Raw genomic sequence first — 474726 nt, 5'->3', positions numbered from 1 at the left:
GAGGTAAGGTCAGGATTTGTTCACTTATCCATAAATTACGTACATGAACTCACATGTACGTAATAACATAGCCTTACATATATATATCAGCTTACATATTTAGGCTTTTCAAATCTAAATAGTCTTTATAAAACACATTGTTAATCAAACATACAATGTTTAATGTAATCATATACAGTGACAACACTGAACAAATAGCATTGAATCGTTTGATTGGTCATAATGTTTTAAAACAATGACCAGTCCATAGAATGGACACTACATTTATATGTTGGAGAAATGAGGGAAAATGAACATCGCTCTAGCTTCATGGAATCCACTCAAATCTCTCCTAAATCCACTTCGAGTCAGCTCCATCCTTTACCTATATTGTTGCTCCCAAAATAGCACATATCTACCCTTTACCTGGGAATGGGAATTTAATTTTAAATTAAAATTTCAAGTATTTTAATTCTTGCGGTGTACTACAGTCTAGTTACTGTTTTACCATATTGTTTCAGTACTTTAATGAGCTGAGGCGAAGGTTTGTCTGGAAAACTCAACAAGTATGTCACTGTGCCTCTTTGCTTTCTGCCCCTCGGCTCCCAGAATCCTGTGCGTTTGAATTCTGCTCTACAGTAATTGTAGTGGCCTTCTATCTTTCTCCAATTGCTTGACAATCAGGAAGCCTTGTGATGCATTTCCTGTATTCACCTGTCTGCTGAGGCCTGAAATATCTTTACGCCGTTCTGAAAAGCAGTACAACCCCACCTCAGACTTAATAATGCTCTGAAAGGGATGTCTATATCACACTCCACAATACAGTATAAGGACAAACCCATTGTAGGTACCCATTACATTATATTACATTGTATTACAGGCATTTAGCAGATGCCCATATCCAGAGCGACTTAAACAACTTTACCCACACATTGCACAAAACAAAAGAAACAAAAGTATTATGATGAAACTAGATCAAGCAGAAATAAGGCTAATGGCAGAAACTATGAGAGCAGTCACATTTCCATACAGTGTCCTGATGCCCCATAATTTGCTCCAGGTGTATTAATTGTGAGGCTGTTGTGAAAGATGAGCTAATCCGATGCATTCATATTGTAGCCCTTCCTCAGAGAGGTGGACTGGCAAATATATTCTGTTACATCTTCTGTAGTTTTATTCTGTAAAAGCAATGAGAACTACAGGTGAAACATGAGCAAATGTTCCCCCGAAACACACAAACTGCACGTCACACAGTACTACAGCCCAGCTTGCACAATTTGAAAGAGAGATATGTACAGTATCTCTCAGTGATGACAGTGCGTCCTGCTCATATAATATAGTTTATAGAACATAGCCATGAACCTGCAAATCAGCTACCATTACTGATATCTATGTAGCACCTGTAACTAAATAAAATACATTACTGAAATGTTTAATTTAACTTTAAATTCAGTAACTATAATTAAGTTGTACACAGCAATGCAAGTAATTTTAGGAGGGAAATATCAAGGTACAAATACATCAAAAACTTTTCTCCGATAAAGATGTCCTATTCACAAGGCATTGTGAGACCAATTGTGTAGCACATTCTGGATTTTGTAATATACCTTTCAGTTGTAAAAAAAAAAAACTGAAATGGCCTTGCTATTATCTGTCCACCAAACATCCCCCATGAAGCTTAAAGTAAAAACTGTTTCTTGGACTGCTTAAGCCTCTTTAAAGGAATTTTATGTTAGTCATTATAACAACAGTAAAACGGAGGGTCACAATCCTGCCTTTCAAAATAGTTTTTAAAAATTAAATAAATATTGGAAAAAGTATTTCAAAAGGGACCACAAAACTGCAAAGAACATGTATATTGATTCTTAAACAGCCAGTCATGCTTGTCATAACTGAAGCAATACAACAGGCCAAGAAAACTTTATTTGGCATTTTGTGTGTCTGGTGTGTCTGAAAGAGATATTGACTGGTTTTATCATTTAAATAAAGACATAAATTTCTTTTTGAAGAGGAATTAAAAGGCCTTCTGTGCCTACAAGTTCACTTATGTTCTCACCCTTTAACTAACAAGTAACAAGTACAGCACAGTCCTGAAACAACCAGTTATTTTAACAGCAAAAGAAAGGCTTTTCCACACCAGTGAAACAACTGCAGATATGCACTTGATAACGGTGTGATCTGTGAGAGCACTGGCCCGGTGTGGGGGCATCTGGGGCCATTATCAGTCACTCCTGCATGAGCTCCATCTGGAAGAACAGGATACATACAGAAAGAGAAAACTGTCAGCACTCACACGTGGGATGGTCACTTTGTCTGCAAATACAAAATAGTAAAAAAAAAAATGTTACCCAAAATTATGTTAAACGTTTTATTTTTCAATAACTCTACACTCATTCACCATTCTAACACTGACTGACTAACACCTGGGTGTCTTTATCATTTTTAAACATGAATAGTTATTATTGAAACCACTGAAACATGGAATGAGGTGTACTGTAATACATATTAAGGAACTAACTGGGATAAAAAAATTTTTAAAAACTGTAACATCATTTCTCAGTGAAGTCCTCGCCAAATTGTCATCAGGTGTGCGTACCAGAAACGTAAGCAAATGTTGCATCTTCATATAATGGTTTACACAACAATGATATTCTGGCGGTATAAAAAATGAACAAATGATGCAAGTTTGTCATCCTCAGACTTTTTGGGCAATAACGTCATGCTGTGGTCAGGTGACGCAGGATCACGTTATTGAGCTATCGCTTACGCGGTGGGCGGTTTTGCAGGAGTCTCCATATTCAAAGTCAGTCCATACAAATTGAAAACAGAAAGCAGCAGGCTGACATTGGTGATGGTTATCATGCATAAAAGTTATTACTCACCCTGGCAAATGCGTTAGGTCCAGATTATTCTCACCCGCCACATAAAATGTAATTACAAGGCTGACACCCTTCTTGAGAGGCTGAGGTCCTGGCTAACATGATCAGATACATAAATAGTCCATGATCACCTTGAAATATCACTTTTCAGTCAATGCTGCAGCTGTAGAGGTTCGATTGTGTGTGCAAATGGTGTGTGACTACACAAGCCACACGGAAATACTCAAAATTGAAGCAATATTCATAATATTCATGTTATATGCATAGTTGAGTGAGAAAAGTCATACTGATAAATTAGAAATCCCTGGGAAGGTACAAGAAACCAGCAGTTGAATTAAGTCAATATAGAAGTAAATACAAATAAGCAGAAATACTGAAACATTCTGGACAGATGTCTATTATCCTTGCCATTTAAACAAATGGTAGAATAGACTTACTGTGAGATCAGGTTTTTGATACACTGTTGCTGTTTAAGCTGCAGTAACACAATCCAGTGTTTTTCATCCTAATTCATCACAAGATAAAAGTATAAAATGTGCTTGAGAGACATTTGACCTGTCTGAAAACAAATAAAATGTTCCAATAAGTGCACAGCCAAACGACTGAAAGCCAGACGATTTGGTCCCATCTGTCATTGTTTTTCTTCATCCACGTTTTTCTTTTACAACTCTTCACAAAATCACATACATTTCATTGAAACACTTATTTTTCTTATGTCAGAAGTATTTATACAATATATTCGTTTTTCTTTTTTTTTCTTTTTTTGCCCAGCCACACTCAAAATGGCCACTAATTGCATTTTCACAAATTTCAGTAATTTATTTTACTGCATTCACTATAAAGCTCACATGGGACATTCATGTAACAGCAATGTAAGGCTTGTAATCTAGATGTATGCAAACTCCTGGTCTTGGCTCTCAGTCTGAATGCCCACTGTGGTATAATGCTGCTATTGCTTTAAAATGTTTATTAATATTTTTTATTATATACAGCATGACTCTTTTGTACATTATGCTCAACTAGCATTTCCAAAACCTTGCCTCAGAGTCATCAGACAATCAGTTTGTTTGCCATGAAGCTGTCTCCTTGACCTAGTGTGTAACTAGGCATTGATGGACAGCTTGTGTAGCAGTAATTCAAGATTACAAAACTTCAGATTCACAATGCACATAAACAGAGAACCTGCCATTACAATCAGGAGAAATTGAAGACTACAGCAAATGTGACAACAGTCAAAGATTCAGGTCTTAAGATAGAGCATGTCTTACCCCCAGTGCCTCTCAAGTGTTATAGCAAAATAGTGTATCAGGGAGCAGTTCAAAAGTTATAAATCAGATAGACACAAATATTAAAAATGGAGAGACTGTACCACATGGTATCTGCCTACATAGCTTAAGATGCCTTGCATTTAACATTTCCAAGCAATGCATCATGATCGGAAGATGCAATATGGAAGCATGGACTCATTTACGAGGCAAAAGAAGACATTGAAACAATCCTACTACCTTGCTTTCCACCAACTTCATTAAAGAAAAAAACACTGAGATTCCCTTTCTTTTGGGGTTATCTGCTGTTTTCTTTTAGTACAGTGCAGCATTTAAATATCCCCAAAACCTATTTTTGATCATTAAAACAATTATCACAAGGTGGAGAAAGAGTTAGCTAACAACCACTTATCTTAGCAGTAGGCAAGACATGTGCAAGCTCATTAAAATGTTTTAATATCGGCACAGAGAAATTCACACATAACTGTTATTACTAATGTCATTCAATTCTCATGTTATGTTCTTATCCAGGTCGATTCACAATACATTAGACAATTTGAATACTACAAAGGTAAAATTATTTTTATACAGACAATATTGGGAGTTCAGAATAGGTTACAGTGTTTTTCACCTGTTACCCAGTTACTGTGACAACTGTGTAATGACTGAACATTTAATACTGAATGTCTGCCACACACACTTGGGCTTGACAGCCAAGCCATTTATATATTCTCACAGCTTAGAATTTTCGCTGTTTGCATGAATGCTAATATGACGAAATAAGGAGGTGTATAAATAGCGTATGCATCTGGGAGGATAAGCACACGGTCTCATAATTCAACATGCCAACAGCAAAACTGAGAACTGTTTAGCACGTTTGAATTTGCACATGGTATGTTGTGGCTTCCTGCAGTGCAGGGATGTCAGGGCGAAAAGGCAGCTACATTTTTTATGTCATGTGTTCCAATTGCAACTGTCTATTATACGTCCAGATTGTCGAGTACAATGGGGTGACAAGATGGCGGAGACATAAGAGACTGCAACTTAAACAGACTGTATTTAAGCAGTGGATCAAGACAAGCAGCTATCAGAGAGAGAGAGAAGGAACCAACTGACATGATATGAAAGTTCACAACAGACAGAAGAGTACGTTCATTGTGTTTTTGTCCCTGAGAGAAAGCAATATGGCTGGTGGTGGCTTCAGAAACAAACAAAAACTATACAGTTATATTCTTTCATTTATCGGTGTGTATTATACACACTCTCTCAGGTTGTAGAGCTTCAATGTTCAAAAATAAATTTTTTAAAGACATTCATCAGGTTTATTTTTCTCCCATTAAGTGCATAATGTGCTTACCATATAGCAATATAGGCAACAAGGAATAAAAAGGGCAAGTCAAAATAATCAAATCATACAGTAAATCACTGTCATGACATGATCATTGTCAGTACATTTAAGTAACTGACCAATGGACTACAGTTCTCTCAAGGGGGATTTATATTATTATATTGTTGATTTTATTTTGCTTGGTAAATGTAGAAGGCAATGACAATGTGCATTGTCAGTAGAATCAAGCATCTGCTCACCATTGTAAGCTCACAAACTGCAACAAAGCATGTCTTTTGTCACTGTTTCAAAATTTCAATTAATTGTGCCATGTTCTTGGAAAACAGATCTTTAAAAAAATAGTAATTTTGCCTTGCAAAGCATTCTTTTAGATCTTATGTTCATAAATTCCCATCCTCAATCTCAAGAACGGAGCCAACAACAGTTCAGCTAACGCCTGTATGCGAGCACAAATCACATTAATTTAAACAATATGCAAGTACATTTTTTTAGTGTTAAATCAACTCTTACAGAGTACATATGGTCCCTATTGGAGTTGAATTAACTCTGGCATTTAGCGGCGTTCTCATACTTTCCAAAATCTTATAATCACATCTTTAGCAATCAATCCATCATTTAAAAAAAGAAACACCCTAAAATTTATTTCGTGGCCCAACGATTGAGACATGCAAGAATCATAGATAATTAACCTGATAAGGTATAGAAATTAAGCAAAGATCAAGGCAACCACTACAGGCCACCTCCCAGGCCTTGGACTGCTAGTCATTTAGACAGATTGATGGACTGTACCATGCCATTTCTGCGATGTCTTTCCCACAGAAATAATCAGAGTTTGAGGGAAAAAAAATATACTGTCTCACAGGGTAATAAAAGAGTTGACAAATGAGGCTACAAGTGAACAGCCATGAGGACTAAAGCTTCTAAAATGAGCAGAAGCGTGTCTTATTTACGGCATTACCATCAGCAAGCATTCCAGGCTGCCAATCCACCATTTGAACAGAGAAGCACATGGACAAACAGTGATCAGTCCTTAGATGCAAGTGCAGCCAGGCACAATTAAACACAGACACACATGTCGACTGCCACGCTTCACTATTTGACGTTTGAGCACTTCTGTTAACGAAATGTGTTATTTTGTTCCCTTCACTGTGGTACTTTTACATGAAAATATGTTTCTCATAACATTGATTCATAAAATAAAAATGTTCAACTGCAGTACAGTAAATTTCCTTATCTATACTGTTGTTCATCCGGCCTTACTGCTTACACTATTCTGTATGGGTAATGCAAATGTGAAGGGGAAAAGGTCACTTAGCGGTAGCTTAGAGGTAGCTTTCAAAGAAGGGATTCTAAAAAAAACTAGGAAAGGCCAACTTTGAGGCACAAAATGCTTACAGATTTTATTCATAGACAACTTACTACCAAAGACAAATTTGGCAGATAGACAAAGCTATGGCTGGAACAGACTTTGTCCTCCACACAGGTGAATTAACTGCACTTAAGTGATACTCAAGATGAATTAGTTACACCATATTTCCAGTAAATTACCAACATAATTTCATTTTTCTACCAAGAAATATGATTAATCACTTGTATCTCTAAACCACAGCCAAAGAGAAGTGCCAAGTCTATCTAAATACTGTAATGATAGTATGGTAATAATTGCACAGCAAAGGATGACTTATACAAGTGCTGCCTTCTGGGACATTTTCAATATAAAGTTCTCTGTGAATTAATAGTGGCTGGTATCATGGCATTTTTGGGCCTTATCACCATTCAAGCAATTCTGAATTAAGTGTTGTGTTGCTCAGTGTTGGCAGGGTTATTGAAACATATATAGGTAATTCTTTTTTTACATATTTCAGGGCATTATTTACAGTAGACCTACATCAAAAACAATGATGAATTAATGAACAACAAATTATTATTCTTATTATTCTTACATGAACAACTTATTTTAGTTACATAATTTATTCATTTCCCCCACACAAGGCAAAACAGAACTTTGTTTTAATAAATCATTCTGATGCATATGAGAAAATTTTACTAAAGGTGCATGCAGTTCCTGGTTAAGTAGGTAGGAAAACGTTTTGAGGTTCTGAACAGCAAATAAGTTAGGTGACCATGAACCACCGGCAGCTCCAAGAAAGGCAGCTCCAAAAAGGTGTCTCTCTCTCCCTGGTTGGAAGTGGATACCTTTGATAGAAAAGAAGGCATCTCTGGCCTCGTCTTATTTTGTGAAAGCTTTTTAAGTAAAAAGGGGAACTGAAAAGGAAGATGTTGCCCACACACTACTAAAATAAGGCAATGAGGTCTAGCAAAAATGATTTAATTATAAACTCATATGCATATAGTGCTCAAATGAATAAGCCAAATAGAAAAAGCAATCATCACTGTCATTATTATATAAATGTTGTTGAAATATATCAGTCCAGAAAGAGTTCAGCGACAACTCGTTCAGAAGTCACAAAAGATCCTTGACGAATATCCGAAAAACTGCAGGCCCCATCTAGCCTCAGGCAAGGTCAGTGCTCATGACTCCACGATAAGAAAAAGACTGGACAAGAATGGGATCCATGGAAGAATAGCAAGGTGGAAACCACTGCTAACATCAAGGCTCATCAATCGTCATCAAACATCAATGCTCGTGTCACATTTGCAAAAAAGCACATTGATAATCTTTGAGCCTTTCGTGATAATGCTCCATGGACAGATGAGTCAAAAGTGGAACTTTTTGGATGACACATTGTCCCATTATGTCTAGTGTAAAGCAAATGCAGTATTTCACTGTAAGAACATAATACCAACAGTGAAATATGGTGGTGGTAATGTAATGTTGTGGGGATGCTTTGCTGCCTTGGGACCTGGATAACTTGCCATTATTGAAGGAGCTATGAATTCTGCTCTGTACCAGAAAATTCTTAAAGAGAATGTGCAATCAGCTCACCATCAGATGAACTTAAAGCGTATTTGGTTTATGCAGCAAGCCAATGATCCAAAACACAAAAGCAAGTCCACCTCTGAATGATTGAAAAGAAACTAAATTAAAGTTTTGGAGTAATCTAGTCAAAGTCCTGACCCAATAGAAATGCACAACCTAAAATGCTCAGATCATGTTCAAAAACCTACTAGATTGTCTGAATTAAGCAGTTCTGCAAAGAAGAGTGGGCTAAAGTTCCTCCACAGCAATTGGAAAGACTAATATCAAATTATAGGAAGCATTTGGTTGCAGTTAAAGGCAGTGCAACCACTTAAGTTTAAATGTGTAATTATTTTAACATTGGGTGATATGGATAACTTTTTTCATAAAACAATAATTTAAAAAATGTGTTTTGTGTTTACTGAGGTTCCTTTTGCCTAATATTAAATTTTGTCCAAAGAGCTGCAACCAATCAGTGTGACAAATATGCAATAATAGAGGAAATCAGGAAGGGGGAAATAGTTCTCACAGCACTGTAGCTCTTCATTGACATCCACTGTACATGATAAGCAGGGGGCATGATGGCTTGGATATATTAGGGCCTGTCAGAGGTTTTCCTAAGTGGGTCATACCCACTTTTACAGGAAGCCATATATAACTTTGCTCTATTATATCAAATATTTTCCAGTCAACACTAACACCAGTTCAACCTAGTAACTGTGGGAAAAGCAGGATTTGCTGCTAATAGAATATATACATAACATATGTATACACATACATACAATCCACAGTACAAAAATAGCCATGTGTGGGTTAACCACACAGGCTTGCAGAACCCTTTCCCATGTTAATGAACTTTGCTGGTTATGTAGTCCAACCTCTGTTGATGCAATTTCCAATCAACTTCACAGTTCTCAGACGGGCTAATTCACAAATGGCCCCAGGGGTGTCACTAATCAGATCAAGTACATGATATCAGGCCACAGACCCTCAAAGCCAAATAAACAGCATGATGGTGACATCCATGCAGTTTTCTACCAACCTTTACTGACTTGTTGCAAGTGTTGATCAATGATCTCTGTACTGATGAAGAGGCTATCACAATGATCACAACAGAAGGCAAGAAAACAGCTGGCACAGCTTACACAGCATGCAAGCATGTTAAAAAATGTTCAACAAACTTCTTTTCATTTTTTTTTTTTTTAGTTTTTTTATATGGGTTGAAAGGGTACATTTGTATTAGACAGTCTTGGGAGTGAGACTTGTCCCCTGCCTGATTGGTTCTGAAACACTGTTGTTACAAGACGTCCAGCCAGCCAGACATGGCAGCATCATCTACATAACCTCTAATACACGAGCATGCAGTATTATCTGTATGTTTTCATATATTAATCCTGTTACAAGCAACAACAATGGTAAATGTTGTAAAGTTTGCATCTACAGGAAGTCTGGAATCCACAGTAACGTATCTCAAAACAAATTTTTTTCTGATGCTGGCTATATGCCATTAAAGAGGGAGCTAAATGTTCCCCATAATGTCAACAGTCATAACAGCCAGAGTCTTCTCTAATTGCTAAATGATTTACCAATTTCATCTATGTAACAGCTGGAAAAACTGAACTTTGAAAAGGGCCATTTTAAGTTACACTAAAAAATCCACCTTTAACATCCACCATCAACCCATGGAATTTAGCTAACTGTATTCACGCCCAAGTGTATTGTGATTTATGGCCTTTATAATACTGAAATATTAAGTCTATGTCTTGGCTGAAATATTGAATGTTAACCGAAGGGTAGGGAGCTCAGTTTTTTGTGCAGTGTCATTGTAACAGGGTATGTATAACTAGAAGTATAGTTTCATAGCTAAAATATAACATTCTTAGAATTAACTGTCTGTAATATATTAAAGAAAACTTTAGGACTTGACAGCTTGACAATATATACTGAAAAGTGAATGTTACATAGCAAAAACCATTGTAACCTTGGAAAGTGATCAACTGTTAAATGTTGTCATAAAATGAAGAATTAGAAGGTAATGAAAGCTATATGCTACTTAACAAGATGCTTTTCATTGTTTCATAGTCAAGAGGACTGAAACAAAGAAATTAAAAATCCCAAGAAAATAAGATCCTAACTCTTTTAGTTAATCCCTACCAATTTTTTAAAAATGCAATTGAGCATTTTACCCATCTGTTTTGCATTAGCCTAATATTGTCCTAATATTTTAAATGTATGCACCCACTTTCTATTCAGTCTTAGCAACCCCCCTTAATTGTCTGGTTTATTGTAATAAATTGCTGTGAATATACTTAAACTATGAGGCCATAATTCTCATAAAAGTGAATTACTCATTTCAGCCAAAAACGTGAACTGCCTATCTAATGCCAACACAATGTGTCTGGAATCTTGGGTCAAAGAGATTTGCATCACTGGATCAGAACGCACTGGAGGAAACACCTTCCTTAGAAATCCAAAACATTTCTGGTCACTCCCGCAAGTGTCTTCAGGAGAGAGGAGAACTCGTTGCCATGCCAACAGCAATTAGCTGACATCTGGCATTTTTTTTTTTTTTTACATTCGGTAACATTTATCCAAAATACCAGGAAACCGGAACATGCAGCACATTATTTCTATGCACTGTAAGCCATTCATAATACACAGGCATTACTTGTTGCAGAGAGGAGTACATGATTTTGCAGACATTTGTACAATATTAAAGTGATAGTTTGTGCTTCTTTCAAAAGTGGCATTTGAAGGTAAGATTTTAGCATTGTACATGTACACTAAACCCTACTTCAGACTCACACGATGGTCCTGACCAAATACCATCAGTCTGTGTAAACTAATGACGATTCATGGAAAAATATTTTTGAAAGATTTGACCAAAAATAATGATGATTATATATATATATGACATCACACCTGCTTTTAATTAATCCACAGAATGGTTGAAGATTGAAACAAGACATTAGGAGTGTGCAGTTTCCTGAGGACAAAGGCTAGCTCATGCTTAATTCTCCCTGCAATTTATTCACTGAGTGTGGAGAGTGACAGCCCAGGGAGGAGGACTTGGGTCAGCGGTCACTCATTGGCACTAAATTAGCAACATGTGCTGGTAATTATCAAATTCCTGCAAAGTTATATAATGCAATTAAGCCCACCAGCAAATGAAAACAAAATGATTAGATTATCTGACCTTTGCAATTGTTTTTTTAAGAAACAATTTGAGAAAGAAAATACTTTTATGATTTTCTCTTACATTTTCTTTTATATTTTAATGCATCATACTAGATAGTTTCTAATATGCTTTTCAAAATTATAGCACACAATTGTCTGAAGATTTTGATATGGTGTAAATGGAAAACTAGACAAATGCAGCAACAAGACTGAAAGTAAACAGAAGCAGTCAATCCTCTGGTTATTCCAGATTCATAGATGTCAGCAAGCTAGTGGACTACAATGACACTATCCTCAGTTTAATTAGAAACATACATTGTTTTGAATATGAATAGTTCCAGTTCAATGGACAAAGCCTAACTTCACAGCAAAAGTCTGGGTACTATTTCTACATTTTATTTGCGATGTCATTGGACAACTTGAGAATAGGCTAAAGTAAGTTATACAAAATTTGAGGACTCCACTTTCATGGGTCAGACATAATATTTTTCCTTGACAAAACTTGATTCTTTTGCATGTGTTTGAAGAACACAAGGTGACTATAAATATGGTGGTTGTCACAACAGACGTTTTTTTTTTTGCTTTGCCTGTCAAGTTGCTAACATTTGTTTACAAAAGTTAATCTTGTCTATGTTGATTAACTGCAAAGTTATTCTGTATCATGCATGTCTTAAAACATTAAAATATCCTGAAACATTCTGCCTCTCCATAATTTTGGATAATTGTGTGCTGATTCTTGCTTCACACTAGCAATCACCTGTTATACCTCATTGTGCTATACAGTGTAACTGAATTTAGTTTTCTAGTGAAAGTTACCAGGTGTTCTTGTAATGTTCAATGTAGCACCATGTATGTTGAAGGCTTTAAGGTTTAGCTTAGAAAGGACCTGGTACACAAAATGCATGAGATAAACTGATGATACAAATAAATGAAGGCATGTGTGGTAAAATAATGTCAAAATGGAGAGAACCTCAACAAATAGCCTACCGGTTTTTTAACTTAACTCTTCTCACCTCCAGCTTCAGCTTCCAGATGGTTCATTCTCTTCTTCCCGCTGCTTTGTTTCTGTTATTTAAAAAAAACACCTCTTCTTTTGCTAGCCTACCAGAAATGAAGAACATTGATTATTTTCATCAAGCAAATTATCTGGCTGCATACAACAACTCATGACAGGAAAAATATTTTAATGTCCCGGTACAGAATTGAGGGACGTCAAGTGACAGAACGTGTTTTAAAAAATAAATAAATAAATAAATAAAAAAAAAACAAAGGCACTCACATCTGAAAAGCAAATTAATGGCTTGAATGAGGTGACAACCCTGCAAACAGAAATGTTCACAATAGCCCAGGATGAGACACTGTAGAACCATGAACAGGAGAGTTCAAACAACACCAAGAGAAATTATAATATGAGAGAAATGCATTGATGTCAATGTACTAAAAATAAATAGCTCAATATATAAAATAAATTACTCCACAGAACCAAAAAAAAGATTGCACAGATGGTTTTTATCCACAAAATAAATGCTTTACAGTGCAAAAATGCTAACAGGCACCAGTGTTTGTTACCAAATCTAAAAGTCTTTACAGATGACATACTACACACCTACTGTACATCACACGTTCTGAGCAGAGCTTCATCCCTGATCCCACTCCATTCCTTAACCTCTGACACTGCCACACATGGAGAATGCCATGCAACAGAGGAATCTGACTTACAGTACTTCAGATCGTCACAGACTCCTGTTCCCGTGAATTTTACTTGTCTGTATCCAAGAAGGTCATGCACTGGTGAGAGAAAAAAAAAAAAAAAGTTGAACCACAGCCAACCTCTGCATTTCTTAATGGGGGTAAAAGTCGGGGGGAGGGAAAATCGGCCTTAATTCCCCTGCATTTATTCAGTCACAGGGTGGTATCAGTTCTGAAACTCCAGTCAGCCACTGGTCTGTCTTTAGTTTTTATACTGAAGCTATAAATCTGCCAATTTGCAACCCAGCTGCATGCTCATTAGCTGCGATCCGTGGCGGTTCAGCTCCTTTCTGCTCATTCCACTAATCTCCTGTCCTTACTCCATTTATTTGCCACTTTTGCTGCTGCTCCTCCACAAAATACAGCACTGCCCCTTCTAGGATTAATTGATCATCAATTTAGCTCTAATTTGGACCAAGTCAGGTGGTAAATGGGCCACTTTTGCTTGATTGTTAGTGAAATGTGTGCAAGTACATTGATAAATTTTGATTATTTATCAATTACCACCAAATGAACTAAATCTATTGAATAAATTCCAGCCTGATTGCCATAATAGAGTTTGAAAATATCGCTATTGATAATGATTCTGGCTAATAGTCTTTTCCGGCTGTGGTTGCTGGCTTGTCGGAATGACAACAAAGAATTCATTTTTCATAAAATCAGCTGCGTGTGCATGAGCAGTCCTTCATTAATCAGTTACATTATGGGGCTGCTCCTCAGTAATGTGTGTTGCTTTGCTCAGAAAGCCTAAAACACTTTGTCATATTTTATGTCAATTACCAGTAATTTTAATGTGCTTCCATCAAGGCATATTGTAATGGTTAACATATGCTAAGGTAAGCGCCTTAAGCCTCCTTGAGATGAGTTATATTGCCGTTGCGGTTGTTTAGCGCGGGAGTCGGCAGGATTCAAATAACTAAACGACAGGCTAATGAAAAAATGTCCCTTGATCTTAATTTCTTATTTTCTCCGACTGAGGCACTTATATGAAGGGTGGAGCCGGGCTCGTTTTTAAATGGATCTGCCACTGTGTTTTCCCAGAGTTAATGGAAAACCAGCTCTCTGGAAAATAGAAAAAAGAATTAGACTCGACACACATTCAGCTACTTTAATACTGTATTTTTGAGCCATGTAGCCAGCACCGGTTGGAATGACAGAAGTAAATTACTGTTGTCATTTTATTAAGGGCATCCACTGTGCTAGGCACCAACTCAAATGTGCAAAATTGCAGGAAAGGCATGCGCAGTATTTTTAACTTCCAAAGGAAGAAGAGGGAAACTGTGACAGTGCTTTAGTTTTCTTTGCACTGTGGCCATGGGTCCTGCCCAAGGTCACACTGGTAAATGTGTTACCAGAAAGGAACAGAATTTTAAATTCTTCCATATTGTGTGCAATGGCCCTCCTGAAAAATAAATCCCCACAATAGAGAACAGAAAAAAACAAGTGTATGATTATCCAAGAAAAACAGACCCATGAAGATATGACTCTTGATGAATAAATCATATGATGCCATAGAATGATTGGACCTGGTCAAATTACATACTATAAGCAAGCTAGGAGTAACTGTTTTATTTTCTTAATAGGCAAATAGCAAATCAAGGATGTACTAAAAATAAATATGTTAATCTTGGGTTCTAAAGTTTAAATCGACAATTGACATCAATGCAAATTAATGCATTGAAGTGTCTCACTTCAAGAAAGGGATGTTGACATGGGATAGCAAACTTATAAACTAAATACCTTTACTCTGTGCAATGTGTGTGCAATCTACTTGTGACATCTGCTTACTTTTTATTTAACAGATGCAACTCTAATAGCCTGTAGGCACCTGTCAGTCATTGGGGGGGGGGGGGGGGGAATCTAATACAGTGGAAAAATGGTGAATCCTGGTAAACTTGAATCTGCCCTGACTCTGGCAAAAAGAAGGTAAGCGTGTCCCATCACAGCACACATCCATAGTCAGCAAGTGACAAAGCCAAAGCCTGAGCCTGCAACTATCAGGCCTAGCCTGCACTTTAGCCAGCCACACCATGCCAAAAGGGAGCTTATATATAAATTGTGGAGCTGATGGGTGGCTAATAAGGCACTGTTCTAGTGTGTGTCTAGGCTACATGGTCTAATATCGAATCTGAACTTTACCAGTGCCATCTGTGACCAGAAAGAGTCGGGCACAGTGGGCTACAGCATTGCCCAGGGAAGGGTGTAATTTTGTCAGTAGGCGTCACACACGTCGCCCTGCTCCAGCACCCCACTCTGCTCAGACCCACAGTCTGCTTGCACAAAGGATACAGGAAGTGCAACACTGCTGCTCAGTACCTGCAAGTGTAACCGTTGGGGTAAAACAGCAGCAGACTTCACCTGTTTCAGAGGAGAACACATGAGTGTCTGCATTCTTGAATTAACAGAGGAGGACCAGAAACTCAATTAATTGAGTTTTCCGAACTGGAACAGGGGTAATTTTTTTACAAGCCTTTTAGCGAGAACTTTGAAAGCATCTGTTAGTTCATGTGTCCAACAACTATTTAAACATGTTTGGCTTAGCCATTTGTACAGCTGTGATGCCGTGTACTTTGAGTGCAGCTCTTTCAGTCATCTCAAACATATGCAAGCATTGCTCCTTATACACATGGGCAGTGTTGCAACTCCAGTTGCATGCATGTGCGTTAATAATACACAACAGCAAAGAGCAGTTTGTTGATTTGGCTGACAATCACAAAGATATGTGTGAGCATAGCCTAAATGCCTGAGAGAGGGGGGTGCACTCTAATGGGCGGATATATCACTTTCTCAGCAAATAATCCATTGTAGGAGGGGTATGCTCCTCTATACATCACACATAAAATGCTGTCTACTGGGATCCTATCTTGTGAGACTTTTAAATAAACAGCCTACTTCAAATTTAATTCTGTACGTTAAAACTGACGCAAGAATAAATGTTTTCATCAACATGCCAAGCAAACATATGGTTCCTAAGAATGTGTAGTGCTGATGTGTTTTGTTGAGAGACTAACCTTTTGCTAGAAATATATTTAAAATGATCCTGCATCTGTCAACTGAGATGACAGTACCTAATTTAAATTGTTTTGCAGCTCACACACCTGCACTTCAAAGTGTGAAGCAAAAAATGGAAAAATTGCTGTTTCAATGTGAGTTTTATTGAACCATCTTCTTTGTGCTGTTCATTAGTTTTTATTATTATTTAAAACTCCCTTTAACTCACGCTTAATTCAATCATCACCCCCAACCACCCTGTTCAAAGCGTAATCTATCTATACTGAAAGGGGCATACGTTGACACACAACTGAGCAGTGCAAGTCTGCTAAAATTATAGCAGACAAACATACACACACACACACACACACACAAATCTAAATAAATAAATCTCTTTGAAATAAATTTGGCGCAAATTTCACAAGAGACCCGTTGCTGAAGTTCAGTATCCCCTGGACTAACGTTCAGCACTGAAAAGCAGATGAGGAGTTCTGATGGGTTGCATGTGTCAGAATATAGACATCTATTTGCTGATCAGGTTGATGAGCCATCACCTCTCTACACCAACTGAGGCTTTACTGCAGTTTTCATCAAGCCAGGTGACATTAACTCTGTGGTAAATTTGGCAGTCACCATTACCAAGGCTCATCTGGGGACCCATTTTCAATTTGACCCTAATCAAAATGAAATCAATACAGCATCTACACAAGATAGTGGACAAAAATTAGGGACGTGATGAGTAATCTTCTCTATTCATTCTGTATTCAGAACATACAATATTGAGTTGCCAGGGAAAATAGAGTACGATGTTAAATCTGCCCCTTCGGCTAAAGCATTCTATCCAAAGAAACAGTGCCTTCATAATGGTCCATATTTTGGGGCTTTCAAAATCATTGATTCTAGAAATTAATATCCCCAATGAACCCTTAATAACCACATTCACAAAATAGCTATTGAATTGATTGATTGAAATTACAAGGGCCAGCCAGAAATGGCAAAACATTGTGCTTGTTTTTAATGGTAGTGGAGCCACTGCCAGAGTAAATAATCCATAACATTTAAGGCTACAGTGAAAAAGCATCTCATAAAAAAAACAAAAACTAACAATGACTTGCTACATAAAACAACAAAGACTTTTTTGTCAACAAACAGATTGTAAAAAAAATGGATAAAAAGATACAAATATGCTTTACCTCAAATAGACTACAGTTTACTTCATTAGCAGCAAGCCACTGACTGTACTGAAACTGTGGGGTCAAACAGAGGGGACAGCTGCAGCAGACAGCAGATAACTATTGCCCAGAATTTTTTTATTTCCCCATTGACAGACAAATTCTTCTCTGCACCTGGACTATGTCACAACTCTAAGTAGAAAGCGTGGTTGGCAAGCATGGCTTTTTGAATTGGCAGGATTTGGAGATTTTTGTTTCTAGTTCACCTTGCACACAAACAAGTAAACAAACAATTCTTCTCACAGTAGCCAGCAAATATTAGCAATCTTTAGGATCCCATTACTGACAACCATTAGCTTGCCAGCTGTAAATGTCAAGATTATAATGAAATTCCAACAAATCCTTATTAACTATCTATGGTTTATTATGGAAGGTGGTCTTGTTGTCTATGAATTCTTGGAGGTATGGTCCATGAGCAAATGGTCAACATTATTTATTAAGCAGTGTGACAATACAGCTAAAAAACAGATATATTTATATCCACTACGTTGTTATTATTATTATTAAGGGTGCAAGCAGCAAACCTGCAGGAACCATATTGTTTTTGTTCTGATTTTTTTTATTATTCTGCCAGTTGAAAACGGCTATACAATGAACAAGGATTGAAAAAAAAACTCACCAAATGCTTAGAGACCAGTATTATGTGTAAATCATGTTAATAATAAATAATGGCCCTAGTTGGCCCCATGGTGGCACTGTAACAGACATCTGAAGAAGCCAACTTTGAAAGCATAGAACTCTTGACTCTTGAACTTTCAAGGATGTGGATGTCAAATGATTATTGTATTGTCATATGATCTTATTGTACGTTGCTTCGAATAAACGCCCGCCAAATAAACGTAATGTAATGATTAACTTATTTACAGTAAATTGAAAGAATCGGTTAACATTAACATTAAATCCAACACAGCCTACACAAACACAATATATCACCATCATAAACAGCGGTGAAACCGAAACTAAGATTGAAACTAACTGGGAACAGACCTGCATAGCCAACCTACTATTGAACTTTGGCAGGGTCAGACAAGGAATATTTACCTTTTGTTATGTCACTGGCTGATATTGATATTTTTAGGGGGCGTGGCTATGCATTTTTTCTTCTGTATTTCTGCTCCAGTGGCCTGTGAAAAAATATAGATTGTTTTTTTCTTCAAACCGTCTTCTCCATGAGCTCAAAATTGTAAATCCGTTAAGAAATTTAACCTGCACGTTGCTCTTTAACAGCTCAACCGTGTGGGCCAATAAATGTGTCTAACTAAAGATTATATCAGCATCAAACTGCAAGCACATTATCAAGACGTGATGGAGCAAATACTATTTAGCTCAATACCTTTAATATGGTTAAGTTACACAACTCTTTGGTAATGTTCTTGCTAGTAGGTTGACTTGCCCATGGAACTACCACTGCAGCAAGCTTGCAAGCTATTGTCAGTCAGGACACTATATTAGCTAGTTTTGTAGCTTAGCTACCACATCTAGCAATGCCTTGAATAGCATGTCATAGCCAGCTACTATGCCACGAGTTTGACAAATCCACAAATTCAGATAATAGAAATGGGGAAACATCAAAATGCAATTTGAGAGAAGACAGAAATCTGAGAGGGCACGTGCCCTCTCACTTTAAATGGGCATGACCCCATTAACAGTATAGGTGGCAATACATCCACAAAAAAGAATGCACATACACTCTTTTATCAGTAAAGTTATGTTTACCATAAAAATATACACATACAACAATCTGATCTAAAACTAAATTGTAGTTATGAATACATTCAAATCCACTGGCTAGCACATATATACATTGAATATTATTGGTGGATTTTCTTTGGTCAAAGTGTTGCAGAAAAACATAATGTGAAAGTGACATGACAGTTGTGCAAGGAACCCACAAAGGTTGAACGAGACTTGATTTTTACATTTTGAATGTAAGGATTGTGGCTTCTGTTGACCTTCTCTGTAACTCATCTGCGTTTGTTTTAGGTGCAGACTACAAGAAGACATATCATCTGAGGTTAAAGCTCTGGTCTGGTGCATTGAATGGTGTTTGGCCCCAGGTTAGGTATTTATGGCTTTGTGTAACATGAGTTTGTCTGTGATACAGGAGAACCTCTGCCAAGCCTGCACAGCACTGGTCTGAGCAAATATGCCACTGATGTTATTGATTATCTGAGATCAACATAAAAAGGCACTATATAAATGCAATCTATCATCATCATTGACATCATCATCATCCTTTACGAAGCGGATCAAGGTGAGTGCATCATCGGTCAAAGGGCGATTAAGATAATTGTCAAATACATCTTTGATGTCGCTTGGTGAATGTTTCAGGTAATCTTCGCATTCCATGTGGTTATTACATAATGTACCTCCCTTGGATGATATTGAAAAGCCTATCTAACTTACAGAAAATGATCTACTACATACCCCTGGTGAAATTCATGTCTGGTAAAATGATTATATTCAGACGAGATATTAACCATCATTGTGCCCTGCATATTTTAATTCACTGTATGCATTCCCATAGCAGTATGGGTACAAAAATGTACTGATCCTGTACACCATCCTCTGTATATACCTTTCTGTATACAGAATACCTTTCTGTAGGAATCAGCAACAGTTTCTTGATCTAAACACTGATATATTTGATATATTTGGTATCAACTGTAAATATACTATCACAGTCCTGTATTGAACATTTTTAATTCATTTAACACTGTATTTTTTTTTTTTTACTTTAAAACACTGGTGATGCATCATACTCAAAAATTACACAATAAATAACATTTGAATCTTAGAATCCACATCTAGTATTGATTTCTTTTGCTTATGAAAACTAATATAATTTCATGTAGCATTCGTCAAGGTCCCCTTGATTGAATCCAAAACGCCTAGCCAGTCAGCACATCTGTGGTCCAACATATTGTAGAAATGTATGAGGTTTCAAATGGAAGCAGAGACTTGAATGATCCATATATATATATATATATATATATATATATATACCTTATGTTACTGCCAATTGCTGTGTTAATGAAATAATTGCATCCTTAGGACACATCATACAAATCTGTTAGAAGTATCTGTAGTCTTATAAACAGAACGTTCTTAATTGTATTATTATTATCTTAGTTTATTCACTTTGCATACATATATATATATGTATGTATGCAAAGTGAATAAACAAAGATTACAAAAATGTTCAATTATCAATTATTTGCTGTGTATCACTGTGATTATGTGAGAAAAAGCCAATATCCAAAATGCTAGTATGTTGGTACAGATCAAAGAAAACCGACTGAGCGGTTTAAATCATAGGCTTGATGCAGCTTGCGCAAGTACATAAGCGATATACCACTGAAGTGTGTAATTTTGGAATAATTTTGCTATGGCTGAGTGTTATGGTTTTTGTTATGAGTTTAGCACCACTGTCTTGGAACAACACGCTTGTACACTTCTGTGGCCGTACACCTCGTTGAAAAGGGAGAAAACGTGGTTACACGTTAAATGAACTGCAAGCACCCGAGTCGTTGATGTGGTGTGATGCTCGCAATGAATCAGATTATTCAGAATCTGCAACAAGCATTGAATATCAATCGTTACACCATCATTCTTTTATATTTAGCTTCTTTTTTTTTTTGCAGTTTTATTTGAGAATTGGTGTAGAATGTGTACCATTTTCTTCATAATTATGTATTTTATGTTAAATGAAGCTGGCAGGTAGCTACCATGTTACTATTTTGCTGTGTTTTGTATATTACACTTATTTTGATAGGATAATTAGACAAATAGATTTTTAAAAAGTTGTTTACCGACAATCACAAAACGGCAGGCATGTTGCAGAGTTCATCGCACTGAAGTGATAATTCTAGATATTACCAAATCGTAATACTAAACCAGATAAACTGTTTTAGCGGTCAGCCCCCCGTGGATATTTAACTGGTCTGACGTCTTACATTTTGCTGCATAGTTAGACAAAAATGCCAGCAGAGAAACGCATTGAATAGTTTATCAAACCAGCCTTCAAATGGCTAAGATAAGCATTGACACGCAATAATGAACACTTTGCCCCTCTTGGCCAGATTAGAGCGACATAGGTGGACATGATGTTGGGCGATTGTTCGCTGACTGGGATCAACACCAGACAGATGAAAATGAATTTAAACCTTACTCGAGATTCATTTATTGCCACAACGATTCAACATGAGTCAATAATAAATTTGTTCCGATTGATTTAATTAATTATTTCACCCATTAGAATGAAAAATAAAATTGACCATTGTACAATGCACTTCAGTTTCGGATACACATAAGAGATATTATCTGATTTCATAGTGCTATGTTATCCCATTAGCTGTCCATTTGGACGACACGTGATGCTCTGCAAATAATCACTGACGATTATATGGTTCTAATAAGTGTGATTGTGTTTTCATTTTTGAGACACCACAGTAAAATATAATTTAAAAAAAAAATCTGTTAAACTTACAACAAATAGTATCCTACATAGGTTATTTATAGAGCCTAGTGCTCTTATCCCTCCAGTTTGTATATATATATAACAAACGCACAAACGCAGCATGCATGCATATAATTTGTGAAGGTAGTGTTTTGTTTACAGTGTAGTCGAACTAAAAAGAAAAAAAAGAAAACCTATGCGCCACTGAATCATTTTTTTACATATTCATACGATATTATCTTTCATATTTTTTCTATATGCCGCGATTATGTCTGCATAATACACTATTTCAATATATTCACATTTAAACACAAACAAACCTAAGTAATGCAGCCTGATTAAATTTAAGTGACTGTTTAATGGCTTTGTGCATAAAGGAATGGCCTTAATAGATTGTCTAAGGACTATAATTAAAACATATACTGGAGTTAACTGTTCATTGTTTTGTCTGAGAAGTGACTTTTTCGAAGACTTAATGAGCCCGTGAGTAACACATATAAATAATATACACCTTAAGCCCTGAAGATAAATTCATTTTATTTCATATAGTCCTGATTAACATGTCTTGCCCGTGAGGTAGCCTATGTTCAATGGGCCTATGCGAGGAATTGCTTTCACTGGTATCAACATTTTGGAAACAAAAAGCAGTAGCCTATATCAAAAGTTGATGGGCCTACGTAAACTCCATATTTGTGTTAATTACATATTATTCCCTTATATACCGAACACTTTTCATTTAGGCCTATAACCTAACGATTTATTGGAAACGGGGTGACTGTTTTGGTTATTGTAATTTTGAGTAGGCCTATAGTTTTATCAGTTCGACACATTTATAAGCGTTGAAAAAAATTAATTGTAGGCTTATTAGAGATTTTCTGTAATGATATAAATAAATAAAATCAGCCGCCATTAACTTCCATTCCACCAAGGCTAAAGGGGTCAGAGGAAGAAAAAAAAATACTTATTAATTCTCACTGCTACCGGAACGACCTAATGATGTAGGATTTTAGATTTGTCATGCGTTAATGCGATTCATTATTTCGAAAAGTGACTTCAAAAACCTAAAGATATTACCTTGTCTAATACATTTTTCTTCCCTGAAACCCTGAGCTGACATACCGAAAAGAGGTGACTCGTGCTCACAACCGTCCAAGTCTTCATGACATCGTTTAATTGCGTGACGGAAAAGATGAGCAGAAAAAAGCTTGAAATTGTACGTTTTTCCGACTGAAAATCCCTGGCTGTTTTCCCTTTTCCCTTGACCGTTGATTATTAGTATTTTCCTAGTTTTCCAAACTAATAAGTGCCACTATCAAGCAGTTGGAAGCTCTCAGAGGCTGCAGACATGCTGCTTGCCTTAATTGATATTGAACGAGCTGCTGGTAGACGAGAACAGGGCCACTGCTGGATAATTTGCAGTTTAATCAGCGTTTGTAATGAGAGCTGCTGATTGGGGCTGTTTGAAATAAAAGAGAGTTACAAGGAACGTCTGTCAGAGTCCGGTGATAATTCAGGACTAATTGTGGTGATTAGAGCAAACTGGATGACTTTGGGTTTTTCTAATGCTGTGTGCGGTGCGTGCGTGCGTTACTACGTTTATCTGTAGCTTATATTTTTAACAGTATAAGGGAGACTGGGGGGCAATTGTAACACTCTGGTTTTCGTACGATTACTTAAAAGCAACTGGAGATATCACAGTCAAGCTTTAGGCAAGGAACATTCACGTATTCTCAATTTATATTTCATTTAAATTCCCCTACAACTAACACTGTGGTCACAATATTGACTCTAACGTAAAATGTCAGAGGTCATATGCGGGGGCAATTGTAACACCATATGGAGGGAAATCATTATGAAATTGTTGTAGTAACATTAAATACATCATTCCCATACTGACAACCGTTAGTGTTAAAACAATCATTTCAACCTTATTGTACAATTAATTCAATATTTTTTGTCATATCAATTGATTACTAACTGTGAAAATGATTTCTTAGGAGTAAAACATATTATTAAAATATTTTGTCTTTAAATTTCCAATCATTAAAACATTTTAAATATGTTTATGGGTAAATCAGTTCTGCGAGAATATTCTGTCCAGTATTGCCTTTAGAATTAAATAGTAGGCTATGAACACATAGGCCTGCGATATGCTAAACAATAGGAATGACATGCACTGGAAGCAATTTACTCTAACCACCAGGCTATGCGCGAAGTTACATATCAATGTAGTCTCATGATACTGCTAGAAACTAGTAGCTATGTCCGAAAGCAATGAAGTGCGTGGAAAACCATTTGCCATACTGCATGCAAACAACATACCAAAATTATGTGAAACAATCACTGTTTTATACAACCTTGTCGTCGACATAGAACTGTTACGGTTTGCTTGGTTTGCAGGGTTCAGAACCTTCCATAGCTCGGTCATTTGTCGAATACCGACGGGCTAGTTGATGTTTCTTTCCATTTCTTCACTGGAGTGCTTTTAAGGACCACGAGCTATGAGTCATCCATGTGTATTAACTTCTAAACTTGAACGTGTTGTGTATTTGTGTGTACCCATGTCTATGTGTGTGTTCAGGCCTGCAATGAGCTCCGTCCCCATCGCACAGAATAAAACAACATGATTTGGTGAAATATTCTAGATATTGCTGTGACGCTTAATTAATGGAGCTGGATCTATCTCATACACGTGGAGCTGAAACGCTCGGGAAACTGGTCAGAATTGTGGAAACCTGATTATCAAACAAAGCTGCTAATTTATTCCTTTAAAACGAGTTGATGGACACTATGGCAACTATTTCCGAAGCGAGAATGTGTTCCTTGAGACGTGCCTTGCCTACCCACGGAATAGCAAATGTAAAATTAGTGAGAAAGTGTGTGTGGACGGTGAATGTGTGTATGAACGCTGCTGGGCAATTAGTGAAAGATTAGAGGGAAGGGGGTAAGCGAAACTGCTGTATGCCCGGGCACAGGGGGCATCTGCCGACGAAGCTGAACAGCGCTGGCACCTGCTACCAAAGCAGTCACCACCAGCCACCATCTCTCTCTCTCTCTCTCTCTCTCTCGTTCCTTCGCTCCCCTTTTGATCCATTTCAAAAGGGATAAAGTTGGAAACATGACAGTTAGATACCAGACGTTTATAATCTCGACCTGTCATCTTCCCCGCTCCACACGGAATATATATGATAAAAATCACACATTCGGAATTAAAGTGCCTTTTGGTTTTACATCTGTTTCTGTTGGCCTATCGGCTATCGGATGTGCATGAACAGTAGAGGGGGGAAATGACAGTGTCCTTTTTTTTAAAACCGACACCCGGAAATAGTAGGCGTACGAATATCTGAGTAGATGCAAAATCAACAATTTAAAAAAATGTTCAGCGTTTATTTAAAAAAAAAAAAATCTGATTAAGACCTATATTTCCCTCAAAAAAGTTCTAACATCGCTTGTAAAAAAATGCTGCCCGTCTTGAGACAAACGATTGTTCATTTTAGCATCTGAAACATTTGTTGACCATCTCCCTCTAAAACCTCCTTCTACCAAAGACCTTGAACGGTAAGCCTGATCGATACCTGAAGAGGTTAAGTTTACGCAATATTCTAATGTCACTGAGTTCTCCAAATTGATAGTGATAAATATTTGCCGGTAGATTAGGTGAGGGGAATGTGGCAGAGTGTTCTATTTTAGACCTGTAACCTCTGCAAAGCCGCCACTTTCTGCGGCAGATTAGCCCCATCCATCCAGTGTCAATGGCTGTCTTGTTGGGAAAATCAGTGAGTAAACACGGCTGACAGAAAGGGGGGCTCAGCTGATTACTCATACAAATAGACTGCAAACTCCGCCAGGACACGCCGTTTTCTGAGATGGGTTTCTCGCATTGACAGCGCCGCTTCTCCCAGGGTCCCCTGTCCTGCTGTTCCCACTTTGTCCTCCATCAATCATACCATTGTGTCCGGGATGTTATATAGAGTCACTTAATATCCCCACCTTCATCTCTATTCACTTAGAGAATGATGTGCCATAAGGGCCACGCGCTTCTGTTAGGGGACTTCAGACAACCCCGAGCACCAAAACCGATTCAGGAAAAACCCTCTGTAGTATCACAGATATTACGGAACGTGCTGCATCTTGTTAAGGAATCTTGAGAGGTTACACAAAATGTGTGTCGTGGGCTAAGGTTTCTTTGAGGCCAACATCCTTTCTCACGAGGCTCTCAAAAATGGAAAAGAAAAATACTTAACGTGTTACTTGACATCACCAAAATGTAGACTGTTCAAGGGTCTACACGACACGCCGTTCATTTAAGTTGTGTGGCATCGTGGACACACTGAGGGAATATGTCAGGTGTAGGATTGACCACAAGTCTAAGGAAAGGTTTATTTTTCCTTCAAAGAATACGAGTAGGCTACGTTGGTCACTTCAAATATGTATTATGTTATAACTGAGCTTATTGTTTGAAGGCCTAGATAATTCAGTCCAGCATCGAATTTTACAAAATAAATACGACAAAAGCCTGTCGACCTGTCTTTCATTATGAGCAGGCCTTATCAAATAATGGTTGTCGCCCATTCAATGTAAACTAATAAGGATATTAATTTGTCCTTTGTATGAACGCACATATCTAGGTGGATATTTGGCCCTTCTAGTTTCCAGCGACAAGGATATATTTTGATTTGCTGATATATGACGCAAATTTAAAACGCAAACATATACATAGTCTTGATATGGGCCTCCTTTCCGTTGTCAGCCAGAAAATAAAAATAATGTGGCAATACACAGGCAATGAAATCTATCTGCAAATAGTGAATGCTTCCTTAATATCCTAAGACTTCAAGTCAGGTTAAATTAATTTAGGTTATCATTTCATAAAATTAGTAAAACTACATTAAACCTTTCTTCAGTTGTAAGTAAATATAACGGAGAAGTTCATAGATTAAGATATTTGAATTTCCTAATGAAATGAGAGCATGTAAATGTGCAGGATAGTTCGCGGTTGGGGGAATGAGCGGTTGGGGGGGTTGATGAAAGGTTTCCTGTAACACACTATTAGCAATAAATCTACGCCATTTTATGTTGGTAAAAATCATTATGATCATCAATGCTATCATTAACGAACTCATTATTCTTGTGTTACAACCAAGTAGATTTATTATTAGGACTACACCTAACACCTCGCTACAAGTTTAGAAAGGATTTAAGACTTGACAAATTACCTACCGCTCTCGTCCCGCAATTTTAGATATATTTGAAGCATTTTAGACAAATTCGAATCTGACCTTTTAATTAATCATGTAATTTCAAGCCCAGATCAACCATTTAACTAATCTAAATGTATTTTTTAAATATTAGAACTCAGTGATTTATTAATTAAAACGTGCCTCACAAAAACGCGCTTGACCCTAATGGAGGGCTAAATGTTCCAATTAGGAAATTCTTTATAATGCAGGCAACACTCACTTTACAAGCTTGCAACATTTACCTGAATATTTGTACTGACTATCTTCGTGATTACGTTTCAGTGTGGAAGATTAGTCCAGTCATTTGCTTCTAAATATTTCCTAACACTTTATTTTAACCCACTTATGTTTTGAGTTCACAGTTTTAAAATGAATGCAGTATACTTTCTTCCTCTCGTATTTGCCTAGGCGTTTTCTTTGTCTCTTTGTACCCTCCGCCTAAAATGGAGACATCATCTTGCCCAGACTGGTCCCCTATTTATGAAGGTTTTCTGACAAATAGGCAGCCTGGCCACGCATGGGTAACTGCCTTCATTCTGCACTTGGCTTGTTTACATAGGGCTAGCACCATTTCCACGGATTAAACAAATCACACCTCGAACGAGACATTTATAATCCGCCAACGTGGTCACAAGGCAGTTAAAATGCTTGCGTCTGCGTAAGGAAAAAAATAAATGCCCATGTCCAAAGATGACCTTCCTCTGTGCTGTATAGCTTTCCAGTCTAGTCAGGTTACATGGAGTGAGGTATGGGGGGTGGGGACCTGTTATGAGAAGAATAGGATGATTTCTCTGTCTTCTTCTGCCTTAACGCCCTGATACAAATGCGTCTCTTGTACATATTTAATAAAGGCCCCTAAAAGAGGGAACACTGCATTTCAACATAAAATCCGCACAGCCAGTACCGCGGATGGGATGATTTGATGGTGATAAGTGGAAGTGTATGCCATCAGCTTTCATCAGCTTTCACGGCAGTTAGATGGGATTTTTTATGACACATAGCATAATAGTGGGAGATGATTTTCTACAAATAGAGAGGCTTTCAAAGTAGATCAGGAAAATATTGTATAAATTTCGTTCTAATTTATTTGATCATTCCACATTACAGACCTATGAATTGCTCAAATTTGATAACAAGTACTCAATTCAGTTCATTATGTAAGTTAAATTAGACTTCGATAAAAAAAATTCAGTGGCGTGCAATGGTTCCTTGAATGAAATGTAATTTGTGCTAGAATTTGTTGTATCTGTCACAAATATTCCCAATTAGCGGCCGTAATTATTTGATAGTTTCTGCAATTATGGCTTAAACGGGTGAATTTGGAACTGTGGGGGACCATAATTGGTCTAAATGTGATATTTTGCATATTTGCATAATGAGGAAATTGCTAGAAAATTGTGTTCATTCATTTGTGAAAAATCCTATGAATTTTATGAATTTGAAAGGTCTGTTCCCACAGTCTGTGACTTTGCTCGCTGATCCCAGAGGAGGTGACTAGAAAGTAGCGGATGGGCACGACGCCAAGTGCGGGCAAAAGGAGTGGGGAGAATGGAACAGAACGTGACATTCTCGCTCGCTCAAGACAAGATGCTCTGAGACATGATGTTACGCCCAAACTCACCCCGAGCCATGGGTGGCTGTACTATAGTCAAACGGACGGCAAGCGGCTGTTAAAGTAAATGGCTGAAAAGCATTGCTGTAAAAGTGTCTTTACTCATGTTGTTTATGATGAGTAGGCCACCATAGCCTACAATGGAGTCGTGAAACTTACTCGGCATGTAGGCATCTAGGAGAATAATAATAGGCGATTAATTCTAGTTCTAACATGAGCTCATTTGAAATGTCAAATGTTCTGGCTGTCTGACGAACTAATCGGGATTAGACAAAGCGCTGTAGTCTATATTTTCTTTTTTGATTAAGCAGGATCTAGTATTCTACCAACTTCGCGAATAGAAAGTGGTAGGCTATTTTTATGTTAAAGATGTCAAGAAAATATATAGGTTGGCCTCGTTCTGTAATAGTTTGCAAAAAAAAAAAAATTGTGTCCTCAACAAAATGCAATATTTTCCTAATTATGCACTTACATTGGCTGAATATTTAGCATGTGCAGCACATCCATTGTGTCCATATCAGGTTTTGTGGGCTATTAACATTTAAAGCGCCCTGAAAATATTTAGGATATAGCCTAAGTCATAAAGAATAATACAACCATGTCCATAAACTTAGAAAACTTAAAATACTGTATAAAAATCAAGACATATGTAACAATATACACTGCCTCGCTAATAAAGACTCTAATGGCTGTAATTCCTTAAATTCCCATCATTCATACATGCCATAAACATTTTATATATAGCAGCCCTGCAGAGTTTTAAAGTAGAAGTTTGACCTGTGTCTACGCATTAAATTGAAACTTTGGACTTTAAGTCTATATTTTTTGTTCTACATTTATTGAACTTAATGAAATTTGAGTACCACTCCTTTTTATGCCCTTAATTCAGGCAGCTTTCGAGCAGCTGTAGGACCCAGCATTCATATTTTAATGAAACTGTACAGTTATACTCATTTATTAATTACATTTAAATTGAATATATTGGGTAATAGCACATATATACAATAAGCAAACATGTGTACATGGTTTGGATAAAGTATGAAACCATTAATTATACATTCCTAATTATAACTGCATGGATTTAAGGCCAAAATAGTATTGAGCACATGCTTACAATACATGACTCATTTTGCTACACTTGATAATGTATGTATATTAATACGTACTTTTAGCATCTATCTCAGGTTTAAAACGAATATATGAGCCGGTCTGAAACATTTGATAGGGAGGACTCTTCAGTAGAAGAAATGGCTTATGGGATGTAAATGTAATAGATGTGTGTGTGTGTGTGTGTGTCACCCTTTGAGAAGTATTGGAGGCATGTGTCCTGTGTAATGACACTGGTCTCTCTGACGTCCCCACATTGTCACAGCAATGTAGGATTTCACCTTATTCAGTGTGGGAGATGGGCCACACACAGCTGTCCAGCCAAGATGTGAGAGCTTTGCTAGACTGATGTAATTATAAATAATTATAAAATATCCTTTATTGACATCTTTAACATCAACTGGTCTTTCAGAGTCAAATCCTGTTGGCTTTTCACGCAAAGGCCTACTAGAAATTAATGCATGTATTTGTGCAAAAATTTAGAACTTTTCAAAGTCATATACAGAATGTTTTTATGTAACAACACTTATGGCTATTCACAGTTTCTTTTCTTGTGTAAACAATTCTGGTTTAAATGATCTATTGTCAAGTGTCTAATTCACACACTGAAAATGAACTGTTTCTGTTCCTTTGTTTGGTGTATTACAATGCACTGTAATGTCCTATAGCTCCATAGTTTATTCAATTTAATATCCATTTATAAATTATTCATATTAATCAATCAGACACATTAACCACAGTTGCAGCAAAATGATGCCGTGACAAGACTGTTGCCTGGGGAAAACCACCAAAACAAACACAGTCATTTTAATTTACAGGGAGAAAGACAGTCTCACAACAGAATCACATTCCAGCCTGATTCCAATACACATAGGAACCTCATAAAATAGAGGCAGTAATGATCCCACTATTTCATGGGATATTACACCATAATGACGATAATCCTCCCATTTACATCAGATGCAGCCATAGCTGCTGAAATGAACTTCCATCTTACCTAGCAGGGGTAATTTATGGGCGAAAATGCAAAACCGTCCCAGACTAATGTAACGAGTATTTACAGTAGCCCAGAGAGATTCATTAGAGGGGATTGTGGGAAACCAAAAATGTACCATGCGCTGTGTATACAGAAAATGACAAAAGGGGGAATCAGATAAAGACGTACAAAAATATTCACAAACGACTGCGATAAAGCGGAGGGAGGGAGAGGTGGGGTCCACGGATTTGGAAGGCTGGGCTCGTCGGAATGCTGTTCAAATAATGCACTGCTATAAACGCGTTCCTGTGTTGAGAATTTTTACACCAGCAGGCTGAGCAAAATGGAAGAAAAAACACACACACACACTCACACTACACACACACAGACACACAGACCCACAGACACAGACACACACACACACACATACACACATACACACACACAGACACACACACACACACACACACACACACACACACACTCACACACACACACACACACACACCCACGCACACACACACATGCACACAGACACGCACGGCAGCTGGAAAACTCTGCGTATTTTACTTTCAGAGTTAATGGGAATAAAATACCTCAGTGGATGAGTGCAGATGTGTTTGATACAAATAGTCATTTTCCTATTTGCTGCCTCATTGAGCATGATGAATGATTGGAGTCAGAGAGGCAGCGTGATAAATGGCAGCACCTTGGCTCCATTGCATGCCCTATTGATTCTCCTTCTTTATTACTTCTACAACCCAGCTGGTTGCTTTGCCCTCCCCATACACCGATTCTTGGGGGAGGGAGCTCTTCCTGCAGGCCGCCTCCAACAGGAAGGGGAGAAAAATAAGTTTTCTCATTAGCACCAGCCAGCAGCGTCTTCAGTCCTTTGTAAGAGCCAGGTTCTCAGTTTACAGGAAGGGGTTTAAATTCCGTCCCTGAGATTCTGTTATTGCAAATATTAAGCTAATGAAAAACTTAGCTATGGTTTCCAGACACACAAGCAAACACACACACACACACACACACACACACACACTTCACAGGATTTGGCAGTCTATACAGAAATATTATGTGCCATTTAAGTAATTTCACACTCGTGGTTTGATTGTTCTGAAATATCACTGCAAAAGACAGCAAATATCTTTGTTTTGTTTTGTTTTTGCCTTGCTTAAACGGGTCCACATTATATCCGTGTGTAATTAAGTGCTGAAAGCAGAACAGCAATTGCCCGCACAACTGGCCAGAAGAAGCAGGGCCCGAATGAGCAGTGATGGATGAAGCCGCTGGAGCTCCATTCGCTGAGAGATATGTTGGAATATTGACTCCAGCCAGAACAATTTAAACCAGCTCGGGTTGCCAGGTCTCTGATTCTCCCATCCTCTCTCCATTCCCTCATAAATTGAGCCACTTAATTGGCAGTAAATGTAGTTCAGGGCAGCAGAGCTTCAGATAAGTTTTATTTTGTGAGTCCTTGTGATAAGAAACGTATGTAAACATAGTTGTTTATTGACTTTACATTTTTTATATGTCCAAGTTAACATTAAAATTCAACTATGATTAATTATTATTATTATTATTATTATTATTAACGCTAAATAATAGCAATGGAGTTTATCAATTTGGTAAAATTTATAACAATTTGCCATTTTATTCATGATTAAATGATATTTGCATATGTATCTTAATATCCATCTTGTAGGAAGCTGAATTTCTCTGGCCTGATAAAAGGATACCTTGTGAAATGTTATTTATTTATTCATTTATTTATTTATTTATTCCCCACATCTGCTGCTAACACCAAGAAGCAATCCCCTACTGGAGTCAGGAAGTTGTATTCTGCGGTGCTTATACCTGCTAAATAAAATTCAGGACATGTGAAATAAAATTCAAAATAGTGCTGTCATGGGCTAGATTCAGATAGTCATTTGCCTGAGTGGCAATATGCCGGCCAAAAGACGTGTGGCTGACAACATATTTGACTGTGATTTCACCTCCCTCCCTGATCTGACGTGATAATGGCGCAGGGAGGGACAGGTTGACGTGGTCTCACCTCCGCGCCTCCCCGCGGGTTTGGCGGGAGTGTGGCACTTCAGAGGGACCTGGTCCGGCTCACTTTGAGATGAAGGCAAACACTGGAGGCTTCGTCGCCCACGCAGGCCTGGCCCCTCCCAGACCGACGTGTGTTATGGGCAAAGACATCCGCCTGTGGTAGCAGACAGTGTTAGACGGGAAGTTCAAAACTCAGTCAGTTTAAACTTTTTGGGACATTTAATAGACAATAGGGTTTTTTGTATTCTGTGTATCTTTTTCAGAAATTGGAGTGACTTACGAGGCACAACAGGGTTTGATATATCCTGGGCCTCTTTAGTGAACACAGATTAAGCTTAGTATGGAGCAAAATTATATGGAGAATCTTCATTCAAAATTGAATTTAATCTAGGAATAGGCTTTCAATCTGTTATTCAGCAATTTAATATTTTACTGTTGGATTTCATTTTTGAAGGCAATTGAACTCAAATGCCATTTTTCTGAAACGTAAGGTTAATAGCTACATAGTAGTACAAATTGATGACATCCAAACAATTAAAAATAAACAAAAGCTTTTTTGTAACTACAAGCATAACATTTGTAACATTGTAGTCTTTGTGGGAAATATAATAAATTAGCTACTACACAGTGAAAGGCAGATTTACATTAAAAATCTGTCATATTTACATTGTCTTTCATGTAAAGTGTCCATGCAAAACCTGCTTATTTGCATATGATGTACCAGTATTGTTCTTTCTTCCATAATTTAACCTGCAGTACTGGAAAAGTATCCCTTCCTCCATTAAATGCACACCTCCTATTTTATACCTCCTCCAGAATACCTGACTAAATTACAAATGTTACACAAGATTGGGGCAGCAAGAAATAATGAAGCGCTGCACGCTGCTGAAATGTAATTACCCAGCACTCCCTGTTCTTAAACCCAGAAGGTGAAAGAAAGATGAATAGGGAAAGTAAAAACCGCTGACCCTTCAAAGTTTAATTTACGTTATGCATTTCCTTGCCCTTGTTATAAGATTTGGAAAGGTAATAATTTAGGGGCATTTGGTGATTGATGAATGATCTGTGGGCTTGTGCTCGCAAGCACCAATATATTTGTTATGGCTAAAATATGGAAGCCATTATGATTTCGAACATGCCGCGCTTATTGAGTCGCCTGCCCAAAACCGAGCAAAGAGACAGCTGAGGGAAGGGAAGGCTGCGTTTCCGCAAGGCGAAGGATGGGCAGGGTAGAAGGGACGGCTAGGCTAGGGATGGAGCGGTGGGGGTGGGGGTGGGGGTCGGGGGTGGGGGGGTGGGGGGCAGTAGGAGGTAATCAATTTTCCTACCACCTATCAGTTATTCCGCTCACTTTGTCTATTTCTGCCGATGACACACTTCAGACAGCTGCCCATTTCCGGCCTGGGCGTCCGTGGGGGATGAAAGTTCTGTCAGACTTCCTGGAGTCTCAGCAAAGACTCGGGGAGGATATTCTAGTTAAGGGCAATTTTCCCACCATTCCCAACTTGGAAGAGGTGGCAGGATCCAGACACCGCCGATGCATTATGCATTAGGGTTGCCTTCAGCTGACAGCCCCTCAGCCAACATCCACTTGAAAAGCAACAGCGCTAATCAATGTGGACACATCTGAATGTCCAGACACACACACACAGAAATTTACTAATCAAAAAGTGTATTTCCTGGGGCTGTCTCCAGAGAAATCCGCTGGAAGAAATTGGAATAATTTATTAGCTTACAAGTTTTCGTTGACAGTTAGCCCAAGGCTATTTATCTCCGTAATAGAGAACGTCTCCAATGTGGCAAAATTGACCAAATCAAACAGCTTTGATCAGAAAATGAATCTGGCAAGGCTGTCTGTCTCTGGGTCCCCCGAGGAGGCGGGAAACAAACAAAAAGATTTAACAAGTGGTCGAACAGAGTGAATGAAATCGCACTGTACACCTCCAACCCCGGCAAGCAGTTCTCCTCGCCATCGCCATGAATTATTAATACAACAAACAGACCTCTAATATTATGAATCAAGGAGACTGCAGCAGAGCAGATGCCTTATGGATATGAATAGGGGTAGACGTGCTGTGCTGAGAAAGAGAGACTTGCCTGTGGTTTTTAAATGCTCTTTATTCAAAATGTGTGGTAAAAATACGACTGAGTAATAAAAACCAAAAGAGAGATGGGAAGGGAAAAACAATGAAAAGAGGTGGGGGGCTACACCACAGAAAAAGAGAGATTTATAAAATTTCACAATATCCATGACTTTCAACAATGCCAGATTTATTCCTCATCAATATCACTTATCGTTGTGTTTTTGGCTTCCTTGTGTCATTATAAACACATTTCTAATGATTGCTGTTTAACTACCAGAAAGCTTCAATCTAGACACTGCACATGATAGAAAGACAGAGGGAACAGCAAAAACCTGCTGTTTCCAGCACCGTGGGCCTTGATTAAGTCAGATATGAAAATGAGTGGTTCTATTAGGCACTGGAATTACCTATTAGTTAGATGTTTGTTGGTAGCCATTTCCTCATTAAATGCTTCTCATTTTATTTTACTCCTCTGGGTCCAGATTGTTACACTGTACCAAGATCACTGTTGTCATTCATGCTGGAAGCACTGTAATTGGCCAAATAACATAGCACTCGGGTAATGTGCATTAGAAGTTTGCTTTTCGAAAGAGGTACACCTCACTGAGTCAAAATAGATGATCAAATGCCTTCATAATGGCTTTCAGTGAGGTTCTTCAAGACTGCTGTGACAAAAATCAAGATTCCTGCCATGGTCTTAAATGGTGTACCAGGTACCTTATTAGTGCCAGATATGGATCATGGAAGGGGCAGAGATCTCTGTATTTGAAAACCTTATAATTTATAACTTTATAAACCTTATAATTACTTTGCAGTAAAGTCTGTCCATCTAGTCTTCCAAATGGAAGATATTTTTCATTTTAAAGAGGTCAATGATCAAAAATGCAGCTACATACAAGTTAATTAGTTTTATTGAGTAATGTCGGAAGTTATTTCTGTAATGATGACATGCTGTTGTTCTGACTTGTTTGGGTTTGAGCTTTTGTTTGATATTTATATGTTTAGATATATTTCTTGCGGTTGGTAAAGGTGTTACACATGACATTTACTGCGTCAGTTCAACGAAGCACTATGTGCATGGAAAAGAAAAGCAGCTCAACAGGATGTGTTGTTCCATACAATAAACTATCCACAAAAATGGTTCATTACCATAAAAAGCAATCTTCTGACTCTTGAATCACAGACACAACCTGTTGTTGCAGCAACCAATAACCCAACCAACCAAAGATCAGCCGTGGCGTCAATCAGCACTGTTATAAGATGTGCCCTTTACGCTATGTTTGGTAGCAGCCCATTAAGACACAAAAATTAACAGTTTCATTAGACGTGTGTATCTTGGGAACACACACTAATGCCAATGTTGAGAAAGTCTAGGAAATTCTGAATCTGGAAATAATATATTGTTTGAATGTCTTGACAGGCCACTTCACCAGTCAGATTGTTGTCAGTACACAGACTCCGAAGGAACATCTGTAACTGATACAATAGCAGCAGCACTTTGAGAAATGAAGCACTGTTGGCTGGCTGTAATATAAATTACATCCCCTTTGCTTGATGAATTTTAACCTCACGCAGGCTGCTTTAAACTCCACTTGGACTTGTGCCTACAATTACCCCCTCAAAGTCTCTAAAGTAACAGTGCTCAGCCTAATTAGTATGCATTATCAATTAACAAAGTTAATAGCCGGCAGATTGATTAGATCCTCAGTTGTAGGGGTAGAGCTGAGATGAAACACAGAATGAAAAATCACACACACACACACACACACACACTCTCTCTCTCTCTCTCTCTCTCTCTCTCTCTCTAGCACACACACACACACAGGTTCAGCTGCTCTCTTATCTATTCCTCCTCCATGTGAGTAATTAATGCGTGCATACAGCTCTGAATAGATGAGAAGTAACACTGGTGTGAAATAGCTCCGTCACTGGACAAGACAGGCTGCTGGCACTAGTTTGTCATTCAGTGTGTAGTAGAGATAGTTTAGCAGAGATATTTCTGCACTAGTAATAGTACTTTTTTGTTAAAGATTTTGTGATTACAAACATTTTCAGCTCCAGTCAATCAAATGTCTTTGGAGCCGCCAACAGAATTCTAACAATACTATAAAAACAACAAACTTTAAAACTCGGAAGTCCACTTCAAAATGAAAAGACATACAGCTACATGCATTTTTGTCATTATACACGTTATAGCATGTCACATGGTCAAATGTGAAACTGCACAGCATTAAGCATGCTTTAAGCATCAAGCCTGAAATCCTACTGCACTGCCCTGTCTGAAGCTCAGGCCCATGTCCACAAAGCATCTCTGAGTAAGAGTGTGGATCTAGGATCAGTTCCACCTTTTAGCTCCTGATGAATAAGGTTGGATTATGGGCAGGGGGACACTGATTCTAGACCAGCACACCTGCGATGACATGCTTTATGAATAGAGGTTTCAGTGTCATTGACCTACAGTACTAGTCAAACAACAGTGATTGAATTCTTTCCACTTAAAATTGCTCTCACGTGAGTGCAGGTCAATGCACCTGTGCATGCACCGCTGAAGGATGTAGCATCACAGAAGGAATATTGCATCTGCATCAGTTGCACCACAGTAAGGAATCATGTTGTCTGTTGCACAACAGAAACGCTTCATCTTCGAATGCCAGAGGAACCTGAGATGGCTATCTCCATGGATCAACCATGTGGTCTATTTTGAGGCCACTTCTCCACTAATTGCAGATGACTGCAGATGGCTGGTGAAAACCTGCCATACCATTGACATTGAAGCTGATAGTTACCAGTCGATCCTTTTCAAAAGTGCTTGCGGTTTGTTTGAATTTGCAATAAAATATGAATATCTGCAGCCATATGAATACACTGTAAAATGACGGGTCACAATCAATAAACATTTAAAATATTCTACATTTTTGTTTATTAAATGTGATATAAGGTTTCCAGCTGTGGCCAATTTTTGTGGTCTAATGCAGCTTGACACTGAACTGTGAACAGAAGACCACTGCCCCAATCCATCTTTGTAATGCACGGTGTCATGTAGTGAGAAAAGGGATAGTTTTGTGTGCTTGGTGTAATATTAGGGTGCAAACATATTTTGATACATTTTTGTGCATTTGTATAAGCTGCAAGAAACCTGAAAACAAACCCTTTGCGTACAAATCTGGAACATGTAGGTCAGTCATAATTTTTGTGGGGGCCGTGACTAAAGTCTCAACACTTCAAAGTTAAGTTTACATTAAAAAGGGTACACAACTTTTATATCATTGTTTAGATTTTAACACACATCTCCCAGGTGTTGTGATGTATGCACTGAACACGGTAGCCATTCAGAACACGCCATTGCAATTACCACAAGGTAAATCAATGTTACTATAAAAGCAAATATTTATTTTCATAACATTTACTTGGCCATTAAATAGTGCAGTCTTCATTTATCGAATCCTTCTACAGACTCTTAATGAAGGTGACACAATTACCAGAGCTCAAGGTATGTTTTCACACTGCACATATTCAGAGTGCTGATTAGTCGCTGTATTTAAAGCAGTTTTCTTTGTCATATACTATAGCAATTTGATTGCACGCTCATTTCTGTCCACACATCTTCAAAAATGCCCATCTCTTTTGAATATTAGAAATAGTTTATGTATAATCAGATAGCATTTCCCTAAAGTTTGTGATCCTGCATTTCCAGTGTCCGTGTTTAACCAAAGATCATATCTCAAAATGTTCCGATTAATTCTGTACAGTACATATAAGTAAAACTTTATATACAGTACATATGTTATAAAACTGTATGGAAATTGATACTGGTTTTATAGCTTGCAGATCTATATTCCAAATGTAAAATCCCCACTTTCTGTGTTTTTATGATTGAATGACTTAGAAGATAAGAACTTATTTTGGGTGATTGTGAAATATATTTTGCAACAACAGTCGACTGATAGAAGCACGATGTGCCCCGATTCAGTGTTTGAAGGTTTGGGAGGACAATTGATTGCATTAATTGTAAGAACAATGGTGCTTACACTCGTTAACCTAATTGCTTTAAATGGTGCTTAGGTGACAGTCACAAAGACATTTTTAGTTTATCTACCGCCATGGGCATTTCTGTCAATAACAGATGTATGGTCTGCGTGGCATACAAACTGCTAAAAGATTGTGACAGTTGCCAATGTGACTATATATATATATATAGTAGTTTATATTTTCACACAATGGTCTAAGCTTAACATGATTGCAAATTTGATTGTACTGTGCTGAATATGAACATGAATTCATTTTTTCTCTTCCTATAGACTCTCTTTCTTTAACTCAAAATTGATAGTCTGTTGCCAATAGTTAAAAACCAATAACAATTAATTTATTAACTAAACGCACTTACTTTAACCAAAGGTTATTTCACTGGTACAAGTACTGTATACTTTGCATAATCTCACTATAAGCTTCGCTTGGAGGCTCTAAGTCTCTCTGAATCTGATGGCAGGATCACAAAACTAGCAAACTGGACAATGGTCATCAACATATGCATAATACTCATAACATATACAGCACATATACTGCAGTCAATACCTATTGCCAGATTGATGTGTGGAATTAAACCTGCATTTGTTGTTCTCTAGTATAACCAGCAATTGTAAACGTTTAGCATTTTTATTGTGATGAGTGATGTGATTATCACTTCTTCCAAAGACACAAATTTATTAGCCTAATGCAGAAGAAGAGTAACCACGGGCTTTGATCCCAACTCCATTAGTAACTTCGTGTTTTCTGAAGCCGTAGAACAAAATGCAAACAGAAGCAGTGACAGCATGCAACATCAGTGCCTGTAAGAAAAAAAAAAAAAAAAAACAAGCTTTCCAGTAGCACAGATTGCTCTCCAAGGTGCTGAAATTTATTTTCACTCCTGGTTTACACGTTTGCAGAGAATTCTTGCACGAGTTGCGCTATGGTTTATTTATATAAATGAATAAATAAAACGACTTGCTTATTACCATAAATATCAATACAAATACATTAGAATCGTTACATGGCCTACTGAACACACACTCACTGTACAGTCAATGGTTTATTTTCATTAGGGGTTATAAAAAGAAAGAATTATCATACTAACTAACGTTATTATAAACAATTATAGTCGTTGCCATTGCTGTTATATTTAAGTCTATTTTCTGAATCAGCCTACCCTACTACACACATCTGTGGTTTATGTTCCTTTTAGTATATAAGTTGCATATGCATGAGTCCACTTCGGCACTCTCCAAGTGGTTTAATGTCTAAACTGACGCTCTGAAATTCGTGTGTGCATTGCCAGTGAGGCCTACCCAAGTAGCATAAGCTAATTGTAGCCTACATCTTACGTATTGTTTAAAATGGCTGTTCTTTCATACGTGTCACGTTAGTAATTGGAACTGTCTTAAATAGTTCTATGAATAGGGTCCAATTTATACTTCCCTACACTAGAGCAGGATCCAGAATTCATTATCTGAGTATAGGAACTGAACAGCGTTCGTTGTCCGGATAGTTCATAGCAACTAATACATCAGCAGAAATCTGCTGAAAATTCGGGGAAACAATAGGATTGAGGAGTCACAAACAATAACCGTCAATGGGACACCGGCCAGGGACTGGCAATAGCTGAGCAAGAATGGCTTCCCTTATCATTGGCCACTGACGGGGGTTAAACATTGCTGCGGAAATGTCGTGGTACCCGCATCTTTTAAACTTAGTTAAGAAAGCTTTGCACAAAAACTAAGTTGCTTTGTAAGAAAACAAAGTTATGTCTCGAGATAACCGAAACTAGGCCTATGTAAAACAATGGCGTTATATCAATATGGGGAGCAATCAAGATAGTCAAACGCGAGATTATAATTCTATTGAAGCTTTAGATATGTGTTTGAAGCACTTCCTATTATTAGGCATATTTATGTTAAACATAACCAGTCGGCACTGATGCACATTTGTTCTCTTTTTTTAAACATGACTACAACACCTGCACATAATAAAGTAGCATAGGATAATAGTCACTGAAATAAATAAAACTACGAGGCCACCTTGCGAATTTTATATATGCTGCAAACACGGGTCATATACTGGGGCTACGTACGTGGGTGACCTATAACTTAAATTATAACTTAAGTGAAAGTCCAATCAGGAAAATGAAAATGCAAATGCGCAGATATTTCATGCGTTAAATTTTATGAAGCATTTAAGCCGCAGTGCCCAAAGCCTTAAATACTAATGGTCTTTTATCCCAACGGCCTGTCTGTCAATGATATCATTCCACGTTACTTGTTGTGCGCACTACCGTAGAAAGTTGCGTACTGTGATGGTTACACGTTGCGTTGAAGCTTACTGTCTATGCAGTCTGCGTGTGTGCGCGAGCGCGTGCCTGTATGCATGCATGCAGGTGTGTCTTCAAGGAAGCCATATACAGTTGCATTTCAATAACATGTCTACATTTGCATTACTTTTATTCGTATTCAGAGAGCAAAACTCGAAAGCCAAGGCACAACTTCTGATTCGAAACAACATTTAGACTTCGTATTGTATAGATGCGAATGTCTGTACAGCCTATAGCCTAATATTCCATAAGTCATAGGTAGCCCACATATTTAAGGGCAGGAATTTCCCAGAGGAAATATTTTCCGTAATATATTTTTTTTTCCACCGTACAAAAGACAATGCAAGCTTTCCTAACCCGGACACCGCAGGAAATTACATTGTCAATAAAATCCGCTTAGTTAGCAGAGGGCAGAGTATCCACCAACGATCATTTAAAATCCTTGTGTGAATTTAACATTCCATCGGTAATACGGAAAGCGATGGACACATCCGCATTGTTGTGTGGAAGCACGATTTACACATACCACCTAGATTCTGTTATGATTTCGGATAGCCTACCCCTCTGTTTGTCATTTATATTCGATTCACTTATATGAATTTACATTTAGACCTTTTACTTCGCTTTTTATATCACCGATATATTTCAAATATTGAATAAATACAGGCTAATTAAGTATTTTGTATTATAGTATCCCTATTTGATATAAAAAAACAGGAGTAGAACAGGAGCAATTCTAATACGATGCTCTCCCTTCTGCTACTATATTGCCCTAGTTTACAGTCAGTTCGCACTGATGTATATTTCATTGTCCACGGCTTAATTTTGATTTATTGTCCATCCATAAATTAGAAAAATATGTTTTAGAATTCCATCCCGCGGAAAAGCTGTGCCTGATGTCAGGGGATTGGGTGATATTTAAGATGTCAGAAATACATATTGGATTAGTGTGCTTTGTTTCCCCACAACAGCAGGTGTTTAATCATAGCTGATGGCTGGAGTTAAATGCGTTAGGACAGCATCAGCCCAAAATGGGAGCCTTTTTCCGGGGATCGCGATAAATCATGCAACCAAAAGGCTGCTTTTTTGCCCTCAAACACGTGTCACCATTTAAAACAGTATCTCTAAACCATATTTGCTTCATCTTTAAAAAATAAAATAAAATCGGCCTTTTTCGTCATATGAGATATTCAATACATGCCGGCCCCAAAATAAATAATAAACAAACACAGAAAAATACACACATAATAATAATAATAATAATAATAATAATAATAATAATAATAATAATAATATATGGGTTTGAGGTATGTTTGTGGAATATTCTTGCAATTTGTGTTTAAAACTATGAAAAAACTATTTTGAGCTTCATGGGGTTTTCTAACATTCATGCTTCGCATTTTCATTAGAAGCAGCATCTGTATTGCGTTACTGAGCCTCTTCTTAGCAGTGTTAGTATCATCATCATCACCTTCTAAAAGTGATCATTTTGCCAATACCAGCCCCCTGATTGTGTACTGATATTTATTCTCCGGGAAGGGGAAGAGATGAGAAATTTCATCAGTGGCCGAAGAGGAGACGTTTAGGAGAGCAAACATTTTCAAGGTCAGCCGGTGAACTGTAACAAGCCAGGGAGATTCATGGCGAAAATTGTGTATTTTGACACAACCGAGGTTTGATTAAAAGGCAAAGTAATGGGTTTAAACAGACGCTATGAGGATGTAGCCAGACTTTGTTGGCTTTTTGCAAATTACTTAAGAGAGCAGTGATGGAAATAAGAATGTTGCGTTTTGTAATGGAAAAGAGAGCCCCTATGCCTTTCTGGGCTTTCCCCCCCCCGACATGAACCAAACAAATTACACAGGCTAATAGGCGTGGTATGGGTATTTTTTTCTTTTGGGGGAATTCAAACACGCTTCATTTTACATTCGTTATCTTGCACAAGATTGTTTAAAATGATGAAACACCAAAAACATAATGTAACATTAACATTTGTGACAGCTAAAACAAATAGCCAAAGGAAAATAAGTGAGTGTTGAATTTAACGCAGGCGCCTTGTTACGCGAGGCCTTAAATTTATTTAATGGTAAAATCAGAGTACAAGCAAATAGAAACCCTAAAGTAGAACAAATAGGATTGCAAAATAGTACCGGGATGTTGTCCGTGTGGGGAAAAACAACACGGTGCGCATTAGCTAACACATGATATTAATCATGCATCCCTGCTTATAGGAATGCTGTCAAGTAGGCCCAACATATCCATGCGCAACAAATATCTTGTTGTAGGCCAGCGTAAGAATATAGCACATTATGATATGTCTGATATCATACGGAACCGTGCTGCTGTGTCCACGTTATACTATATGTCTCCAAGAATGTAAGCTACTTATAATACGCAATATTGTCCACTTACGACTCTTATCTACTTGGTAAAAATCACCCCGAGGAATTAGTTATCCTCCACCGTTTGTCCCGGAATCACCTTTTCATCAAGAGCTCTTAATTTCTCAGTAATTCTACGTGTCAGCTTCGTGTTTCTTCTGCTGTCCTTACCCACTGGAGCTCCGTCTTCCTTTTTTAACTCTAGCATTACTCAGCTCAATGACACAAAGCAAATTGCATTTAATAAATTAGCTTAATGGATTCAGCAATTGGTTTGTGAGCGCAGTGTTTCCTCTGGTTAAGCAAAACATTTATATTCCACCCATTGGGTTCCCATAGTGCAAGGCGTCTGAGGAACTTTGTGCAAACGCACGCGCCGTGGCCAAGTGGGCTCACGTCACCTTGTAAGTCGCCCTAGGCTATTTTGCCTGCTACGGGTGTTAATGGACGGTAATCGACAAGCGTCTCGCTTAATTTTAGGCGACGCCAAGCCACAGGGTGTAAAATCTGTTGTATCATGATATGTTTCATTTCACTTTTTCTTTTCACAAGATTGCCCACTGAAAGAAAACATCTCCCTAATGAAATATTTAATTCTTCTACTAAGTGGTATGAGGGAGACAGAATGAATGAGTTGATAGGATTAGAGACACTGCTCAGGGCAGCGTTAACCTGAGCCTGAGGCTGATAGGGGCCCATCACTGTTCCGGAGTTCTGCTGTAGGCTAGTATGCTGCGTGGGATTTCTTTATGGAGATTTCTTGGAGTACATTAAGAGCATAATTACAGATTATGCCAGATTGTACTTGGGGTATATAAAAAGTGAGTTTGACATCTTTAAACAGTCCACTAGTCACAGGATACTGTGAAGGCAATTGCATAGTGAGGCTTTTCAGAATCATAAAACACCAGCAGTTCAGTTGTCAAGCAATGTCTTAAAACAGTGACTTGATTTCCTCATTTTGACCTCTGAAAAACAACTCCACCATTTCTGACCATGGGCAGCAATGCAATGTGCTGGGCAGTTCAGATGTGTTCATCTGAGCATTACAATGTAAACCTTCCATAACAAAAAGTGCATTATGACCTTTACTGTAATTTATTACAGCCATTGATGACAGAGGGGCCCTTCACACACTGATAATTTGATTACTATAACATCTGTAACATCAATAATGTCCGATGAGATTGTTTTGCGCAACCAAACATGCAAAAGCCATAAAAAGAGCGTAATCTATACTGCCTTTGACATTTAACCTGCATCTTCCATTAGGCACATAACATTAAAATGAGAATTTTGAATGATTTGCTTGACATCCAATGTCCTTTAAGGTGACACTTCTCAAGCCACACGATTGCGATGACACACGTAAGCTACTTATAGCCACAATAAAGACGTGTTCAACAAGATGTACGCAGTAATATCTTTGGTGGATGAATATGTAACCTTAATGTCTGAGGGAGCTGCAGGTCATCCTGCTTTCTTAAAGCACGTGCACCTCGCCCAATCCCCGACTGCCTCTGCAGAATATTGGGTGGGTAAACTATATAAAGAGTAGCAGATGGATTTGATGGGAAAGCTATTTAGGGCAATTATTCCAAGGCCTTATGTTAGGCTCAAATACACTGATTTACATAATTAACATCAGAATGAGGGTGTGAAGGCCTTTTAGTTATCCCAGTTATCCTTGCCTTGGACAAAAGAACGGGTCATGTGATTTTCATGTGTCCAGTTGACACGCAAATACAAATGTAATTTTAAAAGAAAAGCTAAACACATTGCTTCTACAATTTCTGAACTATGAATCAATATTGAGCTTTTAAGAGCACTGTGGTCAATGTTGTTTTTGATATTGCTTAATAGAATGAAGTGCACCGCACATGGTGTTAATACTTCATATGTTTTTTATGTTCTGAAACAAAAATCTTCAGCCAAAATTTGTCTGTAAAGTGATCATGCTTGCTTCTGACAACAAAGTGTGATTACAAAGAGCTAAATGTTTGTATTCTATGGACTAAAATGAAGTACCTGTGACGTATTGTTACCTATGTTGCTGTTATTTTATTCACATGCAGCAAATTAAATAACATATTTTATGCTTTCACCAACTTGGGCATACTTATTAGATGTCTAACGAATGCTGTTATTGGAATTCACTGTGCATGTGATTTAATACAATAGAAACATGAATTAGACAGATCTGAAAAGATGTTTTATTTGCAAACTTTGAAACATTTCATACACGTTTGACTATTATATTGAGGAATTGTAGGAATATGAATGTATTTTATTTAATTATTTATTTATTTAGTTTTGTAATATGTATTTTTTTGTGGAAAGACTTGACTCAATCCCAGTTTTACATAAACTACACCTTACAATGAAAATGAACATAACAGTTATTACGCATTCATTTATGGAATATCAAAATTAGTGCAAAGAATGTAACTTAAACTTAGTTACATTACTTTAATGACTTATATTAGTGTTGTATTCATTGCATCTATGTCAGGACTGTACACCAAACCACACAAATGGGTAATGCAATACCATCACAAAGTGCGTACTATAAAGAGCATTCTTGAGAAATCGTTTATTGTGACATGTGTTCCATTGCAACAATTCCTCAACATTTTGGGTTATTTATTCTAAATGGTGGAAACCCCCAGGTAACTCTTTCCAACAATCATTGAATAAAAATTTTGATGGGACACTTTAATTAATAGTTCCTCATTCTAAAAACCCTTATTAACTTGTCTGCCGAGTTTATAACTATACTTTTATATTTTCTTCTTCCATATCTGATTTATCCAACCCTCCCTGTTAAATAAATGGCCACATACTCATCTACTCATCTGCTGTTGCTTGGTCAGCTAAAGAGTATATTTGTGGTTTAGAAAAAAAAAAAAACTGTGGTGGCTATATTTCATGTATACAATCACTTAAATGTTTACCTAACTAATCCAGAAACACTCAAACCTAAGTTCATATATTTAAAAAAAAAAAAAAAAAATTGATTGACTGAGATTATTTAGTTTAACATGCATCACCGGGTTTCAGATTTGGTTTTCAATCTGGCTGCTGAAAGTGGACAACAGGCCACCAGCCGTTTTGACACTGTGTTATTTGCCGCGGCGGTTCCCTGTCAGCGTTTGCACATTAATCCAGGCACAATTAGGTGTCAGCGAGCACTGTTTCTGTTTGATGATAGCCTTGGGCTCAGCGCTTCAAGCCCTAATCAGGAGTGTAAACTCTGCTATATTTCAATTTGGAGAAGCGCTCTTCCGCTAAGGGGCCCCTGGCACGGCGATAAATAAAATGCCTATTTACTCCATCGCCACACTTAGACACCCAATGCACTTACTACCAGCCCCCTAATCATAGCCTACATTTAAAATCGACCATAAATCACACCATCCTAAATCTGATGATTAGAGAAGCCATTTATCCCCTAAAAACCCAACAATGAATGCTGATTTTTTTTTTTCTTGTTAGTCAAAATCCAGAATATTTTTATTGAGGAAGAGCATGCAGATGGTAAATCGCATTACAGGAAATGGAGTGTGAAGAGTAATTTATAGATGGGGAAAAACTGTACAAATAAAATTGTCTATTCACAGACCATTTTTTGTTTACACATCCACCTTTGGTCATGACTAGGTTCTCAGTATGTTCTCAATAAGAAGAAAATATCATAAATCTGCCATGCAGGGGCAATAGGTTCAATTGGGGTTATTGCAATTTTTTGTTTATCTATTACTCTATACATGTATAAAGTGCCAATATGTATGTTGTTTTTTTTTTTTAAGACAAGGAACTATAATGACTATTGCTATTAACACCAGTAATCCCCAATATTACTTAGAACGTGTTACCTGCAAATTAACACTGACAAAGGCTTTTATTGTGCAAGTAGCCCAAATGCATTTCAAATAATAATCAGCTTGTTCCTTATCTCATTTAAGTGTTAATGGGGTGAATATAGTCCTTTCATATAAGCCCCTTGGTTTCTGAGCAGACCTCCAATGGCTTTAATTCTCTAAACAGAGTGGATTTGGGTGAAGTGCTGCACATAATCTCTATTCAAACATTTCCATATGACAACTGCTTACAGTCCTTCCCAATTAAAGGCGAGTCACTTTCTATTTAGTGTGTACAATCGGGAATCGCAAGGGAGCACGAGGTAAACAAAGGACTGTTTTAAACCGTTTTATTTCAAACAGCTCCAATCGACCACGATTTCCCTTTGAATCTGTAAATCTCAGGCAGGATCTGGGGGATTAGACGTTGGACCGGGGGAAGGGGGGGGTGGGTGAGGCGGCTGTGGGGGATGGGGTCTGGGGTGAGGCATGGGGTAAAATGGCTTTTTTAACAAAAGTGCTGGGCTTACTGCCTTGAAAATGAGATGCGCATTTAAATCTCAGCCTTCGCCGCCTGTGGCCACCATCGCTGTACCTGCCTGCTTAGCCCAAGGGTTAATTAATTGGGGTTCAATGCACTAGTGGGAAGAGCCATGCATTTGATACTCTACATCTGCGGTTAAAAATCTTTCAGTGGCCCATTCACAAGGGAGGATTTTAAATGGGAAATTAGCATTCAGATAAGAGCATGGTCTTCTCGTCTCAGGAAGGGTGGAAGTATTAATAATGCCAGTGCACAGTCCAGATACATAATTCTGACCCTTTGCAAAAACGACCACGCTTCGGGTGCTGTCCCAGGGGTTGAGTAAGGGCCTGCAAGGGGCTTTGACTAAATCATTATTATTATTATTATTATTATTTTTGATGAGTAATACACAGTCCATATCGCATCATTTGAAATCCATTTTTAAATGAAAGAAATGACTGACAATATATGTGCCTTGGAGCAGAAGACCGAAACATAAACATGACACAAACTTATCTGTGGTTCCGGTAATAACTGACATGTTTGTATGAAATGCTTGAATATACACGCAATAATTATCAGTGCCTTCTACTGAACTAAAAAGTGTATTTTTGACCTTATAGGTTGTCAGCGAGATGATTGACCGATGGTACTGATTTACAGGATATAGGCTTTATATAAGAACATACATAATTCAATAAACCAATAACATTTGAATTTGGGATTTCTATTCCAGAATTAGGGGAAAGTTTGTCCTGCATATGCATAATAACTGATCACAGCGGGAAGGGGTACAACAAACACAAAATACACAGTTCCATGAAACTTAGAAAGGAATAACGTAAATAGTTCACTCTTATCACCACCGTATTGAAATAGCTTAAAAATGTTTGTTCAGATAAAAAACGAATTACTGCTGCCGTCATTAATGTTATGATTAGCTTGATGATGCATACGCATATGAAAAGTGAACACCGTACAGTCAAATCAGATCTGTAATGGCATCTCCAGATCCTCACACACCATGTATACAACATAGAGTATGTAAAGGTCTAGTGTGCTAAACATACATAAATAACACTTTTTTGCCCAAAAATGTCATTAAATTTAATTGGGAAATTAAACCTAATTTCTGAGTTGCACATGATTCTGAGGCTACACATTATCAATATTATCATTATATGACCATTAAATGATATGATAAGCAATACATCTCAAGAACATAAAGAAACTAGAAATGCCATCTTCATTTTCACTTGAGACTGAGGGGATCAGTACCACCTAAGACAAGCCACATCACAATCAAACATAACATTGCACATGGCTTGATGGTTGTCAGTCCTCAATCTGTGCTGCTAATAAGGATCAGCTTCACCTTCCGGGCTGGCACACAAGGAAGAGGATTACTGTGATTAAAATAAAAAATATTGACAACAAAAATCCTGAGGTAAAGTGAACGTTCAAATGAATGATGTCACCTTGATGCAGGTGTATTTGCGTTCTATTACAAGGAAGCAACATGTTTTTCTTTCCACTGTTCACTTTTTCCACCTAGCACAATCCTCCCCTGGACATTTAAAAAGGTCCACTTTACATTTCTGCTTTGGCCTCCTAATTGCCTGTCAATAAATCACTCATTTAAAAGCAATGCGGTAGGGGAAAAAATCAAATAGATGTGTTGAGTTTCCAAGTAAGTGTGCCTGCCCTGCTTTTGCAGGCAGAGTGGATGGAGCTAAGCAAAGATCTAATTGAAAGTGGCTGTGCGAGGGAAGAGAGCAGCACTTCACCTTGCTGTTTTTATTGTTGTGCTAGACGTAAAATGTGGACCCTCATTAGGGCTGGAGATCCTAAAGCAGCTCAAAAAGCCTTGGCACTATTTATCAGCATACAGCTTTCCACAGCCCAGAGTCAGCTTTATGCTTTCTGTTGTAACTCCACTTTGTAACAGAGTTGTTTTTAGTGCAACATTAATATGGCCAAATTGCCTTTGAAGAGCACAGGAAAACATTTCACTGTTCCTTTTTCTTCTGTGTATTTGAATTCAAATATACATCCAATTAAGCAAAGGGGGGGGGGGGGGGTTCTTGTGACTTGTATTTTAAGTGCCTCCTCAACAGAATAACCTGAAATAATGAGTTGTTTGTGAGAGACATATTTGAAGTGCAGGCAGGCTGGTGAAAACAGCCAGGGTAGATATAGAAAGATACTCAAAAGAGAAGAAGCAGTCTTCAAAGCTCCTTCTCTCAGGTCCTGGGGTTGTTTCTTATTGTGCAGTCACTGTTAATTAACGGCGAATACGGAGAGTGCTCTGTGAACACAGCGGAGCTGCGGAATTGGACTGCACCTGCATCTCGGCACTTAAATATACAATTCTTCGTCACCGAGTTCAAGAATCCACAGTCAGTCGGTTCAGTGAAAAGGTCAATAGCCATAACAATGGCTCAAAATGCACAAACGCCGATGTTTGTTTAAGACAATAGCTACTGGCAATGCAAGGAGAAGGACGGTCAACAACATAGCAAACATGTCCTTGTGTCTATAGTGCTAATTACAAAGTTTTGACTTCTTACTTTTAATAAGAATGTGGAACCGTTATGTGCCCCCTGCTTCTGAGAGCCCGGCTGAAGTGCACAGTTCTGTATCACCGTGACCCAAAGGGAGCAGCGACTGCTCTGGGCACTCGCTACATTTATAGGCCTTATATATTCTCTCTAAGAACGACCGCAGCTCCCACTGTGCAATCTCTTATCAAGATGACAAGTTCTCCCACGCCGTGAACTCCGTATTTCACAGAAATCTCGAGACATTACAAGCCTACCATGAAAATCGCAGTGAAGGCATCGCTGGTGCAAATCAGCGTAGCACTGCTTGGATGTCACTGCAGTGGCTCCCACCCAATGCTTTAGTTAAGAACATGACTGCTTAACCTACATCCATAAATCTCTTTTTTTTTTTAACGATAGAGAACAAGCTGGGCATGACTCTTCAAGGAAGTAGGTTCTTATTTTAGCTGTGAGAAGGGTCCCCAACTTTATTACAGTCTGGCGTGATCCTGACTCCAGGCCCAAGTTTTCATGGACTAAATGTTTCAAATTCAATGTACAGTATTTCCCAATAAATACAAAATAAAGTAAGTAAAAAGGAAAATAAAAAATAAAGATTTTGTGTGGAAATCATTTATATTGAATTATCAATTAACCTGGCAAACAAGTAGAGGATTTAAGAGAAAGTTGACCTTTTTGCCAACTGGTGTCAATTTCCCAGCTAAAAACACGCTTGCCCATCATCTGTAAGGTGCATTGCCTGTCATATTTATGCTCATATTTGTTCTTCTAAAAGCTTTGCTCAGTAAAGTTGAATTTAGTGAACATAATCTTTTCATAGTGAACATCTTTTCATTACACACGTGTTACGTGACAAAAAAAAGATTCACTTTCAGATATTAAACCCCAAACGGACTGCTGCAGTGTCTGCTGGTTTTCTGAACGGTATAATTTGGATGGTAAACATATTTAATTGTTATGTCTTCTATGTAGCTACAAAAGTCCTGTTCTTAGTGACTGGCATGGACAATGCTGGTCTTCAGCTGTCAGGCGGTCTGCAGTGCATCACCCATCCACATACTCCTGCTACCCTCACCCAGTCAATTATGTGCTAAATAAAACGAATAGAACATTACCTCCGCAAATTAAGCTGGTGGCTAACAGACTCTCCCATGCTGTCTGCATCACCTACAGAGCCGATGACTGGAGGCTTTTATTTGTGCTGGTGGCAATGTGCGCTTTCTTTTAAAAGTCTTGGATTTAAAGCAAGGGCTTATACAGGTCTCAAACCGCTTCAGGAGAAATCGGCAAAATGGGTAACCTCTTTGACCTTTGACTTTGATCAGTCACCGTAGTCATAAATCAATTGAATCTTTATATGTAATTAGGGAGAAAAAAGGATCTACTCATGTTGAAAATTTCTATATTAACAATATCTATGTGGTGTTATCTCGCTTTTTTGGTTCAGTCTTGGCAGAGAGGTCTTTGATATATGGTACATGGTATGGTAATTGAACACAGGGTACCTTTCTCCTAATGAGACGTTGATTGAAAGTTTCAAAGGGCATACATGTGGTCATTTGCTTTCAGACACTTTAGAAACATTTGTGAAAAACGGACAAAAATCTAATTACAACAAAGCAGACATACAGTAATTACAGAATGTTTGTTCAAGCTTAACTACATCCCCTGCAGTGCACAGTACATAGGTGACTGGTATTGAGAGAATGGAGGTTATTTGATTTTAGTGAGAGATAAACATTTCTCTCAGGCGATTTGTTTACAGTGGTCAAATGCATTTCAATTAATATGTTGTTGCTAAAAGGTGTGCATTTCCCATTTTATACAGTGCAGTCTGTACATATTAGGACAGTGACACAATTTTTGTTGTTTTGGCTTTAGACTCCAGCACATTGGATTTGAAATAAAATATGGATAAAGGAATATGAGGTTAAAGTGCAGGCTGCAGCTTAAGTTTAACGGTATTTACATCCATATCCAGTGATCCATGTAGGAATTACAGCCCTTTTTATACATAGCCACCCCCCATTATTAGGGACCAAAGTAATTGCACAAACTAACATGATGTTAATAACGTCATCATATTCAGTACTTGGTTGCAAATCCATTGCATTCGATTACTGCTAGGAGTCTGCAACTACAGACATCACCAGACGCTGGATATTTTCCCTGGTGCTGCTCTGTCTGCCCTGCAATGCAGCCATCTTTAGTTCCTGTTTGTTTTGGTGGATTTCTTTTCTTTCAGTCTTTTCTTCAGCAAGTGAAACGCATGTTCAGTTGGATTCAGGTAGGGCAACTGATTTGGACAGTCAAGAGCATTCTGCTTTTTGGTCCTAAAAAACTCTTCGGTTTCTTCAGCAGTGTGTCTGGGGGCACTGTCCTGCTGCAAGGTGAAGTGCCATCCAATGCATTTTGTGGCATTTGGTTAGCTCTAAGCAGATAAGAGTTTGCTGTTCACTTTCTCTCAGCAGTCACATCATCAATAAAGACAAGTGACATACATGCCCAAGCAAGCCACAACACTACCTCCATCGTGTTTCACAGATGGGGGGGGAGGGTGCTTTGGATCACAAGTAGTTGCTTTCTTTATCCATATTTTCCTCTTTCCATCACTTTGGTTCAGGAAGAGGGGACTCTCACAGCAGCTATTGGTCAGCACTGGTGGACTCTTCAGCCTTGAAACCCCTTACTTTAATTTTTATGCCTTTATTTTGATCATGAACGAAGCAGCAAGATATTAATGTAAAATATATAGAGAGCAGGTAAAAATACTTTATTCATGATGTGGTTCCATTCATAGATCCCTGAAATTTTAATAATGTATTTCTCCATGCAGTCTGTAAATCCGAGGATTACTGCAGTAAGTCTGTACATGTCAGCACGCACTATTACCATGATTAAAACAATCACGTGTGCCCAAAAATAAAGCCTTCGCATAAATGTCAGAAATGTCAATTTACATCTTCCAGTGTTGTACTACATATCCTCCTATAATCCAGAAGCTCATTTTTGTCTCCTGTAGGGGACATGACTCTTCGTTCTCCATCCGAGGAACCATATTTTCTACTATGCTGAAACCTACACTACACTCAATAAAAATAAAAGAATATTCTTGAAAATATTTTTACTGCAACATGTTTTTATCATCCAAGACACATGTATTATGTATATTAAAAAAAATTAATAAAACTTTAATTACATTGTTTCTGCCAGGTTTCAGGAGGACATAGGCTAGTCCATAGAAAGAATTTTTCTCTCTCGGTAAACTTTTCTTTTTTCTTTTGATGTTTTCAAGCCACTTTACATAAAGTGTAATATGAATGCAGTCGGGCAATAAATAAGTGTTCCACATGAATGCGTGAAAGAAAAAAAAGTTAATTATTATATATCAGCACTGACCCTCACCCCCCACAGCGCTGTGTTTATTCTTCTCATTCTTAGCGAGAACTCCCTCTTCTCAGCTCTGAAAACTGCTATTGTGGCAGCTTCATTGCTGCGCCTGGACTTATGAAAATATAGGACTGCAGTAGGATACAAGAACAGAATAAAAACCAATTGGCGGGGTGGGGGGGGGGGGGGGGGGGGTTGGGTGGCAAGAGGAGGCTGGCGCAAATTGAAGTGAATCACACATTAGTGTTATTTGGCTCTCAGAGTATGCTTATTTATTTGCGCAAAAGCTGTTCGCTGTTTTCCTATGTTTTCCACGCTGCTTGAGTCTTATTGGGATGCCTGTGGGATGCCATTGTTAAATGTGTACATTGATTGCCCGTGCTGAAAGTGAATTTACCAGTACACACAGAACAAAAGATTCCTTTTGCGATTGTGATTGGAGATACCTAATTCCAGGCCTCAGGATGGATTTTGGGTTCGGAAAAACAAAAACATTGGCCCCCCGTGATATCCCAAACGACGAGCGAACGTACAACCTACAGCACAGGCAGTGCACAATTCTTCCGTGCGATGCTGAAACACCTCACAGATCAGGATTATTTTGACAGAACCCCGGGTTTATTATTTTTTTTATACCGATAATATCCTTATCTATTTGTTTTGTTAATGCCTTTTTTTTTTTTTTCTTTTTCGCCCACACCCGTCCGTCCGCCCGCCACCTCTTTCATTTGATGAGGTTTTAAATAGCCTGCGCGGAGAGCAGGGAGAGCTGGGAAGGCGCCAGGCGGCTGAATAGCGGCAAGACGGCAGGCTATTTGAATACTGATGCGCCCCTCTCTCCGTTTCTTCCATTTCCATTAATGACATGCTCATCAAGGGCGAACAATAGGACCGACTGCCTCCCCATTTTCTCTGTGCCTGTCACACCCTGCGTGTGCGTGCGCGCGCGCGCGCGTGTGTGTGTGTGTGTGTGTGTGTCATGCTGTCAGTCCAGGGGCTGCGGTAGGAGACCCGCACACTAATGAGAAGTGCTCCCCGCCGTCAGGGCAGACAGGTGCTTCCGTAGCTGGGACATGGTCCATTCCCTTCCCCTAAACTGCTCTCCCTTTCTCCTCTTCCCGGGCACCCCTGACAGACACCATGAAATGCCCAAATTAACAGCCCCATCATGTCGCCGCCGCTGCAGCCTACGGGGGGAGCAGAAAATCAAGTTGTCACACCGGTCCGGTGTGATAGAGCCACAGGGCCCCCGGTTCCCCTCCCGCTGGCCTATAATAGCATGTGCCAAACAACGAGATGGATCACAGGCCTGAATATTAGCCTCAGATGCATTCTGCTACCGAAGACCATTCGACTGCGCGTGTCCACAGCACAGGGTGGGGGGCGGGGCATGTTTTGGTTGTCCTTTGGAAATTGGTGATTTTCCTTTTTTTTTTTTATTCAATGTGTTTTTTTGTTTTTTTTGTTGTTGTTGAATAAATCAGACTGGTTTGTGTGTGTGTGTGTGTGTGTGTGTGTGTGTGAGAGAGAGAGAGAGAGAGAGAGAGAGAGAGAGAGAGAGAGAGACTGAGAGATAGAAAGAGGGAAAGAGAGAAAGAAAGAGAGAGAGAGATGGATCACAATGTGCAAATCTTTTGGACGCAAAACTTTTGGTCTGGTATTTAAAAATAACACAAGATAGACCCACGGCCAAAGCTAAAAATAGAAACGATATACTCACATGTCACACAGTTGTGATGGAATTACCAATTAGTTGCAGAACAGCAATAGGGACGAGCCTTAAGGCTAGATCAGAGTACTGACATAGTCCGTTATCCCTGGCCATGTTAGGGCAGGGTGATCGACAGGGGCCTCATCATCAAAATGCCCTGCCTCCAGTTTTGGCTCATTCTTGGAGAGAACCAAGTAATGTAGCTACAGAACCTAAGCTGGCAGCAGGAATATTCTGAACAATATGGCAGAGCAAGCCCATTACATACATTCAACGTTCATTTTCATAAATGTGGTGAAGCTATGACATATCTTAGCATTAAACACTGAAGTAATTGACTGACCAAAGGAATTCAGTGACAGGATTGGGTACTTGTACAGCTTGCATTAGACTGGAGCTCTTCATCCTTCAATATTTATACCAGCTTGAAACATGGCAGTTACCTTGGTGATCCAATCAAAACAAAAGGAAAATAACAAGCACGGTTATAATTACAGTTAATAAGATTCTGCTGTTTATGCTACCATAATTGAAGTCAGATCACGCAAGAATTAAGTTTAAATAATTACCCATTTAAGCATTTGCACTTTGCGGACATCTATTTTTACCGTGATATTTCACACAAGTGAAATACAGATGTTTTCTTCAAAAATGCTCTGCTCTGGGGTTATTTGGTTGTGGTAAATAATCAGCCACCATTCTCGATCATCTTTCTCTTTCATGTTTTACTTTAAATAGCAGTCTATAAATGGACAACCTTTCTGATGTTGACTACTACATGGCATGCGACAGATTAGAGGGCTTTTGTTCTTGTGATATCCATTAGCTAACCATTACCTCAATTTGATGTTCTTTTTCTTATCATGTCTTTTAATTGACATCAAGTTGAACCCAATTGCTTCAAGGATTGCTAGGTTTGTTCAAAGGCTTAGTTTGGCTGTTCTGCACAAGTACTGAAAGCACAATACCATTGCCCTGTATTCCTCTGCAATGTTGACAAGGGAAGCTATTGGAAATAAGAAATGGCAAGGGAAAAGGTTGCATTACAATTTCCACCATAAATGACAGAACCCTTGTGTTGTGTTAGTCTAAATGCACGCAGCTTACTTCTACCTCCCTGTATGATTACAGCAAAGAAATTTTTTGTTGTTGATAGCCTTTCACAAGATTTCTAATGTATAATTAACAGTATGTTTGCCAGTGGTTCTTATAGCATGAATAACAATCTTAATATCCATATATATTTTATTTTAATTCCAGCATCTATTTGCACATACAGTTGTGAATAAACTTCACTAAGACCTTGCAGAACTAAGCGTTATTCCTTAGGAAACACCTAACCTCAGAACAACTCATATCCCTGATGTGTAGATTGTTTCCATTATCAAATCACATTTCTTATGTCAATGCAACTCAGACCACCTATCTTTGACCTTCTGGCTGTGCTGACTTCCCACTGACCACAGCTTCCTCAGAAGCAATTACATTCATAATTAACAACAAACTGAAAGGAACCACATGCTTTCATGGGAGAAATCCAAGATTAGTACACAAAAAAAACATCAAGACCAGATTGGCCCACAGCACATGATGATGCTACTTTAAGGTGCATGAACAGTCATATTAGCATGACCAGTGTGTCCCTTCATCACAGAGAATCGGTTCAGCTCACACATGGGTTACCAGCACTGGCTCCAGATCAGCCTGTCTATACGCATTTACTTACCTGTTCGGGAAAGTAAAATATTTTGTAGATCAGAGCTGGGCAAGTAGCACGGGCATATTTACAGGAATAGCTGAAGGGAAATGTTTGACAACGCCTCTTGTTTTCGGTCTGACACCGGAGATCGGACGCGTGTAACGTAATGGCCTATGAGTCACTGTAGCCAGGCAGGAATATGGAACTGCTGCTTTGCCTGCGCACACTCCTCATCCATAACGCCAAAGCTGTTTGACTGTTTGAGAGGACATCGCGCGTGCTGTACGTTGGGGTTTATGTACGTACGTCGGCATTACACCCCTGAAACAACACGCGCCGCGGTGGAAGTGCTTCATGAATTACGGCTGCGTAGCCTTAACTGTCTGTGTCATAATGGCAGATGAAGACGTTTCTCCCGCGCGCCATGTAAAACTCGGGCCGTCCAAAAAGCCCATAAAGCATTTCTGCTCTCGTGCCTCCTCTCTCGGCTCCTCTCCCCTCTCTCTCTCTCTCTCTCTCTCTCTCTCCCGGAGGGCAATAAAAGCGAAACGAGCGCGCAGCTCCCCCCCCGAAGCGCTCTCATCCCGTCACGTCGTCCCATTAGGGAACGACGAAGTCGACCGTCTCTCCCCGTTCCTCGCGATGCGGCCCCGCCCGAGGCTTCTCCCCTCCAGCTCCTGATTTATCGCGAGCCGGCGTGACAAACGATGACAAAAAATAAACTTTTACTGCGCTCAACTGCTCCCTTATTTATGAAATTTTGCCAAGTAGTGAAATCTTTTATCTGCAAGTTGTAAGAGCGAGAGGAACCGGGCGATTATTGGGGGTGGGGGGGGGGGTGGGGGGGGTAATGGGCGGCGGGCCGACGGAGGCCAGGCCGGCTGCGGTGGAATGGATGGAGGTGGAATAACCGGCGTCGCGTGTGATGAATGCGAACGGCGCTCTGCTGACAGATGATCTAACAGGTGTTCATAACAACTATATAAGAGGCTTTATTTATGGCCGGCCACAAACCGGCCCGCGCGTAAATCAGCCTCGCCAGCTGCGGGCCGCCGTACCCCCCGGGCCCAGATGCGGCGGCTGGTCGGCGCCGAATTCTGTCCGGAATCTTAATTACCCAATGATTTTTCTGGGAGAGGTTACGCACGCGCGCGTGCCGCGCCGCGGCTAAAGGAGGGGGGGGGGGGGGGGACAACAAAAACGCCATCAGGCATTCTGCCGTCAGCTAACAAGCTCCGAGAACACAAGTGGCCCTAGCTCACGAGCCCACGACCACATGGCACCAGAAGAGGGCTTTGCGCGTTGTTTTAAAGGCAGGTTTTCAGCAAATAAATGAATTCAAAGATGCACCCAATTGGCTGTGTGGACCTCCTGTGTAGGCCTCAGTACAATTTCGTTTCCTGGTCTTGGGAGACTTCATTCGTTGTTGTGCTCTACCAGACTTCATTAGGCCAAAAAAACTAATTGCTGGGTTATAGACATGGAGTGGCTTGTGTATATATGACTTGAGTGTGCACCGTATGGCGTGTTAAATTCCCAGTTCGCACTTGCATGAGAACTGGATTTCGGGCTACACCATGAGCTTGTTCTAAAGCAAATCATTTGTCCGTTACGTGGTTTGCTTCGCAGCCGCCGAAGACAAGGGTGACCTGCAAAGTTCACATTATCCATTCTGTACACCTGAATGCATTTGCCCAAACAATTCAGCTTAACTACAGTGCTCAAGGGTACAGCAGAGCTTTCCCATAGGGGACTTCGCCATGCACCCCACGGGTTATGAATCCATTTCCTTAACCACTTTTCTGCTCCGCTACCTGAATCCCTGGTGAGCATTAACAAGACATACATGCTATAACCATTTATTTTCTGTTGTGGCTTCTAGCCAACATGAATAGCATCAGTTATATTGTGTGTACTAGAGCACATTTGTAACAGCACCTTACGTTAAGTAGACTAAAGACATGACTGCTTCCCTTTTCAAAAAGCAGCCATTATGAGCCTGATCTTCTTTTTTTTAAATATATAGTCAGCCCAAACTGAGGAGTGCCCATCAGGGAAGATGCAGGTTCTGATCACCCCTCTCAGTCCCTCCTCCACCCCCCATTCCAATGCGAGCGTCAGGACCCTGAGACAAATCTCCTCTTCCATCCCAACAACAGTTTGCTTCATTTCCGCCGCGGGCTTCGCTAAATATATCCCTGCCGGCCCCATCCATTCTGGGCGGACAGGCTGCAGACGGTGCACAATCGGGCCGGACGCCTGTCAGAACCCCGCGCTCCCGATGGCGGGATGCATTCTGGGGCTGGATCCGCGGGGCGAGGGAGGGGAGCGGAAGGGAGGGGAGGGAGGGCTTCTGAGGCCGCGGCGCCGGGGTGCTAACGCAAGGCGAGGGCCGGGCCGGGGCGGGACGGGGACGGGGGGACGGGGGGGCGGGGGGGGTGAGAAATGAATGGGCGCTCGCTCTGAGGTGACGTGTTATTCTTTTATAAAACATTGCCTGGAAGCGGGGGAGCGGGGGGCGGGGGGCGGGGAGCGGGGGCGGGAGGCGGCCGGTCCGGCGCTGGAGGTGTCACGGCCGTGATGAATGGCCACTCGGTTACATCTTCACTCCTGACCCCCGCGCGTTTGAATAAACAGCGTATTAAAATGGAGATCTCTCGCCGGGGCTGCTTTGTGTTTTGGGGGCGTGGATGCACCGGGGAGGGGGGCGCCCAGGTGACTGGATGAGTAATTGGCCCGCGGGAGGATCCGCACGCAGATCACCCAGGGGTTTCCATCTTGCCCCGCATCTGCGCAATGGCATCACCTGTGAGATCACCGCTGCAGGGAGTAAATACCTGGTAATTGAGGTCCAGTTGGCACAGTGCTTTAGTTAATAGTAGGCAAGTGTCGTGCTGCTTAATAACAGATGTATATGACTTTTCAACCCATAGTAGATTAGCAGGATGTTTGCTGAAATGCATGCCTCCAGTTCCTAAAGTGACTCTTTTGTTACCGAAGCCCACTCTCACAATAAGCCTCCAGACTAGAGGCCGATCTTCCAATAAGTCTCCAGATTAGAGGCTGCTCTCCCAATAAAGCTTCAGACTAGAGGATGCTCTCCCAATAAGGCTTCAGACTAGAGGCTGCTCTCCCAATAAGGCTTCAGACTAGAGGCTGCTCTCCCAGTAAGGCTTCAGACTAGAGGCTGCTCTCCCAATAAGGCTTCAGATTAGAGGCAACTACACCAATAAGGCTTCAGACTAGAGGCTGTTCTCTCAATAAGGCTTCAGACTAGAGGCTTCTTTCTTAATAAGGCTTCAGATTAGAGGCTGCTCTCCCAATAAGGCTTCAGACTAGAGGCTGCTCTCCCAGTAAGGCTTCAGACTAGAGGCTGCTCTCCCAATAAGGCTTCAGACTAGAGGCAACTACACCAATAAGGCTTCAGACTAGAGGCAACTACACCAATAAGGCTTCAGACTAGAGGCTGTTCTCTCAATAAGGCTTCAGACTAGAGGCTTCTTTCTTAATAAGGCTTCAGATTAGAGGCTGCTCTCCCAATAAGGCTTCAGACTAGAGGCTGCTCTCCCAATAAGGCTTCAGACTAGAGGCAACTACACCACTAAGGCTTCAGACTAGAGGCTGTTCTCCCAATAAGGTTTCAGACTAGAGGCTTCTTTCTTAATAAGGCTTCAGATTAGAGGCTGCTCTCCCAATAAGGCTTCAGACTAGAGGCTGCTCTCCCAATAAGGCTTCAGACTAGAGGCAACTACACCAATAAGGCTTCAGACTAGAGGCTGTTCTCCCAATAAGGCTTCAGACTAGAGGCTGCTCTCCCAATAAGGCTTCGGGCTAAAGGCTGCTCTCCCAATACCAAGGCTGAGGTTTGTTGGAGGACAGCTTCGTTCTCAGTGCTGCTGTTCGTTTAAATTACAGGCATGCTCCTGACACTAAGCCACAGCCATTTCACTCAGCATTCTGACAATGAGAAACAAACCAAGAGCGGCCACGATCAGATTCAGTTTAAAAAAGACTTTACTGTTAAAAATCAATACCTATCAATCTCAATATCATCAATCTCGAGAGGGTAAACACTAAATGGAGAACACATACTAATTTCAAATGTGTTTGACACAAGAGAGGTTAATGGGGAGGAGTTTAACACAATTTGTGGAGAGGGAAAGGTCATTCGGTGATCTTTTTTTTTTGGGTACCCCTGTGTACACAGCTTCAAGCCTATTCACTGCGGGTGCCCTCTAACTGAACTGCATGCTGCACATCTCCAGAACCTAATAAAGTGATTTCATGTTAAAGGAACCTGTGTCCAACCTATTACCAGGAGCACGGTTCAAGCCTTACTTGTGTAATATGAACATGTACAGAGTATGAAATGCTCAAAAGAGAAACACGTAACAAACACACGACGTCTTAGGGGAGCCGAGGAGATGGAAAAAAGAACGTATAGATAAAAAAGAAAGAGTGCCTCTTAACGACAACTCAATAAACAAAACGCCGTCTCCATCCTAGCACCCCATGACGGCTCCATTCCTATTGCCAGACCCATCTTTCACGATGATTAAGATCACCCAACAACAACAACAACGTTTGGAGCTTTGGCATGCCTGTGTTTAGTATGTAGGCTTAACAGAGATGTGTAACAGGAAAGGTGGGTAGAATGTGGGAGACCACGTCTGGTCTAGAGAAGGGGAAAGGTGAGCAACAGGAAACCCTTAGCAGGATATACGCAAATAGAAATGGGCGTTACACACACCTTCCTGGATCCAAGCGAGCATCTTCCCAAATAACCAGGAACAAAACACATTTATTTTTCTCATTTTAATAAATTGAGTCTTATTTTTACACAGAAGTGGCACAGAACTCACCGATCAACGCTTACCTTTCTTTTTTTTTGGCGGTTTAAAAACACTTTTTTCTTCATTAGCAAAAAAAAGGCACTTGTATTTCTTCATTTTGAACAAAGTGAAATGGGCAGTCCAGAGAAGACCCTTCTTTTAAATGACAGGAGTAGAAAACTTACTGGGACAACCTGGCCTACCTGACATGTAAATTTAAATGGAAATAGCAAGGCTTATTCTGGTCTGGGGAAAAAAACCCTTTGGCATGAAAGTTTTCTAAAAGCAAGTTTCTCTTAGTACAGTTTTTTCAGATCAGCTGTATCACAAAAACTATAATGGAGAAAGAAGTGCTACAAGGGTTCCTGTTGGCACTACAGCACAGACCACTAAGGCTGAATTCCTCCAGCACTGCTGGGTTTAGCCAAGGAGTACAGTAGGTGTCTGTGAGCGAAGGAAATGCAAGAACCATTATTTCTTTCTGGAATAAAACATTGAATTTCAATCTAGGCAACAAGACGGAGCTCAAATAAACGCACGTGTGTTCATTTGTGTGCGTGTTGGGTGTGTGTGTGCGTGCGTGTGTGGTTGTGTACGTGTGTGTGTATGTGTACGGCTGTGCACGTGTGTGTCGTTGTGTGTGTGCATTTGTTTGTGTGTTTGTATGCATATGTGTGTGTGTGTGTGAGTATATGTGTGGGATGGGGACACAGAGTACTGTTTAGCCGTGTCCTCTCTCTCTCTCTCTTCCCTCAGCGGGGGCGGCGCCAGATGGCGGGTCTGACGCGCTCAGGTGTTTGTGGCGCGGTGCGGCTGGAGGGGGGCGCTCTACCCCTGGGACAGGGCGGTCTTCAGCTCGCGCAGCAGCATGGACCCCATGACCGTCTTCTCCGTGTTGACGGTGAGCAGGGCCGCCGCCGCCCCCTCCCTCAGCTCGGCCGTGGCCAGCACCAGGGCGCCGCTGCTGGTCGTCCTGGCGGCGAACCTGTGGAGGAGGAGGAGGACCACAGAGAGCACGCTCAGACCCGCCTTCCCCCGCCGCCTCTCTCCCAGAAAAAGGGCCCCAACATAATCGCTTTCAATCCCGGCCTGGCAGAAATCGACCGTGAACTTCCCTGTCGATCACTCCCTCCCCCTCACCCCCTCACCCCCAACCCATCACAGGACTCGGTCACACAGATGACAAAGAAGCCTCAAATCTGCTTGATGCACAACATGCTAGAGTGGTGTTCTGCAGGCTAGTTAGTCTTGTCTACTTACATCACTGTAACGCTGGACAGAAATCATGTGCCATGGCTTTTTGGCTCTCACTGCGTCTGTTATTGGAGCCATAGAGACCTGGGCAGACAGACTGAAAGGGTTCCATGGTCCAGTGGTGCTTCAGTCCAGGCCAATGACTGTAAGTGGAACCCTAATTCTAACAAATCACATGTAGGCTTGCCGAGCAAAAGGGACTTTATTTAATTTTTTGGAAATGATCATTTTGTATCTTGTACTAGAAGCCTTTTGGAAAGATGAAGATATTTGGGCTCTTGAGCTATCATCAGGCAATGGGTCCGCACACAGACACAAATCTCAGACCTGGTTCTAACAAAGCTCTCTGAATCAACAAATTGAACCACGTCCTATATTTCTGGACTGACCATCGGCTTTGAGACACAACAGCAGACACTGCAGTGTTTCAGTGTTTTGTGATTATGTTCAAAACCACATGCAGTATAATGCACTTGGAAATGCCCTAGGCTTGTCCCAATTAAAGCGACAGTCGTACATTGATTTAGGAGAACAGAGCAGGTTTGATAGTCTACACACTAGAGTGTGCCTCTCCACGCCGAACGCACTGTGTCCCCTCAACAACCGAATTCCAAAACACTGCAAATCCTTTAATTGCCCAGTAATAGTGCGAGAGAGAAAAAAAACCTGTCAGTCTATTATCACAGCTGACTGAAAAGCCATTTGGGGCTGGATACAGCCCCCCTGTCAATCGGCCCATTGAGGTCCGCCCCATGGAGGCGTGAGTGGGGGGCCGGGACGGGGAGGCGGTGAATAAGACGGAGTGCTCCCACCCGCCCCCCCCTTTCCCCGGGAGCTCTGGAGAATTCTCACCGCCACGTTACTTGGCAACACCGCAGCGATGGCGAACGGGGCACACATGGGCCCCATTGTAGACACTAACAAGTGCCAAGCGGGTCCTTGACCCGGGACCGGGCCTCCTTTTTGCCGACTGACTCCGCCCACCCGCCCCTCTGAATGCCACGTGTCTGAATCGGAGCCATCTGCTTCAATTTGCGCAACATCTTTGGCCACAATGGGCCCCCGGTTAGCCCTGACAAAGACCCACAATGGGTCATCTTCAAACAAGCGGCGGGGCCCGTCAGCGGCGGCAGGGTCTATTCAACGGCCAACCAACTGGACAGTGTCTCATGTCGAACAATTAGCACACATCTTGCCGCCGGCGCCTCTCCAGCCCCCCCGCCCCCCCCCCCCCCGGCCCCCCTTGGGACCGGCTTAATTACCATCAACAGAAAAGAGGGAGTTTATCACCAGATACTCCAAAAACTTCTCTTCAGACTTAATTAAAATATTAGCCACTTAAGCAGGAAGCAGATTCTCTTGAAATGAGTAATTTATTTTTCTCCTCGCCTCCCTTTTAATTACATCAACATCCTTGATGGCCTTCCTTGAAGGCGCTCCGAGCCCCAGTTCTGCTGTCGGAATAGGGCTCACATCTCAGCCGGGGAGGGTCACTAATAAAATAATTGTATTAAAAATTAATGTACAACCTTTAAACACACTAATATCCCAGAAAATTCCTATAAAGCGCTAACGCGGTTGGCGCTTTTTTCTTCTCTGCATTTGAAACGGTTAACTGATTATTTTTAGCAGCGGATTTAAAATCAAAGGCAAATAAATGAAAATGAATTTAAAGCAAGTATCGGTTCAGACATGCACAAAAGGAAGGACTATTCACGAGTCGTAAGTAATTACTTGTCATTTGATACAAATCCCAGAATACTTCTGATCACCTGATTTACTGAAAGTATATTAATCACCGGATTGGAGCCAACGACAGAAGGATTTACGTAATGCAAAACATGTCATTAATTTGACTCGGGAATAATTAGCTACATCACTTAGCTCAGATTTTAGTCTGTACACATACACATCACATCCAGTCTGCGCTCTCTGTTAAGTGCTTTTTTTGGGCGTGAGTGTTAACAACATGCTGCTGTTCAAAAAAATATGCAATAAAAGCACATTTCATTCCTTTACACAGGTTATGAACACAAGACCTGCACAGAAAAGAAAGACAAGGGATGGCTAATCAAAAGCCAATTAATGGATCTGAACAACCACTGGCTGATGCCCTTTATAACTGGCATTCATTTTACTGTTTATATAACTAATGAATGTAAGCCTGCCTAAACAGGCTTTTACACACATTTTTGAGTGTATATGATTTAGCAGCTTGTTCGTTGTGGGTGCAATGATTTCAAAGCCAGGGAGCAATGGGGTGCCCTGACCAAGCAGGGGCACTGATGAGCTCTTGTTTATCTGTGCAGTGGAGCTTATTCAAAACCATCCAGCAGTTCTTACTGAGACTGCTCAAGTATTTGGGCTGTGGTCTTTCTGGCCTGTCCAGTGAGACGAGGCTTATATTGGGGCCCTTCCTGCAAGAAGCAGGGCCTGGAAATTAGGTTCCTGGAAGCTCTCTATGGACCAAGACAGTGCTTTCATCAACAGATTTCACTGCAGAAAGAGGGCCCATCAACATGAGACATGCAGATGCAGCTCTGACTAAATTCAACACATGAGCAAATATCCATGCTTTGAGTACACTGTTCTATGTATAGCCATGCAAATATCAGTATAAGTAAATATTTTTCAAGATGAATAGATAAGCATTGGTACATGCCCCTGTAATTTGGATTTGGTGATTCAGACAGAGAAAAATACACAAAAACACAAAAAAAATTAGATCAGTTCCTTTATATACACTATCATTGTTTTACTGACCTCTTCCCTTTTTGAAACATTAGATAGCTTCATCAATTCCATAGAGCCTTGCTAATGTATGAAGGACACAAATCTATCACTTAGTCGACAACTACAAGAGCCTGGGGCTGCTATTTTACACAAAAGCACATGACCTTGGTTTACAACAACCGTGTCTGAGCCACAACCATACTGTGATTCAGTAGTGATTCATTGCCTCGAGTGTTTGAGGCTCTCTACTGTTTAAATAAACTGGTGGCCAATACATCTGCTCAATAGGCAGGTTAACATGCCACACGAGACTGCAATGAAACATCACGTACACTTTTAATGCCTAACCTGCACTCGTTTTCCTTTAGGCAAGGACAATATACCCTCTTGCTAGGTATAAATCAGTAGGACCGGAGCACCAAATAAGAGCGCATTTATAAATGGACCCCTAGAATACAGTGGCAGATGTGACCCTCTTTCATACTTGTGAAAAATGGTATGAATCCTAATACAGTCTTAGTTTACCAGAGAAGACTAGATTATTGTGGTTCAAAATTATTACATTTTTGCCTGAATATTCACAATGCTGTGTGTGTGTGTGTATATTTTTTTATTTTATTTAACTTGACCAGGGGAGTCAAACTGAGATTTAAATCTTCTTGCAGGCAATAGTAGTCATAAGAATACATTCAGTTTCTTTAATGTGACAATATACACAAAAATAGTCAAACCAAAACATCGGGGCATTAACCAATTCCAGTTCCATCCGTTTCCATACACAATTATTTACCCCTGCATATCTGCCCCATGGGTAAATAGTAGCGTTCTTGCTAATAGCTCTGAAACAAGCATGGAGTGACTGGTGCTCACATGTGAAAGTAACGTGAGGGGAAAACTAATTATTTTTATAATCATTCCTACGTTCCTGTTTATCCCAACAAATAATAAAAACCGCAGCAATGGGCAGCACAGAAAGCAGCATGAACGTTCCCCCCTTCCCCCCTTTCATGGCAGTCCCCCCCCCCCCCCCGCCCCGTCTATGACAAGGTAAAGGTGAGATTGTGTTTGACAGTCCTTTATTGGAGCATTGGTATTCCTCTGCGATCTTCTTGGGGCGGCTAAACGGAGCATTAATTGTGCGGTACGAAAAAGCAAACCACAACCCTCCGCCGTAGGAGGCGTTCTGTTGTTGAGCGGCATCGCTGCCTGCTCTGCGTCCAGCTACGGTTGATTCTCACCGTTTCTTTACCATCTGCTTCCTTTTAACTTGTGCCGATCCTTTAATTAGTAATAACAGTAAGAGAGAGGAACCGGGAAAACGAAGCACCGGTTGCTTGAATGTGGGTAGTGTTCAGTCTTATGGAAACTGGGTTAAGTGGAAATGCGCAGAATTTGCTGTTGTGTCTAGGATGAATACTTTCAACGCCATGGCACTGCTCAGTGAACACTGGCCTGTCCTGAAAGACCGTACTGCAGCAAAAGTGAACCCAGAGAATGTGTTGACCGTGCATTTAGAGATAGCCTTTTGTAGGCAAGCCGTCTTTGTAAAAGCCTGATATGGCTAACTTTATCGTCCCTTTACGAGGGTTTTTAGATGATCCATAAGTGTGTGTTCTATAACTCAATGGGCCAAAACCTGGGAATCTTTATCAGTAAACATAAAATCTCATTGAATAACATTTATTTCACAAAACTGCACAGAGATCTGAAAAAGAATACTACATTTTTCCCTGGTGTCCACTTTCTAATATAACTAGCTCTGTGGCATTATCAAGAAAATGGATGTCAACTAACACTGGAAATACTTACTGAAGAGAAATGTCTGTTAAAGCTGTTGAAACAGGAAAAAAAAACTTTCTGAAAACTGAAACTCCATCAAGCTTATATGGAACTTTGTGACCATATGGCAGAGGAAACCTGGATAATAACGAACAAAAATGAAAATGTAAAAGGTTCAAATTGTTGCATATGTTGGTATAGGCTCATAAGGTTTTCAAATAAATGCAATATGAGACTTGTAAATTCTGAAGGAAGACTGTTGCATCAGCCAGTTACCTATTACTGTATGAGCAGTAATGAGCAGTAATAAGAACTGAGCTCCATCGTTGGAATTTGAGAGGTTACACAGTCATGTGACTCATCTGGGCAGGGCAGATGGCACCTCAGATTAACCAACATTTGTCCTATGGATTCTCCGCAAGGCTTATCACTTCGCCGATGGTAAACCTGCACATCGCTAGAGAGTGAATACTGATATCTGATTTACCCAGGAGCGCAACAATACGCTTCTCTATTACCGCTCTACGATGAGGACCGTCGGGGCGAAATGACCTTAAGGGGAAAACGCGCCGCGCCGATCCTTCGCGCCGTCCCTTAATTCGGATAATCCCGGCCTGATCCCTTTTACTTTGTGTCCTGAAGGCTACAAAGGCCCACTCAGGCCAGCGCTGCTGACACGGAGCCTTCAATTTAAGTCAGCTGAGGCAGACGCGGCCCTATTAGGGAGGAGAGACGGGCCCCCGTACCCGCCGGCTCCCCGCCGGGGGCCACACTCACATAATTAGCCTAAAGTTGACAAAATGTCTGACGGGGGGGCCACGGCACGGAGGCGGACAGATGGGGCGATCCAGCCGGCGGGTGCTGGTGAAAAAAAACCCAGCCCCCCCCCCCCCCCCCCCCCCCGTTCCGCACGAGGAGACTTCCCGGAGTCCACGCAGGAGAGCGTCGATATTAAATACAGACGAACACGTGCCGCCGGGCCAGGGACATTTTATTGCGGCTTACGAACAGGATTATGAAAGGGCCGTGAAATTAGCTCTCCAGGAAGAGACTGACCGGCCACCAGGGCTACTGACACACAGCAGCTACTGACACACGGCAGCTGTGGGCGCTGAACTTCTCCGATTATTTCAAAAGAGTGAGGCCGTACGAGTAGGAAGTTTTATTTTTAAAAAGCACACTAAAAAACACTGAAATGATGCTTCAAAGTTTACTTGAAAGCTGTATGCTAATTGTAAATGTGCATGACCATAATAAACAAATCCATCAACATTTTATTTTGTTGATGACTTCACTTGGCATTTGGCAAAAAATGGCATTTGTTTCTCTGTGAACCAGCTATACTTATATCCACACAAAATAAAACACCACAACATACCCAGTGATATTCACTGAAGAAAAAAAAGGCAAACAAATTTGAATTTCATGAACTGATTAAGGAATTAAGAATACAAAAATCTGTGAATGTATTTTTAATTTTTTTTGATTACATTACAAAATATTTTGAATATCACAAGGAAACTCAAAAAACATATTACTCCCACTAATTTAAAACTATAGTAAATCAAATGACCTGATCTTAAAATGAAGTGAGCTTAATTCAGCTTTTTTTTTTTTTAGTTCAAACAAGTCTTTAAAATAATATCAAAAACAAGTTTAACTTGCAGGTTTTCCTACATTTACAATCCGTGTGATTTATTACAAGCTTCCATTTTGCCATACAATTTATGGGTTTAAGGGTCTAATTTTCAAGGTTGACATTTTGAAAAAGCAGTGGTGCCTCCTAGTGGTGAACTATATAACACCCTGTGAGACAAGCACTGATCAGTGCTTCAGTGTGCATTCTCCTTCCTGCATACAAAATCCATTATATATTTTTGAATATTCAAAGAACTTTGATAACATTTGCTAAAATATTTCAGGAGGAAAAAATAATCTAAATCATAAGGGGAGAAATTAGCCATTTTCTATATTCTCATCTTCCTATTAAAATGATCTACTTCACATTAAAATATGGCCAGAAATTTTGTCCCTTTTAAAATACCATTAATGCTGACAAAAGATATTCCAGTATATACAAATTTAATTCAAATGTATGACAGTTTCCTCCTGGAAGTTTTTTCCTCAAAAGCTGTGTGTGTGTGTGTGTGTGTGTGTGTGTGTGTGTATGTGGTGACAATTCAGAATCCTAAGGAGACCAAGACTCAGTCACACTGGAGCACTGACAATGGTTACCAGAGGACCCTGTACAGCGAAAATGGCACCTCACACCATTACTGTTACTTTGGATTGTGGACAGTAGGAAAAAATAACAAGCATGAATTATAAGCAACTTATTCATTTGGCACGATAAAATAATCCTATTTTATGCACTCTCAAAGTTGGTTTGTGTTTTTCAAAGATTTTCAGAATATATTTTCACCTCAAATACAAATTAATTTAATTACATCCATGCGTATATATTTACTCATGACATTCCACCTGTCATCTGTTCAATAATTAGAATATTACATGAAAAAAAATTAACCAAGATGAAATCCACAGTAATACAAAGCAGACGGGTGAAGACCTGTAATACCTGAGAAAACTCAGTACAAAAACATTTAAATACAAAAACATTTAAATGTAAAATATGCAGTTTCATAACTTGAAACTTGAAAGAGGATCCCCATCAAAAAATCCTGATTTTGTGTCTTTCCCTGAGAATCTCTTGATTATGACCTGTTTTACATGCGTCAAAATCTGTGTTCTGTAGCTGCAAAAGACCATATGAAAAGATGTCACTGGGAAACAACTCTTCCTCTTCTTGTAATTTAACTGAATGGAGGTGTCTCTTGAATTGGGTAAAACCATGCAGTGATGATTAATCAATAGTTTTGGCTACAATTTTGAAGTCACAATCACAACATTTTACACTAATTACTATATTCTACACTATTACTGAAAGTATTTACTGTTATTGGCTTCAGGCTTCATTTTCAAAATTCTATTTTCTACAATAGAGGGAAAGAAAAAAGTGAATATTGAAAAACAGAACTTTTTAGATGGATATTTAAGTAAAATGGTTCTTGTAATCTGGTGCATCCATACGGAAAATACGGAGTACAAGCTTTGAGAGTAAAGAGAACAACTACCAAAAACCAAGTAAGCATCACAATGAGCCCCTGCCAGAAAGCCCCTCAGACAGGGAAGGAGTCTTAACAGGGGGGATCCCTCTACACCCCCCTCTGACGCCCCCTTCAGCGACAGCCTGAGAGGGAGTCTGTGGCACTGGGTGCAGTAGGAGCGCCTTCATTAAAACTGGTAATAGAGAGTGACCTCTGCAATGAGTTCTCGGGGCTCAGATCCGATCGGATCGATCGCTTCGCTGTGGGCTCACGGTGTATCGGCAGGCCGTGTTCGGCTGTTCGCAGCAGCTCCTGAAATGCTCTCTGGGACAGAAGTGCTATGGTGGTGGAATGGGAATGGGATGGCAATGGTATGGGAGTGGAACCGGAGCGGAATGGGAGTGGAATAGGAGCAGAATGGGAGTGGAACAGAAGAAGAATGGGAGTGGAACAGGAGCAGAATGGGAGTGGAATAGGAGCAGAATGGGAGTGGAACAGAAGAAGAATGGGAGTGGAATAGGAGCAGAATGGGAGTGGAATAGGAGCAGAATGGAAGCAGAACAGGTGTGGAATAGGAGCAGAACAGGAGTGGAACAGAAGCAGAATAGGAGTAGAATGGGAGTGGAATAGGAGCAGAATGGGAGTGGAATAGGAGCAGAATGGGAGTGGAACAGGAGCAGAATGGGAGTGGAATAGGAGCAGAATAGGAGTGGAATAGGAGCAGAATAGGAGTGGAATAGGAGCAGAATAGGAGTGGAACCACAGCAGAATGGGAGTGGAACCAGAGCAGAATGGGAGTGAAATAGAAGCAGAATGGGAGTGGAATAGGAGCAGAATGGGAGTGGAACCGGAGCAGAATGGAAGCAAAACGGGTGTGGAATAGGAGCAGAACAGGTGTGGAATAGGAGCAGAACAGTTGTGGAATGGGAGCAGAATTGGGAGTGGAACGGGATTGGAATGAGAAATTTATGAATGGAATAGGTGTAGGACATACGCATTACAGGAGACGTATGAGACAGGGATGGGGTATAATAGGAGACAGAAGAGGAACAGGAAAGGGATAAGAATGACCTGCCCCACTCAGTCATACCAGTCTATCAGCATACATCAGGCTGTAGGCCTGCTACGAATATCTTTGGGTTTGCTTTACATTTATGATTCACAGGCTTAGCAGACAATCTTCTCATGCAACTTACAATTTGCACATAGTCCATTTAGACAGCCACATAGCTATCAAAGTTCAACAGTGCAACTACACGGCGTCGCCTGGAATTAAAAACCTTCTGGTTAAAATACTAATTGCCAAACACTGCACCACGAGGTAGTCTTACTGTAAGGCCTCCTTGCACTTAGCTGTCTTTGACATGAGCATATTCAGCGTAACCAGAACAGAACTTTAGCCCTCTTCTGCCCTTCAGCTCCACTGTTCGATCTCCAGTAAAAATTTCTTTTCCTACTATAACAGAGCACAGAATGACTTCAATATTCCTCCCTCCTTCATTAAGAATGAACACACCATTCGTGTATCCTTTAATTAGCGTCCTCGCTGTGAATAATGCCATGCCATTATAGGTTCTAGATTCTAAAGAGTTCAAATGGAGCATGTTCATCCTTCCATGACTGCAAAGTGCTTTCTGCAGCAGAGTATGCTGCTCATTATATTCTCCTATGCTTCCACTCTGGTGGTTCATTCAGTACAAGCTGGTTCTATAGGTATTATCTTTCTAATGCTGGTTACCCCTGAACTTCTCTGATTTAGGAGTTTTTTTTCATGTACCAGGAAGGTAAATCTAACAGAGGAGATTAAAATGTCATTATGAACAACCGGGTCAAGTAGCACAAGGAAATCCTTCAATCCATCTGCACAACTATTCAACTACTAACAGCGACAGTAAAGACCGACTGTGCTGTGCGAAGACGTTTTAAAGATCTACGCGCATGAGTATCTTAATCTAGCAACAGGCGGCTTTGCACAGTCCAGCGGACCAGAAGTTTAAACAAACCTGGACCGAGCTATGGTGCCAAAGCACACTTTTCTCTGCCCGGCTCCTCACCTGTCCATCAAAATGGCGAATATTCAGTGACCTGCCTACAACCACTCAGCTTTTTCCTTATATCCTTTACAACCGGGGGGGGGCAGACATCGCCCCCTAGGAGGCCGCGGGTCAGCGGGCGCCGGGTTTTCGCCACGCCCCCCACCACCTCCCGAACGCGCGGCGGCGGAAACAGGCGGGCCTCCCGCGGACGCGTTGGGCACACAGGAAAGATTGATGACACGGGGCAATTTGCGCTATTGGTTATTCAAAATGAAATATGAGGTTTTGTCTTGGGGTCCCTCCCGTTCCCTGCCATTGATTTCTACATTCTCTCGGTGTGTCCTTGCGCTAGTGTTGACCAAGGTTGTTTTCATATGCAATCATATTTTATAATCAAATTACAGGATTATTGTCATCCAAATGTCAGATGAGGTGCCGTTTTACTATATGTGGCAGATTGTTTTTCATCCCTTTCACTTGTGCATGCAGACAGTCAGCATTTCCATCTCTCCTATTCCGGAGAATTACTCATTAACACATGTACAAAATGATGCTTCGCGCTTCTATTGTACATGTTGTTTATGGATTCACTTTTGTATTTTTTAGAATTATGTACAATAATTACTGAGCAATTACTTGCACTGTGGAAGGACTGAAAACAATTAATAAAAGAAGGCTAAATAGGAGGCAGAGGGAGAGAGAGAGAGAGAGAGTATGGTGTAATTATCTATCAGGTGTTCATATACGCATGGCAGAAGAGGAAGCTCATTAGCACATGCTGTGTACACTAATTACACGCACAAGCGTTTTTAAACATTTGCGTAGCAGGTCTGTCTATAACAAGCAAAGCCATTTCACACAGTGTTACTGCTGGACTGGAATTTTTACAACTGCCAACCACTTCAGCTACATTCACACGTCAGCCATGGACTCTGTGACATTTCCACAGTAGAACAGCCATCGATGCAATGTGATTTTTCAAAACCACCATTTTACAAATCTCTATTAAGGTTCTGGTGCTGGATTCTATACTACAAAAACCTAGGCTGATAAATAATCCCTTATATGGTTATATAAGCAAGATAATAATTACAACAATAATAACTATATATTTTCTTTCAGTGAAGGAATAGGGTAAAGTTATGTACAAGTCCAATGCTTGTGTGTGCTCATATCCAATGCTTGTAAGTACAAACCTAATGCTCGTATTAATTCTCTGTGCAAAATTATTTTTCACATTTTCAGCACTTACATACAGTTGTGAACATGCTTCATTGTCAAAATAAGAGTTTCTTGTCATAGCTCTACAGTAGACATCGTAGCACCACGTTTTATTGAATAAATATTTCTTGATCAAGCACGGATTGCATAAAAGAGGTTTCTACTTTTTGTTAGACTATACTGACAGGCAAATATAAGCCTGGCTCACCTGAGTATATTGTCCTGACCAGAGGGGACCACACCCATGTTGGCCACAGACACCACTTTCGTGCCAATTGGTTGGCTGGATGCATTCTCTGGTGCCATGGTGACGGTCGCAGAGCTCTCATTCATCCCCGCCAGCTTTCCTATTGGTGGAAGACAAGGTTTAAGATTAAAAGCCGACTAACCAACTTCATTTCATTGATTATACATCATACCATTCTCCCAATCTTTCCACAAAAGTACACTTCAATCCAGTGCAAATCTTACACCAGGGATGCTAATTTAACAGAGATTACAATAACAAGGAAATCTTTCCATTCAATTGTTGTATTATTCAGAAGAAAGGAACAAGCATTAACAGCGGCATTAAATAAACACCACTGTGTGAAGAAGTCTTCAAAATGTACATGCATGAGCTTCTAAATCACACTCCCATGCACAACCTCAGCGGACTCAGACCTCATTACTGCTGTAATGGTAACCATGTAATTGTGCAAAATGAATAATACAATTAAATTTAGATGATTAAAGTAAATTCAGATGCTGCCAGTGATCAACACCGTCAACACCATATCAAGTGCGGTTAGAGTCACGTCCCTCCAGAGGACGGAACAAACACATCATTAGTTCACTGTTACGCACAGCACTGAATCCCTTAGTCGCATGACTGACACAAAGTTAGCCCCACGGACCCTTTCATAAATAAAAATTTAAAAAAAGATGCTACCGTTTTGCTTGACGAGCACTTGGTAATTTATCATTCATAACACAAATAATTGAGTATTTATTCGTTGAAACGGAAGTACAATTTGGGCTGTATAATTTTGGCCTTCGTTTCAAAAGATAACAGAAACCGGGGCTCTCAGGTTGTGTAAAGAAAAAAAAAGGAAAAAAAAAAAGATTTCCTGAGCCAGTGCCAACTGTGGGGAGAAGGTCCACTGAAAATCTATGTAACTGGCAAAACGCATGGCTCGAGGAGGGAGGCTTCTAGTCAGCAGGTTATTCACTGGCAGACCATGTATCAGCATCTCCTGTGCTCAATAAGGACCCCACACCAGGAAGTGCAGTCCTCTGGTGGAACAGGTGAGCAGCGGGTGAGGGGAATGCAGGGACGGGTGGTGCTGGTGAGAGCGGGCATGATAGGGTGTGACATTCTGAGCTAATGGAGGATGTTGCAGACGCAGAACGAGCTCAGAAACTGTGATTGGAAATTCTAAATCGGGGAAAAGATTTGATGTCCTTAGTTATCCTGAAGTTAGAGGATAATGATGGCTTACAAACCCAGCAACAAAATTCCACCAATCCTGGCATGTGATCTCAGCTGCCTCCCAAATTCCAATTCAGGAACCTAAAGCTTCAACTGCGTTTCTTTTCAATCACCTTTGAATTTATTTACTATGTAATTAGGTTTATTATTTTATTTAGATTAGGGCAATTTGTATTATGTAGAATTATATTTAAAATGAATGAACTACTGGCTCTGAATCGTCATCTCCATAAACTCAGACAAAATACATTTGTTTCAGTAAAAAAAAAAAAAAAAAAACATGTAAACATTAGGCTATGTGTTGTGCAGTTTCTAGAAATGTTTTTGCACTTTTTTCCCCTCATCCACATCATGTACATTGAACTAACATGAACCCCCCACCCTCAACACACACACACACACACACACAACATGCTAAATGAATTCAGAAGTACACAGCGGTACATCATTTATGACAGGAACACTTTTTTCTTTGCGGACAATTCTTGTCATTTCTCCGCTTTCTCAGAATACCCGCATTGAACTCCAGAGGAATGCACTTGCATGATTTTTATATATAATACAAAAGAACAGGCTTGTGGGATTTCGGAAGTATAAAATTTACACAAAAAATCTAAAATTCTTATTTTCCTTATTAAAAAGCATATCCATTATTTTGTATTTTAAGGTAAAAATATACTAAATATAAGAGCAGTGGATTGCTGTTGAATTTGTTGATGTTGCTGCTGTTTTCCTGTTTTAGGTAAAAGTGCATTTTTCAACCTCTTTAATTAGTTTGGCAGGTTGTAGGAACATCTTTAATGAGAAAGGAATGCATCAAGAAGTCAGTCTAAGAATTAATACATTTTCAATATCCAGTTTTATCACTTTCAACTAATTAATCCAGAGGCTAGATTAGATATACCTAAACCAATCTGAATTTAAAAATTGAGTGTTCACTGGCAAAATAACAGAATCCATGCCCAGGAGCTTGCTAGTCATCAGATAAAATGCAAGGAGCATGTTGAAAATCGAATTATAATTAAACATGCAAAAAGTAATTCTGTTAATAAGGCTGTAGCAAATACAGAATTCTTCTATTGTGCCCAAAGCATTGAAATGGTCAATTAATGCAGTCCAAGAAAAACAATAAAGTTAGTTAAAAACAAAAGATACGGTGCGGGAAGGCACACCATATCGCAACAATGTACACCAATAACAAAGCAGCCGGAAACAAAGAAGTAAATAAAGGAGAAAGCAGGTGAAGTCCCCGGTAGAGAAAGCAGCGTTTTCATTACTGAGGACTTTAATAAGGCCGGAGGAGGAAGTGCTTAATTCTCCCCAAAAACAGAAGAAAGGGAACATTCTGTAACAGGCAGGTCGAGTAGAAAATAAGATATGTGCTTAGCAACTCGCGGGGCACTCCAGAGCAGCTTTTAAGCAGAGCGAGCGGGTCGACGCGGCGGCGGCGGAGAGAGAGATTTGTGCATGCTCACTTAGGGCTTAAACCTTATCCATTAAGCTCTATTGAAGAGCAAATGCTGAATAAATGAATGTAACTATGTTTATGTTAAAAGCCTGTTTTCCGCCCGCCGCGCAATTAAAGGAAATGTTGCACAAAACCGCCACTTTTGTCGAGCCCGCGCAAATGGAAAGATGGATGGCACTCAGGCAAGACAATGCATTGCTTCATATTTAACCTTAACACTCTTGTCATTAATGGTTTGTCTAACTTGGGACTTTAAAAGACAAGGTACTGCTCCATTGAAGTAAAATTAAAAATCAACTATACCATGCTTTTCAGAACAGAAGATTCATTAGCTGCGGCTAATGTATTGGCATAAAGCAAAGTAACATCCTATCAAGTGAGGCGCGTGTTAATCTAACTAGGTTTTTTTTTTTTTTTTGTTTGTTGCTTTTTACCCATGCAGTTTTATCGCTATGGGCAATTTGTACCACTCAGCATGACAGTGTAAACTGAATCAAGATTAATTTACATGCAGAGGAACACTTAGCTGTGCAGAATGGTAAGCAAACGCATTGTCTCGATTGCTGAGCTGGAAAAGGAGAGGCAGAGGGGAAAAAGTGTCGTAATTAACTGGCATCAAATGTGATTGCTCAGGGTAGTTAAAAGGCCAAAAAAATGGCAAATGCTCTTCTATTCAAAAAAATGGGAGCTTTGCTGAAAGACTGTAGAATTTACTACAGTCCAATGCATCTAAATGAATAGGTTCCATTTGAGGAGAATGCATTATGGACACAATAGCCCACGGTGGCGAAACTCGCAGAAATCCAATATTAATATTGCTAAATGCCACGCCGCTTTATATTGATATACAATTTGTGAGGACTGCAAATGTATTCACTGAATGACCATTTGTCTGCTCCGCCAGAGACTGGCACATCTATTTGCCGTTTTTATTTTTTATTTTTTTAGAGCGTTCGATGGGCCAAATTGGAGCTGACGAACGTACGAAATTAACTGTCGAAAACACAAAAAAGAGCAACAAAAAAAAAACAAACAAATTTACTAAATAAGCGCAAGAATCAGGACTAGCAGTTGAATGACCCGCTGGCCAGGGACTGAAACAGAGGCTCGGTACGAGGAGCCGGTACAAGTCTTCCGTTTCGCGCCCCTGGACGAGACGTGGAGGGAGAGAACACGCATGGGCACGGGCAGCGGAGCGAGCCCTCTAATGGAAGCCAGCGTCTCTCCATTACGCCTGGGGGGATTCTGATAAGACTTTGCTCCGGTCCACCCCGCAGATAAGACATCACTCCACGCGCCGCGCTTCCTCCGAGCGAGCCTGGAAATAGAGCCGGGGGGCGCTGCCGGGGGATTTGGGAGAGCATGCGGCATATTTGCCAACCGTCGGTCCCGCGTCAAAACGCGAATTCGGGAAGACAGGGGAAGGGTACGCCGGGGCACCAGGAGACCTGCCTATATTTACAAATATTTCACATAAACAAATTTTCAAATAGCTTTATTCTGAGTAGCCTTTCTGCTCTATTAAACATAACACACAGCTGCCACATTTATTCAGACAAATAATCAACAACCATATAGGGGAAGTGGCAGAAGAAAAAGGGGTTTTGGCAACGGGTCCGGGGAGGATCCCGGGCCGACCCGCTGCGTTCTCGGTTCTGTTTGGGCAGTCAGGGAAGTGGCGGAGCACACACAACCGGATCAAAACATCCAGTCCCCGGGAGAACGGGCGTGGGGGGGGCGGGCAGGGGGCGGGGGGCGGGGGGGTGAGAGAGCTAGGGAGCGAGCGTCTCCGATAGCCTTTGTACGGCCACAGGCCACGGTACCTCTGCGTACCTGGCCAAGCCCCCCCCCCACCGAACTGAGGCCTGAGGTTTGGGAAGCCGTTTGGAGGGGCCGCACTGGAGATTCAGAGCCAGTCAGGTAAGCTTACATTGACAACAGGGGGAGTGAAGTTTTTCACTAAACTCAACGCAAAAAATTGGTAATTTCTTAGTGCAGCACAGTGCCATTAAAAGGGACTAAGGCGGGTAAGGTGCAAGAACACAAGGGCTGTGGGTAAGTATGTGGGTATTGCTGTATGACTTCAAAACGCACAGAAATCAACTTGTACAAGTAATAAACAGTTGAATAGAAAACCAACAATCAAATATTATGGAAGCCAGTCAAATGAATGTAAAAGATGTGATGGAGGGCTTGGGGGAGAGGGGGCGCTGAAGAGTCAGGGTGGAGCTTTGCTGGAATCTCACCTTGCTCCTTGAGGAAGTCCTGCTCCGTCATCGTGACCGGCAGAAAGAGCTCTCCCACCGCTGGCTGGATGGACACGCTGAACTGGTCAGTCTTTGTGCTGAAATAGGACACCAGGAGATCAGAGCTTTCAGTCGATGTCAAAGACAAAATGTCTGTGCCTCCAGTATCTCTGTGATAAAACCATTTTCACACAGTATAATAGCTATCTCAGACAAGGACGTCTTGACTTCTGCCTCTTGACGCTGGTCCAAGGATTTCAAAGTCTGCAAACCTTATTTTACTGCGTAAAAAGTTAAGGCTGAGATTAATCAATTACATCAATTACAACCCGGCTCACCGACACGCCCACACACTGGACACGTCAGTTCTGTTACGTTTACATGTCTCCCAGAAAGAGGTAATTTATGACACCCACAACTGTCACCAGACTGGTTTCACAGAGCTTGCAATTTTGGGGCAGATCCATAGGCTGGGGTGCAAGGCTACAGAATCTATTCCTTCACTGGTGGGACAGAAATCACTACACAAAGAACTGAGAATGCTGTCCTTCGGTGATTGTTGCATGCTGGGCTTTGCGTTTTGATTCTACAGTACTGCCCTTCGGCCCACAGCCTCAACATGATGTTAAGCTCTGGTTCACCTGGATGCCATGATGGTACACAGACCAAAGCATGGGCATCTCACGTGCCCAGATGCAATGCAGAAACAGCCTGTTGTGTTGAGGGCAATCGGATGGGAGCAAAAGCAGATACGCGCAGCCCCAAGAGCTCTCTGCCGCAGATTAATAAACCTGTCGGACTCCTTCGTCTCCGTTCTCCCGGACGGCTCGGCCCCCCCGCGTGAAAAAAACACTAACGCCGCGCGGTCGCTGTTATTTTTCACGCACATTAAGGAACAAAAAAAATAACATTTCACGTTTCTAAACGATAAACAAACGAATGACTTTCCGTCGCCACCGCGCTGGAGCCGCAGGTCCGGCGGAGCCTGGGGACCGCGGGCGACGCCCGTTCTGCATCTGTCCGGCCCGAGGCCGGCCATTAGCCAGCTGCCGCGCTGGCAGACTGCGCCGTGACCTTGATTAGAGGCGGCCGGCATTTCCCAGCGCCTCGCGCATAATGGGTCACGCTCGGCTCCGCGGCCGCTGCCATCGCCGGCTCTCTGCAAATTGCTCCCATCGTATCGGGCAGGGACGGGTGGCTCCGGGTAGCGTAGACACGAGCTAAACCGCGTCCTGTATTTGGGGGCGCAGAGGCCTGGGCTCACGGATAGAAGTGAGCAGAAATGGAGACGGCAGGCCCAGATTCAGGCGGGAAAGGCAGGAGCAGCCCCGCGGTTCAGGCTGCAAGCCGAGCACGTCCTGCTTTCATCGGGATTGCAATACCCCGGACTCCCTGCCACGCGGAATCAAAACTCTCGCTGCTGGGTTCTGTTCGCCGTCCTTTAAAAGAACAGGGAATTCAGCTGCTCGCCTTGTGTCCTGTCGTAGCTACTTGCTTCTAACTCCGCGCTGGTGCACCATTCCATTCACTGGTTTTGCTTGTTTGCAAGTTTTTTCAAACATATTAATCTTCTCATTTCAAACCCCACACATAAAAAAACTGCAGCACACTTTCAGGAAAAATATCCTTATGTTAGTACTCCGGTTTACTCAGAGAGAGCTGGCCTTGCATCGTCTCTACCGGCTCCAACCGACAATCAGGGTAGACATTTATTGGCAATGACTCCTTTAAATCTACCTTCACACAAGTACCTTTCTATTTTGACAGATGCAGCAGACAAACAGAAAGACTTACAAGCTCTATAGATCATTGTAGAACTATTGGAACATCGAAACAACTGCCTCCCAAAAAAAGTATTTCCCCTGTTTAAGAAGCCAGAGTAACTGTAAAGTATGCAATATCTCCTAAAAAAAAAAAGAAGTGGTCACCACCCATCCCACGAAATATCAATTAGCATTGCAGCACATGCACGTGGGGCATGATGGAAACCACCTAAGGAAGGCGCTCCTCGAGCTGGAGGACGGTCCACATCGGCCTGACCGAGGAGAGGGGGGGAAATGCGCCGATTGCCATGCACAACACACTCGATGATTGGCGTTTGAGGCCGATTGATCCCCCCATTACGCCCGTCTCCCCCGCCCCAAACGGCTTTCTGATAACACTATCGATCCCCCGCGCTGCCGATCGGTTTCCATTTTCTGATTTGGGGCAGGCCAATTAAGAAGGTGAGTAATTGTGATTACACCGCTACAGGATCAATTATATTTGATGCAAGGCAAGGGATGCTTGTCTGGGGAAGAGCAACAAGAGGGGAAAATGATGGACCGCCTTTCTGCATTCCATTTCTGGGGGGGGCAGAGAATCACCCCTCCTGCATATTAAGGCCTTAGGGTGGCTCGGCTCCTCTGGCCTGCCTAAAGTTCAAACCAGAGCCACGCTTTAACTCACATCACACGTTTCCCCCACTCTCCCCCCGGGCCCAGCAGGATTCTTAATTCATCTTGGCAAGATGTACTTAGGCTCCCATAATAATCATACTTAGTGGGTTTTACTGAAAATGTCTGATGCGTCTTGCAGAGAGCACCGGCAAAACCCTTCCCTTTACAACTTTATAGAACTTGACACGAAAGAACTCCCAAGATGAATCACTGGCACTTAGCATCATTTCTAAAACTACTACAATTAAACCCAGTTCAATAACAGTTCTGTAGAAACGTGTCAGTTGGGCCAACAAATTTTTGGAGAGAAATAAAGGTGGGTAAGGCACAAGGATAGTAAGATGACCAAGACACCGGTATAGGACGATAGTGAATTATCAAAGCAGATAAGTTAATTATTAATAATAATAAATCATAATGATCCAATTGAAACCGCCTGACGTAAAAATAAGCCATGAGCAAACTAATTCCAAAAATAAAGCAATTTGAATCAAAATTTACACGTGAAAAAATTCATCAAAAGCTACAGTACGGTGAAAATTAAAAACAGGAAGCAGAAAAGCAGGACTTCCCTCAATTAAATTGTAATCAAACCCTAATTAAAAAGAAATCAGCTTAAATGCATAATACACGTCCTTTCATAAACTCATAAAAGAAGGTGAGGGAAAGCTACTGAATATCTGCGCGTGGATACTTCTCGTATATCAAGGCAGCGCAGCACCCGTATGAGAATTTGGAAACATGGGGTGACTGTGTTTTATTCGAGTCAGCAGTCTTGACCAGTGATGTGAGGGAGCAGAAAAAAAACAAACAAACACGGGAAAAAAAGATTCAGGTAATTCGCCGTATTTAACACACGAGCAACAGCTCCTCTCACAGCAACGAAAATACACGTGCGATATGAATTTATCACCGCTACTCATTCCATCGGTTTGTAATTTGGCGAGCTGTGCCATTGGACTCACATTGTCCAGATCATTAAAAATAATCTACCTTTAATGTCTGGGCCAAATCTATTTATGGTGATGGTATTCATGGCCTGGTATTCTATGCTATTGATCGACACTGCTTTTCTAATAGGAAAATAATAAACAATTACTAGGCAATGCGGGGTAAGTAATCGCTTTTCTTTAATATATTTATATTATATGTGTATGCTGTAATCTGCATAAAATCAATGCAATATGTTACAATTTGCAAAATAAATGAATAAATAAATTCACTTGCACGCAGCCCCAGTGGCATTTGTAACTCGAAATTCATTTCCTTTTTTGGTATAAGAAGAAAAAATCTTGTGTCCAGTGGCAAAGAGGGATCCATACATTTAAGAAGGAAAGAAAGCCGACTTTGGTGCATGATATTAAAACACTGCTGGCAATGAGCATGTATTCTGTTGTCTTTCAGGCTCAAGAGTAAATGAGAAACATCTAAAAAAAAAGTCTCTAACACAATGTCATTTTGACACAATTCAACAAATGAGTCTCATTTATTTTCCCCATTGGAGATGTTTCAATATTTATTTGAGTAATATTCAACTTTCTTTTATTTCAATTCCTGTGGTTCATCTGAGAGCAGCTATAGAGATATATACTTAAGAGTACAAATACAAAACGTATATAATGCATGTACTCAGCAGGCTTTGCATTCTGAGGGCAAACACACTGCCCGATGTAAATTGACTTCTTACCAAAGCTGAAAGTTTGCTGCTTGAGTGGAATCATTGAAGTCGATACCCATGGACACAGTGATGGAGGCAGCTGGCTCCAGGCAATCTGAAAGAATAAGGGACAGACTCACAATGGGGTGACAGATGTGGAAATAAATAGGCACCGCGTGAGACTCTGTTTTCTACTTCAGAAAGCAACACCGCGTTTTCTCAGAAATCCATCTTCAATCTCATTCTTCGACGTAAAAAAAAATTCGTTTTTCCGAGCCGATAAGACGTTCCGGTTTACGGGAGGGGAATGTCAGCGACTCCTCAAATCTGGTTCGCCCCGTGAGCCGACGGGAGAGAGAAACGTCTGACACGCACCTTCGCCAAGGCCCCACCGCCTTTCCACCGAGCACCAATGTCACAGATTATAAAAAGCGAGCACCAGAACAGAGGGCCTCTGATGGAAACAGCATGGTTCCGCTCGCGACAGACGCGGCTCGAAATGAATCGGCGGGCTCGGCGCGTTCCGCCGTGCGTCTTCGCGCGAGCCCGTCGGACGAGCTAAGAAGCCATCAAAGCTCATGACGACCGCGGGCGGGGAGAGAGAACGCCCCGCTGTCAAAATCGCGCCACGACCCGGAGGATAAATATCCAGAGGTTGCTATGGCGAGGCGAATGGTGAAGTCTACATTTGGCCTGCGAAGTGAAAATATAAGAATATCTGTGCTGTGTATGCTGCGGTGCAAACCGGCGTCTTACGTTTTAACCAAATCGTTTCTATCGTGAAGTTTTGTACTGTGTGGTGTTACTGTCGCACGCCTGTACTGTCAGTCTACATGCGCTGGAAATCCGGGCTGCTCTACATCGGCTCATCCTCCACCGAGAACACTTGTTAAGATACCGTAGCTCCTTCTGCAATGGAAAATGGAACAGACAGATGACAGTCTGGTTGATATGCTTGTTCTAGTGTGTTTATGAACGTGTGTGCCTTCATGCGTTCCTGCTTGGCTGTATATGAAAGAATATTTTATTTCACATCTTAAGATTAGTTTTAAAAAAATAGTACTTTTTACTTTTCCACTGAAAAGGACATGTTTACAATACATTTTTTAAAACCACAATAAATTCTGATGCTGATGACAGTTTACTTTCTGAGTTTAAAAAAATATCATTTCAGTATTTTAGTGTGTCCTTGATTGACCCAGACAGGTTTTGAGTATAATGAAGGACATTTTAAAGCATTGGGGGTTTGTGGTCTAAAGCTGTAGGCTGCTATAGGGAGGTACTGCAGGTGTCTTTTCTTGCTTTAGTCCACAAACCCCTGAATGCCCTGATACCTACAATCAATCAAGCAGGTCAAAAACTTCTGTAACTATCGAAAACAAAAATAACCTGTCTGGGTAAATCCAAAATATAAGATAAAAGTGAAATGCTGTTTAGAAAATACCCTGAAAGTAAACCTTCCCTTTAAGTTACATCTTAATCTCTTAATTCACAGTCTCAAATTATATAAACAGGTTCTAAAAGACTTGGCGAAGCATGTTTGCAGTTACATTTTCAATTTAGGCATTTAGCAGACAAAGCAACTTACAGGGCTTACTGTATTTAAATACAAGATTTCTATACAGCTGGTTATTTACTGAAGACATACAGGTTAAGTACCTGGGTCAAAAGTACAACGGCAGTGTTCCACCTGGGTATTGAACCTGCAACCTCTTAGAGGCAAGCCCGGTTCCCTCACAATTATACTGCGCACTGCTGCCACCACCATTTTTCTGGCATGCTCTTGGAGTGGACTTGCCCTTTTAACCTGGCAGTAACCATACAACAGTAGATTCTCAGCTACAGTATGTTATTGAAGCGGCACTTATTTTCTCTGTATTTTATTTTGTTAATTTAGTTTTTTGCTGCTCTATGGACAGATGCATAGCCCTTTTTTGGCCAGCGGTGCACATTTACACTCCTGCGGCAGTGGATATACGGTCCATTTGTTTTAGGGCTACAAACACTATTTATGTCACTGAATGTGTTTTGGTTTTTGCTCTTTTGTGGTCATCAATACTGTAGAACAAGCATTTTTTATATCAGCAGTTTTCCCTAGACTGCTGAAGCATACACTGTTACATGATCTCCAGTACTGCAGTATTATTTTATTTTTTGCAGTGCTCACCAATGGCGCTGAAGCAGTGGTGATTAGTCCCCTCTCGGCAGTACTAACCTCTGCCACTGAAGCAATGGGGATTAGTCCTCTCTCGGCAGTAAAGCTGCCGAAGCAGTGGGTATTAGTACCCTCAAAGCCATGCTCATCTATGCTACTGACGAAGAGGGGATTAGTCCCTTATTAGCAGTAATGTTGCTGAAGCAGTGGGGATCAGTATGCTCTCTGCAGTGCTCACCTACACTGTTGAAGCACAGGATATTTGTCCCCTCTTGACAGTAATGCTTCTGAAGCAGTGGGGATTAGTCCCCTCTGGACCATGCTCACCTATGCTGCTGAAGCAGTGGAGATTAGTCCCCTCTTGACAGTAATGCTTCTGAAGCACTGGGGATTAGTACCTTCTGGGTCATGCTCACCTATGCTGCTGAAGCAGAGCAGTGGGGATTAGTCCCCTCTGGGCCATGCTCACCTTTGCTGCTGAAGCAGTGGAGATTAGTCCCCTCTTGACAGTAATGCTTCTGACGCAGTGGGGATTAGTCCCCCCTTGACAGTAATGCTTCTGAAGCAGTGGGGATTAGTCCCCTCTGGGCCATGCTCACCTATGCTGCTGAAGCCATGGATATTGAGCCCCGGGGGGCCGGTGTCCCCTATGTGGATCTCCTCCAGCTTGTGGTCGCTGCTGTTGGTGAGGGTGATCTGCACAGACACCATGCTGGGGCTGTAGATGCAGGGCTGCCGGGGGAAGTGGTACTGCGCCGCCAGCCCCTTCCCGCTCATCCGGTGGAGCAGTTCGTGAGACTTCGCCGGCACAAACACCGGAGTGCTGACCTGGAAAACACCAGCACACACACACCACCACTCAACAAGCAGCCGTCTACAAGGCCACAGCCATGCCAGGAATCCATTCAATATAAATGCACAAGCATAGTATGTGCTTACACATACCACACGGGGGATAGTGAAATCAAATGAATACCAACTCTGGATACCAACAATAACATTTTGGTTACACAGCAGAGTACTCAATTTCCCACAAGGCTGACAGCCTCTCCCTATGTCTCGTAGTCAGCCATAAAGGGGAATTTTACACCCCTACAGTAAGATGAACTGACACCCGCACCCCCCCTCCCATTATGGATGACGGATGCCCTCAGTTCAGCTGGCCCAATTAACATCAACTCGCACTGTAAATTCATTCCCTGGCACCGGGACCATTTCACACACAAGCTTTAAAGAGGACAAAGAGGTTAGCTGGAGAGCAGCAAAGGCAAAAAAAAAAAAAAAGAAAACCAACAACAATGGCCATCACTCAAAACACAAGAGTCTTCTAAGCCTGCTCTTCTGGGGCTAAAAAGGGCTTTTAGGGTTTAGGAGCACTAAATTAATTATCACAGAGGAGAGGGGAAGAATAAAAGACTGACAGGGAAAAGAAAACACAGTTATTGTGTAAAAAATGCATGTTCTTGCCCCAAAAACATCTTCGCATTAGCCTTTCCTATAATTCAGTCTTTATTTAAAAAAATAAATAAATAAATTCTACAAGCCCTTTTACATTTCACTGCCTTGATCTTCCACAGTCATCAGCGTGCTCAGAAAAGGCGAACGCAGACTTTGACACAGAAGCATGCACTTACCGTTTCGGGCTATGCGGTTTCTACAAGCACACAATGAAGAGTTTCCATTCCACAAAAACGCGCACAAGTAACCACATCAAATACAAGCGTTGAATGAAAGGTAGAACAATAAAAAAAAAATGGGTGAGCACAAATTTTGTCAATTGCATTTTTACAAAGCAGTGCCTTTCGCATTTATTTGGAAGGCTCTTGTGTGCGCACACATATGAGCGCACATAACTATTCCATCCACGTACAGAATACACACACACACACACACACATAACAGTTCTTAGATTTTCCATCCGAGTACTTTTTACGTCAGGTTAATACCAATGAGTAATGGAAAAGGGGAGTCCATAAAACATAAGCAATTCAATGCATCATTTATTTGATTCTCCCAGATTTTTTGAAAATAAATAAAATGCAGCAGCCTGACATGTTGTGACAGGTTTGTATAAATAGTCGGACAATTACAACGGGCGCGGCCTAATTTCCGCAAGGAAAGGCGCGCGACTCCGAGCCCGTCGCCCCGAAGACACGCGTTTTATCACAGTTTATTACCGTACGCAAATAGCCGTGGGATGAGAGCGCACATAACTGTCTACATAACACTTACTGAAACATTTATAAGGGCCGTAACTGTGAACCGAACAGACAGACCGCGCGCGGTCGGGGAAAAAAAGAGGGAGAGAGGCGTGGAGCTAGCACTAGCTTGGGAGAAAAAAAAAAAAACAATTGAAGAGTAAAAAATGACAAACACTCCGCGGTTAGTGGGTAATTGAGCATATTATCGATTCCACGTAGATTTGAGGGATGCAAAGCAGCACCTGATGGCTGCTATATTGAGATGGCTAGTCGTGGGTGTTAATTCGTTACAGTTGAGTTTCGAGTGGGGGGGGGGGGGGGGGGGACTGAAGGTGATGTCTTGGAGATATTTTCAAGCGCATCACAGCACGCCAACTGGAATTATTGAAATTACAAAAGCCAGGGAAACAAAACCAACCTGGCATTCAAAGCAATCTTGATCACTCCATGTACCTAACGGTGAACGACCCCAATACCTTTCAAATAACATGGTTTAATACAGTGAACGTAAAATCCTAATGAAATAAATAAAATACAGCTGCATAAATACATGAATATTAAAAAACTATTATGTTAACTGCACCACTACAGTCTTCATGTGGCAATGACATATTATTTTCCTCTTTGATCCCAAATGGTATATTGTCTGTATCGTACCATATACACAATTACTTTGTTTAAAATATGTTTAAGGCTACATATTCAATTTTCCAATGTGAGATTTAGAAAATATTTGAAATGTGCAGATGTTTAAGGTTACAGTGAGTAAACGAGGCATTCTGGGAAAAATGGAAATCCCCCCTCCCATATGCGTTACCCGTACGGATTATAAAGTTCTGTCCGTCAACCCTACCTCATAGAGAGCACTGTGCTGCTCCGCCCCCCTTCTCCCAGCATGCCACGGTAGAGAAAAGGCCCATAAAAAAAAGTCACATTTCGCAAAGCAGCCAAGCATACCTGTTTGGCCAATGCCGCGCCTTAACCTCTGGACCGTGCCGGCAAAAGCACTGCCCTGAAGGGGTTAATGAAATGGCCCCCTCGTCCGAGGTGTCCTGGTATTGAAGATGCAACCCGCCCTCTTTCGAAGCCCCCCCCCCGCACACCTGCACCCCTCCCCCACGCCCTAAAAGCAAGTGACAGATAATCATTTGGGCTCGGCCCCCCACGCAGACCGGGACGTGCCTTATTCCATTAGGGCGGAGCCGGGACTCGCGCGACCGATTGGATGAAATACCGCTAAAGCACAAAAGAAATGAACACGCTAGATTGCCTCTCCGCCACGCTCCGCGCCGAGCGGGCCCCCCCCGCCCGCCCCCCCGTCGGCCAGACGAGAGCGCGGGACCATGGGAGATCCGCAGAGTTCCCCCGAAAGCCAAAACCGTCCTAGCCTGCTCTTCGTTAAACCTCACTGTTTTCCCCTGGATAATCCGTCAATATTTCCAAAGGCGACCCCATCGAATGGGGAAACCTGCGGGTTTTGCAAAGCATGAAGTCCCACCGTCCCACAGAAGGGGCTCAGACACCGGAGAGCCCCAGAAGCGGGGATCCCGCGGTCAACTCAAAATAATATACTCTGCACCGACCACACAGTTTTAACATTATATAATTATGACTGAATTTCCCCAGGATAGCAACTCCGATCGGGACCTTGCTGAATACTTTGCTCGTCTCACCTACTGGGGATACATCAAAAGTGTGACTCTCTCAAACAGGACACAAATTATCTCTACCTGCAAACTGATTTGTGACATTCAAGTATAAAAAGATTAAATGATTTTTCTTTGATTTTTTTAAGAAGAGTTGGCAATCTCTTACGATACTAGTACAGTCAAGGCTCGTCAGCTTGCCAGACAACCATTGGCTTTTTCCTGAATGATAACGACCCAAGGTAATTATAACAGGAAAGCAACCAGAGACATGCAGAAGGTAGCTATGGATTGGTCGTCCCCATCTGCAGGCCTGAATCCAGAGAAGACGTTTAGGAAAGACGTCAAATCAATTGCATGTCTCAAGACATAACACACCAAGACATTCCTAGTACAGCATTTCTTACACAAAAGGCTGGTCAAAACAACTCACACAACATTCAGAATAAGAGGCCCAAATGCAATCCTTAAAAACACATATGAACAGTGTTTCATGACACACAGAATAGCACATATGAACAGTGCTTCATATGATACACAGAATAGCACATATGAACAGTGCTTCATATGATACACAGAATAGTACATATGAACAGTGCATCATATGATAAACAGAATAGCACATATGAACAGTGCTTCATATGATAAAAAGAATAGCACGTGAACTGTGCTTCATATGATACACAGAATAGCACATATGGACAGTGCTTCATATGATACACAGAAGAGCACATATGAACAGTGCATCATATGATAAACAGAATAGCACATATGAACAGTGCTTCATATGGTACACAGAATAGCACATATGAACAGTGCTTCATATGATACACAGAATAGTACATATGAACAGTGCATCATATGATAAACAGAATAGCACATATGAACAGTGCTTCATATGATAAAAAGAATAGCACGTGAACTGTGCTTCATATGATACACAGAATAGCACATATGGACAGTGCTTCATATGATACACAGAATAGCACATATGGACAGTGCTTCATATGATACACAGAATAGCACATATGGACAGTGCTTCATATGATACACAGAATAGCACATATGGACAGTGCTTCATATGATACACAGAAGAGCACACATGAACAGTGCTTCATATGATACACAGAATAGCACATATGAACAGTGCTTTATATGACACATGTACAAAAAGCATATAAGAACAGTGAGCAGGGAACAGTGAGAACTGGGAATATTCATATATGACAAATGGTAAACTGTACAATCCTGTCCACATGAAAAAAATGCACGCACGCACACACGCACGCATGCACGCACGCGCGCACACGCACGCACGCACGCACACAGATACAGACAAAAAAACAGCTGACGTGCACTGAACGGGCGCAAGACAACACTGTGTCATCCGCGAGCGCCACTCCAGGCGCTTCGGCACTTTAATATGCTGTAGGTCAAGCAAATATTGCCACCAAGCTGTCATGTTGCCGAGCCGCCCCGGCGACGAAAGGGAAATTTATCTGAGCACTTTTGGACGTGTTAGAGCAGTCCGTGTCAATAAAGCCGGCCGTAATCTCTGATACCCCTCGCCGAGATTTACCACCCTGACAGGGCCCCTGTCACCGCTCAAGGTCTGCCCGGGGACTCAAACTGCTTATCATCACCAATTGACAAACTGGACATCCCATGAGGACTCTCCTCTAACGCTGACTTATCCTCCCGTCCAAGTGTAAATAACGCCTTAGCCGCCGGCTAACCTTGACTCCCGGGCCGGGCCTCCTCACCTTGCTCTCCTTCCCGAACGGTGACAACGGAGGAGGAAGTTGATTGAGGGGCTCTATTATGTATCAACTTAAAGAAAGCCACCGTGATTGATGAGACCGGCATTCACCTTCAGTGCTCTCCGGCAATACTTGTATCCTTTTCGTCAAATGACCTGAAAATCCTGCTGACATATTCAAAGTCACCACTGTAACTGTAAGGCTTTATTGCAAAGGGGGGGGGCCCTATTTATGTAGAGATTGAGATGTGGGGAGATACATTAAAAAAATCTATTTCGATTTCACATTTTGCGGTGAGCAAATGAAAGAGGCTAATGAAATATGCCTATTAGAGTGCGCGGCCGTTCTGAATCCCGCCCTTCAGCTACTGCTGCTTATGTGTCACGCAGGTCACTCCCAAAGTTAAAACTCCAATACAGAAAACTATTCAGTCCGTCTGCTTTAATTGCGACGATCAGTAAACATTTCTTTCAATTCTATCAAGCAACAATTACATTATTAATCTGCGCGGTGGTTTTAAGTGTTTTAATTAGCAGAACTCACAGGGTTGAAATTACTCTAAGGCTAAATAAAGCCAGGGTCATTTTCACACCACAGCAAAACATCAACAAAACAAACCGATATGCTCGCAGGAAAAATATGCCTTTTCAGCAAGCGAATTTCACTGTCAGAAACGATATCATGTTTTAAGCTGACCCAGTCCCTGACATTTATTTAACTGAGGCATTCACATTCATACATGAACTGCCTTCCAGGCAACAGAGGGGTAATTATCTTTATGTGACAGAATTACCTCATTAAAGGCAATTGCAGGGTGACATTTAAAGACAAAAAGGCTAAAAGCCTCTTGACCTCTTAAAGATGTAATATGCCATCTTTTGTCCCCCTTGTGATTTTACCAAATATATGAAGTACAGGATGGAAGAAGGCAATTTTCTTTAACCCATCACCATTTAGCAATTACAATTTGCACAAAATAAAAAATCTGAAGTGCTTGTCTATGCAAGTACAAGTACATAAAAATTATGTACTCAAATAAGCATGTGCAATTTGGAAGCATTCATTGTGAGAGTGATGTTTGGACGGTGAATGACTCAACTCAGGGAACCCGACTTAACTCAACTCTTGTTCAGCAATGAATTTCCACTTTTAAAAAAATGTGCTCAATTTGTTTCTTTTTTTTAATCACTAAATGATTTGTAAACGTCCAGGCTGTTTTCACAAATAGTACTAGTCATAGTAGAGATGTCCTTTTCTTTCATTTTGCCTACATACTGAGAGTAGGCAAAACAGTCAGAATGGTGAAAGTTCACTTGCTTTTCTCAGATTTCTGAAATTATCGTAAATGGCACTTCCTGTGAGACTTCCTGTTCTTTGTTTTAGAAAATGTATCCACCGTTTTCCCTAGAACATTTTTTTAGTGATGGGTGCGCGTGGGGGGTGGTGGTGTTTGGCAACAACATACGTTTTAAAAAATTCACTCTTGTAATTAATTAAAGACCACGTGGTAGATGAGTAGTCTCATCTCAAATCAATCGTGCACATACTGCTCAGGGAAAAGATGGTGAAATTAAGAAACAATGTGAATCTAGGTCCTGGCACAACTGTGCCTGCTCTCCATGTACCACGTGCTTTTATTAGCAGTTCTGCTGCTACAGCAAGCATCTCACTATCACTACTACTTTCACCCATCTTCGCTATATTGACTTGGATATTTGCCAGATGTGTATTGCAACCAACAAGGAAGTAACTGTAAACCTTGGTCCTAATGGTAGTTCAGGAAGTGAATGTACAGTGTAACGTGATACGCACAGCGATAGGGACGTCCAATCAATGGCTACTTCCTACAGTATGTTGCAGTCGGAAACTGTACGGATTTTCTTTGAAGCCAAGCAGCCTCTTTCAGAAAATCATAGCCTGGATAAAAATACTGGTCCTATCCACAGAACTGCAAATAAAAAAACATGTTTTCAACATATTCAACAACGCATACATAGGCACTTACTATTAATTAATCAAAACTTGCAAAATCTAGACCTGCTATTAAATGTATTGATATCAAATTGAGGACAAGTTACAACAAGCAATATTGGATATTTCAGCTCACTCAAATTGAACAAGCTCTATTCCAAAGCAATGCTACCCAATATTTAATGTTTTATCAATGGATAGAGAGAATGGATGGACATCCACAGGGCTGCGGAAGGATTTGTTCAGTCTTACATTGAACCTACATAGCCTAATTATGTGCAATATTTACCTATTCTAGCAGCTCTATTTTCATTTACTTTCTAATCCATTTTATCTTTAATTTTAGTTTATTATTTCTCTTATTGTTTACTATGTCTTCCTTTCACATACACAAGGACACTCGCAGGCAAATATTAAGCACTAAGCACTTGATTGCCAGCTAATAACTGCCTTTTTGTGGTATTGTTGACTCCGCGCTGGACAAATAAACTTTGATTCGATTTTAATTAATCACTTGGCTAACTAGGTAATAGGCTAAACATGGTATCTGATGTTACTAATAGGCAGAATTCTAGCTTACCTTCAAGCAAATGTATGTGTGTCTGTCTAGATTATGGTATTGGCATTAAGCTGCGAGTATGGTTGTTCACAAAGTTTTACCTAATAACAGTTAACTTTTCCAAGTTTGTCTTCTGCTCAGGGAATGGAATAAGCAGGGTTTGCCTGAATGTGGCAGTGGTTACAGAAAGCTGGAAATTCCAAATCAAAAATAAATAAATAAATCACTTTCACTTTCCACCCAAGCAACCCAGAGAAATGCAACTCTTACGTTCTATACAGTACAAAATACCCATCTGGCACCCTCTTTCCCACCCATCTAGCACACTCACACACTTACAAGCTTTCTTTCACAGAAGCATGCCTGTCTTCTTTACCTCAGTTGCCTATGATTATTGGTGGCAGAGCTGTAGCCTGCACATAATGACTACAATGGAACCTTGATAGCAAAGCTTTCTTGTGGTAGCCAATGTAGAAGCCAAACAAAGCAGAATGGAAGGAATTGATAGCCTATCGCAAAGAAGAGTGGTAACGTTCCATTGTGCTTTCCGTTTGCAAAATTTCTGCAATATTATTTTTGTGCATTTGCAACCCTTTAAAACCTGGCAAATGGTAACATTCAGAAATAAGGACAAGAAAACGCAGAAGTGCTGTCAATGTACAATAAAAAAAGACAACAAAAGAACTACTCGGGCCATGTCCCTTGGAAGGGGGGGGGGGGGGGGGGGTGGCGCACACACACACACAAGCGCACCCACACACATGCACAGGAGTGCACACTCTCACACACGCATACACGCACACACACACAAGCGCGCACACGCATGCACAAAGATGCACACAGGAGCAAGCGCGTGCACACACACACACGAACACAGACACACCACACACATATGCACATGCACATGCACACGCATACACACGCATACACATGCATAAACACACATAAGCACACACACACACACACGAACACAGACACACCACACGCATATGCACATGCACACACACACAAGCACAAATACACCACACACACACACACACAAGCGCGCGCACACACGCCGACCGAACAGACACGGGGTGCACTATTTCCTTTGGGCATTTATTACCTGTTAAAAACCAATCTTTTGTTGAGTGGCAGTTCAGGGTTTTTGAGAGCGGGCTGCAATATTTCTCTGGGTCTGCTGAGTCATAATTAAAGCTGAACCGAGTGGAATTGGAGAGGGAAGGTCAGCGAGGTGCCGAATGAGAGATGAGGCTGGGCTGATGGGCACCAAATGAACAAATTATGATGGGCCCCACTCAATGTGATGAGGTCAAACGCTTGTTTCTACCCACTGACAGTTCAATTTCCCTGAAATGTCTACCGATTCGCGATGAGCTAATTATGAATGAAAAGTTATCAACTGCCCACCCGCTGAAAGGGGGCTTAAATACTATTTCGTGGAGATCCTAATGTCAAAATGTTATTAGAGAGCGCATGTTGGCCGGGAGGGGGGTTCCAGACACAATAACCCGGGTTAATCTAAATGCTACTGATAACCATGTAGTAATTTTCTAAAAGGCTGAACTGCTCAGCGGAGACAAATTCCTTGGCGGGTCCATTTAAAATCTGAAAATCACACCTGAATAAATGAGACTGGGGGTTGTTTACCACATACAAAAATACAGTGGACCCCCTCGTGTCTTTATGCATAGAACTGACTTTCAAGATTTCTTTAGCATTCTTTTTTTTTTGTTTGTTTTTTTCCCTACATCACCAGTACACAGGCCTTCAACTCCCAGTGACAGTCCTAAACCCGGCTAAACGGCCTACAGGAGGCTTCCATTAATGCAGCGCGTGCAGATTCAGTATTGACTCGCTGCGTTTTGATTGTCACGACGGACTGAAGCAAGCGTACTGTCATTCAAACATTCAGCCTGGCAAATAAGGTTCTCTCAGTCAAGTGACATAATAAAAGCGCCATCTGATAGATATGGAATAAGATAGGGGGGGGGGAAAAAAAAAAACATACGAAAGAATCCCGGACTTAGCAAAAGAAATAAAAGTCAAGCACTTAAGGCAGTGCCATGCCATCGCTGCAATCTACTCGGTTATTGATTCATTTCACTCCAACGGGGGGCTCCGTGCTTGGACACAGTCCCCAGTGGAGTTTCACTGAGGGACTTCCACCCAGAAACCCGCTTTATTTCCAATTTGAAAAAAGCACTTCACTTCTTTATCTGTCGAGGAAGAAGAAGAAAAAAAAAAAAGGTGTGGAGGGACACTCACGGCAGCATAAAAGGCCCGTGCGCGTAAGGCGGGGTCACGCATCACTCGAGAACCTGCATACATCCAAATATTTCCTGGTTGAGAGCACCCCACCCCAAAGCCAGGCGGTGGGGGGGGGGGGGAGGCGGGGGTGGGGAGGAGGGATTCAGGGATACTGTCTAACGCTGGCCCGGTGCATGAGGGGAGACAAAGCCTGACTCCCTCCACCTCTCCCTCCCCACCCTCACAGGAGACGCCTGATTGAGAGTGAGGCTGCTTAATTGCGATGGCCCATTCCTTTATATCTCAGTGCACAGGCAGGCAGAAGGTCGCGCTAAATAGCTCTACGGTGGATTTAACTGCTCTGAATTTTTAGGAGCTATCAGACATGACATAGGACATATTCAGTGACCCTAAGAATTTCCATCAGAGGCGGGCGGAGGCAGGAGGCGGCCTCGGGGCCCAGACAGGAGCCTCATTTCCATTCTAACAGCCGTAATCGAAGGTTAATTGACTGACTCTGGATTAACAAGGAGAGAACACATGATGGGCAAGCAGCAGCCTTTTATAATACAGGATTAGAACAACACAATTATGCCCAGAATCACCATTATCAACCTCAAGATAAAAAAAGGTAACAAAGAAATATCCCAATCCTTCCTTTCTGAATGCCGTGTCTTTCTGCAAAAGATGCGAAATTCTCACTATGCTCTATGCAAATTCTAGCCACTTCGGCTATTTTAGGTCACGTGACAAAAGCAAATTAATTTAAAGTGGCCTTTCAATTATCAAGTAGACAAAACACGTAAATAGATTTTACCATCAGAATAACTCTCTGGTGGTAGGCTATCCTGTAAACAGTCACTAAAAATGGCGGAAATAGAAGAAGTTTGCGGTATGAATGCTTACGATCGCACTAAATACTATGCCATAATGACGATAAGAATAAACTATTTCTGATCCACGTTCTTCTAGGGTCTACATTTTGAGCGTAAGTTATTTGTTGAAAGCGGCCCAGGACTTTCCATTCTGCACACACGCGGTTTTTTTCTGACTGATGCAATGCTCCGCAGCATTTTTCACACTTTCCCTGGGTGTCAATGCGGTGATTCAGTGCTGCAGGAGGGAGCCCTCACCTCCTCTACTATAAACCTCCTAATAAAAACATAGATACTGATGAGAGACAAATAGTGTGAACTGCTTCCATCTGGGATATCCTTCCCCCCCCCCGAACAAGCACAACTCAAACTGTCAGGCATATACAGCGACCAAAACTACTCAGCTACTGGGCCGAGGCACATTACTGCTCCACGCACAGCCGCTAAAAAACACACATGAAAAACACATCGGTACTAAAAAATATGGAAAAAAACTATCAAATGTGTTTACCACAAATCACACACAGAACTACCGTCAAGCATTAAAGCAATAATGCTTAAAGACGAATAATCTTTTTTCACAAAAATAACACGTGGATTTAGTGGAGCAGCATATAGGCCAGCTGCGTAGATACAGTTAAATGCAAAAGTTATTGTGATGACGACACTGTTTTTTTTTGTTTTGGCTCTGTGTTTCAGAACATTATATCTGAAATGAAACAATGAATATGAGGTTAAAGCGTAGGCTGTCAGCTTTAATTTGAAATGCAGCCCTTTTTATACATGGTCCCGCATTTTAGGGGAGTAATGGGACAGTTGGCTGCTCAGCTGATTCTTCGCCAGCTATGTGTCTTTGCATCATTAGTTCATGCACAAGAAAGCTAACAAAAGGTCTAGAGTTGATTCTAGGTGTAGAAATTGCATTTGGAGTCTGTTGCTGTTGTTTCTCAACTTAAGAACCAAATAAGGGTCAATACCAGTAAAGTAGAACATCACCGGGCTGAAATATCTGATTAAATTGATCAGACAGACAGCCAAAACACTGAGTCCAAATAAACAGCTTGATACTTTATACATTGGTAGGAAGTAATTACATGCTAAGAATAAGGAAAACATAAGCCTAAAATAAAAGTACATGAAGTGGTGTAAACAGTTTTTGAGCAAGCCATCTATTTTCTGAAAATGAATACACTGGATGCTAGTGCTCATTAAGATATGGCACAGTTAATGGAAAAAAAACCTACCATAATTATACTAATGAAAAAACACATTAAGAATTTCCAGACATAAGTGAATTAAAAAAAAAAATTATAATAATTGTAAGATAATAATGTGCACTAAAAAATAAACAAGATCACCAATACCAGTTTCTTTAATATTCTGTGTCATAATCACGGCTTGTAATAGAATGAGCAATGTACCATGACAGATTCAGTCTTGCTAATAACCAAGTCATTTGGCACTGGACTGGTGAGTACAGGATTATAGTACTGCTGTACTTGAGCAGGATCTGCAAAATATCTAGGTGTAACATGGATAGTAATAGGTATAGTATTACCGAAATGCAATGTTAATATTTTTGTATACAGGCACCGTTGAGAAATTGAACAGTCACATTGCACAGAATGCTGATCAGGTGATGTTCCTGATGTTAAATGTTCTGCCATACTGTTTCCTGCAGCAATGCTGCTGTTCCAAATAATTAAAGTGGTAACGAACACTAAATTATGTTTTTTTTTTTAGTTATAAAGCTGAGTATCCTCCCTCCATTTTACACATCACCTTTGTCCTATTGTTTAAAAAAAAAAAAAAAAACGAATTACGTCCATTTTGTGCAACAAAGAGCCATGCGCTGTCATTTTGTTTCGCCTGGAGCCCAACCCACATCTGCGATGTAGCAGCAGGTAACAACCTACTTCAATACCCCACTAATACCTGAAACATGTGTTTCACTGGCTAGCGAAAGGACACAAACTAAATAGTAAAAAGATAAGTGTAAAGAGTAATGTGTGCATCACATTGCACAATTTTACCTTTAAACATATTAAGCATGCTAACATTTTGCACACTCACAGGGGGGAAAAAAAACAGTCCCAAGAAAAGCAGGGTATGCCATTATGCCACACCCAGGCCGTATCTGACCAATAAGGAGACTGAAGAGATAACGTACAGCACATCTGACAGACAAACCCACCCACTCTCCACATCAGATAGTACACTAAATGCTAAACCACAGTCTTTTACACCAGGGGCCTTAACCTGGAAAGCTGCCCAGAGGTTAACTAATGACATTTAAACTGACACTTACACTTCGTAACAAGGCACTCCACCAGAAAATGAGCAGGACGGCAATGATAGACTAATTACCGAAATCTAAGGTACGCCGAACGATCTACACCTTTGCAGGAGGGGAGCCTGTCACAAACAGCACACGCAAATCCGCTATTATTAAGTATTAGTGTTAAACGGATAGAGCTGGGGGAAAAAACCTCACTCTCTGACCCTGTAAGAAGCTGATGAGACCCACAGCTATCTGTTCATTAGACAGGCCCACACTTATAAAAGCAATATCCAATTACAGTGCCAGAAGCTTTTTATAATAGCCTGTCGGGGCATATTCCAAGAATAGAAAATGCAGCGTGTATAAGGAATATTAGGGTCACATTCTCATCTATTTGCCTTATATCTCCATTCCTCGGATACTAATTAATTTCTCACTGTTTGAGCGCGGCGCTCGGAGCTATTTAATATGATTCATTTGGCCTTTTACACGGGGGAAGGTTAAAGCATATTTCTACAGGCCTGAACTGCAGGTCTCTCCCTAGCATTGAGACATTTTATCCCTTTGTGAAGACGCTCTCGCAGGTAGGCTGAGGAGACGCACATTTAGCTTAATAAAGCCTTAAAAGACGATGCCGTACACAGGCCTATATGTTTGAGGAAAGATGTTCAGGTTGACTGTCATAAAATTGCAAGCAACGGAAGGAAAAAAAAAAAAAAGAGTAAAAAATAAATAAAAACAATTACATGGAGGTTATGCAAGGCAATATCAAGGCCATTTTGAGTGTTTTTTCTTTTGATGGATCCTTTTATTCAAATTACAAATATTATTTAAGAGCCAGTGATTCCAGTGATTATATACCCAATTTGGGCACATAGTACTTTTTGCCCTCTCTTAAAATACATTTTAAAAGCACATTCGTAAAAAGTTAACAGGTCAAATATAATAAATGTGACATATAAAGCGTTAACACGTTGGGCCATTTTACAGAGCTCGTCAGCTAACCTCGAATCTCAGCACCATGAGGTCAGACCCTCCTAATTGGAAGGAAGCGGTTCCCATGGAAATGGCATTAAAATGAAAAGCAGACGACCCATTTCTCATTTCTCCCTGGCTTACTCTGACAGAGAATTCCTTCACATGAGGGAAAGAGTCGTCAAGCAGAGAAAGGTCAGTGATCAGAAACGGGTTCCGCTGCAACACACCAGCTGACGGAGAGAGAGAAAAGAGAAGGAGAGAAGGAGAGCGAGGGAGAGGCACGGGACGCTGACAGATATGAGGATTTGGAGGTGCACGGGGGAAGAGACGCCTCCGCTACTGATGTCCTAACTGGGAGAAATCTGCCCAGGAGAGAAAGGTCAACTCGAAAAATCCCCCCAGAGCTGACATCCCTCACACAGACTTCCAAAGGAGAAAAACACTCATTTTATCATTGTGTCAAAAAAAAAAACGGCTGCCAAATTTCAAGACAACTTCCAGGAGGTCCTGATATCAAAGAAGTCCTCCTTCTTCAAGGCCTGCTGGCACTCACTCTCTTTCACCAGGGTGCTAAGGTAGCCACAAACATTAAATAAAACGTTTAAGAAAATGACACAGAAATTACCGGAATAATTTCACACTTTTGAAATAACAGGGATAAACATTCACCTCTATGGTGGAACAGACATTGGACAGAGACAGGCCCTCCAGATCGCCAAGTAAGCTCGGAGAGAGGATGGAAGACGTGGGAATGGCAGGGGTCACTGGTGCAGCAACTGGAAAAGAACAATAATAAAACATTTCATAAAAGTGGAATACAGTACATATGCCTTACTCTACAGATGCACTGGTGTCACGATAAGCTAACAAGCATGATGACAATAACATCATCCACTATATTTATCCAAGGAAAATGAAACTAAGGGTTTATGATGCTATTTCATGAAAAACATCTCAAAAACTTAAGGTGGAAAGCTCATGAATGACAAATGTGGAATTATTTGTATAGTGCTTCTCAACAAGTAACTCAACATGCTTCAAAAGGAAGCAGCGTGAACAGACATATACCAAAGACAATTAGATACCAGGCCTATTCACATGTTATATAGGAGTGAGTCACAGCTACCAGGGAAGGTACATTTGGCAGCGGCCCCGGATTGATAATGGTCTGACTGATCATGGCTACAGTCCACAGAGGAAAACTGTAGTAATGGCACACTTACAGTCATCAAGATCCAGCAAAGACACTTCTTTCTTTGGCTTTTCTTCCACCTGCAAAAAGTGACAGCACTGATCATGAAACAGAAATGGAGGGGTGCATGAGAGAGGCAAATTCTCGCCAGTATTCAGGAAGTGCGAGTGCATGTTTGGAGGGAGGGGCTTCGGAGGGAGCGCTGAGGAGAAGGAACGGGAGGTGGCAGAATTTGGCTCTCTCTTGCGCGTTTCTCCAAAATCAAACACTGCACCTTTAAATTTGCTTTAATTCTGTCAGACCTTGCTACCAACATGAAACTGAATTACATTAGAACACAACGTACTGAAACAAAATTAAGCCGTGTTTTATAACAGAACATTAATATCAATTCACAGTGGCACACCTGTCTTAATTGCTCCAAATTAGTTCATGAATAATGAACATATTTACATGAATGCAATTCCAAAAATAAAGTTTATTAAAATAAGTCTTGAGCACAGGGCAAGCACAGACTTCAGCTGAGGCTCATCATTTGTAAAAAGGTGAAACGAAACCAAGTAAATGACAGCACTAATCAAGTATGTCTGGCCTGAGGAAGGAGCAAAACAAATGAATATATGAACAAGTGACCCACCAGGAACTCAATCTGAGACCTATGTTCCAGGTGGAGTGGGCTAATTCATTCAATAATGGCTAGAGTAAGCAAATTACAAGCTTAGCAAATATGGTTAGTCTTTTTTCAACAAATTTTACTGAAATAATTTTCTATCACAAGGTACTACAGAAGTGCAGGGTTATCGAATGGTTTATCCAGAACGTGACTTACGAGGCAGAACACAAAATACTATAAATATTTTGCTTGTGCGACTCGACTGCAAAAAGTGGTAATTTTATCTTATGATCGGTAAAGTGATTCTTATGAGTACAGAGCACTGTATGAGCGCATATCCTTAACAATGTGGACACAAATAAGCACGTGCACATTCTTTAAAATGTGCTTTTATTGAAATAACTGCCAAAACTGTTTGTCGAATCTCAATAGGGCCACCTACTTAAATACAGGATAAAATAATAACTACATTTTAGAGTGAAAAAAAAAAAACAACGTACCCCATGGCAGAGTGGGAGTTTCTGAATCAGAAGATATCTGACATGATTTCGCGGGTTCAGTTCTCACCCCCTTAATTTTTGTTATGAAACGGGCGTTCTGTTGGGCTGTCGCAGGCGACGCGAACACAATCGGCCCCCATTCTGGTAGGCCCGCCTCGCGCCGGGGTGGGGGGGGGTGGGGGACTACAACACGCTCCGTCATCTGCGGCTGCTCGCCGGGGCGCTCGGGCCCCGCCGTAGCCGCCGCCGCCGCCGCCGCCGCCGGCGCGGTGCGAAAGCGTTTTTACTTACGAACGCTTTTATCGCTCGCGCGGCCGTTAGCCTCCTTCTCCCCGAGAACCATAAAATCCCACTCCGCCATCGCGGGCCGAGAGGGGGGAAAGCGTCGCGAAAGAAAGGGCTTAATACCGAAAACAAACAATGAAGTTAAAACCATATCCTATCAAATATTCCCCAATCGACTATTCATCTTGGTAATAGAGATGGAACCGGGGCGGCGCGCCGCGGGGCCTGAAGCGTGAGATTGAGGATTTCTCCGGCGCGATGCATAATTCATGGGACCCGACCGGCAAAGTGTGTAAAATGAGAATTTCACAGCGCGGCGGGAGCAATGAAGGCAGGGAGAAGAGGCGGGCCAAATCGCATTTCGCTGTGCAAATTTTATTTCTCGGGCCCGCCCGCATTTACACTACAGCTCCGCCGCCGACAAACACAACACACTGACTGATCTTCCACCGCCGCCGTCGGCGTCGCCGCCGCCGCGCTCTGACTGGGGGGGGGGGGGGGGAGGGAAGACGGGACGGAAGGATTTTTGGGGCGGGGAGAGACAAATGAGAAACTTAAAGCGGGAGATTCTACGCAAACTGCGGCGCCTGAACGTGTGTTTTGTGCAGGAATGCGTTCATAGCACAAGCGTTCAGCCTCATTCATGTGGATTCTGGACACGCACACATTAACACACACAAACACATGCATCCACATACACACAATGTATGCAGTTTCATACAGGACGATACAGGACAGAAACATCACAAAATAAGAAAGGTGCCAAACCTCACACACAGAGCAGCTAGCTGATAGTGTTTTGGAGAATTTCAGAGTAATGTTTTAAGTGCATTGTTTATGTGTGGCTCAAATTATATTAGGCAGCGAGGATTTCTCTCCTGCTTTTAAAGCATTAGACTCAATGCCTAATAAGAGAGGAGTACTTTCATTTCAAATAATGCTGTGTCTATGGAAGAAGGCAGCTCATTTTCTTTTAAGACTCAACTACTGCAGCTTCACACTTTAGATGAGATAATGAAATAAAAGTTTTCAGACGGCCTAATAAAAGCACTGACCGAATGATGAGAGAGAAGGAAATGTGTTCTACCGAAGTAGATTAAGCCAACTGTACAGCGGAGAGAAAGAAACAACCAAATATCACGAATATTATCACATCTTAAAATCCGCGGTGCCTATAAAAGGATGTTCCATGCCTGCTCTCTTCGATAAAGGCTTTCATCTTCTTCCTAATGATTATTAACAGAAGTGTGACAGAACTGCAGGAATTATCACACTCCATCGAAAGGGTATCTGTCACACATTTTTAAATATGGTGCTGGAGCAATAAAAGGCAGATTAATTGAAGCAGAGCTACTCAAGTATTCCCTGTCAGGAAGCATCGGAGCTTGCGAATGAATAATCGTAAGGCTCCTCATTTACCACAGGGACCTAACACGAGACGGCACTGATACCCTTCTGAGCCTTCCCTTAACCCCCAAACCTGTAACAAGGTCACGGAAGGTCAATCGTTCACCAACGATCGTCAGTTATTCACAGCACCTCAAACAGGAACGTTAAACTTCAAACTGTGCTTCCAGAACGTTACCAGCTGGAGGATTATGCTAATTGTCTAACGCAAATCTGTCCAATTTTCCCCAAACACAAGATTTTAAAAAGCCAAGTTCGCATTGCCCTTGCTCAGAAATGTCATGAATTCAAACTACTCACAAGGTGTAGCCAAAGACAAGCTTGACGCTACAAATAAAAAGCTGTGCAGGCAGGACCACATTGTTTCTCAGATGGAATAATTAGCAAAGTTAGCAGGCTAATGTTATGCTGTGTCAATTCAGGCTGAGGAAGGAAATAACATCCAAGGTTCACAAGCACGGTATCGTATTGCTGTTAGATTAAATTAGCTAGCTAGCAAGCTAACTATCGAACTAGGTGTTTGATATTGTAAACGTGATAAAAGGCACGATGACAAATTTACGTTGCCAGACACCAACAGCAGGGTTGCAATATTTGGAAATTCTAGGGCCGATATCAAGCTGATATTTAACTTGCTACATCGGCCGACGCCTCCGTTTTACATTTCAGCACAAATGTAAACTGCTACACAAGACACAAAAAACTGCTACCAAGTTTCCACGTTCACGAAAGATGAGCACATAAGTCAACTTGTTTGTATAGCAATGCATTTCCGTCTCAGTTTCTGTTTCCGTGTAGCTTTGTCTGTGAGTTCCTCTAGTAAAAAAAAAAAAAAGGTTAAGCAAAAATAAATCATCAATAAAAGAGGTTCAGATGACTAAGATTAGACTACCTTTAGAGCATGACACTTAATTTACAGGGTCAGTGGCCCATCAAACGCGTCATCTCTCATGTGCTTGTACTCCGCATCAGCATATTGGGCCATCATATCGGCCATCGTCTGCGCACCAGGCTGATGGGTTTGCTTCATGCTATTATTGGCCCATTCTGGTACGACCCTGATATTATGCTATGATGCGAGCATGCACATATAAGTACCAGATACGTGCCAAGAAATGCTAAATATTTGACCTATAAAAGCTTCCATTAAAAGAAGTTAATGTCAGTAATTTTTCAGTTCATTGCATTTACCAAGCATGTACTGGCCAACGTACTAGTAAAAAATACCCTACCAAGAGTCTATTATCAGGTATAGTTCAGGCGCTGTAGGAACAGCAGGACGAGTGAAAATGAGGTGAAGACCCAGACATGACCGCACTGGAACAGAAGGAGAAACAGCCTGCACGGGTTCTGTAAAAGACTAACCGTTCTCACCTTGGGCTTGGACTTCTGCTGCTTCTTCTGTTCGGTGCCCGAGTCGGACCCGGTGTCTGCCTCCGACTCCGCGCTGGACCCCGAGCCGGACGAGCCGTCGGCCGAGGAGGCGGCCTGGGACTGCGAGGACACGCTGCCCGCTTTGGGCTTGGCTCCTTTCTTCTTGTCGTCGCCGGAATCGCTGCGGGGGGACGGGGAGAACAGGTGGCGGGTGAGACCGCCGCCCCTCACTTCCTCTCAGCTCCAAAATGGCGGCTTACGACAGCCCACATACACAGTGCGGATAAATGGTAAATGGACTGCATTTTGTATAGCGCTTTTATCCAAAGCGCTTTACAATTGATGCCTCTCATTCACCCATTCACACACACACACACACACTCACATACCAACGGTGAAAGGCTGCCATGCAAGGTACCAATCAACTCACTGGGAGCAATAAGGGGTTAGATGTCTTGCACAGGGACAATTCGAAATCGCTTCGACATGCCCAGTGCGGGGGATCGAACCGGCAACCCTCCGACTTCCAGACAGCCGCGTTTACCTCCTGAGCTACGTCGCCCCGGCTGTGCTTTGAAAAGGGGCCTCTGCCTGAGCAGGCACATTCTTCAGTGATACAGGTACAAACGGACGCAGTGAACAAATGTACTCAAAGTGAAATGTACAGGGGAACAATCTGACCTTTTTGCATTATGAAATGTGTGTGTCCGTACATGTACATATGCTACATATATAATTCATGTATTTACATAATACGCGCACGTGCACAGGCATGCAGGCACACACAAACACGCATTTATGTGTAAACTCATAAAAGGTACTGTATTGTCACAAAATTCATAAACATTGTGTGCCTAGGATAATTAAAATATTGCCAATTTGCATGTTTTATTTTCTACTGAAGCAGAAAATACACTTTTTAATCCAATTAAATCACAAACATCAAGTTAAAAAACAATTCAATTACTCCGCAGTAATGAATGAAGAGTGGGAAAAGCGTATTTTCGTTGAGAACTAATCAGCTCCTTGAGTTTCACGTGTGTTGTGCCCTTTCAAATGTAGTATATTTTTCGAGGGAGTAAATGAATACACTGACACAATTTAAGATTGTCAGGCCACTCTAAAGCTCATGCATTAGTGTAACTGTAAGCTAACGTAAACAGCAGCTTTAATGTTACAAACTGGCATTCGCGGGAAGCCAAGATCAAGCTATTTTCATCTAGCAGAAATCCACATCAGCCGCTTAATGAACAAGCAGAGAATCACTCCATGGGAAAGTTAAAAATAACTGCCATCACTAACAGCTACAAAACTGCAGCCTCAAACCAACAAGTCTGACAGAACACTGAAGACGAATCTGTTTTGTTTGCAAAGTTAATTTAATATTCCATTATCAGAGTTTTTTTCCCCCATTTCAATTCTCCCACATAATGAATGTTTACCCTGCCTGCCTGGAATTTTCAGATGTTAAATTAATGAGGAGAATGCGATGGTAACTGGCTTTTTAACTTTGCGATGATGAAAAGCCAGTATTAATTTAGGCTACAGATTTCATTTGTTCCGAACAGGAAAAACAATATAAATCACTTTTTAAATCATTAAATCCTGACTTAAATTAACTAAGTCATAATTAGGGCATTATGCTGTGTTTGTTATGGAAGCGGCAGGGTGAGGTGCTTTAATTACTGTCTGTAATGGAGGGTTCAGGGTGACGTAAGGGGGTCCAGGCTATGCTGTCACAGCCATGCTTCAACGGGGGTGTGGGGCAGCTAAAATTGCACCCCCCCACCCCCACCCAAACCTCCATCCTGGCATATTCCATTGCCTACTAGCAGGGCACAGGTGGGAGAAAAGCGTGGGTGTGGGTGCGGGTGCGTGCGTGTGCGGGTCGGGGGGCACATGTGGTTTAAGCTAATGACTAAAATCCCACTTAGTGATAACACAGGCTGATAATGGCCAATCCAGAGCCATTAGCCACACTAACGTGTGGCAAATTACTTTAAGAATATTCCCTTTATTGCACCTCTAATGGAGGTAATCAGATTTCAGCAGTGTTGCCAGCCTGATAATGCAGGTAGGAGCGGGCGAGTGTGTCACCAAGTTGAAAAAATAACAGGCGTTCGTAACAGATGGAAATGAAGATTATCGACGCCACGTCGCATTGGTCACGTCGGGCGGTTCGGAGGCCGGCCCCTACGCTGAAGGGGACCCCGTGTCTTAAACACACAGTGTGACCTCATTAAGGCTCCGTGCCAATTAAGACGGCAAGTGAGGCTTGGACAGATGTTATTGCCTGGAGGAATGACATTACGTTTTGAACTTTTCTAATACGCACTTATTGCAGGAAGAATGCAGAACAATCCGATTTACACCGAGTCATTGCAAATTAAGACAGGAAAGAAAGCTCAACAGTGATTTACTGACTGGGCGGAAGGTGTCAAACCGATTCCTTCAGTAACATGAAATGAGAAGCACTTGATTTGTGCTTTAGAGCAGTGTGACAGAGTTGGGCAGAGTAGACGTCTGGAGTTGCATTAAAAGTGTGCTTTACAGTAGTGTGAGAAAGGGATAGATCAGGGGTTTAGTACCTGTCTCTGGGTGCAGGGTTTTACAGTAGTGTGAGAAGGGGATAGAGCAGGGGTTTAGTACCTGTCTCTGGATGCAGGGTTTTACAGTAGAGAAAGGGATACAGCAGGGGTTTAGTACCTGTCTCTGGATGCTGGTTTGGGCTTTTTTTTCTGGAGTCGTTTCTTCTTTTTGACAGAGGTGGAGTGACTCGAGCTTTTCTCCGAGTCTTCACTGCTCCTGCTGCCTTTACTGCTGCTCTTCTCCTCACTGTCCTCCTCACTGCCAGACTCCTCTACAGACACAGATACACACACGCATGGACACACACACACACACACACACACAACACACACGCACAAGCACGCACGCAGGCACACACATCCAGATTTAAAATGCAATATTAAAAATGGAAAGTTGATATGCACCAAATTATCGCACCTATTTATATTTTGACAACCAGGCATTGTGATAAAGAAAAAGAGTCTGAATCCATATACTACCAAAACACTTCTGTAAGCTCAAGACATTCTATCACACAGTACCCTGGCACAGTACCCAAGTCTGTGACATCTCTACAAATGGGCTCTACAAATGGGCTGTGATGACAATCTGAGTTATTTGAAATAATTACCAAAATCTACTACGGATAGCTAATAGTCCTCCATTCAATGTTTATGTAAAACGGATAGCAAGTTTCCACATTAATGATTATAAAATTGTGTCAAAAGCTTGATTGAGATTAATGTGACAGATGTTTTCACTTTGGATGGAGATAAGAAAAATTAGGAAATACTAACCCTTTATACTTATTGCCAAAATCAGACATTGACACTAAGTAAATGCCATCTGCAATAATCCATTGATTTGAATGACAACCTAATGAAACAGTAATCAATGGATCACAGCTGTCAAAGAAACAAATGTAAAACCACTTACAAATCTGTATTCCACAGACTGCAGCCGTGTAATGAACGACAAGAAGTTCGTAAAATTGTAGAAAAGGGTACATTTATGTTTTAGCTATTTTCATGCTTTTGATATGACATCAGCTGATAATACAAAAGAAAAACGAACCAAAGGATACTAAAAAGTCAATAAATTTGTAATAGAAAGTCAATAAATTACTTGAAATGACTGATCAGGTTCTCTTGCACATGAACTGCACCTTGTAGCCACAGTATGCTCACAATTACGGCTGATAATTTTTCGGTGTCGTAAATACAGCTGCTTTATATTGGTTTTCTTTCACGCCAGCTGAGTAACAGCTCAGCTGGACTTTGGCAGCAAAAATATAGTTTAATTTCCATTGGCTGCATACATCTTAGTTCTGTGAGTACATAATAAACGCTCGGCCCACATATTAAAAAAGACAGTAAAGATGCTACAATAAATCGAGCACTCCAGAAAAATATGCGAGGAAGGCTTGCGTTTGGGATTAGCATCATTTTAAAAAATGACAAAAACACTCCGGTCAAGTGAACAGGTACTGCCTACATAATTACAACAATACTGAACTCATTTAGAATAATCAGTCCCAGATCCGTGAGGTTTTGATCCTGACACTACTAAAAATATTCCAGCCACGCACAATTCAGCCAGTCAGAACGGTGCAATCTGCGATACTACGCCGGCTGGGTGCATCATCCTCAGTTACTGTAGTAGAACAGTTTTAATAAGCTGGGACAAGCAGAAGCTGTGACAGAGAGCCAAGTCTACACTGGGCTGAGTGTGTGAGCTCAGTAAGCGCATCATCATTAATCGTGCAGTTATCAGTCTACACATGCCCTGGAGGAAGACAGCCCTCCTGGTCTGTTTAGCAGGCCCCGGGCCCTACCGTGAGGCCTACTGTACCTTCACTGCTGCTGCTGCTGCTGCTGCTACTGTCGCTGCTGCTCTCCTCGTCGCCGCTGCTGCTGCTGCTCCCCGATGCCTCTTCCTCCTCGGCTTCCTCCTCCTCTCCCGAGTCTGAGTAGAACTTCTCGTCGGTCTTTTTGGGCTTTGTCTTTCCCTGCACGGGCGTCCACTCTTTCACCTGTTCAGGAGAAGTTCCCCAGCCCCAGTCAGGGCCAATGGGAGACGAGCAGAAGCCTGGCACACTGAAGTGAATGACCTGCCTCAGGGAGCGTGTGTACACTATTTAATGCGCTGAATCAAAACATGGGCCAATTTTTCTGATACATACTTCTGATTAGTTAGCCAGTTATTAGCAAAGGCTTATTTATTATGCAGTTACAGTGTTCTAATATAGTACATTAAAATGTCTTTCTCCATCTATGGGAATATTTAATTCTGCATCACAGCTGTTATAGCACAAATACTTTTTTCCATGGTGCACGGCAGCAAAACTTTTCAATGGTAAGCCCTATAAATTACAGCAAAATCCACAGATTTTTTAGAACATACGGCTTGGTGGGACATCACAGATAACGTACAGACTTCTCAAATGAAGTAAAGCAGCTACAAAACAACACGGAAATTCATAGTAATGCACACTTGCCGAGAAATAAAATGGAACAAACAACGCGTGTGCATATTTTCGGATGTGACCGCGAGCTTGCTGCACTGCTATAATTCAATCACCAGTCATCTGATTGTGATTGACGTGAACTCCACAGTGTGCTAGAGACTCACGGGCGCACGTGGCTGTGTGGGCGTGCAGTACGTGGGTGTACTGAACGGCAGGTACCGTAAGACCCGGACGGACCCAGTTTTGAGTACGCGGCTGGTTTTGTTTTCATGAACTTGGGCCGCAAATTCAAAAATGCAAAAACCGATCGCGTGGCGCTGCGCGCAAGTTGAAAATTGTATAGATGGAAATAACAAGAGCTCTTTTTTTAATTTAAATTTTTTTTTTACCTCGGCCATGAGTACACAATCACCCGACACTTATAATAACCCAGAATAAAGGTGACGGGCGGACTACGTTTCCCATCATTTTCATTCTGACCAAATCACCATCCCTCTTTCCCGAACAGAGGAAAAAAAAAAGGTAATACGTCGTGTGTGGTTAAACCCCACGCCCCAGGTGAGTCTGGGAGGGGCGAACCGTGACGCCGCGGACCCCTTACCGGCTCGATCACCTCCACGTTCCTCACGGACTGGTCGGGAGCGGCCGCGGGCCAGTCGGACAGCTCCAGGTAGCCGGTGGCCTTGGTGTTGAGGGTGTGGGACAGAGTGCCCAGCTGGTAGCGATCCCGATCTGCTCCAGGCGAGGGGGAGAGGACCAAACGCAGTAAATAACATGGACGCCGCGACGCAAGGCCCGGTCTTAATCACAGCCACCGGTAATTGGCACTAAATTAGCTCAAATGTCACAGTATAAATACAAACTAAGGAGGCTCCTAATGGGTCAGAAAACTGATTTTAGCCCATAGATTACAATAATCTTCCACATAATGGTCAATAAAAAAGGTAATCAGTCAGTGTGTTTAGGTGTTGCTCTGAAATGTAGCTTCTCTAAAAAATGACTTTACGGTGAATATTAAGAATGACAGCACAGTTAAACAATCCCCATACATGTCTCGGCACAAACCCATTCAGAATTTTAATGTTTCTCTCTCCTGGAAAACAGGAGCCTTTCTCCTGGCGCCTGGCGCTCGGCGGCACCCCCCAGCCCCCCCCCAACCCCCCGCTCCCAGCCCTTCAGCCGCAGAAAGGCAGGAATTAACGTCGCAATTTCTGTATTCACTAACAGGCGAACAGGAGCTCACAGCTCGGTCGCATTCTTTCACATTCGGGCAAGTGACGGCTTTCAAACTGCCCCCCCCCCCCCACCCCCCCCCCCACTGTGTTTAAAAGCGGGGAAAATCTGCATGGCTCGATCCGAAAGGCAACCAACCCGCCACATTCTAGCTGAAAGGAAAACATCTCGCACATAAAAATACAGCTTAGACTTTTTTTTTTTTTTTTTGGGGAATGGGTTTGTGCCGTATGTGGACAGAATGGAAAACACCAGGTAATGGGAAATGGAGGCATCAGACATTTTTCATTTAGCCAGCGCACATTTCATATTACAATATCCAACGGGAGGGCAGAAAAACGGCAGGATGGGAAGCGGTGCTGTTACAGCTTTTAGTGTCGACCATTAAAGGAAACACACACAGTAAAGGGCCCGGAAAAGCATGCAGTAAAATTCATCAGTGACAGACCACATCAATCACACGCCTCAGCCCAACTCCGCTCTTAACCTAATTTACCCGTTGGCATGCTTCTCATATTAAGGTCATTTCAGGGTTTTTTTTTTTTTTTTTTTCCCTCCATTTTCTGTTAGTCTCTGCATTATTAAGAGCACGTGGAAATGTGCGGAGGAGGGTTTGAGAGATATAATGTTGCTGTGACTCTTAAAAGCTCTACGACCTCAGCCACCCTGCATAACGGAGGGCTGAAATCAACAGGAGCCTTTTGTTCCGCATTGGAAACGGTTGGCGGTTGTTTAACAGCATTGCTTTAAGCCCAGGGCTTTCGAGACGTGAATCGTGCGATTTGAAACAGGTGTGATTTCGGGAACCCCGAAGCAGGGGGCGGGGGGCAAGGGGGCCTTTACCTTTGAAGGCGGACTGCAGCACCGGCGCGGGCTTGGGGGCCAGGAGGATCCTCTTGGCGTACTTACTGAGAGCCCCACTCTTCTCACTGGGCACAATCAGCTGCCTGATGAACCGGGTGCGGTCCCTGATGTCATAGTTCTGATCGTACTTGCCCAGGTTCAATATGTACTGCGTAAGCAATTTCGTCTGCGGGAGAGAGAGGGAGATGGCGAAGAAAGAGAGGGATGAGGAAGAGAGCAAGAGAGAGGGAAAGGCAAGGGAGGGAGCGAAAGAGAGAGAGAGAGAGAGAGAGAGTTATTTATGATTATTGATCGTTCTGAATAAACATATTTAAAGCAGTAATAAAAACAAATGGTTATGGGCGAACAGACGTCGCCCCGGCGCGGAATTAAGCGGCTTCCGAAGCAGCGAATGGGATAGGGCCGGCCGGGACGCGCGTCCCGCCTGCGAGCGGCGTGCGCGGCGAGCGTGGATCCGCGCTCCGGGTCGGCGCGGCGAGCCAGCCGCGCGCCAGATTATTAAACCGCCGGGGCGGAAAGAAAGGCGTCATTAAAAAATAATCATATATGGCAAAGCCGGCGAAGGCTCCGCGCGCGGATAATGAATATAGAAACACAACTAAAAACACTGCCCTCCAAACCTAATCAGAAAAATATGCGGGACATCAAAACATCAGCGGGCGCTGGGGGGGGGGGCGGGGGCGGGGGGCACCGCGGAGTCACGGGGGTGCTGAGGGGCGGCTTTATGAAGAGATACAGCCCCCCCACCCCGACACACACACACACACACACACTACCCCCTTACAGGCCGCATCCCGCTCCCCCTTCACGCCCCCCCCCGCTTCCCCACCCACCCCCGCTCACACACTTTCGCCCTGAATTATGACCCATTATGGCCGGCCCATGAATCACCGGAGTGTATTACTGCAAATTATTTGCAGTGCATTTAGCTGTTACTTCCCCTCTCCCTCTCTCTCTCTCTCTCTCCCCCCCCCCCCCCCCCCCCCGCACGCCCGGCGGAGACGCTGATGCCCTTTGCGGCGGCGGGATAAGTGACTCCGCGCCGTCCCTCCTCCCGTTTATGGCCCGGGCTAATGCTCGCCTTTTTTTTACTGTGGAGGAAAATAAGAGTTACTGTCCGGAAGGCGCCATTGCGGCTCCGACACATTACCGGAGGAAGATATAATGATGGGCTCGCTCAGGAGGCATCAGTCTTGTTATAAGCCGGGGCCCTGCATTTACATTTATTTAAATGAGCTCGCCCATGGAGCAACCAATGAGATGCGGAACATTAAAGCAAAATTTTATAGAGCTGCATATTTAGCAGAACATTGCCCCCATCTACAGCATTCTCCCCATGGCCCGACGGCTAGGGTCTTTCATTGCCCTTAAAATATCAAAATTTAATATGCGGCAGCTCCCTTCAAACGACAGAAGCAAGCCTTTTTTCCACCCTTGTTACACCTTATATAAAACGTATATTTGTAAATAAATCTCTACCGTGTGCGCTGCACGACTTGTTTCATGGTTCCGTCTGTTTAACGGGTTTAAAGTTACGTCATCGGCCCAGATATTCATCTGCAGTGGCAAACAAGCACTGCGACTCGTGCAGTCCATCTAGCGTGGATAACATGCCCTGTTAAAGCGCACATTTCATGGTTCAGCGTGGCCTGAAGGGGGTCCTGAGGAGACCCGGCCTGAAGGGCACAGAAGCATACATGTGCTTTACGCAGCCGGCATAGGCTACAGGAACGCATCCGGTAGGTCTAACCCAGTTTATAATCTAATCCAAACTTGATTAAATACGTCCCCCTTTTTTATAACAAGATTATTTCCCCCCCGTTTCAAAAGTGCATTTACTTCACACTTTTGTTAGTTTTTCACCTCTGTAAAATTAAAAAAAAACTAAATTGGGGTAAGTAAATTAAAGTGATTCAGAAGAAATCATACTCTACAAAACATCTTAAATATTTTCAGAATGATAAAACTTTCTTTAAAGTTGAGCTTCTTCCTACTACAGGAAAGCAACACATTTTTTCAATGGCTATTTTACATTCTTCAAGTAATTACAGTTCATTTTCAGTTTCTTAATTAGAAAACACAGAATACTACACGACTGTATCCCTAAGTAAATACACAATTGGGGGCATTGTTTTGCTGTGGGCAGACTACCTCCTTGGCCGCTAATCTTTCTAAAAAAAAAAAATTTAAAAAAATGCATTTGGTTTATACAAAAATGTTCTCCACTAACAAAATGTATGTACACACACACACACACACACACACACACACATACACACAAGCCAAAACGCGCACGCGCGCACACACACACACACGCAAACAAGTGCTTTTTACATTCAATTAAGTGGATGCCATGTACATACGGTATGAATGTATTAATGCAAAACACTGTGTGCTTATGTAGTCAGGTTCCTCTGTAGTGGGTCACATGACACAGCTAACCAGAAAAGCTCTATACATCCAGTACCATGAAAAAGTATTCCCCTACCTTCCTGTTTTTCTCTATTTCTGCATATTTGTCACCCTGAATGGTTACAGATCTTTAGACAAAATGTAATATTCGACAAAGGAAATCCAAGTAAGCAAAAAAACATTTTTTAAATGATTATTTCACTTATTCAATGAAAAAGGTCATTAAACGCCAATATAGAGGAAATCAGAGAGGGGACAAATACTTTTTCGAGGCACTATACATTAGTTCTCTTGGAACAATAAAAATATCATATAATTTATTCTGCACTGGGCTTTGCAAAGAGTACTATATCTCCGATGCAGTACTGAACATTCTGATCATAATTTGCTTCATTTGGTCTGAAATGTACAATCCCCCTTAAACACAGAGTCTTCAAAAAACTACCCCTAAAACTTCATTTCCGTCTTCAAATAAATACGCATGGCGGAGTCACATCCATCCACTTAGCCATCTTAGCCACTTAGTCATAAAAATATCAGATGGAACATTTGCGATGGTGGTGGGAATTAGGGGCAGAGTGTACTCAGGTCTAGTGTACATATTTTTATACAGTCTATGACTAAGATCCAGCTGACTCACCCAGGAGGCCTTCTAAGTGATCCAAGAGTTTGTACTTACCATTTGTATAACAAAGCAGACCAAAGAGAACAAATTCTGGAGGGTTGCCAGAACCCTCATAGAGAACACATAAAGGGTATTGTGTGATTTTGGTCCTGAAAGCACCACAATCCAACTAAAACTGCAGTAAGTAAGTCAAATTGTGAAGGTAATTAGCTGTGTGAGTCCATCGAGTGACGTGTTGCTGAACAGTAGCAAGAACTGCGCAAAGCTGACCTGCTTGGAGTTGGTGAGGTACAGTTTGGCAGCCAGGTTGACGGTCTGCAGCTTGACGAGGTCTTCCTCAGACGTGAAGCTCTTGGCCATCTTTCTCAAGACGTCGGGGGCGATTTTTGGGACCCGTTCGCAGTACTCTCCGATCAGCCACAGGATGCTGGCTCTGGCCATTGGAACCTGGGGTTGAGAGACATGATGGAAGTCAGCCTGGATATGTGTGTTTGGTGTATTTGTCATGTGTGGAATTGTGGTGTGATAAATCACTTTCAAGTGTTAGTTGGATGTGAATGAAGTAAAAAATTTTAAAAAAGTGAGTGACAGAGTGAAAGTGTGTGAGTATACTTAAGAATAAGGACATGAATGAGTGAGAGAAATAAGGAGTGAGTGAGCAAGCTGACTGTAGGGAATAAGTAACTGAATAAACGAGTGAAATGTAAAGGAGTGCATGAGAGTGAATGAGTGAAGTGAAAAGCAGTGAGTGAGTGACTGTGGACCCTGAGTCCTTACAGTGATATTGTCGAAGAGCTTGGCCATGTGTTTGATGATCTCGCTGTGCTGAGATGGCTGAGTTTGAAGAAGCTTCTTGATCACCACCACGCTCTCTGCAACCACAGTCTCTGTGGAGGAAAACAAACTCAATCTTTCAACAAACCAGTCCACTGCCGTCCTCTCCATGACAATGCACATATGTTATTCAGAATGTCTCTACACACATATCATTTCTTCACATTCTCTACTTAACTAAATTATTCATTGTCTCGTGAAGAAGCCAATGCATAACTCAATTACAGAAAGACCACGGCAAAGTGCACTCCAATGCAATAATTCTGAGAATACACCACTTTTATAACATATAATTTAAGATAAGATCATTACTTTTTTTTGTCAATTTCAGTCAACGACATTTACTGAAAATTTCTCAATAAATCTGTTGAGCATTGAGTAAGTGTACCAATATTTTAGCCTGTTTTGAGGTCTAATAAAAGGTTTATTTATTAATTAAGTTGCTCATTAAAAACAACAAAAAACCCAAATCATCATGCAGATTAACTGTGGCTTCAGTACGGGATGGGTAAGCATTGGGAGCATATTGTACCCAAGTACCGACCACAACTTCCTCGTGCCCACAGCGAACAATAAACAAGATGCCATTTAGTGCAATAACCTATATTCCACTGGTGACAAGGAACACAAATTACTTTCTTGTATTGCCAGCAGGTGGACAGCATTGCTACACAGAGGTCCTACTGTCAAGTAATGACTCGGCAGTGAAAGAATAATCAGGACATTACTGGACTGATGGCGGGGGAAAATAAAGATTGCACACATCTATATCAGTTTGGGGGGCAGCGCATTTACCGTCTCTGTTGGACAGCAGGAGCACCAGGCCATTCAGGCAGGTGTCCGTGACTTCAGAGATGTTCGTCGCACACCTGCCGATGGCCTGAATGGTCGCGGCGGCGAAGGCCTTGTCCTGGCTTTTAACGTAGGTCTGAGGGAGGGAAAACCAGCGACGGGGGTGGGAAAATGAACAGAGTTTCCCTGTGGGACAGTACGCCAGTTTACTGTGTATAGCTGAGGTTCAATATCAGACCAGGGGGCACATCGCAGCATTGAGAACCGACGGTTTAGCAGGAAATAACAAAGCATCTGGTAGCCAGGTTAAAAAGGAGCTCGTCCCAGTGTTTCTGAGGAGAAAGAGGGGAGAGGGAAGGACTTACCTGGAACTCACGCAGGATGGTGGAAATGTTCGCCTCATTGGCCAGGTTGGTCAGGATCTCCAGCTGAGAGAATAGGAAAGGTCAGGGGAGCAGCAGAGGAACAACCGATCACTCAGTGTACTTTTCTCAAAGGGACTCCTTCTGTAAACATGCAACACCCACACACTGAAAATAACTCAACATTCAACCTCAACCAGCACATAGCATCTTCATTCAGCATCTTCACCACACTGAGGAAGACAACCAAAATACATCGATAATGAAGCCTGAAATGGCCATTCTCCCAATCTTAGCTTTTCATTCTACTGCAGAGAAAGCTTCTTCCTCGAATGAAACACATTATTCAATTAATACTTTGTCACTTAAAATGACATTCTCAACATGGTCAATTGGTATTATTGTGTGGTTTGTGATGTCTGATGATTTTTACTTGGACTGATCATGTTCGGTCATGATTCGGACCAATTTCTTCTGATTCTGTAGTATCCATAGTTTGCGATTAATTAACAGCTGACTAAACGGCAAACTTCATCATGGACTGTACTGATTACATTCAAACTCGCAGCCATGCAATGCTGGCGTGAACTTCATTTCAATTGCTTAATTTGCATTAATTAAAAACTTAGATTAGTGCAGGGAGAGCACAGCCCAATTACCTTCAAGGTCTTGATATGAGTAGCATCTGTAGATCTCACATAGAAGCTCTTCAGGTATGGCTCAAACATGCCCTGGGGGGGAACTTTCATAATAATTATACTGAAAAAACCAAGATGTGTAACAATTCAATCAAATCCTTCTGACCTTCAAGCACTATTATGAGTTAACTATTAATGCTTACACTGTTGCACAAAAACCATTGTAAATCCCCCCACCCCCACCCCTTTCGCTCACCTTTCTCTGGATGGACATGGTGGCAATGTTCTGCAACACAATGTACTGCACCTCCCTGTGTGAGATCACAAAACAAACCCAGTGAAAGTGGTGGCACAGCGTGTCGAATCACACCTATTGCATGCACAATAGATTATCCACACAGTGGGAATCACCCTTAACTGTGAGTGAGCTTCAGAAACTGGAGTATCACTGCTAACACTGTTACAGAGACTTAAATTACTATCCTAACCTCTCACTGATGTAGTAACAGTAGATTCAGTGACTATACGGGCCCATTTTAATCATCTTAGAACCTCAGTCACGATCTTAACATTTCTCTAATGCTGTAAGACTCCAAGCCTGTGCAAACACCTCTTAAGTTACAGACCCAATAGCTCTAATAACCTCTCTAATCGTGTTACAAACTAAGTGACTGCATTAAAATTACTCTAGCACTGTTACATTCTCAGAGAGCATACTAAACCCTCTCCAACACTGTTATGGTCTCAGAGACAGTGCTAACGCTTCTCTAGCAATCTCAGACTCAGTCACTGGACCATCATCTCTCCGGTATTGTTACAGACTCAGTGACTAACCCCTTTGAAATGCTGCTACGCACTCAGTGACTAAACCCTTTCAATTACTGCTACAGGCTCAGTGACTAACCCCTTTGAAATGATGTTACAGACTCAGTGACTAAACCCTTTCTAATGATATGACAGACTCAGTGACTAAACCCTTGCAAATGCTGTGACACACTCAGTGACAAGCCCATTTCTAATGCTGATAGGCCATATTAACCCCTCTTCAATGCTATTAGAGCCTCAGTGACAGCACTATGCCCACTCTAACACTGTTACAGATTTAGTGACAGCACTAAACCCTTCGTAATGCTGTTATAGATTCTGTGATATCACTAACCCCTCTGTAACACAATTACAGATTTAGTGACAGCACTAAACCCCTCTGTAAAACTGCTGTAGATTCAGTGACTAACCCCTTTCTAATGCAGTTGGAACCTCAGTGACAGTACTAGCCCATTAGCATATAGCCACGGCGGTGTTTAGAGTCTGTGAGAGTACCTGTGGCTCCTCAGTAGCCTCACTAGAGACTTGGTTATGACGCTCACTTCATGCTTCGGGGCAAGGTGCCAGTACAGCTGGGCCACTGACATCACCACCTGCACGCCAGACGGGGAAGAATAGCCTATTTTTAATAGCCTATTTTTCAAAAGCAGCACTAAGTAAGCGATTGTAAACTTGCAGACAGAACAAACCATCACACTCCAATACAAATCGCTAGTGAAAATAACAACTTTCAAAGCTTGAACAAGTACATCAAGATAAAGGGCTTAACTTTTTTTTTTCCCTTCCCCGGTCAGGATGTGGCACATCACATTTTAATCAACATTTTCATGTAAAACACATCTTCGATCTCCAGCTCACAAAGGAACAGAGACCTTGAGTCCCGCGGGTGATGGAAACGCAGAGCCTGGTGCGCGCGTGTGATAGATAAAGCGCACTGCCCCCCCCCCTGCCGTAACCTTGGGGGGGGGGGGGGAGCGCTTTCCTGTGATAGGCCGCGCGGCGAGGACTGGGAAGCGCGCGCTTAGGTGAAGCCATCAAGGCTGCCTTTATTCTTCATACCAGGTTCAAGTACAGCGCAGACTGTCAGAAGCCAAATACACTGTTCGCCTCCGGGTTACAAATTTCACACTTCGAATTCCAAATATTAAATCTTGTCCAGGGCGGGCGGGAGAAAGAGTGAAAGCCGTAAACCTTAAAGCGACTGCAGTAAAACATTAGGTGAGCTGATAGATTTTGCTGCCAGGCGCGCATCTTCACGAGATCCTGAAGAGGAATGGATTGGCGGTGCACAGATGAGCCAGGAAAACATGCGTTTTCCTGATCAACGCAATTTGCTGCACGTTTTTAAATGCATATATTGTCCATGAGTCATTGGACAACAATGTTTCTGCAGACCATGCTACCTACAGTGCCCACCATTAACATTTTGGTTTCAAAATGCTAAATTGACAGGATAGAATAATTTCATATTAAACACAATGCAGCTATAATACAGACTCTCTGCACACACCAGTAGCTGTTTTTTTTTCTTTCTTTTTCTGTAAAACAGAAGACAGACTCTGAGGGTGGACTCCCATATCTGGAGCAATATGACCAGTTTATGGTGCGTGATGCAGAGCAGCACAGTGAGTCGCTAATTATTTTTTGTGTCATAACAAAGCAAACATTTGTTGCTGCTATGTAGTACAGCAAACTGTGAGAGTCACTGTGTAGCACAGAGCACAGAGTCTGCTTGCTATTCTGTAGAAGAGTGGACAGTGTGCTCTGCTGTACTGTGAGGGACGGACAGTAGCACTCACAGCAGTGTTCCTGCTCTGTAGCAGAGGTTTGGTGTTCCTGAGCAGGAGGCGGTGGTCAGGGTCCATCACGTAGGGCTTGGAATCCACTTTGTCTTTCTTCTCTTCGTCCGACTCGTAGAAGGCATTCGTGCTGTTCTCATCAAACACAGCATCCTGCAACACACGTGCAAACCATGACTACTGACCAATCACAACTCGACTGGAACTGCAAACCACAGTGCACCTTGCATTCAAGCATCAAAGACAGTCCACATGTACACTTTCAGTCTAAAAGCTCCTTTTCCAGAACACAATCACGCATAATTTCCATTTCCCATACACTTCATTAGCATGCTCCGACCTTCCGACAAAATGTCCGCTGGCAGACAACGAGGGCAAATAAACACAAACCTACAGTTCAAGGAATTAACCCTCGCCAGTACGACGCTACTTCAGTACATAAGCACAGGTAAACAAACATGCACAAAGAAAAGCCATTACTGATGGCTCCGAAGTAAATGGCAGTAATACATTCCAGTAATTCAAACTGGAAATGATTTCCTCCGTTTGCACAGTTGCATTAAAAAGCCTTTTATGCATCCTTTAGAGCAGCGCGAAGGCTTCCCTCCTTTTATCTGTATTCAGGATCTCGTGTCCGCAGCCCGCCTTAATGATTGTGCTGGAAATGCATTGGTAATGAGTGCTTTGTGGCAGGGGGAGCTCGGCGCCTCGCGGTGCATTAGCATGCCGCGGAAACGACGGGCGGCGTCGCGCTGGAGGGCCGAGAGGGAAACGGAAAGTTCCGCGGAGAACGTTTCACAGCAGCGTCATCTGGACCCTACTCTGTCAGTCCTTAAGTTCATAATGTTACGAGTGAACAGCAGTAAGGAGAGCTGGCTCTGATACCAGTAAACTGGGCTAAAACAGAAGCTTGTAAGCTCCAATGCAACAGCGGCACCTGCTAATCAAATCTGAAAGTTTAAAAAAAAAAAATTTTTTAAGGAGAGCGGGCAGTTGGCCATTATGAATTCAGACGGGGGACAGAAAGAAGGGATTGCGAATTGAGATGGGATCGCAGTACAGAAAGCACCATGGGCACATGGGGCATTTGCATATGGTTTAGAACTGGCAGCCCTACAGACCGTGCCAGACGTTCTCACCAAAGTTTTTGGCAAAGTTGGTTCTTCTGTAGCTTTTTAAGTAAAGATTTAAAACTGATTATGTGCATAATGCATAATGTGAGTAAAATAATTGATCATTTTTTCCCCACTCATTTATTCACCCATGAAAATATAATAGCATAGTTCATATACATAGTTACATATATATGATATACTATCATACACCATACCCTATACGTTCATAAAATGTGAAAAATGCGTTAATGTCGAATGATACAGGTAAAACTGGCCGCAATGACTTGACTCCACCAATGACCTCCCAGAATAAGGTCATAAAATCCTTTCACAGGGCAGAGGCACACCTACAGACATTCTGCAACCAGAAGATCTGCTACCGCACGCACGTATGCTACATCACGTCTTCATTCTCCAATGAGCGTGTCGCTTCAGAAACAAAGTGTTGTGTTACCACGCGTACCGCCGCTTTAGAACAAGTCACCTGTCTTTCGTTTTTATACGCGACCCAGTTCCGCTTTCTGCACGAGACGGGGAGCGGCGCGGCAATTTCCACTAATTTCTAAAGTTAGAACTGACGGCTCGGCTCGGAACCGGTGACCTTCAGATGGCGGAGCTCCTTCGCTCCCACACCTACACCACAGAACGGCACGCAGCCGAGCTCCTGGCTGCGCTAGGCTAAAAACGGAAAAGACCTCAGCCGCTCGACAGTTTGTGAACACTGTAACTTAATAAATTGCACCGCAGTTATATGAAAACCGCTGGCGACACTTCACCTTCAAATGAAAGCAGAAGGTAGCCTAAATGAAATCAGACTTGTAGTCTAATTGCTATGCTTGTACTTTGTCCAGAGTAACCATTATAGCCAAGAATTACACTTGCATTTTATTTCTTTGATGCCATAGTTTCAGTGACTGCAAAACTTTTGATGATGTAAGCATGAGAATAAATGTATAGCTTTAATTTAATAAATCAATGTGAATGAAGTGTGGCTGGAAAGATTAAATGCCCCCTAAGTTTTTAAAACTACGTGCTCCCCCTGCAGATGCAAGAGCGCAATGGAAAAAGGTTGTGCGTTGTTCCAACCGTCTGTGAACAAAAATGGAAAAAGGGAATCTTAGATATGCAAATGTAAACAGCTCATCATTACCCCAGAGACTGGTAATTTTGCAAAAATAAAAATGCAAATATTGCATGTTACTGGAAGCTTGAACGTAACAAACTAAAAGGTTTAATTTCCATTTCTCCTGCATCAGCTTTATTTGTAAATGTCGTGCCCTATGAATATCTGGTTATTTTCCTATACTCAAGCAGCCTCTTAACAAATCTTCTCATTAATATGTAAATTTAAAGTCAATCGGTCTTCTCTCTGACAGCACACCAAATTCCTAGTGCACTGTGTAATCAGCTTTGACTTGGCATCCCCTATTTATCATAAAAGATGTCCCTTTAGAAAAATTACAGGAAATGCAGTGCAAACGATGTAACTACTCCCTCTCCATTTAATTGTTCCTCAAATCGCACATTTACATCTCTAAATGCAGGACGCTCCAGCACAAACAATTCATATTTTACATCACTGAGTGAAAAATCCATTTTCCTGGTAGAAATACTGTGTTGGCGAATGTCATGTTTTGAGTAGGTAAGCATAAAGTGGAATGTGTTCTTTTTGTGAAGGACAGTTCACTTTTTTACAGATGTCTACAATTTCAGGTATCAGCATTTATGGAGCTGCGAAGTCTTCATGTTGCCAATCAATCAGTTCTGCTACTTAATTTCCGAGTGCCTTACCCTGATATGCCCAACCACAAACATCAATGCATTTAGGTAAAAATAGTCTCAACGTGAAGTTAATTCCTACACTGACTGAACTCCTGTACTGGATAATAATTTTCAGTTCTACAAAATGTATAAGTTTACAAGTGAGACTTTTTTCTTTGCTGTGGCTTCCTGGAATTATGGCCCTTTTACCGGTGAAATTTCCAGGACGTTTTAAGTTTAGTTGTCATTCGACCAAACTTTAATAATGTTGCACTTGCAAATATGATACTTCCTGCCAATATGACAAACATCGCATGACTCATAATGGCTTTGTAGATGACCATTGATTTCACTAAATTTAAATGCACACTGTTCCCAAGAGCCCTCTTGTTTGCACTGTGTACACCCTAAGAAGAGTGTTTCCTGGAGACCCCTGGCTCATACGTTTTTGTACACCCTAAGAACAATGTTTCCTGAAGACCCCCTGGTTTGTACTAAGTACACCCTAAGAACAGTGCTTCCTGAAGACCCCCTTTGTTTGTACTAAGTACACCCTAAGAACAGTGCTTCCTGAAGACCCCCTTTGTTTGTACTGTGCTCTATATAAGAACAGTATTTCTAGCAGACCCCGTTGTTAGTTCGGTGTTCTGTATAAGAACATCGTGTCCTGCAGAGTGCAGACCCCTCGCCTGGGCTCTGATCCCCACGCCCGCCTTTGACCGAGTAGACCCACCTCCTGCCAGGGGCTGAGGAACTGCGTGCGGGCGTAGCGGGTCAGCATGCTGATGATGACCACCTGGCCCCACTCCTCCACGTCCACCAGCAGGTTGCACAGCTTGCGGTAGTTCTTGTGGATCAGGTCGATGCGGTCGGGACACACCTCCTCGAAGGCCATCACCACGCTCCCGGCCACCAGCTGCAGGGGGCGGCAAGGAGAACGGAACGCGTCCGCTGTCACGGCCGGACCGGTTCGGCACCCAGAACAAAGCGCTGTGTTTTCACGCAAAAGCAGCTCAATAAAAAGCCACACCCAACGGCTGTGCCGCAAATCACTGCTGCATGAAACGCTAGAAGCTTTGTTTTTAAAGCAAGCAGAATCACTGAATCACTGAGGACCCTTGAGCAGCTAAAATACCAGTGACAACAAACAATAAGAACGGACTTTGTGCTCCTCTCCACAGACTGTAATCGTAGTGGGGCAGGATGTAATCAACACAAACGAATCCAGTGACCGTTATTTATACCTGTTCATTATTTATGCATGACACCCGCATAAATAATGAACAAGAACACTGCAAAAATCTAACAATTAAAAAGCAAAGATAATTCCAAACAATAAAGGAATGTTAATCAACTAAGATTCAAACTGCTTCAATTACATTACCCACGTAATTGCAGTCTGCGTGTAGCAGTGCATTCTGTCCCACGATTGCTTAACTACTACACCCGTGAGCCTATTATCCAGTTTCTTCTCTGAATGGAAATAATGCAACATTTTAAAGACATGTTTTATTCCCTACCTGTGTCTAATTTCACCACCTTATTTAGCTGCCCAGGGAGGAGAGGGTTTGCTAAACTGCACATTATAAGACAGGCAGTTTACAGAAAAAAAAAAGATCAGGTTCCCAGAAGTTAGCAATTCAGTTATTTTTCTCTTGGCTGACTGACACGGGTTTATTAATATGCAAACAGCATTAGACCCTGAGAGGAAGGAGGCCAGAATCTAGTTTCCCCATTATAATGGACTGCTTTTGGGCCCAATGGGGAATTGCTTGCGTTTACCCATCAGCATGAACGTGGACCTGCATTTATGGGCCTCAGGACTGCTAATGTTCTGATAACTGCTGTGCCCAGCAAGACCACTAATCGTTCACAAATCTGCCAACTTTGGGAGAAAACAACAGGCATGCATCAGGCCCAGGGTCTATTGGGCTGACCACCCACTGGCAGCATGACTTTACTTCAGGGTTCAGATCAGAGCCAAAAATAAATACATAATTTATACATATATATATATACATATATTTTAAAGCAGGAGTAAATCAGCTCACACCATACTGTTATTGATGCATCTTATTATGCAGAAAACAAAACCATTTTCATACTTCAAGCATTACACTTATGCTGCCATTTTGCAACTGGCAATCAAGCCAATTTGGTTGTATATGCTTTGTAATTGCATTGCACAATGTCGTTTCAAACAAACACAGACGCAAGTCTAAAAAATACACCCGCTCCGCATTTTTTGCTAATCTGCTCTCGGCACTTGGGGCACAATGAACCAACTCGAATACGAACGCGGCGGACTGGGGTGGTTTATGCACGCAAAACAGGGTATTTACAGAATGCTTCCCACTTATGTATTTTTGGCATTAAAGTCATAAGCGGGTCTCATTTGTCTCGCCTCTGTTCTGGGAGCCGGGCCTGTTGGTGCACTTGGCGGGAACTTCCGCCATTAGCTCGGCTCCAAGGTAAACCACTTGCCCCATCAACAAAACTGACACCCAATCTATGGAGTTCATATTTTCTCCAGATTATCTATGCTAGTTGACAAGCCGGTAATGGAAAAATCACACTAAGCAAATGGTTCCCCTAATAACAATAAATTTCCTATAAAATTATGAAGGGTACAAAACGTTTCCTTGCATCTATTTTGTCATGAATTCTAATTAGGGCGGTGGAAGGCGGAGAACGCTGGGTCATCACTGGGAGACTGCTGAGGCTTGATTGATAACGCGGGGCCGGGTCGGCCCGGCGCCGCCGCCGCCAGCGTCCCCTTTCTTTTTAAATTAATGGCCGTCCCACCTACCCTAATCATACAGCCCCAATGATATCCCCCTTCTTATTTCAATTTTCTGGAGGAGCGGAAAATGGGAGAGATCACTCATTTATCTTGTAATGGCTGGATAATAGATCCATCACAATGAAACATCTGCACAAACGCAGTGTTTTCTTCGCCCCCCCCCCCTCTCCTCCCACCCCCCACGCTAAACACTCCCCCCCCCCCCCCCCCCCCCCACCCCCACCTCAGCTACCACCAACAAAACTGAATCAATACTGTGGGGAGGCCCAGAGCCACATATACAGAGCTAAATCTGCAGCGTCCTGGCGGGACATGTGGGTAATAAAAATGGACATTTATCCGGTGACAAATGTAACGCGAGAAGTAAGCCAGGCACAGAGGTTTGTTTACAGTTTCCTTTCCGCACCTTTTAAATCCACCGAACATCATTACACAAGCTATTAACAAAACACAGAGTCTATCTGCATGCCCCCCCACTCGTTGCAGCGATGCAAAAAAATCACTGCCTATTCGTTATTTAATTTACAGCCTGTATAAAAATAGTTACTAATAAAGACCCCAGCGTTGGCTCTAAACACATACTCAGATTTTATTTTCCACTGAGGTGAACAAGTAAGATCAGAGAAATGTACATTTTCCTGCAACAGAGTGAACGTGAAGAGTGAAATATGGCTGGATTCCTAATCAAGACTGACGTCTTCACGGCCAACCCCATATGTACAGCTGGAGGAGAGAGCAGCTAGAGAAGGGAGGAAAATTAAATAATGCAGCATTTCCAATTAACTGTGGGGGCGGATCTGAGGAATATGTCCAGAAGACTGCGTACACGCATCGCATCAACAACAACAAAAAGACAAGAACACTTACTGCTATAAAAAAAAAAAGTCTTTACAACTGCACAGATACTTCTGTAAAGCAGTTTAAATATGGAAAGAAATCCAGTAGGGACAGAATAATACAAACCCAGGCACGCAGATTTTGTAATAAAGGAAAGGAAGTATATTCACAATGAAACTATTGTACATTTGACGTTGTTTTCCAAGGTGTTTTCACATATACAGTACATTTATATGTATGTACAGATGACCCAAACAGGGCTGAGCCTCTATTATTCCACTGAACACAAAGCAGGGAGAAGCGTGCATTCGGGCTTCTTCCCTGGTGTTCCGGACCGGCTGAGGTGAGGAGGAGGAGTGCTCTGCGGTCACTGTTAAAATCAGCCCACTACACGTGTGCTGACGACTTACATCGTGTCTTGAAGTTTAACGCTTTCTTTGATCTTGTTTCCTTGTGTGTTTTGGTAATCGGGAGACCTGCAGACTTAAGTCCACAATGCTTTTTGTTCGCAACAATCCATCTTGCTCGTGCCTGTTCCTTGAATGTTGACTTGCGCACATTAGCACACCACTGAACTAATTACCGCTGCACGTTATCAATGCATTAAAAATATAGCTTCCGCTTTGCATGAAAAATGTGCTCAGTTTTACACAAAATAATCCCTACTGACCCCATCTTGCTTATATCTGTGCTCCCTGAAAAGAATTGTGGAAAAGGAGGTGATCATCCTTCAGTAAAGACTTTGGCTACAAAGGTTTTATTTATATACTCATGATTACTTCTGCACAATGCAAGAGAGCAGAGCCCCGACCAACCAGTAGGGGTCGCTAATGCAACGATCAGGACTCATACCCTCACCGGCTTCCCACCCGCGAACACTGCCAATTGTGTTCGTAGGAACGTCTGACCAAGCCGGAGGTACCGCTGCCGGGGATTGAACCCAGGTCTCTGCAGTGGTAGGCGAGTGCTTATACCTCTACACTACCCAGACGGCCCCACTTTTATACTGCACTAAGACGATAAACAGGAAACCTCCGTTGCATGTACAGTAACGTACCACAAAAACAATGTTGAAATGTGTCAAGGTGAAATGATCACAAGGAAGCCCCATCCATGTTATAGTGTCACAGTGTTCACCAAGCGCTGGGATTTCAGCGGCCTGTTATGAAAGCGACTGTCGCCAGGCCTACACGAGCAGCGCGTGGGTGGCGCTGGTGGTGCTGGTGGTGCAAGTGGGGCTGGTGGCGCAGGGGAGGTGTCCTACAGGCTCTCAATGCCGTCAGCCTGGCTTGGCTCTCCTGTTGTCAGCTCTCGTTAGAAGAGCCGGGCTTACAAAAACAACAGCCGAGCCGAAGGCCTTCTCTTCAGGCCTGTCAGCGGTACAACAGAGACGCCGCGCAGGTTGCTACAGCCGCGCCGTCTCGTTCTGCCCAGACAGGGCAGCGCACCTTCACTCCTGCACTCGTTACGCTACTAAACGCTAACGGGCTGCGTTAGCCAGCCGCACGGCCTCCTTTTCTTACCCAATAATGCCGCTGCATTCGCAGTGGCTGCCGTCACACAGAGATTACATCACTTCATGTGAAATTGTTAAAATGCCATTGGTTATTCAGTTGCATGTACAATTATACAGGATAATTCCCACTAAAACAAACCTTACCTTAAATTCCTAACGAAATAATTAAATCTATTTTCCTCATCACAAAATCTCATTAGTAACATAAGCTGGTACTTTTAGTACCAAATTGTGTTGAATCTCCAGCCACCCCCCTTTAGAGCAGCTAATGAAGAGTGACCTCTTGTACCCAGTTGCTCTGTGACAGGGGTTAGCAAGCCTCCTTAAATGGCCGGGTGTTAAAGAAGGCTAATTTAGGAGTCATTAGTCCCTTTTCCACGACCGAAAACAGAACCGAGGTGGAACTGGGAAGATGAACCACAACACAAAAGCTGGGCTTCCACTGTGTATCCTTTCACAGAGTCAACCCTGACCACTCCCCCAGCCAGGCCCAAACCAATCAGGGGCTGCTGAGAGGCGTCGCACTGCTTTAGCAAGATGGCAGACAATCCAAACTATTTCTTATTCTGCTACAAAAATAATTATTTGTGGATAAATAGTTTGTCTGTTTTTAAGTTGGCAATGGTTTAAATCCAGCAGGTTATAATGTATTAGTCCTGCGATTAAAAAGCTAAAATAACTTCTAATACCCCATTAGAAATGTAAAACAGACATAAAATTAAATGTCTGCAATGCCCCTTTTTTAATAGACACCAGCTCTCAGGCTAGCTCCAACTGCCAATGCTGAAATAGCCATCAGCTGCTCAAGCAGTAATATTCCCGCTATTCTTCCCACACTGTCGCAGGAAGTGCTGTGCTGTGCGGACTCCTCCACAGCACCTATTAACACAGCTATTTGTCACTGCAAGTCACACTGTACTACAGAAGAGCTGAGGCGGACTGTATGAGCAGCACATCTCACTCACAGCACGAGATGCTCGGGATGTCGCACACATACGATCTGAAAAATCCTAGCTGACTTCTCCCCACGGGACCCCTCCAGAGATTTCGCCAACTGTGTCCCCCTACTGCAGACTTCCAGTCAGAGCTGCTAATGACACAGCCCGGATCTGAACTAGCAGTGCCTAAAAAGGGCTGAGCCTGCATCCAGAGCAAGCGCCTATACTGACTGAGCCACTCGGCAACCCGCCTTTGTAAAATCACACATTATACTCTGCCCTGATTGGCTGTGCCTGGCAGGTCAAACAGTCCTGGAGTCCAGCACCACCTTTATGACAGAACTGAATAGCCTGGTTCATAACGGCACGGTTCAAACAAATTGTATTTAAATAATACAAAGACAGCATCTAGTTATTCTGTGTGGAATTTGAGTTTAACTGACTTACAATTGTAGCCGTACTGTATCTATTTTTCCATAGAAAGAGGACACACAACTTCATAAGTATATAATCGGGCCTGGAAGCAGAGAGGAATGAAGCGAAAGACCAAATCAAACCAAAAGGTGTAAAAAATGGCATTAAACTCAGTGCTACATTTCTCAGGACAGCCAACTGAACCTGCCTTAAGGTTAACCTGACATCTGCTATGTTTCTAAAAACTAAAAACAAAACAATAGCAGATGACAGTGTAAATGTTCACCTATCGTACTTTTCCACAAACCCTAAATCACCAGAGAATATTCAAATTATCACAAATGGTATCTCTGAAACCTAAAAAAGTTACATTTTGTACCTTAGCTTACAGTTTCGTAGCTTGCATATTGAAAAGCAATTAACCTATTAGGCCAGTGAAAGACATGCCCCCTCTCTGATACATGAGTGATGAATGGACACTTTATGTACAAAACCCTGCAAGTCCATTCCTGGCCTTCAAGAGTCTTAAGGCAGGTTCAGTTGGCTGTCCTGAGAAATGTAGCACTGAATCTAATGCCATTTTTTACACCTATTGGTTTGATTTGGTCTTTCGCTTCATTCCTCTCTGCTCCCAGGCCCGATTATATACTTATGAAGTTGTGTGTCCTCTTTCTGCCCATTAGCACAATGAAAAAATTGATACAGTACGGCTACAATTGAAAGTCAGTTAAACTCAAATTCCACACAGAATAACTAGATGCCGTCTTTGAGTTTACATGATTTTAAATGTTTTTATTGGATTTCACTATAGGGCGATGACAAGGTGGCCAAATGCATTTTGCTCACTCTGTGAGTTTACCTAAAATAAGTTACAAAACGAGGAAACGCTTTCAAATTTGTATGCATTCATACAAATAAAACCAAATTAACTGCAATATATTTACCTACTACACAAAAGGCAAATAATGAATATTAAATGTATAATTTACAGTGGGTTGAGGTCACTTCTTAAATCTGTGTTGTGTATTGTGTGTCAAGTGTTGGGTGAGTTTGTGATTAATCGTGAAAAGTAAGAATATGTAAACTAACAACATCTAAATGCTAATTTTCAGTCTACTGAATGAAGATTTGGAATCTGACTTGAATATAAACAGGATGCCACATTTCCCCTGAAAGGCCAGGGAAGTAAGCAACTTAAAAACAAAAATGTGACGGTCAAAACTGCTTGGTTTGGGCTCCCCCATGTGTGCAACTGCAGTACCTGCACCAAAACACACACCTGCCCCCGGAACCACTGTGAGGGTACAGCTGCGATGTTCATAGTCACATTAAATTGCCTACACTTGTTTCAGAACACAGGTGTGCACATAACTTGCCAATCAATTAAGAGCTCTGATTTGAAAAGTAGAGAAATAATAAATACAACCATGCTGGAAAAGAACAATTCATTTTCTACTTACGGTGCTCTTGTCCTTCAGCAGCTTTTCAATCACTTCAATCAAATGCTCCTTTTGCTCTGGATCAAGGCTGAGGACATAAACAGAAACAAAATGGCGGACGAGAAACGCGATCACATAACAAACATGGCTTTACTGGTTAAGGACAAAATGCTAGACACCATTCTGCCATTGTCATGCACAGGATTGCAATGGACTTCCACATACACAAAATGACACATACAGAAACCAAAAGGCAGAAGTAACGCATCGCGCAAAGAAATTGCGCCTGCACCCAGTTAAAAACGAAACTCAAAATGGCGCAGCCCGAGCGGAATCTCCTCGAGCGCACGCGGGCGTGTCCGGGCCCCTTTACCTGTAGAGTTTCTGGATGGCGTGGGCGGCGGTCTTGCGCACGTAAGGGGACAGGTCGGTGGAGGCCTCCTTGATGGCCAGCATCATGATGGGTACGATAATGGGAACTCGAATGCTGGACAGGACTCTCAGGGCACTGGCTCGGATCAGCTGGTTTGGATCCTTTCGGCGGGAAGAGAGACAGGACGCTAAACATCAGCAGTCAGCAGGCTGGAGCCTTTTATTCCCAATAAATCAAGCAGGCAGTCAGCGGTGTAACATTTCTATCATTGCTTTAATACGCCAGGCAACGCGAGCAGAACGTGTCATACGGCAGATTCTGACAGAACGAGGCCGGCACTATTCAGTGGGACTGTAGCAAACGAAATCCCGACTGTTTTCTTTCCTGTTTTTAAACGTGAAATAGCCAAACCGCTGATTGCGCCATGACTAATCGCTGATATCACTGATTGAAATAAAAGGCTTATTTTTTTTAGCATATTAGCCTTTCCCCACATTCGATAAAACTGGAGTTCGTTTCGATGCCTTCAAACCGTTTTCGACTGTCCCGCGGCCCTCGTGTTTGATATCGACTTCTGCCGGCGGCAGGGGGGGGCGTCACATGACCGGCGGCGGGTCGCGCTGCACCCCGCCCCCGCGCCACGGACGACCCGCGATACCCCGGAGTCCTGGGGGGGGGGGGTATGGGGGGGGGGCGGCCTCGCCGGCGCGTCTCTCTCTCTCCCCCCCGGACCCCGGCCGGGACAGGACAGGACGGGCCCGTCCACGCTAGACCGCGCACCGCCAGAAGTGCAGCGCCAGCAATCCCGCGCAGCCGGAGAGAGGGGAAGGGGGCTCGTTCAAAGGCCCAGATGTTGGGCTAAATTGAAGCGTGATTGAGAACTAGCAGGGGTTGAAATGGGTTTTTCAGCCCCGGGCGCCGGGGAGCACGGAGGCGGCTTTCAGAACATCAGCGTCTCGGGGGCCGGCGCGGCGGTGGCGGCGGCGGCGGCGGCCGCTGTTGGAATAGCTCAATACTTCTCCTGCAGGTTGGGCGCGGAGCGCACGCGCGCACCAGAATACAAAGCCGGGAAGGGGTCCGCGTCCAGCCCGGCGTGTAAATCACGCGCGGGCGCTTCGCACGCCCGCGGAGCGGCGTCTCAGATTCACTACTGAGGATCCAGTCAACCACCCAAAACCTCACAAGCTGAACTAGCTGGGTAATCTGACTGAAATCACTGCATGTTTTATTTTTCCAAACTAGCGTTGTGCACATATTCTGGTCTCTATTCAAGTGAATCTATTTGTGAAGAAACTATATATATATATATATATATATATATATATATATATATATATATATAACTATAAATTTAGCTGAAATAGAAGGTTAGTAAGTAAATATTTATCTGTTGCATACAGAGCTCAACAGTCACATTGAGAACTTGCATCGTTCATTTGTCCAAAAAAGAATACAAATCACATTTTCAGACATCTGCTACATTTTAGTTGAATTATAGACCAATACAGACTAACTCAGTTCGAAAGATGTGATCCAAGTCCTACTGAGAAAATCGCAGAGGTCTATGATTCTATGATTTGCGACTGGCAGATTCAGTGGCAAAGCATTGTGGGATTAGGTTGGGGGGGGTGGGGGGGGACTGACCTTCAGGGCACGCTGGAAGGTGCTAATTGACAGGAGGGCCAGGTCTTGCTGCTCCTCTGCATATCTGACCAGGTACACGTAGACAAGCTTCTTCAGCTGCAGGAGGAAGCGGGGGGAAAAAAAAAATTAAACAACATGGCCGCCACATCACTCTCATCAACAGGCCAGAAAAGGCGGCAGATAATGAGGGATTCCCTCCAACAGCATTCCTTCTCCTGAACGGTATTTTCATTTCCTTTTAACTGCACTTCATTAGATGTAATGAACCCCGCAGCTGCCAATAAATTGCTTTCATCGGCGTTCGCTCCAGACATCAGCTTCCGGAGAACGGCGCGGACGCGTTTCTGGCGAACCTCAGCGCCGCCACGACGCCCGGCCGGCTTCCTTCCTTCCTTCCTCCGAGTCGAGTCTAGAACATTTTTTTATTTGTTTTATGTTATGTTTTTGAATGAAGCGAGAGCCGACTTGTTGTTATTCTTGGGAGGGTAACAAAGCCGGCCCGGGCTCAGAGGGCCTCTCCGAAAAAGGCCCCTGCTTTGTTCGCTGGCGCGCCTTCGGCGAGCGAGCGAGCGAGCCGGGGCCCGTCGTCACTTCCCCCCCCCTGCGCTGCGCCCTCTCTCCCCCCTCTCCTCGGGGCGGAGGAAAAGGCTGAGCAAATATTTGCCCGTGCGGCTGATGAGTTTCGCCTTGCCGGGTCAGAGATCGGACCTCTCATAATTCATTTCGATTCCTCAGGTTGAAGGAGCCCGATCCGGCCCCCCGGCGTGCCCCTCCAATCACCGCCCCGCGTGATTATCCGGGAGGATTAATGGCGTAACTCACTTAAAAAACGGACACAGTGCCAATCTGTCCGCCGGCTTTTAATTCAATTTATACGCCGGGACTTTGATCTGAATTCTAAGCAGCGGAGAGGGGCTGCTGCGGCGAGAGGACTCCCGTGACGGCGCAGTCACCCACGAGACGGGGAAACCTTTAGGCGCTCTTAAAACGCCACGGCTACCCTGGCCGAAAAGCAGGGTCGTATGGAGGCTGCAGAAATGCTCGCCTCATAGCAGAGGAGAGATTGTTCTTCGCTATTTATTTCCCACTTAATACTCCCCGCAAACTCATTTTGAAAAAGACAGTTTTCCGGATGTGCAGCAGGGAAACTGATAATGGACACAATCAGAAGTACTCTATTCAACTGTTAACCAGATAAGAGATGTTTCATATGTAACTTCTCATGTATCTATGACTTACTCAATATGCAATAACAAGAACAATACAGAATAACAAAAATGGGAAAAACAAGATGTAAAAAAATTTGTGTATTTCATGTTTTCCTATCTTATTCTGAGAGCTGAATGACCTTTCAATTTTCACCATTGCGTTTCTATATTAGAACAATATGACTGAGCCTGCATGTGTAATGTCAGAAAGTGTCACTCAAAAATGAGTGTAGACAATCTGTGACACACACCTACACAATAAAAAAGTAAGAAAGTAACATCTACTATTTTTCCTTCTTAAAAAGGCACCTAGGCTAAAATAGTCAGAAAGTGAAACTGGAGCGAGACTGAATTCAGTGAAAACTCATGAATTCCACTGTAGGTCCATTTAAACGGACATCTGATTAGTTTAAGCATCACACAGTATGCTCTTTGATACAGTATTATACAATCCTTGAGTAAATACAGAAATAGAAGCTTGCTTAGGTGTAACCCACAGCATGCTGTGCCCATACATGATATGGCATAGATATGGCATTCATATTTCAAGGATGGTGTGTTAGCACTCAAAGATACTCAACCCTAACAGCCATAATACTTGAATTAAGTACTCAATAACACACAAGTACTTACATGGCAGCCATATCTTACCTTTCAACTTTAAAAACTGCAATAAGGAAGGGCCAATGGGGCTTTAGTCTTAGAGTGGGGATTTCTTTTTGTTGGGGAATGAAAAAAATTGACACGGAAGGATAACACTGAGAAAAGCAGGGCTCTAGCAAAGTCTGCCGTTTGCTCAGTAAACGTATTACTGCTTAACACATCACAGCAGCCTTTAACTGATCCACAGGTGAATGACAATTAAATCAGAAAATAAAATCCTGACCTCGCAAGTCTCTGACCGGCGACTGCCATACCCAGAGGACATCGCCGCCTCCGCTACCACGGAAACCCTTCAGCACTCATAACCCGCCAATCTAAACGAATATACCACTTGATGGATTCTGTAATACTTTCTTTTTGAAAGGAGTGTAAGAGTGTGCGTGCATGTGTGTGTGTGTGTGAGAGAGAGAGAGAAAATAAAGAAAAAAAACACTTCACGGTTGCTGTTCCAGAAGCGCTTTTGCACTGGTTTAGAAACACAGCATCCTGATATTAAATCACAGAAGGCAGCAAAACACTCGATTTGTTCCTGCGCTGCTTCTGATTAGATGCGATCAATGTCAGCCAGCAGAGGCCAGAGGAGTGGGAGTGGGGGTGGGGGTGGGGAGGCGGTGGGGGTGCACAGGAACCTGGGCCAGCTTGCAAGAGCTGGAGGGGGCGAGGGGGAGGCGGGGCCGCGTGTGGGGGGAACAGCGGTGTTGGACGTGACCGCGGGCCTTCCATCGCCAATTACCACTCCCAGCAACGAGGTGCCCTGCCTGGCAGCTAATCAAAACAGAAACGCATTAGGCCCCCAGAAACACGGGCGGCTCTCCCGTTGCCAGAGGTTTCATTTATTAATCGATATTCACGGGCCGGACTTCGTGACTCATTGGACCCGGCATCCATTGTGCGGTTCGCCGTGCCGGTGAGCTTTTACTGGGTCACAGGCGAGCCGCGGCCCCGCCTCCCCGACACGCACAACATCCTGACACCTCGTTACCAGGCAGCGGGAGGCAGAATTCTAATCTGATTTGACAGAAAGACACAAAAGCCTTGGAAAACTCTGCTTTCGCTTCGTGTGACCAGAAGTAAGACAATCGGCTCCTCTGGGCTTACTTACTGTTAAAAGCTACACACAATGGTTTTCAATGCCTTTTCAAATCGGCCATTGCACAGGCATAAAAAAACTGCTTGAAAGACAGGTCGGCAATTGCTTGTTTGACTAATCTGATTTACAAACGATCTGTGCAATGGTAGGTAGCAGTGGACCAAACTCCTGATTGACTATTTTAGGAACGTGTGAGACTTCGAGAAACAAGACCAATCAAACGCGTCGTACCTCAATGTTTTTACTCGCGACGTTCTTCACCACTGCTGGGAACAGTTCCGACGCGTTCTTCCCCTTGGCGATCAGCTGCAAATGGAACACAAATCAACGTGGTGTTAGAAGGTACAGTTCACTCCACTCACAGTCCTTTTACAAGGGACAGTTGCTCACATCAACTGCTTGCATGCACATCTAATGCTGCAGCACTTGGGTAGAGTATTGTACAATTTAGCGTGGTGCTACAAGCGGAGTCTACAGAGCACAATTAATACTGTCAAAAACTAGATTCATAGAGGAATACTCGTACAGAACGATACTCATTTCAGAGCAGAGATTCATTGGTGCAGGATACATTTCTGAATGCATGTTCTCAGTGTTCATAGCTTCGGTCAGCTCTTACCCCGACGATCCTTTTCATCGCCTCCAGTTTGAGGGACTCCTTGTTGCTTTCCAGCATTTCTTTGAGGTCGTCATTCCTTCAACAACAAAAAAAATGAATAATCAAGCAACGGCGCTGCCATGACCACAATAATTTCCTCAAAGTGAAAAGGGAAATATTCGGGGTTGAGAAACGCGAAACTAAAACAACACACGCTTTAAAAACCATGCGCAGATATCCAGTGATTCCAAGCCATCCATTGGGCCAAGGTTATTTTTTATATTCATTTGCCTTTTGTCAGATAATGCTCTACATTCAATTTGATAGGCATCAGATGAAATCCAGCTGAACTGGACAAGGACCTTAACCACATCGTACACCCATTCAGCCATTATCCAAACGGCAGACCCCTTTGCATATTACCTGACATGTTTCTAGCAGAAAGACAGAACCTACTGTGCCAACACCCATTCTAACACACCAGCCAACAACCCCTTATAAATGAAATTTCACAATAATTTTAAGAATGAACAGGCTAATTAACTGCATGTAAACATGTAGGCTACTTCCAGCTGACAATTAGCCTAATACTGAACAGTATGCCGCACAAAATGATGTAAAACCACTGTGCTACTAAAAACACGTTAGTAACATATTTCTGAGAGGTCATTCTTGAAGCTGTGATGAATGAATTTCAAGCATGCCTAAATTAGTTTGTTTTTAGTTTTGACTTTGAAAATCGTGTCAGTCTTTAAGCAAAACTTCACTGAAAGGAAACTGTGGTAGTCTCACACTACAAGACTGCAGTTGAACCACTGCAGTACACGGTGGAGGTTGAGGAAGGGTGTGTGGTGCACAGATGGTGGTTTAATGATTAACTTTAGCTAAACATTCCAATGCTGCATATTGCGGCTAATGAATCATGAATTCTGGAAAATTCTTTTCACTGACTTAATCAAGAAAATCTAGCCTAGCATAATTGAATAACTTTAGAGTCATTTTAAATAGCTGCTAACAATGTTGTGGTTTACAAATGTGTAACTGTGTGTAGTCCTTGGGTCAGCATGACACAATGACAAACAGGCCTCAAAAGCAAGCTTTGTTTATCCCCTCCATACTAAATAGAAAGTAAATATACAGAAGACATTTTTACATTAAATAAAATAATACCTTAAATGTTTTGGTTATACTGAGGTGCTTGACACAAAGTATTATTTCAGGAGATGCAACAATGCAGTGAAATCTTATACCATGAAAAAAGTCTCAGTTGCATTACTTTTTAGTAATTTTTGAGAAGGATACATTATTGTGAATAATAATAAAATATTTTCAACCTATTTACACAGGTAACTTACTTACGATTACAATAAAGTAAAACAACCTACTCAGCTATACTGCTCAGCAACACCTGCATGCACAAACAAGGCTACACATACTGCCACACAGTCACAGACACAAACTAAACCCACACACATACTGCCACACAGCCACAGACACAAACTAAACCCACACACATACTGCCACACAGCCACAGACACAAACTAAACTCACACACATACTGCCACACAGCCACAGACTCAAACTAAACTCACACACATACTACACATAGCCACAGACACAAACTAAACTCACACACATATTACACAGCCACAGACACAAACTAAACTCACACACATACTACACATACTGCCACACAGCCACAGACACAAACTAAACTCACACACATACTACACATACTGCCACACAGACACAAACTAAACTCACACACATACTGCCATACAGCCACAGACACAGCCACAGACTCAAACTAAACTCACACACATACTGCCACACAGCCACAGACACAACCTAAACTCATACACATACTACACATACTGCCACACAGCCACAGACACAAACTAAACTCACACACATACTACACATACTGCCACACAGCCACAGACACAAACTAAACTCACACACACTACACAAACTGCCACACAGACACAAACTAAACTCACACACATACTGCCACACAGCCACAGACACAACCTAAACTCACACACATACTACACATAATGCCACACAGCCACAGACACAGCCACAGACTAAACTCACACATACTACACATACTGCCACACAGCCACAGACACAAACTAAACTCACACACATACTACACATACTGCCACACAGCCGCAGACACAAACTAAACTCACACACATATTACACATACTGCCACACAGCCACAGACACAAACTAAACTCACACACATACTGCCACACAGCCGCAGACTCAAACTAAACTGGCTCTCTCTCCACACTGCCCCATGCACGCTCGGGCACTGTGTGAGCGCCCTACCGCACCGCCTCATACCCAGCTCCTGGCGTCTCCTCCGGACGGCTGCTATTGGTTAGCGCCAGCTCCTCCAGGGCGGGCTCGGGTCTGATGGCCAGCTGCAGGCTCTCGGCCGACAGCAAGGCCGTCCTGACGGCGCCCGCCGCCTCCCCCCTCAGAGTGCCGAAGCCGCCCTGCATCCTGCGCACTGCCCCCCCGGGGCCCCCGGCTCGCCACCCTCCGGCCCTCAGGCGCCCGGCGGAAGACACGGCACTCCGGCTAGCCCTCGTAGCGGCTGGGCTGCGGGCTCTGAGACGTGGCCGTACGGGCTGAGAGGGGTGGCTCGGAACAGGCACTTCCGCAGGGAGGGCCCACGGCCAAGACCAGCCTTATCACCTCTCTCCGTCAACACTAGAGATCTTTCATCGGCACGCTCTGAAACATTCCGCCCACCCCCCCTACCCCCCCCCAAGAAGTGGACACAACCGGACGCGCTGTTTTGCGTGACTTTCCCAACGACTGTGAGGAGAACAATAATTAGTCCCTCGTGGTCCCCTCCAATACTGCCTGCATGATTCAAACTCTTTGAAAGAATCTGAATTTGGCAGAAAAAAAAGAAATGTCCAGGAGGAACTTGTCCAGGAGGAACTAATCCACAAAGGTTTCAATAGTTCAATAAAAAAATAATAATAATAATAAGTCGCAAGCCTTTGCTTGAGGGGTGGACCATGATACTGTGGCGACTATAATGCCTGCGTAAGATCAATTCGGTTCGGCTAAAACATCAAGACTTCAGCGTACTGAAATCACGGAAGGTACTGTGTGTACTTCACCGTACTGAAATCACGGAAGCCAGCGTGTGTTTGTTTAACAGTATCAGACCACCTCGCGTCCGAGCGCTCATGAGTCAGCGCGGTACTCTGAAAGCTCGCAGAAGCCGCGAAATAAGGAGCGAGATAGGGGGAGAAGGGAACGGCGCGAACAAGCCGACCCGGTTCTCACGACTCGATGAGGGGTCAGTAACGCTGACGGAGAGGAGCCGCCCGCGGCTCTGTGAAACGTGGGCATCGGGCGCCCGTCAGCGGAGCGTTTCTGACGGCTCACGCCCCGCGCCCGCGCGCCGGCGAGCCGGGAGCCCCTGACAAACGGATTGGCAGCAGCTCTCCACGCCTGTCACGGGCACACAGGCCTCACTCTATCTCCACCGCTTCCTGCTCTGGAGCTTCAGAGCCGACAGGCCGACAGCGCGTCGCTCCGACCTCGCGCCCCCCCCCCCCCCCCCCCCGAGCCCCCGAGCCCCCTCCGAACGCGGCCTGCGCGAAGCGATTAACCGCGCTTAAAATGTTTACTTTTCCACGCTGAGCCGTGGAAATCTGCCAGTCATAAATCTGTCCCAGGGCCGCTGACACCCGAGAGCCATCAGCGCAGTCACACACCATTCGCACAACTGCTGGGATTAGTAAGGTCGCTGAGGGATAATGGCGCCTAGACTGGGATGAACTGGTGGGGATTTTATGCCCACAGGTTCACTCAAATGAGGCTACAGGCTGAATGATTTGATGATGAAACAATGCATAAAAGCACTGTGCCACCAATTATCACTGACAAACTTTAATCTGTGATACTGCCAATGGAAAAACATTTAAAAAATCATGCAACAAAATTTATTTTTTACATTTTCAAAAATATTCAATTACTGTAAAAGGCTGCCCTCTAGTGTTACAAGGTTTTGAACACACACATAAACAATGGTATGTCATATCCATTATTAAACAGTGAAGAGAAACAGCTTCCAATGTAGTAAATAGGTAGCCTACATACATTTTCCTTTATGAAAAAAATATACATAAATACATAAATAATTAATGATCAACTGTCTCGTTTCCACCATCTGTTATGATGATTCTCACTGATACCGTTTTCTGGTATCCAAAAAACATGCTGATCTGACTTGTCTATAGTAGCCCAGTGTTTTCCATTAAATCCAATAAGCCACTGAATAATTTAAACAGGCGGTGGCCAAAATATAGGCCTTGTGTTTGGCTGCTTATGGGAAGCACAGAAGCTTCAATAAATTCCATACGGCTCATTCCAGATCTCCTGCCTCTTCAATGGGTGCCTTCTTCGCCATCACTGGCCCTGGGTGCATTCTGATCATGTGATGGGAGCGAGGTAGTTAAGCCTAAATGACATTAGCCTGTGCCTGGTGACACAAGAACCCCCCCCCCCCCCCCCCCCAGCAGCACAATGGTACCCTCTGACTGCAGACAGAGCAGAGAGTGAGTGAGTGAGGGAGCGAGCGAGGGACAAGCAAGGCTCAGCCACAAACCGGGGACAACCGCACAGGTCTCCACATGTGTCAATCCCAACAGGACAATGACTGACACCCCGCATGAAGTCTGATCGGCTGCCCATTGACAATTAGAGAGTCATTAGAAGGCGCAGTGTGTACACCGACATGGGCGAGCGGCCTTCATTAATACCCAATTAATCCCCTCTGCTCTAATTACAAAATGATTATGCTGCGAGGGGCGCTACAAGATGAGCCTTGTCTTTCCCCTGAATTCCGGGGCCAGCTGCACAGAACCATTTCGGACTCGTGTAAACAGCAGTCTCATACTTTACTGCGTTAATTACGACGTTTACAGCTCAAAGACCACCCTAACACACATCGGATTTCTAATATGCGCTCTCCCTGGCCCCCGGGTCTAACTTTAGCAATAAGGCATATTTCCTTAAAAAAGAAATAATAACAATTGAAATTGAACATAGGCTACTTCACATTAACTTTGATATTTCAATTATACCAGTGTAACAGCCTCATAAAATCAGAAATTAAGAACACGTTGAAAGTAATAATGTTAAAATGTTAAAGAGGCCGTAAGTAATCTTAGAATTCATTTACTTACTGAGTCCAAAAAATAAAAAGTAGTCAACCACTTAAAATATAAAAAAGGAACCACGCAGTATAAATTAAAACTTTGCCTGTTGTGTGTGTGTGGGGGGGGGGGGGGGGGGGCGTTGTTGGCTGTGGTCACAAGACCAGGGCGCAGATGAGCAGGACGGGGGGGGGGGGGGGGGCTGCAGGAACGCTGGCAGCCTGAGGCGCAGGCTGAGAGAGTCCAGGGGGTGGAGCTGCTCATCTCCCTGCCTGCGACACTAACAGAAGGCTCCCTCTCACCAGGCCAGGCGGGACGTACCCTCAGCGCACGCCGGACTCCCCGGCACACAGGCGGCGTGCAGGCGGCACACACCGGCGGCGCACCGCGCCAATGAAGCACCGCACACCGGCTGGCAGCAGGGCTGAGAAAGGATTATCCTGACCGGAGCCGGGAAGCCTGCCAGTCCAATACGCGAGAGAACGCACCGAGGCGGTTAGCACGGATATTGATTGGTTATTTAGCTAGAAACTGTGGCAAACACACACGTCACTGATAGGTCTCTGCAATGCGAACGTTTCGGTCCCAGCGTAGCCCACTTTCTCCTCAAGACCATCTGTTTTCTTCAAGATGCTCGGGAACACGATAACACCACTAGAGAGCAGTCACTGTTTCCTGCGGGCCACTTCACACTGAAACCGATCGAAAGTCATCAAGACATCACCCTAGTGACGATACTGAAACAAGACCTGGTCAAAACCTAGTATATGGCTGGACCGGCCAACCAATGGTGTAACTTCATAACTCGGCTGACCAATGGTCACTCAGTCACAGACATTCGCGTTTATAGGGCTGGCCCCGCTATTGCAGTCCAGCCAAAAACTTCTAAGACTATGCATGGATTTAGTGGCCTTCATGGAAATGAAATTTTCCCTAAAAAAGAAATGTATATATATATATACACACACACATATATATGTATTTTTTTACATGCAAGCAAGAATTCACGAAAAACTGCCAGAAGCCGTGGCTCAGTTTCAGAACTCTGCTCAGTAGCAAGCTAGCAGCACTAGATAGCAAAGACTAATAAGCTACAAGTGGTCCACTGGAGATAAAGTTATCAATGGCAGAACTGGCCAGTTCAGCAACATCTGTGCTGATGGGTTCAGAGTGTTTTCAGACAGATGTCCGCAGGCACCTGCTCATTTGCCACCTGTTTATCACAGATTATGGTCTGCAGGCTACCATTTGACCTGAGCTCATTTTCTCATATTTACTGCCTACAGAAAATAGAAACAGATACAAAGCATTGCTTTGTGAAAATATTTTTTTTGTACAATAGGGAACATCTATGTGAACTAGAGGAGTTCCCTGGCAGGTGCAAACACAGAGACGCAAGGCTTCATGTTTTACAATGTGTCCCTTATGGACTGCCAGTATTGATGGCCAATAACTGAGGGATGTTCAAAACACTGATGACTACTTCAGTCACAATGTTCAATGTAAATTTGGTTTATGTAAAACAGGTTGTTAATAATGTTAACAAAATATTCTTTAATATAAATTTTTTATTTAAGAAAGTAGCCTTCTAAGTGCCTAGTTGTATAGTTGTCTTGGTAGACAGTCCACGCAGACAAAGGTCTATTCTCATTCCATCTTAATAATTCACTGTATTGGCCGACATATTGGTAATCTTTGAATTTTTCCCCTGTAAAATTGATATCTGTATTGGTCTGAAATTAGGCTTTGCTGAAAATACAAAATAGTTATTGAAAAATGTGAATCATTATGCAGTCACACTTACTTATTATGCAAGTCTTTTTAAATGATAGTCCACGCTAAACAAGAAAACTAGATATTTGCAGAGCTGCTTAGAAAACTTTAATCCTTATTGAAAATCTCTAATGATTCCAGGTTTGTTAAATATTTAACTAAAAGGCACATCATTTTCCATTCCATCTATGTAAGGTTCACATAATATCCTAAAAGCATCCTGCCAGTGCACACACGCACGCACACCTCATCTGTTGTCAAGTTCTCAGTTAATATGCTTCAAATCAGAAAAAAATTGTTCATAAAACAATTTAATAACATCAATGGCATATAGACAGCATTGCGGAGAAGTAGTCAGCGCGCTGGAATTAGTTTAAAAGCATATCGAATTGGTTAGATCACTTAGAGAACTCCAAACCACTAGGAACCTTTGTTGAAAAGCAATTGAAAAAGATCATATGTTGCCATTAAAGTTACCGTTTTTTGTTTTTTTTTTACTAAAAATGAAACATATATAACAGCCCAATTACATGTTCAATTTACAAAAAGAATCCCACCATGACGTGTAAATTTACTGACATCTAGCGGCACAAATTCACAAAAAATTCTAATAGCAAGTGGGATTGTATCTTGGTGGCCAATCAATTATGACCCATTAAAAACATGTTTAAACATGCTTGTTGTTTTATCTGCTAGGTATAATCATACCATATTTGTAATTTAAACAGAGTTCCTCTTTCCCCAATACTTTACATTTTTTCTTTTGTCATAAATTTCGTCAGGCCTTTACCTAAGCACACTATCATCATATTATTTGAACATAAACGGTGTTCTTAGATGTATCTAATAAATGGTTCGCCCTTTGTTCAGTTATTTGACGAACTCTGTTAAACTGTGAATGACTTATTCTGTTCAGGCGGTCTTGATGGTTATGCTATTTAGTCATATTAAAAAGTGTACAGAGCAAAAGTAACTTCCCTATCGTTTTGCCACTGCTTCCAAGACTGTCAAACAGATGATGTCAAAATGCTATGAAGAAAATATTACTATTAACCCTATTTCTGCATATTAACATAATAGTCATCGCTTTTGAAGGGACCATTTGGGAATATCAGCTTTGATCGCGACCTTAACGCAGACGCTCGACTGTTTGGTGGGTTTTCGGTAACGATAGCTAAATGTGGTGGGGGGGAGCTTCATCCTAGATAGCTAGCCTGCTAGCTTGTCGCTTGGAAATAGTTCGTTAGCTAACTAACCTATATCGCAGAGCAGTGCAACTTCCCTGGTCAGCCAGATCATTAAAGAAAAGAGGCTTACTTTTTAAAATCAGAACTGAAGAGGCCAAATCCTGCACCGGAGCCAGTCGTAGAAGAGGTTGGAGTAGTCTCCTGCCCAACTTCAATAGCAGAATCCGCTCCTCCTTGATCATTATACGACAAGCTGTTCGCAGACATACTCATCATTTATATTGTTGCGAATGCACTGCAGATATGTTTTCTTGCTGATTTTTTCGTAATCCAAAATATTATTTGTTATGACGAAAAATTAGTGATCGACAACAAAAAACAAAACAGAACTTTTCATCAAACGTGTAACTTTTTCCTCCCTTCCACGCAATACCGGAAGTAGCACCGAGATGGAAAGGTCAAGTCACATGACAGAAGCAAACCCCATGAATGAAGCACCTGACCACCCGTTGCCGCGGTAACCGTTGCTACAGTCCAATCAAAATCTAAAAGAAACCGGAGTGAGTTGGGTGTACGTTCTTGAGTTGCAATGAAGGGGCTGAAATTATCTCAGTATAATACGAGTAGCAAGTGTTGAAGTAGCTGTCAGACCTTGTTGGTATCCAGCAAAAGGGTAGCCTGAGGGACAAAAAGAGAAAGGAGCCCATAGACCACTATGTGGTTGATTGTAGGGCTATGATAGATTTATACTTAATCGTAATTCAGCCTACAGCAAGGTGACATGAAAGAACGCTGGCTGTAGTTAATATCACAGCATAGATTCTGTTATGTATTCATTTGTCACGCACATATATAAAATAGGAATTGGAGAGTTTCAAACTCATACATGCCAGAAATGTTAAATAACCTTAAGGTATTTTACAAGGGTGTATGTCCATGTTAAAATTAAACATAACTCAATAGCTGTCCACTTGCAATCTATGCCATTCCTTTTTTTTTTTTTTTTTTTTGAGTATGCATATGTGTTACCTCATTGTCTTATACCACTGTGAATATGCAATCTACATGACAAATGTAATCACTTAACAAGGGAGACAATGTCAAAGAGTATTTTGTAAGATTGCATTACACTTTTTAACAAGAAGATCAACAAGAGGTCTATGCATACGTGGGTCACTGTTCTTAAGTATTGCTGAACATCAGTACAAAGTAGTCATCAAATTATGATAAACATGCAACTCGGTCAGATAGGTTTTTTAATAGAGGATATATATTTTCATCTCAAAGACTTTCTGAATGAGGGCATCTGCTAAACTAATTTAATAGAACAGCCACAAGCAGCATGCTGCATGGTGAGTTTTTTATATTCAATTAGATGATCAGACTTTTTTAAAATAAATGTATAAAGATGGGGAGTACAAGGAAAGCTCAGCACTGGTAATCACATTGTTTAACGACAGCATTTCAAATGTAATTAAAATCGTCAGATGTACCAGTTTTTCTTGGATTACCAAGAAAAGCTGGTACATTGTATATGTCAGTGGTGTCAAACTCGTGCCATGGAGGGCCGTGTGTATGCAGGTTTTCATTCCAGCCTCAGATCTTGATTATATAATTAGTTAAATTATTTGCTGAATTAGGGATGCAGGTTTGTGCACAATGGTGACCCGACGTCTATGGTGACCCGCATTGTCTAAATAAAAATTTTCTTATATTCTGTGCTTCAATGCAGTTAAACGCATATGGCTGAATGAGTAATTGGACTCAATTAAGGCAGCATTAATTGGTTGGAATGAAAACCTGCATACACACGGCCCTCCATGGCACGAGTTTGACACCACTGGTGTATACAATATCTGTATATATTAACATTTTTCATCTTAAAAATGTGCTTAGTGGGGCCATGTGGCTGTGAAGGACTTGAAACTACAAGAGACTGGGAATATTTGCTATTTTTAGGCTTGTAGCCAGCAGAAAAGAGATATATTACAAGCATTCAGTACATATCAGTCAATATATGTGCAGGCTACAAACAATAAATTATAAATTTTATTAACGCTTCTTGTTCACAAGCAATCTCAATGGAGTCCACATGCACTCACACACACACACACACGCACACACACACAAGGTATTCTCCAGCCTTGGAGATATGTCTATTGAGTTGTCAGAAAATAAGATTGTTTTTTATCTAAATAATATTTATTTTATTGCAAAAATACTGCAAAATCAGTTGCACTCAATTGAAATAAAGTATTATTTATCGGCAATGTTTTAATGATCAAAAAGTTTTTCATTAAAACTTAATGCCAAATAAAACTAGCCTATATTATTTCTTCACAAGTTATAAGCCTGTTTGAGAGTACCTACAATATTAACACTATGAACAGATTGGCAGTTTGCCTGCGGCTGCACTTGGGCCCTGATTTGACTGCAGCAGAGAATGTTCGCCATAATGTGTGCATTTCTTGGAGCACCAGTCCTTGTGCGCAGTGCCTGGAGTGCTGACACAGCATCTGTCAAACATGCCCAGTCCTATCCAAAGCCAAGCTCTCTGCTCTCTAATGCACCAGTTACTCTTCGGACAATTCAGGAGTAAGGGTAACTGTAAAAAAAAAAAAAAAAAAAAAAAGCTGACTGTGGAAATTTTTTTAGCATTGTACAGCACAATCAAACATTAGTTTGGTCTCTATTACAATTTGAAGTGTGGTTTTGCAGTGATATGAAAAAGAATTGCAGTAGGCAATGTTAATACTTAAAACAATATAAATGTTACATTGCTATATATTTAGCCCACTTACAAGTGTTTGTGCAGTGTCTGTGATCACAGACTTCAGTTGACAGTTCCATCTGGAGTCACAATCTGATATGGCACATGCTGGCACATCATGCCTCCATCATTTATGTATGCAAAAGGATGACAACGTGCCAATGTAACAAAAATAATAAATATTATCGTGTAGCTCTATGCAAGCATTGGTTTATTGCTTTAAGACAGCAAATACACACACACACACACACACACACACACACACACACACACACATATATATATATATATATATATATATATATGCATTTGTATTCGAAGAGTAAAATGATTTTTGTTAAATACCAGAGCAACAATTGGTAACTAAAAATGTAACGGATGCATAAAGCAGATTAAAAAGCATTGTTCAGGAACGGCTTTTGCGAGCTCGACTCCACGGGTGGCCCGCGTTTGTGTCAAGGGAGGGTAGAAGATAAGTGGTTTGTGGTAAAGTGTTTGAAGTCGGACATCACTTCCGTTCCTGCCATTTTGCTGCTGAATTCGAAGGCAAGCGCTGTAGCTGCGGCTTCTTGTCTGGGGACATCCCTTATTTTGTCATAACGGTACTCTCTGCAAGCAAATAAATAAATAATACAATTATAATCAAGGAACTTTCACCCAGGGATAACATTTCTGCAGAATGTCAGATTTCGACAGCAACCCGTTTGCAGACCCGGACTTTAGCAACCCCTTTCAGGTAAGGAAATAAAAAACTGATAGGAACTGGTAGCTAGAGCTACAAATTGAAATGGCTAACGGTAGCTTGATAAATTGCTTGTGTAGTTCGCTAGCGGCTAGCAAACAAGCGATAAAGTCTCATCCAACATTTAGCTAGCTAGCAATCACCAGGTTCTTTCTAAATTAAAATAATACATATGACGGGCTTACGTTGGCGATGTGTCAGTTCAAACAAAGGCGGTGCATTCCAGTGCAGTTCTTTTTACTTTAGCTAGCTAGGCAGGATCTAAGACAACTAATATTAATGTTAGCTTAACAGTAAGAAGCAGATAGCGACTACTCTTTTCGGGCCTTTCTGTTTGTAGTTTTAAAGAAAACTAGCTAGCTACCTGCTGTCACTCGCTCTGGATTGCCTGGGCAGTTCCATAACAAAAGCCACATAGACCTACTAGTCTAGTCGTGGTTAGCAAGCTAACGCCGCTGTGGTTTCATGGCGCACTCCGCTTGTATTGTGATAAAGCCGGTTAGCTAGCTAGTGAAGTCATACTAACGAGTACTAGCATGTTAGCTAGCCAGAAAGTCGGCAGTTGTGGTGAAATATTGCAATAATGATTTATTCTTTGGTGGAAGCGCGGGCGACGAAATCGGCTATCCGTTTGCATTATTGATTTGCTATTTATTTACGTTTGCGTGCTTGACAGCATCATCAGTACAGGCGTTGTCATAAAATTTCTCCCGACGGTGAAGAATGCCTTACTTGTTTACATTCTGGACCGATGTGGCTCCAGGGTAAATCTATCGCTTTACCGTCGCAGCACTTTCGACACAAGCAATATCGGATGCACTATGTGTTAACACGGCGACGCAATTGCATCGAGAGACACCATGTTTGGGGGGGAAACGCTATATTCTGTAACTGCATTTATATCAAACCTACCATGCATAAAAATATAAAACGCCCGTCAATCACCCACTCATCACCCATCATTGCGCGGAGTGTTTAAAATCATAAAACCACCCCCTTACCTAAAATAACTGTTGGCTACACGTTCACTTGAAATAGACCAACTAGTCTGACTTTTTCAACTTTGTGATTAAACCTCCTTACGTTTTAGTTAATAAAACTTAAACGTAACTTAAACATCCACTAAGCACTAGTGACTTGATACTAGTTAAGTATTTAGTATAATTTCTGCAGCCTACTTGGAATTATTGGTGTACTAAAGGTTGCAAAGACGTTTAAGTGTAAGCTTAAGTATTTTTTCCTGATGTGTATACTCATTCAAAAGTGAACCAAGTAGACTTTCTTATTTTTTACAAAGTATGCTATATTATTGTCCTTATAAAACTTGATAGGGTCCATCTTGTCAAAGTTTGTTTCAGTCTAAAATTACTTATTCAAGTAGTGCGATAATAGGACAGCACCTTATTCCCAAATTCCCCTCCTCCACCTTATTCCCAATTTCCCCTCCTCAGTCAGTGCACATTTTTTTAAGAGCCTCAATCCTATAGAAAAATTCATACAATGCATTATGATACATACTCAGCTTGCTTAGACCGCAGTGGATATGCCTCTGTCCACCTTGTTTTGTGCTCAATCATGAAGCATATGTACATATTGCCTCTTGGAGTTATCGTCAGTTTCCGTGCAAGATCCTCTCTGACCAGTGCAAATGTTTCACCTGAGCTGTTCCAAAAGATTTGGGAGTGGACAATGACATATTGGTAACTTTATATAACAAGAGCCATGAAGCTTACTTGAACTGGGATGTTATTTTTGTGTTGTTTGATGTTCTTCTTCTGACACTGAGGTGAGTTCAGGAATAAGGTGCTCTCCCGTTTCCATGCATTTTGAATGATTTCTCAATAATAACATGTTGGCCTGTACAGACAGTTTCATTAGCCCAAGAACATGGCTGCGGCTCAGTTCACTTTTCTTATGTACTAACTACGAACACTCCCCTGAATTACGCTTGAACTTCTTTACAACTTTTAGTAGCCTACATCAAGTATACTCATGTAGGCTCCAGAAAATGATACAAAATTACTGAACTAGTAGGCTATTAAGCCACTAGTTCTGACTGGATGTTTAAGTTACTTTTGAGATTTATTAACTAAAACATGAGCCAGTTTAGTCCCAAAGTTGTCAAAGTCAGACTAGTGAGTCTATATTTAAAGTCCACATGTAGCCTACAGTTCTTCTTTTCTTTTCCCTATTTTTTCTAAGGGGGTGCAGCGCGGTATGGTTTAAAACACTCCTCGCTATAATGGTACTATAAACAGATTGAGCGTGATTGGCATTTATTTATTTTTGTGATGCAAAGTAGGTTTGATCTAAATGCATTTACAGCATATAGCCTTTTTTTTCCAACAATGGTATTTTTCGATTTAATAGTGCACAAATCTTGTATGTTGCTGTTGGACTGCAGTGTTTTATTTGATTATGTCTCAGTTGATGTCACTGGCCATAGCTAACAGTTAAGACAGTTATGTTAACAGTTAACAGAAAAGAAAGACACCAAATCCAAGCAAACCTTTGGCTTGACTTAGACTGGAAGTGAAGTGCACTCTGACCTATGACCCACTGACCTGTGACATGGAGGGCTGAGCATGCGACCCTAAGATACCTCTGTGCCAGATTTGTCCTTACAGTGTCCAGGGAGTCACACATACATGGTATGAATGTGTCTCCAGGTTTGACTCTGGGAGTCCATTTTGTTATGTCTTTGAAATTCCATTTTAGCCACATATCCCAGATAAACCATTTCAGCCAAATTAATGTTTAGAAGCAAAGACACATTTTAGCTATATGATGAAGTAAAGAGGACCTTAAGCTGTGGTGGTGTTTACTTACTAGGTGGTTTGGATACACTAATAAAGCCTATAAGCTTTCCTGTTAGGACTGTGTGCTGGCTGGGTGTGGGGTAACATAAACTACGGTACCGCCAAAGTGAACAGGATGGGAAGCCTGCATGAAATTGGGACCATAGCTGTGTATGTGTTTTATGCGCTTACCTGTAGCTGAGAGTTATTGGCTGGTGAGGAGGAGGTATTTCCCAGTCACAAGACTCAAGGCAGGCAAACAGCAGTGTGTAAGCTGTTCAGCCTGGCCCAGGATCCAAGGAGGGGCTCAAGTGTCACTTTGTGTCCATGCCATTTCAGAGTCGGGCCATCGGAAAGACCTATTCACTCCCGCACCCATTGCAAATGCAAGACTTCAGCTTCCTAGTGTAGGCTACATTCCAATCACAAAGGATTACCTATCGTCGGAGTGTTATGCCCTGACCATTGCATTCTCATTAATAGCTGTTTGGAATGTTGGTGATTTGTGAGTCTAGGCTTTTTCTTGGTGCACTAATTGTAAGTCGCTCTGGATAGTGTCAGCTAAATGGCTAGAATGTAAATGTAAGCTAAGCCACCAAAAATAAAGGCAAGCTATTAACCAGAAAGCTTCATCCTGTTATGCAATGGCTGTAATCAGTGGCAGAGAGACCCATCTAAATGCGCTAATTGTAACAGGTCTAAATTTGTAATGAATAAATGTGTGGGTTTGTCACTGTCGCATTCAATGGGCCTTTTTCTGGAGTGTTGCTGAGAAGTACTACTGAGCACATAGCTTGAGTAGTAATACAACCCATCTGCTGTGCACCACCCAACACAAACCACTTGCCTGCATTGTGGAGGTCAATTCAGATTAACTGTATACTTTACTTTACAAGCAGCACCATTTTCTTTATTTTAGAGCAGTTGTTTTCTGTGCCCAGGTCTGTTTTTGCCTTGTCAGGTGCTTCTCTTAATGCTAGGTGGCACTGCTAAAGACTAGTAATGATCGGGGAACACGATTGGTTGATTTGCTTAAAATAAAATGCCCACCTCAGGTAATGATTAGCTTCTCCTCTGAAACTTATTTATTTATTTTTAACGGAGTAGACAGTCTGTCCTCCTCTCATATTTTCTTGCTTTATTCAGACAGGGAGAAAGTGGAGAGGATCACAGATAGAGAAGGGATCACAGCTCAGAAGCCTCCAAGGCAGGGGATCGAACCCCTGACCGTGCGGGGGACTCGACTGCTTCCTGGACCACACATCTCACTCAGACAGAGTTATTTATATCTTAGCTAATGATTAGTGTTGATTAATGAACTGTACAGGGTTGGCTTTTTGTGTTGTTGTTGTATTTGGGATTTTTCCTGATAATTAAATAGGTTGGCACTCGAGAAATCAGAGGGCTAAAATGTCAGCCATTTCGTGAAAAATAGCATGTCTTGAACTGTGTTGGGGATGCATCGTTTCCTGGTCCAGGCTAACTTATGTTTTTTTTTTTTTGTTTTCTTAAAACCATAAGACATGCACATGGTTTGATTACTGTGATTACTTCCAGCCAAAAAGTATCCAGTTAACAAATCTTTGGGGCTTCTACTCAGGCAGACTGAGCACGCGTATCAGGTTCTCCAACTTGATAATTGACTTCACTATTTGGCTTTACGTTGATCCGGGACCGGGACTAACCGATGGCTGCTGCGGCTGATATTGTGATGGCAAATTAGATTGAAATCTGGCTTTGGATTTCAGTTTCTACCAAAATTGATTGCAGTTCTTTGGAAACAAATACAAATAGGCTATTGATATACAATCTCAGTTCAGAGGAACAGCAAGCACATCTTTGAGTTCTCACATATTGAAATCCCTTCACATATTCAAATGCTTTCACAGCTAACAAACCGCCATCTTGCTGTTGTTTCCCGAACATATCCCTGGAATACATGCTGAAATCAGTTTCACCAGGTTGGGCTGTCTGCATTTTCTTCACAAAGGGCACAGATCTGTAAAACTGTGTGCTGGTATACCTGTATATCTGAGAGCCTACCTGAAGTTCGGCTGGGCTACTAGATTTGGTTGCCTGGCAGCCCAGAGGGTTACCACATGGATTTATCATTTCATCTGTATACCTTTAACTGATCTTTCTCTTTCTGCCAAAGAACGCTAATCTTTTTCAAAAACCTAATTTATACACGCGACAGTATATGAACTCATGATTTACAGTATAAGGCTTCTTTATGAATGAATTACAGATATTCTAAATCTTAATGAAAAACATATTTGTGCCTTAGAGACAAGAAAGGCTCACTTCCTTTATTCAAACAGAAGTCACAGTAGTGCACACAGACATGTATCTGCAAACCCCATCTTTAATCACCTTTATCAGCTGTTTAATCACATTTGCTTTCAAAATACATTTTCCACTATCCACACCTTCATGAAAGCCCTGTGCTTTTTTTATTTTTACTGCTGTGGTTTAAATGCGCTATGGCTGTTCACTGGGTAGGCTAGTTTTTCAGAAGTTTTTTTAAGGCAGATTTGATAAATGTGCTTGATTTTCAAAGGCACATTTCAAAAAGGTTCAAATTTTCACAAGCAGACACATCCCAAATTTAGTAGGCAGATGCTCAGCACATCCTTTGCATCCATAGATTTTGCTCATTCATTTCAGCAAATGGAACTTCTTCATTGCAGTTCCGCTCTTGGGCTGGTTAGTTCCTTACCTTGTCGCAGCACCACCTGCATTTAATTGCCTGCAGACTGCACATGTAACCTAATGCTGTTTATATGCCAAGCGCGGTACCAGATGGTTAATTATTTACGGGATGCCATTACGTTGTGCCTTTGGAGCAGGGTCTGTAAGTGGAGAGTCCTTGCCTTCATCTTGTACTGCACAATAACAGACTGCAAATGTCTGCAAGTCCGCCACATGCATTGCCTCCTTGTGCGGCTTTCCTTAACCTACATTGTCCAGGAATCAGGATATCTCATGTCTTGTTCATTTCAGTCCACGTTATTAATAAACCCTAAACTCACATTTGTGTTGAAGCAGTCTGCACTTTTTCAGCACATTTTCAGTGTCCTGTCAGTCAGATGAGGTGGATGACACGATCTACAGGTAGTGCAATCCCAGGACAGTGGATGCTATCTATGATGACTTAATTTTATTTATTTCTCCGTTCATTTGCGACTTTTGCAGTCTCATCATTTTTCTACAGATACCATCTCCGCTTTCTGAATTGTACACAAGCCTTTTGTAACCTTCAGTATTGATGAAATGCTTTAAATATATGAATACCAGTGAACTAGTGAAAGTATGGATGCATTTCCAAGCGTCACATAAATTGCTAATAACACAGCATAGTCAAATGAATCAGAAAGCATGATGGATTCATTTCTGATCACGCTGCATATTTAACAATGGGTATCCATTATGTTATTGTGTAGTTAAAAATAAACCGACTACTAGCTCTAATGATGAGAGAGCTCTTTGTATCCTCCTGCTGGCGTAGCTATAATTGCATTATGACGCAGGTGCTGCCTATTCATCTGTGCTGTACTGTACATTGTTTTACAAAATAAAATTGTGATTCTTATGCCATGGAACCAAGTATGGTGCCAGCAGAGAGAGGTGTGTCCCAAGTCACGGATTATTTCACAAATCCCTTGCCAAGGGTCATTTTGAGTGGACAGGGCATAGAGGTGGAGACTGATTAACTGCTATCCAAAAGCTACAAGGTTAGGCTTTGGCTCTTTCTGCTTAAAATTCAATTGCAATAGTGGAATTTGCAGAACTTGGCAAAATAAATGCATTACAGCTATTTTGTTTTCTTTAGTTTGTGATTATGCTACGTGTTTGCATGTCTGTGGAGAGGGAACACCACACATACAATTAATTGGCTAATTGTAGCTTTGCAAAAAACAAAGTAGCACCTCATTCATATTTGAGGCTTTAGTATAAACCGTACCCTATGGCATGGAAGACATGGGGTAGGTGTGAAAGTTCTTGTATACTGCTTTTCCAGGTTTCTTGTTGCTCTTTTTAGAATGGCTGGATTTTGGCTCGAGTTGACGGCAAACGTATCAAATCACATTTCAGAATTTGCCTGGCTTGCAAAGGATATTTTCTCTTCACCGTTATTAGCATTTATTTACTTCATTAGGCTAACTGCTGGCTATAAAACAAACTTCCTTCAACTACAATAGCATTTTTCAGTAATATTACTTAAGGCTGGGTGGTATGACCAAAACTTTTATCATGATATACTTTTTCATATTTATTGATAACAATATATAAGAGCCAATATATATTCATGATTGAAAGGTTCATTTCTGACTTGAACCTAAAACTTCTGACATAAGCCTGTATGGTTCGAGGATTTATATTTTAATTACGATTTTTTACAGAACATCCCAAACACGAGGAAGATATCTATATTTAATCATTTATTATTTTGTTATTTTCCATTATTTATTATTATTCATTTATATAGAAATTTATGCTCAAGATTTTATCATTGCTATTGTGGCAAACTTTATTGTGATAGTTATTGACAGTGATTTATCGCTTAGTCCTAATATTAGTTATCCACTACTGCTAACCTGCTTTCAACCCTGCTGATGGTTTTGTTTCTACTTTGTCACTGTCGCTGTCCAGGTTAATAGATTGTGTCCATTGTCCTTGAATAACAGAGGAAACACCCCAGTCCCTTATGTTAAAGTAAAGCATTAACCACCAACAGGATTAATTTATAGACTTTTCCTCCAAAGCAATGAGCTCATATTTGAACAAGCAAGAATGTAGCTTGAGCTCAAGGCACCATGTTAATCATTACCAGGGAGTTCCTGCAGACCCTCGGTAGCACAGAAAATGTCAGCATCGGAAAACAACCTTGGCTTTTTCAGCCCCAGAATTAGCCGTAAGACTAAAAAAGTCCCTTGATAGCTGCGTCTGCCTTTTGGCAGTGAAAACTGGTAGTTTTCTGAATAGAGTCAGTCGGTTGGGAGGTGACATTTCTGTTGTTCCCTGGAGAATGTGCTTAAAAGGGCCTGTACTTCACAGTGAACAGAGTAACAGAGAGGTGGTTGGTTTAAAAATTCAGTGCAACTTTTCATTCACTTTGGCGTTCAGTCAATAAGGTTTCCTTGTTTGAGAGAACACTCTTAAAAGTCTTACTCGGGGCACAGACCGGGTAACATGTAGAATGGCTCTACAGTAAAATATAGGGGTTCTGTGCTATGTCACCTCCAGGCCATTCCTTTTATAGATTCCAAAGTGACTTTGGCTAAATGTTAAATGTGGCCCTGTTAACTGAGCTGGCCATATAACCACAGTGTTTTATTGTGGCACAAAACCAAGCTCTGTGGTGAGTGACACGTGACACTCGATTTGATGGTATTCACATTACAGATAGCTAAATAGCACTGTGAGCATGTTGATTCAAACTCAAACTTTGCTCAGAAAAATGATGCAACCTTTGTGCTGGTTTGATGTGTAGCTCCGCAGAAAATGAATTGTGATGTTCAGCAGGTCGGCCTTTTTTTAATAATATGGAGAACAGAGGCAGTCAAAGGCTTGTTTTGATGTTGACAGCAGAGGATCGCAGTGCCACGTGAGTGTCAAGCCAGGGTCACCGATGAAGAGTGAGATGTCACCGTTCAGGTGGGAAAGGCGTGCATCCAGCAGTGCGGATTTGACAGTGGACAGATGTGTTACCATGGCAACGGTCACATCCCGCACAGCCAGGCTTAGCTGGCGTTCTCATTTGTGGAGGCGTTCGAGTGTTTCCTTCATAGACAACGGCTTCATTTCATACCCAGGAGAGACTAAATGTTTTTTTAAAAAGATGTTTTTTTTCAAGATATGGCCGTTCAGCCATGTCCATGAAGAACTGCATTTGTTGGATATTCCCGTGGAAACATTCTGAATTAAATCAGTTGTGTAGAATCTCACCATTGAGTTATTCTAAACGGCATCTGCCCAGGTGCCTTATTTTGGGGGAAGAGGAACGTGGGGCTGAGAAAGGATCAGGTTCTAAAGTTTGAATGCAAGAATTTGGAATTCCTCGACCATTGGAAATGCCCATGTGCCTCACAATATGTCCAGACCTTGCTTTAGTGGTTTCCACAAATAAGTAAATAAATTTTACTGTCATACTGAAATCCGGCTAGTTATGACAGCATTTCATTCAGAAGACTTGGAGATACCGAATTCTAACGGCTTTCCCTAAAACTTGTACTTCCCTCAGGCTAACTAAAAGACGTTTATAGCAGAGTCACTGACGCTGAACCACAGCTAAGTGCTATCCTTCAAAGGCATTTAATACTGGTGCATTTCACAGACAGGGCTATCACTTAGGTAGAAACTGAGACCTCTTTCTTTCTTCTTGATTTCTTCCAATAAAATTGCTTGCTATGTTTACCCAGTGTAAAATGCACTTACTTTGCAGTCATTTTAATGAGTGTAAATAGTTTGTAGATTTTATAATCACTGTCCAAACATATTTCAAAACAAACATTGTACATCCCTTATTTCTGCACTTCCTAGAGGTATCATCAAAGCTTAGCATATAACATGAAAAGATGAAACAAGTTTTATTTGTGCTTGTCCACATATTGTTCCGGCGTAAACAAATCCGGTATGACAGGGTCTCCAGTAATGGGCAGTAAAAACTCAATACTAGTTGCTTGGTCCACGCGGTGGCCTTTTAAGTTATTGATGTTTGCTTGCACAATATTCCAGCACTAGTGAGGAATCTTAAACATACACTACATGACCAAAATTATGTGGACACCTGACATCCAACATCTCATGCAAAATTATGGGCATCAATGTGGAGTTGGTCCACCCTTTGCTACTATGACAACCTCCACTCTTCTGGGAAGGCGTTGTAATTTGCATCAAAATAATTTCATTTTGCTACATCCATGGTGTGAAATGCTTCAAATCAAAATAGAGTTAAGATGTTGCAATAGCTGTGAAATTCCTAACAGTTTGTTCACTACTTAATTTCAAGCTCAATAAGCATTAAAAGCATCTAAAATGGGACGGGACAGGACCAGGATTTTCTTGTTCATGGTCCACCACTGAACTCTACACTTCAGCAGGGTGGCTAGTGTTGCCTTGTTAGGTCTCAAATACCAGTGCATTTCAGTGGACAAAAATGAGCCGGTAGGTTAGATGGATAAGTTATTTTATGCTTCATGCAACAGGTGTCACGTTTGAAATAGGCCTATTAGATACGATGTGGGGATGTTCAACTGGTGTTTTTAAGCAACTGATGCCCATGATGTTTTTTTAAAATTCTTTTTTCTGGATGCAATACGCCTACAAAGTATTAATTACAAGACACATTAAATATTTATGCCATGCTCCTCCGGACAACTACTCACTGTTTGGAAAACTAGGTGAACAAATGCAGATGCCACCAGACGTCCTTATTATTTTGCAGCACGGAGAATGATTATAATGGCACATGATAAACATTATATGGTGCTTTTCATTGAAGTAGAGATAATAAAGGAGGCAGTTGAACACATGGAAAGTTTGGGCAGTAAAAAACCAGGCAAGTATATAAAAAACAATAAAAGCAAGTTATCTGTTTTTAAAGGTAGGCCTAATTAGAAGTAGACTGCGCAGGCCTGGTGTTCTCTGTCAAGGCTTTTAGTCATTTGAGCATCTTTAAATGTCTTTAAATACCACCTAGTATAACTAGCAGATACAGATGTGCATCATTTACATGAAAGTGAATGGAGGTGCTTAGAAATAGTGTGACCCAGAGGTAAAATGAAAATGTCAAACAAGATCCCTGTGGGGGTCCAGTGGTGAAGGTGAAGCTGACCAGAACAATCGGAAATAAAAGCTGAACCCAAGTTCATTTTCAGCACAATCCATCAATGATTTTCTTAGGTGGTCAATTTAAATCCCACGATCAGCTTGAATAGCTGCACAAACGCCCTGTCAATATTCACGTTCCTAATGGTGTCTGTGTTCAACAGCAAATGATGTAGGTCGGTTGTGTAATATGGTGCGATTCAGTGTGCAATTCAGTGTTCCCCTGAAGGCTTTCACATGGCCCTGATGCAGCATCCTTTAATGCTGACTGATGGTAGATAAACTACCAGCAGCAGCTGTTTTACTCACCTGCTGCCAGGCTTGATGGACTCCTGTTTATGCTTCCTCCAGATGATCGTAATTTACCTCTGTGCAGAGGTTAGTGATACGATAGGAATATATCATCAAGTGGAAAATGTGAACTGGCTCTTATGAGCTTAATCCAAGCGTAAAATGTATTGTCATTGTTCAGCAGCTTCCTGGATGTGATCAGTGACCTATGCCAATGCGCAGGATTGATGCACAGTGCTTTTTCGTTTCTTACCAAGTCCTAGGCTTGATTACAAAGTAATGATATCCCTTTTTGACATGCTCTTGTTTTATATAACGTGCATGTTGTGCGCACATATTTCAGTTGAGGTATTTCAAGGCTTCAATCTTAGGAAAACACTGAATGGGTCTTTGAACTTTAACCAAAAACACGGAGTAACTGCTTTTTTGGGGAATGTTTAAGGAGCGCTCTGGTTATAGAGGCCCGAAATCAAAAGTGGTTCCGCTGATGTCGGCGCGACAGCAGGTCTTTAGCTCAGCACGCTAAATTCCCTCATGCGCCGCGTTTCTATGCCGCACGTTTCAGTTGCCATTGTTTCGTGTCATACCCTCAGATGGATATTGCCTCGCATGTATTTTTCTTCCCTCTCTGACATTGGGAAGGTTATTTATAGATTACTTGCAGTGAAAATTATTAGAATCATCCCTCCGTGCCAGTTTGAAATTATAGCCCTCAGTTCAGAATTAAGTATAGCTTTGGAGCCTGCTGAAGATCAGGCTGTAGAGAAATTTTGTTTTTTTCCCCCTAAAAATAAGCCTTCAGCTGCGGACTGCTATGAGCTCCAATGTGGAAAATTTCAAATTTAGCATAAGGCAATTCGACATAATTTTAGTGGCGTTAATGTCCTGCTGCACAGCTGCAGCTCTATGGCTATGAAATGAAAGGTTGCAGAAGAAAATGTAGTTTCCAATCCCCAGAACCCTCTGTCAAATCCATCAGCTCAGTCAAAGCTCTTCTGTACCATGCAGGGCAGAAACACAGAGTTTATCTGCATTGCCAGTGAGACACATGAGTTGCTAGGGGATCTTCAACGTATCTTACCTTCTCAGGGCATAGGCTGGGTTTGTTAAGAATGGTGTTAACCTTTCGTTAATTTTCCAGTTCCTCTGTTACATAAATGTTACAAGGATGTATTGACAGTATGTTCCTTGTGTTGTCACACAAAGATACTCTGTTTTATTTTCTTTTCACTTTTGGAAAATATGTAACTGATTAAAGAAAGTGAGTCTGTTCGGCCAGCAGTTGGTTTAATTTTATGATTTACTAGTTTTAGTGTTCTTTAAATGTGGCCTTAATTTCATGTCTGCCTAGATACACTGGTATGTACTTGTGTAGGCTGAGTTTTTTTCATTTTCTGTATGACCAGAGGGATGTATGTACAGTATGGAAGAGTATAGGGTAAAGGGTCTTTGGTCATCATTAATTCAGAGGAAGCCATGTCCAGCTTCACTAATATCACAGCGGCAGCCACGTGTAAAGTAAGGTTGAATCCAGAATGGTGTGTGGTCCTATTCCTGAGTGACTAGCTTTATTTAGATGGTTACCCCACCCCATAACTGAATATGGGGTGTGGGGTAAGCTCCAGTATGTAATGTGTTCCAAACGATTCTTTTCTGTACCCTCCCAGGATCCCTCTGTGACACAGGTAACACGAAATGCCCCCCCAGGATTGGAAGAATACAACCCTTTCACAGACACAAAACCAGTGAGTACAGTTCGGTTTGTGAAACATTGTTTAAATCCTGTCCAATATGTGTGCTGTGCTGTTATTTAACAACAGTTGTCATCAACAGGTAGTTATTTGCAGTTATATGGTGTTTGCTTTCAAGCACAGTTTGGTCCTGAGATATCAACCCCTTTTCTTGAAATGTGTCTTGTATCTTCAGGCAGATTCCATAACTCATACTCATAGAATATCACGTCTCTGACCAGCAGAGGAAGGTACGGATGGGTTTCAGTCTCCAGGAGCCGCTGGACCATGTGTCACATTCACACTTAAGAAGAGAGGTGCACAACATAAAATGAAAGGCTTCCTAGAGCAGTACCCAGAACATATGGTCATCTGTATACTCCCCCCAAGAACCTGGTGTTAATATGAGCATGGGCCTATTCCAGCTGGCATTGGTGATGAACATTGTCGCAAAATCAGTCCTGTAGGTTGAAAACACGTCCACCTTACTAAACAAGTATGTCCACCCGTTTAGAGTTAGCCTATATCTACAGTCCACATGTCATATTTTGCTCATTTCTTTTTGGGAAAGTGTAATTATAGTCTCGTGTGAACTTTGCTTCCACAGAATTTTTTTCATTTGCACCCAATGAAACCTAACAATATTTCTATCAGCAAAGATTTTTTCATTCTTTTCGGTCTGTCATCTGTGATGTTTTTCTGAGCATATTGGAGATTAGCAAGAATCTTTCTGACTCTGCTTTTCGTTTGTGTGCAAATAAACCACTTCTTCAGACGCAGACAGAACACCGGCACAGATTTATTTGATTATGACTTCAGCCCAGCTCCAGTCAGCATCTTTTTTTGTTTTAATTTGTTGTTCGTGCCGTGCCATCTGAGCAGAAAGTGATGGAGGACAAACAGGGCACAGTCTCTCCGTCCTCCAGCGCAAAGGGCCCTAATTATTTATGTGCCATGTTTCCGTACGCTGCAGGAGAGATACTGTTCTAGTGACCTGATTCACTCAGCTGACGCCGCCGTCCTACTCCATTGCGATATGCAAAGCGGTATGATTCGATGTCATATCTTGTCAGCCGAGTCGGGGGAAACGCGCGGAGGAGAAATCTCCCTGCGTTTGATTAAAAATAAAAAGCAGCGACAGCGGCGCTAAGCGCGCAGGTGCGCCGGCGTCTCTTGGATTCGACGGCGGCGCGCAGATTGGTTCTGTACAGTCGGCACGTCCCGTTTCCCAGACCGACGCCGACCTGTTCTCCGGTAATCGGGAGGTAGCGCGGCTCCTTGTCGCGTCGCTCGGCGAGTTCTGGTAATTGAATTTTTAAGTTGTTCCCCCTTCCGAAGGGAGGGGGGGGGGGGGGGGACTGGCATTGCCGACGTGCCCGCCGGGATTACGGTGCCGGTGCTGATCCTCCCCGTGCGCCATCTGCACCTGCAGCTCTGCCTCCGAACTGACTCTCTCCCTCGGACGGTCTGGGACAAGCCGGGGACACTGACAGTGAAGGGAGTCTCACCAGTGTGTGAATCTGGGCCAAGGGTAAAAAACGCACACAGGGTAGCCTACCACTGCTCTGCTGGTGGGTGTTTGGATTCATCTTGTCTTCCCTGTGTTTTTCTTGAATTTAGGATTGGTGCACAGTTAGCCCTGCAGCTGTATCAGGAGCTGCACAGCCGAGGTCCCAGAAGGCCTTGTTCCTTGCTCTCAGCTAACATCGAGAATTGGAAAGGAAAGCAAGATCGGTTCAAATAAAGATGACGGCCAATTGAATCTGGGTATAAAGTGTAAGACTGTAAATAAAGCCTGCACACTGTATGATCCTCTGGGACTTGGGTCGATTGGATCTGATCTCCATATTGTTCTAATGACCAGTACTTCCCTAGATCTTCTTTCACCCACTCTCTCCTTTAACATAAATACAGCACTTAGCATTTCTTTGTAAAAAAAAAAAAAATGGCAGCCAATTATTTCCATAACAGCCATTGTGCAGGGCGCATGAATTAAACATGGACTGGATGGCGTTTGTAAAAGCGCTCGGCAGGTAGTATTATTAAAGAGCTGGAACGTGCTCCCTGCGGTGCGCTGTTTTCTTTGTCCCGGTGCGAGAAGGTGTTTTAACTCGCCCGTACTCTTTGGCTCTCGACGCACTGAACGCCTGTGAATCAATGCAGTGGTGAAGTGAGGGGTGTAGCAGGTGCCCACCCTAAATCAAAGCCTGACGCCTCGCTCCGGAAATCCAATGCTGCCCTCAGCAACATCGCTCTCATCCCAGAAATCTGCCCCAATCCGGTTATTCACACGACTAGCTGCAGCGGCCAGGTGTACGCGGGGGAGGTGATAAATATCAAGTCGATATTAAAAACAGAACTTGGCAAGTGTGTCATTTTGGCTGTTGGGAATTAATTGAGCAGTCTTTACTGTCGTATTAATGCTGTAATATAAGTGGAAATGTAATTTAAACATTCAGCGCAAGTATAGCTGTGGTGGGTCAAGTACAGGTTTATGAAGATCTGGACATCATCTTCCTTTACAGGGGGGCCTCAGTCAAAAATGAACGTTTGTGGAGTTGAATGGTGTGCTCAATGTACTTGCACACTTCTGAATGTCCTGGAAGCCTGTAGTCTGCTTCCTTCTCCCCTCATGTCACACTGACTCCAACCAGAGCTTTTCATTGGGAGATTAGTTCTTCATCTCTTAAAGGTGAAGAATTATACAGAGCTTCCTGTAACTTAGTAATCGGCTTGAGTATAAAGCTTAGACAGCTCATACTCCATTGAAAGCTTTTGTGCGAGCATGTTTCTTATTTCTAGTTTCGTATTGGTTTACTTTTAGTTTCCTCGTTTAACTCAAAATTGGAAATCACCAAGGATAAATTGTGCGTCTGTACGCCAACAGTGGTTTTGAGCGTGATCAGAATCTTTCGTTTGAAAGTGAGAGAGATGCCAGCAAGCAGCTGTGGCAGTATTCTCCTCTCGTTGAATGCAATGTTGGCATCTCTTTATAGAACTGTCTCCCTCGCCATGTTGAAAAGGGAATTGAGACATTCCCAGTATCCTTCTCCAGGAGCCTGAGGACTGTTCTTTTTTTAGTGTTTATATTTTTTTCTTGTCACTTATGCTCTCCTAATGCCTGTTGCTGTTCTGACAAAAAAACAGGATTGTATGTGAGATTAAATGCTGAGAAATGTGTAGTGCTGTTATTGATGTTACCCTTATACCTTTTTCAGGCACCCCCCGGTGCTGCCCCCAAAGTAACCCCCACCAGCAACACACAGCCTGCCATAATGAAGCCCACAGAAGAGCCTCCAGCCTACTCGCAGCAGCAGACACAGGTACGGCCCCGCCCCCTGCCTGCCTGTCACCCTTTCACCGCCCCCTCCATTTTCATACTGGTGGAGAGACCAGTTTCATTAGCCTTGTCATTTGCCATGCTTCTGTGAAAAAAGCAATACACGGCAATCATTTTTTAAAAGTTGATTACTAACCTCCCTGATGGTGTTTGTGTCGAAATCTAGGGTTACAAGTTATCAAGCAAATTAAGTGGTGAAAATTAAGTGGTAGAAACCCAATGAGCAGAACCTACTCTTGGGAGACTGGAGTTGTGATAGTTCTGTCTGACCAGCCATGAAGAGAGGAACAAAAAAACGAAATACTGTCACCGTCAGTTTGGCTGCTTTGGCTGCCTCATTGAACATAGAGAGGCAGTTATGCCTTCCCTGTCACGCACCAGACTCTTCGGTCGTTATTTTATAAACAAAGCGTGCTGTCATATCTGCCTCATTAACACTGCATCGGAAGAGAAAACTAACAGTGCTGGTATAACATCTACAGGCACACTTGGGAAATCAGGAATAAAAGATTGCTACGATTTGTAGTGCATGGACACAACATGCCTATCTCTTTGAACATGTCAATCTCGAAAGAGTGGCACTGTCTTTTATAGCTGCACGCTTCCTCTCAACAAAATAGCGGGTCCAGTTCCAATGGGATGGCCGTAATGGCAGATTTTGTCAGGGATGCAGGTTGGAATGTGGGTGAATTGTGAGTCCTTACAGGAGCCCAGAAGGAAAGGGGGTCTGTTAATGAGAGGCACACATGCATAATTGAGAGCCGCCTCAGGCTTTTTGTTATAGGGGGGTTCACATTCGGTGGGCAGGCTTTCAGAGAGCCTGTTGGCTGGGGCACTACAGCAATCGGGCCAAAACATGTGACACTGTTCCTTCGTGCATTTAGAACACAGAATTACAAGCAGGGCTAAAGTTAGATCAGTTGGTTTGATGGAAAGTGCTATAATCTATGCAGTGTTAAAAATAATGGAGAAAAAAAAAACCATTCTATTTAAAACTGATTAGACCTTTTTCAATGTGTTGATTGAACACAATCCATCTTGATGAGTTTTCACAGATCTCTGCAATAATTCACTCGGGAGTGAATGAATATAGTTGCAAGCATGTCCGGGCATGAATCGCAAACAAATTGCTTGGAGCGTATTTAACTTCATTTAGTCTACAAAAGAGTCCCGAAGCAGCCGTTTGCGCAGCTGCGGTGCGCAGTAGCACGATGTTCAGTGTCGCTGTGTGTTTGAGTGCGTGCGTGCGTGCGTGCGTGCGCCTGAGGCGGGTCGGACTCAAACCCCTGCCCTGCTCTGTCTGCTGCGCAGGACCAGGCCCGGGCCCAGGCGGAACTCATGAAGCGTCAGGAGGAGCTGGAGAAGAAGGCCGCAGAGCTCGACCGGCGGGAGCGGGAGATGCAGTCGCTCGGGGCGTCAGGTGGTTAGAATGCCGCGCTCGCTCGTGCTGTACGGCACTTCGACCTTGAAGGGGTCGTTCATCCTGTAGACGGTTCTTGCTCATTCATTTCATTATGAAGTGTCTTTGGAGCCTGGCGATGACAGCTCTTCACAAGTGTACGCATTAGTGCCAGTATGTGGCTGTCTAGAGTACACCATGGTCCAGTATTAGGTCAAAGATCAATATGCATGATTAGGTAGAATAAATATTCTCTATTTAGAAGCACAAGAGACAACCCAGTATATATTTATGCCGTGGATTGTTTTTTCTTCTTTTCGACAGTAATAATGGCCAACAGTAGTTTGACAACTTCCTTACTCACTTGCTAAATGGCATCAATCATTCTAATGATACAGTTGCAATCTGTTGCAGCTATAATTGAAATAAATTCAAGGTCTTTGTGCAATTAATTTGCTGTGGTGTGCTCTGGTTAGTAGCCTAAGATGGCAATTAACATTGTAGTGAGAGTAATATTATTGCCTGCACATTGAAAGTCTTACGTTGCATGTTGTTTGTTGAGCAAACAAGATGTAGTAATCCTTATCCCATTTCACCTCCAAAAGCCAACACACACACATACACACACACACACGCGTACACACACACACACACATACACATTTGTGGACATTTATCTTAAGATTCCAGATATCAAGCTTATACTTAAGCTCAGATGTAATTGTTAAAGGAAATCAGTACATAATTTTTCCTTGTGTGAAATGGTACAATGCTCAGGCAATAATTTCTTCTAGTGTTGTTAGACACTTCAAGTCTTCTCTAAGACTGAAAGAGGCCACAGGGACATCATTTATTGACAGTCTCTGTTTAGGTTTGAGCTCAACCATCTGATAAATTGTGACACTAACTGGAACTGTTCTTTTCCTTTCAAATGGGAAATTGACTAGAGACTCTTTATGTTTTTGGCCATCATTAGTCCTCACATTTATTACATGATGGGGATGATAACACAGCAGTTATAGACAGCTCACAGTAAAGTGTCCATTTGAAATAGGAATGAAGGAATGCTCATTTGTATTTGCTGTTCTATTCAGGAAGGAAAAACAACTGGCCGCCTCTTCCGGAGAAGTTCCCGGTCGGGCCCTGCTTCTACCACGATATCGCCGTAGACATACCGGTGGAGTTTCAGAAGACCGTGAAAATCATGTATTATCTGTGGATGTGTGAGTGTTGCATGTTTTGGACAGTTAAACTTTGTCAAAATCTGAACATGCTTGCTTGCAGGTTGCAAAATGGCTTCTGGATGTTGGCGGTATTGTAAGACGATGGAATTGGGAAGATAGCAGAGTGTCCAATAACATCAGGTTTTTCGGCGGGTTTTGTGCATGCATCCTCATGCTGGCTGGCACTATATAGTTGCCTATATAGTTTTAGGTACTCTCCAGCTCATGCAAATGCTGTTTCTCTTCAGCTTATCCGATACAGCTGCTTCTTGAAATATTTAAACTTTGTCATTCAGTGTGATAACCATGCAATAGAGGAAATTAGGAAGGGGGAAAATACTTTTACACGGCACTGTATCTCTCATATCTCCAGCTGTAAAGCCTATAAGGCGGGTGTTTGTAGTATACCTCGAATTGCAGAGAAACTACGTAAGAAAGCAGAGGCAGTCTATCAAGGTGCATTTTCTCATGCTCTGTTAGAATATGGTCACACCCCATTGCCATGTGATTGTGTCACATGATCAGGACTGTTTACAGGGAGGCATGAGAATCTCTCGTACACACCCGTGTGAATTAGCAGTGGACCTAAGTGCCTCACAGCTGAACTTGATGATGCCTTCCTCAGAGTGAAGAGACTTGCCTTTTCAGGGCACTGCTGTTGCATTTTCATTAGCCGTTTATCTTGTCTTTGTATTTCCTTTTGGTTCTGTGAAATTTCCAGTGTCAGTTAAGGGCTAAAGTTCCCTTTAATGGCTATTTTGCAAAAGCTTTAGTTTTTTTTTTTATATTTTTTTTTTTTTTTTTTTAAATTTCAATAGGTCACGTGTTCTCAGAAAACCATGTCTCGTAAACTGTCTTTCAATTCCTGTTGCTCTGGAGTATGGAGGTGTGAAATCCAGAGCCACTGCTTCTATAACCGAAAGAGTAGATTTTAAGGAGCTGTTACCCAAAATTGTTTAACTGACAACTGAGAATGTTTTCTCTTTTCATTTCAGTATTTGTCATATTAAGAAATACTGCGTAGCTCCTTTGCCTTCACATTGTCAGAAGAAATATTTTTGCGGTTTCCTTGGTAATGAATTGCTATGTATGTGGATGGAAGCAGAGAAAAAAGGAAAACCTTTCACTTTCGACTGTTTTAATGTGGTGAAGAAACAGGAAACAGGGTGGAAGTGGAAGTAGCCTTTCTGCTCGCTGTTTGTGTTGCTGTTCGTGCTCCTCTGGTAAAGAGACGCTGTGACTTCTGACAGTAATGTCTCATAGACTGTGGCTGACATGTCAGAAAATGGCAGTTGCGTGTCCTCTGTGACCATAGGGAACAGGTGTTGAGTCACGATGGTGGAATGTAGCACCCGTAGGCACCAGTCTTTCTCACCTTGGCCCTCCAAACCGCATTCATCAAACAGAACGCTCTGCTTACTCGTTAACAGCTTGAGCATGCTACTGGATTTAATTGAGATGGTTGGAGCTTTGGATTTTTTAACAGTGTACTGTGGGTATTTCTTTAAAGTATAAAAATTCTAAGGTGTAATGTACAAACCAAAATGTCCTCAAGAAAACTAACTGAATGTGGTCATTGCCAAATTAAATTTCAGAAATGGCTTGTGAATACAAATAGGCTGTCAGTTATGATCGGAATTAAATTAAGGCTTTGACTTTGCAGAATTTGATACAGTACTGTTATTTGAAAAGTCTGCTTCAATCTGGTTTTGCATCACCATGAATAGTTCAATTTTTTTCCAAGCGTACAGTTGGTAAGTCTTACTGTGTGTGTATAATTATGACGTGTCTTTCCTCTGCAGTCCACACGGGGACGCTGTTTGCGAATATCTTTGGCTGCCTGGCCTGGTTCTGTGTGGACCCAACAAGAGGAGTGGACTTCGGCCTGGCCATGCTGTGGTTCATGCTCTTCACCCCCTGCTCCTTTGTCTGCTGGTACAGACCCCTGTATGGAGCCTTCAGGTAATAACGCAAGCCTTGCAGTCAGTCACCAGGGGGCAGTAGTGAGGGACAATGGATCAATCTTGGGAAGCACTCTGCTGCGATAATATGTGAATCAGTCCCACTTAAATTGAACCACAGGCATGAATCAAATGTTCAATTTGATTAAATGGTAGTTGCTGGCAAAGAATATGAAACTCTCAGTGGAACTGTTCCAGAAGTATACTTGAAAACAGAAACAGAAAATATGTGTGGGTATTTGGCACTGAAATCCCTACATTCCTGAGGTGTAGTTCAGATTTACCAAAATGGGCAAGAGTATTTTGACCCATCTCCCACTGGAAAACAATAAAAGAACTGTTTTTTTATTTTTTTTTTTATTTTTTATTGGACTTGTTTCCAGACAGGATGTGCAAAGATGAATTTTATTTTTGCAGGTCGGATGTCTCTCAGGGTTCAGTACATGACAGAGGTGGAGAGAGCGTAGAGGAGCGCAGGGAGCCAGCGGGACTCCTCTCTCACTCTCCCCACTCTGTTTGTGTTGCAGGAGTGACAGCTCCTTCAGATTCTTTGTCTTCTTCTTCATATACATCTGCCAGTTTGGCGTGCACGTGCTGCAGGCCATCGGCATCGCCGGCTGGGGGGCGTGGTGAGTACAGAGGACGGGCGCCGAAAGATGACGTCATCGCACATCGCTCAGTGAAACACACAGGTGTCGGGATGAACACGGGGAAGCTGCGTTTCCATCAGTGTTCAGTTAAGACCAAAGTCCTCTTGAATGCTTTGAGTCTCAGGGAGTCTTTAGAGGGAGTGTGCTTGGTAGGTATTTGATTCTCTCTGGCTTTTTTCCCCACTTTTGCGCCGTACAGAAACGTGTTCATTTGAGATGGAAGGGGAGCCCAGGCGTGTCTAAGGCACGGTTACCCAGATACGGTTGTGGTTTTGTGTGTTCCCCCCCCCCCCCCCCCCCCAGCGGCTGGATTTCGGCGCTCACGGGACTGAACACGAGCGTTCCGGTGGGAATAATGATGATCCTCATCGCAGCGCTGTTCACCGCGTCCGCCGTCATCTCGCTCATCATGTTCAAGAAGGTGGGACACGGGGTCCTTTCATTCGCTCTGGGAAGGGAACTAAGGAAACGCACGCGCGCGGCCCCCGCGCGGGCCGTCGCTGTGATGAGAAGAGAACAGAGACGATGCGCTTTCTCCTTCTGTCTTTTCTGCTGCTTTGAACAATGTGCCACTCTCTTGTCTGCCGGTGCCTTGAACAGGCTTTTATTTCCGTTAATTCTAAGTGCATTTTGTGCTGTTAGTTATAAATGTACACATTTCAAGCATACACAGTGCTTTTGAATTACTTTCAGTATTCTTAAGCCAGTGAATGCAGCCACTAACAAACTGCGGCTTATTTTAGAAATTATTTAAAACCTAAATTTAATAATGTAAACTCAATGAACAGAATGGGTTTTGGTCAGAAAAGCTTAAGCCAGAAAATGCCACTAGATGGCAGTGCAAGTTGCCGTCCTTGCTGTACATAACTAGACTTAGTTTCTTGCATCAGTGTTTTGTTTCCAACTCTTCATTGCAGTGTGCGTTGTGTTGTTTAGCGCTGCCCTGACTTCTCCACTCTCTCCGCGCTGTCCCTCAGGTGCACGGGCTGTATCGCACCACGGGCGCCAGCTTCGAGAAGGCCCAGCAGGAGTTCGCCACCGGCGTCATGTCCAACAAAACGGTGCAGACGGCCGCAGCCAACGCAGCCTCCACTGCTGCCCGGGGAGCCTTCAAGGGAGAGCAAATCTGAGCCGCCCGAGACGCACCGTCGCCACCCCCACCCCCCAACCCCACCCAACCGCACTCATCGCCCCGCCCCCTCACAGTCACCCTCCGCCCTCCTGTCCAGTGCGGAGACTAGACTCTGCCTCTTTTTTATGCACTCCAGTGACTGTGACTCCGCCCCTTTCACACGACTCCGCATGTCTTTTAACCTGTCCTTTAACGTGTGTGCATGGGCTGAAAGCTGGATGATCGGAAAGCTTGTCACTTTCAGTCGCGTCCTCCAGTACCTCCGGGCTGCTGTCGGGGCTCTCTGGCAGGAACGAGGCAGCCGGGAGAGGGACCCGCTGCTGAAACGGAGGGCTGCGTTAGCCCTCTGAGTGCGGGACGGGTAGTTAGGCCAGAGAGGACCCACAGAAGTCCCACCACTGTCCTCTGTCCTTCCTTTAATGTCTCCCCTGTCCTCCATCCGGTTATTGTCCGTTACACGTGCTGGAGACGTCCCCCCTATGTTCCTGTCAGCCGTCTCTAGTCCTGTGGAGTATCACTCTGTTCCCTCTTGTCTTGCTGAAATCACTCCCCTCTTTAGAAATAGTATGATACCGTTTATTTTGGGTAACCATTCCCTTAGAGACCAATGGCTGGCTGAAATATTTTTTTAATAGTTTCCATTGAAAAATATAACGACAAATAAATGAAATCCCATGATGCATCGTGCTGAATGAATGAATGGCACGCTGTTTATATTGTAGATGCATCTGTGTTATTTAATTTAAAAGCTCTGTTGCGGTATGTGTAATATTTATGCTTCTGGCACTAGCTTGCTGCAGTCAGCCCCGAGAATTAACACTGGAAATTACAAACGGTAAAATGCCTTCAGTGACCGCCTTAAGATGAACACAGCTGCGCTGAAGCAGTTCCAGACCTGCTGACACAGCGTACCACGTGCACGGCCTGAGGTCAACATATGCAGGCATGTTACCATGCAAGAAACTGCACTATAAAGCTTGAAGTTTGGTCCTTTATTATCTCCGTTTTTAGCTATGTCCAGGATGCTACGGGGGGGGGGGGGAAATCCACAGGAGTGCGAGGCCCGGGCGCATGGAATAGCCACAGACGTTTGAAGTAAACCACATTCCCTGCAAAACCGTCTGTTGTCTGAAATTGTTTCCATAGCTTATAAAAGTATAGACATGCAGAGTTTGTTTAATGAGGTGTCAGAAAATCGCATGAACATTCCAACCACCCTCATGGTTGAAAAAAAATGTAATTGTTCTGTGAATTGATACATATTGGCAAATTTACCTATAGCTGTAATAGTAAGACAGTAATAGCTGTGAAGCTATAATGTTTATTTGTTTATCTGACCGAGAAGGTCCTTTCCCCCTCATTATATCAAGGATGCATCTGCAGCCACACATTTCATTGAGTTCATCTACTTGAATACAGCCATTACTGATGAAAGCTACAGTGTGCACCATGAAGCACGTTTACTCCTGCAACCGAATCAGGAGTGTCAGGTTAAAGCATTTTTGAGCCATGTGTGTTTCCCTGCTCTCGGTTCACTCTGTGGGATGCAGACAGGCATCGAGGCGGAGAGCACACTGCTCTGCCATTAACCTGGAATCTGAAGGGTGCATCTAAGGCAGCAAGGTAATCAAATCTTGGAATGCTCTGCCACACTTGCAGGCTATGTTCTGGTGTCTGTTTCAGATGGTCTAAAAGAGCCTGGATTACAATAACACTTCCCTGCCTGAATGAGAGTTGTTTCCCTAAATAATTTCTGTGGTCCTTTTTGATCTCTTTTCCATCATACCACTCCTACATTACCCCTTCACTCCTACATACCACTTCTGCAATCAATTGTTAGATTTGAATGGTGTCAAAGCACTCCTTCAGATCTGACAACTCTTGCCTTCAACAGACTGGTTTTTTGCATATTATTTTTCTTACCCCAATGGGATAATTCCATGGGAGGAAATGTACACCACTGTGCAAAATGACAAACCCTAGCTCAGAGTAAATGGGCCAAATGTATGGAAATGACTCTACAGTTGTGACAGGTCTGTAGTTCTCTGGGCTTTGCTTCATCCTCTTATTGTACACAGTTCATACGTACTCTGATCTACAGACAGCCCATAAATAGGCCACACCCCCATGTTTGGGGAAAACAGTCTGTTACACTGCATAGAGTTAGCATTGGCAATCTGGATTGTTGTGTGGTGAGCTGTACAAATAATGAAGCCAAGTTAAGTTTTGTGTCCTCCTGTGCAAAAAGACAGAGCCAAAGTGGATTTGGGGCATTGGACGTGAGGGGAAAGGAGGAAAACTATGGGATCCTGAATCAAGGTACATCTATATTTGTAGTGAGTTAGCCATTTTTTCACCAGCAAGTACTTATAACTTAATTTAATTAGCTGCAAGAGGCGGTGTCAGAAATGGTCATTTATATGTGTGTTTCATTTGCTTTAGTATGTGATGTGACATGTAACTAGATAGCAAGGTTACATGTCTCATCAAGTCCTATAGAAACAATGTTAGCTAGCTAGCTATCATTTTTATGATAGCTGCTTTTAACGTAAGCATCTTCACTTCAGCTAGCTAGCTTGCTCACCATCTGCAGACTTAACTAATGTTATGGTGAGCAAGCTCGCTAGTTGAAGTGCAGATGATAACGTAAGTTGAAAGCAGCTAGCTATCATAAGTTGTTTCTTTCGGGTGTGATGTGACATGCATCACTGCTATCTAGTTACATATCACCTCACATCCTCAAGAAACAAATATACAAATGATCATTTCTGACACAGCCTCTTATAGCTAATGAAAGTTATAAATACTTACTAGTGACAAATTTCCTAACTTTCTACAAAAATAGATGTGCCTTGATTCAGGATCCCAAAGTTTTCCTCTTTTCTGCTCACTTTCAATTTCCTGAATCTGCCTTTTTCTCCCCATTGGCTTGTTCCTTTTGCACGAGAGCACAAAAACCTTCAGATATGGGTTCTTAGCCTTGTTTGTATGACAACCTTTTGGCATTTTCACAATCTTGAAAATACACCTACTGCTAATAACTCTATGGAGGGCAACAGATTTTTTCCCCCCTATTGTGGGCGTGCCTTTATTGTGTGACACTGTGGTCAGTTGTATTTCTGATTAAAGATTAGCCGTAGAAGCAGAAGTCAAAGGAAACTAAATGACCACTTTCTCAATGTGCTGACTCTGCTTTGTCAGTTCATCCTGTTAACTGATGTTTCCTGGGTGTCAGAGAGACACTGTGGTTGTTTGAGTGTGGAGTTTCTCTCCTGTCATTCCTCATTTACCTCTCATCACCTCAAACTCCACTGCCCCCCCCCCCCCATCCCCCCCATTCACCCACTACTTGTTCTGACTGGCTGTCCCATGTGTCAGTCAGTGTGTCTGTGGTCATTACACTGATATGTGAATGTGTGATTATGAGTGTCTATCACTTAAACTTTGTGAAAAAAAATGCTTAAGTGAAATAAGCAACGGTTTTCAAAAAATACAAAATAAATTCAAGAATCAAACAGCTCTTTGAATGGAAGCATAGATGTGTCCCCTAATCAAATTCTGCTTCCAGGTGTCATCCCTTGTTTGTTGTGTTGATAGGTGGTTTGATGAGATAATTGGTCCTTGGCCTCCAGAATGTGTATGTACCCTTTTGAAAAAGTGCAAATGATATGATTGATTCTGTGAATATGAAGCATATTCCAGCCTTTTTCTTAGTGAAAACAAACTCAAATAGGTATTTCAACCAGTAATACTCAGGATATATGTTGGATTCATGAAAATTTGTCTCACAAGATCACCTGAATTTTTTGGCTTATTCACTGGGATGAGAATGGAAGGCGAGTGAAATACGAATTCAGATGGAAAACAAAAGCATAGAGACAGAAACTGCCGGCACCTTAAAACCCACAAATTCATTCTCGTTAACTACTGGTTAAAACAGAAAATCAGTAAGGTTACATTTTCAAAGGGTTTTGATTTATTGCTTATTTAATATTTTGTAAACATGAATATCATGTCTCGAATCACAGTCAGAGGTGAGTTTGTTTTATTTAATGTATTTATTTTTTTGTATGTATTTTACATGTGTTATCTACTTTTGTTTTGATCTTGTTTTGGTTAGTTTCTGTTCAAGATCCGAATATGATTGAATTCAGAAGGCTGAAATGAATTACAGCCTTGTCGATTGATGTGATTTGATTTAGTTTGTGTTTTTGTTTCTCTTCCGTGTTTTAATTGCATGGTCTGTAATTTTAAATTCTCCATACATTTCACCAGGTCAGTGTTTTTGCATTCTGCTCCAATATGGTAGTATATCAAAGCCACAATGATTTAAAATTCTGGATGGCAAGTTAGTACACAGTCTTTCTGTACAGTGTCATTGGCACAACAATGTAATTTAAATATGTTAATACAGTAAATATCACTCATCAAAGGTGATTGAGGCCTAGCAGATAGTCTACTTCCTTGTGTGTCTTTCTAAAGTATGTGTTTAACCAGTGAAGCAAGATTGTAAATTATCTTGTTAATTTATGGGGGAAAAATTCAGGATGTTGTTCTGGTTATCTTTTTTATTTTACTAAATTGTGCGTGTTTTTTTAGCTAGAGCTTTTTCCTTTCTTTTTGTGGTTTGGGTGTGTGCATACGCAAGAGTGTGTGCGTGCTGAGCTTCTTTATGAGTTCCTTTTTTAATAAATTCAAGCAAATGGCACACAAATGTTCCAATTAAAATATTTTTTTTTTCGAGTTTATTTGATGTTATTTCATTTGATAATACGCAGTTCAAATTGGGAATTTGAGAAAGCAAGTCCGCTAGCGCCATTTGACTTTTCTTCGTGTTTTGCAGTGGACTGTGGCTTTAAGTATCACTTTTTAATCGATGACACGAGTATAGAGTTGAAACACTGAAAAGAAGACGTCAAGTGGTCACAAGGAAGTCTGTGATTATGGATTTGAATGAATTTAAAATGGACTAAGGGATATTTGTATATTTTGTAAAATTGACAATTGGTTTGCCATTGTCCTGAATTTCATTGTACTGTACAAATGCACTCTTGTCTCTCCCTGTTGCATGTTGAGTAGTTTGAATTTTGTATATTTATTGTATTAACACAAAATAAAATTTAAAAAACCAACTGGCACTTTTGTTGCATATAGTCCTTGTTATGCAGCATTCTTGGTTTCCCTCTAAAGGACCTGCAGAGCTAACCCAACCCCAGCTTTGTGGCTTTCATGTTATGGTGAAGCTGGTTTTTTAATGTTTTTTTTTATGTTTATGAATTCTTAATTTATTTTTTTTGACCTACTAGTTTTGGATTGTGAGTCATCTGAAGCAAAATAGTCCATGCATCTTTTGAGGGCCAATCCTCAAGAGACCCTAAGAGATCCTACGGGTCTAAAATCTGCAACTTGGGAAGAACAAAAAATACTCCACTGGTCTTTATGGTACCTTTTACACAGAGGAAAGATGCTAGCGAAGGAGAAAGGCTTCAGGGCGCCTCCATGAAATCTCCCTATCCCTGGCTACCTGCAGGGGTCAGTGTGGCACAGGGAATCTGGAGGTGTATACTGTGATATCGGCTTTCCTAAAACGAGACCAGGTCAAAACCTAGCATATGGCTGGACCTAACACACGTGATCCGGCCGACCAATGGTGTAACTGCATCACTCAGTCAGATACTTAGTCACACATATTCGCGTTTGTAGGGCTGGCCCCACTGTTGCGGTCCAGCCAAAAAGTCACTTTAATTAGTACTTTTACAAGTCAGCATTGCTCCATTGTTTCTAATTCAGTAACTGAATTTCCAGAAGGTTGAGGATCAAATCCAAATTCCCCCATCTTATTCCACTACACAGAAAAATGACCACATCAAAAGTTCTTCATAATCTCATCCTCCCTGTAGGTGGGATCCAATTTTCTGAATTAGTTTTTTACTTATTTTAAAAGTGGCCAGTGCCAAGTGCCTTTTAAAGTGCATGCAGCACATAATCCTGGAACTCCCAGAGAATAGCAGGTATCCACCATGGGAGTGAATAAGGAAGTTTATTATAAACCTAGGAATGTTTAGACAACGGAAGTTTCACCACGGCAGGTGAGCAAACACATTTTCACCTACGGTCTCTCTGTTTCTGACATTTTTGTTAGGCAAACTGCAACTTCAAGAAGTTGAGCCTAGAACAATGTAGAGACGTTGCCTTTTTTTACCTTTTCAGTTTTTACAGTTAAGCACATAGCAGTTAAATCTCCACATTTCTGTCGGCAAATTGACAGTCCTGCCACAGCCATGACCCCCAGTGATCATGATGAAAGCATTTTAGTGTTAACCGTACGCTGCTGATTTTGTGCAGGAGATATATGATATGTAAACCATTTCAAAGCATCCTTATGGCTGTGTGGTATTAAGAGTTCAAAGCTGAATAGTTTAAAGTATTTCTTTATGGTTGAGGTTGATACATCTGCTTTTATTGCCTGTTGCCTGAATATACTGCCTGTCACTTGAGCTACAGGCCTCAGTGAAGTAATGGGGAAAGCAGCAAATCTGAAGTAATCTATAAAACCACACTGAGCATTTATTCCGCCCATTAGGAGTATTAAATTGTTTGTGCCAAAAAAGACAAGCTTTTAAACTTCCCAGAAGACAGATCAACAGAGATCCCTTCCTTGCCAGGCTAAGATGTTTGAACATTGAAGGTAATAACACAAACTTGCCTGACGTCATTAGAAAAGGAGACTATTTGTAATGACCTTTTGTGTTGACTTGGCAATCGTTGAGTGACTTTTCCCCGCTGATGACACTGTAATTGGCCACATACCATATTGTGCCCCCCTCCCGAATGAGTTACAGCTGCCTGTTTGAAGTTAAGGACTCCTCCATACCAAACAGCATGGATCCTACTGTAAATCATATCCCCATTTATCTACAGAAAGCTGACAGACTACAGTACGCCCAAACAAAACCAAGCAATGTCTAACCACACAGCAATGTGTACCCCTGGAATTCCCTGAATTTGGTTTTGTTGAGAGTGAATTTGTAAAGAATGAGGCCTGACCAAATGCCTTTTAAAACAAACAAGAGATTTATTTCTTCCAAAATGATCACAAATCACTTTCAGCAATCGCAGGGGGAAAAAAAATGCCGCATGCATTCTGCACACTCAGTGAAGAACGCTGGATAGCACACATAAAGGACGGAAAGGCTCACTGAGCTTTCCCACATTATAGACACTGCTGAACACTGCCAATAAGACACAAAAGTATGAGCGTTGGTGAAAGAAGGGTTTGTCCTCTAAAGCCCACGCAAATGGCACAAACAGTTTGATCTGTTATCATTTCCAGCATTGAGGGTTTGCAGGACCACTTCAGCACATGGAAGACAGCGGCAAGCTCACTGGTCAGAGAAACTGAAATGCCTGAAATACTGGCAAAGGAAGGAGCGTTATGGAGAGTGTAGCTTGAGCTGGTCTCATAAGAACATGTCTTGTAACTTTATGAAAAGGGAGAAATTAGAGCACCCCCCCCCCCCCCTTCCCTCCCTTTTGAATACGCAACCTGAGATGTAAATATAGCTTTGAGTGACATTACCACTGTCAGAGCCACATCTGTCAGTTCACATTTTGAACACACTATACATTGACTGACAGCTGTCTGAGACACAATGTAATTGGCTATCCTAATGGAAATGAAGTTGCTAGGAGAGCAGGACTAGTAGGTAACAGTCCTGTAGGGTTAATGAGAACATGCAGTCCTTCAGCTCTCAGAGGACATCGTGGGACAATATCAAAACCTCCCACAGGCCCCCAAATGTCCTTTTTTTTTTTTTTAACAGCAACAGCATACAATACTGCCTATACTGCCAAAGCCAGCAGTGAGTTCCTTTTCCTCAGGAGCACAAAACCATCAAACTCCTTTTGTTTGACCGGAGTTTATGCATTTCATCACAAACTGCAGCTTTAATCAGCAAAATATACCACCTTTCTTTTGTTAATATAACAAAAAAACTACCAATTAAGCAGGCACAGTGAATGAATGTACGCTACAGCAAGATGACAAGCAGGAAAAGGTGGAGGCTGTTATACTGGGTAGATGCTGAAAGACAAGCTGTGATAGATAATGTGAGGGAAGGAGAACCCCAAAGCCACATGTATTGAAATGTAATTTCCTGCTTTGAGGTGGATGTGGCTTGCCAGTCTATTTCCACATCTTGCCTGCTCCTCTGCACATCTCTCACATGAATATGTTTTAGTTGCATATTTCTACATTATATATTGCAGCAAGAGGTGTGACACCCTGCAGTACATACGCATATCACAGCCAGCTGTCTCAAGAGGAACACCAATGCACGACAGTGGGGTAAATCCACCTGAGAAACGAGATCAAATGTCTCAGCCATGTTGGAACGGCCATGAGGAGAGAGCGACATCAAGGAAATATTTCTGTGGGTGTAAAACAAATCACACATTTATTTAATGGAGATTGCAGTGGCAGTGATTCAAGGGAATGCCCCAGTGATTTTTAAAAATTGTGTTATAATAGATTTTCACCCTTGCCTCTTGCAAATGGCTGCCTGTATGACACCGGTTGTTTATTTTCACTGTTTACGGGACATAGTCAGAAAACTAGGAGTTGCACACAGTGAGTTTACAGTACAAGACCAGGACACTCTTTGTCTTTTTAACAAAACCGTTCATTACAGATCTTAACACCAGTGACCAAGACTTTATAACCGGGTTGTTTATGGCTGTGTTTTTACCCTCATTCTCCAATACAACCATTTTAAAAGTCACTTCTCTACCACGCCAAAGTCTCCCAAAGGACAAGATGTTACCCCATGTGTACTTCTGTTTGTGACAGAATATGTGAGAAGGAAATGTACAGGACCTGTTGAAAGTGCAGGCAACGATCAGCACTGAGGTGTTTGTGCTTTTGAGGCACTTTTGAGGCCTTTTTTTGCTGTTCCTGCCTGTTCTGCTAGCCTTCACAGCGAATATAATCACAACACTGGAAGTGCAAAAGTCTAATTGTGTTCAAGTCATTATTTTAGTCATTAATGCTTGGGGTACCAAACCTGCACTGCCAACAAGTCACTTCCAAAGGTAAATCCCCAAATGGATTAGACCCATTGTGTGGAAACGAGGCAATAAAACTATCAAATCTCATCCAACAGCAAGAGTTCCAGTCTGAAATCACTGGTGGAACGACTTGCATTAAACTAAAGTGCTGATATCTTCCTCTATCTTAACATATTGAACAAAAGAGGAGAAATGTACAAACGACAAGAAACTGTCATATCTGGAAGCAATCGAGGGTTTTCCTGGACCCAGTACCAATGGAACATGGCAGAGCTACAGCTTTTAAATGTGCTGTGGCACGCGTCACCGTGACTCACTTCCTGGCCCAGAATCCTCAGTGAGATATGCACGAGGTGTAGGCCAGAGGGACTGGTCTTTCAGAACTGAAACATATAAAACCAGACAGACACCATGATGGGTCTATAACAGCGAGAAATCAGGTAGAGCTGCAGGCCCGTTGGGACAAATGGAGGCAGCAACAGAGTACAGCCAGAAACAGACAGAGCTTTAAATTCAGCGTTTTCCCCATTGGCGAAGGAAAAAAAACACCTGACATATTGTCCCCATATTTCAGAAGCAGGTCCGTTCAGACAACAAATGAGAAGCCGTTTCCTCAGAGCAACAGAACTGCTCACACCGCCCCACATATTGAGAGTGCTGATGTATTTCAGCAACGTGAGAAGCACCGGTGCTTGTGCGCAGATGTTGATGTGACCTCAACCCCACCCAGGGAACTGCTGTTGGGATCCTGAGATGAAGGTGGGGTCTGTATGTGAGGCCCTGCGGCTCCAGGATGTGGCTACTGGTGGAAACAGGAGACCAAAGTCAGGAGTCCTACACTCCTACTCGCTTCCTCCGTCGAGGCTGGAGGCCAGAAGGGGTCTGTAAGGAGACAAATTCAAAAACAGACACCAGTCTCTCCTCTTCTTTTTTCTTTGGCAGAGTCAGGAACTAAGAAAAGGGACATTGGATAATGTCACGCGCCGAAAGCAGAGGTTTTGGGACAGAGCCACTGGCACTGCGCTCCCACAAAGCCTGTTCCTGGCTTTTGCATCCGGTTCTTCCCAATATATTTAGCAGGGTAGCTTGGATTCCCTACACAGCTTGCGTAAGGAACAGGCAAGATACATTAGTCTTCAGTTGGCAAACGAAGATCACAAACAGGATGAACCTCTTGGAGTGAGAAGATGGCACTACTCCCACAGTCCAGCAGTCCAGGAAAGAAGAGTTATGTGTGAATCAAAGATGCTGTTTAATCAAGTGAGAACCTGTAATCAATGCAGGCATTCCAGGCACATTTTAGTACATTTCAAGAGTCATCTTAACTCATCCTCATCTACATTCAGCAAACTGACAGGAAACTGAAAAGCCAGGCTGAATTGAGGACACTGCTAGCATTACAGTTTATTTACCATTTAGTGGTTTTGTTGTACAGTTATTTCAACTTGGCAAAGAACTGGGCAAAGAAAAAGTAGCTAATCACTGTCTGGTAAATCTGCTGGTTTTCAAGCCTGGAGCAAAAATCCCACATTGTCTGGAAATATACTGTACAGTATATACAAAATTATTTACAATTCATTATGTGTCAGGAGAGCTAGTGCTGACACCATTAAGAGATTGCAGCGCTGAATGGTGTCATGGTGCAAAAAAATTTAAAATAACACGAAGAATGACTCAACGGTGAAAGAGTCAGCGATGTACTCAAAAAGAGAGAGACAGATAGGCCAGCTAGTGGTAAACAATGTCTTGATCCCTTTACTGAATGGGGATAGGCACTCGGTGAGGGGAGTGACCATGGGTGGATCCCGCTGAAGGCTCCTCCCCTCACAGGAGGCAGATGAGGCTCTTGCCCTCCTCGATCTCCTCCTGCACTTTGTCGCTGGACGTGGCGATCTCAGCCTGGGCGGAGAAGACGGCGCAGATGAAGGTGAGGACCGTCCCCCCGATGGCGGTGTAGAAGGCCCAGCCCAGAGAGCACAGGCCCAACTTGTAGGGCGAGGCGTCGGGCCCGCAGTAAGCCAGGACCTTGTCTGAGCCCCAGCCAGCGGGGTACAGCATCAGGCCCAGGATCAGGAACAGACCTGAGAGGGGGACAGAGACACAGTCTGTATTCACTGGTTCAAATGTATGTTTGTTTTCTTGTATTATACTTTCAAGCTCTTTTATTAAATCAATGGAAATGTGTGACTTGATTCAGTTCAGCTTGTCTTTCTTGTATCTCTGATAATAGAGTTTGATTACTGACAAGGCACAATTGCATACGCTACTTCCAGTTCCATTTCCACTGGGTTGACCAGTCATTGTCAGTCCATGTCTGAGAATCAAATCTGTGAGGTTCTACAGTACTAACAAAATGTATTCCATTTCACTAGAACATTGAATTTATTTGCTGTGAACTGAGAGGGAGAGAGACAGAGTTAATTTTCCACCACCAAAGACCCACAATGTTTGTCCGCAAACAAAAATCTATCAGAACAAACCTCAAAGCTGGTCTACTCCTGCCCATTACATGAGTTGTGATTTGGTTGCATCAGCGTACTCTATAAGGGGCTGATGGAAAGTCTTGGAAAGGTGGTGCACGCTTGAAGTGTGTAGAACAATGTGCCGTGCGGAGGGGTGTACTGCGGAGACCGGGCATTGTTTGAGCTAAGTTTAGCAGCGGCGGCAGCCACGGCTCCTGAACCCAGTCAGGGTGAGCGGAGAGGTAAGGTGCTCACGCTTTCCTGTTTTTCCAGTCGGGCCTTTTCAGCGCTGCTTCTCACACACACACTGTGGGAGACTTCCCCTGCCATCGCGTCCCTCAGAAGTGCACTACTGAAGGGAAGCGGGTACTAAAGCTAATTCTTGAAGCCAAGTGTGAAGGAAGCGAATACTGTGATTTAGGTCTGCACCCATCACTTTAAATACACAGACCTGCTTCAACAACAACATCACTTGGAAGCGTTCAGTACTTTCCAGCCGTTTGGATACGGTACACTTGGCATATATCATTTCCAAGCAGATTTCTCTATTCAAATTAACTATTGAGGTTCCAACACGGCATGGGCTAGTGTTGGGAAGCCTGCGCTTATTGTTGTTGTTAAAAGTAGTGGACTTTATCTTCTGCGGTTATTTTTAAAAATTAAAATAAATAAATAAATAAATAAATAAATAAATAAAGTAAAAAGCAGGAAACATCTTGTAATAATAAACTTTGACCAAACCTTGAACAAACCACGAAGCAAACATTCAGGCTTTGAGTGCCTACGATTCACATCTGCAATCACTTAACAAAACTAGGCCTTCTCTCAAGGCCACGGGGCTGTCTGGACGCAGTGGAAGATAGTGATCAACAAGGTGAACTGCTGAATAGCAATCTCTGGAGAAAGAGAGAGAGGTGATGACAATGCTTTCTTCCCCCCCCCCTCCCCCCAGTCCCAGAAAAATAATTTTCTCAAATCAAAAACATTTCCTGTTCTGGTGAAGGTGGTTCCGATCTCTCACCGGGTCATGCGTCCTCAGTCTACAGCACTCATTTTGCCATCATGGCAAGGTCACGGGGGTGCTCTAATTATTCTGAACGCTCCATTTTTACCCTCGTAGATAGATCACCGTAATTCAGAAATACAGAATATCGCATTACCTTTAAATGAAAAATGAGCCCATAATAAATTAGCTTAGCTCTGTCACTAAAATGTGTCCTAAACGGATATTTGGACCGATTACCCCCTGAACTGTAACCCACTCGATCACCAGCTCTGGGATGTGAGGCCTCTTGATCAAATCCTTGGGAGTGCGCGACAACACGTACAAGTTCGCTTTTGCCATTGTTTGTGTAGCATTACTTCTGAAAACAGCACAGGACAAGAGCTGAAGCCTGAAAGAACTTGCCAGCTGTAGATAAGGCTCTATCTTTCCACACCTGGCACAAGACATGACTCATAACTCCCAGTCTATACAGGCAAAGTTCAAAGCAGTCAGGTTTTACAAATCGGTCATTATTCTTCTTTCTAGCTGCTTAGTGTCCACCTGACACTGGTTATCGACCACTGACTAAAGTATGGGATGACAGAGAATAGGGTACCCTTTCATAAATCACAACTAAATGTAGCAATTTAAGTTTTTCAGAAACATAAGTGCTGTTTCCTGACAGAGAAACCAAAAATGGTGGAAACTCCATCAGGGTAGGTGAAAGGACAGGGAAAATGATGCCCTTATTCCTCAGTTCCTACCAGCAATAATTCATGAAACAAAACAATCCTAATGTCTATGTGGTAGGGGGTGGAAATAGCCAATTGGATAAGACTTTCCCTTCTGGATTCCCAATACCAAAGAACTGAAAAAGTGTATCAGGAGTCATCTGTTTCTTGTTAATCTGAAAAAAGAAGGGCTTGAGACAATACGAATAAAATCTGCTGACTGCTTTACTGTGAAATCTTTTCTTAAAAGAAAATGGCTCACGAAGAACACTACAGTGAACCAATTACCTGGGCTAAATTCTTCTTCATTATAATTAAAAAGTAAATATTCCTTGAATTTAACATTCCCTCCACCATGTGAGTCATTATGGGTAACACCTTGCCTGTCTGTCTGTCAGCTGACACAGTGAGTAGAGGTCCCAGTCTCGCAGGCCAGTTTCCCTGTGAGTGTGCTGAACAGAAAACAACAGGAAGTGGTAGCCACGTTTTCCAGTCACTGACCGCTGCCAACTTCCTGAATCTGCTGACGGATTGGGCCACATACACAGGTCCCCTGACCCAATTTCACACAATTCTACTGCTCCAGTAACCCTTCAGAACCACTGTGAGCATGGTAGGGTATGGCCTGGTATGGACTACTGGCTGGGAGAAGTATCCTATCTGGCGACTACCTACTTACAATGTTGAGTGAATAAGGTGCAGTGAACAAGAGAGAGCATGAATCCATATTGGTGATTGGTGAAATAAGGTTTGTATAACATTACACTAATTGTGAGATTCAACTGTCTGCCAAAGCATGAGTATTGATGGAAAATTAGCATTTAGCTAAACCTTGGTATGAAATCCCACTCCGGGCTGCTCCACAGAAATTACACGGTCATCACACTTTATCATTTTAAATCAAGATTTCTGAGAGCATACAAAAAGTTTCACGTGCTCTGCTTTGGCAGCTGCGAGTAGACAAATCCATAAAAGCCGTGACAGTCTGCCAGGTCCCAGGTCCTGATGCTGGAGTAAGTTTTTCCAGCAGTCATTTGCGCCTAATCCTCCTGTTTTGAACGGCAGTTAAATGTGTGCGCGATGGAGTGCGAGAGGGAGAAAACAAAACTGAGAAACACGTGCCGCCACGGCGGCCCGAGAATAGATAGATACTACAGAAACGTGCTGCTTCCATGACACTGATCCCTGTGACAGCCTCACACCAGTGGCATGAGGCAGGGTTCATGGCATCACGGGTATGCCCATGGTTTCTCTCATTTGAGCTCAATGGATCACAGCACCAGTCCAATGGGTCGCCACTTGTTAGCAATGCTCCTATTCCCTTCCCCACAATCTTGCTGTTATTTTAAGCTAGTTAAGAGAAGCTTGACAGCCTAAACAGCGCAATACATCATTTTAACTCAGTGCTTGTCCCTTTACAGGAGTCTTAAATATACGTAAACATTAAAGTGTCAGAACGCGTGTAGGAAACTATCCTTATCTTTCTGCTTTTATTCCCAACACAGTAGGGGGTCAAACCTGGTGTTCCTGAAGTACCATTAGAGAGGCCGTCACCTGGATTTTGGGTTGAATGTATGAACCATTTGCTAGGTGCATGATGGAAATAGTGCTGCTGCTACCTTAGGGAAACTAAAATTGAACGGATTAAAATAACAGAGACGGTGAAAAGAGTGGCCATAAATCTGTGTGCCATATTGTGCCTGCGCTGGTCTTCAGCTACCCACGCTGCTCTGGTCCTGCCGTCCTGGAAGCCTCACAGGGGACGAAAACTAAAACCGAACGGCGACATCAGCTTTTCTTTACTCGCAGCGCAAATAATGGTTTCGAACGCGGAAACGAAAAGTAGGTCATAAATTCTTTCCACATGTTATTCGGCCTAAGAGCCAGACAATTTCTGGTAACCGATGGAGGTGGTATGGTTTCAATTCCCGCTGCCCCCTCCCCCCCTGCTCCCGCCTGCACGCCCCCCTGCTCTCCTGGAAGGGGCTTAGGGGCTGTGCTTTCAGGGCCTCGCAGCTCCAGGAAGCGATGCTAATGTCCCAGGAGGCATTCTGTGGGCTGCAGGGAGGCTAGTCATTGCGTTTGTCCTCATTACCTACAGCCGGGCCTGAGTGCCAGAACGGCTGCTAAGCCAAGAGAGTGACCCTGCTATTGTTCCGCATTTCACAGCTTTATGGCACCCTGAGCACGGTGTCCGTCGTGTAACTGATGACCGCAGAATAAATCTGAGCCGACTGGTTGGTTTAGTGGTTTGGCTCTTGTACTCCCCAGAAAGGGGCTCCCGGGGTCAGGGAACATGACCTCTAGGGATTATTGGACAATTTTCAAGTCCATAAAGCAGAGTGTCTGTCTCACAGATTCTTGCTCTAACTAGACACACTGAACACTCATTACTTCCAACTGAAATCATATTCTGAGCCTGACAGAAAACAATAAGCTTCATGGACAGCTGTCCGATTGTGATTGGCTGGCAGCAAGGCCTGCCAATAATTGGCTGTTTGGGGAACTAACAACCATTGGCTGAACTCTGTGACTACCGATGCACTGTCAAGAACTCCTGCAGAATGAATGTGAACCATGAAGATTCAGTTTCATCCAGTCATAAAGAAGATACTGCTCTTGATTTCTTTTATGCTGAGAGCGCAAAATACACACAGATGTCTCCTTCAGAAAAGAGATGAAAAAGCCAGTGATGATGTAATGGTGACTGCGGTGGCATCATCCGACATGCAGCCCTCAGTTTTGTGCTGAACAGAAGCATGTCCTTACCCCATGCCTGCTCGACCGAATCCCCACGGCAAACAAGCGGACTCCTACCTCGGGAAATGTCCGCCTAACTCAAAAATCAGAGGATCCCGCCACGCCTCAGCAATAAATCCCTCAAAAGTAGAACAAGGTAGGGAGGCTCTGTCTTTGGACAAACATTCAGTCACGCCCTGGAGCAGAAGGGGTCAGCGGAACGGGTTTCCTTCCTACTTGCTGCAGCAGTCATGACCCCCCCAAGCTCACATTTTATCTCCCAAAAAATGAGGAGCCCAGGGTCACTTGCGATGGCAATTGCAAAAGGTAAAAACAGGGTTTCTCCCTGTGTCTAACAAATGCATGTTGAATAAGTGTTAACTTGTGCTTTCACAAACACTGACCCAAAAGGCTTGGGAAATGTGTGGCCTCAACACCCAGTCTGTTTCTGCATGGCCGCAGTCACCTCAGTAACAGTCTATTAGACAGGAAGACTTGCAGCACAACTGCCAACTGTAACAGTAATCAGTAATCAGTAAATCCGGAACCATGCTAACCAGGTATGTTTACTCTGAAAGAGTGATTGAGGAACATGATTTGACATCACCCTGTTTATAATCCTATCCAGAACATTCCAGTTTACGATGGTGACTTGCTAAACTTCAGTAGCTTTGGCTACTGATAAAAACATGGAACAAATTCCATGAGGGATAGTTCTTTGTAACAGTCACAAGACCATGACAAATGTGCCAGTCTAAACTACAGCTGAGCTTCCAGTCTACGAGGCGCGGTTTGCGGATTTGTTTGTATTCCTTTGACCGCCTGTAACACGATGCTGAAGAAATGCGCTAAGACAAAGAACCAGGGAATCGTTCCTGTCTCTCTACCAGCTGGTCCTTCCTTTCCATTGCTTGAGCAGCTGTCTCCCCTGGCGACAATATCCCGGGGGCCAGAAAAACAAAGCTGACTGCCCCCCAGCTGCAAACATTAACAATGGCAAACTGAGGCGTCAGGCCCTCCCTTTGAAATCATCATGAAACATGCCCATGAGCTGCAGTCCTTCTTGCACTTTCCTAATCTGTGAGAACGTGGCCATTGTATGTGTACGTGTCACATACCATTCAAACCCTGTAGAACGGAGAGGTCAAGAGTACTCCTTTTCACAAAAAAAGTAAACATTAGCAATAAGGACCAGTTTCCTGGAAACCAGTATCTCAGTGCACAATTTGTTTGTGGCATGGAAAGTTTTCGCAGTAAGATTACAGACTGGTCAGGGAATCTTTGTGGCGTGTTTGTCGATACAGCCCTTGGGTTCCCCGCCATATCTTTCCAGCTCAATCATATGTGGCTTCTGAGAGCCAGGTGCCCTGCCTTCCAATCTCTACTTTGACCCTTGAAAAGCGGCCCGTTGCCAACAGGACAGGCTTTTCCGACGAGAAGGCAGGGCGCTGCCGTGCCCGTTTTTGCCGGCAGCCACATCTGGTTCTGATTGGTGCTGACGTGGATGCAGCTGCGTGCTGTTTGTGCTCCACTCCCACACCGATCCGCTCCCCAGCAGAGACGTCAGGACGGCGCTGAAAAACCTGAGAGCCCAGAACTGCTCTCCAAAGAGCCCGGTGAGACCGTGCTTTCAGGCTGCTGGGTGGATCTGGGGGGGAAGGGGTGCGGTCCAGTCCAGAATGTTCCACAACCCGACCTTGGGCCGTAATGACGTGGATTCCTGTTAAAGACATTTTGTTACGCAACATGAGATTTGTTTACCGTCGGGGGCGTGAACAATAAGGTGCGGGTCACAACGTGTTGCATAAGGGCTCCGCGACTGAGCCTCTGTGACACAGCTTACTTATCTCAAGCAGACCCAATGCCCGCTATTATCTTGGGAAGTTTGACGGAGTTTGTGTCTCATCTCTCCCATTTCATGGGGACAGCTAATAAATCGACAGCCAATAAAACAACAAACAGTCATAACTCACCAGACACTTCTAGCACGTGTATCCCTGAAGGCAACGAGGAGATTGTTCCTTATATAAGCAGAGAGACCTGATTTACGATGCGTTAGAGCATTACAAGAGTGTTCCCCTTTCTAGCATAAAAAAATCACTGTCAAGGCTGGCGCGAAAAATGTACAGGCAGGCTCCAAGCGGTGTCTTGCGGTCAAGGCCAGGCAAAGCATCCATTTCCCAGGGACCTCGTGTATAAGTGTCCCAGGAAGACATTGACTCGCTCATCACTGACACCGCTGTCCCGCACTGCTTTCAAAGAATAATCCTTAGAAAATGAACGCGCGTGGCACAAGGAGTAGAGTTTCACTGGCAGGCTGGGCCTTGAGCTGTGTGCCCACCCCACCACAAGGGGCGTTTCCAGCAGTGGGTCCCATACGCCAGTCAGGCCAAGGCTGGGCAGGGCCAGGCATGGCACAGCAGAGCAGAGCAGAGCAGAAAGGGCAATCTCGCCAGCCCTGAGCCTTGCTCTGCCTGCGGTTCCAGAGGGAGAACACAAGCAGAGAATGCACTGCCGTAAAACCAGAAAGGCAAACACAAGTGAAATGCGAGCCATAAACATGCCATGTGACCCAAGACACAACATCCACAGAACAGCAGCTTTGAAGGTTCAGGGCAGGCCGCTAGCCCGTGGCGGACGGTGGGTCCACGTGCAGAACACCCAGATGTCTTCTTATTTTGAACGGACCACCCGGACGCCCGCTTTTGACCTTGTGGTTTTCATGAGCACACACATAATTGCCCTTTAATTTGAATGCAGACAGTGTGATGCTTAACAGTTTCCTTAAACACCACCAGTTAGAGGATAACTAGGGCAGTCTGGGAGAAGATGGCAGAATGCCTCTGGGACAAAATATGGAGCGTGCCATTTGAATGGACGACCACTTTTCTGAAGCGAACCATAGCCATTTTGGGATAGTGAGATTCAGAACCCTGAATCATTTCCACTCTCTTCAGATTCTATGTGTATGTGTGAACACATCTGTAGGCCTGGCTGGGCCACTGCTGATGTGTCCTTGGAAAAAGCAGTTTCAGCAATGAATCAGCCATGCAATCACAGGTAATTCATGGTGCATAAAGGCATCTGCTAAGCAAATAATACAATTAGGGTAGCAGAGCGCCCGGTGTTGAAAGATTACAGGCTGCCCTTATGGGTCAAGCCTCGGTCAATCAGTCCACGCTCTTTATCATCCCCCACGCTTGATTGCCTTGGTGATGAGATGGTAACAACAAACTGTCAATTTGGAAAAAACAGCCTTAGTCAGGAGTCAGGTTATTTCCAAACGCACAGCTTTTTGATTTAGGTTTTATATTTGGTCAGCACACTGTGTTAAATCACAGCGAGGGTATGAACATCAACAGGGATGGAAAAGTGCGTCACTGATTGGGCATGTAATCACCACACTGCCAGGATGAGACAGCCATTTAATCAGGGGGAATATACCGCACGCCGCACCAAGCAGAATCCTTTAACAGTGGGTAGACGGGGAGGAAAGGAGAGAGAGTACAAACATCGCTCAGAAGACGGGGCTCTGCTCAGTGTGAGCACTGATGAATTGCAAAGCGATCCTCTGTTGTGTATTTTGGCCCCATCTCTTCCTGTAGGCAGATATTTCCATTTGCCGGAGGGAAAAGTTACAATAGGAAAGACATGTCCACTATCTCCACTGCTCGCCCCCTTTCCTCCTTTCCTTCCCAAGGTCAGGTTACCGTAAATCTGTGATCGTTCAATCGAGTCTGCCCAGTGTTGAGTATTGCAATCTCTCATCAAAAGCAATCTTCGGAGCCATATCTGATCCTGGTAGGGTGTAATTCGAGTGTGTTCTAAAGCTGGATGAGAACACAATTCAAGGCCTCATTTTAAGATGTTACCCAATAGAGAGAGCGAGAAAAGCGTCTCCAATCACACTGACATCCTTTTCCATGACCTCAGCTGGCAGAAAAAATGCCATAAGGTTTCTCGAGATCTACTGTCTGTGGCTTTCATTTTGGTGTCTGTTCTCACAATTTCTGAATGTGCTGGAGTCATAAAAAACCCTGTAAGCTAAACAGATCACAGTAAACCAATATCCAGTGAGTCACACACAATAACCACCGCTGAGCAATATTCCTCTACCTTCCAGAACGTATTGATGAGCATGAACGCAATGACTGTAGCACAGTGGAGAGCCACAGGTTACGGAGGTTGAATTCTCAGCTGGATCTCGATAACTGGCTGCTTAATGACATTAACTGAAGGGCTTGGCATGTCTCCCTCCCCATCTGAGCATCCTTCTTCCTCGCTCAGCTGATTTCATTATCGCTCAGCGCCGAATGCAGGGACAAGCCAGTTCTATCTTACTAAAACACACTGTGTGTAATAAAATAAGGTTTATTTACTCATATCTTACCTTTATGTTGGCTGCAATGCAGGAAATGAAACTACGTAATTGTACTCTACAAAAATCCTGATGAAATTGTGAGCATATGATGCAGCCTTGGGAAAATAACTAAGGGCTGTGTAACTAAATGGCATACAACCAATCACAAGCGGTGGTTAAAGCCAATCATCAGTTGCAAGCAGTTGCACATGAGTACAGCTACACACCTCACATTAATTGACAATGAATCTTGTGGCATGACAAGATAACTGAATCTAATAATTAGACTGGTTTTCTCAATGTGCAAAAAGTAAAGACATGCATTCCGCAGAAGTAATGTATTCATGGAAATCAAACTGCACATTGTAATATACAGTATATATACAGTAGGATACATTTAAATTGTATTTAACTGAAAATAAAGCTACTGCATTGCAGGTAGGCTACATCAGGACGTAGCAGACTATGACATTAAACATGTTAATAGTCAAATTTGATGAAAAAGCTATGTCCAAAAGTAAATAAAACTCCAACTATGCCTACTAAAAAGCTGCAATGCAATCTTCATGTGTTTCTGCAACGCAAACTAGGTGTAGAAGTGCATACCTGAGATAATAGACTAGTCTAGTGTACCACGCTATTTGCCCAGGAAGCACTGTTCCCTGCTGCCTTGCATTCTTGAGGATTACAGTAATAAAGGACCCTTTCCTGGGATAAAGACCTGGCCCTGCAACAATGCAGAAGGACACGACACACGATCCTGTGCGAGCTCCCCAAGCGTGCCACTTAAGGGACAAGCTCCGCCTCTGACCCCACCGTCACCTCCCGCTGGCGGCGAGCGCTTCCCTGGCTCGCCGCCCCCACCGCGACCCGCGGAAGAGCTCGGCACGCCGCGGCGCCGTGCGGGGGGGGGGACACACCCGTCACACGGCCACCCGCGTTCCCCACACGGGACCGAACAGCCAAGCCGCAGCGCCGTGGATCAGCTGTAGCGGGGGGAGGGACGCGAATGGCCAGGTCGCCTGTTCTCCGTGGCGGAGGCCAAATCGAACAGCGTTTCTTTCCCTGTTTTGAAAACGCCAGAGCTGACACAAGGCGGTGTAAATATTTGGGCTGACCCCTCCCGTGGCAACAGTGGCGCGAGGTGGTCGACCTTGCGGCAGGACCCTAAACCCTGGATTAACCCCCACTCTCACCTCTGGCGGCCTGCATTCTCTTTATAAGAGCGTGGAGAAAAAAAGAAAATCAGGGAGAATGCAAAGGGCAAGCATTAACGTGCTTTCAGCTAAATGAGGAGGAGGAGGCCTTAATTGATTGGTCAATGTTTAAATGACCCTGGGGCTCAGTGGTTACGCTGTCAGTTTAAATTGCCCAATAGCCCCACACCTCCCCAGCCCCACGTAACCAGCATTTCTGGGGCTCAGCGCACTCAGCTGCATTAAACACAACAGGTAATAAAACTGGAGAAAGTACCGCACGCAACTATGGTTCAGTTCAGACTACAAAACATCAAGAAAACAATCCTGTCAGGAGCTGTGTTGAGTTAGTACCGCATTGATTCACCCTGAAAAGATGAGACTATCCGCGGCAGTATTTTGGCGATAGCGTACGGAGAGGAGCAGCACAGCGGCGGGTGCGGGTGACTCTCACCTGCGATGCCCTGCAGCAGGCCGCACACGTTGAAGATGCTCTTCTTCATGATGCTCTGGAAGCACATGGTGAAGACGGAGATGAAGGCCACGGCGCACAGCAGCAGGATCCCCGCCGCCAGGAAGATGGAGGTGGCCTGCCAGAACCCGCTGGCGATCTCCCCGAAGTGCACGGCGTAGGGCCCGCACAGGATGCCCCGTCGGTGGCCCGTCACCTTGATGCAGCGCCCGTAGATGCCCAGCGTGGGCCGGTACGGCTCCGGGGTCCCGTGGTGCCCGACCTTGGCCTCGGGTATCCGCGGAAACCCCACCAGCCAGTCGGCGCTCATGAAGGCGATCAGCTCCCCGAAGGCCGCCACGATGCTCAGCAGGGTCCACAGCATGGAGCGGCACGTCACGATCACGTGACACATGGCGCCCGTCTGACCGAGGTCCACCTACGCGAGTCTGGGGTCCGGGGAAAAATCCGCCAAAAATCCCTTATCCTGGGGGCAAGCGCTGTATTCCTCCTCGGAGCGAGAATTCAGTTTGCCGGGAAGTAAAGCAAACAGCACAGTCAGGCGGGCGCTGTCCCCGGCTCTCTGGAAAATAATTAACAGCTTATCTTATCTCCCTCTGACGTCTCCCGTCGCTCTCTCCGCCCCCTCTCCGATGGCTGCGGCGACCGCCGGAGCACGCAGCAGAGGCTTCTTCACGCTAACACGCCTCTCGGCACACTACATCTTACTGAGGGAGGGGCTTCACAGCTCCCACGATGACATCACTCTGGGAACGCCACACCTACGAGAGAGAGAGAGAGAGAGAGAGAGAGATAGAGAAAGTAAGAGTGTGAGTGTATGAAGACTTGTGGAGTCAGAGCGGCAGGCGCAGGTACCTGCCTAAGAACAGCAATTGTCAGCTTGAGGGTTCCTTGCAGAGCACTGGCTGGACGTCTCCCAGCTCACTTCCCGCCTAACATCCATTTATCTACTAGCGTTCAAGAGAACCCCCCACCCCCAATCCCTATATGGAACATCTGAGACACTGTGCTGGGTCTGCTCCTTATTAACCCAGCTAAAAATCAAAGGTCCTAAGAGCTCTTAGGAACACTACCACTCCTCAGTTAGTCAACTAACACAAGGTTATTTGTTAAGGTCGAACCTTATTCCCTTATTAGTTCGCATTTGAATTGATCGAGTTACAGTAAGCTGAATAAACAGCAGTATGTGAGTAATCATTCCCTGAGCTGGGTACCTTAATAAAATGTCAAATAATGCTATTGCACTGTAACTACACGACAGTTTTAAAAATGTAGTTTTTTTCTCCCTTTGGCACATAAAATAAGCAACGTATATGTCACTACCAGTGAAGGAGAACATAAAGTCAGTGAACGGCTCAGAGCACTTTAAAGGCGCTGGATGGCTCCTGCATGAACACGTCCGTCACACGCGATCAGCTGAGCGATAGCGGCGGAGGCTAACGGCGCGCTAAGCGCAGAGCTTCAGGAAGGAGCGCACTGATAAAGCCCTCAGACACACCGGGACGGCCCGCTGCGAGAAGGCGCTCGCCAGGCAGCCCTGAATGGGGCGGACTGTGTCAGATCTCCAGAATCCGCTGCGCCTGGGCCTTTGAAGTAGGCCTCTTTATCGCTACTTTTGAAGTGCGTATGTTTTTTTTTTGTTTTTTTTTTCTTTGCGGAGGCTGACGTTCGACAGCTCACAAATCTGCCCGGTGTCTTGTTTCCAGCGCGCGCAGCTCTGCTTTGCATCAGGGACGCGCCGGGACGGAGGGAAACCAGAGAGACGAGGGGGGGGGGGGGGGAACAAACCCGTGCGGGGGAGCCCGGATCAACCCCCCCGCGCCACGGCCGAAGAGTCAGGCAGCGGCTGATAAGGGCGGTATCTGCAAACACCAGGTCACAGGCAACACTGCCACTCCCATCTGAAACCACGCTTTTCAGTGATATATTGGGAGCTGTACGCAGTAGAATAGCAGTACAAAATCATGTGTGCCTGCCTGTGCCAATCCACCATAACTTTAGCCTACATATAGTATTACTATGCGGTTCGGGAGAATCCAATCCAATCTTCCCTGAACTTCACTGACATGAAATGGCAGATAATAGCTCTGCTGAAGTCATAAAAAGATATCTACCGCGGGATATTGAACCTTTACTTAAATTGACGACTCACTGAGAGGCTAAAGTACCGCACCAAAAAGTGCTGAGCATCCATTACAGTAGCAAGAAAGAGTGCCAAGTATTGATCCTTGCAGTGGCTTTAAATTAGTGAACCAGCACAATGTCTAGTATTAATCATGTAAAGCAAGACCATAGCCAGCCATTTTCTTTTGTATTTTTTAGTCTACCGCTGCATAGTGTCCTTACTTGTGAATACCCTCATGTAGACCAGCTCTGTTGTTTTCGCAACCATGGTGACATGTTTAGTAAATACGGAGTAGATACGGAGTAGTATCAACATTAGGCTGTTTCTTTGTAAACTGAGGTTTGAACAAAACAAAATCCTGGCAGGTTTAACTGCACCATGAATTCACACCGTCTCAGTGTTGTGATGCAGCGGGTGTGGTTATAACAAATGAAATCTAATCTCCAGAGATACTCACAGGTTCATTCCAGCAGTTTCTCTGGAGTTTATCTAGGCTTTGCATAAATCTGCAGTAAAGCTGGGTTCAGGGCAGGACAAGTTTAATCACACATACCTTAGATACTGATACACTACAGCACGCACTGTAGTAATCCACCATATCACTGTTATTTAAGCTTGACAAAAAAAAAAAGAAGATTGCCAACAAACCTCAATTTTGGAAACTTTGGTATGGTAAAATGGATTCCATTGAACTACATGAGCCGATGCTGTAATACATGAAAAGTTGCTGTACGGCACCCATGAGAAAATTATTAAACCTAATGAATATGATCCCTTAATGACCTAATGTTACTGCTTGTAATGTGTCTTTATTCAGTTACAGCAACATCCATTTTCGATTTGAATAAAAACTGGAATTTCCCCCAATTTCCCATTAAACTTTAAACCTTAAATGACAAGGGGGCTCTGAGATATTTTTCTACCGCCAACACAACATAGGCTAAATACTACATGCTTTTCACCTCAGTGGCAAACACAAGCCATCAGATACCAGCTGGATGGGGGAATTTCCAGCTTTGAGGAGAGGTACAGTGATGCACTGAAGAATGGAGCTGAAGCTATGTGGAGACTGCCAAAAGCCAGTGGAGGGTCCTGTTTGCAGAGGGAGTTCATCCAGCTGTCCGCCTTTCCGAGGAAAAGCTCACACAGCGACAGGGAAGGTTTCTGTCACCTAGGGTACCTTACTTTTACAAGGCTGTCAGGCAAGAGGCTGTCCCCCATTCCTGCTTACATCCCCAGGTGTGACCCACGCTCCGCTTTCCTGTGCAAACACGACAGTGTTTTCACACCAGCTGCATAGCACATAAATTCACAACTCTGTAGGGGGAGCAGCCACTGAGCACCAGCTAGAGAATATATTAGCTACAAGCCTGAAAAACTTTAATACAATGGGACATTTTGGCAAAAAACAGATGTAAGGTGCACATTTTGCCCTTTCATATTTTACACTCAATTGAGAAAACAGTGCAGTCTGTGCAGATGTAATAAACCACTGCACTGTACATCCCTGTAAGAGAGTTACTGTAAGACAGGCACCTATCTTTGTACTGCCTCAGTGCCGTCAACAACAACGCTGATTTTTGGTGCTGTCAACACAATGCATCAGGCAACTGTAAATTCGGATTAATCATCAGTTGTTAGACACATGCCATGGTTGGTTGGCAAAAAAACAAACCCCACTGAATCGCTTGCCAAGAGATTCTGCTAGATCTCTGCATTAATGCTCTGGCTTTTACTCAGAGGCGTGCCTCAGCCTCTCTCTTTCATTTTATAACTTCTTACACATTGAAATTTAAAACTGCAAACAAAGCTGAACAAATAAACAAATCGAAACCAAAATCATTAGCATGGTCAATACAATTTACATAAATTCCATGTGTTAAGATATTGCGGCCAAGATTTATGTCTGGGTCTACTGTATTTCCTGTGAGAAATAGAATTTAGTTGAAACCGTGAAGGCCTACAATGTATCTGACAGCCATAGGGAATTGTACAAAAATCTGAAAAGTTGGGACGGTTTTGTCTATATGTGCAGAACTGTTACATGGTTCTAACAGAACGGGAACATCTCACTTAGATTTTGATTGCTCAGGCCCTAAAATACATTTCAAGAAAGAGGAAAGACAGCACCAATCCCTGCCGTACAGCTGGGAATTCATTTGGCAGAATGAAATTGACAGCGTAAGGGTTCTGGAATGCTCCATTGGGGAATGAAGTCACAAGGTTCCATTCTTTTTCCTTCGCTGTCCCCCTTAATGAAAATCCCAAACATAAACTCTACATTGTCTGGGAGTGTGGAGCCTTTGTTGGTGTGTACTGCTGACTGTCTGGTTCAGAGGAGTCCCAGATCATTTTCACCACGACCGCCCATCTCCCATTAGGGGGGGGGTATTAGCCCCATCTTAGTGAGGTCAGACCCAAGCGGAGCAGGCTGGAAGGATGTCATGTTTGTTTCTTAAATGAATGATGCCTTCTTGGCAGACCTTCGGGGGAGGGTAAGATTGTGAACATCTTAAGGGAAAACTTTGACCCGGTCAGTCTTTCACAACAAACAGCCTCAGTGTTTCCATCCCACCCCCTACCCTCCAAAAAAGGGGAACTATCCCTGATATCAGAGATGATCTGGGATGGTCTTAGTCAAAGACGACTAAGCACATATCTTGAACAATAGAGCCAGAGACGGCACATGAGTCTGTGCAGCCTTAGACAAGATCTTGAAAATGGGCCCCGAAATAATTAATAATAAAAATAATAAATAAATAAAAACCCACGTGGGGGCCCATTAACCATGCCAGGGGCCTAGGCATTCACCTATGTGCCTTAATGGACAGGCCAGCACTGAAGAGAGCCTTTCACAGCTTTGGAAAGAAACATTAACTGAACAACTGGCCCTCCAGTGATTCCATACTTTTAGATGCACAACAGAACATGAAGCCGTTTTACCTGAATGAAAAACAATTAGATTATTGTCAGTATACAGTGATGAATACTTAAGGTTCCATTCACAATATCACAGTCTCTGTCATCCCACTTAAACAGGGGTGAACCTCCTTAAAAATCTGAGTGTTATGCCAAGTGTAGATTAGTCATGGCATAACTGTTCTTAAACCATGCCATAATTCTACAGCTTACTAAAGGAGGTGATGGTCATTTTATAGTGGTCATAGCCACACTGATTTGCTTTTATAATATTGATACGAATATTAATATGAATAAAACATGGAGTGAGCTGGCACTGTGCAACCCCTAGCATGGGGTCACATACGTTTGTGGTTAAATTTCGGAAGACAAATTTCACATCACAGAGGATCTGTAATAAAGCAACAACAAATAGAACAAAACCACAGGGAAACTCAATGGGGGATTGGGGGCCTAGGCTGGATGTGACCTACTTTGGAGTTTTGACCCCTGACCTTTGACCTGGGCTCTCCAGGGTCAGTGGAATATAATAAGTAGATAATTGCAGGAAGGGTCATTCTAACCAACGGGGGAGTGAGTCAGACATGAAGAAGTTGGGCACATATTTAAGACTGGAGTCTTCCCTTCCAGTCAGCAGCCAGCATATCCTGCCTTGATCCCTATGTTGTGGTGACTTACAATGTACCTACTGTCAGTGCAATCGTGCAAACAGCTGTCCTGTTCCTGAGACAACCAACAGCCGATTCCAGCCACTGTTTCCATCGCCCAGTGTTTAATAAATCCATCAACTACTGGCAGACCCATAAAATAAAGTTAAAAAAAATATATATAAAACCAGACTGTTCTGAAAGATATTGTGTTGTAATGAAGAGGAGGTACGTTTGGTACCAGGCACAATATCAATCCAACTCCTCCACAGCTTTCTTTCTTCATTCATAATCCTTGCTGTTCATAATGAAATTTATTACCCAGATTGCCAAAAAGGGAAATTCATCAGTCAAGGTGTTCAGAGACATGGTTTTTCAGTAAGCAGTGCAACACTGCTTCACACATTAAATATGGCCTAAACCCTAAAAAGGTGTGCTGTGGTTTAAATTTAAAGACAAACCTTCATTTCCCACAGGCATGACGTTAAAATATGGAGTCCTGGTCAAAGCAACACCTTTCAGCTCCATGATGAGAAAAGACTGCAGGGAAGCAATAACTTCATGAAATAAGATCAATAGCGTTAATATCCTTCTAATTATGGTACAGGAAGCAATATTTGTGCAGGCACAAAAAAAAATTTACGATGCGCATAATTTTATTTCTGAGCGCTGCGGATGCTGACCCGTGGGCCCGGGGAGCCGTAAAACATAGCGCAGCTCCAATTACAGAGGCCTGCGTTCGCTTAGCGGACCGACTCTGCTGCCACCTGCATCGCCTCGTCGCGCGACCCCCTGACCCCTGCGGCAGGAGCCACACAGGCACGCTACTATTTGGCTGACCCCTCTTTCACTCAACTTCTGGTTCCAGGCAATAACGGGCCTAATGTGGGCACCTCCTTGCCAGCATTAGCTGGCTGTATGGCTAATTTTCAGGCCCTAACAAGAGAGTGTTTTAGTGCCGGGAGAACTTGCAAAGGCTCAGGAGCCAAGCTGGAGGCCCCGGTTTTATGACAGTTGGGTTTAATTGATGGGGAGTGACGGGGCATCCAAAGGTTTGTTTTCTGAGTGCCACGGCGTAATGCAGATGAAATGGCTGGCGAGCCCTTGAAATGAAGAGACGTCCCTGTGGCGCAACCTGAGGATCAGTAGCTCTTACTGTTCTTTCTCAACTGAAACAAGTGCCATTCTGAACATGAAAGCCAAGTTGTGTTTCAGGAAAAGAGATAACACCTTTGCTGACTGTAAATTCCAGTTACTAACAACATGCCAAGCCCAGTCCTAACAATGGATGATTCATACCATATACAATCTATGTTCAAAAGTTCAGGTAGTTAATCTTTACACGCAACTGTAAATATAGCTACATATTGGTACATGCACTATAGGTTGTCAAAACTCTAAGGTGACATATTAATTCCCCGAGTACCTATTATGCTCGTATTATGCACAGCTGTTGCTTCCTTATCATCTATGACATAATCAGGAACTTCCTTAATGGCACCGGGAAATGGAGCAGCCCTTGCTGCTGTAACTCTATACATGGAAACACTTGGTTTTGTTGGGTAAAATGCTTCCTATTCTCCCTGTTCTCCTAATAAACGATTGAATATAAGCAACAGAAGCCAAGGCAGTATGAGCAATAAATCATATTTTAGTACATTCAAGTTTTTTTTTGATACTTTAAACCACTAAGCTGACATTACAAGTAGTTGTGGTTTTTAATGAAATGGTGTTAACAATGTTATAACCAAACAATGATAGAAAACTAGGCAATTAAAATCTTAGTCACAACTTTACAGCTAATGCTTAAGCATCCACTTCCTGTGTATGGAGTAGGCAGTTGAATCTTTACATACACTTGCACCTAAAAGAGAAAGTCAGGCTTGGGGACTCGCAAACGGCTGCAGACATCTTCAGACCCCACTGCCATGAGTGCATATGAATGACACACACTATACAAGGCCAACTTGTCTGTTATTCCACCACAAGCTTTAGTGCCATTAAGAGTCTCAGGGAGTCTGAGAAGAGTGAGGTCATGTCTACAGGGCGCAGAACAAAAGGGTCAATGTCTTGGTTCAGACGATGCGTGGAAACGGATTGCGATCCACAGAAGGTTCCATCATTTGCTGCCGTGGTCCACCTGGGTCACAGGAGTCCACATGGGCATTCCTCACACCTAGGCCTCACACCTAGGCAAACAGACTATTGGCCATCCCTGTGCTAGCAGCCTGTGGCCATCTAGGAACAGCAACAGGGGACTCAGCTGCACAACCACTCAGTCCCTTCTGATAAATATCGCAGCATGTGTGTGCCAATCGTTTGTGCCAACAACGGGTGTGCAATTCAGAGAGAGGACGTGGGAAAAGGCTAAGGCTAAAGGATAAAAGACACCTAGTCCATACTCTAAGATCCTTGAGAGATGGGCATATGCTCGGTGAATAAGTAGCGGATCTTTCCTAACAGCAGGGTATAGTCAGTGCAGCCAGCTCCACCAAAGAGCCACCAGAGAGGGAGGAACAGCGAGGGTGTGGCCAGGACCCGCAGAGTCTTTCAGCCTTCCTCCAAACAGGGTGCACCCGCTGGGTTACTGGAGGTCATCCACTCCTTCTAGGTCATGCTGGTAAAAGCCTGTTTTTTTTTTTTTTTTGTTTTTTTTTTTAACAACTTTCAGGGAGAGCCCAGAAACGCTCAGCTGTGCTTGTGCCCTGCACCCCACTCATTCACGGTCAGTTCACAGGAAAAAAAAGGAAGCCCTCGAAGAGGGAACGCTTTCCTAGCAACTCCAAAACAATTCAGGATTCACTACTCAAGCACAGAGTGCAAATAGCCCATTACATGCCAGTTTTCCCCAAAATGACTGAGGGAATTTATTTTAAAAGCATCTGTTCAGATTATTCCCGTAGATCTCTGGTTTCCTGGCTAATCAAACCTGCTTTAAACAAAAGCCTTTGAATTGGTCGAAAGCTTTGAATGTAAACACAAGTAGACAGCACACTGAAACCAGAGCTTATCTTAAAGACTGTCACTTAAACTCATTTGAGGAGGCAAGGTATCTTTCAACCATCAACATTTAGCCAATCCATATGGTTGGATTCCTCTGGGTTAATTACATTAGCAATAGAAACACCACAACCCCTTTCAAGAAAGTGCGCCATGTTTTTGTCCAGAACCTTTCAGGGTTGAAACAACAACAAGGCTATGTTACTTCAATAGTATAACTACAATTCAAACAATAACAGTTATTCTACGTACTCAGAGACTATTCCTTCAGATAAAACGCATGCCATAAAATGTGCAGCTTAGGAACAGTAATGAAAAAAGGGGAAATGTTTTCACTGCACCCAAAAGACTATAGAGACTTAAAGAAATGAAGTAATGAGGGGAAAAAGTCTTCCCTAAAAACGATCATTAATATTGCTTTTCTGCTTTCCAAAAAGAGTCCTCTGTAGACACTGCTTTTGTGTCAGACAGAGGGCTCGACAGAGGAAACGGCCCCTCTCTCCAGCCCGGGACTGAGCCTGACAGCCCGGACACGCCCACTGACGGGCTCCGCATGGCGGCCATATTTCACAGCAGGAACTGGGTTAAAACAACAAAGCTGCAGTCAGCTAAGGCTGGGCGCTGGGGACTCCCCGGAGCGCTGGGAAGAATGTTTGTTTTCATTCATACATTTCTGCTCATCATAAAATGTCTGGGTGCCGTTTCGATGACCGTTAAGGGCCCCCGCCGAGGAGCACACGCCCAGCCCCCCTGTGATGGAGGGGCTTTTGGGAACGGCTGCAGGGCAGCGGGTCTCCCCCGCTGATGCTCCAGTAAATTATATCGAGGGTTCACTTTTTTTACTCATCTGTTTCTCGTGTAAATCCAATGGTCATATAACGACCACAGAGCACCTCAATGGGGCTAGACTTTGTTTGGCTAGAATTGGCAACTGAACTACTCCTGAAATATTTTTCACAAATATTTGGGTCAGTTTTCACTGAACTGTAAGGCTCTATTTTGAACTAGTACTAAGTGCATGTTAAAATTTCCTATTGTATGAAAAGCAGTGCATACAATGATGGTGGGTTGGAATGATAGGATTAGGTTCCATTTAAAACAAATACAACAGCCATCGGTATTAGGTATCATACGATACTCCCTCTTTTTTCAGCACACTCAGCAAAGTACTCATTTAGTCTTCTAAGTTCCTCTCTGGCTTTTTTCCCTCTGAAAATAGGGGGAAAGGCCAGTTTTAAACTGGCAGTCGCTGCTACGTATTGAGTTCTGGGTGAAGGGTGGGCCGAACCTTATCTAAGTAAGACCTGGTACTCTAGCTGGAAGATCGGTTTACAAACACGGTGCGTCGAAGCAGATCCACTCATGCCGCAGTTCCAACAATCGATTCCTTCTGGCAGCTCCCATCTCAGATACCGCAAAGGCTTTCACTTCGAAGAGGGGAGATCGGTCAAACCAGAGGCAGGAGGAAAGATAAAAGACATCTGAACACCTAGATGCATTTAAGGCTTCCCTCTGGTCCTGGCACTCTGAATAACTGAATAATGCATTTCAAATGGAAGTCTGCGCATCTCCTAATGGCAAGTCGAGACCAAATCAATAGTGTCGCGCTGATGATCCGGGAGGAATACGCAGTAACGCACACGTAGGCCTGTGCCAGATTTGCCTTCAAATGAGCGGTTGCTACAAAATATACGAACAGAATCTCCAATACAAAAATTTCCCTGCGCTGGCACGACGGCTTGATGAGGCCCAAATTGAAACGGCTTTCGCGGTGGGACAAATGCCACACATGTGAATCTCATCTTCTTTTTATTTTCTCTCCCTTTCATGGCTATCCGTTTTTCATAATATTTTCCAGTTCCCCCTATGCCGGGAGGAAATGAATGTTCAACTCGGTACTGTTCAGACAGACTCCGTGCACCTTAAGTGCAGTGGAAGAATACAGCGACAATGGTTCTAAAACTTTGTGTACAGCAAACGTATTAACGACGGTAAACGCTCGAGGCGTGTGCATGTGCTGCAGGCCTACCCACCGCACAGCGTCAAAGGCCTTTTGCATCCGCCACTTTGGTATTACATTACATTACATTACATTATAGGCATTTAGCAGACGCTCTTATCCAGAGCGACTTACACAACTTTTACTTAGCACTTTACATTGTATCCATTTATACAGCTGGATATATACTGAAGCAATGCAGGTTAAGTACCTTGCTCAAGGGTACAACGGCAGTGTCCTTACCCGGGATTCGAACCTGCGACCTTTCGGTTACAAGCGCAGTTCCTTACCCACTGCGCCACACTCCGTCCTCCGTCCACTCCGATGGTATCATGTGTGTTTGTGTGTGAGCGCAAGGGCTTAGTAGCACAAACTTTATCAGTGTATCCAATACAATGCTAGTAGTATCGCAGCGACTTCCCGGATTCAATGACAGAACCATTGATCTGTTTCCAAGAAATCACTGTTTTACAGACGCACAGGCAATACGTCCCTGTCCAGTCTATACTTTTGTTACAACACACGAGACTGAAGCAAGGAACCCTGCATTCACGTCTGTTGCTTGTTCTTCAGATAAAATGAGACGTGCAGTTCAGGCTTTTTTTATTGAGTATGTGCCCATTCCTGGAGTCGTGAATGAATATTTGTATTGAAACATCCAAAGCATGTTGGAAAAGAAAAGAAAAAGGCCTACTTGGGAGACCCTCCTTCAAACCCCCACTTTACAGTAACCCCCCCAAGCTGATTAACCGACAGAAACACTGAGCACCTGAACTTAGGGGCTTCTTCCAGTGAACGCCTAATAGCCGTTTTCTCGCTGGAAAGAAAAGGCAGTAAAAGCAGCAACACGACGAGGCCGCGAACCAGACCCAGATTACCAGCCGTCATCAGCCAGCTGTTCAGACGCTCGCTCGAAGGAAAGGAGCCCGTGCTTTATTTTCCACCCTCGAGTGCGTTAACGCGCACCTCTCATTACGTTCTGGGAGGAAACGCGTAAACAGCCCCAATCTCGGGCTGCCAATCAGCAGCCCTGTAATTACCCCTGTAGGACCGCCACCCACCATGGAATCCTACAGCCCTGGAGACCCTTCCCACTGGAACCCCTGCAGTGTGATTTCAATGTGCAGGGCTGTCGCATAAGAAATTATTTTAATTCTGTTTTTCTCATCGAATCACACAAAGTCTAAGTAACAGAATCACTTTTCTATCCCCAGGCTTGTTAATGCAAATAGTTGTCTCACAATTACATAAATATTGTTATTAAGGGTAATGTTCTACAAATGTAAATGAAAATGCCACTTTTTATTTATCTTTTTGGTCAGTTTCGAAGTTGACAAGTGTTTATTGCATCCTAAAGTAGGCCTGATGCAACTGAGAGTAAGACATGGGGAGCTATGCCACATCCTACATACAGGCAACCAAGAACAAGCTTAACAAAGTGCACTTATTCACATCTACAACCTGCATCGCCCTGTATTTCCAACTTGAATCTAACACCACCTCAGCCAATCGAAGTAGATTTTTTTCCAATGTCACAGACACCCCTTCACAAAACAAATGCATATGGAGCAGGGGTACCTGTCAATTCAAGAATGCTTGTCATAATGATGACGTGGAAATATAACGCATACAATGTTACGTCTGCTTGGAGAAACCAACCTTTATGCTGAAGACAAAGGATGAGTGCTCTTTCCTTACAGGAAAAGTAAAGAAAAAATCATTGTCATCCAGTTGACCAAATGAAGAATTAATTTTCCTATGTAAACTGGAGCCATGTTAAGCAGTTAGTAGCTAATAGTAGTCTGCTTATATGAGCAACAAATTGTTAAGCTGTTAAAGTTATTAAAGCAGTTTCAATGTCCCAACTGATCACAGATAAAACCTGTACTATTCAAACAGACCTGTGATGTGTATAACATGTCCAAATGACGTAATAAACAACTGACCCCAGAGATTAAAGAGAAAAACTTTTTCCCACAAAAAAGCACTAAAAAGTAATGACATAAGTATAGAGAACATGCCAAATTTACCCACACGTCTCATCTGCACACAACTTACTCTCATTCAATCAGTTGTAAATTGCATTACTTTTCAGGTATTTTGTTTCCATGGATGCACAACTACAGAAATGATGATTACGCACAATTGCCTATTCCCCTGGTGGTTAAATGAAATCATTTAAAAAGTGACTCATCTTTCCCAAGTCTCTCATACAAAAGCATGACAGGGAAATCTTTTCTTGGGCTCCAAATAAAAGCACAAACAAGACCATTTCAAGTAGACTGAAGGACACAAAAGCCCTTCACTTAACAACATTAGCTGAGGGTATTGCATGAAACATCGGTGATAGAATACAGCACTGAAATACAGTAACTGGGTGACCGCTAGATGCTTGTGAAAAGGATGTGCTGATATCTCATTCATCTAAGGTGTATCCCCCTGACATGGCAATCCAAGGAGTCACGTCTCCTTAAATGAATGAAATTATACTACAAAAAAATCCACTAAAGCCCAACAAATCACAGCACGCACCAATTATAAACACAGCTGCTTTCCACAGTTGAAGGAATAAATGGAAACACCATTATTCTGTCCAAACTCCCCGAAAGAATATTGGATCCATTATTAACAACTCTGCGTATTAACAGAGCGTAGGCAATTAGGAACCCAGCATGGGATTCCCATGGCTTTTTATAACACCTCCATTAGCAAGTGGGAATGTGTGCACTGCACCGACACCTTCCACTCATTTCAAAATCATACCACCAAAGCGTCAATCAATAGGCAAAACAGATTATTTTGCTTTTAGTAGAAAGCCAGGCCCTATGCACACCCACCCCAGGTCCATGGCATGCAGGCTGTAGATGTGTACATGGGCTAGCCCTTACAAATAAATACAATGCTCCACAAACTGATGGCGTGTGTGATCATAACTGGCCAGTTCACCATCAGTAAAGATTAAAATAATATTATCAAATAATTCTTAATAGAAATGGCTTGTGGCATAATGAATCATTCCAATGGCAGCATTTTCCATGATGTAAAAACAGTAAGATTCGGCGTTTGCCTTTAATTCACCAGGACAAAACAGATGTGTGCTGAATGGTCTGCTCCAGTCTCTGCCTCTTTTGAGCATGGAATACCTGATCTTCAGCACATTTCTTCTGTATAACAAAACATCAACCCTTTATTTCAATTATGTCAAAATGCGGCGGGTTCCGCTTGACCGAGAAGAGCAGACATGCTGAAGCCATCAGGACCCATTTAATGAAAACAGAGTGGAAACTGAAAGACTGGAGGAATGGAAAAACTGTGCACTTCAAGCTGATGACGGACTCCTGACTTCATCCAGAGAGGGAAATCTTAAACATTTCATTCTGCTGGACAAGTAGCCTATTTGGCACTGGACTCCACCATCTTCAATATTGTGTACCTCGCAACATTATGGTCAGAGATAAACACAGATAAGTGATATACCATGGAACCATCCCTTCCAGTCAACAGACACTGCACTGGCACGGTGGCCCATCCGAGGCTGTGGGGCTCGTCCGTGCACTACAGGGTGGCGCCTTCACCTAATGAGCCACCCAACAACCCTGAGTCAACAGACTTTTTATCTCTTGATTATTTTCATCATTGTTTTTAAGACACATAGTCCATTAGCCTCACATCAGCTTACTTTCTTTATAGTTAAGAAGATGAAGTCTTGTTCACTGTACTCTTCTGGCCAATAAGCATTTCTGACTCCTCCCAGCCACACATGGTTTGAGTTTCTTTGGGCCCAATGGTCCAAAGACAGGAGCAGCAGTTGACCCTAGCTGTCCATGTGTGTCAGACCCAATTAAATGAGCACAGATTGCAGATGGACATCCCAGTGATGGCCCAGCAGGGATATGGAAACGGGTCCCAGCTGGAGTCTGCAGAACCTAGGAGCTAACACAGAATCCCTCAGCACACGCCCTAATCCCACCCCGCCTACGCCCCCCAACCCTTCAGCAAACTCTCAGGGATTTACAGCACATGCAGGGACACTTAAGATTTGGAATATGCTCCATCATCGTATTTTAGAATGATTTCTAGAATGAGGGGGAGAGGGGCAGACAATAAATCTGAAAAATTTGGAATCTGCATTTGGAATGGAAAATCAGTTAAAGGACACCGTAATGTGAGTTCTTCCGTTAGTAGTAGACCAACAGGAGGATACAGATGGGAAACGCTGTGATTGTCACGTGTCTGTATGGGGTTCACAAGCATTTGCCACATTACCCTGCCTGGGGTCTGAAGCAGTTTGAGACCGTACAGCCACCTGTAGTATGATGATGTCGAGCGCTCCCTAAAACTTGTTTCTTTCGTAAAGCCCTGATAAAGCTCAAATGATGATGCGTTGACATCACAGGGAGTAAAATGTGAGTATGAAGTGTGTGTTTGTTGTGCGAGTATGAGGCCCAAGCTTTCCTTGTTTCATTTGTGTCACGGTGGGAGGACACAGTGTGGGAAAGAGAAGAGTGATGAGCCCAATGCTACGGGTGAGTCCTCACTGATGCCACTGCCTGTTAGATGTAAAATTCACAATAGCTGATCCAGACTGTGGCCCAGGATGCCCATAACATGCATAAGAGATGAGGGCACAGGTATTGAAGCAGGGGAGAGACTAAGCTTGGCCAAGGGAGGGTCTTAAATATCACTGCTCATCAGAAGAATGTACACACACAAAACCCACGCAACATGGAGAATAGGTCAACAGCCCCCTCCTCAACTTCCCTCTCAATCTGGGCCGGCCCCAGCTGCTGAGTATGGCCCCCTGGCCCCGTCACCCCCACCCCCAGCACAAACTCAATCACCGCCTCCATTTTTATTCCATTTACAGGCCTGAATAGTCATTTCACCCCCGAACATCTGCTAATCACATCCCCACTGGTCGCCAGGCTCCCTTCACTCAATTAACCCTGCTGTAGAGCGGGGGGGAGGGGGCGTTGATTCATTCACTCAGGCTTAGCAAAGCCACAGAACTGGGGAGGGGGGGGGGGGGGGGGGGGGGGGGGGGGGCACAGCTCCCTTCAGAACTTCATTAAGCGTTGCGCATGAAGGTGTACTAAGTAATTACTGATTCCCTCAGCTGTGAGCTCCACTGTCAGCCCTGGCTCCCCAGTGTTCGGTCTACCAGCAGACTGCTCAGAGAGACCAGGCCCTCTCTTTCCCTCCATGACTACACGCAAGGAGGGCTACAGCCACATATTCACTGGAAAAAGTTCACGGTGTATTCTTCAACGCTGTATAAACAAGTCTAAACCCTGTGGTTTAGCAAATACGAAAAATAGAAGACACTGCTCGGAGAAATACTAGAAAATGACTGTTTTCAGCGGGAAATGGAAAGCTGACATTGGAATAAGGCCTGAACATCTGTTTAAGCGTTCATAAAATAAACACAGTTATTTCACACTCTTTGCTTTATGTATGTGTTATTGGCATATACTCACATGTGGGGAAGCGGTGATACTGCAACTAACACCAAAACACTTAATATTAGGCTACTTTTAAATGCTCCCAATAAAGACGTTTCCTTCACAGAAGGCAAAAGCCAGCATCATCTTTGTAAATGGAAATATGTTTACATTTGCAAGAACCACAAAGGCCTGTGGAATCCACAGCAAAAGAGCAAACAGAGATATAAAGAGGGGATGCATCTGCAGTACCAGATTGCCTGGTCAATGTGTGAGGTCTGCACGACTGCTCTACAGGGAGCGGAGAAGGTTAGACTGGACACTGATCTTGAGGAGAGATCTTTCTCAGCCGTTTTTCACAGAAAGAAATTCCCCAGAGCTGCTATTCTGTGCATGTTTTAGTGGTCAGAACATTGTGATACAATGCCATGGCTCATTAGGGACAAGAAAAGGAATCAAAGACCCTTTATTAATTCTACCTCAGTTGGTACACACAGGTTTGTAAGTTGGTGAGCTCCAGTGTAATTAACTCATATTAAGGTTATTCACTAAAATGTCACTGAAGTGGCCTAGCTTGTAAAATAAAACAAAATGTCAACCCTGAATCCAACGCTGACACACTGACCTGCGTGATCTCTGTGTCAATGGGGTCAAGACTGAAAGCTGATAGTTGATTGGAATGGGGACTGTTGAAGTTTCAAGCCAATTAGCGCTCATTGGAACATTCAATTCACAATCAGATACCTTCATTTCAGCAAAGGTCACAAGACTTTTGACAAAAAACTAAAGCTTGGGTGAAACAGTTGTGCCATGATGCCTATAATGTAATAATGTAATGATGCTAAATGTACATAATTTAACGAAGAGTAGAAATAATAAGAGTGCAAATGGATATTCGACAGTATCGACCAGTGTGATTTGAAAACAGTTGTATCGTACAGGCATGATTTGGAGGGGACTAAAACCAGTGGGGCTTCGGTATAGTCCAGTCCATAATGAAAACTGGAAAAAATGTATTTTGCACGCCTTCATGTGCTGTTAAATATCTGTATGAAAGTGAAATGCCATCCCTTCCTCTGCTATCACCGAAGGGAATTCACCTTGACCAGAGTTGGCAAATTATCGGCAATAACAACTGGTCACAAGTGTAATGACTCAAATAATCTTGACAAAATACAGTGCTGACTCCCGGGCTGTGATAATCCCTTTCTTGCTTGATGTAATAAGGCTTATGACGACTTGCAGAGAGGTTTGTTTGGCTTGTAATCGCACTTAATCCAACTGGGATGTGTCAAATATGACCCTGGTGTTTCGGCTTGAGACTCTAATGAAAGATTCCATGACTCGGAGGTGCATGGGGATGATGTCTTCAGCATTAGACTTAATGGGATGGAGCCAGTATGCAGTGACATACAATTCCCTGTTTGGTTTGGACTAGGAGGCAATGAGAAAGGTTCACACATTATACAAATTCCACTGTAGCTGAGGGATCAAGGGGCTCTTTATTTCATTAAGTTATGAACTAATATGAAGACTGAATGTCATGAACAAGTGATAAGAGTAAATGAAAAAAATTCCATTAGGTTATTATGTCTGGGTCACTGGTTTACCGAGTGCTTATGTAATCTGTCATTTTATGCATGTAAAAATATGAACTCTGTAAGTTGATCTGGATCTGTTAAGTGAAAAAAACGTTGTGTAAAATAAATGTTGTTAATTACCAGAGCTAAAAAATAATAATAATCGATTACCTCAGCTGTGAGCTTTGCAGTATTTTGGCAGATCACATCAGCACATCTGTTCCACAGCAATACAAAAAGGACAGGGTGAGACAATGCCTTCAGAATCTGCAGTCTTGCAGTTCTCACTCACTCTCACTGTTTTAGACAAAACCCCATGCTTCATTTTGGTGTAAGGACCATAAAATATCCAAAACACAAGCATGCTTGCCAGGAAAAGTGCAGCTGAGTAAGGACACTCCCTCAGCTGTTTATCTTTAAAGGAAAAAATCACTTCATATGAGAAAAATGTGTTTGCCCTCCATGACAAAGTGGTAACTTTCCATTAGACAATGACATTTTGAATCTCTTTTATGGGAGGATAGAATGGTCTAAATGGGTTTCCTGCTTTTTATGGCTCTACATGCAGGAGATCATCTTACTCAATCACAAAAAGCATGCTGGGCAAATTATTCACCCTGTCCCCCAAGTTATTTAACATGGCTTGAACCTATTTGTTGTGGGTTTGCCATAGCATTCCCAGTCTTTCTGTCTTGCCAATCTGCTGTTAAAGCTTGGTTAAAATGAGCTTAAGAAATATCTGACTGAGCCATTTTCCACTGTAAGACATGCTAACCAGAGAAAACAACAATCATTTAATCATCCCAGAGTACTTATGATAACCCTTTCAAACTCCTTTTTTTAAATATCCCAATCACTACAACAGAATGTATTATTTTCTACATTCTGAACCCAAGCATTCTAAATGACATTTTGCCAAATGAATACATGCTGATGGATCCCCCACAATCCTCTGTGTTTTTCTCAGAAAAGCAAGGCAGACCTCAGCAAACTGGGTCTGTGTCTACATAAACACACCTAGGCATGGCCTCACCCAAGGACAATACAGCTGGGAGACCAGACTCTGTGTCATACTGTCAGAATGGGTGATTGCAATGCGGTGTAAATGATTACCCACTGCACTCCCTTATTCTCTCGTCTCACAGACTGTGTGGCAGTTCCTCACAGATATCACCCATAAGAGCAATGGAGTCCAGCTGGTTCTCTAAGCGGCAATACAACAGTATGAGTACATAGAGACGGTGAAACTTCTATGACGGAAAGTTTGTCCTACAGCTTACCACAGGTTCCCAAAAGCTAGATGGCTTTTCAAAAAAATCTGTCCAGGCAAAATGGTTGCATGGCTAAGCACGCATCAGTCACTAAGGTTTGAAAGGAGAAAACAAGACCAAGTGTGCGATGGCAAATGTCTCTAAATGAGCTTTGCGAATTCTGTCGGGGGAGGGGGGATCAAATCAACTGAGCCTCGACCGAGCCTCCCATAACGCGACCTAACGTAAGTGACACGAGCACGCTTGGTGAGGCCGAGTACAATGGTCCTTCTTTAGAACCAAATACCATCTGCTCTGCGGAGTGCGAAAAGCTGTGTTGGTTCAGTCGAATCCGTTCCACCAAGTGTTGCGAGTGGTGTGACGGGCCATTTGCCTAAGCAAAGGGAATTGAGTCACGCTTACAAAGGAATTCCTCTGTGGCACCCGCTTTGTGTTTTTTTTTTTGAGAGCGCAGACACCTGCTGTGTCACACTAGAGCGGTGCACGGCTGAAAGTGGTGATTCCACTGTGCATTTGCATATGCAAAACACCAGTGAAGAGAAAGCGGCTATGAAGCGCCTTTGGGAAGGAGGCAGAACCCGTATTTGCTTTAAAAACCTATTTTTCTTTCTCTTTTACAATACATTTTTACATTCACTGCCTTTTTTTCTCAAATTCGGAATGTCAGTTCATATTTTTAGGCTGGTCTCCGTCCTCATTGCAACCTTAGTCAGCTCGGTAGAGCATGGTCAAGCTTGCGCTGTCCTCCAAGGAGTATGCCGACAGTTGCTGTGTCTTCTCACTCCACAGTCCAAACTGAGCCACACAGTCAAGGCGTGGCAGCACAATTCACGTCCTTCTGGTACAAACAGACCTGAGTGTTCACAGGACCACCAGAAGCCCAAAAATGATTTTTTAAATCAATTATTACCCATTATATTTATTAATTTTGTTCCAATGTGAAGAAAGAATTCAGGTTTTATATATGTAACTATATATAATATGTAATGGCAAAATGATCTAAATATTTACATACATCAGATGGCATGGATGATTCTGTCTGTTGATGATTTGTGACCAGAAAGCAATTAACATTCCACACACGCATCAACGCTGATGTTCCATGGGCACTTGAATATACATGAGGCAGCCATGGAGACAGGTCGACCATAACAGGAAGAGGCTCCCCACACATGAAGATCTATTTTAAGTGCCAGTGACAGTGCTGATTAGTCTGTTTATTGTTATAATGGTTTCCCCCTTTGAAATTGTACTTGCAGGTGGCCTAGCGCAGCATCAATCACTCATAATGCGTTTATAAAACCATCAACGCGATTCCTGTTGGTTCCCCCCTAAAATACCGGGCAGGCTTTGGTGTCAGCAACATCCTGGACAGAACGACAAACAAGCTATTTCTGAACTCGAGGGGGGGTTCCCCTTTTACTGCTCCGTCCTCCGTTCCTCCGAGCCGCTGTTCACGCAATTCCAGAGGTGATGGTGAGAGACATCGGAGGGCAACAGAGGAGCTCACGGTGAAGACGGCCCAAATACAGGTCTCCGGTTCTCTTAATTAAAAGCTAGTCACAATGAACCCCTGGACGTGACAATGCAACGTATCAATTATGAGGAGAATTGCACATGACAGCATGGTTATAAACTCACCTTGAGTACAAATCTAGTGTGTGGCCTCCTTTAATTTCCACAAAGCAGCAGCTGAAAGCTCACCGTAGCTTACAACAAGGGATTTTTGGGCCGGGTCACACAAAAGACTCTTAAAATCAGCTAGCCGCTTCAGGAGGTGACTGCATTAATACACTGGGAAGTGAGAGGGAAATGGCTTCATTCCCATTCCTCATTCCCACATACAATGACAGGGGCTGCACTGAGCTATTTTCAACATTTTCCTTAAGCAGTGAACAGTACTTCCAAGCACATAGTACTATTTAAAAAGCTTATATTGAATGTGTGCACTAACCTCTTCAGTAGGTCTTCAGGGCGATCCTCTGGGTAGGCTGTGCAAACAGCAGCTTCTCCACACCTGCAAAATCAGTGACAACACATAAGACCACACTTTCACATTGGTGCTGCAGTCTTAAATTTGGCTTCTGGGTGCAAATGTCCACTTTTCTTAACTCATATTTTCCATTCCCAAAGCAAAATGCCCCCACGGGCATTTCATACTTGTAGACCAACCCTAAAAGTACCTCAGACCACTTGAAGGTGACTTATTCGCAATGTCACACAACGGCTACTTTTGAGAAATTAAACCAAACTTCACCACAGTCAGCTCTTTACCTCTTCACTTTTACTCCTGCTCTCTCTATGTTGGACTGGCCCCTGAGACCCCCGCTGGGATTCTCAAAGCCCGAATGGATCATTTCATTCTCATTTTGTTTTCTCCGATTATAACAAAAATGTAATTGCATAGCACAGAGAAGATCATACGCAAAATAGTCTGTCATTAGTCACTATGGTGTGAAAAATGCTTAAGACGCACATTTCAACTTCTGTTAACTGGTACTCAGAGAAAGAGTGTATAACGTGTTTTTTTGCAGGACATTTATGAAAAATAAAGTACAGTATTTTCAGTCGGGCCCCATGGAAGTGCAACACCATCTTTTTTCTTGGGGGGTGGCGTTTGGGGTCAGACTGTGCGGCAGCAGGGAGTCTCTCTAATTTTCTCGTCACTGTTGGACTCTTGGCTGCAGGTCGGGTCAATAATCAGCTGACCAGGCCACGGGCCGGCCAAAGTAAAGCTGAGCTGAACCCAGGCCCAGGGGGACCTGGAAAAAACATCCTGAGAGCGTGGGGGCAGAGGAAGAACTCGGGACAATGGGATGTCTGATTCGGGGATTCCTGACAATTAGAATACAGGTCACCATATATGGCGGGACCTGAGGGGAGGCAAATAACAGGAAAGACGATGGATGAGATGGGGTTCCTCCGGTGACTGTCTGTGCTGAAACAGCACGGAACCTGACGGCGTTTGAAAAGAGAGAGAGAGAGAAAGAAAAAAAAGACAACTTGAGAATGTGGGGCTTGCTTTTGAAGTGAACCAGACAGTGCGGTTCTCCTTCAAGATATGTACACACTCCCGGGTGCTCAGACCCACCACTGTGACCTTAATCAAGCTTCTCACTCAGCAGGCTTACACATGTGTGTGGCACCATCTGCTATTTTTGTTTGAAGAGGACATGTCCAATTGCTGTGGAAGAAAAAATGTTTTATGGTAGAGAGAGAAGAGCATAACAGTAGATAAAGTAAAGAAAGTCCACTGAGAATGACCATTAAAAATGGTCATACTTTTCTTAGCTAGCCCACTTTCTTAAGCACACAAATATGTGATGGCATTCAGGATGCCAAGTAGAATGTCAGGGATTAATATAATCTCATTGAGAACAAAAAACCTAAATTGAGAACTTATGTTGTTTGCAGAAAATTAATATGCTGTATTTGACTCCATCTAATACCAAGTGAGTTTTTTTTCCATTAACAATTTTGCCAAATAGAGAAAACACAAATTGTTCTTGTGTATAAAGCCATATACACATTTATGCACAACAACGCCATTGTTAAAGGTCCTCAGGTTTTGATTCCCATATCTCCAGAGTCTTATAATTACCCCTGACAGAGTACTAGCAGAACTGTGACAAGACTGGGAAACTGTCTAATTGGTCCTGGCAGGGTACTGGTCAGAATCAAAAAGTAATTGAGCCGGTTAAATCTGCAGTAAAAGGTGAGCTGGTCTCTCAGAAATCAGACTTCTCTAACCTTCTGTCAGTTCACCTTTTGTGGCGAGTGGTCCACAAAGATATGTATCAGCTTGGAGTGGGGGGACTGGACAACTGATTAATTTATTCCCCACTTAACTGACCGTTGGCCACAGCGGAACATGCGTGAACCGCACATGGAAAAACAATGTGCATACGCGTCCGACTCAGTGAGATCTCCCCAACCTTCTCGAATAATTCAGAGCAGAAGACCCCAGCCAAAGCAAACACTTAATTTGCAAATGGACCATATGTTGCCCCCTCGCTGAGACGGTGTAGCATCGACCGCGATGCGCCCCTGTGCGGTTAAAAGGATTTTATCTGCCTCTCCGTTCAAAGGGCCATTTCAAATGACTGCATCCACTTTTTCCTAAGGCCTGAGTTCTCAATGCAGCTACAAAGAACATTATTACCACATCCTCACAACATATCCCAGATATAAGTCTGCATCAACTGTAGAACTACAACTGAATTAATGGCCAAAAATCTATCGTTTAACAATTAAATACACAAAGACCTAAAATGTGAAATTATTCTATTTTTATTTAGATTTTTCACGGATGTTGTTAAAAGGACAGTCCGCAGACAGGCCTCTGCGTTCATCAGCATGGCTCAGCAACTGTACATCACATGAAAAGCCCAGAAGAATATTTTGTTCGTTCTCCTCTCCCAGCCTTTCAAGTTCCGAGGTTTTGGAGCTGTTTTTCCACACATTCTGTGGTGTAATGGCTTTGCCAGCGGAGGCGTTGGCTGATTTTGTGCTATCGCCGCTCAGGCCGAGCCAGCCGTGATACTTTCAATGAAAAGAGGAGGAAAGGTCAGAGAAATAGTGTGATTTACAGTAACCAAATTTTCTGGAGTGTAAACTAGTCACTGACAGGGAATAGGGGTAGGATTCTCCAAACTACAAAAACACATGTGGAAGAACAATGCCACATAATTTTCTCTCAAGGAAAGAACAAGAACAAATCTGAATTTAACCCTGCTGGGAAAGCAAGTACATTTACAGTAAGCACCAGTGCCCTGTTACAATTCCCACCAGAAAGAGTGAACCATGTATGACAAATCTGCCAAAAAATTACTAATGAAACTGAAGATGTCCTCAGTTTTATTGCTGTTGTGGTCATTCAGGATTTCGCACATTGATCCTGTGGGGATCCAAGGTTGCATCTTGGATGTTACATTCAGCACGAGAGCCCTCAATTATGATCACACATGGGGATGGCACCTCAGACCTCGAGTGAACTTCACGGTGGTGAAACAGCAGAAATGCGAGCAGCCATTGACTGGAAATCGAGGAAGGCAGAGGAACTGAACTCCTGGAACTTGACACTGCTTTCATGCTGTGCCTCTCAGCGGCAGAGCACGACTGGGTCTGCGGCGCTGGTGAATCACTATGCTGGGCTGCCATCCAGGGTTCCTCACTCCTCTGGGGTCCCACCCCACCGGCGTTCCAGGGGTCCCACCCCACTGGCTTTCCAGGGGTCCCACCCCACCAGCTTTTTCAGGGGTCTCACCCCACCGGCTGTCCAGGGGTCCCACCCCACCAGCTTCTTCAGGGGTCCCACCCCACTGGCTTTCCAGGGGTCCCACCCCACCGGCTTTCCAGGGGCCCACAAGCAGATACAACTGCCACACACACAAGATACTTTCCATGTCTCCGTGGCTGGGGGGGTCTGGAGTCAGGGAGGCATCCTCTACATGCTGGGACAGTAGAGAAGGCGCATGCTGGGTATCATGCAACAACAGCTCAAGCTTCTCCACAGCTCGAGCGCCAGCCAGGCCACGCGGTGTAACTCCGCGAGCTCCACGAGCATGTCAACCACACGGCTTTGCTCACCACAAAGGCGGCTCTCTTCCAGCAATCAGGGGGTTTTCTGGGAGCTGGTTTTGAGCATTTACAGCTAGGAGTTCTGCGGCTCTAAATGCTTTGCAAGTCATTGCTGGATGACAAGAACCAAGGTCCTCATTATTATTAAACAGACCGTCTGGCTGCCAGGTCTGTCTGTCTCACTGGACACACTGTCTCACTGAGCTCTGTGGGCTACAGTTTGGCTGCGTGGGCCAGCCATGTAATTCAAGTATGGCAGGCAGACAGAGACTAGTAGATAGGGCACAAACTGGGGGAGCAAGGGAGCAGTTAAGTAGATAACTTATTTCATGATTATATTATTTCCTACCTTACCTTAAATTATTTCCTACCTATATTTGATTCAACCAGGCCTATATTCGGTTCAACCATAGATGACTGTTTTGAGATGCAATCTATTGCTGTTGCCTTGCCGGCATTTTTAATATTCACATCTCATAATGCTATTTAATGCGCAGTCAACAGCCCTCGAGAAACGACCAGCTCCTCCTTTCCAGGAACTTCACAACACAGCCCCGTATTGAGATGTCTTTCCCCAACTGTGAAGTTTCTGCAAAGTATTAAATCTACTTTGTCCAGTATAAGGAATACTTCCAGTGCAAATTTGTGATGCAATCTGCCAGTGCTCAGACATCGAATGAGGGATGTGTGGCTCCCCGATTTGGCCAACGAAGCAGCACTCCTTCCGGAAGGTACGATTGGTGCTCCACATCTGGACCTCAGCAGTCCAGAGTCCAAGTTGTTTTCTTCGCCAGCTCAGCAGGACAGTAATCAGAAGCATCTGAGTCTAAGCACTCACATAGGAGGACGAAACAACCCACCCTTGCAAAAATGTAATGTCTGACACAGGTCAGGACATCATGGGATTTGGAAAATTTACCAAAATAATCTAGTAAAATGGGCACTTCCCACATTTGTAAAGGGTCATTAAAAAGACATATAATAACATATAATTGACTTGTAATATGCTGAAATGTCACAATCATAAAAAACTAATGTCAGTATCATTATTATCTAGCACAGTGTTTCCCAACCTTGATCCTGGGGGACTTCTTTGTATGCTGGTTTTCATTTTAACATATTTTAACAAGCTGATAATTTTTCATAATTAGGTGCTTTTCGGGTTAAGAGGGACTATTTACCCTCTTATGGCACATTATATCAGAAATAGCTATGCACGCCATGAAGAATAAAAATCCCATGTTCACTCTGTGCTTATTATGCTATAATTCAAACAATTGCTAACAAAAAGTCAACTGATTAAATTAAAGACTGAGTAGGCTCCTCATTAGGAAGCTGAACCCAAAAAACGTGTTCAAAAACTACACGTGAACACCCAACATGTGAAAAGTACACGTGAACTACAAAAACAATCTCATTTATACAATGAAAGTGCAAAAAGGTAACCTATGCTATTCCAAGACACATGTTTTGTTTCATGTGTGAAAGTTTTTTGTCATATTTAAAAAATGTCAGTCATGTGAAAATGACTCAATGTGACACAATTTTGTTTCACATGTGGAAATGTCCAGTTCACATTTGACATTTTCTTTTCACATGAAAATATTGTAATTCTCATGTGAAAATTCACAAACTTCACATTTAGTTTTTTGTAAGAGAACACGTGTTCTTTCCCAATTGTTCCTTAAACTTATTACCACAGTGCAGGTTTGACTTGTTATCATTTGCTTTGTCCTTGAATTCTTAATTATCTACCAAATGGTTCGTTTTAATGGTCATGTGTCCACAGTTTTACCAATTAGTAGCCTATTCATCCACGTCAGTCTTTCTGGGCATACTGACAATGAAAGCTAACCAGATCATCATCAATAGAAGAAATAGCTACCAGCACAAAAAGGATAATACATATATATTGTTTTTATGCTTAACTTCAGAAGCAGAACATTAATATTTTCCACACTTGGACTGACGACATTTGAGGAAATGGACTATGTGTTCACACCATTCTACTATTGAGTTGTTATACAATTTCTACTGTTTTCAGAAGGTCACATGGTGAGATGATGCAGTAACAGCATGGAAACTCTTTCTCTCCCCTCCTCAAGCAGAGGCCACAAACACAACCAATTATTTTCCAGAAAAGAATAACTCTGGTCTTATAAACCGGGCAGGCCCAGCGTCTGGCTTAAATTTAGGACTGTATTATTTTTAACCATTCAGAAAGTAGCACAGCTTTGAAGGTCTTGCCAGGGGCACTTCAAAGGAAGTGGGGAATCTCTACTTTCCAAACACCCCAACGATTTCAGCATGGGATTGACTGCTGTGTCCGCATTGGCCAGTGAAAACACCTGTACTGTCTGTAGGGGTAGAACCAGATTTAGAGCTAGGCTCAAAGTAAAGTGGAGGGATGTATAATATCTCAACCTCAACGTTACAATGATTATGTTCAATCAAGCCATACACACATTTTTGGGAATTACACGGCTTCAGTAAATTACACAGAGCAATATACAACTACAGAGGCAACTGTAGATGAGAGAGAGTAGAACAATTGCAATTCATCAGTTTTCTAGAAGAATGCTGCCAATATGTTTTTCTGTAAAGTTCTTGCCTTTAAGCGACTGTCACTAGAAACCTTTTAGTACAATTGCATAACCTGATTAATGCACTTGTAGCGTAAATCAAACTGTAGACACAACTAATCTGATACCCATGGCAAATGCATGCAGTCATAGCTATAATGTGTACTAAAAGGAGGGTTCCTGGGGTAACACGAGAGGTTTCACTTATTTGGAGCAGAGATGAACATGAACATGAGGTTGAAGGCAATTGACAGCCATAGGTGATGAAGCAACATAAACAGCTTCCACCAAAGAGAACCTCTCACCATTGCCTTTTTCTTCTCTTTTTAATTTTACACCGATTCACTACTGTTCTGGTGCTGCTGCATCATTCATGAGTATAGCACAGCAGTGCACAGGTGTGCTGTGCTTTTGCAACACAATCATCAGGCCCTTCTCACACCGACACAGGCCCGACTGCTGCCTCAGAGGCCCAGGAATAGCACTCAGAAGATGTCTGGCTCTCTGTGCACCACGGGAACAAGATGCTTCATAATTCAATCAATACAATGTGATTAGGCACAAACAATTTCCTGTCCACAAGACGCTACATTGGAGAGAAGCCTAAGAGACACACCACAGCACTTCACCACAGCTGGGATTCACTTTTTATTAGGACGGCTAGGCCTCTTTTAATAAATGCAAGATCTGCTTGTCTCCTTTTCATAAATGTGAGCTCTAGTCAGGCTTGCAAGGATCACTTCATTAGCCAAATCTGCAATACTTTATATTATCCATGAACAGAGTCCCATATTTTTTCCCCCAGCAATTCAGATGACGCACTTCTAAGTTCAACATCAGATGTGGTTAAGAGTGCCACTACCGTCCAGCTCTACTGCCCTAAATCCACACGTGTCAATGCAGCCGACATCAGCCATGTGTTTTAGTGCACTTTCACTTATTCCACAGCAGATGAAGGCACCAATACTTTCATTTGAAAATGAATGCCAATGTTCCCGCTCCAGCAAGCTGCTGACAGACTTCACGGCGTGCTGCATTCTGTGCTGGTAAGACTGGTAAATGTTTTTTGCACTGTCAGAAAAAAGACTGCCTGTAAGATGGGAGTGGAAAACACATAAAAGTTATTCGGCTCCCAATTTACACAGCCTCCCAGGCCTCCAGTAAAAAATCTCTACTCCTTCAAGAGGTTTTTAAGGAGAAAAGGCTTTTGTATTATTGATGGGTGGATTTTACCGGGGCCATAAAATATCTGTGTGCAATCAGAAGCCCTTTGCTGGAGAGTGTTTATGCTTTAATTGAAACCTGGCTGTCTGTTAAATCGTAGAACTGCTTTGAAACAAAAATTATGTGTTTGTATTAGCTCCATGAATCTCCCAGAGATAACATACGTTTCCCTCAGGAATTCCTGGTGACCAGCATTTGCAGTTGTGCTCCAGATGCTGACCTCCCATGCTTCTTATCACATGATGACATGATCACATTGAAGCTATTTAACGTTGTCTTTTGTCAAGAGCCTGCACTGAAAGGTGCAGAATACTGGAAAGAAATATTACAGAAACAAAAAAAGTTCCTTTACACTTGAAAATGTGACAAAAACTGATTATTTTGTAAAAGACAATGTGGCTCTGAAAATATTCAAGAGCCACATTGTCTTTCATGTTAGTGTTGTTTTTTTTGTTAACCTGGAATAAGCGATTTGAGTGATTGAGCGACCCAGAGTGACATCAGCATTGGGGCTTCCGCAGGGACACAGCCGTTATATAAGAGTGGTTGTGTTTTGTTTTGAACACAGTCTGCTCGTGCAGTGATTCTCCCCAGTGGGAGTTTAACTGAGGCACCACTTCACCCTCTCTGGCCTCAGTCAGTCTTGACCAAAGCATAATAACACTGTGCCTCCAGACCACAACAGCCAGCCTGCCTCCCACATTTCCATCAGGACAAACGTGGTCTCCTTCTGATGACATCAGCCATCCAAGCGCTGCACTGCCCTAATTACTGCTTGAGGACAGATTAAAAGTTTTAAAATAGTCTCTCTGCCCTCGACTGTAGCTTCACTGTAGTGTTACTGTCTGTGTCTATTTCAGGCAATTCTGTCCAGGGCATAGATAAGTAGACTGAGCAATAGTCAAAGTTAAATTATGTAGGCAGCATGCTGTCAATAAAAGACTATCAAATTACCAGACGCCAATCCCAAGGTACCCACACAGATGATATATAGCCTAGTACATAATAGCCTATAGCTTACAATTATCACCCCATTAGTTCAGAACTGTGTTTATTTCCATTAACAGTTTTTTCATTTATTTGGTTCCTTACACATAGGCTATAACAATTAAAAGAAAAGTATGAAATTAAATTAGTAAATTAGTATTATAAAATACATATCAGCATATGTGAATGTGTATATGTGTATGTGTGTATTTTCATGCAAAATGATGGTATATGTCCTTAAATTGGATTAACAAAATTAATTGAGTGTATTTTCTGTGACTTTTACAGTAACTGGAGTATTTGCAGGTAATTAAAAATAATGAAACTAAACAATAAAATACAGCAAAGCAGGCTTTAAATAGTTAGTAACAACTAAGTATGAACAGAAAAGCAATAGGGCTGAATAGAACTGTGAATGCCATGCTAACCCATGCCTTCACTGTTCAGGAAGAGCTGCAGTGCGGACATGACTATGAGGACAGCAGATGCATGTGTAAAATGCAAGGTGTCCATGCCCCCAGGGCCCCAGCCTAACCAATCGCACAAAACCAGTGATTACACGCTGAGCACTTGTTTCCATAGTGCACGCTGCCTGCGGGTTACAGACCGCACATCCAGATTACATCACTCCATAGCTGTTATTGTAATGACTCATTGTGGTGCTCCGTCTCCACTGGAGGCCAGAGGAACCCCATTATAGCGAGGGGTTCTTTCCTCGTGTGCGTCTCTCCCGAGCCCAACGGAATTCATTCCCTCCCAAAGCATTCCCCCACCAATGCGCTGATGGATAGTTGGTCATCATCATCCACAGAGGGATAGCTAAGCCCCACATGTGTCTTATGTTGGGGAAACCACTTCTGACATGCCAAAATTTGGCAGCACTGAGGACTGGCAATCGCATCAAAAAGAGACGTTTTCCATAGAAATTACCAAAGGCTATTCCTCTCTAACAAACATTCTCCTCCCAGTGTTCCCTTACAGATGCTGTTAAAAACTTTCACAAAACTTTAATGTTTCCAAGCATGAGCAGTCACAGCCCAGAAAAACATCACACTGCCGCAATTATTTATCTTAACAGACTGAGCTACGTTACATCAGGGTCCCAACGGACTGCTCCTCCCTATTCACCTACATATCAGTTAGACAGTGGGGGCTGTCCTTGGTCTCATCTGCCAATTTGGTGTGACCTGTATCTTTGAATGAAACATTCTGCCACTTACATGAGATCCATCATTGTAGAGAAACAGATCATGTTACATGTCTTCCAAAGCAAAGGGCGATTGTTACCAGGCTTTAAAAATTGCATTGTGCGGACAACGGTGTTTCTGCTACACCACCACTGCTGTCACCATCCCAGTTTTTTCCCTTTCCATGTCATCCCCCAGCTTAAGGCTATTTCTTTCTTGACACTTGTCAATATTTACCTTGCCATAATATGAAACTACTCCGTAGCATCAGAGACCAATGTATGCAAGCCCTACAAAAACATGCGAGCAGTGCACTTGTGTAATGAAAGCATAAACAAACTATAGAAGGCAATGTAGGGCAGCATTGAGCCGAGGTAAATCATCGGGATTGTATCCCAGCTCAAACACTGCTGTTGCACCTTGAGACAGAATCCAGCTCTATTAATGTTTTTTACCTCCTAAAATAGACTGTTTAATAAGTTGATCTATGATTCAAGTTTGATGAATCTACACCGATTTACCACATTTAGTTCTGTTGACCACTTGTGGAACGTTCCTCAAATTTTGCAAAAGGAAAAATGGTAAATGGGAAATGGACTGCATTTATATAGCGCTTGTATCCAAACGCTTTACAATTGTTGCCTCTCATTCACCAGAGCAGTTAGGGGTTAGGTGTCTTGCTCAGGGACACTTCGAACCAGCAACCCTCCAACTGCCAGACAACCACTCTTACCTCCTGAGCTCACTCACACATTACAAAAGCCAGTTCTACTGCAAGTCTAACATATCCAAATCTAAAACAAAGTCTTTAATTCAAAAGTAGCAAAGACAAAACAAACTAGATTGTTTATTATTAATGAAACCAGGATTCAAAAGATAGGAGCAAAGCTTAAATGTAGGTCACTTGCTTATTGCAGCAAAGAGGCAAGTCTAATAATTTCAGGCCAATGACTGCCAGTAACCTAATAGCTCGAAACTGGATGTGTGCCTGGTCATATGCACAGGGCCTGGATAAGCAGAATAGCAGCGGCAGATAGAAAAACAGTCACATGCTACAAGGTTCATCTAGACGGCCTCTTTGTGGAGCAACCCCAACAAAATTGCTAATGGACAGACTCCCTTGTGGTGGCTGATATTCGTGTTGAGAAAGTTGTGTACCTTTGTTTTGAGCGCCCATGGGTAATTATGTTTCCCATAGTATTTGGAGAAAGATTATCAGTGACACAAAGATCTGAATGAATCACAGCTTCTTGTTTGCTAAGGGCAGCGAAGTAATGACTGCATCATGAAGGTCAGCGATTGACATAACAAGGTAGCTCCGCTCATTATGGGAACGTACTCCCCTGTCCCCGGTCTACCATTTATGTGTCACATATTTTATAGTAGTGCTGTGTGACTGAGTGCAAATGCTCATTGAAAAAAAATCTCAAGGTGAAATCTAGTCCAACAGACGCCTCAGTGCAACAAGGAATACTTCCCTGTCCCTCCCACCAATAAAGGAATCACAAATTTGGTACTTGTGCAGAGATTTTATATAAGTTCCACATTTTAGTTGATGTTGCTTATAATTTGCATGTGGGACAATGGTTGTATTTAATTTCATCACTAAAACAGACAGGCCCATAGGTCCAATATTGTTTGCCAACTGTCCAAACTGTTAAAGCATGAGCCATTGCAGCCCATCACCAAAGCCATGTGACTGACCCCTCCGCATCTGGCATGCGTCTTTCACGTCTGGGTCTTCCTCAGTATGCAGAATTCTCGTTACCTACGGGCTTTGTTGCCGTAGATGTGTCTTAAATTGTTGGCTCAGGAGAACTCCGTTTTCAGGCCATTTCAATCAGTTCTCCAGCTCAATAAACAAACTAATATTGAAGCTTCCTTCTCAGCCAGACACAGGACTTCCTTGTCTGGGGGATGCCCATTTATGTCTCTCCTGTCTTTGCCTGCTCTGAGCTTGGATTGAGACAAACAATGCAAGTCTCGCAGGCCTGTACAGTCACTGGGTGGTGCTTACTGGATGCTTGAGGTGCAGGAATTAGCTCTCTGAACCTGGCTAAATAGGCCGTTTTTGCTTAGTGTCACAGCTGTAACTTTGACACACTACATACTGTTTGCCCTCAACATCTGCAGGCTAATGTCAGGTAGACAGATTCCTGAACCACAAGCAGACAAACCCTCTTAAAAACAATAAATGATACTTTGGCCCAACTCACAGGATTCACGTGAATCTATGAGCATTCAGTTCAAGACTGACCCCTGATGCTTGACCATTGTCGCATGTTCAGAGCTAGCTATGGAAGGAAGCACTTCTATTCAGAGTAACTTAAAGTCAAAAACCACATCCTCACCTACTTATTAATGCATGACTGACGTTAGTAATTTACACAGGTCTTTAAAAGCATGATTTGAGTAAAGAGTTACAGACTAATTCAGGCTTCAGTAATACATGGGCTATGTGTTTCTCAGGAGGAAAAATGCAAGCAATCCTGATGATAGAAGATAAGTGAAACAGATCTGGACAGCTTGCAGGAATATCTCATTTTAGGAAAGAAAAACTGAATCCATTTATTTGGCACAACATGTCCTTCAGTTGCTATCATGAAAACAAGAATCTGAAAACTACACTGAGATGATCTACACTGCATAATAACACTTCACAGCACAGCTGGAAACTGTTTTGGCATTGAGATGACTCAGAGGTTTGAGGCTGAGTTACCCATCACCAGCAGTTCAACAGAATAACATCAATTAGCATGAAATATATTATGTGAATAAATTCTTTCAGTGACCAATGAGGAAACAACAAAAATGAAAACAAAATAACTGCATTGGTTTCAGTGGTTATTCTTAATTTCCTTATCCTCCCCGGATTTTATTTACGATCTCCAGTCAGATGACACCCTTTCCTTTCATAAATATCAGGTCAAGAAATTAAGGCAAATGACTACAAATCACTGCTGGACTGTACCTATTTCAACAAAGCAGAGTGCTCCTTATCCTGAGGCTATGGACTCGTATTTCAGCCTTCCTGGGAGCGAAACTACTCCCCCAACCGAAAGCACTCTGGCCCTTTGTAACACTGTCCATTAACAGAACCGCACATGATTTACACATCCCAAGGACAAAAGGCTTGAAATAGGAAGAGCAGTTTTGGAGGGACATGAAAAACTGTTCTCTGAGCACTGCTGGCTATAATTACGTACTGCTGAGTCAGAAACGTTGGACCACCCCATAAACTTTAACAGGGAGGGGGAACTAGGGCTCTATATTCAAAGCCAAATTTCCAAAAAAGTGTGCCACAGCAAAGCCTGTTATAAGAGACAGTATGCCACACCGTTAACCCAAAGTTCAGAGTTTCTCAGTCAGTGGGAAACAGTAAAAGGAGTTTATTGTAACTCAGGCTAAAGAAAAACGACCATAATGGTATGACAATCCCAAGTGACCTGGGTTTCCATGGCATCCGCAAAACCACGCCGTAAACATCCGGCAACACAGTCCACGTCATTCACCGGCACATGAGTAGGCCTCTCCTAAGGTGACTTTCAACTGCTGACAGTTTCAGCCCCCTTTAAAGATTCCATCAGCCGATAAGCAGATCTGAACAGAAGTGCTTGCCACCTGCATTCAACAGGTTTATTAACAGGACTGTGAACGGGGGAGTGTCCAAATATACCAAACACAGCCAGAGAAGAAAACATACCAGTGGGTGTAAATGCATTTCAGAAGTACAATATATCAGGGCATCTGGACTCTCTTGGTTCTCTATTGTCTTCCTTAGGGCTGAAAGATTTTAGCATTCCAACACTGCCACTTCACCGCAGATCTGGGGAGGCCAGAGTAATATAGGCTATATATATATATATATATATTCTGCCATTAACAACAGAAACACTGGTGGACAGCTGTATCCTGTCTTCCTCCTGAAAGGCCTATTGAAATGGTAAGAACCAGAGGCACAATCGTTGGCAGTGGGCGCTTTTACTCTGAAGGACACACCCTGCTGATCTTGAAAAGATGCGCTGTCAGCTGGCACGTCCAGCCGCGATTTATCTCCATCCACAGCGCGAGTCACAGGGGAGCTCGAGCGCGGTCCTGAGCCAGCGTGGGCCAAAATTACACACAGGGCGCAAACAGGGCCCAGACAGAGAGATTACTCCAGCGAGGGCTTAATCTTATCAGCATGCATGAATGCCCCCAAGCAAAAGACAGGGCCAGGGGAGGGGGGGGGGGGGGACTCCAGATTCACCACCGATCTCTGCCAATTGACCGTCTCCATCTGCTGCTGGACGGCAGGGGAAGGACAATGGCAACCCCCTGCCCCAGTGTCGAGCACAACAGCACTTTCACGCAGGCATGGCCAGGCCACCCTCCACCACACCGCCCCAGCGCATAGCAGCCCACTGCTCTCAGCAACACACAGATGGACCCGTGCAGCACAAAGGTGGCCAGGCCTTTGAGAGGAGATGGGGGAGGGCCATGGGACATTCAAGGGACATTCCACGGTTCTGAAGGCCCCCAATTCTCACTTTTCTGCTGGGACAGTACAGCTTGTTGGCATATTCCGGTTTACGTTCTTCTTGATGACAAAAGTTTAAGGCCTTTGAAAAGACCTTAAACTTTAGACCTTAAGATTCTCCATACCTTTTGGCCGATTACAAACGCAAATTGTTGTATATAGAACAGAAAGCCCCATTCTATTAGGACTGCTACATAAACATCTTAACTGGAAACTCTGTAAATATCTGCGTCAGTTAAAATAATGGTCAGTGATAATAGTGACAAAACCCTTGCCTTTTAATTAGAATGATACCCCCCTCTTCAAATAAGGGGAAAAAATCTCAATAGGTTCTGGTACATAAAACTGCAAACAGATGTTGTGGATACGTAAACACTGTGGTCTGACCTTTCAACTGGAGCCAGTTCAATTAGCATCTTTAACACCTTTTCCAAGTTAAAAGCCAGCCTGCCAGCCTGCCAGCCCCCTCCTCCTCTTTCCACAGAGGTTGACAAAACAGGCACTGAGATGTGAGGCTTTGGTATGCATAACAATGCACATACCAGTAAGATGCTTGCCCAAATGCTGAAATGGCTCGTAATCAGTCCCTTTCATTAGTGGCACAGACAGACTTCCTCAGTCAGAATTGAACCTAAAGTGACAGTCCAGTGGCTGTGTGCTTAGCAGGATCCCCACATCCAGTGCATGCAACTAAAAACTGGGATACAGTTAGAGAACAGAGTGTGTGGTCTTGGCTCGACTGCCTTGTTGTCAGGCAGTACAAAGTGACACACATTCAGATTCAACGTGTCCAAGAAAAGCCAATGATGACCAGGCCAGATGAACAATGCATCATCAGTATGGGGCGAATGGCCTGCTTTTTTTCCATTCTTTCAAAACAGACCATTTTAAAAAAAGATGCTAAAAAAACTGTCGCAGTAATTGCATTCTGGTTTGCCAAGTGAGAATGGGGCTGCTTGTGCTCTCTCCCCCCAGGCAGACCGAAACTCAAAAGCTGAGGGGTTTCCAAACCTATAATGAGTAGGGCACGTTTTATTTGAGGTTTTTACGGACCAAATGAAGGCAGCTTATTCCCAGGACTCTGGCCACCAATGGCACATGTCTGTAACCTACGGGCAGTTACCATCTTTATTCTTAGATACTATAAAGTTAATAGCCACTGATGACCTATGTGCTGCATACATCTAGACCTTACAATGGCGCTCGGTTACACAGGGAACTTATCGTCTTTTTTCTACTTTTGCACCCATTGCTAGTTAAAAGGCAGGATTCAACATGTGCAACAGAGAGTGAATTAATTTGAGTACCTTCAAACATGAACACCCTGCCCAGAATTCCATCATCATAAATCTACCACATCCAATTGCTGCACCGGCATTTACTCATAAGCCTAGAAAATGTAAGCTACTCAATTGATTCGTCCAGTTCACAGGGCGAGAGAGAGAGAAAAAGGATTTGAGGAATAATAGCCTACAAGGTGTGATGACAAGATGTTGTATAATATAGCATACTGAAGAGTGTATCTTAAAGCAAACATGTAGACTACTTTCAAGCATACATTCATATTTAAACCAAACTAGCTTCCTCTACCTGAAAAGTACTGATACTGGTTTCCTAGAGTCTATAGGTCAGTGGTGTCAAACTCGTTGCCATGGAGGGCCGTGTGTATGCAGGTTTTCATTCCAACCAATTAATGCTGCCTTAATTGAGTCCAATTACTCATTCAGCCATATGCGTTTAACTGCATTGAAGCACAGAATATAAGAAAATTTTTATTTAGACAATGCGGGTCACCATAGACGTCGGGTCACCATTGTGCACAAACCTGCATCCCTAATTCAGCAAATAATTTAACTAATTATATAATCAAGGTCTGAGGCTGGAATGAAAACCTGCATACACACGGCCCTCCATGGCAACGAGTTTGACACCACTGCTATAGGTGCTCTAGATAGGGTAGCATTTGAGTGCTTAATTCCTCAGTAGCTAACCTAGTTCTTAACCGGAAACTATTCTCTCCAGCTGCCCCAGTTCCAGCACTGTAGATTTTTCCAGCAGAAGATTTTGATTATATTTGCAACAGAAACTCTAAACAGATCCAATAGCCCAAAGCTAGTGCATGCTTAGAAATGCTTCACTTTGATTTATATAGAAAAGATGCAAGCCAGTAGGTGTAATCATAAGCTTCATATGTGGCCAATGAAAGCATGAAAAAAAGACAATAGGTACCCTGCTAAAGTTATATAAATGGGGGGTCCAACTGTACAGAGCAAGACAAGGACAGAGAGACCTTAAGACCCTACAAAGACCCTAAGAAAGAGTAGACACATCCTATCTGAGGGATTAAGCATTAAGCACACCACACCTCAGGGCAGCCTAAGCTTTACAAAGGCAGCCAAAGGACAAACGGTGCAACAAAACCATACACAATTTGGGGATGTTAAACCTATGTAAAATGAGACAGTGGAAATGGACAGAAGAGCTACTGTAACAACATATACAGGAGGACAGGGTGGAGGCTGGGAGGTGTGGCAGTTATCTGCCAGTAACCTGGTTTACAGAAGCAACATCAATTTGCAACCCATTATGAAGTAAACAATGCAATAGTGCAAGAGGCCGTATCTCACCTTGGCCTCATCTGATTTACAAAGGCGTAACTCCCAACAGAAAAACGGACTGATCATGATGGTTTCCATTTCTGATCCCATAATTCAACACATTTGCATTCAAGGCAGATGCACTTTTAATTAATGTTTTGTCATAATTTTGTCCTAAATTCTTAGCGAGAATCGCAGGCTCGCGAATTAGTTGATCTATTTTGGATTTCAAATTGTAGGTTAATGATTAGCCGCTAATTGTTCCCGTGTGATACGTGTCCGCGCGCGTGCGTATGTGTACTGTCACTCGGTAGAATTCCCTCATTTAACACGAGGACCTCTGCTTCGCTTCTTTCCCCACTGAAATGTTTCGGGATTGGGTGGTCCAATGCAATCTGAACAAAGTAGAGACGGCTACAATTAACCAACTACTAAATTACCATACTTAAACATGTACGATAAATATCCATTGTGGCTAAAGGGACAGGACACACCTACAACGAATATACAAACAGGATTCACATCTTTAATATTTAACGATTAATAGACCGCTTTCAGAATATAACTATTTAAGACTATGTATATAATAATGACAATGTATTTAAAGTTAAATCGATGTTGTTAACACCAAACGCCTGCAGCACGACTTAATCCATATGCACGCGGGGTGGCAACTGAGTATTTAGCAAGCTTTTATACAGTAGCTGAGTAGTCAGCGATGTATTATTTACAACCAAAAGTTTAGATAGCAAGCCAATAAGCACATTAGATGAATTCACTATGAAAAGCAGCCGCAGTTTAAAATGCTAAACTGGTTGTGTCAATTAAAATAGAGATTTCAACAGTTTTGCACTTACAAATCGAGTTTTCCAGGAGAAATGCCCGACAATGAATGGGACAGAGCCTTCAAACATCCAAGAGGCAGTCGACGTAGCAGCGCGATTCGCGAAGGAGAAGAAAAAACAGTACAGACGTGTCAAACAGACTAAGATAGTCGGATAAGTGTTTTCCTTTCCCTTAGAACCCTAGTTTTCAGTGCACGCGTTTGGTGGTTACCGTTGAGTAACGGAGAGGCATTCTCTGTCAGTGTCACACAATTCAGTCTGCAGTGCCAGCCTATATTATGACGTCGCCTCATTCACAGGCACAACTCCCCCCTCCTCTCACTCCTTTTGTGTTCTCTCCTTTGACTCTACTAACTTCAGTTCGTTTCGTTCAGCTTTCACTTGATTTATATTCACACATCGGAACATTATAAAACAACGGTGTTTGTTTGTGATGTTGTTTTGTAGCAACATCATGTTCATGTTTCTAGAAGCACTTTTATGTATGTGACCCAAGGAGACGCTCTGGTGCCACGAATTCAGCCCCAACCCCCAAGTGCTTCAAACTGCACCGTTATTTCAAAACATTAACCACGTTAGATTCCTGTCCACCATTAAAATTAGGATTATAATTTTTCAATGAACACTTTAGAAATGCACATGCAGTATTTCCGTCTATAATAACTCAACCTTGAATTTTAATACAGTTAAAGTAATTCAATGTGCAATGCACTCTGCAATCTCCCATGAACTGTCTACAGTGTTTTATGCTAAATGCAATTCATTTTAGCTGATATAAAAACCAAGCTACAAGTCTACATCAGCTGAATCCATCATTCCACTTCCCATCTTCCTCACTATAAATTTCACAGACTTCACAAACTCCAAAAAACATACAAGGCTTCTTCAGAATATTTACACTGGTCCCCTGACAGGAGGGAGATTAGAGAAATGGCCAGACTCCAAGGCTGTTTGTATATTGTGATTTGTGGAAGAAGCAATTTCAGTAATTTCAGGCTGGCTGTCTGAAAAGCCATACATACTGACTGCAATCTCAGAAGGCAATGAGTCAGCCAATGGAACCTGAAACAGCACTTGTCACCAAGATCTACATGCTGTCCAATGCAGACAAGTTTCCCAGCAGCTGTTTCCCAAGGAAAAGCCATAACGTCATGCCAGATCAAGCGGACATTCACTAGTTGCATGTGGTCACCATGGTGCGTTTCACAGTGATAGTGCAGGCACGGATGGTCAAATAAACCAAAGAAACCAAATTACCATGTTTCAAGTTATCCTAGCCCAGCTGAAAAAACAGCAGGAACACAAAGCCAAGTTTTAGACTGAAAATCCAAGGACGTCTAAAGAATGACAGTGATTAAGTATTAGTTAACACTGGGGTGTTTATCAAGCATGAACTGACCATGGATCTAGTGTTTACTGTATCTTTAAGCTGGAGAGTAGAATCATGAGGAGCACTCATGAAATGATTCACAATGACAAGTAAACTGACCTTAATGATCCCCCCTACCCCATGTTGAGAACCATTTTGAAACTGTTATCTCAAAAAGCAACAGTGGATGGACCACAAAATACTCATTTTCAGTACATGTGCTTTAGGTTGCAGTCTGTAGTAGAATTTCTCTTGAATCCGAGAAATCCCAGGTAAGTTTTGTGAACTCGCTAAATTCCTTTTGTTGTTTGGTCCAGATAACAGCACACAAAAACACACGCCTTTCATTCCATCTTCTGTAAATCCATTGCTCAAGTGAATCAGATGATGTTCAGTCTGTCAAGGTCGAGGGCCAGGACAGGCTAACTGAAATGATCTGGGAACACAGCAGTGTGCTCACATAGAGACTACATCACAACAGTGAGCTCTCATCAACACCAGCACTGCTTAATGCATTCAGGGCTTGTGTTGCACAACCAGCAAATTGTCCGGCCTCCTCATACACACCCCATGTAAAACAATACAACAGGATGTTTAAGAGGATGTCTTTTCCACTGTATGAAGCATATGTGCACATAGTCTTCCTAAGATAATTAAAAGAATTTCAGCACAAGAGCAGAAACAGTTTAGAAAGTGAAATACAAAAAGAGGTAAGGTTTATTGAGTTGATCTCATTGGAATATGTTTAAACCATTCTATTGTGGTTGGTAAGCTGGGCATAAATACAGAACAATATTACAATTTTCACACACATTGCACACACATACTGTATTTAAATGTAACATAAACATATGGTAAAAAGATTTTCATATATGAATCACAGCCACTGCATTAATCCAATCATCAGCAGTTACTGCAGCTGATTGTATAAACATAGCCATTTAAAAATGATTTGGGCAGAGATAGATTGTTTATCACCAATTTAATATATGCACATATACCCCTAGGTATTGTTACAAGTGTTACATTCGCGCAAACACACACCTATAGTCTTTCCGTTTCATTCATAATTGGTTGCTGGCGTCAAGTGATAATTAACATAACATAACATAACGTAAGACGAGAACAGGCCATTTAGCCCAACACTGCTAATTGGTTGCTGGCGTCAACCAGGTGGTCCTGATATTGGAGCTACGCCCATGTGATTTCTTTATGAGCTCAGGGAAATGCACATGGGGGTGTGAAAGACAAGTGTAATGGCGGGCTAATGCAAAAGGTTTTTTAAAAACTTGTACGTGTTTTGCTGGAGGACGCAGTGTTGTGGCGTTTTTATTTTTGGTTTGCCTCGTTGAGGGGAGTCCCGGAGTCAAGAAGAGCTCCGGTGAGGGCTGAAGTGAAGAAAACGGCCATTTTGAATTTATCTTCATGCCCGCAAACCAGGCGACAGAGCAGCCGAAGCACCTGCAGCCAGCCTTGGGATTCTTTTTTTGGGTTCTTTTTATTCTCACTCCGGCGCCACGCCAAATAGCACTTGCACGGGACGTTGGGACTGACTTGGTCTTTTAAAATAAAAAATTAAAAAAAGAGAAACAAAAACCGAACCAGACCTAACAATAACCAGCGTGAGCTGTCCACCAAAGGGGCAAAGTCGTACTGGCCGGGGAAGTCGCAGGTAATCCCCACTCTCAGGACCGGGTTTGACGCCACCACCAGGTCTTAATTTTCTTTCTAGCTAAATCCCTGCAATACACACGTCCTTTTACGTTGCAACCGTTTCTCACACGTTAATTATAGCATACACAATGGGCATACATACTTAACAGCATACATATCATACATAGCGGGGAACATCATTTGTAACAGTATCCAGCTCTAAAGCTCAGGGCTGTTGAAGGGAACATAGGAATACCACTGGAATCTGGGACATCCCTCATGGTCCAAGCATGCTCTTGGTCCAAACACATCCAGGCCAAATTACAAAAATGGATCCACAGCAGGTTCACTTGAAGTTGGGAGTCCCATACACAACATCAGTGATGAAGAGAGTCACTTACTTGTTGTAACTTACTTTTCCTCATGCCCTTGCTGACAGTTTTACTTATGAAATTATCATTAAGATAATATTATAAAATGCCAATAATGCACAAAACATGTGCTTTAAGAGCATATCAGGTTTTGGCCAACATTTTGAGTAGGGTATTTTTCTAAGTGTACTGAAAAACAATGGGCACTTTAGAAATTTCAGGTAAAAAAAAAAAAAAATGAATGCAACACTGTTAAATTAACAACAACAAAAAAACATTAATTTGACATTTTTGTCATTCCAATGTGCAGACCACTAGATTTACTATGACGTATTCTTTAGGCTATTAATATCTTATTTGAAAACAAAGCATAGTGATTTTACTTTAGCATTCTTCTTTACCTCTTAAATTTTGGTAGAAATGTCTTATGTAGAAAATAAGTGTAAAAAATGTATTTCATCTTTGTGACCTTTTGTGCAAGTTTATTAACAATATTTAAAACAGTAAAAATAAAAATAGTGCAGCAAAACCTCAAAAGGCTAAATTACATTTTTCCAACATTCCGAAAAATTCCTAAATGTGTACACAAGGGATTAACAAGGGATGCGTGATAATATTGGGATTTTTGGGGGTATGAACTGATAATAGTTCAAATGAAATTATTAGTTTTGGCCCAATATTAATATTATGACCAATAATGAAATTATTAGTTTCAACACAATACTAAGATTATGACCAATATGCAGCATACACATGCCAGAGAGGTATTGCATTTGATGCACTGCTGATTCTGAAAATTAAAAGAAAAATGAATGTGCAAAAAGTGGGTACTCAACCTCCAACTTGTTTATATTAATCATTTTCACCAGTCAAACTAACAACCAAAAATCTCTTGACTCATGTGTTCTGCATAATAATAAAATTTAAATATATTGTTTTACAAATATAATTTCTTACATTTGTCCTTTTGTCCCCAAGTTGACATCTGTGCTCATCTTCTTCCATGAAGACAGAACCTGTATGCAATTTGCATTTGTGCTATAATGTAAAAAAGCTTGGCACATGCATGGGTCAACGTGGCTTGGCAAATATTAGTTGATTAGTGATATCACCCCCAAAATTTCCATATAATGCATCTCTAATGTTAACAGATCTCACAAGAAAGCTTTCAAACATTAAAACAAGTATTCTCATTCTGTTCTGCAATAATAAGTCAAGTTTAAAAAGATGTCAGATCCTGAGAATAACCACTGTGAGAGTGTATGGCCTGTTTTAAATCAACATGTCTTTCACATTGGCTTACATAAATGAAAGTGTTTATTCTCAATAGAAACACATTTTTCCAGTTCATTTTGGTCATTGCTGAACTTTCAAAATTGTGTTTGTGAGGAAAAAAGTGAACACTTGCATTTCATGGTCAAAATTAAGGACAAATGATGATTGAATCCAGGCCTGTTTCAAATACTGACAAAGACAGCGTTTCAACACAAAGGTTCCTACATTAGGTTCTTCATATGACAACCCTCCACATTTAGACGTGTCCTTCAAAGGCTTTTCAAATCTGGATGAACTCAAGCTAGCTTGTTAATGCAGCCATAGACTCAAACCAAATTTAACCTTCAGTCCAAATGTCAAAAGCCAGAGGAAAAACTATGCATGACATTGCATGACCAGTGACCCCAAATCCCGTGGCCTCCTGAAGACAGATAAGGTGAAGTGGAGCAGCCCCCTCTCTAACTGAAAAGGCTTTGCTTGTTCGGCCTCTTTCTGGGTCTATTCCCAGGGACCCCAGGCTCCACTGGGCCCCGGGTCACACCTGGGGTCATCATCAGGGAATATGATGGGTTTGGAGGCCTTCTGGTAGTGTTGCAGCCTAGTGAGGAGGAAGTTCACCACTTCCGGGTGTTTCTCAGACACTTCCTGTTTCTCTTCAGGGTCGGACTCCACGTTGAAGAGCATCACCAATTTCAGAGGAGATGCTGGCTTGCTGGCCTCTGATCTGTTGGACAGCTGTGGGGGAGGGAACCAGTAGTCACAACCTGAAAAGTCACAAGGAGAGCAATAGTTTAAAACAAGTTGAACATGCAGTGATAATCACTCATTAGTTGCATTATGTTTCATTAACCCACAGACAGGGTAGGGGATAAACCCTTAAAGATATTTTTTGTAGGAAGATCATTCAATGAGTGGGCTTTTTTTTTTCATATGTCAGTGGAACGTCAGTACCCACACACAACAAACAAAAAACAGACTGCAAGCAAACCTCAACAGCCGCCCCCTTCTTTGTTTGTTCTCTGTTTACTTGAAGCATTCAAGCCAAAGTCGCAAACAGATTTTGGTATATATGAGGGGAGCATTGTTCAAACAGAGTTAGTCTTCTGACCTTGAATGACATTAACCAGGACAAAATTGCCAGGCAGGGGATAGCACACAGTTTACACAACTGCCCGGTGCGCTGTCTCCATGGGAACACCCATGGAGAAGCCTGCACACTCATGGCACTTACAGGCAAATCAATATCTAATGGCACCGTAGGGGCGTCAAAATCCCAGAGGGCTTGAGTGCCCACTGTTTTCTGTTATTTTGCTTTATTTCTCAAGTTTTGCTGCTCAGAACTGAATCAACTGATTATTAATAATTTTCTCCACCATATAATTTACGGTTGAGTATTTCTCAAGTGCTCACAGCTCAAGAAATATTTCCATAACAAGTACTTTGGATTAGTTAATGTACATGCCATTAACGGATTAGACTGGCCAAGTCACTGTAAAGTAAGCCAAAAGAAAAATGACAAACAGTGTGGGGTTGCTCACCACAAAGTGACCTCATTTTTTTATTTTTAAAGAAAAACGCTCATTTCCCAGCACAATATCCAATTCGATTTTTATGATTTCTCCCAGATTAGGCAGTATGACATTGTTTAATGGAGCGTGCTGCATGGCTTTTGCCATACTAAATAAAATTCTGCGACTGGAACAGAAAAAACAGCACTCATTTGCACAATCTCGCACTCAGCTCAAGGGTTAAGTTATGAGTCAGATGAGGACACCTGGGTACCTGGGTATCCAGTGAGCAGTTTCCAGTTCTGGTAGCGGATGGCAGCGTGAACAGACACGTTGAAGCCAGAGTGAGACCACTGGCCTTGACTGAGCTCTGGAGCCAAAGTCAATCTGGACTCCCTGCCAGGACCTGGATGAAGAGAACAGAAGAAAAGCTAAAAATGATGCCCAACAGTGCTTCCAACAATCTGGTCTGACACAGAATTTCAGAGACGAGCCTAAACAAACCAACGTCCGTGTGAGGCGGTGAAACGCAACACCTTTCTAGAGAGTAAACTAAAAGAGGCGCAGTATGGTGGAGAATGAATACCTAAGAAATAGACACTTTCAAGGGAGGCAGTCCGGTGCACCGTATTAAAATAAACATGACATGAAGGAGTCTTTTCTTCTAGAGAGAGGCAATGGGGACATTGCTGAAATGGAAGTTTCAGAGGCAATGATGCACAAATTCCAACTGAAAGATTGCTTCATAAACCGTTCAAGTTTTCCCACAGTACAACATCTAGACAATCCCAGGAAATAGAACAGGCTGCCTAAATTGCACTAAACAATCGATTCCATTGTAATTTCATCAGAAGTAACTTCCCGGATTTTTTGAATTGGTGCAGCTGAAGTCCACATAGAGGGATAAGGTTCTGGTTAGGAATGAAAGGGAGGGTTTTGATTTGGACCAACAATAAGGGCCTGGCTACCTTGCATAACTACCCTTACTGGGGTTTTGGCACAGATTATTTGTACACTTAAACCTGCCAATATCCAGCCTCTTAAAAAAAACATACATCAGCAAAAAGTAGCAGAAATATATCTTAATTATGGCTTAAAAGTCTTAATATATCCATGATGCTCTTGTTGTATGACGATTATGCTGTACTGCGCATTTCCTGTCACGCTGAGGTCATGGCCCATAGTTTTGGTTTCCAAAACCATGGGCCGTTCCACGCACAATCCTCACACGCAGTATATTTACTCACACATCTGGATCCTAACGTGTTTAAAGCTGACAGAGGAAATGAATGAAGTTTGTTAATGTATTACAATGCACAATTGTATAATCAGGATCTTAAGCATTTTGAGAACAAATGTTGATGCATTCCATGAAGTGCTTACAATCTAAATCCTCAGGGTGGGCACAAAAATCTCACAAAAGGCCACAGGCATTGAACATGGTTGACCACAACAGTGTGTCCTTAATGGCATACTTGCAAGTAATTAAGACCAGTTCACTTTAAAAAAAAAAAAAGAGAAAAAAAAGCATTTCCTCAACATCCGTGGTCTAAGCACAAGGCCAGTTTCTCTCTTCAGAGTTAATGAGTGCAATCAGCACAGTAATGTTTTATTGCTTTCCTTTATTCGAGCATGCTTTCCACGGCCCACTAGCTATAGTAAAGAGACACAAAACTGCTGAATTTTACTATCTGGGTTGACCCTGCAAAAATACTGATGTCACTGACCTAGTTGCTGTCTTTTTGACTCAGTCTCTGTCAATGTCCCAAGGAGAACAGAGCTCTTTTCTTTGCACTGCCCTTGGGGGAACCTCTCTTCACATTCACAAACAATAGAGAGGCACTACTAACAGCTTCCCACATCTGGATCCAACTCTACAGCAGGGGAGTTCGTAAGCGGGATGTGGAGTGGGGGAAAGATTTGGGAAATGTCCAGCGCCCCTTTGCACCTACATAAGTCACAGTTAGACCATGACATATTCTGGAGGTTTGGATCCTAGCTGTCACTGAGCCACTGGTCGTGTTGAGGCCGGAGGTACTGTTTATGCTGCTGGCACAGTTAACTTGCAGTGATTTATCGAGTTTGATTTTTAGACAGGATTTTGGATTTCCTGGTTGAAACCCCATGGTTTTTAGATTCAAGGCGATCAAGCAAGAAACAGAATGTGTCCATCCAAAAATATTTAAGTTTACATAGATTTGGTTAATAAAAGTGCCTGTTCTACAGCCAATGTATTTGGTGATGAACAAGTAACAGGAAGACAAGCTAACAGGGTTGAATAACTTATTTAAAACTACTAGAAACTGAGTTCTGAGAAACTGATGTACACCAGCTAACCGTTTAACCATACGCAAGATAAATTAAATTCCAATCTTGTGTAGATCTCACACCTATCTCTCATAATAAACAACCAAACATTAATTTCAAATATATAAACTAAATTACTAATTTGCAATAACAACTAAAAAATAAAAAATTAAATTATTTTCAGTAATAATCATTTAACTCATTTAATATCCAAAAATGAACAAATATAGTACTGCATGTCCTGAATAGCTACGGTCCAAGGAATGAACCCTGGGGGACACACAAGGTTTTTATTGATGATTGACACAGCCATACTGTAATGCTCAAGGAAAACATAAAACATTTGTCCTATATAAGGAAACAAATGATGTTTCACACAATCTATTTTTGAATGCATGATCATATGTGACAAACATCAGGCACAATACAGTTTGATTGCTGCATGTTTGTGACATATTCCATGTTCCAATTATATTTCTCTGGCTTTCAACTTGATAACACGTATTCCAAAGCCAATTGTTTCAACTAAATATCACAGACATAAATAGTTGTTGGTGGCTGTTGGTGGCTGATCATTTAACACAGAGGTGTCCAATCTTATCCAACAAGGTCCAGTACACTTGAATAGGTTCAATTGTACCTATTCACTTTTTTAATCTCAGCCCAACACCAATACAGGCTATAGTTTGTGGAGCCAGATGCTAAAACGCTACCTTATTATTTTTCATATTTTTAACTCTTGCTGAAAATTGGAGCAATGTATTGACCATCCTGTTTCATGTGAGGCACAACAGAGAATTTGTTGGAAAGTTTGGGGATGGGCATGCAGAAGCATGACCTGTAATGTCATGGTTCAACATCCTGTTGACATTGCAAGAGTGCAGTTAATAAATTGAGTGGCTGCAAAGTCCTGGATATAGTGCAGATTATAATAATAATCAACACACTTCTTTGATTTGTAGATGACTCAAGTGGACAATTAGAGACAAGTAGTTCCTTAAAGATGGCTTTGAATCAGTAATACAAATTTTTTAATTAGGCCACAGGTCCTCCTAGAAGATCAGGTCTTTGGTGATATATATGCATATTTTTCAGACCTCTTGATTCATAAAATGCTTATCTTTGCATTCCAGGGGACTAGACTTCTGTCAGGGTGGCCTACCTTGAACTAAGTTCTGTTATTTCCTCTGTCCTCACAGCAAGAGAGATAATACAACTTTGAACACCCTCTAAGCATTTCCACACAGGGCAAAATTGTGTTCCAGTCTCCAGCGAAAGAGGAGCACTGCCACAGCGAGACAGACTGTCAGGAAACCTCAGGATACTACTTGACAGGGGCCAGAACTGACTGAATGCACTCATTCTGACAGGGCAATCAGGAAGAGCCCAATTTTGAACATGGGTCTGGATGCGAATCGGTTTATTACAACTCAAGAGTTCTGCCCAGTGTTCTTCTGACATGCCTGACAGGAGCGAAATATGTGAGCGCTACTCCAATAACAGCTCTAGTCAATGAACATAGTCGGGCGAGGAGATGACAAGAGGGTGGATGGAAATACACAATATTTATTTTCATTCAGTTTGGAGAATCATACATGTGGTTTGATTCAGTCCCATATTCACATGTTTCAATCCATTCAAAAACTGTTGCAATGTGGTCCAAATGACTCACTTCAATGACAATTTTGTGCAGTTTGCCAAATGAAAACAGGCACATAAAAATGTTTGTTAGTTCATTTTTATAAAAGCAACAGATATAAGGGCTTTAATTAAGTTTACATATAAATAATACACATAAAAGGGGAAAGTTGTAAATCTGCAAAGTTACCCTACATTGTAATGCCTTGCTGGCCAGTCCACCGCCCTTCCATCAGGCCGCTACAAATGGCTGCTGAACGCCTGGTCTTCAATCTGCCTAAATTCACATGTCATGAAACTTCTGAATCCCTCTCACTGGCTTATGGTGGCTCCCTGCATTGAATTCAGATCTCTCACCCTTACATACCAGGCTGTGAATGGTACTGCCCCTTCCTACCTGCAGACAGTGAACACACCAGACACTCCAACCAGAGCTCTCTATTCAGCTTCCACTCACCAACTGTCTGGGCCCCAACTCTTCTCCATCCTCATCCTCATCCTCATCCCGCCCCCCCTCCCCCCCCCCCCCCCATGGTGGAACACCTTTCCTCAATCAGCCAGATTCATTGGCCGCTTTCCTCAAACATCTAAAACATCTGTGGCTTAAAGATGTTGTAAGGCGATGTTTTCGTCTGCAATTAATAATGTCCTACAGGAACTGTCATCGCGCAAGTATATGTGCCGCAATGAAATTAGCCATGGTCAGGTTTTTGCTGCACAATGCTTTTTCAGTCTAACTTTGATGCCTCCTCATGTGGCTTGTGAGTGGAGCTTGAGCCAAGAAAAAGTAGTGCTTACTTTGAAGTACACACCTTTAAATGATTTCAAGTGAAAACACTTGCGATCACAGGCTCTTGTGACAATCTCCATTTCACAATGTTGGCAACATTTTTTTTCCCAAAGAATGGTGTTGAGGATTCTGTTCTTATAGATATCCTGGGCTGGCTACTCCAAAATCATCTCATTCATTCCTTATTGAAGAAATAATGAGGAATGAATAGGAAACGCTGACACATTTTTTCAAAGCACTGGAAAATACATTTTGCATTTATGCTAGAAAACCAGGAAAAATTCATTATGGTAAAAAACCATAAATTTACCATAAAAAAACATTATGGTAAATTGAATATTGCATAGAAAAAGCAAGAGAAAAGTACGACAATTATAACATGGCTTTTACATAAGTAATTTGTACATACATGTGTATAAACCCACATATGTGGCAAAAGTGTCAGATAACCAAACCTTTCCATCTATTTGATATGGAGATAGCAGAGGCTCAACCCAAGCATATTGTAGGACTAAAGGATTTCAGAGAGCAGCTCTGGCATGGCAGGGGATTATTAATTGAAAACAGTCAACTAGATCATAGCACATCAGTGGGCTAAAATAGAAGAAATAATAACTTTGTGAAACAAAGGCCATCGTCTGTTCCAGGGAGGGCAATTACAGCCCCGGTGACCTTCCTGGACTGCGCTGTGTAAGCGGTCCACGTGCCTGACTGACGGCTGCATAACTGCAGCCTGGAAGAGCCGCAGAGCATGAATTAGCCAAGCAAACCATACCAAAAACCGGTCTTCCAATAAATAAGCTTCCATAAACCCAGGAGGGAGGCAAGGAGCCCACTCCCCCCCCCACTGACACATCCCCTATCCCACTGCCCTGCCCCCAGTGGGTGGAATGTTGCCATTAGTGGGTCTGCTCCCCAGAATGCATTGTGATAAGAGGGCTGATGCTGACAATGGAAGCAGCAGGAGGGGAGGACTCCTTCCTTGTCTGGCTCTCCACTAGGGCGAGGGGCCTCTTCTGTGTCCCACTCTAACAGTGGGGCACTATAACTGCTCTGCACCTGCTAACTTCAATGTAACAAAGTTAAATTTTTCAGGCATTCCTCCTTTAAACATACAGTGTAGTCCTTAACTATTTGGACAGTGACTCAATTTTTGTTGTTTTGGCTCTGTACTCCAAAACCCTGGAGTTCAAATGAAACAATGAACGTGAGGCTAAAGCCCAGACCGTCAGCTATAATTTGACGGTATTTACATCCGCATCGAGTGAACCATGTAGGAATTACGGCGCTTTTATACAGTTTTATTTTTAACAAATCACATCCACAGTTCTGTTAGATCAGGGGTGTCCAATCTTATCCAAAAGGGGCAGTGTGGGTGGGTGGCGCAGGTTTTTCTACAAATTAACATTTGATGTACTGTATACCAGTTATATAATGTTTTCTAACTCTAGATTATCATTTGATGACAGCTGCCACAATTATTTTTGCATGTGAATTTGCCTTCCCTTGAGATCCTGTAGAGCACTCTCTATATAAGCACTAAGCACTAGCACTAGCATCGAAGCACTTTTCTCAGTGTACAAATAACCTGAATAACTTGCTTCAGAGAGGCTATTAGATTAGCTTTTTTATTAGCATTAAGTAATCAGAAAGAAAGAGCGAAGCGGTAAGAGCCTGAGAGTCTCTGGCTGTGTGACTCACCGAGCGGAGGCTGCGTCTGGCCCTCGAACACACAGCCCTTTGTCGTGAACACAGAGAGAGATCCCGACCCCGGCGCACACACAGACCAGGTGCCCCGCACCCTCTCAAAAGCAGACGCGCTCCCCTCCTGCACAATATTTTGAGGATTAGGGGAAAATGTGCGCACCCCACTGGGTCCCACACAAAGGGGAGCCAACATCTGCGGTCACAAGACCTGGTTCCTCGAGTCTCCCCTCGGGATCTGTGCTTGAATCACACTCTCAACGCCTCATTGTTTCACAAGTCCGGCTGCTCAGGTGCGTGTGGAAGTTTATTCATCCGGCCAGGAACTTATCAAACATTATTCATGGACCATAACATGGCTATATGCAGTGCCCTCCAAAATCATTCACGCCCTCAATAAAGATGAGTAAAGAAAAGCAGTATAAAATAAACCACATAGGTAATTTATACAAATACAGTTACTCAGAGAAAAAGATTTTTCCCAAAAAGATGTTACAAGCATTCACACCCATTTCCACTACTTTTTCCATTATCCCTTGGCCAGGATAAAACTACAGTCATCTTCTACAGTGTTTCCTGAGATTGGGTGAACATACTGGAGCCTATTCTTCTTTTCAGATTCTTTCAAGATCCTTTGGTCTGCACTTACTGATCCAGAGATTGAGTGGTGTGCCCAATTCTTTTGGAATTAAAAATATAATTAGACTTAATTTTAAAAAATTGTTCTGAAACGCCAAATAGTCAGTAATACATACAATATGCTGAAGCTGAATTGAATCTGTATTTCCATTCATGAGAATGAATATTATTTTTAATGTGATAATGCAGTTTTAAATAATTTGCTATGATTGAGTTCTCATTAGCTATGTATATGAGAGACAAATAATAACACCAAATAATTAAATAAATAATTAATCAAAGAAATAAATGGCAATTCAATGGAAAAGCTCAAAGTGGACATAGTTAAATCTGTGGTTGATGGCAGGCAATGGAAATCAATTATTTTCGGTCACAAACGTTCTAACTGACAGCCCATATACACTCTAAAATAACTCTGAACACACTGGAGCCAACTATATCATGCCCAAACCGACAAGTGCCCACAAAGTGGACCAAGCATCATAGTTAAGTGCACGCTTTAAGAACGTGCGTAGCCATTGATAGTGTATAGCCATTCCAGCCTTCTCAATCGTCACTGCTTGAAAGAAAGGCAGACTCGGGTTTCACAAAACGTTACTTATGAGCAGCGAAGCGGCAGAGGTTTTCACGGGTTAACACATTTAATGAATTGTGTCAGTACTCTTCAGAGAAACAAAACAACATGACAAAGGGCATATCCAAGGAACAATATAGCTATCTAAAGCAATCTTTAGTTTTAGGACTGCAGCTCATTTTTATCAGATATGTATATTAAACAAAAAACTAGGAGACAGACTCATTTGTAAGGGCTAGAGTTCATTATGATTAATACCCCTGTCAGTTTCACATATAGAAAAACAGATGTGAGAATGCAGGTGTGTGTGTGTGTATGTGTGTGTGCGCGCGTGCAAGCGTGTGCCTGTGCTTGTGTGTGTGCACATTCAAATGTCTGAGAGCCAATATTCAGAGAGAAGGACAACATTTTTTTTCGCATCTGGAGCTCTTGGCTTCCTGCACTGACCATTCAGACAAATGAAATGAGACAGTTCTGAACCTAGGTTCTCTCGTGCCTTACCATCTACAAGAACATTCGTACTTCGCTCAGATGGCCTACTTTTCCCTGAAAACTCACAGGAATATAGAGGATGACATCATTATGACTCAACTCAAACAACTCAGAGATATTAAGGCTTTGGCAGGGGGCCTACTAACACACCCAGCTGTAATTAAACAGGAAACAAGAACGTTCTGCAATTTCTCACATCCATAACAACAGAACTTTCTGCAACTCCTCACGTCCAGTCTAAGATGCTTGACGACTCCAGGGAATATCACAACGCTTTACAGCCCTATGCCTTTATCAGTTTGAACTCTTACTTCTCTGCCAAACTGAAGGAGAATAAAATATGACACTTCAGCAAGCACGCAAAGCACCACTGAGATCACACAATTACATTGATATTCCTTCCATGGCATAACAAAAACAAAAAAAAATTGTTTTCACAAACATAGCAAATAATTCACATGTTTCACATGCACACTGCAGCATGCTGCCACTCAGTTCTTATGCTGGAGGGCCACGGGCCTTTTTTGCAGTCAGGTACAATATAAACCAATAATCTTATTGAATACGTATCAGTTTACCCACTCAGCCCTGACAGTATTGATGATGTAAAGAGAGCTAGGGCGTGCACTGGATTAATGGGCCCCATAGGAAAAGTTCAGATGGATGTACAATTTAATGGTTCATATAAAAAAAACAACAACTGTTCAGTCCGCCATCTATGGTTTGATTTGCGCACGTTCGGTTACGTTCGCTAGTCTAGCATTTCACAACGACTTCATTACATTCTGATAACCTTTTGTCGCAGTTCACCAAAAACATTCAGAACTGGACCAAACCAAAAATGTGACACCTAAACTGTGAACTGAATGAACCTGTGAGCTGTTGCACCCCTACCATGTACAATATGTTCCTGTGTGCCTACACTATCCACGACCGTAATGTGCAACTTACCACCTTATAAATATATATATAATGTATATTATTATCACTTACATATAAAAAAGTTAAATATTTGCAAGGAGTATGGTATTATATGTACTATAATCCATGCAAATACCACTAATACCAATACCTGTACCTTATGTAAAATATTGCACCAGTATTTTACAGCGCATATGCAACATGTAAAGTATATTACCATGCAGAATGGTGAACACTCAATGTACAGCACATATTGTACCAAGTGAAAAATACAACTCACTGCCTGGTTCACAAAACTATGCAGCATTCGCAAAACATGGAACTATGCAAAACATGAAAATAAATGTGCCGTTTGCCTTTTACGGGTCCTATTTCTGTCATATAAACGGCAACAACCAGCCATGATTATAGCCATGATCTTATAACTGTTTTGTGGGAAATGCACCAAACAAGACCAATGGGAGGCAGAGGGGTGCTTCTACGCGTTTTGTACTCACAGGGTGCGATGTCATCATACAGGGGGTCTATATTGTGCAGCAGCTCCAGTCTTGGCGAAGACGTCCCTTTGCTGAAAAAGGAACAATTGTTTCTTTTTTAACAGTTCTCTTCCAACCACCAGCCCTCCACAAGGGTTCTCCAGAGCAGATTGCAGGTTTCCACTTTTATTCCGAGCTGCCCGAAGGACATCTGCAGTGTAAATCCTGCCATTAAAGTATTTACAGAGCTGTCAGGGCTGGAGGTTGCACTCTAGCAAAAAGCCACACGTGACATCCATTAGGATGACTAGGATGTAAATAGGAAGTGGAGTGGGTCTTGGGCACAGTTAATGATAGTTAGATGTTTGTAGTTAGGGGAAGATGCACACATCCACGCACACACACACACACACACACACACACACACAAAATCACCATCCCACAAGAGAACAATGTAGCCCTGTAGGCAACACACACAGGAAGAGAACAGTGAAAGACCGCCGGCTTTCAATAGTCTTTTCCCCTTTGTTTATGGGTCTTTATCTATAATGAATTCTGCAGGTTATTTCAGACCACACTGTAAATTCCTTTTCCTCTAAAGTGCAAATACACTTCCTTCCTTCACAGATAATTAGTCCGTATCATTGCTTTCTACTGAACAGCATGCAGGGCATGTGGAGTCTCTTAGAAAATTTGTTTTTATTTCATTTTCCGCCAAAAATTCAAGAAACTACTGGTTATTCAGAATTCAGGCTTGCATAGAGAAAACTGAGAATTGCTTAAATTTTCAAATGTTTCAAGATCAAGACAATTTGAGGCAAACATCAATTATGTATACATGTACTGACATATTCTAATGGCCTGAACAAAGTGTCCTTTGCCATCCTGGGAAAAAAGCTAAAATGGCATAAACAGCTTAATAGACAGCAGTGTTCACCAGTGCCACAGATTTTCCATTGCATCCTAACTTTCCTCTCAGCAGAACACAGTGCAAACTCACCAAGCAGGCTTCTTTCTAATCTGGTCCATTATATTCAGTAGAAATACACAAAGCGACAGAGAAAGTAAAGACTGAGACGAAGGCTGGTGGCTACAGGAGGCAGGTATGTTATTACAAGTGGGTGTGTCAGAGTGTTTGATTTGTGTTGCCACTGGATGCAGGTGTCTGATTGGTAATTATTGGGTGTGTCCCAGGATTTGAGGGCTGAATTGTCTACTCTAGTCTCTAAGTCCATTTCCTTGTGATTTTAGCATTACACCAAAACGGACTTCCAAAAGAAGCCAGACCACACTGGTGGTTTTATGTGATTGGCATTTTAATGTTGCAAAATGAGTACAGAAAATATCAGCATGGACTATCTGATAGATTCAAAAATTTCATGACAGAAGAAGCACAATCTGAACAATATATGTATTTTAGATTTGTAATTAAAAATAAAATTCATGCATGAATCTAGAAAGCCAAAGGCCCCTGGAGACTAGCGTTCATGGGACACTCAATTTAGAGAATTTCCATTGGTTTTACACACACCTTCGATCACTAACAATACAACTGAATTGATTCTGGGAAAGTGAATGTGCCTCATAACCCACCTAATGGTGTTCCAGATGTCAAAGCCATCCAAAGGCAGGGTGCCATTGGTGGAACCGCCGGCCAGGCTCACGAGAGTGGGCAGCCAATCAGAGATGTGGATAAGCTCCCTGCTCACAGTTCCGGGATGTGCAAGCAGCGGGCTGGCCACGAAGCCTACGCCACGCACTCCTCCTTCCCAGAGTGACCACTTCCTGCCCCTCAGAGGCCAGTTGTTGCCGCCGGCCAACGTCTGCCCTCCGTTGTCTGCCAAAAGAACGACAGGTCACCCTCAGCGACAAACCCAGCATTTTGTGAAGAACTACGTATTCAAGGAATATGAAAGGAATAAGCCACTTTATGAAACTGTGAAGAGGTTTGTTTTCCATGCCCAGTTTACGAAACCATACCCCAATGACATTCTTTAAACCAATTTTGAAGAAAGAGCATATATAAATTATATTTCTCTTTATGTACATATCTTTGTCCCTTTTCAATGTCCTAGAAATGAATACATTCCTATTTGTCAGCAGGCACATGTCAGGTCAGATGATATTTAATAACTCTAGCATTACAGAGTCAATGCACACAGATATTCCAGTGGTACTACTTCAGACAAGAACAATCATGAGCTGAAAAGGAATAATTCACATTTACTGTATCTTTAGCTTAATCAAATTTAATAATAGGACTGAAGCACGTGCTCATATCACAACCAGTAGAGTGTGGAATCCTCAGCTTCCTGTCTATCGATCTCTCACCTGTATGATGTCTGTAACTTTTCCCATCATGCCACTGGTGTTCGCATTCTGGTTCCCTGCGGTACTCCCCTGACACTATGCATGTATCCCTGCCACCTCGTTCTCCTTCCCTGCGATGCCCAAACTGCTTCTGTTTGTTGTCTCAGGTGTTACAGGCCTCACCTGGCAGCTGCCTCATCTCCTTCTTTGTAAGTCTGTTAAGTTTTAAGTGTCAGATAACTGCTTCCTTCCCCAACCTCAGTCCGAGGCTCGTAAATCTTTCTATTGGCGGTAGCCATGCCTTTCCAAAATATAAATCAGAATTTTACCCCCCTACCCATTTGGTACAGCCCCTGTCCTTGTGTAACCCTTGAGCATAACAAGTGTCTCTGGTTAACGTTTTCACAATTGTCTGGGAAATATTAAAATGGGACCCACAAGTAGCTACGACTTTCTCATTAAACATTCTTAATAACCAGCAGATTCCAGGCGAACCGAAGACCCAGACAATAAAAATAATAAGCAAGTTCAATACATTACGGCACTCTGGCCTTTTAGGGGAACAGTTTGTTTGAGATATAAAAAAATAGGTCTCTGTTTCTCACACATATACTCTTTGGAATATTGCTGCCCAGGTCATGAAAGTGGTAAAAATCTGTGATAAAAATGGTAAAAATCTGGACTTTATTTGGTTGCACCCCTCCCCCATCCCCACAACCCCCACTATACCACACAATTCTGAGCAGATCTGAGGAAGACAGTGGTAGGAGGTGTGCTCACTGAGAAGAAACTACATTTTTAAGGAATGCTACTTCAGACAGACTGGCAGTTTTTTCCAGGCCTGTCCAGTGTCAACACCGTCAGCCAATCACAGAGCTGCAACTATCCCATTGGGAAGCATAAGGGAGTGTGTGTGTTCATGCAGCAGACGTGGGAGGAGTAAAATTCTGGAAAGCACTTTTTTCTCCAATTTTTTTTTCAGTCTGGTCTCCCATTCTCTGCCAACACACTTTCCCATCAGAACTGCTCTTTAATGCTTACTGCACACCTTATTTAAATACTTAATTGTCTTTCAGTTTGAATTTGAATAAGCTGAATTTCAACCCCGACGTAGTTTTTAGAATGCTTTATTTTTTAAATGTTTCGGTTCAGCCGTAACTAGCAAGAGTTGTGATAACAAACATTACCAGTCTTCTGAAACAAAAACATGAGCAAATTCAGAGGAAAACAGCACTAGGCCTATACAGTACACAAACACAAACACCCACACACACACACACACACACACACAAACACACACAAACACACATGCACACACACGTATACCTTTCAGGTAAGTGACCATCATGGTAATCAGGAGACAGCATGATGCAAGTATCTATACTTCATGAAGCACTGTCCACTAGGACTTCATATGAAAACAACGTTGGCACTTCAAAGCACACTGGTCTGTGCTCTCTCTTTCTCTTTTCCTCCCTCTCTTACTGACTCCTCTGCCGCAGCACTGGGAGAAAAACACTCCCACTGCTTCAAATGGCAAACATGTCCATGGAGAATTTTGGGATTCTTTTCACTTCTTTCTTTGTTCCTTGCTGATAAATTAACAGATCTGTGACTATCATTTGGGCATTACAGACGGCTGCAGTTCAACTGTGAGCTGGTAGTCAATTTCATTTGTTTGTGCACTGTGCATTTCACAGACATCCAGAAACCCTGTACAGCTATAGAGTTGCACATGTTAACTGACAGTATAGTGGTTTGCTTACATCATAAACCACAGGAGGAAGGACGTTTACAGTTGAAGCTTTCAACACTAATATCAAGGAACAAAGTAAATGCAGAGTAGTGGCAAATTTTTTTGGCCGGGGGACGGGGGACGGGAGCACTGCGCCTAATTTTATTAATGTCGATCCATGCAAAAAGTCATCCAGTTGAGACTACAATGACTACGATAATGAAGTCCTGTGATCACAATATAAGCAGGAGTACAGAAGGACTGAATGAAGCAGTGAGAAATCAGACAGTTTTCTACAGTGGTGTAGCCCCCCCTTCTGGATATCTCTGTTGTTGCAGAAACCGACAAAATACTTTAATATCTTTTGACCAATGTACTGCATATATGTATCAAAGTCTGGACAAATACTGGTAGCCAACTTGGAAAAATAACACCAGCAGACCAATAAAAATAAATTCACTGAATAAAAACTAGTGCCATTTAGGCATATTTATATTAGCTAAGGCCGGGCATACTCCAAGTGCCAGCTGCGAGGTGGACAGACTTTTTGAGGCTAATATTTTGGGGCTACAGTGATTGATGACTTTGGTAATTGAAATACTGTACAAACCAGTAAGCTGTCAAATATGTTAGAACTATCAGCACACTGCTGGCAAGGAAGATTTAGCAGTTTTTCCTTGCCATTTTTCCCTGACTGTCCCATTACAAAGACCAGAATTTCCAGGGATGGCTGTGGGTTGATTTTTTTTTTTTTAAAAGAAGAGTAGACCAGCTACATGTGTCAGGCAGACTCACCCTTTCCAACATTCCATAAATGTCCTGGCAACCTAAGATTGTGAGCAGGGTCCCTACCTGTGGAGAATACCAGCACAGTGTTGTCCCACAGTCCCCTGTCCCACAGCGCCTGGGTGATGTTGCCCACTGCCTCGTCCATGGCCGACACCATGCCCGCGTACTCCCTGCGGTGCGGGTCTCTGATGAAGCTGTAGGGCGCTACGTAGCTCTCGGGGACCTGCAGTGGGGCGTGGACCGACTGCAGCGCCACGTACAGGAAGAGGGGCTGGCGAACAGGACAACAGATCAGTGTGAGTAACGCCCCGAGCCTTTAACGCACACTCCGCCCATGAGGAGTGACTGAGCAACACCAGAGTCACAAGTTCCAAACCGAGACCTTGAAGGACAATATGTCCGTGCAGCCACACGTTTAACGCTGCATCAGTGATCTGCTGTTATGGTCGTGTTATAGTTAGTTACCGTGCATGTGCCAGTGTCCATCTAACCTTAAATATATAATTAATAAACGTCAATCTTTTGTGCAGTCTGACTTACCTCCAGTCAATACTAGAATAAGTAAATGGATGCAGATCATTGAACAAACACAACTCAAACCTAATTAAACTAAAAACCAGAAAACAAATCAAATGTACATGAATGGTGCCAATGTAGTAATACTTCTGTACAAAACTGTAAGAATTCATTCAACTTCACAGTTTAGGAACAATTGTGAATAATGTAGCAATGTGGTCATGATGGAATAATACAGCTATCTATAAAGGGCAGTCACAGCAAGCTGGTAGTTGCTATTAACTGAGGGAATGTACATAAACATATCATAATTAATGCAAAGCAAAATTATGAACGGTTTATATTTACCTTCTGCTGGTCATGTTTTACAATGATGCTGGTTACTCTTTCAGTGAACAGGTGGGTGGAATAGTGACCACTGTACCCTGTGGCTACCTCCTCTCCATCCCTGAGGTCCAGGGCGCAGCGGGTCAGGTTCTGAGGGGGTACGACATAGCAGCGATGGTGACTGAAGTAGTCTTCACTTCCCGTGAGGTAGCCTATGAAAGACCCGGCAAGATAAGCACAGCGATATAGATTCTGACATAGAGCGACACCATGCACAATGCTAGAAAGAAGCATTCATTGCAACGACAAGTCTGCAGAGGAACATCTGAAATAGTTTGCATTTGTCCAAAATTGCCATGTTTAATAGTTTCATTCTAGTTTTTCTATCTCCATTAATTACTTTCAATTTACGCGAGTTCTACAGATTTTAGGCTTGAGAGCTTATCACTAGCGAACTTGTTCATTGGCTGTAATTTATTTCTTGTTTAAAAAACAAACAAAGAAAGAAAAAAACATTAGACCTACATTGATGTTAAATTGTAAGAAACGTGTATCTGTTCTCATTGTCTGAAATCGTGTTATTGCAATTTACGTCTACTGCATTGTTGATGAGGCAATGTAGCCGACTTGTGTAAGTGACATCCCTTTAACGGACTGCTCAACGGTGCGGTGTTATTTCTACATTATTTTTTGGTGTGCATGTCAAAGGATTAGGTAATTACTGTATTCACAACAATTTACTTGGAACAATCATTTGCTGTGCCCAATGATAAACTGTACAATACAAAAAATTAATAGATATACGGTAGTAGCCTACACATCCCAAAAGGCATCTACGGAAGCGTGCGCCCAGCCCATTATCTTTCGGCAAAAACTTCTGTTACAACTTCTGTTGTGGCATCAGGTCAAACAGGATCAGAGCTGGGTCCAGGACTTACCGAAGTAGGAGTCAAATCCCCTCCGGGTTGGAAAACAGTCTTTCTTATACATGCCCAAGTGCCACTTGCCCACCATGTGTGTGGCATAGCCCGCTTCCCTCATCAGCTGGGGCAACAGCTTTTCTTGCAGGGGCACGCAGTACGGCTGGCACGGCCAAATAATCTGATGTTGCATGCCTGTACGGATCTGACACATGGAGAGAATAAAGCAGAATTGCCTTTTAAAAACCATTCTATGCTTTTATAGTTTAAATTGTTTCAGCTATTATGTTGATGCAATTTGCTCGTCAGGCAAATGTCCCCTGACACTCACCTGATATCTTCCGGTCATGAGTTGGTTTCTGGACGGTGTGCACAGCGGTTGAACATAATAATTCTCCAGTCTGACTCCTTGTGAGGAAAGTTTGTCAAGATTTGGTGTTTTGATTTCAGATCCGTGATACCCCACATCGTTCCAGCCGAAATCGTCAGCCAAAATAAATACAACATGCGGTGGCTTTGCGGCCGTTTCCTTTGCCTCGAAAAATAAAATATTTAAGACTAAGCAAATGCATAAAGCTGTAAAGCTCGAATGGGTTACTGCTATCATCCTTCCAATCGCTCGGAAACAAACTGAACAAGGAAGTAACTGCCAGTGCTTGTGACACTTTCCTGGCGATTTAAAGACACAGGCGCCTCGGAGTAAGTGGCATGCATGCTGAACTGTGAAACACGTACGGTGAAGAAACGTAGATGGTAAATTGTGAGTGAATGGTGTGTGCCCAGAGATAGATTGGCGGCATGTCCAGGGTGTATTCCATGTAGACTGTGGAAAAATATGTATTCCTGCCTCTCGTCCTATGCATGCTGGGCTAGGCTCCAGAACCCCCGCGAACCTGCCCAGGCTAAGTGGGAATTGATGGATAGATGGGTGGTTGTAAATGCTACCTCTGTAATGCATGAATTGCCAAAACATTTTTATTGATATGGTCTTAGGCTACTATGCAAGCCTTGACAAGCTGGAGTATAGCAATGGCCTGCAGTATTTTCTTTTGATTCAAGCTGCATTTTGCTGGAGCAACTCAGGTAATGCTTGTTGTATGAAGCAATGAATAGTCTGAATAAATATCAGAAATGTGAAAAAAGATGAATATTGCCAGTGTTCTGAACAGTCATTTAGTATTATAAATTAGACACAAAACCACACTACTGCCTTTAATTTATTATATGTAAATACATAACAAATTACAAAGGATATCAAAGTCCATCATTATAGAATTTAACAAAAAATACTAGTGCATTTTTGTGAAAATGACCTTCTCTTCCTTTAATTATCCTTGACCATTATCCTTAATTTACCTGCTCCAATTTAAGACTACATTATCCAGAGCATGTACCTCACATATGCTCTAATACACAAATAGAATGGAAAAGCTAGTCAAGTATTTGTTTAATTTCTTAAATTTATTATGACAGCTTCAAAAATGTTGCTGAGGTGGTTCTTCCTGAGCTCTTTCCCAATCAGTGAGACGTTCAATGAATTTTGTTCAATTACCTCGTAAAAAAATATATTATGTAAGACTGAAATAATGCAATTCTGCATATGTGTTTAAGCTGTAGTTTCCAAAACATATGCTGGTCATTTTTTAAGCATATTCCGCTAACGCACATATTTGTAATGTATGTGTTGACATTTAACTCCTTCACAGCTAGGCCACAAACAGGAAGCAGAAGTTGTTCCTGTGACAGTCCTCCAGCAGTCTGCCTGTTTTCTTCGTGCGGCTGTCACTTCCTGCTTGCTGTATGCAGAAAGGGTAAGCTTATCTGAGACTAGCCTTTCACTGGTCTGTGCAGAGAACAGTGCAGCTCTGCTGACCCAGGATCAGGTGTGCTTGCAGGCGTTGTTATACTGTGCTCTTTGCCTTCTTCTGCAGTCTGGTTCTGGTGGGTTCAGTCAGGACCAAAGGCTCCTGGATCACCATGGCAGGGTACTTCCTGCCCAGAAGCTCCACTTCCACATTTTGGCCCACATTGATCAGCTCAAGCGGCAAGTACGCAAACGCCAGGCTCTGCTGCTTGGTATAGCTGTAGGCCCCTGAGGTTGTGTTGCCAACCACCTGAAACCAAGTGACAACATATAATGTGAATTCAAATTTATCTTGCAAGATACCATTAGTACTTGTGAGGCACACAATAACTTTCAGTAGTCTGCCTTGCCCAGTACAGAAAAAGCCACTAAGCTGGATCACTTTTAGACCATCTGTATAATCAAAAATGGTATTACTGTACTGTTTATAAGCTTAAGGATTCACAGTATGGAAAGCACCTACAATATGTGAAAATATTTTACTTGGCTGCCTGAAAAGATGCGTATTACTGAAGATATTAAGTCCCCCAATAACACAGCTCCTGTAACCATACAAAATCCCTTTTGTATCTGAGCATCAGCTTCAAAGTTAATGTGTCCAGTCCCTTGATATATCTGGGAATATACCTTGCCCTTGTGCCAGATGGTTTCATTGCCCTCTGGGTCAATATCGTCAGTGTCCACAACGAGGTAGGCCAGTTTGCGCTTCAGGCCTTTAGCCTTGATCTCCTGTAGGGCCTTCTTCCCGATGAAGTCTGCTGGCTTTGGGAAAAAGTCAGTGGGGTGCGTGAAAGCACTTTATCGCACTCCCACAGCCTGTAGCCATTCTTTAGGCTCAAGTTTCTTCCAACCTAGTCACACATAGCCAGACCTATCTCCACGCTTCGTTTCAGTGCTGAACTCCAAAAAGAAGGCCTCAAATAAACCATACAACATTAATGAAACAAATGGCAGCTTAGAAAATTTCACACCCTCTCATAGGAAGAAAGACATCCAAGATGTTCAGTTTCAAAGCAAAACTTCTGAGAATAGCACTGCCTAGAAGTACCTAACAAGGACAAAGGGGACACAAATCAAAAGGCACCCAAAATATACAATATAGCTGAAAGGGGTAAAACTCAACAGCTACCTTATTTAGCTTGATGAAGTAGTCTAAGCCAGCCTCCAAGGGATTGGTGTCACAGTTCATCTGTGTGGAGAAAATTGTCCAGAGACCATAAAAATATAATTATCAAATGACACTGTTAACTATTTCCGAAACAAGTAAAATATGCCCCCATCAGCCCACCCCAATACTACCTTTCATTTCAAAAGATCTTTACAAGACAGCATGTGCCTTTCGCCTTTCGTCTCACCTCTGCTCCCCAGCCTCTGAAGCCCTTCTCCAGCCTCAGGGAAGACATGGCATAGGTACCAAAGTTATCGATGCCTTCGTTCTGCCCAGCCTCCATTATTGCCAGGTACACAGCAGCCATGTCCTTATTGTCAATGTACAGCTCCCAGCCCAGCTCACCTAGAACGCACAGTGACATCACACACATAATCCCAGGAACACATGAAATTTTACAGTCACAGATTCCCTGGTATATTATACACAGACATAAACATACAGTAACAGATATGGACAGTGCAATTTGTGTAAGCAAACTGGTATTATTGATATAGCTATTTTGGTGCTTATATAAGTGCAGTAATAACTAACAGATAGACACATGGGCAAAAAAGTCACTGCACAATAAATCTGTATGCATGGGTTTGTTACGTGGCTGCAAATGTCCATCCAACCTGTATAAGATATCCTAGTGGCTCTCAAAGGAATTCCTGCTAATCTGATTGATTTGCAGTGCAGGAATTTGAAGGCAGCATCGCTCATGTCTTCATCTGTCAGTTTCTGCAGGACTTCCCTGGATTTGGGCCCTGCCACACCCAACACACCGATGTTCTCAGTTACATTGGTGATGTCCACATCATAACCACCATCCACCGCTTCCTTTTCAATCCACCTAAGAAAGCAGGAAAACACTTTACAGATCCCAAATCACGTGACGTTAACTGATGCACTTGAAGTACTACACACGCCCACCAGGGGGGGCAATGGCACTACAGGCCCTATTTCTTGGAAACAAACGTCTGAGTGTATTGAAGGTATTTGGGGCTGTATTAAACTATGATGGAACACTGCCAGGTCTTGGAGCAGAAGGAGGGCAACAGTGGTTCTCAGAGTTATGTTACAGACCCACTGCCAGATATACGAGACAGCAGCACATGTTTGCGTGACTGCGTTTATGTGCTTACATGTGTGCATGTATACCACTGCATGCGTCTCTCCATGTATTCCGGTCCCCTGAGACTGACCTGAGGTCGTGGAGTTCAGAGCCAGATCCAGTGATGAGCAAGAACTCTCCCGGTGCCAGCTGGGTAATGGTGACCTCGGCATACACTCTTCCTGAAGGGGTCAGCATGTGGCTGATATTGGTCAGGCCGACCTGGGAGAAGGTGGATATGCAGCTCGTGATTTCACCATATCAAATGACACAAGAGGGCTAAAGCAAGACTGCAATCTCAGCACAATCTAAGGGAACTGCAAATTCTACCAGGCATACTGAATTTCTTTCACCATCATTCTAAATGATTATGTAATCTGGCTCACATACACATACACGCACACGCTAACCACACACACAGGCACACACACACATATAATTTTTATTTATTTAGTTTTCCCTCCCCTACCCAAGCTATCCACCTGCAAGCTTCACTGGCAAGAAGCTCAAGTTGTGAATGTGGTGAGTAAGCAAATTAAATGGAAATGTGATGGTAAAACGATAACAGTAATGTCGTGTAATCATAGAGAACAGCCTGTGGTAAGAGTGGCGCTAGTGCCCACCTTTGGCATTACGTTGGCAAAGAGACGGTCAAGCAGCTTGACTGAGTCCTTCCCCTTGACCATGAACTTCCCAAAGGGCGTCAGATCAATCACCCCCACTTTTTCCATCACCAGCTTGCATTCTCGTCCAACCGGTTCAAACCAGTTAGTGCGCCTGAAGCTGGGTCTAGCCAGCAGAGAGAAATCGGCACCATTTTCAAAATAACAATTGAGGCTGCCTTTTATTTGCATACGGGTGCCAACTGGAAGCACCACGTCACAGTACAGTTTAGATTTATTTTCCATAATTCAATAGACAAAAAACAAAAAGGCAAATACCAAATATGCTTGAAATGTTGGGAATTGATATTCTGAACACTTTGGTTTGGGAAACTTAATTTCTGTGCAATGACTCAGTTGTTTCACAGATGCAGCATCGAAAACAAGCAGCATTGCACCCTTAAAATTTGCCAACTAACTAATACTCTTTGCTTCAGCCATAGCCGGTCACTGCTATGGAAACATGCAAAAAAGCACTCTGCTGGAAAATGGTATATTAAAGCAACCAGAAATGTTACTGTGCAGATGCAAATAAAAGCCATGCTCAGATTAGCACTAACATGGATTCTTTCATGTTTTGTGTATTTGAACTATTGAATCTTGGTGATAATGAACATTAAATAAATTTGACTTTGGCTTGGACTTTGAATAAATATGTATGTTTACTTGCAAACATAAAATTTCTCTGCTGCCTTTTTGTCTGTTTTTGGCATCCTAAACTTTTTCCCTCTTGTCTGATCAAATAATCATTACCCCTACAGCAAAATGGTGCCTGGCTGCATTTCAAGTGCTTACTTACGAGATCCAGTATTAACCTGTGTGAACATTTCAACATAGCACACTGGCTGCCAGACCCAACTGAAATCATTGCTAGAATTAAATTGCATTTTATTTTCCAAGGGTAACACCGATTCCGGCATAATTTAAATTCACTTGCACCATTTGAGCCAGGGATATGGTAGCTAAAGCGTCAGCAGCTGGGTCTGTTTTGGTATTCTCTCACGAAGAATTATGAAGCATTAATATCTGAACAAGGGTTTTTTCTCACTTGTATCCGACATCGTCTCCAGGTTTGTAGAACCAGTGGGGCTGTTCCCAGCCAGCGTGGAAGCCCATGGAAGCCTTGGATTTAAGGAGCTCATACACACCACTCACTCTGCTGGTGGGTCGACCTGCAAAGCGCTCCTCCTTAGGGTACCCCACTGGGAGCGGCAGGAGGAGAAAATTCAGGAAGCACACTGAGTCACACTGTGTATTATGTCACTGCAGTCCACAATACAGCTTTGCATCTTTGAGTTTCAAAAAGCCAGCATCAGACCTGAGTCAAATACGTATTTGTTTTTAAAACTATTCTGTGCTCTATGGCCTGATGTAATTGAGCCTGAAAATATGACCAGAATGCGGGGTTTGAATGTTTTGAGAGTATTTCATTGGCTCTAATACACCAGACAAGATCAGTAAAGCATTTGAATTCAAAACAAATATGTATTTGACCCAGGTCTGGCCAGCATCTTGCACTGTGCTGTTTGGGCAGGCAGTTCAAGTAAAAAAATCATTCAAACAACCTTCATTTCAGACATTTCCATTTATATCATGTTATCACACAATGCATTATTGTGCTCATTTACCAGAGGGAATGAAAGCCTATTTGTGCAAAAAAAAAGGAAACGGAAACTGGAAGCTTGATGACTTAAAACATTAAACATAGATTTCCAGACAGATGAGCAGTAGACATACACATTACCTCCTTGGCCAAATCAAATGCCTGAAATTCCATTTTGTACAGGAAGTCATTAGCTGTTGAACCTTCTGAACTCGCTGTGTTACATTTCCCCATTCTCACCAACATTGTTGAAGCCATAGGACTCCCTGGCCTTGGCGCACAGGTAGGGCACTGTGGTCCACTTTGAGTAGCGGTTGGGGTCACATTCAATCAAGTCAAATGGAGGTTCCCCAGTCATGATCCAGTCGCTCAGGAATTTTCCCATCCCTCCAGCATGGATCACTCCATACCTGCGTCACACACACTCTTTCGCATCAGCCAATCACAGTGTGTCCAATATCACATGGGGAAATGCATCAGACAATTGAGGTGTGTCTTGCACCACATGGGCACTCACATCAGCCAAACAGCACTCTCACAGCATCAGATTAGTCTGTTTATATCAACACAGGCATACTCATTGGCAATGATCATACCTGGTTTGATTAACCCTAGTGTGCACTGTGTTAATCAATGCTTCAAGTAATGATTCCATTTTTGAGACAATGGCCCGGAAAGCTTCGTTGCTTCAGAGAGCTTTGTTTCTCCATCACTACAACAACCTTTTATCTCATTTGTGTGTTCTCCCATCATTATTATTATTATTATTATTATTATTATTGATAAAGACTTGGATGTGCTTATAAAAACTGAAATATGAAAGAGAATATACAGTCAGGTTTTGTTTGTAACAATTTCAAATTTTTTTCAGATGATTATGATCCATGTTTTTTGAGAAAATATATTTTTATGAAGAATTTTTTTCTTTGAATAATTTTACCTAAATTAAAGATTCAATGTTTCTCATATTTTGAGAGTCAGGTCGTGCTGACAAATGAGAAAGACATTTTAATAGCCTTTTTTGCTCATATTTTCCATTGTCAATAATTATGGTGTGCACTGCATCTAATGCAATTGCAGAAACAAAACAGATCATTTGCTGTGCAACTACGTATAGGTGCAGACAGTCACATTCAGCAGGCGTTTTCAATTCAAAATAATTACCCAAAGCCAATGGCTGTCCAATAATTTTGCACCCCCTGATGAGGTCCAACCATGGGCAGGAGGTCTGGGGTGTAGGTGATGGGACCGGACACAATGTTGATGATGTCGGCATTCTTCAGAACAGGGACCATCTCCATGGCATATTCAACATGTTCCATGATCCTGTCCAGATCGGACTCAAACAGCTCCTTCCCAAAGCCTACAGCGACATGTGATGGTACAACTATTGCCACTGGTTGGCTTAATGCTTAACTCTCAGTGAATGTGCCCTTATTCTTACAACACACAAGAAAAGTGGCTCTGGAAGTCACTATGGATAAGGGTCTCTGAAGTATTTTTTGGGAAAATCCGGACTTTGTACCTGGAGGGACCCCATCCCTGACCCAAGAGTCCTGCAGCACCATCTTCTCCTCTTGCTCGTATGGTCCAAAGAGCAGTCCATCTCGCTCCTGACGTAGATAGTATGAGCCCTCTAGGTCCCGGATGACTGGTAGCTCAGTCTTTAGGGCCTTCACCTCTGGCACTGTTGATGTCACCACATACTGGTGATGGACAGGGATGGTAGGGTGCTCAATGCCAATCATTTTCCCAACTTCCCGGGCCCAGAAACCTAAAGATAAAAGTATAAATTCCAAATCCAGTAAACAAAGCTTCCTTGTGTATTCACATGTAATTGGGAATCCTTATAATGTGCCTGTAGTTATTCAGTATAATCTACACAGTAGCAATTATGAGCAAGCAGTTAACAGCAAAAAAGAGGCATCACTGAGAAAGCCAACCATTCACTCAAAAAAACAGCAATTACCTCCTGCTTATTTTACACCACATGGGTGAACCAAACCATAAAGAAAACAAAGTTCATAACAGATGATTCAGGTCCACTCTACCCATCTCTGAAGAAAGTATTCTAACCTCTGTGGACTGGACCACTGTTGACACGACAGTTGGTGGGTTCATATAAAACACAGGCACTGTGTGCAATAAATGTTGTGATTAACACGATTAACATATTTAGCATTCTGTAAAAATATTTTGTCTATTATGTTGGATACTGCAACAAAGAGAATATGAAACGTAATTTTCAGAGGTAAAAAATTAGAAAGAATATGAATTGTGCCTTTATTGGCAGCACAATGTTTCTGTTAGTGGCCTGTTAGTAAAGTGTACCCTATTTAAATGTAAAATATGGGCAAAGTTTGTGAGTGAACAATGTTCACAGTTTCTGGCCAGACAGCAAACATAAAAAAGTCCGTCAAATGTTTACTTTGGCCCTGGGACCACAGCTGTTTGCTTTTGAAAACAAGCGACAACCTTTGAGAACAAGTTGTGACCACTACAATAAATGGAATTTCTTAAAGCTGTTGACAAATGCTATTTTTGCCAAGCGGTAAACAAATCTGAAGTCCACCCATATCCATTTTCACTGAGCTTCACTCCACAGGATCTACCATTTCTGGCACCGACCCTGCCTTCTTTTCTGGTTTAATATTAAAATCACATTCGGAACACACTAAATTAAACCATGGTAAAAACAGAAAAAAGAATGCTTATGGGTTTATTTTTTTCAAGACACAATTAAAATTATACAAAGTCATGTAAAAAATTTTATTTATTTATTTTTTTTGGCACAGAAAGAAACCTAGACCTAAACCTAAACAGTATTAAAACACTTCAACTTCCAATGGACGGAGGTGGCCAGATTCTACCGAACCTTTTTTTAACTGGGCTTGTCATGCCCACACATTGATGAGTACTATGGATAATTTTTTATCCACGTAAATATTTATTTAAGAAAATCATAGCTTCCTTTTATTCAAATTTGTATGCACTTAGCCCTTTTAATATTAGTAAAACAACAGCATGGGAGAGATGACGTATGGAGTAAATGCTCTGAATTGTACACAGAGCACTCAGTAAATTTGACTCTTAGCACTCTCCACTCTGGCAAATGTCAGACAGATATTGGAAAACACTAACTGTGTGCGGGAATGTGCTGCAATACAGAAATTGTATGGGGCAAAATAACTAAATTAACTGAATTTAGTATACAACCAGAACCTCCCTGCGTCTTACTCAAAATCCCACCCTCTCAGTCAACTATATCTCACAGCCCTTTAACTCTTTTTTAACAAACTCCTCTTCCCGGCAAGATGCTGCATTCTGCTTCAGTGGATTAGATATTTTTTCTATGGAGCACTTAAGGGCCATAGTTCAGGGTACTGAAGACATCCATCCATCCATCCATTATCTATGCCCGCTTATCCTGAGCAGGGTCGCGGGGGGGTGCTGGAGCCTATCCCAGTGTTCATTGGGCGAGAGGCAGGAATACACCCTGGCCAGACCGCCAATCTATCGCAGGGCACATACACCACTCACTCACACGCTGTGGGAGGAAACCAGAGCACCTGGAGGAAACCCACACGGACACAGGGAGAACATGCAAACTCAACACAGAAAGGCCCCAAGTCGAGATTCAAACCCACAACCTTCTTGCTGTGAGGCAACAGTGCTGCCCTACTGAAGACATATTTTATGAAATTAGACAACCAGTCTAAAATAATTTACCAAACCAACAAATTGATATACCACAAAAAGCCAATTAAAAAAAAAACTCATGCATGAGTAGGGACATGTTTGACCAAATCTTTATTGTACTTGGACATACTTGTTACGAGCATTAAGCATGTATACGCATGTATGTTTGTGTGAATGTGAGAGTGCATGTGCATCATTTTGCAGCTGTGCCTGCAGATATCTGTATGTGTGCCTCTGTGTCTGGGTGTACAGCTGTCACTGTCTGCTTACGTGCATGTGTGTGTAGACAGGTCTACGTGGGGGTGTGTGCCTGTGTCTCGGATCTGTCTGCACGGATCTTTATGCGTATGAGTGTCTGCATGCATCCATGTGAGTGTGTCCTGCTTTCATTGCATACTGTATGTTTGTGTGTATGTGAATTTGTATGTGATTGAGGGGGATGGCATATATACAGTATGCAAATCTCAACTTTTTTGTTTGCCTGTCTGTGTTTGCCTGTCTGTTTATATTTTTGTATGTTTATCTTTTTGATGATTCAGTAAGTGGGTAGCCACTTTTCTCACTAACTTTTCTACGCAAAGCACTCAAGCTAGTACATTCATAAGCATTAGCAAAAATAGCATTGGTTTAACAAGCAGTGTCATTCTTTTAAATGAGACCAGTTTACAAAAAAATGCATCCATTGCCAAGACACACCTCTCTAACCCTGCCCAGCGAACTCTTAGGAACACGATACATTGAAATCTCTGACAGCTGTGAGCTCCTAGTGCGCAAACAAATTTTCAGTGCTGCAGAAGAGAGCTGTTGCCAGCAAATTTCAGGCACTGAGCAGAAACCTGCAGAACATGGAGAACTATTTCAAATTGTACTTTTCTTTCAAATTCATTTTACAACAGGTAGAATCAGTTCTCTGAAAAAAAATGTTCTCAATTTTAACAAAAAATGGAAAGAGGATATCTTTAATGCTCTGTTAAACTGATTTCTGATCATGTTTATTTCATTATTTCATATTTATTTAATTTCTGATCATGTCTATACACGATTATAAATTAAATAACGGTGAAGCCTCATTGCCTCAGATGAGAAGATGGGCGCGATGAGAAGATCACCTCTATTCATTGTCAATGGTGAAAACACACATCCTCTGGCAAGACCGCCTGGCACTGCTCCCACCTCCCACAATCGGCCACTTGAGGACCTCTCTTCTGGGCCTATTTTTTGACTGTGTTTGTTGAATGTTGTTATTATTTTTGTATTCTTATTTGAAGGGGGGTGGGGGGTGGGCAATGTACACATTGGAGATCAAATTTGATTGGTTACCACAATGTGAAGTCATGCCGCCTTGGGCTTGTACAGTTAAATTCTGGCTAGCTCCATGTTGCTGGCTATCCCAACATGCCTTGCAGACGTGATCATAATTTTTGTATTTCATTCAAACCAGGTAATGATAACACAATATACAACATGAAACTCTGGACAATATCTAACAAATAGTGTGTCAAAAAAATAGCAGACGCCCACTAGTGACCGATTGTGGAAGGCAGGGGCAATACCAGACAATTTCATCAGAGGCACCATGGTTGCACCCAGAGAAATTCTTGACCTAAGAGTCAGGCCAAGTTTCACGACCCTTGACCTTCAACTGGATTGCGATTGGCCTTGAAATCAGATAACTTGACAGGTCAGGGGACATTCAGGGTCAACGAAAAGAGACTTGTGAAAGGAACTGAAGCCAATATGTTTTTTCCTGTTGTTCAAGCCACTGGCTTTGAATAACCAGTCAGAAAGCAGCTGCAGCCATGTTCTCAGTAAACTGCATGAAGACCTTTGGTGAGTCAGAGATGCTCCTGGTTCCCATGCAAGCACCTCAAGATCACCTTACACAGATAAGCTATTTATGCAGACATGGGAGATATGCCAGTTGTTAATTATCGAGAGCCAATGCTGAAAGAATAATCCGTCATTGGTTTTTCTTACAGTACAGCTAAAGGACCCTCATGAAAAACCCATATATGCTGAAAAACCTCATGTGAACACCCAACATGTGAAGAGTACATGTGAACTATAAAAATAACCCAACTTATAAGATGAGAGCAGAAAAAGGTAACCGACATGCTTTCAAAACATGTGAAAATTGTAGATCACATTTTAAAAAGTGAAAATGTCCAATTTAACATGTGACATTTTCATTTTACCTGTCAGTATTTTAATTTGCATGTGAAAATGTTACATTCTCATGCAAAATTGAGATTTTCACAATTGAAAATTTCACATTATTTTTCCATCAGTAGATGACCCACAAATTACAATCCTTTGCAGCTTGTGTATTTCTGGGGTATGTAATTGCTCCTATCTTGGGAATTGCTAGCATAATGTAGTACTGAAAAAGCTGGGCCACCGCGGGGCAATATGCATGTTACATTGCACCGTCTGCACTCTACAAAACAAGATTAGGATGGCAAGAAACTGGTTTTAGCTGCATTTAAAGGACAAATGCCAAACGAGCATAAAGAGTAGGAACAACACTGCCAGTCATTGCATACACCCTCCTTCTGGGAATTTGTACTTCACACTGTCAGTGGACAGTTCAGTGTACATTTTGTACTGCCTTCATAGGATTCTGAGAACTGGGCCAAGAGGAGTCAAGCTGCAGCCCAAATCAGGTGTAACAACAAATAGATGACCCAGCAGTACTCATGAAAATAGTCTGTACTGTACAGAAATGCGGGGTTGGTTTGGGATACAGTAGCATACGAATCTATGCAAAAGAGAATTATCATTGCGTTAATAGGAAAATCAGGCCCAAGAAAAGGCACACACCCTTTGTAAATGCCCAAGGCAAAATGTGCTTCACTCACAACAACTGGCGTGGTCTTCTTCCGGAAATAGTCACTGTAATGCTAACTGGTTAAATCAGGCAAAAGCTAAAGTACATGCATGTAAGTCTGCTAAAATTCAAGCAACCTTAATCAGCATTCAGTGCACAAGAACACAAAGTATAACCGCTCTGTTCAATGATTAATATGCAGTGCGGAACACTCCCCCAGTAACATTCTAATTATTAAATTATGAAGTCACTGGCTGAAATTGCTTTTTCCTCACAATTTATTTTACTTACCAACAGGGCTTCTGGGTGAAATTCCAAAGCACTGGACAACAATATTTACCATGTCCACAAAACATTGTCCCCCCAACCCCCCCGCCCTCTTCCAGGGCCCAGGGCAATGTACCCAGTTGTCCCCACCCCCCTGATGGCTGCTCTGCTTACCAATGTCTGTTTCCCTCCTCATTATTACATAAAGTAATTTCTACATAACTGCCATATGTTCAAATATTAAGGTCACAGGACAGAAATGATCACATAATTTAATTTAGTCTACCGCAATGACATTTCTCAATTCAACACATTATTTTACAACTTTTTCTTTGATTAAGATATATTTATTTTACTTACTGTATAAAAGTCAGTATACAGTAGGAGACAAACACATCATTTTGATTCTTATTATTTTAAAACCATTATTTACAGTTATTTATATCTCCAGTCTGATTTAGAGCAATGCTGCTAGACGTTTTCTCCGGATGTTTAAATGCATGCAGTCCCTCTAATGGATGTTTTTAGAAGTTGAATCCCCAAAGCCCCTCTCATACCCATCTTCCCTCTACACCAGTGGTCTCAAACTTGTTGCCATGGAGGGCCATATGTATGCAGGTTTTCATTCCAACCAATGACTCATTCAGGCATATGCATTTAACTGCATTGAAGCACAGAATATAAGCAATTTTTATTTAGACAATGCGGGTCGCCAAAGATGTTGGGTCACCATTATGTGCAAACCTGCATCCCTAATTCAGCAAATAATTGAACTAATTATATAATCACGATCTGAGGCTGAAATAAAAACCATCATACACACGGCCCTCCATGGCACTGAGTTTGAGACCACTGCTCTTTGCTTAATAAAAACAGAGGATAATTTAGTGTTTATTAACAAAATCCTTGGCACCATATGACTTCTTTGGTGACTGGGCTTGCCTTTGGTGAAAGGTCCAACATGGAGCAGAATCACTCTACAGTAACAGTATATGTTACATAACAGTACTTATGAACACTTACACATCCTAGCCCTGATTTTTGCTGACATTGTTGTGGCCTGATATTAGAATTATTGTCTGTTAACGTCTCTTTTCCTAAGCTTGCTTGAATTCCCCTCCTTTCCTGCACCACTATGAAAGCCTCGCTTGCTTCCTCTAAAGAACAACGCAAAAAAACGAGCGAGAAGCGTGCAGACCTGTGACGTTGACGATGCGGTTGGCGCGGATGGTCCCGTGCGGCGTCTGGACGTCCCACTTCCCGTCAGGAGTGGGGGCGAGGGCAGTGACCGGCGCGGGGTTGTATATTTGGGCTCCGTACATGCGAGCCCCAGCAGCCAGCGCCATGGTGAGGGAGTATGGGTCAATGTGCCCATCTCCAGGATTATAGAGCCCAGCTAACACCTGAAGGGCACACGTACAGGGGCAGGCATCAGAAATCCAATCAGAAGTATGAACACATTACAACAGTTCGACAAGAGATGGTGTGCTCTGTGTGTCAGACAAAAGCTCATTGAGGAAACAACAAAAATATTTCAAATAGCTTACCAATTCAGCAAAAGCTTTTTCATTTTATTTTACACTATACGATACTACATAGTAACGAAAACTTCAGCATAAACCTGAATGCAATATCTACTTTTAAATGAATTGCATTCTGCAAAAAAAGAAATTGGATTTTTGAACCGCACGGCTGTCTTCTTAAATATCACACAGGATCTTGGTAATGAAAGAAAATGATGTATCAATAAAAACTGACTACACAAAAATAATCGATCGTTCATAGAGCACTGCTAAATTTAACTGACCACAATATCGATTTTGTTGTATTGTTTACAAATGAGGAACGGCACACACATTTCTTAAATGTAAAGCTACACAAACCTTGTCCATGTTCAGCAAAGGGAAAAGCTCTTTGACCTTCTCTGGGCCAATGAGAAACTGTGGTGTGGGATGCCAGTGCGCCCTGGCCATCTGGTACTTTATCTCATCCACTCGGACTGCAGAGGATGCAATACGGATGCTGCCTGGCTGGTGGAAACCTACGGCCTGATGACATCACCACAATTACACACAACACAGAACGGGCCTGCAGGGTATTAAAATAACCTAGATAAACAAACAAATGTCTTCAGACATCTCTTGTTTTCTAGGAGATGGGAGCTCAATACTGTCTAACGTCAGAGCTGTCAGGGATATGCTCCATGCTCTGGACTTGAGCCCTGGTCATGCCAGTGCTAGTCTCGCATAGCCAGACCTATCTCCACACTTTGTTTCAGTGCTGTGCCAGCGCTGGAGAAAGGTCTGGCTCAACCCATTATCATTCCAGTATAGGGGGAAAAAAACGCTCTGACTTGTTCGTATTTCTTCAAACCAATCACAATCGTCTTGGGCGGCGCTAAGCCCAGGATGCAGCGACGGTGCCCTATCAAAAACGGTAACACGCAGATAGTGGAAGGGGAGGAGAATTCCAACTGAAATACTCGGCCAATGGCAGGCTTATACCCACAGTTTATATCCTGTGAGTCAGACTATGCCAGTGCTGACTCTGACCAGCAGCCCCAGTAGGGCAGCCAGCAGGGCGATTCACAATTTGTAACAGCATTACTGAGGAAGAGAGGGTTTCAATTGGCAGGGCATTCTTGACCTCATTCTGGAACGATGGCTATGTACTTTAGCTGGTGGACTGGGCCTGGGTCTACGTATGCAGCGGTGGCTACCTGCTTTTCAGTATATATACGCGCTAGCCTGCTGTTAAATCAATGGAACCAGTTTACAATTGTAAATGGGTATTCTCAGGTACGAGAAAAGGAAAAAAACATTCATTAATTTTTTTAATGGGCCTTCATTCATCCTTTGACACTCACCCTATTGCTTTTATGTGTGTCTGACATTTTGGTACACTGCCATGCATAGTACACACGGTCTGTAACTGAAGCGTAATAATAAGTGTAATTATCATCATTTCTGACATTTACCTGGCCTGTCTCCTCTTCCAGCTTCTCATAAAGTTTAATGCTGTTGTAATGAACTTTTTTCAAGTTGATCCCTGGGTGATAATATGTGGTCAACCCCGCCTAGAGAAAAACAAAAACTCACTCAGCAGTAAGTCAGAGGTCCTTGCAATTAGAGAGAAACACACAAACAAAAGCACATGCTTATTACCATATCTACTGAGTTGGTCCTTTAGTATTTACATCAGTTTATTAATACTGGAATGCCCAAATCCCATGTCACTTTAATCATAAATGATCTTATTGAATTTTATTATTCTGCCCAACCAATGGCAGCTGAGAAAAAAAGGGGTGTTCCATTATGCAAGCACTCATCACTGTGCTCACAGGGCTCAAATCTCGATTGAAACCTATCTATTGATTATATCTACCAAGTGCTGCCAAAATACCATAAACCAGAGGTCTTAAACTCAGATCTGGAGGGCCACTGCATATGCTGGTTTTCGATGTGTTCCTGTACTTGAGTACCTAATTTAAGACATTAATTGTCTAAAGAGTATGCACACCTTGTTTCCAAGGCTTAAATTGGCTGCTCCTTGAAAGGAAACCACAAAGCCTAGCAGAGATTGCAGCCCTCCATGAATGTATGTTGAGACCCCTACCATAAACGGTTAGCAAATACAGTTTTAGCTGAAAGTCCACCGTCACCTACAGCGTGCCATGTGGAGCCAGCTGTCAGCTCAGATTTCTCCAGGAGAACAACATCCTTCATCCCAGCCTTGGCCAGGTGGTAGGCCAGACTGACCCCTACACACCCTCCCCCAATGACCACTGTCTCTGCAGTGTCCTTCCACCTCTTCCCCAGCACATAGGATCCATGGTCCCTGGCACAAGACGAGAGAGAGAGGTCAGACTAACAGTCTGACATGAAATTTCCTTTATGCAGAAGCTTCTGAAACAAACTTTTCATAAACTCTGGCAAGTAATAACTCTTCAAATATCATGGCACAATCTCAATAGGGAGGCGGCCCCTTTTAAAAAGTAATTTTCAATGGAATGGAAAAGCTTAGGGAACTGGTCTCAAAATTAAAACTGCACGTGGCAATCCAGACGTAAACATGGATATTATGTAAGATGTACGCAGTGAATATGCATTGCCTTGTATCAGGTGATCAACTAGGCAGATATACAACGTAATGTAATGTAATGTAATGTAATGTAATGTAATGTGAATGTCCCGCAGTATATGTATAGACAAAAGAACACATTTTACAAATTTCACAATACTGACTTATTGATCGGCTCCCCCTATGACTAAACGCACAGTACAATATCCAGGTTAATTCAACTCTAACAGAATACATATGAGTCCAACAGGGACCAAGTATAAACAATGGATGACACATAACAGGTGCAGGCATAGATAAAAGCTCAGGTTTACTGATTTGCCGGGTATGAACCGTTTAGTGTCGTAATCTCTTATTTAACTTTTTCCGCGTGTCCCCCTGCACTTAATGCAGAACTGATAAATCGACATCCAGATCTGATTAGCTGCCCAGTTTATAACTACCCTCGTCCATTACTACGCATACAGTTTGTAAATACAGTAAGTGCACGACAGCATTTGCATTTATCGTAATAGCCTACTATAATTAAAGACTTACCCCTCCCCTGCGCATTTCTGTGGAGCGCACCATATGGTTCGCTGGGCAATTCGCCTGAAATACTGGTACGCGTAAACATTTCTTCGCAATTGGATGTTAACTGCATTAAAAATTTGTGACATTGTTAAATCTATTTAACAGCTACAGGGTACAACTCGAAGCATAATGACAACCAGCTAAATCTACTCGTTAGTCAAGCGTAATCGTCGCAATATTGGTACGGCAAAACAGTTGTTGGGTCCTCCCAGTTCAGTGAAATTGTATCCAATCCCTCACTGTCAAATCATCATCTCGGTTTAACTATTGAACAACCAGAGTTTGAGGACAGGGTAAGGCTAAACTTGGTCACGCGCCTGGACAGGACTCCATGCGTCTGTGAAATTTTATTAGAATTTTTTTAGAAGTTAATTTTTAGTAGTAGTTGAAATCAGTGGAATACAGCCTTACTTACGTCTGTAATGCATGCCCTATCACCATAGGTGAAGGGGTTCAACGGACTTCAGAATTCAATGAAACTGGGTGCGTGGGGTGAATGATTACAGTTCCACTTTTCTCATGACCTTCCGCGTAGCTGTTGAAAATTCCAGCTCAGAGCAGCTGGGATTCTAAACTGGTTTAAACTGTTTTCGACACTTCTTGCTGGTCATTGCTGGTCTCTAGCTGGACAAAGCTGGTCAAACCTGGTTAAATTGCTAGAGTATGCTGGTGGCCAAACTGTTGGACTAACTGACTATATACCTGGTCAACTAGTGAACAGATGGCTTACCAGCTAAGTGTCAAAAACACACCTCAAACCAGCTTGACCAGGTTGGTTTAAACATGGAATTTTCATCAGTTTGCATTGACAAATACAGGGTACGGGTATAAAGGGATGTTCCCAGTACATGGGGGAGCTTGGGTTGTTCTACTTATGAATATTTTCTGCAATAGGGTGGTTGTTCACACGTTCATCACAGATAGTATTGTAACTAATTTGCTTTCCCGATGACTTTTTCAAAAAAAAATTTTTTAAGTCTTCCTTGCCATTCAAAGTGATACTGGTATCCATGAGCACATATCACATGCCTTTAATAGAGAAATATGATCAGTTCAGGTAGATCGATTGTAGTCTTGAGGTCTCTTCAAAAGGGCAGCATATCTACTCATATGAGCTGGGCCCCTCTCCAGAGAATTAAACCAACTCACTATTTGTAAGACACACGCAATTGTAGTAAACTTTTAAGTGCCACAGAATTTCAGGTTTTATGAATCCATATATACTGGACTGACATGGTACAAAACAAATGGTACAAACTTGGTAGTAAGCCTGTGCATTGTATGAGTTTTTCATCTAGGTCTTGTGATTTGTCACATGACTGAGAAACCTGAAAATCAAGTTTTCTTTATTCAGTGTATATCATATACAGCATTCAGTGCTCATCACATATCACACAGATGAATGTAAAGGAATATACCCCATGACAATTTTGCATAATGCCATGAGTATGTAATAAATGAAGAAAACAGAATACAGCTGAAAACCAGATTCAGGTGGAAATACTTCCGTTTTTTGGAACCCTCGTTGGTTATAGATTCTCCAAACTGTGTTCTGTAAATGAGAGACAAACATGACGTGGATTCAGTTATTTTGTTCCGGAATTGCTACCCTTTACTCTGTGTAAGTAGATTAAAGTTTGGATTGGTTACTGGCTGAAGCAGGGCTGCTGGGTGAAATGTTCAGACCCAGGACAAATTTATATTATTATATTATTCCCGGGCCCAGGGAAATAATATTTACCGCAAGTTCACAGACCAGCCGACAGACAAACCGCAAGTAACCGGTTGCAATAACCTCCCCACCCCCTTCAAAAGTGGCCCAGGGCTGAAGTACAAACCATTTACCTTATTAAGCTGTCCAAACAAACAGTTCCCAATCAGAGGGACTTCTGAGGAGAAGCTCAGACCCACCCATTTTCAGCTTTATTAATATATACCAATGGCAAGTGAACCTCCTTGTGCATCTGATCTCAGGAGGGGTTTGCTGTTGCAAAGTGCATTTTGCTACTTCTGAATTTGGCGAAATGGCACCAGGAAAAAAGGTAACATATTATTATTATTATTATTATTATTATTATTATTATTATTATTATTATTATTATTATTATCCCCATTTGATCCCCATGTCAGCGTGCTGCAGTGTGTTTGCATATACTCTTGAATATTGTCATGGTTCAATGTATTATATGCTCAGTTTTTTTTATTACTGTATGTTATTTGTTATTTTTTCATTCATGTTCCTTTCCTTTTCAATATCTAATTTATACAAGATTGACCAATGTAAATGTTGAGCCCATGGAAGACTGTATAGCTTAAATTAACCTCGCCTCCCTGTATCTGTTAACCAGTCTGGGCCAGTCGTAACTGGAAAAATAATGGTATTTGAATGACTATGGGATGATAATGTCCTGCGCACTTATCAGAGTCCTTGAGCACAGGTAATGCAAACACAACATCTCTCACTGCTGAATGTCATGCCAGGTAATGCCGTTTGATGTCCACAGAGGATGATAATGCCCTGCGCATTGAGAACTTTGATCAGAAGCGCACTGCAGAGAGGAGATGAAAGTGTTTGCATTTTGGGTTCTCCTCCACAGGGCATTCTTGAGCGCCTGAACGCGGGCGAGATTGTGATTGGTGATGGCGGCTTTGTGTTTGCCCTGGAGAAGAGGGGGTACGTGAAGGCCGGCCCTTGGACTCCTGAAGCCGCGGTTACGCACCCTGAAGCTGGTGAGATCGCTCACACACATCAGAAAGAAGCTTTAAACCGGTGCTGCACAACTTCGGTCCTGGAGGGTTGATCTGCCTGCTGGTTTTTGTTCCGACCAATTACCTTTGTTTTAGTTTTCTGACAGGACTCTAACATACACTGGTTTACTCCGGTACTTGAGCACAGTAAAATCTTTAGGATACACTTGCACTCTGCACCTGTAGTTAGTGCTTATACAAATCAGATAAAGATATGTTTAAGCTAACTAAACAACCCTGAAACTAATCAGCCCTTGTTGTACACCCTTGCTTTAAACCAAATGCACTCCGTGTGTTTCACTGTTGTTTCTCAACTCTCGACATTAAAAAATTTGTTTTCCCACCTCATTTCCAGTTCGACAGTTGCACCGGGAGTTCTTGAGAGCAGGGTCTAATGTCATGCAAACATTTACATTCTACGCCAGCGATGACAAACTTGAGAACAGGGGGAACAACCTGCGCCTCACTGTGAGTGTCCCACTGTGCTCCCCAGTCTGCACTCTAACAGGAAGGAACAATCAGACAGGGACAATAATGCAACATTATAAAATGGGTTGTTTTCGATCCCGGATGCTGATTGGCTGAGACAGCGTTCTACAGCGATTGCAAATCGAATACAGTAACAGTTAGTCAAACAGCCTGTATGCAAACAGTACCACTCTGCACACAGACCGTTACTTACATTTAATATTATATAATAAGTAATTATGTGTCATCAATTAATTGTTTCTATATATTGTATCTGTTTTATGACATCACAGTACAGGGGGTTGCTGGCATTCCGGTTTGCGTCATGCCTAATAACACCCCTGTAGCCATGATTGTATTCATGGTACAGCATGGCTTTGCGTGCCGTATTGCTTAATTAAAATATTTCCCTTCCAAAGTGCTTGTGGTGTAGTGAACATTATAACTGACACAGACCTGAATATATATGTATGTATATATACATATATATATATATATTTTTTTTTTTTTTTTGTTTTTTTTGTTTGTTTTTTTGACACCAGGGACAGCAAGTCAACGAGGCTGCTTGTGACCTTGCCAGGGAGGTGGCCAATGAGGGAGATGCCTTAGTTGCAGGTGGAGTCTCTCAGACCCCTTCCTACTTGAGCTGTAAGAGTGAGAGTGAGGTAAAGGCCATCTTCAAAAAACAGATGGACGTCTTTATGAAGAAGAACGTGGACTTTTTGATTGCTGAGGTACAGTGACTGTTCTAAAAAGTTCAAATAATTGTGTACAAAGAGTATGATACCTTTGTAGCTTTTCTAAAAATACAACAATGCATAACTTCAAGAAAGAAAAACAAATTCTTCTGCCAACAATGACCATTAGATTGTCTCTTGACAAGTGAGGTGGAAGGGTAATTCGTCAGTGAACAGCAAGAAAGTATGGCGATGTCAGTTCAGGTCCAGTCATATTTATTTTGAATTTGTTCATTAGGTTAAAATGTTCTGGCCACCCCTTGTCTGTCTTAAGTGCCTGATGATCATCCCATGGATCATCCCACTGATTTTAAACAGCAGGAATAAGGTTACTATAATGTTGTTTCTTGCAGTACTTTGAGCATGTGGAGGAGGCTGAGTGGGCCGTCCAGGTTCTGAAGACTAGTGGGAAGCCTGTCGCTGCCAGCCTGTGCATTGGACCTGAAGGAGATCTGAATGGAGTCAGTCCTGGAGACTGCGCAGTCAAGCTGGTGAAGGCTGGTATGTTCCACTAGTTGTCAGTTCTTACCTGCATGTGCTTGATTCATCAGTTCATGTATTCTAGTCTTATCAATAGGTGCTTGTAGTAGAAAGACTTTCAATCAAATTTTCTGGTATCTCAGTAGATATTACATGGATAATTTTTTATTTAATTTGTGTGGCTCTTTGCATGTCAGTCAAGTGTCTGCAAGAAGTGTATTATTATTGAAAAATATACCCAATTGTGACCTCGTTTTTGGCTCTCTCAGGTGCCCAGATTGTTGGAATCAACTGCCACTTTGACCCCATGACCTGTGTGAAGACTGTGAAGCTCATGAAGGAGGGAGTAGAGCATGCTGGGCTCAAAGCTCACTATATGGTCCAGCCCTTAGCCTACCACACCCCTGACTGCAGCTGCCAGGGCTTCATTGACCTGCCAGAGTTCCCCTTTGGTAGGGAAAATTGTTGAGATTCCTTTAGGAATCACTTTAGGAATCATCAGTGCATAAATATATATGACCGGGCTAATCATGCTTATACTGACCTTGCAGCATTGGAGCCCAGAATCCTGACCAGATGGGACATGCACAAATATGCCAGAGAGGCGTACAAAGTGGGCATTCGCTACATTGGGGGCTGCTGCGGGTTTGAGCCCTACCACACCCGTGCACTGTCAGAGGAGCTGGCACCTGAGAGAGGCTTCCTGCCCGCTGCATCTGAGAAACATGGCATGTGGGGCAGCGCCCTGGAGATGCACACCAAGCCCTGGGTTCGAGCCAGGTGGGTGGCAATAATAATTTTGTGGAATGGGCAAACTATTTCAGCAAAGGACTGCAGACTTACCCCTCATTTCTAAACTGATCAAATTAAATTCTCATATGATACATCAAATGAAAGCACTGCAGAGTACAAGAGCTATACTTCTGATTAGTCTTGCTGTCTGAACACTTTCAGACAATTTCAGGAATATGCCATGTCTGTGACCACATCCTTCATTTCATTTCAAGGTCACGCCGTGATTATTGGGAGAATATTCTACCGGCTTCTGGACGACCAACTTGTCCTTCTTTCTCCACTCCTGAGAACTGGGGAGTGACCAAGGGTCACGCTGACCTGATCCAACACAAGGAGGCCACCAGTGCGGAGGAGATCCGCCAGCTGATGGAGAAACAGAAGAAGGCCAAGACCAGCGTCAAATGATCAAATCACCTGGAGAGGGAGAGAGAGCTCAAAGCTCAGCCTCCAACTTGGTCCTTTATCAGCTGTTATTAAGCACTTGCAACGGCTTGTATTTCTTTGAAGAAGAAAAAACATAACTACATGGAAAGCCCTTTCCAATAAAATAAACCTGGAATCTTTTATTTTTGATGTGCTTGGAAGTTTATTTACATTGAAACATAACATAACATCGTCCACAATCAAAATAAATTTTAAAAAAACAGAGCTCCAACACACAGTAGTTCTCAAGAGAAGTTTTCTCGAGGCCTTAGAGCACAGCCTTTTTCTAAGGCCCAATGATTAGGCAATGGGTAGCAGCTGAGCTAATGAAGATAAGCTTCAGCCGCCACCATGCCATGTCTATATGACCAACACTGTCCACTAGAGGACAGCATTCCAAGTTCCTTCCTGGAACCACAGTATACAGCGTATACATACGTATACATATATATATATGAACTGGGAGGGGGGGCATTGGAGGTGTGAATGTGTGTATCTGTGTCTGCATATGTGTGTGTGTGTGTATGTTAGAGGGGGTGTCCATTCCTTGGGAGCGGTTAGGTTGTCACCCGTTTGTACTGCCTGAAGTCTCTTTGTTACAAAGTACAAGATCCAGTTGCTATTGGAAGTGTTCATGACCAGCAGGGCCAGCTTGCCTATCATCTTTTGGGGGTTGATTGTGTTAAATGCTGATCTAAAGTCGATGAACAACATTCTTGCACAAACGTCTTCTAGGTGGGACAGGACCATGTGGAGACCAGAGGATATGGCATCATCATTGGACCTGTAGTGGACTTCCTTGAGGACATGTTTTTCTGTGCTTTGACCCATGCATATAAGTCATTCAGGGGGACACCATCAGCATCACAGGGCTGTGGTGCAGGCTTGTAGTTGGTGATGGTCTGAATGTCTTGCCAAATGAGTCATCTGTCTTTAATGTCAGGGAAGTGTTCATAGATGTTCTGTGCGTATGTGTGCTTTGCTTCCCTGATGTCATGGAACAGGATGGCCCTCACTGTCCTGAGGGTTGCTTTTTGCCCAATTTTATTGTGGGACTTCAGCAGCTCATGGACCTCTGTGGAGAGCCATAGCTTCTGGTTGGTGTGATAATGGGCTTGGAGACAGTAATCTCACCTATGCACCTGTTGATGTAGATGGTCACAGATGCCGCATACTCCTCCAGGTTGGTGATGTGACCATAGGTAGTGGCTTCCTTCAACACTCTCCATTCTGTGCAGCGGAAACAGTCCTGTAGTGTTGAGATAGCTTCCTCTGGCCACTCTCTGATCTGTTTCAAAACCAGTTTGACACATTTGAGGCTGGTATTAGCATAACAGAGATGTGACCATGGTAACCGAGCTGGGGACGGGGGCCTGAGGGGGGATTTATTTTTTAATGACATCGGATCTGCTTGCATTCCATAGGAACCCATTCTTACGTCGGTTACTTCTTCACAAATATAAATCAGTTGGAGACAGTGTTGCTTTCCATGGGTGAGAACCTGTTAGTGGTGTGTAGTGGTTGGCACAACCGCCTCTCTCCCAGACGGGCCTGTATTAATTACAATATGGTATATTTCTGGCTACAATAGTGGGTCTTTGCAAAAAAATACCACAACTTACGGAGGTTAAAACCATATCTTTCATTGAATAATTTAATTGTAATCAGTTCTTCTTTGCTCCCGGTTATTTTTTCACTGAATATTTGCTGGAGTTGCAGTCGTTGGGAAGGGCACCCCTGACAATACACAGCAGGTCATATATTGCCATTGTGATGCCAGGGTCATCACATCCAGCTCACTAAGGTTGGTAACATTCCCCTTAAATGGCTCATACGCGGTTGTGTCCAGTGTCTACTTCCTGTGTGAGCAGTGGGGGAGGGGGGTGGCCAGAGAATGATTCCATGACTGCAGCAGAGGTCAATACCCTCAAGAAAGAGGAAGGAGTACTTCTGGCTCCACTGAGGCCTTGGTGTGTTTTCCCTTGGCTGTCCCGTGGTTCATCGTTATTTAAATATGGCTGGAATGTCTTGAGGGGGAAAATAGAAAGGGGTGGGATAGAATTCCCCGAGGCATTAGCCATGCAAGCTAACATAACGTCAACACCTCACTCAGAATATGTAACTGCCCCAACTTGTTTTGTTCCCACCCTGGTCACAATTATTTTCGTGATTTTGAACAGTGGTGATTCCTGTCTTATTTATATTTCAAATGCTCTTGCCGGTCTAATAACTCTGACAGGCTGTCAAAAGGATTCCTGGCATTTACGTTTGTTAAAGCTTGTGGCTCTGGAGAGGCTGGTGGCTTGAGGGCTTTTTGTGGACAGGGTAAGGTGCGTTTTCATAAGAGCAGTGAACCAGCCAGCTCTATTCCTTTCTCTCCCAGGGCTCGGGGAGGTGCTGTAGCATGTAGGCTCATGCCAAATCATAGAGAAACTTCCAGGCCTAAAATGCATTAATAGTTGTTAATTTGTTAAATGCATACTGACTGCCAACAAAAGAGAATTATCTCAAGATGAATCTAAATGGTCAGTAGTTAGCTGCACTGTTCATAATTTAATGACATACATGTGTAAATACAGGTGTGTAAGTGTGTGTGCATGGATCTGTGTTCGTGTGTGTGTGTGTGTTTTATTTATTCTAAGATTCATGTATTTTAATAATAGTATTCTATTTATTCTTATATGCCTAATATGTACATCCTTGGGCCTCAATCCAAAACAAACCAGCTATCATGCTGTGAGTTAGCATGCTGTCAGGCCTTGAAGCAGTGATGTCTCACACATTGTTTCCCAAACATTAGTGTGATTGTGGAAAACGAGTGAGATGATAAGCGCACAGGAGAGATATGCAGAAGCAGTATTGGTGGGGTACCATGGAGGTGGTGCATCCATATGAGCAGCCATGGGGCCCCCTGAGTACTCAAACATAGACAATAACTAATTCATAGAAAACATTTTTTTAATCAATGTTGACAAGTAACATTGCGTATTGTTTGCGTTAAAATAATATATATATTTTTTAAATTAGACTTGACATTGAATTGTATTGTATTGTATTGTATTGTGTTGTATCTTCAAAATGGACTCGCTTTTCCTTTGCATTGCTATGCGTGCGATGCTCTATGCCTTGCACCCATATGTATGACAGGACAGCTTCGTCCCTGATGATATGGTAACAACAGCACAAAACATGCAATCAAAACATTCCTATTCCCACCCGTGCAATTCCATCAGGCCCATTTCCCTTACTAGGCCTATTTCCTGTCAGAACTCACACCAGAATGCCTAAATCAGTTCAGCGGTTCAAGTGTGAGTTATAGAATGCCACATTATATATAGTTTAGCGTGCATTTCTTTTTTTATTTGTCACTTTTAATGATGGGTACTAATATGAATGAGAATTCTTTCACTATTTAACTCAGTCAAATGAGTTGAATTCCTGTCAGATGAGAAAAACTTCTCTTTTCAAATCTGGGGCAGAAAAGACGACGTAAAGCAGCTTCTAGGGGCAAAAACAAGGTCTTAAAGAAACAGTGAAGGGTACATATTGACATTGGAGGTTCAAGAGATTCAACAGAGCAGTGGAACCAAGATATTTCTGTACAAATGAATTATTTAATTTATCTATGTTTCAATAGAGTCACCAAGTACTTGGTTCAGGGATGGTTCTAACAAGACGTTTCAATGTCCCTGTAGCTGTGGCCATACTTTAACCGCTGAACTCGCTCAACATTGTTAGTTTACATAGTTTCACATGAGTCTTTTCAAATTTGACAAATAGTGAATCTGAAAAAACATGTTTGGATTTCAGGACATAAAAATTTAGGGCAGTATCCATGAAAATGTACCTATGTCAAAAAACAACTTCTGATTATATAAACAACTGTCCCTGGTCTATTCTATTTCTAGTTCTCTGTATCTTTTGCAGGTAAAGTTTAATTAGTATTTTAGGTTAATTTTAAGCAAAAACATTTGCCGATTTTGTGGCATCTGTTAAATGTAATGCAATTTACTGGAAATAAACAGCAGTTCTAAGCTGTGAAATCTACAGTAACCCAAATACCATACAGTAATCTCTCAAATGTTGTCAGCATATTTTTACAGTGAAGTTCTGGCAGCTGCCAGTTTTTTTTTTTTTTATACTACAAATTCTACTTCTTTTTCAGAGGGACTGGAGTCTGGAGTGGGAACTGATCTATGGCAGCGAGTGCAAGACCTGACACATGCTTTATTGCTCATTTTTGATATAGCTGGGTTATAGTTGATATATGAGTGGCGTGGGCCTTGGCTACATCCCAATGGTTCTGTCTTTGTCTGCGTATGTCAGTGTTGCGTGCCAGGTGTGTGCTCTGTCAGTGATTCTCTCCCCAGTAACCCAGGGATTCCACTTTGCAAGGCATGGAGTGGTCTGTAGGGAGGCCAGAGTGTGGAAGAGATCACTGTGTACCCTAGTAATGCAGTGGGATGGGGGTGCATGTCTCACACAGGCAGAAACTATAAATCTTCATACTGAGTGTACAGTATCTGCTTACGTGCAAGGGGCTGGCAGGCGGAGCAGCTGGAATAGGACGGAGTGTAGCACAGTGGGTAAGGAACTGGGCTTGTAACCGAAAGGTCGCAGGTTCGATTCCCGGGTAGGACACTGCCGTTGTACCCTTGAGCAAGGTACTTAACTCTTACGTAGCATTTGTTTTACATTGTATCCATTTATACAGCTGGATATATACTGAAGCAATTTTGGTTGTGTAAGTCACTCTGGATAAGAGCGTCTGCTAAATGCCTGTAATGTAATGTAATGTAATGAATGGAACGGAAGAAGAATGGAAGAATGGAAGAAGATAGAGGGGTGTCCGTGCATACAGTCTGTACAATATATTTGATGTGTGAAGTAAATTGTTCAAAGAAAGATTGTGAAGGTTTACTTGCAACTTCCCAGTGCTGTCTGTGCTGGTGAATACCTGCAGAAGAGTGGCGGGGGAGGGGAGGGGGGCTATTGGTAAACAGGGCTGAGCCAATCAGACTCCTGACGCTGGCAAGTCAGTTATGCACTGAAGTCAATGCACCAGACTTGTTCAGTAGATCTGAAATGGAAATTTGCCACAGAAAAGTGACTTCCGCTGCAACGACCTTAGCTGCTTTCTTGCCCCCAAAGAAAGCGTCATCTTAAGCACTTGCACAATCGTGACGAAAATGAAATAAAATGAACGAGTCAATGTTTTAAATGTAGATCCCAATTTGCATATCAGTGTCCATAAAGCGATCGTCGAATAAAACTAAAGATATGTGCATTTTCAGTAGACTAAACATATGCTCACAAGTAGTTTTGATAGAAGGTATAAAGCTTAAGAAATGATAAAGATTAGCATTTCATCACACCGTGGTATTTGGAAATATTGGGAAAGAATGAAACACAGGGAAATATAAAGGAACCCACAGCCCCCTGGGAAAAAAGGGTACCAAGTTTTGCCATCAATACGAGTGTTGTAGAGTAAAGAATTTGTTTGCCTACAGTGGCTATATTGTTTGACCTAACAACTCTTTTTTAATGACTCTCATGATTACATTACAGGCATTTAGCAGACGCTCTTATCCAGAGCGACTTACACAACTTTTTACATTGTATCCATTTATACAGCTGGATATATACTGAAGCAATGCAGGTTAAGTACCTTGCTCAAGGGTACAACGGCAGTGTCCTACCTGGGAATCGAACCTACGACCTTTCGGTTACAAGCCCAGTTCCTTACCCACTGTGCTACACTCCGTGATTATGCATGCCAGATTTAGTGGCGGTCAAATGGCTTAGGCCTAGTTTGCAAAAGTAGGTTTTTCAGAAAATGTAAAATGCTGGAAAACCATATTGGTCATGAGGAAAAAAAGAATCACAACTCTTGGTCAAACAAGAAAAAAATCTTAACATAAAATTTGGCCAGTTGGTAGCCCTAGAGTTGTGGATGGACTGTCTTCAAATCTGGGACTTGGTTGAATCACACAGATATTCTGTTTTTTTTTTTTTTCTACCTTTCATTGCTTCCAAATTCACACATTTGGACAGTCGTTACAAAACCATTCACATAATAAAATACGCGCGCAGACCTCTCTTCCTCGTTCCAGTCCCGTCACTTTTAACATCTTCGCGCACGGCAGTGAATTTAGAAAATAATAGCCAACGCCAGTCATCGCCAGTTTCCCACAACCTTGTCAAGGAGGAGGGTGACCTGTAGACACTGTCAGCAGCGATGTTACTTTACTTGGGTGTTTGGCTAACACACGTAGATCACATACAATTGTGCGTAAACCAATAATGTATTGATTGCATACATTGCACAGCTAGGGTCGGGAAAAAAATTATGCAGCTTCTGAGATTACATACACAACAATTGCCAGTCAAATGCAGACTACGGGTGACATCAGCAACCCCACACCACTCCCATATTTCGGCCAGCTATAAACGTAGGTGCGTCAACAACCGTACATCTCTCTCCAAGTGCAGTGAGGCGTATTGCACAGCTCGCTATATCCAAACATAGCAACATGGCCCCAACAAAGAAGGTAAGTTCATAATGCGTGCACTGTAGAATATGCATGTCACTATAGAATTGCATCGTCCTAAATGTAACATGAAGTTGAAAGTAATCTAGGCATATAATATCGCGAAATAAAAGTATTTTGATGCACTTCAATGTCTTACAATTCTTAATCTATTTTGGTGAAGTACCCGTTCAAATTTTTTGAACCAGTCAAGGAAAGTTATGGTTTATTCAAAAGTTGACACTGTCTGAACGGAATAATAGCCTATGCATAAACTTAACTTGCGAAATTTTGGACTATAATACAAACGGAAAGTTGTGGAAGCCCATTACAGTCTGACTGTGAGCTCACAATGCACACGCACACTGCAGGGAATTCTGGAGCGTTTGGATGCAGGTGAGATCGTTATCGGAGACGGTGGGTTTGTCTTCGCGCTGGAGAAGAGGGGATACGTGAAAGCAGGACCCTGGACTCCCGAAGCCGCAGCGGAGCACCCCGAAGCTGGTACAATTTGCGTATAATCCATTCCCAAATATATTTCTTTGTATATAAAAACAACTCAATTATTCGTGTTTTTTTATTTTTTAAATTCCTTAATACAGCGGAGCAGTAACTACAATGTGGTGCAACACAGAAAGATGACGGGGCAATATTTCTCTTTGGTTTTTCAGTTCGACAGCTGCATAGGGAATTCTTGAGGGCAGGGTCTAATGTCATGCAGACATTCACGTTTTATGCCAGCGATGATAAACTGGAGAACAGGGGGAACGTTCTTAAATTCACGGTAAGTTATCTGTAGGACTGTTCACTTATATACGTTTCAATCACATCTGAATGCATTCTTAAATAGTTTGTTGAAGTTACATCATTGTTCAACTACAGTGGCTGAAATTGCCACTGTCCACTGTGACACTGGAAACTTCATATCTCTGCTTTGGACGAGAATGTATGCCTCATGACAATAGGTTGCATTTAAATGAGTGAGCAGAAATTATAGAACAATATGTTAAATAGGTTAAAACGACATTTTTAGATATGTTTCCTTTAAGAGGTATTTAAAAAATAGTAAAAAGAAACTTAAAATTTTAGTTTGTATCCAATTATACAGCTGGATATATACTGAAGCAATGCAAGTATACTGCTCAAGGGTAGCCTACAACGGCGGTCTCATACCGGTGAATCGAACCTGTGACCTTTAGAAAATAATTATAAAGGATTTTAAGCCAATAAGTTTTCTGGTCCTCATTCTGCTGACTACACCCTCCCTCCGCATTCACCAATTCCTGCCTTAATGATGTTACTAATATTCATTTGAAAATGAATTGTCAGATTGATTAGCAAAGTGTGCATTGCCAACTTAAATTATTACCATCCAAAAGAAAATCGTGATTTAGCCTATTAGCACACTTGGAGTGTTTGGAAGTCATTATGTAAAGTTAAAACCAATTTCAAGTATAGCTGCAAGCAGCAATTAAGGGTCCAAGTCCTATGGCGCCTCCATATGACCAGTTCTGTTGGCTGCCCAATTTTAACCAGTTACTGTAATGTTTTCCACAAATTTTGGTTTAAATAGCTGCTTTTGTTTCAGAGTAATTGGCATTTAAATTTGTTTTTGGTATAGCGCTCCCAAGTGGCCATTTCATGAAACGTGGTGTGTGGCCACCAGGCCTCATGGCAAATGTGTACCAAGTTTGGGTTTCAGAGAAATGACCACTCATCCTTTAAGGCACCTTCAATGCCAAATGTGAGAGTATATTGTGGCCATATTGCTTGACAGAGCAATGATCTTTTAGCAACACTTAAAGACAATAGTCCAAAGACATAAAACCCAAAATTGCACCTAGATTAGGGGATTGCTCTAGGAGGAGATGTCTAAATGTGTTCTGACAAAGTCTAATATTGTTGAAAAGCAAAATTGCCGACACCAAGGCCATATTATTTCCCATTTGGCATCCTTTTGTCACGGTTGAGGAGGGTGGGACGCAATTGCGGACCGAGGGGATCTAAAAGTTAACCCTGAGGGATAACCACCAAATCGCAGAGCGATAGAAAGGGAAGGGGAAAAACCAAATAATAAAGAGCGAAGTAATCACTCTCCACTCACTGAAACTTGTCAGCGGGCTCAGAAAACTAAAAGAAATGAAACACCGCCACAGCGTAGCTGCCCAAAAAGAAAACCCCCACTAGAAAAACAGAGTGGGGTCACTTACAAAAGAAAAAGGATATTCGCAGCCTGGCGGGTAGAAAACAAAAAGAAAACTAAAGAGACGAGGGCAAAATGTCCTCCACAGCGCAGAGAGATAACCAACTCGAGAAGGAGCTAAACGGTGATCAAATCAGGCAGATAGGATCAACACGGTAACTTCTGCCGATTCTCACACCCCTACACACTAAGAGTCTGACAAACAATGAGTCTGCGCTGAACCCCAGAAATCAGGGGCTACATATAGGCCTCCTACACCTGACCCTCATCAGGGACAATTAGCTCAGACAAATACCTGTGAGGTGCTATCACCTCACCATAGTACTCACACACCTGCCCCTCGTCAGGGTCAATTAACCCGCAGAAATCAGAGAGAGAGGTGCCACCACCTCACACCTTTATTGCAATGATCCACAAAAAGGTATGGTTGAAATATATGCTTTCATTGGAGAGTAATTTTTTTTCCTGGTAAAATTTCATGCAACTTAATGGGTAACCCACAGCCCCCTGGGAAAAAAGGGTACCAAGTTTTGCCATCAATACGAGTGTTGTAGAGTAAAGAATTTGTTTGCCTACAGTGGCTATATTGTTTGACCTAACAACTATTTTTTAATGACTCTCATGATTATGCATGCCAAATTTGGTGGTGGTCAAATGGCTTAGGCCTAGTTTGCAAAAGTAGGTTTTTCAGAAAATGTAAAATGCTGGAAAATCATATTGGTCATGAGAAAAAAAAGAATCACAACTCTTGGTCAAACAAGAAAAAAATCTTAACATAAAATTTGGCCAGTTGGTAGCCCTAGAGTTGTGGATGGACTGTCTTCAAATTTGGGACTTGGTTGAATTACACAGATATTCTGTTTGTGAAGATTGCTGTAGCCTGCCTGTGGCAAAAATGTAGTTGAGCAGGATGCATGGCTGTGTGGCTTTAGATGAATTAGATTTAAGAGGGTAGATAATCCCTCAAAACATGAGAAGCACATTATTAAGAAAAATGTACAGCATGTTAAAATTGTGTGTTTGCAATTGTGGTTGGAATGAAAACTGGCATACACATTTGAAATCCCATTACAGTACTTTATGTAACATTTTTTCTCTAGGGACAGAATTTTAATCATCATATCATACAAAAAGTGTTATTTTAGGATTACATCACTGACTTTGTATGAAAAGAATAAGGGTATGGATCAATGCTGTTCAGATACATTATTATATTGCATGTATGTAATGTTCTTCATGTAAAATTGGATGCTACATTCTCACTCAGACATTATGCTGAAGATGCTCATTTAAATTTACTCCAGGGACAGCAAGTCAACGAGGCTGCTTGTGACCTTGCCAGAGAGGTGGCCAATGAGGGAGATGCCTTAGTTGCAGGTGGAGTCTCCCAGACTCCTTCCTACTTGAGCTGTAAGAGTGAGGATGAAGTGAAGGGCATCTTCAAGAAGCAGATTGATGTCTTCGTCCAGAAGAATGTGGACTTCTTAATAGCTGAGGTATGCACGTTCTGGAATAATCTTAAAATTGAGCAGTCCTGTAAATGCCACCGTTTCATATATAACATTATCATTGAATTTTGGTTTCTGAGGAATAAAAAGAAAAAGAACATTACATAATGGTGGCTACATAAGGTTAAAACTTGTATCTGTGATCTGAGCTGTTTTCTGTCTGCAGTACTTTGAGCATGTAGAGGAGGCTGAGTGGGCCGTCCAGGTTCTGAAGACTAGTGGGAAGCCCGTCGCTGCCAGCCTGTGCATTGGACCTGAAGGAGATCTGAATGGAGTCAGTCCTGGAGACTGTGCAGTCAAGCTGGTGAAGGCTGGTATGTTCCTTTAGAAGTTAGATTCGATTGACATTCCTTATTGGTGATTTTGCCAGTAATTGATGAAAATATGCGAGCTATGTTGTAATGAGGAGCTGGGTGTCTACTCGCATTCCACAATTATGTAATGTCAGAGTTCTGGTACAGGCCACAGCATGTGATTGAGAGCACTAATAAGAACTAACCAGTGTCCTTCAATCAGGACATGCAGTACAGTACACTAGAATGATGTATCCTTGAGCAAAGCAATTTATTCAGATTTATGTGGTAAGATTCATGCTATATTTGTTCCATTTAAATCTGATTGAAGGCTTTGAAACAAGATGCCATTAAATTTATCAGTATGTTTTCCTTGTATAAACTGCGTGTTATTTTCCTCTCAGGTGCCCAGATTGTTGGAGTCAACTGCCACTTTGACCCCATGACCTGTGTGAAGACTGTGAAGCTCATGAAGGAGGGAGTAGAGCATGCTGGGCTCAAAGCTCACTTTATGGTCCAGCCCTTAGCCTACCACACCCCTGACTGCAGCTGCCAGGGCTTCATTGACCTGCCAGAGTTCCCCTTTGGTAGGGAAAATTGTTGAGATTCCTTTAGGAATCACTTTAGGAATCATCAGTGCATAAATATATATGACCGGGCTAATCATGCTTATATTGACCTTGCAGCATTGGAGCCCAGAATCCTGACCAGATGGGACATGCACAAATATGCCAGAGAGGCGTACAAAGTGGGCATTCGCTACATCGGGGGCTGCTGCGGGTTTGAGCCCTACCACATCCGTGCAGTGTCAGAGGAGCTGGCACCTGAGAGAGGCTTCCTGCCCGCAGCATCTGAGAAACATGGCTTGTGGGGCAGCGCCCTGGAGATGCACACCAAGCCCTGGGTTCGAGCCAGGTGAGAAGCTGCAGCATTCTGAATAGAACTATCAAAGTTTGCACAAGAGAGCAGGTTCCCTGTGATTCCATGCATTATAGCCACATCTTCCAATTGACCACTGAAAGATGTGCGCAGCAAATAAAGTGCTTTGCCATTTCTTCTATTGGGTGTACAGAAACTGATTTGGCATTACCCTCTGACATTGAGCCCTATTTTAGTGTTGCTCATGAATTGTCAATCATTTAGTGATTTATCTTAGTGTTTATCTTATTTCAGCCCCTATTTGTTGTGTCTGTGCACAAAAATAGAACTGAGTTGGCCCATTTGCAGTTATTTTCATTCCAGTTCTACCTTATGAGAATTAGATCTCACAAGAATTAAATTAGATGATAAACAGTGTATAGTTGATCTGTTCAGTAAGGACTTTACTTCTGCTGGCCATTTATTTGATTTATTTGACAGTTGTTCCAGGTCATCACACAGTACCTGCCCCTCCTGAACATGTTCATTCTAGAAATTTTGACTTTTAGAGCATTTCCATTTCCATTTAACGTCTGCCTTATTTTGAATCCCAGTAGTATGGAAATCCACTTTTGTTCTGCCCCTTTGCAAAGGTCCTGGAATCCTTGGTTTGTTGACCTTTCAAAAGCATTTGATACTGTGGCTTCACCATTTTGACTGAACGACTTCTTAATATTGGCTTCAGTTTTAAGGCCGCAGACTGGTTTAAGGTGTAACTGTCCGGCAAATCTCAGTGCATCCCTATTGATAGCCACAAATCCTCTTCCATGTTGATTTCCCATGGCAGCCCTCAACCCAATTTAGAGTTGGGTAAAATGGCTTCTAGTTATTATGCAATGTGGAGCTGGATCCGTCTGCAAGAAATCACCAAATGAGTGTTTTGTTCCTCTTAGATATCACGCCTTTCTTTAAAAACTGAAACTTGCACCTGTTTTACATAACGTTGATGTGCTGTCTAATTGCTTTCTCTTAATCTTGTGTAATCGTTTGTGTCTCTAAGGTCCCGTCGTGACTATTGGGAGCAGCTGAAACCAGCATCTGGGCGTCCCACATGTCCCTCGATGTCCACTGCGGATTGCTGGGGAGTGACCAAAGGACATGCTGACCTGATACAGCACAAGGAGGCCACCACCAAGGATGAGCTAAAGCAGCTTTTCCATAAGGCTCAGGCCAAAAACTAACCAGCTGGTGGGGAGCTAGGAGTCTGGCACTCATTCCCATTTTAAACCATTTAACAAAGATACACATTTTTGGACCATTTTTATGTATCCCCAATTTGATAAAAGAATTGTTGTCAACATTTTCAGTGTGGTCTGTCCTTTGTTATGGTCATTGGGTTATGTCAGTTTAGTCTTGAAGTACCTTAGGTTTAGAATCAAAGCAAATTACCTATTGCTGTTTTCAGGCGAAGACTAATCTTATATGAGGTACTATCATGTAGATATAATCATACACACAAATAGTCTTTTTTATATGAACTGAAAGTAGAATCTGAACACAATGTGGTCCTGTGGGTTTTAGTTACATACTAATTTGTGCATGCATTGAAAATCCAAATCGCAATGATTATAGGTCTTTTACTTCTCCTAGAGTAATGGCAAAACTTCAATCATCCGAAAAATATGCTTCACAATATTACTTGTTGAATATAGAACAACTTTGTATTAGATTAGAATGCATATCTCCTACAGAGCTGGAGAAATTTACTTTGACATTTATCGGTAACTCTGACCAGTGCATTTACTGTTCATTGTATGCCACCTAGTGGTAATAGCGAAAACATTTGAAATGAGTCTTTTAACGCTCATATTGTATTTCACGTTTATATTTATCGTAATGTATTCGTTTATCAAATCCAAAGTAATTTACATAATTGTGCATGCAAGATAGATGGACAACAACAGACATAGGCACGAGACTTCTGGAAAATCTAAACAAATTGCATTGTAAAACGAAGCAAAATACAAAAAAAAAAGAAGAAAAAAAAACCCTACACACTTACGTATGCTTTGTCTTGTGGACGACCCACAAATGTTAATAACGTTCTCTCTATAGAACTGTATCGCAAATCACAAATAAGTCGTATCCAGCACAGGTACAGTGTATATTCCGTTGTTATATTCTCTGGCTCTCTAAAAGAGTATTTGCATTAACTTAGGAAACGAAACGTATTTGAAGACATTTTAGTATGCGTTAACTCAGCCAAAAACATACTACATTAGTAAGGCAACGTTATTCGTATTGCAATGATCTGGAGATGTGGTTCAGGAAGTAATCTGTTTTTGTAAAATCACTTCTTTGCGATACATTGTGGCAATTGTAGCTGCTATTGTTCAGAATCATATAAAGGTCTCATTTTATCTCTTCTAAGCATACACTGGCGCACGATTCCCCGATTTGACGAGTTAAGAACATGGTTAAGAAGCAGCAAGACCATTCTCACGTCGATTTCCACCTGATTTCCACCTTTTCCATGTCAACGCATCATTGCGTCAGCACGTTCACTGCGTGGCCCACGTGCAGTTGTTTACGTACCTATGTAAAAACTACGTCACCAGCAGTTCGTCGGATGAAAACATTGTTATGGAGCGATGTGGAACACAATCTATAACCGAGAACGAAGGAGATTAAGCGATGCGCTTTCAGGGAGAAATCAGGACGGGTATCGATCAACATATGTTGAACAGTAAGACCATTTCAAATGGGTTTATGGAATTCTTGAAGATCATGTTGCTTAGGTTTTTGAAAGCTATCGCCAGCTAAGCGAGCTGTACCCAAGAAATAGCTAGTCAAGCGGGGAGGTACTACCACAGAGGACAAATAACAGCATTTGACAGCAGACCTTCTGTCGAGCCATCGCTTTGCTTACTTTCTGTCTCCGTTTGGTTGTAAACAGATACTCACACGTGACGATGTGAACGGCTCTGCATTGTCTGATGGGGATGCACGAAAAGGGGCCTCCGCAATCGAGTGTCAGGTGAGGGAAGACGATGAAGAGACTGATGGCTAATGCAGGACCAGTACAAACTACCCGTTTTAGTGGCAGGTTATAAAGAGGCAAAATGGCCGTTTTCTTGAGCCTGCTTTATGATGTCGCTTTATGTCAACATTAAAATCTTTCTGGATATATCTTCTAGTAGCCTAAACTAACTGGCTGCGCAGTCTGATTTGTTTTTCATCATCGGACGGGTAAAAGCAAATTCGCTGTTTGAAAGATGTCATTTACAATGGAAGACACTTTGGAGTCGGGGTGGGTGGCCGTCAGACCTAATGTTTTTGATGAAAAAGAAAAGCACAAGTTCGTTTTCATTGTCGCTTGGAATGACGTGGAAGGGAAGTTTGCCATCACATGCCACAACAGAACGGTACAGCGAAGGAGCGTTGCCAGAGAATCATTCGTGGAGGATACGGCCGTTCTCAAGCAGGATGATTCGCTCCTGCCAGGGAGAGACAAGGAGAGTAAACCCAAAACTTCTGAAAGTCCTGTCAAGGGAAAGATTGAAAGTGACAGCCCAACAAAGAAAATAGGAGGTCCAATTAAGGCAGAACACTGCACAAACCTTTCAGTGCGCAGAAAAGATTCAGGACATTCGAGTCCAGGCAAAGGTGTCAACAAAGAAGCTGGATTGCAGGGCAGAGGGCCAACTAGAGCAATGGACATTGAAGTCTTGGACCCCACTGTAATCAAAGGGGAGAACCGCTCTCCTGAAGTTGAATCCGCTGATTCGGAAGACATGGAGAGCGGTGTCAGAGAGCATTGCAGCTGGGCTGGGCTCTTTTCTTTTCAGGACATGCGGGCTGTCCATCTGCAGCTGTGCTCGGTCAACTCGGACCTGGAGCCATGTTTACCCCCCTTCCCTGAAGAACCGTTGGGAATGTGGACGGTGTTGTTTGGACCTCCGGAGGTCACTGAGAAAGAGACTGACATCCTGTGTTACCAGCTGCAGGTTTACCTGGGCCACGCACTTGACACTTGCGGGTGGAAGATTCTATCCCAAGTGCTTTTCACGGAGAGCGATGACCCCGAGGAGTACTATGAGAGTTTGAGTGAACTGCGACAAAAGGGGTACGAGGAGGTGTTACAAAGGGCCAAGAAACGACTTCATGAGGTACCAGCTTTTTTTACTTTTAGCCTGAACCTCCACCCTGCATCATATCACTTCTAGACCATTAGGCCAAAACGATTGTTCAGGCTGCCCACTTACACTTTGTATTGTGTGAAGATCCGAGATACTTGAGTTACACTAATGGTTTCTATACAGGTATTTGACATATATTTAGCCAACAGTGAGAAGCTGGTGCCAATCATCATCACCTTCCATTTGGCCTCTTAAGTGGGCATCTTGGCTGAGTGTAAAGCGCGGTATCGTGCTGTGGAGCAGCTGTCTTGGGCAAGCCTGGAGTCTGTGTTTCCAGCAGTCCCTCTGTCTGTTGCTTACTGAGAAATATGATACGATGTGCACTGTGCAGAGGCGGCCCCTTCCAACGGGCCAGTCCCTAGGGGAATAGAGTAGACTGGGCTTAGGGCCCCTCATCTCCTCTATGGACTCAGGTTGGATATGGCAGACACTTCCTTTGTGACGTGCCCTGTGATGCTACATGCACGGGAGAATAGTTTTTCCCTGGGACGATTGTAACTCCACTCTTGAACTGATGCTGTCCAGCAGCTTTGAGAATCCGTAAACCCTGTTTGTGTTGCACAGCTGTCATTGTACTCATTTGCTTGTGATCGTCTAGAATTGGGAATAAAGATTCAATATGTTGCCTCTTTTCATGGAGATCACTAATTAGCCTATCTTCTGACTTCTTTGGGCGTGTGGTCCCAAAATAATAAGTTTTACTCCCCTGGAAAGTACCTGTCTAATTTTCTATATGTGCTAGTTGAATACATAGATGTTACACATGGGAGGAATTTGTCTTTTACACAGCTTTGCACTCTGAGTTCTACTTTATGCAGCACATTTCCTGTTAGGTTGGGCAGCTATTGTGGATAATTCCCGGGTGGTATAGTTATTTTAATCAGCCTCTTTGTTTAGTTACTGATTTGCAGTTTAAATCCCTGGTACCAGTGTACAATGTGAGGTTTTAGCGCAAAGAATCACATCCTCAGCTCTTGTAGGTGTTATGCGAGAGATCTGCTGTGTCAGCAGTTGAGTGTGAACATATGTCTGTCGTGAAGCCTGCGGGGAGGATAAGCACAGCCTGCTGTCTGGACTTTCCTCCCCTGCAGCCCAACACACTGAGTCCTCACCGCTGTGAGGGAGTTTCATAGACTGCTGCCTCAACAGCAGGGCGGGTCCTGGTTCTGCTGACGTGTCTAGCCCGTTGCGACCTAACACAGATGTCTTTAGGATGAGGAGTGCATGTATAAAGCAGTCAGATGTCCTCCGATGATGTGTGGTGGGCAACAGGGGGGCCACTCACAGTCATGACTGGGCAGAAGGAGTCAGATGCCAGCTTCAAAGGCACCGTGCCAGTTAAAGGACTCCAGCAGCCGTGCCCCACAGAGGGTTTAACTGCTGCACGGATACAGTTTCCATGGTCGCACATTTGTCAATCAGCGCACGCCAGGCTATTATTGGCCGCTGCTGTGCCAGTCCTTCCTCCTAAACTCTGTGGAGAGTATTCACTCAGTGTGTCTGTTTGAAAGGGATTTTACTGAGGTGACCCACCCCATTTGAATTGGGCCGAAAACACATGATAGCGTAACCCGCACAATGTAGGCCTAGGTATTTGGGAAAGTTGTGAAATAAATAGCATGGTCACTCTGCTACATTGGCTTCCCCTGTACTTTCATTTTCTTTCACATTTGCAGAGTCAAGAATAGCTGAATAAGCTATGTCAAAAATAGCTTAACATGATAGTTCAATTTCCGGAGTTTCTTGATGTCATTTCAGTTTTTATAGTGCTATTGATTGGCTCAGGGAATTTTTGTATGTGAACATATTTTAGATACTTGCAGAAGTTTTTCATGACCTTCCAGCTGTTAGGCCTACATTGGCTGGTACAGGGAAACTGACGGGCTTGCAAATTAGCTAAAGCAAGAAAATACACTTAAATTAGGCTATTTCCAAAGCAAGCACGCAATGAACTGAAATTCTTAAACTGCAAACCTTTATTTATAGCCTGCCCGTTGCAACCACCAACCATAGTCTTGTAATGGGTGAGAAGTGGGCAGGTAACATTTATTTTATTAGGTCCAAGCAGGATGCAGGAGTGTGGTGATGTGTGGGGTCTCCCGTTTGTGGCAGCAGGGGCTTGCTCAGGGCCTGATCCTGGTCCACTCTGTTGGAGCAGAACAGAGGGGAAACAGGCTGGTCATTTGGACTGGGGCGATGGTCCTGTGACGTGGAAACATTCCAGGAGGGCTTACTTGTGTTGGGGGCAGTAGGTTAGCCTTTGCCATAGCCTAGCAAAATAATCTTTAATTACATAATTTGAAATTGCTTGGTGCAATATGTCAGCTTTAGTTTCCAGGCTTCTCTTGAGCCATCAATCATCACAGTGATTCATTAGCTCATACTGTATATTTGTGGCAGGCAGACTAATTTCGGGGGACGTTAGTAAGTCTGAGGGCTGAGTTTTGACAGCTCTGTCTACCTCAAGTCACAGATTCTGGCTGACAGACGTGCCTGCTGGTTCACACATAGATTGTGTCATAATAGACTGAGTGACAGTAAGCTTGTAAAACATGCGTAGTGTGCAGCAGGCTATGGTGTCCAGCCTGTGTAAATGAAGATGATGGACTGTGGTCCTGGTAGCACACTCTTGTGTGGAGTCTAGCTGACTCCCTGTTACCCTGCTGGGTGTAGCTCAAGGCCAGTCAGGCTGACTCTCTGTGACCCTGCTGGGTGTAGCTCTATGCCATGCAGGGGGATGGATCGTTTCCCATCACTTCCCGGTTGGGAAAGCGTCTGCCTCCTGCCGTGTGGGGCGACATAGCTCAGGAGGTAAGACCGATTGTCTGGCAGTCGGAGGGTTGCCGGTTCAAACCCCGCCCTGGGCGTGTCGAAGTGTCCTTGAGCAAGGCACCTAACCCCCAACTGCTCTGGCGAATGAGAGGCATCAATTGTAAAGCGTTCTGGATAAAAGCGCTATATAAATGCAGTCCATTTACCATTATCTCCCGTGGGGATCCTTCCCACCGTGTTTGCCCGTGATCCCTATCAGAGGTTCCACGTTCCCCCCTGGCTGTGTTGGCCTTGGCTCTGCAGGACGGCAGTGACCTTCAGACTGTCATCAGGCCTGCAGCTTCAGTTAAATCCCAATGCTAAATCAATAGCGTCCATCCGAAAAGGAATGGACATTTGCACACTCTACAGCAATAGATGCATTCTTTTGCATTTCTTCAAAATTGTAGCAATACAATCATTTTTTAAAATTTCTTTCCTTCCCTTTCCTTGTTTTTCAATTTACGGAAAAATGGAGGTGACTTTCTGTTTATCAGTGAAAAGTGTTTTGTGGAACTTATTGTGCATTTTTTGTAGTGACAGATGGTGTGATAGTATGACCACAGCTCATACTGAACAAATATAGCTAGAGCTTAGGCTAACTTCTTTAGCAATGGGATTGTGATTTCTACATTACAGATTAGAATGGAAAGATCTTTCAGTTTGCGTGACTGCCAGACAATATGGAATAGCTGTCACAAGTGTACTAGAAAGCCCTGTGACATTCAATGATCATCCTCTTTAGATTCCTCGCTTTTGGTTACTGGCTTCAAAGCTAAAGAAGACAATACACCCTAAAAATATGAGTTCTGTGTCAGTCTGTTTGTGAAGTCCATTTAGTCCATATTGCTGTCGGAGTAGATGGAAGGCAATTACAGTTGGATATTGCATAGTTTTTGTTCGTTTTTCATGCTGAGGGTGACTCGTAAAATACTGTTTAAGCCTAGTGTCTGATGCCTCTGCTGGTAGCTTACTGTTGACAGTCTTACCTTTATTAACTATTGATGGAACTTAACTATTGAGTAAACTATTGCTGTAACCAGCTTCTTCTGTTTGTTAGAAAGCAGCTAAAGTCAAGGCCTTGACAGCCAGCAATGGCGATTCAGGGCTGTCTGGTGGGTCTTTACGGGTTTAGAAATATTAATTTCACTGGGAATACAAGCTACTCAGTGAGAGGCTGACTGGTCCATCGATCCACAGATTGCATTACTCAAACCCAGTGCAGTGAACACAGAGAGGAGGGGTCCTGGAGTTTGCTGCTGTCTGTGGCTCCTGTGTAGCACTCCAATGCTGGAGAAGCACTGGACCCCACCTCCAGGTGGGAGGGGCCTGCTCATCTTCATATCCTATAGTTCTCTTTTTCTGTATGTTCTATGCAATGGAACACCGATTTTAAGTTCTCCTGGCTCTGCGGACATCTAGACTAAATTCTTGATATCCTCAGTTTCACACAAATTTGTGCATATAGGGCATTAAATAAGAAATGGAAATGCAATGTCATTTGGAGCAAGATAAGAACTTTTAGGAACAGTCGTCTTCATGGGCATGGTTTGTCAGAAGAAAGTGAATCCTAACCCCTCCCTCGCAGTGTTTGTGGGATTGAGGGAGCTTGTTGGCTGTGGTAATGAGTCATCCCACTTGGCCTGCAGGCTACAGCTGGGGTCTGGGATGCATTCTACTCCCCTGTGAGTGAGCCAGGCCACTGGAGAGGAAATGACTGACCAGTTAGCTAGTTACCCTGCGCCTCTCCCCCTTCACATGGTCCAAGGGACTGCATCAGGGAAATGGGCTCAGGAAATGAGCATACTGCCACGCGGTTTCTGCATCTGCCCATGGTTTCCTGGACAAGAAGGATAGATGTTTGGATTTATTTTCGTTTTGTGGTCTGGACCAAATATGTTATGTTATGTTATGTTATGTTTTGAGTAGCCAGTCAGATTAGAAACGTAGTTGAGAGTGTTAACAGTGGGTCGACAAATTGTTACGTTTTTTTTTAATTTTTACTAAAACATTTGCAAACTTTAAATATACTGTATGTCTAAAAGTAGCAGACCAGATAGAGGTGTGTGTGGTCGGACGTGTAGCTGAGAGCCAGGGCTTGGGGAAGTCCTGGCCCGCCTGCATCATGCAGACACGCTGGGGAAGAAGCGTAGCGCACCGTTCGGGCCACTCTCCATTATGTGTCGCGATGAGATCCTAATGACGGAACCTCATGTAGGCTAATAGCAGTGGATAGCAAAAGCCTATCACACCCGTTATGCTCCCTCAACCCTCAAATCATTTGCCGGGTGGGCTGTTTCATTGCTTTTACTTCATGGATTTACATAGCACTCCCATTGTAATATTTTGAAAAGCTGTAGCCTAGTTGTTTCTTATTATTGGAATTAATAGAACTTAAGTTTGTGAACTTGCTAAATAGTTTGAATGCATTTTTAACGATCTTGCTCAAAATAATATTAATGCTGAAAATGCTGTAGTAGTATCCTTTCAGAGAGAGGCAGATCATTTTTTATTAGCTGTTAGCTTCGGTTGCCCTCCTTAACCACTTGCTCACAGTGTGGCGGAGTCTGGCCTAGATTTCAAAAGAGATTCCATCTCACTTTGCCTCCAACGGACCACACGAACATTACTGTACATTAGCAGCGCTAAGTTAGCGGTCCGCTGTCAGACCCACTGGCCTCTGCTACTGCATGGGATTCACAGGCTGTCAGATGGACAGGGTTCTCCTGCAGTCCTGTGTCACTGTGCTTGCTTTACTGGAGCAGCATCTCAGATCTCATCTGCGTATGCAGGCCTATTGAGATGTGGGCTGCAGCTGTGGCAGAGGAAGCTCACGCTTTACGTGCCGTACCTCTCTGCAGGGGACCCTTCGCCTTCCTGTGTCCCGTCTTGTGAAGTGCATGTGCGGCAGGCTGGCCTGTGCACCGTTCAGCAGCTTGCATACACATTCTGTGAAACGAGACGAGCATGCGGCAGGGATTAGAACACAAACAAACACCATCTGACGAATACTGATGAGTCATGCTTTCATTTCCCTGGGACCGTTTTCTCGCAGTGGGTGCTAGGTCCTATGATGTTGCCAGCTTGCTAGCTGGTTAGCATTGTTGCTCCTTCCCGACGTCAGATTGGTGAGGTGGACATCTCTTAGGACGGGCGTATATTATATGAGTTGCGGGCTTCCCGGTGGACTACCCTATCAAGCACTGAGCTTGGTTGCATGTGCAGATGTCAGTCTGCTGAATTCAGTCGTGAAATTTGAGTGCTGAATGTTTTTTTTGTACTGGTCAATTTTCAAAATACGTCTACATCAGGCTGATAGTTCCTTTTAGAACAACATTGGTGAATGAGATATTTATTTTAAAAATTCATCACCTCATTACCTGCATGGGAATGGTTGAGTCATGAACAAAAAGAGGTCCTCAGACAATGCTGTTACAGAGTACTCACGGTCACAGCCAGAGAAAAGACTGCTGCTTGGTTAGTTTCCGTTTGTGCTGCGGATGTTCTGAAAGGAGGGTTCTTTCCGAAGGAGGGCGGTAGGGTATTTGGAGATCAGCCCTTGTACAGGCCGTCGTCCGGGCACACCAGAGCTGTTGTTTCACAAAGGAAACAAGAGTGCGTCTTCACTGCCAGACGAGTGCCATTTACGGCAGTACTCTGATTCCTGTTTGCTTTGACCGTGTTGCTCCTAGCTCAGAAGCCTTGCATGTCACTGTTGCCTGGAGACTGTTATTCCGCAATCTCCGGCAAAGGAGTTACAGTTATATACAGCTCCATGTCTTTTATTGTTGGGCTCTGCAGGTCTGGGATGAAATGAGTGAATTATGGGACATGTGCTGTACTATAGACCTAAATCAGCAGATGGCTTCACATGTGATGTGCACAGATTGACTTAAACCAGATGTCTGTAGGAACAGTGGATTCCAGCCTGACAGCCGTGACTTGGCTAAATGGAAAAAACCTGAAGGAAGAGTACCTGACAGAGACATTCAACAGCATGTCTAAGAGTTCTGAGCCCATTTAAAGGGACAAATGTACTGTAGGCTTGTTAGTTGTTTTTGCTTGCAAGTATCAGTGCAAATTCACTAAGCTGTTAGATTTTGCTCTTCTGCCAGACGTAGTCAGACACAAAAGATGCGCCAACATTTTCAGCTCCATTCCTGAGGGTAGGGAGTGACTTGCGCTCAACTGAGCTTAAGCAGATTCTTTAGGCCTACCTAAAATCATAACAAAGGAAAGGACCAACGGCACCTTTTTCCATGTAGCTTCAAGATAAAGGAAAGCGTACATTTTTTCAGAAACGGTATTAACAAACGTTCCATTTCTCTAGTGCCTTCAGCAAGATAGGTTGCTACATCGTGTTGTAAGTAGGAGCAGAAATCCATATATATATATATATATATATATATAGGCTATGTATATATATATATATGTAGGCTATAATTTTCTGGCTCGCCCCCTTCTTGAGGAAGAGGATAAGGGGTTTTCAACAGAAGTCTGTTTGGATAGACAGATACCAAGGGTAGTTACCAAGGAAACATGAGGTGGCCCTGCGAGTTGGGGGTGAGCAGGGGAGAGTCCAGTGAGCTCACGGCTCAGTGGAGGCTTCATGCCCTCTCCACTCGCACTGTTCTGCACCGAGCAAACTCAGCCAAGGACCTGGCCCTGCTTCCCCCGTCACTGCCGAGCACCGAAACTCTCCAGCCCGCCTCTCGCAACCCGGCGCCGCGGTGACGCCTCGCGCCGTCCATCCGCGTCTTACCAGCGGCCGCGTGGCCCGAAACGTTAAAGGAAGCGATGTCACCTTGATCAGAGTGTGGCTGAAATCACAAAGGAAACGAGGTCGTGTCTGACGCTAAGTCGGCTAAGTCGGCTAAACCGCGTCTGGGACCCCTGTGAAGTCCCAGGGCAGTTCCAGCTCGCTGTGAGAGCGCGAGGTTATCACAGAAGGGCAGCGGAGCTAGGTAGCTGGATTTCTGCGGGCTGTGCCCTGTAATGGGAGCCGCCCCCCCTCGCTGTGTCTGCCTATCAGGGCTCTGCGGGGCAGGCGGCAGCTGCAGGGACCCGGGCCCGCTAAAAGGGGCTTCGGCCCGGGCCCTCTGTGGAGCGGGACGGCCAAGGTAAACAGTGGTCACAGTGTTTAAGCTGAATCTCCCCCCCCCACCCTCTACCCTCTCTCCAAATGAAAAGCATGAAAGAAATCTCTTGAATTAGGAGCCGGAGGAGATAAAGGATCCCATTCACATCCAGGGCCCCCAGAGATTTATTTATTTTTTTTAAAAACAGGCTGTACTGAACAGGGTGGTATTCATTAGTGGTGGAAAGATGCGTTGATGGTATGTGACTGCATTACTGCTATAGAGAAATGAGCTGGTGTGGTGTTGTATAAGTTATTATGGAAACATAGCCCATAATTATTATCTTAAAAATGTACCCCTCTGTTTTTTTATTTCTTAAAACTTTTTGTTCCAGTGTGGAATACCCACTTCTATTTTTAGGCCAGTCCTGTCATTGCAGTGTCCTCCATCAATCGGAATCATCGACTGGCTCTGAAACACAAATAGCCAGATACCATTTTTTTTCACTGTAGTCTACCAGCTGAGCATCACTTTTGTTGAGAGCTGCTGTGCTTGCTCAGGACCTGGCTAACCAGGGAGGTTGGATAATGAGGTGGGGAATTCCCTGCTGACAAGAACCCTCCTTCCTTCCTGGTCTGCCAGCCACAGCATTTTTGAAAGTCATAAAGAATGGAGAATCAGAAGTGATCCCATCACACATGGTAATTCATATTACTATTATGAACTATTATCACTGCAGATCCTGACTATAGAAGCTTACTTTGGGAGAGAATGGATTAGGCCTGTCTCTTGGGCTTGTTCATGTTGTACAGAATGCTCCACACTCGAGGACATAGTGGGGCGACATAGCTCAGGAAGTAAGAGCGATTGTCTGGCAGTCGGAGGGTTGCCGGTTCAAACCCCGCTCTGGGCGTGTCGAAGTGTCCTTGAGCAAGACACCTAGGCCTAACCCTTAACTGCTCTGGCGAATGAGAGGCATCAATTGTAAAGCGCTTTGGATAAAAGCGCTATATAAATGCAGTCCATTTACCATTTACCAGAGGACTCCTCTTGAGAATTCTTGCTGTGTTTTCACTTACAGTATGTTTGCATCGATATTGGTAGGCTATTTCGAAGGATTTGGGTGAAAGGTTGACACCGTCAGCGTTTCCAGGAAAAGGAGTTTCGGTGTCATGGCCTCTTCCCTCTTTCCCTAGCAGACTGAGGTGTGGGCGGGATGATAATCCAGCTGTGATCCGGTCTGCTCCTCGCTCAAACCTGACGTCCTGTCCAGTTTCCAGAGAGTGGCCCGGCTGCGTAGACATTTGTCACTCCCCCATTCCAAGAAAAAAAAAGAAAAACTATCCTTCGATTTATCATGCCTGCTGATGTTTCTAAAAGACATTAAATGGACTAACAGATGGACTGATTCTATTTAATATCCATCTTAGTGCTTGACAGCTGGAAGTATGTGTGGAACAATAGGTCTCTGTATCACTGTTGTTTCTGTTTAATGCCTGTAAGAATTAGAAGGCGTGCAGAAGGTTCGGTAAATGTCATGGGTGCTTATTTGTTCCGCTGGAGCTACTCTCAGTCACAACAAAGTGCTTCAGCCTTGTCTCTCTACTGCACTGTTTATAAGGCGCTAAATATAACTCTTGACAAAGAAGAAGAGTGAATATGGCAAGACGAATTCTGTTGTTTATGTAATCTTAGATACTGGGCATGGTGTGTGCACTTATCTGCATATATTTCTGTTTGGGATATTATGTCAGAATGGTTCAGTTGCAGTATCCTGTAAGAATGAGGGCGGAGGGCTAAAGGTGATGAACATTGCAGATGGATTAGCGAATGACTGAGCATCCTAAGACTGTTGTTGTGACTGTAAAACAGTATCTGATGGGTGAGGCGGTGTCGGGGCTGTAGCCTGACGTGCGGTCTGCTGTGTCACGCGTCCAGCCCTGAAAGCCGCCCCTCACCGAGCGCTGTGTGCGTTGCGTCCCTCCCCCGCAGCTCCTGGAGAAGCACAAGGCGGTGGAGAGCATGGTGGAGCTGCTGGAGCTGTACCAGGAGGAGGACGAGGCGTACGGGGAGCTGGCCGAGGCCACCACCCAGCTCTACCAGTACCTGCTGCAGCCCTTCAGGGACATGAGGGAGCTGGCCATGCTGCGCCGGCAGCAGATCAAGGTACGTTCGCCCCGTACGCTCGCCCCGTACGACAACGGGCACAACGCGGGCACGACACGGGCATGACACGGGCACGACACGGGCACAACGCGGGCATGACGCGGGCACGACACGGGCACGACACAGGCACGACACGGGCACGACACGGGCATGACGCGGGCATGACCACGGGCATGACACGGGCACGACACGGGAATGACACGGGCACGACATGGGCATGACACGGGCACGACGTGGGCACGACACAGGCACAACACGGGCACGACACAGGCATGACCATGGGCACGACACGGGCATTACACGGGCACGACACGGGCATGACACAGGCATGACACAGGCACAACACGGGCACAACACGGGCACGACACGGGCACGACCACGGGCATGACACGGGCATGAGGAGCAGGCTTCCGGTGCGGTGCGCAGCGAAACTGCAGAAAAGCGCAGGTAGGAGGAGCCTGTGAGGCGTCGAGCAGAATTTCAGAAAGGTTAACGACGCTCGGGACATTGAACGATACTTTCCCTTTTCTCCCCCCAGTTTGGAATTCCCAATTTAATCATGGGCCTGTCCCCGCCCAGCAATGCCCTTCGTATTTACAGCAGATGCACGCTAGCACGTGTACTCTGTAGTGCTTATGCAGCCGGCCGGACTGTAGTTAGTTCATCTCTGCAGTTATCAACTTGCGACTGCAACATCTTTCCCATCCCGCTGGGGCATAACTGCATAATTCGATCGTACCCGTTGTAGATCCATTCTACACATTGACTGGAAGGATGTGTGATTGTGTGTTTGAGTAGATGCCGTGGCAGGGGGATGGTAAGAACCATTCCATTTTTATAGCCATGGGCTCCTGAAAATAACCCAGCTTTATTAATTTTACAATGTTTTTTACCTGGCTTACAAATACATGCACGACAGCTTACAGTTTCCGTGATTAAAAAAATGCCCCTATTGAAGCTCAGCATCCTGCTTTCCGTTATGGATCTGATGTCACCGCTGATTTGAAACGCGTGATTAATTAGTTAAATGTCAGCCGCGCCTCTGGTCCGATCGGCTGCTCGTGCCCGCTGCTGCTCTCTGAAGTCGAGCGCCGCCCCTGACCTTTTCGGAAGGGTGCCGTTCGTTCGCCCTCGCCCTCTCTTTTCTCTCTCCCGCTGTGCGGTGGAAATGAACTTCCTAATTGCGCGCTTGTGTCGCGCTCTGTTGTTGAGTGCGTCTGAAAAGGCTCGCGTCGTAAGGGAATCGAAGCGTCCTCGCCAGGGCTGTTTAAACGCGGCGCTAGTTCCGTCGCTTTTCCGCAGTGTTTTTTGGCGATTCGCCACCTTTCTGTTTAATGAAACAAATCATCCTGTGGAACACTCATAGCTGTTGTTTTTCTTGCAGTTAGTGCAGGTTATATCACGTGTTTTTTATGTTGCATTCCTTCCCAGAAGCAAAGCTTGCTGTCCAATATTTGAATGTTGGCCCCGTGTAGTTCTTCTCCTAATCTGTTTGGGACGTATAGGCATATTGGCTAGACACCCCTGGCGCTTGGGTTGCGCTGTTTATGTTCCATGAGCCTTTTTCCCAGCTCTTAAGCTGCTGTCTGCTGCCGGAGTCTCCAACAAAAACAGCATGATCACAAAGGCCTCTTCCGAGCTGAGCCCTGGCTCTGGCGGCAGTGGTGCATTATGGGACAAATTCAGTTTAGGTCTGACCCTGCGTGTTTTAATCCGACAACCGTACCTTTAATTGAGAAAGGCGCGCATGAACAATTCTGTCCGTGGTAAATTCTTGTGCCCCACGCAGCTGTTATCAGCATAGGAAGACATACATCAGTCTGGAAGTAGGAAATCCGTAGGAATGTCTTCCCAGTGATGCGACCTCCTGCTTTTTCTGTAAATGCACAGAGTTCTGTGGCTTCTAGCCCATTCCGAGTTGCGAATCCAGTCCGGTTTCCACCGCACAGAAGGAATTCCTTCGCAGTTTGCGACTCCTGAGCTGGGTTCTGTCTTTACCACATGTGGGCTGCTGCTCGACGCCGTCTGCGTCCGCTCGTCTGATCCTCTGACTCATCTCCCGTTTGTAACTGTGGAGAAATGTGGAGGTGTGCGCCAAGATCAAAGAAGACCGATGGTAAAAAAAAACCTCGGAGGTGTAGGTGAAGCGAGGGAGGCGTGGAGGAGGAGTGGAGGCCTCGCTGGGTGGAAAGCGGAGGAGTGTAAGGCCCTGCTGCTGTATAAGGAGAGTGCTCCTCTCGGGACGGGGGTCAGCGGGCCCTCCACCCCCCCCCTCCACCCCCCCCTCCGGAGTCTTCACCGAAAGGCCAGTTTGCTCAGATGGGCCTGCATGAGACCTCAGGGCTATTTCCAGGACCTGCCGCAGGAATGACGGCACTTGTGAACGGTGTCCTGCACTGCCCCTCCGCACGCTGGCCTCCGCTCTACCCCCACCCCGCACCCCCTCCCCCCCACACACACTGGCCTCCGCCCCCCTGTGCTGGCCTCCAGATAAGGGCAGCTGTTGTGGATGTTTCTTATGAGGGGGTTTGGGGGACTCAGTGCTAAAGGATTTTGGGGGTCTGTGGGTTGAAATCCGGGGAAATCCGGGGTTGTGAATCATGCAGGAAGTTAATGTGTTTAAGTGTTCTTGGACGTATTCAATTACATGAAGAGATTTAACTATACAGAAAAACAAGCGGAAGAATTATATGAAAGGAAATCCATCCAGCTCATATATGCTCAGTCTCATATGCCTTTACTGGACAGCATTACTTTATATCAATTTACGAGTAAGCCTATATGCACCTGTTCAAATATCATGTATTGCACAAAATAGGGTTAAATATTCAATATAAATCATACCCTGTCTGATAATACCGCGTTTTGGTTTTAATTCAATTAAAACATTTGACAGAAACAATTGTAATGTCTATTTATGTATATCTGTTGTTTTGTTCCAATTATGGCCCTAATATGTCTTTCTGGTAGGGTAGGGTGCCTGGAAATGTATAACACTGTTAAAATGAAAACACTAATTCTGTGGCAGAAGTGTGCCGCAGGTTACGTTGTTTCAATTTACATTGTTTTCTTAGAAACTCAAAATCTTTGACAACGTGGAGCAGACAAACACGGTGCTACAGTAATGTTTCAGCTGAGACGAACGATAAATTCCCCTCTGAAGAGCTTATGGATAGCCTAATGTTGATGTTTTAGCAGTAAACATGTCATAATGTGAAAAAGACTGAGTGCAAGTGCATGTGGTTCCTCTGCACAGGAGCCAGCTATTAAAATGTGTACAATAGCATGTGTACTATTCTGAAATGTGATGTATTGTAGAAAAAGTAGCAATTTTCCTACATGCTTGTTTAATTAATTGGTGAACACAAACCACATAGGTTGAGGGAGTGCATTGAAACTTTGCAGGTGCTATACTCATCCAGTTTATACCGCAGCTGAGTCCTCTTCAGTCGAGTCCCATGAGAGTCAGCGCATTGAATTTACAAAGGCTGCGTGTTTGGAAGAATAATGAGATCATCAGCTACTTAAACTTTAAAACTACTTTACATATCAGTGCTTGTCAATCCATATGCAAAACTAATTTTCCCTTGATCTTCATCAAATAAACTGGGCTATACACCCCCAGTCAGTATGATCAAAACCTTGGGTGTGCTTATTCTCACTGATTGGCCAGAAAAAATACAAATTTAAAATAAATTTGCTTGAATGTTTTTGGCTCTTATATTTTATATTATAAGTAAATACTTTATTTCATTCAAGTTTATTTAAATTCTGTTCGCTGTGGTGATTTTCATTGAATCAGCATGGCAAGGAAACTGCTGCAAGTAGATCTGTGGCATGAGTAGCTTTTGGAAGCATTTTTAAGAATTTTCACAAAAAAGGCAAAGCAGTACAACTTCATATTTGAGATGACTTTCATTCACAGTTGATAGAGAGAGAGAATGACAGAGAGAGAGATGGAGAGATAGACAGACAGAGAGAGTGTGTGTGTGTGAGAGAGAGAGAGAGAGAGAGAGAGAGAGAGAGAGAATAAGGAGGTGCTGGGGGTGGTTACCCAGTCGTTTCCTGCTGTCACATGAATCTGGCTGCACTTCCCCTCCGTGCAGTTAATAGTGGGCTCTTCCTGTGGCTCTGTGGCTCTGTGCAGTTACACTGCTGATGGAGACGTGTGAAAAAGGGCAAAAACTCTCTATCTCTCAAACTTCTTTAAATAAACTCCCTGTTCCCTTAGCGGTGTCTAAAAGCAACATGCTCCACATGCAGTTTTCTCTTTCCTGTGAATTCACAAGCAGAATGTGAGGGGATTATGGGATATATGCAGTGGAATTCTGGGATTGTCTGTTGCACACAGGAGTGGCATAGGCTTTCTGCTCTTCAGTTTGGGGGAGGTATGACTAAGGTGTGCTTCCTTTAGCATGTGATCACGTCACACATTGACAGTGGTAGGTGGCCAGGTTAGAGTTCTCCGCTGCATCATCCATTTGGAGATGGACATGGTAGAGCGGAGTAGCAGTCAGAGAGCCAGACTTAGTGTCGAGCACTGCCGCTGCAACCTTAAGCTGACTCCATTGCATAAATAGATATTATGTCTACTGGAAACAATATCAGGCTTCCCTGTAAAGAGATGTCTGTAATCAATGTCTGTAATCAAACACTCAAATAAGTAAATTGATCAGCGCACTTAAATTATTGATGGACGATGAACGACAGCCAAACTGGACACGTGCCCAGCTGTAGAGGGGAAAGAATGAATTTGCTTTTCTGTTGGAGAAGCCTGTTTGCATAGCCAGGCGCTGTTAGGCTGGTGTGCCAGGTACTACTAGGAGTACGTGACAAAAGGCGGACTTCTCTAACTGGAAAATGGAAGTTTGTTCCAGATTGTGCCGGCTATCTTGGTGACTTTATAACCAAGATGTAACTCTGGGGACCAGTCCCTGCATTGCCCAGTTGCTGTGCAATGTGTGTTAGCATTACAATCGGGCAAGAAACAAACAAAAGAAGGAAAAATGTGGTCAATGAATCAAGTCTGTGGAGGAGGTTCCAGAACTGAATTTGTGGCCCGAACAGGCATGCAGATCCCAATGTCCAGCAGAAAATGTACAGGGAGTTTAGTGTAAAAAAAAGTAAAAAAGAATACATAACAGTTTCCCACTTTCATATAATGCAACTCAAGTGCTGTAAATAATGTGTGTTACTAGAACAATAAAAGAAGACAAGCCAAGAATCTAATTTCAGAAACAGAAGATTGACAATTGTGGACACTACATTTTTAAGCCTTTAAGTGGTTTTTGGTATAATGGCAAGCTTTCTGGTTTCTTCTTTGAAGGGTTGTCTTAAAAAAACCAACAAAAAGCATTTAAAAAATAAAGTTATCTGATGGATAAAAGCCATTCACCATTTAATTTAATAAAAATACTGGGGTAGCCTAATAGTTGTGTGAGGGATATGTGTTGATGAACCCCTTTGTTTAATATCCTGTCACACACAGTAATGCATGTCCTAATGCAGTAGGATCTTTAATGTGATCCTCAGTTCCTGTTAATTTCGCTACATCTGGGTCAACTTGGGTGAAACTCTCCAGATTTTCCCATGATTCAACTATCCTTAGAACTGGGTCCAAAGCCAGGGAATGTTCAATAGGTTAATGAACTCATGAAGTTCCAAATAACATTAAAAGCACAAAGTGGGAGATTTCACTGTAAATACCCTTCTCTCTGCCAGGGAGAGAGGAGGTGAGAGCGAAGGCAGATGTAATCTGTAGAAACAAATCTACAGGATTTGTAAGAACTGCACGGTTAATTCAGTCTGGCCAAAGCCTGGAGGTAGAAAGGATAGACGAGGATGGTTCTCTGGATGGCTTTGTTTAATTTACTGGGATAACCTCTTCGCTGGGATGCACTCTATGTAAACTCCCAAGTGTGGGAAAAGCCCCTGGCCTCCCGAGGCCTTCACTCAGTGCCATTAAGTGCAGAGTGCGGCCTTTCACAGTCAGGTGACTTTTGGGAAACCGTGAGGTGAAGTGCTTCCCCGTCCAGCTTGATTTCTGCACTCCTCACTCTCAGTCTTGACCTCCATCTCATCTCGCCAAGCGGCAGACGTCTGCTGCTGCCTGCCTGGGCAACCCAGCCAAACGCTCCCCGATTTGTTGACTCGACAGTTCGGCCTGCTGGCATCTGTCAGGATGACTCATCCTCTGCATGGCCTGAAAAAGGTCTCTTTGTGCTCCTCGTCTCAAACAGCTTGTTCAGCGTGTACGTCCTAGCCACGGGCTGTCAGAATAACTAATGATACAGCTAGTGCCTCAGTGCTTAAGCTGGTTTGTGCATTCAGCTATGAAAAGTTAACAGATTTCTGATAAATAGTGGAAAGGAAGATGGTGAGAAACTAGACAAGACTCATTCTCTGTAGCACTGCTGAGGTCTGACATTTTTATTTGATAAGAACTCATGAAAGGTGCAATTGGGCCAAGTTGTCAGTCTCTCGAAGCAGTTGTTTTGGCTGAAAGTGGTCTAATTTAGCGCTTTGTTGGGCCGAGTTGTCATGGAAGCGATGTGTCATTACGCGTGTGTGCAACCCTTTCATTAGGGAGTCTGTGGAAGAGGTGAATGACGGTGTAGATTCTTGCGGTGCAGGTTATGTATAATTCAGGGGCTGCGGGTAGAATGACTGATACAAACACCAGGTGAGGCCTCACATGACAGCTGGTCAACCTCTGTGAAGCCGCAGCGGGCGTGGGATAGGTCCACCTGCCGCCTCGCTTTGGCCCTCTGATGACATCACCAAGGTGAAGTAATATCACAGTGCATTACAGGCCTGGAGAAGGCATTGAAGCTGGCCATTGTGAATGAGCCAGAAAAGCAACTTAAAGCCGGCTCTGCCTTATAACCCGAGACTGACCGTAGCTAGTCCTTGGTATCTGGGTAACTAAATGTGAATGACGGCACAGTGGACCTATCGTGATACTTGCATTGGAAAAACAGCTCACTCGAGGCGTGACGATGAGCTAACGGCGCCCCCTGCTGGCCCTCCTGCCCCCTGCATCCTGCCTCCGTGCTGGAGCAGTGGAAGTGTGCGCTGTGCAGTAGAGGCTCTTTCTGGGTCAGGTCAGGGAGTCTGCTGTATGCACCCGCTCTGTAGGGAGAGCCAGGCTTGGCAGCTGCCCAGTGTAAACTCAGGCCAGAGACCGGGCCTCGACGCCCGCACCCGTTCCCGCTGCTGCTCTCAGGGCTGACCTTTGACCGACTTGTCTTATGCGCTCTGTGCGGGGCCTTGGACACAGAGAGACGAAGACCAGAATAGCCACCTCCCAGTCCACTCCCAGAAAGCCGCCGGCATTTGCGGGAATCGGAAAGCTGTCCCTCAGGCTGCCCGTTGTAAGGTCAGGGCCGTCCGAAGAGGAGCCACGGAGCAAAGATGTGCTGTAAGCTTTCGCCGGCTTTTTTAAAATGATGCTACATTGATTGAAAGGTCAGTGATTATTATTGGTTAGATGAAGGTCATTATTGATTTTGACTGTAGGGGTTGCTGATGTTCCCTAACATGATTAAATATTAATGCAATATTTCCAACAAAAACTCCAGCCTCACTTTAAGCCTACTTCAGTGTGGAGAGACCAAAAGGTTTAATCTACCGCACTATTGTAAATCCAGTAAAAAAATTCTCTTTTTTAGAGTTTCCTAACATAACTCTCTTTACTTTGATCCTCATCAAAGTGCTCAAAACAAAAACAAGTTCAACCCCCGACACTACTTCTCAGCACTGCCCTGGTAGGAAAGTACTTGTTGGGTTAGTCTCATGAGCTGTCTGTCCCAACACTGGACCTCCCTGTCAGGCTAGTCATACCTCAACTCCGTCTGGAAAATAATGTGACCCACCCAGCACTTACTCAACCTGAAGTACTTTGGAAGTCATTTGAACGCCCTGTTAACCTTCACATGAGGGGGGGGGGGGGGAGAGAAGCTGGCCATGCCATTCTCACTGGGAGACAGGCAGAGGCAGGCTGGAGCTGGTGGAACTCCCATCTTTAGGGGGTCGGAGTCCCACAGACCAGCATGTTTGTGCACATTTCTGCCCTTGAATGCAGGAGCACCCTCTTGCTGTGTCTGTCTGTATTGTTCAGAGTGAAGGATCATGCCCAGCGGTTGTGTTTAATTGCTGGTCAGCCTGCCTGGATGACCGCAGCGTAGGCTGAGAGAGGGGAGTTGTGGGGAAGGCATTACCGCGTTGATGTCGAGGCTCTAGTTTTTCAGTGACATCTGGTAGAGTGGAGTGCTGTTACACCACCTGCTTTTAAAAATCACTTTTGTCTTGTCTTCATTTGTAAAGTTGCCAACATTCCACGACTGCTGTACATTTCGGGGCGCTCAGGAGCTTATATTGTATGCGTGCGAACGGTGCCATTGCGTGATTTTAACTCCCCCCCCCCCCCCCCCCCCCCTTCCTCCTGGCCGCCTCCCCTCTGGAGACAGACAGGTGGCCTGTGTGTGTGTGTGTGTCAGCTGCAGGGGAGCAGAGGGGTGTGTTCCCAGGCGTTCGGAGGAAACAGCCGTGGCTTCCCCAGCCGGCGAAAGCACGGAGACGGTTTAGCGACTTCACCACGCTCGCGTCCGCCGCGAAATCCACCCTGCGAGCTTCTTCCTGGGCCGGGTTGGATGTTTGCGTTGACCCGCTGGGGTGCAGCCCTGTCCTCTGATAGCGGGGCAGGTAGTCACGTCGTCCTGGCTCTAGATAGATGAGCGAGGTCACGTAATCATTAATGCGCCGGCGAGAGATCTGGGCGTGGCTCTCTGGCGGGCTCGCTCTCCCTGATAACAGAGTACAGAGTGTCCCAGCCCAGCCCAGCCCAGACCTGTCTGCAGCCAGAACCAGAGGTGGAAAGTCCGTGGGTCAGAAAGTAAAAGTGCTGCCATGTGTTTCTTCCACCCGTGAACTCTGCTGATCTCACTAATTAGTTCTGTCTCCTGGCTGAAGAATTGTGCTAATTAGCAAATCCTGGTGATTGGAGCAAAATACTACGGAAGGGCTTTTACTTTTTGAACCTGGGTTTTCCAGCCCTGGCCAGAACAAGAGCAGAATATGACACTACGCAGTCCTCCATAAAATAAAATATCATGTTATTATGTCCTTAATCCAAGGTGTGCTTTAAGCTTTTCCCATCTCTCACTCCATGGTTTGAAATGAGCTTTCAGGCAGTAGACCTGCAGTTCATGAACCCAGAAAAAGCTTCAGCTTGTGCAGTATTTATTTTTAGAGATATCGGCAGAACCAGGGAGAGGTGTGGAAGCCAAGCAGCAGCAGAAAGAAGTGGTTTAACAGCTTGCGTTTGCTCATTATTACTGTAGGTGCTTATCCTCCAGGTTGGGGACTTCAACTGACTGCAGAGGCTTTGATGCTTTTCATGCAGTGATGGAAATTATAAATACTTTCAGGTGACAGAAATGGCATATCCCCATAAATTATGTATGAAATACAGATCATTATTTTTGTGTAAAATGAGCTTTTCACTTCAATTTTAGTGCAGGGGTTGTGGACACTCTGTGACCTGTTTCCGTTCATGTGGCAGAAACATTAGCCTATTTTCAACTCCTTTTACAAGACGTGAGTAGTTTACAATTTCATATTCCAAGTGCATGACAGGATGTCTAATCAGTGACATCATGTCTGACACGTGTCAACAAGTGCTTGTGAGCGGAGTTTCCACAGCACTCATGGGATTTTGGGTCACGTGACTCCCGTGTGCTATAGCGTGGTAGGGGTGGGGCCCTTACTGTGGCCCAGCCCTGTACTGTATGTTCTCACTGCGGTGCTGGGTTCACCACAAACTCCTGTCAGTTTAATAAATTTAAAAAAACGCATAAAAACGTCAGCCAGCTCATCGATCCAACCGTAAGCGTGATGTCTGCGGTCAACGTGTGAGCTCACAGTGCAGCATCTGTTTGCGATTTGAAGGCGGGCGTGCGAGTAGGGGTTTGTGCATGTGAGAGACTCTGTTCTGAGCTGCTCGTTCATCTCTCATCGCGGTCGCAGAGATGGAGCTCGGCTATGTCCACTGTGGGACCCACGCACCTGGTAAAGACGAATGTTCCCCACCCCCCCCCGGACAGGGGCCCCCAGCTCAGCTGTGCACTCTGCCCCCCCCCCCCCCCCCCAGATCTCCATGGAAACGGATTACCTGGGCCCGCGCAGGATCGAGGCCCTGCAGAGGGAGGACGCGGACTGGCAGAGGAAGGCCCAGGCGGCCGTGCTCAACATCCAGGAACTCACCGTCAAGTACTTTGAGATCACGGCGCGGGCTCAGAAAGGTAAGGCCTGGGAGCGACTCAGACACCCACAGCAGTGCTCCGTCGTGAACTCACAGACCGTCAGTGCTTCATCCTCTGGCCTGCTTGTCTGTTTCCCATGTCCTTTCCTTTCCATTACCCTAACTATACCTAGAGCTAGGGCCCTTATTCCTGCCTTAACCCCAGTCATTTCAATACTTACCCATTACTGTCTATTGTGTATCACATCAGTTCAGTGCACTCATGAATAATTCATATATTTATAAAGGAACTTTTGAATAACGTATTGATTGCTGAATGAATGAATAAATGAATAATAATTGAAACATACTTAGTGTGAGTTCCATTACATTTTAACACAGTATTGATATTGATTGACTTTCTTTAGAGTCCGACAGCATCCAAGGCTGTGAATTCATTCAAGCTAATTTGATACTATTGATTTTTTCACTTTCATATGCATTTCATTTTTATCCCTACATTTACATTGAAATAAAAATTGCACCAGGCAAGTGTAATATTTACATTCCACGAAAAGGAGAAAAAAACCTTGCATGGTTAAAGGATCTGTTCCTTTTTTATGCCTCTTGCATTCTTATTGTAGTGATCCTGTGAGACCAACAGGGGGCGGTGTGCCCCACTGTAGAGTGATGTGCACCTGAGCACGCTCCCTATTTGAGTGCTATCATGTATCCTCACTCACGTTGTGTTTCTTAATGAGCTGTGTTAGCCTGCTCTGATAGCGTGTGTGTGTCTGAAAGTGAACACGCTAAGCACACGTGACCCCTGCTCACGCTTCGCAGTGGTCTACGAGCGCATGCGCGCGGACCAGAAGAAGTTCGGCAAGGCGGCGTGGGCGGCGGCCGTGGAGCGCATGGAGAAGCTGCAGTACTCCGTATCCAAGGAGACGCTGCAGCTGATGCGAGCCAAAGAGATCTGCCTGGAGCAGAGGAAGCACGCGCTGCGGGAAGAGGTACCCACAATGCACTGCTCGTCCCACAAGAAACGCTGAACATCGACACCGGTTCTGAGCAGTAACCAGGCGATCAGCCCCTGCTTTCTCGCGCATTCTCTGTCCTTGCTTCCCCTAGGAGGTTCTGATTGATCAGTGGTGCTCTATTACATTTTTATAAAAGCCAAAATGTTCCACATTAATTCCTTATTATGAATATTCATGAAGTGACATGTCCAAGAACACATGATGGGTATTCTGCATTTGGGCATGCATCTTCATGAATATTCATAATAAGGAATTCATGTGGAACATTTTGGCTTCAACAATAGCAGACAAAACTTTTAATTATGAATACAGAGACAACCATCTGTCCTGTCTCAGATTTGTCATGTTAACTAAATTCAACACGGTTATGGAACATTAAATTCTCATTATCAAGGCTCTTCTCTCTTTCCAAAACATCTTCAATTTATGCAACCCAGGCTGTTAAACATAAAGAAGCTACCATATGATTGATTATATTTTTGATACTGTACTGTCTCATAAAATAGGCATTATAAAAATGATAAGCCTTGGCTAAAGCATCCACTCTGCTGATTTTGTGCTCTCTGCCATCGTCTGTCCCTCCCTGTGTGACCTTGTGTTTTTGTCCGTATGTCTGTGTGCACGTTCTCTACGTCCGTATGTCCATTCGCACGTTCTCTATGTCCGTATGTCTATTCGCATGTTTTCTCTATCAGATGCAGGGCCTGCAGGTCGGTGAGGATGCAATGGCGCGGCTGGACCAGCTGGAGGAGCTGTACTACGAGCTGCAGCTGCAGCTGTACGAGATCCAGTTTGAGATCCTGAAGTACGAGGAGCTCCTGCTGACGGCGCAGCTGGAGAGCATCAAGAGGCAGGTGACAGGTGAGTGACGGGGGGCGGCGGCCGAGGTCGCGGGCGGGCGACGAACGCGTCCGCGCCAAAACGAGAGGCCAGGCACCCTGCTGATGAAGGCTCAGTGACGATCAGCGCATTCTGTCACAAACAGGCACTCTTCTGTGGGGAGGTCATCCTCACTGATCACCTGCACTTGACACGCGGGTCGTTTGCACGGCTACAGGTTCGGGGTCTCCAGAGGGCCTGAAAACTCATGCCACTGAGCAGGCCCAGTACTGGACCGGCTTGTCCTTTTTAGAGATGAAGTGCTGAAACTCCCTTAATTCCCCTCCCTTTGAACTCCCTCTTAATTTCCCAAATGAACGAGAGAGCAAAGTAAATTAGGTCAGCCTGTGAAAGCTGCCCAGTGATGGAAGAACAGTCTGGAGGCTCTCCCTCTCGCTGCTCATGCGTGTGTGTGGAGGAGAACAGCACTTCATCCTCCTGTCTGCATACAGAGCAGGAAGGGATGCCTTTTATAAGGCACATACAATACATTATACTTTCGATGTATTGTATGTGCCTTATATACTCCATTATTTCCTGTGGTTTTTTCTTGTATTAAAAGTCAATTAGATTAATTAGATCTATGTGTAGAAAAAGGAATAAAGAGTGAAAAATGAGTTTTGGAACGTTTTTTTGATATCTGATTAGAATTACTGAATTAGATTAACAGTGCTTACAATGTCTTACTTATTCAGGATTTCAGAAGACATTAATGTTTATTTGTATATTTTACACTGACTTTGGTTTAACTGTTTTACAGTAATGTCAGTGCTTTGCCTAGCTGGGCTGTAGTAAGTTAGCCTGTCCATCACGCTGGGCTACATTAGGACGCGTCCTGTGTGCGTGCGTGTGTGCGTGCGTGTGTGCCTGTGTGCGACAGAGAGGCAGGATGAGGTGGTGTACTACGACACCTACGAGAGCATGGACGCCATGCAGGCCACCGCGGACGCGGCCGCCTCCGTGCTCCTGCGGCAGGAGGAGCTCAGCAAGCTGCAGCAGAGGGTGCGACAGCTGGAGGCCAGGAGGGGGCGCATCACCGCAAAGAAAGCCTACCTCAGGAACAAGAAGGTGCGGCACCCGCCACTCACCAGGGGTCTCCATACGGACCAGCTACTGTCAGAACTGGGCCCCTCCTGGCTCTTTTCCTCTCTTTTGCACCTTTTCAGCCTGGGCTGTGAGCTTGGAGTTAAGGGACAAATACCAGGCTGGAGCACTGTAATATACTACAGAAGGGGAATAGTTAGAATAGATTATCACCACCTTTGATTCTTTAAAAACAAAGCTCATCTTTTAGTTGGTTAAGGAAAAAAAGTTTGTTTGCCATGCAGTTAACCTGTACGTCCCAATTTTGATAAGTACACAAGCATACATATGCACACAAAATTGTGTTTTAGCAGTAAATAAAAGCTGTCTATTTTGTTTTTATCACGTGGCATTTCACAGTTCAACATCCATGACTGTTTCTTCCAAGTATTCAACTCCTGCTCCTCTTTTCTGCCCAGGAAAGGGGTTAAAATTACAAGCTTGAATAATAAGCTTTTTCTTGTTTTGAAAGCAATTCTAACAGCAATTATGTGTCCACATTATTCATCGAACACCGCTGATTCAGCATATTGTGCACATGTGTTTTATGAGTAATGCACTTCACAGACCGCTCACTAACTCATTCCTGAGGAATTCTGTGTCACTGAAACAGTTCTATGCCTCGTTAAATGTAATTATAACGTTGTCGATGTCCAAATCTAATATTGCTATAAAAATGCAGATCCATTGTAATTATGGCGGAGTATTTTTATAATAAGCTGATTCAAACCTTTTTTGTGCATTAGTTTATCCCTGACCCTGTATGCTCTTGTCTTTCAAGGAAATATGTATCTTCAATCACAATGAGAAGGTGCAGCAACGCCAAGGCAGCCAAGAGGACCAGAAATCCCATCATGCCATGCAACAGGTATATTCCTGTGTCAGTGTCAACGCTGTACCTGCATATAGAGACTGGATGACTGGATGATTTGTGGCTTGCTGCTTTTTTAAATCATATTTACGGGGGGCTCCCAAAAGTCGCTACAAACAACGACAAAGTCCCTAAGTTGGCACCATTGTATGAATTGTAAAAATTATGTGAATTTAATCCTAATTGCAGACACATCTATATATAAATATTATCTGTATACATAAATATAATATAAATACATTTTTATTTTTTAATTATAAATAATTTTAAAAAGAAGGGGGTGTGTCTTCAGTGAATACCCCTTTTATAATTTCTCAGGATCACCCAAGGGAGATCTGTACCGAATTTCATGCTTCTATCTACCACGTAACATTTTTTTACACTTAATTCCCCCTACCGTTAGCCTATTCTGGAGTGTACTTTTTCAGTATAAAGCTCAGCGCTGGCCTGTACATTCACGTGCACCATGTGGCCGTCCACGCACCGTGCAGTCAGAAGTATCCACGGCAACACCGTAGACGCACAGCTGGAACTCAAGCGCAAATAAGACGGCCGAAGACTGAAGAGTCCTGCGTGTGCCGCCGGCGATGGAGTGGCCCGTAAGGGGAGCGTACGGAGGAGAGGCGCACAGGGGGCCTGTGTTTTCTAACAGCGCCTGTGCAGCTCCAGCGCAGATGTTCCGTTGCCCCGGCGGCACAGTGGGCTTTGATGTTGCGATGCGAATGGGTTTGCTCGCGACCCCGTGCTGTGAGCACCCCAGTGATTCATTTCAGTGAGCGTTCATCCGCCGTTTCCCGGTGGTCAGTGAGAGGCTCAGGAGCAAAACATTTTGGATGCGAACCGTACAAGAACCGCAGCTCGTTGTCTTTTTTCGTGCCAGCATTCTGAAGATAAAACCCTCCACTACTGGCAGTGCCACAGAAACCAGCGATGTCAGAACTGGACTTCTGAGAATAATCACTTGAATGACTCCACTTTCTTCTGTTAATGGTATTTGTCACGGAGTAAGTCCCGGACTGGATAGACTGTAACATTGTCAGTGCATAGAAACGTCAGCCCATCCAGGTTTTACCAGAGGCGCATGGTAAATACATGAGCACACTGCCCCCTACAGGCAGGCTTCACTCTTTACGCTAACCTACTGGCAGTTTAACTGGGAGTGATGCAGACTGCGATGTGTTTGAGTGCTGTTTCTCAGCAGTCACTCCTGTGCTATGAGCGGGAGGAGCAGGAGGAGCAGGCCAGCGGGACGGTTTAACTTTTTTTTTTTGCATTTCCTCAGCAAAGGGAGCAGCAGGAAGAGGAGAAGAGGAGCACTCTGGTCAGCCAGGAGAGGCAAAAGACCCTGGACAGGCTGCGCAGCTTCAAACAGGTCAGAGGCCGTGCTTACTGTAGCCAAAATGAACATTTCTGCCGTCGCTTCAGTTGGCTGGAGCTTTTTAGTGTCAAAGGCTCCCAAGTGCCAATCAATAAAGGTGCTTTCCATGAGTCTGCACAGCTTTTTAGTGTTTTAGTGTAGACCTAAATGATTTGATAGATTTTTTTTCTCTTGTCATTTTGTGTGTCATGCAGCGGTACCCTGGTCAGGTAGTGCTGAAGTCCACCAGGCTCCGGTTGGGATACGCCCGAAGGAAAGGTGGCAGCGCCTCTGCCCCCGGCGTGGCCCTGGACCAGCCGCGGTCGCTGGAGGCGGGCACGCTGGCGGAGGAGTGCGGGGCGGCCCCTGCGTCACCGGAACGTTCCGCGGCTGGAAAACTCGAAAGCGCGTCCTTGCCTCCGGGGGGCGCCGCTGCTGCTCCTCCTCCTGCCTCCCTACCTCCAGAGAGAGACCTCTCAGCGCTCAGCCTTCCCGCGACGCCCTCGCCTCCGCCCCCGCCTCCTCCGCCTCCCCCGCCTCCGCCCCCCCCGTCCGGCCCGGAGGACGCCCCCGGGGAGGGGCCGAGGCTTCCAGGGAGCCCCGTCCGGCAGCTGAAGGTGGAGGGGGGCGAGGCGGGGGGCGAGGCCATCCCCCTGGGCCCCTTCTCCGGCCGCTTCTTCGACAGCAGCCAGCTGGTGAACGCCCGGAAGAAGCTGAAGAAGACGGCGGCCCTGGAGGCCTCGCAGAGGAGGAGGGGTAAGCACTAAGCACGCCTTCGCCGTCCCTCCTGCGGTGTACAGGACACGGCGGCCTCCTCCCTTTCACACTGAATCTGCTGCACAGCACAAATACCATAGGCCACTGTTTATGAAAAATGTTTCTCAGGCTCTTTTTGAAGTCCTTTTATGAAAGGCGTATTTGTACCACTCCCAAGTGGCTCTCTTTGTACAGCGCTATGCGTGGAGGCTGAGATCATGGCCTGAATGTTGCAGATTTGGGTACAGGCCGTGTCATTAGCCAGCTTTGGCCCAGACCCTGACCAGGTTTCGCCCTGATGCAGGGGCACACCGGGGGTCTGGGGGTTACTGCAGCATCAGCACTCCCTACTTGCCTGCTTACCAGCTGTCATAGGAAAGTGCTCCTGTCCCCTGATCAGGCTGGGCTTTCCTGTACTGTATTGCCTGTACTGAAAATGGCCACAGGGTCCTGGGTGGATGCACAGGAGGCTGCAATGATCCCTGGGTGGGTGGCACTGATCTTCGGGTGGGTGGCACTGATCCCTGGGTGGGTGGTACTGATCCCTGGGTGGGTGGCACTGATCCTCAGGTGGGTGGTACTGATCCCTGGGTGGGTGGCACTGATCTCCCGATGGGTGGCACTGATCCTTGGGTGGGTGGCACTGATCACTGGGTGGGTGACACTGATCCTTGGGTGGGTGGCTGTAAAATATAAATAGAGTAAGCACTTTGCAAATACTTTGAGTCCAACTGGGAGAAAGAGCATAAAGACAGTACGATAGGAAATAAGCGCGTGTGTGTGGTTAGCGTGTGGTTAGCGTTGAGCGCTGTGCTCTGTCCCCCCAGCGAGCTCCCCGATGGACGAGGTGCTGGCCTCGCTCAAGCGGGGCAGCTTCCACCTGCGCAAGGCCGAGCTGCGGGTGCTGCGGCCCGACCCGGACCAGGACGACAGCGACAACATCCTGGCGCAGATCCGCAAGGGCGTCAAGCTGCGCAAGGTGCAGCAGCAGGGGCTGCGCGACGCCCCCGGCGGCCCGCGCGACTCGGCCGACCCGCTCACCCGCAGCATCCACGAGGCGCTGCGCCGCATCAAGGAGGCGTCGCCCGAGTCCGAGGACGAGGAGGACGCGCTGCCCTGCGCCGACTGGGAGAGCTAGGCCCCGCCCCCTCCCGCCCTCAGCCCCGCCCACTCCCCGCCCCCCCCGAAGGAAAAAAAAACAACACTGACAGCAAAGACGAAGCCCGCGCCGCTGTGCTCGCTGTGCGTTCCGCCCGTCTGATGTTCTGCCTTCGAGGAGAAGCCTCCTCAGACGCTCTGTCCCTTCCAGTCCCGCGGGTCAGAGTGAAGCTGGTCCAGCGCGTCACCGTCCCGCGGCTCCAGGCCCGGGGGTGAGGCGCCCCAATGAAGGCCACAGCCTGGCTGAGGGGCGCTGAACCACAGGGCGGTAGTGAGTGGTCCCCATGCACCCCCCCCCCCCCCCTCCCCCTCTGCCTGCCAGACCACCACCCCACTCCCCATTCCCATCCCCCCCCCCCCCCCCCAGAACACCGCTGAGGTCTCTCTTTTCATTCCGTTCCCATCCGTCCTGGTTTTTGTGGGGTCCAGAGTTATACGGCCGGGTGTCAGTGCAGATTGTGTACAGGTTGGGGCAGAGCCGGGGCTGCAGTAGCTCTGGCTCCCCTAAGCTGCATTCGCTCACTGCTATGATGCTTTACAAACTTAAAGCAGAAATAAAGCCAAGAAATAGAGTGCATCTCCTCTCCAATTGCAGATGATAAAATACAACAGCAATGTCATGTCTTTTTAACTTTGGGCCTGAGTCACGCTACGGTCATGGTCATGGTAAATGGTAAATACTGAGTGATCAGATCCTTTCATTTTAATTTGTGTAATGACAGGTTGCTCATACGTACATATATATGTATGTATGTGTATGTATATATATATATATATATACACATACATACACATATGTATAATATTTGAGACAAAGGCATTTTTTTCTTGATTTGGCTCTGTACTCCACAATTTTATATCTGTAATCAAACAATTCACATGTGGTTAAAGTACACATTCTCAGCTTTTTATTTAAGGGTGTTTTTTATACATTCTGGTTTCACCTTGTAGAAATTACAGCACTTTTTATACATAGTCCCCCCATTTCAGGGAACCATAATGTTTGGGACATATTAATGTTATGTAAATAAAAGTAGTCATGTTTAGAACTGTGTCGCATATCCTTAGCATGCAATGGCTTGAAGTCTGTGGCCCATAGACATCACCAGGTGCTGAGTATCTTCCCTGGTGATGCACTGTCAGGCCTGTACTGCAGCCGTCTTCAGCTCCTGCTTGTTTTGGGGGCTACTTGCCTTAAGTTTTCTCTTCAGCATTATGAAATGCATGTTCAGTTGGATTCAGATCAGGTGAATGAATTTTACAGTTTTTGGCTTTGGAAAACTCCCGTTATTGCTTTAGCAGTATGTTTAGGATAATTGTCTTGCTGTGGGATGAAGCACCATCCAATGAGTTTGGAGGCATTCGCTTGAACTTGAGGAAATAAGATTCTTCTGTACACTTCAGCAGTTGCATTATCTCTGACGACAAGTGAGCCAGTACCTGTGGCAGCCATACATGGTCAAACCATAACACCCCCACCACCATGTTTCGCAGATTAAAGGGGGGTGCTTTGCATCTTGTGCAGTTCCTTTTGGCCATCATACTTTGCTCTTGCCATCCCTCTGTTACAAGTAAATCTTGGCCTTTCTCCAGAGCTCTACAGGCTCTTTTAGGTATTTCTTGGCAGTCTGTAACATGGCCCTCCTTTTGTTGCAGCTAACTAGTGGTTTGCATCTTGTAGTGTAGCCTCTGTAGTTCTATTTTTGAAGTCATCTGCAGACAGTAGTCACTGACACATCCACGCCTGCTTCCTGAAGATTGCTTCTGGTCTGTCAGACAGGTGTTTGGGGGTTTTTCTTCATGGTGAGAATTCTTCGGTCATCCTTGACCTCCCAGGCCCTTTGCGATTACTCAGCTCACCAGTGCTCTCTGTCTTCATAATGATGTTCCAAACAGTTGATTTTGGTAAGCCAATTGCTATACCCAAAGCATCCCAGGTACTCCTGGGACACCAAGCTTGGACTTCTGGAGTAGTTTTTATTAAAGGAACCTCCTGTTTCCAGGCCCTTCCAGAAAGATTCAGTCTTGCAGTCTTGTTTCCTTGCCTCACAGATTTACAGCTAACTCAAATAAAGTTTTCATCAATTTCAGGTGCAGTGCCACCTACTGACTAAAACATGAATAGGATTTTGCAACATTTCATTTCTCAGATATGAGTTCTATGTGTTTTTTTCTTCTTGCAGCAAACACCTGTGTGATAAAGGCATGCGTTTGCTGACAGTGAACTGCATGGGCCTGCAAGTTTTAGATCTCACGTTTCCTGCTAAATAACATCTGTCTGCAGCCATTGATTGTATTCCTGCTGTGGAACCTACTGCCTGTAGTAGTATTTGTCATGGCTTTGATATTTCAGTGCTCAAACTCTTCTGGGTAAGTGTGTTTTTGTGAGTAGTAATTCCCAACCCTCCCCTCTGCATTTGACTGTTATATTGACTGATCTGTTGACAAACCGGTTCTATGAAAGATGTGATACATTTCTGTCTGTTAGTAATAGCACACGCATTTCACTCTTTCCGGAGTATATTTAGTAGATTCAGCCTTGCTCATGTTAGATATCATGTCGTGTCTGACTGTAAGAGTCTGGACCGTGCTGTTGGCAGTCTCCACACAGTGTCAGAATGGGACAGCAATCAAGCTTTTACGGGAAGTTATTTTAGGCCCAGTTTTAACATGTTACTAATCCAGCAAAAGATCATGTCATTTGTTTTCCTATTGTGTGGGACGGGGTGGGAGAGAGGGCCATCTGTGATTGGATAGCACTGCATTCTTACCTGTTAGTCGTCCATGCTGAATGCCAGCCTAGGGAGCAAACATTAGGACCAGTGTGAACTTCATTTGCTTTTGCCATTACACTAGATGGATGCGTTTAGTGACGTGTTCTGTGAAAATTATTCTTAGGCGTGAGAGTTGATGGGAGTGAATGTCACCCTGTGATACAGGACGTTCACTACTTCTTGTGGACTCGCTCACTCATTCTGTATCATAACAGGGGAGGACACTTGAAAATGGGCAGCTCTGGGCAAACATACTGCATGTCGATCTCGTATACACAACACAGATAGTTGTTTGAAAATCACCCAAGGATCAGATATGTTTAGACGTCAGGCATGTTCATGTTTATCCCCATTCCATAAAGAGAAATCTCTTCCACCAGCATTATTCCTGTGAGTTGAATTCAGAGTCATTGCTGTTTCTTTTCCGTACGTTGATTGTTTTGCCAGGTAAATATTGCTTTTTGGACCGGTTAATATGAAGTCAGACTGTTGCACTGAATTTAAGAAGTGTGATGAAGTAGATGTCCATATATCAATAATTTGATTTTTTGAACTGCTATTTAAAAAAAAAAAAAAAAAAAATCTTTGGCCATTTGAAAAGTACGTTTTGTTTGTTTGTTTTATGCCATGTATTATGAAGTGATGGCAAGTGTATATTCCAGGTATACAGTGACTGCAGGTGTGTGCATGAACATACAGTTTACTCACTGGCTGCTGGTTTGCAGCATGCTGATGTCAGTATATTTATTTTAATCAAAGTCAGTCATGTCACTCGTTGCACACTGTTCTTACATGGTACTGTTTAGCACGCGCTGACCTCCTTATAGTACAGACGTACCGTAGATTTACTGTTATACCCTTACCTTGAACCTACTAGTCTTTTGACTTTCAAAGTGTACTGTATTTTGAATTTATTTAATACGTGTATTCATTTCTGTCTGTAGACATTGTTCAACACACAGATCCCTGGCTTATTTGCTCATTATTTAAGTTACAGTTATATTCATTCACAACCCTTCTCTGCACCATTTCCAGCTGACACTACAATGACAATTACAATTTTCCCACGCGTTTTGATTTCTGTAACCTGAAATATCTATGGCGGGCCAGTGCTTTTCATGATCCAACGAATGGATTTAAGATTAACCAGTCACTAGATATGGGTAATACTATGTTGAAATAGAGAAAAATAAAAAAATAAACAAACTTTTTAAATGTATATTATACTGTAAAGATGTTCTGTTGAGTCTTCACAGTGCATCTGTGTAATTGCCTAAAATTACAATAATATGTATTTGAGTAAAATGAAATATTTAAAAAGAAATCATGTTTATATAGCAATACCATTAAAAAGTAAAAACTGCTTTTTCCCTTTTATTCTGCTGTTCCTACCATTATATCCATAATTAATGCTTTATATTCTCAAATCTGCATTTTTCCAAGGTGAATAAAACCTTGTAAACAAAGTACTCGTTGTTGCCTTTTTTTCCTGCGTCATGTCACATGATTTAAATAATGTTGTAGTAGCATAAAAAATCAATTGGTTGTAAAGTGTATTTATTTGAGTTTTCTCCACAAATGAAGACTCTTCTTGACCGAGGTTTACCTGCTTCAGCGGAAAGGGGCGTGGGCCAGGGGCACGGACACGAAGCGGCAGGTTAATGTCCCGGAACGGCCGTCGTCACAATCGCCAAAACGCCGCGTAATTCGTCCGGCGAAAAGTCTCGCACACGCGCGAAAACACAGTGCTGCAGTCCAGGGGCAGTGCTCTATAGTGCGCCATGTTGTCACAGAATAAAAGGCAACACAGTTAGTTCTGTCAGCTGTCACTGTATTTAAAAATACAACCTGTACCCCTCGATACTCAAGACCTCCTTTATCGAGCTATTGGAGTTGGGCACCAGTCCTATAGCTACAGGAGAGGATCTGGGTGGCGATGAAGGACAAATCCTCAAATATTCAGTGGCAAGAAAGAGACCAGAGCTCCAGGCAATACAGTATACAATAAAAAATACCTACAGGGGGTGAAACTACAACAAGGAATTAAATCCTTGATAAATATATATATATATATATATATATATATATATATATACTATAAACTTCAAATGACAGTTGTGTTTTAAGCATGTGTTATATCAATATTTAAATGAATTACTCAAACAGTTTTATTACTTTCCAAAGTTTTGTAATAATGTGTATATCAGATAGTAGAATGCTAACTTTTAGCCTTGTAAAATTTTTCAAATAAAACCAGTCCATCTACAAGCCCTTAAATAGTGTTCTTCAGGTATACATATATAGTTTTTTTTTCTTCAAACATAATCACAGATTTTTGGCAATAATAAACCCATCAAACAGTACCATATTAGGCTACCCATCATGTATCTGTGTACCAAAGGCAGCTTCAGTATTAAATTCACTGTACAGGAAACCATATTTGGCAAAATAAAAATAACAAATCTGAGCTGATAATATCATCACATCACATCAGTCAACACTTTGTCTTTCAGTCCAGCTCAAGTATCTGTTCTTCTTTTTCTTTAGTTTCTTTAAAAGTTCAAAAGTATTTCCACTTTTCCACATCTATCACAATCATAATACCCACGTACCATACAAGAGAAAATAATAACGCAAAAAAATTTGAGGTTTTACAAATACTACCAACTTTGTACCATGAATAATTATGATAATAACCATGATCGTAATATTTCTTGAAATAATCGGTAAATTAAGGATGTCAAGTCTACCATAGCACTTCAAAAAGCAACAGAAAATGAGAAACAATTTCAGATTCATCCAAAGGTCTCTTACAATTCCATTTTTACAAGTAGAGTATAAAGTTCTTTATAATATATATATATATATATATATATATATATATAATTGAAGACTGCTTTGTAGACGCTGCTGACCCGCTACTCACTATGCCGAACTGGCACTTTTCTGCACCTCTGTGACATGCAGGATTGACCGTCATGTATGGTTCAGACAGGAGAGAAAGAGAATACCTGATTGTAAGATTGCAGTGATTTCCAGAGGCTCTTTCCTGTATTGCTCGTTATATGCTGCCCTCTCTGTTACGTTATAGTCACTAAGCCTTCCCCCCACCTCCCCAGCCGTGACCCTTGCGCATCCTTTCACAGGGGCCCTTGTGAGGCAGTTTTGTCGCGGGGAAGGAGAAGGCCATTGTGGGGCGGCTACAACAAATGGCTGTGGGAGCGCTGTGATCCTGCCCAGGGGACCCCCCTCCCCCTCCCCCTTTGACCCCCCCCCACTCCCCCCCCAGACTACGCCGCAGCCCCGGAAACCGACAACGACCTCAGAATGAGTCCAAGATACGAGCGTCGTACATCTCCTTATCATGTGCCTCACCCCGGCGCAATAATGTCAACCGTCATGTAGAAACGATCAGGAGAGAACAAAGAAAGATCAGGAAGTACCCTTTTAATAAATAACCGTAAATTCTCACCATCTGCAGCTGGTGGCATGTCATGCACAACATGCCACTTTTTGGAAACGAAATAGAAATATTAAAAAAAAACCCAAAAGAAACAGACGACTACTCTCAAGAAAAATACTACCAAAACCACCAGATAAATTTTTTTAAATTAAAAAAAAAACTAAGCAAAAGAAAAAAATCAGCAGAATCATATTGTATGTTTTAAAACGAATAAGTGTTCTCTGGGTTCAGAGGGGGTGAATGTAAGGTAGGCAGGACTCCATGGTGGGCACCACCAGTTTGTTTGTGTGTTGCGTGTTTCTGCACTGCGCCAGCGTGTAGCTATCCCGGGCGGAGGCGGGAGGGGGCGCTCTAGCTGCCTTCGATGAGCTTGGCCAGGCTGTCCCGCAGTTCGGTCAGCTCGAAGATCTTCCCGTCCAGGATCTCCAGCAGGGTCTTGAGGCTGTTGCGGAAGGTCTCCTGCTCCGCCTGGCTGCTCTCCAGCCGCTGCTCCAGCTCCGACAGCTGGGCCTCCAGGTCCTTGTTCCTGGTCTCCGTCTCCTGCAGAGGGGGCGGAAACGGGCGTGGCAGGGGTGGGCAAGGAGGGCCGCGTCTGTTTCTGGTTGTCATGTCGACTATGTGCTCTTAATCATTTAATTAGTCCAATCATTTACAGAGTCTGACATTTTTTGACAAGTGCATAAATGAAAGCTGAAGACCACTCTTGTGTCAATATCAATTATATATGCATATATACAGTACACTGTATTCACTCAGCTAACTGAGCCAGGGTATTCGTTGGAAATGGCAGGCGCCCTTCTCATTCGACTCATTCAGTGCTCAGCCTAGAAATCAGCTAAGTGAGTTCTGACCATAAACAATTCAGTGATCAGTGCTGGCGATTCACATCTAATCATTGGTACGTTACGCAAGCTACAAGTTATGGCTTTCGCTTCGTTTCCATCTGATTGTCTTAGACAACTGATACATCTAACACAAAAAAGCTGTCAAAAGTTTTAAAAGGGTACCTCAGTGAAAATACACCATTTTTGTGCGCCATACCAAATAAGCCAACACGCCTGGTCTTACCTGCAGTTTCTGCGTGAGCGAGTCTCTCTGGGCCTGCAGCTGGTTAGCATTGTCGACCTCTTCTTTCAACCGCTCCAATTCCTGTGGACCCAACGGGACAGCACGGTTGAGAGGTGTGGTCTGAACTGGCAAAGGCTCAAATGGGGCAGCAAAAGGCCCCACTGATGCTCTGCAGCAGGGTTTGGTGTGCGACGGGCGCAGAGATAACCAGGGCAAAACACACTCAGTTCTGGTATATTTCACCGGGTTTCACTACAGTCAGTGCAAGACCCAGTGTAGACAGGATGGATGTTTGTTTGCAGCAGCTAGCTTATGCCAACTCACAGTGGCTCTAAGTAACAGGTCCACAGTCCCGCAGGTTCAAGTGCTGCGTAAACTAATCTGACCTGAGGGCAGCCATTAATACCTGGCACTGTGGCACTGCTGCAGGCCTTTTTCCATGGCACTGCCTTCACAATGGAGTAGCCCACCCAGGGATATGGTTGGTCAGTGACAGAGTGGCTACTGTCCCTCCAGTCATCGCTAAAGAGGCCATCCCGGTGTCGCTCCCTACCTCTTCCTTTGCCTTCAGCGTGACCTCCAGCTCCTCAATGGTTTGGTTGAGCTCCGTCTTTTGAGATTTGATCACGTTGGTCTGACCGCTCACGCACTCCAGCTCTGTGACCTGAAGACACACAAAAACAAGAATCTGAAAAATAGTCTATGTGGGTGGGCAGTGAAGTCATTGTGTCCTTGCGTCCACTATAGAGGACATCTACGTATTGACATTTCAATGCAAATATTCTCAAAAATAATTTCAGGCTCATAATTCTCCTTTCAATTTAAGTTGTTCTATAACCTTACATACCTTTGATATCATTGGAGTGTCCAAGATACCAACTACAGCATCTTGATTTGGAAGTGTTGCATGAATATTAACCAATGGCCACAAGCAAATGAGAAGTAAATTGCTTGGAAGATAATATATTGTTCTTTCTAAAGAGCTTAGGTTTTGGTGCCCTCTCGTGGAAGCAAAATAACATGACTGTGAGGCCTGAAAAGAAATGACCAATAGCTATGATTTTCAAAGCTAAAAAGCATGCAGTATCACTGCAGTATTTTAAATCGCATTCTGCTTCCCAAAGGGATGTCCAGTGTAAATACTAAAACTACTGTATTGCTATACTGCTATACTACTATACTGCTTGTACTGTATGTGAACCGATCAGTTTCTAAGAAGACTCAGTCAAGGACTATAACAAGCATTTGCATGCTGGAGTTTAACTAAAATTACTTTGGTTAATACTTCACCATAGTCAACAGCAAGTCAAAATACTGAATTATTTACCATTTACCATTTTACCATTACATACTAATAGAGTAGATATCCATGTAACAAATGGCCATTGCATTATTACATCTGAAGTAGACACCTAAAGTACACCTAATGGGTTATCTTTTAATAAAACATAATAAGAAAACATATCCCGCATTATTTAAAGTCTGCAGTGTACACATTCTATAGTATACAGTAAGCACATAGTAACATCTGGAATGGATTAGAGTCTTAGGTAGTCCAGACCTGGTGTTTTTTTCAAATGTCACAACTCACATATGAGTTTGACATTTCTCACCCACAAGTGTCCTCAAGGGAATTTGGTCACCCTTACACACCCTATCACTATTCCCTTACCTATTTATATGTACCCTCTCTCTGTTCCCTAATCCACATACTGTATGTACCTTCTCTCTGTTCACGTATCCACATACTGTATGTACCCTCTCTCTGTTCCCTAATCCACATACTGTATGTACCTTCTCTCTGTTCACGTATCCACATACTGTATGTACCTTCTCTCTGTTCACGTATCCACATACTGTATGTACCTTCTCTCTGTTCACGTATCCACATACTGTATGTACCCTCTCTCTGTTCCCTTATCCACATACTGTACGTACCCTCTCTCTGTGCCCTAATCCACATACTGTATGTACCCTCTCTCTGTCCCCTTATCCACATACTGCATGTACCCTCTCTCTGTGCCCTAATCCACATACTGTATGTACCCTCTCTCTGTTCCCTTATCCACATACTGCATGTACCCTCTCTCTGTGCCCTAATCCACATACTGCATGTACCCTCTCTCTGTGCCCTAATCCACATACTGCATGTACCCTCTCTCTGTTCGCTTACCCCCTTGAGTACCCTCTCTTTCTTGCCCCCCACCCACTTGTACTGTGTATCCCCTCTCACCCGTTTGTGTAGCCTCTCAGCCTCCTCCTGATAGGCTGCCAGCTGTTGCTTCCATTGCTTGACGTTGGCTGTGGACTCTAGCAGCGCCGCCGTTAGCTTGGCATTGTTTCCCTTCAGAGCGTCCAGCTCCGCCTCCCAGTGCTTGTTGATGGTGGAGCTGGAGACGAATCAAAAGCACAAACAAATACATATTCCATTATAAAACACTAAATTACACGACACCTTACATTATGCATTTGCTTAACATATGATCCTTGATCCTATGTACTCATTTACACAGTCTTGATATGACAATATTAAAGAACAGGTCATCTCTCAGCCAACATTTCTTAACTATATTCACCAAATACTATCTATTTGCAAATACTGTGTCCATTCAGCTGTGTATAGCGTGCAAAGTGCCACTTCTGATTAAATGCAGCAAAACAAACTGCAGGCATAAAAGATGACAATATGGTAATATGTGATGGCAACCACAACATACTCGCCATACAGTGCTGTACTTTTAAACATGCTGGATAGGTTTAAACACAAGAGCTGCCTTTTTGACGGTTCAGATATTCCAGCAGCGTCTGAATTCTCTCCTTGCGGTTGATTTTACATTTGCATCACTTAGAGATGAGAGGATTCTTGTATTCTTCCCCCACCTACTTTCCCTTGCCATCGCGCGAGCCCATGAGCACTGAGGGCTGTGTGACTTCCCCGCGCTCTTCTCCCATGAACCTCTAGCTCGGCGCCGCGCGTCGTGCGCTCACCCACTCACAGCTCCACGAAAAGCAGAGAAGAAAAAGGGAGACATTCATCTTCACCTCCTCCCACTCCCACGGCTACCAATGCGCTGACGCCCCCCCCACGCCTTCAAGCCGCATGACGCAAGCGCTAATGAAAAAGCTCCCCGTCCCACTCTCTCGCACCCACGGAGAAGCCAGTGGGATGCACTGCTGACAGGCCACTGTTAGCGTTTAAAAAGCCCAGCAGTGCGAAGGCACAGCGTCTGGAGCTAACGGCTAAACTCTCTACTTTCCTCTTCCGAGCTGCCACTTCTACCCGATATGCACAGCTCCAGATGAAATGTCCTGGAGTAAATTCAGAGCGCAGAGTGTAGACGCAGAGCGCACCATGTTTGCTTTCGCTGTTTTTCAGGTGCGAGGTTGAGAAGGAGCCGGAGTTCCATTAACAATCACGAGATGAGCGATTCGTTTTGGTAAGGTGAATCCTAATTCTATGTTTAAACCTTTCCTCTATCCTCGTAATAATGGATAATTCTGTGAACTATTCTACTGTGGCATCATTTTCGCTGCTTGCTGACCAAGTTGTACTTGTGTTGATGCACATAGTTTCTTGCCTTAGGTAAAATGCTGTATCACTAATTTATTAATTTTCTTTTACTACTTCAAAATCAGAAATGTATTTTAAAAAGTATTATATTTGGGGGAAGTAGGGACAGATTCGCAATTGTGTGTATTTAATGGCATAGTTAAAAGAAAAGATTGTTATTTACCCTCATGGCACTTAGATAAAACAGACTTTCAAGGGGAGAAACTTCAGAAGAATTAGGCTACTGACAATCTGATCCCCTGTGCTGGACTCTAAACTACATGATCAAGTACTGTTTCTGTGTATTTCTGAATGTCTGGTTGTGATTCATAGGAAAAAATAGGAAAATCATTTTGTTGTAGTTAAGTGTGTTCATCGTCCAAAGCAAAGACAGGTATTTCATATGTCCACTCATTAAAAGAACCGTGGACAAACAGGTAACTTTTATTTACTGACTAGCTTAATTAAAATTGCACTTTCAAAATCCCTTTAGCCGTATTCACTCACGGCTGTGGCCTCTGTCAATGCAGAATGCAGATCAGCAGGGTTCTAGATTACACTCTTCCGTGTATATCGATTTATTCACTGAGGTTCTAAATGGCAGGGCTGTGAAATCCACTTTGGTTCTGGGCCTTAACTGGCTCACATTGAAACAGGTCCATTCCACTACCCCAGGGGCACAGTTTAAAGGGTGATTCTCGTACAATCAGCTCATATGATTTATGCACCCTAAATCACACTGTCACTTAAATAAACTGTCAGAGAATGTATAGTTTAATTTTTGTACACGTTTAAACAGCCCATTGGCATTGCATATCATTCATTTAAGGGTTCTGCTTTTATTTATCCTCTGCATATTGTACAATTTGTCTTAATCAGCTACTCAGTATATTTCCATAAGCAAGAAGCAGCAGCTTCGTCAACAGTATAATATATTTCCCCACTGAGCTTGCAACCTTGTGCTTACAAGTTACTCCAGTGCTGTGCCACTTCGCCGCACTGGAACTGTGTGCGCAAATCTTCACCCTCTAACAGCAAGGGTGCAAATACCAGAGCCAACGTCACCCAGGAGCACCGCAAGAAAACAGCTACTGGCAACGCAAGAGACACAAGAGCATACCTATCACTGTCTTACTGTGTATGTCACCTCTGTGTCATTGCTAATAATATTCGCCAATAAAAGCATGAGCATGATCTGTGTTGACTGCTTTATGTGGACACCACCAAGGCTTCATGATGAACATGACTGGAGCCAGAATCCAGAATGCTCATGGTCAGGTGTCAGTACCCACACCCAACAGTGCCACAGATAACCTTGTGAGTAAAAACATTGTGCACAGGTAAAACACCCCTGCAGGCAGAGAGAATACTGTACGTATTGCCATTCTAGCAAAAGAGTGATGTCATACTCCTTCACGAGATGGAACGAGTGAAACAGGGCCAACAGAAGTGGCACCGAACAGCCACAGATAGAGGTCAGAGGTCAATCCAATCTGCACCACACACACACACATGCACACACACGCACACACACGCACATATATACACACAAGTCGAACAACAACTAAACCTTTTCACCATGAGCAGGTGTATCTAATAAAGTAGCCACTGAATTTATATATATATATATAGTGAGCTCCATAATGTTTGGGACAAAGGTATATACTTTCTTGATTTGGTTCTGTACTCCATAATTTTTTATTTGTAATCAAACAATTCACATGTGGTATAAACTGCAGATTCTCAACTTTTATTAAAGGGTATTTTATACATTTTGGCACCATGTAGAAATTAAAGCACTTAATACATAACACCCCCACCCCCCCACCCCACACCCCCATTTTGGGGAATCATAATGTTTGAGACAAACAGCTTCACAACAGGTGTTTTTGCTTAGTCAGGTATGTTCAATTGCTTTGTGTGAGTTGTGCCAATTAAAGCTATTATAAGGCAAAGAAATAACAGTCAGAGACATAGGTCAAACTTTTGGAACATCATTAAGAAAGAGAGCACTGGTGAGCTCAGTAATCACACAGGGCCTGGTAAAAGTCTTGCTGACAGAAGAGACAAAGATTCCCCTGTATCAGAGTGATGGCAAGAAGTATGGAGGCCAAAAGGAACTGCACAAGATCCAAAGAACCCCGCCCCACTCCCCATCAGTGAAACATGTTGGGGTATTATGGTTTGGGCATGTATGGCTATCACAGGTACTGGTTCACTTATCGTCATTGATGATATATAACTGCATTTCTACACTCAAGTTTCCACTCGGTGAGTGGGTGAGTGGGGTCTTCACACAGTCATCAGAATAACCCACTCAGAGTGGGCGAGAGGACATGAAGGAGAGGAAATCACCACCTTCACCCACCAGCGGAACAGAAATAGAACTCGCCCCCAGACAGAGTGAAAGCACCACACCTTCTCCTGTTTCCCAATCCAGCGTGCACCAAAAAAATACCTTCCCTTAGCAAGCAAAGACTCTGATGATAATGAGACTAATTAAATGTCACAAGACTATATAAATTAAAATCCACCACTGAATGTATACAGACATTACTATGTTTCATTTTTATCGTCTCAAATGATTAAATAAATAAAAAAGATGAAGCCAACAGTAGACAAGTTCAAATAAAAGGGGACAATTACAACTACTGGTGACGTATATTTGGAACACTATATTTAATAAGCATAAGCACAAATAAAAGCCAGCTGAGATAATCCTGCTTACAATAAGCAACATGTTTTGACCCTTTAAATATTTTTCCTTGGCTTTAGTTTTTTAATCATCACAAAAGTTTATAATTTATGGCCACAGAAAGAAAAACAAGGACACTGATTAGTAATAACTAAGGTACAAAATATTAGCCAAAAATATCAATACAACAGGCATTCCAGGGCTCCAAATAGACATTCTAAACATTTCCAAGATTATCAGAGAGAATATTTATAAAATATGCAAAAACACAAAAGTTCAAAGTTGTCTAGTTTTTTCCCTTGCTTATAAATGGAAATAAGAATGGCTCTGTGATTAGTATGATGAGGCATGGAAGATTAAAATAATACCCAAAATATCTTTGTTGGATACACCCAAGCAAGAAGGAGAAATCAATACAAGAAATGTTACCAGAGTAACTTGAAAGACCGAGAGAAAAAAATATTTTAAATCACCGGTTACAAGGTAGGCAGCTTGAGTACACAAAACCTGGACATGACATCGAAAAGGTGAACGACGACACCTCTGCTTTTGACCAGGTTTAAGAGGAGTAGACTCGACATGCTTTGAACAGTTCTCTGAAAGAGAAGATACAAGCTCAAGTTTAGTGGTGGGTGATTCAGACAAGAAGACTCAATATTTACAAGACACATTTCACAGCATTTTGATTTACAAAAAGTTGGAAGAAAGAAGGTCATCATCAACCGAGAATTTCCCGTTTCTTTCTAAAGCCTGAAAGAGCAGTTAAATGGTGTGGAGGAAACTGCCCTGATAAAAAAGTGAAGAGAGAAAGTATAGTATGTTTTATTCTTTTTGCACTGCAGAGGATTGGTTTTCACAACTAAAATAATCCAATACCAGTACTAAAACCAAGTGCCTCTGCTTTTCAAGAATTGTTGATTTGAGGTTATCATGCCAACATGTAAGAAGTGACAGTGGAGGTCAGTGCTTTAACTGCCGTTCCAAAATACTGGACCCAAAAAAGGGCCCTGATATATTTAAAGAATTGGATTATTCATTATATAACTTTACAACATGTTTTACTGATCACCGTTTATTTATCTATGTTGGTTCTAATGTATAAGCTATAAATAATAATAATAAGCTGTATGATGTATAAACTGTACAACGAATCAACGACTACTTCATATACAACCGATGACAGCATAGTTGATCAACCAAAAAAATCTTAGTTGACATCCGTGCAACCTGTAAATGCCCGTTCAGTCGCTAGGGGGCGCTTATGTAACGGCAATGCGCAACGCTCTATGACCCGGCCTAATACCGGAGAAAGCACAACCTGTCGGACCCTTTTTCATAACATAATTTCGTGACTATTTTATTAATATTACTGTTTGCACTCTCAAAGAGAATGTTTGTCAACAGACAAAAAACAGTTACAAGGGCACATTTCTGTTACATGTTTGGTGCTGCCACACTACTGTAAAGTTGTGATAACCGCTGTCAATACGCTTTTCCTAAATTACATATTAATTTTCATGCCTCTAGCTATAGACTCAACGTTGTCACTCACTACCGTTGCCTTATCATTGATGATCCTATAAATCTGTGTGGAGAATTCGTGAAACGTTTCTTCCATGCTCTGTTTAGACCTTTTTTAATGTGGTCAGATAGCTGTTAAATACGTCAGAAGTTGTAAAATTGATATAGGCCTAACCAATTAAATTAGCGTTATGATTAATCTATCGGTATTAAGATAGTAAACTAGATCGCTGGTAGCATCAGCTATTTTACTTCAGTGACGTAGATAGATCAAGTCAACAATGATGTATTGCAGGATTGACTGAATGTCTGTAGATTGTTCATGGTTGTTCAGCAGCTCTATCTACTGCTAGTATTCTGGTTATGACGTCACAGCAGACACGGTGACATGGAATGGTTACATGATTTAATCAATTTGTATAAGAGGTTTGTGTAGGAGCAGCGATCTAGAGAGATCATCATTTCTGCAAATGCACCGGGCAATCCATTCCGCGGGATGCATTCAGTTATCAGATTTCAAGTAGGTGCCACATTAGCTTTTGTGTTATATGAGAGATTTGGTCATTATTTTATATCGCCAAAAATGTGCAGACAAGTATGAATAATTATTTTCTTACCAATCGCAGGTGTGCATAGACGGGCATGAAATGTGGTTGTGTTTAAAGACCCGCTAATGACGAATCCAAACGTTAAAATAGTTCTAGCGGTAATCGTCTGAAGGGAAATGTCCGAAGGTGGCTGATGAAAGGTTCAATAGTATGTTGTTAGTTTAAATATACTGATTTAAAATAGTTGTGTAACATATTTTACACTTTCACTAATAAAAAAATGTCACTGCATAGTTGAATAAACCACAACTAACTGCTGAAAGGAATTTTGGGACACCTTTGAGAGGTGAACTTTGTATCAGGGTCACTGCCATGTTTCCAGTGCAGCGAGTTCAAAAAGATAAGCTGTCAAAAAAGGCACCGTTACCAGGCCGGCATTCACCAATACACCTTCCAGAGTGGTTACTTTTATGAAAGGAGCTCAAAGAAAAATACCCAAATGTTTAAATGACTGAATGTAATTAATTAAAGCAATGTGCCCTTCCCTCTCACCCACAGCACCCTGGTGCTCCATCTCCAGAGCAATTCCAGACAACCTATAGTGAGCACTTTGGACGCCAGAATTTGCAAGCCGAGACACCTGGCATCTCCACAGGCTATGAGGTAAACACGCACATGCGAGGTAAAAACTCCCACAATAGCTAATGCACACACACACACACACACAGACATATCATTGCAATCTTATTGGGGGGAAAATGCTATATTCTCTCCTTTCAAACAGCTCATCTGTCAGCTACAACAGGACCCTGGCTTTTTGCCAACTTGTGTTCATAGTATGAATTTTATATGAAATCAGCTACAGGACTTCAGAGACAAGTGTAGTTGGACATATAACAGGGTACTTAGCTGTGATGAAGCAGTGGCAGTCTAATCATAATAAGTGAACAGTCAAATATTTTGACTAATAAACAGTTGAATGCTTTAAACACTTGGATGGCCATAAATGAATACTGTTTCAATTCCAGAACATCAGGCAAAGGTGTGTTTATGTGTATGTGCCATTTTGGAAAGGATTTTTTTCCCCACAAAGATTCTGCAGTGTGTGTGTGTGTGTGTGTGTGTGTGTCTGTATGAGCATGCATGTGTGTAACTTTACACAAGTTTCAGGGGAAGTCTTGTTGTCCATATAGCCATTAATATATACATAGCTATAAATGTCAGTATCCTTATAAAACTACTAATCATACCAAAATATTGCTCTCTTTTCCCCAGCCTCCTGGCATTCTGCTTAGAGGAGAATTTCTGACAACCTATAGGGATCACTTCAGACCTATGTCAGAGCCTTCGATTTCTGATCGCTCCTTGCAAGAGGTAGTGGCTGGCATATGTGCATGCAGAGAGGTAGTGGCCTGCCTATGTGTATGCACACGCACTGCACACACACACACATGCACTGCACGCACGCACACTCACTACACACACACACACACACACACAAACATACACACACACACAGGGGTGTCTTTCTCTTTCCTTGAATGCTGTTTCAGTTTTGAGGTCAATAATACAGGTAGCTAGCTATGCCACTGTGTGTTCAGCCATTTAATGGACAATCTGAAAAGGATATTCCAACACACCAAACAAAGCTTCCAGCACTGTCCTAAAGAGTGTTCTATCATCACAGTCAGTGGCTATGCCATTCCATAAAGGGCCATTAACATTACATAATATTTTTTGGCAGACGCTTTTATCCAAAGCAACGTACAATAAAAGCATACCGAAGGTCATTGGTCAACTACAAAAAAACACAGGTCCGATATAGGTACAATCAGAATCATAATCAATACTCATTATGTAACAGTTGAGTTCACACTGTACAGATAGGCTAGGTCAGAAAGTTATGACAAGTAAAAACTAGGATGAGAAATACCTAATACTTTCCTGTTTAATAGCCTGAAAGTCACATGTAACACAAGTGAAACGAAAAAATCAACTGCTCCCATGCAATTCTCCCTTCTTTCCAGTTTTCTGACGCTCGGGCTCCAAGGCAATTTGAGACCACCTACAGTGATCATTTCGGGCCCCAACAATCGCATTCTTCGGTCCACAGGGTAATGTGTTATCACCAGACAGAAACACTCCCCTTCATACGCCTGAATATTCAGTTGTGACGTTCTTTCCTTAGTTATAAACTGGTCATACCTTAAAGCAGACAACTAGAAACATCCGTAGGTGATGAATGGATATGGGTATGGACATGTTCTTGATCATGAGTCTATGAAGATGGTAGTATAATGTTTTACCAAGACATTGTTTGTTCTGTTTGTGCTTTTTGTTCAACGATTGTTTCTATGTAGAGTACAATGTACAAAATGATCAGTGCTGTGCATCCTCACCTATGACCTCTAAACCCATGTCCACCTTTTCTAAATCTGAATCATGCCATCTGTGGCCAATACGCTTGCCTTAGTTACAATGTTGCTGTGCTATAGCTGTATGTCAGTAGTTGATTTTGGGCATCTGTCCCTTCTTCCCACAGAGCCCAAGTTTCAGGGCCAGAGATGAATTTCTGACGAGCTCCCAGTTGTGGCTCAACCCCAGGACCCTGCCTAGAATGCCATCTTTCCCTCCAGGCAAAGTGGTAAATAACATCCTGAACACATGCTGTCTGTGCCTCTCCTGGTATACAGATTTAAACTCAACATTACCTCACTATTTCCCCACATAGCATTTTCTAATTTGAAGGGACCCCACAAATCATTTAATTACTGAACAATGCACTTTATTTATGTGTCCATGCTGCATAAAATATTACTTCATCAAATATCGATCCCATCCAATACGGATTATAGAACTTGTAAACACTGTTGTCAAGTCCACTTCATACTGTTCATGTCATACAAAGATTTATATTTTCATATGGTTCTGCTTGCCTTTTGAACTTGACTGGCTCTCAGTAGAATCAGGAAATATGGCTTCCTTTCTCCTCGTCACTGCAGAGGCCGAAGTCTATGGTCTCCCTGGTCAGGGAGAGCACGAGCCACCAGCGCAGCCTGAGAAGCCACACTCCGCCCGGAACCAAAGCGCCCAAATCCCAGTGCCTCGCCCAGCCCCGGGACAAGCAGCAGGGCACGGAAGACCCTGGGAACGTCCCCTCCAGCTCCGCGAACCAGGAGCCGCAGAGCACCCACTTCCCCGAGCCCGAGGCCGCGCCGGGCGTTTCCTGGGACGAGCGGGACGGGGCGGCGGCGCTGGAGCCGGCGGCCGGGCCCAGCGGCATGCTGTCGCTCATCATCAACAACAAGGCCATGCAGCTGCACTGCGGCCTGCTGAAGAAGAGCAGGTCCGAGATGCAGATGGGCTCGGTCAACCTGCCCCTCTACCTCGCCAAGGCGACCGGCGAGACCGGCAGCCAGTCGCCGGCCCTCACTCTGCCCCTGCCCCTCCTCTCCGCGCTGGTCCCCGCCCCCTCTCCCCTCCCCGTGTTCCTCCTGCAGAGGAGGACCCCCTCCAGCAGGGACGGCCCGGAGGACGGCGCCTCCCTCGGCCCAGACCCCAGCCCGAAACGCCACCTGCCGGGCCTCTGTCTCCTCCTCTCTTTCTTCTTCCCAACCTTCGGCTCCTATCCCATCTACCTTCCTCCTCCCTGCAGAAGGATCCCTGGATAAGTGCAAAGTCGTGTATGGGGTCGACCTCACAGACATTTCGCCTCACCCCTTTTGATTGAACGGCTGCACAGATCTGATGAGAATAAATGATGACAACGCAGCCAATGAAAGTCTCTGTTGTGTTTTTTGTCAGACTACGCAAGGTGTTACTTCAGGCTCTTCACGCAATGGGCCACAGATTAAAAATAAACTGAAAAAGTACAGTACTCCAGACAAATTGCAGAAAGAGTCTCTAAAAAAAACCAGCAAAAAACTAGGAGACGTATCTTAGCATTTCTACAAAGAAATAATGATCACAAGGTCAAATAACGATCACAAGACAATGTAGCAATATGCCTCAAACAAATAATTTAAAAAAAACCAACACACCTGGACTAAAGCTTGATAGAGATGGAAAGTTGTTGTTTTTTTAATCTGAGATGTGGCAGTGTTGTTTTTACTCTGCAAATCTCGTATCTCCTGCACATAAGTGGGTAAAACACAGTCTGTGCCATTACGCTCCAAACTCTATCACCAGCATCATTATCTCCGACAGGAGCTGAGGCGGTGGGATTTGTTTCAGATGCGTTCGGGCTGGCGCTAACTGGCTGGGGAGACAGGGAGCGGGTTCGAGGCCACATTAGTGTGTTAATTAAAGAAACATGGAAACATTTACTTTAGGTCCCAAAAACCATACATTTGAATAAAGCATGGATATACTATGCAAAAAAAAAAAAGAGTATTAATAAGTAATAATAAAGAGTAATAATAGTATTAATAATAATTGAAAAGAGAAACAGCCTGGATGGGCTAATTTAGCCAATTAGGCTTTTGTGTTTGGTCAGTGAAACACCAAATTGAAACAATTCAAACGTGCACTATAATTTTACATTTCAAAATCCTCCATACTCCAGCACTGCAGTATATTCATTCATTGAAAGCTTCCAATTTACATTTAATGTACAGGCGTGGTGCATGGATTGGAATCTGTATAACATCATACAATTTTGTATATTGTATGTGTGTTTCTCATAAGGTTGCTTCTGTTTTGCTTTAAAAAGGAAGCACACACATTTCAATGAATTAATAAACACCCCTGCACTAGAATGCTTGTAATTCACTGAAATATTCAGAATAAAACGCTGAAATATATTGGTGCCAGCTCTTAACTTATTTCTTCCAAATGACTCATTCAGTATAAACATGAAGCTATACTGCACACATACAGAAGGCAGGCTCCTGAAGGGCAAACACAGCTGTCACTCAGTCAGCAGTGTTGTCTGATATGCGTCTGATCCTTCAGACTCAGGTAAATGTGTTATTAGACACGACCATAAGGGAAATGCCCCAGAGATCAGCAGGAGTCCAATCATCAGCCGAGTCATCGAGTGCAGCAATCCTTACTGACAGCTTGCTGAGATGCAGCTTAACACACTAAATTCAACCTCGGTTAATAATGCATGAAGTGATTCCTTCGCAATAGCAGTGCATTTAAATAAAAAGTGTTGAAGTTTATTTACTGTATTTACATTGGCAGTGCTGTTAGACTCACATGCTTATGTTCCACAATGTGGTACATGGCTATTTAACCCCTTGGTAAATAGGCTATTTCAGAGGGAGAATATGTAGAACGTTTCAACTCCACCAATATAGCGGGTTTGGTTATTAGCAAAATGGTGATTTAAGGGAACAGGGTGATACACATGTGCACCCACACAAATGCACACATGCACACAGAATGCACGCACACACACACACACACACACACACACACACACACACACACACACGCACACTCAACTCTGCTGTCCTGCCAGTTCTAAAATAAAATACAACAGAATCATGCGCTCCTCAGACCATGTTATTCCAAAGTCTTCAGCACTGACAGATACTCTTCTGCAGTAGCTCTGATGTTACTGCATTGGCCTCCTTATATAACACAACGGATGACTAATTGATTCCGTGCTTATTATGCAACAGAACCTAACCTGGCTCATTAAATTAAGGCCAGAGCCCTGACTGCATATAAATCGTGGGCCTTCAAACTGTAGGTCATTTAAACTGTGCTCAGAAGTGATGCTTTATTTTGATGTAAAATGTCTGTCTCTACTGTTACAACTACAACTACAAAAAAGAAGAAAATACAGAAAGTTAAATATCTTTCTAGGAATCGCATTGCAAAATATAGTTTTCTAACTTAACAGACACCTGCATACGGCATGCATTTAACAAAGTGGAACAGTGTGTGTATTAGAAAAAATGTGTTGATAAGCACCTTAGGTAAGCAAACAAGAGTGTAGCAGCAATGCTAAGGGCATTTCCTTCACCATTAGTCCAGCACTAACACCACAGTACTCCAACACAAGCACAAAGACCACATGATATTCAGAGATATGGTACAAAGAAAAAAGACAAGGTCATGAGTGAATGCCTGAGAAACCCCTACAAGTAGACAGCATTCACTTTCTCACAGAGAGTTAACAAGTCAGACTCTGCCTTTTTCATGGTGGCCAGCGATCAAGTGCACCCAGCATCCAGTTTTATTCCCAGTGCACGCTTTGAAAGAAAAGGACAGCTCTCTTCCATTACCCTGCTAGGTAAATAAATGCTTTCAAAATCTTGCTAACGATAAAAGATTTGTGCATGATTGGACTCAAAGTGCTTCCTAACGTGGCAGGCTGGATAAATATGAATGATTTAGTGGAGCTATTTCAAGAGCGAAGTTCACGGTGGCAAATTGAAAATGCCGCAAACTGAACAAAGTGCACTTCCATTCATCTTAAGAGTTATATTTGAGATCAGCCACATGCCGCATTTTATTTGAATGCTTTTGTGTTTTGAGGAGCTCTATGACCATGTCCTCTGGGGGAGGAACTTTCTGTAGACCACTAAACCTTATGTTATTTAATGTGAATTTACTCAAAAACTACATAACACGCATTTCAAAGGTTGTTTCCACTGTAAACCTCAACCATCAGAAGGATACAATCAACTTTAGCATAATTGTTATAGGACATTTTTACTAAAAATCTTACAAAGGCACAGAAACTATATTGTGAATTTAAAAAAAAATACACATCTAATAGTTTCCTATAGCAGCATCAAGCAGTGCTAAAACTGTCTGCAAAACAAAGTATTATCTAATTTAATCTAATCTAATCTAACTGCAGAGTAATAACCCAGAATAATCTCGCAAGAGGACAGTTGGGAAACATCCATCCATCAGACCAAATCTAGTTATTTTAGTGTGAACATACAAAAATCCCACCACAGGCTTTGACAGGGAGAATGAACACCCAGTGAGTACCCACACCCACTGATCTCAGCCTTGCACCGGGGCTTGCTTAATAATCCAGGCCCTGGAAGCAATGGAACCTGCACCAGTTACCTGTGAGGGAAAGGCAGAGCGTTCGGTGAGGTTTCCGCCCGCGGTTCGGAGTTTGGGGTGGCCTCGGGCGTGACCCTCTCATCGTCCGTGCCATTGATGCTCTCGGGCGTGAGGGGTGACTGGATGTCTCCTGTTGCTGACTCCTTCACAACAACACAAACGACATCAGGCCAGAGGTCAAAGAGTTATCAAGAATGATAGGACATTCAAGATCATGTGACATCATATACAAACCTGGATCTACATATAAATTTTTTTAAAAAGAACATAAATAATAGTGTAAATAGTGTAAATAGAGTGTAAATTACTTTATTGTTTGAGTTCTTTTTATAAATTAAATTAATGTAAATCCAGGTTTGTATACGCGCACAAGTCACATGATCTTGACTGTCTATGTCTCACAGGTAAATTTAATTGCAGCAGCCTATATGAATGTGAGACAATTGTTGCGTTAAAGCTCAGACAAAGGCACCTTGTTGACAAAACACTGACGATTAAAAAACTGCATTAGAGAAAAGAGTGTGCAACCATTCTTTTTAAGTGTGTGCGTTTTCTTTATCACGTAAGTAAAATGGGTGACACTATATAAGGACTGAATAATGGCTATGAATCTTGTAATAAGCATACACATACAATATGACTAGCTTATAACAACTGACATATGGCTATGAAGCATATTATTTTGAACATAATGACATTACAGACATCATATGTTATGTATTAGGGAGCCAATATACGCTGGTTATAATGTGTATTAATGCTTGTGATAATGATTATTATGCCTCATGTAGCATTTATTAAAATATTACTAATGTGAATGCTATGTAACACTCACTCCAAGAGTTACTACAATTTGCATAAATGTGCTCTTACGGTTAAGACTGACTTATAAATCATAACCCACTAACACCCACAAGGACACCACAGCAGCCTGAGAATAATTAGGCACAGTAATAACTGCATCTCTAAAAGAGGGAATTTAAAGTCCACATGGCATTGGTTGTAAGACCAACATGGCCCTAACAAACTAAAGCATAATCATTTCCTTAGCTGAGGAAAGCTCGGGGGATGACTCTCTTCTTGATGCTATCTGTGGTATCTGCACATTGTTAATGAGCCACTGTGGGCTGTTGTGGAGCTGTCGCCTGTGAGCACAATGCAGATGCTTTATCTCCACAGCCGGGAGATTAGCAAAATTGCTTCATTATCAGCAGTAGGATTAATTCAAGAACAAACATGTCATCGCTGTGAATGAATGCAAACGAAGACACAACTCCGGGAAAAAGGATTTAGCAAAGCTCGATAAAACACATTCGGATGTTCTGTCGTCTGTGAAGCCCCAGTGCAGTGGGGGAAAACATGACAATAGTTGCTTTTGTTTGAGCCGTTTTGATGGGATTACTTGCGGCTGAATAGAATTGCATTTTCGTCAACAGGAATGACCACATTCTTGGCTATTTTATATTTTGCTGCAGTTTTTACATCTTTACAAGATATTATTTATATGAGAAGGCACCTCAGTTGGTGGTCCATGTATCGCATGCTGTAACTGTAAAATTGCACGGTAGTTCTAAAAACAGGCCTCCAATAACTAGAATTACCCAAACCTATGTTCAGAAGGGAAATTTTTCTCACTAATTTTGCAAAATGTACAGTATAGAGCCTATGGAACCTTTTGTTGAGATCTGATCGAGTAATCATTAAAATTTATATTTAACTTTTAAGGAAACATCATCATATATCACTGTTTCTGAGTATTGCCTAAATGGGATCACATTTTATATATTTTCTATTACAAAGCAGGAAACCTATAACATGTACTGCAAGACATTACTACAAAGATAATAGAAAAGGCAACATCCACTCCATTTGTCACAGAACAAATTAATTTAAGCTAACTGTGGAGAAATGACACAAAAATAATTAGCTGAAACAACTCATTTTGAAATCCCTCTCCACCAAAGGACTCCAGACACTCGGCAACTGCTGGTACCTGAGACGGAGTACTCGTCAGTTCCATCTTCTCCTGAGACTTCTCCTTGGCCAGCCTAGCTGCCTCCTTGAACTCCGCAAACTTTTCTGCAAACTGGGAACAGGACACAAGCAGTCACACTCAGACTGAATTGAAAGGGATAGAAAGAAAATGTCAATGTTACTTTTCCCCTATATGTTACTTGGTTCAAATGAACATTGGCATCCTAAATGGAGAACTTGGACCCTGTTTACACTCATATTCCATAGTTGACTGTGGCAAACACGCCTGCCACAGGCCACCGAAGTGGCTTTCCTAGGGGCCCTCCAGCAGAGACACAGGGAGAAGATGTTCAAATAGTCCACATTTATTTACAAGGTTTGGCAAGATGGTACAGCCAAATGAGCAGATGTAAAACACTGTCATGACAGAGAGGCTCCCCTTGTGTGGGTGGGGATGGCAGATGTAACCTGTGCGCACTGATTACCTCACTACGCACAGGTGCAGCCACCCCTGTTCCTGGGCCCAATTAGCCTGGCCAATTATCTAATTCATAACCAATTATCTAACTAGCCAGGTCTAATTAGCTCGACCCAGGGCAGGTGTGGCTGCTTAAACCAGCCATCCCCACACCACATTGACAAATTGGCTTTCTCTAAATCCAATATATATGGTCATCTTTATATTCTATATTTTTAATGTGCTGCATAATCAATGTCTTTAGATTGATATATTTCCCCCAGTTGTTGCTCATCGGCCTGACGATCAGCTCTTTAACAGGGTGTCTCATGACTCCATTACGTTTATTATGGGATGTTATTTGCCAGTAGAATGCTGGTGACAAGATAAGATGCATGCTGGGGCATTACATTCATATTTGCAGAATCCGAACTGGACTACCTCCTGATGCGATTCATATCAGAATTTGTTTTTAAAATCTAATCCACATCCAAATTCCTGTGTTTAGACTGCAATTGCCAAATTTTGTATGTGTCATATTTTTCAAAAAAATCAGGCACATGTTGTATAAAAAGACGTGTAAATGGGTCCTTGGAAGGCTGATACCGTTCGTGCTCTGGAGTCTGAGGCAGCAGAAGGCGTTCACTGCAGCACAAAGCTCGAGCTAGTAGAAGTTTCCATGGGAGGGAGTTCAGTGGGAGTTCGAGACAAAAAGCAGGGCTTTCCCTTTAAATGGTAAACATTTGCTCTGCCACCTGCCTCTGAGTCGCACAAGTTTAATCACCGCCATCTGGGCTGCTGGGAACCAAGCTCGCGCCCATCAAGTTTGGCGAAGGGTGCGAGCTCATTACGTAGACGGGAAAAATCTCACTCCTAAAAGGGGTGCGACGAGAGAGGAGGTCCAATCCGTTCAGACAGAGAAGCTCCATATAGCGTGTTCTCGTAGCGTACAGTCGGCACCGTTACACGCTCAGCTAAAACAGAGCTGCTGCGGGCCGGCTACGCTGCACGGATTAGCGCTCTCAAAAGCGATGCCGGCTACATCCGGCGTTTGACAAAAGGGGCATCGGCAGCAGTTCAGGACGGAGGAGATGAAGCCGCAGTCCTGGACTTAATTTGCTGGCGGATTGCGCTGAAACGCTGCGCGGTGCGTGCGGGGGAGGGGTGGTGACTCACTTCAAAACACCCCCAGCGTGCAGCACCCACCAGGGTGAGGCACAGAAGCCGTTCTGCAGCAGAGCACTCACCACACTTCAGCCCAGTTTGAGAGGGAGGAATTTATCTAAACCAGTCAAAATAATAAACGATTGGGCGGAAAGAGGGACAGACCCAGATATACCAAATAAATAATACGAGATGACATCTAAATTTCTACTGAGTGACTGATCATGCTCTTCTCTGTTTTATTACATAAGTGAACACAACCTTGCTTGGTCCCCTGTATTTATATGAGTTGCTTTTCTGATGCTGTGGAAAGCAGACCACACCAGATTCCACTCGAAAATCACAGCAGATAAATGTTCTTCCCCTATCAGCAGTCGCTGTGGGTTGCAAAATCAGCGTGGCTTCTCCAAGTGTAAGAAGTATTAGCTTGTTACGTTACTTGTTTGGCCAAACTGGCTGAATTATCACTGATTTGGCACAGGCCTGTGGGAAGCCAACTGGCATAAAAAACTTTTTGCTGGCCTTTTTCCTAAAATTGTGTTAGCTTAATAAAAACACGCAGCTTTAGCTGTAACAGCAAGAGGGACTCGTCCCTAAGCCGAAATTTCCACATTTGTGTTTCCTTAGTGATTAGTCTGTTGTAAGAAGCAAGTTGGCAGTGTGTCACACTGTCACTGTTTTATTTATTTATTTTCTTTATTTGTTTATTCATTTGTGTGTGTGTGTGTGTTGGGGGGGGGGGGTACTGGTTCAGAACCAACAGTATTGCTGGTATTGGCTCATTTATTGAATGTGCAGTATAATGGTATTGCCTTTAGATATTGAAATCAGCCTGGCAATCCTGTTATTCTAAATGACATCTTTGATTTGCATAAAGAAACCTTAATTTGTAACATTTGATTGCTTCCATGTGTTTCTATAAAACAGGGTTGCCCAACCCTGTTCCAGGAGATCTACCATCCTGTAGGTTTTCATTTCAACCCTAATTTGGCACACCTGATTCTACTAATTAGCAGCTCAATTGAGATCTTCTCTAGCTGTTGAATGAGGTGTGTTTCGTTAGGGCTGGGGGGGAAACCTACAAGACAGTACAGTAGATCTCCAGGAACAGGGTTGGGCAGTTCTGCTATAAAAGTTACATACAGTATATGGGTTTTCATCTGAAGCTGGGCAAAAAAAACTTCACAAAAGCACAGTAGCATATGTTTGAACTTCAAACCTTGGGCCCAAAAGTCACATTTGTATTATTTATTCATTGCCATTTCAAAATACTACACACTACTGTTAAATACTTTCTGACATTGCAGTAAAAGTATTGTGTAGGAATAATTTATGAATTGCTTAAATGTATTACTCAAAAGATAAGGAGCAAGTGCATTGCAATTAGTGTGAACCTTGGTCCTAAATGATTTAAACAGCTGTCTTGTTACATTAATATGAGGTATGGGCAAAAGCTCAAGTCTCAGTAGAGCTAAAACCATCCCGGAGAAATAATACTATGATTTCAGTTTATGCGTGCGTGCGTGCGTGCGTGCGTGCAATTGTGTGTGTGTGTATATATGTGCGGGCGTGTGTGTGTGTATGTGCGTGTGTATATATATATGTGTGTGTGCGTGCGTGTGTGTGCGTGCACGTGTGTGTATGTGTGTGTGTGTGCATGTATGCGTGTGTGGGTGCATGTGTGTGTGTGTGTGTGTGTGTGTTTGGATTCACTCCTTTGCATTTCTGTGCATGCACACATGCATGGCTATGCATATGTACAGTGCCGTAAAAGTATTTTCCCCCTTCCTGATTTTTTCTATTATTGCATATTTTTTCTCGCTGAATGGTTCCAGATCTTCAGACAAAATGTAATGTCAGACAAAGAGAACCCGCAAAACACATTTTTAAAATTATTGCTTCATTTATTTAATGAAAAAAGTGAACAACCACCCATATCACCCATGTTAAAAAGTAATAGCCCCCTTGAACTTAATAACTGGTTGCACCACCTTTAGCAGCAATAACTGCAACCAAACACTTCCTATAATTTTATATCAGTCTTTCACATCACTATGAAGGAAGTTTAGTCCACTCTTCTTTGTAGAACTGCTTTAATTCAGACAAACCGGTATAAAACGAGCATAAACTGTTCATTTCATATCCTGCCACAGCATCAAAACAAAAAATTTTGTTACTTTTCATTCGGTGTGAGAAATATGCAAATAATAGAGAAAATCAGGAAGGGGGAAAACACTTTTTTTATAGCACTGTATGCGTCCAGAATATGTGCGTAGGTACGGATACACGTGTGCGTCGACGAGTGTGCGCACCCTTCCAAAAAACGTGGCCCTTCAGAAAGTGAGGATGAGGCTCATCGCCCCCCCCCCCACCCCACCCCCCCGTTCAGTGCAGCGGTGAATCATACTGCAGAAGAAGCGAGCGCCCCGCGCAGACAAAGCCTCCCACGCGGAGGCGAGCAGGACTGGAGCTCTCATTAGGAGAGGGAGTGTAGGAGTTCCCACCCCCAACCGCCCGGGCCACGGCTCTACGGAAGGAGAGAGACGCCGAACACCCACCTTGGACAGGTGGTTCTCCGAGGAGAAGCCCAGGCCGTACACCGTGTTGGCCCGGCTGTCCGCCCACTGCCCGAACTTCTGCGACGTCTTGGTGAAAGTCATGTTCGGCGTGATGGTGCTGTTTATTATTGCCTGCGGATCGGAACGGACACGGGCGCGGTCACACTGACGCAGTCGCAGGCGCAGTCACACTGACGCAGTCGCGTTCTACCCTGCGCAGTCACTTTTCAGTAGGCGCAGTCACGTTACGTAAAGTCCAAGTTTGCGTCAACGCATAGCAATGCATAACAACAGAAAAAGGGAGAATTTAACTGTACACATTTGTTGTCACATTTTTAAAACCATAGAAAAGTGTTGGCATTTAGCTTTATTATTATATACAATATCTGATGAAACCCTTATGTTTCATTTGTTATTTGTTTTACTTATAAATAATGCAAAAACATAACTATACACCAGACAGAGAGAGACTTCATACATTGCTCCATGCACAGTGTAAGACACAGTGGCAGGACTCTCCACACTAACACAGTGGCAAAGTGAGATGAGCCAAGGCCAGGCCATCTGTTCCAGGGACTCACACACACACACGCACACACATGCACACACACACACACACACACACACACATACACGCACGCGCACACACACACACACACACACACGCACACACACACGCGCACACACACACACATTCACAGCCAGACCTTAAGGTCACATCACCTTCCATGTGCTCCACCCTAACCAAAAGAGCGACCACAAACCCATTCCAAACTGGAATAATGATGAATGAATGCAGAGCAGGAAAAAAGGCCGTCGGAGGGGCGGAGTCAGGAGTGAAGGACAACCCTCAACAGGAAGCGCATCACACTGCCTATGATTCCACAGTGGAGGGGAGCTGGATCTCATCCAAACAACACTGCCCCCACGCCAACAGAATTGATCCTTTGATCAAGCTCCACTACACCCCCAGCCACCACCCCCTGCGTACACCTCCTCCCACACGCCCACACCGGTCCTCCTCCCTGACACCAGGGCGGGAAAGAGGAGGCGCAGTAATATTACAGCCGAGAGGACGGCAGGCAGGAGGAGCGGTGGAGGAGCTGACTATACTCGGGCCCTTCAGTGGGAGCCACAGACCCGTCCACATGGTCCCTGCGTGGCCAATCGCGTCACATGGGCGTCGATCAGAGAAGAGTGGGTGTTAGTGGGAGCCCTGGGCCTCGCTGCTGATGCATAAGGCCAGTAAACCGCACGAACGCTGAGGTACCGCACACCCCTGTTAGGGCCTGGGACAGCCTTTATGAGCAATTGGGGCTGCTTTAGTAAGTTAATCTCTAAAGAACAACACTGGCATTCCAAATTCAAACCACCAAGTTATCAAGCCAACATGTAGCCTAACTTCAGTGGTCAGTACTGGAAGAAACAGTAGATTCGGCTTTGTTCATTATGTCGCCCACAATGACTCATATTACAGATCCATCATGACAGAAATAATGCAATTTTACCAAGCACTTGTATTGCGTGCTAATAATAGCAACAAAAAAAAAGCATCTCCAATAAAAGTGTATGTGCTACTAAACTGCTTTTATGAGTACAGCACCATTTCTGTATTGAATGTAGCCTATACTGTAAAGATCCATACATCAATGGCTGCATTATAAAAAAGAGAAATTACCCAGACATTTATCAGCATTTCTAAGAACCACTGACTGTGAACACTGAATTTTGAATTCAACCTAATCGCCATAGGTGCAGCACGTGAATCACCACAGGTGCACGACATCAATCAGAATAATCGCAATAGGTGCAGGACACCAATCATCATAGGTGCAGGACAGCGTCATGAGCTAATGTGTTCCCGTTCCACACATTTTTTCCAGGTAAGAGGAGAGGACTAATACAATATTCATATGCTGTCATCATCATTGAGCCACCTGAAATATGTGTGTGATTCCAATCAGACCATTTCAAATAAAGACAGACATTTGTCACTGAAATGGGATGGTGAAAGCAAGCTGCATGTAAGTTGAATGAAACAGCCTCACCTCACCCGCCCCCCCCCCCCCCCCACTCCCCCACTCCCAAGGACACACACACACCTCCTATACAGGGAACAGGAAACAGTCTCATTAGGCACTCACAAACAGACACACAGCATCTCGGGCCAGTTTGGTGCGCTGCATGGGGCAGCCTGAGAGAAGGGGGGGCGCCATCTGCGCTGAGGGGCCCGTGACGCGCCCCTGATTTATTTACGCTTCTCGTTTACCGGGCGAGCTAACTGGAAGGGCACCATGGAAATCTGCAGGAGCGAGCAGCTCCGCTCCTCCAGCAGAATGCCGAGCAGGATGCCCCCTGGACTGGGCCCCGGATCACCTCTGCAACCGGATCGGAAAGAGGGCGGAGCCTCCCGGCTCCTACAGTCGTGGGATTGGAGGGTAGGCTACCGTCAGCGCGTGAGTGACAGTGCCGGTTCAGTAGGTACAGCATCTACATCTTCACGCGTGTTAAGTAGCGAGGATTTACGCTGCTCTTAAGGGACTAAAAGGGTTCAGGGCATTGCTGTCCAATCCCAGCCACTCACAAGAATCTGCCCACGGTTCCTACAGCACAGTCAATATCCTGTAAGGGAACCGTTCAGGGCTTAACCCTCACTAAAAATGAGCGGGTACAGAAGGCAGAGCTCAGTTCTGCACTAAATGGCTAAAGAAGAGTCCACCCTGAGCCCTGGACAATTAACAAATGAACAACAGATGGCTCAGATTCAAACACTAATATTGTGTGGCGGCAGTGTAGTATAAAGGCGAATGAGTTGGTCTTGTAACCTGAAGGTCGCAGGTTCAATTCCCCGGTAGGACACGGCCGTTGCTCCAGTATATATCCAGCTGTCTAACTGGATACAATGTAAGTTGCTCTGGATAAGAGTGTCTCCTAAATGCCTGTAAACTGTAAACTAATATTAGTTCCATGAAAGCACAGAAGACATAATCAGTCTATAACTGTGATTTAAGTGCGTGAAGAGACAGTTCGGGTCACAGTTCAGAAAGGCTATGTCTCAGGCCTATACTCTCACAAAGAGGGGACATAAGGTAGCAATAACAGCACGTGTCCAGAAGATGAGAGGTGGGAATGTGATGAAACAATATCAGGCAGTGAGCAGAATGTGACGGGATTAGTGTACTGCTGCCAAGCTCGGAGTGGAGGAGATTAGAGAAATCTCCCCCCCCCCGCATTCCCTGTCATCCCGTCAATTCACCCACATCCCGGGGCTGGATTTGGGATTCCATTCATAAAAAAAGGGCCAGCTTATCGTGCGCTATGCGACGGCCTCCCTGAACCTCTCCACTCTCCATCTACTGTAACTTTTCCCCCATCCTCCACAAGCACGCTGTTTCAGCAGGGATTCATTTATACCGCAAATAAAGACGGAAGCTCCGAGCCAACAGCCTGCCCACTCTCTCTTCCGCTGTGCATAATCAGCCACTGACTGCATTGTGGGGGCTGTGATTGCGGGGTGTGTGAAAAATAGTCAAGGCAACCTAAGAGGTCCGGGATGGCTACGTTTCACCAAGAGATTTTTGTGCGCGATGAATGTACAGAGACAATCACTAATCACTGTCACTGTGTCAATTTCACTTGTGCAATTTGCATTAGAGATGAGATTATACTGTACCTACTGAAACAAAGTTTTACCAGGGCAATATTCAGTATTATTATTATTATTATTATTATTATTATATTTTTTATTTTTCCCTTGAATGAAGTGAAAATACAACTATGTCCCCGAATTATGATCCATCTTTTACCATTAGATTTCATAAATGTTATGTGAACATGGCAAGGGAAATATGGTAATGGTTGCATACACTATCAGTCAATGCAGTTAAAAAAACGGACATAGTTAATGAGCTATGGAAAATATGTTAGTTCACGTGCACAGTGATTCTTGGCAAAGTTTGACATTTTGTGATCTGAGAGGCATTTATAACAGTGACTACTCACAAATTGCTAAAGAGAAAAGAACACCTGGTCATTTTTTAAATAAAAAGAAGCAATGCTCCTGGAGAACTGCAATGGTTATGATGGTACAGGAGCCAGTAGCTCACCGAGACACAGTTAATTTGATCATTTATCCATATAAGGACTTGAAATAATGCACTTCTAATGAATAATCCACTCCTACTTCTGTGGTTGGGAGGAACTGTGATGTGATTATGTTGTTAACATCTCGCCGTTACCAAGAGGGCATGCATTACATAAGCAAGAGTGGGCCTGTGCGTGCCAGCGGGCTACACGCTGTGGACAGGGACAACCCTGATGTCCAATGGGAGTCTGTGGCATGCTATACCACTTCTGACTGCTCAGAAGCACAGGACTGGAGGTCTATCTCTCTCTCACTCTCATTCTCTCTCTCTGTCTCTCTCACTCTCGCTCTCGCTCTCTCTCTCTCTCTCTCACCCACACACACACACACACACATAGACACACACACAGTTTCTAACAATGTCTGTATCTGGGGTTTATTGCTACATTGCACACTGTCATTGGCCTCTGTGCGTCCGAAGTAAGGTTTCTACTGATATATGACAAAATTTGAAAAGATCAAATGCTCTTCTTATTAAATCTAGAGGGGTCTTTTTTCATTACATACTAATATATAGACCAAGGACACATTCAAAAAGCAATAACGATGCACCCGCTAGCAGCTCTGCCATAAGTAGGCCGTAACACATGACAACTAACATTATGCACTTCAAGTGTGTCTGGAGGAAAGTTCAGTTCGGTTCTGTGAACTGTGTTATCAGACGCATAAATAGATGTGCGGGCACAGAAAAAAAAAGTCACTCTAGAGATCTGCCACGCCCCAGTTTTGGGCACAAGAACATGTTTAATCTACCGCACTTCCCCCCCCCCCGCCACTGCACCATCCCTTGTGTGTGTCCTTGGGGCAACTCGGGGTGGATATCCTGGCGCATGCACTCCTATTCACCGGAAGTGGAGATGTGGAATGAATTGCCAATGAATCAAGGCTCAAAGCTCAATAACCATCACTCAAGATATGATCTTCTGTGCTGCTCATTGGAATATGATTTGAAAATAGTTGCAGCTCTTCTCCGAGGTTTACCATGCACTCATTTCACTGTTTTACACTCATTAAATAAATAAAAACAATAGTAGTTATTTTATAAAATACCATTATTTATACGTAAGTTGTAATTCCTATAATCAACCGTACACCATTACAGAATGAAATAGAGAGTTTGTACGTCAGTATAAATTATCACATATTTTTTAAATGTTTTGAATAACTGTATAATTATTCATAAACTGATTTTTTATGAACAATTATATAATAATTATTATGTATATCATTCGCTTGTAAAAGCATGCTGAAGTTATTAGAGTGATTTTTTATGCAATCTTAATGTCATGTATGGGGATCTTCAGGCCAAGATTAACTCTGCTGACCTGTCTGTAACAGTTTCACAAACTATTATGAAAGTCAAGCACACAGCCAGTTTTTTTTAAATGTGAAAGGTGGAGGTACCAGGATCTCACCTTGGAGCCATCCAGACTGATGATTCTGTAGACATTCCTCGTACTGTCGTAGAAGTAGGAGACGGTGACTGCATGCTTGCTGGTGGGGACCCAGTTCTTTTTGGTGTTGGGGTCGATCTGGAAGACGTGGGCGCGGGTGCTGTAGATTGGCTGCTCCCTGGTTGGACAGAAGAAGATGGGGTGAACCTCTTTGGACCAGCTGTCCCATAAATGTCCCATTGCCCCCCATTACACAAAGTTGGACCCGCCCTCCACAACACTGCTGCTATGTCATGCCGTGAATTAGCCCACTTAAAGGCTGACTATTACTACAGAGATAGTAATAGTGTAGCTACACAATAGCTACACAATACACACTCACAATGAAGTAAAATATCCAGTGTTAAATGAACTCTTACAGTGTACATGCGGTCCTTATTGGACTCATAAACTGTGTTGAATTAACACTGCACATTTTACCGTGTGCTGATTCATGATGCTGCAATATCAACACTGCAAACTCCCTGCTCAGAAGGGAATATTAGTTATGTTGTCAAAGAAGGACTGAAAGGAGTGAAATTTAAAGTGAACACTAAACTTAACCAAGTCAACGCGCTTCCGCGGCTGAGCCTCCTCAGACAGGGTGAAACTCGGCTTGCACTCAGAGCTCTTCTCTTGGCTGACCTGAGCGCGATGGTGAACGGTGGGCTCCAGAACATCGCAGCACTGACAGAGAGAGGCGGGGATAGGGCCCTACAGCCCCGAAAGCTCTCACTCACATTCGGACGCTATTATTCCCAGTGCTCGGCTATTAGCATATTCAATCCCATTGCCAAGGGCCTAATCAGCTGCCATCGCTCTGATGTATGCAGTGGAGAGAGAGAGAAGCAAGGGATTGTGGGGGGAAAAGGAGGCTGGTGAGGGATAGTGCAGCAGATAGAGAACTGCTTACGCTGCATTCGTTGCTCGGGCCCTTTGAACAACATCAAAGGCGCTCCACGTAGTCAAAATTAATATTCATAAGCGTTTGCTGCACTCAACACAACAACGTCCAGAAAGAGAGGGAAAAAAACTAAGCTGGCTTAAGCATTACCTTAAGTTGAATATGGAGAGGTGCTCCAATTTCACAAGGCGTTTCCTGAGTTGAACCCCATGCCATTAGCCGAAATCGTTATGGTTTTATGACTACCGAATGGGTGAAAGTTCATTTTGAGTTCTGAGTGCCACAGGACTGATACTAAACCACAGTTTCCTTGGTGTCTTACAGTGCCTAGAAAATTAAGTTCTTTGTGAAATATTCTCCAGTGTTATTTATGTAGGTCTATTTATTTACTTGAGGCCAGCTGAAATGCTAACTTGATCATGCCTTTTTCATAAAAGTAAAACCTAGACAAAACGGGCTGTTTTGAAATTTTCTCTCTTTAACAATTTTAATTAGATGTCTGGCTGGTCTTAGGTACTAAGTGCACACTATGTGCAATTTCAACTTCCTGTGTGTGTACTAATATGTACAGCCCTGACAGGAAAATAATCTCCAAACAATCATCCAAAAGTGAAATACAATCGCATATGTATCAGAAAACAATGGCTTAAGGTAATTAACCATCATTCTGGAACATTCATACATGTGCATTATGTAACTTCTCACTCCAAAAAATAAATAAACACAACAAAGCTGGGAAAAAAGCAGAAAATATAAAAATATTATATAAAATAAAATACATTAATTATTTTAGAAAGCTTGGGTATTCCACAATAATAGAAATGTAAAACGTTATTCCAAGTTGTGAAATTCCAAAAGGTCATGATCTGTACTAATGCTATGTTGCATATAGCCTACTTTCATGTCAAACAGTGCACAGACTTGTTTTGTAACTTGTGAAAGTGTTATATAAGAGTGGCAGATTTACTTTTAAAATTCTCCATGTCCAGCATTCAAACACAGCCTCAGCAGTCATGTTGCTCGAGCTGACCAAGAGCTAGGAGTCCCTCTAAGGAGTTCTCTCTTTGATTTTACAGCTCTCTCATGCATACCTCAACTCAATCCTTCAAATTCACACCAAAGACCTTGTTAAGCACCGCTCTCCAAAGTGCAGAGAGAATGCAGTCTACAGTGCATTGGATGCATAACATTTCGGAAAATGTAACTGCACCACAAGTCTTCAGTCAACGATCTTGAAAGCAAATCAGCCTCAAAGATGCTGAGATAATCCGCCTAATGAGATTTTAAAAGAAATGAAAAAGCCAAAGTGAAACTCAGGTTACGCATAAGTTAACACATCGCACAGAATAACAAGCAGGTGGCACGGCAGCAGAAGTGGTGGCATAAGTAAATGGCCACTGCAAAGGGGGTCTATTTTTTGCACCGTCTCAAACAGAGTGCACTTCGCCGAGCAGAGCCATCACACAACAGTGAAAATATCTCGTCTCTTTCAAAAATGACCTGCGAAAGGTAGGCAGTGCGTTACGCAATATCAACCAGCAGAACAAGTGGAGTGGGAGAGGGAGTACCGTCGCTATAAATACCAGAAAAAAAACATGTTTACAGGCTGTGAGTTTCCCGCTCAGGCCAAGCACAGAGGAGCCCTTCTGACAAGCTCGAGTCAAGGGGTCAAGTCGTGCTACAGGACGCTTCTGGGAAAGGACCCTCCCCTTGTGACACCGCATTGGTCCGCTACAGTTCATCAACTGCAGGGTGAACTGTAACTGTCATGCGTTAACCCTGACCTGAGACATATATTACCGTAAGTACAGCAGTGCTCTCGTTAATAAAAATGAAATATGTTTCAGAAAAGGATCACTGGGCTTTCCTTGAGGAAGCTGACCCAGGGTGACTCCATGTACCCCTGCGGGTTTACTGTTCCGCGCGGACTGGATTTATGAGCCCGCTAGCCTGTGCGAAAGCCTTGGTGTACCGACTGATGGGGTCAGCGCTCAGCAATGGTTGGAATGGCAGTGGAGAGAGAAGGGGGGATTCGGGGTGCGGAGAACGAGGCGCGAAGGGGGCAACGACGAAATATGAGCATTAACACGGCCCAGGGACCGGCCCCCGTCCTCTTACTCCCACCTTGAACTGCTTCGAAGACTAAAATCCAGCCCAAACGCCAACTTCTGCAGATGCCGACTCATAATAACCACTTTGTTCTACGCCGTCTTCCCTGCATCTCTCAGCCAACCGAAGACCAGCCCTTCAGCTCATTAATCTTGCGATGCCTTACGCTCCATTACAAGCACCAGCTGGCAGAGATCGTCGTGACATTTCTCACCGCAAGTTCCCCAGAATTAAATGAAAAATGCGGTTTTAAACGAAATGCTGCATCTCCCTCGCAGCATTCGCAGGCCAATAAAAATGTCAGCGTTCACCTCCCGCGCGGACGCTGCTCCAGCAGGTCAGAGATACACTGTCCCCAACCCCCCACCATCCTGCATGAATAATTAAAGTCACTCCAACAAATACCAAAGAGTGGCAGAATGCAGGAAAAACCCTCTCCATCACTCCCAGGCCACTTTCAGCACCGGAGTCATTTTAAAGCTTTGCAGAGAGAGGGCTTCCGAATTCCGAACGGAGCACTCCTTTCAGGCAAGAGGGCAGAATCTGAACCAAAGTGGGAAGAAGGACTGAAATGATTTGTATGAAGTACAGGCGCCCTTCGCACACATTTATTAAATAACCTGCCCACTGCGCGCGGTCTTTCCATTAGTCAGAACTGGAATGAAAGCCGAAAGAAAAAATCTACAATGTTATATAACATGACATTTATGGAGGAGGTGAGTTTAGCACCAATTAGGAAGGCGATGACGAAGGTCTGAAAAAATTAAATTGTTATGTCTATTAAAAAAGTAGTACAGCGGTTACTGATATTCAGTTGAGCCTAACATTCCACAAAGGAGATGTCAGTAAATTGCTATTGACGAGACAAAATCAAAGCTCGCTCTTCCCGGAAGTGTATCGAAACGGATGTCCTTGTTATTACGTTAATCCTCTTTATCTTTCTCACCCACCTGCATCGGCAGGAACATAAACCGTTCAGGCTGATCAATATGAAAGAGATTCCAGTGGGTAAGATCACAGGTCCCACCCAGTCAAATACCTGTCACTTAAATGTGTATCAGAGCTTTGTTTAAAGATGTTGGGAGCACAAACGTTAAAAAAAGGCTTCATAAACCTGACCCAGATATTAACCAGGCAGGTACTGCAGAGATGATTTCTATGATTTCCTTTTCTGATCATTTTGGTGCTCTTGCATTTGCCACTTATAAAGGTAGGCGTAGGAATTAATGCAAGTGACTGAGTACATGCCCATAACACTGCGCTACATCCTACAACCATTGATAACCAGGCCTTTACATTTACACAGCGGGCAGGAATGAGGGTGGGTGGCGTGGGGGAGGAAGTTACCGACTGGTCATGGAACAGGAAGCAGTGCTGATCCGGCCAGGAGAGGCGAGATACACCTCCACCAGACACAATGAGAAAAGCCAGTTCTTTACTTCCAACAACCTGTCCCATGCTAACGAATGGAAACATAAGAGTGGAGATATGAAAAAAAAAAAAACTTTGGTAAGAGCATGATAAGTGTGTCATATGTTCAACTTTTAGATAGCCACCCTGTGTGTTTTGTATGCAACTGCTGAAAAAATGCTCACCACTTTGAGTGCCTCAGATAAATACTTATTTGGCCAGCTAAATAGGAACAGTGGCTCATTCATTAACAGTTTCTCTGTTAATATACTGTAGTAGAGACAAATGCACTAATGAAGCACAAGACACAAGCCACGCTATCTTTTAGAGTAGATGTGTTTCATTCAAACGTAAAATAAATCTGAACAATATAGGCCTAAATAATCATTATAGCAAAAGGCAAACTGCCATATGAAATCACTTGACTGATGACACTTTAGAGCTCTTTTCATTTTTTTTTTAAAAGAAAATATTAAAGTGGGGGCAAGTATAGCAGTGTGTGCCACCATTGAAACACCCATTATACAGATGCTGGGATTCACCACAGTCAATAACAGCTCAATAACTGCACAGAGCCAGTATTGATGGTTAATGTGAGGAATCAAATGACAGGAACTACACTACATACAGATACCTTAATTACCAGTCATTATATGAGCTTTAAAAGAGTACAATAGAATTGCGCTCAATATAGCTAATTGACAAGAGAGTTTCACTCTCCTAAAACTCCTGTGATTCTAGTTCATGACCAGCAGATGGGGTTGCTCATCAGACAAAATTCACTTCTACATTACATTACAGGCATTTAGCAGACGCTCTTATCCAGAGCGACTTACACAACTTTTACATAGCATTTACATTGCATCCATTTATACAGCTGGATATATACTGAAGCAATGCAGGTTAAGTACCTTGCTCAAGGGTACAACGGCAGTGTCCTACCCGGGAATCGAACCTGCGACCTTTCGGTTACAAGCCCAGTTCCTTACCCACTGTGCTACACTCCGTCCTACGTTCTACATACTGCATAAATGTGAAGCAGGGGAGAGGTGTAGGCATGTTGCAGAGGTTACATTGGAATGGAAAAAATGCCAACCAGCATTTGAGTGACATTTTGATTGTGCATACTTGCTTTCAGTATGGTAAACAAAACCACAGAATTGGGGTTACACTCATAACCCTGCAGGTTTTTTCTCATATTAAGAACCATGTTTCCAAGCAATAAGGGGCTTCAAAAACACTGTTTTCAGAGCATTACCATGAAAGACTATTTCTGTCATCTTCAAATCTCAGACAACTCTGGACAACGGCTAACACAGTAATAATAAATAAGATAAATAGGTACCTGGTTAAGATGAAACAATGCTCTGGCATTATTTAACAACAAACAGGTTACACATACTGATCAGCACAAACACTGACAAGTAGTTACATGGAAACAAATGACAGTAAGGTCAGTGTCAACTCAAGTGGCCGTGAATCCACATGACTTTGATACATTTCCGAATGAACAGGCCCGCTCTCTGTTTGTAGGGTTCCTGGTTCCCCACGTGACATGGTATCTTCCATTAATATCTGTCATACACCTAACACAGGTTTGGAGAGTCTCGGACAGTCTGCTTGTTTCAGTTTGACCTGCCTTGTCCCTCGTTGTCAAACTATTTCAGTTACGTTTTTATGAACATCCACAGAGTGCTGCTTTGACCCACACAGAACTCTCTGTCTCCCTTTCCTTCTCCCTCTCTCTTCGTCTCCGTCTCACATGCACGCGCCCACATTTAGCCAGATCGAAGACATTGGCAAAGGAATTAAAATGGCTACTTTTACCCATTAAAATGTTTTTGCCTTGTTTTTTTCCATCAAACATTGCACATTCAAAAATGTTTAAAATAAGACGTGAAGCGGAATCCTGATAAACAATCATGAGGGGAATTCAAAGCCGGCTGCACTCAAAACAAATCCAATTAGTATACTCCCTCGCTCAACGGGTGATCAGATGGCAAAACCTGACACCACTTTGCTCAGCACTCAGACAGAACCTGGAAGGAAAAGCTTGTCATATGAATTTTGGGCACTGCCTTCCAGTCAGGCAAGCTTCCAGCACAGGGCTACAGAGCCACAACTGAATAGCCATCGCTCAAAAGGACCAAAAGGATTATCATTCAGTTTCAATGGACATAAACCCACAAGGTTCTGTTCACAAGATCTTCACTCAGCTTCTACTAAAATGCTACTGGCCAGTAATACAAGCATGATGTCAACACAAGTCACATGTACAAGAAAAGCATATATAAGAATAGCTGCACATTCAGATCTGCATCACGATAAATACGTACACTGTAAGCCTCATAGACCTAAGGAAATTATCAATACACCACCCACATGGATATATATTTTGTTCCTGGGCTACTTAATTAATCTACTTTATGCAAAGAAGCAGAAAATTGAATAGAACATAAGCTATTTTTAAATATTGTATAGTGATTTCATACTGTGATGAGATATTCTTTCTTAAAAAATATTTAACAAAGTTGACCACCTCCACCCTGTGTTAAAGGCAGACTATGCAGGATATTGTGAAAATATAATACAATAACCATGTTAAGGCACATCTATGATGCACATGCAATCTATGTCTTTGCTTAGTTTCACCAAATTTCTGCACCTTTTACCTGTATTTATTATTCTAATAAATTATGGTAATTAGGCTATAGTGCCACGTTTCTGGGCGTGGCACTAACAAAGTTGCAAACAAAGACTCCCGTACTCATCAACGTTCACTGATTACATAACGCAGCATAACTTGAAAAATTTAAATATTTCAATAATTTACTTCTAATTGTTATATTGAATATAACGATGTAATATTACATGACATTTTATTTGGTGGCGGCTTTATCCGAAGCGATGCACAATAACTGCATACCAAAGGACGTTGGAACGGCTACAGAACACAGGTCAGGTAAGGTAGCTACAATTCGCATAAGGTACTAGTTATCCGTAGCCATGAACATACACATATTATGTTGTATTTTAAAAAATAAAGAGGCTGATATTTGAATAGGATACGGATAACTTTGTGGGAAAAGTCATTCAGTTTACAAGTGTATTAGCGAGCAACAATGTACTTATGGCCTGCTAATGTCACTTATTCCACACGCTTCATTGTTTACATCCCAGTTCAAGCATTTATGGCATGGTCTACAAAGATTCATGAAACGTACATGCTTAGCTTTGACAACACAATGCCCATTTATATTTTGCTGTTTCCTTTTTACTTTGGTCTTTTGACTCACTACCTACCAGGCTAAATGACACCCTGACCCGAATGAAGTCATTTGGCCTCATCCTGTCACTGTATGTGAAACTGAAGCTCCTTGTCTCCATGGAGGCAGGCTAGCTGTACAAGAATTGCACCGAGCACCAACTTCACAGTAATTCAGACAGCGGCAGTGACATTTGTGCATCATGCACTTCAAAGGGCAGCGGCTACCAGAGGAATAGCACGTCCTTCACAGGCAAGTATCCCGAAATTCCATTAGAGGCAAACAAAGACAACATTATAAAAAATTTGGCCGCTGCATTAAAAAGATGATTCAGTAGGCTAGGGAGGTAAGGCCATATCTCATTATAGTGATCAATCCAGTTACCCATCCCTCTGCATGCCCCAATTCCTTTGACTTTCAAACAATTTAGCATAAGTTGCTTACTGACCTCAGAACTCTATTCTCTGGATGACCTGACAAATACTTTGTTACTATTGGTACATACTGGACATGCACTCCATTGTATCTATTAATAATTCTCATATATTAATAACTCAGAACCTCATACATACATTGTACAGCCTTTTAGCCAAATGAAGCCTCACAATTAGTACTCCAGGTATGATGTTGTGCATACTGTATTATGACTGCATTACATTTGCACTGTGATAATTCTGCAAGCGCAAGAAAATAGTCCTGCTTCGGATATAATTAATCTTGTGAAATATTATGAGTACTGTGACTGGGCCAACAGTAGTGAGTGTGAGAATGCTGAATAGAGCTTACACACATTTCTAGAGGCAAATCAGGCTAGGGCAGAAGACAGGGCACAGCATAGTGAAATTAACCAAACTGGGCTATTCAAAGGCTCATGCGCAGACGGAGTGGAAATCCCGCCTCTACGCAAGTTTACCTCTCTGGTAGAAAAAGTGCATAAAGGGAATTGGGAAAAGGGAAAAGGCTGGTTTCCAGCTTTGCATTGAGAGATGTGTGTGTGAGTGCATGTGTACATACGTACGTGTGTGTGTGTATGTACTGTATAAATGTGTGTTGGAGAGAAACTGGTCTAACTTCAACCTTACTGCCTTGTGTGTGGGTGGGAGTGATGAGATAGAGCTGGAATTCTGCATTTGAAAACTGCGAGAGAGGGGAGATATGCAAATCTCACTTTTGGTGCTCCACTTTTGTTTAAAGCAACAGAGAAATGCTGTTAAACCCACGGCTTTTACTGTAGTGCAATTTTCAGGAGTTCTCTAAATTTCCATTTAAAAAATTGATGCTAGAAAAGTGCAATTCGAGGATCAAAGCTTCAAAGATTCTTTCTGATAAGAGAAAATTTTCACAGTCTCATGATGGAACATGGTGCATAATGCACAGTCCATTATTTCTCTCCCTAGCCTCCAGTGGTATGCAGAATATGAAATCCTTTGCTACATTCCCAGGGCACTTGTCATGGCATGTTTAAATGTGCACTGGTATGTGCAGATGGAGGTTCAAGAAAAATACCATGGCCCACAGGCTGATTACATTAATAATCCAGCAACTGGGACAAAATTACACATTCTATAGTGGTCATCGCTGGGAGATTGAGGTATAACTAAATAGTGAACTGTCTCCATTTTCCAGAATGGGCCTTTTCCAGAACAAATCTACCACAAGCCCTGTTCAGTGATAACATGTCACAGAGGGCAGAAACTGGCCAGAGATGTGGGTTAGTGTTTTTACTGTGTGAACAGAGTCAATTGCATAGAACTGCCCCACAGTGAGACGATATGATACGTACAGAAAAATTCAGTTCCACAAATATTATGCTTTGCCCCAAAATTTATTTTCACTGAAAGTCTACTCTGGTCTTTCTAATAGGCTAATAGCTGTCATTTACCAATGACAAAACCATGCATCCCTAACTGAGTAGAGAGCCTCTACAATTGTCTTTTGTGAACCATGTCACCACAGAATTATGCTCCTACTTGGAAAATTGTCTGCCTTTACAAATTTGATGCCATTTTCCAACTGCCTGGCATAAAAGGTTAGTGTTCAGACGGTTTGGGCTATCTGATGAAGGAGCCAACGTTTTAACGATTAGCCTCCACACCTGAATCTCTGGCACAACAAGAAATGGTTTTCAAAGACATTTTAGGGCTTTTTCGGAAAATCTAAGTTTAAGCTTGGTTAGTTAGACAGAAGGGCCAGTGAACATGAACAGAATGCACACAGGAACCTGCCAGCTACTATTAGGCCTTCTGTTCCCCACACGTTTACACCAGTAACAAATCAGTACTGATCGGTACAAATCCTGCTCTGTCATTACAAGGCTTCCTTTCCATGTTTACCAAAGTGAGCCACTGTCAATACGCAGCAATAATAATGATAAACTGCATACGTGAAAATGCTGGGAAATATACAGCCAAATATCACTGTAGTACGATACAACTGGTTTTAATGATGCTCAAGCTGTGCGATTTGGAAAACCAATATGAAGTGGAATGAATTTAGGTCGTGGCCCAGGTGGTACAGTACATTCAGCCAAGCAGCTGAACACTGGAGCTGAGTAAAACAATCCAGAACAGAGGCTCAAGTCTCTGGGCTCAAGCTATATAAAACCACTATAAGTAATTGGCTAGTAGTCACACTAACTTTTACCAAACTGCAGAAGCTTGACCTGTTTTGGTACGGTCACTGCTACCGCATGACAGGAGAATGAGTAGGCCAGGTTCTAGTGGTAACTGGGCATTAGCAGGGAATCTGGTGTCCCTGTGTAAAGCCAGTCAGACATAGAAGGTGTTAAGCTCACAGAACACACCTGACGAACTGTATTTTCGGAGGCACTCTTGATATAGATTTGCCTGACTGTGATTCATGTCACCTGTGGAAACATTCAAACCCTCCACATATTCTGTTTTAATGCCTCTCTATGTGCTACCAAAACATAGGTTCACCAGCAGAATACACACACACACACACACACACACACACACACACACACACACACACACACACAATTAAGCTCAGTTTAATAACTATGTAGTGAATCAGTGTGGTGAAGAACTTGGTCTGTGAAAAAATATTTTGATAGGGTTATAAAGATGAATAGACACACTCTCAAGGCAACTCGGATGCATGAATCCAATTTATTCATATAGGCTAGCAGGCAAAATTCCCTATTTTTTCCATAATAGTTAACTTTAACGTGCAATTTATGATTGTGTAAACAAAAAATAAATTCAGCCACATTAGCATCTTAGTTACAGCTCAGCATTAAATACAATCATTCAACATAATTATGTTTATTGTAAAGTATTATAAATGGAAGAGAAGATAGGTACATATAGGCTATGTCCTGTGATGCATTATTTGGATTGCATTGTATCACTTTAACATGGTGCTTCAGAAGTTGAGAATATTTTACTTAATTATTCTTGTGGGCTTCAAGATTACAGGGTAGGAGTCCATTCATGAAAGTTATGAAGCATTTTAATATTGATTTCCACTCTGCATAAATACCTGCAATTTCTGCAAGTGTCCTGTATTGTACTCAAGCCTTTTTTGACTGCAAAAGGGCAATCTAGGCTGTTTATTTAATTATATCTTTATAAAATTGAAGGGCTGAGCATTCGTGAAGGATTAAATTCTTTTAATAAAGGTGTAAAGTGCAGTATTTGTAACTTACTATTTTAATATATAACCATATTGGTTAAAGCACGTCTCGGTGTTTGAGGAAGAATGCTGGAAATGTGATCTGAGAAAGTAGGTCTTAGGTCTTCTTTCAGTAGCTTTGGGTGCCAGTAGGGCTGGGAAATATATCAATATTATATCGATATCGTGACATGAGACTACATATCGTCTGGGATTTTGTATATCGTAATATCGTGATATGGCATAGCCTAAGTGTTGTCTTTTCCTGGTTTTAAAGGCAGCATTACAGTAAAGTGATGTAATTTTCTGAACTCACCTGACGGTTCTATCTGTTCTATTATTTGCCTTTACCCACTTAGTTATTACACAGGCATTACTGACGATTAGTTATCAAAAATCTCATTGTGTAATTTTGTGAAAGTACCAATAGTCATCCCCATAATATCATCACAATATCGATATCAAAGTATTTGGTCAAAAATATCGTGATATTTGATTTTGTCCATATCGCCAAGCCCTAGGTGCCAGTGTCACTAGAATGCAAATACATATCCGCCACACTTAGCCCTCAGTACCAGGGGGTTTCCCCCCTTGGCACCACACATCAAAGCCCACTCAAATCACACTGCTGGAACTGAGGAAAGGAGCTTGTGTCTATGTGCACGTATGCACAAAAATATTTAAACCCACATGCTTTTTTTAAAGTCCTGTTCCTGAGAGGCCTCTATTTCCATGGATGGAGATAACAGATAATTGATTTATAAAATCCTATTGTATTTAATCACAAATATCTAAAGCATCCTAGCCCGGCCCATAATTTCAGATGGAGGTGGTTAATAACTCTATGAGCTGGATGCTATTTTCATATCCTCAGTGTTGTAACAGGCTAAATATATGATACCGTAATTGAATATTTTCCTGCATTTCTCATTCTAACAATGAAATCATTCAGAACTGAAAGGTACATACTGTACTCACAAAAAAAAAATCTAAAGAAATTGTCTATTTAAAAGTCACTCCATAATGTTTGACAAAGTTTGACATTACCTAATTTGAAGTGCGTGAGTAAAAACAGCACTTCAGGAACAAATTGAAATTGTACCTACTGGACCACAATGATTTATTTTAGGCAAAAGGCAAATTAAATCAACTAGGCCTACTGTTTGGCCTCTGAGCAAATAAATAAATTTGTTGTTGAAAACAAAAATATAACAAACATACACTTGGACAAAAATGCAATCAAGGAAGCTGCCATCTATGAAACTCTAATTATGACACATAAGATTAGATAAAGCACAGGAAGTAAAAATACACTGCACTGTGGACACTTGCTTCACACCAATCTTCCCCATTTTAATCTAAATCCTGTAGTCAAGGCTGTTGAAATAAGAGTCAATATTAAAACAGTGGCATGACAAGTTCAAACCATCAGTTCACATTAGAGAGAGCGATAATGACAATCTTATTAAAACGGTGTTGACTGTCAGCTTTAATATCAGCTAATGGTTCTTCAGTGAGATGTCACCACTGTAGCGGCGTCACCCAAAATTAAAGTGTATCGGCCATGACTGATCCTCCATCTCACGCTTGGTCAGCTCCACAATCTGAGTGAAAAGTCCTCTCAAATGTGGACAGGTGCACAGAAGGAGCTGACTCAATATGTACACTCCCAAGTGACCTCTGTAGTATACTGTGCGGGGTGTACTGTATGTTGGCTGTAAGGATTTGGATGAACGTGTCCAGTGAGCAAATGGGCAAGACCGCCAAGTGCCTAGTAGCCAAATTCTGATGTACATGACTGATAAGCAAATGAAGAACACTGCCGAACGCACGGTCGTTCTGACCTGACTTTAGACAATAAGGACTTTCGATTGTTTGAAGTACACTGGATTTGAATAACTCCTGCAACAGCAACAAAGGGAAACATGCTTCCCCAAGCAAATGACATTGTTAATGTGGTTCACCACGCTCCCCACAGCAAAACAATGTTGTGGCAACGTTGTGTAAAACAGATGCCCATTGGATAAAGGCCAAAGATTCAGCACAACTGTTCAAGGCCAGACTGCAGCCATCATCATGTTTTTTTTTTTAAAAAAAAGCTTGTTTCAAATAAAGGTAATCAAAAAACTGTCTCACCACCTACAAAGCAGCTTACAATGCTTTGTGGTCCTTCTCTGTAGAACTGGAGAGAAAGAGTGCTGGAAAAAACATGTATGTTCCGGTTGAATGCTTGGCTGTAGAGATCATTACACCACATTCACATTTAACCTGGTTTAGAAATATAAGTTAATAAATGAATTGTGAATTTAAGAAATGCAGATGCAAAGAGCACATTGTACTGCATTTTTTTCTACACTGAATAAACACTGCCAGTTAGTTCATGGTATTTTCTGATTGAAACAAACTTCTGATGTCATGGACCATTTTTTTTTACTTTGCTCTTCCACAAATGCAAACAGGGTTAATTCAATTTCCTTGTTTATTGAACGGTGAAAATAACAAGCACCATTATGAATGATCTCCAAGCTCCAAACCTTTATATATGCCAGCCCCCTCCCCCAACCTTTTATCAGTATATTTCAGCAATAAACTGCTTTTAGAAACTCAAGGTCCCCTTGATGAACCCAGTATCTCAGGGCTTTGGAGAGTCTGGGAAAAAAGACAATTCTGGGCTTAATAGTACATTATTTTCTACCTATAGGGACTTCATCATCCTCACTTGACAGCCTACATAAGGTTAATGGATTTCACATCCCCAAGATAAATGCTTTAACTTTAACAGCACTGTACTCATAAATGGAAAAAGAAAATAAAAGAACAACACTGCACATTAGAGGCCGTATCACGGAGGTTTCCGTACAAGATGAATATCCCAACACTGTTCTGGCGATGACTGATTTAATTGCACCATGCTCTGCTCATCAGATGGTGGAAGGGGTCTTTTCTGGGACAGTGTAATCATCTTCCGCAAGAGAACACTCCATCCCTACAAGGGAATTGTCTCCAATCCTGAAGTGATAATTAATTTAACAGAATGGGATCTTGGCAGCTGTTATTTAAGGCACCGGGGCCATTAATCAAAGGGAGGCGATAATGTGATCGTGTGCTTTAAATGAACTTGACTTAAGTGTGAGAAAAGGCCCCAATTTAAGACTAAAATTACATTTGTGCAATGTGCACCCATGGAGGAAAGGGTTCAGGAACGAGAAGAAAAACACAATCTAGGGGATATATTCAAGGAATGGATGTAGCCTACATAAAATGTAAGGAACTTGTGGAGATGGGATGTAAGGCTCCTACACTGCAAACTACTTCAGAGTCAACGCAGTCATGCACTTACATTACTACTAACACAATCTGACAGACGGCAGAGTCTCTGAAAATATGCAAATTAACGCAGGCAGTGCAGACAAAGAGGATACATTCTTATCACCGAGAAACACACACTGACTGACTGACTGACTGGCTGGCTGCTGTGCCCTGAACACTTGCTCCCTATCAGGCCAACATTTGCTTAAAGTGAACTTTACCACTTTATCAGTGCTTGTGGTTAAACGTCCGTGGCTGATTGCTAATCAAGCGCTATGATCCCTTCATCAATGCCTGCTTTGTGCTGTGTGTGATTGCACAACAAATACACTACCAGTTGCAGATGAATCCACATAACCTTAAAAGACATAGATATATAATAATGCAAATGGACGATAATACAATAACAGTCTGTGACAGTGTTCATGGGATATACTAGGGGTCTCCACCGCAGTACTACTGCAGGAATGCTGCATTATTAAATTGTACAATTATCAAATCATAAGCATGTTTTTGTTTCCCTAATAACACTTTTGTTTAAAGCATTAGCCTATACTGTGGCATTTTTATGGCACACCCAGTCTTATTGAGACTGGTTTAAATACAGTACTGGCATGATTGCTAGACCTGAAGGACCAGTTAGTTTAAGCCATGGCTTAAACTAACTACTCTTAAGAGTTACAAGAGTAAACATGCCCTCCGTGTGCGTTAGTACCAGCTAGCTGTTCCCCAAAGAAAACTTTGGAACGATCATCCCAATTAGCCTCAAAACCCTAAACTCATAGATGTCTCTGTACTCTCCTTAAAACCTTACTTCCAACACCAAGGCTGTTAAATGGATTGGGTTGTAAAAATTTGAAAAAAATTGATTTCACTTCTCTACATCTGGATTAGCCTAAATGTTTATACAATTTTTTTTCAAGCACTACTTTGAACATAGAGTAGAGTTCACCCAATTCTCTGAGCAACAATGCAGGGTGGAAGAATTTTTCTACAATGAACAAACATCCATCACTTAGTAGGCCACATCAACACAGAATTTACTTGCCAAGCTGCTGTATCATGATAGCTATCCAATGGATTGGGGTAGGCCTACATCAAAAAATGAAATGGCTGTACAGTTCTTGATGGACCTACTCCAAACCCACAAGCACAATTCAGCTGCTCCTCACCATGGCAACACCCACATGATTCAGACTGGGAGTGTCCACCAATTTAATCTTTTTTCCCACCTTTTTTTGTCATGCAGCTTTAAATGTGTGCCAAAAAGCAGCCTGTTCAGTGTTGGACCTGCTTTGCTCCATCAAACCCACATGCCACTTATCAACAAGGGGGCCGTGATAACTGTGAACTTGCCCTTCTCTGCACCTCAAGACCACGCAGAACACTCCGGAACAACTGAAAAAAGATCCCCACAGAGTACCGCCTCTTCAAACTGACGAGAGTCAGCCCACACACTTGCACTGCACATACAGGCCCTATCACTGCCAGTCAACTCAAAACAGAAAACTGGGACAGTCGAGTGGGTGCTATATCCGGCTAAAGAAGCAGCCCTTTGTGCACTGACCGTGCCCCGTGGCCTGGAATCGAACGCTGACCAAACCAGAGGCCCGAGGGCCAGTCCAGTATTAGCCATAAAGGGTTATAGCCAGCAGGAAATTCCCACCTAATATTACAAACAGTGCTTTTACTGTTGGTCCAGGTTCATGCAGTCAGTACGAGCCAGCTGCATAGGCAGAACAGTACTCCAGTGCTATGATTACACAGCTGATCTAGTATAAGGATGGTAAAGAAATTCTGGCTGATTACACATGATTCAGAGGACCCACATGCTAGTACATATTCTATGTAATGAATGGAGTAGGCTATATTGCAACAAAAGCACAGGATTGCAAATATGATTTAGCATAACCAATTTGGACAAATAATGGAATAAACTCGTTTAAAACATGTAAGCTGAGCACACTGACTTGAATTAGGTATCTGCTTATCAGAAAGCCATGGCACTGCTAAACTGCTAAATCATACCTATATAGGTTAGCTGGATTTTTGTATTGAAAGGAGCGAATGATGATGAGCATAAGGCCACTGTAGAGTTCTCGAGGGAATCAGACCCAAAACCATGTGAGTCTCAATCCAGCACTCTAGAACCATGAACAGATGCTTTTCAGTAAGGAGAGAGAACAATAGATTTATTATTTGTGTATGTATCATAAGCTCAGTGTTCCTTATCCCACCGCACAAAGTAATGGGATATTTGGATATTTCATGTCTGTCTCAATGGCGTAGCATGTGCGTCTGAGTAATTTCATTTCAGCTTGTACCTAGGTTGTCCCTTAGGCATGTTATGTTCCTGCACACCACAACGCCACTTTGACCCAAACTTGCTGAAAAAAAAAAACTTAATTTAACAATAAGCAATCTGAATTTATGAGCTAAAATAATATGATTTCAGGCACTGTGCTGTGCTTATTGTATAAATGTGCAGCATGTATGGCTTGATTTAATATCCAGCGATGTTCATCTTGTTTCAGACCACACACACCTGTCATTCGACCACTTCACATGCCCTCCATGTGAGATCTCAACTGCCTAATCTCAACTATGAACTAATACCTCAACAGACACGCACCCCACACAACCTGCTGTTATAGGGCTGCATCGCTTAATAACATCAACCGACTGTACACAGAAAAAAGCTGCATACTGTAAAAGCCATACGAGACAGACAGCCTTGCACACAAAACCTGTTACTCACCAGTATGAAATGCATTTCCACACTATAATCTAGGCTTATCTAAACATGCTATGGCAGCATTCCAAATGATTCAAGAACATCCAATTATAACAGAGTGTTCTGTTAGACTCAAATCAATCATGTTTTGGCCTATCTAAAGGACATAGCCTACTTATGCACATTCCCCTTCGTAGTACCCCTGCTAGTGTAACGTAAGAGTCAGCATAGTACATATACAGCAATGTTTAGAAAAAATGCTAAAATTATTATTCTTTTTATAATAGCTCCCAAACATTTTCCCCAGTTTTCTCCCCAGTCTTCTGAAGGCCTGTCCCATTACTGCAGAATCCTCCATAAATTTAGGAGGGACGTGCACACATGCATTCTGAAACTTGTAAAGTCAGCTGAGTGCTTCTGTTCACCACTAGCTAAATCTCAGATACAGAACCCGTCTAGGACTGCGCAGATTGAGTGACATCACAGGCAGATCTATAATTAACCAGAGGAGGTGATAGTGCACAATAAAGAAAGGTTACTCTCCAGAATAAAAACCCTCCCATCATGTCGGGATGTTATTAAATACTGGCCCAGTGTGGATTTGATCTTTGCTAAAGGAATTACCTATACACTTTTGAAGCACCTCAACTTTTAAGAGCAGTGGATGCTAAATGGCTGAATTACAGAGGTCTAACCATTTACAGTAAACCCATGCCAATTAATGGGTTAATACATACGAAAAATGGAAGAGTAACAATAATACTACAAGGTTTCTGCATGTAGCAGGCAATCTATGGGTGGCTAAATAAGTATCTGCATTCAGTCAGACCATGTCCTTTTCAGACGAATACTTACTTGAGTATGCGTAGAAAAGGACACTACCCAACAAAGAGTACACATTAACACCATCAAAGGGAGAGGGTTTTTCCTTGAGTTTCATGGTTTTTCTTTCCACTGTGCAACTGCGGGCGCGTTCACACGTGAGCCCCTCTGTTGAATCAGGAGAGAGTACACAACCGCGGTTCTCCTCCGAAACATGTGGTGTCGCCAACTGCCTCTTTGCACACAGCAGGCTACAGCTAAGCTCGCGTAGAGTGGAGTTGGACAAAGACCTTTCATATGCGGCTTTAACATGCAGTCCATGGGCGATCAGCAGGGATCACTAGATAGCAATGAAAGACCCCTAACCAACTGAACCTTCCCATACCTTAGGCAATGCAATCGCCCTGTGGAGCTACCGTCCGCACTGGCCACCATCTGGACTCAATTTGAGGCCGTGGGGCTCATCCACGCACCGCAGTGTGATGCCTTAGTGGGGAAACTGCAGTAGAAACTGAGCCAAATCTGTGTGATCCAGTGAGCAAAATCTGCTATCTTAGCTTCTTATTGTATGTAGCAGACTAGCATATGAGCTAGTGGGTTACATTGGCCCTGCTAGCCATAATATGGGCCAGGATGAACATCAGTAGAATGTATGGAATTCACTCCATTGGGAAGACAAAGACCCTGTTCACACTTATTGTTTATTCTATGCAGCTGACAAATGAGGTTCCTCTATATCCGATGCATGTCACTATGTCTTCACTTAATTTTAATGTGCCACAGCCTATGTGTTTAAATGGAGATCATATTTCTACCACTTGTTGCGCTCAGTCATTCATCCACTCTGATGATCAGCTCTTTAACAGGTTGCAACTCCATTACGTTTATTATGGGATGTTAATATGTCAGTAGAATGCTGGTGACAAGATAAGATGCATGATGGGGCATTACATACATATCAGCAGAATCTAAACTGAATCCCATCTGGACTACCTCCTGATGTGATTCATATCAGAGTTTATTTTAAAATGTTATCCACATCTGAACTCCTGTGTTTAGACCACAATAATAAAATGAGACACATAGGATATGAATGCCAACAGATATCTATACAACATCAGTTATGTTGTAAAAAAAAAAAAAAAAAAGAGTCAAATGGACCCTGACCTCTCCGGAATCTATGTGGGCTTTAAAATGTCTATTAATCCCTGAATTATAACCAAGCACTGTGTGGCTGAGATGGGATTATAAATTGCTTTGAACTGGCCATTGTAGTTCACTATCACAGCATTCTCATTATGTGTCTTCTGTCTCCAGTGTCTTTTGTCAAACAAACTCCAGTGTCACTCTGATTGAGCCCCATTCAGCTGAAGGACTGTACAAGTGCCAGACCATTAGGAAAACAACAAATGACACATTCCCCTTCCTTACGTTTTTGATTATCTTCAAAAAAATTACAATGTGCCTGTCAACCACCGTTACCTGTCTGAGGCAGCTATGACTATCTCAGGAAATGGACAGCAAAGCTACAGTTTCTCAGGGGGGGAGGGGGGGTTATCTCAATATATCTGAGTGCCTTTGTCATATACCAGAAATATACAGTAAATGTCCAGATTCCTTCATTCTTCATTCAAACCATAAGCTCATTGCACAAATGAGGTTAAAACTAACGCTGACTAAAGCTAAAGTGACTCTTGCGACCAAACTGGATTAAAAGTGTTTGGATAAACAGGCAAATATTTCCAGTGTATTACTGAGAAACATGGGTGACTTTCTGAAAACAGGAAATGGGCAGTTAGTCCTGAGCAGCAGAAGATTCAGAAGTATCTGAGGTGCACCTGTCCAATGCGGATGCTACACTTATTGATGCTTCAGATAATTATTCCAGCTGATGTCAGAGCAGGTCAGGGGGCTCAGTTCAATATCCACACAGTGACCTCTATGCATAACTTACATTTCTGAATTAAAATAAATAAAATAAAAAACTTTTCAAAATATTTATCATTGTACATTCTGCAGTTTCTGAAATAAAAAAAAGGATGTGTATCCAGCAAAAAAGGAGGACTTAACTAATGTCTTTCGGGATAAAGTGCATCACTGAGATTAAAGTGCATCTAAGTCTTCATTGCAACTAATTAGACAGGCCCACACCAAGCATGAAAAAAGGAGAGAATGGGAACAGCATCCAGAAGAGAACCGTGGCTTTTTGAAAATATACCAGAGGATATCCATATCCATATTATGTATTTATTGGATGCAATATTTGATGTAATCATTTGATAATTCCTCTGTGTGTAGTACATAATTCTCCCATATAAATGTGATTTACCATCTGAATGTTGTTTCACTACGCTACGCTCTGCAAGAAAAGCTCTGTCCCAGGAAAAAATATCTTTAGTTCAGGTTAGACCATATGTTTGACTTGTAATGTAGAACCTAATTTAATTGTACTTCCCAGTTCCATAACTTTCTGCATGACTTACAGTTGAGGCTGGAATAGGAAATCCAAGCAAAACAATTAGTTGGTGCTAAACTCAAGTCAATGGGTCTACCTGGCTGGTGTAAAAGTGCTTTTCAAAACAAACACATTGCCTAGGTATTTTCTCTAACTCTCACTCTAGATGTCTGTAAGTGCTGCAAATACCAATACCAAGCTGTCGGTGCCATACAGGTATGGGGCATGCCGGCCCACCAAGCTGCAGCTAGGAGAGGTTTGCGAAAAAACAAATTCCACTTGCCTTGTGTTAATTGTCAAACAAATAACCTTAATCTAAACTCTGTGGCATGGTTCATTTTAAGGGGGTGGGCAAAGACATTGGATGGCAGAGAAAATATTCAGTCAACCAAGCAGAGATTAAGTATTTTGATTGGTTCCCTAAATTTTAACTAAAAGTAAAGCCCAGATCAAATATTTATCACACATTATTTCCCTCAGCTTGAGTGAATAGCTAAGTATTTAGAAAAAACTTCCCAAAGAAATGAATGAAATTGAGTAAAGACTTCAGTGACTAATTTTCAATGGTTTATGTAACAAACAAAATTCCTCATATTTTGTTGTAATAAAATCAATTAAACTCAATTAATAGAAGTTCAAGAGACATGGTAATGGCTACCGTAAATTCATCAGGTCCATTACTATTTAATATGACAAATGGCATAATGGGATGGGGTGGCTTAGACGTAAATTGAGTATCACTTCCTGATTAATACCAATAGAGTATAATATTAAGGCAAATATATGTGCAAGCCAAAGATATGTATGTTGCCAGCTGTTACTGTTTTGCATTTGTTCAGTGCTAGGTATAATTAGGCTAACCGGCAGGCAACATGCTAGAAAGCCACATGATATGATTTGCAAAGCAAGTCCTGTAAACCATGCCTATTCCATTTACCTTGAATCTCTATAAACTACCAATATTACAGTATCAACAACAACAAAAGACAAATTATAGGCTACTGCTTTACAATTACACATGTAGACTATGTTGTAGGCTACTTACCCCATTTTGCTTTATGTGCTGATCTGAATGGTCCTGACAGCGAAGCTAAATTATCCCACTATGGGTCTTGCTGTAGGTCTCCTCCGACCCCTTGTATACCGCTGTGTATATCCTTGATGGCAGATAGTGGTTTGGTGAGCTTTTCGAGATTCGGTTGCCTTCAGAACATGACTTTCAATCCAGCTCTTCAATGGTGATGTTTTTACATCAAATCCATAGAAGTGTATGGTACTTGACCCCAAACATTTCGTAAACGTTAAATAATATGGATTTTGCAGTTTCCATTCCGAATTATGAATTCGCCACAAACGCGAAGGGGAAGCCGCTACTATGAAAGAAGACTCATGATTAACAGTCCCTGTTTAATTCCGATTATGCACACAAGGCACATAAAGTATGGTTTGCTCGCATAGGACCGCGGTGCGCTTGTGTTCGTTGGAAGGGGTTGCAAGCGCCACTGCCTTCTCTGATCTCCAAATGACCCTTCAAAATCCACTCTCTCCGAAATGCAGCGTATTACAACTCCGTGTTCTTTCTTAACGCCCTCTGGTATTTACTTTCAAAATCTGATACCTCTCCCAGAATGTAACCAGCTGCACCGCATACAGTTATCCTCGGGCAAGAAAAATGCTGAACCTTCATTCCCGTTCCCGCTTTAAGTTAGCCGACTATGTTGTCGTTCTTCATTCATTCGTAGCCCATTGCAGTTCTCTCATGTCATCAGAGCCATCAAAATTCCTCCAGAGCATATCATAACGCTAATGTGTAATGGACAAACAAAACAATAAAAAGCAAACAAAAAGATGGCAAACAAAAACAAAGCCAATGTGAACATGTATTCTCAATAACACTATTTGTTTTTTTGCCCTTATTCGCTGAAAAAAGAAACCCGGTGCATTTTCAGGTCTCCATCAGCCCTTGTATTTTAGAAGACCAGATGAATGTGCATCGTCTTCTTCAATGTCTGTGAAAATAAACCAAGCAAAACAGAATAAAGCACACATAATAATAAAAATCAATTAACATGCATATCGTTTATACTGCCCCATCCTTGCTGAAATCTTTCACACGTTTATAAATTTTCTCACATCCATTCCCATTCCGTTCAATATCTCTGTCCCTATCCTACATCCACTGACAAGTATTAAATGGACTAGCGTCACCACGCCACCTTCCGCACTGACGTCACTGCATGCTCTAGGGACTGACGTATCTACCGTAAGGAAGGTGACGTTCAATTACTCCAGGAAGCGGTACTATAATGGGTTACCAATTTATCTTTACAGCTTCTCGCCCTTCTCGACAAATTTAAACAGTATTTAATTTTTTTAAAATTTTGATTAAAAATAACTGAAGTTAGAAATATTATATCCAAGATATAATTATTGCATCTAATATATAATTATAGATTATTCATTAGAATGTTTCTTGGCATATTTTTCGAATGATCAGTATGTTTAATGTGCACAAACTGTGTACAAGGGCGATGCACCTTAAAGTGCATTAAAATAATTTGAAATAAATCATGATCTCTGTTTAACCCCTGCCTTCTTTACCTAAAGTAATTTATGTTAAAAAAAAAACAAATGACAGCCTTTGCTGATACTCCTCAGTCCACCATGATGTTTTTGACTGGGATAGCCGAAGTTTGCGTCAGCAGTCAATGCGAGTGTGGCAATGATCCTGAAATTAGCATATTGGCAAATATAGCTCTGTTGATTGATGCAAACTGCATTACTGAGTACACAAATGTAGCCTATTTAGTATGTTTCTGTTGTAATTTGCAAATCATAACTAGCATTGCATTTTATCATTTGAAAATCAAGTTGAGAAACTAATATACACTTTAAAGTCCAGTTTATAGGGTACTTTATCAAAGTGTAAAAAATATATGCTTACTTCAACTTTGTTTGCTACAATTTTCTTGAAATTTCTTGAATTCTGTTTCAAAATATGTGGAATTATGAAATTTCACTCCCACCAGTCAGTAAGCAGAGAGGATTTTAATATTATTACATCAGAATTATCAGTTTCTTTCTTCAATTTTATTACACGCTAGAGTTCTGTATTACTTGTTGTCTGCTACCTCAATAGTCATCAGGCAGCCCTGAGCCAGGAATATATGGGGGACACTTGGATAGCAATGATGTATATATTCAGCCTGAGGCTAGGAAGTACATAGAAGGAGAACTCACAACAGTGCAGCAGTAAGTCAGTTTCTTCATCAAGAATGTAGTCTGATACCACATTAGCTAAACTATGATAAATAAATGGACAGCATCTGCACAGATAGGCATCACCATGCACCACAATCAGTACATTTAATTGGTAAAAATCTGATCTTTGCAATATTTTGCCCTTGTTTATGATGCATATGTCCAGTAAACACTGTCACCATCATGGGATTGAATGGCACTAACAATAACTAATATTATTATTGCCATTTGGGTCACATTGCACTTACACTCTGATGGCAGAGCTATGGACTCAAGGGTCTGCAACCATGGTCCAGGTCCCATAATCTCTATTTTTATTTTTTTTTTCACCATAAAATGAGCAACCAATTCTTACACCCAAGTATCTAGGTGATGTGAGTTAGTTGTGTTACCAACAGCTTTAGTTTTATTAACAACAACAATTTTCACACCCTGCAGCTATCCCAGGGGATGCAGACTCCTGCTGATGCTGTTTCAGTTCCTCATCAGCAATGTGTATCTCCAACGTTAACGACCAGAGGTTTATACTTGATCATTATATTACGCGGATCGGCTTGTGTAGGCAGCGGGGGCGGGGGAAGAGGACCTCAATTGAAAGGATGAGCTATACGTCGGATAAATAAGTAAATTAATAAAGATCTGAGAATCTCCACAATTTCGATTGGGCTTTACTTGATCAATGGTGCGCAATTTCACTTGTATTAATCCAGCATGGATGAATCATTACATGATTATATATCAGTGAATTCGAGCAGAATTTATTAGGTAAACGCCGCGTTTGAGCTGTTTAAATACTAAATTGCTGAACGGTAGATCAGTCGTTTTTGAGGTATTCGTGCTTTTTAGCCTACTATGTAAAACACTGATAGCTACACAACAAGCTCTGCTTTTGATATATGCCTGGTCTGTGCTCAGGATAAACAACATGCCAAACAACATTTCTATTGCGTGCACCTTATTGGGTGTACGGTAAGGTGAATCCTGCAACCCGGAACAAGAAACTGAAACAGCACCAGGAAGCAACCATTGGGAATTTATTGTTTGTCAGTTGACAAACATGTAAGGCAATAACAAAATATAAAATTTCATGAAAAATATGATATAACATGAATTTATCCTTAATTCAAATGGTAGACTATTAATATGCCTTCTCTGTCCTGATTTAGGTAAGCACTGGAGTCTTTGTTTTGGTATTGTATCATTTAATGTGAAATGCAACTTTGCAAGCAGTAACTTTGCTACGCTAACCTCAGCTAGCAAGATGACGTGCTGTTTGGTAGTAATAATAATAATGATCTTAATAGTTAAGTATTATTTAAAACGTTTGTTTAATACACATGAATGGTCTAATCATGTGTATTAAACAATCTTTTTTACTAGGTTTGTTGATGAGGACTCTCCATTTCCGAAATTTGCAACCTAGCTAACACGATATAACACATGTATCAATCGATAGTATAACTACTTTGCAACTTGTTACGATACAGCGTGTGCGTTGAATAAGAATGGTTAACGTTACTGCATTGATTAGTTTGCAATCGAGGTAGGAAGTCATTTTTAATTTAGACGGTTACAAGTATGATTCGTTAAATCTCTGTTTAATTTATCGGCCGATTTCCGCACAAGCCATTTAGCTAGCTATTTAACGTTGCTCGTGTTTGTAATTAGTTAGTAGCTATCGATAGTTGAAGGAATGCAAACTGTATGTCAACAATGCACTTGTTTTTCATGTAAATGTAGGTACAAGAATAAATGTACGCCCTCACAGACAGAAGATGTACCCCAACTCTTCAATTCTGGGGCGTCCACCCTTCCCCCCTAGACGTGGCCAAGCTAACGGCATCGTCGCCCAGCTCCCTTTCCCCGTTTTGTTTTCTCCACATCAAGTCATCGAATCACAGTTCAACATGAGGAATACTAAGTAAGTACCTTAGAGGAAATGTTGTAACAGCGCAGGAAATGCAGAAGTAGTAAAAAGGTTGTGATTGTACTGAAAGTTAAATTGAATTAAGTTAAATTTAGATCTCTTTATTTTTCCAGTTTCCACGGCCTGCCGCTGAACAACGTCGCCCGTCTCCCGGCAATATCCCCTCTTGACTGGAAGCCAGGACTTCACTCCCCTCCACATGTCCCCAGTGTTTCAGCGGTAACACTGGGCAGAAAGTGAGACTTTTTGAAAGTATATTTCAACAGTGTTTCCATATGCATTTCTTGTACTTAAAAGGCATGCGTACATGACCTGGTATTAAAGTGCTAAGGTTCAGCCATATTGTGATATCCTAATTCAGACTTCTGCGCAACTTCAGTCTGACATACCCTCTGAATATTGAGTGAACATGGGCATGCCCCCCTGAATGTCAGCGAGATGAAACACACCCTCCTGGTGGCCTACAAAATAGTTTGGCTCTGTCAGTCATAGATTGATTAGTGTGTTGCCAGCGCTGAATTCTCAGACGGGTTAACGGTGTAATTGCTGTTTCTCAGGAGGAGGAGTGATGAGCACAGCCCGTACGACTTGAAGAGGCAGCGCTTCAGCTCGCCAGGGCGCCACCTGGGCACGCCCGAGGCGGCGGCGGCGGCGGCGTCCCCCCTGGCAGCGCAGACGGCGAGGTCACGCCTGCGGGGCGAGGGCTGCAGCCCCGCCTCCTCGCCCCGCACCCCAAAACCTGCGGGCTGCGTGCCGCCACTCAACGGGCAACCCCAGCACAGTGCACCTGCTGTCCCGCTGCCTCCTGCCAAGGACAAGGTGAAGCCCTAACATTTTCTGTGCTCTCTGAGTGTCGCTGGGAGGGTTCTAACCTGCACGTTGGGTAACTGTGCTAGTTAAAATAGAGCACGTGTCATATGTTTTTTGTGGAAAACGGCTAAGTCCTTGAGAAACTTTTCAGTGTATGGAACATACAGAACATTTCAGGGGATCATGCTGACCATTATGGACTGAGGCTCAGGCGCAGGATCTGATTGGTCCTCAGTTGCTTTTCCCCCATGTTTATCTCAGCAGCTACCATTAAGTACTCTTGGGTTGTGCACTTGGAAGTTTACCTTAAATTCATTGTTTGTATTCCAATGTGCTGCTGTTGTTGCTGTTACACTGTGCATGACCTGCTTGGCAAACTTTTTAAAGGGGGGTAATAAAGATGAAAGGTGAAAAGGATTTTAAAAATTGTTTTCCGCCTTGCTTGTTCCGCCTATTTGCATCTTTTAAAATTGGGAAGTGGGCAGAGACGGGCCAAAAGCGGGTGTTGGTTGCTGTACACTTTAACGCTGGTATGCATGCATTACCTGTGTGCTCGTTTCGCCTCCAGCTCAGTCAGCAGATCCTGGAGCTGTTTCAGGCCTGCCAGCAGCGGGGCGATGACCTGCAGAAGAAGGAGGTGTGCAGGGCGCAGCTCCAAAGGGAAATCCAGCGCCTTTTCCCCAGTGAGTTCCCCACGCGAACTTAAAGAGCCTTAACAGAGCCCGTCGCGGCCTGCTTAGCATTCTGACGGCCAGCTTAGCTCAGGCGCCGAATGTGCTTGCGTGTGCACACCTGTGCGCTGCTTCTCTTTTCAGATTCACGGGTGTACTTGGCAGGCTCCTCCCTGAATGGGTTCGGGAGCCGGTGCAGTGATGCAGACTTGTGCCTAGTCGTCCAAGACGGACCAGTAAGTTCATTTCAAAATATGTAGGAAAACATTGATGTACTTATACTTGTATGTAGCGCCTTTGGCACAAGTGCAACTTTTGTAGGCAGTTTGTATACTAATTTTAGCACTAAATTCTGCTTCTGTATTTTTCAGCTGAACCAGAGAACTGATGCTGTGTATATTCTCAGTCTTGTACAGAAGCTGTTTTACAGGCTATGTAAGTACCATTTCTGCATACATATTTAGCATCACATTATTCAGTTGCATTTTATATGTTATTTCAACTGTAGCCTATCTATGTTTATATTTTTCAAACTGTTTATTCACTTTGTGACTGTGTTGCTGAAATCCTTTTAGTAGGATATTTTGACATTATTTTATTGCTTTGCTATAATATTTAGGATGTGTAAGTTCTCATCTCATCCTAAACATTAATGAACATAGTTACTCACAGGAAAACATCACCATTGTAACAATGGGAGAATAATTTTGATTATTTGATTTTCTACAGTTTTTAAGTTGCTTCAATGGCAATTTTTAAAAAAATATTTGACATTAATTTAAAACAGCAATGTATCATTATTTAATGTTTATTCTATAATTTTAAAAATGGTTAATCCTTCATTGCAGTGTCAATAGATCTTTCCAAATGATTAATCAATTTCTGTTCCTGGTAAACATTGTGTTATTGACACATTGTTTTGAATACTCCTGAATGAAATGTATGAATATATATGAATGGTAATTGCTGCCACCTGTGCACCACCGTGAAATATTTAGTAATAATTATTTTTCGTAATTATTAAATGACTCGTTTAGGTGGCTCATGTACCGTGGTGATAAGGCTTGTACAGATTGCTCAACAGGTGGCTTCGAGAGGATTTCTGGGTATCGTGCTACTAGAGTACTGAATTACAGGCTTTGAAACTTAGGTGAATGAGAATTTGTGACCTTAATTCAAAGCGTTTCCAATCAGTGCAGCTCACAGACTCGACAGAGTGCTTCTGCTCCAAACTGAAGACTGCTGCTGTACTGATTGTATTCTCACCGCTTTGGTTGTTTTGCTTGTATTCTCAAGCCCAGCTGCATACGAGGAAGTTTTCTGGGAGCTTGTCTTACTCAGAGCAACTGGAAAATCACAAAGGGATTAAGTTTGCAGTGCAGCAACACAGCTGCACATAATCCAACATTTAAATTATGTTCAGCATATAAAGCCAATCTGATAAATTGCCTGGAAATGTTTAGGATCAGTTTAACTTTCCTCTGTAGCCTCGTAGGGACCTAGTGTGAAGCTGAAGTTTAATCCTAATGTAGATTATTTTAGAAATGTTTTTCCTGTGAATGAATGACCTTTTATTTGCAGCTTACATTGAGAGATCTCAGCTAATCCGTGCAAAAGTGCCGATACTGAAATTCAGGGATAAAATCAGGTATGTGAGAAACCCAGCAGTGTATTATCCATGTACTGTCATGTTCTGTCTGAATTAATTTTCAAAAAATTACATTCAAAATTGTTAAGCACCATTTGTTATTTATTGCAGTTAAACATGCAACAAGATGCATTTCTGCATCATTCTTTCTGTGTTCATGCTGAAATGTAGTCTAAGGGAACCCAGCCTGACTTGAACTATAAACAATAATCTAACCACTCTGCCCAGGTTTTTTATAGCACAATGACAACTCCCCCTCTCTCCTGTTTAATGGTGCTGAAGTTATGAAGGACAGAGACTTTGTTGGAGGTTGTGGAAGTCATAATTATATCCACGCATCGCCGGCTGGTTAATTGCATCCATTAAACCCTCAATGTCTTTGTTCCCTGCAGTGGAGTGGAGTTTGACTTGAATGTAAACAACATTGTGGGAATACGGAACACATTCCTCCTCCGAAGCTATGCATACAGTAAGCGCAGCTTCGCCAGTGTTTTCCAGAGCCTCTCACGATGGAGCTTCTCAGATCATTGGTTGACTCAAATGGTTAGATTTGAGATAATGGTCGTTTCCTTTCCTCCCAGTCGAAAGCAGAGTTCGACCCATCATCCTTGTGATAAAGAAATGGGCCAGTCACCACGGGATCAACGACGCAAGCCGTGGAACCTTGAGCAGTTACTCATTGGTGCTGATGGTCTTGCACTACCTTCAGAGTGAGTGGCATATCAGTGTGACATTGCAAGGCGGTATATATCATTCACTTCAAAATAGGGGCAGTGATACTTTTCCTCAGTAGGCTGGCTACTCTGATTTCCGTTGTGTTTTCTTCAGCCTTGCCTGAGCCTGTCATTCCCTGTTTGCAAAAGGAATATCCTGTAAGTCCACTTTCTGTCATTACTATTGATGGATGTCCAGGAATACATTGCATCTGTAAATATTTTCAACTTTGGAATACAGTAATACAATTTAATTGCGTGAGAAAATTGTGCTGCATTGAATTTATGGAGGAATTTTTGTGATTAATTTAGCAAAAAAAAAAAAGTGATGAAATGTGAACCTCTTGCTTCTTTATTCTTGCAAAACATTCAGATCTAATTGCGGTTAGACATCTGATCTTTCTAATTCTACCGCCAGGAATGCTTCAACCCCTCTATGGATATCCATCTTGTACCAGAAGGACCAAAAGATATTCCCTGCTTTACCTCCAGAAACCAGTCCACACTTGGAGAGTTGTTGCTTGGCTTCCTGAAGTACTATGGCTCTGTTTTCAAGTAAGGAGGGTGACTTTCGGAAACGTCTCTGGTAGTCCTTTAACTGCATCTCCACGGTATCACTGTTTTCTAAGCCCCTCTATATGGCCCAGTGTCCACTCCACTCCAGGGTACGGACTGTAGACTCAGCGAGCCGAGCAAAATGAGAACTGGTTTTACTTAATCGCTTCCATTTAGCTGTGAAACATTGCTCAGTCCATTACATTAATCACTGCTTATCCCTGACTGCTTATCCAAGGTGCTCATTATACCATAAGGGGAGGCTGACATGCAGCTGAGCATGAGAAGTAGCATTGAGCGTGCTATCCTTGAGTCTCGCTTACCCTCCCTGGCTCTCGTTTCACATTGCTCCGCTGACAGACGGAAGCAGGTGACAGTGCAGTCTGGGGAGAGTTCCTTTGACGGACGGCTTGTTTATGATTATGCGGGAGACCTCGCTGTAAACGAGCCCTGTATGTGAGAATGTGATTATATCCGTCTGGATTTGATTTAATTTGTTCCCTCCTTTTGGCGTGCTTTTGGTGTCCTCGTCTCGCTTGGCTTGAATGTGTTTTGGAACACTGATAGTGGCTGATGCAAGCATGCCCCGTGGCACTTCCTGCTTACATCAGCCAGATGCACCTCAGTTTAAATTACTGATATTAAGCACAGATAATTGCCCCTCACTTTTGGCCCCGGTTGGTGGAGGTTACAGGTCTTTGAGTGTCCTCTTAATACTTCTAAATGGATCATTTACATGGTCAAACTCTTCTAATACTTTCATGTTCTTACCAAATTACCCTTTTTTTCCCAGTTGGGACAGATCAGTGATTTCAGTTCGAGAAGCTGAAGCTTTCCCCAAACCCAATTGCAGGGAATGGAGGGACAAGTTCATTTGTGTTGAAGGTAACCTAGTTGTGCTCCTCCTGTTTGCCATCACAATATCAACAGAATAATTGTTTCACTGTAACAGTATCCATAAATGTTGAGAGAAGAATATGTTGCATTACAGGCATTTAGCAGACACTCTTACAACTTTTATATAGCATTTACATTAGCAATGCTGGTTAATACCTTGCTCAAGGATACAATAGCTCTGGTTATAAGACCAGTTCCTTACCCATTATACTAAAGTGGCTTGATGTAACAAGAATAGAACAGATGTCTTGCAACAGCCAGATTTTGTGTCCATTTTAGTATACCTTTAGGTGTTTTTGAGTCTGCAAAAAGTGCCTTCATTCACATTCATTAGGAATTGACTGCCACTTGTCTGGTTCTTGCATGGGGCATATTCCATGCTTGGATAATAGTGTCCTCAAATGGACACTACAGGATTCCTGTATTTTCTACAGACAATTGTAACCACAGACAACTACACACTTGTTTTGTTGTGGACAAAGAACTTTATATGTGCAAAAAAAACCTGTCATAGTAGTAAGGTTTTCATTTCTATAGGTAATATACTAAATGTGACATTGGCAGCAGGATTGGCATTGTTTTGAATCTTACATGCCACTTTGGATCCATGTACATCAGTCCCTCATACATGGAGAATGTCTTTCTTATGCGTGTTTTGTTTCAGAGCCCTTTGACAGAACAAACACAGCGAGAGCAGTCCATGAAAGGTTCAAGTTTGATACCATAAAGGAGGAATTCAGAAAGGTATTTTTCCAGCTTCCACATTGGAGTGTATTTACAGAGTTACTCAGGGCCCGGTGCCGCCTTCTATGGAGGAATAAAAGCATTATTTATTCACTCATTAATGATTTACTGTAGGGCTGTCAAAATATGAAATATTCATGCTAATAAGGCTAAATAAAAATACATGTTTGGTTTCTTTGTAGTCTTGGCAAATGCTTCAACTGAAGAAGGACTTGAACTTCATCCTGCCAGTGAGGACAACCATACAGAAGAGATAATGGTACCACAACCTCTGTGGGGTGTGGAAAGACCTGCCTGTGGTCTAGAAAGAGGTGCACCTATCAGGAATTTTGGGGGGCATTAGAATATAGTTTTCCTCATTTTGTGTCAATGAATTACAGTACTGTAGCATTTGTGTGCTCAGTACATGAAGGCCATATTTGGACAAAAAAATATTCATATTTATTGCACTGTTCTTTCAGTTGAGCTTTCCTCCTTTCAATTTACTAATTAATGTAAATATAAAATAATTTTGCTACTTCACCTCAGCTTGTACTTTTACACCTCTGTCTTGCCCTGATCTTTGGAGAGCTGTAAGACTGTTTAAAGTACGACCCTGAGGATTTTTTAAAAGATATCTTTTTTTACTGTCTACTGTGAGGGATTTCCGTGTTCACTTCAATGAAATGCTTGAACGCTCACTATGAGACCACACCTTTTCATGCAAAAAAGAAAAAGGAAAAAAAAAAAAAACTGAAATTGTGTTGACTAGTTTGCAGAGGCAATTCAGTGGCTCCCATTTTTTGATGGGCATCTTTTAATGATAGTGGGAAAAATATGAAATGAAAAAGTGTCCATGTGTTGTACAATATTTGTGACAAATTGTTCCTGAATTACAAGTAGGCAGACAGACTTGAGTGCAGCATTGAATTTTGTATTTTTTATTTATGCAATGTTTTAGCCCCCTCAAGGAGGTGCATTTTGACATCTGGTATCAATAAGCATTCACTGAAGGTGGTTTTGTTACTCCATCTTAAGAGTGCTGTATGTAACTCACTTCACTTCTTCAGTGGAGCCCTGTGGTGATAGAGTTCCTCTGTCACCTAGTCACACATGCTTTTCTTTTGTTTTGCATCTAACAATTTTCTTCGCTTCAGGTCTGTGCTACCGATGTTGTAGGCTTCAAAGAACACACGTGTGGCCCAAATCTTATTTTTTTCCCCCCCAAGTCCTTTGCAGTAGTTACCAATGCAAAAGCTATTGCATGTAATTACACTTCTGGTTACTTGTGGCAAACCAGGGTTTGACCTTCAGTTTAATGGGTCTACATTTGTGGTTCAGAATGCTGCAGTCATAGTGTATCTGGGCTGCTTGTGCTCCTTGTGTATTTTTTTTATTTTTATGTCAATATGTGGTATGCGGCAATTTCTGTGTTTGTCTCTTTTTGTATGTGTCTCCGAAACTTTGAATTGTTACTTTAAGCAATTAAACTTGTGCAAAATAAGTGCCATTTTTTTCTTTTCACCTGTATTTGTTGACATGTCAGTAGAAATTGAAATAAACATCTTGTTAAGTTGCTGTTTTGATTTATAGGTACCTAGGTTTCGGTCTCCATATTTGGAATAATTACACACCATATTCAGATTTTAGTATATTCTGATACCTTTTAGTATTTATATTTGTGTGTTGGTGTCAAGATTAGGCACTTATTGTGTTATCAATATTGTGTAAGATCTACACTATAAGGAACAGTTTGGAATTTGTTTAATGTGAGATACCAAAGTTTAGTCAATACATTTTTTGGTGGTTAACTATTCACACATTGATTAATTTTAAGGCAGAACATTTTCAACTTTTGTTTTGTGATTTATTTAATAAATATTTTTGCAATCTGTGTTTGTAACAAGTTTATTTCCAGCTGCTTTCTAAGTACCACTTGGGTAGAAAAAGATGGCCTGTTAGAAGTATGACCACCAGTTATTTCACTTGAGTAGGAGGTTCATCGGAGATTTTTTTTTTGGCTGTCTGTAAGAATTCACTGTTTGTCTTAAGTACCTTTTACCCCTGCTTTTACTTCTGGATCATGTTTCACATTTTAAACTATGTTGCCATCCGGGTAGTGCTTTTAAGGTTGCTGGAATATTACTCCGCTAGCTTATTTGCAAGGATTTATGTTGCGGTTAACTTAAGGTAGCTACTGAGCAAAAAGGTGGAAACACTTCCATAAATGAGGGACAACCTGTATTGATGCAGGTGCTTCTACACAGGTGTGGATCCTGTGCTCATCCATGCTCATAGTACTTGTTTTCAGCTGTAAGATGCAGTTACACATGTGTAAAGTAGACTGAGAGACAGCTTGAGGTTAAATATAAATAGTAGATGTAAAATAGTTCGTCATATGTCCTAAGATGCTCTGTGTCTGCTGAGTCTTGTGTTCGTATACCCAGTTTCACCACTCCGCATACCATTCGTATGCGAAGGTTTGGCTGGTGTCAGTGTCTAGTATATTTAGCACTGGCAAGGTAAACTGAAAATAAAGCGCAAATACCCAGTATTCTTGTTACACTGATACAACCACGCACAAGTTAACGTCCACAACCTGGGTCGAAAATTAAATACGGCCGGTATTTCCCTGAAAGTCTTCGGTAGAATGTTTATTGGTGGATGAAATGCGAATTTATCGAAGAGGGAAATCACTACAACAGGCTACCAGCATAGTTGGTGAAACACCGGTGGCAAATACTCCGTCGATGCGGTAAAACGGGGACGCACTGCTTTCTATTTCAAGACCACGCTGAGTCAGGTAGTTTTTGTGACTTGGAATAACTCAAACCAACGCTCTGGCGGATAGGGACGGTTTTGAAAAATCGGATGATACAAACCACAACAATGGATTGCTCACCAGACCACTGTGACAGAATTGATCCTGACATGTCAATAACTGTGCAACAGGACGAATCGATTGGTGCAGGGGTTGTCGACGATGACGACGAAATTGAAGGGCTTCGCAACAGGTAGCTTGCTGTGTCACAAACGTCACGGTTCAGCCTAAACTTTAGCCTGTATTTCACGAACACTGTAAATCAGTCGAGTGCTCAGTGCACTAATTTCAGTGTCTTTTGAAAGTCGTAATCTATTTGGAATTGGAATCCATTGGAATGACCTAAATAAAAGTGAAGTAAATAAAAATTATTTATTTATTTATTTATTTATTTATTTATTTATTTGTTTATTAATTTGTTTTATTTTATTTTATTTTACTTAGTGGGGTACAAAAATGTATTGGCCAGCTTCCAAAAATATAAGGCGCCAATTAATGACACTTTCCCTGCTCATAAGCTACAGTGATTTGCTGGTATTTTGTGATTTCACTTATGGAGTCAAAATACAATATTTTCTAATAATTCCAAGTTCATGAGCACCAAATAGGCAAAATGTCCCACAATAAGCTTTTTTTTAAAATAAGCTCTATAAAACCGGAAGGTAGGCTTACTGTATATATTGCTTGCTTTTTGTATAAGATGACTGAAGCTGTCAGGGGGGGAAATACAGGAAGTAATGTTTCATGTGTGACATTCACTTTTGAGTTACATGTTAAAACATTCAGGTAATTTTATAGCATTATAACGGATTTTGACGATGTAATTTAATTCTAATTATCAGCCAGTTCCCTTGCATTTAGCATATTGATACTAGCCCTTTTTAATTTTTAAAATTACTCTTTTTCATTTAGACAATTTTTAAAAACTATACATGTACACGCTGGTTACTCTCCTCTGTAAGTCCCTATGGAGAACAGAAATGTAAAAGTTTTGGCAATACTTTTATAAACAGCAACTTGTTCCCATTGTATCCAGTAAATGAAAAAAAAAAAGTTAACCCAGGATTTTAATGTCACATGTCTCATATTATGGGACATCTCAGTATCCTAAAATGACACATATAGCGATGAACTATTTCAATTTTTATAATAACAACCAATTTTATCATAGATAAACAACTGAATTTGAATATGTTTTAAATAGATCCTAGTTCATTAGGTGCCACATGGCCATTTGGCACTTGTGCAAATATAGTGACTTCTATTCTTGAATAGAATATCTGCGTCTTATTTCTATGCCAGTGACAGATATGTAATGGACATACAGTGTATCATGATATATATAACCACGTCTTCTTATTGCATTTATTAGTTTGTTTTTCTTTATAGTTTGAAGGAAATGGTGCAGGATCAAGCCGTAAAACCAAAGCTACAGTGCGTCATGATGGACCCCTCCTTCTCCATGGTTACTGTCCAGAGCGAGGACAGCAAGATTGTGTGGGAAACGGCCTCCAGCAGATGCTCCTCTCCCTGGGCCTCTGATGCCAGCACTACCTCAGAGGCCTACAGCATTCAGGGTTCTGGGACTGCAGGCAAAATTATCTTCATCATGGACGAGGACAAAATAATCAGGAGAAAGAAAAAGACCAGGGGTAAGCGGGGTGAGAAGTTTAAAAGGCTCTCTCCCAGACCCGTAACTCCAGAGCAACTGAAAGGTGCCGACGAAAGGCTGGCAATGGCAGAGGTTTCTGTGCCTAATGTAAGTCCTCAAGGTACAGCTGAAAGCGAAGAACCAATGCGGCAGGAAGAACACAAGGAGAAAGACTTATTCAATATAGTCTCTGAGGGCTCAGAGATACTAAACATCATAGTTCCCTCAAGGCTCCCAACTGTGGACGAAGAGGAAAGTAGTGAAATGGCAGAGAACCTGTCTTATTTGGGGCAAACCGAAATGGTAAAATCATATCCAGTTAGTGAAGAAACAGAGACAGAGGCAGACAGTCATGAGCTGAATGTGTTGGCTGAGGCTAAGGGTGGAGAAGAAGAGCAGAGCTCTACGGACAAAGAACCTCTGGAACAAGATGCATCACACTGTCCTTCAGTCAGCAAACTAGTGACAAGCGATGGAACCGGTGGCACAGATTATTTTGAGAAGTTCACATTGCTGGATGAGACCACTCCACCCGACCTGCCTCTTGAAAAGACGGAGATCAAGCTTTCAAATGCTAATGAGGGAGCAGAGGCAACAGAAAATCAAGAGCCGTCGGCCTCTAAAAACCCAGAGGCTCTCAGCCTCTCTGGTGATATTGCGGGCGCTCATTTAGATGACATTTTTTATGGTGGTGGCTGTCGTGATGAACCAGACTGTTCAGCTGCTAATCAAAATCTTGCAGAAGGAGAAGAGGAACATGGCACAAAGGAGGAAGAAGTGCCAAAATCTCCTCTCAAGGAGAGTGGTTCAGCTTTGTTCGGTAGTGAAGAGATGATACTTACTCCAATTTTCCTCTCGCCTGGGCCTCCAAAAATTATTGATCCATCCCTCCTAGAGGAGCCAAGAGCAATGTCGTTCCTTTACACCGATCTGTATGAGGAAGCAATGGGGGACAGGAAGAGGGGTGAGGAGTGCTCAGACGTAGAGAGCACAGTCTCTGAGAGATCCTTGTGCAAACGGCTATCCGATGCAGATGATGCAAGTGGATATTTAGAAAAATTTATTTTAAAAGATGAAACTCCACTGGTTAAGGATGAACCCACAAAAGAAGGCAATGAAGAGGGAAAATTAAAAATGTGGCCAGAAAGCACATTGGAACTAATGGGTTTCCTAACTGGCGTGAAAGAAGAGGCTATGGAAGAAAATACAAAGCCAGATGAAGTAACTGAGAACTTTTTTGTTGCGCCATATGAAGAAAATGATGAAACAGTGACATCAGAGAACACAAGATTAGAGGATGAATTGTTTCAGCCCCCTGCTGAGGTTCAAGAAAGTAAACACATTCAACAGGAAGCGGTGACCTGCCATGAAAAATCCAAAGATAAACCTGAAGAAATGGTAGTGGAACAGACAGACAGCCCAGAAAATGAAACAAGCGCTGAGTATAAGGAATCAAAATCTCTCGTGGAGAAAATGACTGAAAACAAGGAGAACAAGGAAGAAGATCTGTCTAAATATGTACCCTCCTCAACTGCAGTTGATACAGGGCCCCATGGGGCAGAAATGTGTATACAAAAGGCCCCGATGCTCGATAAAGTAGCAAAAACGGACATTTCCCAAGCAGTATCTGAAGACACTTCTGAGTCACAGCTACCTCATGCTGCCTCTGTTGGTGCTACAGATTTATTTATCAAAGGAAAGGAGAAAATCCCTCAGAGGGAAGAGTCCAGTCCACATCAAGGTCTTGACAACAGCAAAGGGACAGGCATTCTGAAAAACACACATGAAGATATAATCTGTGTGGACAACAAGGAGGTACAATGTGCTCTGGAATCTACTGCCACCCATAGACCGGTTGCGGATTGTGATAAGGTCTCAAAAACGGTTAAGCAAAAAGGGGAAATGCTAAGCTTATCACCTTTGCTCCCAGTAATAACAGTTCAAGAAGAAAACGAGGAGAAAGTAGAGAAAGATTCAGCTGAAAAAGAGAAAGTTCCATCTTCACCCCTAGAGGATCTGCCAGAGTGCTGTAATGAGGCATTTATCACTGAGCCACCTGAGATGTATCGAGATCAGGATGACGGAAATGTAGAGGCCACAGCTTATGAGATGATAAACCAGCTAGAAGTCTGTGGGCCCCTAGAAACAGAGACAGAGGAAGTAAAGGAAAACAAAACAGGGGAACAGTCTGAACATGGCTTTGACTCTGTGGAAGAGCCAACCAGAGATTCATCATCCAAGGAGGCAGTTGAGGTAGACAATGAATGTGCTGAGGTTATGGATGAGACACCCTTGGAGGAAGATAAACAAGAAAATGATTCCAAAATGTCAAGATTTAGATTCTGCGTGGTGTGCCGATGCATAATTTCATCTTTAAATACACCTTTTGGTGAACATAAAGGCCATGATGTGTCAACACTGGATAAGGCATATGATGACATAAAGGTAAGTGTGTTCTATGAAATGGTTTAGACCGTTTCCACATCTGTTAATATTACATATTACATCCTAGGTTACTTGAAGTGCATAAACTCAAATGCAAATCCTATCCCAGTGTGCATTGGATGAGAGGCATGAATACACCCTGGATAGGTTATCAGTCTATCACACGCATACCTATGGGCAATTTAAAGTCCCCAGTTAGCCTATCTGCATGTTTTTGGACTGTGGGAGGAAACCTAGATGGACACAGGGAGAACATGTAATCTCCACACAGAAAGGATTTGAACCCAGGACCTTTTGCTGTGAGGCGACAGTGCTACCCACTGCACCACCATGCCACCCAAGTTGATTATATGATATCTATAGAAGTTGTATAGTGTACCGAACTATTTTTTTTTTCACAAATATTTATTGTGGGTTGACAAAAAATGATGAAAAATTTGATTTATTGGAGAACTTAGTTCCTTTCAACACATACTGTGAGTCTTTCAACACATACAAAGGTCTGTCATAGATCCGACTACTCTGCTTTCTCATAACACCTTTCTTTGTGTCTTAGTCATTTTATTTATCTCAGCTGATTAAATCATATAAAATAAATGCACATTCTCAGTCTACAGGGAATCCCATTTTATACAGCCACCAAAGACCTGTGTCCCAACACCAGTATCTATCCAAACATATTGCCCTTGTGTAATCCAGTCATTTAGGCATTCAAAATAGAGAGTATACCAAGCAATGCATCATGAAGTTAAGCTTAAGTGTTCCAGCACTGGGTCTGGCTCACTACAGAGGGAAAAATAGCTGGTGTTGCTGCTCCAAAAGATTTAAAAATAACCAGTCTTACCTTCCAATGCACGATAAGAGACTCACAGTAGCCTAGAAGATGTGCTGCTCATACCTTCATTCACTTTAATGAATGGTTTTTACTTGACTGTTTACACACTTGTCTGAAGAGTGTCACTGTGTCACTATTGAATGTACTGAGCATTCTGGCCCAGGTGTCTTGTGAGTTTTCTTTTTTCATCTGTGCAGACCAAAACATCTTACTGATTATTAATGGTACAGTATGTTCCATACATCTCTTCAGACTATACCTGGGCTAACTATCACCACTCTATAGGGCACCCTAGGATCACTCTTATCAATTATATCCTGCCACTATGTTCCTGTAGTACTTTCATGTTACACATGTACCTCCTGTACCACTTTCATATCACATGCATCTCCATCCAGCACTTACATTGCACTTGTATCTTTATCTTGATGTTGTAGCTTGTTGTCATGCCTCCTAGTTTGACTTAACATTACTCTCTGACCTAGCCTATGCTTACTGTGTGAACTGGACTTAATGTGTTCATGGCTATGAATAATTGTTACATAATGAGTATTGTACCTTATTAGACCTATGTTTTTATAGTTGTTCCAATGACATTTGGTATGCACTTACTGTACGCCACTTTGGATGAAAGCATCTGTAAAATAAATGTTATGTAAAATGTAATGTAATATACATGTTCAAACTTCAATGGATGTTTTTTTGCAAATAAGTATACAGTTAAATGCAAAACTATTGGGACAGTGATGTCAAATTAGTTGTTTGATTAAAACAGAGGGAAAAAAACAACGAATTTGACAGAACTGTGCAAATACTTTTGCATTTAACTGTACATGAACTTTCTTAGCAACCTTATCAACCTTAAGTTATTTACTTATGAAAGTTAAAAACAATTATGCAGTTACATATGGTCTTGTGCTTTCAGGGAAAACTGAATCAGTGGATATCAGTTTTACAAGGAAGGTCCGAAAAGATTGAGGACTTGGTGTCTGAGTTGGAGCACGCATACAATTCAATAGAGGTACAGTAAGAAGTCCAAGTGTCCTGGCTAGTTGAGTTAAACATCTTTTGCCACGGTGACAGTATGCGATCATTTCTATTTCCCTCTCCGGTCCCCTGCCGCTTGTAGGACAACTGTAAAACCAACGCACAGTCGCTGGATGAGCAGAATGAGGAGATGGTGAAGGCAGTGGTGGAGCAGTACAATGAGATGTTTCGCAGCATGGCGGAGAAGAAGAGGCTCAGGCTGGAGCGGCTCGGAATCCAGATCGGAACGTTCCAGGAACGCATCGAGTCTGCCAAGGAAGCTCTGGAAAGGGAGGCCAAGGAGGTGGAGAAGCCCGACCCGCTCTCCCTCGTATCTGTGAGTCAGGAGCAACTGGTTTTTTTTTTAATAGCGTCAGCTGAACATGGAGTCCTCAGATTTATGAGTCTGCCCACAATAGCAGACACTGTCTATAAAACAGTGGCGTAACAGTCTTAAGAAATACTCATTGTCCTACATTACATGCATATGGAAATAACTTTTTAAGGGTCTCTAGCACCTGTTGCTTGCCTTATTTAGCCTTTCTCTAGGGCACAGTGTCTTAGTCTCCAATAACGGGCCAGGTGGACTAATAAATGTGGGCGTATATCAAACTGAACACACTGGTCAAGTGCTAGTTTTGTGTGAGCAACTATTTATACAGTAGTTTCATGTCAGACTACTAAAGGATCTTATCTAAGTTTCATGGAATAATGAAACTTGATGCACCATTGATGTACTAAGTATTTCACATTCATTTTCACTTCTCCATTTTAAATGTAGACAGAGCTAATTAGATAATACAACTGATCCGTGTATTGTAACCAAGCCTATGTATTGCATCAGCATTGTAGTGCATGGGTAACTAAGAGTGTTCTGATTTCTTTTTAGCTCATTAATCATTATTTCTATATCGAAAAAATCCTTAATTCAATCTTTCCCCTCTCTTTCCTTCCCCAAGTCTTCCAAAGACATTAACAAAAGGTAACTGAAAGCATTTGCTTTATCCTCCTATGTGATCATAATAACTATAACAGCATGAGGCAAACAGCACTTGTTGAAAGCAGAATATCTTTGTGATGTGCTTTTTTAATGAACTGGATGCACATAAATATATAACTATGTCCTATTTTGTTTGCTTGAATTTATTTAATCCAAATAATGTGTTCAAAGATACCTTGAGTACAAATAAGTTTTTATGTAGTATGTGCATGTAGTGATTAAGTAGCACTGAGAGGCCAACTACAGTGAATGCTGGACATGCACTCTCTTTGCTACCTTGTGATAAAGGTTACGGTTAGAGTCAATATTTCATCCCTGCATAATTGAAAATCATAGAACTATGTGCAGCTACTCTGTAAGTTGATGTCCGAACAGGGAGCTTGAGAATGTCTATTAACTATTTTTTTTTTCTGTGGCAGCAGTATATTCACAAATATTTAAAATATTTACTAACCCGTTTGCATGTAATATATATGGTGATATGCATATCTCAGCTAGTATTCTGACAGAATTATTATATTCATGATGATTCTATATTGTTGTGGTGAACTGGTTTACCTCCAAATGGAATGAGCATTCAAGCGAGGACTACAATTTCAGTGCAGTAGGCCTATACATGATAATAATTTTGTTACTGTTTATTCAGTTATGTTTTTTCCATGTATGTAATTGCTCCTCAAATGTGTTTTGCAAACTAAGCTTCGAATTTGAAGAACTTGAAGAGCGTTTTGATACAATGGAATCTTCTTATATTGCTTCTTATTTCACTGAAAAGAGTTGAGTATTCTTATTGCCACCTCTAATTGAGAACATTGAGGTGTGCTTTATCACAGAGTGTGAGCACTATACTGTATGGGCAAGCGGTGTTGACATAGCTCTGTGTGTTTAACAGCCTGAGCAGAGCCCTGGAGTCCACTTTGTCTCTAGAGCCGGTGCTTGAGAACTACAGCAGAGGCCCTGAGGGCAGAGGACAGAAGGTTTTGAAAGACATCCTGGGTAAATTACTTTATGTTTCAGCTCTTCTATGCTAGTCTTTTAGCATACCAAAGTAGAGATCTTTTCAAAGTTGAACATTATCTTATCAATGATAGTTTAGCAAACTTTGCTTTTGTTGTAGAGTAATTAAAAAAAAAATTCAGCTGAAACAAACTAAAATATTAAATTTAATAAGTGACTTCAATTAATTGCAGCTGTGATTGGGTCATATGCTTGAGCGTGCAGTTTGCATGGGTATCCTTATTTGAACACACATGCTTCCTAAAGAGTGATCCTGTGTTTTTCTGCAGTTCCACGAGAGCCATACCTGCTGGTACAGGAGTCCAACTCAGCCACCTGTACCTCCATCACCGTTTTCTGGAGGGTCAGCGAGGAGGATGTCATCGACTGCTTCCAGGTCAACTACGTAGAAGAATCACACGAAGGTGCATATGCACAATGAGAAGTGCCACATACAAGTTGTACAAAGATCATTGCTCAATGATCATTTTATTCCATGCCTTATTTTGCTCTAACTTAGATCCTAATGTCCTGCTTATCTGGACTTAGGATTTAGGCTACCACCATTAGTTTGATATGTGATGCATATATGTATGACGAATGGATTATAAGATTATAAGGAAAAACTCTTATGGCTAAAACACGTATATTATTAGCAAATGTGTAACGGCGATGTGAAATTCATTCCAGGGTTTACTATCTGATAATTGTAATATATTTTCCACTTATTTTACTTGCTATCCTGTCAAGCTTCTTCCGGATCTGCTCTTGCATGTTATTTTCTGACGTTACCCAGAGCTAATTTCACCACCTCCCTTCGTGAGAATGTTAACTAATGGTGCATTTGGGCGGTCATCGTCAGCTTGTCATTGAGTTCTCCTTTAACAGGGATTTGTTGTGATCTGAGGGAAAATGTGTGAACCAAAGGCTATTGAAATAGAGATACATTTTTTTGAGTGAAATGTCCAGAATCAGATGTAAAATGATTTCAGCACTTCATCCAGATTTAATATTTCATAATTCTCTCCTCTAAAATATAGGAATATTAAGATTCCTTAAAGTCTCTGCAGTTATATTTAATGCAGTTGTCCTCCTGACCTGCTTTTGGGTTGTTTGCTTGTCATAATTTCTTTTGGATTGTGCTGGATTTAATCCCAGCTGTGTCAGAGGTGTGCAAAGTGACAGTGAAGGAGAGCTACTGCACTCTGGAGGAGCTGGCCCCAGACAAGTGCTACAGGGTGTGGGTGATGGCACTGAACTATGGCGGCTGCAGTTTGCCCAGTGAGAAACTGCCCTTCAGGACTGGTCAGTGATGCTTAATTTCTACTTAATTTTCATCTAATTTAATTTTCTTCATTTTTCTTTTATGCGGTGTCTTGTCTACTAACTGCACCATACTGTAGATTTCTTCCTGCTTTGAGACAAACAATGAAGAAATAACAGAAAATGCTTAGTTTTCTGAGGCAAGTTAATGTCTGATATGTGAACCTCCATTTTATTTCCCTGTGCTTTTTATAGATCCAGTCTGAAGCTAGCTTCATACATACATACATAAATAAAACTGTGTCAGACTGTGTTAATAAAGCGTAAAAAATGAAGTTAGAGTAAACAGGGAGAAAATGGGACACTTTTTGGGAGTCGTGGGGGTAACTGGACTGTGGTGTTGGGCTCCAGCTCCCTCTGTCCCAGAGATCCTTCCGGAGCAGTGTACGGTGTGCTGGGACACGGCCATCATCCGCTGGAGCAGCTCCTGCCCGGCTGCAGCAGAGAGCTTCACCCTGGAGTACTGCCGACAGAACACCTGCGAGGGAGAGGGTCTCCGGTGGGTCAGTGCCTGCTGCCCCCTTGGGGTGTCCTTGCTAAAAATGTCCCTCGTTTCAATTTTCTTGGCATTTCGCCTTCCATGGAAACCGAAATTGGTAAGGGCACTCCCCAGGAGGGGCGCCCCCATAGGGGTGACATAGCTCAGGAGGTACGAGCATTTGTCTGGCAGTCGGAGGGCTGCTGATTTGATCCCCTGCCCTGGGCGTGTCGAAGTGTCCCTGACCTAACCCCTAATTGCTCCCAACGAGCTGATTGGTACCTTGCATGGCAGCCTTTCACCATCGGTGTGTGAGTGTGTGTGTGAATGAGAGGCATCAATTGCAAAGCGCTTTGGATAAAAGTGCTATATAAATGCAGTCCATCTACCATTAACGTTTACCATACCAGGCTGACAGTTGGTGGCAGTAGCGATCTGCAACAGTGGCCTGTGCTCCTTTCTGTAGCATGTTTCATTTTATTCAAAATTGCGTCCCTTTGCTTAGATCCATATCTGGCATAAGGAACAATGAACAGAGCGTTCTCCTGCAGCCAAATGAGAACTATCTGTTCCACATCAGAGCAGTGAACTTTGCTGGAGCCAGTGAGCGAAGTGAGGCCGCTTTGATCTCTACCTCAGGTGAGCGTCTGCCCTCTGGCATGAGGACCGCTTATGCAGTCTGTGTCAATGCAGCTCTTTCATTTAGCATGCCAGCCATTTTTTCCTTTAGTCGTTCCCATTCGGGTCTAAGATTGTGCACTTCTCAGGCTTTTAGATAACATAATCTAACATAGTCTAACATAATAGTGCACTACAGTGGAGTGGGTTTTGTTGCCATCAGCAATGTTTGGCCTCCCTCCATTCCCAGGCACCAGATTCCATTTGCTAAAGGACACAGCCAGTCCAGAGCTGGTGCTGTGCAAGGACAACATGGTGCGCTACCCGGAGGAGGCTTTCAACAGAAGCACCACACCCAATGTGTAAGGAGCAGAAAACCATGACTTCATAACACTGGATTTATGTATTATCTCATTAGACCTCTTCTGTAGAAGAGTTGCTGAATTCCAGAGAGTAGTGACAGGTATGTGACAGCTTGGGTCCTCTCCTAGGTGTCAGGAAATTCTGGGAGAGCTGCTCCCTCCTCGAGGAATACACTACTGGGAGACGACGGTGGAGGGCGGCGAGGGCTATAGGATCGGTGTGGCCTATCACACCACCCCACGGAAAGGCCAGCTGGGAGAGAACAGCACTTCCTGGTGCATTCACTGCGTTCCCATGTCAACCAGGTAGCTCCACTGCGCCACTGCTATGGGGAGCTGCATGCTTCCTTCTGTCCTGCTAGCTTGGAGTCAGTCCTCATTGATAATGTCTAAAGTGTATTTGCTCAAATATATGAATCCAGTCACGATACACTTCAGTATGTAAAAGGCAGGGCTTTATTTCTTTTCCTGACAATTATCTTTATAGGTATAAAGTCAATAGAGCAAATGGAAGAAGATAAAGGACATCACAGTACATACTGTAGTCATTTGTCACTACTGCACAGCTTTTGGTTTAGGTGGATAAGCCGTTTATCCTGGTATTTAACCTTGCACTCACAAAATCACTCCTCATTAAGATGCGAAGTAACTTATTCTATTAATATATTTTTACACAACTGATTTCCTTCCCTTTTTCCTTTTGTGATCCAGTCAGCGGTACGAGCTGCTCCATAACAGCACACAGATGTCCATAATCATGGCGGAGGTGCCCGCCAGGATCGGCACTCTCCTGGACTACCTTCACGGGTGTCTGTCCTTCTTCAATGCCCGGAGTGGGCAACTCTTGGGGTCCTGCTACCACAGGTTCAGTGAGCCCTGCCATCCTGTGCTGGTGCTGGAGAGACCGGGCACCTTGGCACTGCACCCAGTGACGGAGGTGCCCGACTTTGCCAAGTGCTGCTGAATCTGCCCCCCCCCCCCCCCCTCACACTGTTCCAAATGGGTGTTTCTCCAGGAACAGGGGTGTGGTTCTATGTTTTCACATCAGATGAGAGAGTCTGCGAGTCTATGTCCCTGGGCTCATGAAGGCGTGCAGGGTTCATGTTTTTGTTATTCTTATCATGTGCTGTTTGAGCTGACGTGCCTGCACCCTGCTTTTCTGAGCATGGACTTGCGTTATGAGTGAGGTGTGGTTATATCACAGTCACTGTACATGCCATGCTCATTTCCATGACCTGAATACAGTTGAATGTGTAACATTTTTAACCACTGTTTTTCTTTATGAAGTGTACATGTTCTGAGAGGGGTTTGTAAATAAAAACAATGCAATTATGTATGTAATGGAAAAAACTAGAATATCTTTAGGATTTTTAAGATGTATTTTTTCAGTGTTAGGCAAAATTGTTTAGGTGTTTACACAAAAGCTGTTTTTTCATTGCGGAATTGGTTTGATTTCAACTTATTTACAAGTTAATTGCCATTGTAATGCAGATAATGATGTAACTATGAAAGCTGAGAACTGACCTCGGGACATCACACTGGCCTGTTTAGTGGCAAGAGATGAGATGATATTGATACCTGGCACAGTGTGAGTGTAATGCAAGCCGTTTATCAGACTTTTGACTCTGAGGTGTTGAAACTTCCTGGTGATGAAAGCTTGGGATAAGCGAGTGCCAGTGTTTTATTTTGGCACGCTGGAATGAAATGTGCAAGTATATCCCCATGATGCTGAGCATACAGTCACTTTAAGGGGTTCAGTGCCCCTGCCTCAGTTGAATACTTTCAGTACAACTGAAATGGAGTGAAAGTTAACAGGGAAAGCAGTTTTAGCTCATTTTTATTTCAAGTTTAAACTACTAACGCATTTTATATTTTAAGTAATGCAAAGAGCCTTTCAGTTAAAGTGAACACTAGCTGGGGAGGTTGACTTACCTACCTTACCTGGGAAAGTTGACATACATCATTGGTAGGTTTATTCTGTGTGTACTTGCGTGTACTTACATATTAAATATTGTAAAATGCATTTAATTTTTATTTATTTATTGGACTTAAAAAAAAAATATATTTCAGAAAGATACTTTCTTATGTTCCAGAACGCACACATATACACACAAGGGGAAGTGGGGAAATTGCTAATGGTATTTTAAGTGTAGTATCTTTTCAAGTTCTGGGTTATAGATTGTTTTATATGGTGCTCAGGTTTTGTTTTTGTTTGTTGTGGTGTAATGTAATGTACAGAACCTGAGAGTGTTACACATTTAGTTACACCATTTTTGTGCAAAGATATCTGAGGTTATAGATATGCATCAAATGATATTAATCATGATATTTTAAGGAAAATAGATAAAAGAAATATCATTTTGGGCCTACATTGGTCACTTATATATTTACAAGCTGATTGGATTACTGTCTAAGACTTTAATTGTTCCCCAAACAAAACATTAAAGCATGTGTTATAAAACAAATAAATTAAGTACCAAAGTTTCTATATTTAATTTCTACATACTCAATTTGACTACAATAATTTGTACTCAAACCTGTACCTCTGTTACCCCTTTAATTTAGTCAAAAAATACAAATAGTATTATCAATTCATAGATTATTGTTTTTATTGTTTGTTCATTTTGTACCTTATTGGATGTTAAACAAAAAGATCCCAAAGCTAAAAATTTACCTGGCAAAATAAATAATTTATGCACCTACAGACTTAGACCACTAGATGCCACTCTATAATAGTGCACATTTCATTCAGTCTGCCAAATAAAGTGGGAGAATTAGCAAAAAACAACTACCCATTTTGAAACCTAGTGTTTGGCTCAATCAATTAGAGACAGCAGTGACCTTGAAAACATCAGAACAAGCAGATTAACAGCCTGTGTGTCCAATTGAAGACTTTCAGTAGCAATGATAGGGTGTTACTAATCTTCACAATTAAATATGTGATTAACAATACTGAGAATAAATGTTAAAGTTCTAGAACCATGGAGTATAACAAATACATTTAATATATATTTATCCTGTACTATCTACAGAGAAAAAGTAACTACCATGTCAGTTAACATCAGTGGTCTTCAACACAGAACAGACCAATCTAGAGCAAATTTTACCTTTCAGTCAGAAGCCACAGCTCACTTACAAACAATATCCACTGTCAAACTATTAAATAATGTTTCTCTCTATCATAACCTGTGACCTGCATGTCTTATAGAGGTAATCACTGCTCGAATCTGAATCAAGTATAATCAGCATCTTCAGCAAATTGACATTTTCACACACAAGTGTCTCTGTCGTATCAGAAGAAACTCCCAAACAAATAACACAGCTTGAAAAATATATCATGTCATACAGTCTCAGTACAAATCCCAGATGTATTGGGATATGTATTGAGATTATATGACCCAATTTACTGGGTCATATTAAGAAATGTTCTCTTTTTCAGTTCTTATAGTAGTCCAGCAGATGTCTGACCTTTGACCCAATGTAACAACATATTTATGGCTATGGCATTCTCTCAGAGTCATCACTCCACTGGATTAAGGAGAATTAATTGACAGACAGGTAAAATTGAATTGCAGCTTTAAATCACTTTAAATCATTTTTTTTAATGTTCTGGATGAAATGATTTTTGTGAAGGGACCACATACCAAGTACAAACCAAGTAAACGGAACCTTAAAGTATTGAAGCAACTGCTTATTTACTTTATACATCGAACCAAACTCTGTCATTCAATTTCAGTTTCCCACAGAACAATCCTAGGCCTTTTAACAGGATCTCAGCCTGTAGGTCTGAATGAGCTTTTCTGTCATCCTCAAATGTGCATCCTTGCATCTCCTTTTGGTCTCAGGACCCCCTTAACCCTTCTTTACACCTCTGCAATTAAGGTTTCCCCAGTTAGAACGAGTCACCATTGTTTAATGCATGTCTTCTCTTCTCCACAGCTTGTCACCACTCACATAACACTTTCTTTATGGAAACACTTTGAGGAGAAATATAAACGGGAAGAGACACGTGTGAAGGAAGAGCTCAGTGATTGATTTTAAGTTCTTCTCCCCATTTAACTGACTGAAAGTCTCAACTTCGGAAGCCTCTTTACGACCGAAGTAAACAACCCCATTTGTCCCAGGGCCTGGAACTCATCTAATGAGCTTTTTGTCCATCAGTGCAGTCTTTGATGCTGAAAATCCCCGCTGTGACAACATTACTTATTCAAATACAAGGAGCTGACTGCAGGCACACATGGTTTTCATTGCTGAATACGTTGGCCACTTCTAAGATCACTACTTTTATGCAACCTCCAATAAAGGGCGAAGAAAAATTCAACTGTGTTGTTTCAAAAGGGTTGCATATTCTCATCATTTTCTGAGGTTGATTCTAATTAGGTGGGTTTTAGAAAATTTGATTTAACAGCAGGTATGATGAAAGCATGACTTGGTTAGAAAATTCTAGATTGAATAGATGGCTACAGAACGATACAAAAGACACCAGGTAAGATTTTAAGACCCAGCTAGATTGTCCTTATATTGTGTCCACAGTGCTTGTGTCCAATTACATGCACCATTTCAGGCAATCAAATTGGCTACACTCAGACAATTCATCATGTGTTTTTTTTTACAGTGCTGGCATTGAATATTTGTTGTTAATTTTATATATTATATTTTCTACTTGTATATATATATACATATATATAAATCAAAGGGGCCCACTTGGAACAAAAGGGGCAGGTGCTTGAGCAAAAGGTGCAAAAACTATAGCAAAATGAATGGCTAAATTCTGAGAGTACACCTTTCCCTTTCTTAATCACAATCGTCCTTTTATCTTAGGAGCTCCTGCTAATATACTGTAGACTGGTGGTCCTTATGAAAGTTTTTTTTAGAGAAGATGAATAATGGGAATTGTGATCTCATATTGCTTTTTGTTGAATTCATGGTATAACGTGTGCATGTGCAGCATTTTTATGATTGGAAAAATTGTAGATTGAAAATGTATATAATTAACTAATTACATTACATTAAATTACATTATCTTACTGGTATTTGGCATATACTCTGATCCACAGCAACAGAGATGGTGACACACACAGCTCTGTTTACAACTGCTTCTTTTTTATTTTGTTTTTCTCTCTTGCTTTTTTAATTAAATAAGAACACAATAAGTGTTCTTGCCAGAGTATCATCTTTCTACATTAAAATATGAGCAAATACCGTATATGTTTGACTGGGGAAGCTGTAATGAATTCTCAATATGTCTCTCATAGACTCTACCAAAATAGGAGTCATCTCCTTGCATGTTCCCTTAGACCAGCCAGATTGAGCAAGAGAGTGAATCACAAACAAACAAAGCACAAACCTGGTGAGCTCATACCAATAAATCAACTACTTGGCATTGTAAGATGAAACAAGGCCAAAATGAAGGCCACTGTAATTGATGGTAGGCATTATGAAGCTGGTTTAGTGAGTTAGGGTGCTGGTTTAGGGGGGTTAAACCACAGTACACTAGACACATGAAAAGGAGGCACAAACAATGCTGCAATCCTTGTTAATAGAATTTTTAATTCAAGTTTTTGTCTTCAGTTGTTTTCTGAGAATTTACTGTTATCAAAGAATGCCGTAATGTTAATATTATTTTAAAATATCTATTTGTTTTCTGACCAAAGCTGTGCCTCTTTGCTCTAAAAGTCAATGCTTAATATTACTTCATTTACTTACTTAATAATATTTTATGCAATAATAGAATAATAACCTCTTTACCCCAAACACAATAAATTATTACTTAAGACTTAAACTCTAAAGACAAATATTCTACTGGCTATTACTGATCCCAAAATATTTTAATCATTGTTTCCCTGCTGCCTTTCCATTTGAGAGTTAGGACACACTGGGTTAGAAAAATGCAGATATGTGTAATAGTAAGGGCTGATGTAATCTGTTACGTTTCCTGTGTTGTGCTTTACAAATGGAGGTCTGCTTCCCTGTAAAAAATATTATTCCCTTCCTGCTATGCAGACAGGGCAGGAAATGGAGGTTTCAGTTTCAAACAGTTTCAAGTCACCCTGAGGAATGCATTTAAACAGGCATATCATCTGCAACTTAACATTCTGCATGGTTACTGGATTACCTTCATGTTCATTTTTCCATATGTTTACAGACTGTATGTGAAGAGGAACAATGGACATGCCGTACAGTCTCACTGACCACCTCTCGCACAGGGTCTGAGAAGTGTGTTGATGAGAAGCAGGAAAAACATACAAGGTAATTTTTGTCCATATGCGGTTCCTGATTTACCAGCTGTTCTAAATGTACAGACTTTTATTGACTAAGAGGAGTATGTGTGTTCATCAGAAAACAAAGCTTTGTGTACTTTCAATTTATCCAGTGAAATGGTATGTTTAGCCACTTACTGACTCAACAGCACAGAAAGTTCCAAACACCTATTTAGGGTGAAATGCATCACCCACCTCCGTAAACTTCTTTTATAGCCCTCACACTAACATTAATAAATGGATTTCCCCTTAGAGTAACACTCTGCAGCCGGTTTAATGCAGAACAGCCCGACTTATAAGAAAGCAAGCCCTTTCTGCAAGCTTTTTTTTTTTTCCCATCGTCCCAAACACGTGCAAACACTGTCAGATGTGTATTGTATGACTGACTGGCTAATGGCTTCCATGTGTAATCTCCACAACATGTTCCCTGTGTCTCCGGCAGAGGCAGCAGTGATTTTGGTCAGGAAGTGGTTCCTACCCTCTGAGCTGTGCTTTTGAGGCAAAGTAAAAGAACAGAGGCCATGTCTGACTCTTAATGACAGACAGCCAATGTTGTCTGATTATTTATTCATGTTTGTGCACCTCCATGTATGAGGATCATTCTAGATGTGCAATGTACTCACTGCTTTTGTTGCACATTGGCATGCTTGTGTGCCAATACCATAAATGCAGTGAGCCCTTTTTTTCTCAATTACAGCAAAACCGCATGGTAACTTTTGAAGAAATTTTGCACAGTGGTAGATCCTTGAGGACAATAACTGGGCAGCAAATTTCACTCCAAATGACCACATGGTGGCGCTATAGTGGACAATTAAATGCAAAACTTTCTGAAAAATTATTACTCTTGCCCCGTTTTTCCTAGAAACATGAAACCAATGCCAATCGGTATGTAAAAAAAAAAAAATAGAACCCATAATGTCTGCCGTAGTGATTTTGGTACAAACTGGCCACTTGATGGCACTATAACTGTCATTTGAATATCCAGTATTCAAACAATCATAACTCTACCCCCTTTGAGGTAGAGACTTATATATGCCTTCCATGAAGTCTGAACTCAATTCAAACCCTTAGGAGTCATAATGTCCACCATTTTGAGTTTTCAACAAGTTTTGAAAAGCCTTTAAACAACATGTCCCCCTAGACAGTTTGACTTGTCTGTATGAAACTTTCACCATTTTGTTCATTGCAAAGTCGTCTAAAAAAGAAATGCATAGAAAGCTGATACTCTTAAAAACATGACCACAGTAAGCCAATAAAAATTGTGGTGTGGCTTAACACAAAATGCTAATAACTCCCTAGCAGTTTGACCTAAATTTATGAAGCCTGAAAACTATATTGGCACTCCCATCAAGAGCGCCAACCTAAAGTACTGGCCCAATTGAAACACATGGTGTCGCTATAGAGCAGAGTATTTTTAAAACAATTTATTAAGAAATGTACAAAATATCACTGTTATCTTTTAGAGATAAAACATATGCTATAATGATGAACTTCCTCATCCTGGAATATATATCTGTAGGCCTACCTTATTTGTTGCCGCCATCTTAAATTGCCATCATTTTGGAAATTCCACTGGCCATTTTCCTCTGTCCCCAGTTTTGCCCTAACCTTATAGGTGAGACATACGAAACTTGGTCCAGTGGTATAGGGTACCTCCATTTGGCCACTGTGTAATTTAGAAACAGATTGGCAATTTGCTAGGTGGCATATAAATTGCTGTGTGCTTGGACTCTGAGTATCGCTGTTTGCAACTATGTTTTTTTTCTTGATTTGGCTCAGTACTCCACAATTTTAGATGTGTAAACAATTCACATGAATTGTACATTCCCAGCTTTTTAAAAAGCCTTCAACAGGATATGATGTAAACACGCTTGGGAACATTAAAAAATAAGGTGCGTGGCTACATTCTGGATTGGCTGCGGGGGCTTAGTGGTGGAACAGTGCGTGCCGCTCTGTTGCAATAGGCGTGAGAATGCCAGAGCCTGCACCAGGAGCTGTGTAGAGTATTCGGTGTGGAAGGGGCAGATTCTTCGGAAGCTGTACAGAAAGAATCTCCATGCCTCTGACTCATTGCCGCTGTATGGAGGGACAAGGAGAGCTGGTCATCTCAGGTTACTCCTATGCTCAGAGAGAGTTTACTGCAGCATCCATGTTTAAGGAGAGATTGCAGCTTACCCACCCCTTCCATTAGTGTGACACCTATTTCCCTGAGACTCTGCTAAGAGATTACTAAGATTGTCTATAATGCTTATTGTGGAAGTAAGAAAACTCAAATACGTCTACTTGGAAATTTGGACAAACACGCCAGGAACTCATTCAATGACTAAATGATGAGACAAACTGGGAAGGAGTCATTTTACATGCATCAACATATTATGGTTTTTTTTTCCCCATGGCTGTTTAAATCACATCATTGTTTTGTGTCTGGGGCTTGACCTGCGTTTTTATGGGGGTCAGACACAAGCAGTGGCAAGTAAAGGGTACACACATGCACTGATGTGCATTGAAAATGCCTGAGAAAATGAAGTTAAAGTTTATTTCAAGAGTATTCTTGAGAATAAACTGGAATAGAGGTCTGGAAAAAATTAACATTCACAGTACTAAATATCAGAGGAAAGCAACTTGATGTATGTAGGGATAGGCATGGGGTGTGAGTTCTTTCCCAGAACAATGTATTACTGTACACTGAACACAATACAGGGAAGTGGTACAGGGATCTCTCTACTATTCCAATATGTGAAAACATTTCCAATGTGGTAGGCTATTGTTTTGTAAAGGCATGCGGTACAGATGAATTTAGTCACGTGATGACATTAAACCAAACCAGACTGTGTGCTGCACAGGACATTAACAATAACAGCTGGGAGCAGCTGTTTAACTGCTGCACTATTCAGTAAAATCTGGCTTTCCGAAGGCATCCAGCATGACAGAGACATCAGTTGGTCCTCAGAACGACTTCAGACATCTTTGACAAGCTTTTTGAAATCTTCACAAAGAGATGAATGAAGCCTTCTTCACAAAAATATTCAGTTAGATAATCAGTTAGAATGGTGTGTCATATTTAATGTGTCCGGTTATCTACGTATATGATTTTGGCCGATGTGGTGTGAATCAATGAGCGATCCACACAATTCAATTTATTTGAACTGTTGGTTGTAAATTCAGTGGTTCATTTGTAGTAAAAGTCTGTTTTGCATGAGAGTAGGGACTAGAAACACTGCATGTGTGTTAAATTACATGCACGTCAAGACAATAGAATTAGAATGATGTTCATGATTCTCCCTCTCAAGTTTAGTTCCCCCTGTAAGGTAACCAACCAGTGACAGGAGAAATCCAAAGCCATGCCGTAACCTGGTTTGAATCAGAAACATTGGTAAAAATGTATTAAAAAATTTCTGGTAATATTCTGTGTAAATATGCTGCTATGTTTTCTTCTGAAAAAGAAATTATCTTGATTTTAAACAGTGCCTTAATCTTTCCTTTCTACAGTTTCATAGTTGAGGAGTGCATACACCATTTCATGAGTGAACAGAAAACCAACTCTCGCCAATTACAACGTCTACTCCAAAACACAGACCAAAATCCTCTTAATCCTTTCCAGATGCACAATGAACTTTCTAAATTTCACTGGTCTGACCTATATGGGGGTGAATTAGGTGCTAGATGATGATATTCATTCTTCTGGTATAATGACTAAGAGAAGTCATTGGTGAATAATATGGTGAAGTGAAATGAAAATACATTTTGTCACATTTCTTGGAATTTAAAAGCAGCATTTTTGGTCATTTGGCATTTTCTTGATATCCGGAGTTTTGGAATGGTTCTTGTTTTTCTTCTTTTGGTAGACATTTATGCTATTATAAATAATTAGTCTTTATCTGGTATAATTTCTCAGATGGTTATGGCCATTTTTATTTCAGCTGCTTCAATATGCAGCCTATACACATGCTATAAGTGAGATAGAAGTCTGGGGCAACTGTGGTTGAAAAATAATTATGAGTGCATGTCATTATAATTGCTTAATTTTAATGTAACCTGTTCTGAGTTCCTTTCTGTGGTGTATATCACAATATTTTATGGATATTGTGAGATATTTGGTAAAAGGAGAGATGGCAAGCATTTGGAAGACCATTTGAGAAGGGAAAGAAACAGAGAGTAGCAGAATAGTTCTTTGAAACTACCAATGCAAATGTGTTTTCTGAACCAAATTCTGAGTGTCCAGGGTACTTGTATATTAAATATGTGTGAAATGGAGGTCGTGCACATGTGAAGTTTCGACTGAAGATGGAATTGTTGACAGAACCTGATAGAAATATATATATATATATATAAAATAAAATATATCTATAATATGGTATCCTGTTGAGTGTTGTGATTTAAGGCAAAATACATGTGCTCTATGAATAATAACACAGCCAAGGAAACAGATCTGTTTGGGTGGCATTCAAACCGCTTTTCATTGAGAATGGCATTAATTTGCATTTTGTCATTTTCTGGAGATTTGCATCTCCTATGTCATGGACAGCTGCAAGCAACTTTGACTCTGAGACAATTAGGAGTTTAAGGATTAAATGACAGAAAAGTTGCTTTCAGTCATGTAACAGGGATAGCGATGGAAATAGGCAAAGATGGCACCAGTTAACTGATAGTTAGTGGGTAGACACTGTTGGCTCCTTACTGTGGTAATGTAGCACTGGACAGGAAAGCATATCCTGTATTTAAAAGAGTATGCAGGACTTTTAATCAACACACCACATGGTACTTACTGTTTTAAGCTGGCTTTATAGAACACACATGCACCTGGAAGTTCAGCTACGTTAGTATTTTTTGTTCTTCACGCCAAGTCATGTGAGGTTTTGCTTTTAAAAAAAAAACATAAGCTGATGTACTGCTTAAGTGAAATTTCAGAAACAAAATAAGTTCAGAATAATTGGAAGCGTAAAGAAGAACAAAATGTTTTCTTTTAAGCACAAACACTTTGTCTACACTTTCGTTTGGCCCCCATAGTGGTTCTGGAAAACCATTCGGCATCTCAGGAGGGGAAAGCAGGACACCGTCCAGGCTGTTCTTAGCGAGAACGATAAAACTCTGAGCTCACCTGGAGGTATTGTCGGAAGCTGAAAGGAACACTTTGAGGGACTTCTGAATCCGACAGACATGCCCTCCATTCGGGAGTCCATCTCCGTGACTTCAGAAGGTGGAAGAGTTCAAGTATCATGGGGTCTTATTCACGAGTGAGGGAATAAGGGAAAACAGGAGATGGACCACAGTCTAGGTGCAGCGGCCGCAGTAATGTGGCCAATGTGTTGGACGGTGGTGGTAAAGAAAGAGCTCGGCCAAAAGGCAAAGCTCTCAATTAATCAGTCTTCATCCCTACTCTCACTTAGGGTCACAAGCTATGGGTACTGACCAAAAGAGTAAAGATCATGAATACAAGTGACTGAAATGGGATTTCTCCATAGGGTGGAAGGGCTTACCCTCCTTGATAGGGAGAGGAGCTCAGCTGTCCAAGAGGACCTCAAAGTATAGCCATTGCTCCCCCACATTGAAAGGAGTCTGTTGAGGTGGTTCAGACAACTGATAAGGATGTTTTCCTGGGTACCTCCCCCAGCCATCTGGGAGGAGACCCCTGGCCTGGGATTTCCTTGGGATCCCCCGGGATGAGTTGGAGGAAGTCGCTGGGGAGAGAGGCATCTAGGCTGCTCTGCTTGCCCTGTTGCCCCTGTTGCCCCTGCGGCCCTGATCTGGACTTAGAGGTTAGAAAATGGATGGAAGGACTTTGCCTAAACGTCACCCTGAAGTACATATCAGAAAAATTAAAGACAAGTTGCGGTTTTTTAGTTGATCACATCACCTCAAAAAACCCTGCAGTGGCAAGGAATACAGCAGATGAATCATCTGTATTTTATTGAACTAAGTCTAATAAAGAAAAAACATTACCTAGTAGCAATTAACAGCACCCCACAAAGTGGTTCCAGGACATCTATAAAGACATAATTTGCTTGACTCATACATTTTTGTGGATAAATTTAATCATTTCAAATGTTAGATAATGTGGTTTGGTGTACTCACAATGATCTAATGTTCTGTGAGAAAAGCACTGTGTATTTAAACTTTTAAACTTCTGGCCAAGATTTATTAGACATCATTTATATGACTGTGACCCTTTCAGGGAATGGCTATGAGCAGACCTCTGTCTCCCAGAGGTTTCAGTGTTGATATGTGAACAGTAGCACAGGTTAGTGCTCACTTAAAAACAAGCACCTCAGAAAGGGCCAAGGATATGTGCCCCAAATGGGGAGAAGGACCAGGCACATGTTAAGATCATTAACGAAAGCTCCATTTGGCCCCACAGGCTAATATGTTCTTGTTTTTCACTTGTCTTGTAATAATTCATTGATACATATCCTGTCATACTCCTACAGAAAATACGTTTAGTGCCCAGACTGACTCAGTTATGCAATACCAAAGAAAACATACTTTTCACAATCAGACAATGCCATATTAATTGATTCTGCAGGGGAAATAACAAAAGAGTGAGGCTAAGATATAGTATTTCCTGTGGGCTAGAGGTAACAGATACCAACAGAGCAGACAGGTTTTTATCACTGTGTAAACATGGAGGATGAAGTAATGCTACAGTCCATTTCTGTTTGTCTGTTTGCTTTAGAGAATGCTAATCCTGAAAGCCCATTCCATGCCCCTCTGCTACTGGAGCTGCACTACTGTGTTTGCTGAGTATAAAGGAGATTACTTTAATCGTTGGGGCAGCACATATGCAGGGGCCATTTGGCTTTACACAAAATCTAATGAGAGAGGGTTGGATGTGAAGATTATAATTTAGGTCTGAGACGCCCTCTTCCAGACTGGGCACTGGTGATGACGGTTGCTTAATTAAATGGTTTTATTTGTATCCCTTCTTGTAAATGATCTCTTAAAGTATGGCAAATTTCTTCAGCAAGAGACTAATTCTGATTGTGTGTTTATACTTTGTGATTATCACAAACAGATGTTTCTGTAGCTATGATGCTATGTTTTTGGTGCCACACGTAAAGTTAGTGCTGAAATATTACTGAAGCAAAAGAAATCATCTTTAGCCAGTAAGTGAATGCTACGATTATTCATATTCTAAGCTTAACACCTAATATTCGACACCACATCTGAACAGGAAGAATAGTAATAAGAGTAATATCACTTCCACTACGGCTCCTTGACTAGTCAATCTCATACTGAAATCTAAGTCTAAAAATAGCTGTGACTAAACCTTACGGTTTGGATGATCTCATTGACCACATCATAAGTGACCCAGTGATTTCAGCAAGACTCCAGAGCGGTGAGATCATGTGGTCTACAGGAACCTCATTCTAATATCACCAGTGCACAGGGAATCTCTGTCTGTCTGCAGCTTGCAGATAGGAGACGGCTTTACCAGCTGTTCAAAACCCACGACTTTTGGAGTTTACAGCATGTCCCAGAGATATGTTAATGCCGCTGTTCTATTTCCTTTCAAATCCCCTTGAAAGTACTTTGTGAACTGAACAGTGAATATGGGGAAAGGTTGTTTGCGATGTGTCTGTGCAGTATTTTTGGCTGGACCGCAACAGCGGGGCCAGCCCTACAAACGCGAATGTCTGTGACTGAGTCACTGAGTGATGAAGTTACACCATTGGTCGGCCGGAGAGGTCCAGCCATATACTAGGTTTTGACCTGGTCTTCTTGTGTTATATGTTATTGTTATTATTATTATGTTGATTGATGAATCTGCAGTGATAAATTAATAAAATTTATACTAATTTATACTGTATAGGACAGCTCACAGTGGGTCATACATGTTATAAGTTACAGTAGATCATTTTATACTGTCTAAATTATTGAGTTCCTGGGTCCTGGGTGTCAAATGTAGACTTTGTAATAATGGACCATTTGTACCTTTGTACCAGGATTGCCTATTATTTGGCATCACATGGATCCTGAATAACCAGATCTTTACTCTGAATAATAGAGAATTTAAAATGGATGCAAGGCATAAATAGTTTCATAAGCGCATTGCCCATGTTGTCATTGGAGTACCTGAGAATTATCTGGTTGATCATAGACTCACTACCCATTTAGCCATTCCTAAAGTCAGAATTCTCCTCTCTCTGAGTGCTCAGAGTATACTCTAAACCCACAGGTGTCAAACTCCAGTCCTGGAGGGCCGCAGTGTCCAGTTTTCGGGGTATTCTCGACACAAGTGGTTAATTTAACTGTAAGTCACTGATTGGCTAAAAAATCCACACACCCTGCTCTCAAGGCCTTACTTGGCAGCTGATTGAAAGAAAACCACAAAAACCAGCAGACACTGCAGCCCCCTGGAAATTCCCTAATTTGGATGGTATGGATTTATAAGATCTTTGTAGCGAGTTGGACGTTTTAATTAAGCATTCATCCACTTACAGTCAGGAACTAGGTAACTGATGTGAATCAAAGTAAATGTCCCCTTGCTGAAGCACAATTGTGTCTTAATACGAACACTGTTTACCGGCTCCTGCCACATTCCAGTGTACGTTGGTCGTTTTTTAAATTATGAAATGGTTGCATTCTCTTTGTCGTCAGAGAAATAAGTAAGCTTCTACAGAAAGTGGTTATATTGCGCAATAGATCAGTGTGGCTAGCTACAGCGCCTCCTTGCTATATCAAATATCCTAATGGATCAGACAATATCTATCTGAAAAAAAAATCACATTTTAAGCCAACCAAAAATCTGTAATGCAGAATCCAGAATAGACCCATTAGCCATTTATGCTGTGGTAAACCAAGCAAACTGTTCTCTCTTTTTTTTCAGCCCAAAGATTTGAGCAGCCAACCCGCCATATCCTCTTTTAAAATGTGTACATGTTTAATTTCCAATATGTTTCACAATTGGAATTATTGTGCTTAAATTTCAAATGTAATAAAAACATAATTAAATATATTTATTTATGGTAGAGTTGCTCATCCACAAGTACCCTACAGTCACATACGATGTCATCACAGGTAATATTGCATCCCCACCCACACAAACATATACACACTTATCACTCCCACACACACACACACACACACACATACACACACTAACACACACAGACACACACACACACACACACCCACACATACAGACATATGACAAAACAGAACAAATTAAAGACGAAACACAGGGTTCCTTAAAATTTATGGATGCTGGGTGATTTTGCGGCTCCACTCAATCTACAGAGCTTCGTAAATTGAGCTCCATATCTTGTGAAATTGTTTCTCTTTGTTACTGTCCTTCGACATTGTCCTTTCAATACTCAAGTAATATTCAATTAATGTTTTCCATTTTTGAAGTGTAGGTGCTTCTTTGTTTGTCCAGTTTTGCAATATTAGCTTCTTATAAACTAATGACGAAAAAAGAATTTGCCATCCAGTCTCTATCACTGACTTTTAAAAAAGAATTTAACACAAGTTGTAAACCACTAGAATGAATGGTTGAGTGCTGCTATGTGCTTCTCAAAGCAAAACTTTTTTTAAAATTTCGTCAGTTGTTTATAGAAGCTGTTTTAATTACAGCTCGGATATGAGCTGATTTTTATTATTTTTCTCCCCTGGAATACATGCTAACTAATGTGTGGCTATCGCATAAAACTGCCAGAGTATAATAAAATGCTGTTTCTCTGAAATTCATCAGATTTTTACACAGCTTACAATAACTGTATGAGGCAGGGCACACTGCTGGACAATATATTTATTTGTCTTTTTGTGCTTATAAGTGAAACAGCAATATAAATGTTGTGTGTTTTTTTTAGAGGACCAGGCACATGTTACAGACTGATATTAAATACAGATGTGTACAGCCGTATGTGTGTACCCCACTTTGACACTGCACTTGTGCCTTTTCATTAAATTAATCCCCTTCTACAATGTGTTACTTTAAAAAGCTACATAGAACTACATACATGTTTGATGTGTGTCTGGCAAAAGCATCAGTGGTAGATCAGCCTAATCATCGTAAATGTGTCAAGTAATACAGAAAGAAACCTGATGGAGCACAGTTTTGTGTTGGGGAGAAAACAGATAGAATTACATAATCCAAGCTTGAAAGCCTAGTTCCTCACCTTTTGGTGTCCCTGTATGACAGCCAACCTTGGAGTGAATGAAATGAATGACTCACTCTACAGTATATGACTTCTGCTGCTGCAGCACAGACTGTCAAACACCTTTTATGGGTTATTACATCATCTAGATACGGGAAAAGTCAGTTTTCCAGATGGCTTCTGTGAATCGGGGGGTTTGTTATATTAAACTTTTGCTGGAACTCTCATAGCGGGAAAGGAAGGCACGAGACCTGATGTCCAACCATAATAGTTTTTGACAACATTCGTCAACATTTAAGAGATACTCCAATGGATATCAATGAAGCGTGACTCAATCATTGATTTATCAGGATATTTTACTTTCTGCCCCATTCACATTGCATAGCGTTTTTGTTTTCTTTCTAAATCTTATGAGATTTTTAAATACCCTTTGAAAAGTGTTTCAAAGCTACTTTTAACATTATGCATCAAACAGTTTAGCTAACAAAATAGTAGCACAATAAGTAATACCCAAGTGCGGTATATAAACATTTTTAACTGTTTACTACTTCAGAAAGACATTTTCACAAAAATACAATTACTCTATATGTATAACTACTTAAGTGCTTAAGATGTGCACTGTGCAGACTCCTTCATTGAATGCACCTCTGTATTCATCTGAAGCAAACAGAAAAAAGTAATCAGCCCTGTATCCAATGATTAAATGTTATTCATTTTAAATACCTATTTACCCAGACAATGCACTGCAGGAAATAGCATCGCCAATCTTCTGCCAATCACCATAACAGCGCGTCTTCACTGGATAATAAAAAAATAGGTTGGCTCACATTTCACTGTACTACTAAATTTCACTGTACTACTAAATACTGAATGAAACAGTACTTTTAAACCATCATGAATGATCTATCTATATCATCAGTCCTCGTGCGGATTTTAAAATTCTAAGAATATACCATTAACAGATACCTGGTTCGGTTTGTGTCTTGATCAGCTTGCTATGGGATCCTCATTCCTAGACCTGCGGTGATGACTTGGATACAGTTCAGAATGACAGGACTCAGAACCCATGAAACTGTGGCATGGGTCAGGTCAACTGAAACTTTCCATATGTCTATGCTCAAGCAAATTTGTTAAATTCTAGTTTCGCTTTTTCATTCTTTTTTTTTTCTCACACAATATTATGAAATTGACAGTTCTTGAATTAAAGCTATTGCAAAAGTAATGTAAATGGTCAACATTTATTCTCATCTTAAATGAAATAATTAAAATCCAGTTTTGTTTTTTCTGTAGATGGATATCTACTTGAAAACGGGAGTACATCCATTCTGGAAGGTCTAAAAAGCTGTGACACCTGCAAGCTATCACAAGATGTTTTGGGATTTTGGATTGTTATCTACTGGTGACCTTGGTGACGTATCTAAAGTAATGATTTATGGCCTCATAAATATATGACATAAGCTTCCCGCAACTGTGGGAGATGTTCAGAAGAGGTCCATGTTGTAAATACTGATGGCTTTATTTGGAAATGCATTACATACCATATCAATTGCATCACTTTCACCAAAATTGTTATTCCATAAGGAGCCAATAATTTGGAATGATTCATCAGAGTACTTGGCCAGGAATGTCCTTTCCTCCATCTTCTGGGCAGATAATTCAACAACCATTCCAAGACCAGTGGTGAAGAATGAGCTATATGAGAACCAGGTATATTGAATTACTGGATACATGCCCTCTGGAAGTGAGTGTTTCGACCATCAACCGCAAATTTTCAGAAATACAGAATTATGGAGAAAAAAACAAACTTCAGACACACATATATGCAGAAATGAACGTATGCTGATCTGAAACCCCACTCTTCTCTGAAATTTGACTGGGTTTATTCAGAGTTTATACAGTAACTGTACCATTTAATGTAATTTAGACATACTGCTTGCTCTTTTAGCAATTGCACACATTGTTCATGAAAGCAATATAACCAAATCTTTCTTGTGACACTATTTTAGAAAAACACCCTGCTATATGTAGACAAAGGCCTTAATGTATAAAGTGAACCATTTCCCATCATCTTTGGTGGCCCAACAGTATCTCTTGTTCATGATTCATGCAAAGTTAAAGGCTACATGACTGTTTTTTCCAGTACTTTGATTTTTCACAGACTTGTGGAACTAGACTTCCATGTGCTGCTATCCTCCAGATAAACAAAGATGTCTGAGCTCAGCTAATAGCCTCATCTCTCTGGGGAGCCTGGGTTGCAGGTTATAAGGGGGAGTGTTTATGAGTGGAATACAGGCAAGGTGTTGAATAAATGGAGCAAGAAAATTCAACCCAAGCAGTCATATGTCTTACATTGTGTCTTATGCAATTTAGGTGATGTCCTGGCTGCAACGCTGTCTATAGATAACAAATAAGAAATATTTGAAATAAATCCTACTTTATTGTCCCATATCTATGACTTGGAAATTCATTCACAAGTCTCTGGTCTTAATCTCAATGACCATATAGCCTGCTGCAGTATGTTGTTCTGTGTAGAGGATGAAAAATAAGTCATATTTTTGATATTATTTTCACTGCAGCATATTTTTGCCCTCCAAGACAATTGTATTATATAAAAAATTCAAATAAACTTTTTTCTGGTGGGCCCAAAAACGCAGCTGGATATCAATACAAAAAGCAAAAACACTGCACAATAAGTCAGCCGTTAAAGTTTTTATGTTTAACTGTAAAACTGAACAAGCTGTGCATCGGCAGCCCACGTGTTTTACGCAACCCATAAGCAACGGAAAGAGTAAAGAAATGAACAAAAAAAAAGTGTGGTGTCCCACACATGTTCCCCCAGGAGCCAATGGGCTGAACATCCTTGGTCACACCTTCTCGGTGTGGGGGCCGTCTGATTAGGGCATAAACTCCCCCTGAGCCGCCACTCTGGAGCACGGTGGAGGAAACAGAGCAGCCCTGCACCCGGAAGCCCCAGGAGACACCTCGCTCTGAAGCCATGACTGCCTAGGCTCCTGCCTTTTATAAGCCAGCCAGCCAGACACCGGGAGTGTTTTATTCACAGCAGCTGTGCCACAGAGCGGCACTGCTATTTGGACTACAGAGGTTTTACTCAGTGAAGGTAAAGGGAAATGGGGTTGTGGACGAGGTTGTTATTCCTCTTGCAGATGCTGCTACAGCTGTACATAGGTGTACAAGCCGAAAGCTCAAGTGAGTATCTGCTCATTTTTTACTTTTTGCTCACATTTATTTTATTCTATATACTGCATGAAGTATACCTGCATTCTCTTTACACATATTACAAAGCACACGTTACAGGTTTTTTTGTCTGTCTAAAACATGCTCCAAAAAGTAGTGTTTTATAAAATACATTAATTTGCTTTAGAACATTTAAAGAGCATTTAAAGGCAAAATTGGCTCTGCGTTTAGACACCAGGTGAACCTAATTTGCTCTAGTTTCTAAGCTTGTAATAATTCTTACTGATGATCTATGAGTATGGAATTTGTCTGGTTTCACATTTCCAAACACAATATTTTCTTCTGATGTGACACAAGCCTCTTTGTGTTAGAAGAAAAATAGTTTTTTTTTTTTAACCCAAAATGAATATTTTTCAAGAGGAAATTATTTACCACAGACATTTGGTTAATTTCCCTCTCAATCACAGGCATGCAGGTTACATTTATAGTACGGAATATGGGACTCACCACAAAAGCATGATGACTCTAACAGACCCAATGATTGACAATATTGAATAGAACAGTATTGCATCCAACATAAACAGAAAAACAGCCATTTTATTTATAAAGTCTGTGATTACATTGGCTGATGCTAAAATAAACATAGTCCATGCACACATTTCAAATGAGAAAATTCTTCAAGGTAATTCAGTAGATGTTCAAGGGCTGTAGTGTACTGATTCATTCAGTTCTGAGAGGATTGTTATAGTACATGTGGCCAAGCATAACTAGACCTTTTCAGAGACTTTAGTGGTCCCTCTAGTGCTAATCTTCACCTGGTTTTGATTTAATCAAAAGCCACAGCAAAAGCCCACGCTTGGGAAGATTTATTGACAGTCTGCTATAATGCATGTACAAACAATTAGAGTGCCCACTGTTCTGTTCGAAAAGCACATCCAAGATCAAACCATTCATTAGTTCCTGGAGAATTTTTTTTAGTTAAATAATTATTCCCTCTGTTTCTGTATATATATATATATATATATATATATTCCTGTAGGGATTGAGGGATTGGTTTAAATTTCAGTATCCGTTGCGTTCAGTTCAGACTCTGCCACCTACTGCAACCACTTATGCAGTCTGATAGCGTCTAGTTTCAGAAGGTGATTTTATCACAAAAGAAACTGGAGTTGTCCCGTTTTTTTCCTTCTTTGAAGTCAATGAACCGTCTCAGACTTGTATTCAATTTTGAGGAACCTACTTGCCTTCTCTGGTGTGTTAGGGCAAACTTTTATGTTGGTTACACTTATCAAAGTGCACTAGTTCTCTCATTTCTGAAGGGTGAAGGAAAGATATTTTATTAGGGGTGGCAGGAGGAGGGGCAGAGGCAGCAAATAGACTTTGACAAATAATGACTTTGGGAGAGACTTTCGCAATCTCAACTGACTGCCGTCAAAGCAGAACCATCGAACAAAGCTTTTGGCTTTGCAGAGGGATGATTGTGTTTGTACTGTTTCATGGGGGGACCCGGTGTTTGATTCAAGTCACGTTTGGCCAAACAGCTCTGTCTGTCGCTGTAACATCCGTCCCCAGAACAACTGGGCACGGTAAGTTGGAGGTGCATGGACGCACCGACAAAGACTTTGTTTGACAGCCTGGCCACATGTGATTGCAGACATTCACACCATCACTATGGGACTTTCAGGCAAGCTGGCAACTATTGTGGTCTGAAACACTGATGTAGGAGGACTCAAAAGTTCATTGTGAAAGTACAAACATATCTCCCCCAGTCGAAGAGAGGGATCTGATCCTTGAAATTTGGCAGTGGAAGGCACATTCCTGAAGCATTTGCTACCAATTTGACCAGGGCAAAGTACCGTATGTTTTTTAAGTACCTGCAAAGATAAGTAAGTCAAACTGCGCATGTCAATGTGTGCACTTTCTGTTTAAATTGCGTCCTCTGTAGAGTATTTAGAGTATCTTACAATATTTAGACTATTGCCTCCCACAGATTTCTTTCCTTCATCGTCATATACATCAACAAACATTCTTTAGCCACTATCTCAAACAAACTGTTACATAAAACAGCCACATGTTTTTTTGGAGGAGCAAAAGCATACATATCCACATCTCTTTGAAGAACCAAACTGAAGTAAATTAAGCAAAAGGCCATTTGAGTTCAGAGAGCTAACTCAATAACACAGCACACAAAATGAAACCCAGACTAGCCTTCCCAGTAACCACCTAAGACAAGCTTCACTGACTCACTGAGTTTGTTCTGGACTGGTGCTTACTGGACTTCTTACCTTGCAGTTTATGACCTCCTGGCATCACCGGAGTGTTTGCCAGACTTGCTTCAGGGAGGACTGAAGGGTCAGTCTGTGAATGAGGCTTTTATTCTGACATCATTCAAGCTGCAGCCCAAGACTGGAACCACAGTGTTTGGCCTTTACAATCCCAGGGACAATGGAAAATATTTTGAGTTTACAGTTTTGGGGAAGCTCAACAGAGGTAGGTATACCATATCTGCATGCTTTTCCTTAGCATGCTAACTATAACCGGCAACTTCATTGTTACAAACACTTTTTATGGTGGATACCGGATGCAATTTTACTTTCACAGTTTTTGTGCAATTTTCATTATTCCGGGATTAAAATTTTGATCAATCTTCTAACAATAGAAAAACTCCTATCCTTTGGTGGTTGGATTTTCCAATTAAGGATAGATATGTATTCGGACACAGCAAGGGAATTCACGAGTAGTTCGCGGTGGCTCTCGTATTGGAGCCCTTCCACTGTTGACACCCCCCCCCACCCCCCCCACCCCCCCGTCTCCGTGACAGCGACTTTGCGGTACTTGAGGAGCGACGGACGGATGAGCACCGTCACCTTCAACAACGTGCCGCTGGCGGACGGGCGTCGCCACAGCCTCATGTTCCGCTTCAAGGGCATGCAGCACGGCTCCGTCGGCACGGAGCTGTACGTGGACTGCCGGCTCGTCGAGACCGTGGCGGACCTGCCCGCCGCCTTCCGGGGCCTCCCGTCAGGACCCCCTGCGGTGGAGCTCAGGTCCATGCAAAGGAGACCCCAAGTGAGTGAATAAAGCTACCGCATACGGTGTAAAGAAACAATCACAGCGATGCATGCTGAATATTGAGTGCTTAAGAATACATATGGTCCCAAATGGCAAAGCCACAAGGATGTGAGGTCCTTATATATTTTCACAGTTATATATTCTCAAAATCTAAGCACACGGACCTACCTTTGTTGTAGGAAAGGCAATGTTTTTCCAAAGGAGCATTTCAACACAGCTGATGTTCTGTTACTATGATTGAACTTCTGTCCAAATAGCCTGTAGAGAACTCAAGTATGATGGTGTTTTCCACTATGGAGGGAAGGGTGCAGATTCACAGTCTTTTCATGATTTTTCTCTTGGTAGGAGGAGCTGGAAGAACTGAAGCTTGTGATTGGAGATTCATTTGAAAATGTTGCTTCCTTACAAAACTGCTATTTTCAACAGAGTGACGCAGTACAAGTTTTGGGTAAGGTTTTAATGAAATTTCAATGAATTATTTGAACCTTTTTAACCAGTGGCAACATTTTAACATGCTGTCACAGATTTGGGATGCTTGTATCACAATCCTCTTGAAAAATACATGCAGACTATAACAATGCATGACACTTGGAATTTTTATTTTTGAACTTTATCCCAACATTATTAAACCAGCCTCTGCCATTATTTAGACATTTGGATATCAGCTATCCCAAGAGGTGCTTTCTTTTACTCCAGTTATATATGCCCTATATGATGGAGCTGCACTTTGGCTAATAGAACCCTTTCCTGCAGGTGTCAATACAAAGCAACTGTCCAATCAAATGCTTGAGCTCACCAAGGTCATTGCCGAACTAAAAGACATTATCACCCAGCAGGTAGTCTATTTTTATTGCCCTTAAGTTTTCCAATCCATCTTCACCAGGTCTTGATCTTTAAATGCCTTTCTTTTGTTTTGTTTTGGTTACAGGTCAAAGAGACTTCTTTCCTGAGGAATACCATTTCGGAATGTCAGGCCTGTGGTAAGATATATTAATTAACTTATAGCTCTCTATAAAGTAAATGGTATGCCTTTAAAATGTTATTAACTCCATAGATTAATGATGAAAATACACAGGGTCTTGTGATTTTTTTGTGGTATATTTTAAGGACTGGGCGGCACAGATAATGTATTGAAGCCAAGGTGTGCCCCTGGAGTGTGCTTCCGAGACGACATGTGCTTTGAGACAACAGATGGGGTAGAGTGTGGGCCTTGTCCTGATGGATACACTGGCGATGGATTCAGATGTGATGACGTGGATGAGGTAAGACCCTTGAACCAATCAGATGCTCAAACACTCAACAACAAAGAGACAGACAGGTGGCAACAAATTAATGATGTTCATCTGCCTTTCCAGATGGCTCAACATTGTTAATGACTGCACAATAAGGAACTGTGTGTTTTTTGCCATAATTTTACTTTGCTTGTTTACATGGTGCCATAATATGATCAAATTCTATCCAAATGACCACATTTTAAGAGTGCCAATATACCACAAAGTAAATTTTCATGTGAGTACATAGAAAATTTACTTTCTTATACCTGGACATAATATGATCACAGTTCAGTGTGAATAGACTTTGTTGTTTAAAACATATTTTTTAAAGATCTAATATTAGCAAGAGGCCCAACTTTCATTTTTAAAATAGTTTCTACTTCATATTTACCACAGACAGAATATAGGGTGACATTTGCAATGGCACAAGAAAATTTCAACCGTGTTAAATTGTTTTAATTATTTACTTTTGAAGCAGGAAAACAAAACCCAAATGATTGAATTAATTAAATGTATAATTTAAAAATGGAAATGGATAACATACTTATATTTTTAGTTCTATGATTTTTTTTCATAGCTGTCATTAATTTGTTTCTACATACATACTGTTAATATCCTTTGACTAATTTGGGTGGTGCTTTCTCTCTCTCCAAAACACACATACTGGCACAGAACAGCATACTTTCCACTAAATTATTCAAATTGTGAACTTTTTCTAAACAATGAGATAACTAATTATCTCATGAGATCACTTCATTGTTTTTGGATGAAAGAAAAACATTTTCCAATAATGCCCATTGACAACAGCACCTCACATTTCCAGGAGTGCTCCAGATGGTCTTGCCTCCCAGTGTCCAAACTGGAGCCAAACATGGAAATATAAATTGTTTACTCGAGAGTTCAGTCACTCAATACTTTTTATTTAATTGTGGTTACTTAGCATTCATCACTTACAGCCAGAGAGGGAATTTGCACAAAGCATAGGATTCTAAAGATAATAACAGCATTTTATTGTGGTTTCTCATCAGTAGCACTTATGATAAACAGAGCTCTGGCTTTCACTCAACTTGTCTGGCCAAATTTCCCATTGGAACGTGTAGCTTAGCAGTCTAAACTGAAACGGTCAATAGGGTTACCGTTAGATATCGCCTGACTGACTGCTTCTACACAGGTCAGTTCTCAGTAATCCATAGTGGTTACTTCAGTAATACTTTTTCTCCTTATGTTGCAATTGACTGGTCACGCAAGTCAAATTCAGATTAATCTATCACTATTAGTACAGCATAGACTTGATTGAGAGAGTGTTGGATGACTAAGCCTGTGAAGTCATAATGTTAATGGCGGAAACCTGAGGCAGCCTCTATCCCCTATTTGAAGACATTGAGATAATTATTACTTTCCAATTCTGATTTAATTTCATACAGAGGTCATTTGTAGTGGCTATTTTACGTAACCTCAGAGCGAGATCATAAAAACAACCAAAATAAATTTTCAGTTTTTATTTTTTATTTTTGTCAAAATATCCTTAATGACGTACATTCATCCCTCAATGTACGTCATTAAGGATATTTTGGAAGTTACAGTCAAGAGTCAAGGCACTTTTGGTCTCCCAAGATGGGGTATTACTTTGACTTCACCCTGATATTATGTTTAAATTTTATGCTACCTTTTATGTTTAGGGTCAAATATACCGCAAGCATAATATCAGGGTTAATGGATGCCAACCTGAATGTTCTAATATTCCACTATGCTAAAAGAGCAAAACCATGTGATGGAAATGATGAATTGCATTCTGGATTTGTGTCAGACTGGTAAACCCAACTGCGTCACTTTTCGTATTACTTTTCAACTGTATTGTGCTATAAAACAGAAAACGTTTCCATCAACAAGCTTTAACCTTAATATGTATCATTTGGAGGTTAGGTTTAGGATTGGGGGTTATGTTTAGGATTGCGTGATCTGACCCATGGATCAGGTGTTGGGGGTACAGAGCTTCCTGTGACTAAAAGCTGGCAATGTGTCACAGGCAGATTACATGTTCCTATTTGTCTTGATAGTGTTGGGTGGTCCATTTAAGGACCATAGAAAATGTATGAGGCACAGGCCCAGAAATTTGGTTAGTCTCACTGAGATTAAAATTCCATTCTGAGCTTTGTGCATCTGTTACGGTCATCTGCAAGGCGATACATCGCTGTCGTTTGTTTACAGTGCCAGTTTAACCCTTGCTTCCCTGGAGTGCGCTGTGTCAACACAGCCCCAGGCTTCAGGTGTGAGGCCTGCCCTCGAGGCTACACTGGGCAGATCCTCGAGGGGGTGGGCATCATCTACGCACAAACAAACAAACAGGTAAACCACCAAGTGCCAGCGTTTCAGCGTCCGGTTTGTGTCTGTACGCCAAAATAACGTGCATTCTTTTCTATACTGTGCATGTCAGCATACAGAAGTGTTAGGGAGTGGCACAGAGTTTGCATATGGTTGAGCATTCATTAATTAGTTCAATTGCCTTTCAAGCATCATTGATAATAGTAATTTGATAAAACATTCAGTGGAAAAGATCTGCACTACTTTCTCTGCATTTTATGTAATACTATTAAGTGAAAATAGTTTACATGAATAACTGACCGTAGAGAGGCAATGAGAAAATGTATAACTCCACTCAAAGTAGTCATTTTGGTATTCCTGTAATCTTGAGCAGTTTGAGAGGTTAGTTTGCTCACTGGTGTCCGTGCTGCATGCAGGAGTGCAACGATGTTGATGAGTGCCAGGGGCCCGACAACGGTGGGTGCGCGGCCAACTCCCTCTGTCACAACTCTATGGTAAGAGCGTGCCGCTTCTTCTGTTCATCTAGCTCTCCACCCGCTCAGCAGGACACATGCAGAACTTTGCTCTTTTGTTCTCTGTCACACTCAACCAGGGGAACCGGAAATGATTTCACATATCATTTGTCATGTTAGTGCCTGTGTGAACCATCCTTGTCTCCACATCCGTGTTTATGAGACCACAGCGAGTCATGATTAATTGTTATCATTAATTTAAGATTTGCTAGAAGGAGTCCAGGGAAGTTGGTGGATATTAAAGCTTTTATAGTTGCAGGTCCAGGCATTGCCATTGTGTCTGGGTCAGCAAGACTACATGTCCCACATTCTGGTGTCTTCCCAGGGATCATACCACTGCGGAAGCTGTAAAGATGGCTTCACAGGGGACCAGGTGAAGGGCTGCAAGCCAGAGAAGAGCTGTGGGAACAGCCTGCAGAATCCGTGTGACGTCAACGCGCAATGCATAATGGAGAGAGACGGCAGCATTAGCTGCATGGTGAGAATCGGTGCCTGGGGTGTGGAACCATACAGGTTATAAAGAAACCGCAGAGGTTCCTAACTGCTGACTTTATGTTTAGGAGACCTTACTGACTCTTTCATGGTTTTAAATTTTAGAATGGGAGCTGTGATCTCCTTTGTTGATCTGGAGGTCTTTGACAAATAATCATTTTATCCTTTTTGATTGTACGCATAATACCACGTGCAGGAATATCAGTGAAATGCAATTCTTTGGTCTCTTTGCGTGTCTCAGTGTGGAGTTGGCTGGGCTGGAAATGGATACTTGTGTGGCAAGGACACAGACATTGATGGCTATCCTGACGAGAAGCTCAAGTGCAAAGACCCAACCTGCAGAAAGGTGATATGAATTGTGTGGAATTTGTGCGTTAATCTGCATCTGCAACAGTGAAGGAGGAAAAATCTATTGGAAATTTTTGCATTGTATTTAATCTCTGTATCCTTTTCAGGACAATTGTATCTTCGTCCCCAACTCAGGACAGGAAGATGCAGACAGGGACGGGCAAGGGGATGCGTGTGATGGGGACGCGGATGGAGATGGAATTATAAACGAGCAGGTACCCCCAAACCCTGCCTTGTTTTCCAGGCCACAAGAGTTCCAAACCTCAATACAGTCTGACTCTCAATCCAACCCTCTTTCACCCAGGACAACTGCTATCTGAAGCCTAACGTAGATCAAAAGAACAGTGACAAGGACACCTATGGAGACGCCTGTGACAACTGCCGCTTGGTTGTGAACCCAGACCAGCGCGACACAGATGGTGATGGGAAGGGGGACGCGTGCGATGACGACATGGATGGGGACGGTGAGATAATGTAGTTCAGATCATAACCGACCACAAAAACGAAACACGATTCCTTTCAGATCAAGTGTTGTTTCATTGTATTGACTTTTAAAAGAAACTACATTTCTTTAACCAGGAACAAACAAGTCACGAGAAAGGGGTAACATTGAAATAGTGTCCCTGTCAGTATATGAGTTCTGTTAATCCAAGGGATATCAGAGAAGCAACTTGTTCAATTCACAATAAAGCATTCATAGAACAAACAGTGAAACTGAAATGAATAAAACTATTCAGGGAGATTTACATAGATCACGCTTTTGCATTTTTAGTATTACAGCTCAAGTGCCTATTTCAACGGCACACAGGGCCAAGTGTAGCTCTGCACTAAGAGTAGCTCTGCATGAACAATACCACACTGCTTTTAGGTTTTTGTTGAAGACTTTTAGTCCTTAGAATGGTTACAGAAGTGGAATAATTCATCACTCCCAAATGAATTGCTGTAGTAGTTCATTGTTAACATTTTAATAACATATTCTGATGTCTCTATTGGTGGTATTTCTTCCTGCAACATTTGGAGGAAATTACTATTCCAACACTCCATCAAGCTAAGAGATGTTAAAAAACCCCACAAAGGCCATTTGTCCACTGCCCGGTTTATGTTATGTTAACCTTTTGGCTGAAATAAATAGCAGCCATGCTGGTCTAAGTGACTCCATTTGTTTTCATTGGGGGTGATAAATGATGTGGAATTTATACACTAACAGTCTGTCTGTCTCAAAAATATGCTCTTTCCAATTAAGCTGTTTACAAAATGAGAAAGCCAGGGCCCATGATCAAACCCTGTAATATAAAATAATTATAAATTACAAAAATGTAATGTAACATTTTTTTTTTTACATGGGATGAAATGTGTTCCGATTTCATAAGTGATTAATGTCACAAAACTTTCAAAAGGTTCTAGGAAAGTTATTTACCCTGTACTGGTTCAATTTCTAAATTAAACTACAAGGATATTCTTAAAGACCTTACAAGACTGTGGTGGGAGTTTCTTTAAGACATTCCCTCTAAACATTTAACAACCAGGTTATTTATTGATCTGTTAATTATTTTTTAAATCAAAGTCTTTTAAAATAAATGTATGTTCTAATATTAGACAGGTAGACAACCAGTTTGATTCTCATGTGCAACTTGGCCATTATACCTTTCAGCAAGGTACTTAGCCTTACTTACTGTAGTAATTAGTCAGTTGTATGAATGGATAACATGTCCCTGTTTCTTGGATAAAGACGTCTGCTGAATAAGGAAATAATAATAGATCAGTTAAATTAATAATTAAATATAATTTCTTACGGATTAAAAAAAAAAAATATATATATATATATATACATTTGTATTTCTCTCTTTGACATCTTGTCTATGCTTCCAGATGCATGACAGAACCTCTCACTATCTGTCTCTGTTCTTGAAGCTGCAGTATTTATTCTTATCTGTATCTAGAGCTAAGTGGTTGAAGACCAGTGGAAAATAACATCTGTGAAAACACTGCAAATGAGCATTGAGTGCAACAGCGCCACCTAATGGAATTGTGACACAACAGTACATAGATATGGCGGCTTTTGCCTCAAATCAAATGTATACGTTTCCTCATCTCTGTAATTATAGTAGTGGAAGTACTATATAGAGATGCAAATAGATAAGTTTATTAGTTTCCTTGATTTCTGTCAACCTATAGGCCTGAAGAATTTCCTGGATAACTGCCAGAGGGTCCCCAACCGTGACCAGCGGGACAGAGACAATGATGGAGTCGGGGATGCTTGTGACAGTTGCCCCGACATTCCCAATCCCAACCAGGTACTGTTAGCCTGGGGTCACCCTTCATTACAGGCATTTTAATCCTATGTGAAATGTTGTTTAGTTTCACTTGCCGTCCTTGATTTCAAAGACATTCATGGTATTGAACTGAAGTGCTTTCAAATGTTCATAAATGATGTGATTTTAAAAAAAATGCCTGTTTTTCTTTCACTGTAGTCGGATATTGACAACGACCTTATTGGAGACTCATGTGACACGAACCAAGACAGGTACTGCTAACCAAATTCAACCGTTCAACAGAACAAACGCTGTGCCCAGAAGTACCATGTGGAATAATTGTATCCGCCAATCACTTCCTGCCGCTGGCCCATCAGCTTGACTGTTTTCTTTTCTCGTTTGTCACAGAGACGGCGACGGGCACCAGGACTCCAACGACAACTGTCCCGACGTCATCAACAGCTCACAGCTGGACACGGACAAAGACGGCATGGGGGATGAATGTGATGACGATGACGACAATGACAACATCCCTGACTTCCTCCCGCCTGGACCTGACAACTGCAGACTGGTGCCCAACCCTGACCAGATTGATGATAATGGTGTGAAATATAATTTTTTACCTGACAAGTGTATGAACCTGGGCCAATGTTAATCATGTTAGTGGTAATTAAAATCCATTAAGTGAGCAAAAACATGAAAATACAAAAAGACGAGTTGGTGGTCTCCAACCCTGGTCCTGGAGAGCTACAGGGTCTGCCGGTTTTCATAGTGACTCTGCACTTCATGAATCAATTAGAGCAATTGATTACACAGTTAACTCAACTTACCTGATGTCTTGGGTCTCAATTGGGTGCTGGTGAAAACCAAAAAAAGGTGAAAACAAAAACCATAAGACCCTGTAGCTCTCCAAGACCAGGGTAGGAGACCACTGGTCTACATGGTCCACAAAAAACCATGTCTGGCCAATTTATCTCTGCCTATATTTTGTAGCCCTGACTGGTGCTTTTTTGAACAGGTGATGGGGTGGGAGATATCTGTGAATCAGACTTCGACCAGGATAAGGTGATCGACCGAATCGACATCTGCCCTGAGAATGCAGAGGTCACCCTGACTGACTTCAGGGCCTATCAGACTGTAGTGCTGGACCCCGAGGGGGATGCCCAGATTGACCCCAACTGGGTTGTCCTCAATCAGGTGACTCATATCCACACTCTGCCTATAAAATTTACACAAGGAATATTTTAAAAGCAGAGCATATTATGAGAAATCCCAGTGTGCATTATAAGTATTATGAAAAGCGTGACATTGAATATATTTGGAACTGTGTCTTTAGTTATAAATTGATAAATTGCCAGCCGACCTGTCTTTTACTCTCAAATTCTGAGATTATATTTGAATATTCCCCACGCTACCACATTGCTTAAATGTGACCTTTAAATGTCTATTTTTATGCATTTTTTTTGCATCATTAAATATTTTCTTCCTCTTTCAAGATTACCAATCCTTGTAGTCCAGACTTGGAACATCAACATGCATATTGCTGCTGTAATTGTTTGCAATTACTATACCTTGCAAATGCATATCATGCAGTGAATCAATTATCCACTATATAAACCATGTAATCTCTCATCAGGGTATGGAGATTGTACAGACAATGAACAGTGATCCTGGACTTGCTGTAGGTATGACTGATCTTATTTCCAACATCAGGCATTGAGGCTAAAATGTAATGAGATGAATATTTTGCTCTCAGGAAACCAACTTTTCCAAAGTAACCTAAGAAACATGCGTTCCTGTATGGAGACTGAGTAGTTTTGTCTGACCAGACTGCTCACTGCTGTCCAGGTTACACAGCCTTCAGTGGGGTGGACTTTGAGGGCACCTTCCACGTGAACACGGTGACGGACGATGACTACGCTGGCTTCATCTTTGGGTACCAGGACTCCTCCAGCTTCTATGTGGTGATGTGGAAGCAAACGGAACAGACCTACTGGCAGGCCACACCCTTCAGAGCTGTGGCAGAACCTGGCATTCAGCTCAAGGTATAGTCATAGCTTAACATTAATTAAAAGTGCCTGATCTTTCTTCTCCGGTTTCTGCTGCTAGTAGTCCGCAGCGTTTTTAAGTTGTGGTCTTGGTGTCTCTGTCTCAGCAGCGACTTACTCTTAACTTAGGGAGAGAGACCAGGGTGATAGCTAGGGGGTAAAAATGTGGACAAAGCTGTGTGAGGGTTACAGGATGATCACACTTCTGGAAAGTGATTTTTCAGAGATGGTTAGTCTGCCACCATTGCCGGCTCGTTGAGTGAATAGAGGGCAAGAACATTAATCTCGAAGGCCAGCTTGCTGGATTCCACAGTTTACAATTGGTAGAGTTCCAGGAACTTAGTAGCATGTCCTTTAAGGAACTAGTGTGCACACCAGAGCTAGGAAGGGGGGAGACTCCAGAGCAGGCAGGGAGAGATAGTTGGGTGATAGTTTCAGTAATATGATGAGGGGAATGTGCAACATGTGCAAAGAGAAAAGTACCTCACCCTTAATGACTCACCTAATCTGCATGGAGTGCCTCATCCCTCTTTTCCACTCAGGCTGTGAAATCACAGTCCGGACCAGGAGAACATCTGAGGAACTCCCTCTGGCACACGGGAGACACCGATGACCAGGTGCGGCTGCTGTGGAAGGACCCGCGTAATGTGGGCTGGAAGGACAAGGTCTCCTACCGCTGGTACCTCCAGCACAGGCCCCAGGTCGGGTACATCCGGTAAGATCAACACAAAGCACTGCCCTTGCAATACCTTGATTCTTGAGGCTAATGAGGAATGAAAAAGGTGCAGGAATGAGGGGGTAAAATTAGGGCAGGTGTTTCAAATATGGACACAAGGTTTTAAAGTCTGTGTGAGGCAAGCATATTATGCCAAAGGAATTATAGCATGTTGTTTACAGGTTTGAGGTCCTATAATCTAAGACCAGTAGAGACACACTGAACTAAATTGATTCAGCTAAACATGTGTAAACGTGCTGTTAACTAAACATGTGTAAATCCTACATGTGACTGTTTGGAACAGTGCCCGATTCTATGAAGGCACAGAGCTGGTGGCAGATTCTGGGGTGACCATTGACACAACCATGCGAGGAGGCCGGCTGGGTGTGTTCTGTTTCTCTCAGGAAAATATAATCTGGTCCAACCTTCGGTACCGGTGCAATGGTGAGTGATGTCAACTGATATTAGAGGCTGGCTGTTGGATCTGACAATTTTGATTGAACCACAACATGGTTCCTCTTTGAGAAAGGAGTGGAGACTTTAATTTCCGTTTATTAACGGTTGAATGATGTGAAAATGTACCCTAGATTGCAGGCTTCATGCACAGCACCTAGATCACAAAAGGAGCACTGAATAGCAGCAAAGGGGGTTCAGCATATTTAAATGGATTTTCTGTTCCTGCCCTGTCCACAGACACCATCCCTGACGACTTCCAAGCATTCAATGTGCAGCACACTGACGAACCTCTTTAAGCAGATACAGAAGAGTAACGATGAAGCAATGGGACCAAAAGGGATACATCCTGCACAAACTCCCTGTGGAAGGACATAAGCACAGTACGCATTAGGAAAATAGTTTTTGTGCACAGATCCAACTGTGCGTTTCACATTTGCCGTCTTAAATAAAAAGATGTATGTAATTCACTTTCCAAACTTAATTTCAATCTGAATTCACGTAACAGAAAAAGTATTCATACAATGTATATCAGTATTGTTTAAAAAATCTGACACTTGTCTTTGAAATGTTTTTTTATTGAAATTTTAAATAAAAAAAAGCTATTAAAACATTTGCAATGGAGTTGCTCATAAGTTATTCACTTTTTTTATAAAGGTTCCCACATGTTTGGCTCTTGATCTTAAAAACAAGAATGTTATTTATAAAAAAACAAAACAATTTAGGAATTCAAAACATATAAAAGTTGCAATTTACAAAACTTGAAGGGCATTTCAGCAATCAAACGAGGCAAGGGCTTGAGTTTACAGCTGGTTAACCACACTATAGCAACCTCTATCATGTAGAACAAATTCGGAATACACATAGCACCCCTTTCTGGTCATCCAAAGAATGAAATTCAGAAACACAAAAAGAAGAAAAAAATCTAATAAAGTTTACAGTACCTTAGTGTATAACCCAAGCCAGGCCAAGTCTTTTTTTGGCTCATTACAAAATGAGGCAAACGGTAAGTCTACGTTATGTATTTAATAACTGCAAGCATTACTATTCCAGAGTCATTTTAAAATAACTTATGTTCCAGGCTGACTTATGTTGTACAAAGTTCCCTGACAAGCTGTGTTTGTAAAAGTGGAGGTGCTAACTTTAAGCTGCTGTACAGGGTCTACTGTACAGACAGAGAGCTGGGATAAAGTAAACACAATGCTGTTAAAAGCAATGTTGGGGCAGTGTGCATTCTAAATGTTGTTTGGTGAAACCTATAATTTAAGTGCTGATGCATCAACCAAACATTACACTCGATTCCCTTAAGTGAGCAGATTTTAAAATAAAATAAAAATCACCATTATCCTACTAGTTGTATGCAATGGTGTTGCTGTCGATTAAAGTATTAGCAGAGGAAGACTGTTGCTTCAGTCATTTTGAAGCTAATTCCACACTGACAACTCTGAATAGCATGAATGCACAAATAACCCAATGTTTTCTAGAAGGATTCACTACCAGCAGAGAAACTAACAGCTGCAGAGAAAGGCCACAATGAGGGACGGCTGTTAGTATACTACTAGAGTGTACCTGGGGTTAGGTATATCTGTATAAAATAAACACTTGCATAGTAGCTATTGCAGAGGGATGGAACAAGCAAAGGATCTGCCAAATTTTTACCAATTTTATACTACAAACTGTCCAAAGTGAACACTTGCACATAAAATACAAGAAACACTATATATCACTTCACAGGTCATATAATATCATGTACATAAAATGATTTGGATGCTCTGATAGACACAAAACAGTACATCAGCTACAGCATAAACAGCTGGAGCCCAGACAGAACTGAAATGACCACTGAATGGCAGACATCTAAAATGGCTGCTACGAGTTTCTCAAGTAGAGGTGAAGATGAGGATGCTAGCTCCAGTCATCGAAGACTTGTGTGTAAGCAACACAGTGTTAGCAATCATGGAATGACTGACCAGCTTGTGACTGCCAACCTCAATCACAATGGAAACAACACTTACTCACATCATCATCCAATGTCTAGAAGCAGCTTTAAAGTGGCTTTAACAATAAGATGCTAGAATGCTTATATATACACCTTTCTAGTTTCCTCTCAAGTCATTCCTATGTTAATTCGCAACATATAAAATAGATATTTTATCACTAGAACAGTGTTTGATTATGACAGGATACAGGATAGGATATAACATTAGGATGTAACATTCCTGCTATGTTTCTTCTGAGATGACAAAGTTGTAATGATCTGCACAAATAGATCATGAAAGTCCTGTATAATGCAATGTCAGTTGTTTGTTAATATGGAAGTACTGGCAATTAACATTATTTTTCCCTTCTAAAGAAGTTAAAAAATAAATACAAAGTGAACAGGGATTTGTTTGTTATTTCATCAGTGATAGGAAATCATGAATTTCAAAAACCTGAGAAAGTGATCCCATATACACGTTATGTTTTCTGTATGTTGTCAGAATAAAAGTCTTAGCTCAAGCTGAACAATCAAAAGTCTCTTAAAGGTTAAGTAAATTGAATTTTACCGCCATATGATATTGCAATGAAGTACAAAAGTCACTGGTAAATTCACCATCGAAAGATGTTGCAGAGAGCAGAAATACAACCACTAAATTCAAAACCAACACAAACTCATAAATCTTTGGAGAGGAGACCAAAAATAAATGAAATGAGCTAGTGAAACATGCAGCAACAAATAGTTACAAAATAAAGATTTCTGGTGTTTAAGAAATTTGATGAAGTCTGTAATGCACCAGGCACTGTTATGAGGCAGCCAAGTGAACATGCATGCAAATGTCAAGCGGCCATTTTCCTTCATTTAGCGTGGCCGATGCATTGCTTATCCAAACTCACTAATGTTATTTTCCATCTTTGGCAAGTGATCTCACTGTCACTTAAATGGTCTGGTTTATAATAGTGAGATGGTTCATTAAATAATGAAAACCTATACTTCAACTTCCACCTTAACAAATAAAAGTAAACATGAAACTGGAAACAAACACTAATTAAAAAATAAAAGGCACCTACTCTTTACATGATCAGTACAAAAATGAGAAAGTTTAACAAGATATTATCGACAGTGATGTCAGCAATTACGAAATAAGAAATATCATTTCATTTAGTATTCTATTTTAACTGAAACACAAGTTGTATCAGTCCAATTTGATATAAAAAAGAGTACACATTTGCACACTTCAATTGATACGAGATCAAAATGTCCCAAAATAAGTAAACTATCAAAGCTTGAGTAGGACACTAGCTTGTTAAATTGCATAGAACAATATTATACAATTCCGTACTTATAACAATAATACTTGCATAATATTATACACAAAGACACACTGTAACAGACAGGTGACTACAGGCTTGTGGCTTTTAACATCTGCTGTACTTTGTAACAAACCATAGTTTGATAACCACTCCAGAACATCAATGGTACATTAAAAACAGAAACAAGTGAATATGATCATCAACAACATCAGTCATGCGTTAAAGAAAATAACATCTTGTCCCATTTCTGAAGGTGGGACACCTACAAACACACCTACAAATGTGGTTTTTGAGCTCCTCCTGTGTTAGTCCCATTGAAGCATAATGATGTAGTACATTATTTTAAAGCATAGGCTGATATGAGCAAGGGGGAGTTTTGGTCCAACCCCTAAAGCCCCTTAAACTTAAAGCAATGCTTTGTTTCATAACTACCTGAAAAAAACCAATATATACCAATAATACTGTTTGTATATATATAAAAAAAACATGGATACAAAACTATAACTACTGGGTGGAAACAGAAGCTATCATGATGCGTCCACACTGACAAAAATATTCCATGAGGCTACAGCTAGCAGGCAGTAAGGATGCTGAAGCAATTCCCAAATATGCTAAATTAAATACACAAGCATGCTGCTTTGGTAATACAGCACATTACATTTAAGGCATTGAGCAGATACTCTTATCCAGAGCAAATTAGACAACCTAAATTTTACATTTATACAGCTGGATATGTACTGAAGCAATACAGGTTAAGTACCTTGCTGGAGGGTACAAGTGACCCACCTGGGAATCAAATGTGCGACCTTTGAGTTACAAGTTACAAGTCTTGTTCCCTAACCATTGCACTATACTGCCACCACTCATATATACAGTATATATAATTTTCACAAAAATAGCACAAAAAGCCAAAGCTCCAATATAATTTTAAAGTGTTTGAATGCATGCTAAATCACAGCTCTGTGGCCCATGATAGTTTTAAGTTTGACACTGACAGTTAAGACTAAATCACTCTTAAGATGAATGGACATGACCCCCTTATTCAGCAGATGAGATTAGAAACAAAACAACACAAACAAAAAAAAAGTTTTAAACGCACAGGCTTTCTACATCGTTCATAAGCACCCCTGGGATGCTCTATCCCTTTTAGGCCTCTGTTCCTTCAAACCTCCTTGGACAGAGTATTGGAAGCACCAGGGTCAACATGTATAGCAGGAGACACACCCAACAGGAAATCATCTTGATCCAGAACACCGACCAGCTGCCCTCCAGCAGCTTCTCAATCTTGGCATTATCGTAACTGCGAAGACATGCAACAGGACACTCAGACGCACTGAACAGCGCAGCTACATTTCACAATAAGAAATAACACTACAGTTTGGATCAGGCCTAATCATTCATCTCAGAGAGGTCTCACTTATTAATGAACACAATGCAGTTAAAACAAATACTGTACCTAAACCTCTTTACTTGATACAAGACATCATCTATAGTGAAAACACTTCCACATCAAGGGACTTATTGTTGCATGCCTAGGACTGTACATCACCATGTTACTGTAGCCTGATAGATACTAACATTAGAAGTTTGTACGGTATTTTTTTGATGATAGTCATTATTTGTTTAAAAAAAACAAAAAAAAACAAAGAAAAAACTTGAGCATTAGGCCCACTCTTAAACCTAAAACACTGAGTTGACAGCCGGTATGTTTAGAGTAGGGAGTATGGTGGTGGCATCAGCCATTTCAGATACTTACTGGAACCAGTTGGTGACCGTCATCATGACATACAGTGACCCCAGGAAGAAGACAAAGTGAAAAAAGGAGTAGCTATAAATGGTTCCTCCCTTCTCGTCGTAAATAACAGCCTGTCCCCCTCTCTTCAACTCTTCCTGCTCTTCACATTCTGATGAAAACAGTTGGACAATATTATTGGTCTGGGGCCTGACAAGAAGATCAGTCCCACTCTCTGGCCAGCAGAGGGCACAAATATACATGCTGACAAATCAGACCTCAAGAGGGCCCAGTCATGCATAAATAATGCTTCATGGAGACATATTTGGAAATATCACCGGAGAAATCAAAGTACAATTTACATTTATTAAGGAATAAATGAATCCCTTCCATTTAAAAGACTTGGTGCCTGAATAACCATTTACCCTACTGAATAATAAAACAAATAAATAACGATTTTAATTGACCAATTATGACATTGATTTAGTTATTAGCCATTTCTCCTCGCAGTTGATTTTCTCCTGGATTGAAACTAATTTTTTGTTTTTTATCTGAAATGTATCTTCAGCAAATATTTATGTGTATCAGGCATTATCTTTGATGCTGCCAATGCACTAGCACAGGCCAAGGTCACAACAGCGTTGCTAGGCAGCACCCTGGAGCCAATGCAGAACTGTATGCCAGTAGGTTAAACATTACTTTAGACTTAGTTGTCAACATTTTCAGTCTAGGAAGGGGATAGAAAATAACTCCCTCCCCAAATAAGAAGTGATAATTAAGGACAACTGCATTTAAGAGCTGAGAATGGCATGGTAATGGTGAAACAGCAGACATGTCAACTGTGTATAAAGTTAGTACTTCCCTTTGTACTTAAATAAAGCATTTAAACTGACAGCTTGGCCTCTCTGGCCGGACTGCATCACAATTACAAATGCAGCTCAAATTATGTTTTCAGTTAAAGGATTAGTAAGGGAAACTTTTCTATCTATATGTAATATTTGTTGTATGTTTTTCATTAATTCATAGATGTTTTAGGAAATGTTCTTTGCATGCTCTAAAACCATTTTTCAGTCTGGTCATACTATTGAGTGGGTGTCATAATATTCCTTTTGCATCTTCAGCCAAAACTGTGATAAATCATTGATATAAACAGCAGAACAAGAACAAGATTAACCTGTAATACAAACACAGCAAGAAAATTTTATTTAAACTAATAAACAAACAGATTTTTTAAATAATCAACTCAAACAAATAAACCATTACATTACATTACATTACAGGCATTTGGCAGACGCTCTTATCCAGAGCGACGTACAACAAAGTGTATAACCATAACCAGGAACAAGTATGACGAAACCCCTAGAGAGAAGTACCGGTCCAAGTACAGGGAACAACCGCATAGTTCAACCTGGACCCTGGTGGTTAAACTGATTAACACTAACAACGAGAACGGCAACAACGCAATCTATGGAAAAATAAAAATAAATAAAAATACAAGTAGTCGTTAAGACTGGCGCATCAACTAAGTCACCTATTAAACAGCTGCCTAGTTACAACCCTAAGTTTAGTCATTTACAGGGGGGGAAGGGATGGGGAGAGGTGCAGCCTGAAGAGGTGGGTCTTCAGTCGTCGTTTGAAATTGTTCACAGTCTCAGCTGTTCTGACCTCCACAGGGAGGTCATTCCACCATCGTGGGGCCAGAACAGAGAGGAGACGTGTTCTGGAAGTGCAGGTGCGAAGAGGGGGAGGTGCTAGGCGTCCTGAGGTAGCAGAACGGAGGGATCTGGCTGGCATGTAGGGTTTGAATATCTTTTGAAGGTATGCTGGGGCTGATCCCTTGACTGCCTGGTATGCTAGAACCAATGTTTTGAATTTGATGCGAGCTATAACAGGCAGCCAGTGGAGGGTAGTGAGCAGGGGAGTTACGTGGGAGTGTCTGGGGAGGTTGAAGACCAGACGAGCCGCAGCATTCTGAATGAGCTGCAGGGGTCTGGTGGCAGATGCCGGTAGTCCAGCCAGAAGAGAGTTGCAGTAGTCCAGGCGGGATAGAACCATTGCTTGGACCAGGAGCTGGGTTGAGTAGGTGGTGAGAAAGGGGCGGATTCTGCGGATGTTGTATAGGAAAAATCTGCATGCCCGGGTTACTGCTGCAATGTTGTTGGAGAGGGACAGCCTGTTGTCCATCATCACTCCGAGATTCTTGGCGCAGGGTGATGATGTCACTACGGTGTCCCCTAAGGAAATGGAAAAGTCGAGGAGGGGAGAGGATAGAGCAGGAATAAAGATTAGCTCCGTCTTTCCCGGGTTGAGCTTCAGGTGGTGATTGTCCATCCAGCTCTGTATGTCCCTCAGGCAAGCGGAGATGCGGGCGGGGACCTGTGTGTCCGATGGGGAGAAGGAGAGAAAGAGTTGCGTGTCGTCGGCATAGGAATGATAGGACAAGCCATGGGCAGATATTACAGGGCCAAGGGATCTGGTGTACATGGAGAAGAGAAGGGGACCAAGGACTGAGCCCTGGGGAACTCCGGTGGTGAGGGGACGGGGTGGTGATACCTTACCCGCCCAGGCAACCTGGAAGGAGCGGTCAGAGAGGTAGGACTCAATCCAGTCAAGGACTGTGCCGCGGATCCCTGTTGCTGCCAGGGAGGACAGGAGGGTAGAGTGGTCCACAGTGTCAAATGCAGCGGAGAGGTCTAGGAGAATCAGGACAGAGGAGAGGGAGGCTGCTCGTGCGGCATGGAGTGACTCACTGACCGAGAGGAGTGCAGTCTCGGTCGAGTGGCCAGGCCTGAAGCCAGACTGGTGGGGATCAAGCAGGTTGTTCTCAGAGAAATAAGCAGAGAGCTGGTTAGATGCAGCACGTTCGAGTGTTTTGGATAGGAAAGGGAGGAGAGATACCGGGCGGTAGTTTTGAATGACTGAAGGATCTAGTGTGGGTTTCTTCAGCAGCGGGGTGATGTGGGCCTTCTTGAAGGATGAGGGGAAACATCCAGAAGATAGGGATGAGTTCACGAGGGAGGCGACAAAAGGGAGGATGTCTGGTGTGATTGCTTGAAGGAGAGATGAGGGGATAGGGTCGAGGGCGCAGGTGGTAGGGCGGTGGGTGAGCAGAAGCTGGGAGACTTCAGTGTCTGAGAGGAGAGAAAATGTGGAGAAACAGGGGGCGGAGGACGCAGAGGGGGCGGAGGACGCAGAGGGGGCGGAGGACGCAGAGGGGGCGGAGGACGCAGAGGGGGCGGAGGACGCAGAGGGGGCGGAGGACGCAGAGGGGGCGGAGGACGCAGAGGGGGCAAAGGAGGTGCGGATGTCTGCAATCTTTTCGTCAAAGAATGCTGCAAAGTCATCTGCAGTGAAGGAAGACTGGGGTGGAGGAGGTGGCACGCTGAGGAGAGAAGAGAAAATAGAGAAAAGTTGACTAGGGTTAGAAATGGAGTTATGAATTTTGGTTTGGTAGAATTTTGCCTTAGCGGCAGTGACAGAAGAAGAGAACTCTTTCAGGAGAGACTGATAGGCTGAGAGGTCAGATGGGTCCCTGGATTTGGCCCACTTCCTCTCAGCAGCGCGGAGGGTGGCCCTGGAGGTGCGCAGGATGTCAGACATCCATGGACTGGGAGGGGATGAACGTGCTGGCCTAGGGACGAAGGGGCATAGGGAGTCGAGTGCTGAGGAGAGAGATGACGTCAGGGTGGAGGATGCAGAGTTAGTGGGGAGCTTGGAAAATGATTGAAGAGTGGGGAGGGAGGCAGTCACTCTGTGAGCAAGAGAAGAGGGTGATAGGGAGCGGAGGTTACGGCGGACAGTGACAGTGGGGATGGGAGGGGGAGAGGGAGGGTGTGGAGAGAGGGGGAGGGAGAAGGAGATGAAATGATGGTCAGACGTATGCAGGGGGGTAACCGTAAGATTGGAGCTGGAGCAGGTCCTCAGGAAGATCAGGTCTAGGAGGTTGCCTGCCTTGTGGGTTGGAGGAGAGTGTTGTAGGGAGAGGTCAAAGGAGTGAAGTAGTGGTAGGAAGGCAGCAGACTGGGAGGCTTCTAGGTGGATGTTAAAATCTCCGAGGAGGATCAGCGGGGTGCCGTCCTCAGGGAAGGAGCTGAGCAGGGTGTCTAGCTCATCCAGGAAGCTTCCCAGGGGTCCCGGGGGGCGATAAATAACAATAATATAAAGGTTAGCAGGGTAGGTGATAGAGACAGGATGGAATTCAAAAGTGGATATGGACAGGTCAGGGAGGGGGAGAACAGAGAATTTCCAGGTGGGGGAGATCAGTAGACCAGTACCACCACCACGACCAGATCGCCGGGGGGTGTGGGAGAAGGAGTAGGAGGATGAGAGGGCAGCAGGAGTGGCAGAGTTGTCTGGTGTGATCCAGGTCTCTGTGAGGGCAAGGAACTGCAGGGATTGGAGGGAGGCATAGGCAGAAATGAAGTCTGCCTTGCGCGTAGCAGACTGGCAGTTCCATAGTCCCCCTGTGACCGTGAAGTTCTCACAGGGGGTCAGCGGGGGGTAGCAGAGATTAGAGGGGTTCCGTTGTCGGGGGGGGCCACGTCGCTGGAAGCGCCTTCTGAGGGGGAGAGCACAGACTGGAATGGGGAACTGGCTCATAAACTAGGAGGGAGCGACGCTAGCGTCGCTCCGAATGTACCTAATTAGCAGCTGAAAAGCTGAGTCGAATAACGCACTGATTACAGAGGTTAACAGTTTGTGATAGTGCAATAAGTGCAATAATCGCAATCTATCAATTCTAAGAATCAAACAATCTAAAAACAAAGACACCTAACGCAACCTAAAACCAAAGACCAGTTTCCACACAGGGAAAAGTTTAAAATCTAACGCGGTATGCAATTAGTAAATGAACGCAGATACTTATCCACTCTAGCAGGACGGATTTCAGCAGTTCTACGCACCTGGACGAATTATACACTTACTGCCTAAACTGGGAGTTAGCAGGGCTAATAAGGCGTCGCTCCGAATGTACCTAATTAGCAGCTGAAAAGCTGAGTCGAATAACGCACTGATTACAGAGGTTAACAGTTTGTGATAGTGCAATAAGTGCAATAATCGCAATCTATCAATTCTAAGAATCAAACAATCTAAAAACAAAGACACCTAACGCAACCTAAAACCAAAGACCAGTTTCCACACAGGGAAAAGTTTAAAATCTAACGCGGTATGCAATTAGTAAATGAACGCAGATACTTATCCACTCTAGCAGGACGGATTTCAGCAGTTCTACGCACCTGGACGAATTATACACTTACTGCCTAAACTGGGAGTTAGCAGGGCTAATAAGGCGTCGCTCCGAATGTACCTAATTAGCAGCTGAAAAGCTGAGTCGAATAACGCACTGATTACAGAGGTTAACAGTTTGTGATAGTGCAATAAGTGCAATAATCGCAATCTATCAATTCTAAGAATCAAACAATCTAAAAACAAAGACACCTAACGCAACCTAAAACCAAAGACCAGTTTCCACACAGGGAAAAGTTTAAAATCTAACGCGGTATGCAATTAGTAAATGAACGCAGATACTTATCCACTCTAGCAGGACGGATTTCAGCAGTTCTACGCACCTGGACGAATTATACACTTACTGCCTAAACTGGGAGTTAGCAGGGCTAATAAGGCGTCGCTCCGAATGTACCTAATTAGCAGCTGAAAAGCTGAGTCGAATAACGCACTGATTACAGAGGTTAACAGTTTGTGATAGTGCAATAAGTGCAATAATCGCAATCTATCAATTCTAAGAATCAAACAATCTAAAAACAAAGACACCTAACGCAACCTAAAACCAAAGACCAGTTTCCACACAGGGAAAAGTTTAAAATCTAACGCGGTATGCAATTAGTAAATGAACGCAGATACTTATCCACTCTAGCAGGACGGATTTCAGCAGTTCTACGCACCTGGACGAATTATACACTTACTGCCTAAACTGGGAGTTAGCAGGGCTAATAAGGCGTCGCTCCGAATGTACCTAATTAGCAGCTGAAAAGCTGAGTCGAATAACGCACTGATTACAGAGGTTAACAGTTTGTGATAGTGCAATAAGTGCAATAATCGCAATCTATCAATTCTAAGAATCAAACAATCTAAAAACAAAGACACCTAACGCAACCTAAAACCAAAGACCAGTTTCCACACAGGGAAAAGTTTAAAATCTAACGCGGTATGCAATTAGTAAATGAACGCAGATACTTATCCACTCTAGCAGGACGGATTTCAGCAGTTCTACGCACCTGGACGAATTATACACTTACTGCCTAAACTGGGAGTTAGCAGGGCTAATAAGGCGTCGCTCCGAATGTACCTAATTAGCAGCTGAAAAGCTGAGTCGAATAACGCACTGATTACAGAGGTTAACAGTTTGTGATAGTGCAATAAGTGCAATAATCGCAATCTATCAATTCTAAGAATCAAACAATCTAAAAACAAAGACACCTAACGCAACCTAAAACCAAAGACCAGTTTCCACACAGGGAAAAGTTTAAAATCTAACGCGGTATGCAATTAGTAAATGAACGCAGATACTTATCCACTCTAGCAGGACGGATTTCAGCAGTTCTACGCACCTGGACGAATTATACACTTACTGCCTAAACTGGGAGTTAGCAGGGCTAATAAGGCGTCGCTCCGAATGTACCTAATTAGCAGCTGAAAAGCTGAGTCGAATAACGCACTGATTACAGAGGTTAACAGTTTGTGATAGTGCAATAAGTGCAATAATCGCAATCTATCAATTCTAAGAATCAAACAATCTAAAAACAAAGACACCTAACGCAACCTAAAACCAAAGACCAGTTTCCACACAGGGAAAAGTTTAAAATCTAACGCGGTATGCAATTAGTAAATGAACGCAGATACTTATCCACTCTAGCAGGACGGATTTCAGCAGTTCTACGCACCTGGACGAATTATACACTTACTGCCTAAACTGGGAGTTAGCAGGGCTAATAAGGCGTCGCTCCGAATGTACCTAATTAGCAGCTGAAAAGCTGAGTCGAATAACGCACTGATTACAGAGGTTAACAGTTTGTGATAGTGCAATAAGTGCAATAATCGCAATCTATCAATTCTAAGAATCAAACAATCTAAAAACAAAGACACCTAACGCAACCTAAAACCAAAGACCAGTTTCCACACAGGGAAAAGTTTAAAATCTAACGCGGTATGCAATTAGTAAATGAACGCAGATACTTATCCACTCTAGCAGGACGGATTTCAGCAGTTCTACGCACCTGGACGAATTATACACTTACTGCCTAAACTGGGAGTTAGCAGGGCTAATAAGGCGTCGCTCCGAATGTACCTAATTAGCAGCTGAAAAGCTGAGTCGAATAACGCACTGATTACAGAGGTTAACAGTTTGTGATAGTGCAATAAGTGCAATAATCGCAATCTATCAATTCTAAGAATCAAACAATCTAAAAACAAAGACACCTAACGCAACCTAAAACCAAAGACCAGTTTCCACACAGGGAAAAGTTTAAAATCTAACGCGGTATGCAATTAGTAAATGAACGCAGATACTTATCCACTCTAGCAGGACGGATTTCAGCAGTTCTACGCACCTGGACGAATTATACACTTACTGCCTAAACTGGGAGTTAGCAGGGCTAATAAGGCGTCGCTCCGAATGTACCTAATTAGCAGCTGAAAAGCTGAGTCGAATAACGCACTGATTACAGAGGTTAACAGTTTGTGATAGTGCAATAAGTGCAATAATCGCAATCTATCAATTCTAAGAATCAAACAATCTAAAAACAAAGACACCTAACGCAACCTAAAACCAAAGACCAGTTTCCACACAGGGAAAAGTTTAAAATCTAACGCGGTATGCAATTAGTAAATGAACGCAGATACTTATCCACTCTAGCAGGACGGATTTCAGCAGTTCTACGCACCTGGACGAATTATACACTTACCACTCTGGAACCTGGAAATAGTACACTCACCGTCCTCATCTTGCCCAAAGCAGAAACAACAACGAGCTCTCTGTAAGATGAACAAGGGAGAACATTACAATAATGAAAAAATATGATGTGAAAAACAACGATTAAATTGGGATGGCAGGTATGCCATCCAGCCAAGTTACGCCTTGCACATATGCAGACATACACATATTGATGGCAACTTCAAGATAAATGTAAGATGAAGGATACCACCCGTTTCACAAAAAACAAAGTTGGCAATGTTTGCACTACTGATCAAGACTAGGCAAGGTCTCGTAGAGTGGGCTTTTATTCATAAAATAAATCCCAGTGAACACGAGTTTGCATGATGAAGCTATTTGTTTGATTGAGGAAGTTCCATGCTCTTGATGTGGTGTGCTGCATACCTCGTTCTCTGGAGATGTGCTCCTGAACACTTGCAGAGCAGTAGAGCTGGTTCTAGTTGTGGACATCAAACTGTAAGGAACACGTACACGGAGAGACACACGCAAGCACGCACATACACAGAATTGATCCTTTAATACACCGCAACATGAACAATTGGAAGTGAACACTGTGAATGACTACTGTATAAGCTCTTATTCAGATTGTCGTACAAATGTGGAGAGCATCTGTGCTTGTCTCAGGAAAACAAAAGTGCGATATTACCAGGAATGCACTGAAGGCCCATTTATAATCAAGTGTAATGTTAGCTGAACAACCCAAGTATTAGTACTGTAAAATCTGATTGTATTAAGATATGTTCAGACAAAAACATTTTTATAAAACAGTAATGAATGCCAAGTGGACCAATTTAGAAAGATTCCACTAGAGGTAGGAGCTCAGCAGACTGAACGTTTTAACACTTGTGACCACATATTTCCAAGATTACACTGTAACTGATTTCACTCCATCCCTTAATCTCACAGAGCGATAAAAAGTTTCATTTTGTTTTAGAATCTTTCTTGCTTATCCATATTGCACCCTGAACGGCATGGAATAACCTATTCCGCAACTTATCTTCAGGCTTTCACGGCAGCAGCAGCAGCCGCAAAAACAAAACCATAAAACATTAGCCTTCTACAGTACGCATGCATGTGCATGTATGTAATATGTATGCAAACATATCCTACCAGGAGTACAGCACGCAGCCTAACAGAATGACCGTGCCGACGCCCGTTACTATCTTGTTGTCAGACTGGGCGCCAGAGTTAAAAGGGAAGGTGCAGACAGTGCGATTTATGCCATTTTCTATCAGTGCTGAAAGAGAGGAGAAGCACAAGCAAGATTAATGGCAGGGGTAAGGAACAAAGCACAACAGAGAGCATTTCCATCTGAATGCTGCAACCGCTAATTTATATGGACTGCTTTTCACAGAAAAGGCAACAGTACAGATATATGCGAAGTAAACATGAAAAACGTCAAGGGAATTGGGGGGAGGGCTAGATTCCTTTTTTTGTCACTAAACAGACTCCTCCCTTACAAATACCAAAGAGCTCCCCCTTTCTCCCTTAGGAATGTGGTTTTCCCTTAACTTTAAGGTGTCACTTTTTCACATATGCGGAATTGCTCACAAAATATTACGGCTTTGAGATTTACATACATTTGCAAAAATGAAAAACATGCCTAACAAAGAATCCATTACAAAATGGTTTATTCATTTAAATGAATTCTCATTTATAGTGACGACCTTGGGAATCAAGGGGGGTAGGAAATGAGAGGAACAACTTGTGACGGAGAATGTTTAGATGAACAGGGCCATGTTTTTAAGAACTTGACAAGAACAAAAGGGTTAAAACCTCTACACATTTTATGGGACCCTAGGGATCAATAATGTTGGCTTAAGATCTTCATTTTAAAAGCAGCACCTTCTACAGAAGAGGCCCCATTTTGTATTGCTCACGAAGAGTGTCTCCTATTTTTGTTTTGGTCAGTCAATCCACTCACTTTCAATAGGCTTGCTTGAGAGTGCAGAGAAGGTCAGGTACATGACGTACACACTGATGACTCCAGACTGCAACAGGCCAGAGGTAGGCTTCACTGAAGAAAGGAATGCAAAGCCCAGCTTTTATAGTAGTCACAATTAGCATATGTCAGAATTTGCAACATTATTTTACAATGGACTTGCTACTCACACCTTACTCAAGCGCCAATTAACAAATTATTGAGTGCAGCTCATATATACTCTACATTTACTAGTGGAGCTACACAGACTGGATGTGACAGAGCAGACCAGCTGGCTACACTGCTCACGGCTTACATCTCTGGATGCAGGGCGAGATAGCCAGCAGGGATGTGAACAGGCACAGGCTGCCGTTGAGCCCCAGGAAGATCTTATTGAGGTTGCAGGCCTTTGGGTGGGTGTAGAAGTAGGCCATGAAGGCCAGGGCTCCCACAGCCACAGTGAGCAGCACAAGGGTGACCAGGGCCAGCGCAGCATACCACAGCTTGTTGTACTCCACGCCTGAAGTCCTGCAGGCAGGCAGAGGGCACAGTCAGTTTACAGCAATTCAGTAGAACTGAAGGGTGTACCAGGCACTTCAGTTTTGTGATGTACACCGCCCACAGTAAATATAGCCGTGTACAGAACGTGAAAGGCAGTGAGAGCTACTGTATGTTCCATAAGATGCTGGAAAATGTAGCACATGCAGAGGAAAATAAATGATGCAATAGATGCATATGCAAAATAACTTGCTGATGAATTCTAGAATTCAATAACACAATAGAGTCAGTTTGTGCACTGGTGCACTTTACACGTTTCATTCCACAACACATTTCATCATCGCAGTTATCTCATCAAGTCAATAATGGCCTGCTTCTTTTCAGATTGAATTCATAGTTTAATTCTGTGTGTTGGACATGTGTTGATTTCATGTCTCCTCATTAACAGTTGTGAAATATTGGCCTAGAAAAAAACCCTGTGCGTACTGTATATATAAATGCTTCCACCACCCAAACGTATAATTTTAGCTGCACATTAAGGCACATTTGAGCTGCCCATCATTTGATGTGCTTTATCCATAAAGCCATCACTCAGCACAGAAGACACTCAGCCCAGAAGACATCTGGCATTTGTATCACTTCCCCCTTAAGCTGAATTAACAAGTGCTGCCTGTACACAAAGAACCTATTAATCTCTGCCGAAGGGCAAATCTATTAGCTCTCTATTTTCTATTTTTCTATTGTCTGTGTACAGTATGCTCATGTGACTGTGGGGATCTCTGAGAGTATCAGACAGATTGCGATCTGACAGATTGTGGCAGCCCAATTCTTGGTGCTGTCCATCATATTTGGACCCTTTTAGACTCTTGACTCTCTCAACCTAAAATCTCTCTCTTATTCTGTAGAGATACACAAAAAGCTTGTTGCTATTGTACTGCACCCGCATGCTTTGCAAATGGCTTTCAGGGGAGATGTTTTTTTTTCTAAGCTTATCTGTGGCCTAGTAGCCAGAATTTCTGTTGGATGTATGAGCCCTGAAAGCATGGAACTAACCCAAGCCTGTGTGCTTGCTCAGCTCGGGTCATTACTGTTATGCAACTGCTTAGCTTGCCTTTTTGGCACCGCTTGTCATTTTTTTCCCCTAAAAGAATTTGCCCTTGGTTTTTGCAGCATGCTGCAGAAACGTACTTCCGAATGTGCCTTTTTCTATCTACATGTTTCGTTTATGCATCACATCACATTGTAGCCAGAGTATTGCCAATGCTCATGAATTCCACCGAGTTCGGTTCTTGGTTGCGTTATTGAAATTTTGGCACAAACACATCTCCTGTCACCTGCTTAAGACACAATGTTTTGCAGAACACTGAAGGTTTTGCCTCAAATATTAAGATATTAATTTTTAGAACAACAAACAGAACTCTTGTTTCTCATAGAACAGAATGAGTGAGGTACTTCACTTTGCATCAATACAACTCCAGCTGCTCTACCAGATTGTAGAATGTGCAAGGAAATATCTGGAAGTCCCCAAAGCAACATCCTAAACTAAGCAAATAAGCTGCATAATGTAACAAACCATTTAAAATACATACATTTCCTCCATCTAACCGGAAAGGTTCAAGCAAATTAATGCAACAAGACAGCATAAAACACATCCCTTGAGGTAATTTAGCAGATGTCTGTGCAACACAGAACATCTGACATTTTTCATTTGGAACAAATAGAGCCATACTGCATGCATAACACTACCCAGATGTTAAGAAATGTTTATGTTATAACTATTTACAAGCCAGCCAGTGACTGCACAATTGCACAACCATTTCTGCCAGGATAAAGCGAGGCAAGTTAAAGCTTTACTCTTAAGCAGCCTTCACAGGACAAGCATCAACGCTGAACACGGCCCTTAAATTCCTTAGTAACGCTAAGCTTGGCGTAGCACACGCAATGCCGAGGTGTGGTTCTCAAAGTTCAACTGTTTAAGCTTCCTTGTTTGAAGCTGATCTTTTGTAGCGAGTCCAATCACATCACTGCTTTGTATGAAGCAGATGTAAAAATGGAAGAACATTTTGTGATGAACCCAGGATTTTTAGTTTCACAACATGAGTTCTGAATATGGCCTTATACCGCAGACAACCTACTACTATCACCACTTGTTTCAGTTTTGATCCTTCTCATCTGTAGTCGCAGCCTTACTTGGCATTAAATGCAGCGTTTGATTCTTGTCATGTGAAAATAGCTTTAGATGCCCACCTCACCCCAAGCCCCCCTCCCACCAAAAAAAAGGAAAAATGGTTCTCTTTTTAAACAGAAACATTGAGCAGCAATGTGAAATGGTGGCTTTTCAGATGTTTGTGGAAAACAGCCTTGACGGTTAACAGCATTCCACAAACTCACAAACAGCACATCTGAAATCCGTAGCCTCATGAGTTGAGAAGTTGGCCTTACCAGTTTTGGTTCCATCTATGTGCAAAATCGACTAAAAGCATGAGCTGGATAAGCAGGAAAAGAAATCCTCCAGCTGCACCCACATAGCGCCACACTGAAACACAATGGAGAGAGAGAGAAGGCAGGAGAAAATTATGTCAAAAGAGCATTCAGAAATCACTCACTTGTGCTAAACTAAAATATACTGCAGAGTATCTGGACCATCAGTTATGTGTGTGTGTCTCTGTTTGTATTTAAACACTTGCAAAAGGTAAGGGAGTAGCCAAGTATAATGATGCAGACCCCAGGTATTTATAGATGGTATAAATTACAGAAAAGGCTACATGAAGTACAGCAAAGGCAACAATTCCTACACATGACATAATAGCTGTCCCTCTATACACAAGCATAAGTCTCATATGCCTCCACTTCATCTGAAAAATGTAACAGACTGTACAATAATGAAGCTAAAAAGCTATAAAGTTCGGGGGCTTCAAGATTTTTAATGAGATTCTGAGCTTATTTCACTGCAGTCCGCCTTAACCCACCTATTTTCTTTGCTTGCATGTTTTTCTTCAAACTTCAAAAACCAAACTCAAAACTGAAAAACAATTCTGTTGATACCTGACTTACTGTACTGAGATCATAGCAGGCAAGTATTGGATTGGCCTGAGCATATTTTATTTTATGATATGAAGACTGAAACATACTTACTTACAGCAGGTCAAATAAGAGTAAAATGAGGCCTATACATATAAAAGCACAGCAAATGCACAAGAATTACAAAGTTTATAAGTACTGTATATGGGAAAACCCCTCAGAACTGGATTTTGGATTGATAAAATCCCAAATTTAACTCGGAAAGGAAAACACTGGATCTTAATATGCATCTTTTTTGTGAAATGAGGATGCATGCTGCTCTCATATATGAATTGTTACAAGAGAGGTGAAACAGAAAAAAGGCAGTGTTGTTTTCTTAAACAGTTATCTCTGGTAAAGCACTCAAGCTCAGAAAATCAGAAGGAGTTCATGAAAGTCAGAGAATATCACTCTTAAAATAAATTTAGAAATGCACACAAGTTCATTCTTTTGAAAGAAAATGCTGTCTGGAATCCGTTTTGTTTCACAGAATGAATAATCATCCTGCAGTGGGAAAAAATCCATGCATTGAAATGTCAATCTTAAGACTCAAGAGCCATTAGTCATGACTCCTCTGATAATTAGTCCATTATCTGAATTACAATCTTGAGTTATCTAGGGAAATCTTCCCCTGGCTAAGTGAAATAAGTCAGCTATTAATCACTCAGCCTTTGCCCCCCAGCTAGCCTTCCTCTTTCACGTCAGAGCTTTTCCGTTTCATAACTACAGCAGTTAAATTACAGTCCTCAGCAGTCCTTAGCCTCAAACGTTTTTGAATGCGAGCCAAAGGCACTTCATTAAGGCAAATAACAGCCGACTTACACGATTCGGCCATGAACAACCCATTTACAATTAGGACTCATAAATAGGAAGGTCTGCATCTTTCTTTGAGTCTCTCTCAAAGCCGGGTTAAACCGTTCAAATATCATACAGAAAAGCCCCATGGCCTACAAGAGTGAGTGACGTCCCAACTTTCAGGAAAATATCTTTCCTTGTTCAGATAAACCTTTAAAGGACCAAACTGTTCAACACAGCAGGTATAGATCTTGAATATAGAAGTGATACTGGAGGCAGTTATAGGCTTATGCTTCCTCCAGTTCTAGTCAAATTCAGTATATCAAAAGGCAACAGAAAATAAATTAGTATTATATAATTTTAAGAAGACATGGGAAGATAAGTACTTCATACAAAAAAACTTATTTTGGAGGAAGATTAAAAAAGCAGCTGTTATTCTGTTCCACCAAGTCCTTTATGCAGTTGGGAATCTGAAGTCAGAGTGAAGCCCTTAATGGAGGCCAGGCAGCATAGGCCTTTTTCTTCAAACAAATTATCAAAGGAGACCACACCTTCAAGGAATTTGTCCTGATCTGGAAGAAAGAATCCACCAGCACAGCATCCAATCAAAGCCAGGAATTTGAAGAACCAGAAACTGTATAAAAATACACCAAAGAGACATATATAAATAAATAGCAAGAATATAAATAATTAACACATATAAATAATACCATGGATACAAAAATAAACAGTATAATACACCAAAGCCATACACAAAAAATATGTTTGTGTATTATAGGGAATAGTAACATACTACCTTGAGCATAAAGACAATGTTCTGGAGATTTAGTCATTTTCCATCATTTACATCATTGACATGCATATAAATCCATCCCTTTCAACAAATTTGGAATTAATTAATTGGAAATGTAGCGGAGATGGTGATGTAAATTTTGGTACAGCAATGCAGGACCAGATTTGAGAAATAAGACACGTCTGGAACACACCCAAAGTGTATGCTCAGTGGGGGTGCCTGTGGGAATTCTGTGGTCAGATATCTGAGCTGAGTTTAAAAAAATAAAAAAAAAACACTGAGGTGATGGTTGCCAAGGAATGGCTGAGTGGTTTCTGTTGCCGGGGTCACATACCCATTATGGACGGCTGCCCGGCACCCCGTGCTGGTGCGCACCCTTAAAGTGAAGACTGCAAAGATGAAGAAAAAACAGGCCGCGCCAAAGCAGACCTTGTACACCGCAGAGTACCCCACCAGCTTCTCACAGTTCTCACCAGCATTGAGCTTATCACACATGTCCGTGTAGAACGGAATCTGCGAGTCAGAAGAAAACAAGAGAAGTGTGTCAGGATTAAATGCAGCTGCTTTCTGAATCGTACTGATCATAAGACATTTTGACATTTCCATACGACAGACTGATTGTCCTGACTAGGATGATATATTTATAACATCGTCAAAAAATTAAACTTCATCTTAAACATGGTGCACATGTGTATTCCATAGTGCTTTTATGCTTTCTATAAATGTACATTCCAACAAAATTATCCCATGTTAATAAGAGAAAGCCCTGAATACAAATTCATAAACAAGGAATTCATAATCATCCCACTGTAGACAATCTATTATTTATTCTTCTACCTTTTGCTCCCATATCAAACTTTTTTGTACTATGAAAAAATTGTACTATGCTTGTTTTTGGGTGTAGCACTGCAATGCAGCCCACACCCATGCAGGGAGCTCAGTCATGAAGCACATTATTCCTCTAATACACTTACTTCTTTGTCATACCCACATGGGATGCAACAGAAGAGCTAGTAACAATCAGAGGAGAGGCACTTTTCTCACATATTACAACAGTTAATATCAAACCCTAACGGTTAGACATGGGTGATTATGTAACTGAATTGCCTTGAGAATCCTCAGCCAAACCTACTGTAAAGCCCACCCTATCCTGACAGGGCAGAGCCATCTGCTTCCTACTGACAGAAACCCCCCGTCATAGTCAGCTAATGACCCAGCCCAGATGGGAACTACAGCAGTGACGCCTAGGCAACGGGGCTAAGTTTGTGCTTATGGCAGGGGTCTCTTGGGTCGCCAAATGGGAAAAGAAAAACAACTATAAGTCAGGAGCTCACAGTTTCCAGAGTATATGGTTAAGTTAGAGTCTTGATCTGTCTTCCTATCTGTTCATCAGTGACAATTGTGTATTTTGAAGGAGCATGCTATTTCATTAAGGGCAATCCATGTAGTGCACCGTGGACACATTAGGGAAAAAACAGAAAGCATGAAAATGAACAATGTGTCTCTGAACAAAGGAAGCTAGGGAATTTGAAATTAATGTAGAATTTATGGGAAAACTTGTTTTTAAAACACTGGTTTACTTCTATCGATCTTTCTATTCATAGAAAATGTTGCTGCCGTTAATGGCCGAGACAAATCAAACGATAATTCTGGTTTCACCCAGCTGCCGTTAAAAGAAGAGCACGTCTTTCTTTTGGCACATTGCCTCACGTCTGTCGCGTGACGTGGCGCGACGGACGGCCCACTCACGTGATCCCGCATCGCCCTCTCCACCGTCGGTGACATCATGATGACGCAGACGGCGGTGGTCAGCAGGAAGAAGAGGGCGTACATGAAGCGCGTGCTGGTGGACTGCCTGATCTTGGGGCAGCAGTCGCAGCACAGGGAGCAGGCGGCCGAGCCGCAGCAGCAGGCCATCTAAGGAGCAAGCACAGCGCAGATGAGCTCACGCACGGCATCGCATTCGCCGCGCGGGGGCCCCGGACGTGACTTCCGTACCCATCACCAGCAGCGATAATTACACCAACTACCAGTACAGACAAAAGAACCACGTAGTCATGTTCACGTGTCGCACCACCGTGAGTCAACAGCACAGAGACGCATTTACTCCCAGAGTATTTCCCGCCTCATGTCATTAGCGGCACTCTGAAAACCCTGCGGCGATTAGTCACAGCCGTAATGTAGCACATGACCTTGAGTGGCGCTAAGAGATTGGACCCAAACTCATTACTTATCACCACATAGCCGTCTAGGCGATTCATCATCCACGCAAAGCCGTTTCCTGAAGAACGAAGCAATAGTGAAAAACCCGGTGTAACAATAGCTGTGTGCAACTGTGCATATCTGCGGATGAACTTAAATACAATAAATCACCTATGGCCTCATCCTCTCCACTCTGGATTTGAATAACAAATGAGCACGGGGGAATGCAGTGTGTGGGAATCTTGCATGCCTGTCCGTGCCCTCCTGAATAGACGGAGACTGCTGCAGTGGTGGAACGGGTAAACAAGCACGTCATCTTTAAAGAATATCTGACGGGCTCATGGCAGGATGACCCTTCAGTGGGTCACCGCCTCCACTGTCAGCCAGTACCCCACCCCCGCCCAGCACATAGCAGTCAAGGCCCCACAAAAGGGCCCTCTCTGCCTCTGTCTGCCCGCCTTTGTGTTCTGCAGCTGGCCCACAAGCTCTGCCCTCCCCGTGCTTGGCACAAAGACATGACCGTCTCACACACAATGAGCTGGCTATTGTCCCGGCGCCCCCTGGCCCAGAGGTCGTCGTGTGGTCGAGTGCAGGAGTGCGGCTCGCCTTCCTTTCCCTGAAAGATCTGCTCTTCAGCACGGAAGTGACAGTGTGGCCTTTCCCTAAAATTCATTTAAGGTCATAGGACTGGATGAGAACAGAGATTCTTGTTTCAATTGCAAGTCATCTGAATAGATCCACAAGGATTTTTATTTTTTGTGGGCAACTGATCAGGATTTAAGATGATCATCCTAGGCAAATTTCATTTGATTATAGCATCAAGTTTCACATCAATCTTCACAGCTTTATGTAGATTCAATGCAATATGACAGTACTATAATAAGATTAATGGTGAATATCAGAACATAAAGACAGGAAATTTAGAAGCTACGCATTGACAATTAAATAGTTCACACAAAAGCTTTAGTTCCCTGCTCTATCCTGATATGCAGGTAAAATAACACAACCTCAACTTAGCAGTCATTGATTTAGTACAGTGATCAAAATGGTTATTGTTATTGTTTAGATGTGGATGTGGTTCATGTCATATGTGGATACCTCAGTTCTATTGGGATATTTGATGCTGGAGATCTTGTGAAGGGGAATAATAAATAATAATTGTAAAGTAAGCACAATGATATCATCTGTCTTTAGAAGGCATGACAACCTGATCTATTTTTGTCTCTTCAGAAATGGTCTGTGTCTGATATCTGAACAAAACATGAAAAATCTATAATTCTGAGAAATATCTGAGAGTACAGCTGATCTTGGATTCACTTCAGAAGATGGAGGACAATAGGACCCATTAAAGGAGGACCCATTAAATTAACATTACAATGTTGTGGTGGGACTAAAAACAAAACAAAACAACAACAAAAAACGTTCTATTGTTTTAGGTAGCTGAATGTAAGGCAAAATATGAGCAGTCCAACCATTAGAAAACAGCTGTTAAACTGAAATTGGTTTGTGGGAATAATCCCAGGCAATCAGCATCTAAGGCACCTGCCTTCTTTTGAAACCTTTTAACATCAGTGAACCTCTGTCCACTAATTCTATTAACACTCGCTCGGGGAGGTAGCACAGCTCAAGCAAAGCATTGTAATTAATCAATGTTTCAGTTTTACACAGAGAGCAGTGGGTACTGTGCAAATAGAGGCCTCAGGCAGTGCCAAACATTTGGGTTCCCCCAATCAAGTCCAAGTCAACATCTCCCTCCCTCTCTCTTATCCCCAACAATCATGGTGATTTAACTGGTTTCTACAGGGCTACTGTTTTGGTGATGACAAGAAAAAGAATGGTAGTACCCTAGCACTTACTACAGCAGATATTTACACCATTTCAGTTTATACTCTAGTAGAGATGAGATATGAGACTTCAGTTAGTCTCCCTCCCATAAAAGTTCTGTACCCATCCTGAAATTAACAAAATGTCCATACACAACTATGCCTGACTGTCACTCTTCAAAAAAAAAAAAAAAGAATAGACATGAGGCAGATATACGTAAGCTACTGCTTCTTTTTCATCTAACAGTCCACAAGCTGAGCTGCACGGTTACTGAAATTGAGGAGTACTCTTCATGAGCATTTGGCACCGGCAACTTGACTAGAGGTCCCATAACTGACTATTATGAGACTAGAACAATCCTGATGATTAGTACCCTCCCTCTCTGGGTAATGTACAGGGGTGCCAGCCAGGGCACAGTTGGCATCTGATAACAGATCACAGGGTGCATTACTAAACTGTACCCCCAGTATAATACCAGGATAAATTAGCCAGCAGCTGCCACGAGGGGACATTTTTTTAAACATGGTCTCCCAAGCTATAGTTTTGCTCAACTTATCATTTCCACACATACCACCATAACACTCCTTCAGTCAGATATGCACTGTACTGGAAAAACAAAGGAAAAATAAAGCATTTTAGGATGTATTAAAATGCATCAACTAGCCATTATTCAAAACATCTGAACAGCTGCATACTTGCCAACATTGTGTTGGAATTTCATCACATTTTCATATAGAAAATTATAGTGAGTAATTTTCTAAATTACTTTTAATGTTCACAGTGTTGTTAAAACTAGAAAATATACTGCGGCAGGGCCTTGGATATGGTTCATACTGCAACAAGAAAAACCAACGGTTTGGAAAAAAGTCCATTAAATTTTTATTTCTCCTTTTTGGAACCTATTATTTTTTTAAACTCAGTAATACACATTGATGTTATTGATCAAACTTCCATTTATAACACACAATCACATTTCACCGGGTCATACCACTCACAATCATTGCAAATTAAATATAATGGATGCCTTCCTGCTCCTACATTTATCTAAAATATCAAGGAAAAATTATGCTTGCCATAATTTTATTTATGTAGTATTCATCACTGTGGACGCTTTCAGTATACAGTGGAACCTGGTTGCAACTTTCATGATGATGATGATTCTCTTGGTTGCTCTCAAATAAATTAACTCATAGAGATAAGATCTCATAGGAGAAATCTTAGAGATAAATCTTAATATATCAACAGCTTACACTCTTTGGGAGGCAACACTCCACTCTCAAAATGATGGAAGTAAAACAGCTAAATTTTATCTCCTAGGACCATGTAGACTATTATTAATATAATAATGTATATTGTGACGAGGGTCCCTACTTGAGAAACATTATTAAAAACGAAATATCTAAATGTCACAGTGAAACATTTCACAAACCTGGGGTATGATGAGGACTGTTAAAATGTGCTGTTTAGATTTTGCTATGCTCCATGGTGCACCGGGATAGGCTTTACGGCCTCTGCTGTAAATCTTACAAGCATGAGTATTCATTCAAGATTCGCTACTTTCATTGTGGAGGAAAGTCAACCAAATCCTTTCACCTCAGTTGTAAAATTGGCAAGCACTCATTCCTACCAACTAAAGCAATGTTTCTGCATGTGCTGAAGACATCTGGATACAATAACTCCACCTGATGTCATGGAAAAGCAGCACTGAGCTTTGGAATTTACAGACTCATATTAACTTCCATTGTTCAGTGGGTCCTGTTTACGTGTTTAGGGGCGGCACTTTATTTAGCTGCAACAGAAGCACAGAAATGCTTTTTTGGACAAAAGCAACAACACAAAAGATGGTACACATAAAGCATTTGAGAAGCATTCAATTTACAGTGAACTAATTTCACATACCTTTAAATAAATCGGAACTATCTTTTCTTTTCCAACTATGCTATTTCAGGATTAGGAATCAGTTATCATAATTTATGATCACACTCTTACGTTATATGGTCGTTCAGTTGTAAACTACCGTAGTATTACACTAAAGAATTACTTAGAAATAGGCTACGCGTAGCCGTGCATAAGCTACTGAAATAGGCTAGTACAATACATTTACTCTAAGTTCTCCATTTACCCCTCTCTGGTTTGAAAACACGGAGATATGCTTATGTAATTAGTGGACAGGGGGAGCGCTTTATTTCTGAGTTGTCACTCCTGGCTGTAGCCTACACATCACGCAAAAAGTGGGTTGGGCCATTAGCTTAATGTTTGGCTAAGGCTAGCCTGCTAGCCTTCCCCCTGCTACTACGGGAGCTCTCATGAAGTCGTTCACAAAGAAAATTCCTGAATTTTACTTGCCACTAATAGGTTATTTAATTTATGAAATACTACTTGTGCCCGTGCAAATACTATATTTCCCACTCAACTGTAAGCCTTGGATCCAGGCAATCGGTAGCCACAACTGATAACTAAACAACTGTCTGATAAACTAATTTAAAAAACACGGATTTCGACATGATATTAATCTACGATACTCTTACGGCTGGAATCACAGTGCCTTACCAGTAGATGAAACTCACGAAAACTGATACATTTAGGCTACATCTAAACATGGGCTAGCCTAAGACATTGAACTACGAAGGATTCAAAACCGTAATTTAACAACTGATGACACCAGCTAATTAATAGCATTAGATTGTATTTTGAATGCAAGATTATGCATGCGATGTGGAGACACGGTGACGCATTTAAATCGGGACAGCGTACGTTACTGATAAACCACAAACGACGAAGAAACAGTTCTGCTTACCTGAGAAACACAGCACGGGGTAGACATTTCGAACCTCGTAAAGCGGCCACTAGAATTTCCAAGTCAACTCTTTCCACTCTTGGAAGGAAAATTCTCCTCGCCTTCCTCATTAAACCCAGTTCAAGCTACACACCCAGATGTATTGTGTTCGTGTTTGTCATAAAATATATTGTGGTCTCTGATCTTTGGAAGACGTGACGGCGCACGCAGCGTTCTTCTCCAGAGCTATGTAAACGCTGGATCTTCCTAGTCTGTAGGCTACAGGGTGGAAGTATGCAGGGCGCTACACTGTTGTTTGAGATCAGTGATTTGTAATTTGCTGACGTTTTAAAATCACGACGGAAAATTAATGTGAAAGCAATCCGACGATAACCCGGTTTTACTTTTTACAGCTTTGACAGCTTTAGGCTACCTATTGTTCCAGGAGTGCTGTTGTCAATTGGTAGGCTATATGATATGCAGTTATTACATATTTGAGAGCAGTACACTTTAATTAGAATGACAAAATCATTTTAAATAAAATCCAGATAGCTTTAGGCCTTCATAAAAGAAACAACTAGTTTAAGAAAAGGGGGGCAGTGCCTCATGAAAAACTTCACCAGATCCTTGAAGAACATAACATCATAAAGACTGCTTTGTTGCAAAAAATTCTACAGGATTGTTAAGATTGTGATGTGTAAAACGAGCCCTGAATGCATTTTAGAAGGTACTTCACAAACTAATTGCAATGCTGCCCCCATCATGCAAATATGCACTGTGTGTAGGGCCCTGTCTCACATAAAAGGGCACTGCCATGGGTTATAAGCAGTGTTCAAAATAAGTGCAAATGGCACCAAGTATACTGCTAAAGTTAGTTTTTCAGGGTATAATACTCAGACTGAGTATTATTATTATTATACATTTGTCATTATACATCATGAATCTGCATCATGTCTTAACTTCAAAATGGTTTCCTACACTACCCATTTTTTCCACAAGATTTGTGCTGTGGCTTTAGTGAAATGTGTAGGCGTGGAGCAGGTGTGCCAACTCTCTTTCATACACACGATCGGGCCGTCCACGGAAGAAAAAGAAGACAGAATGACAGAAATGGACATGGCACATTCAATGCCATGCTGTGACTGGTACATGGGTGAGGGAGTGGGAGTGACCACTATGAATCCTTTGGTCCATTGCAAACAGTGACATGTTTTCAGAATTAAGCAGCTTAATAATACTTGGAATCAGACTTGAACCACACAATGTTAATGCCTTTGTGCTTTTTAGATCCCTTTTGTTATGGTAACATGTCATTTGGTCTTCAGTAAATATGATATATGCCAGCTGTTTTTGGGTCAATAATGAACAGTTATAAATGCTTTTTAAACTTTATTGTGTTCAATTGTCAATGTGTTGATGACTGTTAAGAAATGCAGAAGAGTACTGTGTGCTATTGTTTTTAATTTACCGTTTACCATAAATATCCAGTTTTGTTAAACAATTAACAAGATTACATATGTGTGCTAATTTCTCACATTCTAATGAAGGCCACCTTTCCATATCTCACTGAAGACAAATTACAGCACCTCTTTTTGAATCTCAATATCATCAGAGCAGACATTTTATTTTTACCCAAAGAAAACTAAAGTGTGCCCTCTAGTGATGAATTCAGGGCACACCAAGGGCAGAATTATACTAGTGAGATAATACACATTAATATTAAACGTAATTATTTGAAGAATCATCAGGTAATCAACACACAAACAAGCTCAGAAGGTATAACACTGACATACATACTACTTTGGAGTTACGTGAATTGCATGTTCTTGCTTTTGAAAAACGAATGTCCTTTCCCTGCAATTGTAAAACTGGAAAGTTGTTATAAAGCTCTACAAATATCTAAAATCTCCTTCAGCACAATACAAAAACTATTGGGCCAACTGAAAACATACAAGATCATGTTAAAAAGCCACAGATAGTTAACTATCTCTTTAAGGAGATGGGCAAAGAAATGGGCTCATATGTACAACACCAGAAAGAATCAGGTGGGCAACATTTTTTAATCTCATAATATTTTCCATGGACTAGATTATATATTATCAAAAGGCATTTAGTTGTGGCTTAACATTTAAGCACCGGTAAGCAAAAACTTAAGAGACAAAATATAATATAATCTAAGCCATCAACTAAGTAATCTGGATTTTAAACCTGCAGCAAACATCTGGAAAAATACTTGAGCAAGTGAAATTCAATCATGGGGGATGAAGTAATCGGTGTGTTCCAGTTATGCATTCCATTTTTCAGCATGGCCCAGTAGACGATCCAGCAGTCAGAAGTAATACAAGTGAATGCAAGTCCAAGGCACCTATTTGTACCACAAACTGGATGCAATTTAAGTCTGCTAAAATCCCACACAGGGAGTGTCCAATAGTCAGTGACAATCTCTGCATAGATTCCTCCTCAAGAATTGTATACTGCCTCAGAGATAAGCAACAGAGAATAACATGCCAAGAGCACACACATTGTGTATAAATGCCTACACAGCTAAAGCTGACTGTTAAAAAAAAAAAAAAAAAACATTCAAATGTTCATTAAAAATAGAAACATTTTGCCTGATAAATCTATCATAATCAATGAATTGAAGACCAAAGAGTAATATTGTTGGCATGAACATAGCAGCAGCAACTAAACAGCTTGCTATATTTAGGCTTCATTTGAGATTTATGTTTTTTTGTGTGTATACAACTGCACACTATACATCTTGCTTTTGTGCTTTTTTATACTATATTACTATATTAATCCTATACCTTTCAGACAGTTAAATGTGCAAGAAACCATTATTTACGGGATTCCAGGAAGACAGTGTAATCACTTTCTCACAGATGAATCAAGAAAGTTTAGCTCGCAAAAAACTGCACAATAATCTATAGCCTGTTTTTTTCGCATATGTCAGTGGCTGAATAATAAAAAGGATAGTTCTGGTCCTACTTTGTGTTTGTTTAGTAAGTGTGCCAGCCAAGGCATCAAAATCATAATGTGCAGTAGGAATTTGGCTTGCCAAGTCATTGTAATATTTAAATTGTGCTATTATGCACAATAATCAGCATTTAAAATGTTCCAGTGGTCTATGTTCTGGCATGCCAGTTATCTTGCAAATAAAGTATGTAATGATTTATAGTGCTTCATATGCATTAGTTAAAAAAGATAAGCTGCACCTGTGATTTATTGATTTATTTAAGAACTAAAATAACGGCCTTCTATTCATACCTTAAAGGTTTCCTAACAACCCTTTGGTTTTTTTAGTAACAGATTGAGAGTCACCACTAGAATCTCAGCCAGGGGAAGACAATACTACTCATGCCAGACGACCCATGGATTAATGCTTCAATCACTGTCAATGGGCCCTCAGTGTCTCCCTCCCACTCAGCTAATAATCTTGGTGTGGCTGAAGATGACCAGCTGAGCATCTCTGAACATAAATTAACGTCACAATTTAATGTCTGGATTGCTTCCTGGGTTAATTAATTAATTCAAGGTGGGACTATTACAGGTCTCATCACCTGCACACTCACAGGGAAAATATATTACATATACAACATCACTGTGCAGGTGGAGCTCTTGTGCTCTTGGCAACAGGATTGTCTCCTTGCAACATTAGAGACTTGAATCTACAATTCATAATTTGTGAATTATAGGCTTTTAAAGTAGCCTATTGTTTTGTAGAAGACGTGTAATGGTGAAAGCTATGGCACTGAAATACAATCCTTTGTTTCATGCAATCAATAAATATAACCAATCAAACTGCCAATCTATCAACCAAAACATTTTGTATTGTGCCCTTCTCAACGTACCACAGAGTAATGGCCTTAAAATGCAGCATATTCATTTTCTCTAAAATAGAGTGACAACATTCAAACTTCAAACAAAATCTTGGCCCTTCAACTTGGACAGTATGATGCAGATTTGGTGAAAATGTAATGGAAACAACAAACGTGAAATGTATACGTTATTCACACCATATTGCTAAGCAGAAAAAAGAGTGGGCAATCACTTTCCTACTATTTGTTGTTTACTCATTCCACAGCATCATGCCTCCCCACCTCAACAGGAAGTGGTTGGCTTAGGTTTTGCTCTCAGAAGAACATCCATTTCCTGTGACTTCGATAAAAATTTGTGAGTTTGCTCTTTTAACTTTTTCCCTAAATGCTACTGAATTTCTGAAAGGACACATAATCAAAATAAAGTTCTACATTGAAATACAAAATCAGATATTCTGAAAAACATCACTATGTATGATTCTTATTCATTTGTGTTATGAATTCAGATGGTCTTCGCTTGTAATATGTCTACTACTTATTTTATAGCCATTTTAACAGCTTCCTTGCCTGGAGCAATTTTGTGGACCTGTGTCAAATTAGACACAGATTATTCACCTGTGAAATTCTGAGCACAGCTGAAATTGCTTATAAATGGAGCAGACGGAGGGCCTTCTTTTGGGGCTACAAACATAGCTGCCAATCACAAGCCACAATTAAATAGCACAGGCGTAAGAATTGGTTTTGGTATTGTAATAGTGCTGGCACATGCACCTCAAGATTTCTAATTAATAGCTTATAATGTGTGGGACATATGTCCAGTACCCTGGACTATCAAAGCACTTGTCCCATTGTCTATATCTGTTGGTTGGACCACCATGATGAATCATTTTTTTCTCACTCATAATTATTTTTACTGGTGGAGCACCATTACTCTTCAACAGGTGGATGCATTCTGGATTGCATACCTGATATATTATCACAAGTTTACTACCTTAGCAATCCAAACATTTGAAGCAATTACGTTAAAACCACTTCAACCATTGTTGTGTTTTAAACTTAATCGACTGATTAACTAACTTGTATGTGATGCACCTGTGTTCATGAGTGTATATGTCACTGTATGCTTTATGCTGCATGGTACAAATGTGAAGAAGCATTCACATCCTTTCATTTCAGTTAATTAAGTTGTTAGTGCAATAAGGCATGTTTTAAAAATATTTGTTGCTTTAAAAAAGCCACTAATAGTGGTAGACTCTTACATTTTCTGACATTTTCTGACTATTTTCTTGCTGCAATCAGCACCTCATACAAATAAATATCTTGTACCCTTTATTTTAACTGTAATTTGCTGTTTGCAAAGTGATCCTGTTTACGGAATGCTGTGAATTTATTTATTTTATTTAACCATTATTTAGCCAGGAAAACCCCATTGAGATTTAAATCTCTTTTGCAAGGGGGACCTGACATGAAACACAAAGACTTACCCAACAAGACTTACACCTAGCAAAATGTACAAACATCAAATGTGGAATGGGACAGAGGTGTAACAATAATTAAAAGTAGAGAAGAGGTTAAAAGCAGGAGTCATGGTCACAGAGTCATGAATTGCATGTTTAAAATTCCACAATTGAAATTAATGTGTCAAGTTTAAAATTCTTTTTCAGATTGTTCCAGCTGTAAGGTACAAAATATCTGAAACCCATCTTACCGAATTCAGTAGAGGGATGAGGGACTTTAAAGGGTACCACGTCCCTAGAGCGAAGGTGATAACTATGTGAATTTCTAATTCAGACAGCTGAGGTAGGAAAGGAGTAGACCAATTATTGTTTTGTAGATGAATATGTACCAGTGGGTCAATCTGCACAGATGTAAAGAAGTTAACCCATTCATATAGGAGACAATGCTGTGAATGTGATTCACTTTTTTCCAGCAACAGCAGAAATATTCAAAATGCATTTTGCAGGGTGTCAGCATAACTGAGTTATCCCTTTTTACACATCAATCCGGCATTTGATGTGGGTATCTTCCCTGAACTTTGACCTTTTCAAAATGTAGATCCTTCTTTTTGGTTACTTGTTTTTCAAACACCACCCTTTACCATAGTCGTCAATGATATGACAAGTTAATCCTGGTCGTACATAAGGAATCAGTGTTTTAAGTGTTTTTTGTACTGAAAAACTCTGATTGACATCATATTAATAATCACATTTTCCACTTGTTAATTCATGCCAGAGAACTACAGGCTTGCTCAGAACAATCCATGCTCACTACAATATCTCAGAGAATACACTACATTAGTCTGCTTTTAAGTTTATATTTGTTTCTTTGTATTCATTTTTACAACAACATCAACCGCTGATTCTCGTTTGATATGTGCCTAAGTTAAATTAATAACAACTGGCATACTGGGGAACAAACTAAATTGTCAATAAATGGATTGTGGAATGCATTTATTCTTCATTTCAGTTCGAACTACTGAGTTGGAAAAAGATTGTATGGTGATGAAGACATAGAATGATAAATATATATCCATGGAAAAATGCAGTTTGATCCCAAAGGTTCATAATAAGTCAGACTAACTGTTCCCGTGCACGTCTACTCCCATCAAAAGACGTTACTTTTTTTTTTTTTTTTACCAATGCAGCAGTTATATGGCAAATAATGTTGCAAACTTTACAATTCTTCTTCTTTTCTACTACCCCCAAATCAAAATATTGCTACTACAATGTTAATAGGTCCACAGCACATGGGAACACCCTTTTTTTAAGAAAGGAAAACATTTTAAAGCATGTTTGCAACCTGACAGAAACAAAAACATTGTGTTTTCACAATAAGAAAGGTTTTTAAACTTGTTATTTGCCTTACTGTGATGTCATATTGGCAGTCTCTATGTCTTAAGAAAAGACACCTTTTATTCAGCTCTTCTTTTACCTTTTGCCAGTGATTTAATATGATGAAAAACAGACATTTTCCCCAGAGTAGAAGGCTGTATCTCAGATTACTCGACCCTAGGCCAGGAGGCTACAGTCTGTTGCATACTCTTTAAATTTTACAATAGGAGGTGCATATTTAATTGGTTCAATCAAGCAATTAATATGAATTTTGTTGGTTGAATAGTATGACCACCACCAAGAACGTCTGCTGGTATGTTATCTGTATGATGTGAAGTTTCTGTACACTGATATGATTATTTGAGGATAAGAAATGTAATTCGGAACTCTTCCATCAGAGGAGGCTGTTAGAATCATTCTCAAACAGCATGGCGAAAACAGAAAAGCTTTTTATGATAAACGTTCGGTCTGGAACTGACGGAAAATAGCTTGCAGTTACTTGGGTAATGACTAAAATCATAATGGGTGACACACAGTGTGAAGTTATTGGTCTACTTGATAATCAGTGGTGTTCTGACTTTCTGTCCTGCACTTATATGGGTAGTAGCCTAATAAGGTAATGTGCATGTGCGTAATGAATGAGGCAAAGTTTCAGTCATTAATAAAAATATACACAGGTCTTGTTGTCTCGTTCATTAGGCAAATGTCAAGGTGTTGTTACCTTTACTTTATTACCTGTAAGTGCAGGAAATGTCTTAATTGAATGTGGATATGGATTAAGATCGAACAGTAATGTAGTCTTTTGACAGTATTGAATAAATGTTCGCTGAAAAACGTGTAGGCTATAGTAACAAAAATGCAGAAAACGGAATAGGTAGTGTTATTACACTATTAGTGTAACACGCAATCGCTGAGGCGAGGTGTTTCTCGTTGGTGACAGTTAGGGGCGACAGTGAGTCTGTGCACCGGTACTAGAGCTCAAAGCACTGCTCTCTCTGAGATCATTCTCAGAAACTGCTGCAGGACAAGTCAGTGAGCCAGTCAGTCTTCTGATCATCCAGTCGTCTCTCACGCTCTATAAAAGCATCAGGACAGTTCAAGTGCGATTTATGATTTATTAATGCTCGTTTCCATTTTTTTCTTCTCTCTTCAGTTCAGGATTATTAATTTTTTAAAAATATTTTGGAAAAAATGTGGCTTGTTTCCCCCCCTCTCCCGGGTTATGCATTTTGAGAGGGAAATTAGCCATGGAGGTCTCTGAATGACCAGCAACAAGGCATGTGGGATAGTTTTCGCTACCAAGCCAACGTCTGTTTTCATTGGGAAGCGTTGAAATTAATCCACATTTGTTCTGGAATTCGAAAATGTGGTCGATTTATAGTTTTCCTATTTTTTGTTACTTTTTGCATTGTAATTTAAGTCAGCTTTCATCAGACGCCATTTTCGCCTTTTATTTTGTTTAAAGCATCGTTCTATTTGACACATTACCAGAAGGACGTCATGCAGTTGGTGCTACTGTAACTCGCCAGCTAACATTAGCTAATCTAAATGGATTTTAAATAATAGCTATCTTTTGTGGAGACCAAACGATTCGAAAGAACATCACGGCATTGCACTGGATTATGGGCAAGTATCTCTGATTAACTTTGTCTTTTATTTAGGATTTCCGAAACTTGTGATTTAGCCGGCTACTTTTACAATAAAAGAGAGGTGATAATATCTGGTTTAACTGCTCACATTAGCGGCTAGTCTATCCCGTCAAACTACCTTGGTACGTCAGTAGGCTACGCGAAAGCAACCGCTATCTGGGTAGTCGCAGCTGAGCTAACTTTTTCGTTCACTAAACTCACGTTGGCTAGTTAGTTGTAGTTGCATGTCGTGCGATTGTGACAAAACACATTGGCCAAACAAGAATCAGTGTACGTTTTAATAGGTGGCTTCCGTTAAGATAGCTTTTTATTGCTTACGAAAACAGCAGACTGAGTATATAGGAGAATAGCAGCGTACACCTTTCAGCGTCACACGAATGGAAGTTTAAGTTGCAAGTTCGTCGGATTTGGTTGTCTTCCAAGTTAGACGAGAAACAGGTTAGCTCATTGCATTATTATTAAAAAAAACTGTCTGCACACAACTGCTATGTCTTGTTGATAGGTCTGTGGTGTGGACGGAAGGAAAATACGAGAAAAATCTAGCAAACACTGCAATGTGCAAGACCCTCCGTATAGTAGACTAGAGATGAAAAACCACGGCCACTCAGATCCAGCAAGCTAGTTTGACATTCGAACAGATTTGCTACTAACTATCTACGGTGTTACATAGGATATTGGTTTGTTATTTAGTGTCACTGGTGAGATAACACTTAAACGATTTAAGTGTGCTATGCCAGGGATCTAGCGATTTAATGCTCACCACTTCGGACCTTGAAAATCCACGATTAAAACCACCACATTAACTAGTCTGTATAACAAGATGCATGCACATCGACGATACCCAATAGCCTGTTCCTCAAGTGATTACACACTCCATTGCACATGATTGGGCTGTGGTGCCCAATCATGTGTCATGGAGGGCCGAGATTATGCAGGTTTTCATTCCAACCAACCACTTCACCTGCTGATTTCACTAATTGGTTCCTCCTCTCTGATTGAAGGTGTGTTAATTAGTGAAATCAGCAGGTGTGGTGATTGGTTGGAATGAAAACCTGCATGCTCTCGGCCCTCCATGGCACATGATGTAGGACTACTTGTTGCAAGAGACACCATTTAGGATTCAAATGGGGAAAAAATACAAATGTCATTTGTAACCATTTGCTTTACTGTCAAATGATAAAATGTTACAATTGTTACACATTTAAGTAAATCATTTGTATTTGTAACTTGTATTTTGAAATATTAACCTAAATTGCAAATTAACCACACAGCCTCTGGCACAGAGGTGGCCAACTCTGGTCTTGGGGAGCTGCAGGGTCTGCTGGTTTTTGTTTTCACCTTAAATACAACAACCACTTAGACCAGGTGAGGTGAGTTAACTGTAATTGACTGCTTTAATTGATCGATTATGTGGTGAGTAAAAACAAAAAGCAGCAGACCCTGCAGCTCTCCAGGACCTGGACTGGCTACCCCTGTTCCGGAGGCACAACAGTGTTAAAGGTGCTGTGGAGTTTCTTGAAGTCAGTTTTCTTGCTTTAGCCCACAAACCTCATAATGCCCCTGTACCAGCCATTGTAATGCCATCGAGTTTTCAGGATCTTCTATGAATACACACAGTCTCCTATCATTGTGCACAAAAACTATATGAGCTAATTGAAAACATACACTTATACTGAATAAAATAATTAAGAAGAAAGTGACTACTGTCAGGTTTTTTTTTGTTTTGTTCTAGGTATACTCCTGTGAGGGGGTCAGAGAGCCTATTTTCAGATCTATAAATCAAAGCTGTCTTGTGCCACAGATGACTTGCATCACACCATACATAAACATCACTAGTAGACACAGTAGTAGCTATATTCTATCTCTGAGGAATGGGTAAAAAAAATGTAGACAATCGGTACACTCGTAACGATTCTGATCATAGAACAGTTGCTAGTAGTAAAACCTTCTTTCATTCTTACTTATCTACAGCAGTTGTGGATTACAAAATACCACAGAAGGTCAGTGGTTCTTGTGAACCAGCAATTATAGGCTACCTAGATGGGTACTCTGCTAATCCCCTAATGCCTCCCAGCATTACAGGAGTTTCACATGACTAAAGTGGCGTACCGTCTTACATTTAACATCAGTCTTTTCTAAATTACTGGTCTGTCAGTCATAGAAGTGTGTGAAATACACAATTTAGCAGAGACAGGGAAGCATGCTGTGTCAGACATCACAGGATATAGCCTAGGCTATACATGATTGCTGTATCTCTTTATCTTAATGAACCCTGATCTCATTGTTTTGCATGGCTGCAGAACACCAAGATGCACACTATTTGAGAGAGGGGAAGATTGGAGGGGTTGAGTATGCTGTGCTACTGGAGGAACACCAGCAGCAGTAGCGTGCACTGATTATTATTTGTTAATTAATATAATCTAATTGTATTGTAATTGTACAAGTGTCTTGCTTTATTTAGCCTAAGCCTTTTCCCATGCATTCCAGAAATTGTGTGTTTAAATAATTTGCATTTGCAGCTTGGGTTTCCAGGAATGTTGCCAAATCTTGGGTAAAGGAAAGAGGAGGGATGGCCGAGGACAAAAAAGATTGTTGGCAACTTTTCAAAACATAATACTATGCATCCCTACCTGCAAAGGGCTTGTGGGGGCACATTATACTCTTTGTTACAGCCATTTCATGTTCTCAGCTGCATTTTGTGGCTAACCACTCTGTGGCTACATTTGTCTGCTATTTAAAGGCAGCTCTCCATTAAATGCTTATTTTAGAAACCAGAAAAGTGAAAGCATATAGTTAGCATAAGACTGGTGAGAACTTGAGGCAGTAGGCAGTGGGTCTCTTCAGCCTGCCGCTGTGCACTTGAGACAAATGCATGTATATTTGCTTTATTTTTTATTTCTTCAAAAGCTCTCAAATTTTACTTCTTTTCAAGGTGTCCACCATTAAGTGGAAGTGAAGAAAAGTATCTTAACCACACCAGAATTCCTGAAATGTTCCTCTCATGGATGATAGATAGCTTTCCATCCTGGGCCAATCGTACAGACACTAAAACTGAAATGTTAGAATCTAAGAACTCCTTTTTAAGGATCATCTAGCAAAGCATCCAAAATTAAGCACTTCATTTGGCCAGTGCCAATGATTACGCATTTGTCACAAAGTAGTCTGTTTATTGACTGATGAAGGAGAGGAGTGAAGGTTTGATGATAAGGTCAAGTCCAGGTGCACACTTCAGCAACATCGGTCAGCAAGTCACCAGATCTAATCCCAGGATTTGGAGAAGCGAAGAAAATCTTAGGTTGCATGTTAGCGCAATTTAGCATAGTACTGTTCTTTATCCGTTTGTACCTACCAACATGGCCAGCAGCAGTGCATGAATTTATGGTGTAACTAATGACTCTTAAAACCTCATCCATTGAAACTAGCAAAAATATGTAAGTAGTAAATGGCATTTCTTTGTTTGGTTGTTGCATAGCCAACTGGTCTCACTGAATACGGTACTTGGATTTGTTTGGAATATCTCCATTTCCCAGTGAGTTATGTGCGCTCGAGTAAAATGTAAAATGCCAGAATTTCTGTTTCCAGATGGAATTAAAGACCAGTTAGTGAGCCTGAAGTTGGAAGACTTCAGTACACAATACTAAGGTTTACAGAACTATACCCCCAGAGGAAGAAGGGTGGGATTGAAGTTGGAATTAAATCTCTATGACAGCCCCCATAAATCTGTGTAAGGTGGCTCCAGATGTTTTTTACACAAGCCATGATCATTATGAGTCAAAACGATGATGGTATTATTTAAACTGAGATCAGTCATTTTTTCTTGTCAAGGCCAATTTTTCACTTACGGTTGACGTTTGCTCGACCATTGCTCAAGGGGATGTTTTTTTTAAAGAGGACTTTATGAACTCAGCCAACATAAGGACTAAGTTTGTTTTCTTAGCAAAAGTTAAAGTCACAGGTTGTATGGGGTGTATTTGTGGTGTTCTGAGTGGGATGACCCTGTATTGCTATGGAACTAACGGCTCATTTTGTATTGAGAGAGTTATTTTGTACAGATTATTTTTTGTGAAACACTGAAAGTATTGTGCAACAATTGGTCCTCTTGCTGCAAACAAATGGGCAGTTCTGCTTCTGAGAAAGCCACACAGGCCTAGAGATGTAAGTCTAGAATGTGATAATATTGACATGATTTGCTCAACCTCCATGTGGAGGTTTTGATATCTAAGATATCATATCTTCAGTCACATGGAGATGGAGCAAATCATATAAAAAAACATGTGTTGGATATATGCTGTAATTGATGGAAATTATTTTGATTTGCTCGTCATGGGTGGGGCAAGTCATTTGGGGAATGGTGTTTGCCTGACTGATAAAGGTGCAATGCAGTAACAGTACAGTAACTGCAGCCTGAGCAGGTAAGCTGTGTGGAGCTTTCTCAACATGAATGAAACAGTACCTGTTTTGTAAAATTCACAGAGAGGAAAGTGCTCAAGAAAGTCTGTTTAATAAGTTTGTGTAATCACTTTGCAAATGCATTCTTTTTCTTAGGTCAAAAAGATACATTTCACGGTGTATTAGGTTATGTAATTTTGCTTTGTTTGGGGTTTATGTTTATCTGCCTATCTTTACCTTGAGGTCTGGCCCACTTTAACTGATAATAAAATGGAGCAGATGGCTCTGATTATACAAACGTTTTATAATATACTAAATTCAATATTTTATACTTGAGAATATCTTCAATATCTGTAGTGCAGGTCGGCTATATGGTTAGACAAAAATAGTCTATATTGTATTGGGCTACAAAATATGTGCTCATTCCTATTATAAACTTAAAAGCAGTGTCACAGAATGCTTCTGGATGAAAACAAGTTGGAGGGAGCTGAGTCAGCAATGGTTAATGCTGAGAATTCTGATGAACAGCTGTCATCAGTGGTGGAACTGAAGTTGTTCAGTTGTCATCTGTCAGTTTCAGCCAGAAATAATGCTGATAACATGCTGACTGCAGGGCAACACCGTTTCAGTGGGACGAGCAATGGAGAAGGTCACTGAGCAGGGCAGCCAACATCTTGGCAGGTCAATACAAGACAATGAGGAGCAAACATCAAAAATCTGGGGAAAGGTTGTTGTCAGTAAAACGAACAGTTGTCAAATGCTTATTATTGTTCTCGTCCACAAAAGAATCTGGGAGCCTGCCACTCATTTAAGTTCGAATAATTTTGATGGCAACAGCTGCATTTGTTTTCAACTTTTATTTTCTTGCAACTAAATACTTTTTCCAAGGTCAAAAAACCCTTCATCTGATTTGGAAGATACAGACACCAGAATACAATTAAATTTATTTGGTCTGTAGTGGAAGACGATTTTGAGAGGCAATGGCAAACTGAAGACAAAAAACAATGACAAGAGTCATCTAGGAAAAAGTGCATGTTGTGGTTTAACCCTCTTTTGGTCTTTTTTTAGAGCAAGCTTCATAAATCTTACGCGAGTAGTTTCATCACAGGATTACAGAGGACAGATGAGTCAACTATGCAAAGGGCAAATATCTGGCATGCCTAGCTATACAGATGCATGGTTGTGGTTATTGGACTGTGGTTTTGGAAAGTTGCTTTGTTTTAAATTTAAGTAGTAGCATATAATCATGAATATTTTATACTTATTGTTGGCTTAAATTTATGTGGTTGTCACCCAAAGAAATGACCAGAAATATTTTTGTTTATGTTCGCAATGATGGTCACCATCACCT

At 42.1% G+C, this 474726-nt stretch overlaps 13 protein-coding genes and 1 long non-coding RNA gene across 22 annotated transcripts in view; 7 read left to right on the top strand and 7 right to left on the bottom strand.

Moving 5' to 3' along the window:
* Positions 1-13562, bottom strand: part of LOC118212432 — a 13720-nt gene extending 158 nt beyond the window's left edge. Inside the window, exons 1-3 of the long non-coding RNA XR_004762219.1 lie at positions 13175-13562; positions 12582-12669; positions 1-2225 (exon numbers count right to left, since the gene is read on the bottom strand). The exon at positions 1-2225 is cut by the window's left edge and continues 158 nt beyond it. This is a non-coding gene — a long non-coding RNA (uncharacterized LOC118212432). The remainder of the gene's footprint in view (positions 2226-12581; positions 12670-13174) is intronic.
* A 48766-nt stretch (positions 13563-62328) lies between these two features.
* On the bottom strand, positions 62329-146255 carry ap3b1a (adaptor related protein complex 3 subunit beta 1a). Of its 4 annotated transcripts, XM_035391359.1 has the most exons (28): positions 140007-140398; positions 137676-137751; positions 137288-137362; positions 134096-134191; positions 132452-132612; positions 132100-132166; positions 124865-125047; positions 121256-121408; positions 119952-120049; positions 118888-118942; positions 118653-118724; positions 117997-118059; positions 117635-117767; positions 116783-116892; positions 116276-116452; positions 112948-113134; positions 111473-111603; positions 110262-110436; positions 109890-109894; positions 108543-108697; positions 105837-106017; positions 101689-101737; positions 101135-101241; positions 86544-86772; positions 83820-83904; positions 79695-79792; positions 74718-74856; positions 62329-63364 (listed from the first exon to the last, which is right to left on the bottom strand). In XM_035391359.1, exons 1-28 carry the CDS (start codon positions 140165-140167, stop codon positions 63208-63210), a joined length of 3378 nt encoding a protein of 1125 aa, XP_035247250.1. In that variant the 5' UTR covers positions 140168-140398; the 3' UTR covers positions 62329-63207. The 4 variants fall into 4 exon arrangements, with proteins under 4 accessions (XP_035247250.1, XP_035247252.1, XP_035247249.1 ...); XM_035391361.1 differs by lacking the exons at positions 109890-109894; positions 140007-140398 and adding an exon at positions 145937-146255 and having other exon boundaries at positions 108543-108696; positions 110256-110436; XM_035391358.1 differs by lacking the exon at positions 109890-109894 and having other exon boundaries at positions 108543-108696; positions 110256-110436.
* A 2735-nt stretch (positions 146256-148990) lies between these two features.
* On the top strand, positions 148991-176807 carry LOC118212875 (secretory carrier-associated membrane protein 1-like). The gene is made up of 9 exons (XM_035391308.1): positions 148991-149312; positions 161905-161982; positions 165186-165290; positions 166619-166727; positions 167800-167928; positions 169731-169890; positions 170417-170518; positions 170843-170960; positions 171517-176807. The coding sequence occupies exons 1-9, from the start codon at positions 149256-149258 to the stop codon at positions 171667-171669; spliced, it is 1011 nt and encodes a 336-aa protein (XP_035247199.1). The 5' UTR covers positions 148991-149255; the 3' UTR covers positions 171670-176807.
* Positions 176808-178724: 1917 nt separating this feature from the next.
* On the bottom strand, positions 178725-232476 carry LOC118213397 (LHFPL tetraspan subfamily member 2a protein-like). 3 transcript variants are annotated; one of them, XM_035392308.1, is made up of 4 exons: positions 232397-232476; positions 214619-214681; positions 193665-194443; positions 178725-182818 (listed from the first exon to the last, which is right to left on the bottom strand). In XM_035392308.1, the coding sequence occupies exons 3-4, from the start codon at positions 194074-194076 to the stop codon at positions 182562-182564; spliced, it is 669 nt and encodes a 222-aa protein (XP_035248199.1). In that variant the 5' UTR covers positions 194077-194443; positions 214619-214681; positions 232397-232476; the 3' UTR covers positions 178725-182561. The 3 variants fall into 3 exon arrangements, with proteins under 3 accessions (XP_035248199.1, XP_035248196.1, XP_035248198.1); XM_035392305.1 differs by having other exon boundaries at positions 232198-232461; XM_035392307.1 differs by lacking the exon at positions 232397-232476 and adding an exon at positions 231371-231664.
* Positions 232477-234248: 1772 nt separating this feature from the next.
* arsb (arylsulfatase B) lies at positions 234249-255149 on the bottom strand. The gene is made up of 8 exons (XM_035392165.1): positions 254831-255149; positions 254518-254704; positions 253601-253791; positions 252800-253007; positions 249496-249739; positions 247924-247994; positions 238636-238767; positions 234249-237617 (listed from the first exon to the last, which is right to left on the bottom strand). The coding sequence occupies exons 1-8, from the start codon at positions 255104-255106 to the stop codon at positions 237352-237354; spliced, it is 1575 nt and encodes a 524-aa protein (XP_035248056.1). The 5' UTR covers positions 255107-255149; the 3' UTR covers positions 234249-237351.
* Positions 255150-255698: 549 nt separating this feature from the next.
* On the bottom strand, positions 255699-272563 carry dmgdh (dimethylglycine dehydrogenase). The gene is made up of 16 exons (XM_035392164.1): positions 272303-272563; positions 271351-271522; positions 270663-270761; positions 269569-269733; positions 268884-269088; positions 262418-262666; positions 262057-262255; positions 261133-261302; positions 260338-260491; positions 259251-259416; positions 258719-258849; positions 258149-258366; positions 257719-257876; positions 257493-257552; positions 256991-257125; positions 255699-256613 (listed from the first exon to the last, which is right to left on the bottom strand). The coding sequence occupies exons 1-16, from the start codon at positions 272422-272424 to the stop codon at positions 256401-256403; spliced, it is 2616 nt and encodes an 871-aa protein (XP_035248055.1). The 5' UTR covers positions 272425-272563; the 3' UTR covers positions 255699-256400.
* A 1660-nt stretch (positions 272564-274223) lies between these two features.
* On the top strand, positions 274224-278132 carry LOC118213304 (betaine--homocysteine S-methyltransferase 1-like). Its single transcript, XM_035392166.1, has 8 exons — positions 274224-274380; positions 274936-275068; positions 275442-275554; positions 276097-276288; positions 276645-276792; positions 277041-277223; positions 277323-277551; positions 277779-278132. Exons 1-8 carry the CDS (start codon positions 274363-274365, stop codon positions 277969-277971), a joined length of 1209 nt encoding a protein of 402 aa, XP_035248057.1. The 5' UTR covers positions 274224-274362; the 3' UTR covers positions 277972-278132.
* Positions 278133-284424: 6292 nt separating this feature from the next.
* On the top strand, positions 284425-290741 carry bhmt (betaine-homocysteine methyltransferase). Its single transcript, XM_035392167.1, has 8 exons — positions 284425-284540; positions 284891-285023; positions 285191-285303; positions 288027-288218; positions 288397-288544; positions 288928-289110; positions 289210-289438; positions 290442-290741. Exons 1-8 carry the CDS (start codon positions 284523-284525, stop codon positions 290620-290622), a joined length of 1197 nt encoding a protein of 398 aa, XP_035248058.1. The 5' UTR covers positions 284425-284522; the 3' UTR covers positions 290623-290741.
* Positions 290742-291976: 1235 nt separating this feature from the next.
* On the top strand, positions 291977-321041 carry jmy (junction mediating and regulatory protein, p53 cofactor). Of its 2 annotated transcripts, XM_035392162.1 has the most exons (11): positions 291979-292127; positions 292338-293550; positions 303462-303635; positions 313786-313936; positions 314719-314888; positions 315611-315776; positions 316675-316862; positions 317659-317745; positions 319031-319120; positions 319321-319861; positions 320689-321041. In XM_035392162.1, exons 2-11 carry the CDS (start codon positions 292657-292659, stop codon positions 320997-320999), a joined length of 2772 nt encoding a protein of 923 aa, XP_035248053.1. In that variant the 5' UTR covers positions 291979-292127; positions 292338-292656; the 3' UTR covers positions 321000-321041. The 2 variants fall into 2 exon arrangements, with proteins under 2 accessions (XP_035248054.1, XP_035248053.1); XM_035392163.1 differs by lacking the exon at positions 320689-321041 and having other exon boundaries at positions 291977-293550; positions 319321-319413; positions 319496-319855.
* A 6039-nt stretch (positions 321042-327080) lies between these two features.
* On the bottom strand, positions 327081-378259 carry LOC118212857 (homer protein homolog 1). 2 transcript variants are annotated; one of them, XM_035391262.1, is made up of 9 exons: positions 377097-378258; positions 355389-355545; positions 349830-349961; positions 345670-345762; positions 343677-343819; positions 330558-330714; positions 328878-328988; positions 328325-328405; positions 327081-327796 (listed from the first exon to the last, which is right to left on the bottom strand). In XM_035391262.1, the coding sequence occupies exons 1-9, from the start codon at positions 377099-377101 to the stop codon at positions 327608-327610; spliced, it is 1068 nt and encodes a 355-aa protein (XP_035247153.1). In that variant the 5' UTR covers positions 377102-378258; the 3' UTR covers positions 327081-327607. The 2 variants fall into 2 exon arrangements, with proteins under 2 accessions (XP_035247153.1, XP_035247154.1); XM_035391263.1 differs by lacking the exon at positions 349830-349961 and having other exon boundaries at positions 377097-378259.
* Positions 378260-380300: 2041 nt separating this feature from the next.
* On the top strand, positions 380301-389150 carry tent2 (terminal nucleotidyltransferase 2). Its single transcript, XM_035392089.1, has 15 exons — positions 380301-380478; positions 381053-381233; positions 381353-381475; positions 381797-382058; positions 382618-382732; positions 382865-382956; positions 383092-383155; positions 384302-384368; positions 384761-384837; positions 384950-385078; positions 385197-385240; positions 385500-385636; positions 386430-386521; positions 387198-387277; positions 387460-389150. The coding sequence occupies exons 2-15, from the start codon at positions 381088-381090 to the stop codon at positions 387532-387534; spliced, it is 1503 nt and encodes a 500-aa protein (XP_035247980.1). The 5' UTR covers positions 380301-380478; positions 381053-381087; the 3' UTR covers positions 387535-389150.
* A 772-nt stretch (positions 389151-389922) lies between these two features.
* LOC118212458 (cardiomyopathy-associated protein 5-like) lies at positions 389923-403275 on the top strand. The gene is made up of 13 exons (XM_035390338.1): positions 389923-390270; positions 391467-394173; positions 395934-396029; positions 396138-396371; positions 396994-397016; positions 397927-398030; positions 398321-398455; positions 399189-399335; positions 399705-399852; positions 400337-400470; positions 400700-400811; positions 400941-401117; positions 401523-403275. The coding sequence occupies exons 1-13, from the start codon at positions 390128-390130 to the stop codon at positions 401773-401775; spliced, it is 4413 nt and encodes a 1470-aa protein (XP_035246229.1). The 5' UTR covers positions 389923-390127; the 3' UTR covers positions 401776-403275.
* A 16805-nt stretch (positions 403276-420080) lies between these two features.
* thbs4b (thrombospondin 4b) lies at positions 420081-434463 on the top strand. The gene is made up of 22 exons (XM_035391354.1): positions 420081-420372; positions 422653-422850; positions 423182-423429; positions 423778-423880; positions 424186-424268; positions 424361-424412; positions 424540-424694; positions 426915-427052; positions 427445-427522; positions 427866-428018; positions 428274-428378; positions 428488-428595; positions 428685-428844; positions 430556-430674; positions 430852-430904; positions 431041-431234; positions 431651-431829; positions 432269-432317; positions 432481-432677; positions 433223-433395; positions 433700-433839; positions 434089-434463. The coding sequence occupies exons 1-22, from the start codon at positions 420294-420296 to the stop codon at positions 434145-434147; spliced, it is 2823 nt and encodes a 940-aa protein (XP_035247245.1). The 5' UTR covers positions 420081-420293; the 3' UTR covers positions 434148-434463.
* Positions 434464-434838: 375 nt separating this feature from the next.
* LOC118212893 (serine incorporator 5-like) lies at positions 434839-461006 on the bottom strand. Of its 2 annotated transcripts, XM_035391355.1 has the most exons (12): positions 460710-461002; positions 455636-455803; positions 454221-454399; positions 453645-453727; positions 451681-451774; positions 449057-449268; positions 448744-448836; positions 447930-448056; positions 447204-447273; positions 446821-446860; positions 438896-439043; positions 434839-438439 (listed from the first exon to the last, which is right to left on the bottom strand). In XM_035391355.1, exons 1-12 carry the CDS (start codon positions 460734-460736, stop codon positions 438286-438288), a joined length of 1395 nt encoding a protein of 464 aa, XP_035247246.1. In that variant the 5' UTR covers positions 460737-461002; the 3' UTR covers positions 434839-438285. The 2 variants fall into 2 exon arrangements, with proteins under 2 accessions (XP_035247246.1, XP_035247247.1); XM_035391356.1 differs by lacking the exons at positions 434839-438439; positions 438896-439043 and adding an exon at positions 439061-440128 and having other exon boundaries at positions 446791-446860; positions 460710-461006.
* Positions 461007-474726: the final 13720 nt, after the last annotated feature.

The sequence above is a fragment of the Anguilla anguilla genome, chromosome 14, assembly GCF_013347855.1.
Source record: "Anguilla anguilla isolate fAngAng1 chromosome 14, fAngAng1.pri, whole genome shotgun sequence".
Classification (NCBI taxonomy): domain Eukaryota; kingdom Metazoa; phylum Chordata; class Actinopteri; order Anguilliformes; family Anguillidae; genus Anguilla; species Anguilla anguilla.
This window is presented reverse-complemented; position numbering and strand designations above follow the sequence as displayed.

What these genes read in the sequence shown, in the direction of transcription:
- ap3b1a (XM_035391358.1), bottom strand. Translation starts at nt 140,167, where the DNA reads ATGCAGGGCGGCTTCGGCACTCTGAGGGGGGAGGCGGCGGGCGCCGTC. An exon ending in ACCTCACCAACTCCAAGCAG is followed by an intron (nt 113,135 to 116,275) that starts GTCAGCTTTGCG and finishes TCTCTCCCGCAG; the next exon opens with ACGAAATTGCTTACGCAGTA. An exon ending in ACGTGGAGGTGATCGAGCCG is followed by an intron (nt 110,437 to 111,472) that starts GTAAGGGGTCCG and finishes TCTCCTGAACAG; the next exon opens with GTGAAAGAGTGGACGCCCGT.
- dmgdh (XM_035392164.1), bottom strand. Translation starts at nt 272,424, where the DNA reads ATGTCACAAATTTTTAATGCAGTTAACATCCAATTGCGAAGAAATGTT. An exon ending in CCGCATCGTCAACGTCACAG is followed by an intron (nt 262,667 to 268,883) that starts GTCTGCACGCTT and finishes TTTTATCTTTAG; the next exon opens with GTTTCTGGGCCCGGGAAGTT. An exon ending in TCAGAGGCTGGGGAGCAGAG is followed by an intron (nt 257,553 to 257,718) that starts GTGAGACGAAAG and finishes TTCTCCACACAG; the next exon opens with ATGAACTGTGACACCAATCC.
- LOC118212875 (XM_035391308.1), top strand. Translation starts at nt 149,256, where the DNA reads ATGTCAGATTTCGACAGCAACCCGTTTGCAGACCCGGACTTTAGCAAC. An exon ending in CCCCTGTATGGAGCCTTCAG is followed by an intron (nt 169,891 to 170,416) that starts GTAATAACGCAA and finishes TTTGTGTTGCAG; the next exon opens with GAGTGACAGCTCCTTCAGAT. An exon ending in CGCTCATCATGTTCAAGAAG is followed by an intron (nt 170,961 to 171,516) that starts GTGGGACACGGG and finishes GCTGTCCCTCAG; the next exon opens with GTGCACGGGCTGTATCGCAC.
- LOC118213304 (XM_035392166.1), top strand. An exon ending in GGTTACGCACCCTGAAGCTG is followed by an intron (nt 275,069 to 275,441) that starts GTGAGATCGCTC and finishes CCTCATTTCCAG; the next exon opens with TTCGACAGTTGCACCGGGAG. An exon ending in GGAACAACCTGCGCCTCACT is followed by an intron (nt 275,555 to 276,096) that starts GTGAGTGTCCCA and finishes TTTTGACACCAG; the next exon opens with GGACAGCAAGTCAACGAGGC.
- LOC118212893 (XM_035391355.1), bottom strand. Translation starts at nt 460,736, where the DNA reads ATGTCTACCCCGTGCTGTGTTTCTCAG. An exon ending in CGGGCAGCCGTCCATAATGG is followed by an intron (nt 453,728 to 454,220) that starts GTATGTGACCCC and finishes ATTTTTATACAG; the next exon opens with TTTCTGGTTCTTCAAATTCC. An exon ending in CTCAAGCAAGCCTATTGAAA is followed by an intron (nt 448,057 to 448,743) that starts GTGAGTGGATTG and finishes CCTCTCTTTCAG; the next exon opens with CACTGATAGAAAATGGCATA.
- arsb (XM_035392165.1), bottom strand. Translation starts at nt 255,106, where the DNA reads ATGATAGCAGTAACCCATTCGAGCTTTACAGCTTTATGCATTTGCTTA. An exon ending in GGGATTTGACTCCTACTTCG is followed by an intron (nt 253,792 to 254,517) that starts GTAAGTCCTGGA and finishes GGTCTTTCATAG; the next exon opens with GCTACCTCACGGGAAGTGAA. An exon ending in GTATGATGACATCGCACCCT is followed by an intron (nt 238,768 to 247,923) that starts GTGAGTACAAAA and finishes CTCTTCATCCAG; the next exon opens with GTCCTGGCAGGGAGTCCAGA.
- LOC118213397 (XM_035392308.1), bottom strand. Translation starts at nt 194,076, where the DNA reads ATGTGTCACGTGATCGTGACGTGCCGCTCCATGCTGTGGACCCTGCTG. An exon ending in CCTGCTGCAGGGCATCGCAG is followed by an intron (nt 182,819 to 193,664) that starts GTGAGAGTCACC and finishes TCCCCCTCTCAG; the next exon opens with GTCTGTTCCTGATCCTGGGC.
- LOC118212857 (XM_035391262.1), bottom strand. An exon ending in CGGAGAACCACCTGTCCAAG is followed by an intron (nt 345,763 to 349,829) that starts GTGGGTGTTCGG and finishes TCCTGTTCCCAG; the next exon opens with TTTGCAGAAAAGTTTGCGGA. An exon ending in TGACGAGTACTCCGTCTCAG is followed by an intron (nt 343,820 to 345,669) that starts GTACCAGCAGTT and finishes GTTGTTGTGAAG; the next exon opens with GAGTCAGCAACAGGAGACAT.
- tent2 (XM_035392089.1), top strand. Translation starts at nt 381,088, where the DNA reads ATGTACCCCAACTCTTCAATTCTGGGGCGTCCACCCTTCCCCCCTAGA. An exon ending in AAATTCAGGGATAAAATCAG is followed by an intron (nt 384,369 to 384,760) that starts GTATGTGAGAAA and finishes TGTTCCCTGCAG; the next exon opens with TGGAGTGGAGTTTGACTTGA. An exon ending in TACTATGGCTCTGTTTTCAA is followed by an intron (nt 385,637 to 386,429) that starts GTAAGGAGGGTG and finishes TTTTTTTCCCAG; the next exon opens with TTGGGACAGATCAGTGATTT.
- bhmt (XM_035392167.1), top strand. An exon ending in TGGACTTCTTAATAGCTGAG is followed by an intron (nt 288,219 to 288,396) that starts GTATGCACGTTC and finishes TTCTGTCTGCAG; the next exon opens with TACTTTGAGCATGTAGAGGA. An exon ending in CCTGCCAGAGTTCCCCTTTG is followed by an intron (nt 289,111 to 289,209) that starts GTAGGGAAAATT and finishes TTGACCTTGCAG; the next exon opens with CATTGGAGCCCAGAATCCTG.
- jmy (XM_035392162.1), top strand. Translation starts at nt 292,657, where the DNA reads ATGTCATTTACAATGGAAGACACTTTGGAGTCGGGGTGGGTGGCCGTC. An exon ending in CCAAGAAACGACTTCATGAG is followed by an intron (nt 293,551 to 303,461) that starts GTACCAGCTTTT and finishes CCTCCCCCGCAG; the next exon opens with CTCCTGGAGAAGCACAAGGC. An exon ending in CCTACCTCAGGAACAAGAAG is followed by an intron (nt 316,863 to 317,658) that starts GTGCGGCACCCG and finishes TTGTCTTTCAAG; the next exon opens with GAAATATGTATCTTCAATCA.
- thbs4b (XM_035391354.1), top strand. Translation starts at nt 420,294, where the DNA reads ATGGGGTTGTGGACGAGGTTGTTATTCCTCTTGCAGATGCTGCTACAG. An exon ending in GATGTGATGACGTGGATGAG is followed by an intron (nt 424,695 to 426,914) that starts GTAAGACCCTTG and finishes GTTTGTTTACAG; the next exon opens with TGCCAGTTTAACCCTTGCTT. An exon ending in AAGACCCAACCTGCAGAAAG is followed by an intron (nt 428,379 to 428,487) that starts GTGATATGAATT and finishes TATCCTTTTCAG; the next exon opens with GACAATTGTATCTTCGTCCC.
- LOC118212458 (XM_035390338.1), top strand. Translation starts at nt 390,128, where the DNA reads ATGATACAAACCACAACAATGGATTGCTCACCAGACCACTGTGACAGA. An exon ending in GGTTTTGAAAGACATCCTGG is followed by an intron (nt 398,031 to 398,320) that starts GTAAATTACTTT and finishes GTTTTTCTGCAG; the next exon opens with TTCCACGAGAGCCATACCTG. An exon ending in CGCTTTGATCTCTACCTCAG is followed by an intron (nt 400,471 to 400,699) that starts GTGAGCGTCTGC and finishes CTCCATTCCCAG; the next exon opens with GCACCAGATTCCATTTGCTA.